The sequence below is a fragment of the Giraffa tippelskirchi genome, chromosome 13, assembly GCF_054371585.1.
Source record: "Giraffa tippelskirchi isolate mGirTip1 chromosome 13, T2T-mGirTip1v1.2.pri, whole genome shotgun sequence".
Classification (NCBI taxonomy): Eukaryota; Metazoa; Chordata; class Mammalia; order Artiodactyla; family Giraffidae; genus Giraffa; species Giraffa tippelskirchi.
This window is the reverse complement of record NC_137287.1, coordinates 32,366,865-32,943,580: the sequence shown is the minus strand read 5'-3', so window position 1 is coordinate 32,943,580 and position 576,716 is coordinate 32,366,865. Positions and strand designations below refer to the sequence as shown.

At 44.1% G+C, this 576,716-nt stretch overlaps 1 protein-coding gene, 1 long non-coding RNA gene and 1 other non-coding gene across 9 annotated transcripts; 2 read left to right on the top strand and 1 right to left on the bottom strand.

The window, feature by feature from the left end:
* Positions 1–35,387: 35,387 nt before the first annotated feature.
* On the top strand, positions 35,388–35,459 carry TRNAW-CCA (transfer RNA tryptophan (anticodon CCA)). The gene has a single exon. It is a non-coding gene; the product is annotated as a tRNA-Trp (tRNA).
* A 77,074-nt stretch (positions 35,460–112,533) lies between these two features.
* GRIN2A (glutamate ionotropic receptor NMDA type subunit 2A) lies at positions 112,534–562,599 on the bottom strand. 7 transcript variants are annotated; one of them, XM_081559277.1, is made up of 14 exons: positions 562,452–562,599; positions 549,721–549,911; positions 547,848–548,279; positions 292,647–293,239; positions 252,347–252,461; positions 214,700–214,905; positions 206,352–206,520; positions 206,114–206,267; positions 199,812–199,937; positions 195,902–196,131; positions 182,940–183,100; positions 155,821–156,008; positions 121,788–122,026; positions 112,534–114,798 (listed from the first exon to the last, which is right to left on the bottom strand). In XM_081559277.1, the coding sequence occupies exons 3-14, from the start codon at positions 548,259–548,261 to the stop codon at positions 112,999–113,001; spliced, it is 4,395 nt and encodes a 1,464-aa protein (XP_081415403.1). In that variant the 5' UTR covers positions 548,262–548,279; positions 549,721–549,911; positions 562,452–562,599; the 3' UTR covers positions 112,534–112,998. The 7 variants fall into 7 exon arrangements, with proteins under 7 accessions (XP_081415403.1, XP_081415401.1, XP_081415404.1 ...); XM_081559275.1 differs by lacking the exons at positions 549,721–549,911; positions 562,452–562,599 and adding an exon at positions 549,312–549,438; XM_081559278.1 differs by lacking the exons at positions 547,848–548,279; positions 549,721–549,911; positions 562,452–562,599 and adding exons at positions 315,506–315,598; positions 354,427–354,772.
* LOC145532988 (uncharacterized) lies at positions 353,713–354,717 on the top strand. Its single transcript, XR_014073742.1, has 3 exons — positions 353,713–353,761; positions 354,251–354,349; positions 354,429–354,717. It is a non-coding gene; the product is annotated as an uncharacterized LOC145532988 (long non-coding RNA).
* Positions 562,600–576,716: the final 14,117 nt, after the last annotated feature.

Here is a 576,716-nt window from a genome sequence, read left to right as displayed (position 1 = left end):
AATGGAAGGGCAGCCATGGGATTGTTGAGACCTCCCAAGGATCATACTCTGAGTAAGAAGAGCAGAGAGGAGGAAACAGAGTCCTGGGAAAGACCAACATGAAGAGGAGGGAGGAGGAAAGGGAAAGACGGGGCTCCAGGAAGGACAACAAAATGATGGACACCCTCAGTCCAGAAGCCTTGGGATGAGAAGGTGTCAGAGAGGAAGAAGTGGGTAATAGAGCAACATTTCCCTGAGAGGTCAAGGGCAGTAGGAAATTTTTTTTATTTGATGTGGACCATTTTTAAAGTTTTTACTGAATTTGTTACAATATTGCCTCTGTTTTGTGTCTTGGGTTTTTGCTACTAGGCATGTGGGTGTTTGCTACTAGGCATGTGGGATTTAGCTCCCTGCTCAGTTCAGTTCAGTGGCTCAATGACGTCGGACTCTTAGCGACCCCATGGACAACAGCATGCCAAGCTTCCTTGTCCATCACCAACTCTCAGCGCTAACTCAAACTCATGTCCATTGAGTCAGTGATGCCATCCAACCATCTCATCCTCTGTCGTCCCCTTCTCCTCTTGCCTTCAATCTTTCCCAGCATCAGGGTCTTTTCCCATGAGTCAGTTCTTCGCATCAGGTGCCCAAAGTATTGGTGTTTCAGCTTCAGCATCAGTCCTTCCAATGAATATTCAGGACCAATCTCCTGTAGGATGGACTGGTTGGATCTCCCTGCTGTCCAAGGGACTCTCAAGAGTCTTCTTCAACACCACAGTTCAAAAGCATCAATTCTTCGGCACTCAGCTTTCTTTATAGACCAACTCTCACATCCATACATGACTACTGACAAAACCATAGCTTTGACTAGATGGACCTTTGTTGGCAAAGGAATGTCTCTGCTTTTTAATATGCTGTCTAGGTTGATCATAGCTTTTCTTCCAAAGAGCAAGCATCTTTTAATTTTATGGCTGCAGTCACATCTGTAGTGATTTTGGAGCCCCCCAAAATAAAATTTCTCACTGTTTTCCTTGTTTCCCCATCTATTTGCCATGAAGTGATGGGACCAGATGCTATGACCTTAGTTTTCTGAATGTTAAGATTTAAGCCAACTTTTTCACTCTCTCTTTCACTTTCATTAAGAGGCTCTTTAGTTCTTCACTTTCTGCCATAAGGGTGGTGTCATCTGCATATCTGAAGTTATTGATATTTCTCCTGTCAATTTTGATTCCAGCTTGTGCTTCATTCTGCCTGGCATTTCGTATGATGTACTCTGAATATAAGTTAAATAAGCAGGGATTAAATCCACATCCCATGCACTGGAAGGTTAAGTCTCAACCACTGGACTGTTAGGAAGTCACCAAGGGCAGTAGGAATTGAAAAGTTTTCAGTACATTCTTTATATTATGGACAAAATGCACCTAACATGCTGGAAAGACTGATGGCAAAAGGAGAAGGGGGCAGCAGAGGATGAGATGGTTATACAGCATCACTGGCTCTGTGGACATGAATTTGAGTAAACTGCAGGAGACAGTGAAGGACAGGGGAGACTGGTGTGCTGCAGTCCATGGGGTCACAAAGAGTCAGACACAACTTAGGGACAGAATAACAACAAAACATAACATAAAATGTACCATTTCATCAGTTTTCAAATGTACAGTTCAGTGGCATTAAGTACATAATGTGATACTGTGTAACTGTCACCCTTAGTTCCAGACTTAGCAGACTTATCATAAAGCTTGTGATATTGGCAAAATAAAAGAACAACTAAATCAATGGTATGGCCCAGAGAGTACAGAAATTGACTCATGTGGTTAAATTATTTTAGACAAAGACACCAAAGCAGTTCATTAGGGAAAGAAAAATAAACCTTTATCTCTTCCTTATGCCATACCAAAAAATTGATTTGAGAGGGACTATGCATGCTGTAGTTCATGGGTCTGTGAAAAGTTGAACACTACTTGGAGACTGACCAACAACAATGGACCTAACCATAAAAATCACAAGTATAGAATTTTAGGAAAAAAAAATAGAGGTGACAATCCATATGACTTGGGAGTGGTTAAAACTTTCATAAGTAAAACACATAAAGGAAAAAGAAAAAATGATACATTAGACTTCATCAAAATTAAATGATTTTGCTCATGAAAAGTCACGCTTACAAAGATGAACCAAGAAAACATAGACTGTGAAAAAATATTTGCAAAACACATATCTGACAAATGATTTGCATCAGAATATATAAGGAACTCCTGCAAGTTAGTAATAAAGCTGCTGCTGCTGCTGCTAAGTCGCTTCAGTCATGTCCGACTCTGTGCAACCCCATAGACAGCAGCCCAGCAGGCTTCTCTGTCCAAGAACAATCTAATTAAAACTGGACAAAGTGGGATTTCTGTGGCAGTCCAGTGGTTAAGACTTCTTCTCAATGCAGGGAGAATGGGTTCAATCCTTGGTGAGGGAACTAAGATCCCACATACCACTTGGTGCAGCCAAAGAAAGAAAAAAAGGATAAAGCCTTGAACATCCTCTTACAAACAAATAAGTGAATCTCAAATAAATACAGGAAAATGTGCTCAACACCATTAGTAACCAGGGAAATACAAAATTAAACCCACCATGACAGGTCACTGTACCCTCACCTGAATAACTAAAACTTAAAAAGACTGACAACACGGAAAGTTGGCAAAGGTGTGAAGCAACAGGAACCCTCACACATTGCTGGCTGGTGTGTAAAACGGTACAACTACTTTAGGAAGAATTCTCAGCTTCCACCTAAAAACTCAGCAATTCTACTCTTAGGTATATACCAGAGAGAAATGGAAATATACGTCCACCAAAAAACTTGTGTAAGAATGCTGAGAGCAACTTCATCATAGCCCCAAGTTGGAAACAACCAAAATAAGCAGTAACAAAGAAATATAGAAATAGCCTGTAGCATTCTTCTACAATGGACTAACAATTTAGTAGTAAACAGGGATGAATTACTTATATACATAATGACAGATAAATTACTTCTATGCTGAGTGAAAGAAGCTGGACACATGAGACAACATACTGGTTGATTCCATTTATATCAAGTTTTAAAATTGGTAAAACTCATATATGATGAAAAACATCAGAAAAAATGGTTGCCTTTTGTGGGAAATTGACTGGAAATGGGGCACGTAAGAATTTACTGGTGTGATGGAAATGCCATGTGTAGTGACAGGATTGTAGGTTACACAGATGGATGCATTTTCCAAAACTCATGAAGTGCACATTTCAGATTTGTGTACTTCATTTTATGTAAATTTTACCAAAAAATTAAAATAAAATTTGAACTCTAGTTAATTGGTTTGCTTTTTATACTGGCATGTGTGCGTGCATGCTAAGTCTCTTCAGTTGTGTCCAACTCTTCGAGACCCTATATACCATGGCCCACCAGGCTCCTCTGTCCATGGGATTCTCCAGGCAAGAATACTGGAATGGGTTGCCATGTCTGCCTCCAGGGGATCTTCCCAACCCAGGGATCATACTTGCGTCTCTTAGGTCTAACCTACACTGGCAGGCTTTTTTTTTCTGTTTTTTTTAACCACTAGCACCACCTGAGAAGTGCTTTTCAGAGGCATGAGTTAGCAATTTGTAAACTATTTTTTGTGTGTCCTGGGCTTGAGAAAAAAGAGTAAATATTTTGAAGATAATGAGATCTAGGCTTCTCACAGTTAGCAAACTGCTGCAGATATAGAAAGGGGAAAAGTTAGAATGTTTCTAGTGCCACTGGATTAGAATTATAAATATCAGTACAAGCTCAAGTTTGTTTGTGGGTTCCTTTTGTCCACACTGCATAACAAGCGGGATCTTAGTTCCCTGACCAGGGATTGAACCCATGCCCCCTGCAGTGGAAGTGTGGAGTCTCAGCCACTGGACCACAAGGGAAGTCCCAGGTCGTGATTTTTATTTAATAAATGTGTGTGTGCATGTGTGTTTGGACATGCATGTATTTTCTAACTCTATCTACTGAGAAGAACTTGCTATAGAAGCAATGCTGTAGTATCAGCAGTGAGCACATTTAGGTCTAGATATTGGTTTTCAAGTATCATTCTCTTCTGAAAGGCACTTGGACTATTTGGAGAAAAAGGCTAACTCCAGGGCTGGAGAAGGGAGAGTACAAGTTGAGCCTGGAATTACTTTTTTTTTTTTTTGCCAGAAAGTGCTGCAGAATGAGGTGGACTTACCCTCAAGACACGGCATCAACACGAAGGAGTTCCTATTTGCTCAGTCTGGCACAGCTCGAGTATGGAAATAATGATAATAGATTACAACTCATTGAATAAAATAAGAGTACATGGAGAAGAAAGAAAAACTGCTTTATGGTAGAATTTCAACTAAAATGTATAGAAGGATTGATGGAATTAGAAAAATCACAAATTAACGCTAAATCATTGCTGGAAAGCTTTGATTAAAAAAAAAACAGGATACATATAGATTTTCAAAGTATCTATGTACAAATTATTTATTAGTTTTAAAGGGAAAGTGGTGAAGATACAGTGGAGAAATCTGGTAGACACCACATTGACCAAGAGATTTTGAGGACCATGGTACAAAATAATCAATCAGAACTCTCCAAAAATATCAAGTTCAAGAAAGACAAAGAGGAGCTTTTCTGGTGGCTCAGTGGTAAATAATCTGCCTGCCAATGCAGGAGATACAGGTTCGATCCCTGGTCTAGGAAGATCCCATATGCCTGGGGAAACTAAGCCTGTGAGCCACAGCTGCTGAAGGCCAATCACCTACAGCCCGTGTTCCGAATCAAGAGAAGCCGCTGCAGTGAGAAGCCTGTACACTGCAACTAGAGAGTAGACCCCGCTCACCGCAACTAGAGAGAAAAGCCCACGCAGCAACGAAGATCCAGAACAACCAAAAATAAATGAAGAAGAAAGACAAAGAAGGACTGAGGAACATTCGAGATAAAAGAAGATTCAACAGACATGATGACTAAATGCTGGGTTGGATATTGGCATAGAGTGGGGTGGGGACTGTAAAAGACATTTTTCGGGAAGTTGACACCATTTGAGAGCTTCCCTGGTGGCTCAGATGGTAAAAGAACCTGCCTGCAATGCAGGTGACCTGGGTTCAATCCCTGGGTTGGGAAGATCCCCTGGAGAAGTGAATGGCAACCCACTCCAGTATTCTTGCCTGGAGAATTCCATGGACAGAGAAGCCTGGCAGGCTACAGTCCACGGGGACCCAAAGAGTTGGAAATGACTAAGCCACTATCACTTCATGGACACCATTTGAATATAAACTGTGGATTTCATGATAGTAGTAAATCAATGATAAAATTTCTCAAATTTGATGATGCTATGTTTATAAAAAAGAATACTCTTGATCTGCAGAAACACACACTAAAGTGAACGATACAGGGGTTTGATCATCTACATATGGAGAGTGATGCATAAAATGGAGCAAGATGTTATGAAAATAGTTAAAGGTCCTTGGGATTTTTTTCAGAACTCATCTTGCAGCTTTTCTGCAAGTTTGAAATTATATCAAAATCAAAAGTTGAGGGAATAAAGAAAGAGAGAGACCCAAGATATGATTCCCAGAGAACAGGGCCTCAGGCCAGGTTGTTCAGCTCTGAAGGTCTCGACTAAACAAGCCAAGGCCGTCCCTGGGCTGGCAGCGCTGACAGGCAGAAAAGGGTGATTACAAGTCTGTAAATCATCGAGCTGGTGGAAACCGTAAAATTGGAAGTTAAAGAAAAAAAAACCAAAACGGATGTTGAGCTGTAGGTAATTTAATTCTGTTGCATATATTATTGTGGAGGTTACTTTATAATTACAAGCATAACTAATACACAGTTACATACTTTGTTATTAAAGATTTGGTGGGGTAAGGAAAAATCAGGAGCTGGAGCTGACATTTTTGTGCATGTGTGTGTGGAGGCACTAGGCACACGGAAGTTCTCTTGATCTTCTCAAGGACCCTCCCAGGTAGATTTCATGTAGATTTCATCACTTGCATCTTCCAGAGGATTCACAAACTAGCCCCTATAGGCAGAGGGCAGAGAGGGAATGAGGAAAGAGGCAGCCACTCCAGACTGATAGGTGGCAGAGTTGGTAAACAAGGCAACTTACATACATGGTTTTCCTTGAGTGATGAGTGATCTCCGCACCCACTTCCAGGATCTTAACAGTTTATATAGAGGCCTTAACAGAGTTCAGGCCTGTAAACAGTCCAGATGGTCCCCACAGCATCACTGTCTCAAAGGCTGCATCCTTGAAAATGGCTCCCACCAAGGGATCGTCTGGAGAACGTACATTCTAAATTCAAGGGAGGGGTGAGGAGCCTGCAATTGCCTGGGTCCAGCTCCCAGGCATGCCCTTTCAATGATCTCCCCCCAAAAGCGGGAAATTGAAGTATTGGAAGGTTGTCCTGCCCATGGTCATACAGTTAGAAAGTGTTTCAAGAAAAGACGTGCTGTGGAGAGAAGGGGGAAAATGATGGCTTCCAATCCGGTCACTCTCCTTTGGAACGTAAACTCCAGGGAGGGTAGGGGGTCTTTGTTTTTGTACGGAGATCTATGCCAGCACCCAGAACAGACATTGCTAGAAGAAAGGGTCGTAAGTAGCTGTTGAATGAATGAATGGATATCCATTGGCTTAGGCAAGATCTAGGTCATCGTCAATGTTTGGTAATAGTCACGGCGAGGGAGTGGGCTTGAGGAGAGTATGAGAGGTTAGGATCTGAGGATGGTGAGTAAGGTCAACTCTTCTGAGGAACTTTGCTCTGAGGACAGGGGAGAAACTGGGCATCACCTGGAGAGAATGAGAGTCAGTGGAAGGACTTCCCATCGGACCTCCATGAAGTCATGTGTATAAACCAGTGGGATGAACCAGTTAAGGTGGAAAAGTGATGAAGGAGAGAAAGGGGGTGCCAGGGTACCAGGGGATTGCATGGCAAGTGAACTTGGTCAAAAGGGACAGAATGAGGGCAGAGAGTACCTGGTGGGACCCAGTTACAAACCACAATGGGGTGTGTATTTTGTTGGTTTCTAGTCCTGCAGGGGACAGAGACAATAGCCATGACTCCACAAGTCCTGGAGAGAATGTTTAATGCCCTTGTATTAGAATATACCATGGAATTCTTCCCCGAAAGTCAAAAGTTTCCTTAATATCATTTAAAAAATATTTATGTATTTATCTTAGTTTCAGTACGTAGGGTATTTAGTTGTGGCAAGCAAACTCTTAGTTATGGCAAGTTGGGTCTAGTCCCCCAACCAGGGGTAGAACACAGGCCTCCTGCTTTGGGAGCACAGAGTCTTAGCCACTGGACCACAAGGGAAGTCCCCTCTTTTATATCTTTTTTCCCAGTAGAAAAAACTCACCCCAAAATCTCACTTCTCTAAGAAGCTTCTGAAAACAACAGCCCAAGAATAGAGTTCTTTTCTGAATATGCATTTTCCTACGATGTGTCAGGTGCCTCACTGAAACCTCACAATGTTATGAAATCTGCTTCATAAACCTGCTTCATAATGTGAAATCTGAGAGATATGACGCTTCAGTTATTTTCTGAACATTACCTAGCTAAGACTTACTTCCAAGAACTGAACCCAGATGGTCTGTCTGTGTTCATGCTTTTCTACTAGCCTGCCAGGCTCCTCTGTCCATGGGATTTTCCAGGTAAGAATACTGGAGTGGGTTGTCATTTCCTTCTCCAGGGGAACTTCCTGACCCAAGGATTGAACTCCCAGCTCCTGTATTGCAGGTGGTCTCCTGCATTGTAGGCGGATTCTTTACCAATTGAGCCACCAGGGAAGCCCTTCCTATATCTTAGTGTGTTTCAGTGTTATTTGTTACAGTTCCCTGCATGCAGAGTCCAGTTTAGAAGGAGAGTCCCTAACCCAGCAGTGTGGCTTCAGACACTTCTCTAGGAAAAATCCCAAAGATATCACCTTCATTTCCCCACCAAGGTCCTGAGATAGAACAAGACAGACCCAGTAAGTTTTGATACCACAGCACTGACAATATTTTTGCTTCAATAGGACAAGATTTCTTTCTCTTTCCACTGAGAATTTTCCAAATATCAGCACTTCATCATTTAAAATGTGACGTCTCTCAATAGAAAAAAAAATGAATGCACAAATTGTACTATATTCCTTCCTAAAAAGAACAAGTGGTTGCTACACGCAAAAATATTAATAAATCTCAAAAATATGATGTAGAGCAAAGGAGGAAGGCACAAAAGCATACATATGGTACGATTTCATTCTTATGAAGTTCAAGAATGGGGCAAGCAAATCCATGGTGGCAGAAGTCAGAAGAATGATTGCTATAGCCTGAGATGGGGAAAGAAGCAAATTTTCTGGCATGATAGAAATTTTCAATATCTTGATCTCATGCTAGTTTCAGAGAGGTTTGCATTTGGAAAAATTAATCTGGCTGAGCACTTACAAATCCTGTGTTTTATAGGTAAATTATACTTTGGTTTTAAAAGATCACTTCATGGAGAACTTGGGTCTTCTGGAGAGAGATGAACAACTGGATAAAACACAGGGTGCAGAGTCTTCCAGTGAGGACATTAGATGGGGTCAGGTGTAGATAGTTACCATTTGAACCACCAGGGAGGGCTTCCCAGGTGGTGCTAGTGGTAAAGAACCCACCTGCCAGTGTTGGAAATGTTAAAAGATGATGGTTTGATCCCTGGGTAGGGAAGATCCCCTGGCAGATGGTATGGCAACCCACTCCAGTAATCTTGCCTGGAGAATCCCATGGGCAGAGGAGCCTAGTGCCCTATGGTCCATGGGATCGTGAAGAGTCGGACACAACTGTAGTGACTTTATACACACAGAGTAGATCAGGGAACAACCAGTAGGACCCGCATCAGAAATGGATGAGAAGACATCTCTGCTGGCCACCAGGGCACTTGAGGACCCTGGGTCCTTTGAACAGGGGCTGGGGAGCTGTCCACACCATCAGCTTTGCCACTGGCTAGATCAGAGGCTGGCCAAGAGAGTTTCTGTTGCTCTCCAGCCCTCTAAGTTGTGGGGAAGGAGGCGGGCTTGGTGCTCAGAGCTCTGCAGAAAGACTGTGCAGTTAAAATATGTGTCTGTGTTCAGCCGGCCTTGTTCCTAGGAAGCTGTGGACCTGGCCCCAGGGGAACCCTCTGCAGACACAGTTCTGTCAAATGCCTGCACCCAACACACATCCTCTCCCTCTCCCCACCTCCCCTTCCCTTGTTACTCCGTGCTCCTGAGGCTGTCGTGGCTGGAGCTTCAGCGGATGTCTTCGCTTTTTCCACCTCTCAGAGCCATTATTCGTGATTTAATTAAAGAGGGGTTTTCACAGAGCATTTCAAACAACGAGCATTTCAAAGGTTGGAGTCATGACTCATGTAAGAGGGAGAGAGGGAGGAGTCAAGAACAGGGGAAGTGGGAAGGCAGAGAGGGAGCAGAAATAGAAGCAAAGGGATGAGGCTGAGAGACAATGAAAGACAGTGAGAGCGATCCCGACGGTAATGGTGATGGGAGGAGGGAAGCAGATGTGGAGGGAGAGAATACAGATTTTAGAGACTAGAGCTGCTTCTCCTTCCCTCTGGTCCTCTCTCCCTCCCCTCTCCTCCAAACATGACATCCTCATGTCCATCAGAGAAGGATGTTAGGAAGCAAAGGAAAAGGTCCAAAGATGGATGAATGGATAAAGAAGATGTGGGACGTGATGTTTATGTTGTTGTTTAGTAACTCAGTCGTGGAATATTATTCAGCCAGGAAAAGAAAGGAAACCCTGCCATTTTTGATCACACGGAAGGACATTGGGGGCATTCTGCCAAGCAAAATAAGTCAGAGAAAGACAAATAGTGTATGAAGCCCTTATATGCAGGAGTCAAACCCATAGTAACAGAGAGCAGAGTGGTGATTTCCAGGGACTGGGAGGCTTATATAGCTTTGCAATGTTCCCTGAACTTTCGACCATATTTATTAAGGTTTCTGGACAAGAAATTCCTTCAGCATCTTTAGAGGAGAGAATAAGAAGAAAAAGACGCAAGCCTTAGATACCCTCACCTTTATAGCTCCCAATAGCTAAGCCATGAAACATCCAGCTTTGTTTAACTTAAAACTTTCTCTTCCAGGACTTCCCTGATGGTCCAATGGTTAAGAATCCACCTTCCAATGCAAGGGAAGTGGGTTCAATCCCTGGTCAGGGAACTAAGGTTCCACATGCTGTAGGGCAACTAAGCCAGTGTACTGCAACTAGAGAAGCCTGTGCATTGCAATGAAGACCCAGCGCAGCCAAAAAAAAAAATTTCTTTTTCTCTCCCAACTGATGTTGACCATCTCCCTATGACACAATGTTCATGGATTACCCTCTGTGTACAGTGTTCTGTTTCACTACACAGACGCACAGGAGAGATAAAAGAAAGAACAAGCACACAGAGAACTGTGTATCAGTTATGACAATAAATATAAATAGATGTATTTTTCTACTGTGAGCCAAACTGCTTGTAAAAAGCCTTAGAAGAATCGTCTTTAAATCCAAGTTATATTGCTTGTGAGTGTCTTAAATGGCAAATAAAGGTTACAAAGAGAAGAAAAATCAGCAAGCAAACCGCAGAAAAAAAAATTGAAAAGGAAAACAGAGTTGGGCACATTACAATCAGACAAAGTTAAAGCAGGGTAGGAGGGTGGAAAGAATCTGGGCTTCGGACTTAGACCCGAGTTTGTGTCTTAACCTTGACTGATTATCAACTGCCGTATTGAAAAAGCTGGGATTAAATGATACCTACATTTCAAGGGGGACTGGGATAATTAAAATGAATGATACAGCCTATGTATAGAACTCATGAAATATCTGGCTCACGGTAGGTAGCTCCATAGAGGGTAGTATTTATCGTTTTTATTATCATTATCTTACAATAGATTTCTGCTCCAAAACACAAATGTGATAGATCATTGATGGTTTCAAGATCTAACTCCTGAAATATAAATGAATCCTCATATTTATGTAGAGTAACAACCCAATGACTAGTTCTGATTTGTTATAGATTTTCCTGATTGCTCTCAAACAGACCAGACCTCGAATCGACAAGACCCTTTGTGCTATTGGGCTGTTGAAATTGACTGTCTAGACAGGGGGCTGGAAGTCAAATCCATGCAGAGATCAAGCTGGAAATGAAGATGAGTCAAGCCGCCTGGGTTAGATGTACACTTCTGACACAGACATCCTCTTGTGAGTGTATTAAACATATAGGGTATATTTCAATTTCACAAAACCAAGTCTTTCGGAAACGTGTGGCCCTCTCAGTCTGTATTTTGTTCTCCTGCATTGGATAGTGGTGGTTTAGTCGCTCAGTTGTGTTCAACTCTTGCGATTCCATGGACTGTAGCCCACCAGGCTCCTCTGTTCATGGGATTTTCCAGACAAGAGTACTCGAATGGGTTGCCATTTCCTTCTCCAGGGGATCTTCCCAACCCAGGGATTGAACCTGAGTCTCCTGCACTGCAGGCAGATTCTTTACCAACTAGGCTACCAGAGAAGTATTGGATAGAAATGAGTATAATAACTGTTTCACTTTTTCCTTCATCATCTGAAAGAAAAACACCCCAAAGCAATGATCCATGTCAAGAAGTGTTTGGATTCAGACTCGGAGAAGCAGTAGGGAGGGGTGGGGAATGTGCCAAATTGGACATCATCTGCTCCAACAGATGAAGGCTGAGAATCAGACATCGTCAGCTCCAACAGATGACTGCTGAGGGAGCCTGGCACTACTACATTTCCCAATCTTCCCAAAGTCACAGGAAAGATGGATTTTAATGCAGAATATTCCAATATTTATTTAAATGTCGTCACTTAATTGTTTAAAAAAAGTATGTGGGCTGACATTCTGTGGGCTAAACACCTCTGTAGACATTCAATCGGTAAAGGCCTCTAATCAAAATCATCTGGCCATGGGAATCACCTCATCAAAACCACACAGTCATTCATGTATTTCACACATGTCCTCCTCCCACTGTGTTCAGAGCACTCCTGCTAGATGCTGGGAGAAGTGGAGTGCAGTGTTTGAATCTGTGGGTTTTAGACTCAGACATTTTTTTTAGCTTTTTATTTTATACTGGAGCATAGTTGATTCACCTGCAGTGCAGGAGACCCAGGTTTGATCCCTGGGTCAGGAAGATCCCCTGGAGAAGGGAATACCCACTCCAGTATTCTTGCCTGGGGCATCCCATGGACAGAGGAGCCTGGCAGGCTATAGTCTATGAGGTCACCAAGAGTTGGACATGACTGAGCAACTAACACACACACACAGAGTTGATTAATCATATTGTGTTAGTTTCAGGTGAACGACAAAGTGATTCAGTTATACATATACATGCATCTATTCTTTTTCAAATTGTTTTCCCGATTAGGTTGTTACAGAATATTGAGCAGAGTTCCCTGAGCTATACCATAGGTCCTTGTCAGACATCTCTCTCTCTTTTGAATCCCAGCTCTGCCAGCTTCTAGCTATGGTGCCACTGGACGATATTCCTAACTCTTGTTTTGTCAATAAAGTAAGGATTAATCCTGACTCTTTAAGTTGGTTCTGAGAATTAAATGAGATAATGCATTGATTGTTCTCAGTGGACATGTATTTGCTGATTGTTCCTAGCCTGGCACAAATAAAGACATACTTTAATCATCACTAACAGCCTTGCAGCTTCCCAGGTGGCTCGGTGGTAAAGAATCCATCTGCCAATGCAGGAGACACAAGAGATGAGGGTTTAATCCCTAGGTTTAGAAGATCCCCTGGAGAAGGAAATGGCAACCCGCTCCAGTATTCTTGCCTGGAGAATCCCTTGGACAGAGGAGCCTGGTTTTGGCACATAGGATCACAAAAAATTGGACATGACTGAGCAGACGGACAGAGCAGCCCTGTGATGGGGTCCTGGAATTTTATCCTGCGTGTTCATCACTTCCTTCCCTGGCCAGCTTCCTGCCAGCTTTGGCCAGGGTTCTTTCTTGATAATGTCCCTCAGACAGCCACCACCCAGAGTACCAGAACTGATGTAGATACAGACGTTTCTTCTCTGGACATTTCAGCAGTCATGTTGAATTACGGGGCTGAAGTTTCAACATGCCACAGCGTCTTGTAACACAGGGCTGCATCGGATGTCATGAATCACCTGGTCCTGTAAGACCCAATTTATGTCCAGTGGCAGAGCTATGTTTTCATGTGTCATCTCTTGTTACATGCATCCTCACTGAGTGATGGAGGTAGTGGCTACAAATTCTCCTAAATTCAGTGTCCTGGACTCTGCTGCCGTATCAAGGACCTCCTCCTTTTCCTAGCCCAGCACATCCGTTCTCAACCTCCCTGAAGACTCTGCCTAGTTCCTACCAGTAAATTCACTTACTAATATCCCTTGGTTCAGCCTATTTGCCTTTTCTGCTTCAAGGCTTTTCCAAAAGTTCCAAGCTGCTCTCCTTCCTTGACTAAGAGTTGATGTTGCCTGCACTCTAGGCTGTAGACACCATTGCATTCTCCCAAGTCCACTTTGCCGTCCTGTGTATTTTCCCTTCTACTCATATTCAGTTCTGAGGACTTCTAAAACGTTGCTCATTTTTATGACATTTCTCACAACTGGATATGAGTATTATTTTTGTTCTTGCTGGAAAGAAAAGTCTAATTCTCTGGGGTCAGAGGCTTGTGCATTTGAGAGTCACCTAACTGCCAGCAGTTTGACTTTTGGCTACTTCCTTTTCACCTTGAGCGAAGATTCATCATCTGTTAAATGAGGTTGTTAATGGCAACCGATTTGTACCCTTGCAAAGACTGAGTAGAAAATGAGATTGGCTATTGCCACTTCTGGCACAAATTAGCACTCAACAAATGTGCCTGGGTAGAGGCCAGGGATGCTCTTAAACCTCCTAGAGTGCACAGAGAATTGTGTGGCCCGAAATGTCTGTTGTGTGCTGGTTGAGAAGCCTTGCCCTTCCTTCCTCCATCCCAGGAAATATTCAGAAGGATGACGTCCATCTGTCCACCTGGAGGTCACCAGGCCCCGTCGTGTCACTTTCCCTCCCTTCTGCTTCTCAGAAACAGCCTAAGGGTCTCAGTCCACACCAGGGCCTGGACTGTCTCCTCATAGCACTTTCCCACCAAGAATCCTCTGATGGCCCCTCTGGGCCCTTTTTTAAAAATGCCAAGCCCCTCCCTGAGCCTTTATCATGCTTCTCAAGTCTATGCTTCTTCCTGGTGTCATTTTCTCCACCTGACGAGAAAAGAAGGAAACATTTTCTCAGCAAGACAAACCTCCGTCTTGACATTTAATCTCTGCGGTTTGTAACCTGTCAGTCAAGAGAGGGGTGAAGGTCACCTACCTGCTCTTCAGGTGACCCAGGGCTCCTTGCCTACTCTTCAGAAGGTCACCAGGTCCAGCTCTGAATTTATGACACGGACAAGCCCAGCCATCATGATGGGTCATTAACAAGCATCGAGCAGACCGTGTGGCTGGGAAACTATGGTCCAGAATGTCAAACTGCTCTTGGACTTAACAAGGGAGATAATTAATTCTGTTCTTTTAACGTTTTCCAGAAAAGCTCTGTACGTGAGAGCAATTCACGCTCTTGGAGTTCCTGAAAGTCAACTCTATGCTCCTGGTTTTATCATTTTTAGCCCCCAGAATCTAGGATGCCAGTTCCAAACAAACCAAGCACATCCCATGCGAAGTCGCTTCAGTTACATCTGACTCTTTGCAACCCTATGGACCATAGCCGACCAGGCTCCTCTGTCCATGGGATTCTCCAGGTGAGAATACTGGATCGGGTTGCCATTTCCTCCTGCAGGGCGTCTTCCTGACCCAGGGATCAAACCTGCATCTCCTGTGTCTCCTGCATTGGCAGGCAGGTTCTTCACCACTAGCGCCATCTGGGAAGCCCTAAGCACATCTCCCTGCAGGCCAAATGCTTTCGGCAGTGGCCATTGCATTTGGGACAAGAGAGCTTCTGGCCCCAATGATAGAAGGCTGCATCCCTTTTCAGAGTGGCTTCGGTCCCACTGTTCGCCAGGGCCGCTCTAACACAGCTCATCCCACAAAGCCCATTAGCGTCTCAGTCTGCCACCTTCTGTTTCCCCTAGTTTGTGGCCTGCAGGCGGACCTTGCTGCGACAACAGTGGCCGCAGATGGAACCGTTTAGGAGACAGTAAAACCATTTCATGGCCCTGTCCATGGGCTGCTTATCAGTCTGGACGAACGGCTAACTGACCGATTTCCTAGGCTCTCTGGTCTGTTGCTCAGACACCTGGGAATCCCTTCCCGATGTCCTCGACAATGTACCCTTTCTGACAACTTGGAACCGACTCACTGTTATATATATGCATCCCAAAGCGTCAGCTCTTTGCCTGATCTCTGCTTCCCAGAGTTTCGTTCTGTGCACCGCTATGGGCACAGAAATAGCCCCCTGACCCAGAGGAAGCAGTCCTGTGGTTTGTACGTAGCTCCCGTGGGATGCTAGCATTGATGAGGAAGGTTCTGAGTATTCATGGGAAGTAATACTTGAAGTAACTTGTCATCGTTGTTTCAAAGGGAAACAGTTTTGATTGGATTTGATTCCTCAGTCCCTCTGAAATATTTTGAAGTCTAATCGACAGGCAATCCAGTAATGGCAATGATGCTTCCTGAGCTAAATCATTTCAGTACCACTGTCATCTTTTTTGAAGTTTTTTTATTTTGAGATAATGCAAGTTCACATGAAATTGTAAGAATTAATGTGGAGTAATCCAGTGTACACTGTAGAGCCATATACCAAGGTCACGGGTGTAAATTCTCATACCAAGGCCACAGATGCGGAGCTCTGTACCACGGTCTTCTCTGGAACTGATCAAGCCCTGTAGCAACCATGGCCATGAGCCCCCCGTGACCTACACTGGCCAACTCCTAGACTCCACATTAGGTAAAATATCCTCCCTCTAGCACACTAACCAATCATCTAAACCTACCCTTGCAGCAGGAATTTTGTCTCAAGGCTATAAAAATTGGCTAGTAGCCTGTGAAAGGCATCAACTCTTCCTTGAGTCAGCCCGCTGTTCTAACAGCGTCTCCTGGTCTAATTGGGCTTCCCTGGTGGCTCAGATGGTAAAGAATCTGCCTGCGATGCAGGAGGCCTTGATTCAATCCCTGAGTCAGGAAGACCACCTGGAGAAGGGAATGGCTACCCACTCCAGTATTCTTGCCTGGAGAATCCCATGGACAGAGGAGCCAGGTAGGCTACAGTCCATGGGGTGGCAAAGAGAGGGACACGACTGAGCGACTAACACTTTCACCTGCTCTAATAAACTCTATTCTCCTTTCATTCTGCCTCGTGTCTGGAAATTATTTTCCAACCTGCACTTGGTCCATGACATATGCTTTATCTAGTTTCCCCAAAATGTAACTTTTTGCAAAACTAACATACAATATCACAACCAGGATTTTGCTGTCCACAGAATCGATATACAGAACATCTCTGCCAACTCAGGGATCCTCCAGGTCACCCTTTTATAGCCACAGAAACTTCCCGCCTACCCCTCCTTCAAGCTAATCTGCTGTAATTCCCATTTCTATAATTTTATCATTCTAAGAATGTTACCTAAATGGAACTATGCAGTACTTCCTTCTGATATTGGCTTTTTTTCACTCAAAATAATTCTCTAGATAGTCATCCAGGTTGTTTTCATGTACCATTTCTTTCTTTCTTTTTTTTTTTTTTTTGCTGGGCAGTATTTCATGGTATTGGAGAAGGAAATGGCACCCCACTCCGGTACTCTTGCCTGGAAAATTCCATGGATGGAGGAGCCTGGCAGGCTGCATTCCATGGGGTCGCGAAGAGTTGGCGACTTCACTTTTACTTTTCTCTTTCATGCATTGAAGAAGGAAATGGCAACCCAGTCCAGCATTCTTGCCTGGAGAATCCCAGGGACAGGGGAGCATGGTGGGCTGCCGTCTACGGGGTCGCACAGAGTCGGACATGACTGAAGCAACTTAGTAGCAGCAGCAGCAGCAGCATTTCATGGTATAGATTTAGTTAGCTATCCACCTGTTGAAGGACATCTGGATTTTTGGTTTTATGAATCAGTTCAGTAGCTCAGTCGTGTCTGACTGTTTGTGACGTCATGGACTGCAGCACACCAGGCTTCCCTGTCCATCACCAACTCCCGGGGTTTGCTCAAGCTCATGTCCATAGAGTTGGTGATGCCATCCAACATCTCATCCAGCCTCTGTAAATATCTATGTACAGATTCTGTTGGAGCATCAGCCTTCTTTTCTCTGAGATACATGCCCAGGAGTGCAATTGTTATTTGGTAGATGTATGTTTAGCTTTTTTTTTTTTTTAATTATGATTTATTTATTTATTTATTTATGGCTGTGCTGGGTCTTCTTTGCTACCAGTGGGCTTTGTCTAGTTGCAAAGAGCATGGGTGACTCTCTAGCTGAATAAGGAAGGATAAGAATTGACAGGTTACTCTGCTCCCAGTCTTAGAGGGAAAATATGCTGGATTAAGTTATGAAAGTTTCCTTTTCTTTTCCTATTTTCTGAGATTTTTCTTTAGTCAAAAATGGGTATTGAATCTTATCAAATGCTTTTCTTGGCCAGTTGGTGTGATCATGTGATTTATTCCTTTAAGTCTGTTAATGTGATGAACTATCAAATACATTGCTTTTCAAATATAGCGTCCCTAGAGTAAATCCCACTTGTTTAGATGTATAAATATTTTCACAAATTGTTGAATTCTGTTGGCTAGTATTTTGTTAAGGGTTTTTATGTTTATATTCATGAGGGGTGTTTGTACTTTTCTTGGCTGGTGGCTCAGACAGTAAAGAATCTGCCTACAATGCCGGAGATTCAGGTTTGATCCCTGGGTTGGGAAGATTCCCTGGAGAAGAGAAAGGCTACCCACTGCAGTATTCTTGCCTGGAGAACCCCATGGACAGAGGAGCCTGGCGGGCTAAAGTCTGTGGAGTGGAAAAGAGTCAGACATGACTGAGTGACTAACATTTTCTCACTTTGAACAGTCTTTGACTGGTTTTGGTATTAAGCTGTCTGCTTAATACTAACTTCTTCAAATGATTTGATATAGCTTCCTGCCTCTTCCATTTACGGGAAGAGATTGTTTAGATTTGGTGTTGTTTATTCCTTAAATGCTTATTAGAATTTTTCAGGGAAACCATGTGGGCCTGGAAGTTTGTATATTACAAATTCAATTTTCTTAATAGCTGTAGCATTATTCACATTATCTATTTCATACTGAGTGAGTTGTGATAGTTTCTGTTTTTTAAAGAAGTGGCCCATTTCATTTAAGATGTCATGTTTATGTATACAGAGTTGTTTGTAGCATTTCCTTATTGTTTCATGTCTGCAGGGCCTACAGGATATTGTTTGTTTTATTCCTAACATTATAATTTTTTATTCTCTCTTTTTTCCTTTGTCAGTCATCTGGAATTGTATCCATTTGATTTGTCCTTTCAAAGCACCAGTCCTTTGTTTCACTGTCATCTCTATTATTTTCCTACAACCAATTTCACTGATTTTTGCTGTTATATGAAATATCACCTCTACTCACTTCGGGTTTATTTTATTCTTCTTTTTCTAGCTTTCTGAGGTGGATCCTTAGATTATTGATCTTAAACTTTCTTTGTTTCTAATGAATTAGACCCCATGGACTCTACAGTCCATGCAATTCTCCAGGCCAGAATACTGGAGGGCAGCCTTTCCCATCCCCAGGGGATCTTCCCAACCCAGGGATGGAACCCAGGTCTCCCACATTGCAGGCAGATTCTTTATCAACTGAGCTATCAGGGAAGCCATAATGAATTCAGCTAGTGCTACAAATTTCCCTCTCAGCACTGTTTTAGCTATAGACCACAGCTTTTGTCATCTTGTACCATCATTTACATTTGGTTCAGTGTATATTTTCTCTTGATACTGTGTTTTTGACTCATAGAACACTTAAAAATGTGTCATTTCATTTCCAATTGTTTGGAGATTTTCCTGTTATCTTTCTTTTATTAATTTCTAACAAGATTCCATTGTGGTTGGAGAATGCATTCTGAGTGATACTAGTTCCTCTCAGTCACTTGAGGGATGTTTTCTGGCCCAGGACGTGGAATTCTTGGTATATGTTTCACAGGCATTTGAAAAAACTGCAAACAGTAGTTCTCAGCCCACACACATGAAGTGGTGTGAACCACATAAGGCGATGGGTGTGTTAATGAGCCTGATTGCTGTCATGTTGTTGTTTAGTTTCCCAGTTGTGTCCAACTCTTTGTGACCCCATGGACTGCAGCACACCAGGCTTCCCTGTCCTTCACCATCTCCTGGAGCTTTATTAAACTCATGTCCATACAACCATCTCATCCTCTGTTGCCCCCTTCTCCTCTTGCTCTCAATCTTTCCCAGCATCAGGGTCTTTTCTAATGAGTCGGCTCTTCGCATCAGGTGGCCAAAGTATTGGAGTTTCAGCTTCAGCATCAGTCCTTCCAATGAATATTCAGGGCTGATTTCCTTTAGGACTGACTGGTTTGATTTCCTTGCAGTCCAAGAACTCTCAAGAGTCTTCTCCAACACCACAGTTCAAAAGTATCAGTCCTTTGACACAGCTTTCTTTATGGTCCAATTCTCACATCCATATATGACTATGGGAAAAACCATAGCCTGGACTAGATGGCCCTTTGTTGGCAAAGTAATGTCTCTGCTTTTTAATATGCTGTCTAGGTTGGTCATAGCTTTTCTTCCAAGGAGCAAGCATTTTTTAATTTCAAGGCTGCCGTCACCATCTGCAGTGATTTTGGAGCCCAAGAAAATAAAATCTGTCACTGTTTCCCCATCTATTTTCTATGAAGTAATGGGACCAGATGCCATGATCTTAGTTTTTTGAATGTCGAGTTTTAAGCCCACTTCTCCACTCTCCTCTTTCACTTTCATCATGAGGCTCTTTAGTTCCTCTTTGCTTTCCGCCATGAGGGTGTTGTCATCTACATATCTGAGGTTATTGATATTTCTCCCAGCAATCTTGATTCCAGCTTGTGCTTCATCTAGCCTGGTATTTCACATGATGTACTTTGCATATAAGTTAAATAAGCAGGGTAACGATATTCAGCCTTACGTACTCATTTACTGATTTTCAACCAGTCCATTGTTCCATGTCCGGTTCTAACTGTTGCTTCTTGACCTGCATACGGGTTTCTCAGGAGGCAGATGAGGTGGTCTGGTATTCCCATCTCTTTAAGAATTTTTCACAGTTTGTTGTGATCCAAACAGTTGAAGGCTTTAGCATAGTCAATGAAGCAGGAGTAGATGTTTTTCTGGAATTCTCTTGCTTTCTTTATGATCCAACTGATATTGGCAATTTGATCTCTGGTTCCTCTGCCTTTTCTTAATCCAGCTTGGACATCTGGAAGTTCTCAGTTCATGTACTATTGATTAGCTTGATGGTGGTAGTCACTTCACAATGTATATGTAGATCAAACCATCAGATTGTACACCTTGTTGTTGCTGTTGTTTAGTCACTCAGTCATGTCTGACTCTTTTGCAACCCCATGGACTGTAGCCCACCAGGCTCCTCTGTTCATGGGATTTCCTGAACAAGAATACTGGAATGGGTTGCCACTTCCTTCTCCAAGGGACCTTCCTCACCCTGGGATCAAACCCATGTCTCCTGCATTGGCAGGCAGATTCTTTACTGCTGAGCCACGTTAAATAAATTGTACTCCTTAAATAAATACAATTTTTTATTTGTCAATTATACTTCAATGAACTGTGGAAAATTCTGAAAGAGATAAGAATACCAGACCACCAGACCTGCCTCTTGAGAAATCTGTATGCAGGTCAGGAAGCAACAGTTAGAACTGGACATGGAACAACAGATTGATTTCAAATAGGGAGAGAAGTATGTCAAGGCTGTATATTGTCACCCTGCTTATTTAACTTATATGCAGAGTACTTTGTGAGAAACGCTGGGCTGGATGAACCACAAGCTGGAATCAAGATTGCTGGGAGAAATATCAATAACCTCAGATATGCAGATGACACCACCCTTATGGCAGAAAGTGAAGAAGAACTAAAGAGCCTCTTGATGAAAGTGAAAGAGGAGAGTGAAAAAGTTGGCTTAAAGCTCAACATTCAGAAAACTAAGATCATGGCAACTGGTCTCATCACTTCATGGCAAATAGATGGAGAAACAGTGGAAACAGTGGCAGACTTTATTTGGGGGGCTCCAAAATCACTGCAGGTGGTGATTGCAGCCATGAAATAAAAAGATGCTTACTCCTTGGAAGAAAAGGTATGACCAACCTAGACAGCATATTAAAAGGCGGAGACATTATTTTGCCAACAAAGGGTTATCTAGTCAAGGCTATGGTTTTTCCAGTAGTCATGTATGGATGTCAGAGTTGGACTATAAAGAAAGCTGAGCACCCAAGAATTGATGCTTTTGAACTGTGGTGTTGGAGAAGACTCCTGAGAGTCCCTTGGACTGCAAGGAGTTCCAACCAGTCCATCCTAAAGGAAACCAGTCCTGAATGTTCATTGGAAGGACTGGTGTTGAAGTTGAAACTCCAATACTTTGGCCACCTGATGGGAAGAGCTGACTCATTAGAAAAGACCTTGATGCTGGGAAAGATTGAAGGCAGGAGGAGAAGGGGATGACAGAGGATGAGATGGTTGGATGGAATCACTGACTCAATGGACATGAGTTTGAGTAAACTCTGGGAGTTGGTGATGGACTGGGAGGCCTGGCGTGCTGCAGTCCATGGGGTCGCAAAGAGTCAGACATGACTGAGCGACTGAACTGAACTGACTCCAATAAATCTTAGTGGGGGGGTGGGGGGGTGGGATTTATGGAGCTTCTCCTACATGCCAATAGAGGGAGGCACAGAGCATGGTGAAAGTAGTATGATGTAATGGTAAAGGGCAGAAGCGGGGTGGAGCTGGGATGGGTGGGTAGATCTCTAGAGAATTGAGAGCCTCGCTCCAGCCCCTATTATCTGGGTAACTTTGAGTAAAAGTTTAGACTTCATTTTCCTTCTTTTTAATGTGGGAATAATAATGTGCCATTCGTTCAGTCATGGCTGACTCTTTGTGACCCCATGGACTTTAGCCCACCAAGCTCCTCTGTCCATGGGGATTCTCCAGGCAAGAATACTAGAGTGGGTAGCCATTTCCTTCTCCAGGGGATCTTCCCAACCCAGGGATAGAACCTGGGTCTCTTGCATTGCAGGCAGATTCTTTACCATCTGAGCTACCAGGAAAGCACTGGGTATAATGATAGTTGCTACCTTTTAGGATGGTTGTATCATGAATGAAGGACTTTACTCATGGCTCAGTGGTAAAGAATGGTCCTGCCAATGCAGGAGACACAGGTTTGGTCCCTGGGTCAGGAAGATCCCCTGGAGAAGAAAATGGTAACCCACTCTAGTAGTCTTGCCTGGGAAATCCCATAGACAGAGGAGCTTGGCAGGCAACAGTCCATGGGTTGCAAAAGGATCAGACATGACTTAGTGACTAAACAACAACAACATCATGAATGAATCAATGCATATCAATTACAGAGCACAGTGCCTGGGCCACATAATAAGGGATCAACAAATGTTAGCTGTTGTTGCTGCTGCTACCAAACCTCAGTGTTTGATTCTCAAACTTTGGCTGCCAGTGTATTAAAGTCACCTGGGGAGCTTTTAAAATTTTGATTCCCAGCCACATCTCAGGTCCACTAAATGATCATCTTTGGGGAAGAAAGCCAGGAATCAACATTTTTTGAGTTCCCTAGGTGATCCCAAGGTGTAGCCAAGATATACCTTGTGCCATGGAATCAAAGAAGATTTTAGGGATTCTCACCCTCCCTCTGGGGAACTCACAGCCTTCTTGAGAAGATGGGTGTGTACGGAGATGTGATCTGATGATGCAGGTATGTTGCAGATTTGGGCAAGCAGCTAGGAGAAAACAGCAGGAAGAGTGGTTGGTCCTAAGGTATCCTTGAACATAAAAGGCATTAAAGGTAAAGAAAAAAAAGAACTTCACACTATTTTTCTTGTTTATGTACAAAAGAAAGTAATTGCCTATGAGTTATATTCTGGGCTTCCCTAGTGGCTCAGATGGTTAAGAATCTGCCTGCAATGCAGGAGACCCAGGTTTGATCCCTGGGTCAGGAAGATCCCCTGGAGAAAGAAATGGCCACCCACTTCAGGATTCTTGCCTGGAGAATTCCATGGACAGAGGAGCCTGATGGGCTACAGTCCATGGGGTCACAGAGTTGGACATGATTTAGTGACTAAATAGCAACATGTGAAAACTTCTCCCTGTGTTGTATCAGTCTGGTAGGCACCAGTATCAGGACCCCCTGCTCCATGCATCCTAAAGAAGGAGATGGGCCTGAGATTCTTTTAGCTTCTCAAATGCACACCACACTTGGCTTCAAGCCAGACTCACTCCACATTACAGTACTCCCTATAATTTCTTCCCAATCTTGCCCCTTAGAATACAGAGCAGAGGGTCCCTCACAAAACAGATGCTAGTTTCCACTTTTCCAGGACCTCCTGACTTCAGTAAATTCAGCTATCCCTCCCCCTCTGCCCTGCCATCATCTTTTAGGTCTTGTTTTTTATTTTTGTTTATTTCTCGGCTTCACTGAGTCTCTGTTGCTGCTCGAGAGCATTCTCTCGCTGTGGCGAGCAGGGCTGCTCTCTAGTTGCAGTATGTGGGCTTCTCATTGCTGTGGCTTCTCTTGTTGCAGAGCACGGGCTCAAGGGTCGAGGGCTTCAGTAGCTGTGGCTCACGGACTTAGTAGCTCCGCGGCATGTGGAATCTTCCTGGACCGGGGATCAAACCTGTGTCCCCTGCATCGGCAGGCAGATACTTAACCACTGGACCCCCAGGGAAGTCTGGGGGTCCTGTTATTTTACCTGCATCTAAAGTGCTCTTATTTGTTTATGCAGACATATTTATGGTGGCTTTTTTAATTTTGTGCCTAGAACTGATGTAGATTCCATGGGTGGATAGAATGGAGGATAAATTAGACAAGCTTTCTGTTCTCCTGGAGCTCAGGCTTTGTGTTAAAAAAAAAAAATCCTACAATAGAGAGACTTCAGATAACAAAGAGGGGAAATTTAAGCCCCTGTCAAGAGAACTTTAACACAGTAGGTAAGAGGAAAAACACAGGTAATAAAATATATTTTACAGCATTTAGCTAGGAAAGCAAAGAGAAAAAACAAAAAGAATCAATTATGGCAATAAAAGGATTAGTTCTTGAGAACCATAGAGATGCTCATTAGAGCACAAAGACAGAGGGAGAGGGCGGTGAGGCGTTTCTTTTTTGTCCTCTGCCTTAGATCACTTCAATTATGTTTGAATATTAAGCCCCTTTCTGATTAATGATATTACAGATATCTTTGGGATTTCTTTCTTTCTTTCTTTTTTTAAGAAATAGATTTTATTTGTTTTTGGCTGTGCTGGGTCTTTGTTGCTGTGCACGGGTTTTCTTTAACTGCCTCTAGTTGCAAGGGCGACTCTCCTGTTGTGGAGCGCAACACAACAAGCCCATGTGCCCTTGTGTCTAGGGCACATGGGCTTCAGTATGTGTGGCTCCCGGGCAGGTGGGAACCTCCCGGACCAGGGATTGAACCTGTGTCTCCTGCATCAGCAGGTGGACCACCCAGGAAGTCTTTGTTGGGATTTTCATACTAAGGGAGGTCGTAGAGCAAGGTGGGCAGTAAAGATCAAACCTGGCCTCATTGCTTGCCACCCCTGTGATTTTTGACAATTTCCCCCATTTCTGTACACCTTGATTTTCTCATCTCTATGTAGTTCCACAAAAGGAGACCCTTTAAAAAGAATAACCTAGCATACACAGCAGCTGTAGACTAACTGAGATAATGCACACAGAATGCACCCCAAGTGGTTGCCAGGAGATGAGGGAGGTGATTTTTCACAAGTTGTAGATGAACTATTTACTAATGATAGCTCTCCTGTTTGGCAGCTTTCTTTGCCACGCTCGGATACACAAGCCCCTAATTTGTTTTCCCTGCAGGAACCAAGTACCACCTTCCATTCCGTTTCTCACCTTGAATCTGGAATTGGAGATGAGCCGCCTCTTCTCGGGGGTTGACTGTGGCTTTTCTGTGCTTTATTTATCCAACAGGTATTGGTGGAATGCCTCTTCCTGGGGCTGGGGACAGGGCACGGAACTAGAGAAACAAATCTCCATCTTCTTATGGCTTAAATTCTAGCAACAGAGAAAATGAAATGCACACAACATAAGGTCAGGAGGTGTTAAATGTTATGAAAGACACACAAAGCAACATCATTAACCAGGAGTTGTTGGACATCTATCAGACACGTCAGGGGCTGTGGAGGCTGGCGCTGCAGTCACTGATAAAAACAGAAGTGGCTATTACAAGCTGGACTAATGCTGTGAGACAAAGGAGTAGGTAATATTTGTTGGGAAAATGGAAACCATCACAGCCTAGAAATAGCCACCGGTAGGTTGATCAATCAGCAAAAGTGGACACATGCAGAAGGAGGGGACTTTGCCAAAAACTCCTGTAAATGCTATCCTCTAAGCCTCAGATACGGTTACTATTTTTGTTCTAAACTTGAGATGCAAATTTTCTAGAAGAAGGAAATGGAGAAGAAAGGAAGGTGAAGGAAAAGAAGGAGGCAGCTAGAATGGATGTAAGGGAGTAAAAGTAGCCTTGATCTTTCTAAAAAGTCAATGTGGACTTTTAATTCCTTCTCCAAGTGGGAAATGGAGACAGTGTTTGCCCCAAACAATTAGAGAATATCGCTTCTTCATTTAATTAGGAATATCCCCCAGAAGTGTTTTCACTGAAAAAATGCAGTTAAATATAATTGAAAAGCTAAGGAAATTCAGTGGAGGAGGAAATCCAAGGCTCTGGAGAGGAAAGGGCTTCTCAACACTCTGGGAAGCCTCCCCAGGGATCCCTCTGCTTCCCACTTCTAGGCAGCTCTTCTCTGTAATGACCTTCCTCTCCAGCCAGCTGGAGGGACCACGGGGCTCTGGCAAAACAGCACGTTCCAGGGTGGCCAGTCCTGCTGGGCATTTTGATCAGCCCTGCAGAAAGGGGCGCCAGCAGTGCCCTGCCCTGGGGGGACAGCTGACATTTCCTTTCTCCCCACTGTCTCTGTTGTGGTTGTTTAGTGGCCAAGTCGTGTCCGACTCTTTGTGACCCCATGGACTCCAGCCCGCCAGGCTCCTCTGTCCATGGGTTTCTCCAGGCAAGAATACTGGAGCGGGTTGCCATACCCTCCTCCAGGGGATCTTCCCCACACAGGGATCTAACCCGCCTCTCCTGCTTTGGCAGGTGGATTCTTTACCACTGAGCCACCAGGGAAGCCCTACCATCTCTGGAGCCCTTGGCGATTATAATGTGGATCCCCCCTAGCAAACGGTAAGCTGTAAAATGCCTTCAGAATCAGAATAACATGGGCTTGATCACCTTCTCCAACTTCACCTCTGGATGGTGTTTCCATCTTCTTTCCATGTGGGAGGCTCTGGCTCAATCCCTGGGTCAGAAAGATTCCCTGGAGAAGGGAATGGCAACCCACTTCAGTATTCTTGCCTGGAGAATTCCATGGACAGAGGAGCCTGGTGGGCTACAGTCCATGGGGTCGCAGAGTCAGACATGACTGAGCGACTTTCACTTTCACATTCATTCTCCCCCAAACCTCCCTCCCATCCAGGCTGGCACACTGCATTGGGCAGAGTTCCATGTGCTATACAGTAGGTCTTTGTTGGTTATCCATTTAAAATAGAGCAGCGTGTTCATGACCTTCCCAAAGTCCCTAAATATCCCTGCCACCCAGCAACCATAAGTTTGTTTTCTAAGTCTGTGAGTCTCTTTCTGTTGCGACTCTTCTGATAGTTTACCACTATGTTGTATATCAAGTGTCTAGAAGAGTGCTTGGCACAGAAATGAAAGCCTGTTCAGTGAGAATTATTAATCTTACACTTACAACTGCATGAATGAGGAGATCCAATGCACACAGGAAACTTGAGCAGCATTTTTTCCTTCTTGTTAGTGCTCACAGGCTGAAGAAGAAATCCAAGACCTGGATTTATCCAGCTAACATTTCTATGGAGATGATGGAGTGAAGCTGTGAAGACAGCTTACATTAGGAACTTCCACCCACATAGAGCACATGTTAGAGTGTACTGAAGGCCAGGAATCTTCTGTGGCCGAGAAAGCACCTCAGCAATGCTCTGAGGGGCCATCAGTTCCCCTTTCATGTCCCTGCCCAGGCTCTGTACTGGGTCATACATGCTGAGTCGCTTCAGTTGTGTCTGACTCTGCCACCCCATGGACAGCAGCCCTCCAGGCTCCTCCGTCAATAGGATTCTCCAGGCAAGAATACTGGAGTGGGTTGCCAGACCCTCCTCCAGGGGATCTTCCCGACCTAGGGATCAAACCTCTGTTTCTTAAGTTTTCTGCATTGGCAGGCGGGTTCTTTACCACTAGTGCCACCTGGGTGGCGGGTCATATAGCTCCCTAATTGCACCTTTAAGATCAGAGTCTCCAAGCTTTTCCTTCACCTGGAATGTTGTCTTGCACCCTACACAGCACATCTGCCTTACCAGTTTCCTCTTCTCTTGCACTGTCTTAAAGAGTCAGTTCAAACATTGCTCCTCTTGAAAGTCTTCATCAATTTCTTCTCTGTGCTCCTTGAATAAGCCTTTGTTGCAGCACCTGTGGAGGTCTGCATGCCTGACTTCCTGTTAGAGGATTGTATCTTTCAATCTCTGGATTTCTCTGAACCTAGTATAGACTGTGGTTTGTCTAGGGTCTAAGTAAATACTTGACGATCACGATGACAGTAGCAAAGATAATGGTGATGGTGATGATGATGGCAATGATGGTGTTGATGAGATGGCAATGATGATGATGATGGCAATATGGTGATGATGACGGTGATGTGATAACAATGGTGGTGATGATGAGGTGGTGATGACGGGTGAGAATGATGACATGATGCTGGTGCTGAGGCTGATAATGACATGGTGATGATGGTAATGCCTGCAAGCATTTATACAGTGGTTGCCATGTTCTAACAGTGCCTAACACTGTTCTAACTACAGTCTGGTGTGCTGCAGTCCATGGAGTCACAAAGAGTAGGACACGACTTAGCAACTGAACAATAACAACAGGAACTGTTCTAAATGCTTTAATAGCATTCATTTAATCCTCACGACAACTCCATCCAGTAGCTACTATTTCTGTCTCTGTTTTACAAGGAAGCAGAACAAGAATGACTATCAAGGAGTTTGAATAATTTTCCCAAGGTTGACCAGACTCGGAAGTGAATTCCTTACTAAGGCGGCTACACCTCCAGGGTGCTGCAGGAGCTATTCTCCCAGGAGATCTGGCCCCTGGCATCTTCTCCCTGTGGACTCCGCCATGGGAATGAATGCCGCTCTGACTCCTGTGGATTTGGGAGCCAATACCCCTGCATTTCAGCATAAGTCGCTGAGCCTTGGAAATAGCCCTGCCTGGCTCCCAAGGGCAGGAGCTCGTCCCTGCGTCCCTTCCCGATTCCCAGGCACTTACCACTCGGACAGCTGCACTGGAATGATTTACAACCACTTTGTGTTTTCTAGCAAGAAGCTGAACAATGCCACATACTGTGGAATACCAATTGCAGAAACTTGCACGGAGACTGGCCACTGGTGATTTTCTGCAGACATGCCTGCCTTGGTCCCCAACCCTCCACACACACTCTTTAATGACTCAGCTGGCCCCATGGCAGCTCTGCCTTGACATTGCTCAAAGCAGCAGAGAGGGAAAGACATTACGATCAGAGCCGAGTGGGGTAAAATGCACACATAGGTGGGCTTTTGGGTGGGATGAAATCTCCCCATGCTGCCACAAGCAACAGGGTTGGTCCCTTCAGATTCTTCTTCTTGTCTGTAACACATGAATCCATTTAACAGATATTTATTGTGCCCCCATTATGTGCTACATGCTGGGGACACTGGGTTGAAAAAATACCCACCCTTCACCCATTAGTCTAGTTGGGGGTGGAGGGGATACAAGTAAGTATTTGCTGTGCTGTGGCAGGATGGAGCCTCTGTTGCTGTGGGGGTCAGGCGAGGGGGGGGGGGTCTCACCTTCCTTGGGGAAATCTGGGAAGCCTTGACAAAGGAGAGGACACCTGGGCAGTGCTTCTAATCCTTGCTACATGGAGGAGGCTTATAGGGACACCCAGACAGAAGGGACAGCTTTTGAAGAGGCACAGGAGCACGGAAGGATGCTGTGATGCTAGGCTATGGTACCCAGTTGCTGCTGCTGCTGTTTAGTTGTTCATTTGTGTCCAACGCTTTTGTGACCCCATGGACTGTGGCCTGCTGGACACCTCTGTCCGTGGGATTTCCCAGGCAAGAATACTGGAGTGGGTTGCCATGGCCTCCCCCAGGGGATCTTCCTGGCCCAGGGATTGAACCTGCCTCTCCTGCACTGGCAGGAGGGTTCTTTACCAACTGTTCCACCTGGGAAGCTCCTTGCAGCCCTGGGAGTTTTCATATTACAAGGCTGAACTCCTGCTGGGCAGCCTTCTCCCATAGCTGCAGGCTCTTCCAGCTCCTGGAGCCAATTTTTTTTTCTTTCATCTTATATGCTTTATTTATTTAAAAATCTTTATTTATTATTTGTGGCTGGGTTGGGTCTTAGTTATTGCACGTGGGATCTTCGTTAGGCATGCAGGATCTTTTATTGTGGTGCATGGGCTCAGTAGTTGCAGCCTGAAGGCTTAGTTGCCCTGCTGCCTGTGGGTCTTAGTTCCCGACCAGGGATCAAACCTGTGACCCCTGCATTGGAAGGTGGATTCTTAACCACTGAGCTGTGTCCCCTGTAGTGGCAGTACCAAGTCTTAACCACTGGACCACCAGGGGAGCCCCCAAATTTTAAATCATTCTCTTTTAAAAAAAATATTTGTTTACTTATTTGGCTGTGCCAGGTCTTAAGATGCAGCATGTGGGATCTAGTTGCTGGACCAGGAATTGAACCCAGGCCTCCTGTCCTGGAAGCTTGGAATCTTAGCCACTGGACTACCAGGATAGTCCCTTAAATCATTCTTAATATTATGAATTATCCAGTTCAAATTTCCTCTGCTGTCTCTTATATTTGGCTTGTTTGAATAAGGATCCAAACACTGAGACATGTTATCTTTTAACATGTTCCTCTATCCCCTATTTTGTCTATAAATTAGCAGACCTACAGTTGCTCTGTCAAGTGTGACCCTTCAAGCTGAATAGTTTATGGTTTTCCATTCTAGCTAACTCTGGGGTACTTCATCATACCCCTTAACCTGACCCCCGTCTTTGTAACTAGACCCCTTATTAAACTCTCCTTAATTACCTCTTTGTTGTATGCCCACCACTCATATTATTCCATGGACATGAAAATTCCATGGACAGAGGAGCCTGGTGGGCTATAGTCCATGGGGTTGCAAAAAGTCTGACATGACTGAGCATGTATGCACTTACATCATCACTAAGAATCTAGCACATGGTATTCATATTTAGCTACTATCATCATATTGTTATTATATTGATTACGATAAAACTGAGATACCAAGAGACCATATTAACTTGCTAAGGTCATACAAATATATTTCATTTAGTGAGAACCCTGGGGATGTTAGCTGCTTTATGCGCCCAATGGTCTTCAGCAATCATTACTATTCCAGCTCCATCCACAAGGGAGAAAACCGAGGCGCAGAAAGGTTCAGACATTTGCCTGAATGAGCACAGCTAGTGAAGGGCCGATCCCGGATTCAGACACCAAACTTTGGGATTTACCCTCTCCTAGGGTGATGCCACCTTTTTCTCCCCCTGCCTGAAACAAAAATCCCATGTCAGTGCTCCATCCTGTCCTATATTCTTTTTGCAAAAGTCAAGACATCCCTCTCTCTTGTCACAGCCACCTCTGCCGTCTGAGTAGATAAAATCAGACTGTGAGTTCATCGGTCTATAAAAGCCGAGAGGGATGGGGACAGGGCATGAAGATGCGTGAATCTCAGCCAAATGTGTAATTTACTGCCGGAAGCCCTCCCCCTCCCCACCAGAATCAAATCAGAACACTGTCTCCAGATCTCGCCCATCTGCCCTCAATCATTTTGGATTCTGCGGGGGGATTTGTCAGACATGTCAGCTCCCTGGGATGGGAGTTTGCAGGGCCCACCCCAGCCCCATTGGATGGCTGACAGCCCTGGCCGGCAGGCTTGAGCGCTAGGCTTCTCAAGCAGAAGTGTTTGGGTCAGTGCGGTGCTGTCATCAATTATGGCCCACGGCTGGGCAGCTGGTCATCCATCATGTCTTCCTGAGTCCCCTGGAACTGAATCACTGGGATCCTACAGCCTATTCGTCTAGCTTTGGGTCTGAGATTTCATGGTCAGAATTAAAAGGCATCTGTTCTACCCTCTGTTTTGAAATTTCTTTGTATCTAAATTGTAACTATTTCTCCGGCTGTAGCCTTGTGAGCATTTAATGTCAGAATACTGGGACTTTGGGATTCAGGGAAGTCCTTTAGTTTCATTTTAATTTCTTTTTCTTCTATAACATTCGGGAAAGAAATAATTTAACATTACATATCAAAAAGTCAGAATACAATGATCCTGTTTGTTTTTTTTTAATAGAATTTTCTTTCTATCTGTTGATCTCCCATCTAATAATACATAACCTTAGAAAGATGTCTGGAGTGATCTTCATCAAAGGTTAACTATGGTTATTTCTGGATGGTGGGACTTGGGGTTAAGTTTGGCATTTTTCCTTTATGCCTTCTTACAAAGACAGTCATAATTTTCTTAAGAGAGAAGGAGATGTATAGAAGCTCTGAACTAAAGAGAAGACCCTAAAAATGTTCAAATCCAGATGAAGAAATAGAGGCTCAGAGAGGGAAGTGGGTTTTATCTCAGGTCACGGGAATCTGACTGCTGAAGCAAGACCAGAACCTAGACGTAGATCTCAGACTGTTTTCCTCCAATATGCATTCATTCATCAAAAATAGAAAGAACCAAAAAAAAACCAATTTAGCAAACATATTTGGAAATAAGATGAATCCAAGGTATTCCCTGCCTTCAAGTAGACAGAAGGTGGAATCAAGGCTTGGATTACCATCAATTAACTCACGGAGGACCAAGAACATAATGTTGTCAGGGATGTGAGAGCATAAAGGAGGTAGAATAAAGCCAAGGCAGGAGAGGAGACAGGGCTTCCAGGAAGACTTCCTGGAGGAGAAGGTATTAGCAGCTGTTGGTTAGATACAGCGTGGACAGGCAGGGAGTCTCAGGCAAGAGCAATGAGAGCCCATCCGTGGATGCAGGACAAAACAGGAGCCATTTGTCTGCTAATGACTCGGTACCGTGTGGTTAAAACACAGATGAGAACTGGAGGTGAGGGCTGGGGGAGACATCAGGCTGGAGGTGTTGCCAGGGGCAAGTCAAAGCTAAACTCCCTAGAATCTGCCTGGAAACCCTATGAGACTACAGACCTGGTCTCTGTTATTCACTGCAGCACCCAAGCACCTATGATCGATGCTCAGTAGATGTTTGCTACACAAATGGCTCAGCTAGGATGGCATCCCCTCCAGGAAGCCTGCTCCAGCTTCCTCCTCAAACCAAAGCAAACAGACCTCTCCCTTATTTCTGTTTCCTAGACCTTTGCTCATTCATTTTAGCATCTATAATAATCTGTCTGGTAGAAGAGATCTTTTTTTTTTTTTTTCCATGTCAGTCTTCTTCCTTCAGACCATGAACTTTAAAAAGGAAGGAAGCACTGATTCCTCTCCATGTCACTCCAGAGTGTCTGGTACACAGGAGAAACTCAACAGAAGCTTGATTAAAAGACATCTATTAGGCTCCCCTTAGTCCAAGTCTTCTCCCTAGACCCCACCAATTTATGTGGAGCCTTTTATTACACCTGGACACAGTATCTAAAATTCTAAACACCTAAAGGGCTCTAGGTCTAGACTAGGGTCTTCAGGAAGGATTCTTCTGGGCTGGAGAGGACTGTAGTGGGTCTCTATTTGTTCTTCCGGTTCAGGAATCATTATCCCTTCTTTCAGCTACAAACATTTTGTTTTCCTTCGATTACTACTCACTGAATGCAGTTTTGGTCGGAATGTCTCTGGCAAGGTGATCCACCCAAGCCTCAAACACTAACATTTTGCCAGAACATATGGGGCTTCCCCCATGGCTCAGCAGGTAAAGAATTCACCTGGAATGCAGGAGTCAGGAAGATCACCTGGAGGAGGACATGGCAACCCACTCCACTGTTCTTGCCTGGAGAATTCCACAGACAGAGGAGCCTGGTGGGCTGCAGACCATGTGGTTGCAAAAGAGTCAGACATGACTGTAGTGACTTAGCACATATGCACTCCAAAAACACAGGCTTCCCTGTCCTTCACTATCTCCTGGAGTTTGCTATTCTAATTTCATAATCTTTAAAAAGTCCAGAATAAAAACGTCTGTAAGAATTAGTATGGATGAGTGGCTGGATGAGTGAGTAGTCCTTAATAAATATTGTGTTAAAGATTCTGTGGTTTTCTAGCAATTCTACTCCAGTGTATCAGCCCAAGGGAAGTAAAAATACATGGATTTGGGTTTGTGCACAAGTTACTGAGCAACCTGACTCATAACATCCAGATACTGGAAACAATCCCAAAGTCAATCAACTGTTGAACAGATAAACTCTGTTACATCCATAAAATGTGAAACTACTTAGCAATAAAAAGGAACAAACTACTGTTATACCCACACGGTTGAAGCTGGAACACACTCTGCCAAGTGAAAGAAACCAAACACAAAAGAGTACCTATTGCACAATTCCATTTCCATAAAATTCTATAAAAGACAAATACAGTCTGTAGTGACAGAAAGCAGATCAGCAGTTCCTTGAGGCTGGGTGAGGAGGATTGACTGGGAAGAGATATAAGGAAATACCTGAGGGTGATGGAAACTTTCTGTGTCTTGATTGTACAAGTATATACATTTGATAGACATTCATAGGCAGTGCACTTAAAATGTGAGCGTTCTATGTTATGTGGATTACAACTCAATGAAGTCGATTTTTAAAATGTTGGGATATTAAGTCAATAGAACAAGCAAAACTCTTCCTCCGTTAGGGTGGCACAATTGCAAGCCCTATTCCTCTCCTAGTGAGTTATGCTACTTTAAAATGATGCTATTCCTTTTCCTACAGATGGCTTGAAAAGATCTAATAAAAACCACATATTGAAAATCATAACAACAAGGGACTTCCCTGGTGGTCCTGTTGGTTAAGACTCCGAGCTCCCAAAGCAGGGGACCCAGGGTTCCATCTCTGGTCAGGGAGTTGGACCCCCCATGCCGCAACAGAGTTCGCATGCTGCAGCTGAAGTTCCTGCATGACAGCAACAAAGATCGAAGATCCTGCATGCCGCAACTAAGACCCAGTGCAGCCACTAAATAAATAAAACTAAATATCAAAAGAGTAACAACAACAAAACCAACAGTAATGAGAAGGAGGAGAATGAAAGGGGCATTTACTGAAGATTCCATATGGCCTAGGACCTTCAACAGCTCTGTAAGGTATGAACTATCATGAATCTCAATTTACAGATAGGAAAACTGAGATACTGAGAACTTAAGTGACTTAAGTTCACCAAGAAAGTAAGAGAGCTAGAGTTCAACCCCAGATAATCTGAGGACAGAAGCACACTTTTAAGCTCTGACCTTTGCAGGCTACAGGGTTCTGTATGAACTGTAAAATGTAAAACTGAATTCAATGTCTTCACCCAGAGGAAAAACGAGGGAAGGGAAAGACATGCTCTAAGACAAGCAAGGAATATGAGGACCCTCATACCTCGCAGGTAACAGCTGTCTTACTCACAGGGTCCTTCCTATGTTGAGAATGAACAAGAGTACCTTCTGTTTTTTCCCTACATTCTTTATAGTGAAATTCTCATATAGTGAAATTCACATTTACTTTATACCTGCCACTGGCATTACCACAAAAGCAATTAACAAATTAACAAAAGAGATAAACATTTGGGCAATGAGTAAGGGCTGTTTCTATCTCTCACGGTGCCCAAGGGTAGGCAAGATAAATGAAATTGAAGGGTGACTCTGATTACCTGGACAGAAACATGAATAATTATGAGGCCATCAACAGCCCCTGGGCTGCCATTCATTGGAAAGTCAATTCTTGGTACTAACCCAGCAGATTTGTGCAGCCAGTATGGCCAGGCTGGTCTTGAGTCTGGAGGTGACCATCTTCTCCTCTGTGGCCAAGGAACTTATGGCATTTCCATGTTGTACTTGATATGGAGCAGGAGAAGTGAGCACAGAGGGGAAAGAGGGATGTCTGGGATGTGTCATTGGCTAAAGACTGAGCCTCCTTCAGCTTTATCCCTTGGTACTCAGCTGACCGGGACTTCCCTGGTGGCTCAGAGGTTAAAGCGTCTGCCTCCAATGCAGGAGACCCGGGTTCGATCCCTGGGTCGGGAAGATTCCCTGGAGAAGGAAATGGCAACCCACTCCAGTATTCTTGCCTGGAGAATCCCATGGACGGAGGAGCCTGGTAGGCTACAGTCCATGGGGTCGCAAAGAGTCGGACACGACTGAGCGACTTCACTTTCACTTTTCACTTTCACCCAGCTGACCAATTATCCCTGAGAGCAGCTAAAGCTCATCATGGGAACTGGAGCTGGGTCAAAGTAATAAAGCCTGGTCACATATACTGGGTATAAAGTCCTGACTTGGTCAATCCTAAAAGCTGACTCAAGGAAAACAAGTTAACTCTGTGCCTCAGTTTCCTCATCTGTATCATCTGAGATTTAAATCAAGAGTTCTTAGCAGTGTCTGGTACACAGTGAAAACTCATGAAGTGTTTGTTTTGATGTCATAACCATAGAAACTGGTACAATTCTGAGACGCAACTTCTTCACATTTTGAAGTTCTGAATGCATCTTAAAATTTATGTGTTTTCTATAAATACAAAATTATTCAAAGACTTCAAATAGCCAAAGAAATCTTGAGAAAAAAAAAAAACCAGAGCTGGAGGTCATGCTCCTTGACTTCAGACTTACTATATAGCTACAGTGATCAAAACAGCACAGAGCTGGCACAAAATTGGGCTCAGTTGTGACCCACTCTTTGCAACTCTGTGGACTGTAGCCCACAAGGCTTCTTGGTCCATGAAATTTTCTAGGCAAGAATACTGGAGTGGGTTGCCGTTTCCTACTCCAGGGGCTCTTCCTGATCCAGGGATTGAATTTGCATCTCCTGCATTGGCAGGAGGAACCACTGCATCACCTGGGAAGCCCCAACAGACACATAAATCAACGCAACATAACATAGAGCCCAGGAATAAACCTATCACTTATGGTCAATGAATCCAGCGGTCCCTAACCTTTTTGGTGCCAGGGACTGGTTTTGTGGGAGACAATTTTTCCATGGACAGGGGCCAGACCAGAAGGGAGGGTGATGTGGATGCAGATGGTTCAGGCAGTAATGCAAGCGATGGGGAAGGGTAATTAAGAGTTGCTTGCTTGTCCACCACTCTCCTCCCGCTGTGCGGCTGGGTTCTTAACAGGCTGCAGACTGGTACCAGTCTGAGACTGGGGGTAGAATTAATTTATGACAACAATAGATAACAGAGAAAAGGCAGACTTTTCAAGTGATGCTGGGGAAACTGAACAGTTACACATAGAAGAATGAAATTAGAACATTTTCTCAAACCAGATACAAAAATTAAGCTCAAAATGGACTGAAACATAAGACCAGAAACCATAAACTCCTAGAAGACATAGGCAGAACACTCTTTGACATAAAGCACAGCAGTATTTTTTGGGGTCTGTCTCCTAAGGTAAAGGAAACAAAAGCAAGAATAAACAAGTGGAGTCTAATGAAACAGAAATGATTTTACACAGCAGAGGAAACTATCAACAAAACAAAAAAGCATCCTACTGAATGGGAGAAATGACTTGCAAATGATATGACTGATAAGGGCTTAATATCCACAAGATATAAACAGCTCATACAATTCATTGTCAAAACCCTCCCCAAACAACCTGATTAAAAAATGGGCAGAAGACCTGCACAGACATTTTTCAAAGAAGACATGCAGATGGTCAACAGGTACATGAAAAGATGTTCAACATCACTAACCATCAGAGAAATGCAAATTAAAACCACAATTTGATGTCACCTCACAACTGTCAGAATGACTGTCATCAAAAAACACAAATGACAGATGCTGGTGAAAATGTGGAGAAAAGGGAACCCTTGTACACTTGCATTCAGCCACTGTGGAAAATAGTATGGACATTCCCAGAAAAACTAAAAATAGAATTGTCATGTGATCTAGCAATTCCACTCCTGGGTAAATATCTGAAGAAAATGAAAACACTAATTTGAAAAGATACATAGTTCACGGCAGCATTATTTACAATAACCAAGATATGGAAGCCACCTAAGTGTCTGTCAACAGAGGAATGGATAGAGTAATTTTCCATGGCATATGCCAGTCATAAACAAGAATGAAATTCTGCCAATGGATATAACAAAACATAAACAGACTCACAGATACAGAGAACAAACTAGTGGTTATCAGTAGGGAGAGAGAGGGAGTAAGGGGCAAGATACAGATCACGGATAAAGAGGTGCAAGCTATTTTACATATAAAATAAATAAGCTACAAGATATATTGTACAGCACAGAGAATAAAGCCAATAGTTTATAATAACTTTAAACAGAGTATAACCTATGAAAACATTGAATCACTATGTTGTACACCTGAAACTAACATAATACTGTAACTAAGTCTTAATACGGCTCAAATATATGCTATAGATGAGGATACAGTGACAGGCTTTCGCTCAATGAGTGGAGCAGTGGCTTTTGCCAATCCTTCATATATACATGCTCTTCTCACTGCAGGACCTTTATATATGCTGTTCTTTCAAGTTCCCCCGTCTACTTTCTTCATCTACTTAATAATGTATCCTTCTTTAGTCCCCATCATTAATATCATTTCCTTAGGAAGGTCTTCCCCAACTTATCTGTTTAGGTTAAAACTTTCTAGTATCACCTGACATTTCATTATAGACCTAGTCACAGTTGCAGTTTTGTGTACACTACACAAAATGTGGTTACTCTCTGTCCCTTTCAATAGACTCAAAGCTCCATGAGAGGAAGAGACTGTATCTTGTCTTACTCACCCATGTTTCTGTTTATCATGGTGTCTGGCACAGAGCAGGAGCAGAAGGTGTATCCTTTGTGAGAATAAATAAATGAATGAATATGTTCTGGAGACATCATGGATCCAGTTTGGAGAGTCTGGCATCTCAATTTTTGTGTTGTGTTGGTTGCTCAGTCGTGTCCGACTCTTTGGAAACCCCATGAACTGTAGCCTTCCAGGCTCCTCTGTCCATGGGATTCTCCAGGCAAGAATACTGGAGTGGGTTGCCATGCCCTTCTCCAGAGGATCTTCCCAATCCAGGGATCAAACCCAGGTCTCTTGCACTGCAGGCAAATTCTTTACCCTCTGATCCACTGGGGAAGCATACATTTGAATGAAAATTAAATTGCACTGAAAACTAAGCTCCATGAGGACAGGAGTCTTGTTTGCTTTGATCTGTGGTGATCCAGCACGTGCATGTTTTAAATCATAATTATTTCTGTCCTGGCCACATCTCATTTCTATTACCTTTGAGAGTCATGAAAGCAGGTATTATATCCTGGCCCCTTGTAGGACAGTAAGTCATAAATCTGCAGCCAAAGCTCAGACTGGTTTTACAAGCTTCAGCTCAGTGAGTCCATCTCTCACTGATATGGCATCTTAAATTAGACACTGCTACGTGGCTTCCCCACAGACAATTTAACATGTAGGTAATATTCGAAGTTGGGCTCGCTGTCCCCCTAAATCCTCACTGAGCAAGCTCACTGAACAATGAATAAATGCAGATTCCTCTAGTACCCAGGATCTCCCTCTGTGTCACAATTTACCAGAAAGATGACTTCATCCTCACATGGTGTTATCATAGTGGCAGAGGGTAAAGTGTCCAGATGGCATGGAGAGGTGAAAAGAACATGGGCTGGGCGATAAACTAGTCTGGGTTCAAGTTCCAACTCTATTGAACACTATGAAACAGCAGGGACCTCCCTGGTGGTCCAGTGGTTAAGAATCTGCCTGCCAAAGTAGGGGACACAGGTTCGATCCCTGATCCAGGAGAATTCCACATGCCACAGGGCAACTAAGCCAGTGTTCCACAGCTACTGAGCCGACATGACTAGAGTCTGCTTCACAACCGGAGAAGCCACCACAATGAGAGACCCGAGCGCCACAAGGAAAAATAGCACCCACTCGAGGCAACTGAAGAAAGCTCACAAAACAGAGAAGACCCCAGTGCAGCCAAAAATAAATAAATGAAAAAATTTAAAAAGAGTATATCCTGATTACTTTTTAAAAAGAGAAACGGAGGGAAAGTGCATTATCAAGCAGTATATATGATGTTAAGAACTTTTGACATATGATTTCATTCAATTTATAATCTACAGAGTATTAAAATGCCATTTGAATAATTAGGAATGGAGATTCAGAAAGTGAAACAGCTTCCTCAAGGTCATGCAGTTGTTAAGTAGCAGAGATTGGAACCCAGACCTCTCTGACTTCAAAGTGAAGCTTTTTCCTTTCCAGCGGTTGCCAAACGTTTTGGCACCAGGGACCAATTTCATGGAAGACAATTTTTCCACAGACCGGGGTAGGGGGTTGGTTGTGGGATGATTCAAGTGCATTACATTTATTGTGCACTTTATTTCTATTATTTTTACATCAGTTCCACCCCAGATCATCAGTCATTAGATCCTGGAGGTGGGGAACCCCTGCTTTATACCATCTTATGTTATGACCTAGCTGTGTGATCTTGAGTAAGTTGCTTCACCTCTCTGATCTGCATTTCCTCGTCTATAACTGAGATGATTACCTGCCCCCAAAAGTTGCCCCAAGGATCCAGTGATAATGCCTATGTAAGGCAATAATATAAATGCCAGCTATTACCACGCCCAGTATCCACAAACAGGTAGATCAGAAGGAATAAATTCTTTTGTTGGTCTGTTTAAGGCAGAAGAGAGCTCTTATTATTCCTAAAAGAGTTCTCACAGCTGGAGAAGCAGCAATATAATTCCTGCGATAAAAGTGGAATTGGGGGAACCGAAAGGCAACACAACTCTCCTCCAAGCCAGCCTGTTTTTATTTTTTACCAGAATACAATTTCAGATTCGATTGCTTATTCTTCATCTGAAGTATGAGCCTTTATCTCTCAGCTGTTGGGAACAAGAACAGAGCCGTTAAATACTGCTTCATGCCCTGGCCCTGCGCCAGCTGCCTGCCCTACAGAGGACTCGGCATGCATGCTCACAGGAGCAATGCTGCTTCCTCTAATCAGTTGCCCTAGTACTGGCCCCGGAACCCATGAGGACATGTCCTCTACTCTCTGCACTGTCACCTGTTAAAGTGGTCCATCAGAGCCGCTAGGGGAGCAGTTGGTGTGACATCCTGGTTCGCCCCACGTAACCATGCTTTTCCCAGGACTCCAGCTCCCGACCTTGACCCAGCTTACCTGTTGGCTGAGATTTGCTTCTGGGTAAGCTTTAGGAAACCGGGGGTTGTTCATACTCACGATGCTCAGAAACCTAGGCTCTTTTTGCAGTAGAGGGAAGAGAAGAGAGGAAATAAATGTGGAGAGAACAGAGGGGTAGAAGCCACAGCACTGCCCTCAAAGAGCCTGCAATTTGCAAGGAGACAGAAACGTGAATAGGTGAAAACAACAATGATGTCTCTTCGACGCTTGGGATGTGCCAGGCGCTGCTCTATGTGTGTCAGATCACTGACCACGCTTTAAACCTCACAATAATTCCAAGAGGAAGATACTAGCATTGTCCCCCATTTCATGGATGAGAGCACTGAGGCTAATGACCAAGATCGTGGCTAGTAAGTGGTAGAAGAAGCATGTTGGGTTTCAAGAGACTGTTCTTCACCATTGCATTATAGCTTCAAGCAAATGATTAGAATACAGTGTCGGCTTAATGAAAAGGAGTTTTAAAGATCGTTCAGAGACATCACGGTGCTGACAAAGGTACAGAGAGTCAAGTTCAGTTCAGTTCAGTTGCTCAGTCGTGTCTGACTCTTTGCGACCCCATGGACTGCAGCACACCAGGCTTCCCTGTCCATCACCAACTCCCAGAGTTTGCTCAGACTCATGTCCATTGAGTCAGTGATGCCATCCAAACATCTCATCCTCTGTCGTCCCCTTCTCCTCCTGCCTTCAGTCTTTCCCAGCATCAGAGTCTTTTCCAAGGAATCAGTTCTTCACATCAGGTGGCCAAACACTGGAGTTTCAGCCTCAGCATCAGTCCTTCCAATGAATACTCAGGACTGATTTCCTTTAGGATGGACTGGTTTGATCTCCTTGCAGTCCAAGGGACTCTCAAGAGTCTTCCCCAACACCACAGTTCAAAAGCATCAAATGTATAGTCAAAGCTATGGTTTTTCCAGTAGTCCTGTATGGATGTAAGAGTTGGATCATAAAGAAGGCTGAGTGCTGAAGAATTGATGTTTTCAAATTGTGGTGCAGGAGAAGACTCTTGAGAGACCTTCAAACTGCAAGGAGATCGAACCAATCAATCCTAAAGGAAATCGACCCTGAATATTCATTGAAAGGACTGATACTGAAGCTCCAATACTTTGGCCACCTGATGTGAAGAGCTGACTTATTGGGAAAGACCCTAATGCTGGGGAAGATTGAGGGCAAGAGGAGGAGACAACAGAAGATGAAATGGTTAGATAGCATCACTGACTCAATGGACATGAATGTGAACAAACTCTGGGAGATGGTAAAGGACAGGGAAGCCTGGTGTGCTGAGTCCATGGGGCCACAAAGAGTCGGACACTAATGAGTGACTGAATGGACAATGGACAGAGGCAATCACATGTACAAAGACCCTGAGGTACCAGAAAGCCTGTGCATGGAGGAGGCAAAAAAAATAACTCACTGCCATTGGAGCACAGGAGGAAGGAGAAGATGGGAAAGTGTGAGGGCGTGATTGAAAGCGTGGGTTCTCGTTGGGCTAGAAAGAGCCCTAAATGCCAAGTTAGAACCTTGGACTGGCACCTAGTAAAATGGGGATCCACTGACATTTAGGAAGGAAAGTGACATGAGCAGTTTAGATTTGGAAACAACCTCTCCGCCAGTAATGTGAAGGATGGACTTAAGAATGGAGGAGACAGGAAGGGGGAGAGAGGCTGTCCCAGGATGGAGACTGAGAACAGCCACCATCTCCTTTTGTCTCCTATTTTTGGACGGTTTTGGGGGTCCCCGAGGATTCCCTCGCTCCAAGTGGGCCCATCAGCCTGAAGGCTGCTTATAAACCAACATCTGCTTATAAACTGGGTTGCAAGTCTTCCAAGGAATGAAATTTGGCTAGTAACACTGAATCAGAACAGGACCCTGTGGTCCTTGCTCCCCCAAGTCCTCTGCCTGCCTTTTGGCTGTGGAAAGCTTTAGTCAAAGAACAAGTTTAATCAGAGAAGCGAGAACAGGTATAAACAAAGGAAAACAGTCAAAGGAGACCAAGTAATACTGATGTAGTCATTAAGCATAGTCAGGGACTTTTAGTTCTTTCTCAGGGGTTATAGATAATATTCTGAGCCACATCCTGTGAGCTGTCTTATAGATACTAAAGCACTAGGGTGAAGAATTTAACTACATGATGACCATGACATAAGCTGCCCCAATTCTGAGAAAGAAATAGGAACAAACGGGCCCTGGAACTGAAGAGTAACTGTACCTAAAACCACCAAGATGATGCTGATCAGACCACCGATGACCAATCTGAAAATGAGTGTCAGAGCTGACTGTGCTGTTTCTGCATGCAGCCCCCTCCTTCTGTCTATAGAAGCTCTTGCCCCGCTAGTTGCCAGTGTAGGGAGTCGATCTCTGTACCAATGTCCGCCCGCCACCACCCCCGGCCCCACCTCCAGGGGCCAGCATCTGAAATAACCTTTCCTTTCCACCAACCTGGCTTTTGAGCAGCGAGAAGCCAGACCCCACACACTACTTTGGTAGCAACATCACAGACAGAGGAGCCACTGGGCCCTTCCAAGTCTGAAAAGTCTAATGAAACAGATTTCTGGGCATTTGCAAAGGACAGGAAGCCACTTACGGTTGATGAGCAGTCTGGAGGGCATTTGAGCTTCTTCTGCTTTGAGAAACCTCCTTGTCCTCCCCTGAGAGTAGCTTGCCCCGCCTGCCCCACCTCCCCACAGCTGGGAAGGTGGCTGGGACTTGTCACAGAACTTCATTTCCTCAACTGTTATTGGGCCAGGGATGGACTGTGCAGGCAAATAGCAGCAACCAAGAGTTCTTCTGTCACATTAGACATACGGATGCCAGGTTAGAGAAGGGCCCTGCTGATGGCCAGCATACACAATTTATGTAGAGAATGAATCTAAAAATGAGGCAACACCAAGGAAAACAGGACCAGAGATGGAGAATGACAGAGTCTTGATTATACAGCCAAGCCTACGGATATAGCTCAGCCTGAAATCTATCAGATTTATCTGCAACTTACATACTTCTCTTCTCAGCAGTGCTGCAAAATTGGAATTGAATCCCATCGGCTTATTCCCAGCGACAGAAGATAAGATGGTTGGATGGCATCACTGACTCAATGGGCATGTATTCGAGCAAACTCTGGGAGAGAGTGAAGGACAGGGAAGCCTGGTATGCTGCAGTCCATGGGGTCGCAAATAGTCAGACATGACTCAGCGGCTGCACAACAACAACCCCTCTTGGAGTCAAGATCTAGGATGTGAGTTGGACCACATCAGATTCACATAAACTTAAAGTAGGGATGGGTGGCTTCTAAGCAAAACCAAAATCTTATTACCAAAGGAGAGAGAAATTGCTTGGGGGAAGGCAAAAGATAATAGATGTACTCTACAACCTCTTGCAATACAAATGTTAAGATGACATCCATGTTTTCAAATGCATTGGTCTTAGAGCTGGGTTGTTTAGAGAATAATTCTACCAAGTCTAGGGCTCTTGGGGTGGGGGTACCTGGGAAGTGACCCTCTTCATTTCAACCTCTGTTCTTAACCCCATCTCCTGGCCACTCTGCCCTACCAAAAGCCTTTTGATCAGATAAAATCCCAAATTTTGTTTCTGTGAGCCTGAGCCCTCTGCCTCCAAGTTCTCATGATTTTGCCCTCACATTAGCATTCATGAACTCAAACTGTCAGGGAATCTCGGGTAATTAGAAGCAATAAACAAATGCTAATTAGCACTCTGGCGGTACCCAGAGGATGCCACAGGCAGAGACCCAAGCCCTGTGTGTGTGTGTTTCCAGGATTCCTTGAATTTCCACAGCTAAGATGCCTTTATGAGGCTTCTTGATGAAGGAAGAACTCAGAGACAGTAGAGCATTTGCTTCAAGGCATTGACCTTTCTGTACGACGCACTTACATGTCAACTTCAACTTTGCCACTTACGGATGCTGTTTATACACACTGACAAATTCCTTTATCACCTCAAGTCTCAGTTTTCTCCTCCATAAAATGGGAATGATAATCATCTCTATTTAAACATCGTTTTATTGTTGCTGTTGTTCAGTCACCAAATCGTGTCCAGCTCTTTGTGACCCCATGGACTGTAGCATGCCAGGCTTCCCTGTCCATCACCATCTCCCAGAGTTTGCCCAAGTTCATGTCCATTGAATCGGTGATGCCATCCAGCCATCTCATCCTCCATTGCCCTTTTATCCTTCTGCCTTCAATCTTTCCCAGCATCAGGGTCTTTTCCAATGAGTCAGCTCTTCACATCAGGTAGCCAAAATATTGGAGCTTTACCTTCAACACCAGTCCTTCCAAAGAGTATCCAGGGTTGATTTCCTTTAAGATTGATTGGTTTGATCTCCTTGCAGTCCCAGGGACTCTCAAGAGTCTTCTCCAGCATCATAGTTCGAAAGTATCAATTTTTTGGCACTCAGCCTTCATTGTCCAAATCTCACATCCTGGAAAGACCCTTGACTGTATGGATCTTTGTAGGCAAAGTGATGTTTTTGCTTTTTAACACACTGTCAAGGTTTTGTCATAGCTTTCCTGCCAAGAAGCAGTCATCTTCTGTTTTTATTATGTGAATGAAATAATGAATGTAATGTGTAAAGTACTTGGCACATAATAAGTGTTCAATAAATGAGTTTCTGTATGTGTAATACGCAAGGGGGAAATATAGGAGGTCAAACGTGAAAACTGGGTTACAGATTCCTCTTGGTTCCCTCCATTCCCATCCCCACTGTTTGGCATGGAGCAGTCACCCCTCGTGTCTGGACCAGTGCAATGTTCTCCTGTCTGGCTGTGGTTCCTTCCTTTTCTTCTACCTCCACATCATTCTGTGTTAGTTTCCAAGGATTGCAGTAACAAATTGGCACAAAATCAGGGGCTTCATAGAAAATAAATGTATTGTCTCATGGGTCTGGAGGCAAGAAGTGTGAAACAAGTTGCTGGCAGGACTGGTTGCCATGGAGGTTCTGAAGGACAATCCACCCACACTGCTTGCCTGGCTCTGGGGGTCGCTGGCAAGCCTGGTGGTCCTGGCTTGTAGATGCATCTTCCATCTCTGCCCCCGTCTTCACACGGCCTCCTCCTCTCCTTCTTGTGTCTTCTCTTCTGTCTCTCATCTCCCTCTAGGCTTTGCCCTTGTGAGGATCCCTGTCATTGGATTTAGGTCCTACCCCGGTAATCCAAGGTGATTACTGGGATCTTTTCTTTTTTAATTGGAATATAGTTGCTTTGGATGGCATCACTGACTCCATGGACATGAGTGTGAGCCAACTCAAGCTCAATTAGAAACACGTAGAAGAATCTACTCATGGGGTTGCATGATTGAATGTGCTAATTTTTGTAACATGGGTACAGGGTCTGGTTCACAGCAAGGGTCCAATGTATGCCTATTTTGTATGAGCCTGGATAAAGTGGATAACAAACAGCCCCGAAATGAGAATAACTCCAGGGCTTAAAACAAATCTTTCTTTCTCCCACATGCTGAATGCCCAATGAAAGGTAGCAGAAGGGTTCTGTGCATTTTAATCACTTAGGGTCCCAGATTGATGAGCAAGCATCACATTGAAGAGAGCAGGGGGTCTCACCAGGCAAATGAACGGTCCAGAACAGACGTGAAATGGGACACACATGCTCCTAACTCATTGGCCGGAAAGAGTCACATGATCCCACTGGGAGACCAGGAGAAAAGCTCCCAGGAAGTTTAGGGGGGGAGAGACCCACCTGTGGGTGCTCATCTGTTCTGCTATGAACAGAACCTCACTTCACCTTGAGGAAGAACACATTTTCATCATCTTTTATTGTCAACAGCACCAGATCACAGTGCCCAGCTTGAGGTAGGGGCTTCTCTGGTGGCTCAGATGGTAAAGAATCTGCCTGCAATGCGGGAGACCTGGGCTCAATCCCTGGGTTGGGAAGATCCCCTGGAGAAGGGAATGGCTACCCATTCCAGTATTCTTGCCTGGAGAATCCCCTTGGACAGAGGAGCCTGGCGAGTCACAAAGAGTCAAAAACAGCTGAGCAATTAAGCACAGCATAGCAGTGCGAGGTAGAACTTAAGAACAATATGTTGGAAAGCCTAATTTAAAAATAGGACAGTTTCAAAGCACCAAAAAAAAAAAAAAAAAAGACATGATCCTCTTTGTAATATAATCTGAGGACACAAATTTCCATCCACACTCAAATATTTTCCCTGTTCGCCTGTTACCATGTCTCATATTTCTGCTATTAACTTGATCCATTACAGTCATTGGAGGAGTGTTTGTAACAGTCCAAGAAGCAGCAGGCAGTTTGCTGTGTGCTGCAAGGCATCAGACTGTCTGGACAAGGTAAGATATTCACCAGCGCACTGTTTACTCGCTGAGTAAACTTAACCAGCATTTTTTCAGCTCAATGCCAGGCAGTACGCTCAAAGCCTAGTTGGTTCTAATATGGGCACAGTGCACAAAGAACTCACCATTTAGGAATCTAAGCATGGCAGGCAGAGCCTAGAGAATGCAACTGAAGATAGATACTTTAAAAAAAAATACAAAACTAGGTGGTCATATATTGGTCTTCTCTGGTGGTTCAGTTGGTAAAGAATCCACCTGCAAATGCAGGAGATCCGGGTTTGATCACTGGGTGGGGAAGATCCCCTGGAAAAGGACAGGGCAACCCACTCCATTTCCTTCTGTAGGGGATCTTCCCAACCCAGGGATCAAACCCATGTCTCTTATGTCTCCTGCATTGGCAGGAAGGTTCTTTACCACTGATGCCACCTGGGAAGCCCACATAACAGTCATATGTTAATTTTATTTTGCAGATTTTCATATATTTTCAAAATGTCAACAGAATAATTAAATGTGAATTTTAAATCTTAACATGTTACTTTTATTCAAATTAGATACTAAATTTTCTGCTTTAGTCAGACTGAGGTTCTTGAGAAGATGGATACTTTTGAAGTAGGAAATAATACTTTTATTGTTCAGTCACTTAGTCATGTCCTACTCTTTGTGACTCCATGGTCTGCAGCACACCATGCTTCCCTGTCCTTCACCATCTCCCAGAGTTTGCTCAAACTCATGTCCATTGAGTCGGTGATGCCATCCAACCATCTCATCCTCTGTCATCTCCTTCTCCTTCTCCCTTCAATATTTTCCAGCATCAGGGTCTTTTCCAGTGAGTCGGATCTTCGCATCAGGTGGCCAAACTATTGGAGCTTCAGCTTCAGTCCTTCCAATGAATATTCAGGGTTGATTTCCTTTAGGATTGACTGGTTTGATCTCCTTGTAGTCCAAGCGACTCTCAAGAGTCTTCTCCAACACCACAGTTCCAAAGCATCAATTCTTCAGCGCTCAGCCTTCTTTATGGTCCAACTCTTACATCCATATGTGACTACTAGAAAAACCATAGCTTTGACTACATGCTATGGGCAGATAATTATTAATGGGCAGAAGTAATACTGCCCACTAATAATTATAAAGTGCTTTCTGGGTGCTTGGCTGAGTAAACAGATACAGAAGATTTGATCCTCTAAGCAGCCCTAGGAGAATAGAGACTAGCATTTACTTTTATGATGGGCAGATGGAGAAGGATTTCCGTTGCTCCTTCTCCGGATGGGTCTTTGTGGGAGATGTTAGTATATCACCAGGACTCAAACATGTGGAGTAAGAAGACAGAGACAACGACGGCATTAGAGTTTTCAAGAGGCTGGTTCTGTTAGTAACCCCGCCTCTGTCACTTACTATCAATGTGACCTTGGAAGATTGCTTAACCTCTCTGTGCTCCAGAGCCTTCACTTGTTAACATGGCTCCTGAGACCTCGTGCGCAGGGACCTGGTATTGGGTGGGCCCCAGGCATCATGCTCCATCTCCTTTTGCTCCCTTTTCTCTAAGTAGGAAGAGTAGCAGCCAGACCTAGGAAAGAACTGATGCTTTTGAACTGTGGTGCTGGAGAAGACTCTTGAGAGTCCCTTGCAAATCAAGGAGATCAAACCAGTCCATCCTAAAGGAAATCAACCCTGAATATTCACTGGAAGGACTGATGCTGAAGCTGAAGCCCCAATATTTGGGCCACCTGATGTGAAGAGCCGACTCATTGGAAAAGACCCTGATGCTGGGAAAGATTGAAGGCAAAAGGAGAAGGGGACGACAGAGGATGAGATGATTGGATGGCATCACCAATTCAATGGACATGAGTTTGAGCAAACTCAGGGAGACAGTGAAGGACAGGGGAGCCTGGCGTGCTGCAGTCCATGGGGTCGCAAAGAGTCGCACATGACTGAGCACCTGAACAACCACAGCCAGAGGACAGCAACTCTGAGCAGGCTCCCAGCTGAAGACTAAGACAATTCTGAATGAATGAGAAATTTCTTTGAATGGACATTTTTAAAAATTTATTTTTAAGACAATTTTCAAATAAGTTGAAGCAATTATTTTCAGAGCCAACCAATAGCACCGACTAGGACTGGGAAAGGAAGAGAGAAAGTTTTGGAAAATGCAGCAATTAAACTCCATTAAAAGCCTGCATGTGCATTTTTCATATGCGGAGAAAGTAAGTCCAAGAGTGGATTTGTGAGCAAGGCTGGGCTCCAGCATCTTGGGGTGTTGGAATGAAAACCCTGCAAAGGGCAGAGAATGTGCTCGGTAGCACAGAACAATCTCGCCTCGAGCAACACACAGCTCTGTGCGCAATTGTTTGGGACTTGGCGGCAAAGACCAGTGGGAATAATCCTTTGGAAAGGGAGAGGATCAGCAAGACACGTGGAAAAATAGAGACAAAAGAAGAGAGCAAATGGGACAGGAGGAAGACAGTGGGGAAGGGGCCAGTTTTTCTTTTTTTCTGCCTCATGTGGCTTTCTTTGGCGGCTTGTGGTAAATGAGTTTCTAATGATGTTTTTAAAAAGCGAGTCTTATTTACTGGGGCTGATGCAATGCCTGCTGCTTCTTGGGTTGTGTGCTGGGGAAAACAGAGGAGGGAGGAGGGAGACAGTGTGAACCCAGAGATGTTGGTGTCTTAGTTCCCCTGGGTAGGACCACAGGCCATCACTTCCCCTTCCCCATTCCCTGCACTGTCCTCTGCTGTAAGCCAGCAATTCTGACCTCAGAGGGTCGTGGTCCTCTGTGGGAGGGAGACACAATCAGGTTGTGAAACTCCTGTGTAAAAAGTGTTTCTTTGGGTGCTCACTGTGAGCCAAGCAAGGTCTTTTTTGAAAGAACCAACAGAAGAAGGAATGAATGGAGCACTTAGCGCTCTGTGGGTCCAGGGAGAGAGCACTCCCACCTTTGGGGTGGAGAGAAGGCAGGCCAAAAGACTTCCTGGAGGAGGTGATACGGGAGGAATCAGGAAAAGATGACTTAAAGGGGAAGTTTGAGGCCGAAGGGAGGGCATGAGTGGAGTGCACAAGGGCTGTCAGAAGAGTTCCTTAGTGGGCCAGTGGTGAAGAATCTGCCTTCCAATGCAGGGGACATGCGTTTGCCCGGAGAACTGAGCTCACACAGGCCACAGGGCATCCAGAGGAGGCAAGTCAGGGATGCTCCCCAGCCTCCTGCAGTGCACAAGACGGCTCTCCTCCCAAGCTCTGCTGTATGTTGACCTTCTGTGGACCACTTCCATTTCCTCCTCACCATACCCCTATGAGGTGGAGCATTTATCCCCATTTCTCAGACAAGAAAAAGAAGGCTCTGAGCGCTTCAGTCACTTGCCTAAGATCACACAGCGGCTTTGAGGCAGAGTGGGGATTGTCACCCGAGCAGCCCAGCTCCAGCTCCTTGCTGATAACCACAGGTGAGAAATCCATTGGCCCAACTGTAAAGTCTTCCGATGCCGTGTTACAGAGTTTGGGCTTGCACCTCTAATGCAACACATGAGTATTTTTCATCTACAGATTTTCCACCTTCTCACTAGGGTACTTTCCCTCGAAGAACCAAGTACTGAAGGTGAAATAAAATTCCCATTTGTGAGCAGAGACAGAGCAGAGACAAAGGATCTGCCACTGCATCCATTACACAGCACTCCGTCCCCTGCCCCATGTCAGGCTAGCTATAGCCTGTTGCTAAATACACCTCTAAGAGCAATTGCCCCATTTTATTCAGAAAGAACCTTAAAATATAATTAATGGAAGCATCCTGGGATGGCTTCAGATCTGCCCTGGTCTGCAGTAGGAATACCAAGCCCAGTGAGGTCTGTTACTTTGGGACTTCCTTAAAACTCTAATCATGTACACAGTGATTCGTCTGCAGCTCTTCATGGAGACAAGATATTCTCAGCTCACACCGCTCAGGACTGCTTTTCCTCCTAATGAAGTCACGCCAGCCGCTGCCCCTGAACTGCGTGGGCTGCTGCAGCTCGGAGGAGAGGGAGCTGTCTCCGGCCTCAGGATGTGGAGAGTCAAGCTCAGAGCATCTGCAAGCCGAAGGCTAGAAAACAGGAGTTCAGGACTCCGATCGCCTCTGCAACTCTTAATTGGACCGCCAGCTTCAAAGCCAAACCTTCTCAGGCTAATAATATCCCTGGACTTCACCAGAGCCTGGCGAGGCAGGTATTAACTCACCCGGGATACAGGTGGAGAAACTGATGCTCAGAGAATCCAAGGGGCAAACTGTGGAGCTGAAATGCAAACTTGGGCACTTCATTTAGCACAGGGTGTCATGAAGTAATAACTTTGCACTTATTTGTTCAACAATTTCAGACCAGAAGCCACTCTGTATCCTACGGAGCAGAGTGCCTTGGCTCAGAATAAAGACCGAGTTAGTCACACAAAGCAAACATCACCGACAAATAGCCCCTGTAAGGATGCCCTTAACCGAATTCATTCATTTTTCTCTAAACAATTGTAATGTGGCGTCCCTCTCTCTGAAACTCATTGAGAAGAACAGAAGCTCTGGAGAGAGTCTTGTTTGGGTTTGTATCCTGGCTATGTCTCTCCCAGGCTGTGTTACACAGGACAAGTGAGCTTACATCTCTGAGCTTCTGTTCTGTTGCCTGTAAAATGGGGATAATGCACCCACTTGACTGAACTGCTTTGCCAGTAAATGAGCCCAGAGGGCAGGATATTTGTTTTAATAATTTTAATACACACTTGAGGTGGTTATTTAATTCTCCAGTCATGTTTTTTTAGGCTATTACATACTTATTTCAGTACCAGCAAGTTTTATTTTCTCTTTGATAGTTGAAGAAAGTTGGGCTCAGAGAGGTTAAGCAGTTTCCCTGAAGACACACAGCTGGAAGGTGGCATGGCCGGTATTTGAATGCAGAGCAGTCAAACTCCAACTTTGTCTCTTTCTGAGGTAACTTAATGCCTTCTAGAAGGACTTGAGAATCTGGAATTTTGATTCCAAGTTTAGAATGTTTTGCAGGGAGGAAAGAGGTGGAGAATATTTTAAATGGATGGGAAGTAGAAGAGGAGAAATCTGTTTTTTTCAAAGTAGGCACTGCCAGGTCAGAGTCTGAAAAAAGCTGATTCTTGGATCTGTTGTGTTTGGGGTTTTACTCTCTTGAAGCAGTGAGTGCATTACAGCAAATTCCTTTTCTGATCGGAAAGGATTATAAAGCAAGAAAAAAAGGACTGGCAAGATGAAAACTGTAGTACATATTTCCTGGAATGAAACACTGATATGCAGCCTGGAGGAAAAACAGGTTGAGTTTCTAAATGGCTGGTCTATAGAAACTTGTACCCAGAATATATAAAGAACTTTTTCAAGTCAATAACAAGAAGATAAACACCCTGATTTGGGGACTTCCCAAGTGGCTCGGTGGTAAATAACCCAGCTACCAATGCAGGAGACACGGGTTGGATCTCTAGGTCGGGAAGATCCCCTGGAGAAGGGAATGGCAACCCATTCCAGTATTCTTGCCTGGGAAATCCCATCAACATAGGAGCCTGGCAGGCTATAGTCCATGAGGTCACAAAAGAGTTGGACTTAACTAAATAACAATAACAACAAACACCTTGATTAAAGAACCCTTATAAATCAATAAGAAGATAAACAACTTGATTTAAGAATAGGAAAAATATTTAAATAGACATTTCTCCAAAGATGACATACAGGTAGCCAATAAGCATGTCAAAATATACTCAGCATCATTAGCCATTAGGGAAATGCAAATCAGAGCCATGATGAGATACATTTCATACCTACGAGGATGGCTGAAATAAAAAAGGTAGATAGTAGTGAGTGCTGGAGAGGACCTGGAAAAACTGGAATCCCCATGCATTGCTGGTAAGGATGTAAAATGATGCAACCACTTTGAAAAATAGTGTCACAGTTCCTTAAAACATAACATACAAGCATTGCCTTATAACCCCACAATTTCACTCTTTGGTGAATTGAAAACATGTTCATATAAAAACTTGTACATGAATATTCACAGCAACATTATTCCTACTAATCAAAAGGTGGGAACAACCCAATGTCCATCAGTGGAAGGAGAGATAAACAGAACATGGTCTAGCCATATGATGGAATATTATTCAGCTGTTAAAAGGAATAAAGTACTGATACTTGCTACAACATGGATAAACCTCAAAACATTTTGCCAGGTGAAAGAAGACAGGCACAAAAGACCTTCTATTGCTTAATTCCATTTATATTAATTTTTCAGAAAAGATAAATTTATGGGGACAAAAAGTCCATCAGTAGTTGCCTAATGGGTGGGGGGTGATGAAGTGGGAGGTGGTGAATGGCCACAAATGGGTGTGAGATTTCTTTTTGGGGTGATGGAAATATTCTAAAATTTGAGTGTGGTTACAACTGCACAATTTTGTAAATACACTGACTATCATTGAATTGTACACTCATAATGGATGAATGACATGGTACATAAATATTAACAGAGCTATTAAAAAGAATGATTGGTCTATTGTCCCAGCCTGTGAGGGTCAACTATTAAACCCTAAGCAGTGTGATCCTACTCTCTTGTATACTACACAATGCAGCCTTCCTCCAGTATGGGGGTAATCCTAAACTTACGAGGTCAAGGACCTGTTTCTAATGGGGCCCAAGAACCCAACTTGGAAAAGACCAGGAATGAGCAGCCCGCATCTTTGTTGCCATGGAGGCAGCCAACCGGGACTCAAGGGGGGACACCCCTCCCCCCCGATAGCATCTCCAGAGTGATCAAATCAGCAGTACGTCCAGATTGTCTGCTAGAGTTGTATCATGGTCCCCCCTGCCTGGCCAGCCATTCATCCAGAACAAACTTTGCAGGACCAAGCAGCCAACTAATTAATTGTTGCATCAATAAAACTCAGGCTTGTCTGTCTCATGATGAATTACATTGTTAAAATGAACTTTACAGCTGCATTAAAGAAAGAAAACAAGGGAAATCAATAGAGGAGAGTTTCCTCAGCCCGAGTCAGCATTTCTCACTGACCAGAGGTTTGTGATGAAACAAGTACTTATCACAAAGCAGAGATGATGTTTATCAGTGGCAAGACCATTGCTAGTTTACAGGAAGGATTTTAAAAAAAGAAAAGCAGGATACTGGAGACCCACAAGCTGTTTAGAATGTGGTTGGCACAAAGCCCAGACTCTTTTTTTTTTTTTAATAAATTTATTTATTTTAGTTGGGGGCTAATTACTTTACAATATTGTAGTAGTTTTTGCCATACATTGACATGAATCAGCCATGGGTTTACATGTGTTCCCCTTCCTGGACCCCCCTCCCACCTCTTGTACCAAGAGTCAGGGAGACCTTGGTTCAATTATTAGCTACACCACTTTCTAGCCATGGATCTGCGCAAGTCATCTAACGTGGACCTGTTTCCCTTATGTGCAAAATGGGGATAATAATAGGACCAAATCTTAGTGTTGTTAGGAAGATTAAATTGACTAAATGGAGTAACATTACAGTTCCTGTTAAGTGTGAGTGCGCGTGTGCCAAGCTGCTTCAATCATGTCCAGCTCTGTGTGACCCCATGGACTGTAGCCCATGGACAGGTTCCTCTGTCCATGGGATTCTCCAGGCAAGAATACTGGAGTGCCCCTCCAGGGGATCTTCTGGAACCAGGGATTGAACCCATGTCTCTTACATCTCCTGCATTGGCAGGTGGGTTCTTTACCACTCATGCTAAGCGCGTGTTCAATAAATGTTTGCTATTGGTCATACTATATTTTCCTCTTGTTAAGCTATTTCCAGAAGCAGAATTCTCATCCATTCCATCCTCCTCCATGACAGGCAACATTGTCAATTGCTCTTTAAATTTACACTTCTTAAAAATTAATTTTTAATTCAATTTTAATTCATTTCAATTTAATTTTTAATTAAAAATTAACATACGTTAAAATCAGTATTTTTGCTGTTCAGTTCTATGAATTTCAGTACATGTACAGATTAGTATAACCATCACAATCACTGTATCAGTATGCTTGGGCTGCTATAACAAAACACCACGGACTGGGTGGCTTGAACAATAGACATTTATTTCTCACCAGTTCTGGAGGCAGGAAGTCCAAGATAAGAGGTCAGTGGGGTCTGGTTTCCCGGGGAGGGTCTCTTCCTGGCTTACTGGTAGTGCCTTCTCCCTGTGACCTCACTTGCCAGAGAGGCTGCTGTGGTGTCTCTTCGTTTTCTAGTAAGGATACTATCCCCACGCTAGGGGCTCCACTCTCATGACCGCCTCTAAACCTAATTACTTCCCAGAATTCCCTGGTAGTGCAGTGGCTCAGACTTCACACTTCCAATGCAGGGGGCCCAGGTTCGATCCCTGATCAGGGAACTACACCCCACATGCCACAACTAAGAGTTTGCAGGCTCCACCTAAAAACAATCTCATGAGCGGCAACTAAGACCTGGTGCAGCCAAATAAATAAAAATAGATATTAAAAAGAAGCCTATGGTTGGTCCCTCAGTCATGTCTGACTCTTTGGGACCCCATGGACTGTGGCCCGCCAGGCTCTTCTTTCCATGGGATTTCCCAAGCAAGAATGCTGGAGTGAGTTGCCATTTCCTTCTCCAGGGGATTTTCCCCACGAAGGGGTCGAACCCAGGTCTCCTGTGTTGCAGGCAGATTCTTTACCATTGGAACCACCAGGGAAGCGAAAGAAACCTAATTACTTTTCAAAGGCTGCTCATCCAAATACCATCATTTTGGGGGTTAGAACTTTAAAGTATGAATTAGACAAGGGGGACCCAAATATTCAGCCCATAATGATCAGTATATGGAACAGATCTACCATGTGCCCCGAATTCACACATGCTGACCCATCCCATCCTCTTCCTACCCCTGACCTTGGCCACCACTCATCTCTTCTCCATCCCTGTAGCTCTGTCTCTTGGAGGATGTCATAGAAATAGAATCATATAGTATGTAACATTCTGAAACTGACCAGCTGCATGTAGTTCACTTCTTTTTATTGCTGAGTGGTATCTCAGTCAACCTTAAGGGTTTCCCTTGAGGCTCATAAGGTAAAGAATCCGCCTGCAATGCAGGAGATCCAGGGTTGGGAAGATCCCCTGGAGAAGGGAATGGCAATCCACTCCAGTATTCTTGCCTGGAAAATCTCCATGGACAGAGGAGCCTGCAGGCTACAGTCCATGGGGTCGCAAAGAGTCCGACACGACTGAGCAACTAAGCACAGCAACAGCACAAGGGAAATCAACCCTGAATACTCATTGGAAGGACTGATGCTGAAGCTGAAGCTCCAGTATTTTGGCCACCTGATGTGAAGAGCCAACTCATTGGAAAAGTCCCTGATGCTGGGAAAGACTGAGGGCAGAAGGAGAAGAGGGCGTCAGAGGATGAGATGGCTAGATGGCATCACTGATGCAACGGACATGAACTTTGGCAAACTTCGGGAGATGGTGAGGGACGGGGAGGCCTGGCATGCTGCAGTCCATGGAGTTGCAAAGAGTTGGATATGAGTGGGAAACTAAACAACAACAACAGTATCTCAGTATGTGTGGATGTGCCACCCAGTCTATCTATTCATTCATTGAATGACATTTGCGATATTTAGGTTTTGGTCATTAGAAACAGATCTTCACCAAACATTGACATACGGATTTACGTGTGAACCTAAGTTTACATTTCTCTAGGATAGGTACTCAGGAGTGGAAACTCTGGGTCATATGTTAAGAATGCATTTAAGTTTATTAAGATCTACCAGTCTGTTTGCCAAATAACATTTCCATTTGCTCTAGCCAGTATGAGAGTTCTCATCAATTTGTCTGAATTTAGCATTTGATATTGGCAACATTATTGGCTTTGGCCATCAGAATAGGCATTTAGTGGTATTGCATCATGGTTTTAAGATGAATTTCTTTAATGGCTAACGGTGTTAAATATCTTTTCACATGCTTATTTGTCTTCCATTATTCTCTTTAGTAAAGTATCCATTCAAGTCTTTTCCCCATTTTGTAACTGGATTGTTTCTTTGGAAGCTAAGTTTGAGTTCTTTATATATATATTCTGGATACAGATCCTTTGTTGCTTACACAATGGGCAAATTTTCACCCTGTCTGAAAGCTTGTATTTTCCTTCTCTTCACAGCATCTTCACAGAACAAAGGTTCTAAATTTTGATAAGGTCCAATTTATCAATTTGTCTTTCAAGGTGTAAACTTTTAGCATCATGTATAATAGCTCCTTGTCTAACCCCAGTTTATCAATATATTCCTCTAAAATTTTTGTAGTTTTGCCCTTTACATCTAGATCTATAATTCACTTTAAGTTAATTTTTGCATAATGTGTGAGGTGTGGGTCGAAGATCCTTTATTTTTCTTGCATATGCATATCCAGTTGTCCCAACTCCATTTGTTGGAAGAATGTATTTTTCCATTGAGTGTCTTTTTCATCTTTCCAAAACTCAACTGGACACTTTTATCTCAGTCTGTTTCTGAACCCTCTACAGTATTCTCTTCATTGATCCATGCATGCCAATTCCACACTGTGCTGATTATTGTAGTTTCTTATAGTAAATCTCAAAACTGGGTGAAGTGATTCCTCTAATATTATTGTTTGTTTTCAAATTATTTTAGCTGTTCAAGATCTTTTGACTTTTCACATAAATTTTAGATCTGGGTCAAGAGATTTTGAGGCAGAGGTATTTTTTGCTTTGTTACTATGGATTCAGTTACTTTTATACATCTATGTCCACTCAGGTTATCTATTTATCTTGGTGAGTTTGACAGCTTGTAGCTTTTAAGGAATTGGTTTGTTTCATTTAAGCACTCAAATTTATGTGTATAGAGTTTGTAGGGTTCATATCTTAACCTTTTAAGAGCTGCAGGGTCTGTAGTGTTTGCCCCTCATTGCTGAAACTGGTAATTTGTGTCTTTTCACATTTTTTCCTTTTCCAATCTTGCTGGAGATTTTTCAAATGCATTGATTTTTTTTCAAAGAAACTGTAGCTTTTGGTTTCATTAATTTTCCTTACTCCTCTTCTGTTCTCAAGTCCATTGATTGCAGGTCTTAATCATTTCCTTGTTGAAAGCAAACACAATAACACTGTGCTGTTTGCTTCAGGATAGTCTGCTCATTATTTTCACATTTCTTAGAGAGGAGGCTCAGACTGTTGATATAAAGCTTTTTTTTTTCTTTTTTAAGGTAAGCATTTAATGTTATAAATTTCCCTGTAAGCGCTAGTGTATTTCCACCCCACCAGTTGTTACATGCTGTATCTTATTTTCATTCAGTTCCAGATACTTTCTCCTTTTCCTTGAGATTTCCTTTGGACCTCTTTTAAAATCCCATTTTAGTTTATAAATTGTGCTTTTAAAACAATGGAAGTGTATATCTACAAAACAGAAAGAGACTCACAGATTTAGAGAATGAACAAATGGTTGCTGGGGTGGGGGGAAAGATGGGGGAAGGGATAGTTAGAGAGTTTAGGATGGACAGGTACACGCTGCTATATTTAAAATGTATAACCAACAAAGACCTACTGTACAGCACATGGAACTCTGCTCAATATTATGTGACAGACTGGATGGGAGAGGAGTTTGGAGGAGAATGGATACATGTATATTTATGGCTGAGTCCCTTTGCTGTTCAACTTGAAACTCACATTTTTAATTTGATATACTCCAATATGGCTTCCCTGATAGCTCAGTTGGTAAAGAATCCATCTGCAATGCAGGAGACCCCAGTTCAATTCCTGGGTCAGAAAGGTCTGCTGGAGAAGGGATAGGCTACCCACTCCAGTATTCTTGGGCTTTCCTTGTGGCTCAGCTGGTAAAGAATCTGCCTGCAATGAGAGAGACCTAGGTTTGATCCCTGGGTTGGGAAGATCCCCTGGAGAAGGGAAAGGCTACCCACTGCAGTATTTTGGTCTGGAGAATACCATGGACTATACAGTCCATGGGGTTGCAAAGAGGAACTCCAGTATGGGCTTCCCAGGTGATGCTGGTGGTAAAGAATCTACTTGCCAAAGCAGAAGACATAGGGAAGGTAAGAGACGCGGCTTTAGTCTCTGGAGTGGGAAGATCCCCTGGATGAGGAAATGGTACCTCACTCCAGTATTCTTGCCTAGAGAATCCCATGGACAGAGGAGCCTGGTGGACTACAATCCAGGGGGTCACAAAGAGTCAGACACAACTGAAGCACATATGCATTGACTATATTCCCCATATTGTACAATATACCCTTGTAGCTTGTTGTGTACATAATAGTTTGTACTTCTTAATATTCTACCCCCAAATTGCCCCTCAGTTCATTTCATTTCAGTCATTCAATTGTGTCTGACTCTTTGCAACCCCATGGACTGCAGAACGCCAGGCTTCCCTGTTCATCACCAACTCCTGGAACTTGCTCAAACTCATGTCCATTGAGTCAGTGATACCATCCAACCATCTCATCCTCTGTCATCCCCCTTTCCTCCTGCCTTCAATCTTTCCCAGCATCAGTGTCTTTTCCAATGAGTCAGTTCTTCACATCAGGTGGCCAAAGTATTGGAGCTTCAGCTTCAGCATCAGTCCTTCCAATGAATATTCAAGACTGATTTCCTTTAGGATGGACTGATTGGATCTCCTTGCAGTCAAATGGACTCTTAAGAGTCTTCTCCAACACCACAGTTCAAAAGCATCAATTTTTCAGTGTTCAGCTTTCTTTATAGTCCAACTTTCACATCCATACATGACTGCTGTATGTAAATTGCCTCTCCACCTTTATAAATTGGGCTTCCCTGGTGGCTCAGAAGATAAAGAATCTGCCTGCCCTGTGGGAGACCCGAGTTCGGTCCCTGGCTTGGGAAGATCTCCTGGAGAAGGGATTGGCACCTGCTACCCACTCCAGTATGCTTTCCTGGAGAATTCCATGGACAGAGGAGCCTGGCAGGTTATAGTCCATGGGGTTGCAAAGAATTGGACAAGACTGAGCGACTAACATACACACATATTACATTTACACACATCAAAAATCCCACTAGACAATGTTATTACATTTGCTTTTGCCAAATCTATTTTAAAAAACTCAAGAGAAAAAGAGTAGTCTATTATATTTACCCAGATTCTCACCATTTCTGTTGTTCTTCCTTCACTACCAATATTCCAGATTTCTTTTTGCTGTAGTTTCCTTTAGCCCAAAGAGTTTCCTTTAGCATTAGCAATTCTTTTAAAAAAGATCTGCTGGCAACAAATTCTCTTATTTTCCCTCAAAGGAGAATGTCTTTATTTTACCTTAATTCTTGTAGGATGTTATCTCTGAATGTGAAACTGAGTTTGATGGTTCTTATTTTTGGCACATTAAAAATATTATTCTACTTTTCTTTTGACTTCTATTTTTTCTGATGAGAAATCATAGATATTTAAGTTGTTCCCTTATAAATAATACACATTTTTCTCCTTTGACTGCATTCAAGATTTTTCTTTGTCTTTAATTTTCTGAAGTTTGACCATGATATCTGTCTATGAAGTTTTGGGGTTTATTCTTTTTGAGGTTCACCTAGCTTGGGTACATTTATGTGTGTGGGGGGAACATTTTCAACAATTATTATTTTAAATATATTTTCTACTCCATACTCTTTCTTCCATTCTTTATGACATGAATACTAACCTTTCATATTCTGTGTGTTGTTTTTTTTTTATAAATTTATTTATTTTAGTTGGGGACTAATTACTTTACAATATTGTAATAGTTTTTGCCATACATTGACATGAATCAGCCATGGGTTTACATGTGTTCCCCTTCCTGGACCCCCCACCCACCTCCCTCCCCATCCCATCCCTCTGGATCATCCCGTTGCCCCGGCCCTGAGCCCTTGTCTCATGCATCGAACATGGAATGGTGTTCTGTTTCGCATATGATAATGTACATGTTTCAATGCTATTCTCCCAGAACGTCCCACCCTTACCTTCTCCCTCAGAGTCCATAAAATTGTTCTATGCATCTGTGTCTCTTATTCTGTCTCGCATATAGGGTTATCGTTACCATCTTTCAAATTCCATATATATGCATTAGTATACTGTATTGTTTTTCTTTCTGGCTTACTTCACTCTGTATAATGGGCTCCAGTTTCATCCATCTCAGTAGAACCGATTCAAATGTATTTTTTTTTAATGGCTGAGTAATATTCCATTGTGTATATGTACCACAGCTTCCTTATCCATTCGTCTGCTGATGGACATCTAGGTTGCTTCCATGTCCTGGCTATTGTAAACAGTGCTGCGATGAACATTGGGGTACACGCGTCTCTTTCAATTCTGGTTTCTTCGGTGTGTATGCCCAGCAGTGGGATTGCTGGGTCATATGGCAGTTCTATTCCCAGTTTTTTAAGGAATCTCCACACTGTTCTCCATAGTGGCTGTACTAGTTTGCATTCCCACCAACAGTGTAAGAGGGTTCCCTTTTCTCCACACCCTCTCCAGCATTTATTGCTTGTAGACTTTTGGATAGCAGCCATTCTGACTGGTGTGAAATGATACCTCATTGTGGTTTTGATTTGCATTTCTCTAATAATGAGTGATGTTGAGCATCTTTTCATGTGTTTGTTAGCCATCTGTATGTCTTCTTTGGAGAAATGTCTGTTTAGTTCTTTGGCCCATTTTTTGATTGGGTCGTTTATTTAATGTGTTTTTTTAATCTTTCTTTTTCTTATTCAGATTGGATAATTTCTACTGACCTATCTCAAAGTTCACTGACTTTGTCCTTCCTTATTTTCATTCTGCTATTGCCTCCTTCCAGTGAGCTTGTCTGTTTTTATTACTGTATTTTTCCAGTTCTAAACTTTCCATTTGGTGCGTTTCAATACCTTTTGTTTCTTTGTTGAAACTTTTAATCATTTCATTCATTTCAAGAACATGTGCCTAATAGAACATTTTTGCCATGGATGCTTTAACATGTTTTTCATGTGTGTGTGCTTAGTTGTGTCTGACTCTTTGCAACCCCATGTACTGTAGCCTGCCAAGCTCCTCTGTCCATGGGATTCTCCAGGCAAGAATACTGGAGTTGGTAACCATTCCCTTCTCCAGGGGATCTTCCTAATCTAGGTATCGAACACGGGTCTTCTGCATTGCAGGCAGATTCTTTACTGTCTGAACTACAAGGGAAGCCCTAGAAATGTCCCTAGAACCCAACTTAAAGGACTGCTCCTGGAGTTCTCTCTGTCTTCACTGATGCTCACATCTTGGTTTGACTCCAAGCTAAGCAATTCCAGAGGAGAAAAACGCTAAAGTTATTGATGACTCAGTGGTACATCCAAAGATATAGTCTTTCCTCCAATCTGCTGGCTACTTTTTGCTTTTCAGAGTTCTCAAAACCTGGCATTATGCCTGGGCTTTACCACTCTGTTTAGCCAGAGAGGCAGGGTACTGTGTGCTTACCCCATCTTACCTGGAATTGGAAGAGTCTGCCTATTTTTAGAGCAAGGCAATAGTCTTACACACTAGAAATGGCTATGGGCTTATTCATTAAAGTCAGAGTGACTCAAATTTGAAACCCTGTTCTTACTTTACAGATTTGTCCAAATAACATGAAATACGTATTATCTCCTTCTAGGAGGGCTTCCATAAGTTAAATAAATTCCTTAAGAGCATACAGTTGGCAATTAGCATAGGCAGAATGTGAGCCCAGTTTGTGCTTGTGCTAGGGCCCATTTTTCTCTCAGCACCATGTGCTGATATCATATAATCATTTTATTACCTGAAAGCATAAAGCTTATTCTCTCCTTTCTCAGATAACGGTGATTGATGGCAGCCCTTTAAGGCTAGAATTGGATCATCAAGTCCCAATACAATTTTGTTCAATAAAACAATAAAAACCTAAGACAATTCATTGCTTTCTAAGCTTTTGTTCTTTCACAGTGATTTGTGAGGGGGATCGTCACCTTCTCTGGCTTTCTGCTTTATCCTTTGAAAACACAGGTGCCTTAGAATCCTGACCCATCACTCCAATTTTGCAGATAACCATTTCGTGAAAGAGATAGAACTGAAGCTACTCGTGCCAAATGCAGTGAACATACTTAAGGAAAAAACAATCCATTCGGTACTTGTGAAAATGAGGGACCTGTAGCTGGCAGCTGAGACCCAGAGAAGGACTCAGGCCCTTTACCTCTGGAAGGCATCGGGCAGTAGTTTGGTTCCTTTTAGAGCCAAAGGATCTGATAAATATTGGTCAGTTTTAGGAGAAAACGTTTAATTTACCCAAGCATCTTCCTGACCCACTGGAATAGCTCAGTGACTTGGTACCTTTTCATCTGGTGTCAGAAAAGTCCTATTATATTCAGGCTACAGAGAAAAGAGTGACAATGATGACTAAGGAACTATGAATGGAAAGAGCTAATGTTATTACAGAAGAGAGTGGGGTTCTGAAGTCAACTGTTAATGAGTTTTTAAATCACAAAGGCAAAGGATAGAGCCCTAAAAATAAAATCAGGAGACTGCTTCAGGTTGGATTCTTTTGGTTGGTGGTGTTAGAAACCAACTCAAATTAAGTTAAAAAGTGGAACAAAAATGTATGGGGTGGGGAGGGAGGTTGGAGGGGGGTTCAGGATGGGGGGACACATGTATACCTATGGCTGATTTATGTTGATGTATAGCAAAAACCATCACAATATGGCAAGGTAATTACTCTCCAATTAAAAGAAATATTTAATTTAAAAAATAGTCTAATAACAACAACAAAAAAATGTATTATCTTATGTCTCTTCAAATTTTAGGAGTTTCACTGGTTTCAGGCATGGCTCCATCAAGGTGCTCGGCAACATCAGGAATCTCTCTCTACAGACTTTTCTCTCTGTTGGCTTTATTCTCAAGATAACTATCTGCATATGATGGGGGATGGTCACCAGCAGCTCCTGACTCCCACCCTAGCTCTTTAACAACTTTATCAGAAAGATGAAAGTGAAAGTGTTAATTGCTCAGTTGTGTCTGACTCTTTGCAATCCCATGGACAGTAGCCCACCAGGGTCCTCTGTCCATAGAATTCTCCAGGCAAGAATACTGGAGTGGGTTGCCAGTCCCTTTCAAGGGGGTCTTCCTGCCCCAGAGATTGAACCCACATCTCATGCATTGCAGGCAGATTCCTTACCAGGGAAGCCCAATCAGAAAGCTAGCATGCCTTTCTTAATAATTCCAGAGAAAGCTTTAGGGCAGATTCTCACTGACTCTTTTTGACTTAGCTTGAGTTATATGCCTACTTTTAACCATCACTCTGGTCATGAAGTTGCATTTCTCTCAATGTGTACTTAGTTGCTCAGTCATGTCCAACTCTTAGTGACCCTATGGACTGCAGTCTGCCAGGCTCCTCTGTTCATGGGATTTTTCAGACAAGAATACTGGAGTGGGTTGCCATTTCCTTCTCCAGGAAATCTTCCCAACCAAGGGATCAAACCCAGGTCTCCCGCATTGCAGGCAGACACTTTACCATCCGAGCCCCTAGGGAAGAGCAAACAGTGGTGATGACCATCAACCAAGTACAAACCAAGTACGAGGCTTCTACAGGAATGACCTCATCTAATCCTCACAACAACGTGCAAGCCAAGTATTATCCTCTGTGTTTTAAAATGAAAGAGATGCTCAAGCTGAGAGCTGAGAGTTAGAAAGTGGTAAGGATGGGGACTTCCCTGGTGGTCCAGTGGCTAAGACAGTGTGCTCCCAATGCAGGGGACCCAGGTTCGATCCCTGGTCAGGGAACTAGATCCCACAAGGTGAAATTAAGAGTTCACAGGCTACAGCTCAAGATCCTGCATCATGCACCTAAGACCCAGTGCAGCCAAATAAATAAAAATAAATATTTTTTAAAATATTAAAAAAAAAGAAAGTGGTAAAGATGAAATTCACATCCAGGTCTGGTCTCTCACTGTACTTCTCCACCATCAGCTGCCGTGGAGAAGTATAACTGTCTCTCATACTGAAAAGCAGAAAGAATATCTCGGAGGGCTGTTCAGAGGGTGGGCCCTGTATTAAGGAATGAGCGTAGCTGTCAATAACAGCCCTTGAGCAAACACAGAAAGAGTTTACAAGTTATTTCTCACCTGGTTCCTAAATGCAAGCAGATGGCATTGTGCCAAAGTAAAGTTTGGCAAGAAGGCATCCTACAGGGAGAATATCCAAGACATGACAGGTCATCACAATTTTATTCTTTAAACATGCTGATGTAAAAGCACTCCAACAGAGAGACTTCTGGTCCACAGCTCTGTCATGGAGGCTCTGGCAATCTGAGTCCACGTTCTACCTCTGGCATCTGACTAATGAACTCCTAAGAGGTCAGCTCTGCTTCAGTTAACACCTGCCGGGAGGTAATGAGCTGCAGCTTGGACCAAAGTTAATTACCCAGGTTAGAGGCAGAGGGAGGCTGGGCTGAACCCATTTTAGCCAGACACAGAGCTGTCAAGAACAGGAACGAGACGCGAGTTTGCAAGGAACCTGCAAAGGGGAAGTAGGAATAGTGGGACGTGTTTGGGAGGCTGTGAATTTCAATCAAGCACAACCTTAATTAGGACTGAAACAGCTAAAAAAAATTTCTCATGTACTCCCATAAGTACCAGGAATGCCCATCACCATCTCAGCCTGATCCTAGAACCTGGTACTCTTCAATCATTTACCATTTATTTATGAAACATCCTCGTTGCAGCAGGGCCAGGCTCTGCAAACCAGATTGGATCCTGCTCTTGTGGGGTCTGCTTCTAGGATGTCTGAACTCTGTCCCTGCACTGGACAGCTGAGGGAAACGACCTCAGGAGAGTGGATGGAGATGAAGGCGTTCCAGCTTCCTGAGTGCCAAACGCTTGACATCCATAAGCCTCTAGACCCCAGATTCTGGAGATGAGGGACTAGCCTCCTCATCCTGTTGCTGGGTAGCTAAGGCTGAAATTGGAATCCAGTTCTGTCTGGCTGTAAACCCCAATTCATTCCACAGCATCTCACTGCTCTTTGACTAGACCATCGAGAGAGCTAGTCATCCATCCCATTCCTGCATTGAAAATGCCTCTCTGGGACTATTTGTAATGTTTCCCTTTCTTAGGAGAATCTCAAATGAAATAAATTCACTCCCCTTTATTATACAAATATGACATGGTACTCATATACCAGTGGCTACTTTTACACCAACCTTGCTTATTCAAACCCCTAGTGAGGAGTAGAGGTTGAACCAGCAACCTTGATATCAAAATACAATAGAGGATCCAAAACAAGGTCGTCAATATTGTTCAAAGCAAACTCTACCCCTGAGGTCTGAGTTGGAGGTAAATTACATCAAAGATCATGGCATCTGGTCCCATAACTCCATGGGAAATAGATGGGGAAACAGTGGAAACAGTGTCAGACTTTACTTTTTTGGGCTCCAGAATCACTGCTGATGGTGACTGCAGCCATGAAATTAAAAGACGCTTACTACTTGGAAGGAAGGTTATGGCCAACCTAGATAGCATGTTTAAAAGCAGAGACATTACTTTGCCAATAAAAGTCCGTCTAGTCAAGACTATGGTTTTTCCAGTGGTCATGTATGGATGTGAGAGTTGGACGGTGAAGAAAGCTGAGCGCCGCAGAATTGATGCTTTTGAACTGTGGTGTTGGAGAAGACTCTTGAGAGTTTCTTGGACTGCAAGGAGATCCAATCAATCCATCCTAAAAGAGATCAATCCTGGGTGTTCATTGGAAGGTCTGATGTTGAAGCTGAAGCTCCAATACTTTGGGCACCTCATGCGAAGGGTTGACTCATTGGAAAAGACCCTAATGCTGGGTAGGCTTGGGGGTGGGAGGAGAAGGGGACAACAGAGGATGAGATGGTTGGATGGCATCACCGACTCGATGAACACGGGTTTGGGTAGACTCCGGGAGTTGGTGATGGACAGAGAGGCCTGGCGTGCTGCAATTCATGGGGTCGCAGAGAGTCGGACACGACTGAGCGACTGAACTGAACTGAACTTGCAAGCAACTGAAGAAGGAGATAAGAAGAAGCTTGAGGAAGTAGATAGGAGAAGGGGCAACTGATAGCCCCACTGTGGAGGACACAGAAAACCTTGAAAAGCAGATGGACCTCAAAAAGCTCTTTGTTCCTAAAAGCCAGCCCACTCAGCCCTGGACATTTCTAAAACCTCACAGTATCAGTGAATGTGATGAAGTTCCCAGAGGTGACTGTGTGTTGAAGTATATTAATAAGTCAGAGTTACCTAGATATAACATTATTTGCATCAAGGTTCAATGCTAGTAAAACAGGATTGGTATGAGAGAAAATCTTGATTTTTTTTCATGCAATTTCCCCTCCTCCTGACCAAAATTCTGGTAGATATTTAAAATCATCTTAAGAAAAATGGCCATGAATGTCCATAAACTAACATAATGAATTTTGGTTTTATTTCTTTGGGTATGTCTATGGTCCCAACTAATTGCTTTAAAATACCTCTTTTATTTCCATTTCTCTTGAGATAGGTGGTTAGGGCCATTGATTATGAAACTTACGGACTAACAAGGCACCTTCAAAGCAGATCAATGAATGACATGGTGGTGTCGTAAACTTTGATCCCCTTTGTTACATAAGTTGCCATAGTGACGAGAACTGAGGCTCGAAAGAGACTGGATGTTAACAATAATAGATACCATTTCGAGAGAACTTACAACATGGCAGGCACAATGCTTTCACCTTTAACCTTCAGAAAGACCCCATGGTCTGCTTTTTGCAGATGAGGAAACTGAGACAAAGGAAGTTAAGTAACTTTTACAAAGTCCAGGATCTAAAGAATGACCTGAATTCAAATCTAGGTGGTCTGGCTCCAGAACTGTTACTGACCTATTAATATTTGCTGCCTGGAAAAGGTGGTGAAATTCAAAGATGCTTACAAGATGAATGCATAGTTTCCTTCCTGACTCCTCTAACAGGATAAATATTCAGTCAGCCTGTCCCATCCTTTGGAAACCAACGTGGTCTCTTATAAAGTTACCCTGGGACCACAAAGGGACAGTCATTAGTTAGAGAGTGGCTCCAAGTATACACAATATTTTGAGATGTGAAGAAAAGCTGCATTTTTCCTTCCTAACCTGTTTTGAAGGCAAGAAGCCAGCAAGGCAGAAATCTGTGGGGTTGAGGGAAGGATAAGAGAGAAGAGGGCAACAGAGGACGAGATGGTTGGATGGCATCACTGATTCAATGGACATGAATTTGAGCAAACTCCAGGAGATAGTGGAGGGCAGGGGAGCCTGGCATGCTGAAGTTCATGGGGTCACAGAGAGTTGGACGAGACTTAGTAACTGAACAACAACAACAAGAAGAGAGAGAAAAGAATGTGTCTTTTGGTTCCATAATAGGTACCTATAGGCATCCTACAACTATATACAGAAGTTCACAGGTATCATCCTTTTCTATAACACAGTATCTAACTATTCAAGATATGGTCAAAGATAATAAATTATCATATGACCCAGCCATTCCACATATAGGTATTTATTCAAAAGAAATAAAAGTGTTTGTCCATGCAAAGACTTGTAGACGTGTGTTCATAGCAGCTTCATATGCAACAGACCCGAAGCAGAAACACCCAGCTTGGGTTGTGGAGTGAGTGAAAGTGACTGGATGAACACATATGATGCAATGCTGGGTGACAATAAAAGGTAATGAACTTTTGGCACTTCTCTGGGGGTCCAGTGGCTAAGACTCTGAGCTTCCAATACAGGGGGCTGGGGTTTGATCCCTGGTCAGGAAACTAGATTCTGCATGAGTGTGAAAGTGTTAGTCACTTCCATCGTGTCTGACTCTTTGTGACCCCATGGACTGTAGCCCACCAGGCTCCTCTGTCCTTGGGATTCTCCAGGCAAGAATACTGGAGTGGGTTGTCACGCCCTCCTCTAGGGGAATCTTCTTGATCCAGGGATCAAACCCAGGTCTCCTGCCTTGCAAGCAGATTCTTTAGCTTCTGAGCCACCAGGGAAGATCCCACATGCCACAACTAAAACCTGGCACAGCCAGATAAATAAATAAATATTTCCTTTTAAAAATAAAGATAATGAACTTTTGATATCCTCAACAACAATGATGAATCTCAAAAATAAATATGCCAAGTGAAAGAAGTCAGACAAAAAAAAAGAGCATACACTGTATGATTCTGTTGATCTAATATCCTAGAAAATGCAAGCCAACCTATAAAGACAGAAAGCTGACCAGTGTCTTTCTGGGGATGGGAAGGGGTGAGGTGGAGGGAATTGTAAAGGGACATGAGGAACTTTGGCGGGGGAGTGCTTTCTTATTTAACTTCTGATGGAGGGAACTACTTGTGCCAGACAAGAAGTCATGAAACCCAGGGGTATGACAGCAGAACTTTAACTCAGAAAGACTAGATTAGAGGAAGGAGACACATAGGAGAAATAAATAGAATGAAACTAAGCAACAGGATGGGCTTTGCAGGTGGCACATGTGGTAAAGAACTCACCTGCCAATGCAGGAGACCTAAGAGACTCGACTCCGATCCCTGGGTTGGAAAGATCCCCTGGAGGAGGGCACAGCAACCCACTCTAGTGTTCTTGCCTGGAGAATTCCATGGACAGAGGATCCTGGCAGGCTCCAGTCTGTAGGGTTGCACAGAGTTGGACACAACTGAAGCAACTTAGCACGCACAAGAGACTGGACAGAAGGCAATGCTGTGACCTGGCTGCAGAGTGCTGAAGGTGGAATTAAGCTGGTGGCCATGAGGAACCAGGGGTGAAGACAGAAGTCAAGGAACAGAGTCAGGTGTGGGCATTGGGAGCAGCCAGATGAGGATTGGAGGCTAAGATGCAGTGGGTGCAAATCAGAAGAGCCCCTGTGATTTAGAAGTTTCCATTGACAACGTTCAGAGCCAGCAAGAGCTAAGTCAGGAGAAGCTCTGGCTCAGGGGACATACAGCTTCCACAAGGAGCTTTGCTTTTTCTCTCCACACTGGAACTTCTGTGTCACTTAACAGGGCAGTGCAGGTTACCCAGGATCACCTGGGCCAGGAGAAAACCCAAACGTTACCAGTAATTCAACCCCTGTGCTCCTCTTCCGGTTAATTCCACAGCCTCTCCATCACTCGGCATTCACAGCTCAGAAATCCTCCCAAAGTCTCCTGCCACTCCCCTGCCTTGGGAGCAATCTGTGTAATGTACACTGCTTTTCTTCCTTGAGAAAGTCTCCTTTGCAAAGTGCTTGCGATGCTACCAGCTACTCCCCAGAAATGAAAGAGACCAAGAGGGCAGTCTGTGTGCATGCATGCTACGTCCCTTCAGTCATGTCTGGCGCTTTGCGATCCCATGAACTGTAGCCCACCAGGCTCCTCTGTCCATGGGATTCTCCAGGTAAGAATACTGGAGCTGGGTAGCCATGCCCTCCTCTGGGAGATCTTCCCCACTCAGCGATCGAACCTGCGTTTCTTATGTCTCCTGCATTGGCAGGTGGGTTCTTTGCCACTAGCACCACCTGGGAAGCCCCAAAGGAGCAGGCTGGGGGCATCCAATACCCTCGGTAACCAACCACTACTAGGCCCTTGGAAGAGAACAGAAACTCTACATACCTTATGGCTCCATCTCCATAGGAAAGAAACTCTCTAGGCAGTTTGCTTTCTAAAGCTACAATGTTACAGAGATGTCTCAACAAAGAAGGGCAACCAGTTCTAACGAAGTGGGGACTGACCTGGACCTCACACATGACAGCGGGTTGGGTTTGTCGAGTGAAGCCTGGTGACGGACTCATGTTTGTTACGTCTACTGCCAGGAAAAGAGTTTGCACTCCTTTCTTGGGTTCTTAGAGCTAGAAAAGATTTTTTTTTAGCATCATCCAGTCAACCACGGACTTGGCCTCAGTCCACGAGGTTGCAAAGAGTCAGACACGACTGAACTGAGGACATATCCACACATCCAGCAAGTTGTTGCTGTTTGCTGTTGTTTTATTTCAGCTCTTGGAAATATTTAAGGCTTTTAAGCCAGAGCAGATTTGGAGTAAAGGGTAGAAAAGAGCCCTTGTTTTCTCTCTGATGTTATAGCAGAGCCTCCTCCAGAGAAGTAAAATGGCAACAATTTGGTGGCCAGCATCAAGGGCAGGGCACCTCCATCTGGTTGAAATTGTCTTCCAGCTTATAACCAGAAAATTAGCACATGCTTAGACTGCCTGGGACATAATTCTCTTTAATAATTGGTTTCCCTTGGCACCTCTGAGCAGCTTGTTGGAGAGAAAAATCGAAGGTGCCAAAGGAAGACTGTGGTGTTCTGGGTTCTGGCTTCTCAGGCATGAGAAAGTGATAAAGGGAGCTAAGACTAGAAGAGCTGTTTATCCAATTTACAGAGAAGAAGCTGCAGCCTGCGAAGCTGCCAGAACACACAGTGGATAAGGAGCCAGGGCTGGGATTTGAACCCCGCACACCGTGGTCTCCAAATCCAGGATTCTTTTTTCAGCTACTCAGGAATCTTTATTTATTGACTCTCCTGTTCCTGAGGAATCATTGCCTAGCCGTGTTGTATTTATCTCTGCACACATGTAAACCTGACCAGTGAGTCTTGAAGTCTAAGTGGACTGGGGGTGGACTATGGGAAAGAGGAGACCATGGAGAAGAAAGACAGCAGACATTTACAACCTCTTTTGTGACCTTGGGCTGCATTGCCTTTATGTGATGCCTGGAATTGTAGCAGCCTTCTTGAGGCCACGAGGTAAGAATAAACCCTGCCTGATGATGGTTGGCTTAAAGCTCAACGTTCAGAAAACTAAGATCATGGCATCTGGTCCCATCACTTCATGGGAAATAGATGGGGAAACAGTGGAAACAGTGTCAGACTTTATTTTTTTGAGCTCCAAAATCACTGCTGATGGTGATTGCAGCCATGAAATTAAAAGACGCTTACTACTTGGAAGGAAGGTTATGGCCAACCTAGATAGCATATTTAAAAGCAGAGACATTACTTTGCCAACAAAAGTACATCTAGTCAAGGCTATGGTTTTTCCAGTGATCATGTATGGATGTGAGAGTTGGATGGTGAAGAAAGCTGAGCGCTGAAGAATTGATGCTTTTGAACTGTGGTGTTGGAGAAGACTCTTGAGAGTCCCTTGGACTGCAAGGAGATCCAATCAATCCATCCTAAAAGAGATCAATCCTGGCTGTTCATTGGAAGGTCTGATGTTGAAGCTGAAACTCCAATACTTTGGGCACCTCATGCGAAGGGTTGACTCATTGGAAAAGACCCTAATGCTGAGTAGGATTGAGGGCGGGAGGAGAAGGGGACGACAGAGGATGAGATGGTTGGATGGCATCACCGACTCGATGGACATGGGTTTGGGTAGACTCCGGGAGTTGGTGATGGACAGAGAGGCCTGGCATGCTGCAATTCATGGGGTCACAAAGAGTCGGACACGACTGAGCAACTGAACTGAACTTAACTGATGATGGCATTTCAGGAAGGAAAAGAACATGAACACTTGTCATTAGGCACCTTAGTTTTCCAACCATGGAGAAACCTAGAAGATCCCCTGTCCTTGGGTGATGGAAAATAGACTAGATCTCGGCTCTATGACTACCAGTAGGATAACTTTGATAGGAAAACTACAGAAGCCAAAGAATGCCAAGGACTGGCAGCAGCTACTAGAAGCTAGGAGAGAAGCCTGCAACAGAGTCTCCTGCAGAGCCTCCTGAGGAAACCAAGCCTACTGACACCTTGACTTTGGGTTTCTTACCTCCAGAGCTGTGAGAGGATACATTTCTGTTGTTTTCAGTTCAGTTCAGCCGCTCAGTTATATCTGACTCTTTTTGACCCCCTGGACTGTAGCACGCTGGGCCTCCCTGTCTATCACCAACTCCCAGAGTTTACTCAAACTCATGTCCATTGAGTCGGTGATGCCATCCAACCATCTCATCCTCTGTCGACCCCTTCTCCTCTGTTGTTTTAGGGCATCATAATTGTGGTAATTTGTTAGGGCAGCCCAGGAAATGAATATAGAAATCACGACTCAAAATTGACTCAAAGAGCTGCCATTGTTTTGGTCTGAATTGGGCTACATGTTGGCACCCCATCCAGCTCCTGAGGAATCAAGCCAGACTCTTCTGAGCTTGTCCCTTCCCTGGAAACATCTGCCTCTCAATTCTGAATATTCTAGGAAATGTACAAGAGACCATCATTGTGCTGCAATTCAATACACTTGAATTCACTCCACTTGAAAAGATTACATCTGTATGTTTGAAAATTCCGTTCAATTTTTGAGTGTGTCCTGGCATCCATTCTTGCACCGAGCTTAAATTATCTTTCTGGTATTATCAAAATTCGACAGTAGCATTAATTGTGCTGGGTCCAACTCTAATGGCTTCAAATAATTGTTAGAAATTGCTCATTATCTCTTTTGGAAATCCTAAATATATACCTATTTTTTAAGACATTCAGTCATTGGGGCTGGAAAGGATACAGATTTCCATTCTTGGGCTAACATGAAACAGGGCATTATTCAGGAAAGTTAAAGTCTGTGGGTGGGTGGATGCCAGTTTGGAATATTGATTGTTTTGATGGATAGGCTAAGCCTTGTTGGGAAATCAAGCCTCCACTTTCAGATGTGAGGCTCAAAATAAGATGTGGGGTGTGAAGAAGAAACTGTTTTACTTTGTTCTCTTAGCCATCTAAGTCTCTCTCTTTCCACTCATTTCTCAGATCCCCATCATCTTGTATTAATACCTTAAAACAACTGAGTGATCTTGACTGGTCTCAGAGACACATCTATGGTTGGTTGACCAGCTGGCTGGGGCTGGCAGCTCTAGGATAACCTCACTCACATGTCTGGTTGTTGGCTGGGGTGGAGGGTGGGTGGGCCACATGTCATCCATCATTCACCAACCTGGCTTGGGCTTGTTCACACAGCAGCTGGTAAGTTTCCAAGAACAAGAGTGGAACACACACTCCTGAGACCTCAGCTGGGAACCAGCAGAGTTAATCCCACCACACCCTAGTGACTAAAGTGAATGCTGGGGCCAGCCCATATTCAAGGGACTTTATGGACTTTCAACTGATCAATTTCTACTTTTTTAAAAGAAAAGATTTATTTATTTATTTATTTATGGCTGCACTGGTCTTTGTTGCTGTGTGTGGGCAGGGGTGGAGAAGCAGACCCTCCCCCTCTTGATCAGAGAAACTGCAAGGCCACGTTGCAAAGTTATGGATGTCAGGAGTGGTGAAGACTTGGAGACACTTTTGAACTCAATCTAGCATACATGAGTGTTATAGATAAAGAAATCCCGTGATGGCTCAGTGGTTAAGAAACTGCCTGCCAATGCAGGGGACATGGGATGGATCCCTGGTCGGGGAAGATCCCACATGCCTTGAAGCAATTAAGCCTGTATGCCACAGCTCCTGAGCCTGTGTTCTATAGTATGCACTCTGCAAAAAGAGAAACCACCACAATGAGAAGCTTGTGTGCTGCAACGAAGAGTAGCCTCTGCTCATGGCAAGTAGAGAAAGCCTGCAGGCACAACAAAGACCCAGCCCAGCAAAAAATAAGTAAATAAATCCTTTTTTTTAAAGTAGAAATTGAAAAGGAAAAAAAAAAATCCCAGAGCTCAAGCATGGGAACACTACATCATCAATGGGCACACTACTTCCCTTTACCAGTCCCCGTGGGTAGTATCAGGCTTCCTCTGTGGCTCAGTGGTAAAGAATTAGCCTGCAGTGCAGGAACCAAGGGGGATGTGGGTTTGATCCCTGGGTCGTGAAGATCTCCTGGAGGAGGGCATGGCAGCCCACTCCAGTATTCTTGCCTGGGAAATCCCATGCACTGAGAACTCTGACAGGTTACGGTCCACAGGGTCACAAAGAGTCAGACACGACTGAAGTAGCTTGGGGTCTAAAAGAATCAAACATGACTGAAGCAACTTAGCACCCATGCTCGCACATGGGCAGTATCATCTTTGCCTGATTAGTTGAAAGTCCTAAAGAAAACCAATAACTTCATCTGCTCCTGAATCACTCAGAGTCTGCAAAAACCCTGGGATCTTCTGTGTCTTCCTCCTTCTTCTCCTGCTCTCTGATTTCAATTAACCATAGCCAGAGATTCCAGGAGGAGAAGAGGGTGACAGAGGATGAGATGGTTGGAAGGCATCATCAACTCAATGAACATGAGTTTGAGCAAACTCTCAGAGACAGTGAAAGACAGGGAAACCTGGTAGGCTACATTCCATAAGGTCACAAAGAGTCAGATGTGACTCAGAGACTGAACAACAAGAGCTCCCGGAACACAGATACCAGCAGCTTCCAGGGCAACAGCAAAGCTTCCATGGATCGGTCCTCCCTCACCAAGGTTTTCCTTCCAACTAAGGAATGATGAACCTCCCCATGCAATTTGAGCCTCGTGCCCTTTCTCCACCCCTTTCTCCAGTTCTGAGAGGGCTGAGGTCCCTCTCTTGTGAGAGATGAACACCCGGGTCTACGCTCACAGTCAGGTGATGGGGTAAAGATCTGGACCTGATGTCCGAATTGCAGTCACTTTTTGCTGCTGCTGTTTGGGAGTCTGTTTTCTTAGGAATCTGCATGAAAAGGAATCCAGAAAGAGGCATGTGTCTTGGGGAGGAGGGAGGGAATGGCATTTGAACTTTAATGAAAGGGAACAAAATCAACCCATGGAACTAGGGCAGAAACAGACATTGTGGTTTCTGCTTGCCCAGCCTCAAGTCCTCCATGCCTTCCAGAACCCTAACCTCCCTTTGGGCTTCCCTGGTGGCTCAGTGGTAAAGAATCTGCCTGCCAATGGGAGATGTGGGGAATGCATTCCATGAAACTAACAATTTGAAAATGAATAATATGGATTCCTCTTCATTCACACATCCATTTTCTCCCCCAAATTTCCACTAGCCTAAGCACAACACAGAGCCTCACACAGTGTTGGTGGCCCCTCACTCCTCTCTTTTTCGGCTCTTTAGCCCTCCCTCTCAAGAGAAGAGCTATGTATACAAGGGGCATTCCCCCCCCCTCAGAAACACACCAATAGCCACAAGCTCATCTGCTACCCCAAATGGCTCTCCAGTGCATTATTTCAGACACTAAAAGAAATTCATGGCCAGATCTTAAAGCAGTATTTTCTCTTTATATCTTCACAGAAAAATATCAAGTAGGAAATACTCTAACATATTAGTGGTGGTTGGTTGGATTTTAGGTGATTTTAATTCTCTTCCTTAAAAACCATTTTTCTAACTAATTTTCAGTGGAAGATATATTACAGTGTTGCATAAGTATCCCAGAAAAGAAAATAAAGAATAAAATTTCATTTGTAGCCCACACAATGGTTAGGACCATTCTCGTAGGACCACTTATTCTTAGACTCACAGAACCTGGGCTTTTCTGACAGTATGTGGGTTCAGGGCTCTGGAAGTGACATCTATGACATCTGAGCCTAGATTCTCTGGAAGGACTACAAGGATACTTTTTCCTACTAAAGACTGATACTCAGAACTCAGAGAGGTTGAGCAGTTTCTCCAAGGTCACACAGATAGCAAGAAGCAGAACCAAGATTCAGACTCAAAGGTCTGACTCTAAAGATAATGGTCTTCAACAAGGGCTTAATTTCCAAAATACACTAACAGCTCATACAATTCAGTAACAACAATGACAAAAAAGAATCCAATTGAAAAATGAGCAGAAGACCTAAACAGACATTTCTTTTAAAAAGACATATGCCCGTGGCTGATTCATGTCAATGTACGGCAAAAATCACCACAATATTGTAAGGTAATTAGCCTCCAATTATAATAAATAAATTAATTTAAAAAAGACACAGATGGCCAATTGGCACGTGAAAAGATGCTCATCATCACTAATTAGAAAAAAACAAATCAAAACTACAACACAGTACCACTGAACAGTGATCAGAAGGGTCATCATTAAAAAGTCTATAAGTAATAAATGTTGGAGAGGGTGTAAAGAAAAGGGAACCCTCTTACACTGTTGGTGGGAATGTAACTTGGTGCAGCCACTATGGAGAACCAGTATGGAAGTTCCTCAAAAAATTGAAAATAGAGTTGCCATATGATCCAGCAATTCCACTCCTAGGCATATACCCAGACAAAACTGCAGTTCGAAAAGACACATGTACTCAAGTGTTCATAGGAGCACTATTCACAATAGCTAAGACATGGAAGCAACCTAAATGTCTATCAGTAGATGAATGAATAAAGAAGATGTGGTATATAAACACTATGGAATATTACTCAGCCATAAAAGGAATGAAATAATACCACTTGCAGAAAAAGAGATGGACCTAGAGATAATTATACTAGCCAAAGTAAGTCAGAAAGAGAAAGACAAATACCATACAATATCATTTATATGCAAAAATCTAAAATACAACACAAATGAACCTATCTACAAAACAGAAACAGACTCACAGACACAGAGAACATACTTGTGGTTGCCAGCGGGGAGAGGGATGGGAGAGGGAGGGTCTGAGAGTTTGGGATTAGCAGATGCAAACTTGTATGTATAGAATGGATAAATAGCAAGGTCCTGTGTATAGTACAGGAAGCTATATTCAATAGGCTGTGATAAGCCATAATGGAAAGGAATAGGTAGATAGACAGATAGATAGATAGTTAGCTGAGTCACTCTGCAGTGCAGCAGAAATTAATACAATCTTGTAAATCAACTCTACTTTGATAAAATTTTACAAATAAAGGCAACGGTCTTTTCATTACTGTAAATCTCTATCCAGAAAACTTGAAGCTGGGGATTCAAGGATCCCATCCTGTGGAGAGAAAGATATCTAAAGATGCTGGAAAACACTTGGCCAGGTTATCATGTGATTTTTGCAGGGTTCCCTGACATAAAGCGTGAGTGTAGAGGCACAGGACAGGCTGCTGGGGGGACTGGCCTCCCTCCCACTTTACCCCCTAGCAGTATGCCTGTCCAGCACTTCTGATCACCACCCGAAACATTTCACCTGTGTGGAACAATGCTGAGAATGACCTCCAGAGCAATTATTCCTATCAAATGATGTGGTTGAAACATGGCCTTTAAAAAATAAATGTGTTAATTTTATATCCTGCACTTGACTATATTCATTGATTAACTCTAGTAATTTTCTAGTAGAGTCTTTAGGGTTTTCTATGTAGAGGATCATGTGGGATGACCCAGAGGGATGGGATGGGGAGGGAGGTGGGTGGGGGGTCCAGGAAGGGGAACACATGTAAACCCATGGCTGATCCATGTCAATGTGTGGCAAAAACTATTACAATATTGTAAAGTAATTAGCCCCCAACTAAAATAAATAAATTTATTAAAAAAAGTCAAAAAAAAATACTCATATAGAATAAATACAGAAGAAATAAATATATAAAATCATAAAAAAAAATGTGATCAGACTCTATTTGGTTATAGTCGTTCACGACACTGACTCATCAAACTTTTATTAGAACCAGAGGATGGTCGCCATGGTTTTCTGCCTGGGAGTTTATGACCAAGTCCCCCTACCCCGACTCTGGAGCAAAAGCAATGTGAGCTATGGAGGATGTATCTGCATCCATGTGCATATTTGTGATTATGTGCTTATCGAGGGGTCAGGAAGACAGACCCCACACTAGGAAGAGCAGATTATCTTCTCCAACTTCTTCCTTTGAGGTTTGAGCTCTGTTGTATCTAGAAGGCAATTAGTTAAGCATCAAATCTTGAAGTGATAAGACCTTGGCTATGAATAATCATGCTAAAATGGTGATATAATATACATCAGCTAAGAAATGAATCAGATGGTCTCATTCCTTTGATTATTCATTTCACAAGCTTTTTTTATACATCTACTGTGTGCTGGGCACTGGGTTAGGTGCTGGGTCTCTAGCGGTTACTGAGATAGGATCCTTGCTTTCACAGAGTTTCAGGTCAGGTTGAGGAAGAGAATGAATATGTGAGCAGAAGGTGATGAGTGATGTGAGGAAAACAAAGCTGGGTGGGTGACAGAGGGGTGGGGGAGGGCTGTAGGGGAGGACTCGGGGAAGTCCCCTCTGTGGAAGTGACTCAGCTAAAACCTGAAGGAGGAGGAGGAATCAGCATGGGGGTTTCTGGCAGATGAATTCTGGGTGGACACTGCTATTTACTAGCGTGACCCTGGGAAATTTCTTAGCCTGCCTAGAACCCAGTGTACTCCCTTATAAAATGGGATAATAAAAGGCCATTGTTGTGAGTGAACATCTTAATCCATAGGAAGCACAGTGGGTGGGAAAGTGGGTGTTATTATAAGAAACTAATAACACTTGCTTTGACCTACAAAACAGCAATTTTTATTACTCATCTGTATCTCTGTTTAATAAATGACGACTGTTACTATTCATGATTCTTGTTTATTGAGCACTTGTTATGTGGGAGGCACAGTCCAGTCTACTTTTTCTGGACATGGTTTCTAATCTCTACATTTTAACCAAGAACCCATTATATGAGCTGCATTTTCTAAAAGAAGTAATCAAGGCTCTAAGCGGTGAAGTACTTTGTCCAGGGTCACACAACCAGTACTTGGGACTGTCTGACCCCACATCAATGCAGTTTCACCCCGCACCCACAGCCTTGGTGATCCCATTACAGCCAACCTGCCCTGAAGATGCGTACTTGAGATTTGTTGAGAAAATGGAAATTGGGACTTCCTTTCTATTTCTGTGATGACCAAGGGTATTTTCAATAATCCCGAAGGTGTCCCTAGTCATTCCATAAACTAATTTTCAAGAAGTCATTTTAAAAAGGTTAAGGAGAGACTTCCCTGGTGGTCCAGTGGTTAAGACTCCACACTTCTAATGCAGGGGCTGTGGGTTCAATCCCTGGTCGGGGGAACTAAGATCCTATGTGCTGTGCAGTGCAGCCTAAAATAAAATGTAAAAAAATAAATAGCTAAAAATAAATGAACATGGGATAGTATCTTTTAAAAAAGTAAATAAATAAATAAAAAAGCTAAGGAACTTCCTGCAAGTGACACTGTCATATCTGAGCTGGGATTTGTTAGAAGGTGAAGAGCATGCACGCTCAGTCTGCCAGGCTCCTCTGTCCATGGGATTCTCCAGGCAAGAATACTGGAGTGGGTTGCTATTTCCTTCTCCAGGAATCTTCCTGACCGAGGGATTGAATCTGAATCTGTGTCTCCTCTATTGTAGGTGGATTCTTTAGCTGCTGAGCCATCGGGGAAACCCTAGAAGGCCAAGGCAGAGAACCCTAAACAAGCCTTCACCTGGAATACACTTGACATCCACTGGGGGGCTTTAAACAAACTGATGCCTGGATCCCACCCCGGGAAACTGGGTTTGATTGGGGCCGGGGTAGATAGTTTTTCAAGTTCCCCAGATGATACTATTGTGAAGCTAGGTTTGAGAATGAGCATCTTAAACATGTAACCAGCAAGCCCCTGACCAGCACAGCAGCCATCAGGGCATGGCAGCTGCTTGGGATGTGGAGGGTCACTCTCTTTAATACACAAGACATCTCGTGCAAAGCTAAACAATATCAGGACCAGCACTCCAGAATGGCAGTTATTATCGTCTTGTCTGAACTCTACCCTAAGAGAAAGGTAGCAAGGGAGAAACTAGTATATCCCCCTCGGTTAAGAGCAAGAATACTGACTGCAAACACCTGGATCCCTGCTCTGCTCCTTAATTGCTGTGTGACCCGAGCAAGTTACCAAACTTCTCTGACTTCAATTTTCTTACGTGTAAAATGTGAATATTGAAGCCTTACCCATGAAGGTATTACTCTCTCTGCCTTCTTTCTAATTATATATATATATATATATATATATATATATATGTATGTATGTATTATGTATGCATGTATGTATGTATGTATGTATATACCTGGGTCGGGAAGATCCCCTGGCAGAGGAAATGGCAACCCACTCAAAAATTCTTGCCTGGAAGATTTCATGGACAGAGGAGCCTATCAGGCTACAGTCCGTGGGGTCACAAAGAGTCGAACACAATTGAGTGGCTAAGCACACATGTACACCTACACATCACAATATCTAACAATACACGAAGTCTGTTCTTTAGTGACCTAATTAGGCTAGCTGTCAACACTGCCTTCGGTTACCAGGTTAGAACAGGTGAATCAAGTCTTCTAAAATCACCACTTTGTCAACACACTCGTGAAAGTAGTAAAGCATGTTTTGTGGTGACTATATACCTATTTAAGGGACTTTCCTCAAAAGGTAGTAACCTAAGGAGAAAGGAACATTATTTAATAAGTAGGTTTCCAATTTCCATGCAATGATAAGCTTGAATCACCCAATTAAAAAAATTCTCTGACAAATATATATTTGTCTATATATAAACAAGTATATAATATTATAGTTATCATACACATGTATTTTTATTTATCATATTTGTATTGTATAAATATAAACAATATACTTATATATTATGAACATATTATAATAAATATATATATGGCAATATGTCTGCTTGATGTCTAGTAAGTATTCAAATAATGATGTTATTTTTAAAAGACAAACAGCACTGATTATGAAGTATCCATCTGCTTAGTTGCTGTGATGGGTACTTTCCTGTGTTATTTCCTTCATCCTTACCACTGTTCTGAAGCTAGTAGTCATCTCCGTTTTACAGATGAGGAAACTGAGGCTCAGGTTGGTTAACTAACTATTGGGATCACACACATAGGAAATGGTGAAGCTGGAAACTGGACTCAGGCATGACTTTCTGCTCCACCACTGAGCCTCTCAAAGATTCAGCCTCAAATGTGAAAAGGGAAATTATTCCCTGAGCCCGACCAGGTGGGTTAACTGTTCAACCTCATCTCCTCCTGCAGATGGGGCTCCGCCTGCAGGTTAAGAGGATTTATTTCCATTGCCTTGCTGGAGCCCATGTCTGATGTTTTTGAAGGTTTTCAACAATGAAGGTAAAGTCAGAGGACGTCCCTCATTAAAACTTCCTCTCCTATGTTCCAGGATGGCTCGTCTGCCAGAATCTGATTTAGGCACAGAGTCCTGGTGAGTGAAAGGGGAAAAGTACAGAAACGGGCAAGTTCTAAGATCCATGTGCCTCAGCTGGGAGAGCCTTCAATAAGCTTTTTTATTCTTCACTCAAATAAACTCTTAGTTAGAGATTCTGATTCAGTACCTATGGATGGGGCCAGAAATCTGCAATTAAACAGACACCCCTGGCAATGTGATGTCCATGGGCTTTATTGCTGGAGTGAGCAGTGGGGAGGAGTCACAGGAAATGTTTAGTGCCATATTTAAAACCTCAACTTTGTTCTCTGTGATCTCAGGGGGCCAGCAAATGCCGGGCCACTAGCCTCCAGAGACATGTGAGTTGGGACCCAGTCCCTTGGGGAGCAGCCAAAAAAGTTGGTGTCCTAACCCTTTGATTCTCAGTGACAAGTTGGCAATTAGAGATCCCCTCCTGGCTGTATGGCTTCCCTGGTGGCTCAGAAGGTAAAGCATCTGCCTGCAATGAAGGAGACCTGGGTTCGATCCCTGGGTTGGGAAGATCCCCTGGAGAAGGAAATGGCAACCCACTCCAATACTCTTGCCTTGCCTTGAAAATCCCATGGACGGAAGAGCCTGGTAGGCTACAGTTCATGGGGTCGCAAAGAGTTGGATACGACTGAGCGACTTCACTTCACCTGGTTGTACAGATGTCAGAGTTGGGCCATAAAGAAGGCTGAATGCTGAAGAACTGATGCTTTCGAATTGTGGTGCTGGAGAAGACTCTTGAGAGTCTCCTAGACTGCAAGGAGATCAAACCAATCAATCCTAAAGGAAATTAACCCTGAATATTCATTGGAAGGACTGATGCTTGAAGCTGAAGCTCCAAGACTTTGGCCACCTTATGGGAAGAGCTGACTCATTGGAAAAGACCCTGATGCTCGAAAAGATTGAAGGCAAGAGGAGAAGAGGGTGGCAGAGGATGAGATAGTTAGAGAGCATCACCAACTCAATGGACATGAATTTGAGCAAACTCCGGGAGTTGATGATGGGTAGAGAAGCCTGGCGTGCTGCAGTTCATGGGGTCACAAAGAGTCAGACACAACTTAGTGACTGACAACAATAATAACAACCCAGTTGTATGGTGTTGGGCCAGGGGTGAGATTATGTCTCAGATTTTCCTATCCATTTTGAAGAATTTTCTCAGTTACCCCATGTACAGGAGTCTCTCTAGTAGTTTCTGTATTTCTCCAGAGGAAGCTGATCTGTGCTGTAGCCAAAAAAACACACAAAAAAACTGTAGGCACAAGGACTGAATTCACACCTGGTCCCTATGAAATGCTCAGTGACAGTTAGTCCCCAGGCCCTGTCTGGGGAGAGAGAAAATACATAAACTTTGGGCCAAGTGGCATCTCTTACCTGGTTGTGAGCACATCTTGTCTGCATTGTTGTATCTCATCTAGAGGTAGGCTCTGCTCAAAAACCTCATTTCAGGTGACTCTGCCAATGCATCCATTTTCCTTTCCCTGTAGGACGTTTGGAATGGCCAGATGGGCAGAGATGGGGATTTCATATCAGTTCCGGTTTATGAATGTTGACAGGGCTATTTCTTCACTGGGGACCATTTTACGTACCATTCTTATACTCTCATCATCACCATCGGAGTGTTTTCCGGTGTGTTCCGCTAAACAAAGTCCTTTGCACATCCGAATGCATGCACTGTGGGTCACGGTGGTCAATGCAGAGCAGTTATACTTTCCAGCCACAAGTTCTTCTTCCCCTTCTTTGGACATGCCACACTCTATTTTTCTAGAAGGGCTTTGCACAGGCTCTTCTCCATGTCCAAATGGCCTGCTTCACCTTCTTCATCTACTTTCCTGATCTCCTAGCCTAGACCATGTTGCTTTTCTATGCCCTATTTGATAACCACGTTCTTTCCTTTAGAAGTCTTACTTCACTTTGCAATTGGAGGTCAGTTAGTGAAATAGTTTAGGTCTTTTCCATTAGACCAGGAGCTCTTCTCATTCACCATAAAGGTTCCCAAGCCTTATGTGATGTTTGACTCAAAGATATTCAATAAACATTAATGAAAAGAAGGAAGAAAGGAAGGAAGAAATGGAAGGGGGAGGAAAAATGGAGGGAGGACAGGAAGAAGAAGGGAGGGGTTAGGCTCATGATTAAAAGAGAAACCCTTAGAATCTGGAAACAAGATCCCTCCCTCCTGCTCTGTGATCAGAAATTGTCCTTCAGGTGTTTGTGTCCTGAGATTGTTGACCTTGGAAAAACTCAAAATGAGTCTTATCATTCATTATCTTGGCTGGTCAGACTGGCATTCAAAAATTGGGTATCAGATGAAGAGGGAACAATTTTATCATTGATTGAGTATCTTTGGTGAGCTGTGTTTGGGGTCAGGCACTTTGTCCATGGGATGTTCTGACCCTCTGCCAGCTGTGTGGTCAGCCCGCTCTTGCAGCACTACCATGCCACTGCTGCTGCTGCTGTTTAGACGCTCAGTCATGTCCAACGCTTTGCAACCCTACAGTCTGTAGCCCGTTAGGTTCCTCTGTCCTTGGGATTTCCCAGGCAAGAATACTGGAGTGGGTTGCCATTTCATTCTTCAGAAATCTTCCTGACCCAGGGATCGAACCTATGTCTCCTGCATTGGCAGATGGATTCTTTATCCCTGAGCCACCTGGGAAGCCCAGCAGCACCTACTGTAGTGTGTAGTAGTTGTCTGCTTGTCAATCTTCCCAACTAGACTTCAGGCACTCGGATCATGAGGACCTTTGTCGTGAGGGTTCCACATTAAACATTGCTACGCAGTAAAGGAATGGAGACCAGATGGTCTGTCCACGATCCTGCAGGGAAGCACATTTAAAAAAAGAGCAACAATTGAAGTGAAAGACCCCAGACAAAGAGCTCAGAATTGTTTAGTAAATAAAGGAACGGTGCTCCCTGTAAGCTCCCATTATAAAAAAGCTGAGAGTTGAAGAGTTCCAGGTTTTGTCTGTTTGCTTGTTTTTCTTTCTTTTTCTTTTTACTAGCACAGGAGAAATGAACAGAGCAGAGAAGGCTGGTAATTCAGTCAAGCTGCCACTCACAGAATGAGGAACCAGAGGGAAAAACAGAGCCATACGTTAGACTGAACGCCTATTGCACACCCTAATGTTGGGCTGGGCAGACAGCACAGGGCAGTGAATAGTGTATTGGTTCTGCAGTCAGGATGATCTGGGCTCAAGCTCTGGTTCTACAAGTTCTTAGCTCTGTGATCCTGGACACCACTGTCCCATACCTTGGTTTTCTCAGAAAAGAAGCAAAAAATATGCCTTCTATATTGAGTTATTGTAAAGATAATAATTGACAAAGATGCAATGTGCAAAAAGAAACAAAGATTAAACAGATGGCAAATGGAAAATGCCTTGCATACTGCAGATTATGTGGTTTGGGGGAGTCTTTCTGAGAAGAGGACATTTACCTTGAGATCTAGAGAGTGAGTAAGAGACGGTGGAGGAAGTAGGAGAGGAATCTTAGACTATTCAATGCCAGTTGTGGAAGGTCCAATGTATAAAGAAGGCTAATGTATTCAGAAAGCTGATGGATGGTCAGCATGTCTGGAATACAAAGAATAAAAGAAGTATATAGGGACTTCCTTGGTAGTTCAGGGGCTAAGGCTCCGAGCTCAGTGCAGGGGACCCGGGTTCAATCCCTGGCCAGAGAACTAGATTCCATATGCACAACTAAACATCTCACTTGCCACAATGAAGATCAAAGATCTCATGTGCCACAACTAAGACCCAGTGCAGCCAAATAAATATTCTTCAAAAAAGAAAAGTGGTATACAATTCAGGCAGTGTTTGAATCACTTTGTGCCTTAAAGGTCATTGATGGAGGTGGACTTCATTCTAAGGAATGAGTAGGAACTAGATTGAGGATGAAGGCAAGGATGGAAGCAGAGAGACCACTGTTGTTGCAGTGGTGGAGGTGGAAATGGAGTGAGGTGGACGGAGGGAAGGAGGCAGGGTGGGGCTGTGGGATGGGTGTGTGGGTGCGGGCTAAGAGAACAAAGTCAGAGAAGGGCTCTCTGCTTTCTGCTTTGAGCTTGACGGGTGGTGCTGCCAACCTCGGCAGTGGGGAGGGCTGCAGGACGAATGACACACTTTAGGATGAGATGAAGATTTTAGTTTGGGGAGTGTTAAGTCTAAGATTACAGTTAGACATCCAAATGGAAATGTCAAGTAGGCAAAAAAGAAAAAAAATTTACAAGTCTGAAGCTCTCAAGGGAGATCTAGACTAGAAATATGAATTTGAGGGTTGTCAGCCTATAGCCTGCATTGAATGCCATGAGACTGACTGGAGACATAGAATACAGGGAGAAAGAATACATTGAGGAAAGGATATTGAGCCTCATGGGCTGTGTAATTACACACACACACACACACATATACATATGCACACACACACACACACACACACACTATGGATGATGAGCTGGGCGACAAAGCTATTTGAATTCTGCCTCTGCCCTTTACAATCTTTGAAATTTTGTGCAAGTTACCCCCACCTCTCTTAACCCCATTTCCCTTATCTGCAAAATAGGAGAATGCTGCATCCCAAGGTTTTTATGAGCATTAGAAATGATATGTGCTAATACCCTGGGTATATCATAAAGGCATACAAATGATAGAAGGCTTGGGGGCTGGTTCTTCTCTGAGACCCTCCCTCACCGACTTCCCAGCTTCTGTCCCCAACTCTGCAACTCCTTGATTCATGCCACATGCGTTCCTAATCTCCTTCCAAACCCCCAGCAGCAAAAGGCAGATCATTGATAACTCTCTGTGAGGTTTCTTTGATTTCCGATATTCCTCCACTTTTCTGCCTCCGAGTAATAGCTGGCTCATCTGAACAATCTCCAAACTTCTCAAGTGGAAAAAAAATAGACTATTCAGGATGAGCCACTTTCTAAGCTGCATGCTAATAAGTGGTGTTCTTATTGTTATTATATTTGCTTTCAAATCAGTGAGAATTCTTATTAGCCAGGGTAGATGGGGAACAATATTACCCAGTGGTGTGGAGAAAATGAAAGTTATTCTTAGAAAACCTTTCTTTGGATTAGACCCTCATGTTCATTGCGTAGTCAATGATGTCAGTAGATAATCTGGAGGTGATGTCAGTGCGTGTTGGGGGCGGGGCTGCAGGAGACAGAGGAGAATGAATGGAGAATGATGTGTCTGTGCAGCATAGTGCTGGCCACGCCTCCTCCTGAAAGCCTTCCTCATCTCCAACATCCCTCGACCCCTAACCAACATCCTTCCTCTATGAGACTTGCACCGGCCACTTCTTAAAATTGTACATGAGGCTAAAGGAAAGGTGATAGAGACCTCAGGCTCTGGATCCACATAGATTAAGCTCAACTTTGTTTGTTTGTTTTTTCCATTGCCCATGTGACCTTGAGCAAGATACTAACAACTTTGGGTTTCCATGTACTCATCTGCAGCCTGGGAGAAACAATACCACCTGCCTCAGAGCTTGGTTGTGAGGATTAAATGGGACAACTGTGTAAAAGATTAAGGTCATTAGTGGTAATGTGGTGATAGCTCCATAAATGTCCATTTTTACCATCCTTATTTAGTGATCCTCTTATTTTATAAGGCAGAGGCTAATATTATCTCTTTCCCTCTTGCTCTCTTCTCCCAACTTATTCAAACTGAAGCTCAAACAGGTTAGAGGCATTGCAACACTATTTACAATAGCCAGGACACGGAAGCAACCTAGAAGTCCACTGACAGATAAATGGATAAAGAAGATGTGGTACATATATACAACGGAATATTACTCAGCCATGAAAACGAATGAATGTGAGTCAGTTCTAGAGAGGTGGATGAACCTAGAGCTGTTACACAGAGTAAGTCAGAAAGAGAAAAAAGAATATAGTCTATTAACACATATATGTGGAATCTAGAAAAATGGTACTGATCAACCTGTTTGAAGGGAAAGGATGGAGACACAGACTCCATCTCTTATAGAGAACAGACTTGTGAACATAGCAGGGGAAGGAGAGGGTGGGACGAATTGAGGGAGTAGCATTGACATACACACACTACCATGTGTAAAATAGATGGCTAGTGGGAAGCTGCTGTACAGCACAGGGAGCTCAGCCTGGTGCTCTGTGATGACCTAGAGTGGGATGGGGGCGGTGGGAGGGAGGCTCAAGAGGAAGGGGATAGATATAATTATGGATTATTAGTGTTGTTGTATTGCAGAAATCAACATAACATTGTGAAACAATTTTTCTCCAATTAAAAAAAAAAAAAAACAAGGTCAGAGAATGGCTCTGGAGATCCAAAGAAACACGTGTCTGATCTGGGATTTGAATTGAAGTCTTCCCTGTTTGCAAGGCTGGCATTGTTTTTTCTGCACCCATAACCTTGAACATGTGATGGAAAACTAGTGACCAAGCTGCCAGGAAGACTTGGGACTGACTGAAGGATAGTACCCTGGGGTGGGCATGGGTAGAGGGATGAACAGACAGATCAAATAACCTGATCACCCAGAACACACGCCTGCTGTGTTCAGCAACTCACATCCACACATCCAGCAAATACTGACTGAACTCCTAGGAGCGCCACGAATTGGGCCAGACACCAAAATAAGTAAAAGCAGACTCAAGAGTCTGCCTTCATGGAGCTTATAACTTAGGGGTGGGGGGCTGACATAATGCAGATAATTGCCAAATATGAATAAATGTAAAATTACAATTGAGATCACTTCTACATTTAGGAAGTAGAGAGTCCCTAACACACACACACACAAACACACACACTCTGGGTCCCTGGCCTAGGCTGAGGGCTTGGAGGAAGCTCTCCTGAATAATTATAATTGTTATTATGTAATAATAATGACTAGTGCTTTAATTGGAGAAGGCAATGGCACCCTACTCCAGTACTCTTGCCTGGAAAATGCCATGGATGGAAGAGTCTGGTAGGCTGCAGTCCATGGGGTCGCTAAGAGTCGGACATGACTGAGTGACTTCACTTTCACTTTTCACTTTCATGCATTGGAGAAGGAAATGGCAATCCACTCCAGTGTTCTTGCCTGGAGAATCCCAGGGACACGGGGGCCTGATGGGCTGCCGTCTATGGGGTCGCACAGAGTCGGACACGACTGAAGCGACTTAGCAGCTGCAGCTGCAGCAGCAGCAGTGCTTTAATACCATTTCTATAAGCCAAGACCCTGAGCTTTCTTGTTACATTTTATGTATCAGCCTCAGAGCAGCTCTATTCTATATTGCTACTAGTGTGTCCATTTTGTTGTTGTTGCTGTTCAGTTGCTAAGTCGTGTCCCACCCTTTGCAACCCCATGTACGGCAGCACGCCGGGCTTCCCTGTCCTTCACCATCTCCCAGAGTTTGCTCAAATTCATGTCCATTGAGTCAGTGATGCTACCCAACCATCTCATCATCTGTCGCCTCCTTCTCCTCTTGGCCTCAATCTTTCCCAGCATCAGGGTCTTTTCCATTTTAGAGATGAGGAAACTGAGATTCAGAAAGGTTGATTGGTTTGCCCAAGGTCACATAGCCACAAATGCAGAGCTGTACCAGGCAGCTGGCTCAAAGTTGGTGCTCTTACCCATGCTGAGGTCTGAAGCTTTTGTTGGTTTTAACTGGACAGAGGGAAGAGGCAGAGGATGGCCCACCCAGGATCCCTTTTCTGCTAGGAGGACAGACGGTGCTCAGGACTGGACGCAGCTGAGTGAACCTAGAGCTCAGGTGCGCGAGCCTGGTGCGCGACCAGAGAGAAAGGTGTAGGTGGACCAGGAATGGCCTCTAGACCACAGGAGAGGGTTTGATCTTTACCAGAAGAGCCACGGGTGTCCATGGAGCAGTTTTAAATGGGAGGTCACATGATCTGCATTTATTAAAAGTTCACTTAGGCTATTTCATGAAGCACAGGTTACTGTTGTTTAGTTACTAAGTCATTTCTGACTTAGCGACCTCATGGACTGCAGCATGCCAGGCTTCCACAGCTTGAAGGGTAGCAAAAGAAGTAGTAGGGAGATGGATGCTGAGAGAATTCCATCATGCTGAGATGAGATGTGGATGAGATGAGATGAGATGACGGAGCCTGGACCAGAGAGGGGATGGCAGAGCAGTAGCAAAGATGCCAGATTCCAAAAAAAAATCCTTAGGAGGTGAAATGGCTGGGACTTTGTGATTAGGTGGTGCCGAGGGTGAGAGAGGAGGAGGACTCAATGTGTCCTCGTCGGATCCAGGGCATAGAGAGTGGTTCGCCATATCCGAGACCAGGTTTGAAGATCAAGGAAGAGGGAGACATTTGGTAACAGTTTGGGATCCGAAGTGACTCATCAGGTTGTAGACTAACTGGGATGAGATCAACTCTTGCAGCTGGGCCCCAAAGAGCCACTGTTCCAGAACAGGATGGAGATGTAACTTCTGAGCAGGGCATGTAGAGGGGTCCGAGTCAACTGGAAATACTGTATGAATCACTCATGTGACGTGGCCACCCCAACACTCATATAATCTCCAGTTATGTCCCCCAGGTGACACCTGGAGTATGACATTTGCAATCTACCTGTCATACAAACAGGAGTTGACAGACCCCTACCATGTCGTGATGGCAACCAGGGAACTGAAGGGAAACATATAGAGTTGTCTGAGTGTTTGTTTTGTGTCAAGCACATCGCACATACAGCCTCCAAATCTTCTCCTGACCTTCCAATATGATAACCCTGTTGGCAAGCAGACGGCAGCTCAGATGTTTAAGTGACTCATTGAAGGTGGTGCATCTTGTAAGAGACAGAGGAGACATTGTAATTTGGGTCAGCCTGACTCAAGCAGTTATGCTTTGTCCACTATACTATCTTGTCTCTCAAGACAAAAGATGAAGAGCTGATAAAATGGGAGGATACGTAGCTTTGAAAATAAAAAAAAAAACTTTGTGGAACTTGATATTTATTTCCTGATATAGATTCATCATCTGTGAAATGGGGATAATGCTACTACCTACTTCCTAGGGTTATTCTAGGAACGAACAATATAGTGCAGGTAAAGCACAGATCTGGGTCTATCACATAGTCCTTCAGACATGTAAGATTATATTACCATTATTATTATCTTTATTGTTATTACTGAAAAGGAATTGGGCTTATGTGATAGCTCAGCTGGTAAAGAATCTGCCTGCAACGTGGGAGACCTGGGTTTGATCCTGGGTTGGGAGGATCCCTGGAGAAGGGAAAGGCTACCCACTCCAGTATTCTTGGGCTTCCCTGGTGGCTCAGCTGGTAAAGAATCTGCCTGCAATACGGGAGACCTGGTTTCGATCCTGAGTTGGGACGATACTCTGGAGAAGGGAATGGCTACACACTTCAGTATTCTGGCCTGGAGAATTCCATGGACTGTATAATCAATGGGGTCGCAAAGAGTCGGACATGGATGAGCGACTTTCACTTTCACTTTTCACTTTCTGGGGGTTCAGTGGTTAAGAATCTGTCTGCTAGTGCAAGGTACATGGGTTCAATCCCTGGTCCAGGAACTAAGATCCCACATGCTGCAGGGCAATTAAGTCTGCATGCTGCAACTACTGAGTTCACATGCCCTAAAGCCCGTGTTCTGCAACAAGAGAAGCCACCACAATGAGAAGCCCGTGCAACACAACTAGAAAGTAGCCTCGCTCGTTGCAACTAGAGAATGTCCGTGTGTAGCAATGAAGATTCCATGCACCGAAAGGAAGACCCAGTGCAGACATTATATAAATAAATCTTAAAAAAGAAAACCCAAAACAGAAAGGGAATTGCGCTTAGCTGAGATGAATCCAGAAGACAAGGTGAAGGCAAATAGAGATAAGAAGCTGGTTTGTCTTCATGGGGCCAGGAGAGTCTTTGAAATAGGTAAAGCTGACTCACAGTGCAAGGAGCAATCTCAGGAAGTGGTGAGCTGTCTGTCACAGGAGGCACTCAAATCTAGGCTACACGACCACTTATAGAAACAACCCATGAATGGTCTGCTCAGTCACACTGAGTTACCCAACCTCTATTGGTCCTTAAGCTGAAAATCTGATTCTACCTCCCCCACCTGCTCTAAAGTGACAACTTTTGTTGTGACGTGGACTAAATCTAGGGCACCTCTTCCAAAAATAGCCAGCAAGTAAGGGAGGAGGATGAGCTGGGGCTTGTGTCCGTCACCTTCCCTTTGACTCAGTCCTCAAGGATGTCACAAGGGCTGACAAGACAGTCACTCTGACCCATCCCTTGACCTTCTGCGGCATCTCACCTTGGGCAGCCTCCTCCCCACAACTCCACCTGCCCCTGAGAAGCCCAGCTTGTGGCTGCCCCGAGGGGAAGACACCCTAACACTGGCCCAGGTGTGCACCCCAGGAACACCTGGCCTTCCCCCTTTAAGGCACTGATTCGGAATCTCAGGAAGTCATCCCTGTGAAGGAGGAAGGATGCCTTAAGAACTTAAGGCAAAGTCACCCTCGAGACCTCTTGAGGCCTCATAGGAGGGTTTAATTGACATTCAGCAAAATGAGAGCCCCTCTAAGATAGGGATATTCTATTCAACTTAGTCTCACAGCTTGGTAGGGCCTTGCACATAATACATGCTCAGTGAATATCTAATAAATGAATATTAGGAAGAATGAGCAGGGATTTGATGTAATCTATTTATTCATTTGACAAATATGAATCTACTAGGTTTCAGTTCCACTCAGTGTTTACCATACAATTTAATACAATTGCTAGTGTGCAGCTACAGGCTTAGAAGAGGTCTCCAGGCTAAGAACAGTTCCAAACTTCTTGACTGGAGGGCTGTAACTGATTCTGAACTTTTCATTTCCAGGGCTTGGATGGATGCAAGATTTGCTCACGTGCAGCTAAAGATGAGAGACAGAAAAATAGTCGAAACACTTTGGATAAATGAGGTCAGACATACTTGGCCTTCTCCTGTGCTCAGCTTTCTCTCTCTCTCTCTCTCCACACACACACACACACACACACACACACACACACAGTGGTTTTAAAATATGGCCAAAAATTCTTTGATACTCCCTTTAAGAGGCAAACCTTAATCTGCTCCTCTTGAGTGTGGGTTGAACTTCATGACTCATTTCCCTCCCGTAGACCGTGATGGAAGGGCTGGTGGTTCACTCATGAGACTGTTTTACAATAGATTTCTCTGTCTCTGTCTCTCTGTCTGTCTCTCTCCCTCTCATCACTCACTCTCCCCAGACAAGTCAGATATCATGTTGCAAGCACTCCAGCCTCCCTGTGGAGAGACCCACATGTTGAGGAACTGAGGACTCCCCCAGCAATCATGTGAGTGAGCTTGGAGGAGCTCCTCAGCCCCAGTCAAGCCTTCAGATGATGGAACCCTGAGTCACCATCTTGACTGCAACTTCATGAGAGACTCTGAGTCAAAAGCACCCAGCTAAGCTGAGTTTTAAATCCCTGACCCTCTTTGAGGTAGTATGTGTTTGAAGCCATTAAGTTTGGGGGCAGTTGGTTTTGTGACAATAGATAAGTGATGTGGTTTTCATTTCCACTGTTGATACAAAATTATGTAGTAGTCAGAGTCCAATTAGGTAAGTGCCACAAGGAGATAGATAGATAATAGATAGATATAATAGACAATAGATAGAGAGGTCATAGACAGATGATAGTTAGAGATAATAGATGGTAGTGTGTTGTGTTCAGTTGCTAAATCATGTCTGACTCTGCAACCCCATGAACTGCAGCACATCAGGCTTCCTTGTCCTTCTCTGTCTCCTGCAGTTTGCTCAAACTCATGTCCATTGAGTCGGGGATGCTATCTAACCATCTCATCCCCTGCTGCCCTCTTCTCCTCTGCTTTCAATCTTCCCAGCATCAGAGTTTTTTCCAATGAGTCGGCTCTTTGCATCAGGTGGCCAAAGTTTTAGAGCTTCAGCATCAGTCCATCCAGTGAATATTCAGGGTTGATTTCCTTTAGGATTGACTAGTTTGATCTTGAAGGCAGTCCAAGGGACTCTCAAGAGTCTTCTCCAGTACCACAATTTGAAAGCATCAATTCTTCAGTGCTCAGCCTTCTTTATGGTCCAACTCTCACATCCATACATGACTATTGGAAAAACCACAGCTTTGACTATGATAGAGATAGATAATAGATATGGATATAGAGGAGAGATTTGACCTTAGGCAGTTGGGGAAGCTGCGTGAACAGTGTCTGTAAGGTCTTGTCTCCATGTCTGCTGCTGCAGACCCCAGGGAAGGTCACCAGGAAGGGCAGATAGATGTAAAAGGAGAGAGGAAGAACAAGGGCAAAGTGGAACCCATGAGAACAAGCCTGGAACTCACGATGAGAGAACAGAACCTGTGTCAGTTCTCACTGCCTCCCACCTTGACGAGGTAGAGTCCTGCTGGAGAAGCTGACATCCTTGACACATCCTTGGAACTCAACATGCACCCGGATTCAAAATTGGAGAAGCTGAAGGGGGACCCAAGGGATAGCGGAGCAGGTCAGCCAGCGGCCCTTCCTCAGTGAAAGGAGTCAGTCAGATAAACAACAACATAAATGCACTACCCTGACCTTCCAAGCATGAAAACAAAAGACTGCTTTCTCCCTCCAAGTCTCCCTTCATTTCACTTGTCAATGTCCCTGAGTCAGGAAGGTGACACAATATAAAAGCATCATACTCTCTCAAATGGTCTCATCCACAGCCACAGTTGTTTGTTTGTTTTTGAAGATACCAGTGCTATTTCAAACTTTATTTTACAATGTTCATTCAACAAAACTTCCCAAGGTTACATTATGAAAAGAAAGAGAACAACTATTTCAACCAATCCTGAACAATGACAGTCCATCTAAAAGTCTAGCACTTCACATAACAGCCTCAACTGGAAAAGTAAGACAACATTATACAGGGAAAAAGATAATCTCCTGTGGCAGAACAAAAAGAAAACAAAAGGAGTTTCTTCAATCAACTCAGGTTACGGACAGACCTGACATGGAAACTTAGCTAGTTCAAAGCACTATCAGAGAGACCATCATTAGTGTATGACTATAGGCAAAACTTGGGTTAGCGTTCTGTACTTTATACAAAAAAGGAGGAAATTCATATTGAAAAATGAAATTAATCACTCTACAATGTGTAATAAAAAAGACTTAGTTTCAAATAACCTAGGGAGAGTCCCAGAGACTAACAAGTTTATAGACTTATCTTCTAAATGATATGGGACTGAGCAAAAAGGAAGGTCTTTAATAATCTGAAGTATGGCCAAATAATTAAAAATAGTTAACATTTTAGAGTGTTCCCTTTGTGATAGGCATTTCATTAATTGCATTATCTCTAATTTCTTAAACCTAAAAAGTAGTAGTATAATTATTCTCATTTTCACAGATAGATCAACTGTCTTAGATTAATTACTGTGTTCAAGGTCATAATGGCAGTAAACATTGAAGGCTGATCTACCTCCAAACACCACTGTTTTAAGCCTTATCCTATATGGTCACCACTTCTGCTTACACACATGCATTATGTGGGACAAACATTTGACAATCTTTCACATCCACAGTTTCAATTATGATCTATATCTTGGTGACTTCCAAGTTATCTCTAGTTCAGTTCTTTTCCTGTGCCTCATACAGTTTGTTATCTTTTTTAAAAAAAACACTTTATTGATGTAGGATTGATGTGTAAAGAGCTGTATATGTTTAAGGTACACAACTCGATGAGTTTGGGTATAAGTTCATACCCGTGAAACCATCATCATGGTTAAGGCTATAGACATCCATTACCTCCCAAAGTTGCCTTCTGACCCTATTGTTATTATAAGAATACTTAGCATAAGACCTGGAGAAGGAAATGACAACCCACTCCAGTATTCTTGCCTAGAGAATCCTGTGGACAGAGGAGCCTGGTGGGCTGCTGTCCATAGGGTCGCATAGAGTCGGACACGACTGAAGTGACTTAGCATGCATGCATGTGTTGGAGAAGGAAATGGCAACCCACTCCAGTATTCTTGCCTGGAGAATCCCAGGGATGGAGGGGCCTGGTGGGCTGCCGTCTATGGGGTCACACAGAGTCAGACACGACTGAAGCGACTTAGCAGCAGCAGCATAAGATCTATCCTCTTGGGGGGACCTCTCTAGTGGTCCAGTAATTAAGACTCCTCGCTCCCAATGCAGGGGGTCTGGGTTTGATCCCTGGTCAGGGAACTAGATCCTGAATACTGCAGCGAAGATTCCATGTGCTGCAACTAAGATCTGGCACAGCCAAAATAAATAAATTAATTTAAAAAATCTATTCTCTTGGAAAATTTCAAGTATCCAATGCAGTGTTGTTAGCTATAGTTTCTAAGTGTAAAGTAGACCTCAGAATGTATTCATAACTGAGACTTCATATCCTTTGACCAACATGCTTCCAGTCCCCCTCTCCCAAACCCACTGCTCCCACTGGGGGTCACCATTCTATTCTCTGCTTCTATGAGTTTGATTATTTTAGATTCATACACAAGTGAGAACATACAGTTTTTGTCTTACTGTCGGGCTTATTTCACTTAACATAGTGTCTTCCAAGACCATCCAGATTGTCACAAATGGCAAGATCTCCTTCCTTTTTAAGGCTGAATAATATTCCATTGCATGCATATATGTGCGTGTGTATATCACATTTTCTTTATTCATTCATTAATTGATAGATATTTAAGTTGTTTCTATATTTTGGTTATTGTGAATTCTGTTGTAAATGTGGGATCCCTATATCTCTTCAAGGTCCTGAGTTCAATTTCTTTGGATATATACACTCAGATGTGCAATTGTTGGATCATATTTCTATTTTTAATTTTTTTGAGGCACCACCATGCTGCTTTCAATAGTGGCTGCACCAACTTACATTCCTACCAACAAAGGGTGAACCAGGGTTCCATTTTCTCCACATCCTGGCCAACACTTGGCTATTTCTTGTCTTTTTGATGATATCCACTCTAACAGGTGTGGAGGATGACACCTTGTTGTGGTTTTGATTTGCATCCTCCTGATGGGTAACATTTTTACACGTGCCTGTGGGATCACAGACAATTATCTTCAAGGAAAACCTCACGGTAGGAGGATGTAGACAGACAATAACAGGGACCAATAACAGGCTGCAATGGAAGAATGTCCAAAAATCCATGGGAGTCCAGAAGACAGTGCCACTAACTCTGGGGGAACTGAGTTGGAGGTGACATGAGCTGGGAGGTGAAAGATAATTATGCATTTGCCAGATGGTTAAAGAATATTCATGAAGAAGTTGAAACAGTATTTTTTAAGGACAAAGTTTGTTTTGGTTGGATCAGTATCTGTGTGCAAGGAAGTACTGAGAGTTAAGGTTAGAGAATTTGTGTCAGCAAGAACAGATCAGAGGGTTCTGGGAGTTCCCTGGTGGTCCAGTGGTTAAGAATCTGCCTTGCAGCACAGGAGACATTGGTTCTATCCCTGGTGGAGACTAAGACCCACGTGTCTTGGAGCAACTAAGGCCATCTGCTGCAACTACAGAGCCCATGGGCTGCAAATACTGAGCCTGCATGCCACTGTTCCAGAGTCTGTGTGCCACAAGGAAAGATCCTACATGATGCAACCAAGATCATGTGAGCTGCAACTAAGACCCAATTCATACAATTAATTAAGTAAGTAAATATTTAAAAATACAGACCAAGAAACTCCATGGCAGACATGCTAACAGTCTTGGTCTTTACATGATTTGGTGATGGGGAGTGATTAAAAGACTTTCAGTTGGGGATGACATGCCCAAAATTAAATTTTAGAACAATTTCTGTGGCAGGTATATAGAGAAAGAATTAAAGGTGGGTCAGTATTGGAGATAGGGAGACCAGTTATTAGACTGTCACAATAATTCATGTAGGAGAAGATGAGAGATGGAAATCAGACAGTGGGAGCAGGAGGCATGTGGGAGGATATAGACAGAGAGATTAACCAAAATGCTGGAGGAAGGGGGGAAGAGAGAGGAGTCAAAAGACTGTCATGATTTTGGCTTAGTGAGTGGGAGCTGATGGTGCTCTGCTCTGAGATAGCAAACTCTAGAATGGAAGCAAGTGCAGATGGGGGTGAGGGGAGGAGGATGCGTTTGGTTTTGACAATATTGAGTTTGGGATGCTTTCAAGATATACAAGAGGAAGCTGAAAATGTGTATCTGTGTTATTATTTTTACTTATCTTTTATGAATCATTGTGGGTTTTGTGACGATGAGCTTTATCCCTTATGGCCAACATTGAAAACTACTGAAGGCAATACCAATGCTCACACTTTCTGTAAATATCTCCCCTGCAGCTTATGATGGAATATGAGTGGTTAAGATGGTGGGAGGGGATTGGGGAAGACATAGAATTTGGTTTACGGTTTAACCCATGATCATGACTTTGGATTACAATTTTGGATTATGTGACCCTGGATTACGAAGCCTCCTGTGCATGTTGACTGCACTGAGATGAGCTTGTCTCTCCACATTTCCTATTCTGATGACGTCTGTCCATCTTGAAGTCAGTTCAAATATGCTATGGTTTGGTAAGCCAGCTTGGACCCTGACTTCTTTAGATTAGTCTGAGTGTACCAGGGAGGCCACAGGTAGTCAGTCACCTTTTTGAATCACAGCAAGAAGTCTGTGTGTTTTTCTCATTGTGCTTGGTGATGGGGTCACAGAGTGGGATCTGGGGAAGAAGGGAATGACTCCTTCTTCCTTCCATCTTATGTTGCACTTTTTTTTTTTTTTTTATTCCTTGGCTCCTGTTTGGATGATAGGCTGCAAGCAATGGAAAGTAACAAAATTATTGAGCACCCGGGATGCCACTAGCTCCAGGTGCCCAGCCTCTGAAATGGGGACTTGGATGTCTTACCTGCTTAGGAAGAAATGGAAGAAGACACTCTCCTTAAGAATGCAGGGCTGCCTGCAGTACTGCTGAGTTAAGAAGAACAAGGCTGCTCTTGCTTCCTCAGGCAGGAGCAAAGACAAAGTGAGAGAAAGGCAAGAGAAAGAAAGAGAAAACTTCCAAAACACCCTGGCATGTCAGCGAGTGGTGGGCAACAGGAGAGAGTTGGACACTTCTTCAAGGGAAATAAAGACTTTCAAACAGAAAGTCATAGCACAGTCTCCTCTTGGCTCCTCCCAGCGTGCAAGCTGAATGGAAGTTTTTGCTAAACCATAGTGCACCAGGCTTTGCAGATACAAACTTGGAAATTTTTGTATCTTGAAGTTTCCAGAAACAAAAATGGGAACCTCTTGTCTATCTGCTGTCTAAGGAGAGTGGTGAAGCCTTGGCACCTACATCTTTGGAATTTTCAGTACCACGGAGAGCTCAGAAACAAAGCCAGGGGCTACTTTTCTATCTGCTTCCTTAATGGAAAGTCCTGATTGATCTATGACCTCTAATTCTTGGACCATTCTCACCTGCAGGAAAAGATACCTTCTATCTGCAGAAAAGAAGAGAAGTCAGATGGTCACTGGAAGTTGTTTTTCTTTGGAGATACCTGGAACACAACTCCAAAGTTTTGGAACTAAAGAAAGTACAGGAGTTATCTTTTGTATGGTATAGTTGACAATGCTCCTGCACATGCTTAGGAAGAGGGCAGAGTTGGAGCTGAAAATCCTCATTTCACGGATATGCATGAGAAGACTATGAGAAGAATCAGAGAGGTGAAGTGAAAAGACAAAAGTCACACAGCAAAGATGTGGCCAAGAACTGAGACTTCCTGGTTCTTCTTTCTGCTTCTTGTTTATTTAAAAACATTTACTGGCCATTGACAATATGTAAGTCATCAGGGACACAGAGGTGGTTCCTTTTGCACAGGAATCTGTGATTACTGGAATTTAAGTAATGCTGAACACTAAGTAGAGATAAAAATATCATGGGATGTGAGGTCCAGCTGACATGTGCTCACCTCTGGTCCCAGCTTCACAATGACCTGGTTGTATAGTCTTGAGGAAGTCACTTCAATTCTCTGAACCTTGGTTTCTGAATATGTAAAATGAGTATTATAATCCCTGCTACAATGGAGTGTTTTAAAGATTTAAAAAGAGATTTTTACACAGATGGGTTAGTTGAAAGAACTTTAATAAATTTCATCAAAACTCTTGGAAAAGAAGATAACTGATTTCCTCCTCCCCCCACCCCTCATTCCTAGCAGAAGATTACAAGGTCTTCCAAAAGAAATATATTTGGTTTTGTTCTCAGAGTGATAGCACATTTGACTGGAAAGTGAGAGATTTTTCCCTCCCACAGGAACAGAACTGTCTGTTAATTAAGTTTGCTTGGCTGTCTGGTCATCTGGCTTTAGCCAGCAGGATCTTGGGGGAGAAAAAAAAAAAAAGAACTAAACCATTCTGGATAGCCACATCACTGGCAAAAGCAAATGTCCCAAGTCCCAAGTATAAATCACCTCCTAATTAGGAAATAATTATGAACCAAAATGGGGCTACATGGATGTAAAGGCATCTCACAAATTGCCGATTAGTTTCATAGCAGCGAGGGTATTTAGTGCCACTTCAGTTAATGGAAAATGTGTTGGAAATGGCCCATCGTTGGCTGATCCAAAAAAAGAGAAAAGGCTTTGGAATCTTTAGACTCCAAAGACAGGGAATAAGGCAAGAGCAAAGGGAAACGTTTGTCTTTTTCCTCAGAGTGTGTACTATGGTGTAAGAGTTTGGGGGCTTCTCTGGTGGTCCAGGGGTAAGAATCTGCCTGCCAATGAAGGGGGCACAGGTTTGATCCCTTGTCTGAGAAGATCCCACATGACATGGAGCAACTAAGGCCGACTACTGAGCCTGTGCTCTAGAGCCCAGGAACCACAGCTTCTGAAGCCTGCACCCCAGGGCCTGCGTTCCCCAACAAAAGAAGCCACCGCAATGAGAAGCCTGCACACCAGAACCAGAGAGGAGCTCCCGCTTGCCACAGCTAGAGAAGGCCCGTGGGCCAACAACAAAGACCCAGTGCAGCCCAAAATAATTAAAAATGACAAATAAATAATTTTCAAAACAAGAGTTTGGGACATGGAGTTAGAATGGGGAAGAATTTTGATTTTATTCTGACCATAATGCGAAGGTACTAAAGACTTGAGTCCCACCGAGGGATGTGATGTAATTCGTGTCTTCCATCTGGAGAATGGAGACAAGGAAGCAAGAGGGGAAGCAGGTACACAGGTTAAAAAGCAGTTGCGTTGCATAAATGGGAGGTGATGGTCTGGCTAACAGTGGTAGGAGTGACGAGAAGCAGATGGATCCTGAATGCATTTTAAAAGTCACACAGACAGAGCTGGTGGATGGAGTAAGGGGTGGGGGATGGGGGGTCAGGAAGAAAAGTGAAGGATGACCAGGAAGTATTTAGCCTGAGACCTCAGGTCAGTAGCAGAGCTGTTTCCTGAGATGGGGGAGATAAGAATTCTATGTGGGGGAGAGGCGGGATGGTCCAATACGCTTTTTCAGATATTTTGGCATTTGGATGTCTTTACGATCTCTAGGTGGAGTTACACAATACAGATATGGATATGTAAGTCTATAGGGGAGGCCAGACAGATATAAAAAAGATATGGGACTAATCAATGGCATTTATAGTCCAAGTAGATAAGGTAGAGAGCAAAGTAAACCAAAAGCAGGTTCCAAGGCACTCCATCTATATGCCCATCCAGCCACTCACCCAACCATCAGCCACCCACTCTTCCAATTAGCTCTTCTCTTACCCATCCAAAAAGGCCCACTCTATGTCAGATGCTGGGCTGGGTGCTAGGATTCAAAGATGAAAAACTATACATTTTCATCTAGAACTGAAAAGCCCTGGAAAACCGTACATTCTAAGGAGAGAGAGATCACATGAAAAAGTTCAGTGTGTTTGTGTGTGCGCTCAGTTGTGTCTGACTCTTTGCGACGCCATGGACTGTAGCCCACCAGCCTCCTCTATCCATGGGATTCTCCAGGCAAGAATACTGGAGCAGGTTGCCATTCCTTCTCCAGGGGATCTTCCCGACTCAGGGATTGAATGCATGTCTCTTGCATCTCCTGCACTGGCAGGTGGATTCTTTACCACTAGTGCCACCCAAGAAGCTCCAAAAGTTCAGATGTTGTTGTTCAGTCACCAAGTCATGTCTGACTCTTTGCGACGCCATGGACTGCAGCACACCAGGCTTCCCTGTCCTTCACTGTCTTCCACAGTTTGCTCAAACTCATGTCCATTGAGTCGGTGATGCCATCCAACCATCTCATCCTCTGTCATCCCCTTCTTCTCCTGCCTTCAATCTTTCTCAGCAACAGGGTCTTTTCCAAAAAGTTTAGTAAAGCCTGCTAAATCGTTTGATAGATGTGTGTGTACAAGGGGCTGAATCATGGAAAAAGTCAACTGTTCATTCTGCTGCTGGGGGAGAGCTTGGGAAGACTAAGAAGAGGCTTCTGTCGAAGAGAGTTGACAAGGAGATGAGCAGAAGACCAGCATCTCAGGAGGAAAGAAGAGCTTGAGCAAAGGCAGGGAACCCTGAGAGCTCACAGTGTCTTTGGAGAGGAGCAGAAAGACTTTAGTTGCAGATACAGCCTAAGGCACATGGTAGGAAGGGGTTTGGTGGGGACTGTGAAGACTGTGCTGGGCTGTGGAATTCGGGCTTTACCTGTGGATCCTTTGTTTCAAGCTGAAGATTTGAAGTAAAGAACCAGTGAAGTGAACACAGTCAGATTTTGGTTTTAGAAATGTCATTTGATCTAGAGCTGGGAGTTGTCAAATGAAAATTAAATCTAGATTTAGTCAGGAGAGACTTGATTGAGAAGAATTATTTCAAGGAAAAGAAAGGAACTCTTGCAATAGGGGGAGGACTATTGGAATGGGGAGAGTCCTGTGACTATAAGATCTGCAAGCGTCTCAAGCATTAGGTAAAAGCAGTGTTTCTTTTGTAGGCAGTGGTAAACAGAACTGGAAAGAACAGCATGTGGGAGCATGAGATGAGGGAGAGAGGTGCAAATGGACAGCAGTGGATCTGAGAATCTGAGGCCAGTCCATTCCCAGGAGGAGGCTGGGTACTGGCTCTGGCAGGTCAACAAGAATTTTTGTTTTGATTGATCATTGGGAATAAGAAGGTCAGCTGATCATTTATGAGGAAAAGACTGGGAATTTGAAGGGTCTGTGTTTGGCCTCGGCATGGAGAAACAAGCAGGCATCCATGAGTCATATCAAAGGCATATGGAGAAGGATGGTTCTTTGCGGTCAGCTGTTGCCTGGGATATGAAAAGGAGAGGAGGGCTTTAACCATGGTTCTTTTTTTCCCCCCCAGAATCATAAGTCACAGGCCTCGGCAAAGTTCAGTGTTATCAGAGTCAAGACTGTGAGTGTGGAAACTGCATAGGATGATGAGATTCAGGTGAAGGACAGTGGCCAAGCTCGCTGCTAAAATCCTGAAGCCAAGTCCTGGGTTCTTCCCAGTTCTACACTCCCCTCACCACTCCTCCAATGCACAGAGGGGCAAGTCAAATAATTTCCCATTTCTACAAATACGAAGCCCATCTGAATCCATTTGAAATGTTCCTGATGCCCACAACCACAGCAGCAGCAACAAGAACAAAGACCACAACTCCATTTCTCATTTTCATATCAATTGGCAGAAATTATCTTTATTAGAAAAATGAAATTTTCCTGTATTTACATTTTTACACCATATGACTGGGCACTTTTGTTGCCTCAGGAGTTATGTACATACCAGTTTGCACACACATTTCAAACCCCATTCCTTAAAACAGTTGATAACACATTGAATAAAAATAAAAGACATACTACAAGGAGACAACCATAGTATATACTTCCTCTATCATAGAAAGGTGTTAAGCAAACGTGTAATTTTGTAGCTATGCTTGGAAATATTTAATACAGTTATTAGCACTTCCTCATGCAGTGGATTAAAACATGACAGATATAAACGGTTGCGGTTGGTAAGTGAACATCTTATTCCTGAATGAAAACCACTGAGTAGAGAACGCAGCTTGCTTTGGGCTCCACCAAACCAGAGATTGAGCCAGTTCTGATGTGGGTTTTCGACTGTTTGAGTGTAGCTGTGAATGGAAACCCTCTGCATACAGACGTATAATCCTATCCATGTTGCATTAAAAGTGAACTCAGACACGGACCTTTCATACTGCTTAATTCAATTTCTTTCTTTTGGGTGATGACTAGCTAGTGTGTTATTAAGTGAGTCTTAGAACACAAGTGAAAGATGGATAGTTTACCCTCTTTTTCTGTCTGAGAAAGCCATTATTTATGATGTTTATGATCTTCTTCTTATTCAAGCCACCGATTAACTCACCTAATTCTTTCCAAATATTCAGCTTGAAATATATAGACTATACATAAACATACACACAGACATTCTATTGTGATAAACTACATTGATTTATCCCGACTAAATAATTTGGAAAGTGTATGCTTTTAAGTTTGTTTTAGCAAGGGAATGAATAAGATTAAGATTCAGAGTTAAAAACAACTGATAAGAGAAATCTTTGGGGACCCTCAGGCTTGGAAGGCATCTGAGCCATATCTAGCCATGTAATTAGTTTCTTGAGTAATTTACTGAATTTTCTATGAAAATATTATTCTTGACCTTATCTCTTATTTGAAAAAAATAAACAATTGACATTCTTTCCCAGGGAAAAAATTTGAGAAACATAAATGTCAGGAGTGCTATATTCATCTTCCCAAATCCATCAAGATTTTCAAAGATGATTAACTGAATATGACCCCAAATAGTCATCTGAATCTTATTAATAAATTTCTGCCCAGGAACATTTACTTAATGGTCATGGCCCCAGAACTGTGTCTACAAACCTAATAAACTAAAGATTTTCTAAAAAAATAAAATAGGTTTAAAAAGTCAATACAGTTCATTTATTCGAATTAGCTTAACTGAGAACAGAAATAATTCAATAAATCTTAGATGGCTAATGTAGAAACCTCAATCGAATTCAAAATCTTATGATTGTTCTTTATGGAAAAGCCAACAATGTTTTTTATATTTCTGGACCTTCACTATTTGCTCAGCTATCAATAGTCTTCGATTTGAGCCCTTTTAAAAGCTTGAAACAGCAAAATGTCAGATCAATGAGAAGCATTTAAAATGCCAAAGACAAACTTATGTTTGCTGGAGAACAATTAACCTTATTAATTTAAAAGGCAGCTGTGGTATTGGCTACGTGTTATATTAATATCCTTTTGAAGGCTCAACTTAAATCCTTCCCAAAGGTGTGAGAGGGAATTAACTGGAGGAGGTTATGACCAAGGGCTATGGCTAATGAGGAATGTTCTCAGAATTGCCAGGATGCAAACTCATTGTTTCACGTATGTGGTATATAAGAGGGATTTATGAGATGATCTCGGTTTTGTTTGTTTCTACATACTGCTGACACCTTATTGGAGAAAGTTAATCTGAGAAATGACTCCATTTTTACAATTTGGTTCCTGCTCCCTGGAGAGTTGTGTGCTTTGAAATACAGCCCCAGTGAAGAGATACCACTGGCCAAATTGTTCTTTGGAGTGTTCTAGTTTATGCAAAGCTAAGCATCCCTGGGAGAATGTTGTCATGCATTTGTAGACACAACAACAGGATCTCAAATAACTATTAAATAACAATAACCTTTCTGTCTTCAGAGACTTTTTACTGCCAGCTTGAAATATGTAAAGGGCTAGAGAATTTCTCAGGGACTAGGACAACCTTAAGGTTAAGGTCATTTAACCTTAGGTTAATTGACCCTCTAGAGGGATTGAGTCACAGAATCCCCCAGATAAACATTCCTTCAAACCTCACTCAGTTTCCTTTTCTATAAAATGGTTCTACTGTGCCCCACCTCGCAGTAAATATAAATGCTAGGAGAGAGGGGTATGGCTTAGAACATGGGAGAAGGGGTTCAAGAAAGGCTTCATGGGTCATTGCCTACACAATGCACTATGCCCTACATCATTTCGGGCTCCTAGAAAGCCTGGTGGGAATATTCCGGTGTGACATTCTTTAACGAGATGAACCGAACAAGCACTGCAGTGGTTCAACAGTTATCTTAAAGTCAGTGACCAGGGGAAAAAAATCTTAATAGCTGGCCCTCAGTCATACTGATTACCAAAGCTCCTGGTCATTTATGCACAAACTCTATTTCCTATTCCCTGTCACACCTCCAAACTCTGTTCTGTCTGCTTGGCAAAGACAATCAACAGAAGGGACAGTCACTTGCAAGCAGTATCCTCTTTCTGAAAATGGGCCGCCATGTGTAGGAAGGCTTTAATGGGGGCCACAAGGCAGTGTGTGTGAGCATGTGTGTGTGCGTGTGTGTGTGTGTGTGTGTGTGGGCATATTATTTGCATATGTTAATGGAATTATCCCTGATGTCGACTAAGAAAAAGAAGAGATATTAGGAAAGGGGTATTTAATATTAGGCACATGCTAAGTAGAGAAAATAACTCCCCAGGAACCAAAAAAGTAAGTGCTGAGTGCAAGCATATGGGGAGAGACACAGATAGCATTCAAGTCTCAGGAGGGACCAATGAACAGAGGTGGGATCCTGGGAGTTCTCAACACACCCCAAAACAGACACTCATCACCTTCTTCACCACAGAGGCAGAAACTCAAGAGAGAGCCCCGGGGACCTCAAAACAATACATCTCTTTTTCAGACTTCTATTCTGACCCCCTCCCCCGGAGGAGATCAGGCACTTCAAGACTATGCCTAATAATACACATGTATTAGCAGATTCTTATGGCTGAATGAGACTGAAACCAACCTGAATCAGTTTTCTTATCTGTAAAAGGAGAGCAAACCTACTTACATCCCCAGGCTATTTTGAGGATCACATTCTAGGACATACCCAGAATACAGTCTACATGCAATGTAGATACATTTTGATATTTCCAAATTCAGGTGCTGAACCAAGGCACGTTCTTGGGATGAACGGAGACCCCAATGTTTCAGAAATGCACAGAATAGGATGGACAGAGAAAAAAATAAGCCCCTTCTCCACCCCACCATCTTTCTGAAATACACCTTAATTCCTTTTGCCATCTCATCGTCCCCTTTTCTTTCCAGGCACCTGACGTGTTCTTTTTGGCTAGCCACAACACGAGGCACTTGGGACTCCACAGGAATTCTCTCTACTTTCCTCCCTGATACATTTTTTACCCTGAACTATCCAAAGTACTCTTCACAAGTCAAAAACCAAACCAAACACAAAAGCTTTCAGGAAATAGTCTTTTTACATCATGGTCTATTTCCCAGTCCTTTGAGGATTTTTTCCCCCCAACCTTTTCTTAAAGCACATGTCTTAAAGCAGAGGTGGAAGGAGGCATGATGCGGCAAGGATTGGAGAACTGAGAGGACCCAGATCCAAGCCTACCTGTGCAAAATCAGAGAAGGGTAAGTCTGTTCACCTGATCAGTGCTCCTAGGTTTCCTGAGTACCGTCGTGGATGGGTATCTCCAGGAACAACTATATTCTCTAAAGTTACTTGGAAGTAAGTCTAGGGAAGGGATTACCTGTTTTGTTTGATCATGGAATCACATACATTTTTATCTCCTGATGAAAACTTCATCATTTCCAGTTTTTTCATTTAGTCTGTGTTCTCGGTTGTCTTTCGTCCTAGGGCACTGAAATTCTAGAGGGTGCTTATGGGGAGAGACTGTACTTTCTATTCCCTCTGCCTCTCCTCCATCCCAAATTGGCCCTAAAAGGAGAGTGGATACTTAGTCAGCTTCCATCAGCTAATCAGAGTCCTTTGTTCATCCTTGGCTAACGAGAAATGTTAACAATATAACCTCAATGATTACTGTCAGTTTTCATCTTTGGTTTGAGATTTTAAACTATATCCCGTTACCCACTCTTCCCAAGGAATAAGTCCCTGGAAAGAGGTTTCTCTTCTCCAGGACTCTGAGGCAAGGGGTTTGGGGGAGCTTAAAGGAAAACCAAATTCAAAGAAGGGTGCATGGGTCTGTATAAGGCAAAGGCAAAGACAGCCAGGTCAGTTCTGTGAGGTTCTCCGGCACTGATCCTAGAGGTGTTCAGGGGAACACCCTTGAGAGAAACCTAGAGATGAGATAGCCTGGAAAGGGGAGCCAAGCTAGGACTTGGACCAGGAAGTCTTGGGTTCTAGACCTGACTCTGACACTGTCAACCTGACAGTCTGAAACAGATGACTACCGCCCCTTTGCAACATCATTTTCTCTTAATTTTCCCATCTCCTTTCTCCTTGCCCCAAATCTTGGTGTAGTTCTATAAGTTCTGTTTTTTTAAGACCCTTGTGGGCAGACACTGTTAGCTGATACTATACTGAGTATTTACGGGCACGGAAGAGTGTGGGTGGGCAAAGAAGAGAAGGCATTTAAACAGGAAACGCGCCCTTCAGCGGCTTTGCAGAAATCAAGTGCATGTCCATATCAGTACTGTCTTCTAGAGTAACAGTGAGCAGACTAAATCCCGCACCCCTAACCCCAGATATTTTTTTATATAAGGGGCCAAGAACTCCAACACAAAAATGCCACTTGGGTTCTGTTATCCTCCCTAGAATCGAGATTATTAAAAAAAAAAAATAGTGCCCTCTTTACAGAAATATCATCCCATCAATAGCCAGAATGGGTTTTCCATGTGTTAATATCCTTATCATCATTTAAATTTTAACATAAACTTTACATTATATACAATTTTATTTGGATAATACACGTACGTGTAAACTGTAGAAAACAAGCATGTATATTATATACATGTGTACCCGAGCATTGATATTCACAGGATAAGTGAATTTGGACATCTCCGATCTCCATCAAGGGCCAAGCTGACCTCATCTGATACAATTAGATAGGAACATAGAACAATGTAAAGGGGTTGAATGCGAAAGGGCAACTGCATACTGGGAGAACTTTTCAAGTCAAAACTCCAGGTAACCTTTCATTAAACACTTAAAACACTGTTTACCAAGAGAAGATGGGGTATCCGGAAAGGTCTTATTTTGTCTCAAGGGAAAATAAACACTGCTTTTGGAATGCAAATTGCCTTGAAATCATATTAAATACCAACCACTGAGTTTAACTTTCACCTATTAAGTTTGGGAAGTTTTTTTTGCTGTTGGTTTTCCCTTAAAGTCCAATTATGTCTGTTCTAGCTGCGCTTAATACAAACAGGCTCCATTTCAGAAGCAATTCATGTTCCCCTTTGAAGAATCCATAAACAACAGCTCTACATAAAGAAACAGTACAGGGTTTGCATAATGTTAACGAATATATTCAGCTCTTCTGAAAGATATTTAGGTTTCTCAACTTAGTATTTATTTAGGTCTTAAACCCCGCAAAGGATTTCAGTGCAAGGTGTTGATTTATAAGACAACTGATTATTAAGGCTCGACTTTTTTAGGTTTAAAGGAGAAAAATTTTTAATCACCATTTAATTAACATCAACTTTTTCTTTTATTATTCATTAGCAATTCCATTTGCAAAGAATTCAGGGCATTTGTCATTTCCTGAGAAAGATGCAGAATATTAAATACACATCAGTGGTAGACATATCAAATAGAATAAACAATGTATGAACGCACGGCAGCCGTAGATCTTTTGACTAATTAACTGCCTTGGCTGGAGTCCCATTTAAGTGAAACTATTTCATTTGTAAACAAGGTGTAATTTTATTTTTTATCCCCTGAAAATAAGTGTGAATTGATTTGACTGAGTTTGCTGTAAAGGATGAATTTGAATGCTTTTGTTGGAAAACCTAAGTATGAACACTTCTCAGGCACCTTAACGAAACAGGGAAGAGAAAACCAGGTACAGTCCATGGGACAGTGCTGGCTAAAAGAATGCAATGCGATTTGCAAAGGACACAAGTGTAATGAGTAGGACGATTGTAATCCCTCACCTCTCATGGAAGCCTCACTGGAAGAAAAGCAGACCCACTGACATCTCGCCCTTCAGAGCACTAAAACCTGGGATGGCCTAGGAACCTGCAGATATAAGGATAACGGAAACAATTTTCCAGAAACCCAAGGTTGCCCAGAGTAGACTCTATCTCAGAAGACTCTCCTCTTACATAGAACATTTTAAGTTGGTTGCACAAGTGCACTATAACCTATCTGGTCCTTCTCAAGTGGAAAAAACCATTAAGAGTTAATGTAGCATCATGACGGACACCAGCTCCGACTTTGAGTCAGATGAAACTCAGGCACACATTTGAGGTCAGAGATCCTGGATCCTTGGCACCAACATATCTAAGGACTCAGAGTTGAGATGTGTCTGAGGAATCCTGTGTAATGGACCCATAGTTCAGGGCATCCTCTGTAATTCTTACCACCTCCTGTCCTGTAGGTGTGATTTACCTCTGGACGTTATACTCCTGCTACTCTTTCCCCAAAGAACTGAAGGACTTGGATGGCCTTCTAATAGCTCGACATCACTAACTTTCAGTTGGAAAATGACCATCAATCAATGGTCGGTTGTCTGATGTTTGGGATCATCACTATTAGGTGTCAGTGTATCTATGGAGGAAGGAAATGATGCACTGATTACATTGCACCCAACTCTAGCTATTTCTTTTTTAAAAAAGCCCTTTCGGTATTAAAGGAAGGGTATACTTTTTTTTTTTTTTTTTTTTTGGCTACATTGCTGTCGATTCTTCCCAAAGCCATATATTTAGTTTCTACACCCAGAGAAGTATGGGGTAAACAGCAGAACTAATGTTGTTATTAGAAGAAGGCTTTTTGATCTATGGGGTCATTCCAAGTGTAATTCTCACTCTCCCTGGAGGTCTCTGCCACCTTTGGCAGCTCCCTGGTTTTGAGGACAGTGGAGAAAGACAGATAGCCTCTTTCGACTGGTGATGTACCACGGCTCTCTTCTGGGAGACTTCAATTCATTTTCTGTTAAGACATGACACTCTTGTGAGGAAACGGAGGTGATCCTGGCTGGGGGTGTACAGGTCTGAAAAGCAGTGGAAGGGCAAAGGCGGAACATGGTAAAAGATGATACGATCACAGGTGTGAGTGAGAGTAGCGATTGGGGGGCTATTCCAGGTTCTTTAATCTAGGCTTCTTCGTCGCTGGAGAAGCAAAGGTGCAACATCCAAGAAATAAAATGCAACATTCAAGTGCATTCATCTTCAGTACTTTGTCAGCCCCTTCTGCCTGTCCACCTCAAAGACTTTCACTGGCTCCCTCTGCCTCTCTCCCACTGACCCTGAACGTCTCAGCAAGCACTTTTCATCATTACAGGAATATGGTAGGTCAGGTGCCCTATCTCAAAGCTGGAGCCGTTCAACGAATCCTCAAGCTCTAAGAGAATTATTCCCGGCACCTGCCCACTCACAGGAAATCACTGCCTACAAGACAGAACACAGCATGACTCTAAGACACGGGTTAACTTTTCAAGCTGTCATTCTGTCCCCTCCTCCAAGAGGCCAGGGCAAAATGCAGGAGGAAATCGGGGAATGGTCCGGCTAGTCTGCATTAGCCTAGGGCTTCTGTAACAGGACATCAACACAGATCCAGGGACTATTCAAGTCAGGTGGCTACTTAGCCCAAACATCTCAGGGATATTCATGTATTTAAAACAGGCTAATTACTAGATTTGAACTGTATAAAATATGTAATGAATATTGTGTGTGGTTTTTATCATGTTTAATTTTTAAGCTAGAAAATTCTGTTTTGGTGACGTGTCGTAATATAACAACTTGCTTGTCATTTGCAGGGGCATGCTGAATGCACAAGCTGCTGCGCTGAGAGCTTCTCATGTGTCAAGATCCCCCAGCCTTGCCTCACAGCGGACAGAAATGAGTATCATTTCCTATCATTTTTTCACAGGTTTGAGGCGAGTGAGAAGGGGATGATGGAAGTGACCCGGAAATGACAAATGCCTCGAGGAATTTTGTGAGTTCTGTTGGTGCTGGTGAGGCAGTCGGCCTTCAACAGAGTGACTATTTCAGAAGAGAGGAATCACTCGTCCCACTAAAGATTATCCACAATTGGGAGGATGCTCAGGGTAGATACATGAGTGTCTCTCCTGTTTTGAAGGCTGTTGATTTAAGGAGGCTGGAGCGGGGACGCATGTCCCGCCGAATTTCAGGACGGGTTAAGGAAGATCGCCCTATGGCTACACTGGGCTTTAGCAAGACAGACAGCATTTTACTTCTTAGAGATCATGGCACACACGTGGCCACTGGCACGTGCCCCCACATTCACCATGCTGGGAACAGCAACACACACTTAATTAATTGCCACCACGGCGATTCAGGGGACTGAACTAGTGAAGGTTCCTGGAGGGAGGGGGAGAGTAACAGATACTATACAACCCTGAGTCATCACCAGAAGAGGGGGAAATGCAAACTTACGTACACAGGAGTCTTCGGGATCAACTACAAGGGCCGCTGCGTCATAGGCGAATGATCCACACTTGTGGTATCGAAGACACACATGTGTGAGTCTGTGCAGCTCTGAGCAAGACCACCGAAGCCAAGGGTGAGAGTGTGTCTGTGAAATACACAAACGGACATCCAAAGAGACTCTTGTCACTCTCTGCCTGAGGGCCCTCCTGGGCCTTTTACTCCATGTGTCTTGGAAATGGACTACGAGGAAGCTAGCAGAGTGAACCACGAACTCGCGGGTTTGCTATCCTTTGGGGGAGTCTGGAGTTCCGGGGTTGGGCCAGGGCCGTCATGGGAGGCAGAACAATAAAGCTGAACCGCTTAGAAAGCTGAACTTCTGAATTTCTGGCACACTCAGTCTCACTACAGTGTGGATGCATTCTTGTTTTATTTTGTGTCAGGTTTACATGCATACCATATTGCTTATTCTGTATCAGAGAAACCGTGAGGCATTTCTGATGAAGAAATTATAGGGTGGGCTGGTCTTAATGGAATTTGGAATATAGGAAATTGTCACATGATCACTGGCATCCGATGCATCATTATTGCAACATACCTGGCGGGCATGTCCAGGAGACTCGCCCTGGTGTGGATTGATTTTTGGTTAAGGACTCACCTATCTGGGCTCTCGCATGCTCAGCATACACCTCACAAGATTCCTTGAGTGGAAGACTATGGCTTGGAGCCATGTGCAAAAGAACCAACTGAAAAATACCTTCCTAAATCCTCTTCCTCTGGTCAGGGCACTATTGGGGCATCCACCATTTACCCGTCCAGAACGTTGGCCATTAGGTATGTTTCCCTATAGATAAAACATTAATCGAAGGTTTTAAACATCAGATTCAATACTAGGCATTTTCTTGTACACACGTCTATTGCTGCAGGAATTTAAAACCCTGGGGGCAGAGTACATATTATTCTTATTTGCAGCATAAGGCATAACATGCTCTGAAATATACACGTCGCTGTGGCCTCTACTGTCCCTGGAACAGTATGACGCTGTCGATCTCAAAGACGAGCGGAGATAGCTGTCGTTTGCAGCCTGGGATGGCAGCGAGTGTTTGTAAGGGTCCGAGGGGCACCTCCCGATCACTAAGCGTTGGTCATCCCCGTAGGAGTGGAGGAAAGGGTTCTCGGAGGTGTGGTCCGGCAAGAGGGACTTGCTCCGCTTGCCGACCTCCAGGCCCTGGGGGAAAAGGGAACCCTTGTTCCCCGCAAGTTTGCTGGAGGGGACGCTAAAGAGACTCCCGTACAGGTTTCCCTCCAGGAGCCGTTCGCGGTCCTTGAGGCTGATGCTCCGGGAGGGCCTGCTAAGGTCCACCTCCCTGGGTTTGTCGAGGATGTTATCGTACGAGTGCTGCCGGCTGATCCTCAGCTTGTTCTTTTGGAGCTGGAGCGCGCTGTTCGGGGCCCAGTCCTGCTGGTAGACCTCCTCCTGGGCGGCAGGGTTCCCCGTCTCCTGAAGCATCTGGTCCTCGTCGATGTCGTAGAGGTTCCCCATCCGCAGGCAGGCGTCGCACTTGAAGGGGGACCGCACGGTGAAGTGGCCCGAGTAGGTGGGCAGGTTGGACAGGCAGCTCCGGCAGTGTGTGGAGTTCTGGCGGTACCGGTCACTGCCCTCGCTGTGCGGGGAGCTCTTGTCTTTCAGGCTGAAGTGCTTGGAGTAGAGTTTATACGGCTCATTGTTGGGGAGCACGTCCTCATCGTGCAGGGCGTTCCGGTTGAGGGGCAGCGTGGAGTCCCCCTTGCGGAAGCTCTCGCCGCGGTCCTGGTAGGTGTCAGGGAAGTCCACGTTCTCGGGGAGGGCCATGCTTTCCGCAAACGGGGGCGGGTCAAGGTGGAAACTGGGTTCCTTCTCGCCATCTATGGTGTAGATCTTGTCCCTGGGGGAGCTTGCTTTGGTTTTCAGGTAGGAGCGCTCCGCCTCGCTGCAGTCCTTGGGGTACTTGGAGGCCACGGACCTCTTGAAGTTGTCCTTGGCCTTGTGGTTCTTATTGTTGTCAGCCTCCCGGTGGCACGCGGCCCGGCTCGACGTTTCCGAGACATCCGAATGGGCCACCTCTTCGGGAAGGTACCGAGGACTCTTCAGGGAGTGGGTTCTGTTCTCCACAGGCCCCTCGTCCCTCTGGGAGATGGGGTTCTGGGTGAGGGAGTCTTGGCGGAGTGACTCCATAGATTTCTTCCAAAGTTGCCGGGGCCGGGAATTCCCTTTGGACTCCGTGCTGACAGCCACCTCCACTGTGTTGGGGTTGGACTCGTTGAGAGTCAGAGGATGCTGGCCCTGGAACACATAGTTGTTGAGGTTATCCTTGTGCCTGTTGGCCACAAAGGTCTGGAGTTCGTTCATGTTGTCCCCGAAGATGCTGTCTTTCCCCTGGAAGGACCGGTTGTCTGAGTATACCAGGTTGCCCTTATCTGAAACCATGTCCATGATGAGGGAGCCTCGTTGGATGAGGTCCGCAGCTCTCTTGGGGGAATCCATCCTTGAGGAGTTCATGTTGGACAAGTTGGAGATGTTTTTGGCGGATCGAAGGAGTTTTAACATGTTGCTCTGGGATCCGGTCAGGTTGAAGTCCGGAGACTTCTTCTTTTCTTCAATGTGCACTCCGTGAATGCAGCTGTAGATGCCCTGTGGGGAGGAACAAAACAGCATCAGCAGCATCAGGGACACAAAACCGTGTCACATCTGAACCCTCTCTGCAAAGGAGAGACGTAGGCGCCCTGGAGAAACAGTGAAATGCAGTCTGAATCCTGATAACGTTTCTTAAGTGTATGAGACCAGTGGCAGAGCATCAGGCTTCCCTTGTCTCTCTGGTTTGATTATCTGATTTACTTAGATTATCAAGATTATCTGACACTTTTGCCAATAGTCATACATGGAATTTGAGGAAAAAATATCCACTAATCCTCCTGGGCTTCCCAGGTGGCGCAGTGGTAAGAATCTGCCTGCAATGCAGGAGACGTGGGTTTGATCCCTGGGTTGGAAAGATTCCCTGAAGTAGAAAATGGCAACCCACTCCAGTATTCTTTTTTTTTTAATTATTTATTTTTTATTGAAGGATAACTGCTTTATAGAATTTTGCTGTTTTCTGTCAAACCTCAACATGAATCAGCCATAGGTGTATATATACCCCCTCCCTTTTGAAACTCCTTCCCATCTCCCTCCCCATCCCACCCCTCTAGATTGAGACAGAGCCCCTGTTTGAGTTTCCTTTGCCATACTACAAACTTCCGTTGGCTATCTATTTTACATATGGTAATGTAAGTTTCCATGTTACCCTTTCCATACATCTCACCCTCTCCTCTCCTCTCCCCATGTCCATAAGTCTATTCTCTATATCTGTTTCTCCATTGTTGCCCTGTAAATAAATTCTTCAGTACCATTTTTCTAGATTCCGTATATATGTGTTAGAATACAGTATTTATCTTTCTCTTTCTGACTCATTTCACTCTGTATAATAGGTTCTTGGTTCATCCACCTCATTAGAACTGACTCAAATGTGTTCCTTTTTATGACTGAGTAATATTCCATTGTATATATATACACCACAACTTCTTTATCCATTCATCTGTCGATGGACATATAGGTTGTTTCCATGTTTTAGCTATTGCAAATAGTGCTGCAATGAATAATGGGGGCCATTCTGACCGGTGTGAGGTGATATCTCATAGTAGTTTTGATTTGCATTTCTCTAATAATGAGTGATGTTGAGCATCTTTTCATGTGTTTGTTAGCCATCTGTATGTTTTCTTTGGAGAAATGTCTGTTTAGGTCTTTTTCTCACTTTTTGATTGGGTTGTTTGTTTTTCTGGTATTGAGTTGTATGAGCTGCTTATATATTTTGGAAATTAATCCACTCCAGTATTCTTAACTGAGAAATTTTGTGGACAGAAGAGTCTGGGGGGCTAGAATCCATGGGGTCACAGAGTCAGACACGACTTAGTGACTGAACAACAACAACCTAAATGGAACATGATTGTCCAGACTTCAGGGTTTGACCTGGTTCTCCAGAGACTGACACGGGTCTGGCCCAAGAAGGGGGTTGTGAAAGGGATGCGGAAGCTGCCACTGACTCTGGGGTATACTCGTGGGAAGGATGTGTGAGAAGTGTAGACTCTGATGACAGCGGCCCCATCGATTCCCACGGTAGGGACACTCAGAACCCATAGGGATGCTCATGCAACTGTGACAGCCAACACTGTTTGCCCTCCTGCATCTTTCTTGTTGTTTTCTAGAGAACAAGGAAGAGTAAACAGAAAAGCCTACAGTTGTGTGTTTGAGCATCTCTTCCTCCGACCTCTCCACCCCAGGCTGCATGATAAAGGCTGCCCAAGACAAGGTGATGGCCCTTCTCACCTTCCTGCAGCCTTTCCTCTCGTCTCCTTCTCTAGGCCCTGAGTGGTCTCTTTCCCTGTTCCTTGCCAGGAGGCAGCGTCTCCTTTTTGTTTCTGAGGCTGCTGGATGTCAAAATGTACAAACGTGTATTTCACATAGAGCAGTGCTTTTGAATCTTTTATGCTAACTTATGCTTTCCCTGATCAATTTAGTGATGTAACAGTCTCATACGCTAACCTAGAGGGACTCTGCTATATTGGGTGAAAATCAGTGTGTCTCCTACATGTCTGAATCAGCCAAGATCAGAGCATTTTCTTTCTGTTGTTAGCACTGTGAGAACATTAGCTTTTACATGTTTTTCTAACTTTGCATTTTTATTTTAATAAGCTTCTGTCTTCCTTTTAGAGATTTTGAGAACTCGCCTCCAACCTCTCCCATCAGAGTGGTGTGCTCCCACATGCCAAGATGAGCTAGTTGTCTCTGTATTCGCAGGAGGCCCTCAGAAGCAGCCAGGGAGCTGAGCTATGTTTCAAGAGCTGGGGGGATGGCGGTTGACTGCTTTTTCTCATCCCTGCTTTCCCCTGGGGCTCACATGACACAGCTAAGGCAGTTTCCAGGTGCAGATCTGCCTGGCAAAGCCTCAGGAAGAAGTCAACATGATGGACTTAGCCTGTACTCCAGGTTTGGTTGGCAGGAGTTCTTCAACTGAGTTGACCCATCTTCCAGATGGGCTGATGGGGAGGTGGGAGTGTGTATTACAAAAGGGTGCGAAGAGTCAGAAGCCTGAAGCCTACTAGAAATGAGCCCCAGAGTCATCCTTTATTAGCTCTGTGACCTTGGCTAAGTCACTACATCTTTTTGAGCCTCAAGTTCCACATCTGTAAAATGGGAATCATACACTCTAAGGTGGATGTCAGGGCAAGATCTGACAAAGCAAACAGAGCCCCTCACGTGGAAGGGGCTCCATGAATGCGAGTGGGTGAGCCGCTCCATCATCCCCGTTGTGCCCCTCCTGCTTGTCACCCCTCCCCTCTGTCCTCTCACACAGCAGCCCTGTGATCAGAGCCACAGGAAACACATACTACCCTTTACTACTGCACATTTGCTCTGGAAAGCCATCGTGGCTTTCTGATGTCATATGCCACCCAAACCCTACCTTGGAAGGCCAATCCCTAGGCTGGGGTTTCTTTCTTCCCTGCAGAGGTCTTCCTTTCCTCCTCTCTAGCATTCACAGACTATGACTACTTTTTATGGATTGTGTAAGTGATATGTCCTCTCGGCCCCACGATGGGTTCAGACGAAGGGAGCACTGCAGACTCAACATGCTGTTCCAGACAATTGGCTCTGTCCATCCTCCAACTCCTAGAGGACCTTGACCTCTCAGAACATTTTCAGTGGGGCCTGGGCATGACTGTCCTCCTTGGTTCCTTGGCACCTGGGCCTGATGCCTAAAGTGTCTGGTATCCTCTGCTTATTTGTGTCCCCCTAGCCTTCCAATTCATGTATTGAGATCCCAGCTCCCAAAGGTGATGTATTAGTAGTAGGTGGGTGCTTAGGTCATGCGGTCCAAGATGGGGCCTTTGGCAGGAGCACATCTTATAAAAGAGACCCACAGAGCCCCTTCATTCCTTTAGCACAAGGGGACATCTGCAACTTAGAAGAGGGCCCTCACCCCACCATGCTGACACCCTGATCTCAGATTTCCAGCTTCCAGAACCGTGAGTGTCACGTGAGTGTCACGTTTTTATTGTTGATGAAGCACTCAGCATGTGGTAATTTGTTAGAGCAGCCGGAATGGCCCAAGGCGATTGTTGTCATTTGCTAAGTTGTGTCTGATTCTTTTGCGACCCCATGAACTGTTGCCCCGCAAGGCTCCTCTGTCCATGGAATTCTCCAGGCAAGAATACTGCAGTGGGTTGCCATTTCCTCCTCCAGGGCATCTTCCCAACCTAGGGATTGAACCTGCGTCTCCTGAACCTCCTGCATTGGCAGATGGATTCTTTGCCACTGAGCCACCTGGGAAGCCCAGGCTAAGACGGTATATGACTTCTATTTTGTCGTTCCCGTTGCAGGCCAGCCAGAAGCTGCCTTAAGCTCTCCTCTGAGCTCTCTGGAAGGATGTCATGGTTTCCACCTCCCTGGTCTCTGGTTTTGCTATGTCTCCCATTCCTCACGTCTTAGGAGACAACTGAAGCAGTTCTCTTTGCTGATGACAGTGAATATTTTTTTTATAATGAAAGGGACAGCGTTTTGGAGAGGAAACAAAAGTTAAAAGCATCCCACAGAAGAAGGGATGCCTTTTTGTAAGTCGTAATGGACAAAAGTCACAGCTATGGGAGAAGCTTGGTTCTAATGTAAAATAAATGACTCTCTGAGTTCTGGCCTTTGCCTTGGCCAGTGCAAAAGGGCAGGCATCTCAGGTTTGTGTTCCGTGGGACATGGGGTCCTCTCTCCATTAGGGAGGGGGAGATGGAAGTTTAGGTCCTGGCTTGTCAAGGACACAACACAGCAATGCTGCACTCAGTTCCCCCTTCACGCCTGTCCCTCCAGAGGCTTGGAACAGGAGTGAGGGGTTTAGATCATTTCTCAGAATAACAATCCTCACTAGGCTTCCTTAATGGTATCTTGGACAGAAGGAGCGCTCTTTCAAAAACAAGCAGGATTTACAAGTAAAGGCAATTGTGTTCATTCACTCATGGCAATCCCAGAATCATTTGGATATGGAAAGCCTTCAGTAATTGGCTGAGAGAATTAGCTTAAAGTTGGCTTAATACCTAGCTACATGCATGCATGTTGTTATTTTTAAGCAATCTGTGTGTTTAGATCCCATCAAGCTAATTAGGAAATATGTATTTGCATAGAGCTCAAGTTTAGTTGCCACTGAATGGAGAAAATAAATCCTCCTGACTAAGTCTGTGTGTACCTTTTGGATCTCTTAAAACCACCAATCCTCAAGAATACACAAATTCCTCTTTAAATGATTATTTTGCTTTCCCAATAGACATTAGCATCTAAAACTAGATGCTTCTAACTACATATTTTTCACCATGTTTCAAACCTTAATTTGTTAAATTCTTTCAGAGTAAAACAAATTCCAAGGCGAATAAATGGGAGAAATAGGTAGATAAATAGATGGATGGGTAGATGGATAAAAGAATGAATGGATAGATGGATGACATTGATTATCAGGTACATAGATGATATTATACTGCGTTGGAAGATCAGTGAACAATATGAATGTATGTAAAGTGAAAGTGTTAATGTCAGTTGTGTCTGACTCTGCAACCCCATGGACTGTAGCCCACCAGGCTCCTCTGTCCAAGGAATTCTCCAGGCAAGAATACTGGAGTGGGTTGCCATTTCCTTCTCCAGGGGATCTTCCTGACCCAAGGATTGAACCTGGGTCTCCTACATGACAGGCAGGTTCTTTACCATCTGAGCCATCAGGGAAGCCCTTATACTGTGTTGGAAGATCAGTGAACAATATGTGTGTATGTGCTTTTATCTGATGCAAGTAAGTGACTAGCTTGTGCTGAACAGGTAAACATTGTTCAGTTGTGTACACATATATGGGTGTAGTATGATTTGTATCAAATCTCTTATTTTGCTTGGATTTGATGTCTGTTGCTTGTGTAAGACTGCGGGCTCAGGCTGTTACTACACCACCTAGAGTCAGATCCTGGCTCCAGCAAGGCTGAGCAGTGTTGGGTAATTCCTCTAACCTTATAACTGTGAGTTTCCCCAACTCTAGGACCATATCAGTACCAATCTCATACAAACCTCATGGTTTGTAGGTTAAATGAGATGAAGAGTATAACATCCTTATATGGTGCCTGGGAAATAAATGTGCCCCACAGATAGAAGCACTTTCCATGACTGTCATTGTGATTAATGCATCTCACCATGTGTACCTGTGTATGGCCACACACACGTGCCATGTTGTGCATCATGAAAGATTTCTGTGGTTTGCACATGAGTGCACTGACTATGGCATGTGTACTCTGCACTGCTGTTTATGTCGGGTTGAACGTGTATTTTGTTTCCTGTTTGAAGTGTGTGCCTTTTCTCGTGGTTCTTCAAGCCTCTGTTTCATTTCAGGCTCTGTTGCATCATACGTGTTCTTGTGGGTTGTCATCTGTGTACACACATGGCTTTGCATCGTGATTCTGTTTTGCCACATGTGACCTCTTGGAAAGCATGCAAACGTCATAGCATCCTGCACAAGAATTTTAGTAACGTTCTAGAGAATATCTGGGTGTTTGTCAGGGAGGACACAGACTGGCTGTGCTTAGCCCATGTGTTTTGGTGTTTTTCTAGCTTTCAATGGAATTAGGTACTAGCATTTAAAAATTAAGGGACGTCCTTAGTTGTCCAGTGGTTAAGATTCCCCACTTCTGTTGCAGGGGGCGTGGGTTTGATCCCTGGTTGGGGAACTAAGATCCTGACTGCCTCACAGCACAACCAAAAAATTTTAAATAAAAATTGAAAGTTTTCCTGTAAGGGTGGGACGTTCTGGGAGAATAGCATTGAAACATGTATATTATCATATGTGAAACAGAACACCATTCCATGTTCGATGCATGTGACAAGGGCTCAGGGCCGGGGCAATGGGATGATCCAGAAGGATGGGATGGGGAGGGAGGTGGGTGGGGGGTCCAGGAAGGGGAACACATGTAAACCCATGGCTGATTCATGTCAATGTATGGCAAAAACTATTACGATATTGTAAAGTAATTAGCCCCCAACTAAAATAAATAAATTTATAAAAAAAATAAAATAAAATAAAATAAAATTTAAGGACCTAAGTATAAAAAAAAAAAAAAAAAAAAAAAGAAAGTTTTCCTGTATAATCAGTTGGCCATTTTCTCCTATAAAAACTGAAAATTGGCCTTGCCTTCCACTAAGACCATCCTCAGCAAGAGCAGAGAATGATCATCTCCTTTGGGTTTGACACACTCTATTATATTTTACTACAGTCTCCATTGCTCTCTCCCCTTGACACCCATGCTCAGCTGCTATTTTTCATTCCATTTGTGCTATTTTTCTCAGGCCCGGCCTGCCTTATTCATTCACCTTCCATTTCTGGCTTGCACGGTTGTCTGGCTCATCAACACAGAACCCAGTGCCCTTTCCACACATCCGAGAAGGGTTGGTGAGTGAGGGGAGGGTGTGCAGGCGCCCCACCCCCTGCCCAGGGGTCCCGAATCCCTGCTTCTCTGGGAGCCCCAGTGCTTTTCTGGAGCTGCCTGCTGCAGAGGGAAGTAGCCGTCGGGGATACTGACCCTGCTGATGGAGAAGAGCAGGCCCGGCCGGTCGGAGCAGACGCCCGTGAAGCAGAAGCGCAGCTTCCAGTAGAAGAGATGCTCCCAGATGAAGGTGATGAGGCTGAGCGCCATGGCGGCCGCCAGCATGTAGAACACGCCCGCCATGTTGTCGATGTCCAGCTGGCTGCTCATCACCTCGTTCTTCTCATTGTGGCAGATCCCCGTGAGCCACAGCGTCTCCAGCTCCTCCATCTCCCCTGCATGAAAGACAAGAGCCACAGGCGGTGAGGAGCAGGGCACGCGCCGTGGGGTGGACACCTCTGTGCTTGGAGCAGACAGTAAAGAATCCGCCTGCAATGCGGGAGACCTGGGTTCAATCCCTGGATCGGGAAGATCCCCTGGAGGAGGGCATGACAACCCACTCCAGTATTCTCGCATGGAGAATCCCCATGGACAGAGGAGGCTGGTGGGCTACAGTCCATGGGGTTGCAAAGAGTTGGACACGACTGAGAGACTAAGCACACAGCACCCTGCTTTTCTGTATCCCCACCCCCAACATCCACCCAAGCCTAGAATAGGACATGGGATAAGCTGACAGTAGGCTGCAGTGGGAAGATATGCATTTGTGTTATGACTTCATCACTGACTAGCTGTGTGTCCTCAGAGTCACAGTGATCCTGTCCGTGAAATGGGTAGAATAATAGTGCATACTCTGTCCGGTTCTAGGAAAGATCAAAGAAGCTCACATATGCAAAATTCCTAAATGTAGTGCCTGGCTCATGGTAAGTTCTCCTAAATAGTAGCCTGCAAGGGTTGTTGTCCAGGAAGCACCCAGCACACAGCCTGGTACACGTTTGTACAGGAAGTATACACTATTCATTTCTTTGTTTAGAGCATCCGAGATTATTCCAAAAAGTCACCTCAAGCAATGCACTTAGGGCACAAAGTGTTCCTTGCAAAGAAACAACTCAATTGCTTCTAAATGGCCCCTTGCAAACTAAATACTTCCCCACTTTGGCAGGCAACTAAAGAAGCAGGTGGGGTTTTCAATGGAAAAAAAAAAAGGCATTATTTTGTCTCTCTTTTATGTGCATTTTATCCAGTTGCCATTTAGGAGGAAATTCTCTGGTCTAAATGTCTAGTAATTATACTAACTGTCTAGAAATTCACTAAACCATGGTGCTTAGACTATGATTCAGGCCTTTAAAAGTTATCCTTCAAAAACAGTGAAAATCAAAAAAGATGCCTAGAATGTTAAATGAAGAGTACAACTATATTGTATATACATGTGATCTCTAAGATATAAAAGATAGAAGTGTAGAATTAAGAAATACAAATGACTATGTATAAAATACGTCAACAACAAGGATATATTATACAGCACAGGGGAATGTAGCCATTATTTTGTAATAACTTTAAGTGGAGTATAATCTATAAAAATATTGAATCGCTATACTGTAGACTTGAAACTAATATAACATTGTAAATCAACTATACTTCAATGAAAAAAAAACCACTTGCAGAGAAAAATAAATAAATGCTCAAAATGTTTGATTTTCTTTGAAGAGATTAATCATAAATTATTGCCTTCACATTGCTCTCTTTAAGTTTTATGAAATGTGTGTATATTGCTTTCTGTTTGTTCTCACTATTGAAACACTTGCCTGAACATAAAAACTGAAGGTGCCACTTATTTTTCTTAGACCTTTTGGAGATGTTATTAAGTGTCCTTCTGACCTAGATTGTAACTGTTAGAGGTCAGCTCATAATGCATTTGTCATTACTTTCTATGCAATCTATATTTTCTCTCTAATCGCTTTTGAGAATTTCATTCTGTCTTTGTGTGGATCTAGGTGCGGATATGTTTTATTTGTTCTGCTCTGGACTCTGTGATTCTTCAATCTGATGACTCATAACTTTAATTTTGGAAGAATTTCATCCGTCGTTGCTTTGATTATTAACTTTCCCCATCTTTTAAAAGATTAACAGACTTTATTTTTTAGAATAGTTTTAAATTTAGAGAAAAACTGAGCAGAAAGTGGAATCCCCATAGAGTCCCTCTTCCCTTTCCTCATGGTTTCCCCTATTAACATCTGGCATTGATGTGATATATTTTTATAACTTATGAGCCAAATACATTATCATGAACTAAAGTCCATAGTTTATATTGACTACCCTGGTAGCTCAGCTGGTAAAGAATGCGCCTGCAATTCAAGAGACCCCGGTTCAATTCCTGGGTTGGGAAGATCCCCTGGAGAAGGGAAAGGCTACCCACTTCATATTCTTGGGTTTCCCTGGTGGTTCAGCTGGTAAAGAATCCACCTGCAATGTGGGAGACCTGGGTTCAATCCCTGGGTTGGGAAGATCCCCAGGAGAAAGGAACAGCTACCTACTCCAGCATTCTGGCCTGGAGAACTCCATGGACTATTTCATGGGGTCACAAAGAGTCGGACACTACTAAGCTACTTTCACTCCACATAGTTTATATTAGGGTTCAATCTTTGTGCTGTACAATTCTCTGGGTTTTGCCAATGCTTAACATCATGTATCCACCAAGACAGTATCATACAGAATAGTTTCACTGCCTTAAACATCCTCTGTGATCCAACTGTTCACCCCCCATCACCCCTCATTCCACCCACTGGCAACCACTGATCTTCTGTCTCTATAGTTTCGCCTTTTCCAGAACATCATATAGTTGGAACCATATACTGTGTAGCCTTTTCAGACAAGCGTCTTTCTCTTAACAAGATGCATTTAAGATTCCTCTATATCTTTCCCTGGCTTTATAGACCTTTTGTTTTTATCTCTAAACCATATTCTACTGCATGGATATATAGTTTGTTTATCCATTCAACTACTGAAGGATATGGGGCTTGCCAGGTGGCTCAGTGGTTAAAGAATCCACCTGCAATGCGGGAGACCCAGGAAATGCCAGTTCAATCCCTGGGTGAGGAAGGTCCCCTGGAGAAGGGAATGGCAACCCACTCTAGTATTCTTGCCTGGAAAATCTCATGAACAGAGGAGCCTGGTGGGCTACAGTCCATGGGGTTGCAATGAGTCGGACACAACTGAAGCAACTGAGTACACATGCATGCACTGAAGGGTATCTTGGTTGTTTCCAAGTTTGGACATTTATGAAGGAAACATAAACATTCATGTTTAAGTTTCTATGAGGATATAAGTTTTCAGCTCACTTGGGTAAATACCTAAGGACATTATCAGTGACTATATCATAAGACTATATCTAGCCTTCTTGGAATCTGCCGAACAGTCTTTCAAGATGACTGTACCATTTCACACTCCACCAGCAATGAATGAGGCTCCTGTTCATATAATGCATCCTCAGTAGCACTGATTTTGTTTCGGATTTTGACCATTCCAATAAGGTGTGTATCACATTGTTTTAATTTGCAAATACTTAATTTGCAAGTCCTTTGCAAATCCTTAACATGATTATCTTATCTTCAGAAAATTTTGTTTAAAATACTCTAGATGGGGACTTCCCTGGTGGTCCTGTGTTTGGGACTCCATGCTCCCAATGCAGGGGACATGGGTTCAATCCCTGGGCAGGAAACTAAGATCCTACATGCCACATGGCTCCTTCAAAAAATTCTAATAAGCTACTTTTAAATTCTGTTTAAAAATATTCTAGACATTCTCATTCTATCCTCTAGGTTATTAACTTTGTTTTCATGTTTTTCACTCCTTCATTGTTCTGTCCTGCATTTGATTTCCACAGATTTATTTTCCAGTTCATTTATTCCTTCATTGGTAATATTTGACTTTGTGTTTTAATTTTTAATCTATTTTAATTGTGACATTCGCTTGGTTCTTTTAAAATTCTGCCTGTTCATTTTGTTATAATGTCCTCCTCTTCAGCTATGACTTTGAAAACTTTTATCCATTTTGTAATTTCAAACCTATAGTCTTTCAGATTATTCTCAGCCCCATACCCCCTCCCTGCCATCTGAGTTCTCAGGGTTCTGTTCTGTCTGCCATGCGTGCTGACTCTCATGGTGGATTACTTCCTTGCAGCATTTGTAACTTTTGATTATGAGCGCATCTTCAGCAGAGCTGTTCTCCCCCAAACCCCATGGGGCTCCCAAGCAACCTGGGTTACAGACAAGGCCTTACAGAGGGGCTCTGGGTTTGCTCCTGCCGTGGTTCCAGGGGCTTTCAATGTACCAGTTTTTAACATTTACTGGAGTATAGCTGCTTTACAAAGTTGTGTTTGTTTCTGCTGTACAGCAATGTGAATCAGCCACACGTATACATATATCCCCTCTTCCTTAGACTTTCTTCCCATTTAGGTCATCACAGAGCATTGAGGACAGTTCCCTAAGCTAGATAGGAGGCTCTCCTTAGTTATCTATTTTCCTGATGCTGGGAAACATTGAGGGCAGGAGGAGAAGGGGATGACAGAAGATGAGATGGTTGGATGGCATCATTGACTCAATGAACATGAGTTTGAGCAAACTCTGGAAGATAGTGAAGGACAGGGAAGCCTGGCATGTTACAGTCCATGGGGTCGCAAAGAGTTGAACATGACTTAGCAACTGAACAATAACAGTACATAGTATCAATAGCGTATACATGTCAATCCTGATCTCCTAATTCATCCACCCTCCCCTTTCCCCGCTTGGTGTCCATACGTTTGCTACATGTGTGAAACAAATCTGACCATAATTACTCCACCATTTAACATACATTTAAACCTCCATACTAATTTGAGTTTTAATCTCTCAGCTTCAAACAGATATTAAGCTCCTTGTACTTCCTTTGCTATGATGGACTGTTTTTTCTAGTCTCCTTTTCACAGACTCCTTGACAGTCTCAGATTGAAGCCGTGGTATCATCTCCTTGTACAGTTCAGGGCCCCCCTGTGGATGTTAAAGCCCCAGGTCCCATCCCTCTTGCCTGTCTCCCTGTCGGCACTGCAGCTGAAACACACCATGAGGATTCCCATTCCCCTCTTTCTGGCACCAAAAGATTTCTCTTCATTTTGGCCTTGGCTGTGCATTGTGGGCTTGCATATGTGTATGTGTGTACATGCCTATAATTCTGCATTTTTATGCAGTTTGTAGCATGGAGGGGCCCCACATCAGTTAAGTTTCCATTGTACCACTACCACATATGCATGTATAACTCTTGTGAAAGTGAAAGTGTTAGTCGCTCAGTCGTGTCTGACCTATTGTAACCCCGTGGACTGTAGCCCACTGGGCTCCTCTGTCCATGGAATTCTCCAGGAATACTGGAGTGGGTCCTTCTCAAGGGGAATCTTCCCAACCTAGGGTCGTAACCTGTGTCTCCTGCGTTGCAGGAAGATTCTTTGTTGTCTGAGCCATCAGGGAAGCCCCATAAATTTTGTAATCATGATTTTTTAAAAGCATACATGTTTATGGGAGAAAAATAGGAAGTACAAATAAATATTATATTGTAAATTCTTCACTCGCAAGGAAGGGTGCTGGTTGACCAGTGATGCAGAAAGCAGTGGGAAGGGATACCTTGATTTCAACTCTTCCCCTCTAACAGTCTCCAGTACTGTGCTCACAAATGTCATGAGACAGTCAGCAATATGACCTCACCGTCCACCCAGCACCACCATTGACTCATCCAAATTCACTGCCTGCTCTATGCTTCAAGATTTACCTGGCGGCTTCCTGCTCTCCCCAAAACACCAATGCCATCCTTCCAAAAATACTGTGTTGTTGACTTTCTCCCTCCCGCCGGAGTTTGTGAGGACTCAGAAATGGTCTTTTCATTACATTTTGTCAAATTCCCAGCATATCTTCCCTTTGGTATTGTCTCAAGGCTTCCCTGATAGTTCAGGGAATAGCTAAGAATCTGCCTGCAATGCAGGAGACCCCAGTTTGACTCCTGGATTGGGAAGATCCTCTGGAGAAGGGAAAGGTTACCCACTCAAGTATTCTGGCCTGGAGAATTCCATGGACTGTACAGTCCATGGGGTTGCAAAGAGTCAGACATGACTGAGTGACTTTCACTTTCACTTGCTTTTCACTTTCAAAGAGAGACAAGGGCTTCCCACGTGGCACTCTTGGTAAAGAACCTGCCTGCCAATGCAGTAAACATGAGAGATGCGGGTTCGATCCCTGGGCTGGGAAGATCCCCTGGAGGAGAGCATGGCAGCCCACTCCAGTATTCTTGCCTGGAGAATTCCATGGACAGAGGAGCCTGGTGGGCTACAGTCCATTGGGTCACAAAGAGTTGGACACAACTGAAGGGACTTAGCACACACACAAAGAGAGACAGAATGTCTGTAACAGGGTCAGTCTCAGTAGAAGGAACATCATTTTGATTCCTTTAGGATGTAAATATAAAGATTTTTCCTCTGCCTTTTGCTCAAACACCTCTCTTTGAAATAGGTCAACTTGGTAAACCAGACCCACCTCCTAAAAGGGGGGCAAACACACATTTCTCAACACCAGTTACAACGTGTTCCAGTCATTCTCCAGTCATTCATTTCCTGCCTCATAGCCTTTTCTACTAGTGCACTGAATTGTAGTTCAAATACTTCCTAATTTCATTTTTAATTTACTCAAATATTGTCATCTCCTTGAGGGAGATCCGGAACAACGTTTTACAATTTTCATTATTTCTCATGCCTGCAGCAGATAGTAAGCATTGCATCCATATTTTCTGTTTCTGTTTCTTTCCATCTCCAGGTTTAAATTGGGCAACATTGCAAGAAAAAAAAAAAGGTCAGATCTGTTGGGTGAGCTTTTCTGCCACATAAAGAGAGGAAGAGTGGGACATGACTAAGAGACGAACACTTACTTACTTAGAGAGAGGAAATATAAAGCAAAAGGGGGCGAGCTTGAGAGTAAAAAGCTGGAGAGTACGCATGTCCTCAGCTAGGGAGAAGCCCAAATGTCATTTTTTCCCCCTCCCAGGAAGCAGCCTGTGTTACTCTGTCCATGTCAGTTCAGCCCTTTACAAAGAGGCCATAATCTTTGTCGGTGTGATCTTAGGACGTGGAGCTGGTCAATGGGGCAATTAAATGCCTTTCCTGAAGCAGACTTATTCTTGCTGGAAGACAAAAGCTAGAGGCTTCTGGTGGCAGAGGGAGGTTGCAGAGCTTTGGGTTTGCAGCCCGGGCCATACTTGTGTTCCTCTCCCCACCAGACAGCACAGCTCCCAACTTCATGACACGGAGAGCTCTCTCCTCCCCTCTCTGTTTCTACCTCCAATGATGGGAGGCTCATGTGCACTTGAAAATGCCTCTGCAGGCATGGAGGTCATGCCTGTTTCAATGTTCTCGCTATATCTGTCTTCAGGGGAGACGGCACTGCCAGCCGCATTCATCATCTGCCGGACTCTGAGTTCTGTGCCAGCCTAAGGAAGGCTGTGAAGTCCTGAGCACAGAGCAGGGTGTCACAGTTTTCTCCCTTTCTCTTCTTCCTTCCTTCTTTCTTTCCTCCTCCCTCCCTTCCTCCCTTTCTCTCTTTCTTTCTTCTCCCTTTCTCTCTTCTAGCTTTCTCCCACAGTTGCTAGTTAAAAGGCAGAATGATGGGGCTTCAAAAGGCAGGAGCCATAAAGATGCAAAAATCTAATAGATACAATGCAATCCCTATCAAGCTACCAATGGTATTTTTCTCAGAACTAGAACAAATCATTTCACAATTTGTATGGAAATACAAAAAACCTCGAATAGCCAAAGCAATCTTGAGAAACAAGAATGGAACAGGAGGAATCAACCTGCCTGACTTAAGGCTCTACTACAAAGCTACAGTCATCAAGACAGTATGGTACTGGCACAAAGACAGAAATATAGATCAATGGAACAAAATAGAAAGCCCAGAGATAAATCCACGCACCTATGGACACCTTATCTTTGACAAAGTAGGCAAGAATATACAATGGAGAAAAGACAATCTCTTTAACAAGTGGCACTGGGAAAACTGGTCAACCACTTGTATAAGAATGAAACTAGAAACACTTTCTAACACCATACACAAAAATAAACTCAAGATGGATTAAAGATCTAAACGTAAGACCAGAAACTATAAAACTCCTAGAGGAAAACAGGCAAAACACTCTCCGACATAAATCATAGCAGGATCCTCTATGACCCACCTCTAGCAGTAATGGAAATAAAAGCAAAAATAAACAAATGGGACCTAATTAAACTTAAAGGTTTTGCACAAGGAAGGCAAATATAAGCAAAGTGAAAAGACAGCCTTCAGAATGGGAGAAAATAATAGCAAATGAAGGAACTGACAAAGAATTAATCTCAAAAATATACAAGCAACTCCTGCAGCTCAATTCCAGAAAAATAAATGACCCAATCAAGAAGTGGGCCAAAGAACTAAACAGACAGTTCTCCAAAGAAGACATACAGATGGCTAACAAACACATGAAAAGATGCTCAACATCACTCATTATCAGAGAAATGCAAATCAAAACCACAATGAGGTACCATCTCACACCGGTCAGAATGGTTGCTATCCAAAAATCTACAAAAAATAAATGCTGGAGAAGGTGTGGAGAAAAGGGAACCCTCTTACACTGTTGATGGGAATACAAACTAGTACAGCCACTCTGGAGAACAGTGTGGAGACTCCTTAAAAAACTGGAAATAGAACTGCCATATGACACAGCAATCCCACTGCTGGGTATACACACTGAGGAAACCAGAATTGAAAGAGACACATGTACCCCAATGTTCATCACAGCACTGTTTATAATAGCCAGGGCTTGGAAGCAACCTAGATGTCCATCAGCAGACAAATAGATAAGAAAGCTGTGGTACATGTACACAATGGAATATTACTCAGCCATTAAAAAGAATACGTTTGAAACAGTTCTAATGAGGTGGATGAAACTGGAGCCTATTATACAGAGTGAAGTAATCCAGAAAGAAAAACACCAATACAGTATACTAATGCATATATATGGAATTTAGAAAGATGGTAATGATGACCCTATATGCAAGATAGCAAAAGAGACACAGATGCATAGAACGGTCTTTTGAATTCTGTGGGAGAAGATGAGGGTGGGATGATCTGAGAGAATAGCATTGAAACATGTATATTATCATATGTGAAACAGATCACCAGTCCAGGTTCGATGCATGAGACAGGGTGCTCAGTGCTGGCGCACTGGGATGACCCTGAAGGATGGGATGGGGAGGTAGGTGGGAGGGGGGTTCAGGATGGGGAACACATGTACACCCTTGGCTGATTCATGTCAATGTATGGCAAAAACCACTACAATAATGTAAAGTAATTAGCCTCCAATTAAAATAATTTTTTTTAAAAAAAGATGCAAAATCTAAAAGGGACCCCATGAGAACAATTGAGCTGCATCGTGTGGTGTCTGAGACTCTCTTCCATCAGTTTCTTAGGTGATGCCATTGCAGAAGGCTATGTGAAATGTACAGGGTTGGTCAGATGAAAGGGACAGAAAGGATGCAGACAGTGAGGCCTCACACACACACATGGGACTTCTCACATTATCCATTCCCTCACAAAGTTGAAGCCATGGTTTTCAGATTTGCAAAAGATAATGGATGGAAATTCAAGTAGATGCCATCCAGCAAATCACAAGAAAGAATGCTTCAGGTAGAAAATACCTAGAATAAGCTACAAAAGGGATCCCCCTTCCCTGAAGAGTTTAGGGAGCGTGTTGAATCACTCTGTAAGGTCTGGACAGTCACAGGAGGTAGAACAAGGGTCAGACTGCCTATGATCAATTCATCTTCAACACTCACTGCTCAATTGATCTTAGATCTGCTACTCTGCTTATCTATCCATCCACTCATCCATTCACTCATCTATTTTTCTAGTCTTTCAGTTAACAAAGTTACATAAATTCTGTTCTGTTTCAGGGCATATAGTAAGGTTTTCACAAATTAACCCAGGTAGCCCTCATAGCCACATAATGTGGCTGGGGCCAGGATCACACCCATTTTACAGATGAGGCACAAAGAGGTTAAGGGACTTGCTCAGTCTCTCTGAGCTGCAGTTCTGGCATCTATCAAATGTAGCACAACAGTATTTACCTGTAAGAGTTCTACTGGAATTAAGCAAGGTTACATGCATATAGTGCCTGGCACACCTTGATTACTCAGTACCTATCACCTGATGCTGGGAAAGACTGAAGGCAAAAGGGGCAGCAGAGGATGAGATGGTTAGCATTTGTGACTCAATGGACATAAATTTGAGCAAACTATGGGAGATAGTGATGGACAGGGAGGCCTGGTGTGCTGCAGTCTATGGGGTTGCAAAGAGTAGGACATGACTGAGCAACTGAACAACAACCACACATCGCTGGAGATACTTATAGTTCCTGCCTGAAGCCAGGGTGCTGGTGGGTGGGGTGGATCACATAACACTCCCCAGGCCCTTCCAATTCTGGAGTCCATGATTCCAAGACTCTTGAGAGTTCCTTGGACAGCAAGGAGATCAAACTATTCAATCCTAAAGGAAATCAACTCAGAATATTCATTGGAAGGACTGATGCTGAAGCTCCAATACTTTGGCCACCTGATGTGAAGAGCAAACTCATTGAAAAAGACCCTGATGCTGGGAAAGACTGAAGGCAGGAGAAGGGGATGACAGAAGATGAGATGGTTAGATGGCATCGCCAAGTCAATGGATGTGAGTTTGAGCAAGCTCCGGGAGATAGTGAAGGACAGGGAAGCCTGGCGTGCTGCAGTCCATGGGGTCACAAAGAGTTGGACATGACTAAGTGACTGAACAACAACTACAACAACAGCATGATTCCCAGATACACGTCCAGAGGGAAGGCTAAGCCCTCCAGTAAGAACCTGCTGTGTCCAACGTCAGAGAAATCAGCTCCTTCTCTGTCCTCAGACTCATTCTCTGAGCTTCCAGAGGGACTGCAGTTGCCTTTCAGATTAGATTTCATTCTATCCTGCGAAGCTGTCTGAGTGCTAAGGGGATTGCTTCGGGAAAGGATTTCACAGCGGCAATGTGACTCGCCTTCAGGCAGCCTCAGCATTTCTCCCCTGAGGTCAGTTGTAAAAAGTCCATTTTGAACCTGTACTCTTTAGGCTCTGTCTAGGGCCTGAGAATTCGCTGAAGTACATCTTCTAAAATCAGCCCACACATATACCCTCACAGGCACACATCTACATTTTTTTTTTTTTCCTTGGTTTCTGGCCAAAGCACCTGACCCTAGGCAGTGATGGCACAGAAAGAAACAGCGTGTGGTTTTAGTTTGGGTCTGATGTTCTGTTTCATTTCCAGTCAAGGAAGCGAATGCTTTGGGGACCTCTGTGGACCTCATTGGGTCGTGTCTTACTCCCTCACTCATTCATTCATTCACTCGTTCTGCCACTGAAAAAAAAGGACGTTTCTAAAGCACTTAGCATGAGGTCGGTATCTCTGTATTTTCACAGAGATGACTAACACACAGTCTTTGGCCTCTACTGGCTGAGTCCTGTGGGAGAGACAGTCATGTAAACCAGTAATTATGGCAAAATGAGATGACTGAATTTGCACAGGGCTGGAGGCAGCGAGAAATATGGCATGTTTTGAGATCAGAGAAAGGTTCAAAATTGGCAAGGAGAAAGAAGCCATCAAGGAGGCACTAGAAAGCAGGAGCCCGATGGATAAGGAGTTTGAGCTGTCCTGGGAATGGTGGGGTCATTGGATGAGACCAGCTGTATGCTTGATGGACCCAAGATTCTTCACTTGCTGCCTATGTTTTTGCACCATGGATCAGAAACCACATATATGATCAGAAACCACATATAAGATTGGTTGTTACAGGTGTCTGTTGTGCCGTGCTCAGTCGTGTCCAACTCTTTGCAACCCCATGGATTGTAGCCCACCAGGCTTCTCTATCCATGGGGATTCTCCAGGCAAGAATACTGGAGGGGGTTGCCATGCCCTCCTCCAGAGGATCTTCCCAACTCAGGGATCAAACCCAGGTCTCCCACATTGCAGGCGGATTCTTAACCATCTGAACAAATTTGGACAATAGTGCTATAGCGTGCATTATAGGAAGGTCACCAGTAAATTCCATCCCAGTGATATAACATTGTTAGAGTCCTGCCCTGGTCTCAGGGGCAGGCAGTCCATGCAGACCAAACTCTCCTGCTCTCAGGCTATATAGTGACTGGGGGATGCCCACCTGCAAGAAACTGCGGATGAGGATCCATTGTAAACTGTCTTTGGTATCACCACTACCCCTAACAATGTGCTTTGGATCTACTAGCTGTACAGTATCATGCTGAAAATGTGGCAGTGCCTGTCTTAGGGTTCCATCTCAGAGGTCTCCATCTCCAGGAAGCCTTCCCTGAATGCACAGGGATATGAATATGAGACTATGGTTTCTCCTTCCGTGACATCTGGATATCTCGTCAATAGAGAACTGCCACTGGAATATAAATGCCACTTGCTTCTAAGTTCTCCCCATTGGGAGGTGAGTTTATTCAGGATGGAGACTTTGTCTTATTCTTCCTGTGTCTCTAGTTCCTGGCACAGGGCTTGGCATGTAGTAGGTGGTTCACGCAACTCTTCACTGTAGATGACACAAGGCTCCTCTCCTTCAGTAGCGTGTGTTCTTCTGATCCGAGGATCAGCTGGAGCCAGGGAGAGGAAGGAATCTTAGGCAGAGGGCTCAGGAATAGTTTCTGAAATCCAGAAATCAAGGCTGACTCTTGGGACAAGTCATTTTCAAGCAAAGATCGCAGTGATGGTGTCCAGTGGTCCCCTGCAGAGAAACAGCTTCCATCTACAGCCTAAAGACGTCAGGGGTGATGATGCTGTCAATCCAATGAGGGTTTGCTGTGAATACTGAGAGGGGAACTGACCCTGTTTCCATCTTGTTTCATGTCTTTCCCGGGGACCAGGCACTTTGCTTTCTCAGAAGCCCAAATGGAGTTGGAAATGGCAAAAGAACATCTTTCTTTGTAGAAAATCTAGGGCATCCTCATCAGCAGGCTCATGTCCTCAGTGAGAATGGATTCGGCCTCTATGAGCTCTGAACTGTGGTTCAGGGAATGAAGAAGGCTTGGGGGCGCTGCGGTGTTGAGACTAAGTACTCTCCTCACCAGTTGCCCTGGAAGGAAGCTGCTGGTCCAAGCTGGGAGGTGATCTGTGGCTTTGGAACAGAGTGAGAGCAGCTAGATCATCTGATCACTGACCCTGGGGTCTTAGCTTTATAATTCCACACTCATCTGGTTGAAATCTAGATGACCTTGGATCTGGAAATAATGGCATTCCAAAGCCTAGGACTTCCGTGCCCATGATCTCCAAACTGAACAATTTTGCTGGAGAGAAAAAAAAGTACCATTGCGTGGAGGAGAGGAATAGTACAAGATTCTCAACACAAATAGACTGAATATGGAAGATAAAATCTCCCTTATTTAAATGTCAGAATATTCCATTTCTGTATAATGCTGAGAAGTCACAAAACCAAAATAAAAATAGGGCTAGGCTTAAATGTACCCAGTTAGAGACAAAGATGGGCTGTCTTTGGCATAAATGTTTCACTACCACCTTCCAACTGAGGTCTCTGCTCTGCGGATGGAGCTCGAGTTTTGCAGAATTCATGGCTGCCTGTTGCCATCTGGCTGGGATTTCATAGGCCACCTGATCAACTGTGCAAGTTGGGAGCTGGGAATTTTATGTGCACAGGTGCCCAACCTGTGTCCTCAAAGACGAAAAAGGAAAAAGAAGAGAGAGGACTGGGCAACTCCATCAAGCGTCAAACAGCATAGATGGTCACAATTTTCCATTAGCCAGTGGAGTTGGTGAGATATAAATCTGTGGAGTAAGACAGCAGAAAAATTGCAAGAAGTCCAGGAAATCCTATGTATGCCAAGCTCTTCTGGAGTCAGCTCCACCAATTCGCCTCACACACAGATAGATCAAGTTGTTATGAATTAAAAGGAGTACACACTTGTGGGCATAAATGGATTCACAGGATCTTTTTGACACTGTGCATTTTCTCAATCAATAGTTCTCAAAACCCTGTGACTCACTGTGTAAGTGTGTGAGGACTTTTGAATATCACAGAGAGATCTTGTGTTTTAAAAGCCTTTAAATGCAAGGACAAAAAAGAGAAAAAGGTAGCAATAATCCCACAACCTGTGCCAAGAAATATCTTCTCTCTTTCAGCAAGTAATATGACATCATTCCCTTTGCATCCCTGTTTTATCGAAGTGTTGTCAATGAGCTATCTCAGCCTATAAAATCCTGATCCCTGAAGCAAAGGGATCACACCCATTGTCCATTTTGCCTGAATTTCCCAACATTCAGGACATTGCAGGGAGCTTGGCAGGAGCTCAAGACTCAGCTGTGGGTTGAAGGAGAAAGAGGAGAGAGTGAAAAGGAAAGAAAAGAGGAGAGAAAATGGAGGATTAGAGAGGGAAGAAAGAGGAAAGAGAAAACAAGAAGGGGAGAAATGGGGCCTTTAGAGGAAGGACCCTGTGCCTGAAGACAGAGCTATTTACAACTAAAGAAGGAGAAAACACGGCTTGTCTTTCTGTGGAGAGTGGCAGGGGGCGATGTGGAGGGCTGCGTAGATGGCAGCCTCCTCTCCCTGTTAGGGGCATAGTGCTCCTCTGGCTTCCTCTGCCGCATCCCAAGCCTGAAGTGCCAGATGGGGGTGAGCCAATGGCCGGGCATGCCTGGGAGAGTGTGTGGGGTGAGGGAGCAGCCAGGTTCAGATTCCAACCCGGGAGCAAGAGGGGCAGACAGGAGGGTCCTCTCTCCCCGTTCTGCTAGTGATACAACTGGGGCCAAGATAAAGAAGCTGGGAAAGGAGCTGGATCTCTCCACTGTTGGCTGTGATCATCCAACAGCCTCCAACCACACAGCCTCTGAGGAACGTACCAAGTTCAGTTATGAAGACCCGATTCACCTCTTGCATGGAAAGACAGTAACAGAGCATGCAGAGGATGGCGGTGGGATAAACTTGGAGGCTGGGATTAACACAGACACATAACTAAATGTAAAACAGATACTCAACAAGGACCTACGGTATAGCACAGGGAGCTCTACTCAACATTCTATAACAACCTATATGGGAAAAGAATCTGAAAAAGAATAAGTATATGTATATGTATAACTGAGCCACTTTGTCATATACCTGAAACCAACACAACATTGTAAATCAACTATGCATGTGTGTGTGTTAGGTCGCTTCAGTCATGTCTGACTCTGTGTGACCCTATGCGACTGACCCTATGGACTATAGCTGGCCAGGCTCCTCTGTCCACAGGATTCTCCAGGCAAGAATACTGCCATGCCCTCCTCCAGGGGATCTTCCCGACTCAGGGATCGAAACTGCACCTCTTATACACCAATATAAAACAAAATTTAAATTAGGAAAATTAGAGAACAACAAAAAAGAAATTAGAGGAGCTGCATGCACTGCTGGTGAGAATGTAAACTGGTTGTACTTTTTCTCTGAAAACTTTGGAAATATCTGCTGGAGTATATATTTACCCTATGGTCAAGCAATCTTATTCCTTGGTTATTCCTCAACAATTAAGTGCTGACATGCACCAAAAATATGTGCAAGGATGTTCAAAGCAGGCAAAAAAATGAGAAATAACACAAATGTCCATCAATAGCAAGTGTATAAATAAACTGCAGTAAATTTGTACAATGGAATACCATGCAATAATGAAAAAACAGGTTTCCCTGGTGGCTCAGATGGTAAAGAATCTGCCCCAGTGAAGGAGACCAGGGTTTGATCCCTGGGTCAGGAAGATCCCCTGGAGAAGGGAATGGCTACCCATTCCAGTATTCTTGCCAGGAGAATTCCATGGACAGAGGAGCCTGGTGGGCTACAGTCCATGGGGCCTCAAAGAATTAGACATGACTGAGTGACTAACTTCACTTTTTCAATGAAAAAACAGTAAGTTATAAGTACAGGCAGTAAAATGGATCCATGTCACAAAAGACTCAAGTGAACATATGTTGCATGACTGTACAATGTATTTGAAGTTCAAACGAAGGCAAAACCTACCCATGATCATGGGGGGCAAAATGGTGGTTACCTTTGGGGGAGACATTGGCTGGAAGAGGCCATGAGGGAGCTTTCTGGGGGTGCTGGTCATGTTCTAGATCACAATCTAGAACAGTCATATAAGAAATAATGGGACACTGAGATGTGGCAATACAGTGAAGGTATACAGTCCACTCTCTGTATTCATGGATTCCATATTCCTGGATTTAACCAACCATAGATTGAAATTTTTTTCAGAAAAAAAAAAAAATTCCAAAGAGTTCCAAAAAGAAAACCTGGGATCTGGAGTGCACCCGCAACTATTTACATAGCATTTACATTGTATTTACAACTGTTAACATAGCATTTACATTGTATTAGGTATTAAAAGTAACCTAGAGATGATTTAAAGTCTAAGGGAGAATGTGCGTAGGTTATATGCAAATACTACCCCATTTTATATAAGGGATTCGAGCATCTGTGGATTTTGGTATCCAATGGGGATCCTGGGAGGAATTCCTCACAGATACCAGGGTTGACTTTATAGTACAGTCCACAGAAGGAAAAAAGAGAAGAGTGGCATAGTAGAGGTCTAAGGCATTTTTCCACTTTGGGGGTCAAGAGAGCGAATAACAAGAAAGTGAAAGGAAGCAGATTTTTTAAACAGGAAAAAAAACTCATTTATAAAGAAACATGAACTTTTTTTACAAAGAAAAATATCTTAAAGGATGAAGGGGTACGAGCTAAGTTAAATTCTTCCATATTGTTGGAATTGTTTTATAAGAACATGCTTTCCTTTTATAATTTAAGCCAGAGGTCAACAATCTTTTCCTGTAAAGGGCTAATTAGTAAATATTTTCAGCTTTATGAGCCATACGGTCTCTCTCACAACTACTCAGCTCTGCCCTTGCAGCTCTAAAGCAGCTGTAAAAACACATAGTGCATGAATGGATGGGATGTATTCCAATAAAACTTTATTTACAAAGACAGGCAACGGGCCAATGTGGGCCACAATTTCAGGATCCTGATTTAAGCAATCAAAAAAGGAAATATGTGATTGAAATCATTTCTATGTATAAATATGAATAAGAATAGAGCCAAATTTGACCATTGTTATTATCTATGATACTTATTGGGCACATACTGCTTGATGGGTATATGCCAATTATACTATTTAACTTGGTGAGGTTGGTGCTATTACAATCCCCAACTGAAAGAAGAGGAAACTGACACTTAAAAAGGGTAAGTGAATTTCCCAAGGTCATAGAGATGGTAAAAGTGAAAGAGGAGAGTGAAAAAGTTGGCTTAAAGCTCAACATTCAGAAAACTAAGATCATGGCATCTGGTCCCATCACTTCATGGCAAACAGATGGGGAAACAGTGGAAACAGTGGCTGACTTTATTTTTGGGGGCTCCAAAATCACTGCTGATGGTGATTGCAGCCATGAAATTAAAAGACGCTTACTCCTTGGAAGGAAAGTTATGACCAACCTAGACAGCATATTAAAAAGCAGAGACATTACTTTGTCAACAAAGGTCCGTCTAGTCAAGGATATGGTTTTCCCAGTAGTCATGTATGGATGTGAGAGTTGGACTATAAAGAAAGCTGAGCGCCGAAGAATTGATGCTTTTGAACTGTGGTGTTGAAGAAGACTCTTGAGAGTCCCTTGGATTGCAAGGAGATCCAACCAGTCCATCCTAAAGGAGATCAGTCCTGCGTGTTCATTGGAAAGACTGATGTTGAAGCTGAAACTCCAATATTTTGGTCACCTGATGCGAAGAGCTGACTCATTTGAAAAGACCCTGACGTTGGGCAAGATTCAGGGCAGAAGGAGAAGGGGATGACAGAGGATGAGATGGTTGGATGGCATTACCCATCAATGGACATGGGTTTGGGTGGACTCCGGCAGTTGGTGATGGACAGGGAGGCCTGGTGTGCTGTGGTTCATAGGGTCGCAAAGAGTTGGACCTGACTGAGCGACTGAATTGAACTGAACTAGAGCTGGTAAAGATCAGTTATTATATTTGAACCCAAAGACTTTGTTCTTAACTACACCTCAAGCTGCTAAATTTATGACTTTTTGTGTGAGATGGTACCATACACTAAAGTTATAGTAAATGATTAAGATATACAAAATGTCCATTAAAATTTTGTATGCAAAAATAGTTACATATTCTCAAAAGATGAAAAGACAGCTCACTTTTTTTTTCATTTTTACAAGTATTTGAAGGAATTTAAATTAAGGAAACATTACACCTTCTAAAATATCAAAACAAATGATAACACTTAATGTTACTAGATAATTGTAAAACTGACCCATCGATTCATTACTGGAAGCACTTTTCAGTGGGAACAAACCTTTTGGGCATTAATATGAGACTACAGAATAAGAATATTAGAGATGTTTATAGCTATTAATGCTTCAAATTCTACATCTAAGAGATTGTTACAAACAATCAAAAAGGAAAAAAATGGACAGAAAGACGTTCATTCCAGCACTATCTACACTAGCAAAGAAAAAAGAAAAAGAAATGTTTAACATTAGGAAAGCCATGTAGTGAATTATGGTTTAATAATGACTAGTCATTAATAATGACTATGACATTTTATGCAAAAATTAAAATAATTGTGAGGATCAGATTACGTAACACCATGAAAAAAATGTTTAAAATATACTGGTAAGTGAAAACAGTAGAATATAAAAATGTCTATAGTTGATAATTATACTTACTTAAAGAAATGTGTCTGCAAGTAACAAAGTTCAGAAGATAACATACAAATTGAAAATTATTATGTTAAGGCAATAGGTTGGGGTGATTTTATACGTATATTATATTCCTTTTCCAAGTCAAAATGTTTTTAAAAATGTAGACTGAGAGGGATCTGAGGCTACTGTTTATCCATCCCATAAATCCTACCTAAGTTTCTGCGACATCAGTGTTTGACTTACCAGCAAACCATTCATTATGTCTTATTTCACCTCTGATGGCTCTCTCGACATTTGACTCTCCCTGGTTTAAGCGATTCACTGCTTGTCAGGCACGAATTTGGCACCACTGACCTTGTTCTAATACTAGTGTCAGACTGATACTAAAGACTGCAACTCCGGATCTCAAGAGACCTATCGAGAAATTCACTGTGAACTCACGCAGATGAAAACCCTCAGAGCTCTAACAGAGAGAGAGAATTGATGGTTCTCTAGGATATTTACAGATTTTATCTCTTTCTTCAGTAAGTACCATTCTGTTATTATTCCAAATATGTCTCCAGTTAAAATTAGGAGGGAGATAAACAAGTCTAATCTTTATGGTACCATCTGGTCACAGGCCAGTGAAGAAGCAGTTAAGCCTTTTATTGCTAATCTACGCTTAGGATCAGCACATTTCTTCCTTTGAAAATATTTCATTTCCAAATGAGTAGTTTTCCCTGGACTTAGTTTTTAGATCATAGGAGACTCAAAGTGAGTTAGCGGCTGAGGCATCAAAATGGTTGTTAACCATCACTCCCTTTGGGTGATGCTTTTGAACTGTGGTGTTGGAGAAGACTCTTGAGAGTCCCTTGGACTGCAAGGAGATCAAACAAGTCCACCCTAAAGGAAATCAGTCCTGAATATTCACTGGAAGGACTGATGCTGAAGTTGAAGCTCCAATACTTTGGCCACCTGATGCGAAGAGCCAACTCCCTGGAAAAGACTCTAATGCTGGGGAAGATTGAAGGCAGGAGGAGAAGGGGATGACAGAGGATGAGATGGTTGGATGGCATCAACTGACTCGATGGACATGAGTTTGAGCAAACTCCGGGAGTTGGTGATGGACAGGAAAGCCTGGCTGCAGTCCATGGGGTTTCTGAGTCGGACATGACTGAGTGACTGAACTGAACTTGGTATATATCATCCAAGCTGGTACTCTGTATACGTGAGGTTTGGATGCATGTAAAAGTCATCCACATAGAATGAGGAGCATTCATGACATCCATAGGAAAAAAATAGATTCAGTCAATCTGTCAGTAATGGTCTCTGGCCACACGTCCCTAGCGGGTTCCAGTGAGACCGCATCTGCACATTTAAGGAATCAGGATAACCATCACATCCAAACTTGGTTCCAGTTATAATTTAATCAATAGAAACACTGACTCATTTTCTACCTAAATGTGGGTCTTTCAGTCTTGCCTGCTTTATTTTTAACTTTGTTATTATGGTCAATACATGAAAACGAAATCTTTAGAAGCAACAGACACTTTCATATCTATTTTATTCCTTTCTTAACGACTACATCTGCTCGCAGTCTAACCCAGTATCTCCTTTTGTGGTCAGTGTGCAGGCTGATGCTTACAAGTTCCATACCACTTCTTCCTCGGGTTTGCACAGTCATCAAGGTTTCTAGAGATGGAAGCCTAACTAAGAGTTTTGAGAGAAGGAGGATGAATAAAACATAAGAGCCAACATCCAATTTCACAGACTCCAAATGAGTGGGGTCTGTTGACTACTAACATTGATAACCAGTACTTGCCAATCAAAGAATAAGAGGCTTCTACATGCTAAATATTGTTATTCTAAAGAGTGGTTCTTAAGTAATTAAATTTCAATTAAAATAAATTAAAACAAATAAAATTAAATTAAAAAAATAAAGAGTGGTTCTTAAAAAGGAGTGAAATTGGGTCATTAGTAGAGACATAGATGGACCTAGAACCTGCCATACAGAGTGAAGTAAGTCAGAAAAACAAATAGTGTATATTAATGCATATATGTGGGATTTGGAAAAATTGTATGTGCTTAGTTGCTCAATCATGTCTGACTCTTTGCAACCCCATGGACTGTAGCCCTCCAGGCTCCTCTGTCCATGGGGATTCTCCAGGCAAGAATACTGGAGTGGGTTGCCATGCCCTCCTCCAGGGAATCTTTCCAACCCAGGGATCGAAGCCAGGTCTCCCTACTTAGTGATCCGAGGTGACCTAAGTGGAAAGAAAACCCCAAAAGGGGGATTATTTACACATACAGGCATATGCATACATATAGCTGATTCACTTCGCTGTACAGCAGAAATTAACACAGTATCATAAAGCAACTAAACGCCAATAGAAATTAATTTAAAAAAGAAATTATAAAGAAAATCTTATTTCTGCTTACAAAGTCTATGCAAATATATCGTAATAACTCAGTATCAACAAAAAATTCTTAAAATTAAAAAAATCATAAAGAGTGGCTCTTAGTTTTATGTACTAGAATCACTCAGAGAAGATGTAAAAATGCCCTGTAGCGTGAATAATTAGGAATCTGCACCAGGCTCCTCTGTCCATGGAATTCTTCAGGCAAGAATACTAGAGTGAGTTGCCATTTCCTCCTCTAGGGTATCTTCCCAACTCGGGGACTGAACCTGGGTCTGCCACACTGCAGGCGGATTCTTTACTGTCTGAGCCCCCAGGAAAGCCTGTTTTCAACATCTCCCTAACCGAGTCGGATGAACACAGAAGTGCCCAAAGTGTCTTTTGAAGTAAGGTAACTGTCGATGGCAAGATGGCAAAACCTTTCCTCATGTTTACGTCCCACCACCTGGTGCTTAGAAGCTGCTGTTATTCTTTGTTGGGTGGATGTCTACAGGGAGAATGAACGAATGGGCAAATATGTGAATATGTTGAAGGGTTTTGTCAATGGCACCCAGCCCCTGCTCACTTGACTACAGAGTTTGTGATTTACAGGCTGGCTTTGCTTAGCCCAAACTGTGATTTCCGCCTCTGAAGTCTCAATTTGATTAAAATACGTTTAGCAAGGAACAATAACTTTCTAAAATGCTGGGGATTATGCAGCTCCGAGGAGCTCTGTGGGGAACAAGCAATTCCAGCAAGCAAGTCAGTCTTTGTGAACCTGGAGACGCTGCTCGGCAAGCCTGTATCGGGGCCAAACATCTGACTCCTCTTAATTACATTCTGTCCTTGTTTCATTCCTTCTCATCTCTTGCTTTTGGGTCCTGAGTTTTCCCCAAACTGCCAGGGTTGAATGATCTCAAAAATTAGGCTGAGCCTGTTCCCATGGTGCTGGGGCCCGGGGCATGGACAAGTATCCTTCTCCTAGGAAAGATGGAAAAAACAGAGGTCACTTTCTCTCCCACCCTCAAGCTCTGTTGCCAAGTTATTTTGCCCAGTATCACCTGCAGGCAACTTATCTTTCAGTGAAAGAGGAAGGAACAGAGGCTGGCTACTGACCTGTGTGCATGGCTGCATGTTCAGTCATGTCGGACTCTTTGGGACCCCATGGACTGTAGCCCACCAGGCTCCTCTGCCCATGGAATTCTCTGAGCAAGAATACTGGAGTGGGTTGCCATGCCCTCCTCCAGGGGATCTTCTTGACCCAGGGATCAAACCTGCATCTCCTGCGTCACAGGCAGATTCTTTACCCACTGAGCCACCTGGGAAGCCTGGCTATGTGCTTTTAAATCACATGTGACCTATGTGCTTTTAAATCACAACTCCACCCCTTCCCAGATGGGAATGCTTGCCGAATGAGATGTCTGGGAGGGTTATAGCAGATAAAGGAGACACAAAGTTGCATAATGGTTCAAATGAAGACCCTAGAGCCTACTTGCCCACGTCGGATCAGCCACTTACTATAGCTTGACACATGACTCAAACCTTCTGTGACTCAGTTTCCTCATCTGTAGGCAGGCAGTTATAATTCATGGCATTTAATAACTGTGAGGACTGCATGAAATTAATACATATAAAGACGGATTATCTTATGACCCATAGTTGCTCCTCTGTGAATGTTACCTGTTGTTATAAACTTCGATAAAAATAACACTAATGATGGTAGCTTTGAATGACTTTCCTTTCGATATGTGGAAAACTGTCTCTTCCCCCTGCAAGTAGCTCCTCAGAGCCTCCCCCCACCAAACTCCCCATCCTCATTTTGGCTTTTATCTCTTTAAATGGACCGAGGCTGCTGGTTGACATAGGGTGTTGCTGAGTCATCTGAGGACACTGGGACCTATGTCAGGAAGAGCTGCTGGCAGGGGAGGCCAGTGGGAGACAGATTAGACGTCTCCCAGGCAGGAGTGAGTCAGCCGAGGGTCTGTGCCCGGCTCCACCATGGAGCCCAGAGTGGGCAGTGGATGGCTCCCAGGCTCGTTCAGCATTATCTGCAATGTGCCTAATTGCTCAGTTGACCAAGCCAGGCTGCAGGAGGCATGTTACCTGACTATTCCCCCAGGCACACCTCTATCTCTGATCCTTCCTCTCCCCTTCTGCCTTTCTGCACCCCTCATTCTCTCCTTTTCCTCCTCCTCTCTCCCCATCTCTTCTTCTATCCTTCTCCCCCTCATATATCCTTGTCCCTCTTTCCTATCTGCCCCTTCTTTCTTCCTTTCTCCATCTGGATCTTTTCCCTTCCCTTAGAAGAACCAGACAACCTACAATATCAAGTCTTCTCTGCCTTCCTTGTCTTCCTCCAGTCTAAAGCCAGGGTCATCATACTTTTTCGACAGTAAATATTTGGGGTTGTGCAGATTCTACAACTTCTGTTGCAACAATGTGACTCTGCTGTGGTAGGGGAAACAGCCCACAGACAAGACCTGAATGAATGGATGTGGCTGCGTTTCAATACGGAGGAGGCAATGGCAACCCACTCCAGTACTCTTGCCTGGAAAATCTCATAGACGGAGGAGCCTGATAGGCTGCAGTCCATGGGGTCGCTAAGAGTTGGACATGACTGAGCGACTTCACTTTCACTTTTCTCTTTCATGCATTGGAGAAGGAAATGGCAACTCACTCCAGTGTTCTTGCCTGGAGAATCCCTGGGGTGGAGGAGCCCGGTTGGCTGCCATCTATGGGGTCGCCCCAAGTCGGACACGACTGATGCGACTTTGCAGCAGCAGCGTTTCAATAAAACTGGATTTTCAAAAATAGGCAGTAACTCTCTTTCTCTCATTTACCTCCTTGATCACAAACCACAGACTCACTCAGGATTTATGATCCACTCCAGTTCTTAACATATAATCTTGCTGATTATATTCATCCCAGAAAAGTGCATTAAAAAGAACAGAGCAGAAGTATTTGACTACTAGAGCACACAAATTAGATAACAGGAGAACTTGCCTGCGTGGCAGTGAAAACGTGGGTCAGAGGCTTGGGAAGACTGTCACCCTGGACAATGGTTTAGTGATTTTCTCTCTGTGTCTCTTGCCTAGAGACACCTGATGTTCATCCTAAAGAATATAACATCCTGAACTGAACTTCATGAGAGAAGGTATTTGATGAATGAAGTAAGCCTCACAGAAGTATATCTATGGTGTTTTCAAATCCATGCATTCATTTATTCATTCATCCAAGGAGTTTTACTTGAGCATCTACTATGTGCAAAGCTCAGGAATGAGTCTTAGGGGAGAGGAAAGGGCAACAGAATGGACATGAAAGTGCGTGGCCTATGTTGGTGGGAATATAAATTCGTGCAGCCCCTATGGAGAACAGCGTGTATGTGCATTTGTGTATGTGTGTGTTTAGTTGCGTCCAACTCTTTGTGACCCCCCTGGACTACAGCCTGCCAAGCTTCTCTATACATGGCATTTTCCAGGCAATATTGGAGTGGGTTGTCATTTTCTTCTTCAGGGGATCTTCCTGACTCAGGGACTGAACCTGCATCTCCTATATTGGCAGGTGGATTCTTTTACCACTGAGCCACCAGGGAAGCCCATTTGTTCTCATGCTTAATTGAGGAAACTGGGACTCAGACTAGCCATGCAGCTAGGAGTTGCAGAACCTTCCGTCACACCCCTTCACTTGTGTCACTTAGTGAAATGGCACACAAATGCTATAAGCATGGAACTAAAGGAGTTTCCTTTCTCTGTGAAAGGAGTTTCATGGAGCTAAAGGCTTCCTGGGTGGCTCGGTGATAAAAGAAGGTGCCTGCAAGGCAGAAGATGCTCAGGAGACCCGGATTTGATTCCTGGATTGGGAAGATTCCCTGGAGAAGGAAATGGCATCCCACTCTAGTATTCTTGCCTGGGAAATCCCATGGACAGAGGAGCCTGGCAGGCTGCAGTCCACGGGGTCGTAAAGAGTCAGATATGATTGAGTGACTACACAATAACAACAACAAAGGGGTCTCTAGTTTGTCAGCAAATCTAGAGCTGCAGTCTTTAAGGAAACCTTCACAGAGGGGTGTGTGGGCTGAAGGATGGGTCAGATATCAGATCAGGAAATGGGTTCAGGAGAAGATGGAAGAAGGGACTCCGAATTTAAAGGGGACATTGCATGAAAGAATCCATGCTTTTGAAAAAAAAATCCAAATGATGCAATGTCAGACACTGTAGGCAGATGAACAGGGAAAATATTTAGGGGTGAGGTGGCCTGCAGCAATCCCCCCCACCCACATGGCTGTACCTTCACTAAGCCAGCCCTAAGAAAACAAGCTGCAAAGCCATGCAGGGATGTGTGGGTGATGCTCACCACCCAAGTTGTGGGGGCATCCAGGTCTCCCCATGACTCACACGTTGGCCCAAAGATGTTAAGCTGGGAAGCTCTATGAGGACAGTGCTCAGGATATTAGCAACCGGTCCCATGGTTCAGAGCAATTTATGAGAGTCCTAATTAGATACACAAACGACTTCTGAAATCACACAAACACATTCGAGTCTGGCTGGCTGCATGGGGTCCCTCACCATCAAAAGCCATCCTACACGTTCAGTACAAGAGCTACCAACAAATAAAGGAATCAGGAACGTTAACGGTGAGCCACTTGGAAGCAGGGAGTGCGCTTCTCCACTGTCGGCCCCTAGCACTCCCCCTTCCCAGAACTGTGAGCATCTTATCCAGGCATGGTGCTTCCCGAAGCTCTAGAGTCGACTGCAGCAAGGCTCCTTAGTAATATTAGAGCAGACGTCTGATTTGTTATCAACTGGATGAGTCTTCAAAACGACTGCTTACAAAGTTGCAGTACCAAAGAGACAAAGAGAACCAATTCAACTGAAGTGATATAGATGGGCTCTGGCGAATATTCCATCTATACTATGTATGGCCAAATATGATACAACTGGGGCTTCCCAGGTGGCACTAGTGGTAAAGAACCCAACTGCCAATGCACGCAGGTTTAAGAGATGCAGGTTCTATCCCTGGGTCAGGAAGATCCCCTGAAGTAGGAGGGCATGGCAACCCACTCCAGAATTCTGGCTTGGAGAATCCCATGGACAAAGGAGCCTGGTGGGATACAGTCCATAGCGTCTCTCACAGAGTTGGACACGACTGAAGCGACCAGCTAGTTTTAAAACCAAGAGAGTCCCAGCAAAATGGGTTGAGTTGGTCACTTTAGAATACAAGATGAATATATGCATGTGTCATAGCTTTCAAATATTTATATATGATATCTGCATATATCTAATGTAAGTGCAATGGGATATCCCTTATAAATTTCATAAAAATATTTGATAAATACATATATTTCATTTTATTGTTTAATGAACTCAGACCAGACACCAGGGAGAAGTAATGCTTTTCTGAGTTTGAAAAGAAACCAACAACCATGAAAACTGAGCAAAATACAAGAGGAAGATTAAATGCTTTTCAAAGCTAAATATATGACTTGTAGCTAAAGTGATCTGGCCACTCATAAGATTTCTCCCAGGAGCCTAGTTGAATGGAAAGATGATCAGAGGTGGAATCAGGCAAACCTGGTTCAATTTTTACCTCTAGCAAAAAATCTATACAGGGCGTGGTCCAGATCAGCATCAGCAGCATCACCTGGAGCTGGTTAGAAGTGCAGACTCTCAGGCTCCCCAGATTGACTGAAACAGAGCCTGAATTTTAACCAGATCACCAGGTGAGTCCTGATTAGGCTAAAGTTTGAGAAGCTCTGCTATAGCCACCGGCAATGGCAACCCACTCCAGTACTCTTGCCTGAAAAATCCCATGGACAGAGGAGCCTGGTAGGCTGCAGTCCATGGGGTCGCTAAGAGTCAGAAACGACTAAGTGAATTCACTTTCACTTTTCACTTTCATGCATTGGAGAAGGAAATGGAAACCCACTCCAGTGTTCTTGCCTGGAGAATCCCAGGGATGGAGGAGCCCGATAGGCTGCTGTCTATGGGGTCGCACAGAGTCGGACACGACTGAAGTGACTTAGCAGCAGCAGCAGCTACAGCCATGCGTGTGTGCACGCTAAGTCGCTTCAGTTGTGTTCAACCCTTTGCAACCCTATGGGACCCTCCAGGGTCCTCTGTCCATGGGATTCTCCAGGCAAGAATACTGGAGTGGGTTGCTATGCCTTCCTCCAGGGAATCTTTCTGACCCAGGGATCAAACCTATGTCTCTTATGTCTCCTGCACTAGCAGGCAGGTTCTTTACCACTAGTGCTACCTGGGAAGCCCCTTGCTATAGCTCATGTAACCTAAATGAGCCTGTTTTCCTGCTCTGCAAAACATAGGTAATAAGATCTACTCCAGAATATTGTACAAAGAATTACAAAGATCATTTGTGATGCCCTCGGCATGGTAGTGGACCATTCAGTATAGGCTCAAAATCTTGGTTTCCTTCTATTTTCTCAACACCATCTGTTTCTGAATAATGTTACAATATCAACTTGTTCTCCCTGATACCTTCTTGCTGGCTTCTATCCATCAAAAGGGCCTTTAACCTCTATGATTTTCTTCTGTCTCTTCAAATCCCAGAATCACATAAATATTACAAAATCCATAAGATTGATGGGGCCTAAGAGACTTTCTGTTCAACCTCTCCTTTGAAACCATAAATGCCATTTTTTTAGGTCCCAGACTTACTCATTCTTTATGTTCTCAGTTAGCTGTCACCTCTTTGGTGCCAGGAAGATACCAGGGACTCAGTAGTTATTTGTTGGCTGCTGGATAAGCTAATGAATGGGGCTTTGGGAACTCTGGCCCATCTTAATCTCTGTCTAAATCTTACTTGCTTCCTTTATGATTTATTTTCTATTTTCATTCCTCTACTAAAAATATATGATATATCTCATATTTCTCCTTGACCACTCTCTCATCTACTCAAGACACCAAAGTGTGTGTGTGTGTGTGTGTGTGTGTAGGCTTCCCAGGTGGTGCTAGTGGTAAAGAATCCACTTGCCAACGCAGGAGACCCAAGAGATGCTGGTTTGATCCCTGGGTTTGGATGATTCCCTGGAGTAGGAAATGGCAACCTGCTCCACTATTTTTGCCTGGAAAATTCCATGGATAGAAGAGCCTGTGGGCTACAGTTCATGGGGCCACAAAGAGTTGCACACAACTGAGTGACTGAGCCCATAACTATATAAACATGAATATATAGTATATATTAACATATATATATGAATTATTACAAATACGTTCATATTTTGAAATGAGACATTTTAATTCCACACATTGCCAACCAACTGGATGGTAAGCTCCTTGAAGGAAGGATTTCTTCTTGTAACATCAGTGCCTAGGAGTGTGTGTTTCTCAGTAAACAATGGGTATTAATGATCGGTTCTGAAAAGTATCTTTGAGTGTCCCCAAGTGAACTCCCAGGTGGCGCCAGTGGTAAAGAATCCACCTGCCAATGCAGGAGACATAAGAGACGCGGGTTTGGTCCCTGGGTCAGGAAGATCCCCTGGAGAAGGGCATGGCCACCCATTCCAGCACTTTTGCCTGGAGAATCCCATAGACAGAGGAGCCTGGCAGGCTACAGTCCATGGCGGTCGCACAGAGTCGGACACGACTGAAGCAACTTAACATGCCTGCACGCGTGCAGGTGCACTTCACTATTTCAGAAAGGACACAACAGTCAGATAGGAAAAGGAGGGTAAGGTCTTACTGGGATCCTGTGTATCTCTTATGGGAGATTGGCAGGCCCTTTCCTAGGGAAATGCTTGGTAGGCTTCACATAAGAGGTTCCCCCAATAACCAAACACTCTACTCAAAAGGTTATATTTACACAGCTCATTAGGAAAATTTTTTATACTTTTGACACTCATTAGACTCGTAATCGTCCACCGAAGCTACTCTATAACAAGAGATAAACACTCCATTCCAGGGGATGAATAATAATTAGGGACCGCTCAGCACTGTGCTCTTTCCAGGTCTAATTTTGGAGTATAATTAATCCTGCCGAAGCCGCATAAGATAAGTGAAATATTTATGCAGCTGTGTTAATTCATGTATTTACTCCTAGAGAGACATTCAGAATTGGACGTGGCTTTCTGGGAAGATTATCTCAAGACGCTCCCTGGAGCCACGTCATTTTCTCGCCCATGGCTTGCCCTCCAGATGGTCTCTGAAGATGAAGCTGTGAAGACACATCCCCCAATCCAGACAGTCTGACCAGGAAAGCCCTGAACTGGGACAGATAAAAGCTCTAAGAATCTAGACACTCTGTTAAAACAGGGAACACCTCTTTGGTTTATCTGGATGTCTCTACTGTTTTTTTATTTGCCACAGAGGGGAGGTTTCTGTTCAGAACGGCATTTCCATGATGCTAACTTGACCATATTATCACCAATAAGACACTAAAAATGCTTTTTTGAATCCTTAAGCTGTGGATGGACAACACGATGGGGAGGGGAGGGGAGGAAAAGAGGAAGAGAGGAGGAAGGGGAGGGGGGCAATGATGATGATGGTGGTGGTGACGATGGCATTTACTGAATCATTTCTGTTTCCAGGTGGCTGTTTAAATATAACTTTTCATTTTATCTTCATGACAACCTTATGTGGTAAATATTTCTGTATTCAGTTGCAGATGAAAAAACTGAGGCTAAAAAAAATTAACCTTTTCACAGAAGCATTTGGAAATGGGACAATAGATATCATCCAACACACACTAAATTACTTCTTCCTCAAGGGTCTATGGGCTTCCCAGGTAGTGCTAGTAGTAAAGACCCTGTCTGCCCATGCAGGAGATGCTGGTTTGATCCCTGGGTCTGGAAGATCCCCTGATGTAGGAAATGACAATCCACTCCAGCATTCTTGCCTGGGAAATCCCATGGACAGAGGAGCCTGGTGGGCTACAGTCCATGGGGTCGCAAAGGGTCAGACGTGACTGAGTGCACAAGAGTGCACACACACACACACGTACACACACAGGGATCTATACATCTCAAGCATTTAATTAGCAAACTTTTATAGGCATTCTGGAGATTAAATGAAACAAAAGTCTGAAATAACTGACCCTCGTCAACAGTAAGTCCCCTTAAAGTAGAGGCTTTGCCACTTACTCACTAAGGGACTGATAAGCCCACTGAGCTGCTGTTTCATTCTCTGTAAAATGAACTTAGGCAATATTTAACTTTACAAAGTTGTGATGAATATTGAATTAAAGAACACATGTAACACATCCAGTGTGGTGATTGGCATATCCTATTCCCCAAATATGTTGCTATTTCATAAAAGACGCCGTAGAAGTGACAGCAGTGGTAGGTAGGTGTAGAGTTAGAACCGACAGATTTGACAGCTACCCATCATATTTAAAAGTTTCCCGTCAAATGAAATACATCCTGACACTAACCATTCATCCATGTGGGTATGTATTCATCCAGTCCTTCAATGACCAGTTACTTGTTATGTTCAAGATTCTGTGGTTTTTACTGCTGGAAACAAGACCCTCGTCAGCGGGGTAGTTCACACCATGGGGAGGTGCTTAGGCGACCACTGTGGCAGATGGATCCTTCAATCCCCTGTACACACACGCCTGGTCATCTAACTCCAAAACTCCTCTTTACAAGGTCGAGCATACTCCAGAGCAGTGGCCTCAACCTTTTTGGCACCAGGGACCAGTTTCACGGAAGACAATCTTTCTATCGATGGGGGTAGGAGATGGTTTTGGGATAACTCAAGCACATTAAATCTATTGTGCACTTTATTTCTATTATGATTACATCAGCTCCACCTCAGATCATCATTAGATCCCAGAGATTGGCACCCCTGCTCCAGAGTATACTCTGGGCTTGGCCTTAGGACTTGCTTCGGACAGAAGGGTGTTAGCAGATGTAAATGTGACAAAGCTAGCCAACAAGAACGTATCGTATAGCACAGGAAACTCTGCTCAATATTATGAAAGAAAGTGTTAGTCGCTTAGCTGTCTCTGACTCTTGGCGACACCATGAACTGTAGCCCGCCAGGCTCCTCTGTCCATGGAACTCTCCAGGCAAGAATACTGGAATGGGTTGCCATTCCCTTCTCCAGGGGATCTTCCCAACTCAGGGATCAATCCCAGGTCTCCTCGCATTGCAGGCAGATTCTTTACTGTCTGAGCCACCAGGGAAGCCCAATCAATATTATGTAACAACCTAAATGGGAAAAGAATTCGAAAAAGAATAGACACGTGTATCTGTAGAACTGAAACACTCTGCTGTACACCTGGAACTAACAGAGCATTGTGATCCAGCCACGTGCTGTGCTGTGCTCAGTCGCTTCAGTCGTGTCTGACTCTTTGTGACCCCATGGACTGTAGCCCACTAGGCTCCTCTGTCCATAGGATTCTGCAGGCCAGAATCGTTGAGTGGGTAGCCATTCCCTCCTCCAGATCTTCCCAACCCAAAGATCAAACCCAAATCTCCTGCACTGTAGGCAGATTCTTTACCTTCTGAGACACCAAGGAAGCCCATGAATACTGGAGTGGGTTGCCATGCCCTCTTCCAGGGGATCTTCCTGACCCAGGAATAGAACCCATATCTCCAGCAGCTCCTGCACTGCAGGCAGGTTCTTTACCCACTGAGCCAGCTGGGGAGCTCTGATGCAACTATACTCCCATATAAAATTAAAAATTAAAAAAAGAAAACTGAGACTTGCAATGTGCCTGCGTAGATGGGTGTTTTCTCCTGTGCCTCCAACACAGCCAGGAAGAGAGCTTCTCCCAGGTAGCTGCTGCCCTTTCAGCCTGAGACCCAGAATAAACACAGACGGAAGAGAGACCATAGGGATGATCCCTGGGCTTGCAGCAGCAGGAGGTGGAGCCACCATGGCCCAAGGCAAGCTTTCCCACTCAACCTGTGCTTCCACGAGCAAAATAAATGCCAATTGTCATGTGATTCCAAGATGTCACAGCAATAACTGGGCAACACAGCTACAAGTCTTTATGACACAGCAGAGAACATGGCTGTTGATCTGAATGAAAGGTACCAATGCCCTAGAGAGAATCCAAAGATTCAGATGCTCTCATTTGGGAGTTAAATATAAAACACATTTAGGTTTCTTGATGACACTGTGAGAATCTAAGTTTTAAATCTGGGAGTAGAGGGTGTAAGACATTATTCCCTTTGCTCAAGTTTACACCAACCGTACATACAAACCTCTGCCTCTTTCAACACTGTTTGGCCACAGTGGTTGACAGACCATCCTCCCCTGCCCTGGACAAGAGCAGCATGTTTTGGCACGTGTGCATGCTCAGTCGCTTCAGTTGTGGCTGACTCTTTGCGATCCTATGGACTGTAGCCCACCAGGTTCCTCTGTGCAGGGGATTCTCTAGGCAAGAATACTGGAGTGGGTAGCCATCTCCTACTCTAGGGGATCTTCCTGACCCAGGGATCAAACCTAAGGTTCTTACATCTCCCTCATTGACAGGCGGGTTCTTTATTTCTAGCGCCACCTGGGAAGCCCTGCATTTTCTGGAACCATCACCAAATATAGCCTCTGGCCATTTTTGAAGGCAGCTTCTGACCTATGCCCTGAGCTTTTGTCTCCTACTCACACTTACTCAAGTTTTTAGGGTTCATCTGCCATCTCTGCTGCTTTTGCTTTTTCTGTCTCTGTGCTGGCAAGTCCAAGGGGAACCAGCATGCCATATGAGCCAGGACAGAGTTCTAAAACTATGTCCTGGAGCAATGAGCTCTGTTGAAATCCCCAGCTAACAGTAGAGAAGGGCAGAAGGAAACGGTGCTGGAGAGAGTCAGTCCAGTTAGCTGGAAGCTCCATAAACACCAGCATTCCATTAGATTGCAAGCCCATGAGGGTGGAAACGGTCTTTTTTCAGGATAGGCAGCCCAGGGGTGGATTGTAGCGGAAACCCATGGGATTTCTGATAACTCTTCCCTGTATAGCGATCATCTCTCCTTCATCTCCCCATAGGAAAATAGTAGGAGCTGTCGTGTTACAACAATATAAACCTACCCTTTATTCACTCCTGAGGGGTCCAGGAAAGAGCTTTTGACCCAAAATCCATCAGGAATCCTTCCTCTGGAATTTGAAATTTAGAATTTGGAAAATAGAGACTGGGACTTATTACAGCCTAGTTATGTGATGTCACTGCTCTAGAAATAGTGACGGACAGGGGAGCCTGGTGTGCTGTAGTCCACGGGGTCCCAAAGAGTCGGACACTTAGTGTGACTATGTTCAGAGACTTAGCAACTGAACAACTGCTCTATAGCAGCGATTTTCCCCTTAACCCTTGAAAGTGAACGTGAAAGTGAAAGTTGCTCAGCTGTGTCCTACTCTTTGTGACCCCATGGACTATAGTTCACCAGGCTCCTCTGTCCATGAGACTCTCCAGGCAAGAATACTGGAGCAGGTTGCCATGCCCTCCTCCAGGGGATCTTCCCGACCCAGGGATCGAACCTGGGTCTCCTGCATTGCAGGCAGATTCTTTACTATATGCTTGGGGTCAGATAATTCTGTGTTTTGAGATTTTTTTTGAGGGGGGGCTGTCCTGAGCATTGAAAGATGTTTGCCAGTACCCCTCACCCCTGGCCTCTACCAATCAAATGCTGGTGTCAAATAAGCTCCTTGTCATGACAATCAAAAATATCTCCAGGCACAGCCAAATATCCCCAGGGAATGAAATCCCTGCCCAGCACTGAGAACCACTCCTTCAGAGAGAGGACCTCTGAATTCCTGCTGCTGAGGCCCCAGGGCTGCCCTGATTCCTGTTTTTCCCTCTGAACTTATTTGCTCAACTCTTTCCTAAATTCACCGAGATAGACACTTCTGTATCCTTAAATAAACTCCTTTTAATTGACTTAGTCGTCTGTAATTGGTTTCCATTATAAGCAACCTAAAGAACCATGGTACCATATGATCACCACTCAATAAATACTTATAGTGAGCTAAGTCATTACCCAAAGATCCACTGGAAAAACAATTAGGAAGCAGAGAGTGTGAGGGTCTCAAGTTCCCCGGAAGTAGGGGAAGTCAACCAGAATCTTACCATCACCCACAAACTGGAGCAAGGCCAGGTCAATCTGCCTTTTCCATGGCGAACCCTTCTGGAGGGCAATCCCATAACCAGTGGTAGCAAAGATGTACCCACTCCCAATGGTCACCAGCTTGCAGCCTTCGTCCCTCCCAGCCTTGTAATTCAAGACGGCAGCGTCGTAGATGAAAGCATCCAGTTTCCTGCAACGACAAGAAGCCAGGGAGTCAAGACGATGGCGAGGTACCATCTCAGGGCCCCTCTCCCGAGGCCCAATCCAGCATCGCACACTTCCCTATCACACAGGAGATGATGATTCATGACTGCTCCATCCCCTCATCATAAAAGGATCTATTTTTAATGAGGAGATAAAAGCCAAAACCTTTTCTCCCTGAGTTATAAGAGGCAGCTAAATAAAGACAAGAAGAATCCTTATGCCCAAGTGAGTAAACAGTTGCGTTTGCTGATTTGCTAAGTGTTTGCCCTCAGCACTCCCAACAGTGTAGAACGGTGGCCTATTTAGAGAGGTTTGCGTTGGAACAAAACAAACCATTAACGGACAGGAGAATTTGGTGGCTGCATGTGGGAAGCAGAGAGAGATTAAACAGGAATGATGTCCCTTCCTGCCCAAAGAGAGACATGTTTACTATTCATTTCTATTACAAAAATTACTACATCATAGTTTTTAGAAGCCCAAATAATGTAGAAAATATTAAGAGTGCAGTTAAAATTAAAATTGCCTATAATTCCGTAACTCAGAGGCAACCTCTGTTAACATATTTTCGAACAAACTTTCAAATTTTGTATGCATTTGTATACACACACATACACATACATACATTTTTGAAAACAGGGGCTGGTAACTTCTTTTGTAAAGACACTATAATAAATAGCTTAGGCTTAGTCTCTGATGCAACTACTCAACTCTGCTACTGTAGCATGTTATAGGTTGAATTGTGCTTCCTCAAAATTCATATGTTGAAGTCCTAAGCCCCAGTATCTCTGAATAGAGCTTATTTGAAGATAGGGTCATTGCAGATGTGATTAGTTAAGGCAAGGTCATACTGGAGCAAGGTGGGCTCCTATCCCAATACACTGGTGTCCTGATAAAAAGAAGGAATTTGGAGAGAATGAACTTATGGTTGCCAGAGGGAAGAATGGGAGAAGGGATAGTTAGGGAGTTTGGAATGCGTATGTACACACTGCTATATTTTAAGTGAATAGTCAACAAGGACCTACAGTATAGCACAGGGAACTCTGCTCGATGTTCTGTGGCAGCCTGGATGGGAGGGGAGTTTGGGGAACAAAGTGTGGTAGAGGTTCAGTTGTGTCCAACGTTTTGCAACCCCATGGACTGTAGCCCACCAGGCTCCTCTGTCCACAGGATTTCCCAGGAAAGAACACTGGAGTGGGTCGTCATTCCATTCTCCAGGTGTTCTTCCCAACGCAGGGGTCGAACCCTGCATTGAGGGCAGATTCTTTACCATCTAAGCCACCAGGGAAGAATAGATATATGTATATGTATATGGCTGAGTCTCTGGCTATACACCTGAAACTATTACAATACTGTTAATCAGTTAGACTCCAGTACAAAATAAAAAGTTTTAAAAAAGTAAAAAGAAGGGATTTGGACACAGACATGCTCACAAGGAGACTGTCATGGGAAGGTTGGAGTTATGTTGCCACAAGCCTAGGAACCACCAGAGGCCAGAAGACCCTTCTCCTGGTGCCTTCAAAGGGGGCACAGCCCTATGGACAACCTTGATCTTGGGCTTCCAGCCTCCAGAAATAGGAGACAAAGAAATTCCTATTGCTTAAGCTTCTCAGTTTGTGATGCTTTGTTATCACAGTCCTAGGAAACTATACACGGTATGAGAGTAGCCATCAGCAACACATAAATGAATGAGTTCAACTCTGTCCCAATAAAAGGTTATTTACACAAAAATAGCCTGGCCCATGGGACATTAGTTTCCCAACACTGTTTCAATCTCCAAAATATAATGATGCTGTGCAAACCAATTTACCAATGGCTCTCTTTTCTCATTTCATCCGACACATAGTGAATGTATTTCTATGTCAATAAACAGAGCACTCTTTCTAATTTTTTGGTACATTTATTTTTATTGAGGTATAACTTAGATGAAATAAAGCGCTAGATAAATTTTTACATATGTGTACATCCTTGAAATCATCACACAGATCAAGATAGAAAACAACATCACCATCATCTCAGAAGTTCTGTTTGCCTCTCCCAGTCAGCACCCTCCAAAAAGCAAGCATCCGGGGATCCTCTCAAAGATATTGTTGCCACTGTTTAGTTGCTAAGTCATGTATGACTCCGACCCCATGGACTGCAGCATGCCAGGCTCCTCTGTCCTCCACTGTCTCCCGCAGATTGCTCAAACTTAATGTCCATTGAGTCTATGGACTCAGTGCTATCCAACCATCTCATCCTCTGCTGGCCGCTTCTTTTGCCTTCCATCTTCGCCAGCATCAGGGTCTTTTCCAATGAGTCAGCTCTTCGCATCAGGTGGCCAGAGTATTGGAGCTTCAGCATCAGTCCTTCCAATGAATATTCAGGGTTGATTTCCTTTAGGATTGACTGGTTTGATCTCCTTGCTGTCCAAGGACTTTCAAGAGTCTTCTCCAGCACCACAGTTCAAAAGCATCAATTCTTTGGTATCCAGCCCTCTTTATGGACCAACTCTCGCCTCTGTACATGACTACTGGAAAAACCATAGCTTTGACCACACAGACCTTTGTTGGCCAAGTGATGTTTCTGCTTTTCAATACCCTGTCTAGATTTTGTTGTGGACCACATTTTGTCAGAACTTTTCACAGTGGAAGGACTGATGTTGAAGCTGAAACTCCAATACTTTGGCCACCTGATGCGAAGAACTGACTCATTTGAAAAGACCTTGATGCTGGGAAAGATTGAAGGCAGGAGGAGAAAGGGACAACAGAGGATGAGATGGTTGGATGGCATCACCGCCTCAATGGACATGAGTTTGGGTAAACTCCGGGAGTTGGTGATAGACAGGGAGACCCAACGTGCTGCGGTCCATAGGGTTGCAAAGAGTTAGACACGACTGAGAGACTGAACTGAACTGAACTGAACTTCACTGTGACCCATCCATCTTGGGTGGCCCTTCATGGCATGGCTTATGGCTTCACTGAGTTACACAAGCCCCTTCACCATGACAAGGCTGTGATTCATGAAGGGGTTCAAAGACATGGCTGTGCCTAATTCATGACCTACATACCTATTAGTGGGCATGTATGTTGTTTCCTATTTTTTAAGTTATTTAAGAAGGCTGAAGTGATCAATCACCCTTGAAAACAGGGATGGGAGTATAAACTCTAAAGTAATAAGAAAAGTCAGTTGAGGAGTGCGCAAGTTGCTGACACCTTTTCAGCTTTACTGCCCTTCTCTCCTTAACAAGAAGCCATAAAACAGTGAAGCAAAGAAAACTGAAAGTGGCAGGGAGAGCATGTAAAATGCTGTATCCTTCCAGAGACAACTGCTGAAGGGCTCCCTGTGGGAACAAAACTATTTGGAAGGTTTACAGCTATGTTCTTCATTTTAATTTTTTTGTTTCTTTAATAGCTAGATATGGGGCCAAACTACAGGACGTGTCTCACCAACAGACTCTGAAGCTTTCGTCTCAGGGCTGTAGGGTTGAAGACTCGGTTTTATACTCTGAGACTATTAAAAGGGCATCAGATGATCCAAGTGGAAGAGTGGGAAAAACTGAGCATCGTCAAAGGCGATGATGAACACAGCTGACAAACCAAGAGGAAACAGCCTTTCTGGAGAGCCAGCAATGCTATTGTGGTTCAGTCGCTTAGTTGTGTCCAACTCTTTGTGACCCCATGGACTGCAGCAAGCCAGGTTTCCCTGTCTACCATCTTCCAGAGTTTGCTCAAATTCATGTCCATTGAGTCAATGATGTCATCCAACCATCTCATCCTCTGATGCCCCCTTCTCCTCCTGCCCTCAATCTTTCCCAGCATCAGAGTGTTTTCTAATGAGTTGGCTTCTCCCATCAGGTGGCCAGTGGAGCTTCAGCTTCAGCATCAGTCCTTCCAATAAATATTCAGGGTTGATTTCCTTTAGGATCGACTGGTTTGATCTCCTTGCAATCCAAGGGACTCTCAAGAGTTCGCCAACACCATAGTTTGAAAGCATCAATTCTTCACTGCTCAGCCTTCTTTATGGTCCAGAACAGGGACCATATGGTCCAACTCTCACATCCATACATGACTAGTGGGAAAACCATAGCTTTGACTATATGGACCTTTGTCAGAAAAGTAATGTCTCTGGTTTTTAATATGCTATCTACTTCTGTCATGGCTTTTCTTCCAAGGAGCATGTGTGTTTTAATTTCATGGCTGCAATCACCATCTGCAGTGATTTTGGAGCCCAAGAAAATAAAGTCTGCCCCTGTTTCCCCATCTATTTGCCATGAATTGATGGAACCAGATGCCATGATCTTAGTTTTTTGAATGTTGAGATTTAAGCCAACTTTTTCACTCTCCTCTTTCACCTTCATCAAGAGGCTCTTTAGTTCCTCTTTACTTTCTGCCATAAGGGTGGTGTCATCTGCGTATCTGAGGTTATTGATATTTCTCCCAGCAATCTTGATTCCAGCTTGTGCTTCATCTAACCCAGCGTATCGCATGATGTACTCTGCATAGAAGTTAAATAAGCAGGGTGACAATATACAGCCTTGATGTACTCATTTCCCAATTTTGAACCAGTCTATTGTTCCATGTCTGGTTCTAATTGTTGCTTCTTGACCTGCATACAGGTTTCTCTGAGACCCATGGACATGGGCGGAAGGGGTAGTTGTTAAAGGTTGATTTGTGCATGATGGCAAGAGGGTGTGTGACAGGAGCCATGGAGGAGCAGGTGGAAGGGATCTATGTTCTTTGTCTACATTTGGATGAGAGCACCACTTCAGGAAAGTCACTTCCTTCTTTTGCACTGCTGGTTTCTCATCTGTGAGATGAGGTTGTCATCGTGTTCCTGTGGAACTGTGGAATTCTACAATTCTGCAAGCTGAGTCATCTTCTGTCACTCCAAACAGGGAAACTGAGACTTAGGATAACATGTGTCCTGGGGTCTTTGGGACAAACGGATGGCATGTGTCCTCTTAATGAAGTTGGAGTGCTTGCAACTCCAATGCTTTATGTTGCCATGGTGATGCTAAGAACTTGGGTTTTATTGAAACTTTCTAAGACTCACCCATCTCTCTGACCTCAATTCCTCAAAAATCAAACACAAATAAATGCTTAGGTGTGTACAAGGGTATTCATATATTAAGGCCATTTGTTGGTATTCATGGGGTGAAAGTCCTCCCCATCCTGCTAACCCACCACATGCTGATACATTTCTGGAATGGAAATTAAATCTGTACCCGGAACCTGTATGAGAGCTGTCCAACAGCAGTTTAAATTCGTATTTTATGCAGAGGCACAGATTTCTGCAAATCATTACCATATTTCATGACAAGTCTTGAGCTGAGCAAAAAACAGCTGGATAAGCCCAAAGAAAAAGGGGAAGTTTACTTGGAGAACGAAGCTTGCAAAAGCAAGATATCATCAAGTCAGAGGGAGGACAACTGCAAAAGACACAATTCTGAGCAAAGTGATCACATGTTGGCACTTCTGGGTGGACTGGCACCGGTATTCTTAGAGGGGTCTGGCCAGGAAGACTCTCTGTGGTCTCAAGGCCATGTCAGAACCAAAGTGAGGACAACACATGAAGGAAACCACAGGGCTATGTGACTTTGATTTCTGTCCCTCATGGAGGATTCTAGAGAGCTGGAGTCTGTAGCATTGGTCACAGATACCTGCATGTTCAAGAGCATCTGAGGGCTTACACAGTACCCCCTGATAGACATGGCCATTGTCTGCACAATGCTCGACAAAAGTGCACAGTATTTTACATACATTGTCCCAGTGGGGCCTCACAAATGCCCAGTAGGGAGATTTATTATTATTACTTATTTTATTTTCTTGTGTTGTTTATGAGCAGATGAGATTTTGAGAGGCTAAGGAATTGTAGTGCTGGACAAAACCTGAGAGTCCCTTGGACAGCAAGGAAATCAAACCAGTCAATTCTAAGGGAAATCAGCCCTGAATATTCACTGGAAGGACTGATGCTGAAGCTAAACCTCCAATATTTTGGACACCTGATGGGAAGAGCTAACTCATTGGAAAAGACCCCGATGCTGGGAAAGATTGAAGGCAGGAGGAAAAGGGGGCAGCAGAGGATGAGATGGCTGGATAGCATCACCAATTCAATGGACATGAACTTGGGTGAACTCCGGGAGATGGTGAGAGACAGGGAGGCCTGGCATGCTACAGTCCACGGGGTCACAAAGAGTAGGACACAACTTAGTGACTGAACAACAACAAAAGACTGCCTGAAGATCATCAGCAGCATTTTTAAACTTTGTATAGGAAGTTCCCTACGAACAAACCTTCAAGTTACGAACTTGCAAAGATGCTAACATGCATTCCATCAATGTTAAGTGTGAGTGAAATCACGGCTTACCCTCCATCTCCTATTGCTGAATATCCTTCAGCTCTACCATCTCCCACCTCCTTTCCCTCCTCCAGTCAGTGACTCTTCTTGCCTGTTTGCTCCATGCCAGCCCCTGTATGTCAGCCATGTTGTATTAAACTACTGTACTTTTCAAGGTACTGTACTATAACATTAAAAATGCTTTCTCTATTTTTTGTGCTTGTTTTTTAATGTATTATTTGCATGAATAGTATTATAAACTTATAGTACAGTACAATATAGGCGATTGTGTTAGTTGGGCGCCTAAGCTAACTCTGTTCGACTTAGGAACAAATTGGACTTATCAACGCACTCTTGAAATGGAACTCATTTGCATGTAGGGGACTTACTGCGCACACACTGTCTATAGCAGCACTGTCCAGGAGAACTTTCTACAGTGATGGAAATACTCCATATCTGTGCTATGACTATCGAGCACTTCATATACGGTTAGTGCAACTGAGGACCTGAGGTGTCCATTTTATTTCATTTCATTAAATCAGATTCCGGTATAAATGGCCACACGTGGTCAGGGGCTACAGAAGTGGCTCCCAGTGGGTGGGGGAGGCGGGGCCCTGGCCTCTCTTGGCTCCGACTCAGAGACCCGTGCCTTTGATCTCCTTCCCAGTGAAGGAAAAATGTTCCCATCGTTAACAGGAAAAGATGTAAAACTCGCTGACGTCCTCCAGCTCAGGCTTTATGGTCAAAGCCTTTGAACAAGGCCCCTGTGTTTCTGAGCCTCCTTCTTCTCCCTGTAAAGCGGGGCAGACACGAGATGCCCTCCGAGGGCCACTGGGAATAAAGGGAGGTTATGTAAGGAGATGTGTGTGCAGGGCCTGGCATAGAACAAATGCTCCAGACACACTGATGGATCCCTCTGCATTCAGATTTTCCAGCAGAGGGGCTTACAACATTCATGCATTGTGCAGGACAAACCCAGTCCTGAATACTTTATAGACATTATCTCGTTTCACTTATTTCTTCTAACTGAGCAAAGTTGGATGCACGCCTGCCATCCCCATGGAACGAGGAAACGGAGGCCCTAAGAGGTAAAGTGAGGGACATGGCAGTCCAGCTTATGTAAGTGTCAGATGGCACTTGGGCTTAACACAGCCTGATGACAAAGGCCACAGACATAAACACTGGGACCACATTATCCATAGACCTGTGGAGTAAACAGAAGCAGCTCTGTCTCTTACTTATGAAATTCAGGCTGGGGGTTACAGCTCAACATGAAGTGCACCGTGATGCAAAAAGGGAAAGGATCAGACCAGAGCCATCGGGGTTTTAAAAGATCTGGTGGGTTGTTCAGTTTCGTCTGTCTCTTTCCCAGGAGATTCTCAGCCATGTGAGGTCTGGAGTCACCTCCAGAGGAGACATCTCTTGCCCCCAACACATCTTAACCCTACTCGTTTGGGAGACATTTTAGGCATAGATGGCCATAGCTTCTCGTTGAGGGTATAGCATCAGAAAGAGAAGCCCAACTGAGACCAAAAGCACTGGGGGGATTGGAACTGCAATGGTGGGAGAGAGAGAGGCATGTTAGGCTGCAGTGGGTAACTGGCAGCTCTGGGAATGGAAGAACATGGACATTACAGGCGGGGACTGGAGGAAGAACCCCTCAGATCTCAGAGCTGTGGGCTGGAAGCCTCAGGCCTCAAAGGGAGGAGCCTGTGATGTTTTTCTGCTTGGTTTTTTCTTCTGCTTTTCTTTTTTTGTCCTTAATTTACTCATTTACTTATTTTTGCGCTGGATCTTTGTTGCTGCGCAGGCTTTTCTCTAGTTCCGGCGAGCGGGAGCTGCTCTTTGCTGTGGTGCACGGGCTTCTTGTTGCAGTGGCTTCTCTCGTTGCAGAGCACAGGCTTTAGGGCATGCGGATTTCAGCAGTTGTGGCATGTGGGCTCAGAAGTCGCAGCTTCCGGCTCGAGAGTGCGGGCTCAGTAGTCGTGCAGGCTTAGTTGCTCCACAGCATGTGGGATCTTCCCGGACCAGGGATCAAACCCGTGTCTCCTGCACTGGCAGGCGGATTCTTTGCCACTGAGCCACCAGGGAAGCCTTTCTTCTGCTTTTTAAGCGGAGATGTCTATGGCCCTGCTATCCCAGCTACTGCCAATCCACGTGGCTGTCACTGACCCAGTGCTTCTCCCACTTGGGGGCAGGGGAGGCTCAAAGATCCCATCTGAGAACCATGATGGGGACAGGGTGCCTGCCAGGCCCACCTCTCTCCCTCTGCTCCCTACAGAAGGGTGAGCTCTTCTCCAAACATTTGTGACAAATGAAACGACACCTCGGCTCGCCAGTGCGAGGGCTGGAACACAACCAGAGTCTGAAAAGTCATGCTGTGTGGTGCTGGCTGTGTGACATCCCCACCTCCCCTCCAGGCATCACCAAGGCTGTGTGGGTGCTGTCACCCTCTCCCTGTCACCCGTGGTCCTCAAGGAAAGCAAATGATTAAAAATGACAGTGATTCAGAATGAGAGGGGGAAATAAGACCTCCTCTCTGCAGATTTGCAAAGCAGCAAAGGAGGACTCGCACGTGCGTCCCATGCTACTTTCATCCAGCAGCTTCCTGCTGCATTTTTGACAGCTTTGAGGAGCTGCTGTGGCTTCTTCCAGTGTGTAGATCTGACCCTGTTACTTCAGCAGGTCTCTCTTGTAGCTACATGATGGCCTGAATGTTCACTCCTGGCCCTAAGACTGTCTGCAGGCCAAGCAGATTTCCCCTTGCAAAAGGGGAGTCCATGGCCTCCAGTCACTGCATGGCTCCTCTGGGGAAAGGGGCTTGCATTGTCAAGTGGCTTGACATTTCCTCATCAAAAGTTTCTGGTTTTAGCTCATCATCTCCTTGTACATGTTTTCAGAGGCTCTCTGGGGGGGTCTCAGCACATTTAAAGGCTAATTATATAGTTAAAGTTAATTATTCATTCATTAACATTCAAGAAGTCTTTAACTTAGACACTGACTTGTTCTGATGAATTAATGAAACCAGAACATGTGTGTATGTGTGTTGTGTGTGTGTATGTTTTGGAGGTCTAGTGCAAAGCGTTAGTGAGAATTGAGCATCTCTTGGATGATAACTGGTTGTATTTTGGGGTGGGGGGGCTCATCAAAGCCTTGTTAGGAAGAGGAGCACAGCAGTCAGCAGTTCAGGCAGGTCAGCAGGACGAATGTGGGACAGTGGATGGGGTTCAGGTCTACCTCAGGCAGCACTGCAGATGAAAGCCGGTCATGGGACCTCTCTGGGCTTTGGTTTTCTCATCTGTAAGATGAGGGAATAACAGCTCTTTCATGGGGCTGGATAGTTCTTGTTGTTTAGTCGCTCAGTTGTATCCAAATCTCTATGACCCCATGGACTGCAGCACGCCAGGCCTCCCTGTCCTTCACCATCTCCCCAGGTTTGCTCAAACTCATGTCCATTGAGTTGATGATGCCATTCAACCATCTCATCCTCTGCTGCCCCCTTCTCCTCCCCCCCTCAATCTTTCCCAGCATCAGGGTCTTTTCCAAGGAGTCGGCTCTTCGCATCAGGTGGCCCAAGTATTGGCGCTTCAGCTTCAGCATCAGTCCTTCCAATGAATATGCAGGGTTGATTTCCTTGGATACTGGATGGATGAAAATGGGAGTGAAGGTGTTTTGGAAATCGTGTCTCCTGGTACGAATCCAAGGGATGGCTGGGGCATGGGTGACATCAGTGAGCAGAGAAGCCATGGTGAGCAGATCACCATCAAAGCATCCAGACACAGGGCTACTGGTGGGTGAGACGCATTCATGGGTCCAAGAAGAGGTACCCCCGAGGCATGACAGCCTTTGAAAGTGTCTGCTTGGGCAAGAGACACTCAATATATACAGAGACTGTACCTGCCATCAGCATGGGATGGTCTGAAATAGACTTTAGGAAAATGACCCAGAATCACATTTTGAAGTTTATGAGTACAAACTTCGAAATCAGAATTATACCAACCCTGATGCCTTTTCACTAAGGAAGCATTTTTCAGAGCAAACTCCATTAAGCTAATTTAATTCCTAGATCAATGCCTTGCATAGCATAGTTGAATTATTTCCAATTTTTTTTGGAAAGTGTTTTCACTGGGATCAATTCTTTTGTGTTGGAATTTTACAAGGATTTGATTCATTGACCAGTGTTTGGACAGGAACAAATTTTACTAATTTATAACTTCTGCCATCTTGAGCTTTCTCTTACGGGGATGGTGGCCATCAAGTCCAATTCTCCTGGGTCAAAATTGCGCAGAGAGGCAAAGTTGGCTAAGAAGATTTGAGTCATTTATGGATTTGCAGTCAATAACAAATTTCACCCTGTGTGCTTTTTGCTGCTGTCAGCTTAATTTGTGTTGATTAATTCTTCCAGTAATATTCACTGTGAGTGGGGTAAAAAAGACGGATGGTGACTTTTTGTTTTTTAACTGAGAACATTATGAGCAGTATTGTAAGACTGAGACAGAGAGAGGCAGAGAAGGAGGGAGAAAACAAGGGAGGGGAAAAATACAGATGGAAGCAGGCACCAAGGAAAATGGGAAGACAGGGAGAGAAAAAGACAGGAAAGAACAGCAAGGAGAGTGAGGGAGAGAGACAGAGGAGGAGAAAGAGGTTAAGACAGAGAGGAGGAGAGTGAAAAGAGGGAGACAGATGTACAAGAAGAGACTTAGAGATGAGAGGGAGGGAGAAAGGGAGGCCAAGAGAGGGAGAACGGGAGAGAAGGAAGAAGGAAGGAAGGAAAGGAGGAGGGGAGAAAGAGAAGGAGGGAGTTCAGCGCAGTCGCTCAGTCGTGTCCGACTCTTTGCGACCCCATGGACCACAGCACGCCAGACCTCCCTGTCCATCACCAATTCCCGGAGTTTACTCAAACTCATGTCCACTGAGTTGGTGATGCCATCCAGCCATCTCATCCTCTGTCGTCCCCTTCTCCTCCCACCCTCATTCTTTCCCAGCATCAGGGTCTTCTCAAATGAATCAGCTCTTCGCATCAGGTGGTCAATGTGTTGGAGTTCCAGCTTCAACATCAGACCTTCCAATGAACACTCAGGACTGATCTCCTTTAGGATGGACTGGTTGGATCGCCTTGCAGTCCAAGGGACTCTCAAGAGTCTTCTCAAAGGAGGGAGAGAGGGGGGAGAAAGGGAGAAACAGAGGAAAGGAAACAGGGCAAACAGTTTGCCTACTAACAACCTCAAAAACAGGACAAGGTTGAAATGATACAGCAAACTCCTCTTCTTCATTACTACTGAATTTAACACCGAATTGAACAAACTAACCTTATCCAAGATATTGATAAATCATGTACTGCAACCTTTTGATTTTTCCAGAGAGAAAACCTAAGCCCAGAGGAGGTCTCTGCCCTGGATGTCCCACAGCATCAGAGCTTCCAGACCCATCTACCACCTACCAAAGCAACGCACCTTCAGGGCAAGGCTGCCACTGGCTTCCCGAGTCAGAACGCCTGTCCTCGGGTTGGGGATGGAGTCAGAGAAGCACTGCTGTGGGGTGTTGGGTGAGTCTGTGCTCCTACCTAAGCCTTGACTTCCCCATGTGACCGGAAGGAAAAACAGTCTCTTCCAGTGGTTGTACTCTGGTTGAAGGAAGGAATGGCAGTAAATTTGCTTGAGGGATTATAAAGTCCTGCTGCTGCTGCTGCTGCTGCTAAGTCGCTTCTGTCGTGTCCGACTCTATGTGACCCCATAGACGGCAGCCCACCAGGCTCCCCCGTCCCTGGGATTCTGCAGGCAAGAATACTGGAGCGGGCTGCCATTTCCTTCTCCAATGCATGAAAGTGAAAAGTGAAAGTGAAGTCGCTCAGTTGTGTCCGACTCTTCGTGACCCCATGGACTGCAGCCTACCAGGCTCCTCCGTCCATGGGATTTTCCAGGCAAGAGTACTGGAGTGGGGTGCCATTAGGCAAATGCTATTCCTTCTTCATGATACTGCTCATGTTCAGACCCAGGAAAAGTATTGATTCCTTTGACACGTCAATCTTTTATAGAGTTTCTTAGTAGATATTCTTCAAGGGTTGGAGTCAGAATAACCCAAATATTGCAAAAGTTCCATGGTGCACAGCACATTATTTAAAACGCTCACATTACAAAGAATCTTTTCTGTTACAGACTTTTCCTGCATGTTTACTGTGTGCCAGACACTGCTGTCTGCGGGCCTGTCTCCTTTAATCCTTACAACAGTTCTAAGTACAAGTTCCTAAGTTATGGTTCCTAGGTGAAGGAATCGTAATTAGCATTATTTTATAAACAAAACTCTGAGATCTAGGAAGTTAATTAGCTTGTCTAAAGTCTCACAGCTGACCATCAGCTGAGAGGGAATTCTGAATCCAGGATGCTTGGCTGGTAGAGATGGTGATCCTGCTGAACTTGTCACATACCAGGACGGAAAGACAGGGATTCCCAAAGGCTAGAAAATATATAAAAGTGAGAGACCGGGGAAAGAATCAATGAAACCCTATTATGTGTCTGATACAGTGCCGGGAAGTTTCCCTAAGTCAATTCATTCAATTCTCAAAGGAGTTCTTGAATGTGTGTGTTCAATCCTGTCTGACTCTTTGTGATCCCATGGACTGTAGCCCACCAGGCACCTCTGTCCATGGGATTTTCCAGGCAAGAATACTGATGTGGATAGCTATTTCCTAGAGTATTTGGAAGATGTGGGAAATAGGCTCAGAGAGGTTTTTAAATTTCCAAAAGTCACACAGCTGTAACTAGCAGAGTAAGGATATGAAGCTAGGTATTTCTCAATTCAAGGTCGATGCTCTGAATCATGGGGCCATTCAGAAAATAAATAAGTCAATCAATCAGCTGAATAAGACTAACCTTTTCTAGAAAGTATAAATACTCTGACCCAGAAATCATACTTCCTGAGATCATTCCTAGAGAATGACTTGCCAAAGTGCACAGACGCCTCATCACAGATTTTAACATGACCATATTACCAAGGGCCCCCAAGAGGGAACTAACATAATAAACTGTGCTACAGGCAAACCATGGAATTCTTTCCAGCCATCAAAGAGAATGAAGGCAAAAGACACCTACGGACATAGAAGGCACTTCAAAACACATTATTCATTGAAAAACCAAACTGTGCCTTACTTCATAGAGTTTGACAGCACCCACAGAATAAAATTTTATAATTATATGTGAACACATAAATATTTGCAAATGCATCTGACAAAGGTCTGGGAGAAATGGCATGTATATCAAAGAGAGCACACTGCTTCCCTGCTGGGAGTGGGGGTGATTTGGAATTGGGACACAGTCAAATGGATGCTTATTTATCTGCATTTTTTTACAGCAAGAATATCTTCTTTTGTGAGAAGTGATAGAGCGTAGTGATTAACGGCACAGATGCCAGAGCCACTTCAAATCCCATCTCTGAAGCTCACCAGCAAAAGACTTAAGCTGTGCATGACAGTGTGTGGATGCATGCTCAGTCACTCAGTCGTGTCCGACTCTTTGCAACCCTATGGACCGTAGCTTGCCAGGCTCCTCTGTCCATGGGATTTCCCAGGCAAGAATACTGGAGACTTCCTCCAGGATTTGGAAGATGTTTGGAAATAGGTTCAGAGAGGTTATTTAAATTTCCTTAAAAATTTAGGAGTGGGTTGCCATTTCCTTCTCCAGGTGATCTTCCCAACCCGGGGATTGAACCTGCATCTCCTGCACTGCAGGCGGAGTCTTTACCTCTAAGCCACTTGGGAAGCCCACATGCAGTGAAGGGGAGCCAAATTTGCCATCCCAATGGTGTCTCTTTGACATGAGGACTAAGTGAGGCTGATTATTTTTAAGAAACAAGAGACTCAGGAAATGTTTCTTTTTACCTCCTCCTTGACTGCCTGGAGAATTTAGATGAAGGGCTTGTTCCCAGAATAGAGCTACCACCAGAGATGTCTGCAAAGAACATGGGCTTACTCTGTTCGGGGAGACAGAGCAGGGGTTAAAGATGGGTGTGTCCCACCATCTCCCGTAGCCCGGCAAACATTTATTTACCAAACATCTGCTTTTCCATCTCCACGTCATTTGCCTTCCTCTCCTGGGAAGTCCCAAACCCCCCACCTCCAACATCCTCTTTTGTCTTTAGCTGAAGATGGCATTTAAGGTGAGGCTTGGGCCTTTTGAGTAAGTTAGCCAGTTCTCTTGGGTCTCTCCCATGTACACATTATTAAAATTTTGTTTGACTTTCTCCCGCTAACCTGTCTCATGTCAATTTAATTCTTCAACCAGCCAGGAAAAAACGAGAAGAGTCGGGAAAAATTTCTCCCCTTCCCACGCCTGACGATAGTTTCTCTGTGTACCCAGTGCAGATGCTGGATATGTCAACCCTCATGGGGCGGCTGTGAAATTAAATGAAGAATTATAGGTAAGTGCTTATAAGAGCGTCTGGCACAGAGAGAGAACAACTAAGCATTTGAGATGAGGAAGCAGGATGGAAACTAGCCAGCATAATGATCGCATCGCCCAGGGGTGGGGTAGTTTACTTGCAAGAACCCGTATTGCATCCATGTCCACTGAGCATCATTGGGGTGAAATACAAGGTCACTCCCAAGCATATACTGGATGGAGGCCTCCCCCACAGACCCCAGACCCCAGACTAGAGCCTTCTGTGGCAGTGCTCATGTCAGACACCTGTCAGAGGATGCTGTTGGGAAAACCACACTGGTGCCCAGGTGAGTGTGGTGGGTTGAATAGTGTCCCTCCTAAAATTCACATCCATCAGAACCTCAGAATGCAATCTTATTGGGAAGCTGGGTCTTTGCAGAGGTAATTAGTTAAGGATCTCCAGACAAAATCATCCTGGGTTTAGGTGGGCCCTAAATCCGATGACTTAGAAGCATCCCTCGTAAAAAGAGGAGACACATGGAGGTCACACGGAGGAACCAGGTCACGTGGAGACAGAAGCAGAGATCTGAATCACGCTGCCCTAGCCAAGAGCCGCCAGAAGCGGGAAGAGACAAGGACAATTCTCCCCCAGGGTCTTCGGAGGGAGTGTGGCCTTGCTGACACTTGGCTTTTAGACTTACGGACTCAAGAGCTGGGAGAGATTATGTTTCTGTTTTTTTAACCCCCCCCCCAAGTTTGTGGTTATTTGTTATGGCAGCGCTAGGGAACTGCCACCGTAGGGAAACCTGAGGAGTGGTGTCCGAGTTTCTATTGCTCATCAGCCTGCGTTTCTCTCGAAGGAAGGAGGGCAGAGGCCAGTGTCCGGGCCCCAGGCACTCACCACAGGGTATGGACAGCATCTCCCGACCTGTGCTAAGAGCTAACCTGGCAGCAGGAAAACTCTCACTTCCCCCACTCATGCTAGACAGAGCAAGAGGACACAGAGGGCTGATGCGTTAACACGGAGACCATTTTAGCACCTGGGTCAGTGGGAGCTTGTTCACAATTTTCACAGTGGAGAGAGAGGAGGCACACTACCGAGATCTTCCAAATCTGAGCCCACGATGGGCAGGAGCATCAGCTTCTCTGGTCCTAGCCCTCATACCTCATGACAAAAGTGCCAGCACTTCCCGGAATCGTTCACTTGTCAGGACAAACAGAGAGGTAGACGTCATGGATAGAAAGAGATGCTGGGCTGAGTCTGAGTGCCAGCTCTGTCGCTCACTTAACTTTTGGACAAGTTGCTTCTGCCCCTCGAGCCTCAGTTTCACCTTCCGTAAAACGGAGAGAACTCCTGTTTGGCAGAGTTGAATCAGGGTGAAATGAGATGTCATATCTGAAGTTTGAGTCTGGCAACTCAACTGTGTGAGTTTGGCAACCAGTCAGGAGAGGTGATCCCTAAGGAGACAAGGAGATGGAATCTGCCAGGAAGCTTGCTCATTCAGTCGCCCCAGGAAGAATTTCTTAACCACGTGGCTCCCAATGTAAGGAATGCATCCTTTGCTCAGTTGGCTTTTCTGTGTGAGCTCATTTCTTTTCTCCATTTCAATGCAAAGAGAAATATTGACCATTTTAAAAGCAGCACTAACACTTCCAAAGAGAGGAAGAGACATTTTAAAGCATGGACAAAATTAGTTCTGGGTTTTTATCACAGTGAGCAATGAGAAACAGGCTAATTGTGCACTATTCTAGAAATGTTCATATTTAGTGTTTTTAAGTCATGACTCAAAGCGTGGGCTCAGGAGCAAGTGTGACCGCAGACAAGCTCTTTAACCTCCCGGCGCCTGTTTCCTCGATTGTAAATGCAAATCGTGATCATTGTTGTCTCACAGGGTTGTTATGAGGTTTAAATAAGACACTTCAGGCAATGCATTCAGAACAGTACCTGGCACACAGGTAAATAATATCCTTTAGTTGGAAATACCTCACTTGGTTTCCAAAACAATCCAGGCAGGTTATTCAAACTGCAGTAGAAGAAGCTTTCAGCATATGGAGAAAGCAATTTGAGTGAACTGAATTCTGAGATGGAAAAGCAGGTAAGGCCTTAGGGAAAGTCAGAAAGCAGATATTCACGCTGTAAGCTCTCTGCAGTTGCTAACGGAAGATCATAAATTAAGCTCTGAGTTATGTAGAAGCCTGAGCAAAAAGAGCATTATGAGGAATTACAGGACTTGTTGTCCACAGATAAAAGCACCTTACAGCAAAGAAAAACAATGTTACTCATAGCACCGAAGTCTGAGACATGATGTAGGATGACAGTCTGAACAAATTGGTACAGTAACAGTATCAGCCAGCTTTCTGAAATAACTGTTTTCTTGGAGGGCCTTCCAGTGCCAGACAGGGTATGATGAAAACACACAGCAGTAAAAGTTAAATTAATTAATCTTTTTCTAACTCAGTGAAATAGCACCTAGTCATTAAATGTGACAATTGTCCAAAAAAACTGTATAGATTTAATTGAGAAAAGCCAAACAGGTTTGCAAGGAACTGGTTCAATGTGTGTAAACTATGAACATGTGGACAAATGCCCAAAGGAAATGCAAGAAGAACGGAAGAATTATGTTCAGAAAAACACTGTTTCCTTATTACAAATAATACTTTTGTTGCAGAAAAATGTGTTAAGTAAAAAAGGATAGAAAGCCCACAATCTTCATCAACTACAATATCTCTGATAATGTTTGATGTATTTCATTTCAGTCTCCTGTCTGCCTCTTTCTCTTCTCTGAATTTACAGAATTCAGATCCCATTTTATTCAACTCTTCCCCCATTAAAAAAATGTTTAATACTTTATAGGTGATCGTGAACATCTCTTAATATAGTTTTAATGGAGTTTAACAAGAAATAATTTCAAGAACAAAAAGATTTCTCTGCTTTCTTGAGTTTTTACTAAGGGTAAAATTGCTAACTCTCTGATGTGGTAGCAATTATTTTTGAGCTCTATTTGCCGTGTGGGGGTGGACCTCAGAAACCAGGTCACTGTCAATCCGATTTTCTCTGGAGACTGTGCTATTTCATTTAGGAGAACAGCTCACCAAACCCTGAGATCTATGCCTGTTTTCGAACTCAGCAGCTGGAAAGGAACCCTCTGAGTGGGATTCTGCTTGACCGGTAAAATATAGCTAATAAAATGTGCTCAGATGGCACCCTTGAAAGAACTTGCTTTGCATGGCAACTCAGCATCAATGAGGATACTCATGCCTTCCTGGTATACCTTTGTCCTGGCAATTTTAGCATCCCTGGACCAGTTTCTTCTGAGGATGGAAAGGAGGATGCTGGGATCTTATCAACTCTCAGACTGCCAATTTACACATATATGTTATATAGTATCTGCATATTATACATCTTATTAAATATATGTACATATACATATTGTGTTGTTGCTGTTTTTCAGTCACTAAGTTGCATTGGACTCTTTGTGACCCATGGACTACAACACGCCAGGCCCCCTTGTCTCTCACCATCTCTGGGAGTTTGCCCAAGTTCATGTCCATTGAGTCAGTGATGCCATCCAACCATCTCATCGCTGTTGCCCCCACTCCTCCTGCCTTCAATCCTTCCCAGCATCAGAGTCTTTTCCAATGAATCTGCTCTTAGTATCTGGTGGCCAAGGTATTGGAGCTTCAGCTTCAGCATCAGTTCTTCCAGTGAGTATTCAGGGCTGATTTCCCCTAGGACTGACTGGTTTGATCTCCTTGCTGTCCAAGGGACTCTCAAGAGTCTTCTCCAGTATTCTACTTACAATATATATTGTAGGGGAGCAAAATTTACCACTCCAAAATATCTCTTTGGCATGAAGATCATTTCAAGCTGAAATAATCAAGGCCCAAAAGACTCAGGAAGAAACTTTGATGTTCCTCCTAACTGCCTAAAAGAAAGACTGAGGACCTGTCCCCAGATTATAGCTATCAGCAGAGACGTCTGCAGAGGACATGGGCTAAGTGTGGTCAGGGAAATTCTAGGCTGGGCCTAGAGGTGAGAGTGTACTCCATTGATTCTGCTGGCCCAGCAAACATTTATTTATCAAACATTTGCTTTTTCATCTCCATGGCAATTGCCTTTCTCCCCTTTGAAGTTTCAAACCACTACCCTCAACACCTTCTTTGTCTTTAGCTGAAAATGGTATTTAAGGTGAGTCTTTGGCCATTTTGGTGAGTTACTCGGTTTTCCCAGGTCTCTCCAAGGTTTCAGTTCAGTTCAGTTCAGTTGCTCAGTCGTGTCTGACTCTGCGACCCCATGGACTGCAGCACACCAGGCCTCCTTGTCCATCACCAACTCTCGGAGTTTACTCAAACTCATGTCCATTGAGCTGATGACGCCATCCAACCATCTCATCCTCTGTCGTCCCCTTCTCCTCCCACTCTCAATCTTTCCCAGCATCAGGGTTTACATGTTATTAAACTTCTGTTTGACTTTTTCTTGTTAATCTGTCTCATGCCAATTTAGTTCTTAGATTAGCCACAAGAATCTAGAAAGGAGGCACAACATTTCTTCCTCCACAATAATATAATACAGAACTTTGGTCTTCAATTTTCCTTTGAACTCTAATCTCATATATCTAACTGCCTCGCTGGCACTGACAAGTCGGGAAGCAAGCTTAACTCCTACAGTCAATAATTCTACAGTGTGAAGTACTTAGTTAACTAGGCTGTTGGGTAATTCGTTAACCTTGTAGAGCCTTAGGTTCTTCATCTCTTTAAGTACTCAGCTCATAGGAATAATAGTACTCAGCTCATAGCAATAATAGTACCCAGCTCATAGGAGTAAGAGTACCCAGCTCATAGGAGTAATAATACTTAGCTCATAGCAGTAAGAGTACCTAGCTCATACACGTAATAGTACTCAGCTCATAGCAGTAAGAGTACCAAGCTCATAGCAATAATAGTACCCAGCTCATAGCAGTAAGAGTACCAAGCTCATAGCGGTAAGAGTACCAGCTCATAGCAATAGTAGTACTCAGCTCAGAGGAATAATAGTACCCCTGAGTAATGGTAGTAATGGTACCCAGCGCACTGGCATCTTCTGAGGATGAAACGAGATTATGCATGTGAAGTGCTTAGAGCTGCATCTCACAGATTGCTAGGTTTCAATCAATGCAAAGATGAAATATCATGATGTTGTCCCAAAGGCACTTTCAACTTACCTCACCCAAACCTAAACGTGTGTTCCTCCACACCTCTGTTCTTTTTGAACCCTTCCTATTCTTGGTCCTGTCCACTCCAGACAGAACACCAGTTCTCAATACTCAATGAAATAACCTTGCAAAGCCAAGGGACTGGCTGTATCTGAGTCACCAGAAGTGCCAATAAAAACAGACACACTTGACCCCTACAGGCTTGCAGATGCTGGCCCTAGCACAGGGATTCAATGTTTCCCTTTTCTATGAAAACGCTTTTGATACTTACAAATAGATGTGACCACCTTCCACCTTTTAGTATACGGACATATCACTGAGCACAGTTTGGGTCTTTCCATTTCTCCTTCCAAACTACTCAATGTAAGAGAAGCCAAAAGATGCTTGTCTGCTTCCCAACATTGTCGGACTGGAAACGAAATCAGCAAAGGGACTGGGGAGGAGGCCTGACTGATGCTTCTAAAGGAAACTGGGACTTTTCCATAAATTTATATACGCATAATTGGACATGAAAGTCAGTTAAAATAAGAAAACATAAACCATCCCACTATGTCTTCAAATATTAGGCTCTTCAGAGTCGTAAGAACGTAGATTGTTTAATTTAAATCTGGCGTAAGTGCTATGCTTGCAGTTTTGCCTACTTGCCAAAACCACTTGGAGAACATTGGCTTCTGATGACTGAGCGTTTATAAATCTAAATCTGTCTCCACTCATTTCAGCTTCAGTTCCCTATTCTAAAGCACATGGGCCCCACATTTGATTACTGTACATCAGAGTCACCTGAAGAACTTGTTAAAGCATGCAGATTCCCAAGCATGGGATCTGGAATTTGAATGCAGATCCAGAATTTGAATCTCCAAATTCCAGAGATTCGGATTCTGTTGGCTTAGTGGGGCTCAGGAATTCACATTTTTATTAGCATCCCTACTGATTCAGGGGGGCTTTCCAGGTGGCTCAGGAGTAAAGAATCTGCCTGCCAATGCAGGAGATGTGGGTGTGGGTTGGGAAGATCCTGGAGGAGAAAATGGCAACCCAGTTCAGTATTCTTGACTGGAGAGTTCCAAGGATAGAGGAGCCTGGTGGGCTATAGTCTACAGGGTCACAAAAAGAGTAGGACATGACTTAGTGATTAAACAACCACTCAGACCCAGTTGTCCTAGAAACCCAGGGTCATGAAATGCTCATCCACATTTGGTTCAGGAGACCCCCACGTGTCAAAACAGATCTGTTCCTGAAAACCCATCTGTCAATGTTTGTGGATCAACTCTATTTTCTCATTGATTTACTTGATATTTTCTGGGATGTTTTATCTCCATTTATTATAAATTTCAATAAACCATGACCCTTAAAAAACTTAGTTTCAAATGACACAACAACTTAGTTTCAAGTTTCTGTGCCCCAAGACTCTTAAAGTGATTCTGGATTCTGAAGACAAGCTTCATGTTTATATTGGCTGGCCTACTCTTTATGTGGATAATGTATTTATTGAACTTGCGAACAGTAGTTTTCAGATTTTAGCTTGTATCAAAATCACCTTGGAACAGCAGGATGCTTATTAAAATGCAAATCCAAAATCTCTACCACCAAAGAGAAGGTCTTGTGTTGAGTCCAAAACCTTGCATTTTTACAAGTAACCATTTGATTCATGTGGGTTTCCCTGGTGGCTCCGTCAGCAAAGAATGTGCCTGCAATGCAAGAGATCTGGATTCGATCCCTGGGTTGGGAAGATCCCCTGGAGAAGGCAAATGGCAACCCACTCCAGTATTCCTGCCTGGAGAATTCCATGGACAAGAGGAGCCTCGTGGGATACAGTCCATGGGGTTGCAAAGAGTCGGACACAACTGAGCGACTGACACAGACACACATTTGATTCAGGTAGAGTTGGTTCCCTGGTCTGGGTTGGAGACACCCAGCTGTGGAGAGTTCTTCTAAATCCTTTCTGCAAAACTGACAGCCGTTTATAATTGTGGTTTGTCTGGATTTTGCATTTTGGAAAGTTCTAAAGAAGTATTCAAGTGCTGACACAAGTAAAAGAATCTCAGAACTATTTCAGAGACTGAAGAATCCAGCCCTTTTACTCTTCAGATGGAGAAATTGAGGCTCAGAGAGGTGACATGACTCGTCCATGGTCACAGCTAGCTAATGATAGAGCCCAGCCTCAGACTGAGTTGGGAATCTTGTTTAACCATAATCCAAAGTCCCTCTTGTGTTCCAGACTCTTCTAGTAAGTTACAACTCATAAAGGAGCCTCCCCGTATCATTGACCCTGCTGTATAGGTACATATAATCACTAAACCACAGATGTCACTGAGACTTGTGGGTGGAGAGGCGGGACCCAGCAGCTGAGCTACTTGCTCTGGGTTTTGTAAGCCAAGCCTCACTGGATTTTAGCGTATTGGGGGTAGCATAAAGGGAATATCCTGAAATTCAACAATCCAGAAGCATATAGGGCACCTCCCTGTACCTTTTGAGAAGAGAAACTTCTAGAGATGCTATACATAGTGAATGAAGGGAATGTCTATTTTTTTAAAGCTGGGGTTTATTTTATTATTATTATTACTATCACATGAGGAGTTAACTATTCCTTAAAAGCTGTATACCCTTACGATATTTACTCTTGTAAAATAATTTCATAATACATTTCCTATTTTAAAGTAATGTATTTCAAAATGAAAAACTTAAAAAGAAAATGAGACGGGAAAGGGAAAAGGCAACTCAGTGTGGTGAAGTAGACACTTAAAAGACAGAAGTCTCATAAGGGGATGAGCAGATATGGTCAACACAATGAGTTTGTCAGACCTGGGTGCAGTTTGGTGATGGCAGTTCTCAAATTTAGTTCTCATAACCATCTGAGGAGTTGGAGTCATGTTTGTGACCCCATGGACTGCAGCCTGCCAGACTCCTCTATCCATGGAATTCTCCAGGAAAGAATACTAGAGTAGATACCCATGTCCCTTCTCCAGGGGATCTCCCTGACCCAGGGATTGAATCCAGGTCTCCTGCATTGCAATGGCAACCCACTCCAGTACTCTTGCCTGGAAAATCCCATGGACGGAGGAGCCTGGTAGGCTGTAGTCCATGGGGTCTCGAAGAGTCGGACACGACTGAGCGACTTCACTTTCACTTTTCACTTTCATGCACTGGAGAAGGAAATGGCAACCCACTCCAGTATTCTTGCTTGGAGAATCCCAGGGGCAGAGGAGCCTGGTGGGCTGCCATCTATGGGGTCACACAGAGTCAGACACGACTGAAGCAACTTAGCAGCAGCAGCTCCTGCATTGCAGGCAATTTATTTACCATCTGAGCCACCAGGGAAGGTCCTCTCATACTTTAGACCAAGAAAAATTCCAAATACTAAAAATGCAACCAAAATAGAAGAGGATAAAACTATTTTATATCTGAGAGAAAAGGAGTTTTGCACTACAACTCAAAATCAGTGATAAAAAAAAAAAAGATTGGTGGGTGTGACTATACAAAATATAAATCTCCACAGGAAAAAAGTTATCTGCAAGCTCAAAAGATAAAGTAACAACAGAAAACTGGGACAAACATTTGTAATCACACCACAAATAAAGGGCTCATTTCTCTAATAGATGAATTAATAAGAAAAGATCAAAACAAGAGGAAAAAAGTAATGAATGTTTTCAAAAAAGTAATTGCAGAAGGCTTTTAATTACATTTGGTAAAAAAAAATTACGGATAATAAAAATGGTGCAAATTAAAATGTTGGCACATGCTTTACCTAGTATCTGCAAAATTTTCAAAGATTGATGACACACGTGTTGGCAAAGACTTTGGGGAGATAGGTACACTTATACAGCAGGGGGTAAAGGTGAATTTCCTTGGGAGGGAAATTTGTCAATGTTTGTCAAAATCACAACTATGTGTGTAGTCTTTGACCCAGCAATCCAAGAAATTTCTCCTACATTGGATGTGACGCACATGTAAGGATATTCACTGCAGTATTGTTTGCAACAACAAAACAATGATATCCTAAATATCCGTCAGTAGGGGACTGATGAAATACCATATGGTACACTCACACTGTGAAAGACTATAAATCTGTAAAAAAATCTCTGCAGCTGTTTATGCTTTGATAGAGAAAGATCTGGGAGGATACACAAGAAAAGCAGTAACGGTGATTACTTCGTAGGGTACTGGGGCTTCCCAGGCGATGGTATAGCGGTAAAAAACACGCTTGCCAATGCAGGAGACATAAGAGATGCGGGTTTGATTCATGGGTCGGGAAGATCCCCTGGAGGAGGAAATCATAACCCACTCCAGTATTCTTGCCTGGGGAATCCCATGGACAGAGGAGCCTGGTGGGTTACAGTCCATGGGTTGCAAAGAACCACATGACTGAAGCAACTTAGCATGCATGCACGGATGGTACTAAAGGCACAGTGTGGAAGGAAGGCTCTCCATTGTTTAATTTTTTATTTTTGAATTGTGTAAATGAACTATCTATTCAAAATTTGATTTAAATGATTATCTGAGAAGCCTGTTAAACATATAAGTGATTTCCCCTAATATTAACTGCACTGAGACAAAACCTCCAGGTATAAGCAGGAGTGTCCCACCTGTAACAGTGTGTGTAGTTATTTCTTTAAAAAAAAAAAAAAATACACACCCCTTTAGCTCTAGTTTCTGAGTTTAAAGTAACAATGTCATGCATTCCCTTCTCTGGAGATTGAACGTAGAGTAAACCCACCATCTGCCCAAGTTTGCTAAGATGGATGTTATAATCATTATACGGCTTCCCGAGAACAATTCATACAGTTTATGGCCAGGGATGGTTTGTATATCTCTACTCTTTTTTTTCCCCTTATTTAAAAAATTGAAAAAGAAACTATTGTCCTCATATTTATCCTCATGGTCTGTTCAGAATAACACTATATATTGATGAAAATACTATAGTGGAAATAAACAAATGAACAAAAACTCATGCCTATGGCTAAGCTGAAAAGTCATCAAAAATCTGTCTATTCTGATATCTACCAAAAGTGAACATGTCACATTCTATAGTTTGGCAATTCCAAAGTTAGGTATATAACAAGGAAAATGTATCCACTGGTGTAACAAAAGACATGTAGGAAAAAGCCCTAAGGAGCTTTACTCATAATAGCTCCACGTGGAACACCACCCTAACGTCCATCACAGTTAGAAGAGATGTGTGTGTTGTGGTATGTCCCCACAAAAAAACTTCTGCATAGCAATGAGAATGAAAGAACCAGAAAGACGAGCAGCGATTCCACTAACAGAATGGTGAGCCAGAAAAAGGGCAATCCAAAAAGAAAACGTATGGTGTGATTTCATTATATGTTAGAATAACAGGGCAAAAGAATGTACGGTTTTAGAAGTGAGGATGGTAGATAGTACAGTAAGTTCCCTACATACGAACAAGTTCCATTCCAAGAGTGAGTTCATTAAGTCCAGTTTGTTTGTAAGTCCAACTAAGTTAGCTTAGGTCCCCAGCTAACTCAACTGGCTATATAGTACTGTACTGTAATAGGTTTATAATACTTTTCATGCAAATAATGCATAAAAAACAAACAAGCACAAAAAATAAAGAAAATATTTCTAATCTTACAGGACAGTACCTTGAAAAGTACTGTAGTCCAGGACAACAGCTGGCATACAGGGGCTGGCATCGAGTGAACAGGCAAGAAAAGTTACTGACTGGAGGAGGGAGAGGAGGTGGGAGATGGGAGAGCTGAAGGGTCTGGATGGTTAGGTCGGTTGGACAAAGTCATCGAGCTGCATATTTAATACTTGTACATTTTCTGAATTTTTGTTATGCCTTTCAGTAAGTTTTTAAAAAGACATGAGCAGTGTGTGAATGAGTTTTGGATAAGTAATAGGCTCGACTTCTAAATAAATGCTCTCCCAGCCCCTGTTGAGATACCAAGAGATCCTAAGGAGACTGAAAGACAAAATGCCATTGGCCACAGCTCCTGGAAATGATGCAGAGATCCAGGCATGATGGTTTAGAGGGGTCCCTCTGCTCCACCAGTAAAAAAGAAGCATCAAGACCTTCTCAATGCCTGGTAGAACAGCCAAGGGAAAGAAGCAGCGTGTTAATCTGCAAGGAGAATACACTGCGGCCCATTTTACTTGTCCAAATTCCTGACAGCTGAGATGGTCCACCTAAGTTAATTTTCTGGATAAGCAAAAATTTCCTCTTTAAATAATCCCATCATTTAAAACAGAATTATTTTTAATGGAACCCTTTCAAAAACACATTTCACACATCCCTGACTTTTCAAAAAGTTGAAGAGTCCATGGAATAGAATTTAACCTTTACACCAAATAACACTAGCAATTAGGTTCCATTTCAGCACCAGGCACTATCTGAAATGCTTTACAGTAAATTTCCTCTTAATCCTCATAAAAGCCCTACGAACTAGGTCTTATCATTATTCCCACTTTACGTATGAGACTGAGGGTGATTGATTAACTGTCCGAGGTCATAAAACTAGTCTTCTGTTTACAGCCTCAGTTATTTCGCATCTGCTGTTTTCCACAATGCCAACAGGTAGACGAGAATGTTCACTGTACCTCTAGAGAGACTGAGTTCCCACTGCTTTCCTCTCCATATTTCCTTTCTCCTTCCTCAATGTGACACTCTGGTTTCTACAGAAGGCTACACCTCATAAACCCCTACCTAAAATCAGATTAAAAATCGATAGTACTTTGTTTTCACCACTTGATATAAACTCCATCTCCTTAGATCTTCCTATGGCTAAAATAATCCCACTGAGTTGGGCCAACTTCTTTATCAGTTTAAGAGATCCCACTGGTTCTCTGCATTTCAAAGTGTCCTGGATTTGCTTTTTGCTTAACACAACTCAGAAGGAAGGCTGCAATTTTCATCAGATTGACAAAAAAAAAAAAAGCAGCCCTCAGCCAGGGGCCTCCTTGACCTCCAGCTCTTGAGAAAGTACCACACGGAAGCAGACAAGCCCCGAGGCGTGCATTCATTGTCTGTAAGGCGTGTGGACGGGCAGGCCTGCAGAGCAAAAGAAAAACCATGCTTACCCTGTTTTCAAGCTGACCAAGGCGTCCTCGACTCCCTTCTGGTTAAATTTGGTCATGTACTGATGCATGTAGGGGTAGTTGTTCCGGATGTTTCTCTCCGTACTGCCATTGGGCACTGTGCCAAATCGAAAGGGCGGGGAATAGTCATGAGGTCTCTGAAACTGCAGAGAGACAGATAGAGAAAGAGAGCAGGAGGAGAAAGAAGAGTCAGCCATCCTTCTGCCTTAAGTCAGGAGTCAAACATCGGCAAGCATTAGCGCAGGACAGAAGAAACCCATTCATTTTTGTGCTTCCTTTCTGCTTAATCACACCTTCCAGTTGTCTGGGAGCTCCAGGAAGTCAGAAACAGAGTCTGCCTTGTTCCTTACCGTTCCCCGGAGCCCAGCACAGGGCCCGGCTGGGTGTGCAATAGATGCCTGTTGGATGGCATTTTTAAGTCCCATTACGGAGAATGGCCTAGTGGTAGGGACACAGGGAGAACCCAGGAAATGCTAGTTGAGCTGGACTTAATGCATGACTTTAGTTCATTCATCAGTTTTACAGTGAAATTGTCTGAGATCCTCACCAGTCACTCCTGTCTCTGGACTCCATTTACAATTCCTCCCAATACATTCCATCAGAAGATGATGGAGGCGAGCAGAATTTGCCATCCCCAAATATGCCTCTTTGGCATATGGATTTTGGGGCTGGTCATGTGTTTTTTTTTAAGATAGAGCAGACACAGGAGAAACTCTGAAAACTGAGTCCAAGTTAACCTTTTTGGAAGATGCAAAAATCTTACATTTATAGGGGAGTCTTCCTCTCTGTAACCTGGAAGAGGAAGATGACTAAATATCTAAAACTCTTATCAGTGGAGAAGGCAGTGACTTAAATCTGCATCACAACCTGTACCCTTGCTTACTGTGCTTTTCCTGGTCACCTCCTGGAACTGACCTTCCTTTCCCGCTGCTGCACATCCCCAACCCTCACCACCCTACATCTTTCTTACGTCTTCAGCTGAAGATAGAGTTTAAGCTGGTGGTTTGGGCTCTTTTAGGGAGTTACTCAGTTTTCTTGGGTATCTCCCATATATACAGGAGGTATACATGTTTTTCTCCTGTCAATCTGTCATTTTTTTTTATAGGGGGTGAAGGTCTCAACCAAGAACCTAGAAGAGTAGAGGGATGGTCATTTTTCTTCCCTTACAATGATTCTGTGTTATCATTTACTCATTCTCTAGTCATCATTCATTCATTCATCTATTCATGCCTCCAGGCAGGCAGTACTTACTGAGGGCCTAAGACATCCCAAAGGCTTCCCTGGTGGCTCAGTGGTAAAGAATATGCCTATCAATGGCAGAGATACAGATTCGATCCCTGGGTTGGGAAAATCCCCTGGAGAAGGAAATGGCAACCCACTCCAGTATTCTTGCCTGGGAAATCCCATGAACAGATGATCCTGGAGGCTACAGTCCATGGAGTCACAAAAGAGTCAGGCACAAGTTAGCAACTAAAACAACAACAACCCATCCCAGGCACAATGGCAGGCGCTTGAGCTGGAGTCCAAACTAACCATTAGCTTCCCAGGCATACCCATGTCCAGTATGGCTCCTGAGCCTCTGTAAGGGCTCACTGTCTATACTCCCCTCATCTTCCCTGATTGGCTGAGACTGTCTGTTCAGAACAGTCCCACTTTGATCATGTGGTTATTTTTTTTTTCATTCTGTTTATGCTGTGTATTACATCAACTTACTTTCATATGTTTCATCACCCACACATTCTTGGGATAAATCTCATTTGGTCATGACATCTTATTCTTTTTATATGCCCCTGCTTGATTTGGTTTACTAGTATCTTGGTGAGGATTTTTGCATCAATATTTTTAAAAGATGTAGAGAACAAACGTGTGGACACCAAGGGAGGATGCGGAGGGTGGGATGGATTGGGAGATTGGGATTGACATATACATGGCACTATGTATGAAACAGGTGACTAATGAGAACCTGCTGTAGAGCACAGGGAACTCTGCTCAGTGCTCTGTGGTGACCTAAATGGGAAGGAAATCCAGGGAAGTGGGGATATATGTATACATATAGTTGATTCACTCTGCTGTGCAGGAGAAACTAAGAGAACATCGTAAAGCAACTATGTGCTTGGCCTCAGTCGCTCAGTCCTGTCTGACTCTTTGTGAGCCCATGGACTGTAGCCCACCAGGCTCCTCTGCCCATGGAATTTCCCAGGCAAGAATACTAGAGTGGGATGCCATTTCCTACTCCAGGGGATCTTATGACCCAGAGATCAAACCCATGTCTTGCATCTCCTGGATTTAACCTCCTGCAGGCAGGTTCTTTACCACTGAGCCACCTGGGAAGACCCAAAACAACTATACTCCAATTTAAAAAAATAAAAGATATTGGCCCATCATTTTTTTCCTTGTGATATCTTTGTTTACTTTAGTATCAAGGAAAAATACTGGCTTCATAGAATAAGTTAGGATCTGTTCCCTTACTCTCTGTTTTTCTGAAGAGTTTGAGAAGGATTGGTGTCAATTCTTCTTTAAACTGGTGAAATTTACCAGTGAAGCTGCCTGGTCCTGAATTTTTCCATTCTTTAAAAAAATTTTTTTATTGTAGTGGAGTTGATTTACAATATTGTGTGAGCTTCTGGTGTACAGCAAAGTGATTCAGTCATACATACATATTCTTTTCCATTATAGTTTATTACAAGATGTTGAACATAGTTCCCCGTGCTATACAGTAGGACTTGCTGTTTATGTTTTACATATAGTAGTTTGTATATGCTAATCTCAAACTCCTAATTTATCCCTCCCCCAGATACGCCAATTTGGCATGTGAATTATTTTGAGCTGAAGGCATTCGAGATCCCATGGGTTCAAGAGAAACTTTTCCCCTTCCCTTAAAGAATTTAAATTGGGGGCCTTGCCCATAAGAAGAGTGATTATCAGAAATAACATTTTATGACCTATGACAGGCAAACATTTAATTACTGAACATCTGCTCTTCTCATCAGCCTGTGAATCACCCACCTCCCTCTACAGCCCCAGGCTCCTACTCTACTCCTTAGCTTGGCATGGCACTTCTTCCTGATTTTATCTTTCTGTTTATCTTTCTGTCTCTGAACCTCTAGTGTAAGGCAGCAGGGGGTGGGAGGGGGTTCCTCTGCATTCAAAATTAAATTACATTTTCTCCTGTTTGTCTGTCTCACATCAATTTAATTCTAAGACCAGGCAGAAGAATCCAGAAGGAGAGAGAAAGGTTTTCTTCTTCTCTGACATCTGCTCATACCTTCAGTGTTTGGGGTAATCTAATCAGATTAGGCATCTAGAGAACTGGGTTGAAGTCCTGGAAATACAATTAAAATCTAGAGACAGCACAAGGCAATGATTGCAAGTGTGAGCTCAGCTTCACAGGTTCCAAAATCAGGTTCAGTCCCTTACGGACTGTGGGGTCTTAGAGAAGTCACTTCCCTTCCTACTGCTTCCACTTATTTCCTGTCTGCAGAGTAGGAAACTCACCAGTACTTCCCTCTTGGAGTCAATGGGAAGATCTAAAACTACAATGTTTGTCAAGTAATAAGGATAGTGTCTAGAACAGAAGAAGCACTCACAAAATAAAACTGTTCATAGCTAGTGGTAGTGGGAAGCTGCTGTATAGCACAGGGTGCCCAGCCTGGGCCTCTGTGATGACATAAAGGGGTGGGATGAGGGGGTGGGAGGGAGGCTCAAAAGGGAGGAGATCTATACATATAATTACAGCTGATTCGTCTTGTTGCAAGGCAGAAATCAACACAACATTATAAAGCAATTATCTTCCAATTAAAAATGAATTAAAAATTTTTTAAATAAAAAAAAACTCTTACTTTTCCTTTCTACCATCATCCTGGTCAAAAAAACAAAAACAAAAAAAAGGAACCTGGATCTCATTTTTTATGAAATATGGAATTCTGGAACGAGAAAGTGATGATAATATGACTTAACACTTTTTGAGGACTTGGCTGGGGCCAGCAGTGTGCCAAGAACGTAACAAATATTGTCTCATTTAATACAACAACCCTGTGTGTGTGTTAGTAGCCCAGTCTCGTCCGACTCTTTGAGACCACATGGACTGTAGCCCGCTCGGCTCCTCTGTCCATGGAATTCTCCAGGCAAGAGTACTGGAGTGGGTTGCCATTCCCTTCTCCAGGAGATCTTCTTGACCTAGGAATCGAACTCAGGTCTCTTGCATTGGCAAGCAGATTCTTTACCATCTGACCCACGAGGGAAGCCCTAAAACAACTCTGCCAGGTAGCTAATCTTCAAGGCTTTGTTTCACAGATAAGGAAACCAGGGCTCAGGAGGTTACATGACCTTCTTGAGATTGTTGTTGCTGTTCAGTCACTAAGTCATGTCTGACTCTTTGTGACCCCATGGACTGCAGCAAGCCAGGCTTCCCTGTCCTTCACCATTTCCTGGAGTTTGCTCAAACACAGGTCCATTGAGTCCGTGATGCCATCCAACCATCCCATCCTCTGTTGTCCCCTTCTCCTCCTGCCCCCAGTCTTTCCCAGCATCAGTGTCTTTCCCAATGAGTTGGTTCTTCACATCGGGTGGCCAAAGTGTTCTTAAGATTACACACCTTGTAAGCAGCCCTAAGGTCTGTCTTATCATTCCTCCTGGACCCTCACTAGTGATCTCTCGTCTTTAAGAGGTAAGGACCTTGAAACCCAGAGGAAAGGACAGCCAATGAACCTCTGGCAGCACCAGGGCTGGGGTCCAGAGTACTCTCAGATTCCCGGGCCAGCACGTCTTCCACGGAACTGAGAGCTGCCCAAGGAAGGGTCAAAGTTTATCCCAGGGTAAGGCCCGTGGAAACCATTATTCCTTTTCCCAGACTCACACTTCATGTCACTGTTAATTAAAATTTCCAGCTGCAGATCATCCCCCTTAAATTAGGCATGCTGCTGTCTAATAAGCAGCCGTAACCAGACTGGGGGGAAGTAGCCATATATTGTCCAAATGAGATCCTCCTGCTGGGAGCCTTGCGTTGGGAGTGTGTGTGTGTGTTTGTGTGTTTGCACAGATGACAGAATGCTCTTTGCACTCAGTCAGGCAGGCGGCGTCACAACCCATCACCTAGGAGGGGGAAGCACTAGCCCAGCACACTGGCACGGAAGCTGTCTGCTCAGGGACACAGAGGCAGCGGCTCTGCTCATAAATCTAGGCATTGTAGCAGCCGCTCCCAATCTCCTGAGACGTCGATGGCCTATTTGCCTAACTGCCTTCCCCTTCACTCACCATCTGTAGCTGAAGAGGCATGCAGCTCTTTGAGATCCTTTCCTTCTTTGCCTTGGTTTGCAGAACAATAGAGAGGGAGTCCGCCTCGGGGATGAATTTCTACACTTCTCTGGCCTTGACTGTACCATCACCCACTCTAAACTCAGCCCAGCACCCAGATGGAGGAACCTTTTCCTGCTCAACTAAAGGCTGTCAAACTTTTGAAAGCATGACTCATGATACATCTTCCATCTCTGCCCTGCATACACACACACAGGTACCACATCACAGTATGCTTTCTACCTAGGATTATCCTCTAATGTCAGCCATGGTGAACTACCTTTTTAATGGCCACAATCTGTAAATTAATGTCATGACTCCCGAAAGTGTCCTGACCTACGATGTGAAAAATAGATAGGGGCAAGGATAACTCATTGCAGGAAGCCCAGGGCCTAGTGTTAAGGGCACCCTCTGTGTTTCGTCAGTTCAGTTCTGTCCCTCATTTGCAACCCCATAGACTGCAGCACACCAGGCTTCCCTGTCCATCACCAACTCCTGGAGCTTGCTCAAACTCACATCCATCGAGTCGGTGATACCATCCAACCATCCCATCCTCTGTGGTCCTCTTCTCTTCCTGCCTTCAATGTTTCCCAGCATCAAGGTCTTTTCCAATGAGTCAGTTCTTCGCATCAGGTGGCCAAAGTATTGGAGTTTCAACTTCAGCATCAGTCCTTCCAATGAATATTCAGTGACTGATCTCCTTGCAGTCCAAGGGACTCTCAAGAGTCTTCTCCAACACCACAGTTCAAAAGCATTAATTCTTCGGTGCTCAGCTTTCTTTACAGTCCAACTTTCACATCCATACATGACCACTGGAAAAACCATAGCTTTGACTAGATGGACCTTTGTTGGCAAAGTAATGTCTCTGCTTTTTAACATGCTGTTTAGCCTGGCCATAACTTTTCTTCCAAGGAGCAAGTGTCCTTTAATTTCATGGCTGTAGTCACCATCTCCAGTGATTTTGGAGTCTCCAAAAATAAAGTCTGTCACTTTTTCCATTGTTTCCCCATCTATTTGCCATGAAGTCATGGACTGGATGCCATGATCTTAGTTTTTTGAATACTGAGTTTTAAGCCAGCTTTTTCACTCTCCTCTTTCACTTTCATCAAGAAACTCTTTAGTTCTTCTTCTCTTTCTGCCGTAAGGGTGGTGTCATCTGTGTATCTGAGGTTGTTAATATTTCTCCCGGAAATCTTGACCCCAGCTTGTGCTTCATCCAGCCCTGCTTTTCCCATGACATACTCCATATGTGTTTCTTACAGGAATGGATTTCCAAGGTAACTTTCTTCCAGAGAGTTCCAAATGCAAAAGAAACAAATGTGGGCTCCAGCCCAAGAAGAGGTGCTGTAGAGGTCTCCCCCATCAACAAGATCACGCGTGTTCATGCTAAGTTGCTTCAGTTGTGTCTGACTCTTTGCGAGCCTATGGACTGTAGCCTGCCAGGTTCCTCTGTCCATTGGATTTCCCAGGCAAGAATATTGGAGTGGGTTGCTATTTCCTACTCCAGAGGATCTTCCCAACCCAGGGAGCGAACCCATGGCTCTGTGTCTCCTGCACTGGCAGGCGGATTCTTTACCACTGAGCCACCTGGGAAGCCACATGCTTCCGGATGTAGCATCAAACTGCCCTGGCCCTTAAGAGGGAGCAGAGGCTCAGAGGCCTCCATTCAAACAATGAGGGTGGTGAACGAGGCTCACCCAGCATGACTCCATGAGAACACGTTCATGGGCTCCTCCGCAAGGTCCATTCCCTGAACTCCCTCTATCGCTGACACAAAAGGCAAACTCGGTGCAATAACATTCCAGACCCAGAAACAAGGGATGGTTCGAATCAGGCAGTGGTGATGGTCAAGAGGAGGGGAGGAGACGAAGGAGCGGGGAGAGGCAGCAGAGAGGGGCTGGAGGCGGGGGGTGGGGGGGTAAGGGAAGAATTAACATTTATAATAGGATTACCTGCCATGTAGAAACACAAGCTGGAATCAAGATTGCCAGGAGAAATATCAATAACCTCAGATATGCGGATGACACCACCCTTATGGCAGAAAGTGAAGAAGAACTAAAGAGCCTCTTGATGAAGGTGAAGGAGGAGAGTGAAAAAGTTGGCTTAAAGCTCAACGTTCAGAAAACTAAGATCATGGCATCTGGTCCCATCACTCCATGGGAAATAGATGGGGAAACAGTGGAAACAGTGTCAGACTTTACTTTTTTGGGCTCCAGAATCACTGCTGATGGTGACTGAAGCCATGAAATTAAAAGACGCTTACTACTTGGAAGGAAGGTTATGGCCAACCTAGATAGCATGTTTAAAAGCAGAGACATTACTTTGCCAACAAAAGTCCGTCTAGTCAAGACTATGGTTTTTCCAGTGGTCATGTATGGATGTGAGAGTTGGACAGTGAAGAAAGCTGAGCACCGCAGAATTGATGCTTTTAAACTGTGGTGTTGGAGAAGACTCTTGAGAGTTTCTTGGACTGCAAGGAGATCCAATCAATCCATCCTAAAAGAGATCAATCCTGGGTGTTCATTGGAAGGTCTGATGTTGAAGCTGAAGCTCCAATACTTTGGCCACCTCATGCGAAGGGTTGACTCATTGGAAAAGACCCTAATGCTGGGTAGGATTGGGGGTGGGAGGAGAAGGGGACGACAGAGGATGAGATGGTTGGATGGCATCACCGACTCGATGAACATGGGTTTGGGTAGACTCCGGGAGTTGGTGATGGACAGAGAGGCCTGGCGTGCTGCAATTCATGGGGTCGCAGAGAGTCGGACACGACTGAGCGATTGAACTGAACTGAACCTGCCATGTGCCAGGCACGGTGTGAGGATTATCCCTAATCCTCATATCAACCTTGCCAGAACTATCAGGAAATTAGGCCATGGGGAGATGGATGCTCTGAAGGCCATACAACTACTATATGGCAGGTACAACTGCTATATGGTCAGGATTTGAACCGAGATTCGTTTGACTCCTATGGTGTTGCTTTTTCCACTACAGCAATCTGTCTCCCAGAGACATATTTCTGCAACCATGGTAACACCCAACGTTTTGAAAAGGGTCGCCACCAACATTCCAACTTCTTTAACAATTTCGAGGGGAATAAATTCCCCTATGTATAATTTAACCCCAAGGTCATCTGAGCACACCATGGTCATCTGAGCACACCATGGGCTCCAACAGCAAGCACTAACACTGCAAATGGCTGAAAAGTATTATAAACCTGAGTTGTTACATAGATACTCATGATTAAAACAAACAAAAAATAAACACACTTGCATATAGTATTAAAATAAATTGATTCAATATAGATTTTTATTTTGCAGAATTTCTTGGTGTATTTTCCATTAATCTTCTGGGAGCAGTTAGCGTATTTACTTCAGGAATTTTGCTGTTTATTTAATTGTATCAAACATTTAATTAAAAGAGCTATCTGCTTGCTGCTAACACTCTGAGCATGGAAGCTGAGCTGTGTCTCATGAGGATACAGTATCTGTTACTAGGTGTTTCCAAGTCAGAGAAGGTCAGTTGAATTATTAGTGGTTCTAATTAGTTTTCCCACAAGCAGTCATGTTATTAGACCTAAAACAAGGTACCAAGGGATTTTTTTTTCTCCTTGCTATTGAAAATAGCATCAAAAAGTAAAATATGCTGCCAACTATTTTCTTTTTTAAAAATGTGTTTATTTAATTTACTTGGCTGTGCCAGGTCGTAGTTGCGGCATGTGGGATCCAGTTCCCTGACCAGGGATTGAACCCAGGCCCCCTGAACTGGGAGCACAGAGTCTTAGCCACTGGACCACCAAGTAGTCCCTGCATATCCGACTCTTTGAAACCCCATGGGCTGTAGCCCACCAGGCTCGTCTGTCCATGGGATTCTCCAGGCAAGAATACTAGAGCAGGTTGCCATTCCCTTCTCCAGGGGCTCTTCCTGACCCAGGGATCAAAACTAAGTCTCCTTCAGCTCTACTACTGAGCCACCAGGGAAGTCCAAAGAAGTCCCTACTGATTATTAATACTTTCTTGAAAAATTTTCTCATCCAGAACATGGTTTCCCACTGCTTCCAATGTTCCTCTGGTCACTTATTCTAGGAACTATACATTTGCTCCCATATATGGTGTAATTGGATCTGTAGAGGATTTCACTGGCTATGGGGAACATTCTCACTGGCAGCTTCCTTTTATCCTCACAGCAACTATGACTCTCAAATATTCAGAGAGGAGCTAGGAGGCACAGGAAGGTTACACAACAATAAAGGCATCACACAGCTGGTACATGGCAGAGAGGAAAAGAAACCCAACTTTCTTGACTCCAAGTAGATGGCTTTCTCTGCTGCCCCCCCAGATACACTTTAGGTGAGCCATACACTTAAGGGCTTCCCCGGTAGCTCAGACGGTAAAGCAACTGCCTTCAACGCGGAAGACCCGGGATCGATCCCTGGGTCGGGAAGATCCCCTGGAGAAGGAAATGGCAACCCACTCCAGCATTCATGCCTGGAGAATCCCATGGACCGAGGAGCCTGGTGGGCTACAGTCCATGGGGTCGCAAAGAGTCGGACATGACTGAGTGAGTTCACTTTCACACTTAAGGTGAGCCAAGGAATTGAGTGAACACGACTTATGAAGGAAGAGCTCCAGGAGAAATCAGAAAGGAAATAAGGGAAGGAGGTTAGGGAAGGGGAGGAAGCCAGGCAAGGGTGTGACTATGGACAAATCTTAACATCAGCCGGAACCCACAGGGAGCTCGAGAGTAAACTGCACCTCGGAGTTTGCCCAGAAGCAATAGAGCAGCTGGCTTTCATACTCTCACACTGGTTGGTCACTGGTTCCGGGAAGATTGATGCTTTCTAATGGCAGTGCTGGAGAAGACTCGAGAGTCCCTCGGACAGCAAGGAGATCAAAGCAGTCAATCCTAAAGGAAATCAACCCTGAATATTTATCGGAAGGACTGATGCTAACGTTAAAGCTCTGATACTTTGGCCACCTGATATGAAGAGACAACTCACTGCCAAAGGCCCTGATACAGGGAAAGATTGAGGGCAGGAGGAGAAGGGGGCGATATAGGAAGAGATGGTTGGATGGCATCACAGATTCGATGGACATGAGTTTGAGCCAACTCCAGGAGATGATGAAGGACAGGGAACCCCGGTGTGCTGCAGTCCATGGGGTCACAAAGAGTCAGACATGACTTAGCGACTGAACAACAACAATAATATCCAGGCATCTACCATTTTGCTGCCGCAAGAGAATCACCCTCTGAAGGTCCCTGAGCCTTCATCAGCAAAGGTGAGCCTGGGCACTCAGAGCCGGATAAGGGATCCAAGGAGCCCCAGATGGGGTGCCCACAGCGCCCAACACACCATGCCTTTCTCACTCAGGTAGCAAGTGTGCGCTGAGCATCCATCAGTGCCAGGGAACCCTGCCACCTCCTTCCCCCAAGTCAATTTTAATCTCATCAGCATTCTTTCCTTTACAGCACTTACTCCTGCCTGGAATTTCCCTGTCCATTACATTTACTCAGGTGTGGTTTATTTTTTCCTACTGGAATTTAAGTTTCACAGGAGCACAAGCCCAGGCTGCCAAGTTGACCACGGTGACCAGGAAGATTCTCCCAAGAGGTGGAAGTTCCCCAATAACCTGAAGTCCAGGAGAAGCCAACCGTGAGAATAGCGGGGGAAGAAGATTTCAGGCAGAGGACCTGACAAGTGCAAGGGCACTGTGGTGGAAACACACTTGGATGCTTAAGGGACAGAGAGGGGGCCTCCGTGAGCTAGAGGGAGGGGACACACGGAGATGGGCCAGCTTGCGCAGGGCGTTGTCACCATGATGAGGAGAGTGGCATTCACTCAAGTGGCCTTTCTGACGGGGAGCCATCAGAGAGGCCAACGACTCCCGAGGGTGATGGTGCGTCTGTGAAGGTGACTCATCCCAGCACCGCCCCTGCCCCACCATCTCTCTGATGACAGGCCTCTCTGCGCTTCGTTCAACCACCCTGTAAGTCACGGATAAGCTGTTAAAGGCTCTTCATGGGCTGATTTTCTATTCAGCGGTCTGCTGATGAATGCCAAAAGGATATATGTAGCCTTACGCCAACAAGACATGATAGTGAGGCTTTATAAAGAGACAAATTATACTCGCACACAAGACAGAAAATCTTTGCAGCGCAGCAAGTCCCCACACTGCTGAGCTTAGCAAGTCAGGGTCTGCTTCCTGAGACTAAAATTTCAATAGAAGGATGTACCCAGTTTACCTCCTTTCTTCCTCCCTGTGCATTTCTGAGTAGCTACTCCCACCCCACAACCCTCGTTCCATGGCACTGGAGAGTGGAGAGAGCAGGTGTTAACACTCCTGTCTCCCTGGTGGTGGGAAGCTAGGACACGCGAGGGAGGCCTGGAGCTGTAAGTGGAACTGGTGGGAAGGGAAAAATCGGTCCTGTATTCCTTTTGCATCTCTTGAAGAAATTTCAGGTGAGTCAGGAGTGCTGGCGATGGGCTGATTGGTTATGTGGTAAAAAGGAGCTGTCAGTTTTGTATCTGGGCAGGGCTCAGAGAAGGGCTTCGCTGGTTGCTCAGCAGTAAAGAATCCGCCTGCCAGTGCCGGAGACTTGGGTTCAATCCCTGAGCCAGGAAGATACCCTGGAGGAGTAAATGGCTACCCACTCCAGTATTCTTGCCTGGAGAATCCCATGGACAGAAGAGCTTGGTGGGCTACAGTCCATGAGGTCACAAAGAGTTGGACACAACTGAGAATGTGTGCAGGGCTTAGAGAGGATTTCTGTTTTCAAGTCAGAGATGAAGAATCCAAGGCAAGGAGCATGAGAGACTCATACAAAGTCACAGAACTGGGAGGTACCTGTAGCCGAGAGCTTCACCCAAGATTCTCCTGGTCCAAGGTTAATGGATCTTCCTCACCATCGTCCTCTCCATGACAAGATGAGTGAATTCACTTAGTCGTGTCCGACTCTTTGCGATCCCATGGACTGTAGCCTACCAGGCTCCTCCGTCCATGGAATTTTCCAGGCAAGAGTACTGGAGTGGGGTGCCATTGCCTTCTCCAGGGGATCTTCCCAACCCAGGGATCGAACCCAGGTCTCTCACATTGCAGGCAGACGCTTTACTGTCTGAGCCACCAGGGAAGCCTCTGCTGTGACGTGAGTCACAGAGCTCAGAAAGCATCATCAACACAATCATGTAAATATGAGGGATGACTACCGGGGGAAATTATGTTTCCAAATTAGATTTGGACTTTTTAAGACTTAGGAGAGCTAACCTTAAGCTTCTGTTCCTGAAACCTTTCAAAATATGCCCAATGGAGTTAACAGGAAAAGAAAATCCCCCTAGGTTTGTGCTTTAAAGTTGATGATTTGGGTGCTGGGAGCCTGCATTTATTTCCTCTGTTGTTCAGTCACTCAGTCATGTCCGACTCTTTGTGACCCCATGGACTGCAGCACGCCAGGCCTTCTTGTCCTTCACCATCTCCCAGAGTTTCCTCAAACTCAGGTCCATTGAGTCGGTGATGCCATCCAACCATCTCATCCCTAGTGGCCCCCTCTCCTCCTGCCCTCAGTCGGCTCTTGGAAAACTCACTGGAAAACATCCTCTGAGCAGGGAACACTTAAGATTAACTCCTCAGGCAGAGACAAAAGCAAAGTGACCTTACCTTTTTGTCACTGAGGCCAGTCACTTGGTCCACAAACTCCTCCTGGATCATGAAAGCGGCCAGGTTGGCCGTGTAGCTGGCCAGGAAGATGACGGCAAAGAAGGCCCACACGGACACCATGATCTTGCTAGTGGTCCCTTTAGGGTTCTGGACAGGCACGGAGTTGTTGAACACCAGGCCCCAGAGGAGCCAGATAGCTTTTCCAATCGTAAAAGAAGGCCCATGGGGTGCTGCAAATGACAAGAAGGACATTCTCAGCGCGTCCTCAAAACACACACTTGGGAGTGTTTAACACTGTGCACTGGCTCCAGCAACCCTGAAGGCTGTCAGAAGACAGTGTCCCGGGACCACAACCACGAGTTCTTTTTTCTCTAAAAGTTAGCATTCTTCCCACATTTCTATATTGCTGACTTTTTGCCACATTTCTTAAAAGAAAAGGAGAGAAAGGAAGACAGAGAGAGAGGGAGGGAGGGAGGTAGAGAAGGGAGAGAAGAAGGAAGGGAAGAAGCAAGAAAGGAAGGAAGGAAAGAGGAAAGGAAGAAAGAAAAATTTATGAAGGAAGGAGGAAAGAATGAAGGAAGGGAGGGAAGAAGGAAGAAAAATTGTTATGAAAATGCAGGGCTTGAATTAGAAGTAGTGTTATGACCCGTTTTAAATGTGGATTTGATTTCCTTTTGGGGGTACACGGACGGCCTTACAAAAAACAGGTGCGTATGGGCTGATTCGGTATGCATGGGTTGTGATATCGTATAAGAACCATGCAATTCACAGGGACTGATGTTTGATATTCTAATCTGATTGTCCCCAGCAATGGCTCCTGTTCAAACTCAGATGTAAGATGTGCACAATGTAGAAATTAAACCAAACTAAAACGCCCTCCAAATGGAGACATTAAGGAACAGAACAATAGCGCTTAATTCTCCTAACACTTCACAGATGGGAGACATTTGGTTGCAGGGTCATTGAAAATGAACTCTGATATCACAGCACTTCTTCTCCCTCTGCGTATTCTTAAGATTCTTAGTGTTCCTTGCAACAGACTTAACTAAAGAGGCAGAACAATATGCCAGCATTTATTGGGGAGGAGATTATGCAGGCTGTAAAACACACATGTTAGAGCTTTCAAGCTGTTTTTGTGCAAGGGAGAAAAAAATCAATTTATGCCCTCATTTCATGGGGAAAAATGTCTTCCTTTAACAGAAGGTTAATTTTTATGTCATTTAAGTAAATGAAGATATGAAAAAATGATCTACTTAGACTTCAGTTGGCGATGCATGTGGAGTGGGCAATAAATAAAAGAGGCAGAAGTGAATCCAGACTGATGGACGTTATGAAGTTCTAGGCAGAGAGCCTAACTAGGAATCAGGCTTTCTGTACATGGAGGGCAAACTCAGGCTATAGCAGTACTTACAATATCCATATACAACACATTAAAGAGAAGGCAACTAATTCTATTATCCTCAATCTCAAGCTCTCTGCTTTCTCTTTGCCTCATTTTATGAACTTCTGGGCTGATACCCAAGAGGCTGAGAACTCTTTGCAAAAAATAATTAGAGTCGATCCAGTCAACTCCACGAATGACTTAATTTTATTAGGGTTGCCTGTTGATCAGAAGTGACATCTATTTGGGAATCAGAAATGGGCAGTTGCAGGGTAGCCATCCAAGACGTTTAGGAATTCCTGATTAACTAGACTTTTCCTGGGTCATATAATTCCCCCTAAAGGATGATGAAATGTAACAGAAAACTATTTTGTGCAAGGAAATAAGTAGCTATCATTTCCTGAGAGTTTCTACGTGTGGATAAGCAGAAAACAAAAAGCCTCCAGGTGATGGGAGGGCTGGGGAATTTGCACGCTAGATTCCTTCCGTCACAAGTGTGTGCTTTGGCCAAAGGAGAATGTATTGTACGTGATAGCCTTTGGGTAGTATTTTATTAATATCTTCCAAGATACATTTCAAACGTATCTGTTCACCTCCATCTTCACCATCTCCATCCAAGCCCAAACCACTGTAATTCTTTCTCTTGGACACCTACAGCACCTTCCTTAACTAGTCTCCCTCTTTCCACATCATCTTGATAGATTGTTGCTGTTCAGTCGCTCAGTTGTGTCCAAGTCTGCAACCCCATGACCTGGGCAGCTTATATTGACTTTGATAAATAGAAAGTGACCTTTCTGCACTGTACAGGTGTGCAGTCTGCCTTTTCCCTGCCATCGTATTTTGGAGAAAGTCTGAAATTCTTACCACTGACTTCATCTTATACCACTGTCTACTTCACTTAGGTCTTTTCTGTTTCTTGGGGAGGTCAAGACTGATCCCGTGCCAAAGGCTTTGTATCTGCAGTTCCCTCTGCATGGAAGCCTCTTCCCTCAGGTTGGAATCCTTCTCATTCTTCAGGTCTCAACTCAAGCATCATCTCTTCCTGAAGCTCTGCCTTTCTCGACCATCACATTTAAGATGTGCTCAAATGGCAATCCACTCCAGTATTCTTGCCTGGAGAATCCCAGGGACAGCGGAGCCTGGTGGGCTGCCGTCTATGGGGTCGCACAGAGTCGCACACGACTGAAGCGACTTAGCAGCATATCCCATTACTTATTTTTTTCCCTTCCTCTTGAAAATTTACTACAATCTGTGATTATTCATGTATGCAGTTGACATATTAACTCCACAACTAAATTATCAGTTCCCCAAGGGTCAGGAACTCTCCATCCAATCTATCACATTACCCTCCTGCTCCAGTACCTGGCACTCAATAAATAATCATCAAATAAACACATGAATTCACACACAACACAAACTCTGATTTTGTAAACGTAAACATCTGCTCTCCTGCAATATGATCACTCACAGAAAACTGCCTCAGGACTCAGTCTGTTGGAAAGCTTCTTACTAGTTAATTTCATTACCTGTTTAGTGAAAGACTGGCAACTCTCCCACTTAAACACAACATGATTTTTTAGGGCATTTTTACTATGTTTGGTTGATGGAAGGTGATTTATGTGGTAATCACCACTCTTCAATGGTTTAGAAGTGAGAGGACTTCAATAAAACTAAGTTCCCAATAGATCCCCATGACCTGTTGGCTGTTTTCAACACTGAATCTTCCTAGTGGAAAGAACATAGGGCAAAGTGCCTTGTTTTTTTTAATAACTGTACCTTGAAGATCTGCTATCTTCCATCATCTAAAGTCATTTTTCAGGAAACAGATTTGGTCTTGGCATACTTCTGATACCATTTACTTAGAATGTGTTGTGCATTGAGAAAAATCCACTCAAAATTGTGTGATGTGTTTATGCATAAGGCTCAGGTGCGAGCCTCTTAATACGTTATAGCCAATGAATGCATCCCAATTCAATTTTCTGCTTACTGATTGTCACATTATCAAATACTAATGCACTAAAGTCAGGCATTTTCAAGAGGAAAATGTAACCAGGAAAAAATCACCATTTTATCATTATATTTATCATCAAATGAATGCAAGCACAATTCAGAAGTTTAGACAATGTTTTTAACCCAGATTCTATAAAACCATTTTCTTTGCATAGACCGAAGTTGAGACTCAACAGTGGTTTTAACATTTCTTTTGATGCACATTTTAAAAGCTAATTGCCAGAAAAAACTGTTTCAAATAAGCTTTCTCAACAAATACCAGCAGTTTTTACCTAACAACTACTGACTCCACATTATAGCAAGTTTAAAAATGTCTCACGTTCTAAGTTTTGTCCTTCTTTTCAGTTGAAAGGACTAACCCATACCTGGATGGCATTGCACGTAGAATTAATGACACAGCATCACTAATATGATGGTATAGCAAGGTAATGTAGGATCATGTGTTCTAAATCTGAAATCTTCACTGAAAGTCAATTAAATGGCATCAACTTTGAATCATGTATATGAAGGCAGCCTCACCTTTCCCTTTGGCTAGGTTTCTGTTGTATCCAACAGGACTGAAGTATTCAAAGACGAAGACAGCTATGGCAGAGACAATGAGCAGCATCACAAACATCATCACCCAGACGGAGGCGCTGAATGGTTCTGCAGATAAAAGAGGACAGAGGGATGGAGACATGATCAGTTAAGTGATCATTTACTCCTTCTCACAACCTGGGCAAGCAGGATGCCTAGAGGTCCATTTTCAGATTCACTGAGAAACTCCCTCTGGCATGAATGTCATCTTTCAAAAGAAGCTGTCATTGTGTCCTGTTTGACTCTTGGTGACCCCATGGGCTGTAGCCCACTAGGCTCCTCCATCTATTCTCCAGGCAAGAATGCTGGAGTGGGTTGTCATTTCCTCCTCCAGGGGATCTTTCCGACCCAGGGATTGAACCTGCATCTCCTGCATTGGCAGGCAGACTCTTTACCACTGAGACACCTAGGAAGCCCTTGTCATTGCTTATTCATACATTTAAATCATTCTCTACTCGACAAAATACTTGAGGTATTTTACAAGACTGCATACAACAGGATAAAAATAGAGAAGAGCATATGACATTTACAAACCAGGTCAAGGATAATAAACACAAAATATAATGATAAAACCAAGGGAGAAAGTTAAAATGCAAACAAAGAGGCCACAGGGTCGTAGGTAATTATAGCATCATCCAGGGAACCAAAGCTAAAGAGAAACAAGACTAGACTCGAATAGTCAACCATAACTCATTCTGTAAAAAAGCATGAGTTTTATTTTCATTTTTATCTTAACATGCTGGAGGGGTGATGTGCGGGGAATCCCAGAAGTAAAGGGAGAATTATAACCTGCAAGAAAAGGCCATAAAATTATGGGAGAGACAAGAATATTGGAAAGTCATAGTCTGCCCCCTCTGCTATTACTCTCTTCCTTTTACCTTCTGCGTCAGACAGATGAGATCTCTACAATTCAAAAATCTTGTTGAGGTTGGTAATGGGATTCAATGCAATTGAAAAGTCATTTGAGGATATTACAGTCACACAATAATTCAATGAGAACGCATCGCTTAAAGATAGAGGCAATGAGGTAGTAGATGGATGGATGGTTATTTCCTCTAAAAATAGTTTTCATCAGTCCATTTTCCTGTGGGTGTCTCAGAAGGATAGGGCGAGACACAGCATTCTAAATCTCAGATCAGTTTAGAAAGGTAGGAGATATTATGTAAAATAAATTAACGTTTTTATTAAAACTGATCGGGATATGAAACTGAGCTGAATGGAGCTATTCTATCCATGTATGACATAGATTTGCTAGAAAATCAACTGAGAATAACATTCTCTAAATGAACATAGCTCCAACTGATCGCAGTTGGGAAGAAACTGCTGTTGGTCATCAATGAACTTAGAATTTTTTCATCATGAGCAAATATTTTCTAAGAATAAAATATAAAAAGCACAGTAGTATCTCTGGAATAATAGACATTTTATTATTTTTGAATTTTTTTTTCTGATGAAGCTACTAATAATAGTAAAGAACTAGGCTGATAGCAGGCCACCTTTTTATTAGTCTGTGATTACCTAATACAGGTCATCACAAATTCCAATGTAATTGAGCTTATAATATATAATAAAAAGTTAATATGTCTGAAGCTTTGACTATATTGAATAATTTTAAAACCTGAAGGGATAATTTGTAATGCAGTTTGATAGTGCAAATACGTTAAGAAGCAAAAGGTACAAACACAACTTACTTGACTTAAATATACAAAATGAGCTCAAAGAAATTAATAAGACTATAACTGAAATTTATCTTATTTTTAACTTGAGTACAAATAACATCATGTCTCTGAAATCATAGCAATTTGGTAATGAGGTTTATTAAAAAAGGAGGAGACATAAATGAAAAATTAGGAGGTTAAAAATGACTTAATATTCAAGAATAGAGATGTTAAAGTAATTCTCCAAGTTAGATGTGCTAATGGCATAGTGTGTCTTACCAGAGGAGGATCATTGTAATGAGTAAAGGAGCATATACAAGTATTTGGTGGTATGCTTTGCACTGTGTATGCTTAAGTTGTCTCCGACTCTGTGTGACCCCATGGGCTGTAGCCTGCCAGGCTCCTTTCTCCATGGGATTTTCCAGGCAAGAATACTGGAGTGGGTAGCCATTCCCTCCCCCAGGGGATCTTCCTGACCCAGAGATCGAACCCGAGTCTTCTGTATTGCAGGAAGATTCTTTACCACTGAGCCATCAGGGAAGCCCTTGCACACTGTATACACATAATAAATTAAATAGAATGGCTGCTTGGTTCCATGGTTAAAGCCAGAACTGATGATGGTGGGTGTGGTGGGGGTGCTGTCCAGGGTCCTGAAAAAGGAATACCAGTTTAAAACGTTTGTGTTTATTCACTAAGTCGTCTCACAAAACTCCCTGGATTGTCTCACAAAACTGAAGAAACAGCCCATTAATTACAAGGAATGTTAAAAGGTATGAATCAACAGCCAGATGAAAAGATATAGAGGACAAGGTATGAGGAAAGAGCATAGAGTTTCTATGCCCTCTCCAGCCACACTGCTCTCCCCACACTTTCACATGCTCACCAACCTAGTAGCTGTCCCTTTGGATTTTTATGGAACCTTTATAACATAGGTGGGCATGTGCTCAGTCACTAAGTCATGTCTGACTCTTTGCGACCCCATGGACTGTAGCCCGCCAGGTTCCTCTGTCCATGGAATTCTCCAGGCAAGAATACTGGAGTGGGTTTCCATTTCTTACTCCAGGAGATCTTCATGGCCCAGGGATTGAACCCTCATCTCCTGCATTGCAGGCAGGTTCTTTCCCACTGAGCCGCCAGGCAAGCTCAGTTTAAAACACGCATACGTATTGATCTGATAACTTCTTTTCTCTGAGGGTAATGAGGATATTATTAAAAATATTAGGGGAAATCCTCCCTGAATTCTTGTACTCACAGGGCAGAATCTGTAAGACTGCAGTGAACTTCACTGGGCACCTGATATGTCCTAATCACTAACTGTTCAGAAAATCAGATGGAAAATGATCAAACAACTTATCCCAGATGTTTTCTCACTTCGAAGCGATGACATCTGTCACTTGACTAGTGAGCATGACAGAGAGATTCTGCTGTAGAATTCTGGTTTCAGGTACCCATGAGTGCCATGAACGATGGCTATTTTCAGATACCACACCACACACACACACACACACACACACACTCACACACCACAATAAAGTAAATCATTAGAACAATGGTGGGGCTTCCTAGGTGGTGCTAGTGGTAAAGAATCCACCTGCCAATGCAGGAGTTGCAAGAGATGTGGGTTTGATCCTTGATCCCTGGGGTAGGAAGTGGCAACTCCCTCCAGTATTCTTGCCTGGAGAATGCCATGGACAGAGGAGCCTGGCGGCTACAGCCCATGGGGCCACGAAGAGTCAGACTTGACTGAGTGGCTGAGCACACGGAGTAGTGGTGAGCCGCCATCTGTCAGGTCTACAATGTGACCCGGAAATATTCTGAGACAGCTCTGGATTATTTCCTCTACTGGCTTAAAACAGATTCAACATCGGTCTGTGAAGGAGCTTTAATCGAGAAGAGACTCCAGATCAGTATGTCTGTGGATCGAAGACTCTAACCTTCTTGGAAAGTCTTTAGAGCTAACTGACTGGAAACACTGCGAGAGATGTCATCTCTGTCCTTGAAGAGTCACTGGTTACGTTTTTCACACAAAAGCTCAGAGGCATTACCTACAAGTGTTTCCGATGTGAGTTAATGGAGTTTGCGGAGGAGAGAGAATAGGAAGTAATGAAGAGCAATGCAATCAGATTGCGAATGTTTGGCTCTTCCAGATGACTGAGCCAGTGAATGGAAAAATGTAGCTTAGCATGGTTCATTATGACTTTCAAAACCTGCAGAAAATGACCGTAAATGAGGGGGTGCAAGTCAATCAAACAAGGATGCAATTTGGTGACTAGGAAGAATATTAAGCCTACTGTGTAAAAACAGCTTTGAAAACAGATTCCTCTGTTTATAATTTATTTTATCTTTTAAGGTGCAGTAGGAAGAGTGGGGTGGAAAAGAGGTTTAGTTAAGTTGAGCAAAAATACTTGACTTTTATGGAAATGTTCTACTAATGCAGGTAAAGATAAAAATCTAGGGAAACTGGGTTGAGGCCAGATTCAATATCAGTGACCCATATTTACAAGACAATTCGGTTGATTTTTTTCTCTTTGATTGAAGTGTATCAAAATTTCTCTGTAGCTCACTAAAGAGATGAGTGGATAGTTTGTGATAAGAAACATATCTCTTTCCACTTCTTTCATGAAATCCCTTCCTCCAACCCTTTCTCAACCTCTAGGGCCGAAGATTTCTGTTAAAGGATCCAATAGGGAATAGTGAGAAAATGATTAGGGGTGACTAACATGAGAGTATATCTGGTAACTACGAACAGTCTGCTCGTGTTGTCAGTGTCAGTGAGTAGTATTTTTCATGATACAGTGAGGCTCCTTTATTAAGATATGGGTATCACTACCCATACCAGAAACTGAAAAAGTGTTAGTCACTCAGTCGTGTTCAACTGTTTGTAATCCTATGGACTATAGCCTGCCAGGCTCCTCTGTCCATGGAATTCTCCAGGCAAGAATACTGGAGTGGGTTGGCATTCCCTTCTCCAGTGACCTTCCCGACCCAGGGATCAAACTCATGCTTCCTGCATTGCAGGCAGATTCTTTACTGTCTGATCCATATCAGACACAGGCCCAAAAGGAACCTAATGAGGTGTGTATTTGTCAAGGTCCATGTTACTCCAACAAAGGTTACAAAAACTGAGGTGAGTGCAAAATCAAATTCAGTGAGTGGTAAGGATTTCAACAGCTTAAATGGATTATCAAAAATGAAAACAGTAAATCTGTATATGTCTGTGAGTCAGGCAGTATCCAAAATCCTGTTAGTCAATATTTCACTCAAGAGAATGAAGCACAGACGCTAACACCACATATCAATAAAGACAGTGGAAGGGTAAGATTAGGGGCTTGGGGTTAGTGTCCACAAATTGGTCCTAGTCTGCATTTCAGTTCTCTAGTAAAGGTTTTTGTTTCTTGGAAAAAAATGTAAGAAATTGACTTAACCCTAGAAAGTGAAGTGGAGGTGTTAGTGTCCGACTCTTTGTGACCCCATGGACTGTAGCCCACCAGGCTCCTCTGTCCATGGAATTCTCCAGGCAAGAATACTGGAGTGGGTAGCCATGCCCTTCTCCAGAGAATCTTCTCGACCCAGGGACCAAACCCACGTTTCCGTCTCCTGCATTGCAGGCGGATTCTTTACTGTGTGAGTCACCAGGGAAGCCCACTTGACCCTAATCTGTTTTCTCTTTCTCATGCAGTTTTCTTCAAGGGGGTCAGTGTTTGTCTTAACCTTTCCAAATTTGGAAGGTTATATGGGAATGCCAAGGGGAAGTTAATCTGAACCCCATGATCTTCAAGACAGCCACTCTCAAAACCTATTTATGATGACAAAACACTCAGCACAATGATTTCCTTTAAAGAAAAAATTTAAAAACGCTTGACTATGTCCCATGTAGTTTCACCTACACCAGCCAGGCTACTGAATGCATAGGTGCTAAAGAAAACTAGATGATAGAAAAAAATTGAAATTACCTTGGTTTACAAAGTACAAACCTTTAATGTAAACACATAAATTTATGAGGTAGTTAAAAGAGTAAGAAGAATTTCCTCCCTTATAAACTATTTAGCTTAAAGGATAGTCACATTTAAAATATGATTCCATTAATTTTAAAATGGTATATCCGCTTCAGACTGCTTCTGTTTTGTTTCTCGGAGTCCTGGTATAAATCATTGCACAGTCATCATTATTTTTACTCTCACATCCAGTAAAAAAATGACTGTCATTCTAATGAGGGATGGAAGATGGGTATGTGGCTGCTAAATAAAAGTTTATGAACTGACTTAAATTAACTGTGGGCCGACAGGTTTATTTTTTAAATGCTTTCAAGGCTCTAAGCAATATATCTCCTAATCTATAGTCTACATTATCAAGGGCAGTATCTGAATATGTGATTGTATTTTTAGCGGCTATTTCCAAGTAAAAGATAAATGAAAGATGTTACCCGGGGGAAAAACTGGGATAATTCAAATGCAACACACTTTCAATATGCTCATGTGGTTAAATGGAACTGAACAAGGTCCTAACTGGTCCTATCATTTGAGCAAACAAGACAGAATACCTGAGACTCCTCACAGGAAGGCAACAGTGACAACAAAGTTCACATACCTAGAAAAGCAGAAGGTGAGACAGTGCCATTACTTCTGGAAACCATGACGCTGATTCCTGTCTCCACAAAGGGCACAGAGAAATCCACCACTTCGGAACGTTCCTCGTTGATGGTGAGTGAGCCGACGGCCATGACTGCCCGCTGGTAGACCACCTGGACAGAAGGCCAAAAAAAGAACCATCTTTACCTATCCTTCCCACCGTCCCTGAGGGCCCAGGGGATGAAAAGATGACTTACCTCCCCAATCATCCCATTCCACACGTTGTTCACTTTTTTGCCGTGCTTCCCATTGGTCACCAGGTAAAGGTCGTAGGTGAACTTCACTGTTCTGGAAAGCTTCTTGAGGATATCGATGCAGAACCCCTTGCAGCATTTTTTAACATTCATGCCTTCATTGGTCGAATTGCTGTAGAGAAAATCCCAGGACGGTAGAGGATTAGTAGTGGAAAATGTGTTCACGCTCATTATCTACACTGTTCTGCTATTTTTCACATGGGAAATTGAGGCTTAAAATGAGGAAGTGGCTTTTCCAAGGACAAGCAGTAGGTTTATGACAGCAAAAGTAGAAAGTGTTCTTAATGATGACAGTAATTGTGACAACATGTAATGTTTATTGAGTATTTATTGTTTGCTAGGCACTGTGATAAATGCTGTATATTAATTGTTGGATTAATCTTCATGACATTTCTCTTAATTAGGTAGTATTCAGATCCTCATTATACAGATGAGAATTACTACCTCTTATTTTTTAAAGCTTGTAAGACATAAAACCTCTTTAGATCAGTTTAGCCATCTGATCTAAACTGAATTATTAAAAAAAGAAAACAGTGGAAAATGGAGGAGAGGAAGACATGAAATCATCAGAGCAAGGAGAGTTTTGCCTTCTTCTTTCACTAAAGATAGAGGTTAGCAACCAAAGGGAAGATAAATGAGTGCCTTACTTCCTTAAGAAAGGCACTTTCCTTACTGAAGAAAACTAGGAATTCTCAGCTAAGAATCAAAAGACCTGGGGTCTACTCTGTGCCTGAGTCTATCAACTTAATGTTTCTTGATTGAGTCATATGTCAAATGGAGGCTCATTCATAACATTTTCCCTACATGGCAGGAAGGGTAAATGGTGACACTATTAAATAGCAATGCCCTTGATCAGGAAAAGCCTTATTAAAATACAGAAGGCATTGCTGTCTTAAAACCTATCAAAACCTACCCAGGTTACACTTGTTGCTTTGTACCAGTCACTGTGCTTTATTTACTTGACCAAGTCATACTCAAAGGACACCCACAGAAAATCCAGAAATGCTTTTAAAAGGGGAGGACACTTATGTCTTCCTAACTGATAATAAAAACTATTTAAACAACTCATATGGGAAGATCAAGACCTCTCTGGGCAATGCACTTGGTTCCACCTTGCTCTGGGGCGTTCCACTCACACGACGCTCTGATGCTGACACATGCATATCATGGGATACGTGCTGCCTGAATATTCCATTGTTGGCACATCTAAGCACTAAAATGAACTATTGCTGAAGCACTAAAATGATGTTTACAGAATTCTAACAGCGTAATAGGAAAATACTTATGTTTCCATATCACATGATGAAAGTAGGCTACACAGTGATACATACAGAATAGTCAAAGCTATATAAAAACAAATGAGCTTACGATGTAGTCGGATGGGAAAACAATGAAATAGGAAGCAGAGCTATTTTTGAATGGTAAGACATGTCTTTCTTTTCTCATATTTTCAGTTTTTCCTCCCCAAATTATCTGGAGTGAGTATATACCATATACATAATTGGCTAACCACACACACATGTTAAGCACCATTGGTATACATCTATATCCAAGAATATGGATAGATTTGACGATCTAACTTTGAGTGATGGAAGTGAGTTGCGGAATGAAACCTTTTTTCCCCCCAGTGTTTTCTTTATCTCAGGGTCACAGATCACCTATCCTGAATTGCTCTCTTCACCACTGCCCCTTTCGATCCTGTTTTTGAGTTCTGCTCAACCCACTTGCATCTGCCAGCCAGGACCACCACGGAGACCTCACTCTCCAGCCTGGAGGCTGGAAAACCTGCTCAGGCCCTGCTGCCCTCTGCCTAGGGGCTGGGGGAGGCCACACCACATATATTTACAGATGACAGATGGCTGGGGGACTTAATTCTGTAGTATAACAGGAGGTAGGGACCTTCCCTCTCCCCACCAGTTTCCCAGAGCAGAAGAGGTCAAGCCAGAGTTATGACTGCCATAAATATAGAAGTGTGTCCTAAGTACATTCAATTAATGGCATGTCCAAATATGATTTTCTTCTTGGTATCTATGGCTCTTTGAAAAACATACCCATATCATATTCTCTATTTTTCTCTTTGGCCACTATAGGCCGTGCATCAATGCCTCTTTAGCACCTCTTTCCATCTGTATCCCCTTCATTCTCTGCTTTTTCCCTTATTCTATTATAGTCTCTTCCTTCACCTGGGAGAACCTGGACAGGAGTTAAGGTTTAAGGTTCAAGGTCACAGCCATATAGGGGCCTCACTTCTTCTTTGACCTCACTGGGAACCTCAGTCAGTTTCTAAGCTATTTATTCTGCATGTCCCCTAACACTTAGTGTATCCTAGATGCCAGTGGTCACTGATGTATTTTCACCCCACAAGCACCCTGTGAGTTTACACTCTGTGTAAAGACATAGAACGAGACCCCGGGGACGTGGAGTGAAAAAGACAAGCAGAAAGTGTACTAGTTGGATTTAACATGGAAATGATGGAAGCACAGACCACACTGGGGACTTGCACTGGTTCTATCACAGACCTTGTGTGTATGTGGAGGGGGCGTGACAGCAACACAGGCATCTGAGAATCTCCATTCTCTGCCATTACCCAGAAGACAAGGGAGACTCATCAAAACATATGCAGGGAGAGGGATCCAATAAATCGTCAATTCTCGGGCTCTACCATTTCCCAGTGTGGCCAGTGGATAGGACTTGCAAGTCAGACAGAATTTCAAATCCTGGGTCTGCCCTTAACAAGCATGGAAACTCAGACGGGTCTCTTCATTCACAGACTTTGATTTACATATTCGTACATGGAGAAAGCTGATACCTACCTTGCAGGATTGTTGAAAAGTTAAATAAAATATCTAAAGTACCTCTCACATAAGTGCTTAAAAATACATTTCCTCTCTTTTCACCAAGGATTTGACAGTTTAGGGGATTAACTGGCAGTATAGCCATTTAATAGAAAGATATATCCATCAGAATGCAGAGTTCCAAACAATAGCAAGGAGAAATAAGAAAGCCTTCTTCAGTGATCAATGCAAAGAAATAGAGGAAAACAATAGAATGGGAAAGACTAGAGATCTCTTCAAGAAAATTAGAGATATCAAGGGAACATTTCATGCAAAGACGGGCACAATAAAGGTCAGAAACAGTATGGACCTAACAGAAGCAGGAGATATTAAAAAGACGCAGCAAGAATACACAGACGAACTATACAAAGAAGATCTTAATGACCCAGATAATCATGAGGGTGTGATTACTCACCTAGAGCCAGACATCCTGGCGTACAGTCAAGAAGGCTTTAGGAAGCATCACTATGAACAAAGCTAGTGGAGGTAATGGAATTCCAGCTGAGCCATTTCAAATCCTAAAAGATAATGCTGTGAAAGTGCTTCACTCTATATGCCAGCAAATATGGAAATCTCAGCAGTGGCCACAGAACTGGAAAAGATCAGTTTTCATTCTAATCCCAAAGAAGGGCAATGCCAAAGAATGTTCAAACTACCGCACAATTGCACTCAACTTACATGCTAGCAAAGTAATGCTCAAAATTCTACAAGCCAGGCTTCAACAGTATATGAACCAAGAACTTCCAGATGTTCAAGTTGGATTTAAAAAAGACAGAGGAACCAGAGTTCGGTTGCCAACATACACTGGATCATAGAAAAAGCAAGAGACTTCCAGGAAAACATCTGCTTCATTGACTACGCTAAAGCCTTTGACTGTGTAGATCACAACAAACTGTGGAAAATTCTTAAAGAGATGGGAATACCAGACCACCTTACTTGCCTCCTGAGAGACCTGTATGCAGGTCAAGAAGCAACTGTTAGAGCCAGACATGGAACAACGGACTAGTTCCAAATTGGGAAAGGAGTATGTTAGGCTGTATATTGTTATCCTGCTTATTAAACTTATATGCAAAGTATATCATGCAAAATGCTGGGCTGGATGAAGCACAAGCTGAAATCAAGATTTCTGGGACAAATATCAACCTCAGATATGCAGATGACACCATCCTTTTGGCAGAAAGTGAAGAGGAACTGAAGAGCCTCTTGATGAAAGTGAAAGAGGAGAATGAAAAAGTGGCTTAAAACTCAACATTCAAAAAGCAAAGATCATGGCATCTGGTCCCATCACTTCATGGCAAATAGATGGGGAAACAATGGAAACAGTGACAGACTTTATTTCCTTGGGCTCCCAAATCACTGCAGATGGTGACTGGAGCCATGAAATTAAAAGAGGCTTGCTCCTTGGAAGAAAAGCTATGACCAACCTAGACAGCATGTTAAAAAGCAGAGATATTACTTTGCTGACAAAGGTCTGTCTAGTCAAAGCTATGGTTTTTCCAGTAGTCATGTATGGATGTGAGAGTTGGACCATAAAGAAGGCTGAATGACAAATAATTGATGCTTCTGAACTGTGGTGTTGGAGAAGACTCTTGAGAGTCCCCTGGACTGCAAGGAGATCAAACCAGTCCATCCTAAAGGAAATCAATCTTGAATATTCACTGGAAGGACTGATGCTGAAGCTTCAATATTGGCCACCCAATGTGAAGAGCTGACTCATTGAAAAAGACCCTGATGCTGGGAAAGTTTGAAGACAGGAGCAGAAGGGGACAACAGAGAATGAGATGGTTTGGATGGCATCACTGACTCAATGGACATGAATTTGGGCAAGCTCTGGGAGATGGTGAAGGATAGGAAAGCCTAGTATGTTGCAGTCCATGGTGTGTTGCAAAGAGTCAGACACAACTGACTGAACAACAACAAATAGCCATTTATCCCTACATATCAAATTAGATAATTGTTCCTCAATTTTCTATTCATGTCTTAATACTCAACTAAAGCAGAGTAGAAGAAAAGTCTGGTTTCTCAGCTCATTTCCTAATGATTTTTCAGAAGGCTTATCTGTGTCCTCAAGATCCCACCATTTACCAGAAGTGATAGACAAAGGGCTTTCCATGAAAGAATATCACCAAGAAAAATGAACACAGTCATGTTGTCTAATGGGAGTTCTTAATGGAACCAATCACCGTGCCTCAAAGATGTTACCTTTAGGAAATGCAATTGATCTAATCTGTGTTACTTTTGGGATTAATGGATCCTAGTTATTTTCTATTGCTTTCAGATAAATCAAAGACTTTAATTACACCTAGAAGCACAGCAAGCTTCTCATGTCACCAAGTGGGAAAAGAAAAATTGCAGGCCACCACCTTCTACACCACCACAAAATGTGAATTTGAACCAGCTAGTTGGTTTATACTGTTCAGTTGAAAAGCCGATTCTTTTAAAGACAGAAATATATTTGGAGGCTCATTTCCTCCAGACAACGCGTCTCAGACTTGGTGATCTACTGTTTTCAGCTCCAAGGCTTCTGATTTTAAAGACTTTAAACTGCAATGATTGAGTGTGAAGCACAAGAGGCCCTGCCTGATTGGCCTTACTGAAGCAGAGGAGATATTGTTATCATAAAGGAAGTGCCCCAGTGGGGATATACTCTTTGATCCGTGTCAGCTACTCAGCTTTCTTCATTTGGACAAGTTCAAAGACCCAGTTCATCTGACCACCTGCTCAAAGAACACCCACCGAAGTCAAAACCTCCTTTGTCAACTTTCCCAAGTAATCCCTTCTATTGGGTTCATTTGGGTTTTTCCCATGGAAACACTCTAACGAACTTTTTGGCCAACCCAATATCATTCCCCCCAACCCCTACCCCAAGCTCATCACTTCCAAGTACTGCACTAGGCTTCCTTCTGTTTCCCAAACTCACCAATCTCTTTCTTCCCTCAAGGCCTTTTGCACCTGTTCCTCTACCTGGGTGGCTCTTCCCTAGTTCATCACATGCTTGGCTCCTTCTTCTCCCTTATATGTCACCTTAAGTCTTACCTGTGTGAGCTAAAGGAGCCACAAATACCTCAAGGTACTCTCTGATGCCACCACCTTACTCAGATCCTTCACAGTGTTTATCCTAATGTAGAACTGCTCTATTTCCTTATTGGCTGAGTTGTTTTTTTAACACTTGTGCAGGCCTTGACTGCAAGATTCTTCCTTGTTTACTGATGCATCTCCCATGCCCAGCACTGTGACTAACATGGAAACTATGCTTTGTGTGTATTTATTTATTGACTAATCTATTCAGAATTTCAACCCTGAAGAGGCTGATGACTCCAAAAAAAGCCGATGATTACTTACTGAATAATCCATTCAGAATTTCAACCCCAGAAAGGTTACTCATTGATAAAAATTTCTCCAAACCAAAATGCACCTTCATCATACATTTAGCAATCATATTTTTAAAAAATTATCTTTATCCAAAGCACTGAGCCATGGGGATTTGCATCTTGTATAATAATAACTGAGGTTGGAATTTGCATGTGGGAGGAGAAGTATCCATTCACTCCTCAGTTCAAGCATCACCAATGCGGTGTGTCACATTCTGTGCTTGTCACTGAGGACATAGAGACTAATATGCCATGTTCCCTATATTTAGACAGCTAATGACAGTGAAAGTGACAGTTGCTCAGTCATGTCCATCTCTTTTGCAACTCCATGGACTGTAGCTTCCTCTGTCCATGGAATTCTCCAGGCAAGAATATTGGAGTGGGTTGCCATTCCCTTCTCTAGGGGATCTTCCTGACCCAGAGATCGAACCCTGGTCTCCTGCATTTCGGGCAAATTCATTACTGTCTGAGCCACCAGAGAAGCTAATACTCTGGGGAAAATATGGACACACTTTAAGCCACAAAAACAAGTGAGACAGATAATCAAGAGAGTGCTACAGACTGAAGGTTTATGCTCCCCTCAAATTCATATATTGAAACTTTGATCCCCGCTGTGATGCTATCTGGAGGTGGGACTATGGGGTGGTAATTAGGTCATGAGGGTGCAACCCTCATAAATGGAAGCAGTGCCCTGATAAGAAGAAGCAGGTGAGAAGACAGTCATATGCAAACAAGAGGGTCCCTATCAGACCCCAGACCTGTCAGCACCTTGAGCATGGACTTTCCAGCCTCCAGAACTGTGAGGCTGTTATTTAAGCCACTCTCTCGTGGTAATTCATCACAGCAGCCTGAATGAATTAATAGACAGGGACAGAGGCAGGTACTGTGCAAGTAGGGAGAACTAACCCAACTTGGGGAGGAAGTGCTTAAGTCTTGAAGGACAAGCAAGAATTTTCCAGGCGAAAGAAGGCAATCGCAAAATGCTCAGAAAAAAATAGATTTGCATCCAATTATAGGCTTTATCCTTGTGTGAATTCCCCACCAGGGTGGTATTTGTGTTTATGTTTGCATTACAAAGGCTATAATCAGCGTCTTAGACTCAGCCATGAAAGTTTATGAGTCTCCAAAGGCTTTATAGGTCAGGGAGAGCCCTTTGCCAGAGGCTCTGATTTAACTGTCAGTTCCTCTTCAATCATAATAAAAGAAGAAACAACTTAGATGTGATGCTGGCTTTGCTGTTGGTGACCAAGGAGACCCCCACGAGGTCAGTCCCACCTTGTTCACATCAGAAAGTCACTTGGAAGGAAGATGTTGACCCCAATATGGAGAGAAGTTTTGAAAATACTGAGGAGTGTGGATCTGGAAACTAGAAAAGAGGTGGAAGGAAGTGGAAGGTATGGTTTGGGGGAGGGAGCAACTAGAAAAGTACAAAAGACATAATTATTTTAGGAAGGACTGAAGGGGAGGGTTGATTCACCATATGGTTAAGAATATGGCGATAGGGTTAGAGGGCCCACTGCTTGAGTCCTGTCTCTCTCATTTACTAGCTGAGTGGCTTCGAATGTACTTCTAGGTCTTCCAGCAAACTCAGCTTTTCTGGTGTTTAAAATGAGCAAAACCACGCACCTCCTATTATTGTTGTTGGAATGAAATGAATGCAAACCAGCTGGCGTAGTTCTAGTCTTTTTAAAAAATCTATGCTTACATATATCTATTATAATAGAGTATATTTTATATTACATTTCATTATTATTTTAGAGATATTGTTCCCTTGGTATCTCTAATTTTCTTGAAGAGATCTCTAGTTTTCCCCATTCCACTGTTTTCCTGTTTCTTTGCACTGTTCACTTACGAAGACTTTCTTATCCCTTCTTGCTATTCTTAGGGACTCTGCCTTCAGTTGGGTGTATCTTTCCCTTTCTCCCCTGCTTTTCGCTTCTCTTCCTTTCTCAGCTACCTGTGGGGTTGCAAAGAGTTGGACACGACTTAGCGACAGACCAACAACAAAAGCGATATTGTTGTTATCAGCGATACAGGCTATTGTAAAGGATTGGGCACGTTCAACCGACCGTATCCCCGGACTCACTTGATCTTGACAAATTTCCGGCACGGTACGGTGTTCCTCACACACGTCTCGGTCAGCGGGTCAATGTCTTCCACAATGACGAAGGGGGCCTCCTCGAGGGTGACGATGCTCAGATGGTTGTCGTCCGGCTCACAGTCGGAGAAGGACTTGTACCTGGGCCACACGGCGTGCCTCAGGCTCAAGGTCTGGTTCTCCCACTTGCCCACCTGTGGCAAAAAGACAGAGACACACGTGTGCTTTCCTGCATCACCGGCTTCTCGAAAGAGGACTCCTCCCCCAGAAGAGGCATGGGAGAAGTCCACCATCCTCAGGGCTTTTCCGTTGTCTACCTCAACGCACGCATCTGTTATATGCTGAGAGATGGGCATAAAGGCGAAAGCAAACCCCATGCCCTGGACTCTCCCCAGACTGAGTAAATATGGGGATGGTGACTAAGCACAGATGCTGTTAGAGCTCCCCAGCTGACTGTAATGTCCCCTCAGTGCTCAGGACCACTGATGTCATGAAAACAGCAAAGGGGCTTCCCTGGTGGTCCAGTGGTTAAGAATCTGCGTGCCAGTATGGGAGACATGGATGGGTTCCATCCCTGATCTGGGACAATCCCACATACCATGGAGCAACTAAGCCCGTGCATCACAGCTACTGAGCCTGTGCTGTAGGGCCCGGGAGCTGCAACTACAGAAGCTTGTGCACCTTGGATGCTCAGCAACAAGAAAAGCCACGGCAATGAGAAGCCTGAGCACCACAACTAGAGAGTAGGCCCTACTTGCTGCACCTAGAGAAAAGCCCGCACAACAGTGAAGACCCAGCATGGCCAAAAATAGCCCAAAAGAAAAAAGAAAACCGCAAAGACTTTTCGAGTTAGAGAGGCCTGCACTTAAATCCCCAACGCTTGCTAGTTGCTAGCTGTAAAACCCCAGGTAGGCTCTTAATCACGATGAACATCTGTTTTCTCATCTGTAAATAGACACAATTCCACCTACTTTATAAGGATGTCATGGGAATGAAACAAGGCCTTTTTGAGAAAAGCCTACAGCCCGATGACTGGTAGGTGTTAGGGACTGTGTAAACTCTTCCTGTAAGTATAGAAGAGAGACAGGGAGAGGGAGAGAAATTTAAAAAGTGCTAAGAAAGAGAAAAAGAGGAAAAGGGAGAGGAAGAGGAAGTCCAAGAGCAAAAAGGAGGAAGGTCTGGTGGGAGGATGAGAGCCTCCCTTCAAGCTCAGACTGGGTTCTACTTAAGTTGCAAATCAGGTGAACTTTTATCAATCAGGCACAGAGTGGAGACTTTTGCTGCTTAGCGAACACGGAGACCTGTCAAAACAGAATCGATTGTGTTCCCTCCCTGCAGCAGTTGGCATCTTAGTGAAATCAAATTGAAGGCTGTATGTTTTGAACCTTAATTTTATTTGACAGCTTATTGGCACCCTTCACATACACACGGGTGGAAAGCTGCCCCCAGCTTCACACTTTCTCCCTCCTACTCCTGCTCCCACACGCAACTGCTTGACACCGCAGGTCAGCGGTTTATTTGTAGCGTCAACCTCAAGGAAAAATGCCTCGTCTGAAGAGCTAAGTGCCAAGAGTCCGGGCTTGTCTTTGTTGATGTGACCCTCTCACCTCTTCTCCTGTAATGTAAGTGTCACCAGAAATGAATCTCGGGCCCTTAAAGAGAATTCAGACACACTGGACACCAGGAGAGGTGACGGGGCGTTGGGAGAGAAGGCAATCCGTCTGTTCTCAGAGATGACTTCAGCATCTGGACTGGAAAACGTTTGCTGCTTGTCGAGAAACGTGCCATGCGGCCAATTACAAAACTGCCCAGCTTCATGAATACCTTCCTTTTTAAGTTACGAAAGGCGGTATGGTAATTTGGACAAATAAACACGTTCATCGCCTCATGCTGTGATGTATAACACAGGATGGAGAGAAAGTGGAGCCTATCAAATCTGTCATTCATTCAACACAGATTTATTGAACGCCAGCTAGGTGCTGGCATGTTCCTGAGAACAATGAGGGATAAAACTGAACGCTTCCTGCCTTCCAAGACAACAAAAATAAACACGCAAATAGACGAAGAGATATTCAGGCTCTTCCTTTTGGAATATGTTACATCCATCCCTTTCTTTTCCATCTCTCTTAGAAAACTCAAACATAACCTTTAAGAGACTGGGTAGTTCAGTGGCCAAGACAATGGCTTCTGGAGTCAAATGGAACTAAATGCTGATCCTGGCTTCACCCATTAGCTAAGCAGCCTGAGGAAAGTGGCTTAACCTTTCTGAGCTTTGCTCTTTACCTGTAGAATGTGGATGGACACAGCATATGCTTTCAGAACTATCGTGAGATTTCAAAAACATACATGAAGCACTGAGCATAGAATTTACTTAGCATGTAACATACATGGCAGATACTATTATCATTGTGGTTGTGCAAAGTTAATTCTGACTCTTTGCGACCCTAAGGACTATAGGCTTCTCTGTCCATGGGATTCTCCAGGCAAGAATACTGGAGTGGGTTGTCATGCCCTCCTCCAGGGGACCTTCCTGACCCAGGGTTTGAACCCATGTCTCTTGCATTGGCAGGCAGGTTCTTTACCACTAGCACCACCTGGGAAGTTAGCATGTAAGATATAGCTCAAATAAGACTTAATTTGCAAAGGCATTCCCATGTTCCCTGGTAATATAGAACATTGCTCCCAGCTCCCCCATAGCATTTGATGCTATAATTATAACAATGTCACTTCTGAGCACTTCTATGTACTAAGGAAATGTGCCAATATTACCACTTTGTTTAATCCCCACAAATCCCATATGATAAAGATTATTACTCCAACACCACAGTTCAGGGAACTAAAGCACAGAGAGGTTATGCAACCTGCCCAAACTTGCACAGCTTTTTAAGTGGTGGAACCAGAGCTATACCATGGAATCATCTGAACCCAAAGGCATTTTCCCACTAGTGCTCCTAGTAATTGATCTGCAGTAATCATGTTATTGCTCCAAGATCCTCTCTTCCTTGCAGAGACAACTCCTAAAATCCCAAGGTAACACAAATAGAGGTAAAGCCCGTTGAGTTAGTAGAATCTTCGGTGAGGTCACTGACCACATCACGTACTCTACACCGTGAGAGGCAGGCAAAAGTTTCAGCCCAAGGCTGACTCAGGGAGAGACAGGCTACAAAGCTTTATGAGTCCCCAGAGTGCAGTAACTTCTGAGATCTTCTCTAAGTTCCTCCCTCCCTCCCCAACACATCTAAGTAAGCACCCATGGGTTAGCCAAGGAGGGTGGAAATATGTGGTGGGTGGAAAACTTGATCCGGAGCTAAAGCTGCTGTGTCAACATTGCCCTGGATCCTGAGAGTTTGCACCTCCTTCTTGGAGTCTGATGGGCTCCTGTTCCAAACACCAAAAATCTCAACTCTTAAGATTTTTTTCTACCAGATAGGGGAGAAACAGACATCCTTCACTTTCCCCTTCTATATTCCTATTTACAAAGGACTGTAACTGAGTCTGGGGTCTGTAGACAGTTTTAATAGAGATTCATTTACTCCATAAATGTTTACTGAGTGGCTTCTAGGTGCCAAGCACTGTGCTAGGTGCCAAGGATACTGTAGTGCAAACAGCACAATTTTTACTTGCATTGAATTTTTAGGCTAATTGGGAAGACACACATGAGTCAAATAATCACACAAGAATACATACACTGCAAACTAGGAGGAAATAAATAAAATATGGGTCTAAGATTGGAGAGAGGGAGAAAGAAATCCCAGAAGGCTTCCCCAAGGAGGTGGCACTTAAGCTGAGATTAGAAATCCAAGATGAAAGGATGAAGGGATGGAGGGGGGGCACTCCATACAGGCAGGGGCCAGATGATGTGAAGCCCTGTAGGTCCTGTTAGGGAGTTGAGATTTACCCTGAGAGTTAATCTAGTCTGTTATCTGGAACAGAAAAAGAAATGCAGAAATCATGATGAATATGTGTCCATACATAACCTGCCTAAAAGTGGAAGCTGTTTACTTCCTCCATTCATTTTTTTTCTTTTTTTTATGATGGAAAAATTTTAACTCATACAAAAGTAAAATAGTAGAATGGATCGCCATCTTCCCATTATCTAGCTTCATTCATGACCAACTCATGGCCAATCTTGTCTCATTTATACTCCCAACCACTCCTCCCATATAATACTGAAGGAAATCCCAGACATCATAACATTTCATTCACAAATCCTTAATTTGATCAAAACATCTAATTTACATTTGCCTAACAATATTATGCCTTCACAATCTATATGTTTGTGTCTATGTTTCATTCATTAGATGATGATACCTCAGTCTAGCAGGGATATATATATTGGGTTGGCCAAAAGGTTCATTCTGGTTTCTCCATAAGATGGTACAAAAAACATGAAGAAACGTTTTGGCCAACCCAATATGTTATATATATAAATATATGCATATTAATTGGTTTTTATGTCTACAGCTTCTACCTTAGGGCCTGGCACAAAGAAGGACTTAAGGGATAGTTGTTGATGGAATGAATGAACATACCATACTTGGCAAAGTCTGTAACATTAGATCATAGTAGTTTGTATCAGTTCATCCCAAACTCCTAATTTCTTCCCTTTCCTCTTTGGTAAATTTGTTTCCTATGTCTATGAGTTTATTTCTGCTTTGTAAATAAGTTCATTTGTATCATTTTCTCTTTAGATGGCACATATGAGTGATATGGTGTTTGTCTTTCTCTGATTTACTTCACTTAGTATGATAATATCTAGGTCCAGAGATTAATAAGCACTATTCTTAGCACTTGGGGCTTCCCTGGTGGCTCAGATGGTAAAGAATCTGCCTGCAATGCGGGAGACCTGGGTTCAATCCCTGGGTTGGGAAAATCCCCTGGAGAAGGGAATGGCTACCCATTCCAGTATTCTTACCTGGAGAATTCCATGGACAAATGAGCTGGGTGGGTTACAGTCCATGGGGTCGCAAAGACTCAGACATGACTGAGAGACTAACACTTTCACTTTTTCACTTTTCATTCTTAGCACTGTTTGGCCATCTGATATGAAGAGCTGACTCATTTGAAAAGACCCTGATGCTGAGAAATATTGAGGGCAGGAGGAGAAGGGGACGACAGAGGATGAGATGGTTGGATGGCATCAACGACTCAATGGACATGGGTTTGGGTGGACTCCGGGAGTTGGTGATGGACAGGGAGGCCTAGCGTGCTGCAGTTCATGGGGTCGCAAAGAGTCAGACACGACTGACTGAACTGAACTGAATTCTTATAAACACCATATACACAAGAAAAAGATGTGTGCAGATGATTTTTATCTCTATCATGAATTTTTTTTTGTACTTGAAAACAGTCCCAAATTAACCCAAATAGGTTGTATGGGAGAAGGAAAAAAAAATCTTTACCTTCAAAATAAACTGAATTTTGGTGATAAACTTTTAAATGTTTTTAGCAAATAAACTGAAGTTTTGAGGACAAAGGAAAATAATTAAACTTTAATGGAGAAAAGTGATCTTGTTAAAAGAAATACAGAAAGGGAAAATTAACTTTGCAATGATTTTTTTATCCATTCTTATTAACAAAATTTAAATGCTGTGCTTTTAGAAACCTAATTGCTCTTCAGCTCCTAAAAAAGAGCTGTTTAGTGAAAGGGCAGTGATTACTTATCAAAATGTTCAGCCAAGATTTTCTCGAGAAAAGATAATTTCATCTCCAGAAACTGTCATAAGTTAGTATTCATCCCTTCATATCTAGGTAAATCCATGGAAGTGTCACAGAGGCTGCAAAAGGCTGGAAGAAATGAGGTTAGTAGATATTCGTGACTCTCCTTTCAAAGAGGTGTGACTGATTGTATTGGATCTATTCATGAAATGCTTTTTGTTGTTCAGTCACTAAATCCTGTTCAACTCTTTGTGACCCCATGGACTGCAGCACACTAGGCTTCCCTGTCCGTCACTCTCCCAGAGCTTGCTCAAACTCATGTCCATTGAGTCAGTGATGCTATCCAACCATCTGTTCTGTCACCCCTTCTCCTCCCGCCCTCCATCTTTCCCAGCATCAGGGTCCTTTTCAATGAATCATTTCATTCATTTCCAATGAAATGCTTACAAGAGACAATTAAAATCACCTCACAACTGGTCTCTCCCAAGCCACCCCCTAAAAACGTACACCTAAACACCAAAATCATAGATCTATCTCTACTCAAACCCTTCCATACACATACTGCCCACAGAATCAAATCCAGTCTCCTCTTATGTTAGTGGACCCCACAATATAGATCCCATCAACCCCAATACTCTCTCTCTCTCTTTCTGTCACTTTTTCCATCTCTCTTTTGTACACCCTATACATGGTGGTGATTTAGTCACTAAGTCATGTCCGACTCTTTGCGACCCCATGCACTGTAACCCTCCAGGCTCCTCTGTCCATGGAACTTTTCAGGCAAGAATATTGAGTGGGTTGCCATTTCCTTCTCCAGAGGATCTTCCAGACCCAGGAATTGAACCTGGGTCGCCTACATTGCAGGTGGATTCCTGAATTGCAGGTGGATTCTTTACCAACTGAGCTACCAGGGAAGACCTCACACTCTATACATACTCTCACACTAAAATGTATACATGTACATCTTCAAACACACATACTCTAACACTGACACATACACACACATGTATGTATGTATATATTTGGGTACATTTGACCCTTGATCATCGTGGGGTTTAGGAGCACTGACTGTTCGTGCAGGCAGTGAGGACATGACCCTCCATATCCATGGTTCCTTCATATCTGCAGATTCAACCCCTGGGGATTGTGCAGTACTGCAGTAATTCACTACTGAAAAAATTCATAGAAGCGGATCCACCCAGTTCAAACCCATGTTATTCAAGGGTCAACTATATATATAAAGTGAAGTGTTAGTCACTCAGTCGTGTCTGACTCTTTGTGACCCCATGGAATACAGCCTGCCAGGCTCCTCTGTCCATGGGATTCTCCAGGCAAGAATACTTAGTGGAGTGGGTAGCCATTCCCTTCTTCAGGGGATCTTCCCAACCCAGGGATTGAACCCGGGTCTCCTGCATTGCAGGCAGATTCTTTACCGTCTGAGCCACCAGGGTGTGTATGTATACATACATACATACACACACACATATATATATATATATATACACACACACACATATCATACACTTATACACACACATATCATATACATCTACACATACAGCTACACTCATACCTACTTGAATTCGCTATGCACACATATACAGCTCACCTCCATATACATGTACAATGACACAAACGCACATACCTGACACACACCTCCACTCTGGCACACAACACTAAGCCACAATGACACGTACACTTTTCACTTCTCACCACACACCCCGTGAATGACACCCATGCCCCTTCTTTGCCTGCGCTACCTCTTCTGCCTGAAATCCCTCTCCTTATCATCTCCACTGACTGAAATCCTGTCCATTCTTTCCACATCCAGCTTAAACACCACTGCTCCCCTGCAGCCTAATTCTCCAGCCAGAGTGCATTTTTGAACATTCTTTTTCCCTTGAATTCTCTCGTGTGTTCATTCATAAGCTCAGGACTTGTGCATCCAGGGCTTTGCACTGTGGCAGGCCCTGCAGGAGGCTCTGGGGCTGCAGCTGAGACTAATCCAGATCTGGTTCTTGTCCTCAGACTTTCCTGTCCATTTAGAGAAGAGGAGTTGGAGCACACTGGATCTCATGAGATAACATGAGATATGAATGCAGTAATTGCCAAGCTGGGGTGGGCACAGGATGCCACTGGAGCAGAGTACTTCCTGCTCTGCAAGGAAACCAAAGATGCTCCTACAGGAAGTGACTTCCAGCCATGAGCCAGAGCAAGAGTTGGTGCTTGGCTTGTTCTGGAGTTCCAACTTTGTTCTCAGGGTGAGAGAAGAGTATAGCGAGAAGGAGGTGGGTACTGCAAGAAGACTTTTAACCAGGGGAGGGATAAAATCAGCCTGATGTATTAGGACACTTCTTTTCAATGCAGTGCAGAGAAAGGGGTTGTGCCTAGAAGATTCTGAGTGGAGTGATTGGTCAGGAGGCAGTTAACCTGGAGAAACCTGGTATAGGGCCGTATCGAGGTGGGGGGGGCTGGCATGAACTGTCAGGATCCCAATTTGGTGGAATCAACACAACTTAGAGACCAACTGTATGACTCCTTGGGGGTGGGGAGCAAGGACTCAGTTTGCCCTGAATTATAGAATATCTGGCCTGACCAGACTTTCATACCACCTGACCCACATCAGCTATAGTACAGGGTTCACCACAGGCCGGTTCAATAAATATTTGCTGAACTGAACTCGATTCAGACTGTAGCACAGTATCAATTTTTTACTTAGAATTCAAAGTTAAAAGAGGAAACTTGTCTGTTTACTCAGATCCTCTCCTTGGAGAGAAGACAATAGGGATTGCAAAATTAAAAATCAGAGAATAAATTTATTAAAACCAATGATGAAAGCAGAGTTCACCTTGCCTGGGCTTGACTGGCCCCAGTTAGCTCACTGGGTGATTTCATAACCAGGTGGGGGAAGAAGCCTTAAAGCTAACACTTCACATGTGCAAAAACACCAGAAGACATTTTACTCTGGGTAATAAGCAGTGATTTACTCCCAAGCTGGAGAAAATTCGAGGAATTAACTCTTCAGGAAGATGAATTTAAGGATAAAAACAGAGCAAACAGGAGGCCAATTTCTCTCCACCTGAAATATAAAGTCTTCCAAAGGACATAAGATTAATGTCCGTGAAGGGAATTTAAAATGACTTAATGTCCGTATTTAGCATAAACAGCATCATCGATTACCATCACTCCCATGCAAATCTAACACACAAGTGAGCTGATAGCACAGTTATGCATGAGTAATTCTGTGTCTTCGGCTGCTGCTTGAAACCAAAAGCAGACCTGAATTTGATTGATCTGGAAACTTCACAGCAAAGATGTCTGAGACACGACTGTGACCTGATACTAAGTTGAAATATGCTCTATTTGGAGTAGTTCGCAGTTGAGTCTAGCAGTTTGTTTGTGAATCGATTCAATCTATGGTTCCTTCAAGACAGCAGGAGTCTGTGAAACTAGATGTCACATTGGACTCCAGCTTTCCACTGCACCCTACAGTCAAACCAGCCTCTACAAGGAAACTGCTGAAAAGCAGGTGTGGACCAAACCTACTTTGTCCTCAGTGTCATGGGGCCTCAGATAGCCACCGGCAGAGTGAAACTAAGAACTGCTTTTTAGGTGCCGAAGTAAAGCACCTGCTTCCTTGGAATGCATGGTCTTAAATGCAATTACTAAAGGTTGTCGGATTATGAAACTTTAGCAGGAATAAGAACCTCTCCTTGGGGGCTGATTAAGAATGCAGACTCTATATATACACTACTATGTATAAACCAGAGAACTGATGAGAACCTGCTATACAGTACAGAGAACTCCACTCAAAGCTCTGCGGTGACCTAAATGGGAAGGAGATCCAAAAGTGAGGGAATACATGTGTACGTACAGCTGATTCACTTTGCCGTACAGCAGAAACTAACACAACATTGTAAACCAACTATACTCCAATAAAAATTAATTAAAAACACCAAAATCAAGAACTTACTTATAGCACAGGGAACTCTACTTAATATTCTGTAATAACCTATATGGGAAAAGAATCTGAAAAAGAATATATATACACATATATACAAAACTGAATCACGGTGCTATATACCTGACACTAACACACATGGCAAATCAACCATATTCAATATAAAATAAAAATTTAAATTAAAAAAAAAGAATGCAAACTCCAAGGAGAAGGAGGGAGAAATTAGGAGTATGGGATTAACAGATAAACACCGTTCCATATAAAATAAACAACAAGGATTTACTGTGTAGCCCAGGGAACTGTATTCAATATCCTATAATAATCTATAATGCAAAAGAATCTGAAAATATATATATATATGTATTTGTACCTGAATCACTCTGCTGCATACCTGAAACTAATATAGTATTGTAAATTAATTATACTTCAATTAAAATGAATGAATGAATGAATGAATGCACACTCGTAGATCTCTGGAGTCTCTGTATCAGTAGATGTGGGATGAGGGAGGCCTGGGAACCTAACTTTTTAACCAGGATACCAGGTCATTCTGTTCTAGGTGATGTAAGGACCACATTTTGAGAAGCACCTAAAGGATCATACCTGTGGCTACCGGCAGGATTAAATACAGCATACAGAAAAGAAGAAAGTCTTTCTTCCTGGGTTTCTTATGTCACCAGTAGCAACTGCCAGCAGATCTAAATGAGTTTAATCAGCTATTAGAGGCTTAATTAAATTCCTCTCGGTTGAAATTTCAGAATTGCCTAATTGTTATACAGCTCACATTGGAGCAGTTGATTTTTTTTTCTCCTATAATAACTGTTCTCAGGATAATCTAATATCTTTATGGATAACAGCGTCAGCTCTTAGGACTCAGCACTGAACTGGTAATTCAAAACGTGTTTTGATCACTGTGATTTCCATGAACAACCTGCCGACTTGCTGCTTCCATTCTCCTCCTGACGTTCAGCCAACATGAGAAGAGCTCAGTGCTGGTTAAACCTCAGATTTAAAAGTCTCTGGAACAAGGAGCCTCCATATTCTTCAGAATTCCATTTATTATCTCCAGTTCTCCAAAGCGCCTGCTCCCAGGTTCCTGGGGATGGAGATGAGTTCTATTTCTTTGTTTTACTTTTTAAAAAATTTATGTGTTTTTATTAATTTATTTTAATTGAAGAATAATTACTTTATAATATTGTGGTGGTTTTTGCCATCCATTGACATGAATCAGTAAAATTCATTTATTTTTAATTAGAGGATAATTGCTTTACAATATTGTGTTGGTTTCTATCATACATCAACATGAATCAGCCAGAGGTACACGTATGTCCTCTCTCTCTACAACCTCCCTCCCACCTCCCACCCCGTTCACCCCGCTAGGTTGTCACGGAGCCCCGGGTTGAGCTCCCAGCGTCATACAGCAGATTCACACTGGCTGTCTATCTTACATGTGGTAGTGTATATGTTTCCCAGGCTACTCTCTCAATCCGTCCCTCTCTCTCCTTCCTCCACTGTGTCCATGAGTCTGTTCTCTATGTCTGCGTCTGCACTGCTGCCCTGCAAATAGGTTCATCAGTACAATCTTTCTAGACTCCTGCATGCTTTTAAAAAGTGATGTGTCCTGGTCATTAACTGAACAGTTAATAGTGTTTTCTTTCTCTTCTTTGGCTTCACTTTGGAATGACTTAACATTAGAGATTTGAAAAACCCGCAAAAAATAAAAAGGAGACCTCTCTCACAATTATTAATACTAATTAATTTTTGAGCCCTCTCCTGGGAGTCCTTCATTGTGAAACTTCTGTATCAGCCAGCCCTCCAACGGGCTGTAATAATAATTACTAAATAATTATTAAGTATAATAACTGGTATGTCTTGAGGCACGGTGATCACCCTAACATGGACGTTCTCATTTTACCCTCACAACCCTGTACGGAAAAGGCCATCAAGACCTCCGTTTTACAGACTGGGAAACGGGGAGCTGACGTGACTCACCGAAGATCAAAAAAGCGAGTGAGAGCACATGAAAGCTGAGCTCAGGCCATCTGACTCGAGAGCCTTGGCCATCACCGCCGCCTGACGTTCCCCGGGGTCCATCAGATTTGGTCTGGGAGATGTTAAGGCAAACAAGGGGAAAGAGGGGACCTTCTGTGGATGAAATGGAAAGACCTCACTGCAGGCAGCGATACCCCGGGGAGAAGGGACACCCGAGCTCAGCCTCCCCAGAGGCATGGCCTGTCCCCTTTAGAGAGGGGCAAGGTGTTCTTTTCCCGTGAAATACAGAACGAAAGGAGACAACAGCCAGGGACAATGGTCATGTGGTTTTCTTTCCCGTTTGCCGATTTCCTCAGTGTTCCTGTGACTTGATTCTTCGAAGGACCTTGAGTTCCACCCTGGAACATGCCTCTGACAGCAGCTCCACTGTCTTCTCCCTACTGTGACCTAACGCACTGTATACCACCTAGGTATTTAAAAGAGTCACTCTGTATGACTCTAGGCCTGCAAAAACAGTTGAGAAGGAGATATGAAGGAAAATGGGACAATCGCAGAACATGGAGTTGGGGAAAATAAGCACCCAATATTGGACAAGAACTTGGCCTAAAGATCAGTCTTCTATTATAGCAGCCGTGATAACCACGAATATCGTTTGACACTTTTGCAAAGACAATTTAGAAACACGGAAAAGGTTTTTCTTTTGACCTTCTAATGTACTTCTGGGTAAATTTCAAAGATCAGTGTAGATTCTACTTGTAAGACAAATGAAATGCCATTTGCAATCTGGCAGAGTAAATAGGTCTTCTTTGAATATTTACTTGAAGGATATTTAGCAGCACTTGGTTCCCTTGGCAGAGTCGCCATTAAGAGTTAAGAGGTGTTAGAAAGTGGAAAGTGTTAGTTACTCAACCGTGTCCGACTCTTTGCGACCCATGGACTGTAGCCCGCCAGTCTCCTCTGTCCATGGGATTTTCCAGGCAAGAATACTGGAGTCAGTTGCCATTTTCTCCTCCAGGGGATCTTCCTGACCCAGGGATTGAACTGGGGTCTCCTGCACTGCAGGCAGAGTCTTTATCATCTGAGCCACGAGGGAAGCCCAGGAGCTGTTAGGAGCCCTTCAAAACTGGACTGATAGCTTAGAGGGCCCTCCATTCCTTGGGATTCGCAAGTCATTCTCACCAGCCTGAAAATCATGACTAGGCTGGATATGAATACAGACATGACTTCTCCTCTTACTCTTGGACAACTTTTTTTTCCCCATGAAAACCTTGCAAAGTGGTAAAAAAAAAAAAAAAAGAAAGAAAAAATGGGGGGCTGAGTGTGTAACAGCTTCTAAAAGAAGATAAAGTGAAAGTTTCTCAGTAGTGCCCAACTCTTTGCAACCCCCTAGGCTGTAGCCAGCCAGGCTCCTCTGTCCATGGGATTCTTCAGGCAAGAATAGTGGAGTGGCTTACCATTTCCTTCTCCAGGGAATCTTCCCAACCCAGGGACTGAACTTGGGTCTCCTGCACTGCAGGTAGATTCTTTACCGCTGAGCCACCAGGGAAGCCCAAAAAGGAGATAAGTTCCAGGTAATTAAATTGCAGACTGAGGAAGCAAGAGACCTTAATGCATCAAACCTGACTTAAGGGATAAGACAGGCCAAAGGCTCATGGTTTTCCTCACTCAGCATTATGTAAAGAAGCGAATTCCATTTGGATCTCAGTCTGAACATTCAAAGTTAACCTCATTGACGGCGTCTGCAGAGTTTTAAAATAAGGTTATAAGACCTGGGGGGTATTGATCAGTGACAAAGCATTTTATCCCCTCGCCGGTGAAAAGTTCTTGGCTTGTAAAAATTGAAGGGTTGAGAACACTTGGTGTCAGGTCCCTGACGGGCATTTGTTCTTTCACATCTGGGGCAAGATAACAAATTTAAGTCTTTGAGATGAACATCTTCCTCCTTCTAAATGAAAGGGCAAGCCAGGGGTTGGTGCCTGAGGCCCTGCTGGTTATTACAAAGATGCTAACGAAAGCCATCCCTGTGATGAAATGCACACAGATGAAAATTTCAATTCACCTTAAATAAGATGGTATTTTCACAATCATTTTTCTTAGTGCAGCTCTGGCCCCTAACTACTTTGCTCCAGACTTGTCTAAGCCGTAAAGTATTCCAGAGAGAGGATCCTTTGAAATACTAAAGCCAACAGAAGATTTAATGGTGAGGAAACAGTAATAAGCTTAACCACGGCTTTGCCCACTGTTAAAAACATGATTATTAGAAGGTGGTGAGGGAGATGAGGATCCCCTTGGGATGGACCAGATAAGACTCACCCTATTCAGTAAACTGAGCTTCAGTAGCCCTCCACTGTCAATCCCATTTCATCCAAACCAGTTATCCCCATCTTGGACGCTAATTAACAATGTCAGAATCCTGTAGATTTACTTGGATAAAATGAGAGTGTCGGTGACCATCCAGGGAGCTAATGGGCGTTCTTTATCGAATCCCACTGGCAAACTCATAGTTCAAAAGAATCCTAGACTTGAAGTCAGAAGACTCAAATTCAAGTTCAATGATGATACTTCTGAGCTGTGTCATCCTAATGAAATAAACTTTTCGAATTCACACACATTGTAGCCAAAGGTAGAAGCCCAAGTTGCCTGATGATTCTGAGTGCTCACAACCAACATGCAAAGCTGTTCTCTAGGCTTTCGGTCAGTTAAGGTTGGATGACATTGATTTGTTGGTTAATTCACTCGATAAATGTTTATTGAGAGCTTACTATATACCACACACTGCACTGTCTTAGCACTGGTGATACAGCAGTAAGTGGACTCTGAGCTGGTGGTCGGCAAACTCAGACCCAAGGGTCAGTAGTTTTTGTACAGCCTGTGAGCTAAGGATGTATCTTATATTTTTAAATGGTCGAAAACAATGGAAAGAATAATATTCTGTGACATGTGAAAATGATACAAGATCTGAATTTCCATGTCCATAAAGTCTGATTGGAGCACGGCCAAGTTCATTTTTCCTATATGCTGTTTATGGTTGCTTTCCCACTAAAACAGCCGAATTTGAGTTCTTGCCATACATACCGCATGGCCCGCCAAGCCTAAAATATTTACTAGCTGTGTTTTGCATAAAGTGTTTACCAAGCCCTGATCTAAGTCTCCATCCGTAAGTGACCTGCCTACTAATAGGGAAAATACAATACAATACAATGCTCTCAGAATTAGTTATAAACTAAAAGAGAAATGACAGGTACTGAGAAAGAAAAGGTGAAACAAACACAGCAGGGAGGTCGGAAATGGAAGGGCAGATCTGAAGAGAGAAGGGAAACACTGCGAAAGGAGCAGCAATTGAGAGAAACTGAAGAGCTGGCAGAGGAGATGGAAAATCAGCATGGAGAGACAAGACTTGTTGGTTGAATGAAGAGTGTGGACAAAAGCATAGCAAGGGAGCTTAAGGGACATGTTTGTGGACTAGGAAGCTGCCTCAAGGGGATGAAACACACAGTGTACAAAGGGGATGAGAGAGGAAGAGGAATAAAAGGATACAGTGGGACAAGATTATAGAAGCCCCCTGGATACTGGGCTGAAATCGCTACATGCAAACTGCAATCTGGTTGCTTTTGAGTTCAAAATGGCAGTTGGCCTTGGGAATCCCTTGATGACTTAGCACCGGAGATAATACTGGTGATTACACATGTGTGGCTGGTGTTTATCGCTTTCCACATCTTTTGGCATTGTCCTATTTTCAAATGATTGTACCATTTGCTTCATAAATATGTTCTTATTTGCCAGACGATCTGGATAAAATTCGAGGTCAGTTTATTGACCTCCGTCAGCCACCTCCAGTCCATTTCAGCCACTCATTCCCACAAGGGGAAATTCACTTAGAAATGCTTGACTTCGATGATCCTCAATTTAGATAAACCCACAGCACTCTCAGGCTGCTGTTCTCATGTCTCTTTTCCAGCATCACTTGGCCATGGTCCCAGGGTCCTCTCTTTTCTGTCAATTGATCCACTCACTCAAGCCTTCTCCTCCCCATTCCAAGGCAGACCGCTTCATCTACCACATCAATAGAAGTTCTGCCACTTCCACAGCTATCATGCCCCACTTTGCCTTCCTGTCACACCTGCCCAGCACCACCTTTTGCCAACTCAGTCAATCTGGCCACTTCCCCCTCTGTAAATCACTCTGTAAACCAAAATATAGAGGCAGAGAACATCACATAACCTCAGAGACCCTTTGGAATGTAAGGATTCCCTCTCTGAACAGCAGTTCTTTTCCCTTTTCCTGACTGGCTATCTTCCATTCCCTGGGAACTATTTCAAACCTTCACACTTGCCCACGAGGGACCGCAACTCTGCCAGCTCCATCCTCACTCCCAGCTGATGAATCTCCCTCTGATTTCATAGTCTATGGATGACCCATAAACCCCACAAGCTTACCTGTCTCTGCACACCTGTCATCCTATGCCTCTCCTTCACTGATGACAGGGAACGCTTTCCTACTAATCCCATCAGCTGTGACCTGGACACACTCCTGCACCAATCTCTCCACTGAAACAGGCCTCACCAAGGTTGCCAGTGACTCATCATGAAAGCCAACAGGTGCATCCACTTGATGTTGAAAGTCACTCCCATTGTCCTTGAGTCCCCTGCCCCAGACAGTCACGATCCTCCTTTCTGGGTGAGTTCCCACCTCTTTGACTTCCCCAGCTCTGCCAAAATACAAGCCCCTCTTTCTCTGCACACATTTCACACTCCCTGCCCCTCCCTCCTGCCCTCAGACCTCATGTTCAGGCATCCATTACTCACTCTTCAGTTATCATCTCTATGTTGACCTTTCTCAGACATGGCTGTCTTTCACCAGCTCCTCTTCACAGCCTCCAGGAAAGCTCAAACTCTATTAATAGAGTCAGAGCAGAACTCATCATCTTACCTTCAGTGATTTTTATTTTTTTTTAAGTACAATATTTTCCCCCATGTGCCAAATATGAATTCTTGAAATCTCAACCCTGGAAACAGTCCTTAATTCACCCCCTCCCTCCACCTCCATTTATGTTAAATCAATTGCCAAGCCTCGATAGTTCTAATATTTGAATATTTTTCCCCTGTCCACTTCTTTCCTAAGTCAGACCGCCACTCAGTCTTGGTCTTCACCTCTCTCTGGTTTCCGCCATCATCTCCAGACTGCCCCTCCGCCCTGCACAGACAGCACTTCTTCCAGCCTCTCCTCCCAGCTACAACCCAAGCCATCACTACAAATATCCCTGCATATATGATCATTCCAGTCTCTCCCTTAAAGCCTTTGGATGGTCTTTCTCTACACTCGAAATCAAGTGAACATGCCTGACCGTGTCCCAAATGACCCAGCTCATCTCCAAGCATCTCTAGTTCTCTGCATTCATGCCAGCCTCCTTTCTGATGGCCAGATCCCACACATGGGACTCCTGAATCCCAGAGCACTAATCCGAGGCTTCCAAGTACATCAAGCTCCTCTCTCAGAGACAGGTATCCACACATGCTCCTCACGGTGCACACACACACAAAAAAGTACCCTTTCTGACACTCTGCCTGGCGCCCTTTGACTTGCCCTTCAGAACTCAACTTAGAGAACAGCTCTTCTGGGAAGCAGACCCTGATGGCCCCACAAAATTGGCCAGGTGACCTCCTTGCTTATCTCAGAATGTGTTATAAGTACGTGTACACTCACCTGTCTGCCCAGCAGATCCACTGAGGGTGGGCACTGTGTTCTATTGCCTCAGCATCCCTTACACCCAATCTGGGGCCCCTTACAGAGTAGATACATAAATGTTAATTAAGTAGACAACCGAATAAATCAATATCCCAACATGCCCACCATAACCATGATCCTCCTGTAATAACTTGTCAACTTTATTTGGCTTCTTCTGGTCATACGTACTGAAAATAATATGGATTTCAGACTTGGCTGAACTTGAGCCTGAATATACCAGCTATTATGCTCACTAGCTGTGCAACCTTGGCTGCGTTTACTTGTTTACTTCCCGGGCCTTAGTTTCCTCCTCTGTTAAGTGGGTATGATAGGAGTAATCGTATCATATGATTGTTGTGAGAATTAAATAAAACCATGCCTACAGAACACTTATTACTCTACATGGTCACTGCTGCTCCACCCGTGTTGGGTATTTTAGTATACACAGGGCTCTTGTGAGAATTACATTAGTTCCTTATGGGAAACTCCCAGCCTGGTCCATAGTAGGTATTCAGTCAAGGTTAGTTCCCTTCCATCTACAGTGTGATAGTACACTTGAAGTTGAAGTTAACCTCTAAATGTAGGGCGCAGACTATATCTGAACAGGAGAGAGTAAGACATTAATTTTACCAAAACTCCAAGCCCAGGTGTTCTACACCAAGATAACCCTTTGGAAATGCACTTGCTTTTTTTCCCCAAAGGGAAACAGATACATTCTTCACCTACTCTAGTTTAGATAGAACTGATATTGCCTATTAATATAATTCTGTGCACAAAGAAGTTCCTGCCAAAAGCAGCCCAGTGTTATTGTAGCTCTAGCAATAAATCTAGAGGCCTGACAATTATTTTTAATTCCATTTGCTGGTTTGAGCCATTAATTTCATAACTATAAATGTAACCCAAGCCTTCTTGGATCCTTATGCCCCAAAATACAACCTTATGAACATACTTTTGAATTCTCAGCTGGTGAAGAAGCTGTGTTGGGATGAAAAAGAAAAGACATATAAAATGGAAATTTCATATAAATTTCCAAGACATACTTGGAACAATCATCCTGGCCAAAGTGCTAAATGTTACTGTGAGGTTAATAATATAAAATCCCCAGAATTTATATAGCTCTCTGTGGGTTACAAGTTGCTATTTATTTTCTCATTTCATTTGACCTTCATTGCAGACAGTCACATGAAGGTAGAGGAGATACTGTTACAAATTTTTCAGAGCCATAAACTAGTGATCATTCTAGTAACATGGGCCAGAAAAGGACAGCAGACACGTGAAAGAACTAGAGACAGTTTTCTGACTGCTGGTCCAGGACTTGCTTAATGGTCTGCGTTTTTGTATTCAACTCTTTCTGTGGGACTCAAACAGAAAACAAAGGGACAATGATTCTTTAGTATGTTCACCTTTGAACTTGGAGCCCAACTTCTTTGAGAAAAGAGAATACCAGAAATAGGTTTTCAGAAACCCACTCAAAATGCATAAAAAAATCCAAAACCTGGTAGTTGTCATTAAAGAATCCATATTGCACTTTGCATAACAATTCCCATTTGTTAAACTCTTTCCGCTATGTACCAGGCCCTTTGCTGGCTGTTTCACATACATTATTTATAATCCCTCAAGTTATGAAGTGGCTGGGTGACCAGCTGCAATTAATTCAGTTCTCCGGCCTCAATTTTCTCATCTGTAAAATAGACATCATTATGAAAGCTACCATGTAGGGTTCTGGTGAACATGAATTGTGATAATGTGTGTAACATGTTTGGCTCAGGGCCTGTGGCATAGTCACTGCTCAGAAATTGTTACGCTCTGTGCTTTCATTATCTGAAATCACATCAGAAAAACAAACTGTGTGCTTTTCTCACTTGCATCCTCGACCTCTGGCAGCACTAGGTGACGTTCCTGCATTTTAGAATCCAATTGAGGAAGATAATAGAGCTTAGTGGTCAAAGCATGGGTTTTAGAATCAGACAAACGGGAGGGGGTCAAAACTCAGTTCAGATTCTTGGATATTATCTGTCTGCTGTATTATTTAGTTTTCTCATTTATAGAATGAGATGACAATAGTACCGATCTCATTAGGCTTTATGTGAATTAAGAAAGATCTTATAAAGCTCTTTCTGACATGCAAGAAGCATTTAACAAATGGTAGCATAAATATCCTCACAGAAACCCCATGAGGTGGGTATTACCATTGGCTCCACTTTACTGATGGAGAAACTGATCAATCCGAGAAATACAAGGAAGACAACTTTTCAGCGTTGACTTGGGTCTCACAACTATCAGCTCCTATTTGTTGTTGTTGTTTAGTTGCTAAGCTGTGTCCAACTCTGCGATCCCATGAACTGTAGCCCACCAGGCTCCATGGGATTCTCGAGGCAAGAATACTGGAGTGGGTTATCATTTTCTTCTCCAGGGGATCTTCCCAACCCAGAGATCAAACCTGCGTCTTCTGCACTGGCAGGAAGATTCTTTATCACTGAGCCACCAGGGAAGCCCATCTGCTCCTATAAAGTTGATCAAATACTCCACTCTCCTAAATGTCTCAGCTACCAACCAGTGCCAGGCTCAATGAAGTGGGAACCAGGGCATCAGGCCTTGTCTGCGGACCATGGTGCTGACCTTGCTTTGCCTGCATGGACCACTCACTCCCTCACCTTTGGACACGGATTCAGGATTTGGGCTCTGGATTAGACACACCTTTGTCTCCAACTTCTGTTCTGATTGATTTTATAGTATAACTGGATGGCTGTCCCACATTTCTGAATCCTCATCCATTTTCTATGAGATGACAATCTCTGAATGCAAAGGTCAGGGTGTCATTTTGATAATTAAACCTAAATCCTGTGTGGATTCAAGGCACAGACTCGAATATTTCTGTGGACGGAGATGTGTACAGTCCCTGCCAAGGAACCCTGATCAAGCATCTTACCCTGTCTCAACGTCTGCTTCTCTGCTTTTACCTCTAAAACGAGGTAAATATTCCTGCTTTTCCTCTAAGTAGGGTGGGTTTAGGATCTTTATCCAAATCAGATTTTTGCCCTCCTTTTCTACCATGTAACTGCCTATGCTTCAAACACACTTTAATTGTGGAAAGAAAAACGATATGCCATCAGCTATAATTTGCTGTGCACCTAGAGGCCATTATGATGAAAAAAGACATGAAGAATCAGAGACAACTCAGATTGTCTCTTTCAACTTTAAAGTTAAACATTATATAACCAAGGGGACATTGGTTTCTTCAAGTCATTTTAAAACTTCCTCCAAGGGAGTACGAGCTGACTCTTGTCTTTTCTCAACTTCAGTGTTTTTTTCCCTCATATGCATTCCCAGTGGAGTCTTTATGTGCACAAGGGGAGGAATCAAGATGGTTCTGTCCCTATCCCCTTCCTCCTCAAACAGGTCCCTTCTGTCTTTCTTTCTAATTTGCAGAATTATAACTCAAATGGAAGGGAAATAGACTCCAGGAACTCTATAGATATGATGGCTTCCCTGGTGGCTCAGATGGTAACACCTGCAGTGCTGGAGACCTGGGTTCCATCCCTGGGATGGAAAGATCCCCTGGAGGAGGGCATGGCAACCAATTCCAGTATGCTTGCCTGGGAAATCCCATGGACAGAGGAGCCTGGTGGGCTACAGTCCATGAGGTCACAAAGAGTTGGACATGACTGAGCAAATAAACACACAGCATAGATATGATTGCAGTGAGTTTTTAAAAATATTTTCAACAGACAATGGCTACAGATAATAAATGTATGATGGAGTAATAAGGGATGAATATGCAGCACACTGCAAGAGTGGGGGGTGAATGATAGCTTTAGATTTGCAGAAGAATGTCAACTGGTTTTTCACAAAAATGCAAGAGACTGATTACATAGCAGATTTGCACACAGCTCAGTGGAATGTTATGGGCTAAGTTTAGGAAGACATGCTTGGTTCAGTGAAGAATCTCATACCTCTAACAGACTACCAGGTGCACACTGAAAGCAGGCATGGATGGAGGCTCCCAAGGTAGGTGTCTTTAATTACAGCAATGCCAACCTTCACTATTACTGCACAAATAACCCCATCTACCATCCAGTGTCATCAAAATAAAATGGCCTTTATCATCTGACTAACCTGAGCTACAATCTAGAAGTTGCCATTTACTGACTCTGTAACCTTGGGCAAGTCATCAATTTTTTCAGAGCCTCGTTTGCTTTATATATAAATTGGGGAAGGGATGATAGTACTCCTGTTGAATATCTATTAAAATGAGGTAAAAGTAATGGATATAAAGCCCTCCCAAGTGATGACAGTGGTAAAGAATCCACCTGCCAATGCAGGAGATGCAAGTGACACGAGTTCGATTCCTGGGTTGGGAAGACAATCTGGAGTAGGAAATGGCAACTCATGCCAGTATTCTTGCCTGGAGAATTCTATGGACAGAGGAGTCTGGTGGGCTACAGTCCATGGGGTCGCAAAGAGTAGGACATGAGTGAGTCTGACACATACACACAAGCTATAACTAGAACACAGAAATTATATTTTTTAATTCATCTATAAGCAGACTTTTATTTTATAGACAAGAATAACTGATAACAAAGATGAAGAAAGTCTTGAGTGTGTCTTATACAGTGAAGTAAGTCAGAAAGAGAAAAACAAATATCATATATTAATGTATATATGTGGAATCTAGAAAAGATGGTATAGATGGTCTCATTTGCAAAGCAGAAATAGAGAACAAACATATGGATTCCAAAGGGGAAAGGAGGGCATGGGAGAAATTGGGAGATTGGAACTGACATATACATACTATTAACACTAGGTATAAAATAGATAATTAATGAGAACATGCTATATTTTGTATTCTTTATTATTGATTATTTTATAAAATGTGGGGGAAGATCTCAAGTTATCAGACAGCTGATTTTCTTGTCTTCAGAGAGTAGAAAGCACAGTAAGTCTTCCACAGTTTTGAGAGCTACACTGGAATATTCAGTCTTTCTCTATCTGCCTCTCTCTCTGGTCCAACCCAGGCTCCAAAGCCAAGAAAAACAGCATCGTGGAAAGTGCTGCCAGTAACACAGATGAGAAAACCAAAGTGCGGCTACAGAAGGCAGTCTGACAAAGCCACTTGGAGCCAGAAGCAGATTGCTGGGGTAGTCCGCTTCACTGTTCTGCCTCTTTTCTTACAGACAAATGTCATTCCTGTCTGCACCATCACTGTGCAAATGGGGGAGATAACAAAAATGACAGACACACTGCTCAGAAAGTAGAAAGCAGGTCCAGACAACAAATCATGGAGGTCTGGTAGCTGTAGGTGGGTGGGAAACCATCCAGGGACAGCTAGCTAATTGGACAAATTGTGAAATCAAGAAAAAATGAGGACCCTCGAACGCTAGTGATTCAGTTAATAAAACGGATCAAATGACTCTCACTCTTTGGCTAGTCTTCTTCATCCTTTAGGACTCATGACACATGTTAGCTTTTTCAAGGAAGCTTCTTCTCATCCCCTCTTAACACCCAGGCTGGGGAGATGTCCTGCAGTGCCCTAGGCTTATTGCTACAATTAGCACTCACTTATGCTGTAACTGAAAGTTCATTTCTCTGTCTCTCCAGCTAGACTGTGAGTTTCTTGAGGGCAGGGATATTGTATTATTCATTTTGGCTTCATCTACACCTGCCACTGGCCTGGTATAGAGTAGGTACAAGGCAAACAGATCAGCAGTTGGTAAGTGGTGAGGTTGAGAGTGGTTGACCAGATTGATGGATGAAAGATGGTTGGTCAGATGGGTTGATAGATGGATGAATGGATGGACGAATGAATGGTTTATTAAGTGACTGGTCATTGGATGATTGGCTGGGTGGACAGATAAATAGACATATAGTTCAATCATATCAGATGCTCATTGTTAATAATTAACATCTCTTGAGAATCCCTTGTACTGCAAGAATATCAAACCAGTCAATCCTAAAGGAAATCAACCCAACCCTGAATATTCATTGGAAGGACTGACGCTAAAGCTGAAGCTCCAATACTTTGGCCACCTGATGGAAAGAGCCCACTCGTTGGAAAAGACCCTGATGCTGGGAAAGACTGAAGGCAAAAGGAGAAGGTGGTGACAGAGGGTAAGATGGTTGGATGGCATCAGCAACTCAATGGACATGAATTTGAGCAAACTCTGGGAGACAGTGAAGGACAGGGAAGCCTGGCATGCTGCAGTCCATGGGGCTGCAAAGAATCGGACAAGAATTAGCAGCTGAACAACAAGAACAACAATGAAGGAGTAAGGTTTGAGTCTGCTTAAAGAGACTCTCATTCCTCTCTTCCACTCAACTTCCAAGGCAGATAACACCCACAAGAGCCTCTAGGTCCTTTATGAAAATTCCCATCATTAATCCTAAAAACTGTGCCAAGTATTGGAATAAGCGCCAGACTAAGAGACCCACAAGACCTAAATATGAATATTTTCTCAGCTACTAAAAAAAAATGCCACCAAATATCTCCAAGTCTTTCCTACTCAACAGTTACAGAATACCACCTACTTCATAGGATTATCATTGTCGTTCAAGTAGAAGGATAAATATACAGCCAATGTTTTAAGGTTCAGCTTATAATAGGTGCTCAGCAAATGCTTATTATTTATCTGCAGTATATTCAGAAGATGACTAAAGTCAATCTCCTTATGTTTACAAACTTATTTTAGAAATATTCCATCTTTTCCCCAAATGAAAGTTCTCTTGGAGCACCAATAGAGCAAACAGATAAAGCCTTATCATCTCTGCTTAAAGCTGTATTCTGTCTCATTAACCCCAATCCACTCAGAGACCCTTGCAGCACTCTGAAAGAACTTAGCATTCCAGGGAACATAGTTAAAAAAAAAAAAAAAACTTTCCCCAAATAAAGGAGGAAGTCTATTCTATGCTCTGCAGTGTTGACTAAAGCCTGCTGTCCATTCTCTCATTTTCTCTCTTCTTTCCACCCTCCATCCATCTCTTTCCCCTCTATGACAGGATCTCAGGGCTTTGCATTCATCTATAACAGAGATGAGTTGATGACCCAGTCCGAAAATAAAAATGGTTTTTATCTGTCTGTATAGGAGTTTCTAGAAATACTTCTGACTGAGAGTCTGTTTGAATAATTTACTCATCTGAGATCATTTCAATAATCTATTCACTCATTTTCATAATTGATGGCAATGGCAAATGATCAAGGGTATAGCTTTTGTCTTACATTTATATCATCTGTCAGCTTAAAAATGCCCCATCACCCTCAGACAGCTTCCTTATCAAGCTGCGTTTGTGAATTGGGTAGAGATGAATACTGCGGATGACACACTGGTTAATTCTAGCTCTATTATGATATTGCCTAGGTTCAAATTCTGCCTTCACTACTATATGACCTTGGGCAAGTCATTCATCCCATGCAGCTATCAATTTTTCTCCTATACAGTGGAGCACTCGTGATAATCTGGAAAGCAAAGAGATCAAACCAGTCAGTCTTAAAGGAAATCAACTCTGAATACTCTTTGGAAATACTTTGGCTACCTGATATGAATAGCTGACTCATTGGAACAGACCCTGATGCTGGGAAAGATTGAAGGCAGAAGGAGAAGAGGGAGATAGAGGATGAGATGGTTGGATGGTATCACCGATTCAATGGGTATGAACTTGGGCAAACTCTGGGAGATGGAGAGGGACAGGGAAGACTGGCATGCTGCAGTCCATGGGGGTCTCAAAGACTTGTACATGACTAGGCGACGGAACGACAACAAAAATAACTGGAGCTGGCATTTACTGATCACCTACTGTGGGTTTCCTTGGTGGTTCAGACGGTAAAGAATCTGCCTGCAATGCAGAAGACCTGGGTTCGATCCCTGAGTTGGGAAGATCTCCTGGAGAAGGGAATGCCTACCCACTCCAGTATTCTTGCCTCGAGAACCCCATGGACAGAGAAGCCTGGGGGGCTAGAGTCCATGGAGCTGCAAAGAGTCAGACACGACTGAGTGACTTTCACTTTACTATGTGCCAGTCAGTATTTTAAGCACTTGACATACTATTTTGTTTAACTTTCCCAATAACTCTTTGCTAAGTCGCTTCAGTCGTGTCCGACTCTGTGCGACCCCATAGACAGCAGCCCACCAGGCTCTGCCATCCCTAGGATTCTCCAGGCAAGAATACTGGAGTGGGTTGCCATTTTTTTCTCCAGTGCATGAAAGGGAAAAGTGAAAGTGAAGTCGCTCAGTCGTGTCCGACTCTTAGCGACCCCATGGACTGTAACCTACCAGGCCCCTCCGTCCATGGGATTTTCCAGGCAAGAGTACTGGAGTGGTGTGCCATTGCCTTCTCCGAATAACTCTTTGAGGTAAGTACTATTATCACCTTCCTTTTACATATGAGAAAAAGTGCAGAAGATGTTGTGATATTTAAGAGAAATAATGCATTGAAAACACTCTGCATAGTGTCTGGCAAATAACAGGAGCTCAAACTAATGGCAGCTTCTGTCTCCTTGATCCTCACATCAATTAAGAGCACCATCATTATCATGGCCATCATCATCAATCATCTTTATCAACATTCCCATCAATGCATGTTCCCCTAGAGATGTCTTTTCTATGAACTGCTTTTCAAAAAAATTTTAGAAGTATAGAAAACTATTAGCAGAATATTGCCTTGCAGAAAAGCATAGTTCAATCATTGTGCTTTTTGGAATTGGACTTATGTTACAGCTGCAAAAAGAGAAAGAAAAATTAACCACGCAAGACAGAAACACACACATGCACACAAGATGACATCACTCATTTCGCTTTGATGTGTTAATTTGCTAGAGACCTACTGTCTTCTCCCCACTGTGACCTAACGCACTGTATACCACGTAGGTATTTAAAAGAGTCACTGTGTATGACTCTAGGGAAGTCAGAAGACAATTTTAAATCTTTTGTAATGGCTAAACTTTCCCTCTCAGGGGCTCACATCATTTGAGAAACTTAACAATCATTATATAAGGAAACAAATTAAATTTCACACAGCTTCTGCTAAGATAGTGATATTACAAAACCCATCTTACAAAAGGGCACTTAACATTAGCTGTGGATTTTTAGAGAATAAAGGAAATACCAAGAAAGGGAAAGAGGGGGAGAGGGAGAGGCGAATCATGTCACTTACAGGTTCATGTCATGTCACTTGCATGACAAATTTCTTCTGGAAATACTCAGTCCAGAAATGCCAAAGCCCAAACCCATACCTAAAAAAAAAAATTTTTTAATCTGACTGACTTCTCCCTTTCATGAACCTCTCAGCAAATCATCCAGTCAACACCATGTGCTTTCAGTTCTGTTTCTGAAATTTCTCAGATGCCACTGCCAATGCTCCTGCTCACACCCACATTCCCTTTAACCTGAGCTACTTAAATAGCCCCTTAGAAAATTTCCCAAAGACTCATGCCAATCACCGCTTCATTTTTAAAGAAGTAGTTTAGTTTATATCTGAGAGAGTAGGTTGTGGGGTTCACATTCTGGCTTTGCAACTTACTAGCTCTGTCATCTTGAGCAAGTTCCTGAATTTCTTGGGGTCTTATCCCCTACATGGGGCTTCCCTAGTGGCTCAGATGGTAAAGAGTCTGCCTGAAATGCAGAGACCCGGGGTTCGATTCCTGGGTCGGGAAGATCCCCTGGAGAAGGAAATGCCAACCCACTCCAGTATTCTTGCCTGGAAGATCCCATGGATGGAGGAGCCTGGCAGGCTACAGTCAGTCCATGGAGTCGCAAAGAGTCGGACACAACTGAGTGACTAATGCTTATCCCCTACATACGTAAAAGAGAACAGGAGCATCTGCATCATAGTGTTTATTTGAGGATTAGCTAAGTTAATATATTTGAATGCTTAGCACCTTGCATGGTATATCATCAGTACTGAACAAGTATTAGCTATTACTATTATTATTTTTATGTTGCTCTCCCACTGGGCTACTCAACAACACTCCAAAGATAACTCCAAAAAATGAAACTCCACAGCCTATAATTCAAATTCCAGCATGGTCCTTCATTCCCATAATTTCCCTTTGAACAATCTGCATTCATTTTCTATTGTCATGTAACAGATTACCTCAAACATAGCTACTTGAAACAATGCCCCTTTATTACCTCATAGTTCTGTAGGTCAGAAGTTCAGCCAAGCTCAGCTGGGTTCTCTGCTCAGGATCTCATGGGGCTGAGCCAGCTGGGTTCCTAGCTGCAGGATCTGGGAAGAATGCACTTCCAGACTCATTCAGGTCATTGGCAGAGTTCAGTTCCTAGAGATTGTAGGACTGAAGTTCTTGTTTCCTGGCTGGCTGTTGGCCAGAGTCTAAACTCAGCTCCCAGTGGTCACTTGCATTTCTTGTCATGTGGCCCCCTCAATCCTCAAATCCAGCAGTCAGACCATTCCTGCTTGGGCTCAAATCTCTTTGACTCCTTCTCCTGCTATTAGTTTCAGAAAACTCTCTACTTTTAAAAGGCTTATGTGATTAGGTTAGGCTCACCCTGCTAACAATCCTTTTGATTAACTCAGAATCAACTGAAAAACTTCTTTTGCTATCTAACATAACAATCACAGAAGGCATGTCTCATCATATTCACTTTCCAAGAAGAGAGGATTTACAGAAGAGTGAGGGTCATTGGGAGTCATTCGTAGAATCCTGCCTACCATACAAGGCAGAATGTTTCAAACTCACTGAACTCTCCCTCAAATGAGCCTTGAGCATGCTTGTCTCTGCACTTTGGCTTTCGATGGCCCTTCTTCATGGAAGAGCCTCCTTATACATGTCCAGAAGGTCTAAACTGAGACCTTGTTCAAATCAAAAGCCCTCTATATGGATGCCCTTGATCCTCTTGCCTACACATAACAGATCCCTTCTCTAAACACCACAGATTTTTAGATTAGAGCATCTGTGGCACATTTCATGTTGTCTTGTAGTTATGAGCATCTCCTCATGCCCTATGACACTCTAGGACTGGTCTATGTCTCACTGCACCCTTCAACAGTGACTTGCACATAGTAGGTACTCAGGAAATTTTGTTTGATGGAATGAATGTGTGACTAAATAAGGTCTATATACTCCAAATTCAACCATCTCTATTTAAGGGGGATGGATTTAACTGAAAAAAATCAATCACTTAATAACTCAATATTTATGGAAGACACACCAGGTGACAGGAACTGTACTACATCCGTAAACAACATTTTACTTGGCATTGCTACCACTCCACAGAGATGACTCTCGGTGCAATAAGACACCACTTTCCTTATTTCCTTTCCTCCTGCACCACTGCTCTTAAACACTGCTAATAAGCAGTGTATTCCAAAAGACGAAAGACATACAAAGGCTAAGAAGCAGGAAGCCTTGATAACTGGGATGACCTAGATCAAACCACTTTTTTTCAGGATGACAAAGAGTAAATTCATGTCCTAAAGCAGTAGTTCTACATCTTTAATGGGCATCGCTAGGGGAGCTTATGACAAAGCAGAATCAGAAATGATTCTTCCATAGGTTTGAGGTAGTGCTAATACTTTGACATCTTTTCCACGGTGACTCTGATATGGCTAGCCCATGGAATTTTATTCAGCCATCTTTGGGTGTTCTATTGAAAAGCTTGAGATGCAAGAACAACATAGAAATCCTCACAAAATAAAAAATAATAACCAAAATAATAACAGTACCACACTTGTCAATTAACCATATTAAAAGATGTTCCTCATTTGGAAAAGTTCATGAAAAAAAAGTTCTTTCATTCTTGTATCCATTCTACAAATAGTTACTGAGTCACAGCTACTGAGTGCCAGAGATAGAATGGCAAAGGAAAAACCTGAAAACAAACAGTATTCCTTCAATGCTTGTCACAGCCAGAATTCATAGCTTCATCAATGCACCAGCATCGTTTTTCTAAGCAAAGCGAGCACATAGTAAAAGACATAACATATTTCTGGCTGCTTGTAGGATATGTAAACAATGCACTTCAGTTTTAACAATTTGCACAATTGCTCTATCAATTGTCACTTACTGGTGTCTTCTCCATTACAATTTTCCTCGGCGATTTCTTCAACATAATCATTGAAGTATGTGTGTGCAGATGCCAAGCATAATGTTTGCATAAATACTTCCATCTTTCAGCAGGATGAACCTTTTGGCAGGTAATTGATACTACACACACACACACACACACACATGCAAATACACACACTAGAAATTGGCACATGAATCATGAGACTCACTCAGCCATCTACGTTAAATGTGATGGGAAAGTGATAGAGGGATAGCTGAAATAAAATGATTTAGAAAGGAGGGAGTTACAACTTTTCATAATTGTGATCCCATCATGAAAGAACTGCACCCCATGTATACATCATTGTGGGTGACAGCCTCGATAGAGCTGGTAACACAATGATATGCCATAGCCAGAATGGGGGATCAATCTTAGCTTTTCCTAAGATCTCCTTTATCATATCTGCACTAGGAATTCTTTAATTGTCACCTGCTTCATTATGCATGAGATTCAGAGACAGGGTACAATTCCTTACTTCAATGAGCCAGATTGGAAGGTGGGACTTCTGTAGAATGAAAAAGAGCACCTGTGAGATGTGATAAATGCTTATACCCCAGGTTCCAACTGGCTGGGTTTGAGTGGAACCTGCTGCATCCAGTGAGAATAAGGAGGTGGAGTCACTCTATGGATGGGAGGAACTCCCTTCATTTCTCCTCTAAAATATCCCTTCCCACTACCCGTTATTGAGTATGATGTATGTATTAGGAACGCAGCCTGTGGGGTCAAGCAAACCTCCATTCACATCCTGCTTCCATCACATGCAGGATCTGAACCTAGTCCCTGGCCTCCCTGAACCTGAATTTCCATTTATGAGGCAAGGATAAGAATACCTACTGTAGATGAGGTGTTGAAATGACGAAAGGAGATCATGGATATAAACTGCTCAGTACAGTTCTTGATATAGAGTAGATCTTAGTAAATACTGGCTGAAGTCAGCATTCTCAGCAGAGTGTAGAGAGGCCCTTGTAGGCCTTGTGGTACAAGTGAAGAAACACGTGGAAGGAACAGACCTTCCCCTGGTGGGGCTCACAGTCCACGTGGAGATGAATGTGCAAGCAAACAATTACAGTGTAAGTTCTTAACACTCTTAGGGGCTAGTATTCAGGTTAGTACAAAGTGAAAAGGACTCAACTCACTTTGGATTATCCAGATGGGGTGTCCTTGGCAAAAAGAGGAAAATGTTCAAATAGATAGGATCTAAGACCGAGAAGGAGCAGATGACAAGCAAATATAAGGGCTTGGAAGATCTTAAGAGGATAAGAATGGAGCTTTCTGTGATGGGACCCAGGAGAATAACCATATTTGGGAGAGGAAGATAATGACTTTGGTTTTGAACAGATAAAAGTTAGAGGACTATGGGCTGTCCATGTTAGGGTGTCCAGGTGGCAAGTCTAGTAGACCAGGAGATCTGGGCTGGAGACAAGGACTTGGGAGTCATCACAGCGTGGGTCTCATCACTGAGACCAAGGGCATCAAAGAGAATGCTAACAGAGTGGTGAGATTAAAGGGAGCAGTGGATGCATGAGAGATGGGAGAGGGACCCTCAGTTTAAGAAGATATAATCATGGGTATCCCTTCTGTCTTCTGGGGCATCTCTATTGTCCTCAATTAGCTTCCCTGGTAGCCCCATGGTAAAGAATCTGCCTTCAGTACAGGAGACCAGGGTTTGGTCTCTGGGTCAGGAAGATCTCCTGAAGAAGGGAATGGCTACCCATTTCAGTATTCTTGCCTGGGAAATCCCATGGACAGAGAAGCCTGGCGGGCTACAGTCTGTGGAGTGGCAAAGAGTCACACATGAATGAGTACACACACACACAAAGCTTGTCTGTATGTATGTTACACAGACACACACATATTTTCATTTTGAATCTGGTATAACCTTAAAATGGTAAACGGAATTATTTCCAAAGGATTTTTTCAAGTACTTAATAAGAAAGTGATTCAATGTGGAGAAATCCAACCTATTACTCAATGTCCCCCCACCTCAAGAAGACTTCCCCAACTGACCAAGTCCACCCCCTTTCTCTCTGGAGATGGCTTGGTCATGAGCTACTTGGGGAGAGGAGTTGGTTTCCTACCCATCTTTGTCTCCCGCCCTGGTGCAGATGAAATGTTGGCCACCGAGTTGGCTCACAGAGGGTACTGATTGTATTGGCCCAGGTTGCCAACTGGCTTGTATCCAGGATATTATTTTCAAGAACCTCTGGGCTCCAATACTTTGGCCACCTAACATGAAGAACCAACTCACTGGAAAAGACCCTGATGCTGGGAAAGATTGAGAGCGGGAGGAGAAAGGGACTACAGAGGATGAGATTGGCGGGATGGCATCACCGACTCAATGAATAGGAGTCTGAGCAAACTCTGGGAGAGAGTGAAGGACAGGGAAGCCCGGCGTGCTGCAGACATGACTGAGGAAGCTTGAACTCATTATGCTCCAATGCAGAGCAAAGCCATTGGAAAGGGGGAGAGAAGCAAAGGGCATGGAGGTTCCAATGTGCCGGAGGGAAGCCTGCTCAGCCCTGAGCTCCGTGTCTGCTGAACACAAGCAGGCTGTGTACAGCATTGGAACCTTCCACACCTGCTGCACACAAAGGCCCAGCAGAAAGCCAGTGTCCCTCTAAGGGCTTGTCATGTTTTCCAAGACACCCTCATTACATGCTGCTGCTTCCAGGGACGCTACTGGATGACCTCGGAGATGAAAAGAAATCTCCTCTGAGTCCCAGACTAACAGCTCCCCCTTTCCGCAGGCCTTCCCCTCTGCTGACCTGCCTTATCAGACTGTGCTGCTGGGGGGCAGCTTGCAGGATAACATGACGGGTATTTACCTGCTCCATTGGTTTTCTCTTTCTTTGAGACAGAAACACAAGGAGCTATTTCTGAAGCACTGGATCCCCTGAGCGCCGAGAGAACAGACCAACTACAGGAAGCATTTGTACATTCTAAGCTCGGCTCGGCAGCAATTCGCCGAGCTGCCTTTTTTGGGGGGAAATTGCTGTATTTTAACAGAAATTTGAAGGAGGACACGTAAACTATTAAAAGGGTATTTTTTTTCTGTAGATGGAAATGGAGTCTATCAAGGACAGCCTTCTTTTATGCAATGTTATCAGCTGCACTGCAGTGACCTCCCTTGTAAACATGCTTCCTGGCAAATGAGCCAGGTCCAAAGGCAGCAAGGAGAATTCACAGGTATGAGCCGAGCCTGACCCAGGACTGGTGAAATCTGACCAATGAGAATGACTTTACAGCTCTGAGACTGATCCTCCAACTGTGTAACTTCAAAAGGTGGAAAAATAACCTCCAGATGTAACCACCAAAGGCAGATAGCTTGAGTTCTCTACCTCCTATTATGGATAAGAAAAAAAAGTAAGTTGCATTTTGACTTTCCATTTGCAAGAGGAAAGAGAAGCCAGAATTTGAGGAATGAATAAAAGAAAGTGAGGATACAGGAAAGCATTACAGGAAAGAAAAATAAAAAGCATGTTCAAGGTCTCAGACGCATAAAGGAACCAGCTCAGACATGGAGATGTGAGCCACTTAGGATGGTGGGCTATAGGGTACATCAGAGGGAAGAGTGGAGATAACTCCTGGGGATAGACTCCAATGGTCTCCTGAAGCATCACCAAAATGCACAAAACCCCACTCCATCCCTCCCCACACACACTAGAATCTAAGTTCAGTGAATCAGAAATTGCTTTCTTGTCTCTTCTGTTCACTGACAGATTCCAAGCACCAAGAATGGCACGTGGCACACACACCAGGCACTGAATAAACATTTGTGGAAGGGATGAACAAACCAAGTTGTCACTCAGAGCTTGGGTGTACCACCTAAAGGAAATATTGTGCAAATGTTCAATAAACAATGGTTACTGTTGTCATCAATAGTACTCATGTCAGGGAGCTGAGTATGAAAACTCAGTAAACATCGGTAATTAATTGTACAGGGTATCTCAGCTTGAATGGCTTCAAAACACATCTTTTAATTAAGATACAACGGCATGCAGTAAAATAATCAAATCTTTTGTGGTGGCTTGATGGATTTTGACAAATGTTCACGACAGGGAATATTGTCATAATGCTAGAAAGTTCCCTGTGCATTTTTCCTATTAATTTTCTCCTCCACAAAAGCAACCATAATTCTGATATGTGCATGCTAAGTCGCTTCAGTTGTGTCTGACTCTGTGTGACCCTATGGACTATAGCCTGCCAGGCTCTTTGGTCCATGGGATTCTCCAGGCAAGAATTCTGGAGTGGGTTGCCATGCCCTCCTCCAGGCATCACTCTGATATCTGACCCCACAGACTAGTGTTGTCTCTTCTTGAACTTCATACAATGGAAGATGATATATAGTATCATCTTCTGTGTCTGGTTTCTTTTGTTCAACATAATGCTTCTGCAATTCATCCACATTGTTGTGGGTATTACCAGCTCACAACTTATTCATGTGTAACAATCCATTTTATAGGTTTCCCTGATAGCTCAGTTGGTAAAGAATCTGCCTGCAATGCAGAAGACTTCGGTTCAATTCCTGGGTCAGGAAGATCTGCTGGAGAAGGGATAGGGTATCCACTCCAGTATTCTTGGGCTTCCCTTGTGGCTCAGCTGGTAAAGAATCTGCCTGCAATGTGGGAGACCTGGGTTCGATCCCTGGGTTGGGAAGATTCCCTGGAGATGGGAAAAGCTACCCACTTGAGTATCATGGCCTGGAGAATTCCATGGACTGAACAACTTTCATTTTCAATCCATTTTATGAATATATATAATTTATTTACCTATATCCTTGTTGATGAATCTTTGATTTCTTTCTGATGTTTTGCTATTATGAATGTCTTTCACGAATATTACTTTTGGGGTATATGTTTACATGTCTTTGCAGTAAATACCTAGGAGTGGAATTGCTGGATCATACCTAGAAGTGCTGGATCATACTGTTAGTCACTCAGTCATGTCCGACTCTTTGTGACCCAATGGACTGTATCCCACCAGGCTCCTCTGTCCATGGAATTCTCCAGGCAAGAACACTAGAGTGGGTTGCCAGGAGTAAATTCCTAGGAGTGAATTGCTGGAGTGAAATTGCTGGATCATAAGGGCTTCCCTGGTGGCTCAGATGGTAAAGAATCCACCTGCAATGCAAGAGACCTGGGTTTAATACCTGGTTGGGAAGATCCCCTGGAGGAGGGCATGGCAACCTACTCCAGTATTCTTTCCTGGAGAATCCCCATGGACAGAGGAGCCTGGTGGGCTACAGTCCATGGGGTCACAAAGAGTCAGATATGACTGAGTGACCAAACCACCACATGTTCTTAACAACACTTGGTATTGCTGGTCCTTTTCATTTTAGCCAAGCAAGGGGTATGAAGTGGTAGCTCATTGTGGTTTTAATTTGCATGTCTCTGATTATCATGAATGTTAAGCATGTTTTCATGTATTTAATGGCCATTTGACTCAATTTTTTTTGTAAAATTCTTAAGTCAATTTCCCATTTTAATTGTGTTGATTTTCTTTTTATTATTGATTTATAGGAGTTCTTTATATATTCTGGATATGAGTCCCTTGATTCAGATAATTTTTTAAAAATATTTTTTTCTGAATGTGTGGCTTGCCTTTTTCATTTTCTAACAGTGTCTATACATAGGCAAAATATTTAAATTTTGATGGAGTCCAGTTTATTACTTTTACTGTATGCTTTCTTATAGCTCAAAAATATCTTCCTAATTTTTTCTTATAGAAATTTTATAACTTCAGCTTTTACATTTAAGTCTGAAATTTATTTTTTAAGTTTTTGTGTATAGTATGAACTGAGTCAAGTTTGTTTTTTGTTTGTTTTGTTTTGTTTTGTTTTGTTTTCAGTAAGAATATCCAGTTGACCTAGCACCACTTATTAAAAAGGCTTTCCTTTCTCCCATTGTTATAATTATTCATCAAAAATCATTTGAATATATATTTGTGAACCTATTTTCATTATCTCATCATTACACAAGATATTAGCTATAGAATTTTCATAAATAGCTTTTATCAGATTGAGAAATGGCCCTTGTTTATCAAGAATGGATATGGATACATACACTACCACGTGTAAAACAGATCGCTAGTGGGAAGCTGCTATACAGCACAGGCAGCTCAGCTCGGTGCCCTCTGATGACCCAGAGGGGTGGGATGAGGGGGTTGGGAGGGAGGCTCATGAGGGAGGGATACATGTATACATATGGCTGGTTCATGATGTTGTACAGGAGAAATCAACACAGCATTGTAAAGCAATTATATTCCAGTAAAAAAAAAAAAATGGATATTGGATTTTGTCAAATGTTTTGTCTGCCTCTATTGAGATGATTATATAATTTTCTCCTTATTATGTCAATATGGCAAATTATATTGATTTATTTTTTGATGTTAAACCAATTTTGCATTCCTAGAATAAACCTCACTTATCCATAATGTAGTTTCCTTTTCCAATATATTGCTGAATTATGATTACTAAAACACTGAAAATCTCTGTGTAGATTTGCATTATTTCTTTTTAAAATATTTGATAGAATTTACAGTGAAGCCATTTAGGCCTGAAGTTTTGTTTTTGAAATGGGAAGGGTTTTAGTTTTGAATCAAGTTTCTCAGGAACTATTCAGATTGTCTATTGGCTTTGTTGATTTTCTCTACACTTTATGTTCTACTTTGTTGATTTTTACTCTTATTATATTCTTCTTCTACTTCGTTTGAATTTAGTTTGCTCTATTTTTTTTCTAGTACCTTAATGTAGAAGCTTAAATCATTGACTTTACAATTTCCTTTTTGTATAATTATAAGCATTGAAAGCTATGGCTTTCCCACTTAGTGTGTCATCAACTTTATTCTTCAAATTTTGCTATGTTGTGCTTTCATTGTTGTGGTTTAGTTGCTAAGTCATGTCCAACTCTTTTGTGACTCCATGTACTGTAGCCCACCGGGCTCCTCTGTCCATGGGATTACCCAGGCAAGAACACTAGAGCGAGTTGCTATTTCTTTCTGCAGGTGGTCTTCCCGACCCAAGAATCGAACCTGTGTCTCCTGCATATATTCTTATCATTAATTTTTATTTCAATGCTGCTATGGTCAAAGAATGCACTGGGCATATTTTAATCCTTTTAAATATACTGAGACTTATTTCAGGCTCCAGCATACAGTCTATTTTGGTCACTGTTTCAAGTGCACTGGAAGGAATGTGAACTTTGTAGCTACTGGATGTAGCAGCACAAACTCCGAAGCTTCCTCTTCATCGTCCCCCAGCAGGAATCTGTCATTGGCCCCCTACCCCAAAGGCAATGCTTCTGTTTACACAGTGTTGTCTTCTGATCCTAGTTAACTATAATATGACTTCCACACTATATCCCATATCGTCCTACCCCTAGGTCTGATGTACCAAGTGAAGACAAATCTTGGGATGCTAAAGTGGTTCAGAGACGTGGCACTGTTTGTCCAAAAAGACGTGATAACAATATAGTACTTTTTCTTTTTCATTATCTTTTACTCTGCTTTCCATGCAATATTGTGATGACTAATTTGAGAGCTGAGAGTTGAGTTATGGGGGAGGAGGAATGCCACTGGGCCAGATCTTGCCACTATACGCAGAGGATCATCTCCAAATTCCCTGTGAAGTCTCCCCTCTCTGACTCAGGACACAGCTTGTGTGGTATGTTAGATAAGCTTTTCCTGTACACTGAGTTTTCATATTTTTTAACAGTTAACATACATGCGCTGGAAAATGTGCTTTACAAGAAACAGAACATCCCTCTCCAACCCATGACTTGAAGAATGGATATGTTTAAGTTTTGGAAATGATTTGACTCAAAGCAAAAGACCAAACAAATGAAGATATAGGGGGTTCACTCATAGAGCCAAATGTGTGACTACAGTACCAAGTTATGATGCTTAGACAAACTGGTGTGATCACTGCCATAGAGTCAATACTTGCTACTGTGATGATGCAAACCAAACTTCACTGACTTTATATTATTCTAAGTCTTTCTAGGATGCTCTCTACTCAGATTTGTGAACTCGATGCAGAGAACAACACACAACTGCCAGAGTTCACCCAGGGAAAGCACCTCCATCGCACCTGACAGTATCTGTCTGTCTTGTTCTCGGCGGGGTCCTGAGATGGCATCTGGAGCCGCTCAGGGGGAAATGCTTCGGAAAAAGGAGGAGTTTGATACCGTTTGTTGCCCATACTCTCCTGCCTCCCCTGTATTTGGCACATGGAAGGATGCTCACCTTTTCCCATTCACGGTCCTTGTTCAGCACGATGACCACCAGTCTGGGGTGCACCTGGTAGCCTTCCTCAGTGAAGGACAAGTCTTTGCCATCCCACGTCACATTGACCATAAATCTGGAGAAAGGAAGAGAGAAAGACAAATGTTTAGGGGAAAATTTAAGAGGTTTCAGACAAATGAGCAGATGCCACCATCCATGTAACGCTGAGAAGGTGTAAACTCACTGCCAGCAGCCTCTACCTGTGGAAGCATCGGTACCCATGCAGGCTCTGCTAATCTCCTTTCACTCTTTTCCATGAGCCTGTAATCACTCCCAGACTCCCCAATCCTGGATAAGCTTTAATAACTGGTTGCAATTAACAGATGAGTTGGAACATTTTTGTCCTGTCAGACTACAGACCTTTGTTCAATGATCTTCTAACAAGAGGATCTGAAGGCATGTTTTAACAAGCTACTCTAAAGGAAACTGCTTGCTCACAAGCCACACAGTATACAACATCAAAGAAACGATATCCCATTAATTCATTATTCGTTCAACTAATATTTATTAAATACTTGCTACATGACAGCAATCAGCTAGTTGGCTGGGGATAAACAAGAAAACAGATACAATCCCTGCCCTCCAGAAGCTTATAGTCTAAGAGAGAGGACAGGTATTAATTGGTTAATCACAGATATATGACAAGCGTTGGGCTTCCCAGGTGGCTCAGTGGTAAAGAATCTGCCTGCAATGCAGGACACATGGGTTTGATCCCTGGGTCAGGAAGATACTCCAAAGAAGGAAATGGCAATCCACTCTAGTATTCTTGCCTGGGAAATCCCATGGACAGAAGAGCCTGTTGGGCTACAGTCCATGGGGCCACAAAGATTCAGACATGACTTCATTACTAAACAACAGATGACAAGTGTTACGACGGCAGGGATGGGGGGTGTATGTGCTCCGTGAAAGTGAAACGAGGGTCAGACCAGGCTTCTATAAGGAAAAGCAGCTTGACCTGAAGGATGAGGCAGCATTAACTATATAAGAAAAGACATAAGCACACTCCAAGCAAAAGGGGCAGCATGGGCAAAGGTCCTGTGGTAGTGCTTACTGAGGACTGATGCAAACCAGTGTGGCCAAAGCAGAAAGAGACAAGGGAGTGTGGGGTGTGGTGTGGGTGAGAAGCTGAATGGGGCAGACAGTGCAAAGCTTTTCAGGCCATTTAAGGAGTTCTGTCTTTGCTTTAAAACAATGGAAGGACACTGAAGATTTTAACCAGTGATATAATCAGACTTGAAGGTTGTGTAGAGAACAGGTTTGCAGAGGACCACAGTGAGTATGGGGGACCAGCCAGAGTGCACTTATTAATCCAGGTTAGAGATGATGTTGGCTTTGACCCCAAAAGAGGAGGAGAAGGAAGAGCAGGAGCAGCAACACACAGGACCAAGTGGAGAAGTTTTTAACAGGAATTTAGGGACAGGTCAGATGTGAGGGTGGAGCAGAGAAGCATCATGGACGGGTCTTCAGTGTCTGCCCTATACAACATCCATCAGTTACCGTTATCACAAGGGACATCTGTCTATCTCACAATACTCCATCTCCGACCCTCCCTACTCAAAACCACTTGCCTGTAGTCAGGCTCAGCGCTGATGTGAAGCAAGACAGAGCTCACTATCAGGATCTGAGAGGGAAGGTTCTCAGGGGTTCAATTTCCTTTCAGCTTGAGAAAAATGTGATGCTGTTAAAGATGTCCAGAAGACGTACCACTTTAGCAGATAGTCAGTAAATGCAGTATGGTGGTTAAAAGCAATCAAACACCCCCAGAAAGGCAGGGTATCTCAAAGCTGGGGCATTTTCTTGCTTTATATTTCCTTAACAACAAAAGCGGCTAAAGAAGTAAAATACTAAGGAAGAGGACTAGACTATAAAAAAATTCCAGAAAGAGTGACTGGCTTGATTGACCACATGTCTGCCCCTGGGTAGTCACAGTGCACAAGACATGACTGTGTCCTCTGGGGAAAGAATCAGGTCTCCAAGGTGAAGAAACCAGGGGAAAGGCAAAGAACATTTCTGTGTATCCATTCAATGGACTCTTTGAGTCCTTAAAAAAATCATGTTTTTCAAGAAAAGTTAATGGCATGAAGATAATTCTCACTACTTACTGTTAAACAAGCAGAAAAGAAGATAAAAATAGGGTTTGTCTATGCACAGAAAGATTCCAGGTGCTTTCTATTTTCTTTTGTGTTATCTTTGTACTCTCGAAATTTTCTGCAAATACTTTTTATTTTTAACAAAGATACTCTTTGTTTAAACACAGAAAAAACAATCAGACACTGCTATTCTGGAAAAGGCAAAGAGCAATCACCATCCTATTTGGTACATCTGATCATTTCCTAGGAAGATAATTTATGGATTCAACAACTATTTGCTGGATGTCTATTATGTGCCAGGCCTTATGGCGAGTCCTATAAATACAGAAATAGAAAACACAGCATTCATCCCACCCCTTCCATTCTCACAATTCAGTGACACAGACACGTAAATGTTGCTAGCACGTAGAAGGCCACTCGTGTACTGGTGCTCTGTAAACAGGAGGAGTCGTGAGAACGTGGAGGGAGGGTCCCTAACTTAAGCTCTGTGACAGTAGGGAGGGCTTCCTGGGGAATCTTCAGGAGTGAAGGGGTTGACGAGAGGTGGGGAAGAATATTCGGAGCAGAGGAGTCATCTTCAACAAAGAAGAGTCAGCAAAGGAAGTGACACATGCTACGGGACGTAGGAAATAGCTTGGTAAGAACAACAGGCAGTGGGATTCGTCCACAGAGCATCTCTGAAGCCAGATCATAGGGGCCTTAAGTGTCTGGAGTTTGTTCAGAAGGCCGTGAGGATCATGGAAAGTTTTGAGTAGAGGAGTGAGTCTCTGCACATAGGAAATTGCAAAGCCAAGAGTGTAGACCCATGAAACATCACGATGGAACACTGCCCATGGAGTTTCAGCATAAAAACTACAGACAAAGCCCACCAGTGGACTTTACCTGGGCTGGCCAAAAAAACTCCATCACCAAGTCACTCTGTATCTGCAGTCTAAAACTCGCGGTTGGGCCAGCTGATTCACCGAGGGGTTTTGTTTGTTTTAAATGTAATCCAATAAGCTCTCAAGCCAAGTTTTGATTATACAATAACTCGAGGTAACTAGAGCTCAGGTTCAGTCTACCTAATGCCCCAAATGTAGGTGAAACTGAGAAATTTGGTCCATTAACAAGAGGTTTGGAAATAGCCAGCTCACTATGTGTTTGGAAAAGGTGGACCAAGGGACGAATCATTTGGGTTTGACTTGGACACCTGGCCCGGAGGAGAGCCATTCACAGGGTTATGTTGTGTGAAGGGATGTCTCTGTCACCGCTTTAATCTAGGAGCTGGCATGCCCTGTTGAGCACCTGCTCTTCTTCTGCTTTGCCAGTTGAATCTACTTAAATCTCTCTCTTCTTTCATTCCCCACTTCTGTTCCCCCCACTCATTCCCTTGCCTCCCATTTTGTAGTGAAATCAGATGGAATTAGCAGGGACATTATTTAGATGCAGTTTCTCTTCTTCAGATTATATGGAAACAACTGTATGGAAATTCTGACACTACAATTGTTCTGTGTTCCTTTAAGATTCAATATTCTGGGCCAATGAGTCCATATACTCAGTGTTTATATTATCTACCTTCCTTCCTTCCTTTCTTTCTTTCTAACTTTCTTCCTATTAAGAGTCTTCTGTCCCTAGGGAGGGGAAAAAGCCCTCTAACAGAATTTCTTTTGCTCAACAGTAATTTCATTATGAAGATGGCAGGGAACAAGTACCTATTACCTTCAATTCCACCATCCAATTTCTAGGAAGGACAATCCATATTTCCGCAGGCTTTCTTCCCACTTAAACTTACTCTAGAGAAAAATGCTTTACCCAGGGAAAAACCATTCTACACCCCACTGCTTGGTCCCCATTAACGCCTGTTGGGCACTTGTATTAAACAGTAAAATCTTATCATTGTTTTATCTCTCAAAAATTGATTACAAACTTTTAGTGACCAGATAAAGTATCAGAAATTCTGGCTGCTGCTAAGCTTCGAATTACATCTTCGATATTTCCGTCAGGAGCAATAAACACACGAGGACATGCTGGCAAAACGTGGATGTGGGGAAGGCTCTGATGGTTTGCAGAGAATGCATTTTTGTATTATTATTGTCCATTGATTGTAAAGTGCCAAGCTGTTTTTAATCAGTGACACATATAACAGAAAATATGTAAACTGCGTGATTCACATACATACAAGTTTCCTTTGGTACGTACAGCCTCAGGTGTATGAAGCTGAAGTCCCAGGTGAAAGAAACATTTCTCTGTCACTTGTATTTTGTGCCGTATGAATGGTTGGTGTATGTGGGTCAGAAATAACATGGGAAAACATGGTGGACTGTTTTTCCTATATTATCACCACAAAAAAAAATTGGGTCAGAGTTATCAAGTTCTTTCTAGATCTGCTTTAATACAGTAGTCACCAACTACAGGTGGCTATGGAGCATTTGAAACGTGGTTAGTGTGAATTGAAATGTGCCATAAGGGCATGACACAACTGGATTTGGAAGACTTTGTATGAAAAAAAAGTGTAAAATCTCATGAATAATTTTATATTGATTTCATGTTGCAATACTTTAGACACGCTGATTGCAATAAGATAATTATTAAAATTAATTTCATCTTCTTTTTACTTATTCAAAGTGCTACCAGATAATTTAAGATGATAAATGGCTTACATTATACTTCTATTGGACAGCTATTCAGGACCATCTTTGGTGTTTTGTCTTGTTTTCTTAACCAGTAGATCCATCATGAAGGCAGGGACCTCTTCTGCCTTGTTTCGTATTTTATTTCTAGCACTGAACAGAGTGCCTGGCGCATAGGTGGTGCTAAAACAAACAGGTGCAGGACGAATAAAAGAATGAATTGCTATCTAGCAACTGCTGGGATCAAACCCTGCCTCTGCTTCTCCCCAGCTTTGTCTCTTAGGATTGTATATTTAAAATTCTCTGAGCTTCCATTTTCCTTCTTTGTAAAAACGGATCAGGTTAAACCATATGAACTAACTGCAATGGCTTCGTGTGGTTTAACCTAACAGATCCCTAACTCCCAGGTTTGTGAGTGGGATTAGCAATAGTTCATAGAAACATCCAGTCCAATGTCTGGTACACAGATGTCGCTAAACCTTTACATAAAGCTTCCATGCATTTTTAAGAATAGTTTTCTACTCTGACATATTTCCTAACACACTGCCCCAAACGAAACCTTGTTGTTAGTCCCTGTAAAGCCATGCTTATTGCTGCCATTCCATTCACTAATTGCCAGAGTGCTTTCTTTTTGTCAAAAGCCAACCATATGATATCTGCTTTTCTCTTTCTGACTTACTTCACTCTGTATGACAGATTCTTGGTCCATCCATATATTAGTGCATATATGTGGAATCTAGAAAAATGGTACATATGAACATATTTCTAGAGCAGGAATAGAGACACAGATGTAGAGAACAGAGTTGTGGATCCAGTTGGGGGAAGGAGAGGGTGGGATGAATTGGGAGATTAGGCTTGACATATATACACTAAGTAAGTAAGTAAAGTCGCTCAGTCGTGTCCGACTCTTTGCAACCCCATGGACTGTAGCCTACCAGGCTCCTCTGTTCATGGGATTTTCCAGGCAAGAGTACTGGAGTGGGTTGCCATTTCCTTCTCCAGGGGATCTTTCTGACCCAGGGATCGAACCCGGGTCTCCAGCATTGCAGACAGACACTTTACCGTCTGAGCCACCAGGGAAGCCCATATATATATACTACCACGTGTGAAATGGATAGCTGGTGGGAAGCTGCTGTACAGCACAGGGAGCTCAGCTCAGTGTTCTATGATGACTGAGAGGGATGAGATGGGGATGGGTGGGCAGGAATGAGGTCCAAAAGGGAGGGATATAGGTACACTTACAGCTGATTCACATCTTTTTACAGCAGAAACTAACACAACATTGTAAAGCAATTATACCCCAATAAAAAAAAGAAAGAAAAAAAAGTCATCCATATATGGTCTGCATTGTGCCCAAGTCTTTGAAACTCCATGGACTGTAGCCCACCAAGGTCCTCTGTCCATGGGATTTTCCAGGCAAGAATACTGGAGTGGGTTGCCATTTCCTCCTTCAGGGGATCTTCCCAACCCAGGGATCAAACCTGAGTCTCGTACATTAGCAGGCAAGTTCTTTACCACTAGCACCACCTGAGAAGGCCAATTAAAAAAAAAAAAGAAAGAAAGAAGAAAGAAAAGAAAAAATAAAAGCCATCCAAATATGGGTTGCATAAGCTTTTAACTATTACTTAAAATGTCTCCTTCCTCCAGATTTCTATTTTCTCTCTTTTGCCTCATAACTCTCCTTTATCTTCCCAAATCTGATTGTTTGCAATGTTCTCTAGACATATTTATTATTCACTATTTCCCTTCAGACTTTAATTTCCTTACAGTTTCATAAATGCCACCACAACCCATTCAGTGTGTCTCAATTTTCAGTTAATTTTCCATCCGCTTTGCTGTTTCCCTTGTCCTCCAGGCCTTTCCCCGAATCACACTACCCCTTAAATGCCTACTCACACTGCTTTGGGTGTCACCATTTTTTTCATTTGTCATCTAATTTACATGTTTTGGAAAACAGAGTCACTGTTTTCTTTAACCTTTTTTCAGTTCTCAAGACACTCTCCTTTTTACAAAATGTTTTGGCTCTTTCCAGCCTCCTCCTGGTGGTTTGAAATCCCTTCCACTTGGATGCCTTTCTCAGCACCTTCTCAACCTCCATTAACCCTTCCCTTATGGGCATGAATCCTCTCTTTAGAGCAAACTCATGGAGCTTTTACACTTTTAATTCCCAACTCCTGTCCCACGTCTTCCCCAAACACATCCTCACACCGTTTCCTTTCAGCGAGCCTCTTGATGAGTGTACTTTCCTCTTTGCCCTGTGCTCAGTCTCATATACTCATTGGTGGTTTCTGGTTTCCCTTGAATGATTACCAAAGGCATGACCACAGAGCTGAGACTTAAAAGTCAGGACTGAAATATAATAACTCCAACACACAGATCTGCATAATCCAGACCAGCAAGGCAGTCAAAATGGGCTCAGAAACTATAGCATTATGAAAAAGCAAAAAAAAAAAAAAAAAAAAAAGAATAAAATAAAAAACTGGGTTAAAAAAAGAGAGTGAGTATTTACTCTTTCTCAATTCCATTGTGGTCAAATTAAAAAAAAAAAAAAACAACATAGTAATGTTAGCTGTCGGCTAAGCAATACTAATTTTTAAAAAATTAGAACAGGAGTGGTAAGCTCCATAAAGGCAGGGATGTTTCTTTTGATCACTGTGATTCTAAAACATCTTAGAGTGTCTTGCAGTACGAGCTTAAACGTATTTGTTGAATAAAGGAACAAATGAATTAGCGGCCATAGGCCACTGAGATCTTGTTCATTCAATGTTTATTTTCTGTGCAACTGTTGAGAGGCAATTCTGCAAGACGACTGCTTAGTTTGGGAATCAGAAAGCTCGGGGTTAGAATGCAGTTCTGTGGCTTCCAATCCAAGGTAAGTCTCCTAATTCTCAGAGCATCCATTTCCTCTTCTGTAAAAGTGAAGTTATAATGCCCACATCTCTGTGTAATCACAGGGCTTATATTAGATGAAATTTAACGAGAGAAGGTATGTAATGTGACCAGCAGAGTGTTTGGCACATAATGGTGTCTGGTAAATGATGACAGCAGGGGTGGCAGTAGTTGTCATGGTTTCACATAATTATCTTTTCTCCTTCTAAATTTTGAAATTAAAGGGCTTTCTCTTAGATGCTGGAGGATCATTTGGGCTGCTAATCCCCATTTCCGAAGGGAGGCAATGAACCCTCCAGGTCCCTACCCCAGGCTAATCTGATTGCTCAGAGCTCCAGGTACCCCTGGACTGGATTATGAAGCAACGGTGCTGACCTAGATGCCAGCCTGCCCTTCACGTCTCTTGGGCTTCCTGACTCTGCTTGGTGAGCATACCTGAGCCAAAGGCGATTTTTGAGGACATGTCCCTCCTACTGGCTTTTGAATATAACTTCTAAGTCTAAAACATGGAGTAAGTTAGGGCAAAGCTTTCTCTATAAGTGTGACTATTCTATTCATCCCATCAGTAGACAACATGCCTGACCCATTTGGCTAAAAGTTTGCAGTGCGAACAGGATCTATGGGGTAGGATCTGACATTGTTCAGTCATTTAGTGCCTAACTCTTTGTGACCACATGGACTGCAGCACAACCAGGCTCCTCTGTCCTCCACTGTCTCCTGGAGTTTGCTCAGTTCACGTCCATTGAGTCAGTGATGCTAACCATCTCATCCTCTGCCACCCTCTTCTCCTTTTACCTTCCATCTTTTCTAGCATCAGGGTCTTTTCCAAAGAGTTGGCTCTTCGCATCAGTTGGCCAAAGTACCGGAGCTTCTGCTAGAAGATCAAACCAGTAAATCCTAAAGGAAATCAACCCTGAATATTCATTGGAAGGACTGGTGCTGAAGCTGAAGCTCCAATACTTAGGATCTAATATGTATGCTCTAACTCTACTTTATCAGGAGTTATTGGAAGACTGAGGGTCCATTAACAAAGCTGTTCTCAGGATCTCTTGCTCCTTATATGCGTGGTTCTTTTAGGAACCTGGTGGAGGATGTGGAAGTTCTTGAAATTCTGGATAGTATTTTGCAACACTATAAAAATAGTACCTAATATGTCACCATGAACCCCTCATGATTCTGCCTCATCTAAGCATTTGGAGCTGACTGGCACAGGGGTCAGTGGATCCACTCCTTGCAATGAGCATCTATTCCAAGAGAGCTGGACAAAAATAGGCCACGTGACAAGCAGTTTCCACAAGCTTCCTAGATCACCTGTGTCTATGCTGTCAGATTATTCAGGATCTCAAACAGGCAGATGTACATGGATATTGACTCCTCCTCTTCCCCAAATATGCAGAAAGGATCAATTCAAAGTGTGACTTTACCCAAGAATCTCTGAGTATCCCCCATCCTAGAACCTAGGCCCCATGAGAAGAGGGGAATTTTCTCTTTTGTTCTCTGCTGTACCCTCCTTCCAGAACCTGGAGCAGTGGCTGGCATGGAGAAGCTTCTCAGTACATATTAGTGAGGGAAGGAAAAGTCGATGAGGTAACGAAGGCAGAGGAGAAAGGTGGGGTCAGATTGTGGGGCTTCTGAGCCTCCATAATCTTGTGAGCCCATCTCTTGTAGTAACTGTCTTTCTCTATATAAATATCTTGCTAGTTCTCTTTCTCTGGAGAACCCTGACTAATACAACCCGATACTACCATCTGTCAGAAGAACTGTGAAAAAAAAACACAAATCTGTGATAAATGTGATGCAAAAAGGGCCCCCTGTGTTACTCATCACCTGCACAACTTTATCTTTGGGTTACAAAGTCCTTGAGGACAAGAGTTCGTAACTCAGTACTTTGAACTCTAGGAACATTGTCAGGTAGAGGGAAGAGCAGCTTAGGAATTTGCAAGCTGGAGTTGAGTTTTAAATCCACCATGATTGATACTGTACCTTTAAGCCAATCATCTAACTCACAGGAGTGAGGGGAAACTCACTCCTGTGTCAATGGGGAAACCACTACTGTCTTAGTCTGCTCGCACTGCTATAACAAATCACCATACACTGGGTGGCTTAAACAGCAGGTACTTATTTCTCATGGTTCTGGAGACTGGAAGTCCAAGGTCAAGCCCTGACAGATACGTGTTCTGATGAGGATCCTCTTCCCAGTTTACACACCACTTTGTTGTGTCCTCACATGGCCAAAGAGTTGGATCTTTTGTCTCCTCCTCTTTTTTCAGGACACTAATTTCATCATGAGGGCCCCACCTCACTACCTCATCTAACCCTAATTTTTTCCCAAAGACTCCACCTCCAAATAATATCACACTGAGGGTAAGAGCTTCAGCATGGGAATTCTGGGAGAATGCAAATGTTCAATGTAGAGCAATTACACAGAGTTAATGAGAAGTTTCATGGTGGTGGGGCTAAGAGGTAGGATTGACATCCATAAACGGTATGAACAACTGTGCCAGTTTTCCCAGAACTGAGAGATTTCCTGGGGGATGGCCCATTCAGTGCTAAAACCAGGACCTTAAGTTATGGATCATAAAATAAGAGTTTGGTCCAGCAAGCAACACCTCAAAAGCACATCTACAGAAAGATTTCAAATTCATTTACCAAATACATAATCAATTTAAACAAATATTGAGTAACCCCTATATGCCAGCAACATGCAGGAGATAAAATGGTAAGTAAAAAACATGCGGTCCTTCCCATGAAGTCACTTAGAGTTTAGCGAAAAAGCAGGTATTATACAATAATTCCAATAAATGGTAATATATCCACAACTAAAGTACCTGATGCTATAGGAACATTAACAGGGGATCTAATCTCTCAGAATACTGATTATTCTTCCATTATTCCATTTCTACTTGCTTTTTCTTTTCAGTGAAAACACCAAGTTAAGTTCTCTGAAAGACTAAAAAATTCTCATGATTTCCGTCAACATATATACACTACCATGTATAAAATAGATAGCTAGTAGGAACATAAGGTATAGCACAGGGAGCTTGACTTGGTGCTCTGTGATGACCTAGAGGGGTAGGGGAGTTGAGAGGGGATATACGTATACACATAGCTGATTCATGTTGTTGTACAGCAGAAATAGCATAACATTGTAAAGCAATTATTTGCCGGGAAAAAAAAAAAAACAACTCATGCTTTCCAGGTATAAAATTGGACAGGTACCATCAAGGACTAAAATGGACTAGATGCAAGATTATTGAGAATGGTGAAAATTCCAGCTAAAGGCATTCAACAAATTATTTTAAAAATAATACTGTAAATGAAATATAGCACATCTACTAATCATTCATTTGAACTCTCTGTTCAAATTTAAACTTACGAATATTTATATTCCTTCCTCTAGCAAAAATCTTGCTTCCTTCTATGCCAGTACATCTCACAAGATTGCATCCTTCGGAGGGTGGCTTACTGATGCACAATGAGCCCCCTTATTTTGAAAAGCACTAACTCCACACCACCACTATATACACCAGAACATTTATTCTTCTCCTCTCCTTTGACCAAAAAAAAAACAGATCTGGTGGGAGAGGGAAGTGCACCTGACCCAAGCTGGAACCATCAGCTTCTCTCACCTAGGAATCTGAACATTTATAGCTGAGGCAGAGACCAGAAATTATTCAATCTGGTCCAAGGTGATAGTAACTTTGTTTCATCAGTGAATGTTGGCTCACCTCCTGACCTTTCCAAACCTTGGCTTCTCAACATTTACCTTGATTTTTCAAGATACTCTAGTAAAGTCCCAATAGATCCCCAATAGATTTTCGATCATTCATTATCTCATTTTGTTTAAATCAAGCTGCTGCTGCTGCTGCTGCTAAGTCGCTTCAGTCGTGCGACTCTGTGCGACATCATAGACAGTAGCCCACCAGGCTCCCCCATCCCTGGGATTCTCCAGGCAAGAACACTGGAGTGGGCTGCCATTTCCTCCTCAAGGGCATTAAAGTGAAAAGTGAAAGTGAAGTCGCTCAGTCGAGTCCAACTCTTAGCGACCCCATGGACTGTAGCCTACCAGGCTCCTCCGTCCATGGGATTTTCCAGGCAAGAGTACTGGAGTGGGTTGCCATTGCCTTCTCTGTAAATTAAGCTAGTCAGAATTAATTTCTGTTATTTATTACTTAAACACTTTAAATAAATATTCTGCTCCTACCTGGGCTATTGAAAGATCTTACCTGGTATCTTGACTCCCTGTATATCATCCCTTACACTCATAGTAAGCCTACCTGCCAGATAAATGTTCCTAAACTTCAGTTTCTGTTATATGTACCTCTGCACAAAAGCTTGAAATGGCTCCCTAATGTCCAAAACTAAAATGCACGCCCCTTAGTCAACTTTAGCTTTCAATCTTCCTTCCTAAAAGCTGTTCTTTACCGACCCTGCTTTGGAGCAGACTCAAATGACTCGTGGTGTCCTTGTGAATTTCCACTCCTTGGTTATTGTTCCTCCATTTTCTTCTACTGAGAAAAGAATAAAAGCTATTGTTTCTTCCTATGGCTGTTTCTTGATAATATGTCTTTCTCCACCTGACCAACAAGAGTATCTCTGGCCACAGTGATTGGTTCAGGGATTGGCACGTGACTCAAGCTCATCCAATCAGAATCCTTCTCTGGGAATTTTCTGTTGAAACTAGAGAAAATACCCACTCTTTTGACTTAAGGAGATACAGTGACAAAAGTATGTGAACCCGTGTCTATTTAAATGATGCTCTTCCCCATCTCATTGGGATGAAACAATGAGCCATAACAGAGAAAAAAAGGAGAGAGAAAGAGGAAAAGAATGAGAGAGAGACAGACAGACAGATTTGAAGACATCATTTGAGTCTAGATCAAGATTTTGTAGGTAAGACATACACCTCATATTCTTTCCAGTTGAAAAGACCAATTCATCTTGTTTAATTAAATTTATTTTATTTTATAAAAAAATTAATTTGACTTAAATTTTTCATCAATTATATTTATTTTATTAATTAATATTATTCATTAAATTTATTTTAAACCAATTATTTAGGAATAAAATTAATCAATACATTTATTTATGAATAAAATTAATAAGTAAATGCATTTATTTTTTAAATTTTTTGGTCATTCTGCACTGCATGCAGGATCCAGTTCCCTGACCAGGATTGAACCCGTGCCCTCTGCATTGGAAGCATAGCATCTTAATCACTGGAACAGGAGAGAAGTTCCTATTCTATTTTTTCTGAACTTAATGAGAATCAGTTTTCTATCATTTAAAGTCATAAAAGTCTCAACAAGTACAAAGATTTTTCTCCCCTGAATATTCATATATTCAGACCCCTCCAAGAAAGCAGCACAGAGTTCACCTCTTCTCAAAATGTTCACTGATTCTGTAGGAGGGTCCCCTACACCCTCCTCAGAACTCCCATCACTTCCTCTGCAGCTCCCTTCCCCACCTTGGTGTTTGCAGAGCTTTCCACATACATATGCATCATCCTGCTGTGTACATTCCACATCCATCCATCCATCCTTGGCTGGAGGGTAAATTCCTAGCGACCAGAGGCCATGGCTGAGTTGTTGCTACACGCCTTGCACCCTGATCACATCGTGCAGCATATGGCAGGTGATCAGTGACCATTTGCTGAATGAACAGGACCAGGTTTTCATCTGGCCAGAGCTGGAGCCCTCAGTAGCACAGAGAATGTCCCGGTGTGCTGGGTGACACCTCACAGGACAGAGTTAAATACGTCCTGGCCTAAATAGCAGTGTAAATGCTGCCTCATCTCATAATGAAACTTGACAGCCCTGTGTAAATCCAGCAGTAATAATGTTTCACATCCTGCCATGGATTTCTGGTGTGGAAATGTGCCCCCTGGTAAACTCAGTCCCACAATCCTGTCCTGCCCCGATAGTCATATTTTCGTTCGTAACTGCTAGATCACTTTCTTGGTGGGGAAGAAAATCATGTATTTACCTCCTAAAGAGCAAAGAAGAACTGCTGTTTCAACGATGGTTGGGTTTTTTTTTTTCTATAAATAATAGAAAAAAATACAGCTCTTTCTTTCTATAGCTCCTCTTCCTATTCGTCTTGCATATCGCTTTAAAGGATTCATTTTACAACTCCAGGGAGATAATTGTGGGGAGAGTAGAAAGAAGAAGAAGAGGAAACATAAGAGTAGGAAGAGGAAAAAGAAGGAAGAAAAGTTAGAGAGAAGGAAAGGCATGGGGACGGAGAGAAAGGCAGACAAATATGAGAGTGGGCAGAGAAGCCTGGGAAAAGGAAGGGGGTGTTCTCTCCCACTTGAATAATAAAATGAAACGGAATTTGAAGCAGAGCAGGGCTCTTCAGGAAAGCGGGAAAGGGCGGTGTGGGAGGAAGAGAGAGAGAAAAAAAGAGAACCTACAGTCGCACAGGGAACTCTACTCAATGCTCCGTGATGACCTCAATGGGAAGGAAATTTTTAAAAAAGGGGGATATATGCATACATATAGCTGATTCACTTTGTCGTACAGCAGAAACTAACACAACGTTGTAAAGCAACTATACTCCAAGTAAAAAAACAAGAAAAAAGAGAAGATAGAGGGAGTCCAGGGCTGGTGCACAGGAAGCAGGAAGGGGCCCCATGCTGTGCCTTGGCACCATGCTCTCCCTGGTGACATTGGAAAAGTAGGTCAATTTCAGACCTGGCTGGGGGATGAATGGTCAGCCAGGAACAAGCGGTGGGAAGCGCGGGTGCTGAGTGAGACGCTGACCTACCCGCGGGACCCGGGAGATGGGGCGCATCCCTGGGATAACAGGAAGATTGAAAGTCAGTTCTGGACCTGCCATGTCCAATAGACTTTCCCCCCAGGATGGAAATTCATACATCTGTGACATGCATGGCGGCAGCTGCTCGTCCTGGCACTACTGAGCGCTTGAAATGTGGAGAGTGTGACTGGGGAACTGAATTTTCCGTTTTATTTTATTTTAATTAGCTTGAATTTAAATAGCCACATGTGGCCTGCATCTGCCAGTGTTGGACAGCTCGAGTCTGGAAGCCGGGTGAATCACAGTGAGGAAGGAATTGATCGCCAAGAGGAACCAGGAGGCTGTTTTCCCAAATGTCGTAAGTGTACACTTCAGGCGGCACACAGATGCATTTCGATAAGTGCATAGGATAACTTTATTTGTAGAATCAAATTTGTTTATTTTAATATATATTTGAAAGTGGAACTAGCACCTCAGACCCCTTATTTCATAGATATCATTGCTTAGGAAGAAACTGCTGTGACATTTTATCTCTAAAAAAGTAAATCAATGTGAATAAAAAGTACTATGTGAAAAATATCACAGAGGGCTTAGAGATATGAAAAAGGTAATAAACATATTCATATAAATGGAATCATACAGTGTGTGACCTTTCCATGTCTGGCTTCTTTCGCTTAGCATCCTGTCTTTAAGGTTCATCCTTGATGTAGCTTTAATCAGTATTCATTCCTTTATGGCTGAATAATATTCCACTGTATGGACATAATATTAAGCTTATCCATCCTTTTGTTGATGGACATTTGTTCACACCTTTTGGTTACTGTGAGTAGTGATGCCATGAACGTTCAGGTACAAGTTTTTTTTTGAATATTGTTTTAAATTCTTTAGGGGTATATAACTAGGAGAGGAATTGTCTGGGGTAATGCAAAAGACAGAGGAACTACTGATCTGTGGAATCACTATCTGGCACTAGAGAGTCATGATGTCTGAAAAACACTTTGAATGTACTTACCACTGCTGAATTGTATAGTTTAAAATGGTTAAGATGATAAATTTTACGTTATATGTTATATAAATTTTATAAATTGTATGCTACATTATATACATTTTATGTTATATGTATTTTAATATGATAAAAAAAACTGTTTTTAAAAAATAACAAAGAGGGACTACCCTGGTGGTCCAGTGGTTAACATTTTGCCTTCCAATGCAGGGGGTGTGGGTAATGTCCCTGGTCAGGGACCTAAGATACCACATGCCTTGTGGTCAAGGGGCCAAAACAGAACAGAAACAAATACGGTAATGAATTCAATAAAGACTTAAAACACCATGTTTTAAAAAAATATACAAGAAGTAGTCTGAATTGGGATATGAGGTTTATCAGGGATCCCAGAGTTTTTTTGATCTAAACTTCTATCCAAGAATCATTTCTATGACCTCTCTGATAGAAAGGTCAGCCTAGACACAAACGGCACAAGAATAAACAAGTGCTGTGCTTACTCGCTCAGTCGTGTCCAACTCTGTACAACCTCATGGACTGCAGCCCGCCAGGCTCCTGTGTTCATGGGGATTCTCCAGGCAAGAATACTGGAGTGGGTAGGCTATCCCTTCTCCAGGGGATCTTCCCGATCTAGGAATCAGAACGGGGTCTCCCACATTGCAGGTGGATTCCTTACCAACTGAGCTACCAGGGAAGCCCAAATAAACAAGTGCTGCTACTGCTGCTGCTAAGTCACTTCAGTCGTGTCCGACTCTGTGCAACCCCATAGATGGCAGCCCACCAGGCTCCACCATCCGTGAGATTCTCCAGGCAAGAACACGGGAGTGGGTGCCGTTTCCTTCTCCAATGCATGAAAGTGAAAAGTGAAAGTGAAGTCACTCAGTCGTGTCCGACTCTTCGCGACCCCTTGGACTGCAGCCTACAAGGCTCCTCCGTCCATGGGATTTTCCAGGCAAGAGTACTGGAGTGGGGTGCCATTGCCTTCTCCAAATAAACAAGTGGGACTACATCAAACAAAAAGCTTCTTCACAGCAAAAAAATTTAAAAAAGAAGAGATAATCTAAGGAAAGGGAGAAAAATCTTTGAAAACTATATACCATATAAGGGGTTAGTATAGAAAAAATACAAGAAATTCACACGGCTCAACAGGAAAAAGACTAATAATCTGGTTTTTAAATGAGCAAAGGACTTGAATCGATATTTTTCCAAAGAAGATAGTCAACAGGTACATGCAAAGATGCTCAACACCTCTAATCATCAGGGAAATGTAAATCAAAACCACAGTGAGACATCTCCTCATACCTTTTAGAATGGTTCTTATCAAAAAGATAAAAAGCCAAGCAATAACAACTGTTGGCGAGAACGTGGAGAAAGGGGAACCTTGGGAATTCACATTCCTTGTGGGAACGTGAACTGGTTCAACAACAATCCCACTTCCAGGTTAAATTCTAAGGAAAGAGGATCTGGAAGGGGTATCTGCACTCCCGTGTTCACTGCAGCATCATTCACAACAGCCAAGACATGGAAACAACCTCAGTACCCATCGGAGGCTGGGAAAGATTGAGGGCAAGAGGAGAAGGGGATGACAGAAAGTGAGATGGCTGGATGGCATCACCGACTCAATGCACATGAGTTTGAGCAAACTCCAGGAGATAGTGAAGGACAGGGAAGCCTGGCATGCTGCAGTTGATGGGGTCACAAAGAGTCAGACATGACTTAGCGACTGAACAATTCATCTACAGATGTGTGGATTAAAAAATGTGATACACACACACAATGGAGTATTAATCACTCATCAAAAAGAAAACTCTTCCACTGGTGAAGAAAATGGATGGACCTTGAGGGTAAGTGAATGGACCTTGTGCTAAGCTAATTAAGTCAGACAGACAAAGACAAATATCATACCACCTCACTTTACACATGGAATCTAAAAAAATGAAAACCAAGCCCATAGATTACAGAGAACAGATTGGTCATTGTAAAGGCAGGGGGTGGGGAGTGGGGCAAAATGGGTGAAAGGGAGTCAAAATTATAGATTTCCAATTATAAAACAAATAAGTCAGGCAAATGTAATGTATAGCATGGTGATTTAGTTAATAATCTGAAAGTTGCTAAGACATAAATCCTAAACATTCTCATCACTATGTACGGTGATGGATCTTAACTAGACTTATTATGATGATCATTTTGCAATATATACAAATGTCAGATCATTTCGTTGTACACCTGAAGCTAATATAATATATATCAATTACATCTCAATTAAGAAAATACTCATCTCATACGGCTGCTGTATTAAAAGAACAATACACAGAAATCACTTTATGCAGATCCTGGAACATAATAACTGAAGAATAAACATTAGTTATCACTGGTATGCGAAAAGTGAAATTGTGAGTTGCTCAGTTGTGTCTGACTCACTGTGACTCCATGGACTGCAGCTCGCCAGGCTCCTCTGTCCATGGAATTCTCCAGATAAGAATACATTCATAAGAAACAGTGGGTAGCCATTCCTTTCTCCAGGGAATCTTCCTGATCCAGGGATCAAACCCTGGTCTCCTGCATTGCAAGCAGATTCTTTACTATCGGAGCCATTCAGTTCAGTTCAGTTCAGTTGCTCAGCCATGTCCAACTCTGTGGCCCCATAGACTGCAGCATGCCAGGCTTCCTTCTCCATCACCAAATTCCGGAGTTTACTCAAACTCATGTCCATTGAGTTGGTGATGCCATCCAACCATTTCATCCTCTGTCATCCCCTTCTCCCCCTGCCTTCAATCTTTCCTGGCATCAGGGTCTTTTCCAGTGAGTCGGTTCTTAGCATCAGGTGGCCAAAGTATTGGAGCTTCAGCTTCAGCATCAGTCCTTCCAATGAATATTCAGAACTGATTTCCTTTAGGATTGACTGATCTCCTTGCAGTCCAAGGGACTCTCAAGAGTCTTCTCCAACACCACAGTTCAAAAGCATCAATTCTTCAGTGCTCAGTTTTCTTTATGGTCCAACTCTCACATCCATACATGACTACTGGAAAAACCATAGCTTTGACTAGATGGATCTTTGTTGGTAAAGTTATGTCTCTGCTTTTTAATATGCTGTCTAGGTTTTAAGGGGCACAGTTAAGGGCAGGATCTGAGCCAAAGACCAAGGCTACTGAATTCCACATCTAGAGGGCAGCAGTGGCTGTGCTCTTCAGCACAAGTGGATGGAAGATTCTAAGCCAAAGAAATCAATGGACCCAAACAGTCTCCACATAGAAGGGTTTTAAGGTTATTTATCTAAACTGATAGAACTGCCTCCCTCCACACTTGACCCCGGCACACACCGCAGAACCCCTTCCTGACAGACAGCTGCCCATCTATTGGGAGGTGCCAGTCAGTGTCTGAGTGACATCTCCCCACTTTCTAGGAGGGTCCCTTTCACTGACAGCTCTAAGAGTTTAGCAAAGACTTCCTTCCACAGAGCCAGAATTATTTCCTTGAAACTTCAACCTGCTGGCTCTACTTTCCCACTGTAAGCAAAGGAGACTAAAAAACTTTAAAACTCTGAAGACAAGTACTGTATCTCCCTTGGAAGTCCCTTCTGTGGGATTCTCCAGCCATTGCTCATGTATATTAGATATGAAGACTTCTTTCCATTCCAAAGCACACCTGTAGATTCTTCTGTCTTTTCTCCAGCCAGAATGTGGGATTTTGAGGATATGATCAGAATGAAATCTTATCCCAGGAACATTTATGTAAAGATTGACAGGCATTCAACTACAACAAGGTAGGCAATCCTGTATTTCATGTCAAAGTAGTAATCAAAACCAGTGTCTTTATGTTTCCCCTTTACATAGGAATCCTTAATGATGATATTCAACTGGGAGTTCGACACGTGCCAGGCACAATGCTGGGTGCTGAACGTAGGTCACTGTATTTCACACCCCAGCCGCTTTGCAACAAAGCAGCTAATACAATCAACTGAGAGAGTGTTCACATGTTTCAGAAATTGGGTCTCATATCCCAGAAAGGAGCTCTATTCTACGCTTCACCTGCACTTCACTCATAAAAAAAAGCCCTTTGGTAAGAGCTATTTGATGTACAAGGTCCCCCTCCCCTTTTTTTAGCTTTGCCTTTAACTAAGAGGTTATGTTTGCATTTCCCATCTCAGTCCTCAAAGCCTGCCGAGCATGTGGAAGGCAGATCACATCGGTGCAGGCTTGAAGTCTGAGAAAACATCGTCTCCATTTCTCCTCTGGGAGGGCTATTGCATTTCATCCACTGGGGTTCTTTCTACTTGCAGCTGATTTTCCAAAGAAAAAGAGAAAGGAAAAAAAATTGCAAAAATCCATTCTGTGAGGGGCATTGGAACCAAGTGTTTGGAAAGAATTTAGAACAGAGGCTCCTGAGAACATATGATTTATAAGAAAAGTAGAAAGCCATTCTTAGTCCAAAAGATAACGCACTTCTGACATTAACATAAAATCAGAGGCTAATTTCTTCCAGTGGAAGTAGAGCCAGGAATCAAAAATGTCAAGACATCATTAAAAAATGGCAAATTTGGGGGTGGGATGGGGAGGGAGATGGGAGGGAGTTTCAAAATGGAGGGGATATATGTACACCTATGACTGATTCATGTTGCGGTTTGACAGAAAACAGCAAAATTCTGTAAAGCAATTATCCTTCAATAAAAAATAAATTAATTTTAAAAAATGGCAAATCTTAGTATTTCTCTCCTTGACAGAAACACCTAGAAAGACAGGAAAACTTTAGAGAACTGCCAGTTTCCAATATGTTGGCAGCCAAACCCAGCAGATGCACCAACAAGAGAGGTAGACCTAAGCCAGCCCAGCAGGGGTACCATTTGGCAAATGGACAGCCTGCCACCATACTCGTTTCTATTTCAGACAACAGGGATGTCCAACTCTGTCTGCTAGAGCTAACTCAACCAGCTGTGTGGCTGACAGGTCTGCACCTGCCTTGGATATCAGATCTGGCTTCTGAACAGCATGGGCTGCCCCAGTTCCCACCATGGTAAAGCACAGTGGAACATTCTCCCCACGTCCAAGTTCAGGAACCAGCTCCAGTGCATACGATTGGCAGTGGCACAGAAGTTAGGTTCACTGAAGATGTACAAAGGAACCCAGAAGGGGCTTTCAGACCCAGACTGAGGGAGGAGTCAGTGAACTGAACTTGCCACCAATGTCGGATTAGCTCCATCACCTGGATCTGTCAGTAGCAGTCAGATCAGCCCCCAAAGATGCGAAGCCTCAATCGGAAGCTAGAGCATCGCACAGCAAAGGCAGCTAAGTGGCAGGACGGCCAACAGTGACGCTTCCCACATGCAGGGAGGTGCATATGTTTCCATTTATTTGCATCCTATTGACTATGCAAAATTCTTAATAAGGCCAGTGGAAGAAGCTGAAGCTGACAGCAAAGCACAAGTCAGGAAAATAGAAATTGACCGGTAAAGGAACACATCAAAATTGGGAAGCTGGAATCGAGTCTACTGCCCCTAATAACAGCAAACCCCTGTCTTAGGAAGAATGGCATGGACCAAGGCAACCATCCAAACATTCTGATAAAGTAGGAAATACACACAAACACATGTTTCTACTAGGACGGCAGCTCTGCAGTCTGATTATTTATTATCAAGGCAAGTGCCCCAATTATTTGCTTCCCTTTGCCTATGTGGTAAGAATATAATGGCATCCTGTTCCTAAAATTCCTAATTTCTTTTTTTTTTAAACCAAGAGTAAGAGAGGAGAGTTACAAATAGAAGTGTGCTCAATGCAGTGAACTAGTGTGACTCCTACACAATGGAAGTTAAGTGGGGATGACAAACACTGGATTGGAGTCAAACTGTTAGGGTTTGTGAACTCTTTCTCTGTGAAACTTGCTGGTTAGGTAAACTGGGGCAAGTGGTTACTTCACCTCTTTGAGCCTCAACTTCCTCATCTGCTAAATGGAGACAACAGTAGAGCCTACTTCATGGAGTTGTCGTGAGGGTTCAATTGATTGATAAATAGAAATAACCGAGCACAGTGTGCCAGGGATGCTCCAGGCACATGATGGATGCTTATGTTTGTCGAACTAGTTATTAATCAACATCTTCACTTCTTCCCTGAGATTGTTGTGAGACACAAAAGAATATCCTGTCTCCCAATCCTCAGCAACCTTTATCTTCTGGGTCTGGAGGCCTAAGCGTTGAGTTGATATCTTTGTGTGATTTGATTATATCACATCACCTCTATGAACATTATTATCTTTATCTCTTAAAGGAGAATAATCTCACATGACTCAGGATCGTTATGAGGATTCAAGGTCATTCTGTATTTGAATCCAAAAAGCTCTATACAATACTATTGTATCAATAATAACTATCCATTCTGTGGTTGTGTTCAAGGGGAACCAAACAGAATGATGGTCCTGTTACCCATAGAGCCTCCCACAGAGCCCAAGCTTCATGGCAAGTCCCTGGGAAAAGTCAAAGGGTGAAGGTGAAAGTGAAGGTGTTAGCCCCCCAGTTGTGCCTTTGCGACCCCTCTTTGCAACCCCATGAACTGTAGCCCGCCAGGCTTCTCTGTCCACGGATTTCTCCAGGCAAGAATACTGGAGTGGGTTGCCATTCCCGTCTCCAGGGGAATCTTCCTGACCCAGGGATGGAACCTGGGTCTCCTGCATGGCAGGTGGATTCTTCACCGCTGAGCCACCAGGGAAGTCAAAGAGTACTGGAGTGGGCAGCCTACCCCTTCTCCAGCGGATCTTCCCGACCCAGGAATCTAATCGGATTCTCCTGCATTGCAGGTGGATTTTCACCATCTAAGCCACCAGGGAAGTCCAAGAGTATGTTACATCAAAGTGTCATCTGGCTTCTCATGCAGGCCAAGAGGTTGAGAGTGGGAGCTTCTCCAACACCTTGACTTGGCAGGCGTTTGTGAACTGAGGTCTTCTCATTCTTCCTTATTTTCAACACCTCCTGGTCGAAAAGAAGGTTCAAAGGTGAAGCCATTCAGGACAAAGAGGCACAACTTGAACAGCTGGGGCGTTGGCAGGATGAGAGCCACGGCCACGTGCCTTCAGCTGTGTGGGATTAACAGACGCCTCGTGCTCCAGGGGGAGCCAGCTCTGACCAGGGGATGGCTCAGGTCAACAAGCACAGTCCACCCCCAGCTCTTGTCCCATCAGCCTCCCTTCTGCAATCTCACGTAGGCAGTCGTCACTCCCCCACGTGCCTCATATGGAAGCTCTTCAAATATCTCCTCCAGCTTTAACAGGACGAGGACAGGGTTGGTTAGATGATGTCCCAGAGGACTTCTCTTCTGGAGGATTAAGTCACCGACATGAGGCCTTGGACAGCCACTGTTCCATGGCCTTTCTCACCCTTTGAACACTCAACGATGGGCTCTTTCTTCAAAAGGGTGTGACCTAGTGGTCGGAAAGACCTGAAACTGCGGCCCACCAGGATAACATCTGTTTTCTCATTTCCATATAAACACCAAAGTCTTTCCCACCTCCAGGACTTTGCAAGCTCTGTTCCCTTTGCCTGGCATGGCTTCCCCTGGTTCTTCGCACATCTAGACCTTCATCCTCCACGAAGGGGCATTCTCTCTGCACCCTGTATAGAGAAGTGCAGCTCCCAACCTTGATGTTCTCCATCTCAGTGCCTCCTGTCTCTCCTTCTCAGCAGCCACAGTGAAGTGCAATGATTTTCTTTATTTGACTCCCTTCTCATTGTTGTCTGCACTCCCTAGTAGACTGCAACCTCATGAAGACTGGGCATACTCTTGTATTTACTGGTGTATCCCGTGCAGGGCCTGACACTGAACCCTAGATAAACTCTTCCAGTGAATGAACAAATGCAATGGTGACTCTTGGCCATTAATGATATGACTCTGAAAAGGTTGCTTAAATTTCCTGAATCTCAATTTTCTCATATATAAAATGAAGATATTGATTACCTTTTAAGTACTTAGAGCACTGGGCGTGGAAGGCACTGTTACTCTTCTGCATCAATTCTCAGATGCCCAACTTGTGTATTTTATTGTTTTTGAAATAAAGATTATTTTTACAATTGTTGGAGTCTTAGATTATGTAAAAAAATGGTGACATTTCATTCTTATGTAGAACTCAAGCTCTACATTTAATGTAAGAACACTAAAAAAAATTCCACTGGAAAAAAACATGGTTATGTGGCTCTCTTTGTCTATTTACTGTTTAGGAGCAAGTTGGCATAAATACTAATGTATTCTACTCCACAATTTCACCACTTCCTCCTTCTCATTTACTCCCTATGGACTGCTCCTCCCCACTCTCTTAGTTAATGAGAATGCCTTTCTAAATTTTTAAAAGTCTATTTTTCTTTCAAAAGCCCCAGGGAGTTAGAATAATGAAACTCAATTAATTAATATATGCAGAGCAATCCTGCCATCTAGGTGGCATTTTTGTTACACTGTTTTCTTGGTCATTCTGAGCATTATATTATTGTACAAGGACTAACATTCATAGGTCACTTAGCATGTATCAGACATTGAACCCAGTGCTTTCCATGCCTTATAAAATTCTCACAAACTCCCCACTCTGAGTGGAAACTAGCGTCATCTCCATGTTACAGATGACAAAAATGAGGTCCAGATGTACTTTAGTTACCTGCTCGATGTTCCACGGCTAATGAGTGGCAGAAAAAGCTAGAATTTGATTTCAAGGTCTGTGGGATTTATTAGATTGGAATCCTCCAAAGGCTACAAACATTATATGCTCAGTTGCTCAGTCCTGTCTGACTCTTTGTGACCCTAAGAACTGTAGCCTGCCAGGCTCCTCTGTCCATGGGATTTTCCAGGTAAGAATATTGGAGTGGGTTGCCACAACAAAGCACAAATTATGCCCATTAAGGAGTTTTCTGCCTGGAAGCAGAGTCACAGTTGTCTCAGTAAAACAATCTAAGATTTTAAATTATAATATCTCCTTGTTGGTCAAATTCAGCTTTATTAAAGGCAACTACATTAAAGGGTATGATACATCAACTGTCTAGCATAATATTGCACATTAGCTGCCAAATATGAATATTTATCAAAGTTCTTTTGGTTGTAATTAGCAGAAACCAACTTAACCAACTTAAACCACTAAGGAAGTCTGGTGGTTAATATTTGAAAACATTGATGATAGAATGGACTTCAGGCATGGTTTGGTCATGCTCTGGCTTGTTCTCTATACCCCACTTCTCTTGTTCTGGCCCATGTGTGAGTTACCACTATCCTCTACCTGATTTCTTCCATAGTAATAAATAAATAAATAAAACAGCAGAAATTCCAGGCTTTACATCTGCATACTTGCCATATATCAAATAGTCCTAAAGTTCTCTCTGTTAGACCAACTTAGAGCACATGTTCATTCCTGAACCAATTGCTGTAGCGAGATGGATGGAATTATTTTTAATGAGCTGTGGCCAAATAGGGCCCACCCATTACAGCCTACATAATGGGGAAGGAGAAAAATGGAACCTGGAAATCACCTTACGTTCCACACTAAGAAAAGCTTGTTTCTAATAGGAAATGAAATGGCACAGGACAAAGAAAAGGCAAATGAGGCTCCAGAAATAACCTGTGCAAATTTAGGGTTCTCTGTAGCCATCTACCTCACTCCCACTGCTAAAACTGTCCAATGGCTTCCCATAACTTTTGAAACAAACCCCAAACCTTCCCCATGGCCTTTAAGACCTTATGGAGCTTAGTTTGCCCAATTTTCCTCCCATCTCATATCAATACTAACTTGACATTACGTGTCTATTTACTTATTTTTGGTCTCCTCTCCAGAACAGGAGGTTTAGGCGGGGAGTTCTTGTCTGTTTTGTTCATCACTGCACATATCTCATACTTGTAGTGGATATGTGACACATAATATGTGTATAAGACACAAGAAAAAGTGTTAGTCACTCGGTTGTGTCCAACTCTTTGTGACCCCATGAACTGTAGCCTGCCAGGCTCCTCTGTCCAGGGAATTCTCCTGGCAAGAATACTGGAGTGGGTAGCCATTCCTTTCTCCAGGGGATCTTCCTGACCTAGGGATCGAACCTGAGTCTCCCGCATTGTAGGCAGATTCATTACCATCTGAGCCACCAGCAAAGCCCATCAGACACATACTATGTATTGACTACATGAAAGAGTACATGGATGAAAACAAATGCATGTATGCATGAATCAATGAATGAATGAACAAATGAAAGAATGAGATACAGGCAATCAATAGATAAATATGGGTAACAGATGTCAGGGGACTGTTTTTATTTTGTTTGTTTTGTTTTGTTTTCACTTAGCCAGCTAAAGACAAACACTTTCTCCCAGTCCTGTGTTCAGAGCTCAGAGTCTTATTTAAGAAATGCTCTGTTTTGAAAGCAGAAGGTTTATTAAACTCAAGATCTGTAAATGGTTTAGAGGCACGGATGATGGCTTCCTCCCTATGCTGAATTTGCCAATAATTTAGCATTCCTGAATATATGTGAATAGAACACTTTAAAAATCAAGGCAGACAATCCCATTAAGACCTGGCATGCACCCAGTGTCAAAATTAAATATTGGCTTCCCTCTTCCTTTCTACCTTTTACTTCCTTCTTTCTGCCTAGTCAGAATTACTGAAACTTCCTTGATGACGTCTTTGCTCAATTCTTTGCTTCCAATTAATATTTACTGACATTCCTCAGGGAGGCACAAAATCTGAAGGGACTCATTCTAGAACTAATTTAAAGGGAGTTGATGACTCTGCAACTGAGCTTTTGACTTATTCTCATAAAAATTCTCCCAGGAAAGATTAGCTTCTTCCCCTTGTTCTCCATTTGCTTTATTCTTAGCAATGCCAAACATCAATCTCTATGATAATGACAACAATAATAACTGATATTGATGGTGAGGATGTTATTAATATTTTCAGGAAGGTTTTGTGGTTTACAAAATGAAATCCCATGCATCGCGTTTTTGTGATAAACTAACCTCTAACACAAGCGAAATGACTCCTATACACAATGGGAGAATCTTTGAATGAGCTTGAGGGCACTGGAAGACCTCTGCTGCTGCTGCTGCTAAGTCGCGTCAGTCGTGTCCGACTCTATGCGACCCCATAGACGGCAGCCCACCAGGCTCCTCCGTCCTTGGGATTCTCCAGGCAAGAATACTGGAGTGGGTTGCCATTTCCTTCTCCAGTGCATGAAAGTGAAAAGTGAAAGTCAAGTTGCTCAGTCGTGGAAGACCTCTAGGGCCTCCTGAAAACATGCCCAGGGTGTCTTCTTACCCTGAGAGGCCAGAGAATCAGAGGATTAGATGCTAAAGTCAGAGAGGCAATCTTGATCCTGATTCTACTATTAGGTGACCCTGGAAAAGCCATTCTTCTCTCTGAAATTTTTTTCTCACACACAAATGGAAATAATAATACGACTTGTTTCACAGAGCTGTTGTGAGAATAAGATAAGGTAATGTATGTAAAAATCCTTAGATCAGGTCAAGTGCTGTATTACAATTGCATGATTCACTCATTCAACACATATTTAAGTGTCTGCAGTATGCTGAGTACTGGGGTATGCAGATATAATGGACAAGGTCCCTGGAGTTCATGGTCACCACCATCATCACCACCATCATCATCACCATCACCATCATTATCACCACCATTATCACATCATCACCACCACCATCACTACCACCATCATCACCATCATCATCACCATCACCATCACTATCACCACCATTAGCACATCATCACCACCACCATCACTACCATCATCATCACCATCATCACCACCATCACCATCACTATCACCACCATTATCACATCATCACCACCACCATCACTACCATCATCATCACCATCATCACCACCACCGCCACCATCATCACCATCATTACCATCATCATCACCACCACCATCATCATCACCACCACCATCATCACCATGATCATCATCATCACTATCATCACCACCACCATCATCACCTTCATCACCACTATCATCATCACCACATGATTATTATTAATCACAAAGGACCTATAAGGAAAGAGGACTGATTCTTTGGAGCAACACATCTGGGTCTGAGAGAAAGAAAACTTAGGCTCAGCATGTCCTTGCCATTAGCCAGTCTCTCAATAATGAAAAATGAACCCTGAGTCTTCCAAGCCTCACTTTCCTCATTTGTAATAAAGCATAGAGAAGTAATTTATAACTTTAATGTTGTAACACCAGTTGAAAATAATTTGTTACAACTAATAATATATTTTATGAATCTGAGCCATACAGAAGAAAAACCAGATTCAAACCATAGACTTTATGAGATTTAGATAATAAACTGATATTTTCAGCAATGATCCTTAAGAATTAGCATGAGTTCCATCAGACTCCCTCATTTCCTGTTTATTTGACAAATTTCAGCAGATTGTAGAAAAGCAGGAAACCTACCCCACCCCCTACCAGAACAAATATTTTCTTCCAGTTTTAGAGGAACATCTACAAACTGGTCCAATCAGATGAGTGGAACTCTCTGGATAATTCAGTAAGTTTTTGTCTTAGGAAAGCCACATGGCAGAAACAACTCAAATTCTCATCTGTAAGTTGAACAAAGAAGTAGGTTTATGACCTACGGCCATAAAAAAGGACCACTTAGTACCAGAGGTGATTCTTCTAAGTGAGATATGAAAACTTTTTATCATCACTCATTTGAATATCTGCCAGTCTTAAGGTTCATCAAGGTCTTGTTTGGCAATGCTTATAAATAATGATGATTATGACAAAATTAATAAAATAAACCTGTATGCAGGTCAGGAAGGGACAGTTAGAACTGGACATGGAACAACAGACTGGTTCCAAATAGGAAAAGGAGTATGTCAAGACTGTATATTGTCACCCTGCTTATTTAACTTATATGCAGAGTACATCATGAGAAACAGGCTGGAAGAAACACAAGCTGGAATCAAGATTGCCAGGAGAAATATCAATAACCTCAGATGTGCAGATGACACCACCCTTATGGCAGAAAGTGAAGAAGAACTAAAGAGCCTCTTGATGAAAGTGAAAGAGGAGAGTGAAAAAGTTGGCTTAAAGCTCACCATTCAGAAAACTAAGATCATGGCATCTGGTCCCATCACTTCATGGGAAATAGATGGGGAAACAGTGGAAACAGTGTCAGACTTTATTTTGGGGGGCTCCAAAATCACCGTAGATGGTGACTGCAGCCATGAAATTAAAAGATGCTTACTCCTTGGAAGGAAAGTTATGACCAACCTAGACAGCATATTAAAAAGCAGAGACATTACTTTGTCAACAAAAGTCCGTCTAGTCAAGGCTATGGTTTCTTCAGTAATCATGTATGGATGTGAGAGTTGGACTATAAATAAAGCTGAGTGTTGATGAATTAATGCTTTTGAACTGTGGTGTTGGGAAAGACTCTTGAGAGTCCCTTGGACTGCAAGGAGATCCAACCAGTCCATCCTAAAGAAAATCAGTCCTAATATTCATTGGAAGAACTGATGCTGAAGTTGAAGCTCCAGTACTTTGGCCACCTGATGCGAAGAACTGACTTGTTGGAAAAGACTCTGATGCTGGGAAAGACTGAAGGCAAGAAAAGGAGATGACAGATGGTTGGATGGCTTCACCGACTCAATCGATACGAGTTTGAGCAAGCTCCGGGAGTTTGTGATGGACAGAGAAGTCTGGCATGCTGCAGTCCATGGGGTCGCAAAGAGTCAGACATGACTGAGCGACTGAACTGACTGAACTGGATCCTATTTGACTTCTCAGGGACTGGGTCAGCAGTCCAGAATTAACCTGGTCAGTATACAGCATTTTAAAAATGGCTATTAAAAGTGGGCACAAGACCTAATGCGGTCATGAACAAGGAAGTCATCCAAGGTGCTTCTGACAGCAAACTTAAGGTCATGAAGGAGGCAGTTTGAGATCAAGGACTATACTATTCAAAGAGCAGTCAGGAGATCACAGGGGAAAGAACCAAAACCTTGACCATAATGCACCTGAAGTCCACCGTGTCTCTGGGATTCCAATCAAATAGCTCAATCACATAACTAATTTTAGTTGATCATTACTTGCTGCAAAAACATCCTAACTCACACCTAAGGGCTAAAGATAATGTATTTAAAGTGACTGGCACACAGGAGGCACTAAATACATGGTAGGTTTTATCATTAGAGTATTTCAACATTTCCACTATATCTGATTTTAAAATATATACGCTTCCACCTTATACCTCCCCTCATAATCTTTAGTAACCATAATTTTGTTTTCTATGCCTGTGGGTCTATATTCATTTTGTATCACTTTTTTAGATTTCACATATGATATTATATGATATTTATCTTTCTCTGTCTCATTTATATCACTTAGTGTGATAATCTCTAGGTCTATCCATGTTGCCACAGGAAACTATATTCAATATCTTGTAACAGTCTATAATGGAAAGAAATCTGAAAGGAATATATATATACATATACATACATACATATATATATGTATGTATATATATGTAACTGAATCACTATGCTATACACCAGAAATTAACACATCATAGTGAAAGTGAAAGTCACTCAGTCGTGTCCAACTCATTGCAACCCCATGGACCATACAGTCCATGGAATTCTCCAGGCCAGAATACTGAAGTGGATAGCCTTTCCCTTCTCCAGGGGATGTTCCCAACCCAGGAATCAAGCCCAGGTCTCCCGCATTGCAGGCAGATTCTTTACCAGCTGAGCCACAGGGAAAGCACCTAATACACTATAAATCAACTCTATTTCAATAAATATATATATGCCTCCATAATGTAACTTAATGAAACTTGAAGTTCCCCTTTCTCCCCCCTCAACACATAGCAATGTATTAATAAAATGTTAAGAAGTTCTTTTATTAATGAGGATGGAAGTGAAAAGGAAATGAGCTTGAGTCTCAGGAGAGCGGTCCTCCAACCATGTAGAAAACTGAGTGATATATGTTTATTCCTGTGTTTCAATAGAATTTAATCAGACGAAGCAAACCTTTAAGAACTGGCTATAGGGATTTGGCCAAGAGCACACCAGATCATGAGCAGATCAGCCAGTTCATTCACCAAACTTTGGGGCCTGTGTGGAGATGTGGCTGGCCTCCCCACCCACGCAGAACCTAGCGAGCATCACCAAGCTGATGGTGACTCCTTCATCCCTGGGATCCATGCCACGCTTGGAGGCACCAAGAGTCTGCACAGGGGCTCAGTCACACCTGCAGGCAGGCAGCGTCCACACGGAGGCAATAGAAGGGGGAAGCAGAGGACAGGTGGAGAGGTCCGTTCTGGCCGTCTAGCTCCCACCTGGAAGGAGTGACAGGGCGGGCTTCTGCCCTACATACCAGGAGGAGGTGCAGAGACAGACACTCTTCCAGGAAAGAAAACAAAGAACAGCTTATAAATGGACTGGCCCTTCACACTGCACCATATGCTCCTCCCTGGTGACAGGATTTTTAACTCATCTTGTGTGGCATCGGATGTTTTCCAGATCATGTCAAGAATGAAACAAAAGCAGAGGTTTTTCCCACCCTCTTCCTGAGTGTGACCTCCTCGTTGCTTCAGATCCAAAAGCTTGGCCTGCCATCTGTGTCATGGCTCCAGCCTAGTCAAGTCCTGGGTTCCCTTTAACTGAAAGCATTTCCTGCTCTGATGATCTTCCTGGCAGTTCATTATGAGATAAATTTTACTTCTTCCATAAATTGATTAAAACTATTGGTGCATGTGTGCCTGCTAAGCACTTCAGTTGTGTCCGACTCTTTGCAACACCATGGACTGTAGCCTGCCAGGCTCCTCTGTCCATGGGATTCTCCAGGCAAGAATACTGGAGTGGATTGTCATTTCCTTCTCCAGAGGATCTTCCTGACCCAGGAATTGAACTCAGGTCTGTTATGTCTCCTGCATTGGCAGGCGAGTTCTTGACCACTAGCGCCACCTGGGAAGCCAAAACTATTGGTATGATTATTTAACCCTCCTAGGTTGTGCTAAGCCCTGGTAGACTAGAAATGGTTATAGACTATAGATCTTTGGAACGTCTGTAGCTCCTATTGCCATGTCGAAGAGTTGGACGCGACTGAGCAATTGAACAACAACAAAGCATATAGCAGATACTATACAGACACCCACCAGGCTACACGACAAAATCAAGGCTGGAAATAGAGAGTCTCCAAAGGGGGGAAGGCAGCTGAAATTCACAGCCCAATTTGTTTTCTCCAGTGTTTCCCTTCCCCTCGGGGATGATTTACCAATTAATGTTGGGACCTGGTCCCACCTCTGAGTCTTCACTCTCCCCGAGGTGATGTCACCCATTTCTGGGGCTTTAATAGCCGTCAGTAAGCTCAAAACCTCTGTGTTGTATTTTCAGCCTGAACTCAGACTCTTCTCTCCAATTGCCTACTTGAGATTGCCATTTGGATGTCTCCAAAGTGTGTTCAATTGAACGTGTTTGAAATTAGATGTCGTTCCTGGCTCACTCTCACCTAACTTATTTCTTCTCCAATATTGTACAAGGTACTGCCATCTATTCAGTGGTACAAGTGAAAAAATAATATTGTAGCTCTTCCACCATTTCATGGTCATTCATCATGTTTTGTTAATTTTACTTCCAAAACAGGCATAACTCCACCCACTTGTCTCTGAATCTACAGCCTTACAGAGATTTATGTTACGGTCTTATAACTGGTCTGTCTGCTTACACATCAGGACCCCTTGCCCCCAACATACTCACTCTCTGTCATCAGGCACAAGAGTACTGAAGATGGTGCTTTTCTTTGCATTATCTTTTCACAGAAGGAAGCTGCAGCAAATCATTAGTATATGTCACCAAATTAACAAGCTTCAAAATGAAACCTTCCCTAGTATTCAACCTTGGAGGAAAAAGATCAATATATATTTTTGTTGGCATGCTGGTTTCAGAACCTAAAAATTTGCATCTGATATAAGGCAAATTTGAACAATACTTATGTTTTATGTGTGACCCCAAAACATTTCAAACCACTTTTCCCTTAAGGTAAAGTTACAGACAATTTCTGATCCTTTCAAGCTGCCAGCATCAGGTTTCCACCATTTGTCGAGCTATTCATTGGATGCCAATTGGAAATGATTGACTTGCACTGCAGGGCTGGCATACGGCGCTCTTGACTTCCAGCCAGAAAACAGAGAGGGCCATGTTCCAGGAGAGATGCCACAAACAGAGATGATGCTGAACAGAGACTGTTGACTTCGCTCTCCGGCTGAACGCCCAGGGGGCATAGCCCACCTCTCATGGGTCCATCAGGACACAAGAGGTGTTAGATCAAGCTGTGCATTTGGCCCCGGGGAAGGAGGAAAATTAACATCTGCAGGATGCCAACTCCATTCTAGGCGCTTGGCTAAATATATTACATGGATTATAATATTACCTTAATCCTCCGTGATTGGAATTATCTCTGTATATACTCAGGGAAATGGAGGCTCAAAGATGTTAAGTAACTTGCCAGGGACAACCTTCTCTGAGTTCAGGAAATGGTTTGAACAAAGCACTATCCAAAACCACATTCCACAAAGTCACATGTTTGTGTGTGCTAAGTCACTTCAGTCATGTCCTTCTCTTTGCTACCCTACGGACTGTAGCCCACCAGGCTCCTCCGTCCATGGGATTTTCCAGGTAAGCATAGTGGAGTGGGTTGCCATGCCCGCCTTCAGGGGATCTTCCTGACCCAGGGAGCAAACCTGCATCTCTTACGTCTCCTGCATTGGCAGGCAGGTTTTTTACAACTAGCGCCATCTGGGAAGCCCGCAAAGTCACGTAGCCTTGTGGAATACGCTTTGGGTTCTCAATTTGGCACATGGTTGCTGGATTCTCGCACTGCATATCTCTTTGAGGCTCAGCCTTTTTCCCCATCCCTGAGTCCAAACTCCCAATCAGATTTACAGCACAGGCCCAGAGGATGGTCTGGTCTCCTGGGTGCCTGGTGTCACCGCTAGAAATGTTTGTTGAGCATACAGTGATACCACAGATAAATATTTGCAGAGAGTTATCACATTCACCCAGGGAAGTTATAACTCCGGTCAAGCTCAGAGAATTAACTGAGCAGGCTCCTTTATTGGCATTAAAAATAGAAACCAACAGTGATAATTCTGATTATCAAATAAAAATATGCCAACCAGGTTTAGCTCAGTCTCTTAATGGGTCATTAAACCAGCAGCTTTTCCTATGGTTATTTTAGAAAGGAAGATTGAAAAAAGTATCAAATGTAACTTGGATATGAATTAAACTCACTCGCACTTATATATCTTCCTTCCATTTCCCTTCCTGTCAGGGTGATAATTTACAATCTTGTTGCTTCTTAAAGCAGAAAGCGGACTTCATAAATCAGGAAGTTAATGTAAAACACATAAGTGGTCAAGCCAGGTATCATTAATTAAAGCCAGATAACTTCCCTTCAATACTAATTCATATCTCTCCCAAGAGAAGATTTTTTTTGCCTTGGTTTGGGCTATAGATCTACCTGAGCAATTCTATTTGACTTCCAGTGTAGTAACGTCTCCCCTTCTTCCTCCTCTAACTGAAACGGGAGACCTAGGACACAGAGGTATAACTCAATCGGCAAGAAACAAGATTAAAATATACCTCTATTTCTCTCTTTCCTGTCTGTGTACAGCTTGCAGTATAATAAGCAAAAATTAAAGTAATAACAACGATCATCATCGTCATAAGAAGAAGACAATAATGACTTTACAGTTATTTGTGAAGTGCCTACTACATGCGGGGCTTCCCTGGTGGCTCAGTGATAAAAGAATCTGCCTGCCAATGCAGGAGACGCAGGTTCAATCCCTGGGTCGGGAAGATTCCCTGGAGCAGGAAATGGCAACCCACTCTAGTATGCTTGCCTGGGAAATCCCATGGACAGAGGAGCCTGACGGGCTACAGTCCATGGTGTTGCAAAGGGTCGGACACGACTTAGCAACTGAACAGCAACTACTACTACATGCCAGGCATAATGATCAGTGCTTTACATATATACTTTCATTTAATTCTACTACAATACAAAGAAATGACTCTCCCCCTCTTCGCACCTCACACATACACAGAGGACTTCTTTTTTTTTTAATCCTGAGTTCGGAGCACTTAGTAACTAATACTTGGTAAATATGTGGCTAATGCAAAACCAAGTTGGTGATTACCCTTCCCGTGAACTTTTCTCTCCCCCACACTACCCTTCTTCCCACACTACCCTTCTTCCCACAAGTCGTGTTCTTCACAGCGTTCCTCCCAAGGTAATCCTATGGCAAGAGCACTCAGGTCTTAAAAACACCCACATCTCCCTTCAATGACCTCTTCCTCAGTAAATGGAAAATGCGTCCCCTCCAAAGTGGATGAGGAAACACACAAATGTGCACACATTGAATCAACAGTAGTCATCTTTTATCCCAGGAGTAGGAAATGGCAACCCACTCCAGTACTCTTGCCTGGAGAATCCCAAGGACAGAGGAGCCTGACGGGCTACGGTCCATGGGGTCGCAAAGAGTTGGACATAACTGACCGCACACACACACACAGAACCATTTACAGATTGCTTTCCACTTGCCAGGCTCTAGGTTAAGAAACAAAACTTTTCTTATCCCCGTGTTACATCTGAGGGAGCAGACTTGGAGGAATCGAGTGACCTGCTCAGAGTCTCAGATCCAGGAGAGTCCAGATCAGAGATTCACACACAGGTAGCCTGGCTCCGGCACTCACATTCTTAACTGTGATCTCATGCTCCTTCCCAGGGCCCCACCCACTAGCAAACCAGAGACATTCTTGGGACAGTACAGGACAGAGCAGCCTAGGTTCTGTGTCAACAAAACAGGTAACAGTTTACCTTCACAGCTCCAGGAGTTGCCAGCGATGTGCTCTGTGCTTGGCGAAGGAACAGATGTTTAATAACTTTGCAGTAGCAAGGCGCAGGTTACGTAACATGGCTGAGCTATTTTTGAACTTTGGAAAATGCTGACTGCTCTTTTCCAAGTGCCATCTCTAAAACCAGGAATATTAAACATCAGGAACATTTCCCCTTTTCCCCACTATTTTTTTCCTGAAACCAGAACAGAAACAGGTCCACAGTGGGGTCATTAACCCAGCAAGCAGTCTTCTATACCTGGTCCGCACTGTCAGCAGTGAACTGTACAGTATCCTAACTACCCACACTCTGTGCGTCAGACTACCAGCAATGTCCATGAGGATCACCAGAGGACGTGCTTAATTAGACCCAAGATGTCAAACTCAACCAGTCAAAGCAGGACCCCCAGCACCTCAGCACCTCACCATGAAACCATCATGTATGATTTCACCTGAACCTCTTCGGAAGCTAGTTTGCATCCTCCCCACTACAGAGTGGGAGTGATGAGAGCTATTTGTGTATAGTTGCTTTGCAAACTAAGACTTTTTCATCTAGTCGAAAATGTAACTTTCAAATCCCGAAGTGAGAACTCCTAACTCTGGAGTCATGGGCTTGCACTGAACAAGCTGATGGGTCTGAATCAGGATGCAGACACATGTGTTCTCTGCTGAAAGTGAAAGCGTTAGTCAATCAGTTGTGTCTGACTCTTTGCAGCCCCATGGACTGTAGCCCGCCAGGCTCCTCTGTCCATGGGATTCTCCAGCAATTCCCTTCTCCACAGGATCTTCCCAACCCAGGGATTGAACCCAGGTCTCCTGAATTGCAGGCGGATTCTTTACTGTCTGAGCCACCAAGGAAGCCCGTGTTCTCTGTTACCCAGACTGAAGATTCCTTACTGTCAACAACCCAAATGTCCATCAAAGGGGAATGATTAACTAAAAGATGGAACACATAAAACAGAATACAAAGAAAGCAACGAAGATGAATAGGCTAGAATTCTATGTGTCCTCATAGACCATGCTTGAGCCATAAGGTGGAGGTAAAGGAAATTCCAACATATCAGATACCACTTATATATATATTAAAAAGAGCTATCCATTGGGTCTAAGGCTTCCCAGGTGGTGCTCATGGTAAAGAAGCCGCTTGCCAATGCAGGAGATGCAAGTTCAATCCCTGGGTTAGGAAGATCCCCTGGAGGAGGAAATGGAAACCCACTCCAGTATTCTTGTCTGAAAAATTCCATGGACAAGAGGAGCCTGGCAGGCCCCAGTCCATGGGGTCGCAAAGAGTCGGACATGACTAAGGAACTGAGTGCACACACACATTGGGTCTAAGGTCGTACATAAATCTACATCAAAATTTCAAAACATGTGCATGGATTTGGTTACATACCAAATTCACTGTGGTGTTTTTCTGTTTTTCTCTCCCATGGAGAGAAAGGGAGAAAGATACAAGCAAGACTTCTACCTGATCTGTAATGTTTTATTTCTTTTAAACACTTGAAATAAATATGACATATTCACTTAGTTCTCTGGCTCGAGTATGGGGGTGGGTATTTCATCAGACTCTACTTTTTGATACTATTCTCTCCTTTTTTTTAAAAAAAAAAAAAAAGAGTCCTTGTTACCCAACCCTGGGCTTGGTGGCTCAGATGGTAAGGAATCTGCTTGCAATGTAGGAGACTCAGGTTCCATCCCTGGGTGGGGAAGATCATCTGGAGAAGGGAATGGCTGCCCACTCCAGTATTCTTGCCTGGAGAATCCCATGCACACAGGAGCCTGGCGGGCTACAGTCTGAGTTGCAAAGAGTTGGACACAACTGAGTGACTAACCCTTCTACTTTTACTTGTTACCTGAGTTTTTAGACAAATTTCTCCACCTTCATCAGACTGTACATTCTTTAAGTTGTATGCTAATTCATGTGTGATTCTGGAGGCTAACACATGGTTCTCTGGATAGAAGGAGTGACAGATGGAAGAGAGATACAGTGCCCTTAACCCTTTCCCTGAAAACCACCTTCTTGGGGCTCTCTCCAGCTTCTAGTCCTTGCCTTGCCTGGAAAGGTCCCACTCTTTCTGGGATGGGTTTAATAAATGCTGGGCTAGTCGGGAAGTGTGGCAAGGACCCCAAACACTTGCCTGAGCACCACGTATGAACTGAACCCTCTGGTGCTCCTCGGGTAGAGAGATGTTTTATTAAACACCAGGCTGTGGATGACGGCTCACTACACTTAATGCATTACTTCTCTGGAGCTAAAATACCACCTACAACATTGCTGCATTCAAAGTATGACTCCTGGAAATAGCAGGCCAGCATCTCAGAGCAGTAGGATCTTTTTTTTTTAAGGAATGGAATTCAGGGTGGTCACTGGAGAGAGATTTGACTGTCTTGCCAATTATCCTTCTCAAATTCCTTTTCCTGTATATGTTATATTTCAATTGCCCTACGATTGAGTTATGTTTCCATCAGAATCATACAAATATTCCAGCTGCAGGGCACTTATGATGGAAAGTAAGAATTCATTAGCGCAGCCCTTGTCTTGGGCTGGCAGCAATCCTGACTCTGTAACATGCTCCTGTGCTTCACATCAATTTATCTGAGTTCCTTCCTGATACTTGGGCAATTATTTAAAATGCTGAAAGTAGCAATGTAGAAACAAGATCATTAAAGAGGGAAAGAGGAGAGAGGAAGGGAAAACTTCAAAGGACCATGATTTCTTAACCCAAGATTTCGCTTTTCAGGTAAATGTCAATTTCAGGTAAAATCTTTAAACCATCACACACACACACACACACACACACACACACACACACACACACACACACACACACACACACACACATCTAGCCCCAGACCAGAAATTGTCTCTGAACTGACTCTTTGCAATCCCATGGACTGTAACCTGCCAGGCTCCTTGGTCCATGGAATTCTCTAGGCAGGAATACTGGAGTAGGTAGCGATTTCCTTCTCCAAGGGATCTTCCCGACCCAGGGATCAGACCTGGATCTCCCACATTTCAGGCAGATTCTTTACCATCTGAACCACCAGGGAAGCCTGAGACATTTTAGAGAGATGTGTTATTCTTTGGGTAATAAACTCGCCAGATCTGTGGACTATAATTTCTGATGACCAAAACAATTTCACTGCTCACTTTGGCAGTCATTAAGTAATTGCCAGGTGCTCAGCATTTGTGCTAAGCATCACTTTTCATGCATCACCTCATGTAATACTCATGACGACTCCTAGAACATTGGTTCTAAAGGCATGTTCTTCAGATCGACAACATCAGCATCACCAGGAATTTCCTAGAACCGCAAATTCTTGGCACCTAGTCCAGAGCTACTGAATTAGACACTCTGAGCATGGGGCCCCCATGCTTTATTTGTCCAATCTTCATAGTAATAGAAGTTTATGTTGTGTCAGATTTTTTCCATTAGAAACTAGGCACTCTGAGAGTGACTTGTTTTAACAAGCCTGCCCAGTGACTCTGATGCACGTTGAAGTGTGACAATCACCACCTAGAAAGTAGTGTTGTTATTACCACTTTGCAATGAACAATGGAGGCCCAGAAAGGTAAAATGACTGTCCGAATTACATGGAAAGTGGATGCAACAAGATTTGAAAGCCAGCAAGTCTAACTCCATAGCCCAGTCCCTTCATCACGGTGCTACCCTGCTCATTATCTAAGAAATGATTATGGATTAAATCAGTCAACATCAGCCAAAAACAAGCACAATGAGCATAGGAGTGATCCTCCAAATCTCAGCAGCTGAGCCATAATGAAGGCCTGCAAAGACAAACAATGCTTCTCAGAAACATAAAATTTAACTTAAATGTTCACAAAGATGGGAGTAGTTAACTAAATTATGACACAGCCACATGATGGAATACAATGTAGCTTTAAAAGTGTTGCTTGCCAAGATTTCCAGCAACCTACAAAAACACTTGGGATGAACGAAGGGAAGAAACTCACATACAAACTCCAAGACCAGGAGCGCCAGTGTGGGCACTTTCTCCAAAATGTAACGTGCTGGTGGGAAGATGAGTGATTTCACATGCTGCTACAGTGAAGATAAGTTATACAGTTACTTCGTGGGACAGTTTGGCAATAGACAAAAATGCACATGTTCCCTGACCCCAAAAGTCTGCCTCTTAGAAACAGCTCTAGAAAGATACTTGTACATGTGTATGAAGAGTCAGGGCAGGATGATCATCACTGAAGTTTAGTTTCTAATGGAAAAAATCTGAAACAACATAAATTTCTATTATTATGAAGATTGGATAAATAAACCATGGGATAGCCCTATTGAGGAACGCAGTATGTAGGTTACAAGAAATGTAAGTATTCCTATATCTATATATTTACAAATACACATGCATACCCATATATATCTGTCCACATGCATCTGCACATGTATGAATTCATATCTATGGATACATACATCTGGGCTTCCCTGATGGCTCAGATGGTAAAGAATCTGCCTGCAATGCAGGAGACTCGGGTTCAAGCCTCGGGTGGGGAAGATCCCCTGGAGAAGGGAATGGCTACCCACTCCAGTATTCTTGCCTGGAGAGTTCCATGGACAGAGGAGCCTGTACAGTCCATGGGGTCACAGAGCCAGACACAAAGAGTGACTGTTGGTCACTCAGTCAATACATACATTCACACGTTTATGTACATGTGCGTATATACATACTGATACACATATATATACACATACATAAGATATAACTATAGATAGAAGGTGGATAGATAGATAGATAGGCAGATATATAGATCTCAAGTGTAGGTTTCCAAGGTATATTGTTGAGTAAAAAAAGCAAGTTGCATAAAACCATAGAAGGATGATGCTACTTAAAAACAAAAGGACATGAGGAGAGGAAGAGGGGAGAGGAGAACAAACAAGCCAACAGGTCCCACAGGCGGACACACAACATTCCCTATTCTCAGTGCACATTTTCAGCAATGAGCGTGTATGACTCTTGGTACTGAAACAAAAAACCACGACAAAACTCTGGTCCCACTTTGGGGGACAAGCAAAGAGCCCCTCTTACTGGTGCAGCGTGTGCAGGGGGGCCTCCGGCTTCTCTGTCTGCCCGTAGCAGCTGGCCTTGGCCTCGGGGATGTAGGAAAACTTGTCCAACATGGAAGACGCGGCCGTGGTCAGGATGCCTAGCCCATCTCGCACCCTCGCTTCCAGGCTGTAGTCCCAGTCGTCATAGGAGACGGAAATGAGTCCCGATGGAAACTCTTTGGGGATGAGCTCCGTGTTCCCGGAGACCAAGCTGGGGACGATCCAGAAGAAATCGTACCCGGTGAGGCCGAGGGAGCGGGCCTCACTCAGGATGAGAACCGCCTCGTCTTTGGAACAGTAGAGCAAGATGACGGAAGAATGGATCTTCTTCAGCTGGACTTGGGTCTTTGCATCCTCGAAGGACGTGTCCAGCGTGATCACGTTCTGCATGTCCCAGCCCACAAAGCTGTTGTCCACTGTGGTCTTGATGAAGCTGATGAAGTCCCTGTAGCCAGGGAAGATGGTGGTCACCAAGGAGAAGACATGCCAGTCATAATCCTGCATGATCTTCAGCATGACCGTGGCTTGCTGCTGGATGGATGCTCCAAATTGGAAGAAGGTAGACGTCGGATCCTGCCAAGGGGTGAAAAGAAAGCAAAACGGCAGATGAGGCAGAAGGCAGCTTACATATGACCATCTGTCTTCGTAGCTCCTTCCTAGAAGTGACGGGAAATAAATCACATGCCTGTTCATTCGCAAACATTCCTGAGCACCTACTGTAGGCCAAGCTCTGGAATAGATACTGGAAATGCAGAGATGAAAGAGGTCCCTGAACTTGGAGCCCAGAGCCTGTAACAGTGAAGGACATCTGTTAATTTGCCAGCTTCATTTTCTACCAGTTCATCACACCACCTACCCTTTGGGTCCCCAAACTCTATCTGACCCCCAGACTCAGGACTGGAAAATGAAGCCGGTAGAAGTAAAACAACATCAGGAGATACGGGGAGGTTTGTGATGACAGACTCAGAGCACCTGGAGTATGTCATGTCTGGAGCCAATTACTCTAGACCTGCTGGTTATGTAAGCCACACGTGCCATGTTCACTTAAACTAATCTGAGCAAGGTTTCAGTCACTTGAACTTTAGATTCCTGTGAAATATGGACTGTGATAAACACCAGGTGGACATCTATCTGTTCAGTCAATAAATATTTGCTGATCACCTAATTACATGGCAACAGCATGTTAGCGCTTGTGGAAATGAGGATCTGTAAGACAGACACACATGGTCTCTGCCTTCATAGACATGGAAAAAAAGTGAGGAAGAGTAACTTCAATGAACTGATTGCTAAGAGAGGCATAAGGAGATGTTGAAGTTTCAAAAGAGGGCAAGCCAGTGGACAGTGTAGTCAGAGGAGCCCTGGGGATACACCTTGACTGTTTCAGGAGCTGGAGATAAATGGGTGATGGCCTGTGATATAGGGGGATGAGATGATGTTGAAGAGCTTGGCAGAAACCCTATCACATACAGCCTCAGGAGCTGTGTTCGATCTTATTCTGAGCATAAGGGTAAGTGTCTGAATGCTTACCCTGGAAAGTGACATGGTTACTTGTGTTGGGCTAAAGGGTCCCTCATAGTCCTAATATCTCCCCAAGTCATGACCCTGATCATGAGAGCAAATATCCATTTAGAAAAAGAAGAGGTGATGTGCACAGTTGTGCCATTTCCAAACCCTTAACTCGTCAGATTTCTGTGATGAGCCTGTGAGGTTGGTACTGTGATTGGAAGGACTGATGCTGAAGCTCCCATACTTTGGCTATCTGATTCGAAAAGCCAACTCATTGGAAAAGACCCTGATGCTGGGAAAGATTGAGGGCAGGAGGAGAAGGGGGTGACAGAGGATGAGATGGTTGGATGGCATCTCCAACTCAACAGACATGCTTCTGCTAAGTCACTTCAGTCGTGTCCGACTCTGTGCGACCCCATAGACGGCAGCCCACCAGGCTCCCCCGTCCCTGGGACTCTCCAGGCAAGAACACTGGAGTGGGTTGCCATTTCCTTCTCCAATGCATGAAAGTGAAAAGTGAAAGTGAAGTCGCTCAGTCGTGTCCGACTCTTGGTGACCCCATGGACTGCAGCCTACCAGGCTCCTCTGTCCATAGGATTTTCCAGGCAAGAGTACTGGAGTGGGTTGCCATTTCCTTCTCCCCAGTGGACATGAGTTTGAGCAAACTCTGAGAGATGGTGAAGGACAGGGAAGCCTGGCATGCTGCAGTCAATGGGGTTGCAAAGAGTCAGATACGACTGACAGACTGAACAACAATAACTGTTGGCAGGGGCAAATGTGCCTCAGGACAGTCCATGGCAAGTCAGCATCCAAACTCAGATTTTGATTCCACTTTCTGCCCTCCTCCCAAAACACCACCACAGCCTTCCTGGGATCAGTGAAGATCTGCATAAAGTAGGCGCTTAAACCATGTCATGGACCCACTGGCATGTTGCGAAAATGCCAACTAAACAGAAAGTATCGATCTGTATTATAGCAAAACAGGGTTTGACAATTGCTGAGATGTATTTTTTTCTCTGGGAACTGAAAGAATTTTCAGAGAGTCCTTATCATATTGCAGCCATGCTTGCATTTTGCATTCTGCATTTACCATGTATGTTTAATACATCCTCAGTTCTACAAATATGGCGATTCCATTTCATGCATGTGTGTGTCTGTGAGTAGATGGTTCCATTCATGTCTTTCAGAGCAATACTTTGTAGCTGTGCATGTCAAGCCTTTCAACAAGTCTGCATAATTTTCCCCGAGGATGCTCACTGAATAGAAAATTTTATCCAAAAAGGCTAAAAGCTACAGTTCTTAGAAATATCCCCCTTTTCCTGAAGTGCTGGGTGTTTGGGGGGATAAATTGAGTGCAGCGTGGCCTGAAGGCAGAGAGAAAAAACAGAAATAAATGCCTTCTGGGTCCCTTTCAACATTATAGTTCTATGAATTTTACCTAATTAAATCAATTAAATTGGGTAACAGATTTAAAGACTTTGGATAATTATCTTTTTCCCTACAGTAGCTTTTGGAAAAATCCAATATTCTTGGATGGACTAATCACTTTAAATCATGCCTCAACAAGGCTGCAAACTGCTTAAGGGCAAAGATTGCTGTCCTCATCTGTGTCCCCAAAACCTGGCAGAAGCCTTGGCACATGACCCATCAGTAAATGGAGAGGGAGTGCATAAGGGGACAGATGTGTGAATGAAGCCTAAGAGAAATGTTCTTGATTTAAACGCAACGTGAAAGGGGAGAGTTCAGTATCCAAGCCTGCATTTTGTGTGACTCTCGAATGTCATGTCCAAAAAATAAAAGTTTTCCACATCCTCATCCCACTATTCTGAGGAACCACTCCACCATCCAATGCCCAAAATATACCAGTGTATCCTTTATGGATAAAGAGGGCTTCCCTGGTGGCTCAGTGATAAAGAATTCACCTGCCAACTAGGAGGTGTGGGTTCAATCCCTGGGTCAGGAGGATCTCCTGGAGAAGGAAATGGAAACTCACTCCAGTAATCTTGCCTAGGAAATTCCATGGTCGGAGGAGCCTGGCGGGCTACAGTCCACGGGGCCACAAAGAGTTGGACATGTGGGATCTCAGTTCCCTGATTGAGGACCGAACACATGTCCCTGTACTGCAAGGTGGATTCCCAACCACTGGATCACCAGAGAAGTCCTGGTAACTGACTCCTGACTTGGGCATCTCAACAACTTGCCTTGTTCATGGCTGCCTGATTGAAGTCCCTAAAACACTGCTGTAACATACACCTCTCCTCTCCTCTGTAGTCATCGATGGCTCCCGTAGATCTATCACATTCAATTTAGACTCTCTACTCTACCCCTTCATGCACACCAGTCAAACTTTATAGCTGAAACAGCACAAGCTCTGGGGTCTATCAGATCTGAGCTCAAGTCCTGGCTCTGCATTAACATGCCATTAACTGCCATGTGCCTAGTCATCAGTTGCGATCCTTTGGACTGTAGCCCACTAGGCTCCTTTGTCCATGGCATTTTCCAGGCAAGAATACAGGAGCGGGTTGGCATTTCCTTCTCGAGGGGATCTTCCAGGCAAAAGGATCGAACCCACATCTCCTGCACTGGCAGGCGGGTTCTTTACCCGCTGAGCCATCGGGGAAGCCCAACTAGCCATGCGACCGTGGGTAACTACCTAAACTTCCTGGATCTGAGTTTCTTTGCCTATGAAATGGTAATTGTGAGCACCATCCCACAGGGTTGCTGTGAGAATAAGATGAACTAGCAGGAGTGAAAGGCTCATTTAATCCACGTCTGATTCCCACGGTTTAGGGACTCCTCTCCTCATGCTCTGTTCTCCCAGTGGTCTCCAACCTTTTTGGCACCAGGGACCAGTTTCATGGAAGACAATTTTTCCACAGACCAAGGACAGTGGGCATGGTTTGGGGATGATTCAAGTGCATTACATTTACCGTGCACTTTATTTCTATTATTACTACATCAGCTCCACCTCAGATCATCAGGCATTAGATTCCAGAGACTGGGAACTTCTGCTCTAGACCACATGGACACTGCCAGAAACCTAAGTGGGTCAGATCCTTATTCTATGTAAAAATGGTATCTCCAGGCCTACTGACATGCTAGTTTTGTGTTCCCTCCTCCCTCCAAAACCAGTTCATCCACCCCTTTCATCCCGAGCCCAAGGGGCTGCACGAAGAGAAGGAAATGATGAATCATGCTTTGGAGAGAAACCGTGGCTAATGTCCTTTATGGACCTCAGGCAGTCCATAGTGGACCCTGCACCACTTTCATTTCTATTGGCATCTGAAACTTAAAACTTCCAAAACCACTGAGGACCAAAGGCAATGTATACCCCTCAGAGGGATGAAAGCAAGAAATTATTTGCAAAAGGAGACACAGACGTAAAGAACAGACTTTTGGACTCAGTGGGAGAAGAAGAGGGTGGGATGATTTGAGATAGCATTGAAACATCTACATGACCATATGTAAAATAGATAACCAGTGTGAGTCTGACATATGACGCAGGGTAAAAGCCAGGGCTCTGTGACAACCTGGAGGGATGGGGTGGGGAAGGAGGTGGGGGGGTGTTCCGGAGGGAGAGAGGACACATGTGTACCTATGGCTGATTCATACTGATGTATGGCAAAAATCATCACAATATTGTAAAGTAATTATCCTCCAATTAAATTAAATGAATTTTTTAAAAAGCATAATTAAATAAATTTTTAAAAAGCATAATTGCACAGCGAGGCACTGACAAAGCTTGTGTTTAGCTTTGGGATGTTCAAAGGTGGCTCTATGGACGGGCAGGAGGTGATGGGGGAGTCTGGCCACATACTTGGGGCCTAGCATTCGATGTGCCAAATGGCTCTTTGTTTCAAGGCCCTGCACGTTCTTTCCGATTCCTACCTGGACAGCAGAGGCTGACCGTCATGCACATACCTCCTCCCATCATCACTCAGCCTGCCTCTTTCGGGCTCCACAGATCAGTCTGACCAGCTCTGGCACCAGCTTCCTTGGCAGCATGCCACCAGGGGAGAGGAACAGATTTCAGACACCCACTTTGGTTCTGGAGCAAAAGTGGTTCCCCCCACCCCAAGCTCACAGCTCCGCGGAAGCAGAACAAACCATTTCAAACACAGAGTCGAGGGGCAGGGGAATGTGGGATTCTGCTTTCTACTGTGTTCCCAGTCCTGCCATGACTGTCATTCTAGAATGTTCCAGACCTCGCTGAGTTCCCGGGGTGAGATCTGACTCCATCGGGATCAAGGTCTGATGTTTAATAGAGTCTACAACCAACTGTCATTACACTTACCCATTTAGAGGCTATAAATGACACCCACGTCCATTATCTCTTTGATTCTAACTACCCGAGAGATGAGATGCTGCCAGTGGTTATAACCCTCGTGGATGGCATTTCTCATAAAGACACAGGAAGAAGGTTAAATTATTTCCCTAAAATCCACATGGCCCCACGCTGACAACAGCTCACTTATTGCAAGATGTCATCCAGTGTTACTTTGCACACACCAGTGGCTTTCACTGCTGGCTGCACAAGAGAATCACTTGGAGAGTTATAAAAAAAAAAAAAAAAAAACAGTGCTCATGCTCCATGCCAGTCCAACTGAAACTGAATTTCTGTGACCTGAGTATATGAACGCCAAAGCTGATTTATTTGTTTTTCCTCTATCTTCTCTCAGCAGCAGGGTGAGCATTGCTCATGTTAGTATCTTCAAAGCCTAGCGCCATGTCTGACACACAGTAGGGGACCAATAAATATTTGGTGAGAAAAATAAACGAGCAGGAAACTCATCCCCAGGAAGCAAGAGAGAACTGGCTGTTATTGTTAACCCTGAACCCATTTCCATAGCTTATTTTTCTCTGCCTGCCATGTGGGCACCAAAAACAAAAAAGCATAATCTTGCAAAGGACCCGACAAAGATCTTGAAAGACTCCTTGGGAATTTGCTTTCCACCTGGCTAAGCCCTGATGTACTTTCCGCTCTCTTGTTGTGCATCAACTGAGCTAGTAAGCATATTTTGTTTCATTTTTCATGGATGAGAGAAAAAGTAGAAATGTCAAGCTTGAGGAGCCTGAGGATTCAGATGAATAGAATGCTCACATACATGTAAGCTGGATCTGTTTCACAAGAGGATCTCTATTCCTCTCATCATCCATCCACTACCTCCTCCATCATCATCAACAACATTACTGCCATCACCATCTCCTTCAGCATTACCATCCATCCATCCTCATCTTCGTCACCACCGCCATCATGGTCATCACCACAACTAATAGTTATTCTATATGCAATTGTTGTTGTGTAGTCGCTAAGTTGTGTCTGACTCTTTTGCGACCCCACGGACCGTAGCCCACCAAGCTCCTCTGTCCATGGGATTCTCCAGGCAAGAATACTGGAGTGGGTTGCCATTTCCTTCTCCAGGCGATCTTAACCCAGGGATCAAACCTGTGTCTCCTGAATTGGCAGGTGGGTTCTTTACCACTGAGCCACCTGGGAAGCCCCTCTATATATAATACAATGTGACATAGTAGGAAGCATTATTTTCAAAGGGTAAAAACCCTGGCTCAGAGAGTGTAACTTGCCCAAACCCACAAAACCAGTACATGGCAGAGGCAGGATTCAAGACTAGGTGATCCAAATCCAAAATCTGGTTGCTTAGCTACCAGGAACCAGATTCCAGGTATGCAGAACAGGAGAAAGGGGTGTGTGTGTGTGTGTGTGTGTGTGTGTGTGTGTGTGTGTGTGTGAATACCACCACTAATCTTTCTTGAGGTATCCAACTGGAAAAAGAAAATCCCTCAGAAATAGGCAACCAGTAGCAATGACCTCACATCGGGTGTCAATCAGGGTATGCAGGAGACCAGAACTGAGTGGGGAAGTCACACCCAGGGGCCGTTTCCCCAAAGCACACCAGCTCCATCACCCACAAACACAATATTCCACTCCAAGCGGCCTCCATTCATTGGACCATTCTATGATCTATGTTCTGTCCCTCACTTGGCTCCTCTCAGAAGACACGGACAGGTTGTTCCCTCATTTATGGCTATAGTTCACCACTTCTCAAGCCAAGCCGTATCCATATCATCTTTATCACCCAACGGGTTTATTTCATTTTCTTTCCCCTGTCGTGCCTGCTCATGTTCAGACCCTTGGCAGTTCTCCTTCTAACTATACAGAAGAAGCCTCTCGTCTGGAGTGCCTATCCCAACCTCATCTTTCTCCTGCCTATCCTCCACACTGCTGCTGGATCTGTCTTTCGAAAGTTCATGCTGGACCACAGGGCCCTCCTCTTTACATTTTTCAGCAGCTCCAACAGCCTTCAGGATAAAGTGGAAACACACGCCAGCCCCATCACAGTCTGGACTCAAGCGTTTGGGACTCAGGATCTCCATCAGTACCTGTGAGAGGTCAGGTGCTCCATGAACACGTGATAAGCTGAATCACTGAGAGAGTTAACTAAGCCAAGTAATGTGTGCTTGTAAAGAAACCCAAAAGAGGTCTTCACACACTCCCCGGTCCATCATGTCCCCCAAACACACCAGCCCCATCCCCCACAGACACAGAATTCCACTCCAAGCAACCCCAGGGGACCATTTTATGATTTGTGCTCTATCTCCCATTTTGCTTTTGTCAGGAGCCGGTCCACCAGCATTTGTCAAAAATAACCTAACAAAACCTTTCTCGGCTCTTTCCTCCCCTCTCTTCAAATCAGAAGTTTAGTCTTAAGTTTCTGGGGACTCTTAGGTTCCCAGCTAGGGTAGCTGTGTCCAAGGTAACTGGAGAATTTTGATTCAGAGGCCAGGAGAGGAACACTTGAGTGCTTCACTCAGAGTCTGTGCACTAGCCTCTCAGACTAAAGTGGGAAGGATGGGTGTTAGGCAACATAACTGCAAAGAAGGCAGTATAATTTAGGGTGGAGCAAGGAACGAGCCACCTAAAGCGACCAGGCCTTCAACTGTCTTCTAACCTGGGTTTCCAATACAGCACCTACTGACCACCGGCTCCCAGGTGGTGCTAGTGGTAAAGAACCTGCCTGCTGATGCAGGAGACATAAGAGATGCAGGTTCAATCCCTGGGTTGGGAAGATCCCCTGGAGGAAGAAAAGGCAACCCATTCCAGCATTCCGGCCTGGAGAATCCCCTGGACAGAGGAGCCTGGTGGGCTTTGGTCCCCAGAGTAGCAAAGACTCAGACACAACTGAAGCAACTTAGCACGTACTGACCACACATGACTATTTACACTGATTCTTAAAATATGAAGTACAATAAACTATTTGGTTTCTCAGTCACTATCCATATTTTAACAGGCTCAAAATCTTCAAAGCTGATGCTCTCCCACCCCTACCAGTCCCACCCCAAAAGATGCCAAATCAGTTGGTCTGGGATGGGGTTCAGAATATATCTAATTCCCTTGGGTAAGTCTAATGTGCAGCCGAGATTGAAAACACTAACCCAAGCCTTCAGCATCCAACCCTATAGTTATGTATCAGCTCACCTGGGGAAGGTTTTATACCTTCAGATTTCCAGGCTCCATGCCATCTCCACTGAATCAGCATCTCACATAGAGGAATCCTAGGGTATATATTTACCCCTAAATATGCTAATACTTTGGCCACCTGATGCAAAGAGCCGACTCATAGGAAAAGACCCCGATGCTGGGAAAGATTGGAGGCAAAAGGAAAAGGGGGCAGCAGAGGATGAGATGGTAGGATGGCATCACTGACTCAATGGACATGAGTTCGAGCAAACTGCAGGAGACAGTGCAGGACAGAGGAGCCTGGTGTGCTGCTGCCCATGGGGTCACAAAGAGTCAGACACGACTTAGCAACTGAACATTCAACAAAGTTGATGGACAGGAAGACTTGGTACTGCCAAGTCCAACTTCCCTATTTTCAAGGTGAGGAAATGGGGGTTCCAGAATCTTGGATGACTTGTGACAAACCTCACAAAATCAGTGGGACAGCAGGAACAGACACAGGGCAGGGCAGGGTCTCTTGCCTCCTCATTCAGCATCTCTTTGCTGTGTTACGATGTTATCGTGTATGAACTGTTTCCTGCAAAGAGAGCCCACAAGGAAAGGGGCACATGTAGCAGGCACACAGCTTTGCTGACAGCCTGCCTGCAATCTGCTTCTCACTGAAGGTAAGGTGTTTTTTTTTTTTAACCTAAGTTTCTATTTCCCCATCTGAAAAATGGGAATGGTAATAATAGTCACCACCATAAAGAGTTGCTGTGTGTATTTTGAGAGGTAATGTACATAAAGGAGAAGGGGGCAGCAGAGGATGAGATGGCTAGATGGCATCACTGACTCAATGGACATGAATTTGAACAAACTGCGGGAGACAGTGCAGGACAGAGGAGCCTGGTGTGCTGCTGTCCACGGGGTCGCAAGGAATCAGACGCCACTTAGCAACTGAACAACAACAACAAAGTACATAAAGCGCTTGGCACATTGGAGGGGCTCAGTCAAGGTGACCTGAAGTTAGTAGAGGTGGAGAGATGGTAACCTTGACTGTGAAGCCTCATCCCATGTCCACCATGGCCTCCTTACTGCCCCACTTCCTACATATTCCCCCTTCTGAGTTTTCAGCACTGTGATCTTTCCAGCCCACCCCTCATCCCTCTGTGTGGTTGCCTGGGTGCTGAGAAGCACGCATCTCGCCTGCCCTTCAGACTAGAATTCTCAAGGACAGGAGCCCACGCCCTTCTGAGTCCTCATCAACCCCTTGCGTGGCACTGGGTCACGGCTCTGGGAATGAAACTGGGAGTAACATCCAGAGTGTGCAAGGCTGAAAGGGAGCAGAGAGGAAGACTACTGCTTTATGTACTTGAGTGAACCTGTTGGGTCTACTGCTGTAGCAAGAGACATTCATGTAGAATTGCCTTTCATTCATTCGGTGACTATTAACAAACTCCCGCATTGTTCTAGGGAAGAGAATCAAGGGAAGGAGGTTTCCAAAGCGAAGATCCCCACTCTTATGAACTTTACATTCTTACGGGAGGAGATGGGCTTGGTAGCTCGGTTGCTAAAGAATCTGCCTGCAATGCGGGAGACCTGGGTTTGATCCCTGGGTTGGGAAGATGCCCTGGAGGAAAGCATGGCAACCCATTCTAGTATTCTTGCCTGGAGAATCCCATGGACAGAGGAGACTAGCTGGCTACAGTCCATGGGGGGGTCACAAAGAGTCGGACATGACTGAGCAACTAAGCACAGCACATGGGAGGAGATAGACAAGGAAAAAGGAAATCAGTAGGCTGATTTCAAGGATATCAGATGAGGCGCCAGTTCAAGGGGGGAGGGAAAGGGAGTGCCCTTTTTGATCATCTGGTCTGCTACCTTGGAGCAGATCTAAAGAAAATGAAGGAGGAGTTGTCAGCCAGGCAAAGCTGAGGAGTGGGTTGGGTGTAAGGAGAGCCCTCCAAGCAGAAGGAGCCACATGTACAAAAGTAAGAAAGGGCCTGGCAGGTCAGGGAACAGAAGGAAGAGCAGAACGGTTGCAGTTGAATCCGCTGAGAGAGGGTGGTGAAAAGATTTAGGACAGGCAGCAGAGCCCACATGACAAAGTGAGAGCTCTGCAGATCGTGGCAAGGGGGCTGGATTTAATTCCTAGGTCCACTTCATTCCAAAGAATTCCTCTGCTAAAGGGACCAGTAGTATTTCCTAGCTTGGGAGAGGATCTGGAACTTTGGGGATGTTGGCATCTCATGTGAGCCAGCCCCATTTTTCTCTTTGGAATTCTGTTCTTTGCCAAGGGGGAACCTCCCTTGAAGCTGCAGGAAGGCATGTAACTATTTGCTACATCATTCAGTCACCTGGTGCCCTAACCTTGAAGAGCATGGCGAGGACAACCAAGTCTGCTGGGGCCTCTCAGAGCTTGTCCCAGTTCACCATCCTGAGTCAAGCCCTCCCTCTAACAGATACCACAGTGCCAGAGGAGAGATTTCACAGAGGCATGGAGAGATGCTTGCAGCATGCTTCCAGCTGCAAGTAGCTCAGGACAGCCCAGCATCCCCCATGTTCATCAGAACCATATCCTCACTCTTAGATCAGTCCTGCTCTCTGGATCATTAGCAGGGCTGGCCAAGAAGAGAGACCTGCTGAGATTTAGACCCTTATTTCTATGCAAGGATGTGGCAAAGGCCCAAGCTGGCTTCACCCAGTGCTCCGTCAACCTGCGGGTGACCATCTGATTCAAGTCTTCCAAACAGGGTTGTTAGCAATTATAGATTGTCTGAGGCTAGGTCTACCCATTCTCACAGAGAAAGCCAGAGGGAAATTCTACCTCATCAGATCACTGAGTCAGGTCTCTAAGGAGCTGATAAACACAAGTACACGAGAACATCTTTTTTTGGAGGTCCCAAGTGTAACTGGGCTACTGACCTTCCTCTGTGCACCTAAAGCCATTTTTTTTTTCAGATTCTTTTTCTTAAAGAAGCACAAGCCTCCTTGAGCCACATCATGGGTATTTGCCATTCCGACCGCTGAGCATCTCTTCCTCCTTTTTCACTGGTCACCGTGAATTTCCACAGGGAGCCATTATTTCCCTTTTCTCAGTCAAACCAATTGCGTACCCAATTCCCTTAGTGCCAGCAATTAGTTCAAGGGTAGGAACACGTCCTAACTGGCACAATCAGAGTGATTCTTGGGATTTGTGGGAGAGTGATTAGAAAGAGTTCCTCTTACTGTTAGATTTAAATCTGTAAGTACATTCAGCCAGAATTTCTGGCAACCATCCTGCCAGAAGGAAGTCATCAGAGTCAGAGGGAAAAATTAGGGTTAGGACAAGATGGAGATGGGCGACTTGGAGTTACCTGCTGAGCACCTTGTTCAAGCCATACCTGAAGGCTTGTTGTCATTGTGCTGTGCTTAGTCGCTCAATCGTGTCTAACTCTTTGCGACCCCGTGGACTGTAGCCCACCAGGCTCCTCTGTCCATGGGGATTCTTCAGGCAAGAATATTGGAGTGGGTTGCCATGCCCTCCTCCAAGGGATCTTTCTAACCCAGGGATCAAATCCAGATCTCCTGCATTGCAGGCAGATTCTTTACCAACTGAGCCACCAGAGAAACCCAAGAATACTGGACTGAGTAGTCTATCCCTTCTTTAGGCGATCTTCTCAACCCAGGAATCAAACCAGGGGCTCCTGCCTTGCAGGCGGATTCTTTGCCAGCTGAGCTACACCCATAGTGTCACCTAGTTATTTTCCTGGACGTCTGAACAATAGCTATGCTATTTTGGACTTTTAATTGTAATATTCTCCTTAATACCCAAACCAGGTGTCACAGTTAACAATGTCACTGTCTTTCTAGGTATGAGAAGATGAAAGAATTAGGATGTTGTCATTGCATGTCCCCAGAGAAGTCAATGGCACCCCACTCCAGTACTCTTGCCTGGAAAATCCCATGGACAGAGGAGCCTGGTAGGCTGTAGTCCATGGGGTCGCTAAGAGTCGGACTCGACTGAGCAACTTCACTTTCACTTTTCACTTTCATGCATTGGAGAAGGCAATGGCAACCCACTCCAGTGTTCTTGCCTGAAGAATCCCAGGGACGGGGGAGCCTGGTGGGCTGCCGTCTATGGGGTCGCACAGAGTTGGATACAACTGAAGCGACTTAGCAGCAACAGCAGCAGCAGCATTGCATGTCCCAGTTAATCGCCAGTTAGTGACTTCATTTCGCTTAAGCCAATTTGAATTAGCTTTTCTGTCACTGGCAACCAAAGATTCCTGATCACTTTAGGGAAGGGAAAAAAATGGAGAATAATGTGACTCATTCTTCACTCATCTTCCAAACTTGGATCAGAAGAATCTGGGCTACAGAGTAGAGTATGTCACTTTGCCATCCTTCCCTTTTCTGATCCTTGCTTCTTCCCCTAGGGGCAGCCACCTCTGTCCACATAGATCTCCCTTCCTCGCATGAGTTCTTCATCCTTCCTTGATTTTGGGGGTATTTTGTTTTGTTTTTCTTTCATATGCCACTGAGTTTGGCTTCCTCTCAGTAAGTCTGACAGCCGCGCTGTCATGACCCAGAGGAAAGACGTGACAAGTTGCCACCAATAATAATCACTTGTCATTAAAGCGTTTCAGCGAGGAGGAAAAGCAAACAGGTCCTGTTCATTAAGTTCCCGTCTCTGGCTGTCACACACAGAGGCACTGCCGGGGGACTGAAGTAGGCAGCTTTATTTTGGAAAAAGGAGAATCCCAGGCTTTCCTATGATACTCGGAAGGGGAAGGCCCTGGTGGTAAACATTTTAGTAGAAATGTCTTCTTCAAAATGCCCTGATGTTCCCTAAGAAATACCCATGAACGGCTCTGGAACCCTAGCCTTCAGAGGAAATCACTCCTCCGTTTGGGAGTCTGGGTGTTTGGAGAGTCTATTTGGCACAGTCTCGGATGCCAAATGATAGACGGTTCAAGTCTCAGCTCTCCGTCTTGCTAATGTCAGGGTCTTGGGCAACATCCGTCTTCTCTCCGAGGCTGCGTTTTCTCATTTTCAAAAGGGAGGAAATTTCAGTCCCTGCTTTCAAGAGGTTGTGGCGATGAGATGATGCATGAACAGTTCTCGGCACATACCGCGAGCTTGATTAATGAGAGCTGGGACCACCGTGGCTGTTGTCATCAGGAAAGAATTAACCACAATGACTACAATGAAACCCAAAATACTCCAACCCACCAGTGCAACATTAATGAAAATACAGACAGTTCCCTTAGGGCTCTCCCCTACATACTTCCTAAATGTCCTAACACGACACCATCACTTCAAAGGAGCTCTTACTCTGTGTCAGGCACGAGCTAAGCACAGGTGACAACTCATCCCAATGTTCAAACGGCAAGTCCTGCATCTCTGGAGTCCCTTAAGTGCTGGGCAAATCAGGGTGACCCCCTCAGCCAAGCAGAGGTCTAAGCACATTTAATCATCACACTAACCTTTTAGGAAATGTATTTCTGTTCCCATTTAACAGTGCAGGAAGTTGAGGATATAGAGAAATATGCTTCTTTACTTTAATCAGCATCAGAACCACGGGGGGCTCTTGTTCCGCTGCAGACTCAGACTCTGTGGGTGTGGACTGGGGCATTGCTAACAAGCTCCCAGGTGGCGCTGATGCTGATGCTCCACAGACCAAGCTTTGAGCAGTGAGGCTGCAGCCGCTGGCCTCATGCCCAAGGTCTCCCAGTGTCTGGCAGAACAGAGGTTCAGACCTCCAGGCTGACCCCACAGGAGCCTTCAGCTGTGACGTCAGGCTGACTCTGTCTTCCAGGGAAGGGAGGGGAGGGCGTCAGCTGTCTGACATCCTCGCCCCTGTGTGTTTTCATCGGCCTCACGGCTGAGACAGCCACATGTCACAGCCTGTCGTTCCCATCATCTTATCCGACAAAGTGCTTGCAGGGAGAGGCTGTGAGTCAGAACTTAACTGTGCTGGAGGGAGGGAGGCAGAGGGGCTCACCTCAGGGGAACCGCCCCCTCCCAGGAGTGCCAGGCCACCCAAAGCCAGGGGGGCACAGCGAGGTCGCCATCACCTAGGTGGTGCCCACGCCCACCTGCCAGTGCGGGCGTGACTTCTCTGGGAAGTCAGCCACCTCCCCACCCCCGCAGGCTAGCCCTGCTGCTCTCACACGAGAGTGAGTGGCTGAGTCCCTCTGAGCCTCTCTGTTACCATCTGTAAAATGGACCCAGTGGGACTCTGGTTCCCTGGCGGGATGCCCGGCCACCTGTGGCATGGTGATGTGCAGGCACCCTGTGAACTGCGGAACAGGGACAGGCGTGCCACCCGCGGCCACAGAGCCAGTCACTGCTGCCTCCTCTCTCCCCTCCTCCCTCTCCACCCCCAAGAGCTCCCAGAACACGCGACTCTTGATCTCATCACCAGGTATTCAGAGTGTCTACTGTACATATCTGTCCCCACACAGTTAGATTAATGTTAATTCCTCTCTGCAGAGCAGCACCCAGGCCAGCTCTTGTACCTGGTGGGGCTCAGAACACAACACGTTAGCTGAAGGTGTAAGTAAGGGAAGGAGGTAGGAAAGAAAGAAGGAAGGAAGGAGGTTGTGGGTAAAAGAGAATGAAGGAATGAATGAAGTGGGGTGTGGGTGAGAGCGGGAAGGAAGGAATGAATGAAGGGGGTTGTGGGAAAGAGAGCGAATGAATGAATGGATGAAGTGGGGTGTGGGTGAGAGAGGGAATGAGTGAATGAAAGTGTGAGTAAGAGAACGGAGAGGAATGAAAGAACATTCAGTGAGAAAGATTGGTTGAGTCATGGGCGTGTCCACAGAGTTGGGAGGTGGGGGTTAAGTGGGTGCTGTGGGCATGGGGATGTGAGACGAGGGAGCTGGGAAACAAATCTGAGTGTCTGGAGAACAGGAATCAAGCCTCTGCTACCCAAACTCTCGTGATCTGAAGGCAGAAAACAAATTGGAGGTGGGGGGCATGCAGGGATTGGGCTGGTATTCCATGTTGTCTGCACACCAGCTACTTGCTCGGCAGAACTCAGGGACCAAACAGATCCAGACAAAATGACAACTAAGTCCCTGTATCCAAGCCGAGGAACACAGCCTTTCCCTTCCCAATGCTAACCTCACTCCCAAGTCCCCTTCTTTGAACCCTGCCCCCCAACGCCATCACAGAACTTCAGGAAAAGAAGTCAGAAGCCAAGGACCATCTGCTGTCTGGCTCCATTTATGTGGCTCGTCCACAGCTGGGAAATCCACACACAGAGCAAGGTGAGCAGTTGCCGGGAGCTGGGGACAGGAGGGAGAGGGGCTGCTGATGGATGACGAAGGTTCTGGAAGTGGATAGTGGTCGTTATAATGCTGGGCAGGTGTCACAGAACTGTGCATTTTAATGTGATTTAACTGTGCATTTAAATCCTAAGCTACCTGTATTTTACCACAATTTTAAAAAATAGCAATACAAATAAATAAAGTAAGCAAGCGGGGCCAGTAGCTGAGGCTGGCTGCTTCTTCTAGGTCCCTTCAATCTTTCAGCTGGTGTGACGGGGGGGTCCTCAGGGCGTCCTCAGACCTCACAGTCGCTTGAGGCGCTGGCCCAGCTGGAAGGAAGGGCCTCTGGAGAGTCCAGAAGGGCGCAGGTGACCATCCAAGTGTTCCTGATCTTCCTGGGTATCTGAGGTTCTCCAGCAGCCTTGTGGTCACCAGTCACCCCTGACCTCACAGAACGTACACTTGAGTGACGACAGCTTTCTCGCAACAGGGCTGCCAAGCAGGCTTGGTTCTTCCCGTTCTTTAACACACTCAAGCAGGATGGTGTAACTGCTCTGCATGGGTACAGACCTGGCAGAATCCCAGGTGGTGGTGGTGACCTGCTGCAGTGGATGGCACACAGGTTTGGGGCAGGAGACACATCTGAGCTCAAACCTCTGTTCTGCAGCCGACCTGCTCTGGGGGCTGGAGAATCCGACTCAGCATCGTTAAGCCTCCACGTTCTCTGCTGTGAAACAGGAAAAGCAATCGCCATCTCCCTGGTGGACTAGCTGAGGTCAGGCACGCAGAGCAGCCAGCACAGACCCACAAGTGGAGGCTAGCTACCAGTTATTTATTCCAAGCTAGTCCCTTATCCCGCATTATCTGATTTAATCATTAGCACAAGCCCGTGGAGTTGACAGTATTAACATCAAAGTGAGTTCATGTGAATTCTGTTGGATTCCAAAGCCCTCGCTCTACAGCCGGCAATGTGCACCCTCCTCTTCATCATTGTTTGCTTTCTTTACTCGGCCCAAGGCAGGTTCCTGAGGCATATATTCAAATATTGCCTAAAGATTGCCCCTTCTCAGCACAGTGCTGGCTGCCTCTTCTACAAGTGATGCTTCTACAGCAGAAGGATGAGTCCTGAACTAATGCCAACTGATTTAGAATCCTTACCTGCCCCATTTTCTTGCCTGGAGAATCCCATGGACAGAGGAGCCTGGAGGGCTACAGTCCATGGGGTCGCAAATAGTCAGACATGACTCATGTGACTTGGCACCACACACCTGCCCCATTCTACTTGGACATAATACTCTGTTTACTAATCACTTCCCTGTGACGCTAACAGAATACAGAGCTTCCTGGAACGTATGCAGCTCTAGGCATCTTAAGAGCATCAGCCTTATTCATCTCTCATGCCCTTGGAGACCCATAGACCAAACACAGAATCCCAGTGGCCCCTTTCCCAGGGCAACGCTCAATTCTCCCGTGCACATTTGTGTATGGGCACACAACAAAAAGCGAACATTTGTTTGTTCCCTCTGACAAGGGCTAAGCCAAGATCCACTTGAAGCTCAAAATAAAAAGGGGATGAATTAATTGGGACCAGAGTTCATTGCCACAATTGAACTCCAAGCACAAAAGGAATTAGGAATGTAAAAAGGGGGGTGAGGATGGAGAGACTTTAACAGAAAAATTAATGGTTCGAGTGTTTTCTGGAAAAGTGACATAAAAGGGAAAATTGAATGTCAGCCTCTGAAAAGGGTTCCAAATTGCTATCTGAAAGGAGAAAAACACAATTGATGATGATCCATTTGTATGTCTGCTCAGTCCCAGGGCTTCCCAGCTACAGATAACACTTGGTGCGGGCTCGGCAGGCTTAGGGAGGTGTGTCCTCTTCAGGGTCACTGAACACATAAGAGACTCCTGCTTCCGGGTCCCAGAGGCAAGAGGAGCGCTAACACACATCGCCCACTGACCTTCCAGCCCCCATCAGTACCCTTCACCCCCATGTATTTCATACTTAACAGCAACCTCTGTGGAAGCCATGAGAAATCAGAAGACAGCTCTCTTTCCTCTCATTTTATACAAGAGAAAATTGAGGATGGAGAGTGGGGGGCTATTGGCTTCCCAGACTCGCCCAGAGAGAAAGCCACACCGGTAATAGATCCCCACCATGCTGACGAATGGGGGTCCTCAGTTCTTCATTGTGGACCCGCCTTTTTCTTTACAGCTGATGAGAAGAATCCACTGAAGGATTTTTAGCAGAGATAATGACACGATCAGATTTTTGTCTTCTGAAAGGACCACCCTAGCTAAAGCTTGAAGAACAGCTTGGGGTGAGGGGGGTGGAGAATTGAGGCAGGAAGAGCAGGTTAAGAAGCCACAGATGCGATCCCAGAAGAAGAGGGAAAGACCCGAGCTTGGATCGTGGCAATGGAGATAAAAAGGAGGAGAAAGATTCGAGAGATGTTTAGGAGACAGATCCTATTGGCTTTGGCAACCAACTGATTGGACTGGCAGGTTGGGGGTGTGGAGGAGAGGGAGGACTTGAGGAGGCTGACCCGGTGAATGGCATGTCACTTACAAAGGTGGAGAACAGGCGGGGGACCTTGCTTTCTTTCTGCCAGATGTATCCCTGCCACCTAGCACCGTTCCTAAATAGAGCAGTGGCTCAGTAAATGTTTGTTGAATGAATGAGTGAGCAAAGTGGGTGAGCAGGTGCTGGGAGAAGAAGGGGGAAACACGCAGGATGCAGTTACTACTGGCTGTTTGCAAGCTTCTGTGTAGGGCAGCGCAACAGGCAGTGAGATACGCAGGTCTGAAGATAGGAAAGAGGTCAGGGCTGGAGTTTAAGATTCAGGAATTGTCCATCTGCAAGGAGCTGACAGCTGTGGTGACATCTCCTAACCATATGCTTTGGTTTACTGGCTTCTTTTGAACGGAATTAGGAGTCTTGCCCAGGTGTGTCCATGCGAATTAGGTCCTTGAGTCACACAGAACTAAGGAAGATACTTCTGATTCAGATTCCATCTCCACCTCCAACTTCAACAAGCCAGGATGCTTAGTAGGCTGCACGACCTTTGGGCAGCGATGCAGGGTGGCTTGGGCATCATGCTGACAAATCTCAGACAGGCACCAAGTGCTCATTCCTATCGTGGTTCCCACATCTTTCCCTAATGTTGTCTGTGTCATCCTAGGAAGGCTGAAGGTTTCCTTGCTCCCACTCGTGATCAAGATGCAGAACTATTCCCAGGGGCTGGAATAAGGTGAACACAGAGGTGTATGTCAGCCAACTTAACTGCAACAAGTAGGCATTCTTCAAACGTGGCTGACGCTGAAGTGAGGAACTGGAACAGAATCCATGGTCCTTTGTTGTCTATCTTTCATTTTTTTGTTGTTATTGATTTTTGCTCATTTTACTTTCTGAATTTTTTAAACTATTTTTAGCAATAAGCGACATGATACCCATACTTAAAGCAAAGATGAATAAAGTGTCGGATTCTCAAGGGTTCTATACGAGTTCTGGTTTCTAGGGTGTGCGTTTTGGGAAAGTCCCTTTATTTCACTGATTCTCCATTTCTTCATGGGAATGACAAATAACTCCAGCTTTACCAACTTTCTAGAACTGTACAAAGGACCAGATGCCAAGTATGTCTTTCATTCATTCATCCTACTGTTTATTCATCTCTGTACTATGCACCTTGCTGAAGGCTGGGGATCCAATGGTGAATAAAAACAGCCATGGAACCTGCACCTACAGAGCTTATGGTCCAGGTGGGAGACAAGCGGAAATCAAACTGTTACATGAATGTAAAATTGCTACTGACATTTGAGATTTGAAGGGAAAGTTTATGGTGCTTTAGGAAGCCACAATGAAGGAAACTGAACAATCTAGATGGTCAGAGATTTCCCTGAGGAAGGGATGCTGGGGTACAAGTGATCTAAGCAAAGAGGAGAAGAGAGACTTCCTTGGCAGTCCGGTGGTAAAGAACCTTCACTTCCATTGCAGGAGACACAGGTTCGATCCCTGCTCGGGGAACTTTGATACTGCATGCCTTGGGGTGTGGTCAAAACAAAACAAAAACAAATGAAGAATAGAAGAAAGAGTGCCTCTTATGAAGAGGGAGCTTCATGTGCAAATGCCCCGTGGTAGGAAGCAAGTGTGAAGGTCTGAAAAGAAGACATCTGAACAAGGGTGACAAACACCCCTTCTCTGCTTATAAAACATGCATTTATTCCCTTATGCATAGATAACAGGCTATTACCTTTCTCTTACCTCTCAGTTGCCCAGGGATCTTTTCACAGTTTCTATTTAATCTCTTTCAATAATTCCCTGGCTGCTCATCAGAGAAAAGGTGTTAATTACCTTATTAGCGCTCCTCTGCTTCTCTGTGATCACAAAGCACTCTTAACTTTCTCCACCCTGGGAATACCCCTGGCTTGTCACTCTGGCCCTGTGCTCCCTGTCTGGGCCTGTTCTCAGCTCGGGGGACCAGCTCGACCTAGCACTAGACCCTTGTTTTACTCCTGGGGGAGCTGAGTTAAAGGGACTGCCCAGGGTCAGCTCACAAACGGTGGATCCAGGATTGAATTGCAAACCCAGGGCTGCTTTTGCCACATATCAAGGCCACCACTTGCCCCATGGGCCACCCAAGGAGGAACAGGGCCTTTTACTTCTAAAAGCATGCCTTAGCATTTGGGTCTAGATGCTCTGGTCTCCCATAAGGAAACTTCTTTTTCACACCTCTGCTTGTGAAACCCCAAATCACCTCTTGAGACATTATCAGGAGCAAAACTGCAATCCACAGCTGCACTCTGCTTACACTGGGCAGCCAGAATAGCAGAAATGAGGCAAATAAAAATCCTGAGAATAGTTCCTAGATGAAAGGAGATTACTAGAATGATACAATCATGTCATACCAACAGATGGGGCCAGAATTCTCAACCACAGGAAAGGGGGCAAGGGAGGGGGCAACCCCAACTCCTTAACTGGATGATTTAACAACCCAAAGATGACCCACGACAACTCTGAAGGGCTAGGTGTCTCAGAGAGGTAGTTGCTGGACCTCTTTAAACCTCATCTGAGAACTGCCTGCAGAGCCATGCCAGAGAACATCACCTGAGCCTCCTCCTGGAAGGGCCAGCAACCACATTCTTGGGTTCCAGAGTGTGACATGGGTCACTCTCATGACCAACATATGCCAAGGAAATGAAGGTCCTCCCCAAAGGCCAGGTTGGCTCATTTTTTCATACTGATGATGTGTGCTTACTGTCTAGTCTTTCCTCTCAGCTTTATTGGGAAGGAAGGACAATAATAAAATACATTAGGATTCCAACTCTGCAACTCCAAGCTGGGTGACTTTGGGCAAGTTGCTTAACCTCTGTTGTGCCTTGGGTTTCCTCGTCTAGTAGTGAAGATAACAACTGTACCTTCTGCATAAAAGACTAAGAGGATTAAAGGTGGTGATGATGTAAAAGCACCCAGCATTCAATGAACTCCCAATACATTTAGTTGTTACTGTAATTGCCATTCTGTGGCATCCAGTCCACTCTGAACTCACTACCAAACCCATCTTGTATGCAAGTTGGCTTGCCACAGGGCCATAGCTTACCCTTGCCAAACTGGACCATGTTGGGCTTCTAAACCTATTTTTGTTGGCAAACTAGACTGCAAGTTGCCAAACTAATTATTGATGACCCATCACGCCTATCAAAGACCACATGCATACACAAACACACAAATCTAGCCCCGTGCCTCCATGCATTTACCCATGGTTTTCTAGGGTTCTATTCCCATAGACTTTTATCTAGTGTCACTGCCTAAGGTGTGGCATAGGAATCCGTTTTTAAAGCAGATTCTGAGTCACCTGGTCCTCAAATTGGCCCTAGGACAGACCTATAGGATGTAAATATTTTGCCGAAATGAATTACGGAGAATTACAGTGCATTGGAGGAAGAATATTGCTATGTCTTAGGTATCAGTTACATATCTTAACTTTCATGTCACATTTCAAGCTATGTGAGGGCAGAACTTAAAACTTGAATAGCTCATAATACCATCTCTTCCCCAGCCTCACATAGTAGGTGCTCAGTGAACATCTAAAGCGTAACCTCCCCTCCCGCAACAGACCACCAAATCCACTCAGGAATGGCCTTGCTCACTGTTGTATCACCTGTGTGGACATACAGAAAGCTTTAAACAGATTTTGCTGAGTGAATAAATGATCATAGAGGAGTTGGTATTGAAAAGATATGAAGAGGAAAGAATCGGTGCTAATTTATGTTCATACAGACAAATGTTTAACCTATGCCCCTCAGCATGCATAACTATCTTTCCATTAAGCCGCTGAAACACTGCTAGGAGCAGTGCAGTCTGGCTCTATTCTGCCTCGTAAGTACTGTTTCCATTCAAATGTTTGATTTCGAGCATCACAAGGATAAGGAACCATCTGGACCAGAGAAATAGGCTGGATTTGCATTCATCTGCTGCAACACTCTGAAATTTGCTTCAAATAATTCGCAGCCCTCTAGAAAACATCTTGTCCAACCTCCCAAGAGATGCACAGGCTAGCTTCATTTGCTCATCCCTGATCAATCCCCCCAGTTTTCATCCTGAATCTAGGGTGAAATTACCTGACACTGCATCTCCTCCTTCTATTTCAATTCCTCACGCCTGGCACATGCCCCAGAAAGAGCTCTTAACAGGCTTGCAGTTTCCGGCTGATTCTGAAAATCAAATTGTGGCACTCAGGTTCTGGAATTCCTTTGATCTATTTGCCAAGCAAGCCCCTTTGGTATTTAAGTATGCAACCAGAGCTCTCAGCGTGTGATATCTGAACTCCTCACCTGGGACGACGTATTCCAGGAGTCCCTGCTCCAATTTGTTACACAGAATCCCTGCTGTGCTAAAAGCGTGGAGCCCTGGGAGTGTGCAGGGAATTGTGAATGCTGCTCTTGTGTTTTTCTTCTTTTATTAATTAGAAAAGCAGCAGCAAACCTAGGAACCCATTAAAGGCACATCATCCAGCAAAGTCAATACTCTAAGGGGGAGACAGTGTGGCTTTTTGATTGAGACCCAACTAACTTCTCTCATGACTTCCCTTGTGGCTCAGCCAGTAAAGAGTTTGCCTGCAATGCAGGAGACTCAGGTTCGATCCCTGGGTTGGGAAGATACCCTGGAGAAGGAAATGGCAGCCCACTCCAGTATTCTTGCCTGGAAAACCCCATGGACAGAGGAGCCTGACAGGCTACAGTTCATGGGGTTGCAAAGAGTCGGACACAACTGAGTGACTTCACTTCACTTCAACTAACTTGGCTCAAATAGAAGACATTCAATCCTACAAGTAAGGAATACAAGCTTCAGAGTATCCTGCACACAGGAGGGGCTCAACAAATAATGTCGCAAAGCAAGTAATCCATAAACATCAACTGAATGAATACTGAATGAAACCATCACAATCACCGAGGTTACACAACCCAGAAAAAAAGTTACAGGAAAAAGTAAGATATACTTTTGTAGGTGTACCATGATCAAATCAGTCAATCCTAAAGGAAATCAACCCTGAATGTTCATTGGAAGGACTGGTGCTGAGGCTGAAACTTCAATACTTTGACCATCTGATGCTAAGAACTGACTCTTTGAAAAAGACCCTGATGCTGGGAAAGATTGAAGGCAGGAGGAGAAGGGGGCAACAGAGGGTGAGATGGTTAGATAACATCACCGACTCAATGGACATCAATTTGAGCAAACTCTGGGAGATAGTGAAGCACAGAGGAGCTTGGTATTCTGGAGTCCATGGGGTTGCAAAGAGTTAGACACAACTTAGTGACTGAACAACAACTGCAATCGTAGCTATATTAAACAAACAAATAATACACCCTACATAGAAAATAATGCAAGAAGACAATATACACCAAAATATTAACAGTGATTGTCCTGGGGTGGTGGCACATGAATACCATTATTTTTTGTTCCTTTAGATTTTCTGTATTTCTCAAATTTTCTATAGTTAACTTCTGTGTTTACTTTGTAAAGGAAAAGTCCGTTAACTTAAAATGTAGTCCAGACAGATGAGGGGAATGTATTAATATTTGTTGGAATCAACCAATGTGCCACTTTTTAACTGTGTGGCTTGGGCCCAATATGGCTTGGTCTCAATTTTAGGCTTTATATACTAGGGATAATAATATTTACCATTCAAGCAAGTCGTTGTTGTTTACATGAGACAGTGAATGCAAAACGCTCAGCTCTGTAGTGCTTACTATTACAGTAACCCTCCAACAGATTTCAGGTGGAGAAACACTTGTCATGTATGTATTTACTTAATGGTCCTGCATTAAGTCTCTACTCAGTAACAAGAGCCACTTTCTCACTGAAACTGTAGCCCATGAGGAAGACACTCCAAACCTGAATCACCGGGTACCATTCAGATGTCGAAAAGGAAGCATCATCCATTGGAGGTCCACCCTCCAGGCTGGGAACTCATCTGGTGATACGAGAGATACACGGGTGAACTGCAGTGGTAAAGAGCTTTCTATTTTCAACATTATGGATGAATCTCAAAAGCATTATGCCAACTGAAAGAAGCTAGCCATAGAAGAATGCACACTATACAATCCCTCTTATAACAATGTAACAGAGCAGAAATTTTATAGAAAGTTCAAGAACAGTCAAAGTTAATCTACGGTGATTGAATTCAGAGTAGAAGTTATGTTGGGGTTGATGGGCAGGGAGCAAAAGTGGACTTTCCAGGGCACTGGAAATGTTCTACATCTTGATCCTGCATGGTGATTTCACAGAAACACATGCATAAATTCACTGAGTGAAGCGAGGGAAGGAGAGGGTGGGACAAACTGAGAGAGTGGAATTGACATATATACACTACTGCGTGGAAAAGAGATAGCTATCGAGAAGCAGCTGTATAGCACTCAGCTCAGTGCTCTGTAATGACCTAGAGGGGTGAGATGGTGAATGGGAGGGAGGTTCAAGAGGAAGGGGATACATGTATACTTATAGCCGATCCACACTGTTGCATGGCAGAAACTAGCACAATGTTGTAAAGCAATTATTCTCCAATTAAAAATAAATTGAAAAATAAAAAATTAAATTAAAAAATTCATTGAGCATACAGGTAAGATTTTTGCATTATGTTACATGTAAATTATACCTCTGTAAAGTACTGTTGAAAAAATAAAGTCTCTTTAACAACTACTCCATGTTTATAACTCTCTATCTCTATATGTTTATTGCATGCGTGCATGCTAAGTTGCTTCAGTCATGTCCGACTCTGGGTGACGCTATGGACTGCAGCCCACCAGGCTCCTCTGCCCATGGGATTCTTCAGGCAAGAAAACCGGAGTGAGTTGCCATTTCCTTCTCCAAGGAATTCTTATTAGTTAACCAAATAGGGTTCTTTTGAGGATTTAATGAGATCATGGTGTATTAACTTCCTCTTGCTGCTGTAACAAATTACCACAAACCTGACGACTTAAATGATCCAAGTTTATTATGTTTAGAGTTTTGGAAGTCAGGGTCCAAAATAAGAGTCTGAAAGTGTTCATTGCTCAGTTGTGTGAGACTTTGCAACCCCATGGACTTCAGCCCACCGGGCTCCTCTGTCCATGGGATTCTCCAGGTAAGAATACTGAAGTGGGTTGCCATTTCCTTCTCCAGGGGATCTTCCCAACCCAGGGATCAAACCTGGGTCTCCTGCATTGCAGGCAGATTATTTACCGTCTGAGCCACCAGGGAAGCCCAAAAAAGAGTCTCACTGAACTAAAGTCAAAATGCCGGCAGGGTTGCATTCTTTTCTGGAGGCTCCAGGAGAAAATCCCTCCCTTTTCCAATTTCTAACCTTCTAGAGGCTTTTTGCATTCCTTGGCTCACGGCTCCTTCCTCCACCTTCAAAACCAGCAGGCTAGCATCTCTCTGATGATTCTCCTGTCTTCACATTTGACTGTAGCTGGGAAAGGTTCCCCACTTTAAAAAATTCATGTGTTTAAATTGAGCCTATCTGCATAATCCAGAATAATCTCTCCCTCTCAAGGTCCTTACCCTGACTCACAACTGCCAAGTTCCTTTTGCCATTAAAGTAACATCATCACAGATGTTAAGACATGGGCATATTTGCTGAGCCAATTTTCTGCCCACCATATACACTGGTACTTGGCACCATGCCTGGCTTGTACAATAGGTGCCTGGAAATGGTTACATACTAAGATATTTCTATCATTATTATTAGAGCAGAATCAAAGGAGTCTGAGAAGAAAATGCCAGAGCCTCTGGGACCAGGAGGCACACCAATCAGTTGTAAATCCTGAGGATGCTCAGGTCTTAAGGAACTGCTCCAAAAGATACACACATCTAGAGTTCCCATTTGGACAAAAGTTCCTAAGAAAAACTTTCTCATAAACACTATCTGTTGCATCCTCGTAGGCTGGCAGAACAAACACTGCCTGTTGTGTCAGCATCTCCATACCAACAGCTACAACAGATCCCTCTCCTCACCCTCCGCACCGTATCAACCAGCTGGTCTAGTCTGGCTCCTAACCGGTGATGGGTGATGAGCGCTCTGCAAATCACTTGCAGAGAACTTCTGTGAACTGGTGGGGTGGAACAAAAAATGTTTCCCAAAGGTTGCCCCAACTGTTTATTAACAGTTGGGTAGCTAGGAAACCAGAAAACTGAACACAGAGTATATTGGGCTGGGCTATGGAATACAAGTTCTTTGGAGGGCTAGACATTCTCCCCCATTTTAACCAGACATTGCAATAGATTTTGACAATGTTTAACATCACCCACCACCCACACACTGGGTGAAACTGCCAACTCTTTGAGAGCAAACACCTCTCCAAAAAATCAGTGTCAGTCTTCCATGCCTATGTAAGTGTCTGGCCCACAGTCAGGATCTAGGGCTGTGCTTTTCTAAGTTGTTTCAGTCATGTCCAACTCTCTGCAACCCAATGGGCGGTGCCCTAGTGGGCTGTCCATGGGATTCTCCCGGCAAGAATACCAGAGTCGGTTGCCATGCCCTCCTCCAGAGTGTCTTCCTGATCCCAGGGATTGAACCCATGTCTCTCTTATGTCTCCTGCATTGGCAGGCAGGTTCTTTACCACGAGTGCCACCTGGGAAGCTCAGGATCTAGTAAGAAGTATTAAAGAATGAATGGATGACAAATGGATAAGAAATCTGTGGTACATATACACAATGGAATATTAGTCAGCTATTAAAAAGAATGCATTTGAATCAGTTCTAATGAGGTGGATGAAACTGGAGCCTATTATACAGAGTGAAGTAAGTCAGAAAGAAAAACACCAATACAGTATATTAATGCATATATATGGAATTTAGAAAGATGGTAATGATGACCCTATGTGCGAGACAGCAAAAGAGACACAGATGTAAAGAACTTTTGGACTCTGTGGGAGAAGGTGAGGGTGGGAAGACTTGAGAGAATAGCATTGAAACATGTATATTACCATATGTGAAATAGATCACCAGTCCAGGTTCGATGCATGAGACAGGGCACTCAGGGCCAGTGCACTGGGATTACCCTGAGGGATGGGATCGGGAGGGAAGTGGGAGTGGGGTTCAGGATGGGGAACACATGTAAACCCATGGCTGATTCATGTCAATGTATGGCAAAAACCACTACAATATTCTAAAGTAATTAGCCTCCAATTAAAACAAATTAATTAATTAAAAAAAAGAATGCATGGATGAATGAATGAGAGAAATGAAAGAGAATGATGGATGGCAAGATGAACCAAACGTGTATCACAAACCAAGGGTGATATTTAGATTCTAAAGCTGGAATGGCTCACTGGCCAAACCTACCATGCATCACATGTCATTTAGCCCCAGAAACATAGCCACACTCTTTCCTTTAAGCATTGCCTGTGGCTGCTTTTCTACTATAATAGCAGAGCAGGCGGCCTCTTTGCTGGCCAAGCCTGAGATATTTACTATCTGGCCTTTTGCAGAAAATGTTCACTGACCCTTACTTTACAATATACTATGGTAGCTCATCTGAATAATCCTGGAACATTTTCTATGCAGCTTCATAGGCCCAAAATCTGAATTTTAACCAGTTTCCCAAAGTTTGAGGATCCTTGCACTGAAAGGATAGTGACGTGATTTCACTAGGGCAGTGTTCTAAACATTTAGCTTGAACCAGAATCACCCAAAAGGCTTGTTAAAATATAGGTTGTCAGGGCCTGCCCCCAGAGTTTCTGATTCAGTAGAGCTGAGAATGCCCACTTTCTAGGCATTTCCCCAAGAGATACTGATTTTTGCTGGTCCAGGGCATACCCTTTGAGAACCACTGCACAAGGGTTACCCAATGGCTATCACTGTTCAGAAATCACTCCCATTGCACATGTTAGCAGTGGGTTCTGGGTAGAGAAGGTTCTACTTTTGGAAATTTGGAGTGAATTCTTCCTGCAACACTCCGGCAATAAAAAACATAAACTGTGAGTGTACTAGGAGTCCAAGGCAGAAAACTGTTGGAGAGAAAGTGACTGTGGCTAAAGTACTTGGTGACTGTAGCTAAAGTATTTTCAGTGGTCCCCAACCTTCTTGGTACTAGAGACCTTCGTGGAAGACAAATTTTCCACGGACCAGGGAAGGGGGAATGGTTTGGGGATGATTCAAGCATGTTACATTTATTGGGCACTTTATTTCTATTGTTATTACATCAGCTCCACCTCAGATCATCAGGCATTAGATCCCAGAGGTTGGGGACCCCAGCTTATATGGTGTTTCATCACCTACAAAGTTGATCCCCCAACTACTATCTCACTTAGACCCCAGAACAGCCTTGTGGGGAAGCGTTACCATTACAACATGATCCTTGCCTCCAGTTTTTAAGAGAATGAGGCCCCGAGGGGTTACAGACAAAGATGAGTTCTTCCTTCCCCTCCACCCACCTGTTCAAGGACAATCTCCCTAATCCTCAGCTCGCTGTGTTCTTTCTCCTCTCCTTATCTACCACCCTTCTCCTCCATTGGCTCTTTCAGATTTGGTCTCAAACATGTCCAAGTCTCTCTCTTCCTGAAAATACACCCTTGGAGACACTGTTTCTTCTTCTAGATAACAATACCATCACTCACCTTCCCTTTTTCTGCCAAAGAGCAAGCAATCCACATTGGCCAATGGGACTGCTCATCCTCCCTTTTGCCCAAAGAGCTGTCCAGGTGTACACCTTCACCTCCTGCTCACTCCTCAGCTACCAGCTGGGCTTAGTCTTCATTCCTCCATGGAAACCGTTCTAGGCAGCACTGTCCAACAAAATATGCAGAGACTTCCCTGGTGGTTCAGTGACTAAGACTCCAGACTCCCATTGCAGAGGGCCTGGGTTCAATCCCTGGTCGGGGAACTAGATTCCACATGCCACAAGTAAAAGCCAGTGTTTTATATTTTTTAATTATAAAAGACATATTTATTTATTCATTTATTTATATAAATAAATAAACATTTCAAAATACGTATCTATATAAATAATTATAAATTTATTTATAAATAATTTACAAACACTAATTTATAAACAAAAGAAAAGCTATAACAAACCTAGAAGCATATTAAAAAGTAGAGACATTACTTTGTCGACAAAGATCCATATAGTCAAAACTGGTTTTTCCAGTAGTCATGTATGGATGTGAGAGTTGGATGGTGAAGAAAGCTGAGCGCCGAAGAATTGATGCTTTTGAACTGTGGTTTTGGAGAAGACTCTTGAGAGTCCTTTGGACTGCAAGGAGATCCAACCAGTCCATCCTAAAGGAGATCAATCCTGGGTGTTCATTGGAAGGACTGATGCTGAAGCTGAAACTCCAATACTTTGGCCACCTTATGCGAAGAGTTGACTCATTGGAAAAGACCCTAATGCTGGGAAGGATTGGGGGCAGAAGGAGAAGGGGACGACAGAGGATGAGATGGCTGGATGGCATCACCAACTCGATGGACGTGGGTTTGGGTAAACTCCAGGTGTTGGTGATGGACAGGGAGGCCTGGCATGCTGTGATTCATGGGGTCGCAAAGAGTCGAACACGACTGAGCGACTGAACTGAATTGAACTGATGGGTGACTGTTATGCAGATTAAAGTTTGAAAGTCATTGCTTTAGGTGGAGACAACTTTAATATCAAAGACATCCACTGAGTTCTTGTTCTATGTCAAGCAACGGAAGAGTTGATACAGAAAAGGAAGTTCAAAGTCTGGGTGCACAGTTTGACTTCAGCCTTCAGGATCCAACCTCCTGGGCCCTTGGGTTAATCACTTAAGTCTTTTCTCCCCTTTATCACACAATTCCAGAAGAAATTAATCCATAATGTTCATGGTCCAAAGCAACAAGTATGTGATACACAAAATGCTTCTTAGTCCTGGAGCTTGGATGGATTCTTTCCAAGTCTGAAACAGAGCTAGAGCAGTGCTTGGTGCATTGCTCATTAGAAAGGCTGGAGCAGAGACCAACGCAGGAAAATCCTCAACTCTTTTCACCCTGTTAAACTCAGTTTATGTTTTAAAACATGAAAGAAAGTGCTCTTGAGATATGTGGATGAAGATATAAGCTGGATAGTCTAAGGAAAAGAAGGCTTGAGGACGGCAGAGTCTCACTCAGCTGCTGGAGAGCCCTAGAAAGAATTAATTGAGAGGGAAAACAAATCTGGAATCCAGTTGTGGTTTTGCCTTAACTGACTGTGTGAATTTTTTATCTTTAAATCTTTCCAGTTCAAGAAATATTTATTAAGCATCTCTGATGAGCCAGGCATGAGGCTAAGCTCTGGGAACATAATAAACAAAGCAGTCAAGGTCTCCAGCCTTCACAGGGAGATCACAGCCACTGAGTTCTTATTGGGAGAAACAATGGATGCATCAAATACGTTCCCTTCCCCTTGGAAGCTCAGATTAGTTGGTCAGGAAGACAAACAGACCTTATTATTGCAGGACAAAGTGGTAAATACTAGAAGTGTGGATATGGAAAGGTCAGCTTCCCAGGTGGCTCAGTGGTAAAGAATCCGCCTACCAATGCAGGAGCTGTGAGTTCCATCCCTGGGTCAGGAAGATCCCCTAGAGAAGGAAATGGCAACCCACTCCAGCATTTTTTGCTTCGGAAATCCCAAGAACAGAGGAGCCTGGCAGGCTACGGTCCATGGGGTGGCAAAGAGTCGGACACGACTGAGTGAGCAAATGGAAAGGTCATCCCCTCTGGGAGAGAGAGGAAGACTTTCTCAAGAAGTCAAGAGGCTGTGTAGGCAGATATTTGAGAGAGGCAAGACTGAAGGGAAATTTGAGAAGGGAGGGGACAAGTTAGGAGCTATTTCAGGGGTCCTACAACGAGATGCTGAGGGCATGAACAAATGGCAAGGTGGTAAAGATAGAGGGGGCAGGCAGGATCAAGTGGGATGAATTAAAGGTGGCTCCATTTCTTGCCATCCTCCCCACTGCCAGATGGGTCCTTTCTCCTCCTCTTGGATCTAGTTGGCCCTGTGCCTGTGCTGTCAATAGAGAGTACCTGAGATAAAGAATTTACTAGTGGACTTAAAATGAGAATGGAGATGACATAAGAAAGATTCAAAGAACTTCAAGTGAAAGAAATGACTCACTATGACAGAAAGACACTTAAAAAATTAGCAAAGTCAAGTCTCTGAAAGAGAAAAAAATGGGATAGAAAAAATATTGAAGAATGATGGCTAAAAACTTCCCAAATTTAGCAAAAGACATAAATTTACAATTCAAAAAGCTCAGCGAACCCCAAACAGAATATAGGTGAAGAACACCAATCAAGGCACATCATAGTCAAACTAATGAAAATCAGAAGACAAATAAAATCTTGAAATTAGCAAGAAAAAAAATGATACATTGTAGACAGAAAACGATGATTCACAGGCTTAACAAAGTATAGTTTATAAAGTCCAGGACACAGTGGAATAACATCCTCAAAGTGCTGAAAGAAAATTCATGAATTCTGTATTAGGAGAAAATGCCTCTGGAGAGTGAAAGTATTAACAAGTAAAAAGAGTGGATATATCTATATGTATAACTGATACATTTTGCTATACAGCAGAAACAAATGCAACATTGTAAATCAATTATACTCCAATAAAATTTTTAAAATAAATAAAAATAAGATGAGTCCTGGGTTTTGAAAAATAAAGAATGAAAGCAAGTTAGACTTTTCAAATAAAAGAAAACAAAGAGAATTCATTGCCAATAGACCAGTATTTCAAAAACTATCAAAGAAAGTTCTTCACGCTGAAGAGAAATAATACCAGGGAGAAACCCAGATTCTTTCAGGAGCAAATAAAGAGCATTAGAAATGGTAAATAGAAATGGTAAACATCTGGAAAAGTATAAAAGATTATTTTTCCTCTTAATTTAAAAAATACAAATGCATATGGCTGTTTAAAGCAAAAAATTCTTACATTGTCTTCTGCAGTTTTAATGTATGTAGATTCAGTGGATATCACACCACTGCCTAAAGTATGTTGAGGGGTGGTAAATGGGCATATCCAGTGAAATGTTTCTACATTTTACGTGAAGTGGTACAATATTAAACCTACATAGCTTGTGAAAAGCTAAGGATGTTCATATAATTCCCAGGGCAATCACTTTAAAAAAGCAAGACATATAGCTGAAACCAATAAGTAAGTTAAAATGGAATTCTTAAATATAAAAAAAAAAATTTTTAAGGTAGATGTGGCAGGTAGAATGGTCCCCAAAGACACCTGTGCTCTAATCTCTAGATCCTATGAATATGTCATTACATGAAAAAAAAAAAGATTGCAGAAGTAGTTAAGGACATTAAAACAGGGGAGGGGCCCACTGGGGCCAGTGTATCACATATCCTTAAAATCAGAGAGCTTTCTCTGGATGAAATCAGAGAGGGGTGGCAGAGGAGTCAGAGAGTCATAGTCTAAGGCTGAGAGGGAAGGACCAGCCATTGCTGGGGACCAGCCCCCAACCCAGAGACAGTAAGGAAATGCAAACTTCCATCTTGCAACCCTGAAGTCTGTGGTCATTTGTTACAGCAACAATAGATAACAGATAACTGATGAGAACCTACTGCATAGCACAGAGAACTCTCCTTAATGCACTATGGTGACCTGAACAGGATGGAAGACCAAAAGGCAGCATATATATTTATATGGATGGCTGATTCACTTTGCCGTACAGTAGAAACTAACATAACACTGTAAAACAATTATTTGTTGTTGTTTAGTCGCAAAGTTGTACGAGACTCTTTTGCGACCGCATTGACCGTAGCCCTCCAGGTTCCTCTGTCCATGGGATTTCCTAGGCAAGAAGTCTGGAGTGGGGTGCCATTTCCTTCTCTAGGGGATCTCCCAGACCCTGGGATTGAACCAATGTCTCCTTCATTGGCAGGTGGATTCTTTAACACTGAGCCACCTGGGAAGCCCACATAAAGCAACTATACTCCAATAAAAATTAATTTAACAAAAGAAAACCAATACATAAGAGAGAAGAGAAGAATAGAAAGCAGAAGACAATAAAATGATACGTCTAATCCACACACATCCATAGTCACATTTATCAGGACTGGACTAAAACGCAAAGATTATCTGAATGGATTAAAAAGAGCAAGGCCAACTATTTGCTCTCTTTAAGAGGTGCACTTTAAATATAAAGATACAGACAAATTGAAAGTAAATTAATGGAGAAAGAAATAACATACAGCCAGTAAGCGTTAGGAGGCTGGACCATCCGTAATAGCATCAGATAAAACAGACTTCAAGACAAAAGAGTATTTACCACAGAGACATTTCATAATGATAAAAGGGTCAATTCATCAGGAAGATAGAACATTCATAAACATGTATGCACTTAATAACAGAATCCTCAAATACATGATAGTACTAAAGGGAAAGAGAGATACCTCTATAATCACAGTTTCTCTTCAATCACAGATACTTGTCATTACTTATTTGCCTATAAATCAACTCAACTTTTAAAATGTAATTAAGCCTTCAATTAAAAATAAATAAATTTCAAAAATGTAATTAAGCTTTTTTAAGGGAAATTTTATAGCTAGCATATGTCACTTACATAAATTATCACCACAAAAATAAAACAAACCATATTCTGAAATCCCAGCCTTGGTGCATGCCTGCTCTGTGAGTCCACACTCTCTCAGGCTGAAGCCAAACCATCTAAAAGCATCTCATTCACCTGTCGCATCCCGCATCCTGGGAAACACTGATGCAACCCAGCTCTCACATGTGCAAAGGAGGAGACTAACTGGTCTCGTGTCACAAAACAAGGGACCGCCAGACCCATTCATCTTCTGATTCATTGCTAGAACCCAAGAGAAAACCCAAAGGTCCAAAATCCTGAACCAATTCAGACAGTTAGGTGCGTACGCATGTGTGCTCAGTCATGTCCGACTCTGCGACCCCGTGGACCGTAGCCCGCCAGGCTCCCCCATCCATAGGATTTTCCAGACAAGAATACTGCAGTGGGTTGCCATTTCCTCCTCCATGGGATTTTCCCAACCCAGGGCTCCAACCTGCATCTCTTGGGTCTCCTGCGTTGGCAGGCAGATTCTTTACTACCACACCACCTGGAAAGCCCTTACATATTTTAAATTTTCTGTGTATTATGACGTTTTGGTAGCTTAAAAAGCCTTTCTGACTTTTTAAGGGAGAGATTGAACCTTCTGGTGCTATCCAATTCTTAGATATGGCAAGGACTCGGGAACATCAAACTTTGTTTCTTTGATGCAAACAAACCAATCCAGAACCACACAGCCTCTCTTGGGCCCATAAACCCCCGGAGGCAATATTCCTTTGCCTGAATCATCCAAGGACCAGGTGCCATGCAGCTGCACACCATCCCTATAGTTTAGAGCCTGCTGAAATTATTCAAATTAGCTAAGCCCAAACTGTTTTACCCTGTCCTTGGAAACCCCAGTAAATCGTCTGCCTTATGCTTTTTGCTCCTCCCAGCTTCTGCTTCCAGACCCAAACCGGGTGGCTCTCTTCCATTGGACCTGCTCTGTCTCTTGTTTCAGGGGAACCATGAGTAACATGAAAGCTTTCTTTCAACGGCGCTGTATGTCGTCCGTCAGTCACCTTTATAAATTAAGACCCAGACCAGTGTGCTGGGAGCAGTCAGCACCCAGGAATATTCAGAGCCACGTTTGTTTGTCCAACAAGACTCACATCATCAGCGGGCGTTACAGAAAACCGGGAGGGAGCGCTTCAATCCCAGTAGTGGAATTGCAGGCAGGTGCCCCCACCCCCACCCTATAGGAGCCTCGGGAAGGATGCAGGTCCTCTGAAGTGGTTCAGCTGGCATGCCTTGTAAATTCACCCCTGGGAGGAAAGCCACTATACATCAGTGGGCCGGCCTGGCACCACACTAGGTGAGGAATGAGATCTTGGAATCCACGTGTTATCAGGGAAAAGCTGCCACAGTCCTGGTATACAAAATAGTTTGTCTTGTCTAGGCTCCGCTCGCTGTTGTGAATGAACTTTGTCCAATTTTGCCTCTGCTTCCGACAGCTAAGAAGTTAACTCTCTGCTTTCCTTAATTGATCACAGCTATTAATCCCTAATGGACCGGTTGGTTACATGGTCCCCATTCAGTGTGAAACTCGTCTGCAAGACCCCAGTTTCAAAACTTAAACAGATCTGAATTTGAGCCCTGGGTATGTTATTAGCTCATTGGAAAAACCCTGATGCTGGGAAAGACTAAGGCAAAAGGAGAAGGGGAAGCAGAGGGTGAGACGGTGAGATAGCATCACCGACATGGGCATGAATTTGAGCAAACTGCAGGAGACAGCATTGCACACCATCTGCCAGGTAATGCATGAAGCCCCTTCTGTGTCCTGGCACAGGTACACAGGCTGTGTGCACATTTAGGTACTCAGTATACAGGACACTGCCCACTGCAGGGCTGAGTTGAAGGCAGATCTCAAGCACATTTTTAGGCAACTCTGCCAGTGAATTTTAACTAGCCTCGCTAAGCAGAATTTGCCACATTAATATGTGCCTCTTTGGCATGCAAACTGCTTCCAGCTAAAACAATCAAGGTCCAAAGACTCAGGAAGAACGTTTGACCTTCACCCTAACTGCCTTGCAGGGGCTTCCCTGGTGGCTCAAATGATAAAGAATCTGTCTACAATTCAGGAGACCTGGGTTAGATCTGTGGGTCAGGAAGATTCCCTGGAGAAGGTAATGGCACCTGCTACCCACTCCAGTATTCTTGCCTGGAGAATTCCACGGACAGAGGAGCCTGGCTGGCTACAGTCCATGGGGTTGCAAAGAGTTGGACACGACTGAGCGACTAACACTTTGGCGCTTCCTTGGTGGCTCAGATGGTAAAGAATCTGCCTGCAGAATATCATGGACAGAGGAGTCCGGCGGGCTACAGTCTATGGGGTTGCAAAGAGTTTGACACAACTCAGTGACCAACACTTTCACTTTCTAACTGCTAAAAGGATTTAGATAGAGGACCTGTTCCACAAAGAACTATCATCACAGATAACCATGTACCTGGTGTATGACAGTATATGAACTGCATATGAACTGCAGTATATGAACTACACCTGTCGGTGTAGCAGACAGGCAGAACCTAACGAGACCATTATTTTTTAACTTTTAAAAATCATTTACTAGATACAGAAGGGATCTCAAATTTACACCAAAACCAAATCTAAATAAATACAAAAGGAGGAAAGATTTCAAATGTCAGTGGAACACAGAAAGGCCAGTTTCTTAAGCATTTATATCTCTGTGTCCTCTCAAAGTTTACTTTAAACTATCATTTTCACATATAGTGTTTTTAAAAAATGTTTATTGGAGTATAGTTGCTTTACAATGTCGTGTTAGTTTCTGCTATACAGCAAAGTGAATCAGCCAAATGGATACATATATCCCTGAAGGCCAGTTTGATCAAAGTACTTTCTCTGTCTCCAGGTGGCCCAGCAAACATTTGTTTCCCAAACATTTATTCTTTTGAATCTTCTTGTAAATTGCCTTCCTCCCCTTTGAAGTCCCAAACCCCTACCCTCATCGTCTTTCAAATAACACATAAGGCTCAACTGCCTAACTAGTCCTTAGGTCCTTTATTCTTATGGAGCCCACTAACCCTCCCTGCACAAATGCAATTAAATTTGGTTTTCTCTTATTAATGTGTCTCATGTCATTTGATCTTTAGACCAACCAGAAGAAACTGGAAAGAAGAGTACAGCACAATTTTTTTTCCCAACAGTAGCACATATGTAAATGTGCCCAGTCTCCCTCTACCCCTCATCAAATGAGCGAGCACACACACACACACACACACATACACACACACACACACACACACACACACTGGAGTTCGGTCTATTGGTTTTCCTTAGGGAAGTAGACTTTGGTGAATCTACTCCTCTCTTAACCTCAATCCCAACTCAAAGTTCTCAAAACTGAAAATCCTTTCTAATTCACACAAAAAAGGATGTTCTCAATTATGTTGACCCTGGACCTCGACCACAGTAACTAAGGAAAAAAGAGCTCTGGCAAGAACAAGGCAGCGATGATTTGAGAAGAAGGCAGCAGACTTGGAGTTAGAACTTGGATCCAGGCTCTGCTGCTTATTAGCTGGGGGAGTTTGGACGCATTCTTCACCTTCCTGAGCCTCTTCTATGCAACATGAAACAACTGAATGCTACATTTCTTAGATGCTACGTTTCTAGGACACTAAGATGCTACAGTATCAGCAAAGCACCAACCACTCACATTTCGGAGCATCCATGGAGAAAGTGTGTGCTTCAGGGAATGGAGCTACATGGGCCTGGTTCAGCTTCTTCTTGTCTACGGGAACTTGGGCAGGTCTCCTAACCATTCTTAGCTACACTGAGCTTATCTGTAGAAAGGTGATTATAACTCCTAGCCTGGCTGGGCTTTTGTAACAGTCGTCATGAGTATGTGAAGTGCCCCTTAGGTCTTCTCCTCCTCCTCTTCTTCCTTCTCTTTCTCCTACAGAAAAGGTCTATACTCAGTGTCAAACTCAGATTTCTCCCACTCTGTGACCAGGGTCAAGCTCACCATGAAAACAACTGTGAGCAATAGGAACAAACCCCAGAAGGCTTTTCATTACTTTTCTCTTTGGAGAAGAGAAGATGAGGAATCAGCAGTAGGCGTCTCTCAGAGGATGAAAGCAAGTTGCTTCCTACTCTGGGCTGCTGAGCCAATGCCGCACCGGAACCGGGAATATCTTCATCTCTGCTTTGATGACACGATACAGCTCTGGTTCCCCATCTCAAATGGCAGGTTACTCAGCGAGACAGAGGGAGAGCAGCAGATGGATGTGACAGCAAATTCTGCTATGTACCCACAGACGCTTGTAAGACATTAAAAAGTTGTACCCACATTTCCTACTCCTACAGCAAAACCTGTGAAGAAACCCTGACATCAGCTTAAGGAGCATGTGGGATCTTGCCTTTCTTTTCATCACCAGTCCCTCCCTGTGGTCCTGCTGTGCATGGAGTAAACGGACCTCTCTGGCTGTGAGACAAGTGAGGCAAGAGGAGACTAAGGCTATGACAGGTTTTAGTTTATTTGCCTGGAGAAGGACCAGTCTGATAAAAAGGATCGGAGATTGTTTCCTGACTTACAAGTAATGACACCAAAGGACTGCCTTGCTCCTCCTATCTATGAAATGAGAGGACCAATAAGGACAGTCCACGTGGTTACTCTGAAAACCAAATTAGATCAGATATCTTGGGCCTCTCTCGTTCTCACTTACTGTTCACCAATCACAATAGACCTCGACAGTTTCCAGACCATGATCAGCTTTTTCTGGCCTCAGCACCTTTGCTTGTGTTTTGTTTTTTTCTTCTTGATTTTTTTTTTCTTTCATCAGCTTTATTATGATATACTTTATATACACTGGGCTTCCCAGGTGGAACTAGTGGTAGAGAACACACCTACCAAGGCAGGAGACATAAGAGATGCACGTTTGATCCCTGGGTTGGGAAGATCCCCTGGAGAAGGTCAAGGCAACCCACTCCAGTATTCTTGCCTGGAGAATCCCATGGACAAACTCACCAATTTTAAGCATACAGTTTTATAAAGTTTGACAAATACATACAATATTGCGACAGCAGTTGTAATAGAAAATATTTACGTCTATTTCCTTCACCCCAAATCGTTCCTCATTCTTTGTGTTCAGCACCTTACTTTTCTACCTCTGAACCCTGACAATAATTGATCTGATTTCTGTCACTACTGGCCTCAGCATCTTTGCACTGGCTGTTCCTAAAACCTGGAATGCTTTTTCCCTGACTCTTCCATCCTTCCTGGCTTCTTTTCATCCTTCAGATTTCAGCTTACATGTCGCCTACACTGAGACATCTTCCTTTTCTACAGAAAGATCTTTGTCCATTAGTCTTTACTGTGGCTTTCTGCTTTTTCCTTCCTCCAGAGTACTTTTGAAAATCTATGATTTGTTTTTCACCTGAGTATGGGTGTCATAATATAGCCTTATCTAGCGCAGGGTCAGTCATCTAAGCAGTCAATAAATACTCCATGATTGAAGAAATGTACTCAAACACACAGGAACTATAAAGTTTTCTATACATAAAGGATACATTTGCTATACATATATGCATGTACATGTTTACATGCACACACATACACACCCACATAGAAAGCAAAATCTGATATTGCAGTTAGTATGCTTATTGATGGGCTTCCCCAGTGGCGCTAGTGGTAAAGAACCCGCCTGACAAAATAGGAAACACAAGAGACACGGGTTTGATCCCTGGGTCGGAAAGATCCCCTGGAGGAGGGCATGGCAACCCACTCCAGTATTGTTGCCTGCAGGATTCCATGGACAGAGGAGCCTGGCAGCTACAGTCCACAGGGTCTCAAAGAGTTGGACACAACTGAAGGGACTTATGATTATACAGTGGGAGTGACAAATAGATTTACGGGACTAGATCTGATAGACAGAGTGCCTGATGAACTACGGACAGAGGTTTGTGACATTGTACAGGAGACAGGGATCAAGACCATCCCCATGGAAAAGAAATGCAAAAACGCAAAATGGCTGTCTGAAGAGGCCTTACAAATAGCTGGGAAAAGAAGAGAAGTGAAAAGCAAAGGAGAAAAGGAAAGATATTCCCATCTGAATGCAGAGTTCCAAAGAATAGCAAGAAGAGATAAGAAAGCCTTCCTCAGCGATCAATGCAAAGAAATGGAGGAAAACAACAGAATGGGAAAGACTAGAGATCTCTTCAAGAAAATCAGAGATACCAAGGGAATATTTCATGCAAATATGGGCTCAATAAAGGACAGAAATGGTATGGACCTAACAGAATCAGAACATATTAAGAAGAGGTGGCAAGAATACACAGAAGAACTGTACAAAAAAGATCTTCACGACTCAGATAATCACGATGGTGTGATCACTCACCTAGAGCCAGACATCCTGGAATGTGAAGTCAAATGGGCCTTAGAAAGCATCACTATGAACAAAGCTAGTGGAGCTGATGGAATTCCAGTTGAGCTATTTCAAATCTTCAAAGATGATGCTGTGAAAGTGCTTCACTTGATATGCCAGCAAATCCGGAAAACTCAGCAGTGGCCACAGGACTGGAAAAGGTCAGTTTTCATTCCAATCCCAAAGAAAGGCAATGCCAAAGAATGCTCAAACTACTGCACAATTGCACTCATCTCACACACTAGTAAAGTAATGCTCAAAATTCTCCAGGCCAGGCTTCAGCAATACATGAACCGTGAACTTCCAGATGTTCAAGCTGGTTTTAGAAAAGGCAGAGGAACCAGAGATCAGATTGCTGGATCATCAAAAAAGCAAGAGATTTCCAGAAAAACATCTATTTCTGCTTTATTGACTATGCCAAAGCCTTTGACTGTGGGGATCACAATAAACTGTGGAAAATTCTGAAAGAGATGGGAATACCAGGCCATCTGACCTGTCTCTTGAGAAACCTGTATGCAAGTCAGGAAGCAACAGTTAGAACTGGACATGGAACAACAGACTGGTTCCAAATAGGAAAAGGAGTATGTCAAAGCTGTAAGAAACCTGTATGCAAGTCAGGAAGCAACACTTAGAACTGGACATGGAACAACAGACTGGTTCCAAATAGGAAAAGGAGTATGTCAAGGCTGTATATTGTCAACCTGCTTATTTAACTTATATGCAGAGTACATCATGAGAAACGCTGGGCTGGAAGAAACACAAGCTGGAATCAAGATTGCCAGGAGAAATATCAGTAACCTCAGATATGCAGATGACACCACCCTTATGGCAGAAAGTGAAGAAGAACTAAAGAGCCTCTTGATGAAAGTGAAAGAGGAGAGTGAAAAAGTTGGCTTAAAGCTCAACGTTCAGAAAACTAAGATCATGGCATCTGGTCCCATCACTTCATGGGAAATAGATGGGGAAACAGTGGAAACAGTGTCAGACTTTATTTTTGGGGGCTCCAAAATCACTGCAGATGGTGATTGTAGCCATTAAATTAAAAGACACTTACTCCTTGGAAGGAAGGTTATGACCAACCTAGATAGCATATTTAAAAGCAGAGACATTACTTTGCCAACAAAGGTTCATCTAGTCAAGGCTATGGTTTTTCCAGTGGTCATGTATGGATGTGAGAGTTGGATGGTGAAGAAAGCTGAATGCCAAAGAATTGATGCTTTTGAACTGGGTGTTCGAGAAGGCTCTTGAGAGTCTCTTGGACTGCAAGGAGATCCAACCAGTCCATCCTAAAATAGATCAGTACTGGATGTTCATTGGAAGGACTGATGTTGAAGCTGAAACTCCAATACTTTGGCCACCTCATGCGAAGAGTTGACTCATTGGAAAAGACCCTGATGCTGGGAAGGATTGGGGACAGGAGGAGAAGTGGATGACAGAGGATGAGATGGTTGGATGGCATCACTGACTCGATGGACATGGGTTTGGGTAAACTCTGGGAGTTGGTGATGGACAGGGAGGCCTGGCGTGCTGCGATTCATGGGGTCGCAAAGAGTCGGACATGACTGAGTGACTGAACTGAACTGAACTGAAGGGACTTAGCACACACATACTTATTAATGCCCAAGTTTTTCCATCTCTGGCCAATGGGGACTTCAGGTTGGCTTCTGGCTTTTTGACCTGCAGTCTTTGTAACTGCTTTGCTCTCTACTCTGAAAGGATGCTCTAGGAAAGATCAGCCCCACACTGTGAAAAAGCCAGTTTCCTGGTGGTTTCTCTCAGAGCAAAACAGTATTTAGAAACCAAGATCTGATTCTAGAGGTGCTTATTGCTACTAGGTTGGCTACTATCCTAGAGTACATGTATAGATATTGTAAGTTAAAATACATCATACGTTCATCCCAATACTTTTTATTTAAGTTCAGAATTCAATCTCACAGATCTCTTCTTTCTCTAATAAGAAAAGACTCATTCTCCATGTCATCAACATAATTACTGGTTTTCTTTATCCCACACGATACACGTACAAGTCTCAGAAAAAACAATATTATTAATACTATTCCTGAAAATACTGAAGACAAGATTTCTTGCTACTCCTTTTGTCCTGAAGGATGCATTCCACCTGGAATATACCAAGTTCTGTTTTAAAGACACTTGGGGGCTTCCCTGGTGGTCTAGTGGTTAGGAATCTGCCAGCCAATGCACGGGACGTCACTTTGATCCCTGGTCCAGGAAGATCCCACCCGCTGCGGAGCAACTAAGCCCGTGCACCACAACCACTGAGCGCAGTGCTCCAGAGCCCAGGAGCCACTACTAGTGAGCCCACGTGCCACAACTATGGAAGCCCAGGCACCTAGAGCTGGTGCTCCACAACAGGAGAAGGCACCGCAGTGAGAAATCCGTGTTCCACAACCAGAGAGAAGCCCTGCTCACTGCAACTAGAGAAAAAGCCCTCACAGCAAGCCCCAGCACAGTCAGAAGTGAATAAATAAATAAAATAAAGTCACTTGGAATAGCTCCTTTCTGTGCAGTTATTGGAAAAATTATATTTGCTTGTTTTACTTTCCTTTTAGTACTTAGGAGTTGTTTTTTAATTTTATTTTTCATGATGAGATAAAATACCTAAATGTCTCTAAAATCATATCTATAAAAATAGTATAGATTCAAAGACATCTAACTTCTATTCCCTGCATCCTATTTCCTCCTTCCTTCATAGCCAACCACTGTATTACACATACATATGAGATGTGTGTGTGTGCGTGTGTGTGTGGATAGAACGCATGTGGGTGTGCTCAGTCGCTTCAGTCATGTCCAACTCTTTGTGACCCCACAGACTGTAGCCGGCCAGGTTCCTCTGCCCATAGGATTCTCCAGGCAAGAATACTGGAGTGGGTTGCTGTGCCCTCCTCCATGGGATCTTCCTGACCCAGGGATCGAACCTGTGTCTTCTGCATTCTACGCAGATTTTTTAACTCTGAGCTACCAGGGAAGCCCCAGATAGATAGATTATATAGACAGACAGGCAGGCAAAGACTCTTTCACTATGTAATTGTCTTATTTTTCAGTACCATTATTCAGTGCATATTCTCATATGTAGAAGATTTATCTTTATATTTGAGAGTTATTTTTAAACAATATCTGTCAAAGGTTGAACTGTGTCCCCCACCACACCCCCAGAATCCATGTGTTTAGTCCTAACCCCTATTACCTTCAGAATGTGACTGTACTTGGAGACAGGATCTTTACAGAGGTGATCAAGTTAAACTGAGATCATTAGGGGACCCTAATCCAATATGCTACTGTTCTTATGAAAAGATGCTTGGAGACAGACACACACACAGGAAGAGCATCGTGTGAAGATGAAGGAGGAGACAGCTCAAGTGATGCTTCCACAAGCCAAGGAGCACCTGGATTTCTGGATAGGCTTATTCTTGCTGTGACACTCTTTCACCTACAAATACACACACGCACACACACACACACACACACACACCAGTACCTGCACCTTCCCTCACACGTATACTCGTGTGCACGCATGCTCACACACACACACACACACACACACACACCAGTACATGCACCTTCCCTCATGTGTACATATGCTCCTGTGTGCACAGAAACACACACACACACTCTAAAGAGCAACCTGACTCTCTATGAGGGTCTGCCTAAAACTTGATTATTGACAGAAGTTGCCTGGTTTGCCCAGCTCTGAAAATGCTCCTCAGTTACATGGGAGGGATCGATTCTCTTGCCATCAATAAGAATAAACCAAATGGTGTTATCGCAACTTTCTGCTATGGGGCTGGCTAATTCACATGTTCATTTCTACATGGCTTTCTGTATGGGATGGGAAGAAACTTCAATTTATCCTTCTGGTTCCTGTCTGTCTTCATGATCAGAAGTGATGATTTGTCAGTGTTTTAAAATGAAAATACGTGGGTATGAGGTTATTATCTGGCCAAAACCATTGGTAATCACAGTCATCTTGATTCTGGCAAATGGAGGATTCTTAATCGATTGGCTAGAATAACAACTCTGAAGGAAAAATAGCAGAATTCATCTTCCTTTGAAAGCAGAAACCATCATCACCACTGTCCTTTCTACCTGTGTACCAAGATACACTGATAAGAAAGGAAATACACCTGATAGAATATTCTATACCAAATAAAAAGAGGGATGGGATGGGGAGGGAGGTGGGTGGGGGGTCCAGGAAGGGGAACAGATGTAAACCCATGGCTGATTCATGTCAATGTATGGCAAAAACTATTACAATATTGTAAAGTAATTAGCCCCCAACTAAAATAAATAAATTTATAAAAAAAAAAAAAAAGGAATTCTATGATCAAGGGAAAAAGAGTGTATTGAGAGGCTGTAATAACAAGGGAAATGCTTAAGGTATAATATTGGGTTACCAAAAGCAAAACACAAATAAGCACAGGATTATCTTAAAAGATACTTATAAGAAAAAATAAACATTGAAAACTATATCAAAATATTACAGTAGTGAGGGTATTACAAGTGCTTTTTCTATTATATTTCATAGTTCTTTCTATTTTAAACAACATGTACTTATTATAATAGCCAAAAGATTTCTTAAGAAATAAAATATGCTAATTTTGTCAATGTTTTGTCAGCTTTCAAGATCTAGATATCACTCTCCCTCTCCCAGAATCCCTACCACCTCACACAGGGATCTTCCATCCTCCAAAATCTTAGAATGCAGGAGGCAGTAATTCAGTAAGTTGGTGACCATCAGAATCACCTGGCTTTGCAGGAGTCTCAGGAGCCATAAAAGAATTCACCTGCCAATGCAAGAGACACGGGAGATACTGGTTCAATCCCTGGGTTGGGAAGATCCCCTGGAGAAGGAAATGGCAACCCACTCCATTATTCTTGCCTGGAGAAGTCCATGGACAGAAGAACCTGGTGGGCTACAGTCAACGGGGTCACAAAGAGTTGGACATGACTAAGCAACTGAGCATACAATGCACGATCACCTATATGAGCTTTTTAAAGGCATGTAAATGAGTTCCACTCCAGCCTCACTGTATCAGAATCTCTGGATATGGTAACCAGGAATCTGGATTTTGAACCAGCATATATGGTGTCATTGGTATAAGTGTTCCATGGACCCACTTATAGACATCGTATTAGGGACTCAACTTTTCACTGGGTACATAGATTTCTGCCTGCCACAGGTTACTTCAGGAGACTCCAGTTCAATTCCTGGGTCGGGAAGATCCCCTGGAGAAGGGAAAGGCTACCCAGTCCAGTATTCTGGTCTGGAGAAGTCCATGAACTATATAGTCCATGTGGTCACAAAGAGTTGGACATGACTGAGTGACTTTTAAATTAAAAAAATTAAACAGGTTACTAATTAAGACAAAACAGCCATGTCTTGTCCCAGAGCTTTCTAAACTGATTCTGGTGATTGATAAACAAAGATGACTCAAACTTGGGCTACTTCTTTCTTTTTTAAAAACACTCATTATGTGGTTGCATAGCATAGCCTACTCACTTCCATCTGTAATTCAGAAACTAAAGGAGAAGTAAAAAAGCAACTAAAATAACATCGTTTTGTCTACCACTAGATGCCCCTATGGAATTCCACCTCTTCACTAAGAATAGCATCTACCTGATAATGGCTACTTTATGCCCAATCCAAATGCAATAAAAATAAATGAGGACATAGGAAAGTAAACAAATATGCCCACCCATATTGAAAATGTGGCATACCAAAAATAGCTAGTCACCTCTGCCTTGAGCTAAACTGAAAAAATAAACCAATGACCCCAAATAGAAGCAAACGACTAGACAAGCTGTATACATCCGGCTTAAATAAAAGCAAAGAAAGAGAAGTTCTCACTTACTTGAGAACCACTTCCTCTGCTTGCCTAGTCCAGAAGTAATTGTCTTAAATACTTCTAGGAAAATCCCAGTGAACTCAGATCTAGGCTGAATAGATATGCCCATTCCAGAAGGGAGAAATCCCCAGGCACGAGTCAGTTTCCTGACTATCAGAAAAGCTACTCTACAGAAATCAACATCTTTCCAGACTAGGGGCAAGGAACTGTGTCTGTCCAAGAGAAGAATCCAAAAAGTCCAAAGCTAATACTCAGAATGATTTACCTGAATCATCTCTGATCTTCACAGAAACCATTTTGCAGACAGGAAATCTGAGGCTTGTAGAAAAGTAAACCCACGACCCTGGTTTCTCTTCTCAAACCCTAATTTCTCCACTTCCAAAGTCCACATGACTCCCACTACACCAACTTACCACCTAAAAGAGGCAACGGAAGAATACTAGGTTCAAAGAGATATACAGGCCAAAATCACATCTGATGCCAGTGGCAATAATCAACATGGAAAGAAAGAGACACGAAGATACTTTGGGATTGTGTCTCCCCTGGACATGGGAAGAATGAGGACCTTGTTATAAATATGTGTTTGTGGGTATGCATATCTCACAGATATATTTTTGTAAAATTTTAATACATAAGAACAGTGGATGAATCATTATGGAATACTACTCAATTTTTTTATGATCTGAACACACCCATGTAACCACTTCCCAAATCGAGATACAGAACATCACTTGAAACCTTCTTCCAGCCCCCTCCAAGTCTATCTACTCCTCCTCCTTAGTCGCCAAGTCGTGTCTGACTCTTTTTTTCAACCTCATGGACTGTAGCCCACCAGGCTCCTCTGTTCATTGGATTTTCCAGGCAAGAATTCTGGAGTGGGTTGCCATTTCCTTCTCCAGGGGATCTTCCCAACCCAGGAATTGAACCTGAGTCTCCCGCATTGGCAAGTGGCTTCTTTACCGTTGAGCCACAAGCGAAGCTCCACTACCCCTAATGGTTATCCTCTAAACACCCACCCCCTTCTCTCTCTCTCACACACACACATTTTTAACAAGGACAAAGAACACTTTATCTAATACCAGAGAGTCCTCTGGTACTCCTACTTTTGATATAATACAGCCCAAGCTCCCCAAGAATCCAATGTTTTTAGTTAGAAAGATGAGAAGGAAGAAAGGTGTAATCAATAGACCTACTTAGATAACTGTTCATCCTAGAACCACCCTTATGTTCCCTTCAAGTCAATGCTGAAAGCTTAATACATTGGTCCATTTCTCTGCCTTAATAAGGAGATGAAATCTTGGTGAGTGTTGAATCTTGATGTGTGAAGCTGACCCTGGCAGGGTTTGGGTACTGGCAAGCTGAACATCAGTAATCTTTGCCCAGGGACCAAAATTATAGGGCAAAAATGAATGCTGATCCTAGATTCTGCCTAGAAGTAGAATTTTGAAAAAAACTTCAGGTATTTCTTTTAACATGTCTCTTTCTCATCAAGGTCAAGTGTAAGAGAAGCTTTGGCTAACAGAGCTTGCAAGTTAGCTTTTGAATAATACAGCTTTCTTGTTTTAACAAATGACCTGATATTTATAATATGCCAATGTTCTCATTAAAAAGAAAATGGAAAAAAAGCAAATGCCTGGCATTTCTTAATGAGGCACTGCAGTCAGCATGTTACAGGAGTTATCAGATTTAATGCGCCCAACAATCTAATATCAGGCACTATTAACTCAGTTTGCAGATTAGGAAGACAGGACCCAAAGAGAAAACAATGTCTCCAAGGTGGAGAAACAATTGAATTTTGGTCATCTGACCCCAAAGTCTAGCTCTGAATTAGTAAATGGTCCATTTGGTAAAATAAAAGACGCGGTTTCAAATTTCAATCATGGTTCTCAAGGTGAAGGCCTCTCAGATGATAAGATAGCTTAGAAAGAAAGCTGGAAGAAGTGAAGATGGGGATTTATCTGTCTAGAAGCTCTGGGAGTTTATGTTCCCACGTGAAGATGCAATAGGGATGAGCTATTCTATTTGCTCAGCAGAAAAAGGGCCAGCTGCACTCTGCCAGTTAACTGCAAACTATTTGTGTCCTATTTCTTTGAGCCATCAAAGGTAAGAAACAGGCCAATATATTTCTCAGTTCCTGAAGTTAAGGAGATGGCATCTGTGGCTAAAATAATTTGCCCTGTTTTCGCCTCTTCAACCAGGGGAAGAGAACCTACTTTTCTGAGTGATCATTAACTTGCAGGGGTCTCCCATATTTTTTCTGCTTACAATCTCCTGTGTGGGCTGTGCTATGTCACTTCAGTTGTGTCCAACTCTTTGCTTCCCTATAGACCGTAGCCTGCCAGGCTCCTCTGTCCATGGACTTCTCCAGGCAAGAATACTGGAGTGGGTTGCCATGCCCTCCTCCAGGGGATCCCTCCTCCAGGGAATCAAACCTGGCACTTCTTATATCTTATTGGCAGGTGGGTTCTTCACCACTAGTGCCACCTGGGAAGCCCTTACAATCCCCAGTGGGATTAACTATTTAATCAGCTATTTTATCCCTTTAGTCTGTCTCTATCACTGCTGGAATCTCTCTGTGTTCTGCTGCATGCCCATGTCAACTCACTTTTGAAGAGCCATTTGCTCTCTTATAGGAATTGCAGATGAATACTTATTCTTAAACATTCTGGGGCAAGAGAAGAAGACATTCATCACATGAAATGCCATCCTGCATGCTATTATCTCACGTCTTTGACACAAATGCTCAGCAATAAGGGTAATGCTGTGGAATTCCCCCTTCCCCACTTAAAAAACAAAACAAAAACGCTCGATCTTCAACGACAAGATTCATTTTCTTCCAATTCCCAAGGCAAACTGCTGAAGAGGGTCTTACACTTGTCAGGCTACAAAAGCCATTTATCTGCTCCTGGAGAGTTTCTTTCCATGATTTGAAGAGGTGACTTGGGTTACCCGTTCTAATATCGCCTGTGTCCAAGCTTTCTATCTCCTTCTCTCCCAGGCAATCAAGCAAAATGTCATTGTTCCGGGGATGGTGGAGCCCTTCGCATCCCCAGGTGAATGGGGGAATGAGAGGGTCTCAGCAACAGGATCCAATCAATTAGGAAGAAAGCATTCTCTCAACTAAGTTCTGTCCCAAGAATTGACCGCCCCCAGATGCTAATCTTTGTGCATGAAAGGAGTGGGGAGACTGCAGAGTCAATGCCCTTTTCTAAATGCAGGGGTGAGATGAGGGAACTATTGATTTCTATCAAAACAGAGCAAATAGAAGAGAAGACCATAGACAGCAAAGGATTTGTGTACAAATGGAAACCACCAGCTATAACTGAGAGTTTTTCTCTATGAAGTTTCAGGCCATGGGTACCTGCATTACCACAGCATGGAAAAACATTAAGCAACATGCTAGGCTTGATGTCTTCATGTCATTGGATTTCCTTTTCCTGAAAATGTTTCCTGTTGCCTCCAGTTGCTATGGTAATGGAGGTGTTCTTGGTCAAGCTGTTGATGACCACAAGTAAGCAAGAAAACGGCCTAATTTCAGCTAGTTTTGTAAGGAGCAAATAAAAGCAAGCTGATGTGCTAGGGTGTAACAAGGGAGGGAGCTGAGCTGGCAGAACAGATGCCCAAAAGGTCCAGAGAGATGGGCTTCAGGGGAGCTGAAAAATATCCTGAAATTGGAGAAAATGAAAACTATTAGAATCAAGTGCATGTTCCTGGGAAGAGAGTTCTTGGTTTTCGGCAAATCCTCCAAGGTATCTTTTCCACGTTAGAGAAGGTTAGACAAGGCCACCCTGAGGACCCAAATGGCAAGAAGAAAATTGGGCATGTGAAGACTTGGGGAGGGTGGAGGAAGGGACAAAGAAAAAGTAAGGCTAAGCTGATGTAGGTGATAAAGAGAGTTTGGGGAACAAACAAAAGACAAGAAATTTTTAAGCAGGTTCATGGAGGGGAAAGGAAGAACTAGGATTTTAAGAAGACTTTGTAGGTTTTCACCCTTCAGGAGGTTCAAGAAAGACTAGAATTTTGTTAACATTGTTTTGGCTGAGATAGCATGAGGAAATCTCACTCTTTCCAGACACATTGGCACTGATTCAAGGAGAGAAAGGCTTACAATGATGTGAGCGAATGAAGCAGGACTTCAAACCAGTCTGACCCAGGCTGAAATCTCCCCAACAGGTAAATGCACCCAAGATGTTGGTCATCTGATAAACGCTTCCCATCTCCTCATCTCCCCATCTCCAACACACACACACATAGGCACACACACACATACACACAACATACACTGTGATTATAAGGTTAACAATTCTTACATTCGACATACCCCAGTCTGTTTCCTTTGAGTGGGTCTCCCAATCCTATATCCTCAGAATGCCTTTTCAGTGCAAGGAGTAAGTGGTCCCTATGAGCCTAATTGTCACGCCAGAGGGATAAGGGAGTGATGTGTGTAGAATTCTTATGAATCTAAGATATAATGGGGGAGGGGCTTGTAGGGAGGTAGAGAAATAAAAGAACCAAGGGAAGTTGGAAGCACATTGAACAAAGAGAGAACGAAGAGGTGAAATAACAGATGAAGGAGGAAAACCAATAGGCTAGTAGGAGGGACCAAAAGAGAGCAAGGCGTAAGTGGGAGGGGACAAGGGAGGGAAACAGAATGAAAAAGGAGGGTTTAGAAAGGAAAAAAGGAGAAACGAATGTGGAAATAAAGCAATAAAAGGATGGAAGACAAGGATGCCAGGAAGGGGTAAGAAGCAAGATGACCAAGAAAATGGCAGAGTGGTTGCAAGACCGAGGGTGCTCTCCAACAGTTACATTCACGGCCTCATCATTCGCTTCTTTCTGCCTTGATGACTCGGGTGCAGAAGGAGCAAGCTTCGGTCTCTTCTGCAATGTTGCACCGGGTAAAAGCTCTTCTGCTTCCACTGCCATGAAGCAAGCTCCCTGGGCTCTCCCAACCAATGATTCTTTCAGATTCAGGCACACAAGGAAATTGAGTTCAACTAAATGCAAACTGAACTCCAGAAGACCTGCTCCTACCCATTACCATACTCAAGAGAGAAAACTAATTGCCTGAGGCCAGAGTGCGGAAATCCAACTAGACGTGTTCTCCCAGGTGATCTGTCCCTGAGCGGATTTTGGTGGGCACACCTGGAAGTAGTTTTCCAAATTCATTTGTCTACACAGAATTCCCCTTGTCAACAACTGTCATCACACATACACACATGTTGTTGAGTATTTGACTCCCCAAGTGCAATGTAAACTCCATCCATGGAAACAGACCATGAGTACTTTTTAATTCCCTAGCATTTGGTTCATAATAACCACTCATTAAATAATTCTGATGAATAGACCTAGAGAATATCATACTGAGTAAAGTAAGTGAAGCAGAGAAAGACAAATATTATATGATATCACATATGGAGTCTAAAGATTAATACAAATGAATCTGTATACAAAATAGAAACAGACTCACAGATAAAGGGAAAAAAAACTTATTGTTACCAAAGGGGAAAAGAGTGGAGGAGGAATAAATTAGAACTATGGAATTAACAGATACAAAGGACTATACATAAAATACATAAGCAACAAGGATTTACTGTAACAGGGAATTATATTCAATATCTTATTATAACCTATAATGGAAAATAATCTGAAATATACATATATATATATATACACACATATGTATCACTGAATCACTTTGGCATACACTTGAAACTAATACAATATTGTAAATCAATTGCACATCAATAAAAATAATCATAATTCTTTTTTGATTGGTGAGAATGGGTAAAGGAATAGGGGTGGGGATCCCAAACCCCAGAACTCACAGTTCTTAACAAGGAAAACAGTACTGCTCATTTTTTTCTCCTCTAATTCCTCCACCAAGTTATGTTTAATGTCATAAAATTATTTCTCACACACTGAATGGCTAACTGCTATGAAGTTTCAAACAATGGCTCAGATGGTAAAGAATCTGCCTGCAAAGCAAGAGACCCAGGTTCAATCCCTGGATTGAGACGATCCCCTGGAGAAGGAAATGACAACCCAGTCCAGTATTCCTGCCTGGGAAATTCCATGGACAGAGGAGCCTATGGTGGGCTATAGTCCGCAGGGTCGCAGAGTCAGACACGACCAAAGCAACACACACATAACATACACACATAAAGTTTTAAGCAAAAGACACCAATCTTTTACACAATTCCTTAAGCTATGCTCTTGCATTCTTTTAAGCAAATCACGATTTTCTTTTTATCATCACCATCTTCGGAATGTATCACCCTGACAGCAAAGGAAGAACAACTTAAGCTCAGAAAACTTTCCTCTAAAATCGAAACACTGATTGCCGAGTAAGACTTAACACAGCAGCTTCAGCCGGAACTGGCCTCTAAGACTGTCTAACACCGGCACAAACCAATAATCACCAGTGTTTGAGATGCTGTAATTAAATTCAGTTTATCACAATGGGGAGAAGCTGGAAACTGAAAGCTCTCACCATTCAACACTCCCCACGCACGCCCTAAGGAACGCTCCAAAGGGCAGAGTAATGGTGTGATGAATAATTTCACCCGAATTCCACCCCAGGGCCTCCCTGCCTCACTGTGAGCTGCTCTCTGTGGCTTTTTCTCAGCATTGTTGGTCTCTTTCACTCTGTTTCTTGCTTTCTTTCAATTCCATTCACTCATATGTACTCACTCAGTATATAAATGTAGTCTCCTTTGACAAATCCAAACACAGATATCTTGACCTTGATTTCTTGATCCCTTGACCATCACCCCTAATCCCACAGCAACCGCTGTGGTGTGATAAATTTGCCGGGTTCCAAGCCTTTGCCTGTGCATTGTGAGCCTATATTTATATAGAGAATTGTATCAACCTGTCTCATAACTTTCTACCTAAATAATTGGATAGGCTTTTTGTTCTATAACTTGCTGCTTTCACCCAAAACAATGTCTTAGAGACCATGAAGACAGTGGTATCAGTTTAAGATTCCATTTCACTCTATCAAATTATTTTTTCCCATGGTACAGATGAGTCTTAGACCTACAATCAATATTTAGTCCACGTCTGGTTATTTTTGTTGCCATCGCTGCATGCCACACTATGGATGAACCTTGAAAACATGCTAAGGAAGCCATGCACATTATTGAGTGATTCCATTTGTGAAATGTCCAGAATGGGTAAATCCACACAGACAGAATGCAGACTGATGGCTGCTCTGGGCTGGGGGTGGGGTAGGGCTTCCCCAGTGACTCCATGGTAAAGAATCTGCCTGCAATGCAGGAGCCATGGGTTCCATCCCTGGGTCGGGAAGATCCCCTGGAGGAGGGCATGGCAACCCACTCCAGTATTCTTGCCTGGGAAATCCAATGGATTGAGGAGCCTGGCAGCTACAGTCCACAGGGTTGCAAAAGAGTCGGACACAACTGAACTGACTAAGCACGCACCAGGGGCTGGAGGAGGGGAGAATGTTGAGTGTCTGCTTCATAAGTATGGGGTTTCCATTTGGGTGATAAAAAAATGTTCTGGAACCAGATAGTGGCACTGTCAATGTACTTAGTGCCTTGAAAAATTGTTAAAATAGAAAAGTTTACATTATGGGTATTTTACTCACCTAAAACAAATGTAAACTTGTTAAATCACTGATTATGTGTTTTAAAGATCAGCAAATCACCCTGTAAAATCTTACTTCTTTTCTCTGTGTGTGTTATTGTGTCATGTACCTCTTTCTATGTCTCATCCTCAATTTATTTCAGAATCTGTGTCTCCCTCCTCTCTTTCTCTCTCTTCTTCCTCTCTCTTTTGCTCCCTTCCTACCCTCTCAAAGCTCTATTTCCTTTTCAGGATTGTGGGGAACCTCTTCTGACCTTCCTCTCCAACTCTATGAATGGTTCTGACCATAGTCGCCAATGCTCCCCCAACTCCCACCCAAAATTCAGGTGATGTATCAGTTCCAGTGACATGCATGGCTTCTCCCTTCCTGCCACTCAGGGCTGGCTTTCTGGATGGCCACATGAGGAGCATAAATATGCTGGGGTGTGAGGGGTGGGGGGGAGAGGGGAGGTGGGGAGGGTGGGCATAAGGATTCCTGGAATTCTTATCCTTGCAGTCAGGTCAAAGCCAGTGGAAGCACTACATCCATAGAACAACCAAAGTTAGAGATTCCAGGGCATCACAATTCCTATTAGACAAGTGGAGTACTTCCCTCAGGACGACTCAGATCTTTACACTTAAGACAGCTTCCCAGGGCCAGGAAGGACATTTTTATGTCTATGACTTCCCAGTCCAATCAGGGAGGCAGCAGAGAGCAACTAACTGTTGCTCCAGGATCCAGGTTTGGGTATCAGACCGTTCGGGTTCAGAGGCTGACCCAACTGCTTAATTAATGCAGTGACCCTACGTATATTAACTTAGCTCACAGAGCAATATTTTATAAACTTTACATACAGTGAAGGAAGTGAAAATGTTAGTTGCTCAGTCATGTCCGATTCTTTGCAACCCCATGGACTGTAGCCTGTCAGGATCCTCTGTCCATGGAATTCTCCAGGCAAGAATACTGGAGTGGGTTGCCATTTCCTTCCCCAGGGGATCTTCCCAACCGAAGAATGGAACCAGGTCTCCTGCATTGCAGGCAGATTCTTTCCTGTCTGAGTCACTGGAGAAGCACCCTAATGAAGCACTGATCAAAATTAAGCATGAATGCATGCAATACAATGAGTGCAAGTTCTGTCACAAGATGTATTACTTTCCATTTGGTGCTGTAACAAACTATCACAAGCTTAGTTGCTTAAGACAACAGACATTTATCACCCTACAATTGTGGAAGCCACAGGTTGTAATTGGGCTTCACTGGGCTAAAATTAAAGTGTCCACAGGGCTGTGTTTATCTGGATGCTCTAGGGTAAATAATTTCCTTGATCTTCTCCAACTTCTATGATTGACTACATTCTTTGGGTCTTTCCTCTCCCAACAATCTCAATACTCTGACCTCTGCTCCTTCTGCTTCTATTGTCTGTCTCTGACCCTGCCACCTCTTTCCTTCACTTCTGAGGACCCCGGTGATGACACTGTGTCTCCCTGAAGAATCCAGGATCATTTTTCCACCTCAAGATGCTTAATTCTTTTTTTTTTTTTTTTTTTTTTTGATGCGGAACATGTTTAAAGCTTTATTGAATTTGTTACAATATTGCTTCTGTTTTATGTGTTAGTTTTTTGGCCACGAGGCATGTGGGATCATTGTTCCCCGACCAGGGATCGAATCTGCACCCCCTGCATTGAAAGACGAAGTCTTAACCACTACCAGAGAAGTCCCTAAGATCCTCAATCATATCTTTCAAGTTTCTTTTGCCAAGGGCGATAACAGGTGTACAGATTCCGAGGACTAGGATATGGACCTCTTTGGAAAGTCATTCTTCTGCCAGCCATGTGTGGTGAGACTCAAATGTTACCTGCTACTGTTTTTTTGCTACTCCTACTAGTACAGAAAAAGACAACGTCTTGTCCTTTAAAAGGAAAATGAGAAGCGTTCATGGCTCAAGAGAGAGTAAAAGTCCAATATCCTTCTCTTAGAATTCCTCTAAAATTACCTGATACAACATCTCTTTCCTTTTTCACCCATGGGCTGCTTGTTTGAAGTATCAAGTGCTGAGTTATGTTCTAAAACTTTATTAAAGTGGCCCTGAAGTCCTTGAAGGTACTTTGGCATGGAAGAGCTAAATGGATGGAAGAGACAAGCAGCATTCTGGGTACAGAAGCCAATCTGATCTGCACAGATTTCATTGTGTTGAGGGTGGAGAAAGGCAAAGGTTATTCTCCTTTATCCCTCATGCTTCCTTTGCTTTCGACAGCATCTCATGAGCATCTCCTTTTTCCTCTTTTTCTCTCCTTGTTCTTCTCTTTCCCTTCCCTACTGTCCTCACGCACTCCCTTCTCTCTCCTTCTCTAGGAATGGATGCAGTACTGGGTATCTTCAGCTTTCCATCCCCATTGCTTTGATCCTAGTCTTAGTGGCAACATAAAAAGCAGACTTCACGCATGACCTCTTGTTCCCTGCTGGCCCCAGGAAGTTTGTCCCATCACCCACTGATCCATGATCTGTAGGCAAGGGGTCTGAATCCTTGAGAGAAAAATCCATTTAACAGAAACAGGAATAAAGTTTCTGTGATGTGAAGAACAGTGTGCTGGGGTCAGCCCCCCTCAGCTTTGAACTTCACCTTACTCGGACAAGTTACTTTTCCTTTCTTGGCCTCAATTTCCTTGTCTGTTAAGATCAGAGGCTGAGTGTTACAGTCTCATAGATCTCTCTTTTCCAGCTCTGAGATTTTGTGCTTCTATCAAAAGGTCTGTCTAAACCAAGTGCAGAAGAGTAGAAATGGCAGATTTGGGAACCAGAGAGTCCTGGGTTTGAATCATGACCTCATTACTTAGTAACTGAGTATATCTACCAGTTAGGATTCACCTGGTTGCAAGTGACAGAAATTTCAAACCATGTTAAACAATAAAGAAGATATTATCTGGAATTAGCAGATGCGAACTATTGTATATGGAATGGATAAACAAGATCCTACTATATAGCACAGAGAACTATATTTGATATCCTGTGATAAACCATAATGGGAAGAATATGAAACAGAGTATAATACATGTTATATTATATATAATATATATATGAATCACTTTGCTGTACAGCAGAAATTAACACAACATTGTAAACCAACTATAATTCAGCAAAATTAATTTAAAAATAAAAATTAAATTTAAATTCTTTTTAAAAATTTAAAAAGAAAACTATCAGCTCATGTGACTAGAATGACCAGTGACAAAGATGACTTCAGGATAACTTAAATTGTTGGACCAATGATACCATCAGGATTTTGTTCTTTCTACCATCTTGGTCTGTACTCCCTGTTAAAACCATCCTTTGGACGTAAGACAGGAACATGTCAAGCATTCCAAGAGCAACATGCATGCTTTTCTGTGTCCTGGGTAATAAGAAGAGAGTTTCTTCAGAAGGTTCTCAAAAGCTCCCCCAACCAAATAATCTCCAGTCCTGTTGTTCTTAACTGTGACTCATACTTACCAACAAACCAATCACTGTGGCCAGTGAAAGGGAACTAGTGCTGATTGATATAAGCCTAAGTTATATGGTCTCTCTTCCCAAAGAACAAGACCTGCATGAGGCAGGAGTGGAAATCCAAAGAAAAACTCTTGCAATTACCAAAAGACAGAGGAATGAATTTGGGGGAGACAACACAATGTCCACCTCAATGGCTTTGAGAATATATTTAACTGCTCTGAGCCTCAGTTTACTCATCTATAAACTAGGATAATACCTACCTTTAATTAGGCAGCCTTTAATTAGGATTAGGACTACCTTTAATTAGGTAGTAGATATAATGATGCTTATTTATCATGTATCCTGGCATGTGGTTTACCCTGGCAGCAGTTTTCCAGTAAAAGGTAGCTACTATGATCAACATTGCTATCAACATCATTATCACTATAAAATTAATATACTTTCCTTTGGGTCTTCCCAACTGAGCCTTGATCAATCTCTCAGATGGCGTCACGTTTCAGATGAGCTTTCCAATGACATAAAATAACCAGATAAAGAGAATCATAGGAAAAGGAGGTACCACGGTCCCCAGAGCATTACAAGTAGCACAGGACAAACGTTGAACTGACAGCCTTTAGTGGGTCAAGCCCTTGGGAATGTAGTGGAAACCAAGCTTTGGGGGTGGGGCAGAATAATGCAAATGGATGCCCCCCAAGTACAACTCCAACCAGGGGGTGGGAAGACTTAAATGAAAACATTACTTCAGTCTGTGGAAGAACTTTTCTTGCAGGGAGAGCTTATTACAGAAGGAAGTTATGTGGGAAGGCAATGAACATTTCATTTCTGGAGACCGAATAACCAGTGTCAAGACCTAGCAAGAGACATTCACAGATCAAGGAGGTGAGGGAGGTGTCAGTGTAGACATCTATATGGTACCTTCTTCTTGTGAGCCTGGAACTCCCTGAGAGAAGTTGTAAACTCAGGTGCCTACCAGCAATCAGGCAGTTAACAAAACTGAACAAAGTAGGGTTGATTTAAGGGCTTCCCCAGTGACTCAGCAGTAAAAAATCTGCCTGCAATGCAGGAGACGTGGGTTGGATCCCTGGGTCAGGAAGATCCCCAGGAGGAGGAAATGGCAATCCACTCTAGTGTTCTTGCCTGGAGAATTCCATGGACAGAGGGGCCTTGTGGCTACAGTCTATGGGGTTGCAAAGAGTCAGACACGACTGAAGAGACTGAGCATGCACACGCGCAAGGCTGATTTAAATACCAGACTGGGGGACCTCCCTGGGGGTCCAGTGCTTAAGACTCCACGCTCCCAATGCAGGGGTCCCAGGTTCCATCCCTGGTTATGAACTAGATCCCACATGCCACAACTAAAAAGACCCCACATGCTGCAAGAAAGGTCCAGTACAGCTAAATAAATATAATATTAATAAAATAAAACAAATACCAGACCTAGATGAATCAAAGTTGCCACATCATCCCCAAGAGAAGCAACTACTCAACTCCAGCTGTCTATACCTATAAGAAACAAAACAATCTTGCTAACTCTTTGCATATTTCAAGATAATCCAAAAATCAGATTTTGTGCAAAGTATTCCTATTTTAAAAGTTGGAAACTCTCTCACATTGAAGATTCCACGAAGGTCAAAGAGAAACCATTTGTGAACTACAGTTGCCCAATGGGCCCCCCATCTTGTGGCCTCTCTGAGAAAGGTAATTTCCCTACATAACACTGGGAGGCCTTTTATTTATGTCAAAGTTCACCAGCATTCTGTAAAGTGTAAATAAACTCTTATGCATTAACTACCAGAAATATCTGGCATATTGCTACTGAGTGAGTGAGTAGCTGCAGAGACTAATAATTACAGACATTAGGACTCCGAATAGCTCTTGGTGCCCATTTAAGAGGAAAGACAATATAAAGTAGTCAAGTAAAATGAGGACCTCATTTCCTGGAGGCCTTCCTCTGCCTTTCTGTACAGAAAATATGGAGTCCCTCATCTTCCATACATTTTTGAGTGGTCCAGTCAAGATGTAGGGCAAACACCATCCAAAAGTCTAGAAACAATCAATGCCAGAGAGGGGATGGAGAAAAGCGAAACCCCCTACACTGCTCTGGGGAATGCAAAGTGGTAACAGCCAGAATGGAGGACAGCATGGAGGATCCTGAGACAACTGACCAGAGAGCTACCACATGGTCCAGCAATGCCACCTGGGGGCCTTCATGCGAAGACAAACCCCAGAGACACGTGCACCCCAATGTTCACTGCAGCACACTTTACAGTAGCCAAGACGTGGAAGCCACCAAAATGTGCATCATTAGATACGTTGATAAAGATGTTTTACATATATATATATACAATGCACTATTGCTCAGCCATAAAAAACACCTTTCCCAGCAAAATGGATGGACTTGGAGATGATTATACTGAGTGAAGGAAGTCAGACAGAGAACAACAAAGAACCTAGGATATTGCTTATGGGTAGAATCTAAAAATCGATGAAAATGAGCTCGTTTTCAAAGCAAAAACAGACTGAAGTACTTAGAAAACAAAACTATGGTCACCAAAAAGAAAAGATGGAGTGGGCGGCACAAATTAGAAGGCTGATCTTAATGTATATTCAGTAATAAATATGAAAAGTGAATCAGCAAGGACCTACTGTCTAGCACAGGGACATCTACTCAGCACTCTGTAATGCCTGTGTGGGACAAGAATCCACACAAGAACAGATATAAGTACAAATATAACTGAATCACGTTGCTATAATTGAAACAGACACAACACTGTAAATCCGTTCTAATATAAAAGAAAAATTAAATTTAAAAAGAAAAAAAAGACAAAAACAGAGATTCTGGCTTCTAATTTCAATGGAGTGGTCAGGAGTAGAGGGGGAGAAAGAGAAAAGCCCATGTGGAAGGTGTGAAAAGTGAAAGAGTCAGTCGTTCAGTCATGTCTGACTCTGTGCGACCCCAAGGACTGTAGCCCACCAGGCTCCTCTGTCCATGGGATTCTTCAGGCAAGAAGACTGGAGTGGGTTGCCAGTCCCCTCTCTAACGGGTCTTCCTGACCCAGGGATTGAAGCTAGGTCTCCTGCATTGCAGCCACCAGGGAACCCAGTGGAAGGTGTGGATGGTAATAATTATTATAGAGGGATTTCAGATAGGAAATCCATTTACATGGGAAAAGGAGAAGACATCAGCATTAGCTAGGAGAAATTATAGAACTAAATTAGAGAATTCAGGAAAGACTGTATAGACTTTATCAACCATTAACAAAAAGAGGAAGAATGAACAGGAATGACCATGGAATGGTCCATTATTTTGGCTACAGAAGAAAGGAGAACCAGGAAGACAGTGGGAGTGTACCAAGCAGACCTGAGTCCTTGGACAAGGCTGAAATCATACAAGCTCCCACTTCTGGTCGCCTTGGCAATGAGACTCCTACTAATGACATCAGAATAAGTAAAACCCAAGCAAATGAAGCACACAGTCACTAGAGGCAGAGCCACATGTAGTCCAGGTAAGCCCATGTCAGAGGAAAGCCTAGTAGATGGTTTGGGTGGGCTTGTGCAGGAATGAATGAGGTCATTATAGCAAAGAAACTGAGTAATGAATTAGTTGTTGTTGTTTAATCGTTAAGTCGTGTCCGACTCTTTGCGACCCCAGGGATTTTAGCCCACCAGGTTTCTCTATCTCTGGGATTTCCCAGGTAAGAATACTGGAGTGGGTTTCTATTTCCTTCTCCAGGGGATCTTCCTAACCCAGGGATTGAACCCTCATCTCCTGCATTGTAGTCAGACGCTTTACCATCTGAGCTACCAGGGAAGTTCTAATGAGTTAGGAATATGAGTTATTAATAAAAGGAATCAATGCTTGAAAAAGACTCTTAGTTCTACTGACTTGTCAGTTCTTGCACTGATTTCGGTCAAGTCATTGTGGATAACAGATCACATAGTCACATAGCTCCACTGCCTCAACTTATCCATTTTTCCTTGCTTTTCCTGGGAAGAAACCATGGAATGGAGCGAGAAGGTGGTTTCCTGTCCTGAGTCCCTGTGCGTGCTATCTCACTGTCTCCCACAAGCTGCAGAGAGACCAGTTCTGGGATGTATTCGTCTCTGCTAGCTGCTGTAACAAATTACCACTGACTTTATGGCTTAAAATAACATGTATTTATTCACTTACAGTTGGATGTCAGAAGTCCTAAGGCAAGTACACTGAGCTGAAATTAAGGTGTCAGCAGGGGTATAATCTCTCCGGAGGCTCTGGCGGGAAATCCATTCCCTGGCCTTCTCCAGGTCCTAAAGCTGCAGTCCTTGCATTTCTTGGCTCATGGCCTCTTACTCCATCTTCAAGGAAGAAGGATGGCCATGGCATAGCATTTTTCTTCAGCCATCAAATGACTTCAGCATCTCCTCTAGTACAATCTCCCTCTGTCTTCCTCATAAGAATATTTGTGATTATATCATTAAGTCCATCTGAATAATCCGGGATAATCTTTCTACCTGAAGATCCTTAGTTTGGTCAATGTGCAAAGTCCTTTTTGCCATATAAGGTAACCTATTCACATATTTACAGAGTCCAGGCATTATGACATGGACATCTTAGCGGTTTAGTATCCAGCCTACAGACTTCCTTGGTGGCTCAGATGGTAAAGAAACTGCCTGCAATGCAGGAGACCCGGGCTAGATCCCTGGATCAGGAAGATCCCCTGAAGAAGGAAATGTCAACACACTACAGTATTCTTGCCTGGAAAATTCCATGGACAGACGAGACTGGCAGGCTACAGTTCACGGGTTGCAAAGAGTCGGACACAACTGAGCGACTAACACTTTCAATTTCAACACTGTGTTTCTCTGAATTTGACACAATTCAGAGAAGGGGCACTGTCCAATATGTAGGTTACAAGCATTAATCAATGAAAATAATCATTTGAAAAAAAATCACAACCAGCACCATGCATCTCTTAAAGTAATCATTTCAAGTAATTATTTGTCAGCACTTATTTTAGTTTGTTTAACTTTTTATTTAGTATTGGGGTATAGCCGATTAACAATGTTGGTGGTGGTGGTTTAGTTGCTAAATAAGTATTGATGCATAAAGTAGCAGAGAAGATCAGATAACAAAAGCTACTGCTATTCTGAGCCACTGTAATCTTAAATGTTGATTCCTCACCTCCTCTCTCTCTCTCTCTCACACACACACACACATCTGCTATTTGTATTGATAAACTTGGGCAACTACACCAATTAACAAACATGAATATATCATCTTTTATTACTCATATTACTTGCTATTTCCCATTCTAAAGGGAAATGGAGGAGAATTTCAGAATGATATTCACAAAATCAAATGCTGACGGGGCCAAGGATGTGACATGAGTGAGTGACGTGCTCTAGATAAGAAAAGCGGCAACCTGGCAGGCGCAGACCCTTTCTAGAGAAAGAAGCCACTATTCACATCTGTTACATTATTGCTGTTTCAAAAGGCAGCATCAGCAGAGTGTTTAAATTTTCAAGATAAGCCAGAACTCCAGAATTTGATGTGATATTTCTGGGTTTTAGAATGTTGGAGGCTAAATCAGAACACCATGCAGGCCAAATGACTTGAAAACCATAAGTCAAGACTTATGTAACCTATGACTTGACACTTTGCAAACTCTATCATAAGTTCTGCTAAGTGCTTTTGAGTTTACAACCTGAAGACAAAAGGGGGAGGGTCTCACTTGGTGGCATGGTATGGTCAAATTCATATAGAATTTATTTTGCCTGTGCACACCTATGTACACATACCTGCTGCTGCTGCTAAGTCGCTTCAGTCATGTCAGACTCTGTACGACCCCATAGACGGCAGCCCACCAGGTTCCTCTGTCCCTGGGATTCTCCAGGCAAGAATACTGGAGTGGGTCTCCTTTTCCTTCTCCAGTACACACATCTACACAAACCTAATTATTTTTAAAACCATACGTTCTTAAAGGGTAGCTTTGGCCAAGATCAACCAATAATTGTTTTCCTTCAGTGAAGATCTATGCAGGGATGAGAGTTGTAATAATTACCTCTTTTATGTGAGAGAAGACAAGCCCCACCTCCCAAAGCAGTTTAACCAGCCTCACTGGTCAATCTAAGTAAAATGGTCCCAGGAACCTCAAACACCAATCCTAACTGCAGCCAGAGAGGTCACTGGTCACGTCCTCCCAGGCTAAGGTCAAAATTTGAATGGAATTACAAACAAGCATTTTACCCAGAAAACACAATTTTTATTTATTTTTTTAACTTTTTATTTTGTATTGGAATATAGCTGATTAATAACGCTGTGATAGTTTCAGGTGGACAGCGAAGAGACTCAGCCATACATATACATGTTCTCCCCACAACACGGTTTTTTAAAAAGCAACCCCAAAGGCCACATCAATAAATAAAACATGTGAACAACAAAAACCGTATTTTCAGATCGTGGGAAGCTCTGTGCGCAAGAAAAAAACAGGACGATGAGAGGGAGGGTGATGAAGGGGAAAGACGAGAAAGATGTGGCATCCTGAAGAGGTGACGTCCCCACTGTGACCAGAAGAGACCAACCACTTGTCACTTGGGGTCTGAAAGTTCTCGGCACAGGGCAGTAGAAACACAAAGGCCCAGGGGTAGGAACAAGCCTGTACATTTAAGGGGCAAATAGAAGGTTATGGTTCCTGGATCGAGATGTGAGAAGAGATGGGAAGTAACATTAAATCGGAGCTATTGGCAGAAGCCAGGTGAGGATTATGAGATGGCTTTCAGTTGGAGGGTCTTAAACTGGAAGTCTTATTTACATCTTTTTAAATTTACTTTTTAATTGGAGGGAAATTGCTTTACAACGTTGTATTGGTTTCTGCCTTACAACAAGGCAAGTCAGCCATAATCACACATATATCATCTCCCTTTTAAGCCTCCCTCCCCTCCCCACATCCCACTTCTTGAGGTCATTCCAGAGCACCAGGCTGGGCTCCCTGTGTTACATAGCAACTTCTTACCAGCTATCTACTTTACATAGTGTACATGTGTCAAGGCTACTTTCTCCATTCGTCCTACTCTTTCCTTCTCCCACTGTGTCCACAAGTCCGTTCTCTATATCTACATCTCCATTCCTTCCCTGCAAATAAATTCATCAGTACCTTTTTTCTAGATTCCATATATATGTGTTAATATATGATATTTGCTTTTCTCTTCTTTGACTTACTTCACTCTGTATAACAAGCTCTAAGTTTGTCCACCTCACTAGAACTGACTCAGACTTGTTCCTTTTTATGGCTGAGTAATATTCCATTGTATATATGTACCACAGTTTCTGTATCCATTCATCTGCTGATGGACATCTAGGTTGCTTCCGTACCTTAGCTATTATAAATAGTCCTGCTATGAACATTGGGGTACGTGTGTCCTTTTCAATTATGGTTTCCTCAGGGAATATGCCCTGTGGTGAGACTATTGGATCATATGGTAGTTTTATTCCTGGTTTTTTAATGAATCTCCATACTGTTCTCCATAGTGGATGTATCAATTTACATTCCCACCAACAGTGAAAGAGGGCTCCCTTTTCTCCACGCCTTCTCCAGCATTTATTATTTGTAGATTCTTTGATGATGGCCATTGTGACTGGCTTCCCCAGTAGCTCAACAGTAACGAATACACTTGTAGTGCAGGAGATGTGGGTTCAATCCCTGGGTCGGGAAGATCCCCTGGAAGAGGACATGGCAACCCATTCCAGTATTCTTGCCTGGAGAATCCTATGGACAGAGGAGCCTGGCAGCTACAGTCCACAGAGTCACAAAGAGTTGGACATGACCGAAGTGACTTAGCAGGTATGCATGCATGCATTCTGACTGGTATGAGGTGATACCACGTTTTTAAAAAGCTTACTCCGCAAGTCAGTCTACCTCTTTGAGCCTCCGTTACATCCTCTCTGAGACACAGCTAGTGTCCTTGGACTCTTAGAAAGTTCAACTGGATCTCAGGCAGAAGCATCTAGCATACAGCAGGCACTCCGAAAGGGAGCTGAAGCCAAGAAGATTGGGGCCAGGTCGTAATAACTCTAGAGAGGAGGCAGGGGCTGCAGTCCATGGAGGAAAACTGCTGTCTTGCGCCCTGACACCTCTCGCCCCTAAGAGAGACTGTGATTTCATGGCCATGTCACCCCTTCCCAGGTTTTGATGTCTCCTGGCTTTGCTGCAGCTCCACCACAATTAGCATCCTATGGTAGCTTCCAACAGAACGAATTTGGTTGTGTCATGCTGAGAAATCCATCTTCTAATACAAATGTAACAGGTTAGCACACAAGGAATGGACTACTGGTGACCACAGGGGTTAGTAAGACAGAATTCTCGAAGTGTGAATAGTGTGTAGTCACCACCACTTCCCCCGCATTCTTGTGGGAGCCAAGAAGGTGGGTGTGTTGTTTGCGGCAATAACAACTGAAAGATCAAACACCAGGCCCATGAGAATGGTGATTTCTCTCTAGGCATCCAATGAAACAATCAGGCAACATCTACTCAAAACAGGGCTTCCCTGGTGGCTCAGCAGTAAAGAATCAGCCTGACCAGGCTGGAAACGCAAGTTCCGATCCTGGGTCAGGAAAATTCCCTGAATAAGGAAATGGCAACCCATTTCAGTATTCTCGCCTGGCAAATCCCATGGACAAGAAGCCTGGTGGGCTATAGTCCACGGGGTCACAAAAGAGTCGGACATGACTGAGCGGCTAAATAACAACCATCTACTTAAGACAGTAACACAACTTCGATTAGAGATCACACTAAGTGGGAACTAAAGACCTAGCGTTTGAGTCCTCACTCTATCCAGTCTGTCTCAGCTTCCTGCCCTTGGTGAGTCATTTACCAATGCCTTCACTTTTGAGGCAGAGAGAGTAACACTCAGGTTTTCAACTGCATGGGGGTCAGCAGCCCTAACTCTGGCTTCGTTTAAGGGCCAACTGTACTTACAAGAACAGTTTGAAACACACAGTGTTGAGTGAGGAAGACAAGATGCACAACAGTGTATAGAGGTGGCCATCATTTGTGAAAAGAGAGTGAGCGGTATATTCATTTATTGTTGAGAACACTTTCTGTACCAGGGACGTGGGATACAGCAGTGAACAAAACAAGTCCTAGTGCCAGGACGTTTGCAAGATAATGGAGAAACACAGTGCACGCGAAAACAGATTATATACCAGGTGGTGATAAGATATAGGTCCCATATTAATGCTTGAGTTTAGCTGAACCACGTGAAATTGCCAATGTGCCACCATTTTAACCTACAAACAAGGTAATTTCATGCGGTCTAACTTAATACATACACAGACACGGCCAGTGGTTCCTCCAGGAAGGGAAATTAAGGAAGGGGAATGTTTGCTCTATCCATGGTGGGCTGATTAATTTTTTTTTTACCACATGCATGTACTGCTTATTCAAAACAAATATTTTAAAATATATAACCATAAGAGCATAATAGAGTTGGTACACTGAGACAGGCAGAAGGTAGATTAAGGATGGAGTGAGGATTAAAAGCTAAGAGGAGGTAGATTTTTTTTTAATGCAGAAGCAGACAGTGACAATGACATACCATAGGGGGTATGCTTCAAGTTATGCTCAACCCAAAGCCATAAGTAGCCTTTTATTTAGAGTCAACTCAATCCCCAAGGATGGAGCAATACCTAGACACAGACCAGGAGAGGCCAGTGGTAACTGAGGAGAGACCTGCATGGGATGGGATGCAGTGGAATCTATGCCTCGATTTATCAGCATACCTGTCCCAAGTGGGGCTTCCCTCATGGCTCAGTTGGTAAAGAATCTGCCTGCCATGCAGGAGACCAAGGTTCGATTCCTAGGTCAGGAAGGTCCCCTGGAGAAGGAAATGACAACCCACTCTAGTATTCTTGCCTGGAGAATCCCACGGGCAGAGGAGCCTGGCAGGCTACAGTCCATGGGGTTGCAAGGGTTGGACATGACTTAACAACTAAACCAACCTGCCCCAGGTGATCCTCATGGGTCTTTCTTGTGCTGTACTTAGTCGTCCAGTTGTGTCTTACCTGCACTCAATTCATTGATAAAAGCACAGATTGCAAAAGGCCACTCACTTCCCATCTCCACCCTCCATGTTCTCAGTGTCTCTCTCAAATGAGCAAAACCTGCCAACCTCATCTTTCCTGCGGGAAATGAACATCACTGTATCATTCCAGCACAGAACAGAGGAGCCAGGTCACACGGCCAGAGGCAAACCCTGCAGGGAGAGATCATACAGGACAGAGATGAGCTAGAGGCCGCCAAACACACAGAGGCTGGACCTGAGTTTCCTAATGATGCTGGCCTGGCGTGGAGCGGCCACTTTCTTAGGACCAGACCCAGGTCCAGGCCCTTGCACTGAGTGTCCCCTCTGAGCACACATATAACTTTGAACTCAGTTTGAATTCCTGCTCCTACATCCTAGCTTTGTGCCCTGGGGCACCCTGATGAGAGTGTCTCCATCCTCTAGGCAGATGAGACAATGCCTACCTTAAGGTGAGTGTCCTTATTTTATTATTAATTATCTAGTTGTTTATTACCCTGTGCACTTGGGCAAGAATAAGTCCCACAGAGGGCAATTCACACATCTGTATTTTTCTGAGTCCTCCAGAACTTTCAAGATTGGAGCTCGTTTCAGTGGCAAGAGAGTGTTCAGTCTTAAGAAGATTAACAACAGTGCCTACCTCTGAAAATTATTGTAAAATTAAATGAGCTCATGTATAGGGAGCATTTAACACAGTTTATAGCACTTAGTAGGTTCTTGATAAATGCGTCCCATTTTTTTTTTTTTTTTTTGGCCACACCATGCAGCATGTGGGAATCTTAGCTACCCCACTAGGGAGTGAACCCGTGGCCCCTGCATTAGAAGTGCAGCGTCTTAACCACTAGACCACCAGGGAAGTCCAATGCTTCCCATCATTATTGTCCATCCATGAGGATCATGGATATTCAGTATTAGCAAGTGATGACTCAGTGAAAGGGCAGACCTTGAACCTCAGGCACCTAAGTGGTAAAGGGTCTTACCATGCCTCTCTAGAAGTCTAACCTTGGTTCCCAGGGATGATGTGTATTTACACTGTGCTCATCTCTCATCCAGAACTGCCACATTGCACAACTGCAGGGGGCAGCATTCATATTATCTTCCATGAGCATCGTCTCCTCAGGAATCTGGATTTGAGCGATCATGGCTGGCCCCATGTTCTAAGGTTTCAGGTCTGCTGGCTTATCACTGTAGCAGTGTTTCTATGGTACCCTACCCCACCTCTTCATGGCCAGTGCACCCAGACATCAGTGCCACATTCTCCCTTGGCAGCTACCACCCCCACAAGCAACTAGGAAGATGCCCACCTCCCTCTCCCCACTTTTTCTGATTCATGAATCAGTTAGGACTATAGAGAAATATGTGTGCCTTTACTTTGAAGATGGCTCCTATCATTAATTGCAGGTAAATGTTAAACTAAAGTATCCACTGCTAAAGTTATTTGCCCAGGGCCTTATGCTAGATAGAATCCTAGATTTGGAGGTGAAAGGGAGCTTAGAGATGCTCTAAGCCTCCCCTATCTGTTTCAAGAGGAGAAACTGAATCCCAGAAAGGAAAATGGACTCAACCAAGTTGGTTCAGCTCATGTACAGCTCTCACCTTAAGTACTTAGCAAAATTCCAGGGGACCTATGGAATCACCTGGACCTCAACTATGATACTGTCCATGGGGTCAAAGCTAAGGTTTTCCATTAGCCATGTATGGATGTGAGAGGTGGACCATAAGGAAGGCTGAGCATTGAAGAATTGAGGCTTTCGAATTGTGGTGCTGGAGAAGACTCTTGAGATTCCTTTAAACTGCAAGGAGATCAAACCAGTCAATCCTAAAGGAAATCAACCTTGAATATTCACTGGAAGGAGAGTTGCTGAAACTGAAGCTCCAATACTTTGGCCATCTGATGCAAAGAGCCATCTCATTGCAAAAGACCCTGATTGAAGGCAAAAGGAGAAGAGGGCAGCAGAGAATGAGAAGGTTAGACAGCATCACTGACTCAATCAACATGAATCTGAGCAAACTGCAGGAGACAGTGGAGGACAGAGGAGCTTGGTGTGCTGCAGTCCATGGGGTCACCGAGTCAGACACAACTTAGCAACTGAACAACAACAACAATGACTGTGATAATTATTTCAGGTAAAAAGATACAGCTGACATCAATAACCATTCCTTCTGCGAGTAGCAACATCAAATTTCCTTTTGGGCATCATTACCTGCCCTTTCCAGTCAAGGTGGGATCCAGATCAACCAATCAAATTCATTCCCTCCAATAATTTGAATTTCCAGGGGAAAGACACATGGTCAGAGCTGATTCACCTTGGGCTGTGTGCTGAAGTAACTGCCCATCAGGCCCTGCTTCCTAGGTCCCCAGAAAGACCCTCTTTCCTCTTCTGGCAGAGACATGCTTTTCCAGAGCATCCCTGAAACCTACCATTGAATTATTTTTTAATCTAAGTTACCCCAAGTTGTTTTCTTCTCCCTGCTCTTGACTGAAGAACCAGAGGGCAGGAACCTGCTATGTGATGGGGTAATATCCACCAAGCCTCCTTCAGAGCTGGCTCACCATGATGCCCTCCAGAGCCACTTAGCACCCACTGTCTGGACCACACACATAAGTACTCAACCACACACAAGGCTATACACTGCTCTGAATTTCACTGTAACACTTCTTTTCCTGAAGGCCAGAGACCCTATCACAGATAAGAGATCCTGCCTCCCGATGGACCAAGTGGTCAGCTATGAGATGTGACACCACCAATTTGTTAGAATCCCAGTTCAAATGGCAGCATTTGTAAATGATTTTGGCTTTTTGGTAAATTACAGGACATTCAAAGTCATCTCTGTAATCACGTCATTGTTGTGCACCTGTGTTCTGAAATGTTTCCCTGAGTGGGAAAGAAATGAAAGAGATTTCCATTTTACGCTCTGTCTTCCATATTTTCTAACCCTGTAAAGAACAGAGCTCAAGCTCAGTAATAAGTTGAAATGAACTGATTATGTGACATCGTGCAAGCAATACAATTGATACTTTTAAAAAACCTTTCAAATTCTCCCTCACCTCCTTTTCTCTTGGTTCCAGTCCCCCCAAAAAGAAAGCTTTTATTAACAGAGCTAACCCTCATTCATATGCTAAACTTATTTCCAGTTACAGAATAATTGTAAGAGGACTAGTCAATTAGCCAAACATTTTAATTCAGGTATCACACATGCAAATGTCTACAGTGAAGAGACAGTTAAAGAAACTACATAAAGCCCATTCAGCAGACTCTAAAAGGATGGCCATGGGGGTAGGCAGAATAATGGTCCCCAAATAATTAGGTTCACACCCTAATCCTTGGAACTTGTGAATATGTTGCCATACATGGCAAAGGGTACTTTGCAGATGTGATTAAGGTAAGGATCTTTTCTTTATATAATTTTTAAAATTTATTCATTAATTTTTGGCTGTGCTGGGTCTTCATTGCTGCACATGGGCTTTCTCTAGTTGTGGTAAGGTGAGCGGGGGCTACTCATCCTTGTGGTACTCGGGTTTCTCTTTGCATTGTCTTCTCTTTTCGGGGAACATGGCCCCTAGGGTGCACAGGCTCAGTGTTGCAGCTCCTAGGCTCTACAAAACAGGCTCAATAGTTGTGGCACACAAGCTTAGTTGCTCTGTGGCCTGTGGGATCTTCCCAGACCAGGGGTTGAACCTGTGTCTCCTGAATTGGCAGGCAGATAGATTCTTTACCACTGAGCCATTCTTTGGGCTACCCTTTGGACTGTAGCCCACCAGGCTCCTCAGTCCATAGGATTCTCTAGGCAAGAATACTGGACTGGGTTGCCATTTCCTTGTCCAGGGGATCTCCCCAACCCAGGGATTGAACCCAAGTCTCCTGCAAGACTCTTTACTCACTGAGCCACCTGGGAAGCCCTTCAAGCCACTAACTGGATGGTAATTTGTTAGAAAAATAGGAAACCAATACACTCAAGTATCAGTTGCAAACAGCAGTTGCAGTTTTGGAATGCTGGCCCCACTTGCCAGCTCTTCTGCCTTTTCAAAGGTAGCTCAAATCTAAATAGTTTAGTGAGAACTAATTTGATTTTTTAACACTCTCAGGCCCAGAGCATATTATGGGCTGGATTCAGCTCACAGGCTGCCTCCTCAACCTCTTCTCTACTCCTATGAAAGCATTCTCTTTGTGTTATCACAGGGAAGGGCCATCCTGCTTCTGCCTAAACATGTCACATGATGGGAGCTGACTGCTTTCACAAGCATCATCCCCATACCCAAGAGCTTTGATTTTTCAGAAGGTCTGCTGCCTCTCTCCCACAGAAGAGTCCTTTAGATATTTGATGATTGCTTTCACGTGGCCTCTGCCATTCTTCTTGAGACCTTTTCTGGAATCACAGTCCTCTCTGATCACATTCTAAATTTTCTCATGCCATTCTTAAATGAAGTGACTGGTATCAACCCGCATACACCTGCTTCAGGACCAAGGACAGCAAACCATGTTACCCTCTCTTCTGTATCTTCTCAAAGGTAGATATGCTTAAACTATCCTTAAAATTATTCAACCTTTCCCCAGGTAAAGACATTTTCTCCAGCAAAGAGAAAATCACTCCAAGTGACCTCTGTATGGTTTGACATTTCACGCCCTCCAGCCTCCTTTCCCTTCCTGGAAATCATCAAACTCTTGAGTCAACTTCTACTCAACCCTCAAATCTTCCTCAAAGAAGACCTTCCTGGGCTTCCCTGGTGGCTCAGTGGTTAAGAATCCAACTGCCAATGCAGGGGACACAGGTTCGATCCGTGGTCTGGGAAGATCCCACAAGCTGAGGGGCAATGAAGCCCCTGCACCATAACTACTGAGCCTGTGCCCTAGAGTGGGAGCCGCAGCCTCTGAAGCCCGTGTGCCTAGAGCCCATGCTCTGCAACAAGAGGAGCCGCTGCAACGAGAAGCCTGCACACTGCAATGAAGAGGAGTCCCGATTCACTGTGACTAGAGAAAGCCTGCCTGCGGCAACGAAGACCCAGCACAGCCAAAAATAAATAAATAAATAAAATCATTTTAAAAAGAAAAGAAGCCCTCCCTGACCAGCTAAAAATCTGGATCAAACTCCTCCAGTGAGTGTCCTTTTCCTTTATAACACTCTCTCCATAAGCAGACACAGTTACCACGGCCGGCTGTTTAATGTCTGTGACCTCCACTAGATTATAAACTCTGTGGGAACAGGGCCTAAATCTGTGTTTGCTCATCACCCTCCCTGGCACTTCGTCCAGCTAATAAATGGGTAGGTCGGTAATGTGTGGGAGCATCTTACTTGTCATTGTTCTCCCTTATTATTAACACAAATGGAAATTTCACCCTGCTAACATCATCTGGTCTTTTTTTTCATGGATGAATAACACCACCTTTCAACCTGGCACTTGCGGAATAAATTCTGTAAATGAAATGCCAGACTTCAATACTTGTGTCACTTGAGTGACAACTTTATTCCACATTCCAGTTCGGTGACCCATATTTGAAGCTTGATTTCACTGGCGTTTATATGTTCCTTCCTGCTAGCTTTGCCATTTACTGATTGGTTAAGAAAACCTTGGATCTTCATTCAGTCAACAAACACAGCCTGAGCGGCTACTATGAGCCAAATCCAAAGGGCAGCTGAAGATAAATAGATGAAGAAAGCATGACCCTTGACCTCAGAACACTCACAACCAAGTAAGAGGGACAGAGACAAAAATAGATGACCATGTAACTAAGTGCTATTATTAGGGAAAGCTGGGTTCTGTGGGAACAGCAGGGGTTAACAGATGAGAATGGAATAGGAGCCTCAGACAAATGGAAAAGCATTACAAAAGCATGGAGGTGTCTCAGGAACTGACAAGTATTTTAAGTGATTGAGACACAGGTGAAAGTGAAGAGCCTGGAAAGCTATGAATGTAGGGACTTAGGCAGGAGGTGAAGTGACACAGATTTTATCCACAAGTAATGTCTTATTAATAGGAACATGATATTTGCATTTCAGAAAAAAAGTTTTTTTTTCTAGTGTCTATGGGAAGATGGACGGATAGAAGGGTAAGAGGGCATTAAGATGGTTGTTATAATGGCCCAAGTGAGAAATAATTGGAGTCTTATAAAACATAGGAGGGAAGATGGAGAGGAAGCCACAGAACTGAAAGACCCACAGTATTTATAATACAAACCCAAGTACAGGGACCTGTGGCATACCACCAGAGACTGCTTCTAAGATGACTTACTTCAAATTAATAGTGACACAATGACTAGCTTACTTAAGCAAAAACAAGAAAAAAAAGACTTCCTGCTGATTCTGAAAGTACTTCAAATTTTGAGTATACTTATATTTGGAAAGTCGCTTTGCCCTTACATACGCAGTTTGCACTAGATTAATTTGCATGCACTTAACATTGCAGCATTAAGCTTACTCCCAAGCATTTTCAGCTGCTCAATCATCCATTCACCACATTCCTTCAACAAACATTTACTGAGCAGGTACTGTTTACCAGGCCCACAGCAACTGCAGGGACAGGAGGTAAAACAACTCTGTCTCTGCTCTGAGAAAGCTCACAGTCGGTGCAGGAAATGAGGACCCCAGGCAGTAGTGTTAGTCACTCAGTCGTATCTGACTGTTTGCGACCCCCACAGTCGGATGGCAGACCCTCATTCTATTGAATAACACGGAGGGCTTGCCCTGAGCAAAGGAAGCTGGTGAGGGGTGGGTCATAGGGGCACCTAATCCAGCCTATGATGGGGTAGGGGACAGGCACCTTGGATATTAGAAAGGTACCTTGGATATTAGAAACTTGCTCAGTTCCCAACTGGCTTCTCACAGTGAATGTTCCCTCCCTCACCCCAGGCAACCTTCAGCACACAGCGTGGACAGGTCAGGTTCAGACCCCCCACTTCCTGCACTGGGAAGCACAAGACGCTTCCTCCCTGGACACGCTGCATCCAGTGTTTGTAAGGCGCTGCCGCTGTGCTCCAACTGAAGAGGAAATGCTAAAATTTTTAGATAACCTCCTGCTCCTTCTGCCTCTGTAACCCAGCTTGCTCCCTGCAAAGTCTAGCTCATGTAGGTCTCAGAAAGTGGGGACTCACAATATTAGGAACTGGAGCTTATCTCACTCACCCTTCTCCTGCTCTTTGCAATCGCCCTAGCCCCTACAAACATGCAGACCCGCTCAATCATGCCTGCCCATGTATAAAAACTCTGTAACCCCTTTGTTCAGGGCTCAGAGCTTGGAGTGTTAACTCCTCTGGGCCCGCCGGCATAATAGACCTGAGTTCTCCAACTGTCCGAGTGTGGTGCTTGGTTTCTCGAGTACTGGTTTCTACAACACAACCATAAACCCATTTCTGTGTACAACACAGATGGCACTCAACAAATCATGCACCTGATGAAGGCAGTGAGCCCTGTCTTCCCTGATCCCTGCTGGGGCCAAAGTGTCTGGCATAGTGACTCTGAGCTGAATGGATAACAGAGGCTGGGTGTTTAGTTGGTTGCAGGGTTGCAATACTTCCTCTCCCACTTTGAGTAAGGATGTTGCTCCCCTATGAGGGGCAATGGGGGCTTCTGCACCTCTGACTCGACCAGAACCGCCCCTGACCCCACCACTGTTCCTCACAAGGCCGGGCAGGATGGAGCTGGCCTGTGGGACCAGCCTCCCACACCTCCTCTGCTGATTCTTCAAATGTCATCCGTCATAGTGGAAAATGGCCCCAGGCCATTGCTGCTTAATGGGCCATGATGGATGAACACAGAAGCTGAGAATAGCTGTGTTTACCAACGAAGAGATAAGATGCCTCTTTCTGTCCTCTCAGAGGTATTTCTATGGGGGCACATGAGGTTGAGTCCAGAGCCCATCATGAGCCCAAAGCAGAGGGTGAACCTCTCCTCTATAGGCCACAAGATAACCACAGGAAGATGAAGAAATGGCTATTTTTAAAAGGCCAGGGAGAAAAAAAAAAAAAAAAAGGCCAGGGAGGAATACAGACAAGTAAATAATGCTGTGACGGTGCCATCATGGGGCAGCTGATGAGTCTGGCAGTCAAGAGAAAGCTACCTGGGGAAGACAAAGACTGAAGGCAGGACTGGAAATTACTTCTGCACAGAGTGTGGTCACCCCAGTGGATGGTCTAGAGCCAAACAGCCTAGGTCAAAATCTTGGTTTGGACTCTTTCAAGCTGCATTTGTAGAAAATTATGAAAACTACTCTGAGAAATGTGAACAATCTCAATTCCTAGTTCATGGGGTTGCTGCATGTACTGTACACATGAAAGGCTGAAAACAAGGGACTTCCCTGGTGGTCCAGTGGCTAAGACTCCTCACTCCCAAAGTAGGGGATGCAGGTTCAATCCCTGGTCAGGGAAATAGATCCCACATGCCCCAACTAAAGAACCCTCATGCCATGACAAAGACTGAAGACCCCACGTGTCCCAACTAAGACCTGGCACAGTCAAATAAATAAATTTTAAAAATTACATTCAGTTCAGTTCAGTCGCTCAGTCATGTCCGACTCTTTGCAACCCCATGAACCGCAGCACGCCAGGCCTCCCTGTCCATCACCAACTCCCTGAGTCCACCTAAACCTATGTCCATCAAGTCAGTGATACCATCCAGCTGTCTCATCCTCTGTCGTCCCCTTCTCCTCCTGCCCTCAATCTTACCCAGCATCAGGGTCTTTTCCAATGAGTCAGTTCTTCACATGAGGTGGCCAAAGTATTGGAGTTTCAGCTTCAGCATCAGTCCTTCCAATGAACACCCAGGACTGATCTCCTTTAGGATGGACTGGTTGGATCTCCTTGCAGTCCAAGGGACTCTCAAGAGTCTTCTCTAACACCATAGTTCAAAAGCATCAATTCTTCGGCGCTCAGCTTTCCTTATAGTCCAACTCTCACATCCATACCTGACCACTGGAAAAACCATAGCCTTGACTAGATGGACCTTTGTTGGCAAAGTAATGTCTCTGCTTTTCAATATGCTGCCTAGGTTGGTCATAACTTTCCTTCCAAGTAGTAAACGTCTTTTAATTTCATGGCTGCAGTCACCATCTGCAGTGATTCTGGAGCCCAGAAAACTAAAGTCTGACACTGTTTCCACTGTTTCCCCATCTATTTGCCATGAAGTGATGGGACCAGATGCCATGATCTTAGTTTTCTGAATGTTGAGCTTTAAGCCAACTTTTTCACTCTCCTCTTTCACTTTCATCAAGAGGCTCTTTAGTTCCTCTTCACTTTCTGCCATAAGGGTGGTGTGTAAAATAGACAGCCAATAGGGAAACTGCTTTTTGACTCAGGGAACTCAAACCAGGGCTCGGTGACAACCTAAAGGGGTGGGAGAGGACATAGGTAAATCTATGGCTGATTCATGTTGATGCTTGATAGAAACGAACACAGTATTATAAAGCAATTATCGTTCAATTAAAAATAAATAAATTAAATTTTAAAAATTAAATTAAAAAATATATTTTTAAAAAAGCATGGGAACAAGCCTGGAACCCAGTGAGTGCTCAATAAACATTGGTCATTAATTATTACCAGGCAAAGTGAATGAGATGTTTGCTATGGGTACAAAATTTAAGAAGGTGTCAAAGGACTCAGCAGTAAAGAGAAGAGTTAAATGTCACACTTTTACAAATCAAACTAAATGCAAGAAAATCCATGATGAAAGAAATACCAGAATTTGAAATAAAGACAGGGTGTGATCCTACATTTGTCTGATCTACCTGGTTGGTACTGAGTCCTGGTCCTATCAGATCCTCTTTTTATTTAAAAGTTCAATATTTTGTTTATCATAGAATTCTGTACATTAATTTCTGTCCTTCTAAGTATTGCATTAAAGCAGCATCTATCTTGATAACAGTTCTTGGCACTCTCCCGCCTTGAATTCTGTACCCAAAGCCAGTGCCTCACTAGGTCACCGAGTCCTGACCCTGATGCATTCTTTCAATTTTTTAATGAGTATATGCCATGTTTATAATTAGAGAAAAGGGTTAAGATGACAATTGTAAAGAGAAGAACTGTTAAAAGAAGGCTTGATCGAGAGGCACTTAGTCCAGCTTGAGAGGCAAAGCAAAACATGTGGGCCACTTCAAATACAAAACCATAAAACGGGAGACGATAAATACCTGATATGTGAAACATTGGTGGGTGTTATGAGAATTCCGATCAAGAGGAGAGAAAGGGAAGCTGCTGTTTACTAGGAAGAGTCACAAGAGAAGAAGGGGAGGTTTGGGATGTAGCATCAGAAGGCAGGCACCCGGGGAGCAGTCCCATCACAGCTGACATACCTTCCAGCCCCTGGAGGACAGCTCACCTATACATCCTGCACTGTGGTGGTCCAGGTCTCAGCTCCGCTTCGCAGCCAGACCTGCGTGCAGACAGGTGAGAGGTCCTGGAGGCCATTCAGGCTGCCCATCTGGGAGACACTTTCACAGAAGGGGTGGGGGGCCTCTGATCCAGCTAGTGCTGAGGGTGCATGTGGGGATCTCTACCAGGGAGGTGGCTGTCTTGGCTCTGGCTTAGCTGGCCTGTCCCTCCTTTCGCTCGGATGCAGCACACCCAGCCCAGCTCTGTACTGTGAAGGTGAGCAGGAAGGAAACTCACTTCTCATTGCAAGGCTGCTCTGACTGTCCTGATCCCAGACTCAGAGGCATCTTCACTTTGGAAATTCTGATTGTCATGAATGAGAATAAACCCAGGGATACAGCTCTAAACACTCTGTCTCGGCACAGGCTGGGGTTGCATTCAATGATTGAGGACTAAACCATGGCTCAGATCCCTCTTTTTTTTTTTTTCCCCAAATCCCTCTAAGCCCCAAGAAAACAATTCTATTTTTAAGAAAATATGTTTTTAACAAGACTCAATGAGATGATGCCCTAAATCTGGGCTTCCCTGATAGCTCAGTTGGTAGAGAATCCACCTGCAATGCAGGAGACCCAGTTTGATTTCTGGGTTGGGAAGATCCCCTGGAGAAGGGACAGGTTACCCACTCTAGTAATCTTGGGCTTCCCTGGTGGCTCAGCTGGTAAAGAATTCACCTGCAATGCGGGAGACCTGGGTTGGATCCCTGGGTTGGGAAGATCCCCCGGAGAAGGGAAAGGCTACCCACTCCAGCATTCTGGCCTGGAGAATTCCATGAACTGTATAGTCCATGGGGTAGCAAGGAGTTGGACACGACTGAGCGACTTTCACTTTCAATGAGATGAAGGGCCTCCCTGGTGGCTCAGTGGTAAAGAACTTGCCTGCCAATGTGGGAGATGTGGGTTCGATCCCTGGGTGAGGAAGATCCCTTGGAGGAGGAAATTGCAGCTCACTTCAGTATTCTTGCCTGGAAAATCCCATGGATAGAGGAGGCTGGTGGGCTACACCATCTATGTGGTCACAAAAGAGTCGGACACTACTGAGACATCCAACAGTGAGATGATCCATTCTCTGATAAATTCATGGCAACAGGGATCTCTGAGAAACTCAGATCCCAATTTCAGCTTGTGATTTTGAACAGACTGCCAGATCTATGTCTCAGTTGCCCCAACAATAAAAAAAGGGGAGAATCACTCCCACTGCTGATAGGTTACTGATAAAATGGGCAGACAAACAGTCCATTCCTGCATGGCAAGTGTAAGAATAAAATGAGATGGTGCAGTTAAAGCAAACATTCAGCACAATGCCTGGCATGTGACAAGTGTTCAATGTATGAGAGCTATTATTTGTTATCGTTTTATAATCATTGTTGTCGTGATTATTATTATTATTAGGTTGTAAGGATTAGAATTAGATCATTCATGTAAAGCATCCATCACAGTCTGGCATGTGGCAGGAGCACAATAAATGGTAGGTATTGTCAAAAGGATGGCAGAGAGAAAATGGTAAACTCTCCAAGGCATTTCAAAGAGGAAAGCGAAAATAGTATTTCTAAGCAGAAATCCGTGGGCACACTTTAATGTAAAGATAAAAGGCATTTCTAATTAGCATTATTTGCATATAAACAATTTATCCACCCAAAGCAGGAAAACAGTTTGCTCTCAAGTGGATTAAACCACCCCCACCACATGTCCCAATTTCCTTTTTTGCTACCCATTTGTTCAGCAAATGCTTTTTTCTGATATTGCAGCCAGGTTAGCTTCAGCCCAGGTCAGAAAGGATTTAGAATCACAGGCATCATGAGTGGTGGCTCCTAGGTAGATGGGGAAAAAGTGAAAGAAGTGACAAATTTTATTTTCTTGGGCTCCAAAATCACCATGGACGGTGAATGCAGCCATGAAATTAAAAGACGCTTGCTCCTCAGAAGGAAAGCTATGATAAACCTAGATAGCATATTAAAAAGCAAGAGACATTACTTTGCCAACAAAGGTCCGTCTAGTCAAAGCTGTGGTTTTTCCAGTAGTCATGTATGTATGTGAGAACTGGACCATAAAGCAAGCTGAGCACCGAAGAACTGATGCTTTTGAACTGTGGTGTTGGAGAAGATTCTTGAGAGTCCCGTGGACTGCAAGGAAATCCAACCAGTCCATCCTAAAGGAGATCAGTCCTGGGTGTTCACTGGCAGGACTGATACTGAGCTACTGAACAACAACCATAGCTTCGGCCCACAGGCCAGAAAGGATTCAGAACTACAGACATCAGAAGTGGTGGCTCCTGGATTCACCCCACAGTGACTTCCAGGCTGAAGGAGAAATTATCCTGCAGAAAATGAAAAGCTTCTGAAGCTCTGGGCTCACAATCTGAAAGCACTTTTCCCCAGGGGAGGCTGGTTCCGAACATTTAGTCTCTAATCTTGGTCAACTTTTTAATAGACTCCACTTTGGGCTAGAAACTCGGGTAAATATTCAGTCTTAGGAGATAGGCTGGTCGGTATTATAAAACAGCTCTCTGTATTTTTCTACACATTCATGGTAGTTTTGTAAATAAAGAGGAAAAGAGAGAAGCAGACTCATGCCAGTCAGGCCACTGAGCTCAGTGTCGCTGGAATCACAAAGCCCTCAGGAGGCTAGTTGGTCCAAGCCCTGTTTCTCCGCCAGTCACTGAGGATGCACGTACACAGGTCCCTGCAATTTCGGATGCAGCTTCAGCCTCCAGGGGCTGCTCCAACCTTTCCTTCCTGCCCAGGTACCAACTCCCTCGTTCCTTTCCCTTCCTCACCATCCAGCTAGGGAGTGCCTGAGGACTCCCACTAATCAGGCCTTAAGCAGAGGGGTTCCAGGGTCTTATAGAAAGGAAGGGGCTTTCTCTAGGGTACCAGAAGAGCAGAAAGAGCCTGGAGATAGGACTGCAGACACGATTTCTAGATCTGGCTCTGTGGTGAACCCCGTCTCTCTGACCTTCAGCTCTCCATCAATAAGAAACGAAAAAGATAAGGAATCATCATCCCACTTGAATTCTTTAAAGAACAGTTGCAAGTGAAATAATGGACACAGACACTCAACCTTGGCTACACATGAGCACCAAGTAGGGTACTTTTTTGAAAATTCAGATGCTTAGGCTCCATCTCAGAACAATTAATTGAGACAGCCTTCTGGTGATGTGGCCTTCTCTGGTCGCTCAGATGGTAAAAGAATCCGCCTGCAATGAGGGAGACCTGGGTTTGATCCCTGGTTTGGGAAGATCCCCTGGAGAAGGGAACAGCGACACACTCCAGTATTCTGGCCTGGAGAATTCCATGGACAGAGGAGCCTGGTGGGCTACAGCCCATGGGGTCGCAAAGAGTGGGACACGACTGAGCGACTTTCACTTTCTGGTGATGCAATGTCTGTGCAGGGGTGGGAGACACAGGGCAAGAGAAAGAGGATGTAGTGGAGAAGCAGTGTGTGTATCTTAAGGAATGTTAGTAACTCAGAGTGCAGTCTGTGGACCTGGTTGTTATGGTTTCAGGACAAAAGCAACAGAAACTGAGAGTTAAATGTCCAGACACACTTTTAGCAATCTGGCACGGCTGCAATGTCCAAATGTAAGATCATTTGTCCAGTAATTATTTTTATTGTATTTTAGAAAAGTATCTGACAATAAAAACTCAATAATTTTTTAAGAAGTGGATCCCATCATCAATGTTGCTTTTAGAAGCACTGATGTAGGGAAGCAGGACCAACCTTGAAGTCGGGTGACTGTCCATCGAGACCCGGCCTCCATCATTCCCTGCATGCACCTCCATGCCCACTGTAGCTCTTTGGGCTCAGTTTCCTCATCTGGAAAATGGGGATACTCATACCTGCCCTGCATTATTTTTCCAGCAAGTCCAGAAACCTATTATGTAGAAAACACCTTTCATGGTGTAGATAAATCAGCAAATATAAAACTGAATGTGTGCATATTATGATTACACTATAAAGTAGGAGATTAATGCTTGGGGCACACAGTAGATGCTCGATAATGTGAGATTAGAGTTTTAACTATTGAGTTTCTGAACAGCCAAGGAGAACATGGACTCTGGCGCCAAGAGATCAAATGTGCTCACTAGCTATTTGAGATAAGGCCAGTGAATTAAGGATTTCAATACTGAGTTGCAAAATGAGGGTAAATAATTACAGTGTAACCCATGATGCTGTAGGGATGAAATAAAATTGAGTACATATAAAATATCACACATAGTGCTTGGCCCCTATTAAGCGTTCAGTGAATAGCTTTATTTTCCTCTCATAATAATCACCATCATTATCCTTGCTACTCTCCTGCCAGGTGTAGTGGGGATCCTATCTGTGTCAGCCCCAGCACAGAGGACCACGGGTGCAGAGTCTGGACACGTCACCTAGCTGCGCTGGGTCTCGGTCAGGCCCCTTCCCTTCTGAAACCTGGTTTTAAGATCTGTGAAAAATTTCTAAGCAAATCTCAGCCCTAGTTTCTCATCTATAAAGCTGTAAATCATAATACTGACTTTGAAGAGCCTTTATGAAAACTGTACATGATGTGCACGATGCCACTGCATCCCACGGGCTTCTCCCTCTTACCTCTGAGCACCATGCTAAACCGCTCACCAAGCAGCTTCAGGCTCGTTAACATCTCACCGGTCTTAACCGGCTGTGATTCAATGGATCCGGCTCTGGGAGAAGTCCTTCCTATGGGCAGGTGGTTGCCAGAATCCCCAGAGAAGCATTCCCAAGGACTTTGGGGACCAGACAGGGAGTGGGTGGGAGAAAGGAATCCAGAGTTGGGTCCTCTAAGAAACCTGTGCCCTCCCAGCTCTCAGGTACGTTAGGTACTGAAAGACAGACGACATCAACAGAGGGATCCAGCATGGATCCATTCAACACATGTTTACTGAACACCTACCATATTTCAGGCACTGTCATAAGTGATGGAGCCAGCCCTCACTGAGCTTAATCTTGTGGAGGAGGTACACCAAAAGGCAAATGAATACACTCATTAAAACAACATTGAGCACCTATTGTATGTAGGCTCCGCCCTCCTAGAAGCCCCTCTGGATCACCCTCTAAGGGTAGATCTATTATTATCCCCATTTTAGAGAAGAGGAAATTGAAATCCAAAAAGCTGGCCCAACATCTCAGCAGCCAGTAAGAGGAGAAACCAGTATTCTCACCTCAGCAATCTGCTGCAGACGCTAAGGAGGTAGATTCCAACTGAGTTCTCCCAGGCTAACTGTATACCAATTTGTAAACAAACAAAATGATGACCACCAGCTGCTCCTGGTATTCCAGTTGCATTTCAAAGCTAGAGAACGAGGTATTTCCAAATCAGGAATAATTGAGCCAACTAAGGCATTGGCTCTATAAGCACCATGAGAAGCCAAGTAGAATATATCAGACAGATACCACATGATCTACTGGTGATTTTCTATAGTACTTATGTCTTGTGTATATCTGGGTGCATATAAGTACGGTTTTCATAATGACTCTTCAAAGTCAGTATTATGATTACAGCTTTATAGATGAGAAACTTAGGCTGAGATTTCCTTAGAAATATGGCACAAATCTTAAAACCAGTCAGGCAGCAGACCAGGATCTGAACACTAACATTTCTACTATTGCAACTGATGGTGAGAACTGAGAACTTCTCAATAACTATTGATGAAAGAAATAGGTATGGTGGAATTAAAGGTCCAGAAAGAGCGTTCTGGTATTTCCCTATGTCCTGGTTCAATGACCTCTTATGAAATGAAAGTTTTCAGTGTATGTGGATATAAACGGGCATTCTTGTCTTGCTAGTCGTACCTGCAGACAGAAATAATATGAGTGGTAACAGACCCACTCATTTCCATAGGCCCTCCAAAGAAGTCATCAACATATGGTGTCTCAGTTAATCTTCCAAAAGCCCTGGGAGGTGGGCACTGGGATCATTTTACATACAAAGAAAATGATATCCCCAAACAGTGAAAACACTGATGAAAAATGTTAATTAAACACGGGCTCTATGCCAGGAACTTTGCACATTATACCATTTAATCTACATGTGAAGCTGTCATGGTGCCCATTGTTCAGAAGAGCGAGTTAGGGCCCAGAGAGGTTAACTGACTCATCCAAGGTTATACGACTGGTTATCAGAGCCAGAATTCAAACCCAAAGACTGGCTCTCAACTACCACGGCATCCAGATTCTCCCCAGGACAGACAAGGGCTCACATTAAGCCCATCAGATTCCCATCAGATACCTACCTGTTCATCGGACTTGTGGCTCATGCTAGACTCATGTGAAGACTTTATCGATGCCATACACAGTTCTAGGCAAAGATGTGTTTTGGACTCAGACAGCCCATGTCCTTACTGCCTCGTCTCTGCCTCGTGTTGCCTGTTGGAAATCACACAATAGCCCACGGTGGGCCTGGCCTTCAGACTCTTATTCTGCAGTCCCATTCAAGCCAGAGTCAGAGTGATATCCGGAAGAGAGTACCAAACACAAGAGGAAAGACCCACGTTCAAGCATAACCCCCTGCTCCTCACTCACTGAAGGCAGGCACAAAAGCTCTCCCCTTGGCTCAGCAATGATTTTATGTCAAGGAAGCGTCATTGAGTGACCTGAGAGACCACCTATGGACACAGAATAGCTGTCTGGTTGTTGGTTGGTTGCTCATTTTTTGAAGAAATGAAATGAGCTTTTCATTCAAGCACAGTCTGCCACAAAATGATCCAAGAGTGAATGAGACGATGAAGCGGAGAGAGGCTGGGGTGGCTGAGGGACGTGGCTGGAGAAGGATCAGAGAGGAGGAAGACGGAATGAAGAGAAGAAAGGAATAGAGAGAAATGGAAGGAGATGGAGAGGAGAGGGAGGGGAGAAGGGGCAAGAGTAGAGGAGGAGATTGAGAGACACACAGAGAGATTAGACAGGCTAAGAAGGAAAAGCGATTATTAGTGGTGCAGCTGAATCATAACACTTGCATGTTTAAAGGAAACTCATGACTCCAGGGTTTAAAGAAAGGTGTTATGTCTCAAACTTGCCAGATTGGGGAAGCAGCAGGACTCCTGGAATGTGTTAAAGTAAAGAGGCCAGCAAACCTTCTAATTTGACTCCAGGAAAACAATTTGCCCCAGGAGGGAAAATAAACACAAGAGCAGCCTGTTGGGCAGGGTTCACCCACCGGTATTGACAAGAGCCATCCCCCCAGTGTGTCCCCTGTGGTGAGAGGCAGGCTAGGGGCTGACAAGGTTCATGGAGGAAGATACAGCCTTGCTTCAGAGGAATCTTGCTGCAAACCCTGGAGACTTCCAGACAAAGCTTTGGACAGAGTTGCAATTACGTTATGAATCCGAGGCAGTGGAAGTTTCCTCCAGAGGAGAAAGGGGGGCAAGTGGCTTAAGCAAGTGAGGCAAAGCAAGCTGGCGGCCAAGTCCTGGAGTCAACCCCGGCAGCCTCTCCAACTCACATGACACTGTCTGGCTCCACATTTCCTGTTTTCAGTCCAACCTTATTCCTGGTTATAGAAGCTCTGTATGCTCACCATAGAAAAAACACACAAAGGCAGAAGGATGCAAAGAAGAGCTTCAGAATCCTCCCACTCAGTGGCAGGATTCACGACTGCTTAGTGATTGAGAGCAGGGTTCAAATCCAGACCTAGGTTCTCACTATGTGAATGATGTGGAGCGAGTCACTTCAGCTTTCTGGACCTTGTCAGCACAACAGAAGCAACAAAATGTCAAAAAATAAAATAAAATCCTCAAGGTACTGTCCACCATGGACAGGAAGCTATTGCTATTATTTATTATTGTTATTTGGGTGGCGTCTCTTTTTTTCTCTGCATTTCAATGTGGTTGATGGAATTGTGTGCATAGTTGCTCGGTCATGTCTGACTCTTTTGTGATCCCATTGATTGTAGCCCACCAGGCTCCTCTGTCCATGGGATTTCTCAGGTAAGAACACTGGAGTGCGTTGCCAGTTCCTTCTTCAGGGGATCTTCCCGACACAGGGATTGAACCCAAATTCTCCTGCATTACAGGTGGATTCTTTACTGCTGAGCCATCAGGGAAGTCCATGCAATGTACCCAATGTACACAAAAGGTTTGGGGAAGAAAAAAAAAACCTTCCGAAATTCAATTTTCAGATCACTTTGCCCCCTGATCCAAGAAGGGCATTAGGACTGATCTCTGACTCCCCCTTTCTACCAACCGAAGAACCTGGAGATGCCCCTCTCAGCCACACAGGCAAGCCAGGAGGAGCTCCAGAGAATACAGAAAGCTGAGTACCCCCAGCAGACATGGGCCACGACAGCTCCCAAACGACGACCCCAGGGAAAACCACCAACCCCACTTAATTCGAGGCAGGTCAAACAAGAATCACACCTACTTTTCTCTTCCCTCCCCCAACCAAAAAATGGGGAACTGTGACAGCAGGTGCTTTCAGGTTCTTCGTATCCGCTGGAGGAGGAACCTCCAGGCCTTTGAACATGCCGTTCCCTCACTTAGGCGGCAGGAATTACACCCTCTCCTACAGGCTCTGCCTGTTCTCAAATGGCTCCTTCTCAGCAAAGCCCTCTGATGACTCTACTTAAAACTGAATCCCCATCACACCACCACCCTAACCCTTCTTTTGCCCTCCCCTGCTCCATTTTTTTCCCTAGTGCTTATCACCAGCTGACATGTTTCATACTTTATCTCCCCGCTTCACACACACACGACATTGTCGCCACAAAGAAGACAGAAGGTTTTGCCTGTTTTGTTGGCTGCTGTATATCCACAGCATTCACAGCCTATAGAAGTCTCTCAAATATTATTTGTTGCATGAAAGAATAAGTCATTAATAGCTCCCCCCCAACCCAAGAGATATGCATGGAGGTGTAAGGGGCCTTAAAAAGAAGTTGTCCATATCACAGATGAGAAAACTGAGACAGAGAGAAGGGGCTTGTCTAAGACCTCACAGTAAAGTTTAGCAGTTTAGCTGGCAAGAACACCAGTATTCAAATATCAATGGTAGAAATGTAATGAGCTCCCTCTCCAAGGAATGTCTGTCTTGGCTTGTCTTGGAAATAACCTCTATGATCCCAAGAACAGGGTAGGAACCTGGCTTGGTCAGCACTGACCAGCTGTGTGAGGCTGGCTTGTCTGTCAGTGATTCCATCTTGCCATCTGTGAAATGGAATGATAAATCCTTACCACCAACCAGTTGCTCTGAGTATCAGTAGAACGTTTTGTCTTCTGTGGTGAAAGGGGTACCTGGTGAGACAAAAGGGGCTCTTGTGGTATGTTACTGGAAGTATCTAAGTTCCGGGGGCCTGGTCCAGTGCCTCTGCGTCTTCCCATTCAGAAAAGCCAGGGATGCTGTCTCTTGTAAAGGACAGAGCCAGAGATGCTGCTGCACCCATGAACCAAGCTCTCTGCTTGCTCTCTTCTCCTTCCTTCCAGGCATTCTGTGCTTTGATAAGAGGACCCTTTCTACCTTCTGCCTGTCCCCACAGCCTTGGCCTGGACACATCTCTCTAGGAAGCATTCCTTTTCATATACACTCATCTCCCCCCACAGAAGCCCAGGTGGTTCAGGACTATGACTAGAGGACGTTGCTAGTTTTCTGTGGAGTTGCTGGAAATCCATCATCATCACTGGCGACTGGCACTTGTTTTCTATATGCCCCATGCCACACATGTTCTATGGACTACAGCATATAGCATCACTCACTCTTCACAACAACTTTGTGAGGTAGGCACTATTGTTATACCCACTTTAGAGATGAGAAAATTGAGGCATCCACATTGTGGGTATTTAATTGAATTCCCCAAAGTTTCACAGTCAGTAAGTGGCAGAATGACGATTCAGAGATAGATATTCAGCATAGAGGGAAAAGAGATGATGGCTATCTGTCCAAAATGTGTGCTCCCTTTTAGGTAAATAGCGTGAGGTGCTGTCACTATGGGAGGTAGCTGCCTAGCCAGAGACTACATTTCCCAGCATCCCTTGTTGGGTGTGGTCACATGATTAGTTCTAACCAATAGGACATGAGCCAGCATTTTTTAAGAGGTGAGAAGTCTCCTCCCCACCTTCCCACCTCCGCCTCCCCTGGCTGACCTTGGAAAACTCTGGAGAAGGACAGAGCCACTGATGGTAGGAACTGGGTCTTTCACTGCCCCACAAAAAAAAAACCTGCTTACTGACCTGCACTGGACCATTGCATGAGTGAGAAATGAGCTCTACTAGGAAGTCAGAGATCAGCAAACTTTTTTATATAAAGAGGTAGGCAGCAAATATGTTCAGCTTTACAGTCCATACAGTCTCTGTCACAGCGACTCAACTCTGTCCTTGCAGCATGAAAGCTTCCTTTGGCAATCTGTAAACGAATGAATGTAGCTGTGTTCCAATAAAACTTTATTTACAAATAAAACAGACAGCCAGACTTGGCCCTCGGCTGTAATTTGGCAAACCTGTTGAAACTGAGGGCGGTTGAGTTATCTGTCATGATAGCTAATGTTAATCAAGTAACACTGGGGAGAGGCGAGGAGTGATCACAAACCGTCCTCACTGGTCCCCTGATCATCCATGACTGTACACACAGGAAGGGATTTCCCAGGCCCAACCCTATCTTTCTTCCCCCAAACCTGAGTGGACCATGAATCCAGGCCTCCGGCTTCACTGTCAGTGGAAAATCAGAAAGGGGAGTCCCCAAAGAGGACATTTCCCAGCCTAATCGCACATCTTCTCAAAGGCTGCCGCCTTGTAGATTCAAATGAAAAACAGCATTTTAAAAAGAGGACAGAAATGCTGAATAAAACATTAAATAGAAAAACCCGATGTAGCACTTAAAAGTTAATGCCCCAACATTTATTTGGGGGGATGAAGCGTGTCTCAGCTCAGCTGTGATTAAAAAGGGGCCTGCCTTGTTCATGCAATGGCTTTTTGTATAACGCAGTCAATGAAAGCAGAAATTCTACGGAGGCTGCGGGGTCCTAGGGGTTTACTGCTGGTGGTGGAAACGGATGGGGCGCAAGGGACATGAGGAAACCATTCCAGATACCTTCCACATCTTCACACTCTTGGGTGAAATTTTTTTAACCGTTAAATATTGTACAATGGGGTTTCTCTTGTCACTCAATATTACTGTCAGTTCTGGCAGAAAATATGACAGACACATGCATTCTGGGTTTCTGTCCCCCTTCTCTGCTCCAGACGCTGATGTGACTGCATTAGCAGCATCTTCACAACCGAGATGCTGCCTCCTTGGGAGGCACTGAAGGGGTGTGGCCGCTGCTCTCTCCAGCGCTGTGGTGCTCAGGCTGCACCATAGCCATGGGGAGCCTAGTGTGAAACCCAGAAGGTATTATTAGTTCCAGTCTCCTGCCTGCGCTTTCTCCTATGGTAGGTGATTGAGCTGGCACCTGGATATCCAGGCATCCTGAGAAGTTCTACACAGGACCTGGCCTTTTCAGACAGAAAGGTTTTCATTGTGGATTACTTTCTACCTGCGATCTATCATAAGCACAAGATGTGTTTTCTTTTGGGCTTTTCCATCGATGAATTCCAAAAGGGCCTCTCCCACCTTTCTCTTCCTTCGAGCCCTCCCCCTCCTCTTTCCTGGCTGAATTTCTGCTCTCTGGCAGAGAGACATTACTTAGAAACTTAAGGGCAGAGTGATCGTCTGTTAACCCAGCAAGCTGTTATTGACATCTACAATCTCAGATACTGTTTAAGCTTCAAGAGTCATAGCCATGAGCAAAACACACTTGCTGCTGTCAAGGTACCTACAGTCTAGTGGGAAAGACAATAAACAAGTTTATAATTTGTCACCAATTTCTTTTTTTTAAGTAAAGCCTCTTTGGTTTTATTTATTTATTCTGGCCACACTTCAGGGCACACGGAATCTTAGTTCCCAGACCAGGGAATCAAAAGTACACCCCCATGCAATGTAAGCGTGGAGTCAGCCTCTTTGGTTTTCTGTCTCATGCTCTGCTCTGGGGTGGGTTCTGCCACAGTGGCTGCCAACATAAAAATATGCTAACATTCATGAGGCCAAGGAGACATCTGAACTTGGGAAGGTAGTTTGGGTACCTGGAATTAGAGAAAAATATTCCTTCTGCTCCTTGACAGGAAAGCTATGACAAACCTAGACAGCATATTAAAAAGCAGAGACATCACTGTCAACAAAGGTCCATATAGTCAAAGTTACGCTTTTTCCAGTAGTCATGAATGTATGTGAGAGTTGGACCATAAATAGAAGGCTGAGCATCAAAGAATTGATGCTTTTGAACTATGGTGCTGGAGAAGACTCTGGACAGAAAGGAGATCAAACCAGTCAATCCTAAAGGAAATCACGAATATTCATTGGAAGGACTGATGTTGAAGCTGGAGCTCCATTCCTTTGGCCACCTCATATGAAGAGCTAACTCATTAGAAAAGACCCTGATGCTGGAAAATACTGAAGGCAATAGGAGAAGGGGACAACAGAGGATGAGATGATCAGAGAGCATCACTAACTCAATGGACATGAGTTTGAGCAAACTCCAGGAGACAGTGAAGGACAGGGAAGCCTGGGATGCTGCAGTCCATGAATTCGCAGAATCAGACATGACTTACTGACTGAACAACAACAATTCCTTCTGTCACTCAGTTCCCATCACTTCCCAGCTCTCAAGCTTCCAACGGCCTCCTGTCTCACTCTCTGAATAAAATCTGAATTCTCAGCGTGGACTTGAAGACCCCACACGATCTGCCTCTGCCACTTCACTGCCTTCCTCCTGACGCAGCCTTTGCTGCATGGAGTCCATGCTTGCTCACCGCCCACTGAGACGGACGCTTCCTGCAGGCTGTCCAGCCCAGCGGCCAACCATGAGAAAGGCAGACGGGAGGCAGCTTCTTCCTCCCACCTCACCAGGTCACTGAGCAAAGAGGAGACAGAGGCAGATGGACCCCTCTCTGCCTCTTTTTTTATTCTTTCCTTTTGCCCCAGGCCCAACAAACAACCAGAAACCATGTGCTGGAAGAGCTCTCAGGACGGGCCAGAACTCTGGCATAGATGGATGTCCTTCAATGCCAGGCGGCTGTGGGAGCCAAGATTAGCTGAGTAAAGGGCAGGCAGATCCACACGCTATCTGACCAAATCATGTTGCTTCCAGGGACAACCGCCCATCACTCTCTGCCTTCAGGTGGTACTGGCGATCAGGGGAGCTGAGCAACTCAGAGCAAAACTGGCTCAGAGGTGGTGGAGCCAGACGCTGGGGAGAAGAATCATAACTTGCTGGCTAATGGGCAAGGTCAGGACATAAAGGAGTCACTTGCCTTTTAATAGCTTCACCTGAGAGAAAATCAGAATATTTGTAGAGGACGTTTGTTGCCCTTGGCATCCTTAAAGAGCTTCAAATTCAAGGTGCCTCAGCATATCCATCATATGCATGTCTTTGCTGTTGTTGTTGTTGTCTAGTCGCTAAATTGTGTCTGACTCTTTTGCGACCCATGGACTACAGCACGCCAGGCTCTGTCCATGGGATTTCCTATGCAAGAATACCTAAGTGGGTTGCCATTTCCTTCTCCAGGGGATTTTCCCAGCCTAGGAATCGAACCTGCATCTCCTGCATTGGCAGCAGATTCTTTACCGCTGAGCCATCAGGGAAGCCCCTACCATATGCACATACACATATATTTTTTATATGTATATACATACATAGGCACATATATATGCGCATACTTACACACATATCGGAGAAGGCAATGGCACCCCACTCCAGTACTCTTGCCTGGAAACTCCCATGGATGGAGGAGCCTGGTGGGCTGCAGTCCATGGGGTTGCTAAGAGTCGGACACGACTGAGTGACTTCAGTTTCACTTTTCACTTTCATGCATTGGAGAAGGAAATGGCAACCCACTCCAGTGTTCTTGCCTGGAGAATCCCAGGGACAGGGGAACCTGGTGGGCTGCCGTCTATGGGGTTGCACAGAGTCAGACACAACTGAAGCAACTTAGCAACAGCAGCAGCACATACATATAGTTACACATCCAGATGTGCATATATAGACAGACACAAATGTACATATAGATACATGTTTACTATACAACAGAGTTATGTAGACACATGCAAGCATGTACCAATTAATATAGAAAGATATACAGATGTATAAATACAAAGAGAGACATTCACACATATTTGTGTAGAGACAGACATACACGAACGTACATCTAGACACACAAATGCATGTATGTACTGCTGATATTACATCACGTTCACTCTAAAAAAACTGTCCGTAGTTCTCATGAGAAATAAACTGACTCGGGTCTAAGACCCGTACATTTGGACCTCACCCTCCTCACATACAACAAGGCCCTTCTTTAATACTTGCACTTTTCTTTGCATATTCTACACTGGTGTTTTCCCAGCTTCCATCATTCCAAAATCATCTTTGGGATTTTTGCCTTATCTGCAAGCCACCTATGTTATTAGCAACTTAACATTTTTAAAATTAAGTTTAGTCTTCACTTAAATAAATTTATTTTGAAATATAATTTTATTTGTAGCACTATAAGTGTAAAAACAGCATCATTCATCATGACATAAACTCAGCTACAAATGTAAATACAATGAATTACAAAATAATACTGGTGAATTCTAGCATTAACAGGAGTCTGATGAAAATCTTCAACCAGAGTCCTATGACATTTTGTTAAAAATGGAGAAAAGCTAGAGCTGGAGAAATGATACCTCCAGCTAAGACTTTACCTTGACATAATTTAAAAAGCCAGAAAAGAAGTACAAAGGGGGTCTGTGATTCAGTCAATTTAACCTGGTGTTGGTGTGACCCCTCTGTCATCTCAAGAAGCACCAGTGTGCAGCCCACACTTTGAGAAATACTAGTTGAGTGTTCAGTGATTTGTTGGCTGGGAGCATCCTACCAGGTTCAGCCAATTTGAGTGTCACGCATACAAATCACACATGGATGCATCGTCCTATAGTAACTGTCCTGAAACTCCTGCCCGGTCTCCCTGTTAGGCATAAACTCATTCTGGCTTTCAAATCACTCACAACAGAACATCTTTGGCTTCATCCTCACTTCCCACTGTGTGTCTGTACTTACTTTTTCTCCCACTCCTCTTCCAACACATACTCTACCCTCTGGGTAAACCGGATTGCTCCATTTCCCCTAAATAAGCCTCAGGCTTCCACCTCTCCCTGCCTCTGCTCCATCTGAAATGTCCCTCCCCCGTGAAGGCTCACCCATCCTTCAAGGCACATCTCAGGTGTCGTCTCTACCGTGAAGCATGCCCTGACTTCTCCACCGTCTTCCACACCTAAGCGAGTGGCTCTCAAATATGAGTGTCCATTAGCACCACCAGAGGGTTTCTGATTTGGCAGGGGGAGGGCGGTTATCTGCGTTGAAGCCCAAGAATTTGTATTGCCAGGTGATGCTGATGCTGCTGGTCTGGGGACCACACTTTGAGAATGACTGCACTAGACAATCGACATATTTCTGCGGAATTTGATTTTCTTTCTGCCTCCTGCTTCAGGTGCAAATGGTGACTGAGGGTTGTTAAATCACCCACTAATAACCCCTCACTTGTGTTCCTGAGATCAAGGGCTCTCTCTGAAATACATGAGGCCCTCCCCCTTTTTAATCATCCTGTTTACTCTGACTGTATTAATTGCTAGGACTGATGTGGCAAAGGACCATAAACTGAGTGGCTTAACCAACAGGAATTTATTCTCTCACAGCTATGGAGGTGAATAGCCCCAAAGTCACCGTGTCGGCAGGTTCCTTCTGAGAGCTAAGACAAAAAAAATCTCTTCCACACCTCTCTCCTAGCTTCTGGTAGCCTCAGGTGTCTCCTGGCTTGCAGATGACACTCTCCCATTTATGCCATAATAAAAGTATTAGTGGGCTTCCCAGGTGGCTCAGTAAAGAATCTGCCTGCCAATGCAGGAGATGTAGGAGACACAGGTTCAATCCCTGGACTAGAAAGATCCCCTGGAAGAGGAAAGGGCAACCCACTCCAAGATTCTTGCCTGGAAAATCCCATGGACAGAGGAGCCTGGTGGGCTACAGTCCACAGGATCACAAAAGAGTTAGACATGACTTAGTGACTAAATGACAACAGGAACAAAAATATTAGTTTGTACTATTTTTTAAAGATTATACGCGTCTCTGTGAATCTGACTTTGTCTCAAAGTTTCCCCTTTTCATGAGAACACCAGTCATTTTGGATTAGGGTCCATCCTGATGACCTCGTTTGAACTTGATCACTTCTGTAAGAATGCTGTTTCCATATGAGGTCACATTCCGAGGTCCCGGGGGGTTAAGGAACTCTCCATACAGTTGGGAGGGGGACAGAGTTAGGCTCATGACACCTTGTCAGGTAAAAAAAATACCTCTGATTCCTGGAGGATCCACACTGCGGACAAAAACAGCTCACAGACATCCCTCGTCACTAGTCTAAGCATCAGAATCTGGGCTCCTGGAGAATTCTGCTCGGGTGAGCAAAAGTGGATTGCTCATGTCATTATGCAACGTGCTGACCTGACTGGCAATTTAAATGAAAGGGCACCAGTAGCCAGGAGAACCGTTGGCTACCCATCTCACCAATGCTTTTCTTCATGAAATATAAAAGCGACCCTGTTATATAATCACATTCCACTGCACTGAGTTAACAGGATTCAAAGCCCTTCCATGGACGTGCAGTGATGGCCTCTCCACTGGCTACGTTAACAGCACCCACTCCCTGCCCCCCACAGGCCCAGCCCTGCCCTTCTCCATCTCACCTGCCTCTCAGCATACAGCACAGTCTTTCTAAAAAGCTTATCTCACCATGGCTGCTGCTGCTGCTAAATCGCGTCAATCGTGTCCGACTCTGTGCAACCCCATAGACGGCAGCCCACCAGGCTCCTCCGTCCCTGGGATTCTCCAGGCAAGAATACTGGAGTGGGTTGCCATTTCCTTCTCCAGTGCATGAAAGTGAAAAGTGAAAGTGAAGTCGCTCAGTCGTGTCCGACTCTTCGCGACCCCATGGGCTGCAGCCTACCAGGCTCCTCCGTCCATGGGGTTTCCCAGGCAAGAGTACTGGAGTGGGGTGCCGTTGCCTTCTCCCTCTCACCATGGCATCCTCCGCTTAAACTGCTTTATTGGCCTTCCTGGTCTAAACTCCTTAGCAGGCATTCAAGGGTCTTCAATATTCTGCATGTGACAGCGTCTCGACTCCTGTTTCTAAGCTCACCCCCTACCTGGCCATCCCTCCAGGCAAGTGCAGCATCCTGCAGCTTCTCTCGGACCCCATCACACCCCCTGGAATGACCTTCCTTCCTGCTCTGCCTGGACCACGGCACCACTGTCATTTGGGGTACGGATAATTCTGCCTCGTGTGGGGCTGTCGGTGCACTACAGGGCTGTTAGCAGCCTCCCTGGCCTCTGCCCACTAGACGTTAGTAGCAATTCTTCCCCACCTCCATTTTTGACAACCCAAAGTCTTCCTGTGCGTGCATGCTAAGTCGCTTCAGTCATGTCCAACTCCTTCCAACCCCATGGACTGTAGCCCGCTAGGCTCCTCTGTCCATGGGGTTCTCCAAGCAAGAATACTGGAGTGGGTAGCCGTGCCCTTCTCCAGGAGATCTTTCCAATCCAGAGAATGAACCAACATCTCCTGCACTGGTAGGCAGGTTCTTTACCACTAGCACCACCTGGGAAGCCCCGAAAAATCTTCCTAGATATTGCCAAATGTCCCCATGCCCAGATAATTCCAACTTGTTCTTTAAAACTCAGCGCAGTGTCACCTCCTCCAGGAAGCTCTCGGGCCCCTCTTCCAGGTCCCAAGGTGCCATGTCCCATTTTTAACCACATCCCTCACCATGCAGATTCACTGTGCGTTTCCTTTGGGTCTCCCTTCAGTTAGCCGGGACCACGTCTGCTTCTATTATGTGCCTGGGGTGCTAGCGCGGGGCTTGCCTAAGGAAGGGGGCTCCCATTGTGGATCGAGTGGATGAAAAGGCAAGTGAGCGGAAAAGAAAAAGGAAGGTGGTCCTGCCCCCTGGTGCCCGGATTTAAAGAGGTTTCTCTGTGTCCAGGATGTTTTCTCAGGCTTTCTCATGCACACCACTCAAAGGCGAGTAAGAATGTAGAAATCACACCCCAGCCGGGTACCAAACCGGCTCTCTATCCCCGGGATCTCAGGTAAATGTCGTTTTGTTAAAACCAAACTCGCTGAGTTTTCTTTAAAAAGATAAAGGTCCCTTTTTTTTCCTTTTCCTCCAAGAAGCTTAAGTCTTAAAGACGTTTGCTAAAGCTAATCCCCCGAACTCAAGGATGGGAACCAGGCTTACAACGCTGCCACCTACAGAGCTGCGCGGAGCCTAAAGCCGAGAGCAGCGGAGGGAGGAGCCTGGAGGGCGGGGGCGGAGCAGCTCCGGAAGAAGGGCGGGGTCGGGCCAGGGGCGGCTCCCGGCTCCTCTGCCCGTGGACGCAGACTGTCTCTCCCAAGGGCGCCAGGCAGAAATCTGTCCCCTCTCTCAGCTGCAAAGGAGTTGGGCTGAAGGAGAGAGAAGTCCTTTCTCCACAGTCCACACACATACGTACTCACAACCCTACCCACTCACAGCACACATACCCACACATACCCATTCACATCACACACATGCCGACTACACATACACATACACATACACACACACATACACACACAGCCCATGGGCAAACATCTCACACTCCACACACAAACCCACTCACAACCCTACACACACCTCATACACAAACTCACAGACTCACACATTCACACCACACACATCCCCACTACATATACACAGACACACATACCACAGACAAACTGGATGTCTCACACTCCACACACAAACACACAACCCTACACACAGCTCATACACAAACTCACAGACTTACAAATACACAGACATGCACACAAATACACACACTCACACCACACACACTACACATATATAAGCACAAAACACCAGCAAACCATGACACACACACTCACATCAGTTCAGTTCAATCACTCAGTCATGTCTGACTCTTGGCTTCCCTGTCCATCACCAACTCCCGGAAGCTACTCAAACTCATGTCCATCGGGTCAGTGATACTATCCAACCATCTCATCTTCTGTCCCCTTCTCCTCCTGCCTTCAATCTTTCCCAGCATCAGGGTCTTTTCCAATGAGTCGGTTCTTCACATCAAGTGGCCAAAGTATTGGAGTTTCAGCTTCAGCATCAGTCCTTCCAGTGAATATTCAGAGCTGATTTCCTTTAGGATGGACTGGTTGGATCTCCTTGCAGTCCAAGGGACTCTCAAGAGTCTTCTCCAACACCACAGTTCAAAAGCAGCAATTCTTTGGCACTCAGCTTTCTTTATAGTCCAACTCTCACATCCATACATGATTACTGGAAAAACCAGAGCTTTGACTAGACGGACCCTTGTGGGTAAAGTAATGTCTCTGGTTTTTAATATGCTGTCTAGATTGGTCATAGCTTTTCTTCCAAGGAGCAAGCATCTTTTAATTTCATGGCTGCAGTCACCATCTGCAGTAATTTTGGAGCCCCAAAAAATAAAGTTTGTCACTGTTTCCCCATCTATTTGCCATGAAGTGATGGGACCAGATGCCATGATCTTAGTTTTCTGAATGTTGAGTTTTAAGCCACCCTTTTCCACTCATACATACATTTGTGCCTCTAATTCTCTTTACATCTGCCTCTGACCCTCAAAGACCCATTCTGGAGACTGAGATGCAGATGTTGGGGAGAGGGCTGGGAGGTCCCACGGTGCTCCAGAGACTAGAGTGATCTCAACCTTAACTCTCCCTGTGTCTCAGGTTGGGGAGGGGAGTTTTCTCTGTGCTTCCTGTAAGCCCTTCCCAGCCTCCTCCTGACACTAAACTGTCTCAACAAAGTAACCATGGTTGACTCACTTCCCATACTCAGCCATTATCTGAGTGGGTGGAGTTCCAGGTGTTAATTAACAACAATTACTTTTTTTACTTTAATAAAACTTACCACCTTTACAGTAAAAAAAAAAAAAGTGAATTTAATTTTTAAGACCTCACTTCCTCTATGAGACTATCCCAGTGTTACAAGCTATTTTTTTTACAAGCTAATTATTCCAACAACCCAGCCTACAAAAGACATGATGCAGAGTAGGAATTCCAGGAAGAGAGGTATGCAAAGTTAATCTTAATAAATTTTGAATCATATTTTCAATGTACTAGATGGGGTGTGGGCTTGATAATGAGGGAGAAGCTTCAGTGAAGGTTCAATAAAATGACAAATTCTTTTGTAAAGAGATTACTCACTCTGCTGTACCTACTCCCTAAAGCTACATTATCATATAGCTTTGAACAAGCTAACCAGGTTTCTTAAGGCAAGACATGGTCCCCCAGGTGCTTTGAAACAGGAGTATCCCTTAGGCAAGCATCTGGGTGGGGCCTCTTACTAGCTACAAGTCCTCTGGGAGATCACTTTTTTAAATGTCTATTTTTATTTATTTATTTGGCTGCGCCAGCTCTTAGCTGTGGCATGCAGACTCTTAATTGCACAGCATGTGGATTCTAGTTCCCTGACCACCAGGAATCAAACCCAGACTCTCTGAATTGGAACTGCAGTCTTTAGCCATTGGACCACCAGGAAAGTCACTGAGCTTGTTTCTTCATCTGTAAAATGGAGATAATACTGCCTGCCTCCCAGGAGTGCTATAAGGGGGTATAAGTATATATATACATGTATATTCATATATATATATATATATATATATGCACAGGATCCCTTGGTAGCTCAGAAGATAAAGGATCCACCTGCAATACAGGAGACCCAGGTTCAATTCCTGGGTTGGGACGATCCTCTGGAGAAGGTGCCACTCCAGTATTCTTGCCTGGAGAATTCCATGGACTGGGGAGCCTGACAGGGCACAGTCCATGGGGTCACAAAGAGTCAGACATGACTGAGCGACTCACACTTTCGCTTTTCATATATATATATACATATATATGCATAGACACAGGGTGTGGTATGTCATGCCCATACTCTGTTGCTCAGTTGTGTCTGACTCTTTGTGACCCTGTGGACTACAGCCCGCCAGGCTCCTCTGTTAACCCTATGGACAGATGGTTAACCCCAAGCAAGAATACTGGAGTGAGTTGTCACTTCCTCCTCCAGGGGATGTTCCCAGCCCAGGGATCGAACCTGTGTCTCATGCAGCTCCTGCCTTGGCAGGTGGATTCTTTACCACTGAGCCACCTGGGAAGCTGTGTGGTACACACAGGTGCTCAGTTAATGCCAGCTGACACCTCTGGTATGCTCATGTTCTTCCCAAGCCTCAATCCCCATCTCTGAATGAATACATCTAACCTTTTCCATGGAGCCCAGTTCAAACTGCATCTCTTCCATAAAGTCTATCTGTGAGTGTGCAGTGGAAGTAAACCATTTCCACCTGTGATCTACGCCCACCTTCCAGCACTTTGCCCCTTTTCTTGGGGCCCGTTTAGCATTTTGTATTGTAATATCATCTCCAGCACCGCTTGTACTGCCTCTGTACCATAATTACCAGGGTCCACGTCTAACTCATCCCCGTGGGCCCCTCAGCACCCAGAAGAATGAGATGCACACAGCAGGTGCTCCTCAGTTTATGTGAGTTACGGTAATTGCATGGCACACCTGTGGTTGGTTCCCCATCATGCACTCCACCCCGACCTGAGAAAACTGTTCTCTGACAATACAGAATTTCTGCTGCATCACTCATTTGGTAGTTTTTAAATGAGTCCACAATTTTTTTATATACTTCTCCCCCTTTCAAAAGGTGGGGCCTGATTCCCTCCGGTGCCTTCAGTGGTTCATTTGTAATGAATGGAATATGGCAGAAGTGAGAGTTAGTGGTTTCTGAGATGAAATCAACAAAACCACTGTGGCTTCTACCTCTCTGTCTTGGATCACTCACTCTGGAAGGATCGGCTGGCAGGAACGTTCAAGTAGCCCCATGGAGAAGCTCTCAAAGAGCATAAATGAAGCCTCCTGCCCACAGTCATCTTGGCCACAGCTCTCCCAGCCTCAGTCCAGCCTTTATTTAACTGCAATCACGTGAAAGACCGCAAACTAGAATCTCCCAATAAGTTGCTCCTGAATTCCTAACCCACAGAATCTGTGAGATAAAGGTGTTTGTTTTCAAACTGCTATCTCGGGATAATTTATTACACACCAATAGCAAACTAATACATTCCATCAGTACATGGTTCAGGAATTTGAACCAATTCTGGAAAGCGGTACAGTGAGAGGAAGCTGCTAAGGGAGACGTGGGTTCTGGGGAAGGCTTACTTACCCACTCCTAAGGGGACCATAAGGAAGACAAAGTCTCTCTTGTGCTACAAGGCATTTGTGCCTGGATGTGATGCCCCAAACTTCAGAATATCATTTTAGAACCAGTCTATGAGTGAAGGCAGCTGCAAGGACAGTAGGGTAGAGAAAGTAAGAACCTGTGTTCTTTTTTGATTTGTTTTGTTTTTAGGCCAAGCTTTGTGGCATGTGGAATCTTAGTTCCCTGACCAGGGATTGAACTCATGCCCTCTGCACTGGGAGCATGGCATCTTAACCATTGGACAGTCAAGGAAGTCCCAAGAAATTGTGTCCTTGATGATGACATTGAACCACTGAATCTACCAGTCCCAAAGCCTGATCTACTTCAGAGTTTCTGGTCATGTGAGATAATAAACTCCTCCATTGTATAACCTATTTTGAGTCAAAGTTCTCTTACATGTAGCTAAACACATCCCAGCGCGTTCAAAGGGTTACATTTAATGGGCTACCTGTATTTTACATCAGGCACTATCTATGCCACTTCCTCCAGATGATTTCTAATCTCTCCGGGTCCAACAATTCAGATATTATCATCTTTATTTTTTTTTTAATTTTTTTGATGTGGACCACTTTTAAAATCTTTATTGAATTTGTTACAATATTCCTTCTCTTTTAGGTTTTGGTTTTTTGGCCACAAGACATGTGGGGTCTTAGCTCCCCAACCAGGGATTGAACCCACACTCCCTGCATTGGAAAGCAAAGTCTCAAACACTAGACCACCAGGGAAGTCCTTATCATCCCTATTTTAAAGATGAAGAAATTGAAACTCAAAGTGGTTGAATAGCTTGTCCCAGGTCACACAGCTAATGAGAGACACAGCTTGGATTCAGTATATGACTGTTGAACTCTAAGTTCCCATTCTTTCCAACACACCGCATTGATAAGGAAAACGTCATGTTGAGATAGCACCCCCACCCCATCCCGCCCAGATTCACTCAGGAAGGCAGTCTGTACTACAGCAACAGCAAGTCCAAACCTTAAATGCTAACTCCTCAGCTTTGGATAGAGTCAAACATCGCCCTCCGCCATGCAGCCTTCCCAGGCTGGACAGGTCTTGATGTGATTTTCCACTTCTTGCTGTAGAAGGTGTTATTTCTCAAAATCCTACAAAGGCACCACCAACCTTCAATTATCTCAGCGGGAAACGCTTCTGCAACCATTTTAGCCCTCGGTGTACGCTCCCTGCTCTGAACTCCCACTGCACTGACAACCGGAACCACACAGGTTAGTGCTAAGGGTTTTCAAATTGATTCAAGCATCCTAACCTGCCCCCATCAGCCCCACCGTCTGCTTCTTAAGATCAAATTCTGGTGCCAAATTCTTCTCTTGTTCAGCTCCTGAATCTAGGTATCAAAATAGTAGGCATAATGCGAGTCCCTAATATACAGTTTCAGATTGTCTGATCAACAGGAAGGGGCTGCAATATTATCTTTGTAATCATGTCTATATGGCTTTTTGCTGCATTGACAAATTTGACCTGCCTGCCCTCTTTTATGCCTCTTCTTTCCTCATGCCTTTGCTCAGTCTTTGTGAAGTCTTTCTTAACAATCTCTCCCAACTCCTAAATTAAGTCACTCTGCTTCAGAACACAATGAAGTACATATCTTTCTGCACGGATCTTTAATAAAACAAGAAACTTATTGCTTTATGATTATCTGCTCTTGAAAAGCTCTTTGAGAATCAGATATGTAAAAAACCACATTCTTTCAATTCCTAAGTACCAATGGCTGGTATTAGTAGATGCTCAATAAATCTCAAAGCAATGGATAAAATACATTTACGATTCAAATGACACCCAATGTCTACTGTTTCTGTAACAGTTATCACAGTTCTCAGCACACTACATCATTGCAACAGTGTGTTTGAAATTGTTTTCTCTTCTGGACTGTGAGTTTCCAAGAGCAAGGAATGGATTCTTTTCACCACTGTGTCTCTAACATCAAGGCAAGCATTTAAATATTTGTACCTAAATGTGTGACAACTGTCATCTGTTTAGTTAAGCATTAATTGAGTACCCCATCCCCCAATCAGCGACCAATGAACTTTTGAGCAATGCAATGAAATTGCTCTTGAATTAAACATTTACTATACATTATCACCTGGCAGAAAATGGTACAAAAATAACTCTTTTGAAAAACATTGTTTGGGACCATTGGTTGATGTCCTAGTCTTCTTCAAGTTGGCAACAGCTCCTTGTCAAGTGGCCAAAGCTTTCCTTGGTGATTTGCAATGTAAGGCTGCAGACCTGACTCCAGGATTTCTGATAAGGTATGGCCTATGCAAATGTATCCTGGGAGTTCAATATGACAAAGTGGCATTTTAAAAAATGCAGACACCTATAATAGTAATAATAATAATATAGATAACCTCTCCCAGAAAATTATTGTTTCCTTCCACTCAAAATGTTCTTCTTTCTCCTATGTTCACCACGGGTCTCTGGCTAGTTCATACTGCTTAGCATCACAGGCTTCATCTCAGGCCTCTTGGAAACTGGTCTGTACAGCTCAGGCTGCAGAAGAGAAAGGTTCAAAGTGGGACACAGCTTCACCATCAGTTAATCCTGACTGATCTCCTGCCAGAGGTGACGTCCTATCCTCAGGGTTTGGCAGCAAGCCTGATGGAGATAAGAAATGCCAGACTGGCTCAGAACAATGGGCTGTTCAGGCCACAGCACTGTCTGGCAGAGGCATCCAGAGATGTTTTGTAGAAAAGAGCTGCACATGCCTCCTATGAAGTCAGTCATAAAAAATGTGCAAAGTCCCTCTGGAGTAGATCATCTCCGTGGCCCACCCAACTTCCATGAGCACCCCCCACCCATTTCCCATATTGATGGAGCCTCCATTTTGTTCAGGTGTCCACCTCTCCTGCATGAAGCTCAGAATTAAACCCTTTTGCCCTCCGCTAGGTTTCTCAACCTCTGTACCCACTGACATTTTGAATCAGATAATTCTTTGCTGTGGGGACTCTCCTGTGCATTGTAGAATATTTGGGAGTATCCTCAAGCCCTACGTGCTAGATACTAGTAGCAACATCCACAGTGCCCCCAACCTAGCTGTGACAACCATAAGTATCTCCAGACATTGTCCTTGGGGAAGAAAGGAGACAAAATTGCCCCCTGGGAAGAACCACTGCTCTGAACTAATAGTTAGCTTTCCTCACTTTGTTCCACGGTTTTATAGACTTGAGTCCCACAGGTGATGTAGATGCTATTAGTTCTCCACTGAAATGCCCTCAGATCTCCTTACCATTTCAGTAAGACCAATGTGACTTCCAATAACCAACACCTGCATCTTTGTGGGAGAGCAACTCTGCAGATGTTGACCCCCTGTTGCCTGGAGCTGATGCACCATGCATACTCCACCCTGGAACAGCCTTTAACTGATGACTAATAGGCATGGCAGTATAAATAGCCCAGCTACCTCATTCCTTGGGAAGGATAATTGGGCATGGATTCTGCATTGATTCCTAGAACTTCCCTGCAGGAATACATTTCATAGAGAACAAACATACGGACACCAAGGGAGGGAAGGAGAGGTGGTAGGATGAATTGGGAGACTGGGATTCACATACATCCAGTATTGGCATAATGTATAAAACAGACAATTAATGAGAACCTACTGTATAGCTCCAGCTTCCCTGATGGTAAAGAATCTGCCAGCAATGCAGGAGAGACCTGGGTTCGATCCCTGGGTCAGGAAGACCCTCTGGAGAAGGGAACAGCTACTCAAGTAACCCACTCAAGTAATCTGGCCTGGAGAATTCCATGGACAGAGGAGCCTGGTGGGCTACAGTCCATGGGATCGCAAAGATTTGGACAGGACTAAGCGACTTTTTCACTTTTCACTGTATAGCTCAGAGAACCCTTCTCAGGGCTCTGTGATGACCTAAATGAGACAGAACTCCAAAAAAAGGGGATATATGTATATGTAGAGCAGATTCACTTTTCTATACAGCAGAACTTGCCTGGAGAATCCCAGGGACGGGGGAGCCTGGTGGGCTGCCGTCTATGGGGTCGCATAGAGTCGGACACGACTGAAGCGACTTAGCAGCAGCAGCAGCAGCAGCAGCAGCAGCAGCAGCATACAGCAGAAATTAACATAACATTGTAAAGCATCTATGTGTATGAGTGTGTGCTCAGTCGTGTCTGACTTTTTGCGACCCCGTGGACTATAACCCACCAGATTTCTCTGTCCATGGAATTTTCCAGGCAAGAAATACTGGAGTGGGTTGCCATTTCCTACTTCAGGGGATCTTCCCAACCCAGGGATTGAACCCATGTCTCTTGTGTCTCCTGAATTAGCAGGTGGATTTTTTACCACTTCTGCCATGAAATGGAATATGTTCAAGTGGTCCACCAGTTCCAAACACAGTCAACAACAGCAAGAAGGAAGCTTCTCCCACCTGTCCCAAGCACAATCCCAGACTTCATTTGGATATGTGTGAGGGTGTTTCTTGCAAACTGATTGGTTTTCTGAACTTCAGAAATGTGCCTGGATAGATCTGTGTCTGCCGAATAGTCCCTCTGTCCTGGGAAGCAGACAGGCAGCTATCAGTGTCCCCAGATGCTGACATACCCCAGCACTGGGCCATGCAGACATGAGCATTCCCTGGGTTGTGGAAATGGGAAAGCAACAGTCTATACCCCTTGAGCTGATACTCTAAGTGGCTCAATATATCTTAATCCATAAAGGCTTTTCCTTTCTCCACTTCAACCTGTAAGGTTTTTGTTTCCCAAAACCTGTCAACACCGCTTGTCACAGAAGGGTGTCGCGATTAGATCGGCATTTATAAAGACTGAATTTGCAGCAGTGGGAACCTCATAAGGACGTAGTTTCATTTCTCAGATCACTGTCAAATGCTAAAAAAAAAAAAGAAAAAGAAAGAAAGAAAAACAAACTCCAAAAACCTCTTTCATTTGCGCTGAGAGATCCCAAGCTACCTGTTTTACTGATGACTTCAGTAGGAAAACTGCAGAATCATAATGGACTGAAAAGAGAAGTCCCTAAAGGACAAGAATTGAGGCCAGAAGACAACATCACACACACTAAAAACAATGTTGTCAGGAAATTCGTGAGGCTATTAAATCTTACTGTGGAGGAAAACAACACCGAAATAATCCTAATGATAGATGTAGTCCCCATTTGGAATAGTGGAGAACAGGAAACTACTTTTCAAAGAGGCTATTACATTTAATCTTCCCCTCAAGACCTGCAAGGGGCTTCCCAGGAGGCGTTAGTGGTAAAGAACCCGCCTGCCAATGCAGGAGACACAAGAGATGTGGGTTCAGTCCCTGGGTTGGGAAGATCCCCTGGAGGAAAGCATGGCAACCCACTCCAGTATTCTTGCCTGGAGAATCTCATGGACAGAGGAGCCTGGTGGGCTACAGTCTATAGGGTCACAAAGACCCAGCTGGACACAACTGAAGCAACTTGGCACATAAGACCTGAGAGGTGGACAAAGCTAACATAACTTTAAAGATGAGACTGAGATCCACTACGGAAAACACTATGGAGGCTCCTCAAAAAATTAAAAACGAACTACTTATATCACCCAGCAATCTCATTTCTGGGTGTTTATCCAAAGGAAATGAAAACAGGGTATTGAAGAGATACAGGCACTCCCATGCTTATTACAGCGTTATTCACAATCCGAGATACAGAAACAAGCTGTGTCCATCAGCAAAGAAATGTGCAAAGAATGTGGTTTATCCATACAGGGGACTACTATTCAGCCATGAGAAAAAGGAAACCCTGCCATTTGCTGCAACATGGATAGCCCTTGCTGTGCTGTACTTGGTTGCTCAGTTGTGTCTGATTCTTTGTGATCTCATGGACTGTAGCCCGCCAGGCTCCTCTGCCCATGGAGATTCTCCAGGCAAGAATACTGGAGTGGGTTGCCATGCCCTCCTCCAGGGGCTCTTCCCGACCCAGGGATGGAACCCAGGTCTCCTGCATTGCAAGCGGATTCTTTACCATCTGAGCCACCAGGGAAGCCCATAAATACTGGAGTGGGTAGCCTACCCTTTCTCCAGGGGAACTTCCTGACCCAGGAATCAAACCGGGGTCTCCTGCATTCTTTACCAGCTGAGCTACCAGAGAAGCCCGGATAGACCCTGAGGGCATTATAATAAATGAGGTCAGTCAGTCAGTCAGTGAAAGACAAACACTGTATGATATCATTTACATGTGCAATCTAAAAAAGTCAAACTCATAAAAACAATAGAATTGTGATTACCAGAAGCTAGAGGAGGGTGGAAATCGGGGAGATGTTGTTTAAGGATACAAACTTGGAACCAGTAGATAAGTAAGTCCTGGAGATTTAACGCACAGCATATGATTACAGACAACAACGTTGTTGCTGGTGTTGTTTAGTCGCCAGGTCGTGTCTGACTCTTCCGTGACCCTGTGGATTGTAGCCCACCAGGCTCCCCTGTCCGTGGGATTCTCCAGGCAAGAATACTGCCATTTTCTCCTCCAGGGGATCTTCCTGACCCAGGGATCAAACCTGTGTCTCTTGCATTGGCAGGTGGGTTCTTTACTACTAAGTCACCAGGGAAGTCCATAGACAATAATACTGTATTATAAACTTCTAAGTTGCTAAGAGACTAGATCTTATTGTTCCCAACACTGAAAAGAAATGATAATTACATGAGGCAACAGAGCTGTTAGCTCATACCACAGCAATAATCATATTGTAATATATAAGGTAGCAAATAAACAGGCGGTACACATTAAACTTACAAAAAAAATGTTACGTTCATTATTTCTCAACAAAAATAAACTTGAAAAAACAGTAAACAGACGGGAGGTTGAGCCAGAGCTGGAATTTGATCCTGGATAAGTACCAAGCCTGTGCTCCCTGCCATGCTCTTGTTAAGTTCTACTTACTGTCTACTGTGAGCTTCCAATGGGAAGAGTCAAGTTGGAAATGAGACACCAGCCCTGCCAGCAAGGGGCTCCCATCTGCCTGAGGGGACAGGAATGACACTAGCTCACCTGCAGAGGAGTGGACAAAGACACAAACTATTTCGCAGTTGGAGGGAGGGCAAGCTCACCCAGGGCTGGCTTGTGGCAAAGACCTCCTGGAAGACGTGGGTCACATGCTAAACATAAAGATGGATTTGTCAAGGCAGCAAATCTCCACCTGGGAGCCTCTATTAAATGCAGACATTGGGTCCCACTCCCAGTAAAATCAGACAGTGAGTTTGGGTGAAACCTGAGAGTCTGCATGTTGAACAAGCCCCACAGGTAATTCTGATGCAGGCCCAGGGCCATGCTTGGAGAAAGAGTTAGATGGGAACAGGTGGAATAGAGGCACTTCACCTGAAACCTTCCAAATTCAAGGAAGCTCAGATTCAAGAAAATCAGATGGACTGAGACAAGTGGTTTCTGTAGATGAGTAGCAGAGGATATCATTGATGAGGTCGTTTGACCCACAGCACTCTAAATGTCAGGCTGAAACAAAAGTTACTGTATATTTATTGGGCAGTTATTTATTGGGCATCTACTGCATATCAGACTCTCTAGTCATTTTGCACGTCAATTTGTTTAATATTCACAAAAATCCTGTAAGGATGTCCCATTTTAACTTAATTTGCTTAGAATCAGACAAGTAGTAAGAGAAGAACTGGGACTGGAGCCTGAATGCATGTCTAAAGCCCAGATTCCTCCTGCTATGTCCCATCTCTCCTATGGACTGTAAGTCACAAACAGAACAGAGTTGCTGACGTCTTTGAAGGAGACAAGGCAGTAAGTTCACGCAGAATTTTAAGAGGTCAAAACCTCCATTAAGTTGGACTGGCCTGGGGAGAGCATGGAGCCACAGTTAGACCTCTTCGCCTCATCTAAACTGCACCTCCTATAGTTAAGGAGCCCTTGTCAATGATCAGGACCAGGAAGTGGGGGAGCAAGAGGTCCCCTCGAAGAGTTCCAGGTAAAAAGCTCAACCTCAGTTCTTAGAAGACAAATGATGTTTTAAGCTAAGCTTATGCCAGTTCACTGTGTGCCTGTATGCTATGCTAGTCTTTGCATCACAGAGAATTCTAAAGAAACCAAAGATGCTTATACAGCAACCTCTGAGAATAGGAGTGGAGAGATGAGAGGCCTGATTACAAAGTCCCTTCGTGAAACTGTCTGAGAAAAGCTTTGGGTTCCCTCCAGCAGGGGTGGAGAATGAATTTGAGATGAGCAGAGAGAAGAAGGCAGGGAAACCGGTCAGTTCCTGCAGTGGTGGTCCAGGTGAGAGCTGATGGTAGCAGAACGAAGGGCAGCGGGCCGTGAGGATGAAGAGCCACAGACTAATTCTGTAGGCAGAGCTGAGACTCAAGTGGAAAGGGCAAGGATTTTCTTACACGTTTGGTAACTGAGGAGGAAACTGAGTCCAAAAAGTGGTCAAATGACAAAAGGTACTTGGCTCTGTGACACGGAAATAACCCAAGCCCAGATCTCCTGACCCTCTTAGCCATGATGGCTTGAGCTCTTACTCTGGGGTGAGCCTGCTGCTTAGGGTTAGGGTACCAAAGAGAAGATTATAAGGGAATGCTGCACATAAAAAAAGGAGGCACAGGGATATTTCTGGAGGTGATGGGTACATTTATTACCTTGATTGTGGTAGTGATTTCACAGTTGTATGCCATAGTTCTAAACTTATCAAATTGTATACATTAAATATGTACAGTTTTATTTATAAGTTACACTTGAGTAAAGCTTTCTAAACATTTATTTCTTTTAATTGGAGGCTAATTACAATACTGTGGTGGTTTTTGCCATACACTGACATGAATCAGCCATGGGTGTACATGTGACACCCCCCCCATCCTGAACCCCCCTCCCACCTGCCTCCCCAACCCATCCCTCTGGGTTGTCCCAGTGCCCCAGCTTTGAGTGCCCTGTTTCATGCATCGAACTTGGACTGGTCATCTGTTTCACATATGGTAATATACATGTGCCAATGCTATTCTCTCAAATCATCCCACCCTCGCCTTCTCCCACAGAGTCCAAAAGTCTGTTCTTTACATCTGTGTCTCTTTTGCTGTCTCACATATAGGGTCATCATTACCATCTTTCTAAATTCCATATATGTGCATTAATATACTGTACTGGTGTTTTTCTTTCTGGCTTACTTCATTCTGTATAATAGGCTCTAGTTTCATCCACCTCACTAGAACTGATTCAAATGTATTCTTTTTAATGGCTGAGTAATATTCCATTGTGTATATGTACCACAGCTTCCTTATCCATTCGTCTGCTGATGGGCATCTAGGCTGCTTCCATGTCCTGGCTATTGTAAACAGTGCTGCGATGAACACTGGGGTACACGTGTCTCTTTCAATTCTGGTTTCCTCAGTGTGTATGCCCAGCAGTGGGATTGCTGGGTCATATAGCAGTTCTATTTCCAGTTTTTTGAGGAATATCCACACTGTTCTCCAGAGTGGCTGCACTAGTTTGCATTTCCACCAACAGAGTCAGGGGGTTCCCTTTTCTCCACACCCTCTCCAGCATTTATTGTCTGCAAACTTTTTGATAGCAGCCATTCTGACTGGTGTGAGATGGTACCTCATTGTGGTTTTGATTTGCATTTCTCTGATAATGAGTGATGTTGAGCATCCTTTCATGTGTTTGTTAGCCATCTGTATGTCTTCTTTGGAGAAATGTCTATTTAGTTCTTTGGCCCATTTTTTTGATTGGGTCGTTTATTTTTCTGGTATTGAGCTGCATGAGCTGCTTGTATATTTTGAAGATTAATTCTTTGTCAGTTGCTTCTAGGCTATTATTTTCTCCCACTCTGAAAGCTGTTTTTCACCTTGTTTATAGTCTCCTTCTTTGTGCAAAAGCTTTTAAGTTTAATTAGGTCCCATTTGTTTATTTTTGCTTGTATTTCCATTACTCTGGGAGGTGGGTCATACAGGATCTTGCTGTCATTTATGTCAGAGAGAGTTCTGCCTATATTTTCCTCTAGGAGTTTTATACTTTCTGGTCTTACATTTAGATCGTTAATCCACTTTGAGTTTATAAATAAAGCTTTTTTTTTTTTTAAGCAGTGTTACATATTTAGGAGCCAAGCTGCCTGAGTTAAAAAGCCTACTTATTTGGGCAACCTTGGGCTCTTCACATAATCAGTCCAAGTCTCACTTATCCCACCTGTAAAATGGACACACCCCATAGGACAGTAGTGAGGATTAAATTAGATAACGCATTACTTCTGCTTTGCACTGAACTGGCAATCTTGTCTGTGTAATAAGTCAAGGAAGACTATTTAAGAAATAAGAGCATTAGAAAGATAAGAAAATATTTATTAACATTCACAGACAATATGATTGCCTTATGGAAATATCTAGGATCATGTATAGGTAAATAATGAGAATAATAAATTCAGAATATTTTTAAAAGAACATCAATATGCTGAAAACAATAATGTCCCTCCACACAAGTAAGTATCAAGTAGAAAATGTTTTATCTATGGCTAGAGCTATCTATCCCACTGAACTATTTTTTAAAATATAAAGCACTCAGGAATGTCAAAGAGGCTTCCCTGATAGCTCAGTCGGTAAAAAAAATTCATCCACAATGCAGGAGACCCCAGTTCGATTCCTGGGTTGGGAAGATCCCCTGGAGGAGGGCATGGCAATCCACTCCAGTATTCCTGGGCTTCCCTTGTGGCTCAGCTGGTAAAGAATCTGTCTACAATATGGGAGACACGGGTTCAATTCCTGGGCTGGGAAGATTCCCTGGAGAAGGGAAAGGCTACTCACTCCAGTATTCTGCCCTGGAGAATTCCATGGACTGTATAGTCCATGGGATCACAAAGAGTTGGACACGACTGAGCGACTTTCACTTTCACTTTCAGGAATGTCAAAAATATGTGAGACAGTTATGAAAAAGCTTTAAATTTTCAATAAATGGCTTAAAATATGTCCCAAATAAGTGAAAAGGCTATACCATGTACATGAATAATAAGACCTTATCAAATGTTGATTTGCTCTATATTAATCTATAAATGCAATATCACTTTAAATAATGAACGCAATCAATAGAATTTTTTATAGACTATGACAAGCTGAGTCCAAAATTTATAGCTAAGGATAAAGGCCTATGAAAACAAAAGAAAATTATGATTAAAACAAACAAGACTGAAGGACTTACCCTCTCAGAAACCAAATCTTATTATAAAGCTACATTAATGCAAAAAAAAAAAAACAAAAAACCCAACCATTATGAAAAAGGTATGAGGATAAACAATCCAATGGAACAAAGTTGAGAATCCACAAAAAATTATATCACTGAAGAGTCATTGCAAATTTGGGAGAAAGTGGTGGGATATTCCACAAATAGTGCTGAAGTAATTGGCTCTCCATATAAAAATAAAATTAAACTGCTATTTCATGTCACATACAAAACATATTCCAGGTGGAATAAATATCTGAATGTAAAAGGAAAAGCTTTACATTTTAAAGGGCCTATCTTTATGTCATTGGGTTAAGGAGTATACATATTTTTAAGATGCAAAAAGCAAAACCCATTAAAAAAAAGTTTTATAAATTCTTGTGTTAAAATGTTTAATCTTTTAAATTATGAGATCCAATAAAATTGGAAGACAAACTGAAAGATGAGGGGTTTTTTAAAAGTCTGCAATAGATTAAAAAACTAGTATATATGATAAATAAAAATATATATCAATCAATAAGAAAAAATTATTATCCAAGTAGAAATGAAAACCCAAATGGACAACAGACAAGAAAATATGCTCAATTTCCCTCGTAACAAGATAAAGAAAAACTGAAAACAATAATAAGATTTTATTTCACACCTATCATATAAGCAAAAATGAACATGACTAATAATATCAAGATTTGAAAAAAATATGAGAAAGTTGTGTCTTTCCTTCTTGGCTATGGAAGCATAAGCTGGCTCAGTCATTTTGCTGAACAAATTGGCAGTCTCTAGCGATATGGAAGATGCCTACATCCTATGACTCAGAAACTCTACTTACAGGTATATATTCTTAAGAAAATCTCTTCAGATGTAAAGATGTTCACTGTTTCTAGTTTAAAAAAAAAAGGTACCCAACTACCCAACATTTAGTTTAAGGATAAGTAAAAAAAAATATTGTATACGTCTGTACAATACATGCTATAAACGAGCTACATGTTTAAACATAGATGAATCTCAGTAAGATACTTTAAAAAAAAGTGCAGAAGAATATATACAATGTAGTATTATTTATAAAGAGCTTGAAAACACGGCTACCGTACACTTTAAGTTTTCAGGCACATATGGAAAAACACCTTTGTTAGCTTCAGGTTAGTGGTTTCCTCTGATGAGAAAGAGAAGGGAATGGCAAAAAGCTAACAGGATTTGATGAGATCTTTATTTCTATTTTAAAATTCTAAAACACACATGATAAAAGTGTTAACATTTGTTAAATCTGAATGGTTGGTACTATGGGTGTTTGTTATTTTATTTTCTTTGCTTCTGTGTACGTCTGAAACATCCTAGCATTTATAGATTTTTCTTTCAAAGAAAAGTTTTCAAACACAATGATATGACCACTTCTCTGAGACTTCTGAGTTCATCAGAGATGTCTGGACCAATGCTAATGGTTGCTCTGAGCAGACAAAGCATCAAGAAGATCTCTGGCATCTGATGAAGTGAATCCATCTGGCACCCACCTGCTAATCTCCTATTAAAAGAGCACTGGCAAACTCCATCACTTAAACAGACAACACCAGAATCATTGCTTTCCGATTCAACTAAGCCCTTCCCTAGACAAATAAAGGAAAACCTTCAAACATAAACCAATACCCAAACTTCAGAATCACCAACACTACAACATTAACCCTTCCAATCTGAAAAAAATGAAAGCAATTGCGCATGCCTAAAGGCACATTTATCTGATATGTTGTTTAAGATTTTAAATATGCTGAGATATGAAATAGTGGTATTTATATATTTTTTATTCCTGAATAGTGATAATCATACCCAACACATTAGTTCTTTCTTAGTTCTTTCAAGCACCAGAATTACATTCCAGGCTGGACATAGACCCTGACTGAATGTTGCACCAGGTAAATTTACACATATACTCTCTTCCCCTCCAAGTTCATAGCCAAAGAGAGCTGCCAGGAGTCAGTCCAAAGAACAAAAAATCTGTACAGAGAAAAACAGATAACGCATATTTAATAAGCACTTCCTAAATGCAAAGTGCCATACTAAGTAATAAAGAGAGGATAAATACATATGCCATGAATTCTACTATGATGTTTATAGTACAATTAATTCACTCATACATTTATCCAACCAGCCAATCATCCAACCCTCCGCTCACCCTTCTTCCCATCCAACTTTTCACCCTAGAACTTTGAATCCTACATCTTTGAATCCTACATCTTTCCACTCATCCTTACAACAACCCTTCACCCACCCATCCCTCCACACTTCCAATGACCTTGATCCTCCCTTCCAACTCTCCATTCACCTAGTCAATTACCTTTTATGGCTCCACACATACATCTCTCCAACTCACTAACAACCTGTACTGCGTTGAATAGTGTCCCCCTACCAAAATTCATGTCCACCTAGAACCTCAGAATATGACCTATTTATTTGGAAACAGGATCTTTGCAGATGTAATTAGTTAAGATGAGGTCACAGCGGATTAGAATGGGCCTCATTCCAATGACTACTGCCCTTATAAGAGGAGAAAACAGAGGCAAGGAGACACAGGAGGATGCCACCTGACAATGTCAGAGATTAGAATGAAACATCTACAGGTCAAGGAAGGCCAAGAGTTGCTGACAACCACCAGGAGTTAGAGGCTTCCCAGATGGTGCTAGTGGTAAAGAATCTGCCCGAAAATGCAGGAGACACAGACACAGGTTTGATCCCTGAGTCTGGAAGATGCCTTGGAGAAGGAAATGGCAACCCACCCCCGTATTCTTTGGGCTTCCCAGGTGGCTTAGATGGTAAAGAATCTACTTGCAATGCAGGAGACTTGGGTTCAATTCCTGGGTCAGGAAGATCCCCTGGAAATGGCAACCCACTTCCATACTCTTGCCTGAGGACAGAGGAACCTGGTGGGCTAGAGTCCACAGGGTCACAAAGAGTTGGACACAACTAAACGACTAACGCTTTCACTTTCTTTCACCAGAAGCTAGAAGAGGCAAGGAAGGATCTTCTCTCCCATTAAGGCCTTAGCAAGCACACAGTCCTGACAACACCTTGATGTTGGATCTCTTCCCTCCAGAAAGAAAGTGAAAGTGAAAGTCACTCAGTCCTGTCCTACTCTTTGTGACCCCATGTCCATGGAATTCTTCAGCCAAGAATACTGGTAGAGGGTGGCCACTCCCTTCTCCAGGGGACCTTCCCAACCCAGGGATCAAAACCAGGTCTCCCACATTGCAAGCAGATTCTTTACCAGCTGAGCTACCAGGAGAGCCTCTTCCCTCCAGAACTCTGGTACAATAAAATTCTGTCGTTTTAAGCCACCGAATTTGCAGTACTATGATTTGGCCACCTTATGAACCTAATACACCATTCTTTCTACCAACTACTCCTCACCACCTCTCCAATCTCCAACCTGTAGGTAAACCTTCCATAACCCCTCACCCATCTACCTCATCAACCATTCATTCTATCCATCCATGGTTTATTTACGGTCTATGTGCATCCTTCTGAGAGCCAAGTATACAACAGAAACAACGACAGTAGCAAAATGTCATGGGTTTTGCCTCCCATGCTTGCTGATATTCCCATTAACATCATCAGACTCCAAGTATAAATATAAGCTAAATAAACACAATGAGCTTGTGAAGAAAATTGAGCTTCAAGGCAAGTTCCCTAGTCACGTTTGCCACCTATTCGTGGCTCTCAGGCCCTTCCAATATAAAAGTTCTGAACCTCCCTTCCATTATAAAAGTTCTAAAGCCTTCACTAGGTGATGAGCAGTCTCTTCCCTGATGGATTTATGGCATTAAACAAATAATCATACAAATAAATGCAATAAGTCCCCTACTTATCAACAAGTTCTGTTCCGAGAGTGCACTGGTAAGTCCAATTTGTTTGTAAGTCCAACCCAAGTTAGCCTAGGTGCCACTGGCACAATTGGCTATATACTGTTGCTTTTATGCTTGCTTCCAGTCATGCTGGGCTTGAAATAAAGATACTGTACTACTGTACTCTATCAGTATTGTACACAAAAGCACGACCCCTTGTAAAGGATGTATGCACATGACAATGTATGCCCGACACGTGAATTAATTTACTTTGATCTGGACTTGCAAACACACGTTCGCACCCTTGAAAGTTTGCAACTTGAAGGTTCATACGTAGGGGACTCAGTATTTATAGTGAAGTGAAGTCGCTCAGTCGTGTCCGACTCTTTGCGACCCCATGGATTGCAGCCTACCAGGCTCCTCCGTCCATGGGATTCTCCAGGCAAGAATACTGGAGTGGGTTGCCATTTCCTTCTCCAGGGGATCTTCCCGACCCAGGGATTGATCCCGGGTCTCCGGCATTGGAGGCAGACGCTTTAACCTCTGAGCCACCAGGGAAGCCTGATTTTATAAGCTGTGCTAAATTCCATGAAGGAAAGAACTCAGTTCTATGAAGAAGATACTAACACCGCAGGGACCAGGACACCAGTCACGGTTGGGAAGGCCTTCGGGGGCTGGGAAAACAAGAACAAACTCATAAGAAGTGAACCTTCACCCCCCACATGAGCTTAAGGCAGGATGGGGGCTCTATGGGATTTGTCAAAGTGAGTAAACGCTACACACTTTCAGAGCATCAGGAGCCCAGGGCAGGCTGCAAAGGCTTCTTGGAGAAAGATCTACCTAGATTCTGAAGGGTTGTTAGGATTTAACTAATTGGTGCTGGCAGGGGGCAGGGGTCTCCATCTAGAATTTGTTGTTGTTGTTCAATTGCTAAGTCATGTCTGACTCTTTGTGACCCCACAGACTGCAGCACGCCAGGCTTCCCTGTCCTCCACTACCTCCTGGAGTTTGCTCAAGGAAATTCATGTTCATTGAGTCGGTGATTGTGATCTATTTAGAATGGTCCTCAATAAACAAAAGTACAGAGGTCATTCATTCACCCAAGAGACCCTGACTTTTTGTGCCAAGGACTGCTTTGGCAGGCTGATGGAGACTTCAGATTCCTCCCCAGAACACAGCTGTTAAATGACTGAAAATATGCCAAGTGACGAAGGAAACCAATTCAATCAAAATACAATCATAGCAATATATTTTAAATAAATTTGTGATATGTATATAAATTCATATTAAAATGTTAAATAGTAAGATCTATACTATGTTTAATAACTACTGTCATTTCGAAGTAATTTGATGAAAGTAAACAATAATTCTAAGATATCTGCAACCATGGCAATGTGATATGAAAATACAAGTGATTTTTATTAGTGAAAACAGAAAACTGCTCCTATTAGTGTGGTTCATTGCTAGCATTCAAAATGAAAGGAAATAAAATTTTCAGTTACAGGTGAGTAAAAATAGGTAATTTTTCCCACATTCAAGTTTACAGACCACTGAATTCTTTTCACAGACCCCCTTGGGGGCCCATGGACCCCAAGATAACAACTCCAAATTTATGTGTTAAAGTATTTATGCACTGATTCATTTATTCACTCATTCATTTCCTTAAAATCCCAGGTGCTTATGACAGGCTTGACAATGTGGTAAGTGCTAGGAACACTTTGGGATGAAAATATAGATGTGGTCTCTGCCCTAGTGAGCTTATATTCTAGTGGGCAGGAATAGTCAAGAAGCAGGCAAATAACATGACAGTTACAGATTGAGACAACTGCTGGGAAGTGAATCCACAGAGTTATACGGTACAGTTAAACCTTGGTGGGGAGAGCGGAGGTACTCTTGGCATGACAATCCATGGAGGAAGCAAGAGACCAGGGAATCACAATGCAGAAAATTCAGGATACAGGGACCCTATGATGGGAAGGGAGCTTGGGTAACTGAGAAACAGGAAGAAGCTTCATGCAGCTGGAATGAGGACAGCGGTTGGAGAGGCAGAAGAGGAAAGGAAAGATGGAGTGGCTGCCAGGTGATGCTGGACCTCATAGACCCTGGGGACGGGTTGGGGTCACACTTTAAATCCAACACTGAGAGGTGGCTTAAGCAGGGAAATAAAAGCATCTGATTACATTGTTTTAAGAGATTTCTTTGGATGCTGAGTAGAGAATGGATTATAGAGGAAAAGACTGTTGGCAGAGGCAACAAGCTTAGATGCTATAGCATCCACCCAAATGAGAGCAATGGTCACCTGGGTCAAGGCTGGCTTAGGGTAAGGCAAGTAAGGCATCTAGGACACAAACTTTAAGAAAGCACTCACTCCCCAGCTTGCAGTGCTGGTGGAGATAGAAAGACCTGGGCAGCTTGAAGATAGTTTTTGGAGATAATGGGCAAGACAGAAAAAAACATTTATTCTAAGAATGTTTGCAGTTCAGTCGTGAGTAATAGGTTGAGAAAGGAGCTTATGCAACAACCAGGGAGGGTCTTGAATAACAGAGAAAGAATTTCTGACTTTCTCCTGTAGCTAATGAAGAAGCACATGATTACATAACATTTCATACACTGTCTTGACAAAAGGCTACAGAGCTCCAGTAGCCCTTCTGGAAAACGAAGCAACTTCAACGATGTAAACCATGTGTTTGACACAGAACAGTGTACAGAGCAACCTAAAGCTATTATGACACCAAGAAGCCACCACGCCAGCCTGAACCACCCACCTCCAAACTGCTTTAACCCAGAAGGAAACAAACTTCTATTTTGTTTTAGCAACTGATTTCCAGACCTGTCTACTGACAAACACAAAACCTAAACAATGCAGAAACCTGCTCGTGATGCTTACTAAAAAGCCAAAGGAATTGAGATTCCTCGATGTACTTTTTCCACTCATTCATTTCCACTTAAATATAGTCAACTGTGCATCTCACTTTGGTTGGCTACTGCTACTGCTAAGTCACCTCAGTCATGTCCGACTCTGTGCGGCCCCATAGATGGCAGCCCAGCAGGCTAGGTGCCATCAAAAGGAGATTTTTCTAGGTCTTCCCTGGCTGTCCAGTGGTTAAGGCTCTGCACGTCCACTGCTCAGGAAGCAGAACCAGGTCAGGAAACTAAGACCCTGCATCTCACATATTATATGGCACAGCCAAAAAAAAAAAAAAATCTCAGCAAGTTTCTAGGGAAAAAAAAGGAGATTTTTCTCTCTTGTTGCTTCTGAAAAAGACTCTCAAATCCACAGTGAACTAACTCTGGGGTAGAGAAGGGTGCTCTGATATTATATGTCATTATAAATTCGAAATGCCTCTTTTCTGACTATGAGAAGGTCAGCAGTCACAAAAGCACCAAAAAGTCACGGTGATGAACAGAGCACGGTGGAAACTGGCTGGGGAAAGTAGGAACTAATGAATGTCACAGCCAACAAATGCCATCTGTCAATCAAAGATGCAGAAAGGAAGGTGTTCCCTCCAAGAGTAGTGAGGGGGACACCTTCACAAACAGAGTAACAAAGGTGGCTCGGCAAAATGGAACGTATTCAGCCAGTGTCTGGCATTTTGTGAAGCTGTAAAATCAACTCTGCTGACATCAGAGAAGTGCTGGAAGGTGCTTTTGAAATCATTTGTTCAATGTCCCCCTTATATAAGTGAGGCACTTGAGTCTCAGACAGGGTAATGGAAGTTGATTCCCAAAGGCATGTGGAAATTAGTGGCAGGGATGCGATGGGAATCTGGGTCCCATACTTATTGACTTCTCTACACATAGGCTTTTCTGATGGCTCAGGTGGTAAAGAATCTGCCTGCAATGCAGGAGACTTGGGTTCGATCCCTAGGTCATGAAGATCCCCTGAAGAAGGGAATGGCTACCCACTCCAGTATTCTTGCCTAGAGAATTCCATGGACAGAGGAGCTACAGCCTGTATGGTCTCCAAGAGTTGGACAGGAATGAACGACTAACACTTCTACTTCCACTCTCTACATATTTTCTTAGGGATTGTTTAGAATCAGCTTTTATCTAAGGCGGGGGTTGGTAAACTTTTCTGTAAAAGGTCAGATAATAAACACTGTTGGTTTGCAGGCTATAGGGCGTCTTTGGAAACTACTCAGCTGGATTTGACCCATGGGCCGTGAGTTGCTGCCTCTTTACCTAAGGCACTGTGTTCATGTGGTTCCTGGACCAGCAACGCCAGCAGCATCTAGAATGTTCTAGAAATGCAAATTCTTAACCTTCCACCTCCAAACGAATGAATCAGAAGTTCCATGGGTGACATCTAGAATTCTATTTCCACAGAACTTCCAGGTGATTCTGGCACACACTAAAGTTCAAAAACCATCGAGCTAGAAACACAGCAAATTGCCATCTCACATAACCACTTCTAGCACGTGGTCTGGGGTATGGCTCCTAGTAGGTGCCCGTGACAGAAACTACTAGCTTCCCACCCCCAAATCTGTTCTCTTCTTCTTTATTCTGCAATCCCAAGTCTCAGCTACAAATGAAGCCTACATTTCTATACTTTTCAGGCTCACTTGCAGCTAGGTTTTGCCATATAACTAAATTTTGACCAGTGAGATGTAAGAAAGTATATGTGGCAGCTCCTGGGGAACTCTATTAAAAGACAGCTTATTGCCTCTTTCACCCCTTTTCCCTATCCAGTTGTCTGAAATGTAGACATAATGGCTGGAGCTACAGCAGCTATATTGAACCATGAGGTGACCTTGGGGGGCATAGAAGCCATCCAGTAAGGAAAGGGATAGAAGAAAATTATGTCCTTATTGTGTAGCCACTTTACAGGCATTGAGCGCTCCACTGCCAGGCTTCTTTTATATGAGAGTCAAATAAAATTCTATCTCACTTAATTCGTTGTTCATTTGAGTTTTCTGTCATAAACCACCAAACCTAAACCAACTGGTTCAGTATCCAGTGAATATTGGTTAAATGAATAAATCAATTGCAAGCAAAGAAGAAGATCTGGGTCTGAAGTTACAGGTACATTTGATTAGTACAAACAATCCTTCCAAAAACAGTGTCCTTAGGGACCGACATAATAAAAAGAACCACATTAGGTGGTGAAAACATTAGAAACTTCTCCACACATGGTAACCTTCATTTCTCGCATTGCTCAGAGCCAAGCTGGTAATGGAACAAAAACCTTTTTCTCACGTTCCCTTAGAAGTTAGCCACTATATCCATGAGCCCTCAGTCACCTCGTCCTCGAAGACTTTCCTAATCAGAGCACGCCTGGTGTTCTGCAGGTTTGTATCTCACAGCACCACGCATAGGATTGTTCTGTCCTGCTCCATTCAATTCACACTGATCTGTCATTTTGCAGTGATTCACCAGTTACTTCTCAGGCAGAGTGCTTTTCTTACCCAAGGTCAGCACTCAATCAATACCTGTGGAATTGAGCTAACTTCACTGGTGAGTGTTTTGTTTCTCCTGCCAGAACAGAAATACCCTGAGAAGCTGGGACTGACTTTCCTATTTTCCAAACAACCCCCTACTAGTGCCAACAATGTGCAGAACTGTGCACCTGCAAGCACCCCGTGAACACAGCTGAGTGTGTCCCAGGCACTTCCCCGTCTCCACCTATTTTGATGCCTCTGAGCAGCACTGACCTTGGCCTCTCCTCTCCTCATCCTCACTTTCTGGGCATTGAGACCTGCCCTGATTCCCCAAGCCCAGATACAGAGATCCACAAACATTTTCAGTGTGGATCTTTTTTTTTTATCAACCTGAGAAAGATGAACTGTTTTTCTCCATAATGCCCCCAAAGCTACATTGAACCAATGCTTACTTCTGCTCAAAGCTTTTATAACTCATGCCCCTTTGATAAACATTTTTAAACATGTTTATATCTCAGGTTACTGAGATATAAGTGACATACAATAAACTGCATAATCAGGTGGCGCAGCAGTAAAGAATCCACCGGCCAATGCAGGAGATGCAAGAGATTCGGGTTTGATACCTGGGTGAGGAACATCCCCTGGAGTAGGAAATGGCAACCTACTGCAGTATTGTTGCCTGGAGAATTCCACAGACAGAGGAGCCTGGCAGGCTATAGCCCATGGGGTTGCAGACTCGGACATGACTGAGCACACAAGCATCACCACTGAATGTATACAATTTGATAAGTTTGGAAATATGCACACACTCGTGATGTCATTGTCGTAATATCAAGGGAACACACAGGTCTGTCACCTGCAAAAACTTCCTCATGTCCCTTTGTGGTTTTGTGTGCATGTTGCTTTGTTTTGTTTTCAGTAAGAATGCTTAATACTCTCTTAAATGTTTAGCATAATACAGAGTTGTTGACTAGGGGCACAACCCTACACATCAGACTTCTAGAATGAATTCATCTTATGCAACCAAAACTATACCAACTAAGCAAGTCCAATTTCCCCCTCCTCTTGGCCCCTGGCAATCATGGCTCTCTTCCCTGCTTCCGTGAGCCTGACAGTTTCAGGTGCCTTGCATAAGTGGGATCATCCAGTATTCTGTGACTGGCTTACTTCACTGAGCTTAATGTCCTCCAAGTTCATCTGTATTGTCACCAATGACAGGGCTTCCTTCTTTTCTAGGGCTGAATAAAATTCCATGGTGTGTATACACTGCTTTTTCATTACCCATTTATCTTGATACCACATTTTTAAACTTGCATTTTTCTCTAATGGTATTTGAAATTTCAAGATGAATTAACACTGTGGCTAAAACATATCAAGTCATGACACTGTTCAACAGGCCCTGCTGTCATGACTCCAGAAATACTACACACAAAAGTCGCAAATGAAAATCTTTGCTTTGCATGCTAATCTCTGACTCTTGCTGGTTCAGTCTCTGTTTGCATCTCACACACTTTGGTGAAACACAAATTACTGTTTGATTCCACGGACTAAACTAGGGGGAAACCTGCAATACCTCAGAGCATGATTGATATCCGCCAGTAGGTGATGACTGGCATCCATTCAGCTGGTCAATGCATCCGTCCATTCAAGCTGACCAGTACCTACAACTAACCAATTGTTAAACTTATTGACTATCACCTACAGAGTCCAGAAGGTAACATAAATCATAAATTCCACAATAATTTAACTGAAAGAGAAAGGTTGAGACCATGCAAAAAAAAAATGCATGGAAATTCAGCAACGTCTGGTGATAACATAAGGCTCTCCACATAGCATCTCATACTTTGCATTTAGTGCAAAGTAGAAATTTAATAAATATCTGGTGCAAGTGTGAATTCATAGATGCCAATGAATTCTGTGCTTCACTCTAATGTAACACACCTGCCTGCCATTAGTTTGGAGAATTATTAACATCATTATATAAACATGTCCCTTATGCTACCCACCACATGGCAGTATCCACATGAGAAAAAACTTGTTACCAAAATAATGCACCTGCAACTCAAAGTATCTATTCTTTCTATTTAGGGCTCTTTGTTAAAACCAGAGTTTTCTTTCCCCATTTATGACAATTCAATACGAATGTCACAGAGGTCTCTACTTCAGGCTGATCAGAATCCATCTGTCCAAGGTTCCTCGAGGAGTCACCCATCCCCAAAGCACATTTACCTCTGTCTAAATTGCTGTCATATGCTCCTTGTGTGACCCTGGGCAAGTTACTTAATCTCAGTTTCCTCATCTGTAAAGTGGGGCTAATAATAGCCCCTACACCTTATAGGGGTTTTAAAAGGATTCAGTGAGATCATAGATATAAAACACTCAGCACGAAGCTTGGAATGTAGTGTGTTTTTCATAGTGTTAACAATTATAGAAGATCTCATTGACCACCAAGCAGAATGCTAAGCTAGAAGAAGGATGGATCCATCCCTTAATCGAATCCCACTCCAAACCGAAACCAAACTGATATAGTACATTGAAAGTTCAGTTCAGTTTAGTCGCTCAGTCATGTCTGACTCTTTGTGACCCCATGGACTGCAACACGCCAGGCCTCCCTGTCCATCACCAACTCCTGGAGTTTACTCAAACTCACGTCCATTGAGTCAGTGATGCCATCCAACCATCTCATCCTCTGTCGTCCCCTTCTCCTCATTGAAAGTTACCTGCCCATATCTCAAAGGTTCTTCTTTGAGAGATAGCTTCAGGAAATGGGTTTAGACATCATGACTTCAATGACCATTCCTCCTTGTCCTCCTGACCTCACACCCCAGCCCCATCTTCGGAACTGAGTGGAAGTGTCCTTCAGGCTTTAGAAAGCAGATGCTGCTCTGTCCTGACACGGGACTTCATCTCTCCCGGCGTCAGAGCAGGAGCCTGACAGCCTTTGAAGTTTGGGATGTGTCTCCCCGTCTGCCTCTCGGGAGTCTACTTCTGCTGCACTGCACTTCTGGGAGGGCCGGCTGTGCACTGGTTCACGCAGCAGCCCGCAGGGTCTTTCCCAGACTGGGATCCTGTCTCATTATGTCCTTCTTCTGGAGCGAGCACCAACTTATTTATCTCTCTGTCACCAAAAGAAGAGAGGGAAGCAGCAGCAGAGAGCTTCAAAATTAGCTCATGTTGGTGGAGAACAAACGGCCTGTTGAAGGAGCTCTATGCAAATACACGGACATCACAGCAGAGACAAGCTATCGGCTTTCTCATTTTCCTCATCGAATAAGACCTCATTCACAATCACTTATTCTGTTTATAAAAAGGAAGAGCTCCCAAAGGACAGGCATTCCCACTCAGGATCTATCACTCAGAGACCCTGGGACAAGTAACTGGACCATGTTAAGCTTTCCTTCCCAGCCACGTCTGTTCCATAGGACACAGAAGGTCAACATCACAGGGATGGAGACAGTTACACGAGGGAATTGTGTGAGCAGCACTCAGCACAGTGCTGGCTGCACAGGAGGCACTTAGTAACTGTTGGCTTTTATACCAGTTTATAAGGCCAGTCCATTGGTGGCTCAGACGGTAAAGAATTTACCTGAAATGCAGGAGATTCAAGTTCGATCCCTGGGTTAGGAAGATTCCCTGGAGAAGGGAATGGCCACCCACTCCAGTATTCTTGCCTAGAGAATTCCATAAACAGAGGAGCCTTTTGGGCTATAGTCCATAGGGGCACAAAGAGTCGGACATGACTGAGTGACTAACACTTTACATCACAGTAGTACTATTCACAATATTCAAAAGATGGAAACAACTCAAATGTCCTTCAGCAGATGAATGGATACACAAAATGTGGTCTGTCCATACAATGGGGTATACAGTTCAGCTCAGTTCAGTAACTCAGTCGCGTCCGACTCTTTGCGACCCCATGGACTGCAGCACACCAGGCCTCCCTGTCCATCACCAACTCTTGAAGTTTACCCAAAGTCATGTCCATTGAGTCGGTGATGCCATCCAATCATCTCATCCTCTGTCATCCCCTTCTTCCACCTTCAATCTTTCCCAGCATCAGGGTCTTTTCAAATGAGTCAGTTCTTCGCATCAGGTGGCCAAAGTATTGGAGTTTCAGCTTCAGCGTCAGTCCTTCCAGTGAATATTCAGGGCTGATTTCCTTTAGGATGGACTGGTTGGATCTCCTTGCAGTCCAAGGGACTCTCAAGAGTCTTCTCCAACACCACAGTTCAAAAGCATCAATTCTTTGGTGCTCAGCTTTCTTTGTAGTCCAACTCACATCCATACATGACTACTGGAAAAACCAAAGCTTTGACTAGATGGATCTTTGTTGGCAAAGTAATGTCTCTGCTTTTTAATATGCTGTCTAGGTTGGCCATAACTTTTCTTCCAAGGAGCAAGCGTCTTTTAATTTCATGGCTGCAGTCACCATCTGCAGTGATTTTGGAGCCCAAAAAAATAAAGTTTGTCACTGTTTCCACTGTTTCCCCATCTATTTGCCATGAAGTGATGAGACCAGATGCCATGATCTTAGTTTTCTGAATGTTGAGTTTTAAGCCAACTTTTTCACTCTCCTCTTTCACTTTCATCAAGAGCTGGGTTATTATTCAGCCTTAAAAAGGAAGGAAATCCAGCCACATGCTACAAGATGGATGACCATGCTAGGTGAAATAAACCAGTTACAAAATGAAAAGCCAAGGAAGCATCCTTAGGTTGGCAGGAGAGATCTCTGTGGGTAACAATGATACAGACCAGGTACTGGGTAAGAGAAACTTCAAATACATTACCTCCCATTGTTACAACAATCCTGAAAGGTAAGCACAGCTACCCTCACCTCCCTGGGCCTCAGCTTCCTCTGACAATAGTGCCAATCTCACAGGGCAGCTGTGAGGGCCAAGTGAGACCACCCGTGAGTAGGCAGAGCGCATGGGAAGCTCTACAGAAACCAGCAGTGGTTGTGAGTAAGCACACACAGCTCTCCCTCTGCCCTCTTGTAAGCTACCTGCTGGAAGGGAGCAACTCTCCACGCAGATGCATTTGCTGTGTCTAGAAGGAAGGGCTCATCCCTTCCAGGAAGCTCTCCCTGACTAGCAGCCCTCCACAATATGGGACCAAGGGGTCTTCCTCTGGCTACTCCAGTCCCTGTGTTTCCCTCTGTCCCAGCATTTGACACACTGTGTTGTAACATAGTGATTGTTGATTTATGTATCTTCCACAAAACACCTAGAGAGGGGGAACAAATCTGTACCCAGCCCCCAGTACCAGCCCACTTCCAGCTCATAATATATTGTCTATAAAGACAGACAGATAAAGATTTGGAGGATGGATGGGTGGGCAGTGGATGAGTGGATGGATGGATGGATGGATGGGTAGATGGATGGGTGGAAGGATAAATGGGTGGTTGGACAGATGAATGGATGGATGGGTAAGTGGATGGATGGATGGGTAAGTGGATGGGTGGATGAGTAGATGGACAAGTGGATAAATGGATGAATGGAGGGTATGGGTGGGTGGACAAGGGGATGGATGGGTGAATGAATGAGCCAAAAAGGAACCCCTACCTCTAACTGGATCCTCTGACTAGGAACTCACTCGGATTTTTTCTGTAATGAACACATGCCTCTTTTCTATACCTTTCTCTCTCTTCATCCCTTGTGTTTAAAAAAAACAAACAAACTTGCATTTAGGGCTTTTTCTCTGTCAAAAAATAAAAAAAAGCAGGAAATACATTTTTACTTTAAATCCACATAAAACACCCAAGAAAAATTTGCACTCTGCCTCTGAATGAAGAAAGGCTAGGAGGCCAGGCTGTGCCAGTGGAGAAGACATGAGTCTGTTTTGACAAGTTATCTCCTCATAAACATACTGGTTTATCTCATGCTAAACATTCAACGTGTGATGTAGGCAAAGGGGAAAAATATGCTGCATATTTTCTAGACAGCCTGTGAGCATCCACGTCACTGCCACAAGCGTCTGAACTCGGGGCTGACGCTAAATAAACCAGAAAAGCAAATGTTTGTTGCAACACGTGAAACCTCATCCATTTGCGGCATTCCCAGAGGGATGCACAGGGAGGAGAGTTGGAAACGAGGGGGAAAAGGAAAGGCCATAAGAAACAGCAGCTCTCAGAGAGGACCAGGGTGGTGGGGACCGACGTGGAGGAGCACAGGGGAGGCTAAACTGGTGGTTTTCAAGTGGAGGCTGGCTTGGCCCCCAAGAAACAACTGACAGTGTCTGGACACATTCTGGTTGCCATAAGCTGGGGAGGCTGCTCCTAGCATTGAGAGGGTAGAGGCCAGGGGTACTGCTAAATGCCTGACAAGGCACAAGACAGCCTCCCCCTCCATCACACAATGGAAAATTATTTTGACCCAAACATCGTAAGGCCAAGGTCAAGAGACCCTGGGCTAAGCTTGAGCAGGGTGCAAACTCGCTCCTGTGTACCTGGAGCAGGTGAATCACATTTCTCTGGGCTGCTAGATGAATTTGATAGCCATCCGTGGGCAAGAGTAAATGAGAGGACAGGTGTGCAAGGCACACAGTAGGTGCTTCAGTGAACGTCAGCCTCTTGTATACACTCCTCTCTGTCCTCTGCGTTCCCAAAGCTTTTTTTTTTCTTCTCTAATTCACTGAATCCTTGAACGAATTTGTATTGAGTGTCTGCTATGACCCTGGATCTGGGCAATAGATATTCAGCAGCAGAAGAGAAAGGCAGGACCCCTGCCCTAGTGGTGCCCACATAGTATACAAACCAGACTCCTGGTTAGTGGCAGGAAGGTAAAGCACAGGTGCTGGAGACTCACCACCCCCAAGGCGGTCGGGGGAGGCCTCTCTGAGGACGGGACAGGGGAGCCAAGACCCGACGGTCAGCAGGAGGCAATGGTGAAAACGGAGGGTTCACTCCAGGTGGGGGAAGAGGTGCTGGTTCCAGGCAGAGGGAACAGAATACACAAAGACTCAGAACATACAGGGTGGGTTCAGAACAGCCTGCCTGGTGGCGCTCATCTGGCAGAGGGGAGAGGGACGAGAAAGGCAGGGCCGTGCAGATCCTGAGAAGGTACCTGGACTCTGGCTGAGATGCCATGAGAAGCTCTTGACAGCTGTCAAGGAGAGGACTGACCCAGTGGGAAGGATGGATTGGAGCAGGGTGAAGGCGGAAGCAGGGAGAGAGAAGGCTAATCCAGAGGTCCAGGTGCGAGATGGTGGCGGTGGAAGTGGAGGTGGGGAAGCATTTGAGGCATGCGTTTGAAGGAGAATGATTATAAACTGCACTAGGCTGAGTATGGGGCACTTGAGAAGGGAATGCTCCGCTGCTCCATGGTGGGGTAAGGCACTGGGGTCAAGGTTAAAAGACAGGTAAGTGACACCCAGGGAAGAGATCCGTGCATGATTCAAGGTCAGTGGGAATAGACAACACACACACACCAAGCTCATGGGTCTAGTGCTCGTGTGCAGCAAGGCAAATGAAAACCCACAAGATCCAGCCCCTCAAAGTGTGTCGGTGCCCCACGGTCTGAGATGTACCCTGTAGTCCACGCATTGGGGGCCCACATGAACCCCACTTCATGTTGCAGTGGATGGACCCCACCCCCACCCCACCAGGAACAGATAGAGCAGCGGGGGTGGAGGTTGGCCAGGCATTAATACAACACACATGCTTAAGCAGAACAAGGCAGTTCATGTCAAGCCCAGGGCAGGAAAAGACACGCCCAGGCAAGGAGATGCGTCCAGCCCAGGCTGTGACAGCTCATTATCTCTTCTCAAGAAAACATTCCAGGCCCAAGCCTGCTCTTAAGCAGCCATGCAAGCTGCACACAACTGCCTTTTTCCAAGAAGGAAAAATCCAAGGACAGCTCCCAGGTCTTGGGCTTAAGCAGTTGGGTGGATGGTGGGTGCAATTATTAAGGAGAGAAAGACTAGGGAAGAGACAGGTGGGGGCGGGAAGCAGAGGAAAAACAGTCAAGAAACACTAAAGAATACCTGTGGGTTTCCTCTTGCCTGTCCACCCCCTAGCCTGCCTCCTCCCTTTCTGCAAGCTCCACGACAAAATTCAAGATTGCAATTTTCTCTTCTCTATCTGAGAGGCAGATCTCTATCTGAGAGGCAGACAGAAAGGTTGACTCTCCCTCATCACCTTAGGGGGAGCCCCGAGTCCTCCCTTGGACACAGCCTCAGTGAGGCTGGCAGCCCTTACAGGCCACCTGGGAACACCTCCATTCGGGCCCCCCTACCTCTGTTTACCAAGCCTTCCACTAGCCCCACCACTTAGAGTGTGGTCCACCACCAGCGGCATAAGCATCTCCCAGGAGCCACTTAGAAATGCAGTCTCAGGCTGCCCCTCTGCACTGTGGGACCAGAATCTGCACTTGAATCGGAGCCCAGATGATGTGTGTGTGCATGAAAGTTTGAGAAACGCTGGTCTACAGCTTAGTGAGCCATAACATTCCTGTCTGACAACTGCTTGTAATTATGGTAAAATTGCTGCCGGCGTGGCCTGAGATGACTTGTTCCTAAACTTCAAGCACCACCCAGGGGCCCAAGATCCTGGGGACACGGAGATATTTATGAACTTCTCGCCTTCGTGCTCCATGATCACCACTCATCAGATTTTTCAGGTAGTAAATTTTAGGTAAGCCCTTCTTTTCCGTCTATCTACTCCTGTCTGGACTTCTGTGACTCCTCTGAGATTCTGTGAACCGGCTGTAAATTGTTGGGCGGTGGGGTTAACCAGCTCTCAGGCCACCTCCTATGCAGGCCATCTGGACCTGATGCTTTATAGAAGAGACGTGTTCCAAGCACCCTCCCTTCATTTGCCTGCTTTTCTCAGGGGCACTTTCCCCTCCAAAGAGTCAGCTCCCTTTGCTCTGGTTTCTTTTTTCTCCCTACTCCTCTGTTTGGGAGAGCAGTTAGCATCCACATAGCAACTACCTGAGAGTCCTGCCTTGGGGACCACAGGGACTCTGCACCCTCCTGGAGCAATGACTGTCATCTATCCAACACGTCCCTGGCCAGGTCACAGGTGGTATTGATCAGAAGGGAAAATCTAGGGTGTTGAAACTGGGAAATCAGTTTAAATAATACATCCATAAAACAACCACACCTCACACATGGTTGGACATTGGATACTGTTGAATGAGAACCTGGAGAGTGTGGTCAGATGTTCTGCAGTCCCATCATGCAGAGCTGGAAAATTATAAACTTCGAAATATTCTAAGAATGATGTCAGTAGGAAGAAAATGTAATATATGGACTTGAGAACATATCACTGTCATGTGGGTGCAAACCCTTTCAAGGTCAAAGGGGAAGAGCAGAGAGTCTACACTCTTGTTATCCATACAGATCTCAATGGGAATGCAGGTCAGAAGGGAGGAGATATATGTTTATGTACCGGCTTCCCTGATGGCTCAGATGGTAAAGAATCTGCCTGCAATTTAGGAGACCTGGGCTTGATTCCTGGGTTGGGAAGATCCCCTGGAGAGGGGAATGGTGACCCACTCCAGTAGTCTTGCCTGGAGAATTCCATAGTCAGAGGAGCCTGGTGGGATACAGTCCATGGGGTCACAAAGAGTCAGACACAACTGAACAACTAAACTTCCACTTTCATAGTATATGTATGACTAATTCACTTTGATGTACAGTAGAAATTAATACAACACTGTAAATCAACTATACTGCAGTAAAAATTAATCTTTTTTTTTTTAAAAAAAGAGTCTACATTCTACAACTACAACAAGAGACTCAAGTGGGGGAGTCGATCTCTCACCAGGCGAGGCCTGGGTCTCACTAAGAAGATGAACATGTATCTCTTTGTGTGCCTTGACGTGAAGGCCCCTCTGCCCACTGAGAGGTTAAATTGTGCCAAACTTCAAGTGTGTGAAACAACAGGGATGGGATTCCAGAGTGTGATCACAGCTGTGCCTTCAGAGAGGAAGTGGCGGGGAGTTTGGGAAGGTGTTGTATAGAGAACAAACGGTGAGGTCTACACAGGCAGGGTTTCCCAGTGGCTCAGCAGTAAACTGTGTGCCTGCAATGCAGGAGACGCAAGAGACATGGATTCCATCCCTGGGTCGGGAAGACGGCCTGCAGGAGGGCATGGCAACCCACTCCAGTATTCTTGCCTGGAGAATCCCCATGGACAGAGGAGCCTGGCGGGCTATAGTCCCTAGGGTTGCAAAGAGTCTGACACAACTGAAGCGACTGAGCACGCACGCATGCACAGGCAGGGCTACAGTGGAAAAGGATGGGGCTGGGCTGAGCCTGTGCGTGTGGAAGCATTTGGGAGAAGGCACCTGGCCGGCGTTTCTGTGGCCAGCATGGTCCCAAGCACCTGCCCTCCTGTCATTCTTTCTGCTTGGAAGGCAATCCTATAGGAGAAGGGAGATGAGCTCACACCAGCCATGGGGCTTTAAATATCCTACACAGACCTTAATTCTTAATTCTTAAATTAATTCTTAAATCTTAATTCTTTTTTTAATTGCTTCTTAAAAAAAAATAAAGAGAGAGAGAGAGCTTGGGAATAGGTTATTTATTTATTATTTATTTGGCTGAGCCCTGAGGCATATGGGATTTTAGTTCTCTGACCAGGGATTGAATCCATGCATCCTGCAGTATAAGTGCAGAATCTTAACCACTGGACCCCCAGAGAAGTCCTCCGTCTAAATCCATCACACAAATGTCTTCCTTTCTGAAAGTCCAATCACATTTATTTATTTATGCTTAATTTTGTCTTATTGTGGAAAGAACACTTCACATGAGATCTACCCTCTTAAGACATTTTAAATGCAAAATACAGGACTGTTGACGGTGGATACCAGCAGGTTTCCAGAGCTTACTCCTCTTGTTTGATTGAAACGTTATGCCTGTTGACGAGTGACTCCCCACTTCCCCTCCTCCAGCCCCCAGAAACCACACTCTCACTCTGAGATGATAAGAATTTGACTGTTTTAGATTCCTCATGTAAGTGGCATCAAGCATTATTTGTCTTTCTGTGTCTGGCTTATTTCACTTTTACAATAACATCCTCTGGGTTCATCCATGTTGTCTCATTTTGCAAAATTTCCTTCTTTTGTTAAAGCTGAATAGTACCCCACTGTGTGTATATATCACATTTTCTTTGTCCATTTATTTGCTTAAGATAACTCCTCAGTACTTTTATGTATTCCCATTGCACTGAGGAGAAAACAGAGGCTCACGGAGGACCAGTAGCTTGCCCACACAAGTGATGGAGCTAAAATTCAAACCACACAGTCTGACTTCAAAGCCCACACTCTTGACTACTTTGTAGAACAACCTTCTCCAGAAAGACTCTGGTACCAGGGGTTCATGGTCAGAAGGTGACAGTCCCTTTATCTGGGGGGGCTTGGGATGTCAGGGGCTCCCTCATTAAGTCCAGGTCAATGCAGTGTTATCATGAGAGTGATCAAAGCGGCCTTGAGCAGTGTCTGGGGTGGTCAGCCAACCCCTGCACACATTTCCTCCTCTTCCAATTCTGTGCCCTCAGTTTGCAGCAAGAGAATAAAAACAGATTGCAGCATGGCTGAAAGAGAAGAGAGTAAAGCCCAAATCCAGCTGCTGAGTGGGTGACAGGGCTTAGCAAAAGGAAACAGCACATGCAACATGCTAGCCTCCAGCCCCAGGCAGTTATATAACCTCTCGATCTCAACCTTAGCTGCACCTGGGAACCACATAGGGAGCTTTAAATACTACCAATGCCTGAGTACCAGGCTCAGGGATGCTGATTTGACTGGTCCATGGTGTGACCTGGTTGTCCAGAGGTTTCAGCTTTTCACCAGGTGATTCTAATATGCAGTCAAGTTTGAGAACCATGGGGATCTCAAATTTGAGTGGAAGGGCTTGTAGAATAGGGCAGCACCTCTCCAGATGTGGTCTATGGATCCCTGACATCCGAATCACCTGGGGATCTGGTTAAACATGCACACCCCTGGGTCCCATCCTCCAGAAATTTGAATTCAGTGTTCCTGGGGAATGGCCCAGGAATCTACATGCCGAACAGCACACTTCCTGGGTGGTCCTGACACACCCTGAAGTTTCGGACCCTTCAGAATTGGAGAATTGGGTGTCAACGAACCTGTAGCTGGTTTTCAACAAGGTGGCTGTGGAGAAGGAAGAGGAAAAATGAGCTGAGACAGAGGTGGAGGCTGAGGAAACTCGAGGACAGTCAGTTCAGTCAGTTCAGTTGCTCAGTCGTGTCCAACTCTTTGTGACCCCATGAATCGCAGCACGCCAGGCCTCCCTGTCCATCACCAACTCCCAGAGTCTACTCAAACCCATGTCCATCGAGTCTGTGATGCCATCCAGCCATTTCATCCTCTGTCATCCCCTTCTCCTCCTGCCTCCAATCCTTCCCAGCATTAGGGTCTTTTCCAATGAGTCAGTTCTTCGCATGAGGTGGCCAAAGTATTGGAGTTTCAGCTTCAACATCAGTCCTTCCAATGAACACCCAGGACTGATCTCCTTTAGGATGGACTGGTTGGATCTCCTTGCAGTCCAAGGGACTCTCAAGAGTCTTCTCCAACACCACAGTTCAAAAGCAGCAATTCTTCGGCCCTCAGCTTTCTTCACCATCCAACTCTCACATCCATACATGACTACTGGAAAAACCATAGCCTTGACTAGATGGACCTTTGTTGGCAGAGTAATGTCTCTGCTTTTAAATATACTATCTAGGTTGGTCATAACCTTCCTTCCAAGGAGTAAGCGTCTTTTAATTTCATGGCTGTAATCACCATCAGCAGTGATTTTGGAGCCCAAAAAAATAAAGTCTGACACTGTTTCCACTGTTTCCCCATCTATTTCCCATGAAGTGATGGGACCAGATGCCATGATCTTAGTTTTCTGAATGTTGAGCTTTAAGCCAACTTTCTCACTCTCCTCTTTCACTTTCATCAAGAGGTTCTTTAGTTCATCTTTACTTTATGCCATAAGGATGGTGTCATCTGCATATCTGAGGTTATTGATATTTCTCCCGGCAATCTTGATTCCAGCTTGTGTTTCTTCCAGCCCAGCATTTCTCATGATGTACTCTGCATATAAGTTAAATAAACAGAATGACAATATACAGCCTTGACGTACTCCTTAACTCGAGGCAAGGCCCCATAATTCTTGAGTTTTCCTGACACCTAGAGAGAAATGAAAGGTTCTTGTAGGCAAAGCCCAAGGGAGACAGGAAAAAACATTTACAGACTGTTGCCTCTGAAGGTTCAAATGGGCTGTTTCATCACAGGCTGACGTCAGGCAGATTTGGTCCAGGAAAGGGATTCTGAAGCCAGGGCAGTGATGGTGACCACTGGATACCAGCCTCAATTAACTGATGGTTCTCATCCCTCCTCCTCTCTCACCTTGAGTCTGGGGTCTGACAAAGCACAGAGGACTGGTCTGTTCTTCCCCACCCAAAGAACCAGCACAGGACAGACAAATTCCTAAGCCACTGTGATGGCTGAGGATAAAAAAAGTGGGCTAAAGGGGGAAATGGATCATAAACAAGGAGGTTAGACAAGCTTCATCAGAATTAAACATTTATGCATCAAAGAACACTCTCAAGAAGTGAAAAGACAATCCACAGAATGGAAGAACACATTTGAAAGCTATATCTGATAAGAGTCTGCTATTTAGGACATGGACTTCCCTAGCAACTCAGATGGTGAAGAATCTGCCTGCAATACAGGAGACCCATGTTTGATCCCTGAATTGGGAAGATTCCCTGGAGAAGGGAATGGCAACCCACTCCAGTATTCTTACCTGGAGAATTCCATGGGCAGAAGAGCCTGATGGGCTATATAGTCCACGAGGTTGCAGAGTCAGACACAACTGAGCAATTAACATGCATCCAGGACATATATAGAACTTTTAGAACTCAACAATGAAAAGACCAATAACTCAATGAAACAATAGGCAAAGGACTTCAATAGACATCTCTCAAAAGATGACATACAAATAGCCATTAAGCACTTGAAAAGATACTCAACATCACTGGTGATTAGGGAAATGCAGATCAAGACCACAATGTCACTTCACACGCACTAGAATAGGTAAAATTAACAGAATGGGAAAAAACACATGTTCATGAGAATGTGGAGAAAAAGAACACTTGTGCAATGCTGGTGTGAATATACAATGGTGCAACTGATGTGGAAAACATTCTGGCAGTTCCTCAAAAAGCTAAACATAGAATTATTATGAAAGAAAGTGAAAGTCACTCAGTCCTGTCTGACTCGTTGCAGCCTCATGGACTGTAGCCCGCCAGGCTCCTCTGTCCATGGAATTCTCTAGACGAGAATACTGTACTGGAGTGGGAAGCCGTTCCCTTCTCCAGGGGATCTTCCCAACCCAAGGATCAAATCCAGTTCTCCCGCATTGCAGGCGGATTCTTTACCGTCTGAGTCAGAATTATTAAAGGAACTAGCAATCCTGCGCTTCCCAGGTGGTGCTAGTGGTAAGGAACCCACCTGCCAATGCAGGAGACGTGAGGGTTTGGTCCCTGGGTCGGGAAGACTTCCGGGAGGAGGGTATGGCTACCCACTCCAGTATTCTTGCCTGGAGAATCCCATGGACAGAGGAGCCTGGCAGGCTACAGTCGATAGGGTGGCAAAGAGTCAGACACGAGTGAAGTAACTTGGCACTAGCGATCCCACTCCTAGATACACATCTGAAAGGATGGAAACCTGTGTCCACACAAAAACTTGTACATGTATTGTTTATAGCAGCATTATTCACAACAGCCAAAAGGTAAAAGTAAGCCAACTGTCCATCAGCTCATGAATGTATGATGAATAGATAAACAAAAGGGGTTCTATCCAGACAATGGTGTATTCTTAGCCCATAAAAAAGAGTGAAGCAGTGATACAGGCTACAAGGTAGATGAAGGTGGAAGACACGTTGCGTGAAAGAAATCCACATAATGTATGAATCCATTTGTATGAAATTTCCAGAATAGAAAAATCCAAGAGACAGAAAGTAGAGTTTCAGAGGCTGAGACAGGGGCATGGGGGGAGGAATGGGAAGTGAATGCTAATAGGTACAAAGTTTCTTTGGGGGTTTTAGGGAATGGTCTGGAATTAGATAGTAGTAATAGTTGCACAATATTGTGAATATACTTTAAGATTTTTCTATATGGGCCATTTTTTAAAGTGTTTATTGGAATTTGTTAACATATTGCTTCTGATTCTGCTTTTTGGTTTTTTGGACATGAGGCAGTAGTAATGTACAGATGTGAGAGCTGGACCATGAAGAAGGCTGAGATGCTTTTGAATTGCAGTGCTGGAGAAGACTCTTGAGAGCCCCTTGGACTGCAAGGAGATCAAACCAGTCAATTCTAAAGGAAATCAACCCTGAATATTCGTTGGAAGGACCGATGCTAAAGCTGAAGCTTCAATACTTTGGCCACCTGGTGTGAAGAGCCGGCTCATTGGAATAGACCCTGATGCTGGGAAAGATTGAAGGCAGGAGGAGAAGGAGGCAACAGAGGATGAGATGGTTGGATGGCATCACCGACTCAACAGACATGAATTCGAGCAAATTCTGGGAGATAGTGAAGGACAGGGGAGCCTAATATGCTGCAGTCCATGAGGTCACAAGTCGGACACAACTTAGAAACAAACAACAACATGTAGGAGCTTAGATCCCTGAGCAGGGATCAAACCCACCCCCGTTGCATTGGGAGGCGAAGTCTTAACCTCCGGACTGCCATGGAGGCCCCTGGTGAATATACAAAAAAGCACTGGATTGTAAACTTTAAAATAGTATACTTTACGTCATGGAAATTACATACATATTGATTGAAGATTTTTAAGAAAACTTTTAAAAACATTTTAAAAATACCAGATATCATTTAACAACCAATTACTCCTTGCTGGGCTAAGTGCTATAGCTATATATATATATTATATATATATATATATATAATATATATATATATCAAATAGCATGTTTTATGCTTAAAAGGGCCCTCTAAAGTATTATTGCTAAGAGACTGCATAGTGTAGTAGTTGAAGACATGGCTCTGGAGCCAGATCACCTGGGTTAAAATCTCATAAAATCAGCATCTGGCAGAGATATCCACAACCCCATGTTCACTTCAGCACTGTTCCCAACAGCCAAGATACGGAAGCAAATCTAAATGTCCATCAACGGATGAATGGATTAAAAATGGTATATTATTCGGCCTCAAAAAGAAGGAAGTCCTGCCATTTGTGACAACTTAGATGAACTTGGAAGACACTATGCTGAGTGAAATAAGCCAGACGGAGAGGGACACATATTTCACGCTCTCACTTACATGTAGAATCTAAAAAGATATTAATAATAACAAAAGCCAAACTGACAGCAATAGAGAGTAGAATGGTGGCTACCAGAGGCGAGGGTGTGAGAGAAAAGGGAAGATTTTTTCAAAAGGAAGAAATTAAAAATGGTAGTTGCCAGGGATAGGGGGAGGGACTTATGTGGAATTAGTGTCTAATGGGTACAGAGTTTCCGTTTTGCAAGAACAGAAGAGTTCTGTGGATGGATGGTGATAATGGTTGTACAGCAAGATGAATGTACTTAATTACACTGAACTATATACTTAAAAGGGGTTCCCAGGTGGCTCAGTGGGTAAAGAATCTGCCTGCAATGCAGGAGATGCAGGTAAGCATGAGTTCGATCCCCAGGTCAGGAAGATCCCCTGGAAGAGGGCATAGCAACCCACTCCAGTATTCTTGCCTGGAGAATCCCCATGAACAGAGGAGCCTGGTGAGCTAAGGAGTCGCAAAGAGTTGGACACGACTGAAGCGACTGAGCACGCACATTCTTAAAAAGTGGTTAAGATGGTAAATTTTATGTTATGTGTTTTTTACTGCAATAAAAAAATTGGCCAAAAGTAAATTTCAGTCTTGACCTTGCTGGCCAGGGGGCTTTATATCAGTCATTTCACGTCTCTGTACATCAATCTCCTTTTCTGTATATTGAGGAAAATAGTAATATCTCATGCATGAAACATAGTAAACACCCAGGACGTTGGCTGTTATTTTCACAATCACACTCAATCCAATTAGGAAACTGAGACCCAGAGAGACAACCTGTCTAAGGTCCTGGGTCTGGGTTCTGAATCAGACAAAGTCCCTAAGCTCCTACAAGGACAGGGAAGAAATTGAAACTATCCCCTTTTCCACTTCTGTTTCAAAGATGTTCATTCTGAGACCCGCCTGCATTAAATACAAAACCTGCCCACTGAGCTGCCCATGAGAAGGCACAAAAACACTAGGACGCTGCTCGTGTTCAAACACAGAACTAAGCACACCTTTTTCCCAGCCCTGCAACTGGGATGTGAGCGTGCGAGCTAAGTTGCTTCAGTCGTGTCTGACTGTTTGTGATTCCATGGACTGTAGCTTACCAGGCCCCTCTGTCCATGGGATTTCCCAGGCAAGAATACTGGAGTAAGTTGCCATTTCCTCCTCCAGGGGATTTTCCCGAACTGGGGATAGAACCCGCATCTCCTGCATTAGCAGGTGGATTCTTTGCCCCTGGTGCCACCTGGGAAGCCCCGAGATGTGAGCAAGCAAAGTGGCGGCAGAACCCCACCCCCACAGGCCGTCTTCTGAGTCACTGGTAGGAAGTCTCTCCTAGCGGCCTGCATTTATTTCCCTCTCTGCTGAGTTAGACACTGCTAAGCTTTGCAAATTGACTCACGATGGGATCCAGTGGAACTGGGCCTTGACCCAAAAACCATCCATAGGCGAGTGTTCAGTGTAGCAACATTTGCTGCATCCACCCCTCAAAACCTGGAACCATGTACCGAGTTCATGCCCAGAGTGACGAAGGTGGGGGACCTGGAAGCTGCAACAGGAGTCTGGGGGGTCCACAGTCTACATTCGGTTCTTACAAGGCCAGCCACCAGTGCAAAGCAAGGCAGAGAACAGAGGCTTCAGTGGCCATCCTGAGACCAAGGACCTACGTCATGGTCCTTGAATAAGAGATGAGTCTGGTTTAAATTTGGTTTCAAACTATTTTCACATCACAGACCATCTGGAACTCTTCGGGGTTGGGCTCTGAGAAACACACAGAGGAAAAAGACACAGGCTCTGGCCTCACACGGCTTGGAGTCTGGAGGAGAAAGAGCCATGGGACTGAACAGACACAAAGTACAAGTCTGGAGGAGTTGAAAGGACTGTGGACACCCCCTAAATCCAGATTTGAATACCCCACTGTCCCCCGCCCGGCATCTCCAGCTAGATCTATGTGCTGGCTGGCAGAGGAATGCCCCCCAAACAGGCCTTGATCTTTGGAACCTGGAGTTTGCTACCTAACATGGCAAAGGGGAATTCGCAGCTTTGATTAAGCTAAAGCTCTTAAGATGGGAAGATAACCCTGGATGATTCTGATGGGCCTGATACAACCACAAGCAAAGGGTTCCTACAAGCCAAGGGCCTTTCCCAGCTTGGTTGGAGGGGGATGTCTTTTTACCAAAGAAAGGCACCAAGAGATGCAATGTTGCTGGCTTTGGAGACAGGAGAAGGAGCCACAAGTTCAAGGGAGGTGGCCAGCCTCTAAAGGCTGGAAAAGGCAGCAGACACACCCTTCCCTGGAGCATCCAGAAGGAACCCACAGCAGCTGACACCCTGACTTTAGCTCAATGAGACCTGGGTCAGACTTCTGGCCTCCAGAACTGGAAGATAAGAAATGAGATGTTTCAGGCTACTGAGGTTATGGGAATTCGTTGGGGCAGCAATAGAAAACTAATACAACATCTGAGGAGCATCTCAAATGTACCATTAGTCTCGGTCAATAGGTCCCAGTTGCTCAAGCCAGGCACTTCGTTAATTTATATTTTATTGATTAATTTAGTTTTATTTTGGGCCACACGGTGCAGCATGTGGGATCTTAGTTCCCCAACCAGGGCTCGAACCCATGCCCCTTGCATGGAAGTGTGGACTTTTAACTACTGGACCACCAGGGAAGTCCCAGGCCAGGCCCTTTGGAAGCATCCCTGACTCTTCTCTTCCTCTCACTCCTCGAATCCCAGCCATCAGCAAATCCTCCCCACTCTCACCACCACCAGCAGCAGCCTGTCCGCGCCACCGTCACCTCTCCCCTGGATGACTGCCTCTGGTTCGCCTTGCGCCTCCTTACCATTCAGTATCAACACAAAGCCAACACAGCAGCAGTATCAGTCAGTCCACCTTCCTTACATATCCCAAACCCGGTGATGAGTTCCCGGCCAAGACCTCCCTTCATCCTGCAAGGCCCTCCACAGTCCAGCCAGGCTCCAGTCACCTTTCTGCCAGCAGCTCCTTTCCTTCCCAAGCTGTCCTTGCCTCTTTGTTGTTGTTCAGTCGCTAGGTCATGTCCGACTCTTTGCAACCCCGTGGACTGTAGCCGGCCAGGCTCCTCCATCCATGGAATTTCCCAGGCAAGAATACTGGAGGGGGTTGCCATGCCCTTCTCCAGGGGATCTTCCCAATCCAGGGATTGAACCTGGGTCTCCTGCTTGGCAGGCAGATTCTTAATCGCTGAGCCACCAGGGAAGTTCCCCTTGCCTATTCAGTTTTCCTCACACACGCCCCAAAAGTCCCCACCTCAGGGTCTCTGCACCTGAATGGTCCACTCCCTCCCATTTCAGCCTTTATTCAGATATCACCTCATCATTGAAGCCTTCCTTGATATCAGATTTAAAGCTACAATCTCATCCTTAGTAATCCTTGTCTCCAAGGTGAACATAGTATTGTCCAAACTGATATGTTTCTGAAACTATCAGGCATTATCCTGAAACAACAGACTTAGACTAGGACAGACCCCAAGCCTTCCTCCCTGATTTATTTTTCTCCACCAGACCTGCTACTTTTAAATGGCATATTTTAATTATTCATCTAGTGTATCAGCTGCCTCTTCCCCTCCTCCTACACAAGAAATGAAGCGTCACGTCAGAGCGATTTCTGTCCCCTTTGTTCATTTCCCCAGCACATAGTAGTTGCTCAATAAATATGTGTTGATAGAAGGAATAAATAGGCCTCAGAAGAGGATGTCTTAAGTCAAAGTGTGGGTCATATGGTTAGGGAAAACACTGACCCAAACCACCTGCCCTGGCCAGGCCCGATAGTAAACACTTGCATGATTTATCTTACAACAGGAGGTCCTGATAAGGAACTCAGAACTAACAAGCTACCACCAACCGGAAGAATTCAGGGACGATCAAAAGGAGAGAGGAAACTCCAGTCCATATGCCCTACCAGCCACCCAGAATCCTTCTTGCTTGAATCCATTTTGACTGAGCAACACGTGCACCACCAGGAAGGACCCTGAGTCCCGAGTGATTGGCCAGAGACAACCGGGAAACTAACTCCATCATCATAAAACCCGAGACTGCGAGCCACGTGGCAGAGCAGTTCTCCTGGGCTCCCTGACCCTCCTGCTCTCCTCTCTGCCCGGGTGCCCCTTCCCAATAAAGTCTCTTGCTTTGTCAGTATGTGTGTCTCCTCGGACAGTTCATTTCCAAGTGTTAGACAAGAGTCCCCTCTCAGGCCCTGGAAGGGGTCCCTTTCCTGCAACAGTATCAGAGAAGGCTTTGTAGCAGGTAATACCTTGCAGGGCAAGTAACAAAATGATCATATGGCGGAGAAGGAAGAGAAGACAAAAGGACAGGTTAAATTCGAGACAAGGGACCATCTAGGCAAAGTGAAAGTGAAAGTTGCTCAGTTGTGTCCGACTCTTTGCAACCCCATGGGCTATACAGTCCATGGAATGCTCCAGGCCAGAATACTGGAGTGGGTAGCCTATCCCTTTTCCAGCAGATCTTCTTGAACCAGAAATCGAACCAGGGTCTCCTGCATTGCAGGTGGATTCTTTACCAATCTAGGCAAAGGGTGATGTTAATAAGAAAAACCACCACCAATAGCGACAGCGACAGCAGCAACATCTCTGGGTGCTTGGCTCTGGCCTTGGCATCCTGCTAGGCCTTATTTAATGCACATAACACACACGCCTGGTGGATGAAATGCAGGGAAGAGATTAGGTAACTTGTCCGAGATCATGCAGTGGGTAAGCAGCAGACAGGGCATTAAACCAGGCAGCTTGACTCCATGGATGAGACAGATCGAGGAGATGGAGAAAAGGTGTGAAGAGTCTAAGCAAACACATAGAGTCTAAGGAAAACCTCCACAAACTAGCAAGGGTTTGAAGGCTCCAAAGTGCACGCAGGAGATAACCATGGATGGGAACTAGGTCGTACGCCTTTGCAGCTTTTGGGACCCCCACCCGGGTCCAGCATTCTGAGACTCTGGAGACTGGGACACTGTATCTAGTAACATCAGTGAGAGTTTGCAAAACATTCCCATGTAGCCCTGAGTTGAGGGGATGGCCTTCGGTCTCTGGGCTGTGGACGCATCATGGATCACCCTTTGGAAAATGGAACACTGTCCATCTTGGTGAGCTTCCATCTACCCTTGCAAAGCTGCCCGTACTATTGTCAAGCAAGCTCCGTATACAGTTTCACATGTGGAGAAAGCAGAGCAAAAGTTTTGCTGTAGGTGAGCTGACCAGTTAACACAGCTCAAGTTGTTTGGCTCCTTAGCTCTGCCAGGGCTTCCCTGGTGGCTCCGATGGTAAAGAATTTGCCTGCAGTGTAGAAGACCTGGGTTCGATCCCTGGGTTGGGAAGATCCCCTGGAGAAGGGCATGGCAAACTTACTCCAGTATTCTTGCCTGGGAAATCCCAAGGACAGAGGAGCCTGGTGGGCTACAGTCCATGGGGTCGCAAACCTCCCAAATGTGAGCAGACAGGCTTCCTCCAACGTCCTGGAGCCAGGAACCGTCCCTGCCAAGAGAGGCAGCAAAGAGCTGGAGACTCAGGCCCAGATCAGACAGCCCTGCATTGGGGTCCTTGTGATCCAGGATAAGGTATTCATGTCTCTAAGCCTCTGTGTCCTCATCTTTAAAAAGGGATGTGCTGCATGCATGCTCAGTCGCTTCAGTCATGTCCGACTCTTTGCAACTCTATGGACTGTTGCCCGCCAGGTCCCTCTGTCCATGGGATTCTGCAGGCAAGAATACTGGAGTGGGTTGCCATGCCCTCCTCCAGGGGATCTTCCTGACTCAGGGATCAAACCCGCACCTCTTACATCTTCTGATTGGCAGGCAGGTTCTTTACCACTAGCACCACCTAGGAAGCCCTCCTTAGGGATGTGCTAAGAACTGAATGAAACTCGGTGATGCTTCCATCAGTGTACACATATGTCGATACTTAAATGCAGTTTATTGCAATGCCAATTATGCCTCAATAAAGCTGTAGAAAAGGCACATATTAACAGTAATAATAATAATGGCAATAATAATTATAAAGCGCTTAGTCTAATGCCTGAATCATCTTCATTAAGTGTAAGATATTTTTGGTTTATTGTCGTTAGTGGGATGGGACCAGCACAGCACAGGTTCACTCATCAAGTGCTGGGCAAATGACAGCCCCACTTAATCCTCATGACCACCCTGTTGGTCAGTGTCACCCCAATTCCACATGGGAACAAAGTGAGATTCAGGGGCCACATACTCAGAATGTTCTGGAATGAGCATGAGCTAGTGGCAAGTGAAGCCAAGCAGAGGAGGAGAAACAAAGCAAATGGATGGCAGTGGGCGGGGGGTGGGCGGAGGGGGGGGTTGCAGAAGGAGGCCCTGGGAGGGCAGAAGGGACGCTGGGCCACAGTGATGCGCCCGAGGAGGATGCAGTTAGCATCCTCAACTCTCTGCTCCGTCACTGCTGCCCTGTGGAGGGGACCACCCCAGGCCTGGGTCTGCTCCCTTTCTCTGCCTCTAGCAGCTGCAGGGAACACAGAGCACAGTCCTCTTCAGTCTACAGAGGGGAGCAGGGCGGGTGAGGGCAACTGTCCAGGAGCCGATGCCTCCTCCGTTGTTGTTGTTTAGTCACTCAGTCATGTGTCCGACTCTTTGCGACCCCATGGATTGTGGCCCGCCGGGCTCCTCTGCCCATGGCATTTCCCAGGCAAGAATCCTGGAGTGGGCTGCTGTGCAGAAACCTCCCGGTGCAGCTCCACGGACTGAACCCCCAGGAAGGGACGAGCATTGAGGGACTCTTGGGTGGCGGGTACACTGCGATCACGAGTGTTCTGTCGTGTATTCTGAATCCCCGGTGTCTTTCCTCTTCAGCAGCCACACTAATGGCAGTAATAACAATAGGTACACAGCCCTGAACTCATGGCTTCATCCATTCTAACAGGGAGGCATTGCAGATGCTCTGCACCTGTGTCCCTCCTCTGACCACCCAGCAAATATCTATGGAGGACTTGCCAGGTGCCCAGCTCCATCTTAGGGCTGCAGTGCATGCATACGTGTGTGTGTGCTCAGTCGCTTCAGTCGTGTCCGACTCTTTGCAATCCTATGGACCATAGCCTGCCAGGATCCTCCATCCATGGGATTCTCCAGACAGGAATACTGGAGTGGGTTGCTGCTTAAGGCTGCAGAGATGGAGGCAAATAAGACTCACAGGTCCTTACCTTCGGGAGTGTAAAGTCTAGAGGGAATTGGTGGAGAGGGGCATGAGGCTAAAAGCACAGAGACAGACGTGCTCACGTCACAATACGATCATGAAGGATAAGAAGCCTTGGGCTAGAGAATAAGAGGAAATTAATTACTGGGTCGACAGCACAGGCCTCTTAAAGACCTGGTTGTTGAGGTGAGACCTGAAGGATGAGGAAGAACCAAGGCAATCGTGTTTCAGGCAGAGGGAAGTGCAAAGCCCACGAGGAAGAAAGAGCTCAGCACATTCTGGGAGGATGGTCACTGGTAGCATCGTGATGTTGAAGTGTGTTCGTATAAGAGAACCCTGGGTTCAGCTCCTCACAAAGCTACCGACAGCTGGTATGAGCTTGAGGAAGCAGCCCTCTGTGCCATATTGTTCGCCGGTGAGGATGAGAATGGAAACTAACCAGGGAAATGATTGGGAAGATTCATCTAGTTGATTTGTGAGAAGTGTTTGAGACACAGCATATAGTAAGTGCTCAATAAATGTCCGCTATTACTTTTGTCACTCCCCTGCCTGTCTGCCAGGATTCAGTGCTGAAAGGTACATTCAGGGCTGAGCCTTTAGGTCAGAGTCCTCTAGGCAAGACCCCTCTGCTACATTCCTCACTGGGGTTCGCACTCCCAAGGCAGTCAGCAAATATTTGTTGAATGAACAAATGAATGAGTGGGCTTCCTGAACTCCCTCACCTCTGACCCACTGAAGTGCACCTTCAGGCCTCCTTAGCATTAGGCTTCCTGTGTAAGAGCAACGTGATCCGGCCTGGAATTTTTTGATCCTGGAATTTTGCAGAAAGGAAAGGTGGAAGGGAGATGGTTATTAGCTGCTGTCTCTGCAAACGCCAAGCCATCTGCACCCCCGTTACCTAAGCACAGACCTCTGTGGGCGCCGAACTTTAGAGCCCTGAAAGTTGGAAGGGATTCCGAGCTTGGATCCCTCGGGCTAGGCTATTCTTGGAAGCCGAGCGGCGTGCCTGCCACAGCAAGATGAGTCATGCAAAGACTTGATGGATTTCTCCTCGGCGGCAGCTATTTATCAGGGTAGATCTCTAGACCACAGAATACCAGAACACCAAGGGAGGGACAGGCTTCTCAGCTGATGCCACTTAATACTTTATCACCCCCACCTGCATCCTTGCATGGTACCCAGACGGTAACGCTGGGACCCTCTCACCATGGAACTCCCACTTCAAGGAGATCAAACGCTGCCCTCTGACATACTGTCCCCTGTCATAGTCCAACAGCCCTCTGAAGAACCTGTAATGTAGTTTCCAGCTCCAGCTCCACCCTCCAAGCTGGGACTGAACACTCATCAGTTCCCATCTTGTATGTTCCATCCCCACGAATTTCTTTGTCTCCCTCGTTACATCCAAGATCTTGGAAGATCTTGTATTGCCACCCTTGCTCATAAAACTCTGAGTTGTGCCTGCAGGCAGAATAACAGTGGTCTCATTTCATTTTGTTTTTGCAAAGTCCCAACTGTGAAGGAGAGTGACATGCCAGAAACAGTTTAAACGCCAATCATGTAAATAGCCGCTGGAGGGCAATTTCTTCAGATTTCACATGCTCTCAGTTCACCATGAGGCGACTGGACCAACTGCTGAGCCTTTGCACACTTATTACAGGGGGCGGGGAGCGGGGATGGAGTGGGAGTTGTCACCCTGTGTTCCTGGCGCCTGGTTAATTCCACTTGTCTGGTTTCCTTTGTTCTTCTCGAACTGCCTGGAGATGTTTCTCAGAAGTCAGCCCGAGCTCCCACTTCTGAAGTTCTGCTCCCTACATATGCTCCCAAAGTTGCTCCAAGTGAAGACAAGTTAATTAAAAAACCACATTCAATCAAACTGTCACTTTGTTTATGAAAAAAGTGTTGAGTGGCTGAAAATGGCAGGCACAAGCATGGAGGATTAATGCTCGAAATTTGTTCTGATTAAAAGTACGACTGAGGCACTAAGAAAAAGTAAGCACCGTGAACCTGGGCGGGGGGGGGCCCTAAGCTACACAGTCTTCCATTTTCAAATACAACTGAGGACGGCTGTAAATACAAATAGAACTTCTCTCTGCCCGGAAGGATTCTCTGCCTTCATGAAGACAAAGCGTCTAGCCAGAATTTGTTATTGTGGAAGAGGGACAGAAGTGCTTAGGGATCTCTCCCCACACCTGCTTGTTTCTTAAATGCACGTGTTCCGCATGTGAGTCAGACTGTGCAACTGATACTAAGACGAGGAGGGACCTCAGAGGCTCTCTGACCCTCAGATTGGGAAGCTAAGATCTGTGGACAGAAAATAGCAAGCTCAAGCCGTCTCGCAGACTAAAACCTGGGCATTTGCAACAACATGGATGGACTTTGAGGGCATTATGCCCAGTGAGACAAGTCAGAGAAAGACAAATACTACATGATCTCACTTACATGTGGAATCTGAAAAAAAAAAAAAAAGAAAAAACTAAAACTAAGTCATAGAAAAAGGAACAAGATTTGTGGTTACCAGAGGTGGGAGGAAACTGCAGGAAGGTGGTTAAAAGGTACAAAATTCCAGTTAAAGACAAAGATGTACTGGGGGTGCAACAGACAGCAGAATAACTAGCTACTGCTGCTGGATGGTATACTGGAAAGCTGCTAAGACAGGAAACCCTAAAAGTTCTCATCAAAAGGAAAAAAACATTTTTTCTTTGCTTTTTTTTTTTTTGGTATCTCAGTGAGATGACAAATGTCAACTAATGGTAGTAATGACTTGGCGATGAATGTAAGTCAAATCATTATACTGTACACCTTAAACTTACACATTGCTGTACGTCAAGTATCTCAGTGAAACTAAAAGGTAAAAAAGAAAGAAAGAAAATGAAAGAAGAGGACCTGGAGTCAGGAGGTCTAAGGTTATTCACTTCCAGAACTTGTCAACTTTCAGAAACTTCATTTTTCCACAGGGCTACAAATCCGCTGATCTATTTTATGCTGCAGAGCAATAAGTTCTAACAAAGCCCACCTAGAAACAGGTGGCTTTCACCTGGCTCTGCAAGCAAGAGATGTTTCTCCTGTATCCAGTGGTTCCATCTCACCCAGACTTGAAACATCCAAAATGTCATACAGTCACACCCACCTCCTCTTACAATGAAAGTATAAGAGGCCTTTGGAAAACAGCCGCTTCCAAGCCCACAGGCTGCATCCAAAGATCAGGATGAATAGCACAGAGTCTCTCTCTTGGATCTGGGTCATCAGCCATGGCAGGCAGAATTCTAAGATGACCACCAATGATCTAGACACTTGTATGATCTCAGGGCAACACTCCTGTGATTATGTTACATCATGTGATAAAGGCAAAAGGTTTTCAGGTGTCATTGAGGTCCCTAATCAGTTGATTTTTGAGTTAAGTAAAAGGAAGTTTATCCTGGGTGGGCCTGACCTCATCAGGTGAGAGCTTTAAAAGCAGGCTTAGACTTGCCCTGGGCTGGGGGACTGGAAGCAGCCGAAAGAGTCAGTCTCTTTCTCTCTCTCCCTCTCCCCTCTCCCTCCACTGCTGGTTTTGAACAAGGAAAGCTCTATGAGGTCCATGGCTTCAAGGACATGAGTCCTGTCAACAACCACCTGATCCTGGAAGAGACCCTGAGACTTGGATGAGACCCCAGCCCCAGATGACACCTGAATGGTGGCCTTGTGAGACCCTTAGCCAGGAACACAGCTAAGCCGTGCCTGGAATCCTGACCCACAGAATCTGTGAAACAATAAATAGGTGTTAGTCACTCATCTGGGGCAATTCATTACACAGCTAATATACAAGCCAAGAACCAACAATTTCTAAAGAGGTCAGGGTGGGAATGATGTCAGTGCTACCCAAATGAGGAACCAGCAATAGACATTTCTGCACATGGGCCTCCTTCAATAATAATAAAACAGAAAAGACTTCAAAACCTAACTGGCCCATTTCCTTTACCTGTCATTCTCTTTTTGACAATTAATGGCCTCCACGGGCACCCAGGGTTGACTTGATCACAGCATGGTTAGATAAGCTTCCAAGTGCTAAGAAAAAGAGGACTCTGCCAGCATAGGAGGAACAAGTTGCTCTATAAGAAAGGAAAAAAAAAATCTTTTCAAAGGAAACGTTTGAGTCTCAAACCCAAAAAGACAACTTCAGCCAAGAAGAAACTCCCACTATCTGGCATTTGCGAGAGCTGGAGGAGAGATGATGCAAATGGGAGTTCATTCTGGGTGTGCAAATCTCTGACAGGTGTGCAAGACGCAACAATCCCCACGTTAATTCCCACCATCCTGGACACTAGACAGGTGCTAGTGCACGTGAGAATGAGCAGACGTGCCTGGCTGCTGTGAGACGGGATTAAATGTTGCGAGACAGTATTTAATTAAGTGCTAAATCATTGGTTGCTGGGTTTAAGTGGTAACCTTTATGGGAAGCCAGTCTGATGATGGGACACTTCCCTTTCAGAAAAGACGCGCGTGGTTACCCAATGTCATTAAGATAAAATTACCGAACAAGGTCTACACAGCTCCTCATGCAGTCCGCCCTGCCCTCGTCTCCATCCTCATCTTTCACAACTTCCCAGCATTCTGCACTGCTGCTGCTAAGTCGCTTCAGTCGTGTCCGACTCTGTGCAACCCCATAGATGGAAGCCCACCAGGCTCCCCCGTCCCTGGGATTCTCCAGGCAAGAACACTGGAGTGGGTTGCCATTTCCTTCTCCGATGCATGAGAGTGAAAAGTGAAAGTGAAGTCGCTCAGTCATGTCCGACTCTTAGCAACCCCATGGACTGCAGCCCAACTGGCTCCTCCATCCATGGGATTTTCCAGGCAAGAGTACTGGAGTGGGGTGCCATTGCCTTCTCCGATTCTGCACTGCAGACTCACCAAACTCAGTGGGCTGCTTCTCTGCCTGCCTTATCTTACAATGATGGTTACTGTTAATCTTCCAAGACATGCTTCAAAGTCACCACCTCCAGGAAGCCTTCTCTGACTCCTCCTAAGGTGTGTTAGAGATCCTAAGATAGCCTGTTGTTGTTTAGTCACTAAGTCGTGTCCAATTCTTTTGCAACCCCGTGGTCTTGTAGCCGGCCAGGCTCCTCTGTCCATGGGATTTTCCAGGCAAGAATCCTGGAGTGGGTTGCCATTTCCTTCTCCAGAGATAGTCTGAGCTCAGTTTTTTGGTTTTTTTTGTTTTTTTAAATCTGTTCAATAGGGATAAAAATAGCACTTTGGTTGTAAAAATTAAGTAAGTTAATGCACATCAAGTGCTTAGAAACTGGCCACGTGTCATCAGCACATAATAAGCACCCAGTGAATATCTTTGTTTACTGAGCACCTACTCAGCACCAAAAGTTGTGTGGGCAGATAGAATGCAAGACAGGCAAGACTCTGCCGTTCTTCCTAGAACCTTACCTGTGGGGCTTGGTACAATCCCTCCTATAGAGCAAGCCCCTCTTCGTATCAGTCTAGCAAGGAAACGAGTCCTCTTCTGGAATGGCCAGTTGAACAAAACCCTTCTTGGAACCCTGAAGCTAACACTGAGGCCATTAAGACGAGAACTAAGTCCTGGCTTCTGACATCACTTGGAATCTCTATTTGAAGGATGCAAGCCGTGTCCAACTCTTTGTGACCCCATGGACTGTAGCCCGCCAGGCTCCTCTGTCCATGGAATTCTCCAGGCAAGAATATTAGAGTGGGTTACAATTCCCTTCTCCAAGGGCTCTTCCTGACCCAGGGATCGACGAACATGAGTCTCCTGCATTGCAGGCAGGTTATTTACCATCTGAGCCACCAGGGAAGCCCAAGAAAAAGGGAGATGTGACAAATATGCCTTCTGAGGAGACTATTTCAATATCCCAGCAACATCTTCTTTGGGGACTGGATGTCGTGTACATGCTTCAGATGACCACATCTTTATCTCAGCAGATGTTACCTCTTCCAGGAAGGTTTTCATAATCTCCGCTCATTAGGAATTAATCTCTCCCCATCTGACTTCTCCAGAGTTTGAATCTTGTGTGCTTTTGTCCCAAGCCTCCAGCACCACCTGATACATGATATATTTATTCCCTTATTAATGTCTTCCTCCTCTGAAACATAAGCTCTACAAGGGAAAGGTTTTGGATTTGGCTCATTGCTCTGTAACTAGCACCTAGGTCAGTACTTGGCACATAGCAGATACTCAGTAAAAATCTGTTGGACTTCCCTGGTGGTCCAGTGGTTAAGACATCATGCTTTCACTGCAGGGGAGTCAGTTTTGATCCCTGGTCAGGGAACTAAGATCCTGCATGTCAAGTGCAGTCAAAAAAAAAAAAAAAAGGAAAAAGATTAAAACTAAAATAAATAAATAAATAAATAAGTATCTGGTGAATGAATGAGAGGAGGAGGAGTAACCAGCGCTTTGGCAGTGCTTCTATGCACCAGGACCCGTGCTGAGTGCCTTATGTATAGTGACTCATTCAATCCATACCACTCTGTGAGTTAGGGACTGTCATTAATTCCGTATTAGGAAGGAACAAGCTGACTTATGGAGCATTTCAGTTACCTGTCCTGTCATACAGCCAGTGAGCTGAGAGTAAAGACTCAAACTCAGTTCGTCAGCTCCAAAATTAATGCTTTTAACCACAACACTAGAATGAAGGAACAAATGAATGAAAAATGTTAATGTCCTGTCAATGTAATATCTGGGATTATATTGAGGACTGTGCTCATCTGCTCTCCAAGCATGTCCTGGAACGCTGTAACCTCCACATGAAGCAAAATCCTATGCCTTGCACATAGAAGGTGCTTGGGAAACATTTGCTCAACTGAATCACACGTGAGTTAGTGTTTCTGGGTATTCTAAGTATATTTCATGCAAATCCCCAGCCTTCCTTCCCATGGAGATTCACAACAGCTCTGCAACAAATTGCAACGTTGCTAGCTAACCCTTACCCCGAGCTCTGACAATAAGCAAACCAAAGCCACCATGCCTCATGGCGGCCCTGCCACCAGTTTCTGAGCCATAAGTGTTTGGAGAAACAGTGATACGGAAAGAAATCACTGCTTCTTGAGCCCTCTGAATCCTTTCATCCCGCTGCCCAGGAGGACAGGCAAAACTGCAAACACGTAAGACATCTGCAGCAAGAACCAGCAGCTTCCTGGCCAGACTTCACTGCAAGAGAGCAAATCCCACCATCTTTGCTGGCTCAGGAGCAGCTGCCAAATCACAGTGGGTCCCCAAGAGAAGCTACACCATACAAAGGGGAGGAGTGGCTCGGAAGAGGAGGGAAGCAGGGGAAAAAAAAATCTGGCTGTGTATCTACCTGGGACAATCTGTTTTCTCAACAGCCACAGAGGACTGTGGACCAGGACAAGGCCTGCAAATGTGGGCATATGCCACGCCTGGGTTAATCCACGGACCACGGGGAGGAGCAGGCAGCACTGCAAGGCTGCTGCGCTCTAAAAATACCCAGCACATTCCCAACATGGAACAAATGGTGAGCTCTTAGCGGACAGGAATGGTGCCAAACGAACGCCTAGCTGGACGCTCCAGAATGAATCCCGAAGCCGCGGACTAGGAAAATGTGGAAACCCAGAGAGGGAAGTGGTTTTCTCTTGAGCACTGTCAGAGAGCAATGAAGGTTTAAGAGGTTGATATGTTTGGATTGCCAGGGATCAAGGGTGGAAAGGGAGGAGAGAAGAGAGAAGAAGCCAGCTGCAGCTATAGCCCTGGAGGGCAGGATAACATAGGGCTTAAAGTCATAAGCTCTGGAGCCAGATTGAGTCCATTTAAAAATCCTGCATCCGGGGAGAGCAGAAGATGGCGGAGGAATAGGACGGGGAGACCACTCTCTCCTCCACAAATTTATCGAAAGAACATCTGAACGCTGACCAAACTTCACAAAACTACTTCTGAAGGCTGGCTGAGGACGTCAGGCTTTCACAAAAACTGCGCATTATCTTCAAAAGAGGTAGGAGAAATTATAAAAGATAAAAAGAGAGACAAAAGAGTTAGGGACGGAGACCCGTCCCGGGGAGGGAGTCGTAAAAGAGGAGGAATTTCCAAGCACCAGGAAACCCTCTCACCGGCGGGTGTGGGGGAGGATTTTTTATCTCGGAGGGCAACGTAACTGGGAGGAAAAAATAAATAAAATCGACAGATTACGTGCCTAAAGCAACTCCCAGCAAAGAACCCCAGACGCTCGCATCATCCGCCACCAGCAAGTGGGGGCTGAACGGAGAGGAGCGGGCGGCATTGCCTAGGGTAAGGACCGGGCCCGAGTGCCCCGAGGGCAATCTGAGGGAGCTAACGTGAGATAGTAACCTAAACTGTGGGACAGCGAGAGAGAGAACTATCCCGCGAAAAGCCCAACTCTAAGGCACTGCCGGCCCGCTCACAGAACAAAGGACTGAGCGATACCAGAGGAGAGCTAGCCGGCTGCGGACCGCGCCATCCCCCGCCGGACACAGCGGGCAGGCGGGGCCCGCCAGAGCCGGAAAGGGGCAAACTCGGCTCCAGAGAGGGCACCCCCTACCAAACTGCAAACAGGCTCCCAGTTTTTTAAGCAAAGACTGCCTGAGATCCCGGAGGGTCGACAGCAGCCGGGAGGGTCGCAGCCAGAGACCAGCTCCCCAGAACCGACACAAAGCACACCGGAGCCGGGCGCGCCCGTAAACCGAGGCGGGGACCAGGGAGGTGATAAGCCGCACCGCCCCAACAGGGGACAGCGCCCTCGCCAAACTCCTGGCCGCCTGGGCAGCTCCGACCGGGAACGGCATAAGCCGCGGGCAAAATCGAGTCTGCGCCTTTGTGGAGTAACCGGGAGCCTGAACCTGAGCGGCTTAGTCCTGGGAAGTGCACGCAGCTCAGGGCCCGCTCCCCGGCCGAGTAACCTGAAGCCTGAGCAGGGTAGACGGGGAAAGCACACACGCCGTGAGCGGGGGCGAACCCAGTGCGGCCGAGACACTGCGAGCTTACCACACACACGCCAGAATTGCAGTGTTCCTTCCTCCCCACAGCACGATTGAACAAGCGAACCTAAAGAGATCACCTCCACCGCTTTGTTGCAGGGCGGAAATTAGATACTGAAGAGATCTCCAAACAGAAGCCAAATAAACAGAGGGAAGTGCTTTGGAAGGGACAGGCCAACAGATTAAGATCCCTGTAGCTAATACCGACTGCATTAAAAAGGACCTACAGATCTTGAAAAGTATAAGCAGGAATAAGGATCTATCTAAAACTGAGCAGATCCCACACTGCTCACAACAGCTCCAGAGAAAGTCCGGGATATATATATTTTTTACTATTATTATTTTTTTTAATTTTTTTAATTTTTTTTTTTTTTTAATTAAAAAAAAAAATTTTTTTTCTCTTCTTTCCTTTTTCTTCAAGCCCTCTATTACACCTTTAACTTTCATTTTCATAACCCACTATTAACTTGCAAAAAAAAAAAAAAAAAACCCTATTTTTGAAGCAAACTACATACATATATCTTATACCTTTTGTGTTTTTTTTTTTTAATGTTTTTTTCCTGTTCTACATTTTTTTACTGTTTCTTTTTTTACTGTTTTACTGTTTTTTTTTCTTTTTACACTGTTCCCTTTTTTCTTTTTTTTTTTTTTTTTAGATTGTAAGTTTTATAAGAGTCTAACCTCTACTCTAGATTTTTAATCTGTGTTTTACATATTTGATATCAACTTTGTACATTTAAGAACCCAATCTTTAGGACCCATTTTTACTCAGGAGTGTGATCACTGGCCTGATCACTCTCTCCCCCTATTGATGCTCTTTCTTCTCCCCCAGGGAACCTCTATCTCCCACCCTCCTCCTTCTCTTCTCAACCCAATTCTGTGAATCTCTGAGGGTGTTCTGGGTACCGGAGAACACTTCAGGAACAGCATACTGCCCAGATCTCTCTCTCCCCTCTTAATTCCTCCCTTTCTACTCATGCTCACCTCTGTTACCTTCCTCCCCCCTCTCTATGTATCTCTGTGAATCACTCTGAGGGTTCCAAACTGTGGAAAGCACAGAGGGAAGTGCTTACTGGCTAGATTGCTCTCTCCACATTTGAATTCCCCTCTTCCCCTCCTGGTCACTACAACCCACCCCCCCCCACCTCATCTCTCCATGTAACTCAGTGAACCTTTCTGGGTATCCCTCACTGTGGAGAATCTTTTCACCATTAACCTAAAAGTTTTATTATTGAGGCTGTATGGAAGGAGAAGTCTTGAGGCTACTGCAAGAATAAGACTGAAAGCCAGGGGAAACATTAATTAATAAGAGACCATCCAATAGCCTCCATAAATTCACTGAAACCAAGCTCCACCCAAGAGATAATAAGTTCCAGAGCAAGACATACCACGCAAATTCTCCAGCAACGCAGGAACATAGACCTGAGCATCAATATACAGGCTGCCCAGAGGCACACCAAATCCATAGACATCTCAAAAATTAATACTGGTCACTCCATTACACTCAAGAGAGCAGAAATCCAGCTCCACCCACCAGAACACCGACACAAGCTCCCCCAACCAGGAAACCTTGACAAGCCACCTGTCCAACCCCAACCGCAGTGAGGAACCTCCACAACAAAGAGGAACTTCATACTACCAGAATACAGAAGGGCCACGCCTAACACAGCAATCTAAACAAGATGAAAAGGCAGAGAAATACTCAGCAAGTAAAGGAAAATGAGAAATGCCCACAAAGCCAAACAAAAGAGGAGGAGATAGGGAATCTATCCGAAAAAGAATTTAGAATAAGGATAATAAAAATGATCCAAAATCTTGAAAGCAAAATGGAGTTACAGATAAATAGCCTGGAGACAAAGATTGAGAAGATGCAAGAAATGTTTATCAAGGACTTAGAAGAAATAAAAAGGAATCAATATAGAATGAATAATGAAATAAAGGAGATAAAAGACACTCTGGAGGGAACCAACAGTAGAATAACGGAGGCAGAAGATAGGATAAGTGAGGTAGAAGATAGAATGATGGAAATAAACGAAGCAGAGAGGAAAAAAGAAAAAAGAATCAAAAGAAATGAGGAAAACCTCCGGGACCTCTGGGACAATATGAAACGCCCCAACATTCGAATCATAGGAGTCCCAGAAGAAGAAGATAAAAGGAAAGGCCATGAAAAAATACTCGAGGAGATAATAGTTGAGAATTTCCCTAAATTGAGGAAAGAAATAGTCACAGAAGTCCAAGAAACCCAGAGAGTTCCAAACAGGATAAACCCAAGGCGAAACACCCCAAGACACATATTAATCAAATTAACAAAGATCAAACACAAAGAACAAATATTAAAAGCAGCAAGGGAAAAACAACAAATAACACACAAGGGGATCCCCATAAGGATAACAGCTGATCTTTCAATAGAAACCCTTCAGGCTAGAAGGGAATGGCAGGACATACTTAAAGTAATGAAAGAGAATAATCTACAACCCAGATTACTGTACCCAGCAAGGATCTCATTCAGATATGAAGGAGAATTCAAAAGCTTTACAGACAAGCAAGAGCTGAGGGAATTCAGCACCACCAAACCAGCTCTCCAGCAAATGCTAAAGGATCTTCTCTAAACAGGAAACACAGAAAGGATGTTTCAACACGAACTCAAAACAACAAAGTAAATGGCAACGGGATCATACTTATCAATAATTACCTTAAATGTAAATGGGTTGAATGCCCCAACCAAAAGGCAAAGGGTTGCTGAATGGATACAAAAACAAGACCCCTATATATGCTGTCTACAAGAGACCCACCTCAAAACTAGGGACACACACAGGCTGAAAGTGAAAGGATGGAAAAACATATTCCATGCAAACGGAGATCAAAAGAAAGCAGGAGTCGCAATACTCATTTCAGATAAAATAGACTTTAAAATAAAGGATGTGAAAAGGGACAAAGAAGGACACTACATAAAGATCAAAGGATCAATTCAAGAAGAAGACGTAACAATCATAAATATATATGCACCCAACATAGGAGCACCACAATATATAAGGCAAATACTAACAAGTATGAAAGGGGAAATTAACAATAACACAATAATAGTGGGAGACTTTAATACTCCACTCACGCATATGGATAGATCAACTAAACAGAAAATTAACAAGGAAACACAAACTTTAAATGATACAATAGACAAATTAGATTTAATTGATATTTACAGGAGTTTCCACCCCAAAACAATCAATTTTACCTTTTTCTCAAGTGCACATGGAACTTTCTCCAGGATAGATCACATCCTGGGCCATAAATCTAGCCTTGGTAAATTCAAAAAAATTGAAATCATCCCAGCCATCTTCTCTGACCACAATGCAGTAAGATTAGACCTCAATTACAGGAAAAAAACTATTAAAAGTTCCAACATATGGAGGCTAAACAACACGCTTCTGAATAACCAACAAATCACAGAAGAAATCAAAAAAGAAATAAAATTATGCATAGAAACGAATGAAAATGAAAACACAACAACCCAAAACCTATGGGACACTGTAAAAGCAATACTAAGGGGAAGGTTCATAGCAATACAGGCGTACCTCAAGAAACAAGAAAAAAATCAAATAAATCAACTAACTCTACACCTAAAGCAACTAGAGAAGGAAGAAATGAAAAACCCCAGGGTCAGTAGAAGGAAAGAAATCTTAAAAATTAGGGCAGAAATAAATGCAAAAGAAACAAAAGAGACCATAGCAAAAATCAACAAAACTAAAAGCTGGTTTTTCGAGAAGATAAACAAAATTGATAAGCCATTAGCCAGACTCATCAAGAAACAAAGGGAGAAGAATCAGATCAACAAAATTAGAAATGAAAATGGAGAGATCACAACAGATTCCACAGAAATACAAAGGATCATAAGAGACTACTACCAACAGCTATATGCCAATAAAATGGACAACTTGGAAGAAATGGACAAATTCTTAGAAAAGTATAACTTTCCAAAACTGAACCAGGAAGAAATAGAAGATCTTAACAGACCCATCACAAGCACGGAAATCGAAAGTGTAATCAGAAAACTTCCAGCAAACAAAAGCCCAGGACCAGACGGCTTCACAGCGGAATTCTACCAAAAATTTAGAGAAGAGCTAACACCTATCCTGCTCAAACTCTTCCAGAAAATTGCAGAAGATGGTAAACTTCCAAACTCATTCTATGAGGCCACCATCACCCTAATTCCAAAACTAGACAAAGATGTCACAAAAAAGGAAAACTACAGGCCAATATCACTGATGAACATAGATGCAAAAATCCTTAATAAAATTCTAGCAAACAGAATCCAACATCATATTAAAAAGATCATACATCATGACCAAGTGGGCTTTATCCCAGGAATGCAAGGTTTTTTTAACATCCGCAAATCAATCAATGTAATACACCACATTAACAAATTGAAAGAAAAAAACCATATGGTTATCTCAATAGATGCAGAAAAAGCCTTTGACAAAATTCAGCATCCATTTATGATTAAAACCCTCCAGAAAGCAGGAATAGAAGGAACATATCTCAACATAATAAAAGCTATATATGACAAACCCACAGCAAACATTATCCTCAATGGTGAAAAATTGAAAGCATTTCCCCTAAAGTCAGGAACAAGGCAAGGATGCCCACTTTCACCACTACTATTCAACATAGTTTTGGAAGTTTTGGCCACAGCAATCAGAGCTGAAAAAGAAATAAAAGGAATACAGATAGGAAAAGAAGAAGTAAAACTCTCACTGTTTGCAGATGACATGATCCTCTACATAGAAAACCCTAAAGACTCTACTAGAAAATTACTAGAGTTGATCAATGAATATAGTAAAGTTGCAGGATATAAAATTAACACACAGAAATCCCTTGCATTCCTATACTCCAATAATGAGAAAACAGAAAGAGAAATTAAGGAAACAATACCATTCACCATTGCATCAAAAAGAATAAAATACTTAGGAATATATCTACCTAAAGAAACAAAAGACTTATATATAGAAAACTATAAAACACTGATGAAAGAAATCAAAGAGGACACAAACAGATGGAGAAATATACCGTGTTCATGGATTGGAAGAATTAATATAGTGAAAATGAGTATTCTACCCAAAGCAATCTACAGATTCAATGCAATCCCTATCAAGCTACCAATGGTATTTTTCACAGAACTAGAACAAATCATCTCACAATTTGTATGGAAATATAAGAAACCTCGAATAGCCAAAGCAATCTTGAGGAAGAAGAATGGAACTGGAGGAATCAACCTGCCTGACTTCAGACTCTACTACAAAGCCACAGTCATCAAGACAGTATGGTACTGGCACAAAGATAGAAATATAGATCAATGGAACAAAATAGAAAGCCCAGAGATAAACCCACGCACTTATGGACACCTTATCTTCGACAAAGGAGGCAAGAATATACAATGGAGAAAAGACAACCTCTTTAACAAGTGGTGCTGGGAAAACTGGTCAACCACTTGTAAAAGAATGAAACTAGAACACTTCCTAACACCGTACACAAAAATAAACTCAAAATGGATTAAAGATCTAAACGTAAGACCAGAAACAATAAAACTCCTAGAGGAAAACATAGGCAAAACACTCTCCGACATAAATCACAGCAGGATCCTCCATGACCCACCTCCCAGAATATTGGAAATAAAAGCAAAAATAAACAAATGGGACCTAATTAAAATTAAAAGCTTTTGCACAACAAAGGAAACTATAAACAAGGTGAAAAGACAGCCTTCAGAATGGGAGAAAATAATAGCAAATGAAGCAACAGACAAACAATTAATCTCAAAAATATACAAGCAACTTCTGCAGCTGAATTCCCGAAAAATAAATGACCCAATCAAAAAATGGGCCAAAGAACTAAACAGACATTTCTCCAAAGAAGACATACAGATGGCTAACAAACACATGAAAAGATGCTCAACATCACTCATTATTAGAGAAATGCAAATCAAAACCACAATGAGGTATCATTTCACACCAGTCAGAATGGCTGCTATCCAAAAGTCTACAAGCAATAAATGCTGGAGAGGGTGTGGAGAAAAGGGAACCCTCTTACACTGTTGGTGGGAATGCAAACTAGTACAGCCACTATGGAGAACAGTGTGGAGATTCCTTAAAAAACTGGGAATAGAACTGCCATATGACCCAGCAATCCCACTGCTGGGCATATACACCGAGGAAACCAGAATTGAAAGAGACGCGTGTACCCCAATGTTCATCGCAGCACTGTTTACAATAGCCAGGACATGGAAGCAACCTAGATGTCCATCAGCAGATGAATGGATAAGGAAGCTGTGGTACATATACACAATGGAATATTACTCAGCCATTAAAAAAAATACATTTGAACCGGTTCTACTGAGATGGATGAAACTGGAGCCCATTATACAGAGTGAAGTAAGCCAGAAAGAAAAACAACAATACAGTATACTAATGCATATATATGGAATCTGAAAGATGGTAACGATAACCCTATATGCGGGACAGAATGAGAGACACAGATGCATGGAACAATTTTATGGACTCTGAGGGAGAAGGTGAGGGTGGGTCGTTCTGGGAGAATGGCATTGAGACATGTGTATTGTCATATGTGAAACAGAGCACCATTCCATGTTCGATGCATGTGACAAGGGCTCGGGGCCGGGGCAGTGGGATGATCCAGAGGGATGGGAGGGGGAGGGAGGTGGGTGGGGGTTCGGGAAGGGGAACACATGTAAACCCATGGCTGATTCTTGTCAATGTATGGCAAAAACTATTACAATATTGTAAAGTAATTAGCCCCCAAGTAAAATAAATAAATTTATAAAAAAAAAAAAAAAAAAAAAAAAAAAAAATAAAAATCCTGCATCCACTAGTTAATAATCATGCAGCACTAGGGGAAAATGTAATCTCTTTGAGCCTCAGTTTCCTCACTTGTAAAAAGGGAACAATAATAATAATCATCACCAATGACCTCATTGGTTTTTACAGAAATTCTAATAGATTACGTGCTTATTTACTCAGTTGTGTCTGAATCTTTGCAACCCCATGGACTGTAGCCTGCCAGGCTCCTCTTTCCATGGGATTCTCCAGGCAAGAATACTGCAGTGGGTTACCATTCCCTCTTCCAGTGGATCTTCCAGACCCAGAGATCGAACCCAGGTCTCCTGCACTGCAGACAGATTCTTTACCGTCTGAGCTACCAGGGATTACGTTATTGTTCAAATATTCACTGCCTCTTTCTGCAGGATTTCTCCCCATGGGGCAACTGGAATCCCCACTGAAGGCAGGCTCAGAGTCAGTGGAAGTGACATGTGCCACTTCCTAGAAGAACCTTAAGACCCGTCCCATGGTCTACACCTTTCCCTTTTACCTCTTTCTCTTTTACCTCTTTCTCTTTTACCTCTGCCATGAGACTAGCCATGACCCAGATAGGGGCTACTCCTTCAGCCTTTCAGAGATGAAGCAGAGCCACAACTAACCTGACATAAACTATTGGCAAGAAATAAACCTTTGCTTTGTAAGCCTTTGAGATTTGGGGGTCGCTTGTTACAGCAGGATAAAAAAAGCTTAAACACCAACTGATACAAGGACTAGATGAGCTCATTTATATAATACACTTGACATATATCTAGCATTTTCTAAGTGCTCAGTAGAATGTACCTCTTATTACTAATATCAATATCATCATCACAAGTTCTCACCCTGTTTGGAGACATCACATACCTTGCTGAGGAACTAACAAACACTTCCACCCTCTCCCTTAAGAAATGCATATACAGACACAACTACACATCCACCTACACACGCTTACTCCTTGGAAGGAAAGTTATGAGCAACCTAGACAGCATATTAAAAATTAGAGACATTACTTTGTCAACAAAGGTCCGTCTAGTCAAGGCTATGGTTTTCCCAGTAGTCATGTGTGGATGTGAGAGTTGGACTATAAGGAAAGCTGAGCGCCAAAGAATTGATGCTTTTGAACTGTGGTGTTGGAGAAGACTCTTGAGAGTCCCTTGGACTGCAAGGAGATCCAACCAGTCCATCCAAAGGAGATCAGTCCTTGGTTTTCATTGGAAGGACTGATGTTGAAGCTGAAACTCCAATACTTTGGCCACCTGATGTGAACAGCTGACTCATTGGAAAAGACCCTGATGCTGGGAAAAATTGAGGGCAGGAGAAGGGGACAACAGAGGATGAGATGGCTGGATGGCATCACAGACTCAATGGACGTGGGTTTGGGTAGACTCCAACAGTTGGTGATAGACAGGGAGGCCTGGCATGCTGCGGTTCATGGAGTCACAAAGAGTCGGACACGACTGAGCAACTGAACTGAATTGAACAGGCAGTTCACACCTCTGAGGCTAGGAACCCCTGGCAGAGGTGCCCAGGTTGAGAAAACTATCTTACGACCCTAAAGCAGGTTCCCCAAGCTTCAGCATGGAAACCGCCACCACAGACTCTCTGGGGTCACGTCAAGTATCACTGTACCCCACTTTACCCACACCCAACCCCAGCCCTCCACAGACATTGGGGAGAATGGTCTCCAATAGCTGTGACAAGTAAGATGAAAGGAAACAGCATTTGAATAAAGGCAGGTAGGTAGGGAACACCATCTTCTCAATGAGATGGGAGAGCCCCTGTAGCACCAGCAAGTCACCTTTACTCTGTAGCAGAAATTTGAGGCTCAGATTGGATAATGTGGTTCCATACAAATTTTAGGTTTTTTTTTTTTAATTTCTGTGAAAAACACTATTGTAGTTTTGAAGAGATGGAAATATCCTCAACATGATACATGGCTTCTACCCACAGCTAACATCACATTCAATGGTAAAAGATAATGTTTTCCCCCAAAGACCAGGAACAAAGCAAGGGTGTCCACTTTTACCATTTTTATTCAATATTGTGCTAGAGATCCTAGTCAGTGAAGTTTAGTAAATAAATATAAATGACTTGGTTAATTAGTTTATTAACTAAAGCTATCCAATCCAGGTGGGAAAGGAAGTAAAACTTTCTTTATTCATAGGTCACATAATCCTATATATGGAAAATCCTAGAATCCACAAAATACTAACTGAACTAATGAATACATATTAAAAGCAAGAGAAAAGATGTCCATATATATTAGCATCAAAAGGATAAAATATTTAGGAACTAATATAACAGAAGAAGCAAAAGATTTATACCCTGACAACACAAAACAGTCTCCAAAAGAATTAAAGAAAATCTAAATAAAATGAGAGACATTCCATGTTTATGGATTGGAAGACCATTAGATTCAATAAATCTCCAGCAACAAGGCTTTTTGTAAAACTTGACAAACTTATTCTAAAATTTGCTCCTGGGAAAATACAAATACAAAGGATATGAAGTAGCCAAAATAAATTTGAAATAGAATAAAAATGTTGGAAGATTTACACTACCCAATTTCAAACTTATTATAAAGCTACAGTCACCAATAGTGAGGTATTAAAAGTAAGAAGAGACACATAGGTCAAAGGAATGTAAATAAAAGTTCAGAAATAAACCCTTATATTTATGTCACTTAATTTCTGACAAACATGCCAAGACAATTCAACAGGGAAAGGTTAGCCTTTTCAACAAATGATGCTGGGAATATTTTAAATCCATAGGTAAAGAAGTGAATTCATATTCTTATCTCAAAACACACACAAATACTAACTCAAAACTTAAGTGCTGAAACTATAAATCTTTTAGAAAAACATATTAGAGAAAATCTTCATGACCTTTGGTTAGGCAAAGAGTTCTTAGACACAGCACCATTTTTATGAGCCATAGAAGGGAAAATGGGTAAATGAGACTTTATTAACAGCTTTTGCACTCCAAAATACACCATTAAGAAAAGGAAAAGATAAGCTACTGACTGTGAGAAAATATTTTCAGAACATCTATATGATAAAGGATATATATCAAAAATCTATAAAAACTCTTACAACTCTATAATAAAACAAACTCAAAAGATGGTTAAAGGCTGAATAGATATTTCACTAATATGACCTACAAATGGCTAATAAGCAAATGACAAGGTGCTTATCACTAGTCATTAGAGAAATAAAAATTAAAACAATGATATATCACGTACATACATACTAGAATGACTTAATTAAAAAGTATTGACAAGGATATAGAAACACTGAAACTTTCATACATTGCTGCAATGGAAATGTGAAATGGTAACAGTCATTGGTAACAATCTGACAGCTCCTACTTGTAGGTATCTACCCAAGAAAAATTAAAACATATGTCCACACAAATTCTTGTACATGGATGTTTACAGGAGTAATATTTATGACAGACAAAAAGTTGGAAGCAACTCAAATATCCATCAATTCGTGAATGGTAAAGTGTATGTCCAAACAATGGAATACTACTTGCCAACAGAAAAGGTATGAAACACGGATATACGCTCCAACATGGGTTAACCTCAAATACATTATGCTATGTGAATGAAGCCAGATTCAAAAGACCATATATTGTATGGCCTCATTCATGTGAAGTGTCCAGAAAAAGCAAATCTACAGAGAAGGCAGATCCATGGTTGCCTGGAGTTGGGAGTGGAAGAGATGATTGATACAAACAGGTTTGAGGGAATTTTTGTAGGAGTGATAAAAATATTTGAAAACTGTCTTGTGGTGATGGTTGTAAAAATCTGTATATTCACTAAAATAATTGAATTTATGAGTAGATTTTATGATTTGTCAATTGTGGACCAATATGGACTTCCCTGGTGGCTCAGATGGTAAAGTGTCTGACTATAAAGCAGGAGACCCAGGTTCAATCCCTGGATTGGGAAGATCTCCTGCAGAAGGAAATGGCAACCCACTCCAGTATTCTTGCCTGGAAAACCCCTGGGGTCGCCAAGAGTCAGACACTACTGAGAGACTTCACCTTCACCTTCAAAGCCATAAAAATAAAGTAATTCTGGCCAGTCCACCCAATAGTATACTCATCTCTGTGGCTTCCTGTACCACCAAACTAGACCTTTCAACAGGAGGTAGGATTGCCCTGGTGGTCCAGTCGTTGGGAATCTGCCTGCCAATGCAGAGAAGATCTTGTATGCCGCGAGGCCAACTAAGCCCACGAGTCACAACTACTGAAGCCCGTGACGCCTCGGAGCCCGAGCTCCACAAGTGAAGCCACCGCAGCAGAAGCCCAAGCATCACAGCTCGAGAGTAGCCCTCGCTCTCTGCAACTAGAGGCAGCCCCCATGCAGCAACAAAGACCCAACGCAGACAAAAATATGTAATTTTTTTCTAAGAGAATAAAAAAAAACACAAGAGGTCAAAGAGTTCAGTTAGAGGAGTGATGTTTGAAGTTGGAGATGTTCTAACTTCTCTCTCTTTGAATAATCCTGCCCAAGCAATATTTAGGAAGAGTTTTGTTTTTTTTAAGCGACACAAATAATACAATAGTGTCAGCACAATATCTACACGCATTTATTTTAAATCTCTTCCATTCTAGAAAGGGAATCTTGTGACAGTCAAGGGAAAATCGGTCTTTAACGCTGAACAGTAAGTTAGCATCTCAGCAGAAAGTCACTGTCCTGTGAGACATTCCGAAGGGAGCAGTTAGGCCACCCGGGGAGAGTAGTGCCTCCCGCGCCTCCAGGAAAATGAGGCAGCAATAGACGGAGACTGTCTTCACTTCTCTAGAACGTCAGAGCACAAGGAACTCTCCTTTGTCTGATAATATAATAGCTTCCCAGTTCCAAAGGAAGAAGTAGAAATGGGCAATGTTTAACTATTTGGCCTTCAATAATAACTAACTTAGGATGTGCCAGGCACTGTTCTAAGTGCTTGTGTCTTAACTAATTTAATGTTCGTAACCACCCTACGAGGTCAGTTCTTTTCTATTCCCCTTTTACAGATGAGGAAGGGGCTTCCCACGTGGCTCAGTGGTTAAGAATCAGCCTACTGATGCAGGAGATGCAGCTTTGATTCCTGGGTAGGGAAGATTCCCTGGATATCCATAGATGAGGATCCATAGAGAGGTTAAGCGGCTTGCCCAAGATCCCACAGCAAGTCAATGGAATGGAGGCAGGATGCAAATCAAGCAGATAAACCTGGAGTCCCTTCTCGTAAAGCCCTCTTCCTCTTGTACTCAAAGACAATAAATAGAAGGTTTGGGGGAAAGAGAAGTAAAATTTAATGCTACCTCCAACTGTTCTGAGACTCTAATAGGAAGAAGAACAGGGAGCTAAGAGGTAGTTTCTTCCCACTGCAAGCAGAGGGCTTCCCAGGTGGTGCTAATGGTAAAGAACCTGCCTGCCAATGCAGGAGACATAAGAGAGGTGGGTTCAATCCCTGGGTCAGGAAGATCCCCTGGAGGAGGGCATGGCAGCCCACTCCAGTCTTCTTGCCTAGAGAATCCCAGGGACAGAGGACCCTGGTGGGCTACAGTCCATGGGTTGCAAAGAGTTGGACATGACTGAGCAACTAACACTTTTGCCTACGGGGGCCCAAGACTCCAGTGAGGCGATGGCCCTGGGGCCCGCTATCACAGACCTCACCTAGGTCGGTTTCTCTCCTTTTGCAAATGAGAGATGTGGCCCACAGAGGAGGGTGGATGTGCTGCCCAGTGAGTGAGTGCTACACGTGTGGTGGAAACATAAATCTCCTCTCCCTAGCCCCAGTTCCCAAGATCTGAGACCCAGATGTCTGTCAAATAATCTGAAAACTCGGGGTTTTATTGAGGAGTGTATTAGTTTGCCTCAGCTGTCTAAACAACCGAAATTTCTTTTTTCTCATTAAGTTTTATTGTTAATATATTTTTTATTTTTAATGTTATTTATTTTAATTAATTTAAATATGTTAATATTTATTTTTCATTATATTATTTATAATAATGATTGTATAGTTGCTTTAAAATGTTGTGCTAGTTTCTGCTGTACAGCAAAGTGAATGAGCTATGCGTATACAGACATCCCCTCTTCCTTGGATTTCCTACCCATTTAGGTCATCACAGAGCATTGAGTAGAGTTTCCTGTACTATATAGCAGGTTCTCATTAGTTACTATTTTATACGAAGTACTGTATATATGTCAATCCCAAACTCCTGATCCATCCCACCCCACCCCCACCTTCCCTCCTTGGGATCCAAACGTTTGCTCTCCACATCTGTAAACAATACAAATCTCTTTCCTCACAGTCCTGGGGGCCCAAAGTCTGAGATCAAGGTGCCGGCCAGCTTCTTTATCCTGAGGCCTCTCTCCCTGCCTTGCAGACGGCTGCCTGCTTGCCGTGTGCTCACGCGGTCCTCTCTCTGCATGCGTCTGTGTCCTAATCCTCTCTTCCAAGGGTACCAGTCAGGTGAGAGAAAGGCCAATCCTGATGGCTTTATTTGAACTTAATCACCTCTTTAAAAGCCCTACCTCGGAAAGCAGTTACATTCTGAAGTCCTGGAGATTAGGATTTCAACACTGGAACTCGGAGATGGCAGGATTCAGCCCCTAATGAGAAGCGGCTCTCTGCTCAGCACGGTGAGGGGAGGCACACTGTCCCCAGGGACTCAGCTGTGCTCTTCATTACTATCTCCCCCACAGCCCTTGCCACATTCGCTTGTGACGGGGTGGATGAGTCATACCCCAGAAACAACGAGACACTAACACATGAAACAGTTCTAGGACAGCAGGATCAGGGTTTAAAAAAGCAGAGAACTGGGAGCCGGGAAGTAAGGGTGGTAGGCTCAGTCCTGCCACTCACCTGCTATGTGATTCTCTACAAACTTGTACATCAAAATACCCAGTTTAAAATAATAATAATAATAATAATGGGTCTAGGTCCCACTTCAGACTAATAAAACCAGATTAACGAGGTGTGGGGTCCAGGCATCCATGTAGTTGTTTTTTGTTGTTGTTTAAGCCCCTTGGGTGTTTCTAATGTGCTTCTTTGGGTGGAGAACTCCTTTGGGTCTTAGAGGAAAATTTCATTCTGACATTCTCTGGACTAGTGAGCACCAGGGTGGATGATCCAGTGTAGTATGGCTCACAATACATCCCCAACCAGCAGCAGCATTGCCTGGGAACTTGTTAAAAACAGAAACCCCTGGGTATCATCCAGACATAAAGAAGCAGACACACTGGAGGAAGAAAGCCAGCAACGGTGTTCTAACGAGCCTTCAAGTGGGCAGTTATGCCCACCAAAGTTTGAGAACCACAGTCTACACTGCTTCTCAATTATTCTAAGGTGAAATAATGTTCCTCTTTCCCTTTCCAGTTTATTTTTAATTGTGGTTAAAATAAAAAGTCCATTGACAGATGAGCGGATAAAGAAGATGTGGTACATATATACAATGGAATAGTACTCAGCCATCAAAAAGAATGAAATAATGCCATTTGCAGCAATATGAATGGACCTAGAGATTATCATACTAAGTGAAGTAAATCAGAAAGACAAATACCATATATCAATTATATGTGGACTCTATAACAAAATGTGACACAAATGAACCTATCTACAAAATAGAAACAGACTCACAGGCACAGAGAACAGAGTGGTGGTTGCCAAGGGAGAGGGGAGTGGAGGAGAGAAGGACTGGGAGTGTAGGACTAGCAGATGTAAACTATTATATATAGAATGGATAAACAACAAGGTCCTACTGTATAACTCAGGGAACTGTATTCAATATCCTGTGATAAACTATAATGGAAAAGAATGTAAAAAAAGAACATATATATATATATATATATATATATATATATATATGAATAACTGAACTGCTTTGCTGTACAGCAGAAATTAACACAATATTCTAAATAAAAACCACTATATTTCAGTAAAATAAAATTTAAAAAACAAAAATACACAACATAAAATCCACTATCTTAACCATTTTGAAATGCACAATTCAGTAGTAACTGTGTGGATCACAATAAACTGTGGAAAATTCTGAAAGAGATGGGAATACCAGACCACCTGACTGGCCTCTTGAGAAACCTGTATGCAGGTCAGGAAGCAACAGTTAGAACTGGACATGGAACAACAGACTGGTTCCAAATAGGAAAAGGAGTATGTCAAGGCTGTATATTGTCATCCTGCTTATTTAACTTATATGCAGAGTATGTCATAAGAAATGCTGGGCTGGAGGAAGCACAAGCTGGAATCAAGATTGCCGAGAGAAATATCAATAACCTCAGATATGCAGATGACACCACCCTTATGGCAGAAAGCAAAGAAGAACTAAAGAGCCTCTTGATGAAAGTGAAAGAGGAGAGTGAAAAAAATGGCTTAAAACTCAACATTCAGAAAACTAAGATCATGGCATCCGGTCCCATCACTCCATGGCAAATAGATGGGGAAACAGTGGAAACAGTCACTTACTTTATTTTTCTGGGCTCCAAAATCACTGCAGATGGTGATTGCAGCCATGAAATTAAAAGATGCTTACTCCTTGGAAGGAAAGTTATGACCAACCTAGACAACATATTGAAAAGCAGAGACATTACTTTGTCAACAAAGGTCTGTCCAGTCAAGGCTATGGTTTTTCCAGTGATCATGTATGGATGTAAGAGTTGGACTATAAAGAAAGCTGAGCACTGAAGAATTGATGCTTTTGAACTGTGGTGTTGGAGAAGACTCTTGAGAGTCCCTTGGACTGCAAGAAGATCCAATCAGTACATCCTAAAGCAGATCAGTCCTGGGTGTTCATTGGAAGGACTGATGTTGAAGCTGAAACTCCAATACTTTGGCCACCTGATGTGAAGATCTGACTCAATGGAAAAGACCCTGATGCTGGGAAAGATTGAGAGCAGGAGGAGAAGGGGACGACAGAGGATGAGATGGTTGGATGGCATCCCTTACTCAATGGACACGGGTTTGGGTGAACTCCAGGAGTTGGTGATGGACAGGGAGGCCTGGCGTGCTGTGGTTCATGGGGTCACAAACAGTCGGACATGACTGAGCGACTGAACTGAAGTATATTTAACATTGTTGCTGCAATGGATCTCCATTTTCATCTTGGAAAATGGAAACTCTGTACCCATTAAACAACTTCCTGTCTCTCCCTCCCTGCAGCCCCTGGCAACCACTGTTCTACTTTCTGTTTCTATGAACTTGATGACTTTTGATACCTCACACCTGTGGGATCATACAGTATGTGTTTGGATTATTTCACTTAAAATAATGTCCTTAAGGTTTATCCCTGCTGTAGCATGTGACAGCATTTCCTTCCTTTTTTAAGGCTGAATAATACTCTATTGTCTGTATACACCACATTTTGTTAATCCACAGATGGACAATTCGGTTGTTTCTACCTCTTGGCTATTGTGAATAATGTTGTCATGCTCCTGAGTGTGCAACCTCAATTTTACTATGGATACAAATCATCTATGTGCGTGTGTGTAAAGTCGCTTCAGTTGTGTCCAACTCTTTGCGACCCCGTGGACTGTAGCCCGTCAGTCTCCTCTTTCCATAGGATTCTCCAGGAAAGAATACTGGAGTGGGTTGCCATTCCCTTTTCCAGGGGATCTGCCCGACCCAGGGATCGAACCTGCATCTCTTACGTTTCCTGAATGTGCAACCTCAATTTTACTAAGTATACAAATCACCTATGGATAGTGTTAAAATAGATTATGATACAGGGGGGTCTTGGGTGGGCTTCTCCCAGATTCTGCATTTCTAACAAGCTCCACAATGATGTTGATGCTGATCTGAAGACCACATCTTGCATAACAAAGGTCTAGTGTTTGTGAATGTGTCACTCAGTCGTGCCTGACTCTTTGTGACCCCAGAGACTGTAGTCTGCAGGCTCCTCTGTCCATAGGATTTTCCAGGCAAGAATACTGGAGTGGGTTGTCATTTCCTTTTCCAGGGGATCTTCCTGATCCAGGGATCAAACCCATGTCTCCTCTGTCTCCTGCACGGGCAGGCAAATTCTTTACCACTAGCGCCACCTGGGAAGCCCAAAAGGTCTAGATCCAATGACAGGACAAAAAAGAACTCAGAAAAATTTTAAATCAAGTCCCAGATCACTTTCCCTAAATGGCCCCCAAAGGACGAAGTCCAGGAACAACAGTGAAATCGTGGATTTTACCTCTACTATTCCAACCCACGTCCACTATATCCTCTTCTCCTTGCCAAATATCCCATCTCTTTTACTTCCCCTGCAGGTCAGCACCCCATGCACAGTCCTGCTACAACCACCACTAACTCCTTGAACTAACCTCTCTCCTACATCACTCTCATGCCAGGTCCACTCAGTCTGGAAACAAAGAACCAATCTACAAAATTCAAGGGCATCTACTAGAAAAGGCTAGAACTCTTTCCCACAAGTGATGCTATAATAGTGACGTTAACTGTGATGATTTTTAGGTAGTTGGTACAAGAATACAAAATTAAATAACATCGTATCACGTGGTGAAAAAGTGGCTCCCTTGCAAGTCTGTTTCAACCCTTCCTGAAAATGTCAAAAAAAAAAAAGTCCCAAACACTCTATGACATTGGCTAATCTCCCATTTTAAGAGAGTTCAGGCCTCAGGCTCGGAGCCTTAGGCAGGCAGCAGGCTCCAGCTAGAAATAAAAAAGCACTGTTTGGTCTTTGTCGTATTTATTTTTGCACTTACTTTCTATTTGTGGGAAGTGATACTGGTTTTCCATTTATGGTTCTGATGCCAAGTTGCTTTTTTAAAGCAAATGTACTTAAATTTAAAAGGGAGTGATTTAAAAACACACATTAAATAAATAATTGTCGAGGAGATGTTTGAAGTTGGAAATCTTAGAGGAGGAGGACTCGGGCCACTTCCCCGAGAAATCTGTACCACATACAGCATCTGGGTGTCTTGGAGACAGCATCCACTGTGATCAAATCTGCAAGGTACCAGGGAGGGAACAGTGCCTCCAGCCAGACTGGAACACCAGTTCCAATAGAGGGGCCAGAAGAACCAACTTCTGTCCTTCCTTCTGGTCCATGAAATCTTTCCTGAAATTCAGGGCCTGGACAGAGACTGACAAAGTGTGCCGCTGTAGGAAGATTCTGGGTTCTATGGAGCCAAACCTGGGGACCGCTGGAGACAGCAGATGGCTGGTCAATGTGCTCAGATCCTTAAGCTGCCCTTTCCTTCTTAATCACCCCCATTTATGGAAATTTGGATCAAAGCAAGTGTTAGTCGCTCAGTCGTATCTGACTCTTTGCAATCTCGTCGACTGCAACCCGCCAGACCTCTCTGTCCATGGGATTCTCCAGGCAAGAATACTGGAGTGGGTTCCCAGTCCCTTCTCCAGAGGATCTCCCCAACCCAGGGATTGAACCAGGGTCTCCTTCATCACAGGCATATTCATTACCGTCTGAGCCACCAGGAAAGCCCTGGATCAAAGCAAAGAGGTTTCTAAAATTCTCCATACCTTGTGCCCCTGGACCAAAGAGTTCCTCCTTGACCTTAAAGAGTTATAAAGGGCATCATTACAGGTAATTGTGAAACCATTACAAAAATCAATTACCTATTTTGAGAGGACTCCAACTTCACCTATTCAGTAGAAAAGATACTTACTCTAAAGCTTTTGGTGTTTTCATTCCAGTAGGAACTTCTTTTACTGTTGCAAGCAGCATTACAATTTTAAAAGAGAGGAACACTCTCAGTAATTAAATGCAAATCACCAGAGCTCCAAATTCAGGGGCCTGTCTCCCCAGTGCCTAGTTTCAGCACCAGGGGAAACAAATAACTCAGAAAAGGCGATAGGATGTTGTTCTCCCTCCCCTCCAACCTTCTCCTCAGATAATCAAGGCTCCCCTAGCTCAAAGAAATGTGGAAGGAGGTACTCTTTCACAAGGCTGATCCTACCTGCGGCTGCATTTTCCCAAGAGCAGGATGGAGCAGAAGAGATCTGTTTGCTGACCCAGTCCTGCTATCTCCAGGGTTTTGATTTGCTGTCTGGTTTACTGAGGCTTCCCTGGTGGCTCAGACAGTAAAGAATCTGCCTGCAATGTGAGACACCTGGGTTCGATCCTGAGGTTGGGAAGATTCCCTGGAGAAGGGAACGGCTACCCACTCCAGTATTCTTGCCTGGAGAATTCCATGGACAGAGGAGCCTGGAGGGCTAGAGTCCATGGGGTCACAGAGAGTCAGACACGACTGAGCGACTTTCACGTTCACTTTACTGGGGCCAAGAGACAGAAGAGCAAGAACTTGCTTCATGCTGGATTCCAATGCCCCTTCCTCCAGGATGCCTTTGGGACCCTCCCCAACTCCCGGTTAGAAGGAACTCTGCTTGCCCCCAACAGTGAAGTCAGAATGTTCTCAGATCAAATATCAGCACGAGAACAACATCTGCTCTTTCAACAAAGTTCTTGCACACCTACTATGGGGTAAGACACTGTTCGAGGAGTTGGAGAGACAGTGGTGAAGGCAAATGGGTGATTCTCTACCCTTACAGAGCTTGGAAACAGGAGCTAGTCAAATAATCACAGAAGCAAACAGAACATCACAAATCACAGTGAGTGCTATTCAAGCACATGAAAAGAATTTACTAGTCGAGGAGTGACCGTGGAAGGAACAGTGAGTGCAAAGGGCCTGGGTTAGAAAGAAGCAGGTGAGCATGAGGGGAACCACAAGAAGACCCGTGGGATTACGAAGACCCACGAGCAGAGATCCAGCAGGCAAGCGATCCGGCCGGAGAGGTAACCGAGGTCAGCCAAGCAGCGCCTCGAAGATCATAGAGACAATTTTTTATTCGAACCACTATAGCAAAGGAAGCCGGCAAAGGGGTTTCAGCAGGGGAGAGACACGAACGGTATTTTGAGAGAACCCACAGGATTCAGTGGAGAACAGGTTTGAGAGAGGAGCTGAGACACATGCGGGAGAGCAAGCTGAGGACCCTGCAGTTGTCCCGGCAAAAGATGCTGAGCTCTGGGCACAGAGGGGAGAGTGGAGATGGAGAGAAGGGTTTCTACTGGTTGTACAAGGTCAGCCAAGTCACTTCTCTTCTCTGTACCTTCATTTCCTCATCTGTGAAAAGGGACTAATAATACCCACACCTCTTAATGAAATGATATGACACGTTGAAAGCGCCTGTCCTGTCATGAGAATTCAATAACAATAGCTATTGCTATAATGATGATCCTGCTCATAAGACCCTTGTCCATTTATGGCTTTTGAAATGGTTGTTTGTCCACACTTCTTATTTTATTAAAGCATTAAAGCAAAGCTTTCTGTTCTTTGAAGGGATAGTCCCTGCTGGATTCACCATGCTGCAAAGTAGGGTGCTGACCAGGGTGATGAGCATCCAGAAAGTGTAAATGAATATTTGTGGAGGGATTGGACTCGAACGGTCCAGCTGATGGCACTCAGCCAGGCTCCCTAATCATTTGAGTTCATCCATCATAGACATGCTGATTTCCAGGAAGTACCACTCCATGGAATCTGCCTTCAAGAAAGAGCAAATTGTTCAGCCACTAAGAGCAGAGTTCACTGTCAGCCTCCACCTACAGCCTTGGGGATCTGGTTCAGCTTTGGAGCTGAAGCCATGCTCTTCCCAGGCAGTCCCTAGCCAGTAACTGAGCACGGTGGGGGTACCAGGGCCTCGTTGTTTCTGCCCAAAGTGTGGATCCACTATCTGTGCATCATGGTCCCAGCCTGTCACTTGCTCGATCCTGCTTCTTCTCACTCTCATTTTATTTTTCAGCGGCATTTACACTCCCTCTCCCCACCTCCTATAAACCTCCACTCCTGACTTTCTCCAGATCAGCTTTTGCTCCCTGGAGGGTCCAATGCACACACCTTGGAGAGAAGAGGAACTAAAAACTACCACATGAAGTAGCAGATAAAAGAAGCATATAGGTAAGTTAAGCAACTCAGAGCTGTTCACTGTCTCAAAGGATTAAAGCTCCAAGAGCTATAAAAGAGGATGCGCTAATTAATTAAGTTGACTCAAATTACCAGGAAGCTTTCTGATTAATAGCAGATGTTGGGGTTCCAGGAAAGATTGCTCCCTGGTTTTGTCCGGAATCCCAGGGGTCATTCGGGCCTGCGATTTAGGCAGTTCTTCTCTGCTTCTGGCTGATACCTCTCAATCCATTTTTCTGGATGCTAATTATAAACCTAGGACATGTGCCTAATCTTCCAGCAAGAAAAACCCAGGGATGTCAGTCCACTTTCCCTCTCCTTTCCTTGAAAATCATCGGGTCTCAGGCAAAAAAGAAATCAAATGGAGATAAGAAAACATAGACACACACATAAAATACCCCCAGCCCTAACAGAACATTCAAAGCTTTTGTTGGAGAAACAGCACCACTATACGAGAGAATTGTTGTTATCATTTGAGTGACAGTTCAGCGGGTTTGGGGGGAAATTCACTCAAAGTTTAGTCTAGTCTCAGTTTCTAGGACATCAACCCACCTTCGTGAAGGCAAAGATGACAGGCAAAACTCACAACATAGTGATCATCTTAAAGTGAAAGTCACTCAGTCGTGTCCGACTCTTTGCGACCCCATGGACAGTTCATGGAATTCTCCAGGCCTGAATACTGGAGTGGGTAGCCTTTCCCTTCTCCAGGGGATCTTCCCAACCCAGAGATGGAACCTAGGTCTCCCCCATTGCAGGCAGATTCTTTACCAGCTGAGCCACAAGGGAAGCCCAAGATTACTGGAGTGGGTAGCCCATCCCTTCTCCAGCGGATCTTCCCAATCCAGGAATCCAACTGGAGTCTCCTGTATTGCAGGTGGATTCTTTACCAACTGACCTATGAAGGAAGTCCAATACTAGCAACTAGTACGCTTCTAGCACTGGGTGAGGATTTTCACATAATTATATCATCTAGTCATCCCAGGAATTCACTGACATTGGTGATGTGATCACCCATTTTTTTTCAATGAGGACAGAAAGGCTCAGAGAGAATCAGTAACTTGTTGGTCACAGAGGTAGTAAGTGGAAGAGCTAGGATTCAAATTTATGTCTCTCCGGAATTAAAGACTACATTTATCAAGCTTTCTCCATGGTTCTCAAACACTTTTTCCCTGGACACTCATTCTCTGAAATTCACTACCCACAGACATGTCCCAGTTGCTGCATCATTTAACAAGTGTTCCTTGTCTAATCTGAGCCAAACCCTGTGCTGGATGCTGGAAAGAAAGGAATGGATAATCCCTGATGTCAAGAGGCTCATAGACTAGGTGAGGAGATAATTTAGGGCAATTTCTTTTATGTTTTCTCTCATAAGGGAGCATGTGTACATGCTAAGTAATTTCAGTCGTGTCCAACTCTTTGCAACCCCATGGACTATATCCCGCCAGGCTCCTCTGTCCATGGGATTCTCCAGGCAAGAATACTGGAGTGGGTTGCCATGCCCTCCTCCAGGGGATCTTCCTGACCCAGGGATTGAACCAGCTTTTCTTATGTCTCCTGCATTGGTAGGTGGGTTCTTTACCACCAGTGCCACTTGGGAAGCCCCTCAAAAGGGAGACAAACTCTCAGCTCCAAGGATATAGATACCATCAGCAGAGACAGAGACTTTTTTTAAAGATGAAGAAACTGAAGACAGGAGAATGTAGAGTTGTCCGAAGACGCACATCTAGTCATGCTGCTGCTGCTGCTGCTAAGTCGCTTCAGTCGTGTCCAACTCTGTGCGACCCCATAGACGGCAGCCCACCAGGCTCTGCCGTCCCTGGGATTCTCCAGGCAAGAACATCTAGTCATAGCAAAGCTAAAACTCAAACAAGGTAAGCCAATATATCACAGGCTCTGAATCAGCACAGCTGAAAGAAACAGCATACTTGGGGATGGAGGTGGGCCTCTCCTTACACCAATCAAGATGCAATTTGCAGACCTTTTTCAGAGCAGAGAATGTATGAGTGTCTGAAGGGCAGTGATCAATCATTTCAGCCATCATGAGACCAAAATAGATACAAAGAGAATCAGGACCGCACAGAATCCTGACAGTCAAGGGTACTAACCTCAGAATATTTCTTCTTACAATTCAGTGGCCATGGTTCTAGAATTCGGACAGGATATAAGGAGATGCAGCTGAAGCAATACCTACCTATGTGTGTGTGCTAAGTTGCTTCAGTCGTGTCCAACTCTTTGCAACCCTATGGATTGTACCCTGCCAGGCTCCTCTGTCCATGGGATTCTCCAGGCAAGAATACTGGAGTGGGTTACCATGCCCTCCACCAGGGGATATTCCTGACCCAGAGATCGAACCCAAATCTCTTAAGTTCCCTGCATTGGCAAGTGGTTTCCTTACCGCTAGTGCTACCTGTGAAGCCCAGTACCTACCTATATCATGGGGCTATCATCAGAAGTTCTAATAACCTCACAGAATCTGAAGGACAAGGAAGTTCAAACACAGCCATCCAGCCTAGTGCCAGAATTCCTGCTGGATTCTCTGTGACACATGCTTATGCTGCCTGATGACCCTCCAATGACAAAGAACTCTGAGTCCACCCAGTCTCTTCCTTATTCTTTCCAGAGTCAGATTCATCTCCTCTGGGCTACCTCTTTCTTTAGATTCCAGAGCAACTTGGAACATATTTGCTCCACATTCAATATGGAAACCCTTCAGATTACTGTATACAGCAAGCTACCAAGTCCTCTCCCTCCCCTCTTTTTCTCTACTCCCAGAAACACACACACTTACCCTTCCATTGACACTCTTAGTGAACCCTTTCCAGTCACCAGCACCTCCCCTGGGCCTCTTCCTCTTAAAAAGTCCAGTTTATCAACATCCTTCTTAAAATATGGAACCCAGGAATGAGTGTAGCCAAAAAAATAAACATTTGTGAAAGGGCTTTAAAAACCATACTATATTAGGCCTAAGTAAGGGGATTTTCTCCCTTTCTGGGACTAGGCGAATTATAAACTACAGTTTTCTTAATACAAACTAGTGTGAAAAAACTATTAAATTTATTCATTCATTTATGCATTAATTTTACAGATCTGTGCTGATTCTAAAACTATAGCCTATGAGAAAGGCTGGGCATATAATGATGTTCATATGTACGCAGTAGTGTCCGACTCTTTGGGACCCCATGGACTGTAGCCCGCCAGAATCTGCTGTCTATGAAATTCTCCAGGCAAGAATACTGGACTGGGTTGCCATTTCCTACTCCAAAGGATTTTCCCCACCAAGGGATCGAACCTGCATTTCCTGCAGCACCTGCATTGCAGGCAGATTCTTTACCGCTGAGCCACCAGGGAAGCGGCATATGATGATAGATAAAATCACTTCTTACCCTTTATCAATCACTTGAGGCTCAGTCCACAGCCCTCTTCTCTTCCCACCTTTTTTCCCCTCCCAGGAAGATCTTATCAGGTCTTCACGGCTGAAGCTCACCTGCCACTCAGCTCCAGGTTGGTCCCCTGATATTTCCATCAGGATGACCTGCAGTGTCCTCCAATCCAACATGTTTAGAAAAAAAAAAAAAGTTCATCACTTTTCCTTCTTCAGACTAACCCTCCCCTTCAGGGCATGGCAGAACCATCCTCCGAGATGTTCAGGCTGAAATTCTAGAACTCTCGCCACCTCCTTTCCCCTCAAACCCTGTGTCTGGTCACTCTCCCTCTGATACACTATTTGTCTCCATCCATCTACTATTCTTTTTTCTCTTCTGGCCTGACTCCCTGTGATCTCTTACCAGGACGAGTTCAATAACAAGTTGAAAAACTTTCTTCCTCCTTCCATTGTTGCCACCTACAATTCATTCCCCATCCAGCAGCCAGAGAGCTCTCTTAAAGAAAAAAAAGAAAGAAACATGGGAACTTGCCTGGTGGTCCAACAGCTAAGAATCTGCCTTGCAATGCAGGGCGGTCAGGGAGGTAAGATCCCATGTGCCATGAAGCAATTAAGCCTGCAAGCCACAACTAAAGAGTCCGTGTGCCACATGAAAGATCCCACATGATGTAACTAACACCCAGCACAGCCAAATAAATAAATAAATAAAATTTTATTTGTTCTAGTTCTCTGAAGAATACTGTTGGTAGCTTGATAGGGATTGCATTGAATCTATAGATTGCTTTGGGTAGTATCCTCATTTTCACTATATTGAACTGCAGTAATCAACCTGCCTGACTTCAGGCTCTACCACAAAGCCACAGTCATCAAGACAGTATGGCACTGGCACAAGGACAGAAATATAGATCAATGGAACAAAATAGAAAGCCCAGAGATAAATCCACGCACCTATGGACACCTTATCTTCGACAAAGGAGGCAAGAATATACAATGGAGAAAAGACAATCTCTTTAACAAGTGGTGCTGGGAAAACTGGTCAACCACTTGTAAAAGAATGAAACTAGAACACTTTCTAACGCTGTACACAAAAATAAACTCAAGATGGATTAAAGATCTAAACGTAAGACCAGAAACTATAAAACTCCTAGAAGAAAACATAGGCAAAACACTCTGACATAAACCACAGCAGGATCCTCTATGACCCATCTCCCAGAATATTGGAAATAAAAGCAAAAATAAACAAATGGGACCTAATTAAAATTAAAAGCTTTTGCACAACAAAGGAAACTATAAGCAAGGTGAAAAGACAGCCTTCGGAATGGGAGAAAATAATAGGAAACAAAGCAACAGACAAACAATTAATCTCAAAAATATACAAGCAACTCCTGCAGCTGAATTCCAGAAAAATAAACGACCCAATCAAAAAGTGGGCCAAAGAACTAAACAGACACTTCTCCAAAGAAGACATACAGATGGCTAACAAACACATGAAAAGATGCTCAACATCACTGATTATCAGTTCAGTTCAGTTCAGTCGCTCAGTCGTGTCCGACTCTTTGTGACCCCATGAATTGCAGCACGCCAGGCCTCTCTGTCCATCACCAACTCCCGGAGTCCACCCAAACTCAAGTCCATCGAGGCAGTGATGCCACCCAACCATCTCATCCTCTGTCATCCCCTTCTCCTCCTGCCCCCAATTCTACCCAGCATTAGCTCATTTTCCAATGAGTCAACTCTTCGCATGACGTGGCCAAAGTATTGGAGTTTCAGCTTCAACATCAGTCCTTCCAATGAACACCCAGGACTGATCTCTTTTAGGATGGATGGATTGGATCTCCTTGCAGTCCAAGGAACTCTCAAGAGTCTTCTCCAACACCACAGTTCAAAAGCATCAATTCTTTGGCGCTCAGCTTTCTTCACCATCCAACTCTCACATCCATACATGACCACTGGAAAAACCATAGCCTTGACTAGATGGACTTTTGTTGGCAAAGTAATGTCTCTGCTTTTCAATATGCTATCTAGGTTGGCCATAACCTTCCTTCCAAGGAGTAAGCGTCTTTTAATTTCATGGCTGCAATCACCATCAGCAGTGATTTTGGAGCCCCCCCAAAATAAAGTCTGACACTGTTTCCACTGTTTCCCCATCTATTTCCCATGAAGTGATGGGACCAGATGCCATGATCTTAGTTTTCAGAACGTTGAGCTTTAAGCCAACTTTTTCACTCTCCTCTTTCACTTTCATCAAGAGGCTCTTTAGTTCTTATTTACTTTCTGCCATAGGGTGGTGTCATCCGCATATCTGAGGTTATTGCTATTTCTCCCGGCAATCTTGATTCCAGCTTGTGTTTCTTCCAGCCCAGCGTTTCTCATGATGTACTCTGCATAGAAGTTAAATAAGCAGGGTGACAATATACAGCCTTGACATACTCCTTTTCCTATTTGGAACCAGTCTGTTGTTCCATATCCATTTCTAACTGTTGCTTCCTGACCTGCATACAGGTTTCTCAAGAGACAGGTCAGATGGTCTGGTATTCCCATCTCTTTCAGAATTTTCCACAGTTTATTGTGATCCACACAGTCAAAGGCTTTGGCATAGTCAATAAAGCAGAAATAGATGTTTTTCTGGAACTCTCTTGCTTTTTCGATGATCCAGCGGATGTTGGCAATTTGAACTCTGGTTCCTCTGCCTTTTCTAAAACAGCTTGAACATCTGGAAGTTCACGGTTCACGTATTGCTGAAGCCTGGCTTAGAGAATTTTGAGCATTACTTTACTAGCATGTGAGATGAGTGCAATTGTGCGGTAGTTTGAGCATTCTTTGGCATTGCCTTTCTTTGGGATTGGAACGAAAACTGACCTTTTCCAGTCCTGTGGCCACTGCTGAGTTTTCCAAATTTGCTGGCATATCGAGTGCAGCACTTTCACAGCATCACCTTTGAGGATTTGAAATAGCTCAACTGGAATTCCATCACCTCCACTAGCTTTGTTCATAGAGATGCTTTCTAAGGCCCACTTGACTTCACATTCCAGGATGTCTGGCTCTAGGTGAGTGATCACACCATCGTGATTATCTGGGTCGTGAAGATCTTTTTTGTACAGTTCTTCTGTGTATTCTTGCCACCTCTTCTTAATATCTTCTGCTTCTGTTAGGTCCATACCATTTCTGTCCTTTATCGAGCCCATCTTTGCATGTCTTTGGTATCTCTAATTTTCTTGAAGAGATCTCTAGTCTTTCCCAATCTGTTGTTTTCCTCTACTTCTTTGCATTGATCACTGAGGAAGGCTTTCTTCTCTCTCCTTGCTATTCTTTGGAAATCTGCAGTCAGATGGGAATATATTTCCTTTTCTCCTTTGCTTTTCACTTCTTTTCTCTTCCCAGCTATCTGTAAGGCCTCCTCAGACAGCCATTTTGCTTTTTTGCATTTCTTTTCCATGGGGATTATCTTGATCCCTGTCTGCTGTACAATGTCACGAACCTCTGTCCATAGTTCATCAGGCACTCTGTCTATCAAATCTAGTCCCTTAAATCTATTTGTCACTTCAACTGTATACTCATAAGGGATTTGATCTAGGTCATACCTGAATGGACTAGTGGTTTTCCCTACTTTCTTCAATTTAAGTCTGAATTTGGCAATAAGCAGTTCATGATCTGAGCCACAGTCTGCTCCCGGTCTTGTTTTTGCTGACTGTATAGAGCTTCTCCATCTTTGGCTGCAAAGAATATAATCAATCTGATTTCGGTGTTGACCATCTGGTGATGTCCACGTGTAGAGCCTTCTCTTGTGTTGGAATAGGGTGTTTGCTATTACCAGTGCATTCTCTTGGCAAAACTCTATTAGCCTTTGCCCTGCTTCATTCTGTACACCAAGGCCAAATTTGCCTGTTATGCCAGGTGTTTCTTGACTTCCTACTTTTGCATTCCAGTCCCCTATAATGAAAAGGACATCTTTTTTGGGTGTTCGTTCTAGAAGGTCTTGTAGGTCTTCATAGAACCGTTCAACTTCAGCTTCTTCGGCGTTACTGGTCGGGGCATAGACTTGGATTACTGTGATATTGAATGGTTTGCCTTGGAAACGAACAGAGATCATTCTATCGTTTTTGAGATTGCATCCAAGTACTGCATTTCGGACTCTTTTGTTGACCATGATGGCTACTCCATTTCTTCTAAGGGATTCTTGCCCACAGGAGTAGATATAATGGTCATCTGAGTTAAATTCACCCATTCCAGTCCATCTTAGTTTGCTGATTCCTAGAATGTCAACGTTCACTCTTGCCATCTCCTGTTTGACCACTTCCAATTTGCCTTGATTCATGGACCTAACATTCCAGGTTCCTATGCAATATTGCTCTTTACAGCATCGGACTTTGCATCTATCACCAGTCACCTCCACTGATTATCAGAGAAATGCAAATCAAAACTACAATGAGGTACCATTTCACGCCCATCAGAATGGCTGCTATCCAAAAGACTACAAGCAATAAATGCTGGAGAGGGTGTGGAGAAAAGGGAACCCTCTTACACTGTTGGTGGGAAGGCAAACTAGTACAGCCACTACAGAGAACAGCGTGGAGATTCCTCAAAAAACTGGAAATAGAAATGTCATATGACCCAGCAATCCCACTGCTGGGCATACACACCGAGGAAACCAGAACTGAAAGAGACACGTGCACTCCAATGTTCACCGCAGCACTGTTTATAATAGCCAGGACATGGAAGCAACCTAGATGCCCATCAGCAGACGAATGGATAAGGAAGCTGTGGTACATATACACAATGGAATATTACTCAGCCATTAAAAAGAATACATTTGAATCAGTTCTAATGAGGTGGATGAAACTGGAGCCTATTATACAGAGTGAAGTAAGCCAGAAAGAAAAATACCAATACAGTATACTAGCACATATATATGGTATTTAGTCAATCAGTAAAGATAACTCTGTATGAGAGACATCAAAAGAGACACAGATAAATAGAACAGTATTATGGACTCTATGGGAGAGGGCGAGGGCGGGATGATATGGGAGAATGGCATGGAAGCATGTAAATTATCATGTGTGAGGCGAATCGCCAGTCCAGGTTCGATGCATAATACAGGGTGCTCGGGGCTGGTGCACCGGGATGGCCTGGAGGGGTGGGATGGGGGGGAGGTAGAAGGGGGTTTCTGGAGAGGGAAAGCATGTGTACCCATGATGGATTCATGTCAACATATGGCAGAACAAATACAATGTTGTAAAGTTAAAAAATAAATAAATAAATAAATATTAAAAATAAAATTAAAAAAAAGAGAGAGAGAAACCGGATCATGTCTATTCCCTAAACAAAATCCTTCATGGATCTGCCCAGAGTAGCCCATTCACCTCTGCATGGCCTGGCCCCTTCTGACACCATCATCACTCCACTCCTCTACCCCCGCTCCTGGATCTGTAATGTGTAATCATTCTGGCCTTTCTCCAGTTCTTTAAAGAGGCCACAGTCCTTCCAACTGCGGGGCCTTTGCACATGCTGGAATGCTCTCCTTCTCAGCTACTCTCCTTCAGCCCCATCTTCACCTAGCTAATTCTTCATTACCCTTCAGAACTGATTCAAACATCACCACCTTAGAGAAACATTCCTTAGGCACTGCCCTCCACCCTGAGGGCCCCTCTCATAGCAGCCTATAATTCCCAGTCATTGCAATTTTGGCAATCATAACTAAATAATTCAATGCCTGATTGATTATTTGGTGTTTTTGTCCGATGAGACTATAACTTCAGCTTGAGACTGTATCTGTCTTGCATTCCTACACATCCCTCATGGTGAGTACCTTGCACTGTATAAAATAAGTGATGAATAAAAGGATAACTAGGGATGCAGAGTCAGAAAATACAGACATGGCTATATTATATGGCAGATGTGGACAAGGGGAAAAATGTGTGACTGAATTCCATCAAAAATGGTTCTGCCTGGAAAAGGTACAAACTTCCACTTATAAATAAATACTAAGGATATAACATAATGATAAATATAATTAGCACTGCTGTATGTTATACATGAAAGCTATTAAGAGACTAAATCCTAAGTGTTCTCATCACAAGAAAAGAAAAAAATCTGTTTCTATTGCTTTGTTGCTGTTGTTGTTGTTCAGTCGCTCAGTCAAGTCAGACTCTTTGTAACCCCGTGAACTGCAGCACGACAGGGTTCCCTGTCCTTCACCATCTCCTGGAGTTTGCTCAAACTCATGTCCATTGAGTCAGTGATGCCATTCAACCATCTCATCCTCTGCCACCCGCTTCGCCTCCTGCCCTCAATCTTTCCCAGCATTAGGGTATTTTCCAGTGGGTTGGCTCTTCGCATCAGGTGGCCAAAGTATTGGAGCTTCAGCGTCAGCATCAGTCCTTCCAGTGAATATTCAGGGTTGATTATGAAATAATGGATGTTCACTAAACCTAATGTGATGATCGTGATATATGTAGATCAAGCCACCTTAAACTTACATAGTGCTATAATCTCAATTCTATCTCAATACAACTGGAAGAAAAAATGATTCTGCTGTAGTACAAAAACTGAGTTTGAGTTCAATCTTTTCCTTTTAATCAGTTTATGTATAGAGACAGACATAACCTTGATTAGTGATTCGACATGCTGTGAACTATTTATATTTCAACTTGAGACTCTCAAAGGAATCACACCAAGTATGATGTACATTTATTAGAGCTCCTAAAGAAACCCTTGCCCCATCCTCTTCCAACCCCCAGAAAGAAAGAGGGTAGGAGATGGGTAGGAAAGAAAGCAGAAGAAAGGGAAGAGTGGGAAGAGAAGCCACGATACCATGTTTGCTTGGATTTCTGCTGAAGGGTTTGTGTTTTGTTTTGTACATTTGCCAGGAACCTGGCATGACAGTACCACTCATGCCTTCACCATTCTGCACTCCCATTGTGGACGAGACAATATTTTTGTCTGTTTTGTTTACTGTTGTATCCCTAGCACCTCAAACAGTAGTAGATACTCAATAAATATTTGCTAAATGAATGATTTCCAATGTGAGTTGCATAAGGATGAGAACAAAATCTTTTCAACTTTGTGTCCCCAGAATTCGTGGGAATCCAATAAATAACTACTGGAATAAATGATTTGATGAAGTAATTAAGTAATAAATATGTAACTTACATTAATTCTCCTCTGACACTTGCTTTCCACTTGGTTGAATGCCTTCTTTTGTTTGGGGAGCTTACATTAGTGTGATTTTATCAAGATGTAGGGAGGAACGGTGTCCTATTTTTTTTCCCAATAACTGGATTCTTTGGGTCACCAGCATGACAATTTCCACTTTCAGTTTCTACACTGAGTCAGTCCTGAGCCCTGAATGGAAAAGTGCAAAGAATACCCAGCCTTAAAAATCAATACAATGATCTCTTGGTTCCCATTAGGTCAACATTTTAGACTCCACTGTATATGCAGGTACGCTGGTAGGTGCCAGGAAGGGAAATAGGTTAGATTTCCACATCCTTCATGAGCTCAGAGTTTATAAGCAAAATTGATGGGCAAGTCAAAATAAGATAAAATAAAATGACAATACAATGTGATAAATGATATAACAGAGGCACCTGCTAAGTGTTAACGGGGGCATAGAGACATAAAATAAAAGAAGCCTGAAATAAACTTTTAATTAGTTGCCAAAAAAAGTCTTCATCTTCCCTGCCAAGATTAAGAGAGTGATGCTCTGTGTCTGGAGCCTGTAGTCGTGGTTCTGAAGGAGGAGAACCTTTTCCATGGATAGAAACCTGGAGGAGTTCAGCAGAAGTAAGAAGGCTCTGAAACTCTGACAAAAGGCCTAAGGGTCTTTACCTAGCAATGCTGACCACGGCAGTTAAAGCTTGAAGCCAATTTCCCAGAGAAAAAAAGCCCTGCCCTTTAGCGAAGCTGCCAAAAGCCTCCAAAGTTAACAGTTTGTACTGTGTCTTTCTGAAGACAGAAAAATGACAGGGGGAAATCTAAAGGTCACATCAAGGGCCAGGAGAGGTCTCTAGCCTGGGCAGTCAGACCATCTGGCCCAACAGTAATAGAGATATTAAAAATACACAAACATAAGGGAATCACATTTGAAAATTACAGTGGGAGGGTTTAGATGCATGTGAAACAAATTGCATGACAAAGTATTGGCAGTCATTATAAACATAATCTTTTTAATATATTTTTAAAAACTCGTTTTTAAATTTTTGGCCATGATGGGTCTTTGTTGCTTTGCTCAGGCTTTCTCTAGTTGCAGTAAGTGAGGGCTACCCTTCCTTGTGGTACACAGACTTCTTGTGGTGGCTTCTCCTGCTGCAGAGCACAGACCTTAGACGTGAGGGCTTCAGTAGTTGGAGCCCATGCACTCAGTAGTTGTGGCTCACGGGCTCCAGAGCATAGGCTCAGTAGCTGTGGTGCACAGGCTAGTGGCTACATGGCACAAACATAAACAATCTTAATGACATAGGAATTCCTTGTGTGTGTGTGTTAGTTGCTCAGTCATTTCCAACTCTTTTCAACTGTAGCCCGCCAGGCTCCTTTGTCCATGGGATTTCCCAGGCAAGAATACTGGAGTGGGCAGCCATTCCCTTCTCTAGGGGATCTTCCTGACCCAGGGATTGGGCCCAGGTCTCCTGCATTGCAGGCGGATTCTTTACTGTCTGAGCCACCAGGGAAGACCCAGGAATTCCTTGCAACATTCTAAATAAATAAGCAAAACAGCCAGCCACTATGTTAAAATTTTTGGCACCTATTATAGATAGAAGTATGTATGGAAAAAGACTTGCCCCCCTAAGCTCTCTAGAAAGCATAGATAAAATGGGGCATGCATACATCCCTATCTGAAATATGCAAGATGATGAACATCTTGCATGTGTGTGTGTTAAGTCTCTTCATTCATTTCCGACTCTTTGTGACACTACAGATTGTAGCCCGCCAGGTTCCTCTGTCCATGGGATTCTTCAGGCAGTAATACTGGAGTGAGTTGCCATGCCCTCCTCCAGGGGATCTTCCCGACCTAGGGTTCGAACCTATATCTCTTACATCTCCTGCACTGTCAGGCAGGTTCTCTAAGACTAGCACCACCTGAGAAGCCCTGATGAACATCCTAGGGAAAGGAATTAATGGAAGTGGTTTTTTTTTTTAAGCAGCTTTTTAAAACTTTTTTTAATTAAAAAATTTTCCTGTTAAAACAATTTTTTTATTTAAAAATAGGAAAGAGCTTCTAATACCAGCACTGGCACCTGAACACCATTATGCTGATCCACCATCACACTGCTACAGCCTCCTGCTCTGCAGCTGATGCTAAGTTCCATGAGGGCAGGAGGCAGGACTAGTTTGTCTCTGAATTTCTGGTGCCTGGAAGCAGCCTGACACCTTGAAGGTACTCAGGTGATGTTTGCTGGATGAACAGATTTGAAGGCACAAGAGGAAATGGGATCTTTTAACAAAGTAAAAGGGCACTCCAAGAAATGTTGAGACGTCAGTGCCTTCACTTCTGCAGAAAGGAGGAGAATGAGGCAGGACTTTAAAATTCTCTTGTGAACAGTGAGACAACGGGCAGAGTGGGAGATGGGAGGAATTGTGAAGGTAGGGGAGGAAGGCAGGAAAGGCAGGCTGTGTAAAGACAGGTAAACCTGGGACTTCCCTGGTGGTGCAGTGGTTAAGAATACACTTTGCAATTTAGGGGATGTAGGTTTCATCCCTGGTTGGGAAACTGGGATCCCACATGCCATGGTCAGATAGCAGGTACTTCTCTGGTAGCTTAACTGGTAAAGACTCCGCCTGCAATGCAGGAAACCCTGGTTCGATTCCTGGGTCAGAAAGATCCCCGGGAAAAAGGATAGGCTACCCACTCCAGTATTCATGGGCTTCCCTGGTGACTCAGACAGTAAAGAATCTACCTGCAATGTGAATGACCTGGGTTCGATCCCTAGGTTGGGAAGATCCCCTGGAGGAGGGCATGGCAACCCACTCCAGTATTCTTGCCTGGAGAATCTCATGGACAGAGGAGCCTGGCAGGCTACAGTCCACAGGGTTGCAATGAGTCAGACACAAATGAGCGACTAAGGACATGGGGCAACTGGGCCTGCAAGCAGGAAGCCCATGCTTTCTTGAGACCTCACATGATGTGACGAACATTCCAAGTGCCACAACTAAGACCCGACACAGTCAAATAAAGTAATTGATTTTTTTTTAAAAAAAGACAGCTAAATGTGTGCATTACTCTTTACTCCTCAGAACCTCCCAACGTAGACAATGGCTTTATCTCCACTTTCAAGTATCAAAACTAAGACAAAGGAACTGGACTGGAAAAAAAACATAGCATTCACAAATGGACTTGTGGAGATCTGAACCCAGCTCAGCTAGCTTCGAATTCAGAAAACTCTACCTCTAAAGGGACCTGGAAGCTAGAGAGCATGGTGTGGAGTGGCAGGAGGTAGAGATCAGACTCTCCCACTGAAGGGTTTTTGTATTTACAAGCCTGCATTTATTGTTGTTCAGTCGTTAAGTCATTTCCAATTCTTTGTGATCCTACGGACTACAGCCCACCAGGCACTTCTGTTGGTGGGGTTCTCCAGGCAAGAATACTGGAGTGGGTTGCCATTTCCATCCCTAGGAGATCTTCCTGGATCAGGGATCAAACCTTTGTCTCCTGCATTGGCAGGCAGATTCTTTACCACTGAGCCACCAGGGAAGTCTTATGAGCCTGCATACTTCAATCCTAACCACACAGAGGGAAGTTCTCTCTGCATTGAGAAGAGCTGGGTGGAAAATCTCAGTTGTTTCAATCCCGTGCTCCATCACTACAAAACAGGATACATTCGTGCTGGAAGATGGAGAAGGAAAAATAAGATGATCTGCTTGCACCAAAGGAAACGGAGGGGCATAAACAACAAGAGAAGCCCCCAGGGAACATGACACACACAACCTCTTTCCTGCAGCTCTGGTATGGAAACCACCATAGGCCAATATTAAATTCGCCGTGGGGAATATCACAGGGTCCAGCTGAGTCTCCCCGGGTCCTGTATCCTTTGACTATGTGTCCCCGCTCCTGCCAGCCCAGGTAAGCCAGCAGCACTCCACCATGTCTAGAATTTGCAAACCAGGGCTGAAGAAAAGTGGACACACTTTTGTGAACAAGAATTGCCTTTTTTGGAGTTCACAAGATCCCTGAAGGTCCTGTCCCTCCCAGGGGATCCTGGCAGTCTAGAAGATTCTTAAGAGGAAAATTAGCAGCTCACCTGAGACAAGCAGGTGCTGGCTGAGATAACCAAGGGCTAGATGGCTGAGGATACTGTTTTCCTGCTGAGCTTCAGGGCACTGAAGTCAGAGGCACAGATATAATAAACAAGAAGAAGAAGAATCGATTTTACAAGCATTCTGAAGTGCCTGCTATCTGACCACACTGGTCTAGGTGGTGAGGATGCTGCTGCTGCTGCTGCTGCTAAGTCGCTTCAGTCGTGTCCGACTCTGTGCGACCCCATAGACGGCAGCCCACCAGGCTCTGCCGTCCCTGGGATTCTCCAGGCAAGAACACTGGAGTGGGTTGCCATTTCCTTCTCCAGTGCGTGAAAGGCAAAAGTGAAAGTGAAGTCGCTCAGTCATGTCCGACTCTTAGCGGCCCCATGGACTGTAGCCTACCAGGCTCCTCACACTGGAGTGGGTTGCCATTTCCTTCTCCAGTGCGTGAAAGGCAAAAGTGAAAGTGAAGTCGCTCAGTCATGTCCGACTCTTAGCGGCCCCATGGACTGTAGCCTACCAGGCTCCTCCGTCCATGGGATTTTCCAGGCAAGAGTACTGGAGTGGGGTGCCATTGCCTTCTCCGGGTGGTGAGGATACAGGTGCATAAAACACACAGAGTGCCTGTAAATGATGTTCTTGGGGACAATACTAGAGTTTCAGGGGAGTTCTCCAAGTGCAACAGACAGATCTGGGCTGGGTCCTTCTCATACATGCCTCATCCAATCCATCCACCATCACAGAGCTGGCCAGTGACAGAGCCAGAACTCAAACCCAGGGCTCCAGATCACAGAGCCTGTGCTCTTGGCCACCACCTATACAGCCCTCATTTCTGAAAGGATCAGCATTCATTTGAGAGAGGACTTTGTGATTCAGGATACTGTGACCCTCATGGTAGCATGGAAGGGTTGGCCTCAGTGTTCAATAAGTTGGGAATAAACACCTGTGGCTTGTCAGGGGAATCACATGAGGTCACCAAAGCACACCAAGCTGGCATGCTCTGAGTCCTCAGCTGTGCTCCCTCACTCACAAACTTATCAGCAATGGTTCATATGATTCCATGCCATTTATGTCAAAATTGTGAATATCCAGTGCATAAACCAGTTTTCCAAAATGTTCTCCATAGAATTTTATTCTGCAAGATGCTTCTCAAAGAGCTTAAAAAAGAAGCAAAAAAGATGGCAGCTTGCACTTATTAAGCTCTTACTGGGTACCAGGCACTGTGCTGAACACTTTACACATCTTAACTGAGAGATAAGATAAGCACCATTATGTTCCCATTTTACAGATGCAAAAACTAAAGCCCAATGAGGTTGACAAATTTGTCCCGAGTCACACAACTCCTGAATGGTGGGACCTGAATTCAAACTGGCTAACTCTAGAGGCTGCCCTATTAACCACTGTGAAGAAAATGAAAGTCAAAGTCACTCAGTTGGGTCCTACTCTTTGTGACCCCATGGACTGGAGCCTACTAGGCTCCTCTGTCCGTGGGATTTCCCACACAAGAATACTGGAGTGGATAGCCATTCCCTTCTCCAGGGGATCTCCCCAACCCAGGGATCAAATCCGGGTTTCCTGCCTTCGCAGGCAGATTCTTTACCATCTGAGCCACCAGGAAGCCCATTAACCACTATAGATATTATTAATAATATTCCACCATCAGAAACTGCCATATGTGTCCTTCCTGGAAATCTGCAAAACATATTAGCCTATTGGATAGCCTAATTATTGATCACCAATATCTGAAAATTGTATAACAGCAAAGAAGGCACATGACAAATAATGAGCAAATAATAACTAAAATAATTACATGTAGGGGTGAAATAGAAAATAAATAATGGGGAGCAAAAGAAAGGGGAAGCCACTTTAGCTAGCATGGAAACATCGTCCTGAGAAGACATGTAGGCTGAGAACTAACTGGAAAATAATAAAAGAGTGATTCATTGATTCATGTCAATGTATGGCAAAAACCACCACAATGTTGTAAAGTAATTAGCCTCCAAGTAAAATAAATTAATTAATTTAAAAAAACAATAAAACCCAAAGATGGCTCTTTGAAAAAGAATCAGTGAAACTGATAAATTTAGACAGACTAGTCAAGAGAGGAGACAACAGCAGAAATAAAATAGGGGGCATCACTACAGACTTTTCAGATATTAAAAAATAGTAAAGGAATATTATGAACAACTTAGAATATCTTGATAACCTAGATGAAATGGACAAGTTCCTTGAAAGACATTCTTTGGTGTTTGGAGACCAGTTTTAATGGGGGGAAAATTGCTACTCCAACAAGCAACTCTCATACATCAGGAGTAATTCCAAGAATTCGATTCTAATATCATATACTTGAGGATAGCATCAGATTCCACAGATGAAGCAAGATTGCCCTCCCCACTCCCACCTTCAAGTTGCCAGTCACAAGTCCAGGTTGTTACCTGTAGTTCTAACTGACTGGCTAATAAATCAGAGGTTCGCACCACCTCCTCTCTTCCTCGGGTTCAATTAATTTGCTAGAGCTGATCATAGAACACAGAGAAACCCTTCACTTACTAGATTACCAGTTTATTACAAAGAAGATAACTCAAGAACAGCCAAGTGGAGGATATGCATAGGGCAGTGTATGGCAAAGTGGTACAGAGCTTCCATGCCCTCTCCAAGCCCACCACTCTCTCCAAATCTCCACATAGGAGCTCTCTAAACCCCATGCTTTGGGTTTTTAATACAAGTTTCATTACATGGGCAAAATGGATTGCATCATTGGCCATTGGCAACTGACTCAACCTCCAGCCCCTCTCCCCTTGCTGGAGGTCTATGGGTGAGACACAAAGTTCCAGCCCTCTAGTCACATGGTTGGCTCCACTGGCAACCAACCTAGTCTTAAGTACTTTCCAAAAGTCACTTCATTAACATAACAAAAGGTACCTTTATCACTCTTAACATTTAGGAAATTCTGAGGATTTTATGAGCTCTATGCCCTAAAGTGGAAAATCAGTTATATATCTCTCGTCGTAAATCATAGTATCAAAGACACAAATTACCAAAAGTAATTAATAGAAGAAAGAAAAAATAGCAAACCTGAACAGTCCTGTATCAGTTAAAGAAATTGAATTCATAATTTAAATCCTTCCCATAAAGAAAACCTCAATTCCAGACGTCTTCTCTGATGAATTTTATCAAACATTTAAGGAAAGATTAAAAAACAATTCTATACAACTTATTTGGGGCTTCCCAAGTGGCTCAGTGGTGAAGAATCCACCTGCCAATGCAGGAGATATGGGTTCAACCCCTGAGTGGGGCAGATCCCCTAGAGAAGGAAATGATAACCCACTCCAGTATTCTTGCCTGGGAAATCCCATGGACAGAGGAGCCTCTTGAGCTACAATCCCTCAGGTCACAAAGAATCAGACACAACTGAGAGATTGAGCACACACAGCACAGAAATTATTTCATAGACCAGATGAGGAGAGAACACTTCCCAACTTATTTTGTGAGGTCCATATTACCCTGAATCCAAAACCAGACAAAGCTATCATAAAAAAAACTATAAACCAGTATCTTCATGATATAAAAATGCCCTGCAAAATATTAGCAGATCAAACCTAAAACTATGTCAAATGGCAATGCATTACAACCAAGTAGGTCAACACCATGAATGTAGGCTGAGGTGGATGAATCAAGGAATATTGTAAAGACAAAACCAACAGGATCTGCAGAGGGACTAGACATATGAGGTAAGGGGAAATGATGTAGCAGGGTCTGGATAAGTGATCGCTAAGCCCACTCCGTTTTCTTCTGAGGCACATTTGGTTCATACAACATCTCCTAGGCCCCTCCCCTTCCACAGCCTGATGCAGACGTTCCGGTGGCCTTAGATGCCACCTGTTGACAATGGCAGAGTCCAAAGATAAAAGAAACCAAGTCTCTAAATTGCCACTTGGCAAAAAACTCCCCTCCGAACACAAGCATCAACATTAGACTTATAAATTTCTAATGCATTGAGTCCCTGATATGTGAGGGTTTGTATGTTATACTAATTACTCTCAACCTTTTAATCCAGGAAGAAATCAAGAAAAGCTCTTTACTGGCTTGACCAATTAAGTGGAAATAAGAGTACTCTTACTTCAGCTTTTACAAGAATTAATTAAATGTATTAGAAATTAGCCAGCTTGGGGGCTCTCAATGAGCAATCTATGATGAGAAAATAATGAGAAATATAAAGATTTATGCACAGAGATGTTTTCTTGTTGTTTAGTTGCTCAGTCATGTCCAACTCTTTTGTGAGCCCAAGGATTGTAGCCCACCAGGCTCCTCTGTCCATGGAATTTCCCAGGCAAGAATAATGGAGTGAGCTGCCATTTCCTACTCCAGGAGATCCTCCCGACCCAGGGATCGAACCTGAATCTCCTGCATTGGCAGATGAATTTTTTACCACTAAGCTCCCTGGGAAACCCACAGAGATGTTTGCATGCGTGCGTGTGTGCTAAGTCGCTTCAGTCGTGTCTGACTCTTTGCGACCCTACAGACTGTAGCCTGCCAGGATCCTCTGTCCAAGAGATTATCCAGGCAAGAATACTGGAGTAGGTTGCCATGCCCTCCTCCAGGAGATCTTCCCAACCCAGGGGTCAAACCTGTGTCTCTTATGTCTCCTGCCTTGGCAGATGAGTTCCTTCCCATTAGAGCCACCTGGGAAGCCCACAGAGATGTTTATCACCAAGTTATTTACATTGGTAAGGTTTCCATGAAAAAAAACAAGATATTCAACATTGGATAAGTGGTTAAATAAGCACCATCATGATACGACCTTATGCAGGCATTAAAAATGATGCATGCAGAGAATTTGTTAATAAGTTTTTAAAAAGCAGATACAAACTTCATGTTTAAATGTTATTCCATTATTAATATACATTTATATATGTATATGTTTATGTGTTTGTGTGTACATAAACACACACATATGCATACATATATATATATACACATTGCTATGGACTGAAAGTTTCTCTCCTCCCAGAATTTATGAGCTGAAAACCTAACAAACAAGGTGATGGCATTAGGAGGTAGGGCCTTTGGGAGGTGATGAGGTCATAGACACAGAACTCTCATGAATGGGGTGAGTGCCGTTATAAAAGAGACCCAGAGAGATCCCTCCCCCTTCTGCCATGGGAGGACATAGGTCATGAATGAGGAGGCTTGCCTTCACCAGACACCAAATCTACTGGTGCTACGACCTTGGACTTCCCAGTCACCAGAACTGAGAGAAATAAATGTTTGTTGTTTATAAGTCAGGCAGTTTATGGTATTTCTGTTATAGCAGCTGGAACAGACTAAAATACATACATACACACACCAGTGCACACATACAAAAAAGAAAATTGAAGAAAAATAGTTCTGTGTTTAATGAGGCTTCCCTGATGGCTCAGCTGGTAAAGAATCCACCTGCAATACAGGAGACACGGGAGACTTGGGTTCAATCTCTGGGTCGGGAAGATTTCTTGGAGGAAGAAATGGCAACCCACTCCAGTATTCTTGCCTGAAAAATCCCATGGACAAGGTTGCAAAGTGTCAGACATGACTGAGCGACTAAACAGACAGAGGCAGACATTTTTGTGTTAATATATGTGACAGGATTATTGATAATTTTAATTTTATTCTATATTCCCAAAACAGTGGGCATATAACAGTCTTGGGAACAGATAAAAATAATAAATAGACCAAAGAGTATTCTTAACTGTTTAAAAGACCATCTCATGACCTTGAACAGTAGAGTCTTACAGAGTGAAGACCAGCTTAAGAAGAATTGGTTCAATCCTTCATCAAACCACTCCCTAGGACTTCCTGGGACTGTGCTCTGCAAAGTCGATGCTGAAATATGCTCTCTGGAAAGCCCCATGCAATAACCGCTTGGCTCCTTGAGAGAGACTTGAAGGGGTTGTTTTCAATCTGCTCAACGAGGTATGGCTGTGCAAAGCCTCGAGAACTCCAGACACTGAGGTTCCAGCCTGGATGAAATGACCTGAATCAAGCCAAGCTGAGAGCAGAGGCTGCCGGCCAGTCGCCCACAGAGGAATCATGATCTTTGAAAGCCGACTGTATAAACACAGGGGAGGGAGGAGGAAGAGGCATCCTGAGTCCCCAGCAGTCCCTAGGCACCTGCCACTTGGCTCCCAGGATGTCCACAGCTGGTGTGTTCTGGGGAGTTAAGAACACTGCCCACTCAACCAAATTAAGAGTGACCTCTGCAAACAGCTACACACCCACTGATTCCTCCAACAAGTATTTCCAAAACCTAATCCAGACCCGGTGCTCACAACTCTACAGGAATCACAAACTAAAGGAGCCAAGAAGCAGCGGTGGCAAAATAGAGAATTCATGCTTCATCTGATGGGGCAAAGTCAGCTCCCTGCCCTCACCCTAGGTATCAAACCTGCACATTATTTTTAAAGCTTTTTTCTTTAGATATTTCTTATATAAAGGTTTTTTTTCTTCCCCACTGTAAAAATTCCAATTTCCAGTTTTTTCCCCCAAAATTGGGCAAGCTGACAGCAATTGACCCACATTTCCATGGGAATCATAGTTCACATGCCCCTTTTCACTTATTCGTAGTTCTCACCTGATTCCTTTAAATTTTTGAATTTGCAGCACCTACTAGTGATGTTCCCTTCTGCTTAAAATGTGGGTCTTCCAACCCTCTGTTGGAATTGTGTGCAAAGTAAGAGTAATCTAGCCCTGAGTGCGGAGAAGGCAATGGCACCCCACTCCAGTACTCTTGCCTGGAAAATCCCATGGACAGAGGAACCTGGTAGGCTGCAGACCATGGGGTCTCTAAGAGTCGGAAACGACTGAGCGACTTCACTTTCGCTTTTCACTTTCATGCATTGGAGAAGGAAATGGCAACCCACTCCAGTGTTCTTGCCTGGAGAATCCCAGGGACGGGAGAGCCTGGTGGGCTGCCATCTATGGGGTCGCACAGAGTCGGACACAACTGAAGCGTTTTAGCAGCAGCAGCAGCCCTGAGAGAGAATCAAAGAGGACTTTCCTTTGATATAAAGCACACAGACTTTGAGACTGTTGTTCGGATGATCTACGATTTTTTTTTTTTTCCTCAGCTTACTTTTTGATTTCCTTACAGGTTCAAGATGCTGGACCACTGGTCTCCAGAAACACCGCTAAGTCTCTTTACTGAAGCTACTTGTTTTATTACCAACCTAGTGTTTGTTTGCCTATGTGTTTTCATTTGTAGACAGTAGGAAAGACAGTTGAAAGTCTCACAGAGACTGTGTTCTTCTTTGTATTCCCCCACCTTCTTTGTCTTAGATGCCAGAAATCCATCGTAAGAAAGATAGACAGAGCATCCTGCCATGTGCACACCCATGTTGGTTCCATCATGCAAGGCTGCTGGAGCATCCATATCAGCTGCCATACACAGTCCAGCAGTTGTGCCCATGTCAACAGCACCTGGATTTTATTAGGCTGCAGATGAAATTCACTGCAGATCAGGTATTCCTGAGGCCTGACTTCTGCAACTGGATCCTCAGACCAGAAACATCTTACATGAATATCAGGGTATGAGGGTTGCTTCCCAAAAGTAACCATCATTTCATATTCCAAGCAAATATTGAAGGTGAGAAATAAATACGTAGCACTGTTTTTGTTTGTTTGGTTGATTGGTTGGTTTTTTTTCAGAATATTGGAGGAAAGGGGGATGCCTCAGTTTAGGTTTTCTCTACAGCAGACCCTGAGACAAGAAATCAGGAAAACATTGTTTAGTTGGGAGGTCATCACAGTTAGCATGGTGATGGAACAGGAAAGTAAGATAGGAAGGGGAGGGAAGCCAAGCACAGGAACATTAATGGGAGGCTGAATACTGGGGCAACTCAGACTCATTCTCACAGGGGACCTTCTGACACTCAGTGGAGAACATGCCTCAGTGTTGTCTCTTTGATCCACAAGGAAGCCAAGGTATTTATCCACCAACTTCTGCCCCTCATGGTTGAGGGTGGCTATGGGAAGCATTTAGGCCCTTCTACTTCTTGTCTGCCATATGCAGGAGCCAAGCACAATCCTATGGCCAGAGAAAGCCCTTAGGCAGAGAGGTACCCATGTCCGGGATGAGGAGCCATCATTGTGTTGGGAACTGTCCACCTAAGCTTGAAGCTGACCTTCAGAGTAGGGCAAGAGGTCATGGGCAGGACACCAACATAGCTAAAAGGGATATTCTGGCTCATTCAATTGAAAAAAGCTGCCTCCATGCACAGATGAATTCAGGACCCAAAATGTGTCATCAAGACTTAGGTCCTCTCCTCCTTTCTGTCATCATCCAACTGGCTCCAGTCACTGCCCTCAAGTGGAAGCAAGATGGCGGCAGCAACTTTATTCCCTACATCTTTTCAGATTTCCTTATTAGTTGGGAATACCATCTTTTTCCCCCAAGAGCTCTTATCTTTAGAGACTTAACGAAAAAATAGATAGATGAAGTGATACGGTGAGAATCTGCTCCAAAATAATCCACTGTGGCTAGTGATATAGTAAGATTGTCCATGAATTAATAAATGTTGAAACTGGATGGTGGGTACATGAGGGTTATCTCTGAGTATTATTTTATTGTTACTTCTATTTCTGGGTATGCTGGAAAGAAGTTTTCATGATAAAAAGTTAATTTTGAAAAAAAGGATCTCTTTCACTCCAGTTTGAGCGAAAGTCTGATTTCATCTCATCAGCTCTTCCCGGGCCACTTAACCATCCCTGGACTACTCACTGAGACCAGGGGAACATAATCACCCCAATGGCCCAGGCCTGAGCCATACACTCCACTTCTGAATGGAGAGAAATCTCCACAAGAAGCTCAAGGACCACAGCAGGGAAGGGCATTAAAAGAGGTTAATCAGATACAACTACTGGAAGAATGTTCATGAGTGTGAGGTGCAAAACATAAGAGTTCTGCTATATAAAGAGGTTGAAAATAAAGTAGACATTAGGTATCTCTGCCCATCCAGCACCCCATCCTCATATTTTTCAAAACACCTTCCAAGTTTTCCCTAAAGAACTGTCCCTCTCTACTTCTCAATCCATGCCCACTGGGATCCCCTTGTTCTGCAGCACACATGTGACCTGGTTCAGCCAATGAGAGGCAGGCTATGGTGATTGGTGCAAGGATGTGCACACAACACCAGACTGGCCAATGAAACTCAACCCTGGGACATTCTCTGGAGCCTTTCCCCTGAGATGGCTCAGCTGAAGGATGAATGTCTGCCCCGGCTGGTGACATCTCTGGCATCCCTTGAAGAGAGACTGCCAAATGATGAGTCTGACATAGAGGAAAGCAGAACCAAGAAACCGAGAGAAAGAAATTAAGGATCACATTGTCCAGCATCTGCACTTGGCCCTGCTGGAAACCAAAAACCCTGAACTTTTTAAGTTATATGATCAAATGAATAACCATTTTTAGCTTAAAGCTCTCTGAGTTCCACATCTGATACTTAGATCCCTGGCTAACAAAGGGAAGCATGATCACCCCCAACGCAGAACTTGGAGTTCATCCTGCCCTGACAACTCTGTTGAGCTGGGGGTACAGTTCTACAAGCACATATGTTGTAATTTTCAGTCAACAAGTAAACTTCCCTTGAGTACATGCTTTTGAAGGTGTGAACAATACTGCTCATCCATTCATGCCCTCTGCAGACATTCACTGAATGCCTTATTTGTGCCCACCCTGTGCTAGGTACAGGGAATAGAGAAATGAACTATGCACCATCTATGTCTCCAATCCTCGCAGAGGAGAGAAGGGATGCAAAGAGAGAGAGTGCTGAACACAGAGACCTGGATTCTCACCCCAGCTCCCTCTCACGTATAGGAGAACTCTAGGCAAAACTCTCCCTATATTGAAGAAAGCACTCCATATCTACAGGCTCCTGGGGAATTATGGTGGCCAGAGAGTGTCACAGAGTTTGAGTCAAGATGAGCAATTCAGTATCAATTCATTCTATCTGATCAGAAGTCATCAGGAGTCTAATTTTCAATGGAAGGCTCTTAAGAAGAGGATATGTGCATGCTAAGTTGCTTCAGTCCTGTCCAACTCTTTGCAACCCTATGGACTGTAGCCTTCCAGGCTCCTCTATCCATCGGATGCTCCAGGCAAGAATACTGGAGTGGGTTGCCATGTCCTCCTCAGGGGATCTTCCCAACCGAGGGATTGAACCCATGTCTTCTGAGGCTCCTGGATTGCATGTGAATTCTTTACTGCTGAGTCACCAGGGAACCCCAAGAAGAGGATATGCCTTCTCCTTATTCTTTCTTCTGCTGATTGGAAACAGAGGACAGTGAGATCTTGGGAACTGAAGAGCCACAATGTGGCAGAAGCCTGGGTCTCTGAATCACCATGTGGAGGAAAGCTGTTCACCAACCAGGAACACTGTTGCATGAACAAGAAACAAACGTCCACTGTGTTAAACCACTGAAATTCTGGGCCTTGTTTATCACAGCAGCTACCATTATCTTTACATACTTTGAATTAGAATGTGATTCACCCATTCCACATAGATGGGTACTTTTGCTGGTCTTCAAAACCAAGAGAAAGGGATTTTCCTTCTTTATTTGATAGGATGGTTTCATTAATATTTTCCAGGAATCTGTTAGTGCCTACAGGTCAGAGTCTGTGCCTTCAAATCATTTCTGTAGCTTCCACACATTTCACAAATAGTAGATTTAACTGGAAAGGACATAACTTGTTTAAGGAAGGAAGGCTTTCTTTTTTGTCTAATCCAGTGCTAGGGGCCATTTCACCCACAGAGGACATTTGGCAATGCCTGGAGACATTTTTGGTTGTCACAGCTGGGGATTATTACTGGCATCTAGTGGGAGGAGGCCAGAGATGCTGAAAAGCCTCCTACAATACACGATACAGCCCCCATAACTAAGAATTTCCTGCTCAAAATGTTCATTGCACTGAGGGTGAGAAGCCCTGTTGTAACCTGAGGTTACCTCTCCAACGAATCACTTTATCACCTTTTCAGGCCTCCTCTTACTGAACTCTGCTAGGTCCTAATGCCAGTAGACAGTTTAATCAGTTTCCTAATTCAAGAAGCATCAATTTTCTGGATATGTCTTAGAATTTTGCCTCCTGATTAAAGTTCTCTCTCTCTCTCTCTTTTTTAAAATTCATTAAGTGAGAGAGAGAGAGTGTGCGTATGTAGGTGGGTGGGTTGGTGGGTGGTGAGCCGACCAAAAAGACTCCACATTTAAACACATGGGAAAATAGATCTCCTGTCTGAAATACACTCATGATCCTGCTCTTTTTTTCCTCTCTCTTTCTATGCAGGTGTTTGGGGTTACCAAGAAAAGAGACCCATCCCGTTTAGCTCAAGAAAATAAAGAAGAAAAAACCGACTTATTGTAAAGACACATACAGATTGCCACTGGAAAGCCTTCATATTCTTATGCTCTCTCTGTCTCATTCTGTCCACGTCTCTCTCTCTCTCTCCATAGTCTCTTATTTCTGCCTCTCTCTAGAGTCTTCACCCTACTGTCCCCACCCACACACATCATTTGATCAGCTTCTCGTGGCACCTTTTCAGCTCCCATATCAACGAAGCTAACTGGAAAATCCTATCTGATTTCTAATACACAGACCCACACTCAAGTTCATCTTTTCAAGCCCAGTCACAAAAGTCATCAGTCATCAGACAGTCTGTGGATTGACTGCACTTCCAATAGTGCAATACCCTCGTCAAACCAGCCCTGCCCAGGAAGAAGGGGTGGAGCCTCAGGAAGCAGGGGCTGGGAGGTGGCAACCATGACAACTGGCCTCCTTGGTACACTGTCTCTCTCATGTGCTCCCGTCCTTCATCCCAAGTGATGACAACCACGGAGTCAAATTGAGCTACCAGCAGGATGAAACTACCTCCAAGACGCCAGGAGGCCACCTGATCGTTTTGCCTCTTCTGTCAGCTTGCACCCCTGGGGGACAGTTACCCAACCTTGTCAGGGAATATTTTTTAAGAGAATTCCCAACTCTTGGTCCTCTGTCTCAGCAGCTGTGAAGGGGAAGGCAATGGGGCTTTTCGGGAGTCCTGGGTTCGATCCCTGGGTTGGGAAGATTCCCTGGAGAAGGGGAACAACTACCCACTCCAGTATTCTGGCTGGGAGAACTCCATGGACTGTATAGTCCGTGAGGTCACAAAGAGTCGTACATGACTAAGAGACTTTCACTTTCACCCCATAGACAGTGCCCTCCCCTGGAATTGCTCACAATGCTGGCATTCAGCAGAAGCTAGGGTCCACATGTCATGTTCTGGCCCCTCTGTGACCATGGAAATCAGGCAGCTGTCAAGAAACCCAGGAACACAAGGCACAGCTCATCCACTTCCACAATATCAATGCAGGAGGTTTCCAATGAAAGCACAGTCAGGGGCTGGGTCCAGCCACACTTCACATGTTTCCAGGCCACTCTGCCTGAGTTGAAATCATTATGCTGTTTCTTTCACTGCACAGGAACGTGGGGGTTTCTCTAAACTGTGAGTCATAGAAGAGCACATAGGCAAACACGAGAAACCTGGGAAAGGAGGGTGAGCAAATGCTAAAACTTTTGACACTTTAATATAGCATGGGCCTTGGCAAATTTTACTCAGTAGGAAAGATGTCAAATAATGGGAACAACGTCAGGCAAAAAGAGGGGAAAAGAAGCAGGGTGTGCCTAACATCTCACACAGCCCTAAAAACAAGAGGGAAACATGGTTTAATTAAAATAAAGTAAAAAGGTTACAGAGTTTGCCAGGTGGCGCTAGTGGTAAGGAACGCGCCTGCCAATTCAGGAGACATCAGAGACACTCAGGTTCGATCCCTGGATGGGGAAGATTCCCTGGAAGAGGGCATGGCAACTCACTCCACTATTCTTGCCTGAGAATTCCACAAGCAGAGAAGCCTGGTGGACTACAGTCCATAGGGCTGCAAAGAGTCAGACACGACTGAAGCAACTTAGCACGCATGCACACACACAGAAAGGTCACTTCTAGGCTCCTGGAAATCCCTTTCAGAAAAACTTCGTGTTAGACCAGCCTCAGTCCAGTCCAGCTGGTGTTCATTCAATGCCCTCTCTTTTGGACACTGCTGTGCTGTGCCAAGTCATTTCATTCATGTCTGACTCTGTGCGACCCTATGGATCATAGCCCACCAGGCTCCTCTGTCCATGGGATTCTCCAGGTAAGAATACCAGAGTGGGTTGCTGTTCCCTTCTCCAGGGGATCTTCCAGACCCAGAGATGGAACCCTCCTCTTTTACATCTCCTGCATTGGCAGGTGGGCTCTTTACCACTAGTGCCACCTGGGAAGCCCCTTTTGGATGCTACCAGCTGTGAAATGGGTACCCTATTGACAAATACATTATTTTTTCCAGCTGCACCCATACCCAAGAGCTTAAGTGGCAAAATCCCCTAATAACAACTGGCCCCAAGTCAGAATGCATTATGCACCTCCTGTAGCCAGAGCCAAAAAACTCAGAAGAAACCTTGGCACCATGAGAAAGGTCCCTTTTTAGCATCAGCTGTCCCCTTTGCAGTTTGTTAAAGCCGAAGGAGTATTAATCCAAGTGAAATCTTGTCCAGGAGACTCTTAGTAAGGAAGCTACGAGGGGGGTTGGGGTGGGAGGGGACGGCTGAAAAGTGCAGAAATACTGCAGCAGGTTAGGCTATTCAGAATGAGCTATTTTCTCCCAAATCCTATAATTGCCTGGAGCATGTGATCTTCTTGAAGGTCATTAAAGATATGCTGCTGTCAGATTTCTCCCAGAAAGTTTCTGCTTTGATTAGTTTCCTGATGCTCATTTCCTAAAAGGCTCTTTTTGTCCCTTAAAAGAAAAAATGAGGAGCATTACAATTTTTTTTTTTGAAGGAATTAGATGAATAACCTGCTAAATGTAGCTTGGCCAGATGAAAGGAAACAGCAAAGAGGAAAATGGCCCTGGCCTTCTTGGAGTCTGCTGCTGGAAAGGTGCAGGGTCAGTATATCCTCTCCCCCTGAAGATGAGGCGGCTCAGAGGTACCTGATGTCAACCACCTTCTATATCTGTTGACGTGAACATGACCACATACATCACTGGTAAAGTCCACGTGAGCTTCTTGTGGCCTTTGGAGCATTTATGGATCCCAAAAGGTTAAAAAAAAACAAACCTCTCCTCGTCTGTTAAGGACTCAGGTGTCTAAGGGTGCATCTACAAGGACCCAGTGAGATAAAGAAGCAGAGCTGAATAATGGTCCAGTGATGATGATTAAACATATATATAGCTCACAATGCCAGTGTTTCAAATCAAAGGAGGGAATCAAAGAATTTCCCCTGACACAGTAAGATGGAACCAGTTTCTCTGGGATCAAAGGCCCCTTTTGTCCTCACCACGTTTAGATGTGTGAGTCACAAGCAGACCTAGAACAGACATCACCTCCCCATCCGTGGAGATGCTATTTGCCAAAACTTCACCTGCAGCCTGGATACCTTCAGCAGCCCAAGTTCAGCTCCCTGGTCACTTCAATGTAATACTATGACAACTGTGTGCTGTAGACAGCAGCAGCAGCTTTTTTTTTTTTAAGCCCTGGATCAATTTTGCAAGCTCAACTTGCTTTTATTTTTGTTGAAGGCACTAAATGAATTTGTCATCACTCATCCTGCCGGCAAAGGAGGCAACGGCTCATTAATGCCATGATTTGTAAGATATTGAAATCGCAGGTTGTCTCCGAGAACCCACATGCCCTAAATCTCCAGCTTTTGACTTTAGGAAAGTCACACTTATTTCATATCCACACAGCTTCTGGGGCTTTACCACTGGGAGACTTTGTTATGATGTAGATTCTGACCCCATCAGTCTGGGGTGAGGGCCTGAGGTTCGGTATCTCTAACACAGTCCCAGGGGATACTGAAACTGCTGGTTCCTGGATGGCACTTTGAATAGTGATAGCTATTACTTAGAAGCTTTTACTTCCAAGCTATTACTTGGGAGCTTTACTTAACTAGTTGGTAGGTATATAGTGGCTGGGGCTTCCTAGGTGGCCCAGGGGTAAAGAATCTGCCTGTCAATGCAGGGAATGCAGGTTCGATCCGGGAAGATCCCCTGGAGGAGGAAATGGCAACCCACTCCAGTATTCTTGCTTGGAGAATCCCATGGACAGAGAAGCCTGGTGGGCTACAGTCCACAGGTTAGCAAAGAGTCAGACACGACTGAACGCGCGTGTGCACAAACACACACACACACACACACACACACACACACACACACACACACACACACACACACACACGGTGGTTGAGCCCTTAAGCTCTGAAGTCAAATTACTTGGGCTTACATCCTGCCTCTGCTATTTACTCTTTTTAACTTTCCTTGTATCTCAGTTTCCTCATTTCCAGAACGATGCTCAAAATAACAGCAAAACCTAGAGTTGCCATGAGGAGTAAATGCAGCCATAGGTGGAAGGCACTGAACACAGCAGCACAGGACAACATAATAAATATCCAAGTACTTATTAACATAATAAACATCCAAGACATGAGCTGTCGCTGCTCTGGCTTCCTCGCACCTGGGTCCACCTCCTTCCTGGCCAGAGGAAGCCCGGGAGAGTCCCCAGAGACACAGGAAGTGAAATGGAAAGTTTCTGACCCTCACAACACAACCCAGCTGCTTAGTCTTTTTAACGAGTAAGGTCTGGCCAGCTCACTCTGCCATCGTCATTTGAGAAGGGCTGTGCATGCATATGCTTCCAAAGCCAGGCCGTGTTGTACGGGGGGGTAAAGAATGTGGGTTTTGGAATCAGGTAACACTGTGTGCAAATTCGCCTCTGAAAGCCTCTATTTACTCACCTGTCAACAGGGATAATAAAACCTACCATGCAGGGATGCGGTGAGGATTAGTGATAATGTATGTCAAGTGCCTGCCCCACGTGCAGAAGGCACTCAGTAAATGGAGGCTGTTATGATGCTGCCGTCAGAATTCCACATTCACAATGACAAACAGGAGAGGAAACCAACAAAAGTGACAACTTAGCCTGGATGACGCTCTGTTCATCCAGGAGAACAGAGGCTATTTGCCAACCCGAAAAGGATGATAAACGAGGACAGGACTGCTCAGTGCTTGGATACACAGCTTTTCTGTGGTCTTAGATACAAGGGATCGACGTTATTGGATACAAGAGGTTTTTCCATGCGGCTCACCACGTGTGAAGTTGGCCTATGTGTCAGCAGCTCTACTAGACATTCAGTGGTGACCCAGAGGCCCCAACTTCAAGGAGTGGCCACCTCACGGAGGAGACAGAATCACATAAACGAACAGATAGAAGTTAATGAGAGCTGTATTGGGCTTCCCTGGTGGCTCTGTGGTAAAGAATCTACCTGCCAGTGCAGGAGACATAAGAGACTCGGGTTCGATCCCTGGGTCGGGAAGACTCCCTGGAGGAGGAAATGGCAACCCACTCCAGTATTCTAGCCTGGAGAATCCCATGGACAGAAAAGGCTGGTGTGGCTACAGTCCCTGGGATCACACAGAACTGGACACGACTGTGCAGCTAAACAAAGAGTTCCTGAATAGAAGGCTTCTGCTGCTGCTGCTGCTAAGTCGTGTCAGTCGTGTCCAACTCTGTGCTACCCCATAGACGGCAGCCCACCAGGCTCCTCCATCCCTGGGATTCTCCAGGCAAGAACACTGGAGTGGGTTGCCATTTCCTTCTCCAATGCATGAAAGTGAAAAGCGAAAGTGAAGTCGCTCAGTCGTGTCCAACTCTTAGCGACCCCATCGACTGCAGCTCACCAGGCTCTTCCGTCCATGGGATTTTCCAGGCAAGAGTCCTGGAGTGGGTCGCCAGTGCCTTCTCCAGAAGGTTTCTAAGGGAACAATTAACAGGATTGTCACAGAAGGCCTCTCTCACAGAAAAGATATTTAAACTGAGTCTTGGAAGATAAGAAGGAGGCAATCAGGTGCAGAGCACTGGAAGAGCATTCTAGGCATAGGGAACCATGACGCAAAGGCCCTGGAGTTAGAAACAAGGAAAAGGAGACAGTAGAAAATGAAGGTAGAAAAGCAGGCAGCAGACAAATGATGCAGGATCTTGCAGTAAAGATCCAGGATTTTATCCCGAAGACTGTGGGATCCAATGAACAGGGGAGTGCCACCCATCTGTCTACGAAACCACAGACTGAACGCTGCACAGACTGAGTCCCAAGGCGGCTTGAGACCATGGGTCAGGTCCTGACTTCTGAATGCCTTCTGCTTCCTATGGAAGGTCTTTGACCCTGGGGACACCACCCCAAGTGAGGAATTCCTTAAAGCCTTTTGGACTCAGTGTCAAAAGTGCAGAGGAGGCAGAGAACACTTGGCTTTACTGGAAGTCCCAGGAGGTGCTGGATAAAGCCACCCCAAGCCCTCGTTAGGACGAGTCAGAACCTCCAGAGACAGTGCTGAATAAACACACTATTGACCAGCCTGTCCCTCCACGGCGAGCTCTGCACTCATAAGGAATAAATAAATCCCAGATGTAAATTGCCCCTGGCAGCCTCGTTCAATTACACAAATCCGAGACGTGACAGGGAGCAGCAGAAATTCTCCTCCAGTGAATCTGAAAGCTGAGAGCAAAGTGATAGAGCTAAAATATAATCCCCATGCCAAGAGCAGCCAGAAGGAAGCAGGGCTCCCCGAGTCCCCTGGTCCCCAAATGCTTAGCCAAGTCTGTCTAAACAAGGCTGGGTGGCTGAGAGCAAGGGAGCCGCCGTACCCACCACAGTGATGATCCGGGTAATCCAGGAAGGGAGAAAGAGGGTACCTCCTTCCTCTGCCAGGAGTCTCAGCATCTTGCAGGAGGGGGCAGGAAATGGAGTAGGAGGGTGCTTGAGGCAAGTCTTTCCCTGTCCTCAGCTCACTAGATACAGCGAGTTCTCTCCTACTCAGAACAGAGGAGGTCTGACACATTCACACCTGCAGGGAAGCCGGGGTGGGGACAAAATAAGGACTCGGGAGCAGCCAGATCGCAGAAGGGAGGAACCCAGACCTCTCTTTCCTCCCCCAAGAGTCCCGCTAAAATGAACTAGAGAGGCTCTGAGGAAGGCCCTGCCAAGTGCCCTGTCTGGCTTCCTTAACTGCGGTTTTGCTTCCCTTACTTAAAAAGTTAATTCAGGGCTTCCCTGGTGGCTCAGTGGTAAAGATTCCACCTGCCAATGCAGGAGATGCAGGTTCGATCCCCAGTCTGGGAAGATTCAGCATGCTGCGGGGCAACTAAACCTGTGCACTACAACTATTGAGTCCATGCTCTAGAACCTGGGAGCCGCAACCCCTGAGCCCATGTGCAATTACTGAAGCCGGAGTGCCCTGGAGCCCGTGCTCCGCAACAAGAGGGGCCACCGCAGTGAGAAGCCCGCGCATGGCAACTAGAGTAGCCCCAACTCTCCACAACCAGAGAAAAGCCTTCACAGCAGCAAAGACTCAGCACAGCCAAAAATAAATAAATTAATTAAAAAAAAATTATAATTCAGAGTCCCACTTAATACTTCTGGGGCCTCTGATTGTCTTGGTCATTTCATTTTCAATACTTTGCATTATTAATGAGTTTCAACATTTTCTCAGGGGGTCTCTAACCACTTGTTCATCTTCCCGGTCGGTTTTTCTTTTGGCACATTTGCATTTTTCTTAATTTGTAAGTAATCTTTTCATATGAACGATGTTAACCCTCTGAAAAATATTGCCAAATTTTTCCCCCCTCTTGGCTGGTTTCTATCCATTTTTATGGCATTTCTTGAACTCTCTCAAAGGACCACAAAGCAGCCATCTAATTCTGCTAAAAATATTCTCTGTCTTTGAAATAGGGCTTCTAGAATCTCCATGAATTATCTGCTCACGTGCCCAAAATGTCTCAGAAATCCTTAGTGTCTATAAACTACCCAATTTATAAGCCAAACCTACAGCACCAGTCTACTCTTTTCCTGCCTCTGCAGAGGCCACGACAAGACTTGGGGAACTTCTGTGTCACACTCTGTAGTCCTGCTATTGTTGTTGTTTAGTTGCTAAGTCATGTCTGACTCTTTTGAGACCCCATGGGTTGTAGCCCACCAGGCTCCTCTGTCTATGGAACTCTCCAGGCAAGAATAATGGAGTGGGTTGCCATTCCCTTTTCCAGAAGATCTTCCCAACTGAGGGATCCGACCTTCGTCTCCTGCATTGGCGGGCAGACTCTTTACCACTGAGCCACCTGGGAAGCCTCCTGAAGTCCAGGGGTCACCGTACGCAAAGGACAGTCTCTCGATGACTTGGAGACGCCCTCTGTCACTCAACAGCAAAGCTCACACTTGTCCATCCCCCTCACCCCCTTCCATCCACCTCCATTCCCTTTTGTCTAAAAGACTTTCTGATGGCAACAGGTGCTAAGAATCCCTCAAAGGAACTTCATTTCGAAACATAACTACACTGGGACAAGTTGGAGGAATCCTTGATGGTGTCTACTGACGGTACACTCAGTGTGAACCAGCTCTGGCATCCAAAAGAGCATGGAGCCTTTCTTGCTCATCACATGCTTTCTAATCCCTTCACTTTTGCAGGTGATCTTCCTCTAACTAAACACCACCTCCCCACCCCCATTCACCACCCAGGTTGGCCAATCCTAATCATCTTTCCAATCTCAGCTTTTAACCATCACCCCCTCTTCACCAACAATGAGGCTGGAATAGACACCCAACCATCCATCAAGAACCCCTACTATTATGTCCAGCACCATAACTGTATAATTACATATAACTGTCTGTTTACCTGTTTCCCCAGGCCTTGAAGGCTTGAAAAGCAGTGTCTTTTGCTGTTGTATTTCCAGCAATGAGCATAGAGCCAGGCTCATGACTCACAATCCGTATATATTTGTGGAATCAATGGATCATTTCAAGTGTTAGAATAAGAAAAGGGTTAGCCTCATTGCTACCTGGAAAAGTCCCGACCAGGATATCAAGTTCAGCTATTACATAGTGAAGAAAAACGAGGGCTGGTCTTTTAATGTGACTTCTCAGTGAGCCCTTAAGATGTTTTGTTTGCCTGGGGGCCTTGACTCACACTGGAGAGTCTAACAATGGGATTTAAGGTGAGGGCTTTGAGTTACATATGTCAGCTCAACTGGAGACTGAAATCAGCCATATGGGCAGTCCACCACAGACCCCAGTACCTGGGTCATCAAGGCTCAGATAAGCTTCCACAGTTGCCAAGACTGCATGCGGTTGTCTCACATTGCTCCTAGGAAAACAGCAGTGTCCATGACTCCATGAGAAGAGGACACTTGGAAGCTTCCACCTTTGGAACTTTCCCAGGCCATGCCCTATGTGCTTTCCTTGGTTGCTTTTAGTCCGTATCCTTCACTACAATAAGCCATAACCTTAAGGGAATTCTGTAAGTTTCTAGTGAATTACCAACACTAAAGGTGGTCTTGGGGAACCCGACACTTGGCAACAGTACCAGATTTGAGGGTGGCTTGGTGGACTGTGCTCCCTTAGCTTCGCAGTCCCACTCTTCAGGACAACCGGAGGGCAGTGGCTATAATAATAACAACTCATCTGGGGGGACTTCCCTGGTGGTCCAGTGGCTAAGACTCCACCCTCCCAATACAGAGGCCCAGGTTCGATTCCTGGTCAGGGAACTAGATCCCACATGCCGCAATTAAAAGATTCTGCAGGCTGCAATGAAGACGGACAATCTCAAGTGCTGCAACTAAGACCCGGTGCAGCCAAATAAATAAATTAATATTTATTAAAAAAAAAAAAAAACGCATCTGGAAAAAGTGAGGTATAAATAACAGACCTGGCGTATGGCATGTTGAGACTGGCGAAGCCACCATCGTGAACACCTCATTCATTAAAGGCAGCCTTCTCCTTCCTCTCCAGCCCTCCCGGAGGGAGATGGACAGTCTCTCCAGGCAAGAGAATGAATCATGACTGCCTGCTTGCTGCTCTCCCCACCCCTCTCCCTCCGACAGATGACTAGGCAAAAATAGAAGAGAATTCCTTCTTTATAAATATCTTTACATGCTAAATGTCTCTAAAAAGCACCATGTGCCAAGCTAGTCTGCTAAGAAACAGATGCAGAACAGATGCAAAGGCCCATGAGGTAGCCGAGAAGTTAAAGAATCTTTATTAAATGAGGCAGGAAAAGTTTCTTGGGAGCATAAATATGATCAAGGCGACCCAAGGGAACAGGAGATCTATGGAAAGCCTGGCTTGTAGCTAGTAACAGCATTTCTCATCATGTCAGTTTCAAAGCACATATAAGTGTGTGTGTGTGTTCATCCCATGGCTACTCTTTATCCATTCATTCAGTATTTATTAACCACCTACTCTGTGCACAAATCTCTTCACAAGATACAGGGGTAACCAAGACTAGCAAGCTCCCTGCTCTCAAATTCCAATGGAAGGAGTCAGATAAAACGTAAACAAAGTGTTAGTTGCTCAGCTGTGTCCCACTCTGTGACCGCATGGACTGTAGCCTGCCAGGCTCCTCTGTCCATGGGATTCTCCAGGCAAGAATACTGGAGTGGGTTGTCATTCCCGTCTCCAGGGGATCTTTCCAACACACGGATCGAACCCAGGTCTCCTGCATTGCAGGCAGATTCTTTATCATCTGAGCCACCAGGGAAGCCCAAAACATAAAGCACTGTTTAGATAGACATATGTTACAGAAGTGGAGTAAGAAATGGCAACTCACTCCAGTATTCTTACCTAGAGAATTGCACGGATAGAGGAGACTGGTGGGCTACATACAGTCTGTGGGGTTGCCAAAGTTGGACATGACTGAGCATGCAATATATATATATACAACAGAAGAAAATCAAGCTGAAAATATAGTAATAATGAGCATGGAGGCCACCTGAACTGAGTGATCAAGAAAAGCTTGGAACTTCCCTGGCAGTCTATTAACTAAAATTCTATGCTCCCAATGCAGGGGTTCCAGGTTCAATCCCCGGTGGTCAGGGAACTAGATCCCACATACCACAACTAAAGACCCCATATGCCACAACAGAGATCGAAGGTGCTGCAATTAAGACCTGGCACAGCCAAATAAATAAGTAAGAAATAAAATTTTTAAAGAAACTTAAAAAAAAAGAAAGAAAGAAAGGCTCGTGAGAGGCAGCAACATCTGAGATAAAACTTGAGTCATGAGAGGAAGCCAACCATTGGAAGATCTAAGGGAAGAAAATTCTGACAGAGGCAACAGCACATGCAAAGGCCCTGAGGTGGGTACTGTAGAATTGTTCCAGGAAGAGAAAGAAGGGACCAAGGTAAAGAACAGGGTCTTATCTGTGATCAGGAGATGTGTGCAAGCCTTGCCATGACAAGGAATTGATTTTAATTCTTGGTAACATGGAAAGCTGTAAGAAGGTTTTAGTAAAGATGAATGTAATTCGACTTATGGGGTTTTTTTTTGTTGCTATAATCACTCAAGCATGACCTAGCTAGGTCATGCACTGACTGTAGATGCAAGGCTGGTAGCAGAGACCATTTAGGAAGATGTTGCTGTTGTCACTGACGGTGGCCCACGTGGGGAGTCACAGTGGAGATGGAGAACCATCTCATGGCTGTTTTGAAGGTAGGCCTGGCGGCACTTGCTGATGATTTGGACATAGAAGTTAAGAGAAAGAGAGAAATCACAGATGACTCCTAGGTTTGTAGTTTGAACAGCTAAACGGAAAGTGGGGTTAGGCTATCCTGGAGGTCCGGGGGTTGAGAATTCTCCTTGCAATGTAGGGGACACCAGTTGGATCCCTGCTCTGGGAAGAGTCCACATACCCCGGGGCAACTAAGCCCACAGGCCTAGAGCCCGCGCTCTGCAACAAGAGAAGCCACTGCAATGAGAAGCCCACACACTGCAACTAGAGAAAGCCCACGCGATGCAACAAAGAGCCAGTGCAGCCAAAAATAAATAAATATTTAACAACAACAAAAAAGAAAGCAGGGTCAGTTACTAAGGAAAGGTAGAGGGAGGCACAGGTTTGGGGACTCGTGAGAAAATATGCCTCAGAAGAGTCACACACCTGGGACATGGTGGAGGCAAGGTTTGAATGCTGGCCTCCGGGACTCCAAGTGGCAAAGCAAACTGAATTTCCAAGCCAGCTTCAGAGAGGAGTTGAAGGAAAAAAAAAAAAAATCACCATCAGCCCCAGGCAAATTCAGGGCATGCCACACAACTGATCTATTTTCAGCATCCACTCTTGTGAAGGCTACTTGTAGAATCATAGAATTAATAGCATTTTTGAGCTAAGCAGATCCTTAGGCTCAAAAGGACACCTGCATCTTTGCAAACATGATTCCCAGAACATGCCCTGAGTAGGCAGATGGGTCAGGCTGCTGGGTAGCCCTTGCTTTGAATGGATCTCTGGACACAGACCCATCATCCAAACCATCCTATCCGCTTCCTCCCCGCTGTCAAAAGGAACAGGACATTATATAAACCTTCCGAAATGCCAAAAGGAGGAATTCTATATTTAACTCCGCTCCCAGCATCCAAACATCACGTGATGGCATGTTGAGGATCCAATTCAACAATGTTGAGTAACAAGGAGATAACCCAAGGGACTCTCCCCTTCTCCTCCAGCTTCCTGTCTCCAGCCACCCACTGTCCTATCTTCATTAAGGAAGTTCAGAAACAGCTGGCTGGCTGGCTTGGTTCAGGCAGATCCCCAAGAAAGCAAACAGCTGGGGGAGTTGAAAGGATTATGCTAATAGAGATGCTGTTAACACTGGCACAGCTACCTGGAGCTGGAACCCAGAGCCAATCACGGGCTCTTCCTCCCCTTCGGCAATCCCGAGAAGAGGTGTGGGGACTAAGGACTAAGAAGGAAGGAGGCAGCTTTATAGAAACCAGTGCCCTGAAGGCTGGGGAGGCACATGAAATGAACTTCAGCTACGGCATCTCTGAAGCTGGGGCCTTTGTTAGAAAGGTGCTGATTAAAAAATAAGTCACATCTACATGATTACAAGGACTGGGATAACGGAAGAAGCGGCTGGAGCCGATCAAGCAGGCATGGAGTGAGGCTCCTGAATACACTTATTGACCAGCTTGCATGCTGTGGGAGATCAATAAATATTAAACACAGAGGCTGGTGGAGAACAGGTTTTAATGAGACCAGAAACAGTGTCTAGAGTGGGCTGTCATGGTGAAGGGCCATAGAGATGCTAGGCAACCAGCCTCATCTCTGTGGGCCCCGAGTCCTCAGCTCTCCCTGGGATATTCTCAGCTACAAAAAGAAAGCAAAGCAACTCAGGGGAAATTCATAGGGATGTTGGAAGCTGAGAAAGCCCTCCCTGGCATGGCTCAGGTCTGCTGCTCCAGTCTTATCATCAATGGTGACTCATTCAATCAAAAAGAAAAAAAAAGAAAGAAATTCCCAGGACAGAGCAATAAATGAGAGAAGTGGCTTTTGACAGAGAAATGAGGACTCCAAGAGAGTAGCCAGTTTAAGAGGTGGAGAAGAGAGGTCCAAATGGGGAACATGGCATATGTGAAGGCTTAGAGAGTCTCCTCTTCTCTTTGCTTGTAACATGGTTGTGCCCCTTACCTGCCACGGATCCTGTGTTCCTTCCCCTGATATTCGTTTGCCTAGAGTTCCATAACAGGGAGAGTAACTCATCATTGCTATTAGTATTTTGATGTTTTATTATTATTGCTACTGTTATCATTATTTTATTTATAAGCACTTACTACAGGTCTGTATAGTCAGAGCTATGATTTTTACAGTAGTTATGTACAGGTGTGAGAGATGGACCATAAAGAAGGCTGAGCACTGAAGAACTGATGCTTTTGAATTGTGGTGCAATGTTTTGTTGTTAGATTTCAGGCCCTGATTCTTGATTCACAATCCATGGTCCCTTAACAATTACAGAGGTCTAGTCAAAGCTGTAGTTTTTCCAGTAGTCATGTATGGATGTGAGATTTGGGCCATAAAGAAAGCTGAGCACTGAAAAACTGATGCTTTTGAACTGTGGTGTTGGAGAAGACTCTTGAGAATCCCTTGACTGCAAGGAGATCAAACCAGTCAATCCTAGAGGAAATCAACCCTGAATATTCATCAGAAGGACTCATACTGATGCCGAAGTTCCAATTCTTTGACCATCTGATGCGAAGAGCCAACTCATTGGAAAAGACCCTGATGCTGGGAAGGATTGAAGGCATAACGAGAAGGGGACAACAGAGGATGAGATGGTTGTACAGCATCACCAACTCAATGAACATGAGTTTGAGCAAACTCCGGGAGACAGTGAAGGACAGGTGTGCTGCAGGCCATGGGGGTCGCAGAGTCATCCACAATTTAGCGACTGAACAATATGTGCAAGGTACCATGACAAGTGTTTACGCACATTATTCTCTTTTTAACCCTACGTCCCTATAAGAAAGATGTCACTATGATCCCATTTATAGGTGAGGAAACTGGGGTCCAGAGAGGTGAAATAACTTGCCCACAGTCACATAACCAGTAAATGCTACAAAGTCAGATTTGAGACCATCTGGAAGGCAATGGCACCCCACTCCAGTACTCTTGCTTGGAAAATCCCATGGACGGAGGAGCCTGGTAGGCTGCAGTCCAGGGGGTCGCTAAGAGTCGGACACGACTGAGTGACTTCACTTTCACTTTTCCCTTTCATGCACTGGAGAAGGAAATGGCAACCCACTCCAGTATTCTTGCCTGGAAAAATCCCAGGGATGGCGGAGCCTGGTGGGCTGCTGTCTATGGGGTCGCACAGAGTCGGACACGACTGAAGCGACTTAGCAGCAGCAGCAGCTATAATACCTCCTAAACATCTGCTGTATCACTTTCTACCAGGTCATCACCCACGCCATATGTAAAGCTTCACACTGAACTATGTATTCCTGGATTTCCAGCTTACCCATTTGTCTACATCATGTTCTTCAGCACTTATCATTCAAGACCTACTCCACAAACATTGGAACCAGCTGGGCATGGTGGTAAATCCCAGACCTACCACTCATTAGCTGTACCATTTTTCGGCAAGCTATCTGAATTTTCAATGCCTCAGTTTTCACAGTCACAACATGGGGAACTGCTGAAAAAAATTAAAGACAATATGTTTAAAGAGTTTAGTAGAAGGCCTGGCACACGGGTTGTGTTAGTTTTCAACGGTCACTGTAACAAGTTACACAAACATAGTGGTTTGAAACGATGTAAATGTATTATCTTAGTTCTGGAGATCAGAAGTCTAAACTGGGTCAGCATCTAGGGCTTCCTAGACCTTCCTTTTGAGGGCAGGGAGAATGCTGGCTTTTACAACTTTCAGAGGTTGCCTGCATCCCTTGGCTCATAACCACATCACCCTAAACTCTGGTTTCTAGTATCACATCTCCTTCTTTGACTCATACTCGTGTTTCCCTCTAACCCTTGTGGTTATATTGGGCCCACCCAAATAATCCAAGATAAGCTTCCCATTTCAAGATGGGAAGAGTTGAAACTTAATCACAAAGTCCCTTTGCCCCCAAAGATAACGTATTCTCAGTTTTCAGAGGTTAGAAGGTGGACATCTTTGCTGGACCTTTATTCTGCCTACCATACATAGTCTACTCTCTGGCCCCCAAAGATTCACATCGGCTCCACGTGAAAAGTAGAGTCATTGCATCTCCCAAAGCTTCAACCTGTTACAGTTTCAACGCAAAATCCAAAAATTTCATCTAAATCTCATCAACTCAAAAGTCCCAAATCCTAATCATCTCAATCAGGTATGATCCATCCAGGGGAAACGTGTCTCCATCTTTGGTCTTGTAAAACTAGGAAGCAAGGGACTTCCCTGGTGGTCCAATGGTTAAGATCTGTCTTGCAGTGCAGGGAACTAGGGCTTGATCCCTGGTCAGGGAACTAAGCCCGTGTGCCACAACCGAGGCCATGCACCACAACTAGAGAGCTCATATGATGTGACTAAGATCACATGCCACAACGGAGACCCTACACAGCCAAATAAATTAATTAATTAAAAAAATTATCGGCTCCCAAAATACAGTTGTGGGGCAGGCACTGAATATCAGTTATATCCATTCCTGATCTACAAGGGAAACAAACAATGGAAAGAAAAAAAATCACATCCAAGAATTCTGAAATCCAGCTAGGCAAACATTAGGTTTCAAGGCATGAAAATAATTCTCTGTGCTTCATGACTCTGCCTTCAGAGTAAGCCTTTCTTTTTCACAAGCAGTAGCAAGTTTTGCAGCCTAGGAGTTTAGGCTTCTTGCCTGTAGAATTTTGAGAGTGTGATGACCTTCCATTTCATCCACTGTGTTTGCTTCAGTCCAAGTTGGCAATGCTTCCTCGAGTATGAAATTTCAAGAAACTTGTGGGACTACTGTGTATTTCACAGGGATTCATTTCATTAGACAAGAGGCTTTCCCACAGAACGTTTCTAAATAATCCTCTCTATCCCTGGGCTTCTGCTTAGATGGCTGAGGGGTCCATGAGTCACACACCTCATCTATTTAAAGATCTCATAGTATGATCAAATGCTGTGACATTTTGATTCTTTCCAGGCACTAATAAAAGATTATCCAGTCACATCCTTGGCTTTCTCTCCAGAGCAGCTTTCCTGAGGGTGAGTCTCCTATTTGGAGTATCTTTTACAATTTGGATAGGCTGAGAATTTCCCAAATCATCCTTTTGACTTAACAATTCTTCCCTCAATCTATCTTTTTCCTCTCACATTTTACTAAAGGAGAAAGAAGAAATCAAGCTGCACCTTCAACATTTTGCTTGGAAATTTCCTCAGCTAACTTTGACTGTGTGGATCACAATAAACTGTGGAAAATTCTGAAAGAGATGGGAATACCAGACCACCTGACCTGCCTCTTGAGAAACCTGTATGCAGGTCAGGAAGCAACAGTTAGAACTGGACATGGAACAACAGACTGGTTCCAAATAGGAAAAGGAGTACGTCAAGGCTGTATATTGTCACCCTGCTTATTTAACTTATATGCAGGGTACATCATGAGAAACGCTGGGCTGGAGGAAACACAGGCTGGAATTAAGACTGCCGGGAGAAATATCAATAACCTCAGATATGCAGATGACACCACTCTTATGGCAGAAAGTGAAGAAGAACTAAAGAGCCTCTTGATGAAAGTGAAAGAGGAGAGTCAAAAAGTTGGCTTAAAGCTCACCATTCAGAAAACTAAGATCATGGCATCTGGGTCCCATCACTTCATGGGAAATAGATGGGGAAATAGTGGAAACAGTGGCTGACTTTATTTTTCTGGGCTCCAAAATCACTGCAGATGGTGACTGCAGCCATGAAATTAAAAGATGCTTACTCCTTGGAAGGAAAGTTATGACCAACCTAGACAGCATATTAAAAAAGCAGAGACATTACTTTGCCAACAAAGGTCCATCTAGTCAAGGCTATGGTTTTTCCAGCGGTCATGTATGGATGTGAGAGTTGGACTATAAAGAAAGCTGAGCACAGAAGAATTGATACTTTTGAACTGTGGTGTTGGAGAAGACTCTTGAGAGTCCCTTGGACAGCAAGGAGATCCAACCGGTCCACTCCAAAGGAGATCAGTCCTGGGTGTTCATTGGAAGGACTGATGTTGAAGCTGAAACTCCAATACTTTGGCCACCTCATGCGAAGAGCTGACTCATTGGAAAAGACCCTGATGCTGGGAAAGATTGAGGGCAGGAGGAGAAGGGGACGACAGAGGATGAGATGGCTGGATGGCATCACCGACTCGATGGACATGGGTTTGGGTGGACTCGGGGAATTGGTGATGGACAGGGAGGCCTGGCGTGCTGCGGTTCATGGGGTCGCAAAGAGTCGGACACGACTGAGCGACTGAGCTGAACTGAACAGAACTAGTTGAGCTCACCCGTTACAACTCCAGATTTCCACATAATGGTAGGACACAATTCAGCTAAACTTTCTGCCACATTATGACAAGGATTCCCTTTCTCTAGTTCCTAATAACATATTTCTCATTCCCATCTTAACTAATCCTCACTGGTAGTGGCATCACCGACTCAATGGACATGAGTTTGAGCAAGCTCCGGGAGTTGGTGATGGACAGGGAAGCCTGGTGTGCTACAGTCCATGGGGTCGCAGTCGGACATGACTGAGTGACTGAACTGACTGACTGACGGGTAGTACTTTTAACATTTATGTTTCTACCAACAGTCGGTTAACGATAATTCAGGTATGCTCTAAGATGATACATGTTTTCTCTAAGAAGTTCATCATTTCCTCTGAGTTCACAATAGCAGAGCTGTTAGCATTCATATTTCTGCTATCAATGGGTTCAAGAAAGTCTAACCTTGTTCTATGATATGGCTCAAAATTCTTCCAGCCTCTGCGCACTGCCCAAATCAAGGCTACTTCTCCTCTTGTAGCTATTTGTTATGGCAGCACCCCACTCTTGGCACCAAAATCCATGTAAGTCAGGGTTCAATCAGAGAAACATATCAGTAAGATATCTATATTGAGAAACCCATTACAAGGAATTTGCTTACATACTGCAGGGAATAGCGAGACATGTCTGACATCTGTAGAAGAGGCTGGAATTCTTAGGTGTGGGCCAAAGCCTCTAGCCTCAGGTGGAATTTCTCCTTATGGAAGCCTCAGCTGCACTATCTGTTTATTTATTTTTGGCTGCACTGACTCTTTATTGCTGCGTGTGGGCTTTCTCTAGTTGCGGCGAGTGCGGGACTGCTCTCCAGTTGCGATGAGCGGGCTTCTCATTGCCATGGCCTCTCTCGTTACAGAGCATGCGTCTAGGGCACACAGGCTTCAGTAGCTGTGGCTCACCAGTTTAGCTGCCCCGTAGTATGTGGAATCTTTCCAGCTCAGAGATCAAACCTGTGTGCCCTGCATTGGCAGGTGGATTCTTAACCACTGGACCAACCAGGTAAGTCCCTCAGCTGCACTCTTAGGACCTGCAACCGACTGACCAAGCCCACCCAGATTATCTAGGATAATCTCCCATAAAGTCAGCTAATTATAGACTTCAATCACATTTACAAAACAACTTCACAACCCCACTTGGATTCGTGTTTGATTTGAATAACTGGCAAGTGAAACCTAGCTAAACTGACACATAAAACTGACTATCATACAAGTACGATATAATACATATCATGCTATGTCCTTAACCCTCAGGATAGCCTCTCAAGCATTTCGATATCCCTTCCCCTAGGTCCCAGGTCCAGAGTGAGCATGCATAAGTCAAATGAGAAAGTTTACAGGCAAATGGGCTCATCTTTTCATCTCTCTCCCCATTTCCCCTCTTGCTCCTGTCTATCCAACCCCACTGTTCCTGAAGGCTCTCTGTTGTCCTTCCCTTCAGCAAGTTCATAATTGACTACTCTGGGAAGCCAATGGTGTAAACATTGGACCATAATAATCCACAGCACAGACTCTATAGTCCCACCTCTTCGACAGATGAAGGCTAAAACAATAAGACTTGCATGCAAATGTGCTTAGTTGCTCAGTTGTGTCCAACTCTTTGCAATCCCGTGGACTATAGCTTGCCAGGCTCCTCTGTTTGTGAGATTCTCCAGACAAGAATACTGGAGTGGGTAGCCATTCCCTTCTCCAGGGGATCTTCCCAACTTAGGGATAAATCCAGGCCTCCAGAATTGCAGGCAGATTCTTTGCCATCTGAGTCACAAACCCAATAATAATTCTCTCTCCAGCCTACCACTAGGAAAGCAAGCTTAGATGTCAACGAAAAACTTCAAAGGTAAGGTTCACTTGCAACTAGATGCTAATGAAGCCAGTACTTCTTCCAAGAAAATCAAAATGGATAACTCAAAATAACCAAATTATGATGCAAGAGGCACTTCCACGAAACTGTAGACCTGTTATCCATGCTGTTAGACAAGGATTGAAGGTTAAAAATACTGATTAATAATTAACAAACTATCTCCTTAAAAAAGAAACTATTTCAATACTTTTGGTGCACAGATTCCAGGTGACCTTTTCTTTCACATTTTTCTTCATAATTTTGGATGAACTTATCTGCCAGTAAATGTCTTTAAAGAATGAGCTCATTTTACCTTCAGAATGATGATGGTGATGACAACGATGATAGTAGCTGTCCTTTACTGGGACTTACCTTGAGCTAGGTGATGTGCTAAACACTTTACATTTAGTATTTAATTAGATCATTGTGATAACCTGTCATACTTTGAGTTGAACCAGTAGGAGACAAAGATTCGAATTTCTAGTTATCTATTGGAGAAAAGATCCCAGGACACAATAGTAGGGAAAAAGAGAAATCAGATGGGGAAGGAAAAGGAAACAGTAAATTGTGCATTTTTAAGCAAGTTGCAACTGTGGGCAACTGAACTTCATTATCCATTGGGAACCTAGCATAAAATATCTGCATTAGAGTTGTTGCACCTAAAACGCAAGAGACCGGAGTGTTGATCCACAACTCCTCACTCATCACTGGCTGCTCCCAGCACCTTCACTCATCCTGCAGTTATGTTGAACCTGCTTCCAGAGTCAGAAACGACCTCACAGATAGTCACATGCATTCATAGTCAACAGCCTGCGGCTGACATAGACATGAGGACTGAGGTATACAGGCAGGCACCAGCAGTACACACTACTCAACCCTAGTAAGTAAGTTGTACTAGTCCCATTTTAGGGAAAAAAAAAAAAAGGCTCAAAGGGGATAAAGTCACTTGCAGAAATGAAGGAGCTGGGTGAAAATCAGGTCTCTCTGCAAAGAAGACAAACAAGTTGCCAACAGGTATGTGAAAAATGCTCAGTGTCACTAATAATCAGGGAAATGCAAGTCCAAACCACAATGAGATACCACCTCACACCTGCCAAGATGGTGATTACCTAAAAACAAAAGACAACAAGTGTTGGTGAGGATATGAAGGCACTAGAAGAGTTGCTTACCATTCATGGGAAGGCAGAAGAGTGCAGCCACTATGGAACAGAATGAAAGTGAAAGTTGCTCAGTTGTGTCCAACTCTTTGCGACCCCATGGACTATAGAGTCCATGGAATTCTCCAGGCCAGAATACTGGAATGGGTAGCCATTCCTTTCTCCAGGAGATCTTCCCAACCCAGGGATCAAACCCAGGTCTCCCACACTGCAGGCAGATTCTTTACCAGCTGAGCCACCAGGGAAGCCCAAGAATAATGGAGTGGGTAGCCTATCCCTTCTCCAGGGGATCTTCCCAACCCAGGAGTTGAACTGGGGTCTCCTGCACTGCAGGCGGATACTTTACCAGCTGAGCTACCAAAAGTTTCTTTAAAAATTAAAAATTAAACTATCATGTGATTTAGCAATCCCATTTCTGGGTATAGCCCACTCCAGTGTTCTTGCCTGGAGAATCCCAGGGACGGCGGAGCCTGGTGGGCTGCTGTCTATGGGGTCGCACAGAGTCGGACACGACTGAAGCGACTTAGCAGCAGCAGCAGCAGCACCCAAAAGAATGAAAATTGGGATCTTAGAGATACTGACACTCCCACACTCATTGAAGCTTATTCACAACAGCCAAGACGTGAAAGCAACATAAATGTCTATCGATCGATGAATAAAGAAACTGTGGTATATACATACAACAGGATACTATTCAGCTCTAAAAAAAGAAGGAAATTCTGCAATATGTGACAACATGACTGAACCTAGAGGATGTTACAGTAAGTGAAATAAGCCAGTCACAGGAGGACAAATACTGCATGATTCCACTTATATGAGAAATTTAAAATAGTCAAATTCGTAGCATTGAAGAATAGAAGAGTGGTTGTCAAGGGCTCAGGAGAAGGGAAAATGAGGCATTTCTTTTCTTTTATTGGTGTCTATTTATTTTTGACAAATAAAAATTATATATCACACAGTGTGATGTTTTGATAAACATAAACATTATGAAATGATTACCACAATCAAGCAAATTAATCTATCCATCATCTCACATAGTTACTGTTTGTGTGGGGGTGGGGGGCTTGAGAACACTTGCAATCTTATTCTCTCCCCAAATTTCAAGTCTATAATACATTAGCATTAACTACAGCCATCATGCTGCACATTAGATCTCAAGAATTTATTCATCTTATAAACTAAAAGATCAGTATCTCTCCTTTTCCTCCAGCTCACCCCCAGCCTCTGGTAAGCAGAAGCCAAGGACAGAGAGGATTATCTAGAAAAGACCTACAGAAGAGCCTCTTGTTTATTCTGTGTGAGATAACTACGTACCCCTTAGCTTCCTCCTCTATAAAATGGGGATAATCAGAGGGTTGTTGAAAAGATTAACTGAGAGAGTTTTGTGCTTAGCACGAGGTACTTGCTGAATCAATGCAAACTTGATTCTCATCATAGCTCAACCCAAGTCATTGTTTCATCCTCAGAGACTGGGATCTGCCTGTCAGAGACACACAGTACTTGTCACAGACTCCCAGGTACTGGACAGCACCTCCCTGCTCTGAGGGGCCAGCTCCTAGAGACTGTGGCCTGTACAGCCTCAGGTGGTGGGAGAGCCTTTGATTTAAAGCAGGTTTCAAGCCAGATCCCAAATCTGGTCTCTGCCAATTCCTGACCAATCTATTTCCAGATCTCAGTTTTGTCATCACCAAATGGACATAGCCCATTCCTCACAGCAGGAATAAGAATTAAAGACTCTGTAGATAACGTTTCATTAACAATGGTTTCCTTTCATCAAGTCTAACTCATGTTAGTTGGACTTACCATGGTCAATAAAACATGCTCAGAAGTCAGAAAGAGCTGGATTTGAATCCAGCAGAGTCTGTATTTCCTGGAGTATTTTGTTTAAAAGGCAAATGTCAATCCCAGCCCAGACAGACAATCAGAATTTGCCTTTGAATAATATATCAAATTGACTTTTGATTCTGTGTGGGTACTTTATTACACTTTGACAAGCCTCAGTTTTCTCATCTGCCAAATGGGGCTAAGAACACCCAAAGCATCACAGAGCTAGTGTGAGGATTAGAAGAGATACTTAAAGTACTTGGCACAATGCCTGGCACATAATAAACTTTCAGTATATGCTAACTATCATCATTATGTCTAATACGCCATCATTATCAGAATCCTTTGACTATGCTTAAGGATAGTTTGCTGAATGAATGAATGAATGTACTGGGAAAAGAACATCATCAGCTAAGACCTGGCAGTATCTGGATTTCAGAATTCTTCATATGGAAGTTTCCCACTGGGGAACAAAAAGCCTCACAATTAAGACCACTGAAAGGGAACAGAACAGGCATGGCTAAACTGTCTCAGCCCAGTCATGTGTGAAATACCTCAGAATGCTTGATGGAGAAAACAGATCAGCCGGAGTCAAAACTGAGGTCATGAGACAGGCCTGGGGGCCTAGAATCTGCTGAGGCCGGTGGACCTGGGTGTCCAAGCCAACTGCTCTCGGGAAGTAAGATCTCCAGCTGCTGAGATTTCTCTTTAGATTTGCAGAGCATCTTCCCATGTCATGTCTCAGTGACGGGAGGGAGAGGCGGGCATCTCCCAGGGAGGGGACAGGTCCCTGCAATGTTCTCCCAGGCAGGGAGGGGCAGGGGACACTGGATCTCCTGAAGAAGCCTGGGGCAAGGAAGGCAGGTGAGAAACCTTACTAAAATGAAAACAGGAAAGAGGTCAAATCAAAAACCAGGCTGATATATTATTCAAACGCAGATTCTGGTTGTCTGTCTGGGGCAAGGCTGACATTTGCCATTTAAACAAGATACCCTGGAAATACAGACCCTGCTGGTCCATTGGCCACACTTTGAATTCCAGAGCTTAGACATTAGTCTAGTGTTTCTAAACTGCCCTTACGAGAATCATCTGAAAGTACCTTGTTAAAAGGGTTTCCTGGGTGGTGCTAGTGGTAAAGAACTCACCTGCCAATGCAGAAGACAAAAAAGACTCAGGTTTGATCCCTGGGTCGGGAAGATCCCCTGGAGGAGAGCATGGCAACCCACTCCAGCATTCTTGCCTAGAGAATCACATGGACAGAGGAGCCGGATGGGCTACAGTCCAGGGGGTCAGCAAAGAGTCGGACACCACTGAAGTGACTTAGTACACACACACACACCTTGTTAAAAAGACAAATATCCAGACCTGTGCACATTCACTGAATCAAAATGAGTGACGGCTATGGGAGGTCGAAGGGATACCCAAGAAGCATCCCTGGTTATTTTTAACATGGGGGAGGTTTAGAAAACACTGATCTGGTTTGTGTCAGGTATGCAAATTCAAAGGCCCCAGAACCCAGAAAGTGATGTAAATGATCTAAACCATCCAGGTAACAATTAGGGAATGGTGGTGACTATAGTAAACTTGGAACGGCATGCTTCAGTGATAAAGGAGGCAGTCACTTTTCTGCTCAAATCAGAGGTTGCCCTGAGGGAATTCAGGTCGCATGTTTCTAGATGTTTTTATTTTTTTTAGCAGAAACTCCAGAAACAGACTTTTCAGTGAACTATCTTAATGATTTTAAGGTTCCTGCATGAACAACAACAACAAAAAAACATATTTGCAGGAAGCCATTTGTAACCTCCTGGGGTCCAGTAGGTGAGAAATTGGGATCCATGACTGCAGTTTATTCATTTCAAAATGAATATTCATTTCAAAAGCCCTGGCAGAACTTGAACTGTGATCAGGTAAACCCAGCCAATCAGTACTCCATCACACCATCCCTCAGCCACAGTGATTGGCTCAGTTATGGGCACATGATCCAGAGGAGTCCAATCAGGGTGAGCCCTGGGACTTTTGATGGAACTACCAGGAAGGAAGCTCTACACTTGCTCTAGTTTCTCTGAGTCATGTAACTGGTAGAAAGAAGGACCAGGGCTTCTGGTGGCCATCTGGCTCCACTGGGAATTGGAATGAGGGGATAGTCCCTGAAAATGAAGCTAATACAGAGAAAAAACAAGCTGAGAAATGGGAGAGACCAATGACCCTTGGATCTAGCCAGATTCAAAGATGATTCCTGGTATTTTCAGTTACATCACCCAACTTGTGTGACTTGGTTAATGAAAAAAAGTGAAAGTGTTAGTCATTTCCAACTCTTTGTCACTCTGTGGATTGTAGCCCACCAGGCTCCTCTGTTCATGGGATTCTCCACACAAGAATACTGGAGTGAATAGCCATTCCCTTCTCCAGGGGATCTTTTCAACCCAGGGATCAAGCCTAGGTCTCCCACTTTGCAGGCAGATTCTTTGCTGTCTGAGCCACCAGGGAAGCCCACACTGGTTAATAATAACCACAAACCAGTTCTTTCTGAGCTGAGATTTAGACTTTACAAATAATGTTCATTCACATTACAGTGTGTCATTCTCAAAGCACCTCTATGGATAAACAGGCCACAGGCTATTTTCCACATTTTACAGATGAGATGCCAGGGCTCAGAGGGGAGTGACGCCTTGCAGAAGGTCATACAGCTCACCAACAGCAGGACAGGGATGATAAATTTAATCTTATGACTTCAATTCAGAGGAGTTTCCACCTGCTCCTCCCCTGTCTCCATCTAGACACATCCTTCTCTTCTATAACACTCGACAGGGATGTGTTCAGGAGGCTGACTCCAGCTCCAAGCTCAACTGCAGAATTCTTCTAGACGAATTGTTATATAGGAAAGAAGCAGTGTACATCCCCAAATATCCATTTCCTCACATTCCAGAAAGCAAAAAGACTGAACACCGAAGAACTAATGCTTTCAAACTGTGGTGCTGGAGAAGACTCTGGAGAGTCCCCTGGACAGCAAGGAGATCAAACTAGTCTATCCTAAAGGAAATCAACACTGAACACTCGTTGGAAGGACTGATGCTGAAGCTGAAGCTCCAATACTTTGACTTATTCTAATGTGAAGAGCCGGAAAAAAAAAAACAAAACCCTGATGCTGGGAAAGACTGAAGGCAAAATGAGAAGGGGGTGGCAGAGGATAAGATGGATGATTAGATAGCATCACCAACTCAATGGACATGAATTGGAGCAAACTCTGGGAGGTAGCGGAGGACAGAGGAGCCTGGCATGCTTCGGTCCACGGTGTGGCAAAGAGTCAGGCACAACTTAGCGACTGAACAGCAGTAACAACAACAAAAATGGCTCAAGTCCCACAGGGAGCTATTGGAAGAGTTACTGAATCTCAAGGCGACGAGAACAAAGTGCTACAAAGAAGGCAGAGCCCAGGGTCCAAGTGAAGCTGGAACAAAGAGAACTCTGCTGCTCAAGTTCAGAAAGGAGAGTAAGTTTTTAAAACAAACAAAAATATAAAATAGATGACCAGTGCAAGTTCGATGCATGAAGCAGGGCACTCAAAGCTGGTGTTCTGGGACAGCCCAGAGAGATGGGGTGGGGAGGAATGTGGGAGGGGGGACACATGTGAACCCGTGGCTGATTCATGTCTATGTATGGCAAAAACCATCGCAAGTTTGTAAAGCAATTATTCCCCAATTAAAACAAATTAATTAATTTAAAAAAATAAATAACAAGGACCCAGGACTCACTCACGGCAAAGCGCTGTGACTTACTTCAGCCACCCAGGCTCATGTTCAATCAGCTCAACAAACCGTAAGCGTCCAATCACTTTTGCGGTCCCTCCCTCCCGTCTTCAAACAACCCCTGCCTTGCAATCACAGGCACCCTCCCTGTAATCCCACTCAACCGTATTCCCACGTAAAATTCTCGGGTCCCGTCCCTTTTCCAATTAGGTACTTAATACAACTCGGATCCTTGTGCCACCACATAATAATTTACACAGAACACTTAATTAGCTTCTTGGATAAAAATAACATGTAATTTGTTTGGTAATTATATGTTTCCACAACTGCTGAAAGCAACTCATTACAGGAATTTGGTACACTTAGGATAGATTACCTTAATTCTATTTTCTGTTTATTCAATTATATCTGTCGGTCTTAATCGTATTATAAATTGTGTCGAGCTGGTGAAGGTGACTACAAAGCTGCTGTTCCTTCAGATTTCATGGTTGGTTTGCATGTCCCCGGCATTTGCTCCAGGCTGTAATGGCCTCTGCCGACGCAGTAAAATGGGGACACGCTAAGACCCTTCACACGAACAGAGAGGAAACATCGTCACAACTTTGCTGAGGGCAGGTGTGTCCCAAGGTGAGGGTACACAGATACATTTTCCTTCAAAGCTCTTAATAATTCAGTAGTTATTCGAGTGCGCATGAGAAAAAATATAAATAACATTTCCAAACCATAATTTCAAACCAATTGTTGCCTGGAATGAAACATAAGCAGGTACTTACATTTAAAAAACACTGGGCAATTTATGGGCAAATGATGACATAAAGACTCATTACCTTTTTAAATGCAGTAGCAAAATTATGTTTATGTTCAACAAATGGAGTCTATTTTAAGATACGTACTGAAATTTTATTGTAAAATGATGCAATCCCTGAAACACATTTTAAAATAACTGAGGTGGTGCATATGAAGGAGGAGAGAGTATTAAGAAAACAAGATTGAAGTTGTTCTCAAAGAGTCATTTTCTATGAGTTGAAGCTGGATTAAGGGTACACGAGGGTTCATTACGTTTTCTCTCTACTTTGTATGTCTGATAATTTTCATCGTAATAACTTCAAAATTGAGTCAATTTAAAGAAACATTTGGTTGAATAATAATGTAGGTAAGGGAGTCAGCATACCCTTTTGTAAAGGGCCAGCTGATAAGTACTTCAGGGTCCTGTGATCTCTGTGACAACTACTCAACTCTGCTGATGTAACAAGAAAGCAGCCACAGACAGTACATACATGAATGGGTGCACTGTGTTCCAATAAAACTTTTACAAAATCAGGGAATGGGTTATATAGTTTGTAGACCCATCAGGTAGGTAATACACTGATATGGCAAAAGCCAGGAGAAGGCAGAATAGAAAAGACTGTAAGAGGGAGAGAAGTACTCAACTCTTGGAACCCTGGGATTTCCTTCCCTTGTGGTGGCTGCATGCGTGCCCAGTCGTGTCCGACTCTTTGTGACCCCCCCCCATGGACTGTAGCCCACCAGGCTCCTCCGTCCATGGGATTTCCCAGGCAACAATACTGGAGTGGGTTGCCATTTCCTTCTCCAGGGGATGGATCTTCCTGACCCAGGATCAAACCTGCCCCTCCTGTGGCTCTCATGCATTGCAGGCGGATTCTTTACCCACTGCTGCTGATAAGTCGCTTCAGTCGTGTCCAACTCTGTGCGACCCCATAGACAGCAGCCTACCAGGCTCCGCCGTCCCTAGGATCCTCCAGGCAAGAATACTGGAGTGGGTTGCCATTTCCTTCTCCAGTGCATGAAAGGGAAAAGTGAAAGTGAAGTCGCTCAGTCGTGTCCGACTCCTAGCGACGCCATGGACTGCAGCCCACCAGGCTCCTCAGTCCATGGGATTCTCCAGGCAAGAGTACTGGAGTGGGGTGCCATTGCCTTCTCCATTGACTGAGCCGTCGTAAATAAACCCATCCCTTGTGGTGTTAATAAGGCACGAAACAGAGACACAGAAACAAGAAATTCAGGGACAAGGTGGGAGCAGAAAAGCATATCACTCTTCCATCCATTCAACGACATTTTATAAGATCTGCCGGAGGCGAACATCACGTCAGCCAGCACGGTGGGGCGGGGGGCGGGGGGGGGTGTGAGGGGTGGGGACTGAATCTATTTCTTGTCACCTGCAGCTCCTGCTGTGAGCAGCTCACACACAGATGCCAGGGCTAAACCAGTGGGAGAATGAAGGCTCCCCGACAGAGTGTACATTCGCAGGTCTATTTCTGAGTGAGGATTATTCGTGTTACTATTGTTCCGACTCCGAAAGTCCTCTTACCTTTGGGTTTCTGACTAGAGATGAAGGACAGGAGCTGAGGAGGTGATGCCAGGGGTTTCTAGGCACTAGCCTGAATCCTAGAATCCAGTTCATAATCACAGTTGAGATAAAGACCTTCCCCATCTCTGGTGTCCACTTCCTTTTGGAGAAACGACATGACAGTGACATTCCCAAGGTGATAACAGAGGCAAGAGAGGAGAGATCTCAACAGTCCAGAAATGATGTGAGAAATGACAGCTGTGGGACTTCCCTGGTGGTCCAGTGACTAAGACATCACACTCCCAATGTAGGGGGCCTGGGTTCGATCCCTGGTCAGGGAATTAGATCCCACACGCTGCAACTAAGAGTTTGCATGCCACAGCTAAGAGTCTCATATGCTGCAAAAAAAGATCGAAGGTCCCAAGTGTCACAACTAAGACCTGGCCCAGCCAAATAAATAAATATTCTTAGAAGAGAAGTGATAGCGGAACGTGGTCATCCTCAATGATGACGACCACAAAACTCTCTCAAAGGCAATCCCTGGACCCCTAGCAAAGATCAGACATGCTGAACTCTTCCTTGGACACCTCCCCCCTCTCTCCATTGGATCATCATGACTTTGCCATTAAATAATCAAAACACCTCTCACTCAACATAATACTTAATAAACCCTTAATCTGCACCAGGCATAATATTAGGAACCAGAGAGACTGAGAAGAGTCCATTTGGTCCCTGCCCTCTAGGAGCTCACATTGTAAGTCAGTGGTTCTCCATTAGGAGCAGTGATATTCCCGGAAGACCCATGACCATGTCTGGAGACACGTGTGGTTATCCCAACCAAGGGAAGGGATGCTACTGACGTCTCGTGGGTAAAAGCCAAAGATGCTTCCAAACATTCTACAGTACACAGGATGCACCCCCTACAGCAAAGAAATATCCAGCCCCAAATATGAGTGTACCAAAGTTGAGAAACCCTGCTCTCCCAGAAGACACAGATTTTAAACAAATGACCATGTGAAAGGTGCAATTATAGAAGTGTGTGCAAGTACAACAGCTGCAAAAGGAAGAGATCTGCTCTGAAATATAAACACAGCTCCAGCCTTAAAAGCAGAAGTAAACATTCTTATTTGACCCCCATGGCTCCTCTAGATAATTCTCCATTTCTTTGTTCCCTTTTACAACAAAAATGATCCAAGAGTTATCTACAACGGCCACCTTTACTTGTTCATTTGCCATCCTCTCCTCTACTAACTCCAGGCAGGTGTGTGGTCACCACCACACTGCTACGAACTTTGTGAAGGTCTCTCCATGTCGGCAGATCCACTGGCCAATTCTCAGTCCTCATCCTACTCAACATCAGGCATGGCGCATCCCTCCTTTCCTTGACCTGCCTTCCTAGGCACCACATCACCCGGTTTTCCTTCTACCCTGCTGGCTTGCCCCCTCTCAGCCTCCTTGCTGATGCTTCCTCATCCTCCTGACCTCACACTGGAGGTGCCAGGTGTTGGCAGCCTTCAGCCTGTGGGCCAGAACCAGTCCACTGCACAGTTTTTGTAAATAAAGTTTCATTAGAACTCAGCCATGGAAATTCTTAATGACATTCAATGCCATGCAAATTCAGGCAGCAGCATCGATAGGGACTTCCCTGGTGGCTCAGATGGTAAAAGCGTTTGCCTACAATGCGGGAGACCAGGGTTCTATCCCTGTGTCGGGAAGGTCCCCTGGAGGAGGAAATGGCAACCCACTCCAGCACTCTTGCCTGGAAAATCCCATGGCCAGAGGAGCCTGGTAGGCTACTGTCCATGGGGTCGCAGAGTCGGACGCAACTGAGCGACTTCACTTTCTTTCCCCCGAGCTCCAGATTCACTTATCCAGCCAACTTACTTGACATCTGTCTTCACTTGGATGTAAAAGGACATAACAATGTGGCCCAAGCAGAGCTAGAAGAGGCATCCTTCCCCTGACCCCCACCACCACGTCTTCCTCATCTCAACAAACAGCAACTTCCATCCACCATGTTAATCCTGTAAACTCGAGGACTCTAGAGTTTTACCTGTTTGTGCAAACTGAGTGAAGAATGCACTGAGATTCCCTGTATTCTCTTTGAGACTTTTCTGTACATCTAAAATTATCCCCAAATTCAAAAGTTTACCAACTAAAAACCCCAGGAGGCACTCTTTCTCTCTCATCCTGGACTTCTCTTTCTCTCGCTCCACAGAAGCAATCCATCAGCAAGTAAAATAGTCCGCCTTTCAGGCACGTCCCAAACCCGATCATTCTCACTGCTTCCACCAGCACCTCCTAGCCCAGGAAGGTCTCCTGGCTTGTCTCCCAGCTGGTTTATTGCAATGAGGCTTCCCCAGGTGCCCTCTTATCCCCTTCTTTATCAATCCAGCAGTCTCAGTAATTTTTTTTTAACATGCATAAGGTTATATCACTTCTTTGTTTAAATCCCTCCAACGATTTTCCATCACACTTTGGAATAAAATCCAAACTTCTTTTCATAGCCCACAAATCCTATGGGAGCTGCATCTGCCCACCTCTCAGAAACTGTCTCTTCCCACTTCCCATCTGATCGCTCTCCTCTAGCCACCCTAGTCTGTTCCCTGAACACGCCAAGCCCACCCACCCCTACCCCAGGGGCCAGGCACTTGCTGTCACCCTCTGCCCATCCCCCCCCACAGCTGACTCCCTTACTTAACTCAGGTCTCCACTCAAACATCACCCCCTCAGAAAGACCTCCCCTGGGCAGTCTGTCTCAAACATGCAGCCTCATCCGGTAGGTCTCTCACCTACTCTGCTATATTTCCTTGCCTACCTGTATTTATCTTATATGGTGATTCATTCTTTTATTATGTCATCCCCACTAGAAAGTAAGGGACTTTATCTGCCTTGTTTATCACTGCACCTGGTTGCCTTGAACATGCCCAGTACACGGTAGGCGTTCAAATATCTGCTGAATGTTGTATGTTGAGTGAACAAAGAAGTCAAAGAAAGCTTCCAAGAGGAAGTGATCTTTGAGCTGAGGCATGGACTATACATATGTTAAATCTCCTTGGTGGCACAGCAACCACCTCTACCATAAATACCTTTGGGGAATCCTCACTCTTGACATCCATCATCTTTTCCTCATTTTTTTTAATATTGAAGTATAGTTGATTCATAATGCTGTGTTAGTTTCAGATGTACAGCAAAGTTATTGTTATACATGTACATATAGTCATTCTTTTTCAGATTCTTATCTCATATAGGTTATTACAGAGTATTGACTAGAGTTCCCTGTGCTATACAGTAGGTCCTTGTCGCCATCTGCTATCATGGTAAATCTATTAAATCCCTTTCTCTGGTCAAGATCTGAGACACAGGATGCAGAGTGGGTCCTACAGGCTTTTTTGATTTTGAAAAGCATGTCCCCCAAATCCTGCCAAGAAACCCTGAACAGTTTCTGTTCCCCTAACTCCAGGCTCTGCCGTGGCCCTGCCCCTTTGGATTCTCAATCTTATGAGCTGCACCCCATCTCTTTTCCTGCCCAGAGAATGTGTCTGGTGCTTTTAAGTGAACAACTGTTTCTGGCTTTGCCAATGGATGGGGAGGAGCCTTCTAGCTGCAGGTAACAACTTGCACGGAGGCACAACACAGAAGGAAATGATAAGGCGTGAATAGCAGATGTTCCTTCAAGGTATACAGACATACTATCCCCTGGGACTCCCTAGGGACTCAAGTTGAAAAACTGCAGAGCTATTTTCCTGGAGCATCTCTTCTCTGCAACATGCCATTTTCTGCAAGATATCAATGTTTGGCCAACATCATCAGCCTCCATTTTTGCTTCCTTAAAATGAAATCAGGCTAGCCAACTGAAAGTTTCCTCCCTCCTTTATCATAATTACTATCACAGCCATTACCATCTTGCGTTTGTCCAGTAACTTCAGCTTGTCAAGGGACGTTAACATAAAGGCTCCCCCCAAAGCCTCTGAGTTCAAGGCACTAAAGGTTCTTCAGGTGGAAATACCGGCCTGTTAAAAAACAAACAAAAATCCCACTCAGAGTCATCAAGACAGTCCAACCTCTACTGACCCCTGACCCTTCTCATTGAACACTGCAGCTTTTCTCGAGGCAGCTGCAGGTAAGATGTTCATTCAAACCAGCAGGAAGAGAAGATAAATGCTGAGCCTGCACACTTGGAAACTTCTGCTGACTTAGCATCACGCCAACAGAGATGCTGAACTCATCACTCATCCCGAGAAGGAGCCGCAGTGAACCAGAGCCAGCCCATCTCAGACATCATCTCCTGGCAGTGGACACCAGGGGTGCCAGTACAATGGTGGTCTGAGCAGGGAGGACCTCAGGACTGAGCAAGTTGTTACTGGAAAATCAAAACACCTGGCAGACCCAAGGACATGGCTGGTCCCATTTCTATTTGCCCCAGATTAGCATCAAAGTCAAGAAGAGTTAGGGTTAAAATGCAAACACCCCATGCTCCAACCACACCATCTACATATGGTTCCTCATACACACCATGTACTTGCCGCCTACGTCTTTATTCACGCTGTTCTCTCTGGCTGGATAAGCCCAGGCAGATTGCTTATTTTTGCCAAAGTTAGCATTTAATATGGACATAATTATGGTGAAACGCCATGGATCCCATGTGGCAATCTTTCCCCCAGCTCCACAGTTGAAATTCTACTCATCCATCAAGCCTGTTCTTCCTCCCCACCTGTGCTTGCTCTGATCTGATTCATTTCCCTGTGCTCTCAACAAACTGTTTTCTACCTTATCATGCTTCTTGACTTGGTGTTCAGTTCCCCACTGCCTTTACCAGATAAACTCACTCTTCCTCCGGTTAAATTCATTTCATCTTCTTGACAGGCAATGGCGCTGAAGTCAGAACTCGCTTCACAGAACTCTAAAAGATGCATAGCCTTCCCTTCCCTTGGCCAACCGGTCCACAAGTATTGGATGTACCTGTCATCCATCACTTGCCAGGCACTATTCCAGGTGCTGGGGGTACTTATTAAAGGAGAAAGACATGCCCCAGCCTTCTTGGAGTGCACTGGGGAATCAGGACAGTGAAAACAATCAAGTATGATAAAGCCATCAGGTACACACATGAATAAACACTGGTTTTCTTCTTTATATGAATTTTATAAACATTACATGGTTAGAGTGACTTTACTTGTTTTATGCCTGGAACATAAGATCCTTGAGGGAAAAACCCTCAATCAAAGGGCAGGTCAAAATAAATCATGTAGCCAGAGATAAGTTCAATAAACTGACTCTAAGTCCCTTAACTAAGAGACTCCAATATCAAACAACCCTTATTCGGGCTAGTTAGATATGTTCTGGTCCTTATAAATGTGCACTCACCTAAGTCTGCCACTTCGGCAATTGGAATAGAAAGGTCTCATGAATGCATAATGTCCTGGAATTCAAGAATTCATTCAACAAACACAGCCTCATAACCTACTCAATGCAAAACCCTGTGTTGAGTGCTGAAGGGTCTTTGTATGTGCTGTCTCCTCCACCAGAAGTACCTTCCCCCATGTCCACGTGGCTCCTTTCCTCTCTCCTTAAGGTGTCTGCTCACACATCCTCTTATCAGAGATTCTGTGTATTCGCTCATGCTGTCTATCAGTCACTCCAGTTCCCCACTCTGCAGGCACAGGGCAGGAGAGCATCTGCCTCTACCCTTGAGTAAGCTGTAGCCAATCAAATATGTGCTGAAGCCTCTAAGAGCCAGTACCTGACTCTTCACACCCCTTCTCCCCTACCCATGACAGTCAGTCAAGCTCCACATGGCACAGACCCTGCCCATCTGGGTCTCCAAGTGGAGGGATGTGGAATGGAGTTCCCAGCTGACCCTTGGACAGGCATGCTGCATGAATGAGAAATAAACCCCCATTGTTATAGGCCATTAAGATACAGGGGTTATTGTTTATGCAGCATAAGCGAACCTATCCTAGCTGATTCAGCTTTTCTGAAAATCCTATGGTGAAGGACATGTCCCGATACTCTCCATCTCTTAATCATGCTCTTATCTTAGCTCTTGCCACAATCTAACATTACACATTTGTCACAAGTTCATATTTTGTTCCCATCCCCTTGAATGTAAGTCCCCTGAGGGCAGGGGCTTGTTCTATTCATTGAAGATCCCCGGAGCCTTCTAAAGTATGCCTGGACACAGAAGGTGCCACACATACTTGTGGAATGACTGAACAAACACACAGATAGAGGTAGATGAGAAAGAACGGTTCCCGTTCTCAACAAAAAAATATCCTCAGCTTCAGAATGCAGGAGCTGCAAAAAGCCACAGGAAAGGCACCTAATTCCTGGGAGGGCAGTGATGCAAGTTCTCCCAGAGCAATGACTTCTGAGATGAGTCCCGAAGAGTCCCAGAAAGAGGCAGAGCCCAAGCTCAGGCAAGAAGCCAGGTGTACAGAAACATCTGGAGCAGTACTTTTTGTTATGTTTTATCAAGCCAACAAGGAAACTCATCATACAAAAAACAAAAGAGGAGCTCCACAATTGAATCGGTTTAGGAAACAATTTAAATACAGTTTAAAAGAGGTCTGTAGGGCAGGACTTCTCAAAGCCTCAAATGGGATAACGTGTTGTAAATATCCAAGGGTTTCCTGATGTTCAGCAACTTTTAAACTTATTTTGGCTTAAACTCTTCTCTGGAGGGAAAACCTCTCAGGACTAATATTCCTTGGAATTCTCTTTGGGGAAGGCAGAACTAGAGGAAATTGAAAAGAGAGGGGAGAGAATGGAGGCTGGAGGTTAGAGAGATGGCCAGAGGTCAGAAATCAGGGTAAGAGGGTTTCTATGACCAGTAGTTTTACATTTCATCTGAAGGCAATGAAGTTTGCATTGAGGATCTCCCATCAGAGAAAAAGGCTTTCCAGGTGGGGCAGTTGGTAAAGAATCAGCCTACCAATGCTGGTAGGTGCAAGAGAGTCCGATATAATCCCTGGATCAGGAATATCCCCTGGAGTAGAAAATGGCAACCCACTCCAGAATTCTTGCCTGGAAAATCCTATGGACAGAGGAGCCTGGCGGGCTACATTCCATGGGGTCACAAAGAGCTGGACACGACTGAGCACACACACATACACACACATCACAGAAAAAGGATGTCCTTGCAGGTCCTTTCTACAGCACCATTTGATGGGCCAGGAGATCCATGGACAGGGAGTCAGGAAATAAGGTGCCTTTAGCAAGTCCTTGTATCACTCTGAACTTCATCTTCCACATCTACTTAATGACTTGAGTTAAATACATCCTTTCTGTGGTTTCAGCCAACTATTTTGTTCAATAAGGTGACCAATACCATCAACGATTATGATGTTGGATGTCTAAGGTACCACGTTTCCAAAGGCTCAAAATATTTCAAATAACAGTGAATAATCATGCAGAAATCCACTGTAAGTGGCAAAAGGGACCCTGGACAATGAAAGAATGGTGTAACCTTGAGGCCAGGAGAACGGTCAGCTTTCTGGTTCCTGCACACACCCGTCTCCTTTCTCCCCAGGGAAACTCCTGTCCCCAACAGTGATTTTCAACACTCTTATCACTCATACAATTAGCTGCTTCATGGCTCCACCTGAATCTTCTAATGCAAAGAGCAAGAGGGAGGGGATCATGGCATGAAGCAGAGCTGCCTGCCTTGTCACGTGTGGTCAGCTGTGTAGCAGAAAATAAATTTAAGAAACCCAAACAATTAAACTGTCACTTCCCATTAGAGGAAGAACATTCAAAGATACAACTAATAGGGGAAGAGAAACGAGGAGAGAAAGTGGATTTGATGGAGCCAGTGCAGCGACGGCTTTTCCACTCCCGGTCTACGATGGCAAGACGGCCTCTTGGGCAGGTTAAGACAGGGATTTGCTGTTTCAAACCACATCCACTGGGGAGGGCTGCAGGGGTGGGGGCGGAGGGCAGATGAGAAGCAAGGACAGCAAGGATAAAGAAGAGAAATAAATTCATTCATGTGGGAGACCAGTCTGTCTGTCGTGTGGCAAGAAAGATACTGAGAGCACAAGAGGCAGTGGAAGGCAACTGCTTCTAACCTAAGAGGCGAAAAGGCACCTTGATGTTGAGAACTTAAAGGGCATCAGACAAGGCAGGGCTCGTTTTGCATCTGTATTTCTCTTTAGAGTTTTCAGGGTCTCCATACATCTTCTTTGATCTTCATAAGAACTCAGAGAGGTACGCCAACCAAGGTGAAGATCAACACAGGTGAGGGATGCAGTGACAGAGTCGGAACGACGGGGAGTGTAGACGGAAGGGCAGGCATCTCGAGTCCACCTGATGGGTACAGTATGGGAGAGAGAAAGAGCGGGAGGGGAGAGAGAGCAGACTGCAGTGACTCTTGGGCGCCTGGATGAGGGTTTACACTTTACCCTGGATAAAGAAGAAGAAGAATAAACTTAAAAGGCAATAGTAGAAATAATGAATTTTGCCCTGGGGATATCACCAAAGTTTCAAAAGTGGAGATTAATACACTCAAAACTCCCCTTTGGTGGTGTGAGCGGTGGCTGATGGTGAACCTGCGGGCAGGAAGACTGGAGTCAGAGTCCAAGTGAAAGATGACAGGGGCCCAGTGACACGGAGAGCAAGGCAGTCACCCAGAGTCAGGTGGTTAGAGAATGGGCAGATCCAGAGGACCCGACGTGGTGCCAGAGCAAGCACGCAACAGCAACCAAGCATGTGGGATAAAGCGCTGATTCGCTTTCAGTTCTTCTAATTAGTTGATGAGAAAGTCTCCATTTGGTGCTAATAGATCTTCAACACCTTTCTGACACTTTTTAACGTCCCTTTAAAAGAGAGTGTGATATGCGAAGCCTTAGTAGAAAATAGCACCCAGTTACATTTAATAGCATTGTGTTGTGTTCCCTCATTTTAATTTGTGTTGTGTGTCCTCATTTTAATTTTCCTTTTAAGTTTGTGTGTGTGATTTTGTGTGTTAGTTTACTGTTGCTATCTATTTATGGCAAGGGAAACCGGTTTCTATTTTTGGTAGTGATATACCATTTCCTTTTAAAATGTATTTTCTTTTAAAGGTGTAAAGAAAAGCACTGTGGGGGAAGAAAGGTCAATCGTCAATCAGTTAAATGTAGCATTGCCATACGACCCAGCATTCTGTGGGGCATATACCCAAAAAAATTGAAAACAGGTGCTCAACAACAGCAACAAAAATTGTGCACAAATGTTCACAGCATCACTATTCCCAATAGTCCAAAGCTGGAGACAACACAAATGTCCATCAAAGGATGACTGGATAAACAAAGTGTGTTTATCCACAATGCAATATTACTCAGACATAAAAGGTAATAAAGCATCGATACATGCTACAAAGTGGATGAACTGATCTCATGTCGCGGCTGACAATTTGTATTTTTGATACCACTGCTTAGAGGCAGAGATATGCTTGGGGAACAGAAACATCCCTACATGCAGCTGAACCAGAGATTTTGGCAGCTTTAATGAATTCTTCCAACCAATTGCTCTAACCGAAATCAACCATAAAAGTTAATAGATTCATTTATGAGATATAACTTGATCTTGCTGTTTTTTGGAGAAATGCTCAAATTAACAGAGAGCTTATCATTAATTTACTCTTGCTCTTTCCTCTTGCCCAAGTATCCCAGATTTCTTGACTCATTTTTCCCCATCAAGGTTCAAGAGTGACAGGGAAACTCTGTTCTCGAAGGCTTTGGTGGAGGCACGTTAATCGTTCAGACAACTCCCCACAAGGCCATGTGTGAGCTACATGAATCACCCCTCTGGAAAGGATATTAAGCGCCTATGTGCACAAGTGTCTGTGCCTTTTGCAATCTGCTCGGTGCCCTTACTCAATCTGCCACAGCACTCCTCAGCTGCCAGGGAAGCCGATGGAAAGGATTAACATCCTCGCACACAAAGTTCTGCCCGGGCTTGACACCAACCCCCAAACAGGAGAACAGATTCCGCTGGATGCTGCTGGGATAAAGAGGCAGGAACATCAACCAATGCTCGCCTACTGAGAGCTTCGAAGGTTTTATGAAATGTGAGGCTCAAAGTGTAATGAAGACATCACTTATTAAGCACCTACTATATGGTGGGGCTTCCCAGGTGGCTCAGTGGTAAAGAAGCTGCCTGCCAGCACAGGAGATGCAAGAGATGAGTGTTCGATCCCTGGGTCAGGAAGATCCCCTGGAAGAGGAAATGGCAACCCGCTCCAGTATTCTTGCCTGAACGATACCACGGACAGAGGAGCCTGGCGGGCTACAGTCCCTGGTGTTGCAAAAGAGTTGGACACGACTGAGCGATTAAGAACAGAACAGCACAGTATAGACGGTACTGGGCCATGAGCAAACCTCAAAACCCAGAGCCAGGGTTCTCATCCAGGCAACATTTAGCAGGTCTGGAGACATTTTGGCTGGTCAAACTAGGGCTTCAGGATTCCACTACTAGAACCAAGGGAGAGGCCAGGGATGCTGCTAGACATTATATGGTGCACAGAACACTATCCCCACCCCTACAACAAAGGTGCTGAGGCTGAGAAGCCCTGCCCAAGAGCCAAACTAGAACGAGGTTCAAATCCTGGCCCTACCACTTGCCACCTGTGTGAATTCAGACACATGCCTTAAGGTTCTATGAGCCTCAGTTCCTTCATCTGTAAACCGGGGATGACAATGCAGCCTTCATCATGCTGTTGCATGGATGAAACGTGTTAGTATTCCACTCGAAGATCCTTAACTTAATCACATTTGCAACATCCCTTTTGCCATAAAAGGTAACGTAGCATGGATTCCAGGCATTAGGACATCTGTGGAGGACCATTATTCTGTCTACCACACTCCCTAAGGCTATTGGAATAAAACTATTTAGGAAGCACTGAAGTCCTTGAAGTGTTCTAGAGAGGATTCCAAGACAGGACTCGGCTCCTCAAAGCAGGAGCCCCTCAGCCAGAACAGAAACCTTACTGCCATGAGAAGAACAAAGTCAGTCTTCAGGTTGATGGGGGCCTGGGTTCTGAGCTGGAGCATCTTCACTCCCTCCCAGTTTGGGAGGAGAATTAGAGCATTAAGAAATCTTGGATTTAAGCTTGAAATACCACCCCACCTCTCCGTATTGGTTTGCTAGGGCCGCCATACCAAAGTGCCTAATGACAGACTAGGTGACTTAAGAGAAATTTAGCTTCTTGGTTGTGGAGGCTACAAGTCTGAGAGCAAGGCATCAGCAGTGTCGGCTCCATCTGAGGCCTCGCTCCTCACCTTGCAGACGGCCGTCTTCTCTCTGTGTCTACACACGGTCTTCCCTCCATGCACGGCTGTGTCCTAACATCCTCTGCTTATAACGACACGCGTCACATTGTGTTAGGACCCATTTTAACCTAAATTATGACCTCATTGTACCTTACTTACCTCTGTAAACACCCCATCTCCAAATGCAGTCACATTCTGAGTGCCCCATGGCTAGAGCTTCAACATAGAGTTTTTAGGGGGACACAGATGAGCCTGTGACTCTCTCAAACAATAAACTCCAAGATATCCCAGGTTCCTCCTATCCTCAGGTGAAGCCAGAGACAAGCCTCTCTTCCCTGGAAACCATTAGGATTTGAAAACCTCTAGGCACCAGGATGGGGAAGGAGAATTTCCCACTCTATAGGAGGGAGGAAAAGCACAGACTCTACATGCAAGTCAAGTATATGATCCCACTGAGGCACATCCTTTTGAAAGCTGGATCTTGAACGAAGCTCATTTAGGCTTGGAGTATTCCAAGCAGGTTACGACATTATTTTTGTGCTTCTGCAAGTGACCACATCACACCCCCAAAACTAGAGACTGAAACAGACCCTTTCATTCAATGCCAATGAAACAGGAGTTGCTTGGGAAAGTCTTGCCCTGGAAGACAAGGAGCCGGGGGTGGGAGGCAGGCAGTGAAAGCAAAGCTGGCTTCAGCTCTCTTGTCTGCCTCTTATGGGAAGGGGCATGCATGTGGCATGCAGGTGGAGAATTAACTCACGGAGAGAAGGGGAAAGTGCTGGGCTCAGAGGTAGAAGAAAGCACATTTCTATTCCACATTTTAGAACAGGGAATTTCAGAACGTTTTCAGCCCCACCTCCCCATTTCATGGCATGGCTGACATAGGACAGAGGAGACAACCATCCTCTTTCCTGCCTGGAAAACCACTGCACACACCTTGGCATAAAAGACACAAGAGATCTCACTAGTACTCTAGTGTGATAGCCAGCTGATACAAACAGGTACAACCGAGCTGATTATTAAGACACTGAAATGTCTGGGTTTTGATTGCCACAGCCTTCAGGGCCTTCAAGTCCCTCTGCCATTCAGCCCCTCCCTCGGTAACCTCCCTGCCTCCACCTTCTCATAATCAGTCACAAAAGAACTAGTGCCCAACACAATGGGAGCTCCAGGATCTTATAAAGAGCGTCTGTGCTCTGATTCATCATTGATTGTCCTAGTCCCTTCAGATTGCTGTATAACAAGGAACCAGAGACTGGGTGGCTTATAAACAACAGATATTTCTTTTTCACAGTTCTGGAGGCTGGAGGTCCAAGATCAGGGCACCAGGAGATTCAGAGTCTAGTGAGGACCTGCTTCTTGGTTCACAAAGGTAACTCTTCTCACTGTGTCCTCACAAGGCAGAAAAGGGCGAGAGAGCTCTCTGGAGTCTCTTTTGTTGTTGCCGTTGTTCAGTCGCCAAGTTGTGTCCGACTCTTCCCGATGCTATGGACTGCAGCACCAGCCAGGCTTCCCTGTTCCTCACCATCTCCCGGAGTTTGCCCACGTTCATGTCCACTGAATCAGTGATGCCATCCAACCATCTCATCCTCTGTCACCCTCTTTTCCTCCTGCCCTCAATCTTTCCCAGCATCAGGGTCTTTTCCAATGAGTCAGCCATTCACATCAAGGGACCAAAGTACTGGAACTTAAGCTTCAGCATCAGTCCTTCCAATGAGTAGTCCTTCAAGATTGACTTTGATCTCTTTGCTGTCCAAGAGACTCTCAAGAATCTTCTCCACACTTCGAAAGCATCAACTCTTCAGGGTCTCTCTTATAAGGGCTCCACCCTTATGACCTAATCATTTCCCAAAGGCTTGACCACCTGGTACATGGGGGTTGGGTTTCAACATATGAATTTTGGAGGGTCGCAAACATTCAGTTCGTAACAATGATCATGCTTTATTAGTGGTTAAATATTTTGTAGATCCCCCCACACCTGTTAATATCAACCTAAATCCCTCTTACTTTCACTTACAATTCCTTTCACTGCACCTACTCCTGCCACAGAAACAGATCAGCGAGTCCCTGCCACCGAAACAGATCAGCGAGTCCCTGCCACCCAGGCAATATCCCTTTCAGGTGGCAGGGCAGTTACCGTCACATCCTTATCCTGCCTTCACTTTTCTAAAGAAAAGAACAAACCTTCGCATCCCCACCATTCACCACAAAGCCTGGGACAGGAGCCCACCTCCAGCCAACGAGGACATGGTTCTGTCCCGCACCTCCTGGCAAATCATAATAGTCAAGCCCCACAAGATGATTTTCCACTGGGAAATTTTACATGTTAAAGCAATTCTTGAAACAACATTGATACAGACACACCGGCTGAGCAATGCCGGGTGACTAAGAATGAATAATCATAGAACTCCCTGCCAGGCTTCAAAATATTTATTATTTTTTAGAAATTCAAATTATTTCACTGTACTTTATACTGGAATCCATCATTTTCTGAGGTTTTCCATTTACACAATGAGAAATATCAAAGAGGTTAAGATGCACAGCACCCAGGGAATATAAAAGTGTGGTGTGACTAAATTAAATATATTCCACAGCAGATGCCATAAAAGAAATGCAAACTAAAACAATGAGATAACATTTTCACCAAGTCAATTAGAAAAATGTTTGTTTCAAGTGCTGGCCATAGTTAGACTACAGAGGTACTTTATCACAGCTATTAGAAATATCAGGTGGTCCAATCTTTCTGGAAGCCAATTAGCAGTAAAGGACTGTTAAAAAACAGCCACAGTTAACATAAAAATAATCTAATAAATGCACAACTTTAGAGGATTTGTGAGATTCAGAGCTGTGTAAAGAAAATAAAAACCACCTTTGATCTCATCTGCCAACAGCTGCTATTAATGGCAACCCACTCCAGCATTCTTGCCTGGAGAATTCCAGGGACGGAGGAGCCTGGTGGGCTGCCGTCTATGGGGTCGCACAGAATCGTACACGATTGACGCGACTTAGCGGCAGCAGCAGCAGCAGCAGCAACGTTTTGATATATATCCTTCTATCTTTTTGTCTATATCTTATATCTAAACACACATATAAAATATACATATTGATTATATAACTTCATATATAGCTTTTAATTTACTTTATATTGTATCTTGTAATTCATATGTAATTATCAATACAACTTATTTATAAGCATTTTTATCTGCTACATTTTCCAGACTATGGATACATCGTGATTTACTTGATAATTTCGATTTCTTCACAGTTGTTGCTATTGCTATTAAACACAACACCTCAAATAAAAAAACACCTTGGTGGACACAGCAGGGGAAGGAGAGGGTGGGACAAATTGAGAAAAGAATAGTATGGAAACATACATTACCGTACGTAAGATAGATAGCAAGTGGAACTTTGCTGTGTGACACAGGGAGCTCAACCCAGTGCTCTGCGACAGCCTGGAGGGGTGGGATGGGGTGGGAGATGGGAGGGGGCTTCGACAGGGAGGAGACATATGTATACCTGTGGCTGATCCATGTTGATGAACGGCAGAAACCAACATAATATTGCAAAGCAATTATCTTCTAATTAAAAAAAAAAAAAACACCTTGGGGAACAGCTTTGCAAGAAAAATAGGTTGTAATCATGCATGGTGATGAATGTTAACTGGACTCATCGTGGTGTTCATTTTGCAATATATACAAATATCAAATCGTTGCATCGTTTACCTGAAACTAACATAACGTTATTTCAGTTGTGCTTCAATTTAAAAAAAAAAAAAAAAAAAGAGTAAACAAGGGGAGGGGAAAAATGAACACCAATTAACCAAGGTGAAAACCAACAGTAATTAACTAAGGGCAATCTGACCGCAAAGCTCGGGTCTTCACCCAGGCCTGCCGTCTTCAAATTTCCGTAGGCGGAAGCCACGGCCCTCGGCTGGCGCTAGAACCTCTGCAAGCACGTCCTTTTCTACAGCTCCCACTGTCTTCCCACAGTGGCTCTGTCCACTCGTCACCAACACAACATTTCCTCAGCCCCACAAATATCTTAGCTTTACAACAATTCACTTAGAAAATAAGGGGTTTTGTGCTCGGTTTTTTTTCAGTCCAAGGACTATAGACATACAAGACAATAGGGACCTCGAATGGCACTCACTCCTTCTGGCAAGAATTTCCTAACATGGAAGAGACAAGATAAAGCAGGAGACATCTTGCCATTTGTGATAACAGACTAGAAATCGGCAAAAAACTCAGGGTTTTGATTTTGAGATCTGCCGTCCAGAGGAAAATCCAGGAGCTATCAAGGCGTCCCTGGAGCCTGACAGCCTCGAGGGACAGGTTGAGATGGGGGGAAGTGGCCCTCTCCGCACTGAGGCTACTCCTCAGGCCACGGTGCTGGGTGATGACCTACAGGCAGGCACGTGGGTGAGGCCTGTTCCCGGATCCAGAGTTCTTGACTTTGACTCTAGGGCATCTTCCCTGGCTCAGACATTCCCCCACCCTCAGACATCTGAAAGAGGTGCTCCTTTCTACCGTCTCATAGCCCCCAGATCATTGATGCATCATTCAGGGCTTTAACTGCATGTCTCCTCCAACTAGATTCTGAGTTACATGGAAGCAAATAACCTTTTTCTCTTTGTGTGTGTATGTGTGTGTGTGTGTGCACACGCGCCTGCATTTTTTTATTGGAGATAGTAGCTTTACAATGTTGTATTAGTTTCTGCTGTGCAACAAAATGAATCAGTGATATGTATACATATATCCCCTCCCTCTTGGACCCCCTCTCACCCCATCATCCCAGCCCTCTAGGTCATCACAGAGCACTGAGCTGAGCTCTCTGTGCTATATAGCAAGGAAGCAAATAATTTGATCACAAATATATCTATAGAACATTTGGGTCCAGGTTTTACAGGCTCAATGAAGAATGAACATATTCATAAACCAGTAAGAATAAATCAATTCCAAGGAGGCTATGAATGGGTTTCAGAGGGTCTGTGTGCCCCTGAAATTGACATGGTATCAGATGCAGGCTCCTGAATATTCCTCTGGGGAAGGGCCCATTGTTCTCATTAGCCTATAAAGTGATCGTGACTCCTCCTCCCCCCAGATCACCCCGAAGGATCTTAAATCCCTTGGATGAGTAGGTAGGCCTAGCTTTGAGGTGCCAGTGATTTTCAGCTTATATTCCAGCATGAGCTTTTATTTTGCTTGGGAAAAAACAGACACAGTTGGGGACCAGTGGAAAGTGATTAACCTCTTTCAAGTCAGTGAGATTTTAAAAAAGGAAAAAGATCCTTGTAACATACCAACTTCAACAAAAATTACAAAAGGAAACAAACTACCATCCCAATTAACATTTTTTCTCTTTGACTAGGTAACAGGGTCACCTCCAGGGAGAGAACCAGGCATCATGCATTAATTAAGCAAACATTCTTTCTCTGAATGCTGCATTGTATTTTCTGAATTTTTTTTTTTACTCTGCTCATGAGTACCTACTTCTAATAAATGAATAATAACAACAACAAAAAAAGTACCCGTTTCCATCATATGCAAAGTTGTAAAATTTGAATGGAAAGGCAAAGCATTTGGAAGGAATTGGGTTGTATTTGTTCCTTGGAAGGTGTGAGGGGAAAACAGAGGAAGAGATAAACAATGGAATAGTACCCAGAGCAGTTTCTGCCATAAGCAAATGTTCAAAACACAGGGGAGTACAACAGACAGAAAAGGATAATTTCCTAGCTGAAACATCAGAGAGGGGTCTGGCTGTCTCTTTAGGATATACAAAAGTGTTACCAAAGTAATATGCGTACAAACAGGAACATAATAAGTAATGATGATTAACTGAACTGAACTGCAAAGAACTTCCCTTTTTGAGATCATTGGCAATTACTCTAAACGTCGTCTCCTGTAGATACACTTCTCAGCCAAAAACATTTCCACTAGTAAATATGACGCCAGCTGACCTACTTATGTTTATATTTATATGTGTGTGTGTGAATTGATATATACATAGGTTTTCTGCTTTTCAAATATCATCTACTCTTCAGAATGATGTAAAGTCCTCTGGGGATTTAGGGTGATGATGCAGGGTTCATAAATTCCTCCCCCAAGCCAAGCAAATTTATACTGAATTACTCACACACTTACAGAAAGTGTGGATGTTGGTTTTCAGCCAAACCCAAGGGCCTAAAGTATCAGGATTTGGGGATTTTTAGAAATTCAAGAACTTGAGAGGTGCAGAGTCTCGGAGTTAGGAAGGGCCTCGGAGGTGACCCAGTACAAGCTTGCCAGTGTGAATCTGACTCTCTGTTGCGTCCCTGACAGATGGCAGTCACTCTGGGCACAGCCAGGTCCAACAGACACATTATCCTATGAAATATCACAGTCTTCTATCAGAGACCTAATTGCCAAAGCTTATTCTTCATAACAACCTTATAATTTCACCCTCTGGTCTCAGTTCTGTTCCCAGAACAACAACAACAAAAAAATTAAGACTTAACCTTCTACCCTGTTACAGCCCATGGGGTATTTGAACACATCTCTTATCCTCTCTGAGATTTATCTTCTCCAGGCTGAATTTTCGTAAATATTTATTCCGAGACTCTCATCATATGTAATTTAGATACTACACAGTCCTGGTAGGAAGCTCTTCCTCTGGACATACTGAAGTTTTTCAACATTTATCTTCAACTATTACCCCCCACAACTAAGTCAAGTCTCCAAATGTGTTAGTGTTGCTGGAAACAGCATCAGGTGGACCAACTAGCCACTGCTCCTACACCTCTGCTAACAGAAGAAAATTTTGGCAATTATCCACTCTTGGAGAAGAATTTTGATTATTAATTTCAATCAGTGATGTTCAAGAGATGGCATATGACTCAGTTTTGGCCAATGAAATGTAACAGGAAGTCTGCTCTATTAAAAGGATAGAGGGAGGGCCCAGAATAAAGTTTCATTTCTCTCCCTTTTCTTCCTTTTATGAATGCTGGCATGTGAAGATGTGATGGCTGGAACAGAAGCAGCCATCTTGTGAACAAGGTGAACCCACATCTGAGGAAGGCAAAATAGAGGAATGGAAAGGCCCCAAGCCCTCGATGGGTTACTGGGATACTAAACCAGACCTAGGGCACCTTGTTAAACAATAAAACTAAATGTCCTAATGGTTTAAGCCAGTGCTGGTCAAATACTCTGCGACTTGGAGTGGAAGGGACTCCTAACAACAGAAAAGGTATAATAAAACTATCACCTCTCTTGATTTAAACATTATATTTCTAGAGATATGGGCTTTCCTTTTTTAAGAGCCCTATCACTCCTTGGGACCTGCTGAGTATCTGGTCAATGCAAAACAAATGAGTAAATAAACAAAAATCCTGTGATTGAGGATCACAATTTCAAATGTTTGCAGAGACCATGCAGTTAACATAAATGTGTGAATCTGACTAGATGTGAGATAACAGGGAGTGAGGAGGGCTGCAGGTAACCTAAAAATGAATGCCTTGTCCAAAGACATTAAAATTCAAGCATTTAAAAATACTATGCTGGTGAAATAAAATACTAGTGCATCCATGAGCCAGATTCAGCAGGCAATCCACTGGTTCATGACTCTTACAAAAATCAATTTCAATTGAGTTGGAAAGTCACATCTCCCTCTTCCTGCAAGAATGTACATCCTTAAACCCTTCAGTGCAGTCTGTAGTATGGGTTCATCATTTCAACCTGGAAAGACAGTTTTGAATTTTAATTCCATCATCCAACATCTTAAATCATTTCAATTAAGACAACCAGATTATTAACATCAAAATCTATATCCCCTCTTGAATCTAAGCCCCTTCCCTAAACCAGCTGGATTCACAATCATTAACTTAAAAGGATAATAAAATAAGAGGAAAAGAATAAGATCACAGGGATTCTTCAGTCAAATATCTTTGGGGCTGCCAGGTGTCCTCAGGCTGTCTCAGAGCCGCTTAATCCTTGGCAGAAAGAAAATGAGAAACTACATATGTCCACGGGCTTCCCTGGTGGCTCAGATGATAAAGAATCTGCCTGCAATGCAGAAGACCCAGGTTTAATCCCTGGGTCGGGAAGATCCCCTAGAGAAAGGAATGGCTACCCACTGCAGTATTCTTGCCTGGAGAACCCACTGCAGTATTCTTGCCTGGAGAATTCCATGGACAGAGAAGCCTGATGGGCTACAGTCCATGGGGTTGCAAAGAGTCGAACATGACTGAGTGACTAACACACACACATATATGTCTAGACCCAAAGCCCTGAGCCCAGGGCAAACGTGTACCAATTGGTGGAGTTATTTACCATAAAGGTCACCTCTAACAGTCACTTTCACACTGGCCACATTTAATCTTCAGTTTGCCAAGATAAAGCTCATAGCAAGTCCTAAAAACTCAAAGAAAGCTTCTGGTTGTCCTAGTTCAGAAATTATGAATCGTTTCATGTTGGACTCTCCCATTCTAAGAGTTCTATGAGACTCATTTCCAGTTTCTCCCAGGGAATAGCCTCCTGCCACCACATTACCCTTCAGGTTGTTATAATATTATTATAATTTTACTATAATAACCCTCTGATTATTAAAAAGCACATGTACAACGGGCTTCCCTGGTGGTTCAGTCAGTAAAGAATCCACCTGAAGTGGGTTCGATCCCTGGGTTGGGAAGATCCCCTGGAGGAGGGCATGGCAACCCACTCCAGTATTCTTGCCTGGGAAATCCCCAAGGACAGAGGAGCCTGGTGGGCTGCAGTCTGCGGGGTCGCAAAGAGTCAGACACAACTGAGTGACCAAGCAAACACATGTACTTTGGAGAAAAATAAAAACCACAAAACATAGACACAATAACAGTAACATTCCTATAATAAGTATATATTAAGAGTGAAGCACTAAGCTACATACTTTATATCTATTATCTCATTTAAATCTCATAACTCTAGGAAGCAGGTACTATTACTGTCCTCATCCTAAAGATGAAGACACTAAGGCTCAGAGACAGGAAGCAACTTCCCCATGATCACCCAAACCTGAATTTAAACCCAGACATTCTAACTCAAGGTTCAACTTATTAGCCATGCTGTAATGATATTTTTTAAAGATGAAAACAGCCATGAACAAACCACCCAAAGATAACCATGGCTCATATTTTGTTATGTTTCTTCCCAGTCTTTTCTTGAAGGCGATAAAATTTTCAGAGCTGGAAAGAGGCTTTAGAAGATAGTATCTCCCTAAACTTTCATTTCACAGAAGGAGAAACTGAGGCAGAGAAAGCTGAAGAGACTTTCTCAAAGTCACACTGCTATTTGGAAACGGAATTTAGGTGCTCAGACTCTTCATCTAGGGTATTCTGAGGTCTTCTGACTCAAGCTAACTAACTTGGTAATTAGTGAACTCAAGTTAACTAACTTGGTAGTGGCTTCCTGGAGGACCATGTTGAGAAGAACTTAGGGCTTGTGGTCAAAAAAGGACAAAATGCTACAGTGGATTAGGGGTGGCAGCTGTGAATGCAGCAACGTGGCTGCATGCACACCCTCAATTTTCCACCTCCCATGGCGCAGTCCTGGGAGAGAAGGAAAATGACCGGGAGAGATGACCGGGAGAGACCCCCTTAACAAAGGCCAGCTTCTTTCTTCATCATATCAGGGGTCACAAACCCCAGTGCCTTCAGGACCAACTCTGTTACATAAATGAGTGAAGTGGGCAAACTGGAGTCTGAAGGAGGGACAAACATCAGGCCCATTTAAGGAGGTGCTAGGTCGCTTTTGTCATGTCCAACTCTTGCAATCTCATGGACTGTAGCCCACCAGGCTCCTCTGTCCATGGGGATTCTCCAGGCAGGAATACTGGAATGGGTTGCCATTTCCTTCTCCAATTTAAGGGGGGAGGGGCACTATTCAGCTCCAGCCACCTGTCACTATGGGGAGAAGCAAGGCCAGTGTTACCAAGCCTTCTGCTTTTCCCAAAGAAGCATGAAATTTGGATCTAAAAAAAAAAAAATGTGATACCGCCTAACTTTAAAATGTTGGCAACTAATTCGAATTTAAATAATTAAGTGACAGAGTAGAACAAACCACACTAGTCAGTAACATTATAACCATTCCTTTTCATGATGGCCTTATTAGAAGCCACCAAGCCCCTGCTACAAATCCGAGATTTTCCACACTCTCTCTCTCTCATTATCTTTCTGTCTCCCCCTCACTCTACCTAGAGAAGCATTTTCCATGTGAGGCTACCAAAGAGAAGATGAACACTCCCCCAGCCCCACCAGACCACATCTATCAAGGGTCCAGGTAATGACCAGGGACCCCGAGGGCCCCAGGGAAAGGTCACCATGCCTCTCGGGGTGGTGGTTCTCCATGACTTCTGTGACGAGGAGTGATGACTGCATTTGACTAAAGGCTAAAGATAGGCCTCCCCACTCACTCTCCCGGGAACCCCTGATGCCTCTACAACAGGATCTGAGTGGGCTCCGTCGACCTTCTGATGTGTGTGTCTGCCCTTTCCAGGAGCTTTCTGAGTTTAATGGGCAGGCTCATCACTCCCACCCAAACTCGGAGCTGCTGGGTTACGAGTGCAGCAGCCTCCTACAGGTGAGCTGTTACTCCGCAGAGCTATGGAGGCCTCTCACATGGAAGCCCCCAACTTCTGTTAATCCTCAGGATGGCCAGTGATTATCTGCCCACTAGAGAGAAGAAGAGACTTGATACACACCCATGAAATCAGTCAGCATTTGGGAACAAGCACTGGGTGGAAAACCCTGACCCACAGCACGGTAAGTTCTTCCAGAAACTGCAGCAGGCTGGCATCCAAACCAGTGACTCGATTCACTCAGTCACCATATATGTACCCAGAAACGAAGGCAAAAAGCAAAGATCAGTGCAAGATGCCAAAAAGAACACATATGTGGACCAGAAATCAACCTTACTAAAAGGTGGGAAAAAATAGAAGAAAAGTTTAAATCATTGTGGTATAAACAGAACATTCTGCACCATTTAAAATCATGTTTGAGAAGTCGATTTAATGACAAGGAAAAATTCCAAGACTATATAATCAAACCTGAAAGAAATAAAAGCAGGTTGTGAAATATAACTGGGTCAAAATCAGAGTGAACACATTCAGCTGCCTCCCTCTTCTGCTCCTAAGACACAGAATTTATAGATCAAACTTTAGATATCTCAAAATTTATAAAATGCTGCTTGAAAATAAGGGAATCACAGATCAAAAATAGAAGGCGCTCCCTAAAAATAAATGAATCAAAAGATGAGACTCTACAATTCCAGGAGGAATCAAAGTGCATGGGGGAGTAAGTTTGATATGAGCCATGGGAGCAGAGGTCCCAAGATCTACCAAGGGGACAAGAGGCGGGACTGGACCCAAAACATGCAGCTAACCGTGAATGGGGACGAAACGTCTGCACCATCCACCGTGGGTCACAGCCACAAGAATGTCCCTGCATGTGTAACAGAGCCAGAATGAGAGCGCCTACAGGAGACCAGGACCCTACCTGCACCAGAGTGTATAGAGCAGAAAAAGAGCTCTGGGCTGAGCTGTTGACAAGAGCTCTGGTTAAAAAACACACCAGCTTACAGCTACAGGCAGAAAAAGCCATAAAATTGCCTTGACAATAAGTTCACAAACAAAAATTCGAGAACACATGAGGATATCCAATGATCAAACTCTACCAAATGGAAGAATTCACACGGAAAGAAGAAAAGATGCTAGAGCAATCAGAGAAGGACTTCATAAGAAGTATTTTTTAAATCCTCGATGGGACAGAAGGGATTTACATCCAGAAAGTGAGAAGAGGTTTCAACAAAACAAAAGCAGGAAGGTATGAGAAGATATTGTTTAAATAAAACAAAAGCAGAAAACCGTTATGTATCTTAGAAATAAAATGAATCAGTGTTGAAATTTAAGACTCCACAGATAGGCAAAACAATATACCAGACACAAATGAAAAGAGCTGGTTAACTAGAATAAAGAATTGAAGAAACACCGTACAAATGTAGCACAGAGAGACAGAGAGCTTAAAAAAATGTTTCAGATACATAGAGAAATTATTGGGAGACTAAATATAGAGAAAAAGAGAACGTTAGAAAGGAAACATCAAACAGATAACGGCTGGGATTCTTCCAGGATAAATAAAAAACCTGTATCTTCTAAGAAAGTCCACAGGATGCAAAGTACAATAAACAAAACAACATATACACACAATATAATCCTGAACTTATAACTAAATACATAGAGCTCAAAACGAAATAGATCCAAGAGTCCAGAGTGGTTACCCCTGGCGATAAGATTTAAAGGGAGATTTTTATTTTCTTCTTTAAACTTTAATATACTTTCTAAGTGCTCTGTAATGAAAAGACATTATTTTTATAAACTGTCTGTGGAGGAGGAGTATCATTATTTCAAATATACATATACACATAAACACTTTAAAAAAAAAATCTGTCCTCAAGGAACTTACACTCCAGTAGAGGAGATGAAGTATATATAGAAATAATATATAAAGCAAAACCCACGCAGTAACTGACATGGATGGATGAAGCTAAAATGTAAGCCTTGCCTTTTCCCTCCCGTGGAGCAGTTAGGAATAAGGGGGGAAGGAGAGGAGGAGGTGAGGACATTGAGCAGCAACATAAAGGTCCAGTATCTACGCTTGACTTACTAGGGCTGTTACTAAAACCAGAGTGTATTTCATGCTCATGGTATCAAAATGGCCAAACCAAGACAAGGTTAGAACTCTATCAATGTTGAACATTATTTTCACCTCTAAATTAGTTATATTTCAAGACCACCCAGTGATAGAAGCAAAAATTAATGTCTCCATTGTAAATTAAATTAAACCACAAAAATCTGCCACTTCGCACATTTCAGTCATTACAAGCTCTGTTATTTCCTCCGCCCCACCAAGGGTAAAGAAGGTTGGGGAAAAGGTAAGAACTGGGGAGAGGGGCTCAATTTAATTGATAGTCAAATTAACTGCCATTCTTATTCACCGAAACCGGATCATGTTATTGATTTAGAAGTGCAAACAACACAGGTATGTGCTGGGCTTTACCAAATGATGTCATCTTAAGGGAGGACAGAGAGGTCCTATCGGTTTGGGGAGACTCAGATTCCATGGCCACACCCAAACAAGGCGATGTCCATGACTGCTTCTTCAGAGCCAAACTGCAACTCCATAGAAACAGGCAGCAAAGACACAAACCAACTCAACGTGTTACTAATGGAAGGAAGGGCTGTTCACATCCCAGACAATCTCTTTCCTTTTTTTAACACAATCAGGTTTCTCGAAATTCCACTCTTCAATCCCACTCCTCTTAACATCACTTTTCTCCCATAGGGGATCCAACATATACCCTAATGTTATCCCACGGCTTCTTTGATTCCCCGCCATCAAGACCAACTCAGAAAGCCCCAACAGTAATGAAGACCATCCAACTCCTTTCACTATTTTTGAGCCAAGGCACCCTTTTATTCCCCTCCTCTCCACCCCCTCTTAAATCAGTCTCTCATCTTGACATCTCTGAAAACGTCCTTTCTGATCTTCCTCTTGCCCCTTCCTGAGGTCCTTTTCCTTCTTTAAGTGGGGTCACACTCATGTCCAATCCCCATAAGGCAGTTTTATTCTGCAAGAGAAGAGGCTTCCACCCCTATACTCTGGACTTCTCAAAACTCCCTTCCTAATACCCTCTTAGAGGTCTAGTAAGTCAGAGCCTGACGTGGACAGGTCACTGCATGTGAAAGGGATGCTAACTATGAGCCCATTGCTGTTCTTGCTTCTTTGTCTATAGTCAGATGGGTAAGTCAGGTAAGAGCCCAGGCCCCACACCTACCAACTCAGACCACCCCCTCCCCCAGCCTAAGCTTCAAGCCACTTCTCTTATTCAGCTTTTACCATATTTCTCCACTGATTGTGCCGGGCCCTAGTCGATACAAAAATTTCACTTTCAATATGGCTCCTGTTTAAGTGCATGTTGCTCCATCAAAACTTCAGAAGGGAGAAGGAATCAGTGATAATATTTAAATCCCAAAATCACACTCCAAAACCCTGCTGGGAAACGCTGTTCTTCTCCTTCTTTGTGCCTTTGTCAGAAACCAAAGGACCAGAAAACCAGAGATCTAATTCCATCACATACCGTGTGGTCTTAGCTAAGTCTTTAATTGTCCTGAGCCTGAATCTCTTCACCTGAAAGCTACAGGATGCTCTAATAGACTCTAAGACCTTTGCCAGTTCTGAAATGGCCACATATCAGTGGCAAGACACAGCTATTTCCTACTTATTTCATCCCAGAAAGGACCCCCCCTCAAAAAACTGAGAGATGGTTGGGAAAATACTTTACCACACATAGGAATTCTGCTAGGTTGCAAACCATTTAAAATGAATGTTTAATAAGATACTGCATCAGTTGTGTATTTCGACAGAATGTGCCGCAGCCCAGGAGACCTGAAAGAATTAATATGGTTCCCAAAGGAGCTCGTGGGAATTGCGGAGGCAGAAGTAGAATCTGATTTGATGAATGTAAAAGTGCTTTGAGAGCATCAGAAGCAAAGTGCTATGATAAATGTCTGTTGGCTCCATTAGAATGTCTCCTGCTATCTAAGGAACACGCTCCAGAAAGGTCTTGGGACTGGGGACCCACAGTACACCAGTACATTCACCCTTCCCTTCATGACACCCCCCCCCATTTCTCTTCCAGGGCTTAGATAGAAGCACAGGGCACCCACAAACACCAACCCTCCCCTTTTCTCTCATCCTTCTTCTTGCTTCTCCTTTCCCCCCTCACTTCTGCACAGTTCTCAAACCAGGCCCTCAAAACATCTCACTCAAATCTCCAGACCCCTCTTCTCCACAGCAACACCCCCAGGTGATCCACAGAAAGACCCTCCCTCCCACTCTAAGCCAAGAGATCTGGACACCTTTCCTTCATTGGGACACCTTCCAACTATGTTATCAACAGCCACCCTTGGGAGCCAACCCCTCCATCTAAGGGCCTCGGAGACTCGGGCAGTCCCACCCAGGTAACGTGTAGGAACACCCAGCCCCTCCATGCTCTGGGTCAGCGGTCCCTTCTCTCCACTCACAGCCACTCCCCTGGAGAAACGCAGACCTGTGTGCCACTAGCCCAGGGCTCCCCAGACTTCCCACCCCACTTACTTTAATTGTAGAGAGTCTGTGGAAACATGACATTTTTCTGCCTTTTTCTGCTTTACCTAAAACTTTGCATTTTATTCCACAATATCCCCACGTTTGATCCTTTAAAAATAGTTTCCGTGGCATTTAGTAGGGGAAAAAATGGACATTTGCCACAACATAATCAGGTAAAACTGATACTGTAGGAATATAAACCTTATTGTTTCAAGTTGCCCCCAGGCTCACCTCTGTGCACCACCCAGCCATCTCTAAACATTCTACCACCCCATTTACTTCTGCATTTACTGAGTTCTTCCTGGCACACCCAAGGTGCCCCCGAGTACCCCCACTTTCAGAACCAAAGCAGAAAGCATTTCCATTTGATTCCAGGTTGGAGAAGCAGGACCTGGTTCTCCCCAGGGTCGGTGGCCACAACCCCCTTTCAGATTAAGACGGACACCAGGGGCTCCCAAAGACCTGCAGTGGTCACCATATGACTGGTGAGCGGTCAGCCCGTCGCCTCCCGGCCTTACCTTGTCAGCCATGATCATAGATGCGCCCCCGTGGATGCCCAGGATGGGAATGAAAGTCTGTGAGGAGATAAAATCCAGCATCTGGGCCACGGCCTCCTGGTCAGTGTCGTCCCCAAATACCAGGCCGTGGATGCGCGCCCCTGACATGAGGTCACACACGTGCGTGATGAGGCTCTTGGGATCCGTCCGGTTCATCAGCAGCGCTACCACGTTCACGTCCAGGGGTAGCCCGGCTGCCTGCTCGGGGCCCCACAGGTTTCGCAGTTCACGCTCCGTCACGTCGTGGCTGTGACCCAGCAGCACGGCGATGTTCAACGCCGGGGGACCCTTCTCCGCCGCCGCACCCTGCGACGGACTGCGCCAGACCAGAAGGGCCGGCAGCACCAGCAAGGTCCAGTAGCCCAGTCTGCCCATAGTCGCCACTTACGGTCCCTGCAAGGCGGAGAAGAAGAGTCAGCGCCGCGGCGGTGCGCGAGGGTTCTAGAGGAGGGGGTTTACCGACCCAGCCCCTTGCTCCGGGAGCCAGGTACGGAAAACACCCCAGGGAGAGCTGCTGGAGTCTCTGACTTCATTCCCCATCCCCTGGCCATCCCCGTCCCTCGACCCATCTGCAACTCTGCCCACAACTCCAGTCGGGGCTGATTTTCCGAAACTGTCCCCAAACCCACCTTCGCATTCAGCCTCCTCTCTTCTCTTCGACTCAACCCACATCTCCCACCGCACTCCCCAAGTGGGACTACTTGGCGACTGCCCCTGATGTAGGCGCACGGAGCAAACCCTCCACCCACCCCTCTGCCACCCCCGCGAGACCAAGTTACCGACCCCGCCCCCTGCGAAAACGGCGCAAAGTACAGACCAGCCCCGGCGTGCGGAGGCGGCTGAGCAACGGCGCAAGGCTAGTTGACTGTCCCTGCCCGCTGCGAACCCACGGGGGTGCATTACCCACCTGGCGCCACTCAGCACCCACGGCAGACCCCGCACCTCTCAAGCAGGGTCCGCCCCAAGCGCATGGAAGTGAGGACGCTCGCTCGTGCGCCCAAGAATCCAGGGAGCCTGGAGGAAACTTAAGGTCCGCCCCACCTTGCGCAGAGGGGCCAGGAAGCGACCGCCAGCAGCCCCAGGACCCGCCCCCTACACGCGCGCGTGCACACACAGGCTCAGACACACACATACACACAATCTCTCACGCACGCCGTGTGCAGTGCAGAATTCTGGAGGGGAGGCACGTCCCCACTGCGGGCCGACGCGTGGGAGCTGGCAAAGAACGTGCGTGGGGGTCGGTGGGTTGGGCTGGGGGCCGGGGGGAAGGTTGGCTCCCCAGAAGCTCTCCGACGGACGTGAACTGTGAAGCACTGGCCCACCCCCGACCCCAGGCTTTCCCACTTCAGATTCTGTTACCAAGTCTTAGGTGCACGTGGGCAGTGGGCCGCGCACCCTCACAGGCACACGCGCATTTCTGCGCACCTCCGCAGGCCCGCAGTAGAGGGGCCCAAGGACATCCGGAGTCCACACGTGTCCTCCGCCAGTGCCCACACATGGACCGCGCCAGGTGCACGGCCGCGCCCGCCAGCAGATAGCAGCGTCGTCGGGCACGCGTGCACAGGCGCGCGCCCCTCGGGCCGGGCTCTGCCGGGCGCCGGGAGGAAGTTGGGACGAACTCGAGCCGGCCTCGGCGCTCTTCGGCGGAGCCCCGCGAGCGCGGAGCCGCAGCGCCCCCTGGTGCTCCTCCCGCGCCTCGCTCCTGCTGCGCCGTCTCCCGCTTTCTCTCTCTCGCTCCCTCTCTCCCCGGATCCTTCTTCTCCCGCTCTTCCTCCCGCCGACTGTTCCTTCTCCCGGAACCCCGGCGGGGCCCAGATTTCCCGCTGGGACGTACCTGTAGCCAGAGAAGGTCGAGGATGCGGTGGGGCGCGCTGCGCGCACGAGCATCTCGGCCGCCTCAGCAGCCACCGGGTTTAGCGGGTTCCCGCATGCTGCGGCCCCCGCGCGCTCCCCTGGCCGTCCCGCGCAGTCCGCATCGCCCCCACGGGGGGCGGCTATCCCAGCCGGAGGCTCTGCAGCAGGGCTCTACCGAGGCGGAGAAGAGACGGAGAGACAGAGTCAGCCCACGGGCGGGGGGAGGGGAGGAGGAGGGACAGGGGCGACTGACTGCAGTCTGCAATGCTCACACAGCCCCCCCACCTCACCCCCGCCACCTGAGCGCACAGTGGGGGCTCGGCCCGAGCTGGGAAGCTGAAGCTTCGTGCCTGAGACGTCTCCCAGTGCGGCTCCTAAAACCGTGTGGCCGAAATGGAGAGCTTCACTCCCGGGGCGCACAGGAGAACCGGAGCCCCGGGTTGGCCACCCTCGAGAAGCTAACAGGGCACCTCGGCTCTCACCCCCTGCCGCCTCCCCGGCCCCGGCAGCCGGGAGTTGTGCGGCCAGGAGCTTCTGAGCAAGGAGGGGGGTAGGAAGACAAAGAGGAGGGAATGGGGGCTGAGGTGGGGGAAGGGGCGGGCTGAGTTTGCGATGTGCCGGCAGGAGGAGAGGGGGAGGAAAGGACTCCAGCTCCCTCGGCCCCAGACCCCCGAAGGAGGTGCGATGTTCCCCACGCAACGACCCTCCTGCAGTCCTGTCGCCCCTCCTATGAAAGCCTCCCACCGTCCTCCTCCCAAAGGGGCCGCCGAGGCCCCGCGTCCCGCGCCGGCACTCACCGCAGCCTCTCTCCACATAGTTCTCAGCAGTGGCCGCCCCTGGTCATCTCCAGGGCTGATGGCTGCGGCCGCGACTCTCAGCGCTCAGCGGGCCCCATGCTCTGGCTAAGCCCTCGGCGCCTCCCTCCAAGAGCCCGAGCTGGGCTTCCTGCCCCACTCCGGACAGTCGCTGCCCCGGTCCTCCGAGCGCGCGAGAGAGCCCTCTCCGCAGCCTCGGCTCCGGGCTAGTGGATGTGTGAGGGCGAGTGTGTGTGTGAGTGGATGTGGGAGCGCGCGCTCGCGTGTGGCCGGGGATCCCCGCGGTCCCCGGCCGAGAGAGGCGCGGGAGGGGGTAAAAGGCAGCTCCCTCTAAGCCCTTAGCTGCGGGGCCAGCTCCACGCCAGGCGTTCAGCTCCCCACTTCCCGGCGGGAGTCCGGAGAGCTCCCGGCCACCCTGGTTCACAGAACTGGCTAAACCGGGCTCCCGAGGCGTGTTTCTGCTGCGGTCGCCTCGCAGGAAGAGGAGGAGGAAGGCAGGGGCGCCCCCCACGCCAACTTGGGGACTTGTTTTCAGTCGGCGAGACGCTGCAGCCCCCGCGAAACCCGAAAAGGCTTGGAGCTCCGGCGGGCGAGAGGGTCTCCCGTCCGCAGCCGCCCTCCCCGGAGGCGGGCCAAGGCAGACCCCGCAGTCCCTCGGCGGCGGCGCAGAGCGCGGCCACCGGCTCCTGGAGCGCACGGCGTCGGTAAGGCCGGGATAGGCGGCTGGCTGGCGGCGGGGGCGCCTGAGGCGGGCGTGCCGCTGTCCGTGGTGCTGAAACCACGATCTCCGCCCGCTCCCAGGCGTCTGGTGCGGCTGAGGAATCAATTATTCAGATCTCTGCTACCGCTTCCTCCTCCCCCAGTGCCTCGCGCTGGGTACAGCAATCCCCCTTCCACGCACAGGCGCGCCAACACACGCGCGCGCGCGCACACACACACACACACGCCACAGAATCTGCTCCACTGCCTCTCCCTGTGCCTCGCCACCCCCAAACAGGAACCCACTCCTCTGATCTCAGGGAGCCACAATCCTAAAACTAAAGACGTCTCGACACCCTCCACTTGCTTCTTTCTTGTCTTCTAAGTTATACCAAACAAAAGTCGCCCTGAAGCTGCCACTTTTAAGCTACCAGCAGGGTCAAGCCAGAGAGCGTGGGACTCCTGGGTGTGTGGGGCCTGACTGACTTGGATTCTGGTAACTGGGCTTGGAATGCATCACCAGGTAAGGACCTTTGACCCTTTTACACTCCTTCCAACACTGTGTGTGTCTCTCCTTCCAACACTGCTTTTTTCCCCTCAGGCTCTGGAAGAAATGAGACCTTAAATTGTAAGGAGTTTTGCAATCACTGTTCTAACCCTGAGTCCTCCACTTAACCTGCCTGGTGCCACCTCCAGGGCCATTATTCATCTTCTTAGTCGATTTGCTAATCTGAAAATGGGGAAGACAGTGGAAAAAAAAATCAACTTCTCAGGGTTATTTTGAAAATGAGGCAACTCCTTGTTAAAGGAGTCCCCAAGATCCAGCACGTAGTAGGTGTTCAATAAACCACAAGGTGACCTGGGAGAGAAGGGACCCCTTCCAGGAGTGCAGATGTGGCCACTGAAATGGAGACAGGAATGGAAGCACAGCTCCTGGACACCTATTTGTTTTTTATTAAGTTGGTGGTTGTATGCTGAGTTCTCCAGAGTTTTATCATCCACAGAGAAAGGATGGGAGAAATGCTGAAGGGTAGGATTGTGGAGTGGTGTGATATAAGGCAGAGAACTGGGAAGTGTTCTGTTTCTTGAAGCTGTAACTTGGCTGAGCTGGATTGGGCCCATCTCTTGGGTGGAGATGATCATTTCTCGGACTTTAGCACAGGTTATAGGACCCTAATTTGAAGAAGTTGGGCTTTTTTTTTTTTCTATTGAAATAAGACATAAATTATATAAAAATAAAATGCATCTTTGAAGGATTCAGTTTAAGTTTCAAAGTGATATGCATCTGTGTAGACATATCACCCAAAACAAGGAACAGAATATTTTTCTCACCCCTACAAAGTGCCCTGTGTCCCTTTGTTGTTGATGCTACTACTTCCTAGTAGAAACCAGTTACGTTTTCTTATGCCACGTATTCAGATCAGTTCAGTCTATCAGTCATGTCTGACTCTTTGTGACCCCATGGACTACAGCACACCAGACTTCTCTGTCCATCACCAACTCCTGGAGCTTGCTCAAACCCATGTCCAAAGAGTGTGTGATGCCATCCAACCATCTCATCCTCAGTCATCCCCTTCTCCTCCCACCTTCAATCATTCCCAGCATCAGGGTCTTTTCCAATGAGTCAGTTCTTCTCATCAGGTGGCCAAAGTACTGGAGTTTCAACTTCAGCATCAGTCCTTCCAATGAATATTCAGGACTGATGTCCTTTAGGATGGACTGGTTGGATCTCCTTGCAGTCCAAGGGACTCTCAAGAGTCTTCTCCAACACCACAGTTCAAAAGCAGCAATTCTTCAGTGCTCAGCTTTCTTTATAGTCCAACTCTCACATCCATACATGACTACTAGAAAAAACCATAGCTTTGACTAGATGGACTTTGTTGGCAAAGTAATGTCTCTGCTTTTTAATATGCTGTCTAGGTTGGTCATAGTTTTTCTTCCAAGGAGCAAGCATCTTTTAATTTCATGGTTGCAGTCACCATCTGCAGTGACTTTGGAGCCCAAGAAAATAAAGTTTGTCACTGTTTCCCCACCTATTTACCATGAAGTGATGGGACCGGATGCCATGATCTTCATTTTTTTGAATGTTGAGTTTTAAGCTTTGCTTATTTTAAAACTTCATTTAAAAGGTAATTCTACATTGTATATATTATTTGGTGACTGATTTTTTCACTTAACCTAATGTCCACGTTGCTGCATGTAACAACATCATTTTTTCTTCTTATTACTGAGTAGCTTTCCTTTGAATGAATACATCACATTTCATGTATCCAGTCTCCTATCGGACATGTGGGTTGTTATATGCAGAGCTTTTTAAAATACTGATGCCTGCTCCCACTTTAGATATCCACCATCAAAATCTTCAGTGGTGAGGCCAAGCATGTCTCAGTTCAGTCGCTCAGTCGTGTCTGACTCTTTGCAACCACATGAACTGCAGCACGCCAGGCTGCCCTGTCCATCACCAACTCCCAGAGCTTACTCAAACTCATGTCCATGGAGTCAGTGATGCCGTCCAACCACCTCATCCTCTGTTGTCCCCTTCTTCTTCTGCCTTCAATCTTTCCCAGTATCAGGGTCTTTTCTAGTAAGTCAGTTCTTCACATCAGGTTGCTAAGTCACTTCAGTCATGTCCCACTCTTTGCAACCCCATGGACTGTAGGCTGCCAGGCTCCTCTGTCCATGGGGATTCTCCAGGCAAGAATACTGGAGTGGGTTGCCACGCCCTCCTCCGGTGGATCTTCTCGACCCAGGAATTGAACCCACATATCTTACATCTCCTGCATTGGCAGGTGGGTTCTTTACCACTAGCATCACCTGGGAAGCCCTTTAATTCCATAGGTGATGCTAATAATTCCCTGGTTACTCAAAAAACTGGAAATAGAACTACCATATGACCCAGCAATCCCACTGCTGGGCATACACACTGAGGAAACCAGAATTGAAAGAGACACGCGTACCCCAATGTTCATCGCAGCACTGTTTACAATAGCCAGGACATGGAAGCAGCCTAGATGCCCATCAGCAGACAAATGGATAAGGAAGCTGTGGTACATATACACAATGGAATATTACTCAGCCATTACAAAGAATACATTCGAATCAGTTTTAATGAGGTGGATGAAACTGGAGCCTATTATACAGAGTGAAATAAGCCAGAAAGAAAAACACCAATACAGTATACTAACACATACATATGGAATTTAGTAAATCAGTAAAGATAACCCTGTATGCAAGACAGCAAATGAGACACAGATATATAGAACAGTATTATGGACTCAATGGGAGAGGGCAAGGGTGGGATGATATGGGAGAATGGCACCGAAGCATGTAAATTAGCATATATGAAACGAATCACCAGTCCAGATTTGATGCATGATACAGGGTGCTCAGGGCTGATGTACTGGGATGACCCGGAGGGAGGGGATGGGGAGGGAGGTGGGAGGGGGGTTCTGGAAGGGGAACACATGTACACCCATGGTGGATTCATGTCAACGTATGGCAAAACAAATACAATATTGTAAAGTTAAAAAATAGATAAATAAACTAATTTAAAATAAAAAAAAATTCCCTGGTTAGTACCCACTGTGCTTTCCACCCCTTCATGTTAATGCTGATGCTGAAATAGTCTTGATGAAAACTATTGATATGAAGAGTTTGAAGTTATTCATGACCAGACTTGCAGAAAGGTAGATCAAACAAGTGTGACCTATTTTGAATAGGGAAAGAAGACGGCCCTTCATCTGAAGGAACAGTCTGTCTCTATGGCAGACACAGGCTGCCCCAGGCTGCACATCTCCCCAGTGTGAGAACCACTGAGGGTCAGGCACCTAGAACTCCACCACATGTGGATGGAGACTATAACTGTGTGTTGAGGGGGATGGGGGCACTGTGTAGGATTTTGCTACTTGAAACATTCAGACAGAAAACCTTCATAGCAACTATGCCGACAAAAGCTATGTATGCCCCCCCCAAAAGGCCCCCTAGTCTCTGCAGTCAGTTCTGCCTGTTGGTTTTATCACATTATTTACATCATTAAAGTAATTGAAATAACCTAGTCTGGTCTTAAAAGAACAAATTGTTTCAATTGTTCTTGGTTCAATTGATTTATCTTCAAATGCTCAACTAAAGAAATGACCCCCAGGGTTGCCATTTGCTTTGAGCCACTTAAACACTGTGGTTAAAAATCAACCACCATATCATATCTGCAGGAGAGATCTAAAGCGAGTCAATCATTGATTATGCATCTCAAAGGAAACTGGTAAAAATTACAGCATTCTGAAGCTGAAAGACCTTTAAAGACTATCACGTTTGACGTATTTTCTGTTTCCAAATAAACCTGGGGAACTCTGCCTACCTGAGTAACTTGAAGGTGGATTCTTAGTAAAGATCTAAGATGCTTTGCAGTTTTAAAAAATGTTTTTATCAGTCCAGCAATATTCCAAAAATATTAATCATGGAAAGCTATTCCATATAATACCTGCTACCATCCTGCAGGACTATTATTCCTTCGAATGTTTTTGAGAATTAGTGAGCTGGCCCAACCCTTTTATTTTGTATATGGGGAAACAGAGAGACTCAAGTGGGACTTTAGTACTAGCAGAGACAAGATGCTAAAGGCAAAATTTGGAGCAGGATCCAAAATGTTTGCTTTAATTGTCTGCTGTGTAAAATAAAATGTGTGTGCATTCTACTAGGTTATGGGGATTCCAAAATGGTATGATAGAATTCTGAGAGAGAAGGATAGAGCAAAAAAGTAATCTGGGGTGGTGGAGGGGGTAACCGAAACTCTAAACCAGCCACTTCCTTGTTTCATCACTGGTGATCTTCCTTCACCATCCCTCCAAATTCCAGCCTGAGGGTACTAACACTTGAGCTATCCACGATTCCAGCTTTCCTGACCTTTTCTTTAATGGAGTGCCAAGGCAGACGTCACTAATCCATTCCTGAAGTGGTTCTCTCAAAGTTTAGATAGATCTTCGCATATTTGCTCAGTTCCACGTGTTCTGGATAGCCCCAGCCATGGAATAACTTAGCAAATGCCAAGATTCCTGATTTCAGCACAATCTCTGATTACCTGTACTTATTTCCTTTATTTTCTTTCAGACCCTAATCTCCATGTTACCAAATGACCCTAAGGACTTTCTCCTCTTTCGACTTCAGTTTCCCTGTTTGTGAAAGAAAGGCATAGACTAGACAAGGCGATCTCAAACGGCCTTGCATACATGCTGTCACTTCAGTCATGTCCGATTCTTTGCGACCCCATGGACTGTAGCCCACGAGGCTGCTCTGTCCATGGGATTCTCCAGGCAATAATACTGGAGTGGGTTGCCATTTCCTTCTCCAAGGGATCTTTCTGACCCAGGGATAGACCCCTTATCTCCTGCATTGCAGGTGGATTCTTTACCGCTAAGTCACCAGGGAAGCCCAAAGCTGGCTTAGGGCCCCTATGATCCTGTGACTTTTCTTGAAGGTCTGGACCCTGGGATCAACCAAGGCACTAGTTAACCTTTCCATACTATTTTAACCAAAAGACTAAATATCCCTCTCTGCTCCCATAACCCATTAAGGTACCAATAGTTCAAATCAAAGTGAAATGAAAGTCTCTCAGTTATGTCTGACTCTTTGCGACCCCATGGAATTTTCCAGGCATACTGGAGTGAGTAGCCTTTCCCTTCTTCAGGGGATCTTCCCAATCCAGGGATTGAACTCAGGTCTGTCACATTGCAAGCGGATTCTTTACCAGCTGAGCCACAAGGGAAGCCCTCAAATCAAAGGGCAAAGTTGATTTGAGGGGAAGCCCTCAAATCTTTTTCTAAACAAATCTACTGTTGGTCTTGAGAACAAAAATGAAGACAGCAGCAAAAGACTCCATTCCTTGCTGATCTTCACCCAAAGCAACCCAGCATCCTCCCTTACAGCAAAGATGCCTAGAAGACACCAAAGTATACCACTGAGAAAAGGATACTGAGTTGGAGTCCTACAATCTACCATTTGGGGAAAAGTCATTAACCTCTCCAGGCTTCAGTTTGTTTATCAATAAAATGTGAGTAAAATCATCTTGCCTCTCCCAGCACTGCAGTGAAGTTTGTGAAAGGATATGTCTTAATGTAGATCCCTCCAAGAGCATCAGCTGTCTCCTACAATTCAACTCAATTCTGAAACTGTCTAGCTGGAGACAGCATTAGGTCTCCACAGGTGAAGGGCTGAGTCCCACAAGACTGCCCTCTTCTTTAGATGCCAGTGGCAAGTCCAGGTTGTTATCTGTGCTTCAGACCAACTATCTATGCATCAGAGGTTATCAGGACCCCCTCCTTTGGTTTGGCTAATTCGCTAGAGTGTCTCACAAAACTCAAGAAACTAGTTTACTCAGTATATTTACCAATTAATTACAAGGAATGTTAAAGGATATGAATCAACAGCCAGATGAAAAGATATAGAGGACAAGTTAAGCAAAAAGAGCGTGGAGTTTTGTATGCAAAAAGAGCATGGAATTTCTATGCCCTCTCCAGGCACACCGCTCTCCCCACACTTTCACATGTTCGCCAACCTAGTAGCTGTCCCTTTGGATTTTTATGGAACCTTCATTACATAGGCATCCGTATGCTCAGTCACTAAGTCATGTCTGACTTTTTGCGACCCCATGGGCTGTAGCCCGCCAGGCTCCTCTGTCCATGGAATTCTCCAGGCAAGAATACTGGAATGGGTTGCCATGCCTTCCTCCAGGGGCTCTTCCTAACCCAGGGATTGAACCCAGGTCTCCTGTGTCTCCTGAATTGGCAGGTGGTATTACTGTACCACTGAGCCACCTGGGAAACGCTGATTAAATAACTGCCCATTGGTGACTGAATTCAATCTCCAAGCCCTCTACCCTCCCCTGACATCCAATCCTCTTAAGGATGAGGTTGGCTCCACTGGCAGGCAACCAGCCCCTTTCTTAGGCTCTTTCCCAAAGTCGCCTCATTAACATAACAAAAGACACCTTTATGCTACAGTCGCTTAGGAAACTCCCAGAGTTTTAGGAGCTCTGTGCCAGAAACAAGGACCAAATATATATGTCTTATTATAAACCACAACATCACAAGCAGACCTGCGATAGACGCTAAGAACCTCAGCCTATTTGGGAGGGAGGAGATCCAGGAAGCCCAAGGGGGAGAGGGAAGAAGAAGCCAACCAAAGGTGTGTCAGTGTCAGCATGGTAACTGGGTGCTACCTAGTCCCAGTCTCGCTGAAGACTGGCTGGGAGGCGGTGAAGAATACACCCCCAAATTACCCCCCTCGATGGCAAGGAATCGGAGCATTTATCCACCCCTGCATCCTTCACTGGATGAAGGTCACTCCTGGGGCATTAAACTCCCCACCCTTCCAGTCCACCCTCTGCCCAGAGAAACACAGGAAGCTGTTGACTGCAAAAAAGAAAAAAATACATGAAACCTAAAAGTTGAGAGTTACGTTTATTCTCTGGGAATTGTTAAGACTTCAAGCCCCGGAGACAGCATCTCGGGTGACTCTGAGAGAACCGTTTCTGGGAGCCTGGTGGGGTAGGGGCGTGGCGGGCGAGGAGTCAGGTTATATAGAAGTTGCAAGCAAGGGGCAGGTAGTCTGAATATCAAAAGATTACTGTTAATTAAGAAAAACCAGATATCTCAAATTAAGGAATTTAGTGCTCTTCTGTGTATGGGAAGATGCAAGCCTCTGGGCTGATTGTAATCATTCCTTTCACAGGCTCGGACATTTACATCTGGAAGGCAGGAATCCCTGAGGGCTGTGGCATCCTGTTTACCAATATGGCAGGAAATACTCCATTTCACAAAGCCATCAGGATGAATGTTTCACAAATGATCTTGTAGACAGGGTGGCCCAAGGAGATGTGAGCGGGGTGTCCACCAGGCTGCCTAACCAACCAGAAAGGTCTGGATCAAGCGAAGGCACTGAACTGTGTGAGGCTGAAGGGAAGGGGCAGAAAGCAAGAGATGGCCAAGCATCTCCCCTGAGCAGAAGGAAGCCCAACGTGCGTGTCACCTTTTATCAGCCAGTCACCCTGCCCTCTAGGAAGCACATCTCTGTGAGTATTCGGACCAACCAGGTCAGCAACTCCCCCTCCAGGAGGAAGAGCAGGGAAGAGCTCCTGACGTGGCCACGCTGCTATGCCCCATCTCACACTTGCCCGTGTCTGGCAGCTTGTGTGCCCAGAGGAAGGCGGTCCTGTCCTTCAGAAAACTCTTCCCTTGCGGGCCCGGACTTCATTGTGTGGAGACCTGGCCTGACCTCAAGCTCTCTCGCTGGGTCAGAGCTGTCCCTTAGGACAGCGCTTCGAAAGCCCTGTACCCAGACCATGTGAGGCCAGTTTCCCAAGGCCAGGAGAACTCAAAAGTCTCATCACTCACAGCATAGAGAGGAAGGCTCCGTCAGTTAGGACTTGGTCTGATTCATGAGTCTGCGCTTAGGGAGGACACTTCTCAGGGAAATGCCTGGATCCAGAGGAGAAGGGTCGTATTTCTTGGCACCTGGACTCATTGGAGCATGCAGTCAGGAAGCTGCAGAGGCCCAAGGAAGGCATCGAACCTCCAGCCTTGCTCTTTGATGATAAGGACGCAGAGGCCTGGAGACGTGGAGGAGGGCACTGAGGGTTACGCACTTACTAAGGGTCACACACAGTCTCTCATGACGTCCTCTTGTCCCAAGCTCGGCCCTTTCCCTGTCTGTGAACTCTGCTGGGTGTGAATCCCAGGGGAGGTTGCCAGATGGAAAGTCACTACAAATTATTTCTTTGTGGAGGGGGCAGGGAGGGTAGTCCTTGGGTACCCCTGTGTGTCTGTGTGTTAGTTGCTCAGTTGTGTCCAACTCTTTGTGATCTCGTGGACTGTAGCCCCCCAGGCTCCTCTGTCCAAGGGATTCTCCAGGCAAGAATACTGGAGTGGGTTGTCATTCCCTTCTCCAGGGGATCTTCCTAACTCAAGAATCAAACCTGGGTCTCCCACATTGTAGGCGTATTCTTTACCATCTGAGCTACCTGGGTAAGCCTAGGTAGCCCTGAATGTGCATCATAAATGGTCAGGTCCAGGTCCAAAGGCATGCAGGTACCATGGGCCTTTTGAATTGAGAGTTGGCTTTGGGGGTGAAGAGCTGAACCAGTTGTTGAGTTCTTCCATATTTAGTGAGGTAACTTGGGGCCTCAACCACCCCACTTGGAGCACTTAGGGATAATAAGACAGGGATTGTCTAGCAGTCAAGAACCTCTCTGCCCAAGGACACCACCAGTTTTAGGCAGAGCTAGGGCTTGAACCATTCATGTCTGGCTCCAGAACCTGTACTTTCAACAAATACATTATGTGCCCAAGTCACTAGTTTGCCGGGCCTTTTTAGATGGGTCTCTTTCCCTCTCTGAGGTTTATTTTCCTCCTCTTTTGGGGCACAAGAATGTCAGATCAGCAATTGCCAGTGTTGAAACGTACCATAACCCCTCCTGTAAGCCACCTGTCACACACAAGAGGGAGCAGTGAACAGTGGCGTTTGCTCTCAGGTTAAAAGCAGTTCTCAGGCTGGGGGTCTGATGCTCATCCTCAGTTTTTCCTCACCCCTCCCCCATCCCCACCCACACCCACACCATAGCCCCCAACAGAACTCTGCGACTCTGATGCACGCATTGTGAAAACGTAGTCCAACACCTGCAGCCCAGAGAAGAAGCCAAAGACTCATAGGGAGCAGGGGACCAAATAGAATTGCTCAAAAGTAAGGGCTTCCCTGGTGGTTCATCTGGTGAAGAATCTGCCTGCAATGCGGGAGACCTGGGTTTGATCCCTGGGTTGGGAAGATCCCGTGGAGAAAGGAACAGCTACCCACTCCAGTATTCTGGCCTGGAGAATTCCATGGACTGTATAGTCCTTGGGGTCACAAAGAGTCGGACACGACTGAGTGACTTTCACTTTCAAGAGACTGAGCAAAAATTAGAATCCAAGACTCAGGTGCCAGGCAGGTTTTCATAAATAGACTGTGATGTACAACACAGTGACTGCTGATGAGCTATAGCAAAGTTGATGAAAGTAGATCCTAAGAGTTCTCATCACAAAGAGAAATCTTTTCTTTTTCTTTTTATTGTATCTATATGAGATGATGGATGTTAACCTATTGTAGTAATCATTTCACAATACATGTAAAACAAACCATCATGCTGTACACCTTAAATTTATACGGTGATGTCAATTATTTCTCAACAAAAGTGAGGGGGCAAAATATGAAACTGAAAGAGAGAAAATAAGAACGGAAAAGAGAAAACTTCCTTGTCTGAGATGGTCAGTTTTAACTCAGATGAGCTACATATTTTCTCAGAGCTGCTGCTGCTGCTAAGTCGCTTCAGTTGTGTCCGACTCTGTGCGACCCCATAGATGGCAGCCCACCAGGCTCCCCCGTCCCTGGGATTCTCCAGGCAAGAACACTGCAGTGGGTTGCCGTTTCCTTCTCCAGTGCATGAAAGGGAAAAATGAAAGTGAAGTCGCTCAGTCATGTCCGACTCTTAGCGACCCCATGGACTGTAGCCTACCAGGCTCCTCCGTCCATGGGATTTTCCAGGCAAGAGTACTGGAGTGGGGTGCCATTGCCTTCTCCGTTTCTCAGAGCAATTTCAACTAAAGTGGGTGTGTGTGCGTGGTTTTTTTTTTTTTGGTGGGGGGAGGTTGTTCTGAACAGACAATATATGTGAAAATGAAACTGTTAGTCACTCAGTTGTTTTAGACTCTTCAACCGCATGATCTGTAGCCCTTCAGGTTTCTGTGTCCATGGGATTTTTCCAGGCAAGAATATTGGAGTGGGTTGCCATTTCCTTCTCCAGTGGCTCTTCCTGATCCCAGGGATCAAACCCGGGTCTCCTGCATTATAAGCAGGAGAGTTTGGGGTGCGGGTGTGCTGCTGGACAAATGCCTCAGCTGTACCTTCTCCGGAGGTTGGAGGCACAAGCAACTCCCCAGGGCTCAGCCAGCCTGGCTCCATCAGTCTGGGCTGGGCAGCTGGCCTCCTTGGCATAGCGGGCCCCAGCCTGAGGCTCCCGGGCCCTGCATGGCTCGGCGAACGGTGCAAGGAAAGGAGGATCTGCCAACGCGTCACCGGCAGATTCTTTACCATCTGAGCCACCAGTAGGTAGGAATAAATTCAAACAGAAAAAGAAAAAAAAAAAAACACTCTGAGCCCTGGCTTTGAAACTTACAGCTGTGTGACGCTGGGTAGGTCCCTCGGACTCTCTGTGCCTTAGCTTCTTCATCTAGTAATATAAAATGTCGATAATATACGGAAGTATGTGAAGAGCAAATTAAATGAGACAACACACATGAAGCACTCAGCATAGTGGCAGCCACAGGAAAGGTCTGACACACATTCGTTTATTACGTCGGACGGTGCCCTCTGGGACTACCGGAGAAGAGGGATGCGCTCTCTCTGGACGTCCTGACGCCGCCCCTGGGCGGCGCTCGGGGAGGTGCGGCCCGCGGGGCGGGGGAGGCTGCCATTGGCCGCCCTGCTCTCCAGCTCAGCGCGTCCCAGATGGTGCCCGGTGGGGAGCTGGCCGGTGACGCGCTGGCAGGTCCTCCTTTCCTTGCACAGTTCACCGAGCCACGCGGAGCCCGGGAGCCTCAGGCCATGGCCTGCTCTGCCAAGGAGGCCGGCTGCCCAGCCCAGACTGATGGAGCCAGGCTGAGTGAGCCCCAGGGAGCAGCCTGTGCCTCCAGCCTCCGGAGAAGGTACAGGTGATTTGTGCAGGCATGTGTCCAGCAACACACCCGCACCCCAAACTCCTCTGCACCGCCCCCCACAGCTTCTCTCTGAGAGCGAAAGGGAGGGGCTTCATCAAAGGCCAGCACTCACCCTTACAGGACCCGAACCCATGTCTGGCTTAACCCTTTTTCTGAAAGCAACAGCTCTTAGAAAACATCCACGCAGCAGAAGGAGAACAAACCCCCTACTAAATGTGTGAGCCAAAGCCCTTGATTGTGTGGATCATAACAAACTATGGAAAATTCTTAAAGAGATGGGAATACCAGACCACCTGACCTGCCTCTTGAGAAATCTGTATTCAGGTCAGGAAGTAACTGTTAGAATTGGACATGGAACAACAGACTGGTTCCAAATAGGGAAAGGAGTACATCAAGGCTGTATATTGCCACCTTGCTTATTTAACTCATATGCAGAGTACATCATGTGAAATGCCAGGCTGGATGAAGCACAAGCTGGAATCAAGATTGCTGGGAGAAATATCAATAACCTCAGATATGCAGATGACACCACACTTATGGCAGAAAGTGAAGAAGAACTAAAGAGCCTCTTGATGAAAGTGAAAGAGAGGAGTTAAAAATTTGGCTTAAAACTCAACATTCAGAAAACTAAAATCATGGCCTCTGGTCCCATCATTTCATGGCAAATAGATGGGGAAACAGTGGAAACAGTGAGAGACTTTACTTTGTTGGGCTCCAAAATCACTGCAGATGGTGACTGCAGCCACGAAATTAAAAGATGCTTGCTCCTTGGAAGAAAAGCTATGACCAACCTAGATAGCATATTAGAAAGCAGAAACATTACTTTGCCAACTAGTCCATTACTTTGTCCATCTAGTCAAAGCTATGGTTTTTCCAGTAGTCATGTACGGATGTGAGAGTTGGACCATAAAGAAAGATGAGCACTGAAAAATTGCTGCTTTTGAACTGTGGTGTTGGAGAAGGCTCTTGAGAGTCCCTTGGACTGCAAGGAGATCCAACCAGTTCATCCTAAAGGAAATCAGTCCTGAATATTCATTGGAAGGACTGATATGAAGCTGAAACTCCAGTACTTTGGCCACCTGATGCAAAGAACCAACTCACTGGAAAAGACCCTGATGCTGGGAAAGACTGAAGGCAGGAGAAGGGGATGACAGAGGATGACATGGTTGGATGGCATCACTGACTCAATGGACATGAGTTTGAGTAAACTCCAGGAGTTGGCAATGGACAGGGAGGCCTGGTGTGCTGCAGTCCATGGGGTCACAAAGAGTCAGACATGACTGAGCGACTGAACTGAACTGAATTGAAACATGTGAGAGGGCTTCCCTGGCGGATCAGTCATAGAGAATCCATCTGCTAATCCAGGAGGTGAGATTTCACTCCCTGAGTCCGGAAGATTCCCCTGGAGAAGGAAATGACAACACACTCCAGTGTTCTTGCCTGGAGAATTCTCTGGACAGAGGAACCTGGCAGGCTACAGACCATGGGGTCACAAAGAGTCGGACACGACTTAGCGACTAAACAAGTAAGAAGGCAGTTTATTCATGGGAAAAAATGGAGATGATAATAATTTCGACTTCACAGAGTTCTTTTGGGGATTAAATGATACATTGCATACAGTGACTGGAGCAGTGTATACAACATGAGATGTTCAATAAATGTCAGTGTTTGTATTGTGTTCACATGTCTGTCAATATGATGACAGCATGATGGTGAAAGCACAGGCTTTGGAAGCCCTCTTCCCAGGCCCAAATCTCAGCTGTAACCCTATCTATTGGGGTGGCCTTGGGCAACTTGCACAATGTCCGAAGCCTCAGTTTTCTCATCTGTGAAGTGGGGATGATATTTGTAACTCCCTCCCTGCCAGGACTACAGAGAAGATTAAATCAGGTGATGTACATGAGTTGCTCAGTACAACGCCCGGTACATAATAAGAGATCAATATGTGGAGGGCATCATTATTATTAACGAACATTAGTATTGCTGCCCAAGGTCACACAATCAGGAGTGGAGTAGGTGCTTCCAGACTCTCCACTCCAACACTCGCTGCTGCCTCTCACCCAATTAAAATTCCTGGCTCTGCCCTCCAAGAGTCACTGTTCCTAAAAAAGAACTCCATTTTTACTGGGAAGTCACAAAACAAATTGTCGCCAAGTCGAGCGGTCAGATCCAAATTGCATAAAGAACATTTCTCTTCATTAGGCAAAGCTGCCCAAGGACCTGGCCTACAGGGAGTGGAGAAAAGACTGATGCTCACCAACCGGACCTGGGAGCCAAGGGAGCTGGCAGGAACCACACGTGTGCACCTGCTTCTAGTGTGTGCACACAGGCAAGTCACTCTGCCTGCCAGAGCCTCAGTTTCTTTCCTCGTCTGCGAAACCATGGTTGTGTGAGAATTAAATTCAGTAAAGCAGTGGCACGTGTGGGGTCTTCAATAAATAGGCATTATATATACTTCCCAGGGCTTCCCCGGCGGCTCCGACGGTAAAGAATCTACCTGCTAATGCAGGAGATGCAGGAGACCTGGGTTTGATCCCTGGGTCAGGAAGATCCTCTGGAGAAGGGAATGGTAACTCACTCCAGTGTTCTTGCCTGGAGTGTCCCGTGGACAGAGGAGCCTGGTGGGCTACAGTCCCTGGGGTTGCAAAGAGTTGAACGCGACTGAGCAACTAAGCACTCATGCATATATACTTCCCAGGTTTCTTTCTTGAGTGAGGTTTTCTGTAGGGTTGGGGGTTTTGTTTTTGTTCTTTTTGCCTGTTGGGAGTTTTATTTTGTTTTGCCCTTAGTGAAAGGGTGAAGGGAGATATCTGCCTATGGATGTGTTTCTGCTGTCAGTGGTGGGGGGTGGGGGGGCGGTATCTGCAGTCCCCCGGGGACAGCTGAATCTCTTTCTGTTTGATGAGATGGACCAGGTCAGACAGAGTGTACCTCTGAGACCAAGGGCGCTGGCACACCTGGCCAGGGAGGAATCCTCTCCTTTGCTTCCCATTGGAGTTGATTTAACTGTGTCGCCCATACACACCCAGGCTGAGCACAGAATACACAGGCTCACACATCAGCATACCCACCCACTGCTCCCTGCCACCTCAGTACTTTTATTCATCCTGTCCATTCTAATGACGTGGATGATCCTAGAACCTATTATACACAGTGAAGTAAGTCAGAAAGAGAAAAACAAATATCGTATATTACCACATATATGTGGAATCTAGAAAGATGGTACTGATGAACCCATTTGTAGGGCAGCCATGGAGACGCAGACATAGAGAACAGACTTGTTGACACAGTGCGGGAAGGAGAAGGTGGGACAAACTGAGAGAGTAGCATGGAAACATATACACGACCGTATGTAAAATAGATAGCAGGCAGGAATTTGCTGTATGATGCAGGGAGCTCAAACCTGGTGCTCTGTGACAACCTGGAGGGGTAGATGGGGTGAGAGGTGGGAGGGAGGTTCCAGGGGGAGGGGACATATGTGTGCCTGTGGCTGATTCATGTTGATGTATGGCAGAAACCAACACAATATTGTAAAGCAATTTTCCTCCAATTAAAAATAGACAATTTTTTTTTAAAAAGGTGATCTACTTGCATGCCAAAAACAACTCCGCCCCTGCAATGTGACGTACTCTGCCTTCTCTCACCAGTCTCTCTCTATTGTCCCTTTCTCTTCTCCCTCTTTTTTCTGCCTCCAGCCACCTGGCTTCCCTCCCTGGAGGTAACCACTACTGTCACTTCCCCATCAAGAGGTTGAGTTTATGAACCATTGAAACTAAATAAGCCTTTTTTACTCCCTTGATCAACAATACAGCACAGGAGAGACTTCTGAGGCTAGATAAAAATGCGATGTAATTCCATCTTGTTCTCTTGGGACGTTCACTCTGGGAGCCCAGCCACCACTCTGTGAGGAAGCCCAAGCATACAAGGGAGAGAGCCTGATGCAGAGAGGAACCAAGGCCCACAGCCCACGACCCTGGCAGGATTTTCTGTCAACGAGCATACTGTGCCAAGCTGGGTGCATGAGTCATCTTGAAAGTGCATCCTCCAGTCCCCAAACTGAGCTGCCCAGGCAAAGACAAGCCGTGACTGCTGAATCCTGCCCTAACTGCAGATTCCTCAGCAAACTAGATGCTGTTGTTTTAAGCCACTAAGATCTGGGGCAGTGTGTTACACAGCAATAGATAACTGATATGCTGCACTTTTAACAAGCCTCCCAAGTGGTTATTGAAGATCAGAAGCTGACACTCTGAGGCACTTCCCTGGTGGTCCAGTGGTTAAGAATCCGCCTACCAATGCAGGGGACACAGGTTCTATCCCCAGTCCCTGAAGATCCCACATGCTGTGGGAGCAACTAGCCCTGTGCACCATAACTACTGAAGCCCATGTGCCTAGAGCTTGTGCTCTGCAACAAGAGAAGTCACTGCAATGAGAAGTAGCCCCTGCTTGCCGCAACTAGAGAAAGCTCTTGAGCAGCAACAAAGAACCAGTGCAACCAAAAATATAATTAAATAAATAATTAAAAAAAAAAAAGAAGTTGACACTTTGAGACAGATTGCCCTTTGTCATCTCTATGAACCTGAAAGGTACCTTACTGAGCCATCCCTGTTCACCACAGGGCATCCTTTTGTTGACAAGCCAAAGTCACCTTAGTGGGGAGACGTCCAGAATTCCCTTCTCTACCACAGGGTTGATGAGCAAAACCTGGGCCTCTTTTGCATACACATATGTTTGCACTAGGTGTTGCTACTGGTAAAGAACCCACCTGCCAATGCAGGAGACGTAAGAGACACAGGTTTGGTCCCTGGGTTGGGAAGATCCCCTGGAGGAGGACATGGCAAACTATTCCAGTACTCTTGCCTGAGAATCTCCAAAACTGAGGAGCCTGGTGGGCTACAGTCCATAGGGTCTCAAAGAGTCGAACATGACTGGAGCGACTTAGCATGCATGCACTATTGAGATATTGCATGAGAATCACTGAGTGCAGGGAAGAACTTAGTATATACTCAGTAAATAGTAAGAGCTACTGTTTTTTAACACGTGCCATTATGATGCGCTGCCCAGATAGAAAAGAGGCAGATTGGAGAGGTGAGGGAGGCCCTGGGATGGGATTCAGGAGACCTGGACTCTTGTGTCGGTTTTGCCATTCACTTGCTCAGCTACCTGAGTGAAGTAGTTAAGATGCTGGGTGTTAGCTGCAAAATGAGATGGAAGGACTAGGAGGTGGTCTCCAAGCTCGTAGTACACTCTAGCTTTCTCCTTTAAAATAATCTCAAAAGCCATTAAACCAAAGAAAAAACAAAACAGGAGGAATGGTTGGCTCAGAGAAGCCAAACATGAGTTGAACAGGCAAACTTCAGGGAGGCAGTCAGATCCGAGGAACAGCTGGAACCTGGATCTCACGTGTCTCTCTCCCTCCCACTTGCTCCCTGTATTCACCTTCCTCACCGAACTGTCTTCCTCATTGTGAGAGAGCATTCGTGTCAATGCTCTCTGTTCCCAGTTTGGACCTAAACCCATGGGAAAGAATGACTGACCACCCTTCCTCCCTAAGCCCAAACATCCTGGGAAGCCTAGGTCCATTGCCAAGGCCTTGAATAATCAATCAGCCATGGCTACGTGGTCCTGTTGGAACATGACAGCTCTCCCGGGGGCCCATGATACCCACCTATCCCATGGGCACATCTGAATTTGCAACTGCAGGACATCCTGGGGAGGAGTTCTTACAGCTCCATAGTTACTCCCACTCGTGTGTGTGTGTGTGTGTGTGTGTGTGTGTGTGTGCGTGCGCTCAGTCTCTTCAGTTGTGTCTGACTCTTTGCAACTCTATGGACTGCAGCCGTCCAGGCTCCACTGTCCATGGGATTCTCCAGGCAAGAATACTGGAGTGGGTTGCCATGCCCTCCTTCCTAACTCAGGGATCAAACCTGGGTCTCCTGCATTGCAGGAGGATTCTCTGCCCACTGGGCCACCTAGGAAGCCCACTCCCACTCTTACCCTCACATAATTCTTACAACAACCCACAATGGAGATCCAACTGGCAGCTTTAAATCACATATAGTACAGGACACTTGGGGTCACGGAAGCCGGATGCCACAGACAAAGACACACCGCCTGCCCATGACAGAAGCAAATCTTGCTAAGGACCTAGGTGTGTGAACGTCCCATTCCAGTGTTCTTTCCTAAAATGCGCTGTCTTTTGCCTGACTTTTCCAGAATGCTCATGAATGAAGACCCAGGAATTCAATAGCTAGTGAATCCCACAGGTCCTTTACCCTGGCAGCTTCGAGGCTCCCTTGAGGTCTGCTCTCTGGGTCTGATGTCGCCTTGCCTATAAATAGCAGACCTAGGGACTCTCAAGCCCAGAAAAGGAAAACCACAAGCTTTCTAGGGCCCTTTCATTCCAAGATTGGAAGAAAAGGAAGCAGAAGGAAACCCAAGAGATGCCCAGAACAGCTCTAAGCTCTGACAGAAGAACAGATTTAATCACTGCAGACACTACCCCATCCCTCCCTGCAGACCTCCCCCTGAGCATCATGGGAAACCTGCTTCCTGGTTGTCATGTAGCACCCCCAGGGGAGGCAGAGCTGGTCCCCCTACCTTCCTTCTTAGTTTGCAGCATCTCTTTCAGTTCTTTCAATACTGCGTGTCGGGTCAGCTTGTTGGCTTGAGAGCTGGTCTGCTCGACAATTGGGCCTTGGCAAGTTATTTTACTTGTGTGCCTCATTTTCATAATTTATATAATGGGATTGATAAAGAGTATTTGTGTCATGAGTTTATTATGATAATTGAAAATAAGATAGCATAAATAAAGTGTTGAGTACCATGCTTGGTGGGGCTTCCCTGGTGGCTCAGATGGTAAAGAATTTGCCTGCAATGCAGGAAATCCAGGTTCAATCCCTGGGTTGGGAAGATCACCTAGAGAAGGGAATGGCAACCCACTCCAGTGTTCTTGCCTAGAGAATTCCATGGGCAGAGGAGCTTGGCGGGCTACAGTCCGTGGGGTCACAAAGTCGGCAGCGACTGAGTGACTGAGCACACAGCACACACACATCATGCCTGGCACGTGGTAGTCATTGCTTACAACACAGTTGGGAGTGTGGCTAGAAACTGCATAGGGGAGTAATTTTTTTATCACATTGTTTTCATATTACAAAAGCAATGCAACCACAAAGAAAAGGCTAATACAGAAGTTGGACCTTTGAGAGAATAACTGACTTGGTCTGGCTCAACAAGTCAATGTGATGGATACAAAGGCTGGGCTATGTTACTCTTCATTTACAGATAAATAAGGTACATGACAACCAAACGTAATGTATGGTCCTTAATTGGACCCTGATTTAAGCAAATCTATTGTTAAAAAAATTTTTTTGAAGACAAATTGGTAGAATTTACATACAGGCAGACCTCAGAGATATTGCTAGTTCAGTTCCATTGAAATAAAGTGAGTCACTCGAATGTTTTGCTTTCCCAGTACATATAAGAGGTATGTTTACACTATACTGTAGTCTATTAAGCGTGCAATAGCATGATGTCTAAAAAACAACATACATATCTTAACTAAAAGTTACTTCATTGCTGAAATACCCTAGCCATTATCTGAGCCTTCAGCGGGTCATAGTAGTCACAGCAAAGATCGAGGAACACAGATCACCATAACAAATATAAAAATAATGAAAAAGTTTGAAATATTGTGAGAATTATCATAACGTGACATAGAGACATGCAGGGAGCAAAAATTGTTGGAGAAATGATGTCAATAGACTTGCTGGAGTTTCCCTGCTGGCTCAGTGGTAAGATGCCTGCCAATGCAAGAGACATAAGTTTGATCCCTGATCCAGGAAGATCCCACATGCCTCGGAGCAAGGAAGTCCGTGCACCACAATTATTGAGCCTGTGCTCTAGAGCCTGGGAGCTGCAACTACTGAGCCCACGTGCTGCAACTACTGAAGCCTGTGCCTAGAGCCAGTGCTCCTCAATGAGGGAAGCCACCAAGATGAGAAGCCCTCGCACCACAACTAGAGAGTAGCTCCCGCGCTCCGAAACTAGAGAAAAGCCCACCCAGCAATGAAGACCCAGCACTGCTGCTGCTGCTGCTAAGTCGCTTCAGTTGTGTCCAACTCTGTGCGACTCCATAGACAGCAGCCCATCAGGCTCCCCCGTCCCTGGGATTCTCCAGGCAAGAACACTAGAGTGGGTTGCCATTTCCTTCTCCAATGCATGAAAATGAAAAGTGAAAGTGAAGTCGCTCAGTTGTGTCCAACTTTTAGCGACCCCATGGACTGAAGCCTGCCAGGTTCCTCTGCCCATGGGATTTTCCAGGCAAGAGTACTGGAGTGGGGTGCCATTGCCTTCTCCGGAAGACCCAGCATAGCCAAACATAAATAAACAAAAATAGACTTGCTAGACTCAGGGTAACCACAAACCTTCAGTTTGTAAAAAACACAATATCTGTAAGGCATAATGACATGAAGTGCAATGAAATAAGGTAGGCCTATATTAGCCAACATAAAAAAATTGTCCCTAATTTTGTCAGATGTGGTCATGGTATTGTGGTTAGGTAGGAAAATTTTTAGAGATACACAGAAATATTTAGAGATAAAATATGATGTCAAGAACTTTTAAATATTTCACCCCAAACAAACGAACAAACAAAAAAGATTAAGTAAACACAGCAAAATATTAACAATTACTAAATCTCAGTGGTGGGTCTATGGATGTCCATAATACTAGTTTATTTTTATGTATGTTGGGAAATTTTCATAATAAACAGAAAACACTAATTGTAAAAAAGAAAAATTAAAAGCTACATAAAATATACTGAAGAAAATGAAATAACCACCTAGACCCACTACCCAGGAAAACATCACCAATAACGTTTAGATGTAACTCTACCCTGTTTTTGTCTGTGTTTAAAATCATTGCAATAACAAAGCATATAAAATTCTGCAGTCTACTTCTTTAAACTTAACATAAGCATTTTTTCCTTTTGTTAAAATGTCTTTGTAAACATTTTTGTTGGCTGCATCCTTTTTATTCCTTCGAGAGGATGAACCAAGAAACTTTTAAGTTCCTCCAGCACAGAGTTGCAATTGCAATCAAAACGGTGATGATGGGAACTTCCCTGGTGGTCCAGTGGTTGAGAATCCACCCTGCAGTGCAGGGGACGTAGGTTCGATCCATGGTTGAGCAACTCGGGCCACACCATAGCTACTGAGTCCACACACAGCCATGAAAGATCCCGCATGATGCAACGAATTAAATAAGCAAAAAAACATTTTTAAATGATGATGACAACGATGAAGATGATGATGGCTAATATTCACTGAGCACTTATTATGTGCCTGGAACTTTCACATGCAGACTCTGCTTTCACCTTCATGACACGTGAAGTAGCTCCTATTATTATCAACTCTTATTTCACAGCAGAAGAAACAGACAGAGAGAAGTTAAGTGACTCGTTGAGGTTCACACAACCAGGACGGAGCAGGGCCCAGACGCATGCTCAGAGGTACAACTATGAGGTCGAAACTAATTTAGCTCATTTATTCATTCACCAGACATTGAAAGGGTACCTGCCTGGGGTGAGAACTGGCTTATGGTCCACACTGTGAGTATGGTCTCCTGCAGGACTGCTAACGATTTAAATTTGTCAGACTAGAGGTCACGAGAGCCGTGATTCCTGGGGCCTGAGTCTTCAGGGCCTGCATTTCTTCTCCACAGTCACACTTCTAGTAATAACTCTTCCTGGGATCGCGCAGCCAAAGAGAGGGTGGGGGTGGGGTATAATTTATTATTGATAATTAACAACACCAGAAACCTTTTAATATTCATATTATTTATTCTTAGCCCTGCCTGCCTGCACCAACACTAACAGTTCTGTTGTTAATGAGACTGGGAGCATTTTTAAATCAACTTAATTGACATTTTTACAGTATTCAGCAGGCCCTAAACACGGAATTTCAGCTGGGGAGCTGAATATGGGCCACAGGAAGGGATGGGGCCCCATGGAGCCTGGGGCAAAAGATCACTGAGAAGCAGCGAGAGGAGGAAGGAGTCCCACGTTTTCCCAGCTGGATCTGGAAATTCTATCCCAAGGCTCCTTCCTGGTTCTCCACTCAGCTTCCAGCCTGGAGGGAATTCCCTGCCCTGCACCAGAGGGTGCACCCAGCTCTGTGACCTTGAGCATTTTAACTGCTCAAGGACTTTTAACTGCTCAAGGACTTTTAACTGCTCAGTGCCTCACTTTTCCCACCTGTAAAATGGGAATAATAATAGTCCCTTCCTCACAGGGTTGTTATGAGGGTTCAGTGGCTTAATTTATGTAAAGAACTTGGAACTGTGCCCAGTACTTTACTGCTATAAGTATTGTTATTGTTCATAAAATTAATTGTATAAGATTTACACACAGGAAGGACTTCCCTGGTGGTCCAGTGGTTAAGACTCCATGCTTCCACTGCAGGGGGCATGCTTTTGATCCCTGGTTGGGGAATTAAAATCCCACGTGCCAAGCAGTGTGGCCCAAAAAATAAATAAATAAAAGCTCTTAAAAAAAAACAAACAAAAAGATTAACACGCAGATTTTAACACTATTTGGCAAAGATTCAGGATTATTTCTCACAAGAAAATGTTTACATTCCCATCCTATCAAACTCCGTAATGACTCTGTGGCTGGTTTTGGCCACCTATATGCAGATGGAATTGATACGTGTCACTCCCCAGCAGATTTAACAGCCAACACATTATTCACTATGTCTTTTCTGTCCCTCTGCCATGAGACTGGCACTATTCCACACAGTTTCTTCCATCTGCCAGGTCCCAGAGTGAAGATGACCTGGAGCAGAGCCACTGCCAACCTACAATGGACAGGCAATGGGAGAAGGAAATAAACCTTTTCAGCAGGAGGCCGTTGAACTTTGGGAGTCATTTGTTACTGCAGCAAAACCTAGCCTATTGTAACTGGCACAGGACACTCTCAGTCCAGTGGGAAAGACATGATAAACAGGGAAGCTCTACCAGGCCCCAAAAGAAATATAACACGTAAATATATGAAGAAAGGTCTGATACATACATACAAAGAGAGAAAAAGAATCCACTCTCAAATAGCTAATCTTACCAACACCCTTTTCAGACAGTCATTGGTTTCAATCTTTTGAAATATTTCTTTCGAACATGGCAGTAAAAACTAAAATATTCAATAATACAGACAAACGATCTCTTGATTTTTTTTTAATGAAAGGCTTGGCAGAGAAATATAACAGTACCTTAATAGGAATAGGACTGATAAAAAGACACATGAAATAAACATTTGGACATTGAGAAGCAGCATGGCATAGAACACATGTGGCTAGTAATACCACATCCTGCCACCAGACCACGTGAGTTAGATTTCTAAAACTGCTACTTAACAGCTCGATGACCAAAGGAGTTACTAACTCTCCACACCTCAGTTTCCTCATCTGTAGAATGGACACATGATATGGGTTGTAATGAAGGTTAAATAAAGTGTTGTTGTTTTTCAGTCACTAAATCAAGACTCTTTTGCAACCTCATGGACTGTAGCCCATCAGGCTCCTCTGTCCACAGGATTTCCCAGGCAAGAATACTGGAGTGGGTTGCCATTTCCTTATCCAGGAGACCTTCCTGACTCAGGGATAAAACCCATGTCTCCTGCATTGGCAGGCAGGTTCTTTACCACTGAGCCACCAGTGTGTTGTTGTTACAGCCAGGTCCAAGTCTGTGATCCCATGGACTATAGCCCACCTATAGGCTCCTCTGTCCGTGGGGATTCTCCAGGCAAGAATAATGGAGTGGATTGCCATGCCCTCCTCCAGGGGATCTTCCCGACTCAGGGATTGAACCCACATCTCTTATGTCTCCTGCATCGGCACTGGGTTCTTCACCACTAGTGCCACCTGGGAAACCGTTGGTGACTTGCTTCTAAACAATAGGATATGCTATACCAAGTCCCTTATGGACGAACTTTCAAAATGTGAACATTCAAAGATGCAAATGTGCATTTGCATGTCCACTCACATAATTTAGGTCATGTGTCTGGTGTACATTGTCACATGCACATATCCTCTATGAGAAGTTGTGCTTTTGTGTACTTTACAATACTGTTGCTGTGCAACACATGGAGCTTACACATGTGTGAGAATATACCAACACATGGTATAGAATGTGCTATACCATACTCTATTGTTTAGAAGCAAGTCACCAACCATTTCCCAGGTGGCGCTAGCGGCAAAGAATCCCGCTGCCAATGCAGGAGACACATGTGCTGAAGACCTGATGGAACTGGAGGCCCAGAGAAAGGATGGAGAGAGACAAGGGGAAGAAGAAGAACCGAGGGGATTCACGATGCAGGAAACTATGAGGGGATTTTCTTCATTCGAGGAAGCACTGTTCATTTTTGAGGCACAGGACCTGAACGTAGAACGGCACATGAAGGTTGCAGCAGCTGTTCAGAAAGCAATCTGGTGCTACCGTGTCATCTAAGGGGAGAAAATACAGCCACTGCCTAGACATCACTGGATCACTTTTCCAAGAGGGTAGATAGAACTGAATGCAGCAAGGAACCAGAACCTGTGCCATCAACGTCAGGAGTAAGTAAAACTGCAGCTCCCCTCTGTCTCCTGCTGGTGGTCCTTCAGCTCTACCATTTCCCACCCCCTCTCCCTCCTCCAGTCAGTGACTCTATGCTTGTTCACTCGATGCCAGCCCCTGTGCGTCAGTTATTGTCCTGGACTACTGTACTTTTCAAGGCACTATACTGTAAGATTTTAAATGTTTTCTTTATTTTTTTCTGCTTGTTTTTATGTATTATTTGTGTGAAAAGTATCATAAACCTATTACAGTTCAGTACTATATAGCCAATTGTGTTAGTTGGGTACCTAGGCTAACTTTGTTGGACTTACAGATTGGACTTATGAACGTGCTCTTGAACTGGAACTCATTTGTATGTAGGGAATACCGTATATATAATTGGGTATCTTAATGTTATGCTGTGTAGGGCCACCCAAGACGGACAGGTCATGGTGGAGAGTTCTGACAAAATGTGGTCCACTGGAGAAGGGAATGGCAAACCGCTTCAGTATTCCTGTGTTAAGAACCCCATGAACAGTGTTAATAGGCAAAAAGATAGGACACTGAAAGATGAACTCCCCAAGTCGGTAGGTGCCCAATACGCTACTGGAGATCAGCAGAGAAATAACTCCACAAAGAATGAAGAGACGAAGCCAAAGCAAAAACTACACACAGCTGTGGATGTGACTGGTGATGGAAGCAAGGTTCGATGCTGTAAAGGGCAATATTGCATAGGAACCTGGAATGCTAGGTCCATGAATCACGGCAAATTGGAAGTGGTCAAATAGGAGATGGCAAGCGTGAACGTCGACATTTTAGGAATCAGTGAACTAAAATGGACTGGAATGGGTGAATTTAACTCAGATGACCATTATATCTACTACTGTGAGCAAGAATACCTTAGAAGAAATGGAGGAGCCATGATAGTCAACAAAAGAGTCTGAAATGCAGTACTTGGATGCAATCTCAAAAACGACAGAATGATCTCTGTTCATTTCCAAGGCAAACCATTCAATATCATGGTAATAAGTCTATGCCCCAACCAGTAATGCTGAAGAAGCTGAAGTTGAATGGTTCTATGAAGACCTACAAGACCTTCTAGAATTAACACCCAAAAAAGATGTTCTTTTCATTATAGG

Coding starts and splice junctions, on each gene's coding strand:
- GRIN2A (XM_081559277.1), bottom strand. CDS start 548,261: ATGGGCAGACTGGGCTACTGGACCTTGCTGGTGCTGCCGGCCCTTCTG. Junction 293,240..547,847: donor CTATGATCATGGCTGACAAG/GTAAGGCCGGGA, acceptor ACCCCTTGGCAG/GATCCGACGTCTACCTTCTT. Junction 214,906..252,346: donor AGGACCGTGAATGGGAAAAG/GTGAGCATCCTT, acceptor TTTTTGCCACAG/GTGGGCAAGTGGGAGAACCA.